Source organism: Hemiscyllium ocellatum, chromosome 21, assembly GCF_020745735.1.
Source record: "Hemiscyllium ocellatum isolate sHemOce1 chromosome 21, sHemOce1.pat.X.cur, whole genome shotgun sequence".
Classification (NCBI taxonomy): domain Eukaryota; kingdom Metazoa; phylum Chordata; class Chondrichthyes; order Orectolobiformes; family Hemiscylliidae; genus Hemiscyllium; species Hemiscyllium ocellatum.
Window position 1 is genome coordinate 53,302,160 of NC_083421.1, and position 576,716 is coordinate 53,878,875.

The 576,716-nt window shown below is 40.0% G+C and overlaps 8 protein-coding genes and 1 pseudogene across 14 annotated transcripts; 4 read left to right on the forward strand and 5 right to left on the reverse strand.

The window, feature by feature from the left end:
• Positions 1-34,532: 34,532 nt before the first annotated feature.
• Positions 34,533-265,467, forward strand: rapgef1a (Rap guanine nucleotide exchange factor (GEF) 1a). The gene is made up of 26 exons (XM_060841479.1): positions 34,533-34,784; positions 121,049-121,191; positions 126,190-126,368; positions 155,955-156,102; positions 159,084-159,172; positions 160,690-160,842; positions 162,688-162,805; positions 164,210-164,396; positions 167,218-167,727; positions 197,652-197,854; positions 216,407-216,661; positions 223,392-223,484; positions 225,838-225,861; positions 226,081-226,178; positions 229,537-229,645; positions 240,469-240,544; positions 242,914-242,998; positions 243,517-243,609; positions 247,262-247,447; positions 247,855-247,939; positions 249,570-249,664; positions 255,039-255,117; positions 255,549-255,650; positions 261,886-261,983; positions 263,794-263,922; positions 264,603-265,467. Exons 1-26 carry the CDS (start codon positions 34,760-34,762, stop codon positions 264,751-264,753), a joined length of 3,513 nt encoding a protein of 1,170 aa, XP_060697462.1. The 5' UTR covers positions 34,533-34,759; the 3' UTR covers positions 264,754-265,467.
• On the forward strand, positions 173,230-173,727 carry LOC132825881 (small ribosomal subunit protein uS19-like; annotated as a pseudogene).
• An 8,900-nt stretch (positions 265,468-274,367) lies between the features above and the next one.
• nup188 (nucleoporin 188) lies at positions 274,368-374,407 on the reverse strand. 2 transcript variants are annotated; one of them, XM_060841481.1, is made up of 45 exons: positions 374,374-374,407; positions 368,463-368,517; positions 367,839-367,912; positions 365,729-365,813; positions 365,248-365,328; positions 362,554-362,598; positions 361,015-361,107; positions 360,635-360,754; positions 359,520-359,731; positions 347,414-347,528; positions 345,000-345,200; positions 343,401-343,490; positions 341,795-341,860; positions 340,651-340,770; positions 340,266-340,392; positions 339,173-339,328; positions 337,714-337,840; positions 337,282-337,369; positions 335,981-336,057; positions 331,505-331,619; positions 329,837-329,957; positions 324,807-324,873; positions 324,571-324,699; positions 320,713-320,846; positions 319,378-319,484; positions 315,176-315,265; positions 314,885-315,001; positions 314,600-314,769; positions 309,516-309,585; positions 306,899-306,966; positions 300,970-301,165; positions 297,820-297,897; positions 297,378-297,463; positions 296,699-296,844; positions 293,361-293,548; positions 293,055-293,255; positions 291,501-291,593; positions 289,245-289,403; positions 287,790-287,927; positions 287,549-287,623; positions 284,208-284,417; positions 283,286-283,417; positions 281,594-281,667; positions 277,552-277,681; positions 274,368-276,065 (listed from the first exon to the last, which is right to left on the reverse strand). In XM_060841481.1, exons 1-45 carry the CDS (start codon positions 374,403-374,405, stop codon positions 275,886-275,888), a joined length of 5,238 nt encoding a protein of 1,745 aa, XP_060697464.1. In that variant the 5' UTR covers positions 374,406-374,407; the 3' UTR covers positions 274,368-275,885. The 2 variants fall into 2 exon arrangements, with proteins under 2 accessions (XP_060697464.1, XP_060697463.1); XM_060841480.1 differs by having other exon boundaries at positions 314,600-314,790.
• A 100-nt stretch (positions 374,408-374,507) lies between these two features.
• Positions 374,508-386,570, forward strand: dolk (dolichol kinase). The gene is made up of 2 exons (XM_060841482.1): positions 374,508-374,551; positions 380,272-386,570. The coding sequence occupies exon 2, from the start codon at positions 380,449-380,451 to the stop codon at positions 382,018-382,020; it is 1,572 nt and encodes a 523-aa protein (XP_060697465.1). The 5' UTR covers positions 374,508-374,551; positions 380,272-380,448; the 3' UTR covers positions 382,021-386,570.
• Positions 386,571-387,431: 861 nt separating this feature from the next.
• phyhd1 (phytanoyl-CoA dioxygenase domain containing 1) lies at positions 387,432-417,513 on the reverse strand. The gene is made up of 11 exons (XM_060841225.1): positions 417,487-417,513; positions 409,980-410,138; positions 404,745-404,820; positions 401,146-401,193; positions 400,387-400,442; positions 398,260-398,322; positions 391,683-391,704; positions 390,538-390,666; positions 389,625-389,741; positions 388,444-388,570; positions 387,432-387,513 (listed from the first exon to the last, which is right to left on the reverse strand). The coding sequence occupies exons 1-11, from the start codon at positions 417,511-417,513 to the stop codon at positions 387,468-387,470; spliced, it is 870 nt and encodes a 289-aa protein (XP_060697208.1). The 3' UTR covers positions 387,432-387,467.
• A 3,311-nt stretch (positions 417,514-420,824) lies between these two features.
• LOC132825762 (volume-regulated anion channel subunit LRRC8D-like) lies at positions 420,825-423,242 on the reverse strand. The gene has a single exon (XM_060841226.1). The coding sequence runs from the start codon at positions 423,240-423,242 to the stop codon at positions 420,825-420,827; it is 2,418 nt and encodes an 805-aa protein (XP_060697209.1).
• A 7,805-nt stretch (positions 423,243-431,047) lies between these two features.
• On the reverse strand, positions 431,048-433,655 carry LOC132825763 (volume-regulated anion channel subunit LRRC8D-like). Its single transcript, XM_060841227.1, has one exon. The coding sequence runs from the start codon at positions 433,653-433,655 to the stop codon at positions 431,160-431,162; it is 2,496 nt and encodes an 831-aa protein (XP_060697210.1). The 3' UTR covers positions 431,048-431,159.
• A 12,834-nt stretch (positions 433,656-446,489) lies between these two features.
• Positions 446,490-505,881, reverse strand: LOC132825885 (volume-regulated anion channel subunit LRRC8A). 4 transcript variants are annotated; one of them, XM_060841485.1, is made up of 4 exons: positions 479,134-479,156; positions 478,745-478,856; positions 455,883-458,031; positions 446,490-450,392 (listed from the first exon to the last, which is right to left on the reverse strand). In XM_060841485.1, exons 3-4 carry the CDS (start codon positions 458,022-458,024, stop codon positions 450,117-450,119), a joined length of 2,418 nt encoding a protein of 805 aa, XP_060697468.1. In that variant the 5' UTR covers positions 458,025-458,031; positions 478,745-478,856; positions 479,134-479,156; the 3' UTR covers positions 446,490-450,116. The 4 variants fall into 4 exon arrangements, with proteins under 4 accessions (XP_060697468.1, XP_060697469.1, XP_060697466.1 ...); XM_060841483.1 differs by lacking the exons at positions 478,745-478,856; positions 479,134-479,156 and adding exons at positions 489,870-489,993; positions 505,470-505,881 and having other exon boundaries at positions 446,491-450,392; XM_060841486.1 differs by lacking the exons at positions 478,745-478,856; positions 479,134-479,156 and adding an exon at positions 489,228-489,243.
• On the forward strand, positions 505,867-553,335 carry LOC132825887 (kynurenine--oxoglutarate transaminase 1-like). 3 transcript variants are annotated; one of them, XM_060841488.1, is made up of 14 exons: positions 505,867-506,070; positions 510,430-510,564; positions 513,228-513,286; positions 514,924-515,065; positions 518,649-518,798; positions 520,314-520,400; positions 521,700-521,825; positions 529,447-529,567; positions 531,513-531,589; positions 533,560-533,649; positions 535,149-535,335; positions 535,828-535,904; positions 540,281-540,367; positions 552,308-553,335. In XM_060841488.1, the coding sequence occupies exons 2-14, from the start codon at positions 510,493-510,495 to the stop codon at positions 552,374-552,376; spliced, it is 1,344 nt and encodes a 447-aa protein (XP_060697471.1). In that variant the 5' UTR covers positions 505,867-506,070; positions 510,430-510,492; the 3' UTR covers positions 552,377-553,335. The 3 variants fall into 3 exon arrangements, with proteins under 3 accessions (XP_060697471.1, XP_060697470.1, XP_060697472.1); XM_060841487.1 differs by having other exon boundaries at positions 510,433-510,564; XM_060841489.1 differs by lacking the exon at positions 505,867-506,070 and adding an exon at positions 511,219-511,359 and having other exon boundaries at positions 510,476-510,564.
• The last annotated feature ends 23,381 nt before the right edge of the window (positions 553,336-576,716 follow it).

Here is a 576,716-nt window from a genome sequence, read left to right on the forward strand (position 1 = left end):
AACATAAGCAATATTAATGTACACATTCATGTGGTTTTTTTTTCCACTGACTACAAGAAAAAGAAAGAGAAAAATGACCAAGAATCTAATATTGCAAACTTCATTTTCTTCAGGAGAAAGGAAAAAGATTTTTATTTCTTTCCTGTTGCCTCTGTTGAAACTTGTTTTAAGCTCCTGCCTTGCTGCCTTTCTTTCAAACGTTCAACCCAACTCTGAGAACACCTTTACAAACTTATTCTTTCCTGATATGCTCAGAGTCTACAGTTTTCCACAACATTTTTTTGCACAAAGAGGACTGTAGGATCATGAATTACTGTTGTTGTTGAATGTTCTAAGCATGCCTGATACTATGAAAATGTCTGTAAGTTGACACTTGGCAACCTCACTCAAAAAGAACATGGGAAATGAAAGAATTTGTCTGGTGGTACATGCTTTTAGATTTGAGTATAAAGTGTATATTTAAAAGGGAAAGGATTAGTTTAATCTTTGTGTGGCCATACATCCTGACACACACCTGCTTGATGTAAGCAATAAGTTTGCAAAATGAATGGGTTCAATCTTGAATAGTTATATCTTTCAGTTTTTTTTTCTTCACTTATTCAGATAACATGGCCATTACTGGCTACGATTTATTGCCCATATGTAATTGAGTTGAATTCCTGAACCATTGCAGTACTTGGGGTGTACACTCACCCACAGTGCTGTAGAGAAGAACATAGAACATAGAAAGAACATAGAAAAATACAGCGCAGTACAGGCCCTTCGGCCCTCGATGTTGCACCGACCGAAGCCTACCTAACCTACACTAGCCCAATAATCTCCATATGCTTATCCAATGCCCGCTTGAATGACCCTGAAGAGGGAGAGTCCACCACTGATACTGGCAGGGCATTCCATGAACTCACAACCCGCTGAGTAAAGAGAACAACCCGCTGAGAAGGGAGTTCCAGGATTTTGACCCAGAGACAGTAAATAAACAAAGATGTATTTTCAATTCAGGATGCTGAGAGTGGCTTGGAGGGAAACTTCCAGGTGGCGATTTCCCATGTTCCTTATCCCTCATCCTTCCTGGTGGTAGTGATTGCACTTTTAGGAAGTATACTTGAGGAGCCTTGGTGAGTTGCTACAGTGCACCTTGTATATGGTACATTCTGCTGCTACTATTTATTGGTGGTGAAGGGATTGAATTTTGAAAGTGGTAGATAGGGCACAAACAAGTGGGCTCCCTTTATCCTGGATGGTGCCAAGTTTCTTATTCCTGGAGCTGCACTCATTCAGGCAAGTGGGGAATATTCCATCTTTTTCTGACCTGTCCCACCTGGCATGCAGGCATTGTACAAGCAAGAGGTGAGTTATTTACCACAGAACTTTCAATCGCTGACCTGTTCTCTTCACCATCGTATTTATAAGGCTGGTCCAGTTCTGGTCAACAGCAACATCCATGATGTTATAGTGGGGGATTCAGCAATAGTAATGACGTTGATTATCAAGGGGTGATGGTTAGATTCTCTCTTATTGGAGAGAATGTGTGGTGTGAACATTATTTGTCTCTTATTAGACCAGGCTTAGATATTGTCCAAGTTTTGCTGCATATGGACATGGACTGCTTCAATATCTAGGGAGTCGGGGATGGTGCTGAACATTGTTATCAGTGAATCTCTCCACTTCTGACCTTATGATGGACAGAAGGTTATTCCCAGGGCAGCTGAAGATGTTTGGGTCTAGAACATAATCCTGATTAAGAACAAGATTAATGAAAAATTTGAATTCTAATTAAGAAACTAATCTACCTGCATTCCTCCTTCAGGGGAGATAGGTCTTGGAGCCCTGACTATGACAAAAGCTATCACAGTAACAATTCTCCATGACAACTACCAGAACAAATGATTTCTGCAATTTGCATCACGGAGCAAGAAATCTTGTTTTGTAAAACATAGGCGAAAAATTCATTTCCACCTCATTTCAATACATTTTTGTTTTTTTGATAATTCACCTTGTCAATTTTCTTATCGCTTCAGTCCTCCTTACATACCCACCCAACCTTCAGCTTTCTGCTACCTCCCCCTCTCCATCACTGTGCCAGCTGTGCTTCAGTTGCTCGATTCATACTTCTGACTCAGGAGGTCCTGGGTCCAAAACCTTACCACACAAGACATAGGAACAAAAATAGGCCATTCAACCCATCGAGTCATTCGATTAGATTTCTCCAGAGACTATTGAGTCTGACATTGACTCGTCCACTGTCAAATCAAAGCCACCCACCAACTGGAGGAAGAACGCCTCATCTTCTGTCTTGGGACCCTTCAACCACACGGCATCAATATCAACTTCACTCGTTTCTAAATCTTCCATTCCCCCACCTCATCCTAGATCCAACCCTCCAATGCAGCTCCGCCCTCTTGACCTGTCCCACCTGTCCATCTTCCTTCCCACCTATCTGCTCCACCCTCCCCACCGACCTATCACAATTCCCTCCAACCTGCATCCACCTATTGCCTTTCCATCTGCCTTCCCCCAGCCCACCTCCACTCCCCTATTTATCAATCAGCTCCTTTCCCCCACCCACATTCCTGGTGAAGGGCTTATGTCCGAAATGTCAACTGGTCTTCTTCTCGGATGCTGCCTGATCTGCTGTGCTTTACCAGCACCACACTTTTTGACTCATTCCAATGCTGAGGCAGTGCTGTGCTGTCAGAGATACCATCTTTCGGAGGAGACATTGTACCTACCCTCCAATGAAGATATAAATAATCTCATGGCAGAATTTTAGGACAAATAAAGGAAGTCCTGGCTAATAGTTATCTTTTAGCTATGTTACTAACACAAAATTAACTGTAAGTTATATTATTGTTGTTTGTGGAAATTTGCATGGAAATTGGTTGGCACATTTTCTAAAGTTAACAATAAGTTCATTCCAAAGGCTATAAAGCACTTACGGATTTCTTGATGTCCTGAAAAGTATTAAATAAGTGCATGACCTTTTCTTTTCTTCTCTGACTGAAGATAAATTGCACAGGAATTTGGTTCCACTTGTGCTGAACATTTTCTGGTCTATCATCCAGGGGACCTTTCAACATTTGAGTGGCACTTCTGTTCTGTATAAGGTATGGAACTGAGTTCTCACCTAATATGAACATTCCCAAACAGGTTGAACAGGAGCGTCTAGATTGTGATATCCCTGATGATATTCCTGATGAAGGGCTCTTGCCTGAAACGTCAATTCTCCTGCTTCTCGATTACTACCTGATCTGCTGTGCTTTTCCAGCACTCCACACTCTTGACTCTGATCTCCAGCATCTGCAGTCCTCACTTTCTCCCTGTCTAATTATTAACCAAGTGTAAGGAGTCTGGTTGTTTTTTATTTCCCTAAATCAGAAACATATTACCTTCTGTTAGCTTGTTTGAGATCAGCTCACAATTCAAACCAGATAAGGGTCCTACCTGTATCTCAAGGCTGCTGCAGACAAACACCTACCCTTTTGGTTGAAGAGATGCACAGCGTCGATATCAAAAGGAAGATACAATTAGGAGCTGCCTCCAATACCTATGCCACTCAGTTTCTAAAACTCAGTTTTGGAAAGCATCAGTGAAACTGAGAAAGGTCACTTTAATTAAAAGAATTGTATATACTGAACAAATTGATGTATGGCAGCCCTACTCAGGAGTGCATTTTGAATTAAACATAAATGCCAAAGCAAACATTGTACCCTTGTAAATGTCAATGTATGGCCAGTATTAACCACATCAGGTTTCTGAACTTTGCACGTTCTGCTCCATCAGCAAGTACAACTGAAACCATTTCATTGAGGTATTCCTTTATAAGGGACATGTTCTTCTGCACCTGGTGGCTTTGAGTTGGTATCTTTGCCAAATAGAAGCAACCTGGTAAATGATACAAATCCACATGTCAACCCTTAGGAACAGATTTTGTTTCATTGCAGTATTACATTTATTTTAGCAACAAAATCTAACATTATAAATGAATAATTGAATTCAATGACATGGAAGTGTTCGTTGCTATCTACTGGACTAGACTTCACTTTTCATCTTTCTATTTGATGTGAACTCCAGGTGATGGCTACAGTTTACTCTGCAGGAGATCTTCAAAGTTGAAAAGAGGAAGAACAACACTGTGCAAACCAGGAAACATCAATTACGTTGTATCAGGTTTCACTGTAAAATCCTGCAGAAATTTTACCTGAGGTCTGCAGAGATGAGTTCTGCAAATGTGTGTGTGTGAGACCAAAAGAGGGTTATTTTTCAAAACAAAGAAGCAGTCCCAGAGAGATTCAATTTCTGTATAGTTGGGTGACATTCATATAAAGAAGGTATTGCTCCTGATATAGTGAGCTTGAGTTCTTCTTTCTAAGATAATATTCCTGGTAAATTCACCCAGAATTCTCATTGATAAAGATTCCCAGGTGCATCCTGCCACTGAATTCCAGGGGTTACGTCACTCAGGTCAACAGCAACTTAAACCCTTCTTCAGGATCCGGCCAACATGCCATCATAGTTGCTGTCCCTATGTGGAGTCGGGACAGCAAACAAGTCCCACCAGACCTCAACTGAGTAAGAGAACTCATAGGCCAGTGTCCAAGAGAGTGCATACCCTGGGAAGTCCACCTACATCTGGTTTAGAACAGTTAAGTTGCTTAGCAACATTTAAATTAGTGCTGAAAATGTGTTGCTGGTTAAAGCACAGCAGGCCAGGCAGCATCTCAGGAATAGGGAATTCGACGTTTCGAGCATAAGCCCTTCATCAGGAATGAGAGAGAGTAGCCAAGCAGGCTAAGATAAAAGGTAGGGAGGAGGGACTTGGGGGAGGGGCGATGGAGGTGGGATAGGTGGAAGGAGGTCAAGGTGAGGGTGATAGGCCGGAGTGGGGTGGGGGCGGAGAGGTCAGTCAGGAGATTGCAGGTTAGGAGGGCGGTGCTGAGTTGAGGGAACCGACTGAGACAAGGTGGGGGGAGGGGAAATGAGGAAACTGGAGAAATCTGAATTCATACCTTGTGGTTGGAGGGTTCCCAGGCGGAAGATGAGGCGCCTCCTCCTCCAACCGTCGTGTTGTTATGTTCTGCCGGTGGAGGAGTCCAAGGACCTGCATGTCCTCGGTGGAGTGGGAGGGAGAGTTAAAGTGTTGAGCCACGGGGTGGTTGGATTGGTTGGTCCGGGCGGCCCAGAGGTGTTCTCTGAAGCGTTCCGCAAGTGAGCGGCCTGTCTCCCCAATATAGAGGAGGCCACATCGGCCACCACCAAGGATATATTTCCCTCCCCTCCCCTATCAGCGTTCCGCAAGGACCACTCCCTTCGTGACTCCCTCGTCAGATCCACACCCTCCACCAACCCAACCTCCACCCCCGGCACCTTCCCCTGCAACCGCAGGAAATGTAAAACTTGCGCCCACACCTCCACACTCACTTCCCTCCAAGGCCCCAAGGGATCCTTCCATATCCGCCACAAGTTCACCTGTACCTCCACACACATCATCTATTGCATCCGCTGCACCCTAGGTTACATCGTCACAGATGTCTTTGAGGAGGACCAGATGTTCTGTCTACCTTCTTCAAAATCCTACATCGTTCTGTCCACAACTCCACATGATTGTGCTTGTCATACTCCTTAATATCAGACCTATGGACAACATATACCATTGGAGCAGCGTGGTGACTCAGTGGTTAGCACTGCTGTGCCAGGAACCCAGGTTCAGTTCCACCCTCGGGCAACTGTCTGTGTAGAGTCTGCACATTCTCCCCGTGTCTGCATATGTTTCCTCCAGGTGCTCTGGTTTCCTCCCACAGTCCAAAGATGTGCAGGTTAGGTGGATTAGCCATGGGAAATGAAGGGTTACAAGGATAGGGGGCTGACTCTGGGTGGGATGTTCTCCAGAGGGTTGGTGTGGACTTAATGGGCCAAATGGTCTGCTTCCACACTGTAGGGATTCTATCATTTGATGACTACACTTTCTATCGCTTTGCTGATGATCAAGAGAAGACTGATAGGATGGCAATTGGTGGATTGAATTCGTCACATTTATTTTCTTTTCTTGACAGACTTCACCAGGATAATTATCCACATTGTCAGGCAGACTCCAGGATTGTTGTCTTGTAATTATATCTGACCATCAATTAGTCAATTTAAATAAAAGTTTGAGATTCCACAGCCTTCCATGGAGCCCACATATAGAAGTATAGCTCGGCAATGCAGATGTAAGACCCATGGAACTTATTCTGTCATCTGAATTCTCATCTTGCAAGGCTTCCCGCTGGAATATGCGACTTAAAAATTGCCCATTCTGTGTAATGTCAAATATTTTAAAACATATTTGGGATTAGACAAGGTAAGGGCAAAGGTGCTGGGGAAGATTGGCCTTAATGTATGTAAAATATGAATAAATAATTTTTTAAAAATTGGATTAGCTAAGCTTATGAAAGATGGTCTTGTCTGTACTTTGCTGAGATGCACAAATGTAATGATAGTTCACCTAAAATCGCATGAATCAAAAGAATCAGAAAGAGAAATAAAAGCAGAACATTTCTGGAAAAACTCAATTTTGCTGGAACATTTCACTGTTGTATCTTTACACTTCGCTATTACATCTCCTGCAGGTAGCTCTGTAGCAACACATCTCCTAAGGATTGCATAAAGTCATTAGTTGAAAGGTTTCCTATGTCAATTCACTGATGATTCACTGGGATACATGTTATAGCTTCAGCATAAGACGGATAGCGATCTTTGTAATTATAGTTTGATCTGACTTAGAGTCATAATACAGCATGGAAACAGACCCTTTGGTCCAACTCGTCCATGCTGACCAGACGTCCTAACCTAATCTTGTGCCATTTGCCAGCACTTGGACCATATTCCTCTAAATGGTTCCTATTCATATACCCATGCAGATGCCTTTTAAATACTGTAATTTTACTAGCCTCCACGACCTCCTCTGACAGCTCATTCCATACACACGCCACCCTCTGTATGAAAAAGTTGTCCCTTAGGTTCTCTTTATATCTTTTCTCTCTCACCCTAAACCTATTCCCTCTAGTTCTGGACTCCCGCAACCCAAAGAAGAGACCTTGTCTATTGACCCAGTCCATGCCCCTCATGATTTTACAAATCTTTATAAGGTCACCACTATGTCTCCAATGCTCCAGGGAAAACAGCCACAGCCTATTCAGCCTCTCCCTAAAAATGGTGATATCTTGAGAAACTTGGATGTGCAAAGGATGTTCTTGTACCCAGTCTATTAAAATAGACAGCCGGGTGCAGTAAGCAATTGGGAAGGCAAAGGCTATATTGGCCTTCATTGTAAAAGGATTTGAGTTTAGAAGCAGCACTGTCTTACTGCAGATGCACAGGGCCTTGACCAGGTTGGATCCGAGAGGATTGCATGCAGTTTTAATCCCCCTACCTAAAACAGGGATTTACCTATCACTGAGGGGCGCAGTGCTGACTAGATGCATACAGGATGTTTCCTTTGATTTGGAAGTCTAGAACCAGTCTGGACTTGTTACTATAAAGTTAATTGTCTGTTTCATTGGCGTAGATTTTACTCAATGCATGTTCAATCCTCATTATTATAGCCATGTAAAAATAAACAGTAGAATACAATGCCTGTCAATTTTTAAAAATCTTTTTGAAGTTTAACTTTCCAAACGGAAAATGTAGAAAGGAAACTTATCTCCCCTGTTTCTAAGGAAACGAGAAGTGAACCTTAAATATGGAATCTCAAACTTCGAGGCAGCCTGACCCTGCTTAAAATATATAACAGAACATAAATGAATCAAACAGTTGGTGTGGTTTGAACCTGGTATAGTTTGCAACTCACTAAGACATAGCCAAAGTAAATGACAGTTAAAGACTTGCATCATAAGCAGAGTAAACGACTAACTGCATAATTGACCACATGAAAGACAAGTGAAGCTTAGTTTCTGTTTGAATTTTGTGATGGGTCAGAAACCCAAAAGATTACCTAGTTGAACTAATGGAAGAATCTACAATGGTCCCAAAGAGCCTAAGCAAATAAAGCAACCAACCAATTAGCTTGGAAGTGTTGAAAAAGTAACTGGAACAAGGGGTAGTCATGTATAGTTGGGGCTGAGGGGAATCAAAGATAATTTCCAGACAACTATGGTATATATATGAGTAGACCCCACAGAAATAAATAACTTTAAGATTGATGTGCTTTATAACAGAATTCTTGGTTGACTTCAGAAGTAACTTCATGGGTTATAAACCATACTAGTTAGTTGGTGGTTTGTTTTTTCAGTCTGTTATATATAATAAAGTCTTGAGTTTTTGTATAAAAATGGGAAATCTTGGGGCATAGTCTATTTGTTAAAAAAGCATTCAGATTTCTCCTTAAATGTTAATGGTCTATAACTAGATTGTAATAATTGGCCTAAACTGGATGTTAGATTCATTCCTGAATGATATCACTACCCTTGGTGTATCACCTTAACTGCCAGTAAGCTACAGCTGCAATGTGTACTACCTACAAACTATCCAGAGGAGCTGTTAGACACTCCTAGCATTGGTGCTGCCACCAAGAAGATGGACACCAATATCATGAGCACACCATTCTTTGAATTTCCACTCCAGCGCACACTGAGACATATATTGCTATTCCTTCATCAAGGCTGACTCAATTTTCCACCAAGTAAAGTTGCGGGAGCACCATCACTGCAAGAAATTCAACTATTCAAGGAGATGTCCTCTGCTACTTTCTCAAAGCAATAAATACAAAAATGCCTGAATGATTTGCTAAAGGCAGACTGCTTTCTTATTTGTTTTTAGTGGGTTTTTTTTGCATCAACATAGTTCAATGTGGTGACATTAAAAGAAAAGCATATGTGGGACAAAGGATTCAGAATTTTAGTTCACGTGCACCATATTATCACTATGCCCCTCTTCAATAAAGACAGAGATTACTTGAGAGAACCTGTACAGTAGCAGTGCACTTGGAATGGTACCAGAGATCACAGGAAGACTGATTAATTGTGCGTAAATTATTTGTGAGTTGGTAGGACAACAAAACGTATTGGAGTGTATGGAAATGTAAGAGTATTAATGTCGAGAGTGAGGGCATTGATTGACCCCCCCAACTCCATAGTCATGAGGCAGTGTTTGGATTTTGACACCTATAATGGTGCTGGGAAATTAGACAATGGTCAAATCACCTCAATGTGACATGATACGTCTTAAACTGAATGTCAGTTAACATCAACTATCATATAAATGGAAACGACCCTATTTTTGTACAGGGTTATAAAAAATGTATTTGTTGCGCAGAACTAAATGTAGCAGGAATATTCTTTGCTTTAAGCAGACACTTTTTGCAGCTCAAAAGTTTTCCTTCGAGCTTCAAAAGTACTCCTGAGGCTGACTGCCAAACATTTTCTTCCAAGAGCTTGACCTTCATTGGCCTTAAAAGCATTTCTATGACAGGCCTCACAAGTCTCTACACAACTGAATATTGTGTGTGCTGTATTACTGATTATTGGACATGCACAACATGGTTTTGTGCAAATGTTATTAATGCAATATCATTGAAGAGCCTTTATTCCTCGTAACTTGCCATGTTACAACGTAACATAACTTCCAGTATGTTATAAAACACAAGTTCCAATTATTCCTGTTAACTCTTTGGTGAAAGTAATTAGCCTTGCGTGTCTGCCTATTTAATTTCTTTCATGTGACTCAATAAAGTGGTTGTGCACATTTTAGTGTGAAAGATGAAACTCTGTCCCAGGAACTGCTATTCTTCTGTATTATCATCTTTTTAGGGAGCTCCTTGGGATTGATGATGACTTGCTTCCTGTCTGATTCAATGAGTTCCGAGGTTTCTGACAAGTCCAGTACACAATCAGCAGCCTCTGTCACATGACAAAAAGACTCATGATATTCGAAAGGCTTGGGTAGATGGGTTGTTTAGAGGGTTGTGCCCTCCCTACAGTGCCTCTGCACGCTTCCAATTAAACTCTGTCAATGTGTGTGGTGCCTGAATGTTTTGGTCTGTCAAGCTAGAGTCTCCTGTGCATCCACTGATATGTTTGACCACATTGGGGATGCTTTAAGGCCAATTCCTGAAGCATTTCCACTGTCATTCTGGGAGTCCTTGCTGCAATTACATTCTAAGTTGAGCAGAAAGTCAGCAGGTCTGGTTTCATTTGTGGAGAGAGAGAGAGAGAAACTGACTTGAAATATTAATATTTTTTCTCCTTCAACAGAGATAATGATAGTGGTCCACATTTTTCAAGATCTTGCTGTTGATGTTTATCAACAAGAAAAGTGATGTTTTTCTGTGGGAGCTAGATGGCAGAGGACCTTAGAGGATCTCTGTGTGACCACAGTGCATTATAATGTACAGAGAAGTGATTCCCTGTTATAAACTTTTACAAAATATACAGGGAGTAATCTTTTAGGGTTTTAATGACATGGGCTATGGTGAAATTTGTGGCAGAATTGGACAAGAAGTCTAGCAAGGCCTATCTTGCTATCAGGTACACAGCAACATTTCAAAGATGGGGCTGGTACCAGGGAAGCTGGTTGGGTATCTGGTGATTAGCAGGTCATTCTGGACCAGAGTATGGTAAGGTGGGGATGCAATTGGATGTGTGGTGGTTCGTGAGGCACGTTTGGTAAGATGTGTTTGGATTTCCTGAGCCTTACAGTGAAAATCCTTCTGCAAAACTGAACGTAATTCTCACTGAACCAAAAAAAAACTAAAGATTCAGTTCAGGGTGCCTGCATTCTGCCACTAATGAGTGATGATGTATCTGCTGTACAAAGAGTCTGCACATCCATTTATGGGGCCACTTGAATACAACTGTAGCCAAACTTGAGCAGAGCCAGATTTAAGCACAAACTAAATAAGCTACAGGTAAGGGCCTCACATTACCTTAGGTCTCTAAAATAAAAAAATACAAATGATTATTTCCATAATTGGTTTAAAAATAAAGGTGTGAAAAAGGCACATTAAAATATTTTTGGTATGATATTACAAAAATGTATTTATATTATAAGCCACAATTATTATATAAAATTGCCCTATTTAGATGTTGAACATAAACAGAAAGCTTTGATGTACTCCCAGGCTACAGACAAGAACTACTGTGCTCAGGCTGTCAGGTTCCGTCACTCACACTGAGGAACTATAGTGCAACAGTGCAGATCTAAAACTTCTCAGTGGCTGCCAACACTTTTCCTGAACCTGTGTAAATCACATAACACCTATTACTACATTTTTATTTTGTTCGCCCACTCAAATAGTGCTCTGGATCACACTGCTTTGGTCAGTCTGCTCATCCTCCTTGCAGTCTGTGCCCTCATCTTTACACGGAACAAGACCATTATACCTATCAGACAAAGACACTGGCTGAGGCTCCTCCACAGCTAAATTCTGGATCCTAGTACCCACCTCACTCACATAATCCATTTAGATGCTTCAGTTGTTAAATAAATAAACATGTTGGTCTTTGTTTTCCCAGCTGAGAGACAGCTCTTTCTGCAGAACTCTGTAATTAAGTTGAGGACGTTAGTTTGAGACCCAAGTTGCTCTCCCTCAAGCTGAATTTGAAATTCTACTACTCTGGACCACATCCCTGCTAGAGGATCCTTAACTACAAGATCTCTTATTAGTTCCACCTCATTACATATTACTAAATCTAATATAGTCTGCCCCCAGATTGGATCTGCAATGTATCACTCAAGATACAATCCTCAATGTCCTCGACAAATTAATGCTACATGTTACCCTTGCCCATTTGATTTGTCTAGTTAATATGCAAACTAAATCCTCGCATAATAACTGTAGTACCATTCTCCAAGCCTCCATTGGTTCCTGATTTATATTTTGTCCTATAATGAGGCTACTCTCCAGGAGTCTTTAGACAACTCTCACCCATAATTTCTTTCTCTTATTATTCCTTATTTCCACTCAAACTAATTCCACATCACAATCAATTGCCTCACACAGATACCATCCTTTATTAGTACAGCTATGCAATCTCCTTTTTTTTTGCCTATTTTTCTAGATGGTTAACTTTTCTTGAATTTTGAGTTCCGTGTCTTGGTCACCTTGCAACCATGTCTCTGTAAAAACTATAAAGTCATATTAATCTATTTCTATTTGTACTGTTAACTCATCCATCATGGTACAAATGCTGAGTGCATTTGGATAAAGAACCTTAAGCTTTGACTTCTTACCATTATTACTTATTCTGGTTCCACATTCTGCTACATTCTTCTCTTATATTTTCTATCTTTCCTGTCAAACTTTAATTTGCCTCTTCACCACCCTGCACATCTGCTCTCTCATTTCTTTTCAATTTTTTAAACTTCTCTTCGATTGATCCCATTAATCAGTTTAAATCCCATCGACAACACTAGACTTACAATTCGCTAGGACACCAATCCTGATGCCAATATCCCATGAATCACAATTAATTTGTCCCACACCAATCTTTAAACCACACATTTAGCTCTAATTTTATTTACCCTATGCCAATTTGCATGTGGTTCAGATAGTTTTCTCACTTACTCCTGAACTCCTCATAATCCCTCAACAGAGCCTCTTTTCTATTCTTATCTACGTTATTGATATTTATGTGGACTGTGAGAACTGGATCCCTCCTCCCCCACTCCAAGTTCTTCTCCAGCCCAGAAGAGATGTGCTCAATCTTGGCATCAGTTAAGAAATATAGCCTTTGAGAGCCTCTATCTTTCCTGTTCAGAACAGAAACTATTCCCATAACTTTGCAAACCCATTTTTTTGTTGTTGTTTCCCCATTTGAATGGTGCTCTGGATCACAGGGTTGTGGTTAATTTGCTCATGCTGCCTGCATTCTGTACTGTTATCCTCACTGCGAGTAAGACCATTGTAGTTATTAGACAAAGACATTGGCTGAGACTCCTTTACATCTTAACTCTGGATCCCAATATCTGCCTTATTCACAGACACGCTCTCCTGTCCCTGACCATAAACTAAATGTAATGTAATTAATCGAAAGAGTACGATTGATCCTGGAACACAGTGTCCAGGTAACTCACCCCCTCCCTAATGTCTTAGAGTATCTGCAGCTCAGAATCCAACAATTACTCTAGATAGGAAGTCTACAACTCCCACATACTGCAGCCTCAACACATCACCTGCCCAGCCATTCTATTCCAATTAATTAGTGTTAAATATTTTTAGTTTTTTCAAAAAAAAACTGGACTCATCAGCTGCAAACATGTCATTTGATTTAAACCATTTGGCCAATCAAAACAGACAAGGAAGAAATATCCACCAATCACTGCCTGTTTTTCTGTAATGTCACATTTTGGCCCTGACAGGTAGACACCAGTTGAAGGAGCTTTCTGCTGTTGGTTTTTTATCTCATACCAGCACTGCCATTCTCATACAGGTCTGCTCTCCCAGTCTGCTTGACAATGATACTGACTTACTGCACACTCCTCCCAGTCTGTTACACAGCAATGCTGACCCACTGCATACTCTTCACAGTCTAATTCACAGTAAGACTGACACACTGCACATTCCTCCCAGTCTTTAACACGGTGATGGTCACCCACTGCACAGTCCTCCCAGTCTATTGCACAGTAATGCTGACCCACTGCACACCCCTCTCAGTCTGTTTCACAGTGATGCTGACCCACTACACACTCCTCCCAGTGCTGTACATATGATAGGATAATACGAACTATAATTTATTTTTAAATTTTAAACATTTAAAAAAATAAATTTAGTTTCTACAAACTAATAAAATATGAAAGATACTGCTTTCTCTCCTTGACTTGAAATACATATAAATATTACTGAGATGAGTCTCAGTGCAGAAGGAGGCCCTTTGCTCTATCGTATCTGCACTAGGTTTCTCAGCATTTTGATGTAGTGCCAAGCTCCTTTTTTTTTGTTTATTTCTGTCTTACTTGCAAACATAAAGCTTTGAATTGAGTTCAAAGAATTTGTCGAGAGATTATTTCTTTTTATTATACAGAAACCTGTTAAAAATGAAAAGAAATTTTGAAAGTAGATGTGAGAAGAGAAAAAAAGAAGCAGCTAGTTAAAGGAGTGCCATAATACCCAAGAGTCGTCCATGCCCACAGGAACCAAAAGCTCGAATACATGGATAGATGATACAGATGTGAGTGGAATGACTGTACCTGACAATATTACAGGGCCTGAAACCCCAGCTGAACAAAGTAGAAACATGAAGAGCAATGATCTCAGTCTCTTGGGTATCTTGTCTGAGGATGATAATTCATTCTGAACAGGGAAAGTTCCTTCAGAGTGTTAACATTGGAATGGCCCATTTAAGAAATCATTGTGGGCATTCAAAAAGCAAATTAGATATTGTTCAAAGGTTCTATTCCATTCAATAAAAGTTAATGGTGAAAAATACAATTGGAAGCAGCTAGTATTCTCTGTAACTTACTGTTTTGTCTGCAAACTCTTCCCAACATCATCCACAGCACGAATTAGTGATGGGTTTAATGATCAGGGAAATCCTGTCAGAATTCAACATCAGGAGAAATCTGAGGATCATAGAAAAGGTTTGCTTACAGATGTGATGGTGGTTAACTTTGATGAAAAAGCAGGAAAATTACGGGGACTTGCTTTTAGAGGAGGCAACGTAAAGTTTGATGTGCCACCTAATAGATACTTTCTTGACTTGATAAAACTCATTACTAACTTGACATTGAAGTTGCTTCCATTTAGTAAGTGCTGATCTGTGTAATTGTTTTTGTTGTGCTTTAGATCAATGAAACGATAAACTATTTTCATTTGAAAGCATTTTGTAATACAAATATATTTATGCAAGATATATGTGTTAGTTTGATTTCATTCAAACTACATTCATTTTTCCAAATATAAAGTTTTAAGATTTTCCTTTTTGTTTTGCTTTCTTTTAGAACAATACACTTGATTTGGGTAATGCAAGGTTTAACACAGTTTAGGGTCTCAGAATGTTATGGTCTGGCCCTGGGTAATAGTAGGAGGGCCCAAGGTGATTACCTACAGTCCTCCCCACTCTCTCTCACCCAGATCTGGGACATCCAGTGCTTATGAGCAAAACAAACAACTCAGAATTCAATTTCTCCATCGCATCATCTAGCAAATATGATATACATAAGGGTAAGAGTCCTCCCAGTGGCTGTTTGGTAGTACTGGAAATAACCCTCACAAATTAACTGCAATACCTCCACTTCTGGATTTACTAACCCTTTAAAATTGATTGAAACATCTTCAGCCTGTCTTGCGAGACAGCATGCTAGCTACAAATTGATTCTGCGGGGGTTGTGTAAATAAATCCAAAAACTATCATTAAACTTAAATGACTATATATCCTAAATATCACAACTGATAGAATGTACGCAATTCTATTCTCACTGCTATCGGAAGGATGTTATGAAACGCGAAAGGCTTCAGGCAAGATTTACAAGGATGTTGCCACGATTGAAGGGTTCAAGATATAGGGAGAGGCTGAATAGCCTGGGGCTATTTTCCCTGGAGCGTTGGAGGTTGAGGGGTGACCTTATAGAGGTTTATAAAATCATGAAGGACATGGATAGGATAAATAGCCAAGGTCTTTTCCCCAGGGTGAGGGACTACAGTACTAGAGAGCATAGATTGAAGGTGACAGGGGAAAGATTTAAATAGGACCTAAGGGAAAACATTTTCATGCAGAGGGTGGTGTCTGTACGGAATGAGCTGCCAGAAGAAGTGGTGGAGGCTGGTACAATTACAACATTTAAAAGACACCTGGATGGGTATATGAATAGGAAGGGTTTAGAGGGATATCAGCCAAATGGAACTAGATTAATTTAGGATACCTGGTCAGCATGGACAAACTGGACTGAAGGGTCTGTTTCCATGCTATACAGCTCTATGATTTTATGACTTTAACTGGGAGTAGATCTTGTTGTGTTTTCCTAGTCTCTGTAATAGCTGCCACTTTGCACAAGGCATGGACTACTCCAGTCAGGATCAGAAGCACATTAACATGGATTATTTACTGAAGGATGGTTCTGCCAGTAAACGCACATTTTTGCTTTACAGTTTGTAGTGATTGTAACAAACTAGGTGGACCTCATAGAATGTGAGTTCCCTGATTGGGACTGTTAATCTGGTCCAATCAGGGAGCCCTGGCTGACGGATAAGAACAAGAATGTTAGACAGCCTGTTCACTCTAAGAGCTGACTCTGAGGAAGCTGGATCAGTGTCAAGGACTTTCCATGTGTAATTACAAGGAGATTTGGTGACTCCTCTGTGGAGTTATTTCAGTAGCGATGAGAGTGGGATTAATGATGTAATCATACAAAAGCATCAACTAGCTGAATCCCAACTGGACTTCAAACAGGCACTACATCTGACTTTATCATTGAAAAATGTTGCAAATGATGCATATGAGTTGCATGGTACTGTATTCCGATGGAAGTGGACACCCTGTCCAGTCCAACTGAGCTTGGGGAACACCACTTGAGTGAAGGCAATTGCATAGCGTCACTCAGGACAAATCCTGAATAGAGGGACCCAAGGTCAGCCCACAACAAAACCCTAAATCAAAGCCAAGCCTCAGACAAACTGTTAAAATTTTTTTCAGGATCTGGGCCAGCAAGCCATTGTAGTCATTGCTAATATGTGGACTTGAGACAGCAAAAAAGACCCACCAGACCTAAATTGAGTAAGAAAACTCATACGCCAGTATCCAGGAATGCACACCCTGGGAAGTCCACCTACATCTGGTTTGTAACAGTTGAATTGCTTAGCAACATCTAAATCAGAACCAATCAAAATAAACTTTTGGTTAAGTGGTCACCTGGTACTATTGGAGCTCGATACTGGCGCAGCCCTTTCAGCGATTGCAGAACTAATCTTTAACAAAATTTGCTCTGAAATCCAATCCTTAAATTTTCACAAGACTTCAGCCAGACTGAGAACCTATACTGGGGAACCTTTACAGATTAATGGTACAATTTCATTTCTGGTCTCTTATGAGAAGCAGCTGGTTCAGTGACCACTGATTATAGTAAAAGTCTTGGACCCAAACTTGATGGGGTGAAATTGGCTAAGAAAGATTCACTGAGATTGACTCAGCATTTTTCAATTAGAAAATTACTGCCTAATTAAACACCTGGAGGTTTTTCTGGTAAGTCTACGGACAATCAAAGGAGCCAAGGCCACTTTGCATTTCCACAATTCCGCAAGGCACGCTCAATGCCATTTACCTGATGTGCAAAAGTAGAGGCAGAAATTAGGAGGCTGGAAGGCTAAGGAATCATCAAACCAGTGCAGCTTGAGAAGAGGCAGCACCAGTCGTACCGATTGTGAGGCCCATTGCGTTGGTTCACTTTTGCGCGGATTTCACAGCTGGATAAATACCCAATCCCTCACTTATAGGATTTATATGCAAACCTCGTGGGGGATGGCTGTCCTTCATGAAACTGGACATGAGCCGTGTGTACTTGCAATTGCAGCTAGATGAGGAATCCAAGAAGTATGCTACAATTAATATCTATAAGGGTTTGTACCAGTATATCAGACTGCCATTTCAGGTATCATCAGCCTGTGCCATTTTTCAGCAGATGATGGAGAACATTTTACAAAGTCTACTCATGTCACAAAGCTAGTCCCTTTTTTTTCTAAAAGCTGTTCCTTGGCTCAAGGAGATTCCGTCCTTGATTTTTTTCCGAGGTGCAATAAACTGGGCCAGACTCAGATTAGTCTGGCTTGGTACAGAGGTGAAAAGGATTTTGAGAGGCCTTTTGTTTATATGTAAACAGGCGAGACTTCAGGCCAAAGTGGTTATGTTTTAGAAGTGACCTGTATAATGAAAGGGGAGTGGTCAGTTGTTTAGTTGAGCTGATGTGAGCTGAACAATTTTAGTTCAGTCTCTATCTATAGAGATGACAAGAATTAGTTAACACAAGGGATCATAGTTTTAAGCTATTTGCGGAAAGTATAGAGGGGATGTCAGAGGCGGGTTCTTTATGCAGAGAGTTGTGAGAGCATAGAATGCGTTGCCAGCAGCAGTTGTGGAAGTGAGGTCATTGGGGATGTTTAAGAGACTGCTGGACATGCATATGGTCACAGAAATTTGAGAGTTCGTACATTAGATTTACCTCACATGAGGATCAATGGTCGGCACAACATCGTGGGCTGAAGGGCCTGTTCTGTGCTGTACTGTTCTATGTTCTATGAATTTAATTGCAAATGAAGCAGTTTGAGTTGGAGGCGAGAGATAAGGAAAGGGTGCAGAAATGAAATAGTTTGAGTTACAATTAAAAGCAGAAGAGAGGGAAAAAGAGAGAACAGTAGAAGAGAGAGAGAAAGTAAAAACCTTTTGAACTTCAAAAACTGACATTTGAAAAGAAAAGCCAGCTTAAAAGGCTGAAGATAAAGGCTTAGTGAGGAAGAGTGTAAGGATGAGCAAGCCCCTGGTAGTCAGAAGCCTAGTGAGAAACTGTTTAAGTATGTTCAAGCATTGATGAGAAGGACGTGGAAGCCTTTTTCATCTCATTTGAAAAGATGGCAAAGCAAATGCAGTGGCCAGTGGCAATGTGGTTTTTTTTTATCCAAATGAAGCTTGTAGGTAGGGTTAGTAAGATATTCGCATCACTGTCAGTGGAGGAATCTGAGGAGTATGAGGAAGCGAAAAAAGCCATTTTAAGTGCATGTGAGTTTGTACCAGAAGCATATACAGATAATGTTTCAGGGATCGAAGGAGGGACCTGGTCAAACCTACATTGAGTTTGAAAGGATCAAACAGAGTAATTCCGATAGTTGGATAAGAGCTTTAAAAATTGAGCAGATCTATGATGCCCTTAGGGAGGTAATTATTTTGGAGGAATTCAAAAATTCAATGCCTGATGTAGTGCAAACTCATGTGGAAGAGCAGTGAGTTAAAACAGCAAAGTTAGCAGTTGAAGGGGCTGATGATTATGAGCTGGTCCATAATACTCAGTTTGGCTTCCAGAATCAATTTCAGTCCATGAGGGATAGAAATTGGGGCAAAGAGAAATCCTCACTTGGAAAGGGAAAGGTAGATCTCAGTGAAGACCATAAGGATAATTTACCACAGGGTAAAAAAGAAACCATTGATGGGGACAAAGAAATTAAAAAGCTCTGGTGATTTCATTGTAATAAAGTGGGCCATGCGAAATCACAGTGTTGGTGGGCTAGGAGAAAGCCAGATGTAGGAAAACCAGACAAGCCTGGAAGTTTATCTAGTAAAAAAAAGCACAAGGGAATTTAGACAACTGTAAATGAGAAGAGGTTGATTAAGGAGGAAGTGCCAGTTCTGCTTAAAACGTAGACATGCAAAGGTAAAGTTTATTCACATAGGCCAGAAGCAGTAGGTAAGAAGGTTACAATATTAACGGACACAGAATCCTCTCAGTCTGTAATGCTGAAGGATGAGGAGATATGTACTCCTGAGGACTATTGGCAGAAAAGGTGCTGGTAACAGGAATTCATGGTGAGACAATAAGTGCTCAGTTATGTAAAGTGAGGCTAGACAGTCCAGAAAAGAGTGGAGAATTTGTGGTAGGAGTACTGGACAAACTCTCAGCTCTAGGAATACAATTTGTCTTTGCAAATGATACAGCGGATTCACTGGTAGGTGTGCTGCCTACTCTAGTTGAAGAGCTAGTGGAGATGCAGGCAACTGAAGACATGGAGAATGTTTATCCAGGAATTTTCCCTGAATGTGTGATCACAAGATCACAGAGGCACAAGCTGAAGCAGGAGAGATTAAAAGGCACAGATAAGGAAATTGATGTAGTGTTATCCGAAACTTTCTTTGATCAGATAAGTGGAACAGAGAAGGAGCAAACAGGCAAACAAGCAAGTATTTTTAGCCCTGTTAAGCTGATTGAATTACAACAGAAAGATGAGGAGTTAAAACTGTTATATCAAAAGAAATTTACTGAGAAAGAAAGTGAATGCATTCCTGTGTGTTATTACTTAACAAATGATGACTTAATGATGAAATGGAGACCATCACACATTTAAGTAGATGAAAAATAGGCAGTCATTCACCAAATAGTTTTGCCAGTAGGGTATAGAAAGGAGGTGCTGCAAGTAACACATGAGCTACCACTGAAAGGTCATTTAGGGTGAGGAAAACACAGGCTAAAATCCAAGGACATTTTTTTCTGGCCTGGACTACATAAAGATGTGGTTGAATTTTGCCAGATGTGTCATACATGTCAGTTAATCAGAAAACCACAGGCAGTAATAAAACCCACACCTTTAATACCTATTCCAGCATTTCAGGAACCTTTCACAAGAACCTTGATTGATTGTATAGGTCCACTACCTCAAACAAAAAGTGGGAATGAGTATTTATTAACAATAATGGATGTGACGACTAGTTTCCAGAGGCAATCTCATTACACAACATCACCGCTAAAAGGGTTGTAGAAGAATTACTTAATTTTTTTTTACAAGATACAGACTGCAAATTGAGATCCAGTCAGATCAATGATCAAACTTCACATCCAAACTATTCAAGGAATTTATGGATAGCTTGGGAATAAAGCAATTCAAATTTACTGCATACCATCCGAAATCGCAGGGAGCACTAGAGAGATGGCATCAAACATTGAAGACCACGTTGAAGGCTTATGGTCAGGATTATCCAGATGATTGGGATATGGGAATTCCATTTGTACTTTTTGTGATCAGAGATGCACTGAATGAATTCAGTCCATTTGAATTAATTTTTGGGCATGAAGTAAGAGGATCGTTAAAACTGATTAAGGAGAAATAAATAAGTCAGAATTCAGAGACCGCCCATCCGGACTTGTGTCAAATTTTGGACAATGATTAAGTGGAGCTGGAGAGTTGGCTAGACAGCATTTAAATGTATCACAGCATACAATTAAACAAGGAGTGGATAATAAATCACAAATTTGCAATTTTGCAATTGGGGATAAGGTATTGGTGTTACTTCCAGTAACAGGCGAGCCTTTAAAAGCAAGGTTTAGTGGACCTTATCAAATCGAGAAGAAATTGCGTGGGGTGAACAACTTGATAAGACTCCAGACAGGGAGAAATCTCACAGAGTGTATCATGTGAAAATGCTCAAAAAGTATTTTGATCGGGAAGGAAAGCAAGAGGGGAAGGTATTAATGATTACAGCACAGAAGGAAGAACTAAGTTCAGAGGATTCTGAATTGGACATTCCTCAAATCAAACTGGACAATGAGGAAGTTGTCAAAAATTGGGATAAATTATTGAGTTACCTTCCACAAGAAAATCAAAATGACTTGAAAGAGTTATTTTTATCTCATTGGGAGATATGCAGAAATAAACTGGGAAATACTAACCTAATTGTGCATGATGTAGACACAGGAGATGCCGTTCTGATTAAGCAACATCCTTTCAGGCATAACCCTCTCAGGTTGGTACAGGTTCAGAAGGAGATAGAGTACATGCTCCAAGGCAACATAATCGAAGTGAGTTACAGTGACTGGAGCTCACTTATAGTCATGGTGCCAAAGCCAGGTGGTACCCAATGGTTATATGTGGATTATTGCAAGTCAATGCCATTATAAAGACTGATGCATATCCAATTCTACTGGCAAGTACCTCTGTCAGAGAGAGCAAAGGCAATTTCAACTTTTGTAATGCCAAATGGACTATATCAGTTCAAAGTCATGCCATTTGGTATGAAAAATGCTCCAGCCACATTTCAGAGACTGACTAGTAAAGTCATTGCTGGATTACCCAACTGTATGGTGTCCATTGATGACTTGGTGATTTTTAGTCACTCATGGAAAGGATATTTACAGTATTTATTGGACTTGTTCAATTGACTGAGGAAGGCAGGCTTGGTGGTAAACATAGCTAAAAGTGAATTTGTCAAAGCCCAAGTCACCTTCCTGTGCCATATTATTGGACGTGGACAAATGGTTGCCAAAACGAAAGTAATTAGGGAATTTCCCACATCATCAACGAGAAAACAATACTATGATTCCTGGGGTTGAGTGGATTTTACTGAAAGTTTGTGCTGAATTTTAGCAGTGTGGCTACTCCACTCAACGAATCGTTAAAAAAGAGCAAGAAGTTTCAGTAGACAGCAGACTGTCAAAAGGCATTTGACAGCCTAAAAACTGTGTTAATCACTGCTCCAGTATTAGCTACACTGGATTACATGAAGCCTTTCAAGGTGGCTATCGTTGCCAGTGATGTGGGTGTCTGTGCTGTGTTCCTGCAGGAGATGACAACAGAATAGAAAGACCCATTGGGTTTTTTTTCCAGGAAGTTGAACATTCAACAACAGAAATATTCAATGGTGGAGAAAGAGACCTTAAGCTGGGTGTTGGCATTACAACATTTCAGTGTTTATATTATCAGCAACAACCTGACAAAAATATATAATGATCACAAGCCATTGACATTTGTGGAAAATTTTAAGGACAAAATGTCTGTTTGTTTAGATGGAGCTTGTTGTTGCAGCCATTCAATTTGACAATTGAGCTTGTGGCAGGTCACAAAAACATGATTGCCGATGCATTATCAAGACTCGAATGAGATACAGGAGCATTCAGTGGTGAGTGTGCCGTGGCCTGAATTTGCATGTGGTTGTGCATGTTTGCATGTTTATAGTTAGCATAGTGTATATGTGTGTTTAAACTGCTAACTGGGTTTTGAAAGGATAAAAATGAAGCCATCTTTTGATATTGATGGTTTTTTTTTAAGGAGGGAACTGTCACAAAGCTAGTGCATTTTTTTCCTAAAAGCTATTCCTTGACTCAAGGAGACTCTGTCATTGATTTTTTTTCAGAGGGGTAATAAACTGAGCCGGACTCACATCAGTCTGGCTTGGTACAGAGATGAAAAGGATTTCGAGAGGCCTTTTGTTTACATGTAAACAGATGAGACTTCAGGCCAAAGTGGTCATGTTTTAGAAGTGACCTGTATAATGAAAGGGGAGTGGTCAGCTCTTTAGCTGAGTTGAGTAGTTTTAGCTCAGTCTTGAACTTGGAAGTTCAACAGTGAGCTGTGTGGAAACTCTCTCTCTTTTCTGCCCTTCACCTTCAACCTATGAGCATGTGTTCCATTTATACTGGGTTTTAAAGGGGGTTTGCTTATTGGGACTGTTGTGTGTATTCGGAACAGCATAATTAATTCTAGCTGGATAGGTTGAGTTCTGTAGATGTTCTTTATTCTGTTCTTTGTGTTTCATTGTATAATTTTATGAATTTTTCTTTTGTCCGTTTTAAAATCTAGTAGTCAACCTAGCTATCTTACTCCTGGTAATTTTCAGTGTATACTTGCTGAAACAAATTGTGAAGTTAGGTATAGGGCTGCCTATTTAAGAATGTTTTGAGTGGTCTGGCCTAGTCAATAACACCCCAGATCACCATTTATGTAGATGATGTGCTAATAACAGAGGAGATTAGCAAGGAGCACTTAGAAAACTTGGACATAGTGCTGGATGTTTCTCCCAGGTGGATGTAGGCCTTAGATGGAAAACTGTGTGGAGTTCCACAAGAGTCAGTGCTGGGACCACAACTATTCATGCTGTATACTTACAATTTGGGCAAAGAAACTGAAGGCATTGATATAGATGAAACAAAGATAGGTGGAGGGACAACAAGTATTAAAGATTGCTGCAGAAAAATTTGGACAGGCTAAGAGAATGGGCAAAGTAGTAGAATATCTTCGAGTAAAAAGTGAGGTCTGCAGATGCTGGAGATCAGAGCTGAAAATGTGTTGCTGGTTAAAGCACAGCAGGTTAGGCAGCATCCAAGGAACAGGAAATTCGACGTTTCGGGCCAGAGCCCTTCATCAGGAAAAAATTCCTGATGAAGGGCTCTGGCCCGAAACGTCGAATTTCCTGTTCCTTGGATGCTGCCTAACCTGCTGTGCTTTAACCAGCAACACATTTTCAGCAAAGTAGTAGAATACACAATATTAGCATTTGTTTCAAGAGAGCTAGAATACAAGAGCAGGGATATACTGCTCAGCCCATATAAGACTCTGGTCAGAACATATTTGGAATATTGCGAGCAGTTTTGGGACTTGTATCTAAAAATGTTACGCTGATCTTAAACGGATCCGGAGAAAGTCTTAACTAACCCATTTTGGCAATTAAGGGACAGACAATAAATGCTGACCTAGCCATTGACACACTCATCCTGTGATGTTGGGACATCAGATTAATCCTTCGTCATTATACTGCAGCCCCTGCAATCGTCTGTCCACAGACATCAATCAGCAAAATGCACCAGTGCCTAATTTACATACAAACACTCACTGATAAATTATTTTTAAAAGTATCCAATGAAGATTTCAAAGTGGAGACTTATTCAGATGAGAGAGTTTCTGTGCTAGAATTTCTCAACCAATCCCATTGGATTCCCCAGTAGGAAAACCAGGGCTTATTTTGATAGTGTTGTCTGATCCTCAGTTGGTTAGTTATCGCAGGGTATGCACCTAACATCCATGGACAATATCAATCTATGTCTTGTCATCTACCAGCAGTAAGATTATGAGTGCTTCATTTTACCAGTTCTCCTTGATTGATCAAAATGAAACTGAAACGTTGCATAATTTTGTCAGATGAAGGGAAATTTCTTGAAAGATCATTATTTGTGGACAAATGTTCAATATTGCAACATTTCTGTTTTAACCTTTTGTGGTAAATTTTTGTGACTGCAAATAGATGTGTTAATTCCAGTACGGAACATTTCCTCTTTTGGCCAATTGGTGTCAGCAACATCCTTGCTCACAAATTGTATGAGTCAGTCAGAGGGTATAAGGTTTCTTACCCTGCTGCAACAATGAGTGGAATCTTACAAGGCCCTGCATGACAGGCACAAAATCTGGAAGAATCACATGGGAAGAGCAGTGAGGTCTTTCTTGACAGTGGAAGCAACAAGTCTGCATTTTCTAACTTGCTCCACTATCATACAGTCACTGGTTGCACTTTTTTAAATATGCCATGCAAAATAAAAGTGAAAATGTGAAACCAAAGGCCAATCAATGGCAGACATGACTTGCCCTGGTACAACAATATACAGCCCAAAGTGTTCTCAAAGGAAAATATGTGTGGGGAAAGGCACATGTTACAATTAAACCAACTACTGATGAGACAAACTGTAGCCTTATGCCAGGTTTTTCTCAAAAAGGACAGAGTGATCAGCAGCTACACAATGATGAGAGCAGTCCAGGAAGACTCCCCCATCCACAGCAGTTCTTACCTTTAGCTCTAGACAAGCACTGAACCTCGATTCTGCCCTCCAATAATAAATACATCCACTTGGAATTCTACGATCTGAGCCGTGACCTGTTTTGCTATTGCATGGCAATAAACATGAGCAAATCAATAGTCTGCCTTACTTAAACCACATGGATTTTCTTCCCAAACATGCTTTTATATCTTTTAATTTAGTAGTTGAATGAATTGTGAGTTAGAATTTATTCCCCATGATACACATTACCATAACAAAAAGGTTCAAATGCTTGTAACTAGACAAATATGTGGAATGAGCAGATTACCTTTGAAGAAATATTAGACCGGCTAGTCCTGTGCCCTCCAAAGTTCAAAACAGTCAGAGGTGACTTAACTGAAAAATAAAAGCCCACAGATGTCTCCTCTTGTCTAGAATCTAGAACTAGGGGTCAGAGTTTAAAAATAAGACAGTGCCCATGCGAGACAGAAATTAGGAAAAAAATTGTTTCTCTGAGATTGCGAGTTTCTAGAATTCTATTCCCCAAAAGGCAATGTATGCAGAATCTATAAATATTTTAAAGGCAGAAGTAGAGAGATTCTTGACTATCAAGGGGGAATGGATGATTATTAGGAATATGCAATAATGTAAAGCTGAGGTTAATTTCAGATCAGTCATGACCTTATGAATGGTGGAGCAGAGCGTAGGGCCAAGTGACCTACCCTTGTTCTTTGTTCATGTGTTTGGAAATATTTGCAGAATTATTATGGAAGTAATAATTTAAAACTCAGAAAGAAAATATATTTTAGACAATATTGGTTCTGGTTTTCTCAATGAGAGCCTTGCTTAATTACACATGAATTTCCATTCAGATTTCACCTATTGGGTAAAAACAGCAAAACTTGGAGCAAAAAAAACTTTGAAGTTCTGCTGGAATAACTTTTTAAAAAATATTATTTTTCCTATAAAAGGTAGAATGAATTTAGAGTCATAGAATTCTACAGCACAGAAACAGACCCTTCAGTACAACTCGTGCATGATGACCAGATATCTTAAATTAATCTGGTCTCATTTGCCACCATTTGGCCCAGATCCCTCTAAATCTTTCTATTCATGTACCCATTTGGTTGACTTTTAAATGTTGTAATTGTACCAGCCTCCACCACTTCGTCTGGCAGTTCATCCTATACATGCACCACCCTCTGCATGAAAAGGTTGCCCCTTTGCCATCTTTCCCCTCTCACCTTAAACTTATCCCCTTAGTTATGGACTCTCCAACCTTGGGCAGTTCAGTGAAATAAAAGAAAGAACAGCAGATGCTGAAGATCTAAAACAACTCAGGTTTCTTTCCTTGTGATAAATGAAAATGACCTTTTTTAGAAATAAACACCTTCTCTACAAGTACTAAAATGTTAAATGTTGCGTGGCCAGTCACATGATGACATCGGCTTTCTGAGATTCATCATGGAGAACATTGTGAAACGTGTGGCAATACTAGAAGACTGTAATTTCTTAATTATACATAAATATTAATAAGGTACAGTTTATTGTCTATGACATTTTGTATTCCCAACCTAAGAAAATAAATTTTTCATCAAAATCCATGAGGACTACTGTTGTTTGGAACATGTGCATTGGTATCATTACAATCTTACATCTTTTTGAATTAAAATAATTTTGCTTCATCAGTAGAATAATTCCTGTTTTCGTATTCTTTAGCTGATGTTCACCTTCACTGATTTTTCAAATAGTCTTGCTAGAGAAAATAGCCTCGGGTTAACTTCAGCTTTTGAAGTTGGAGATACATGCATTTCTTTTTGTCAGCTCTGTTCCAACTTGATCCCATGACAACATACCTGAAGTCCTATTCAGTAGAATGGGGGAGAATCGGTAGTGAACTAAGCAGTAATTCTCAATTAATTTCCCTATTCATTTCACTCACACAATTTTTAAAAAATGAATTATTGAGTTGTGGATGTTGCCAGCTTTGCCAGAGTCTATTGTCCATCCCTAATTGCTGTGGAGAAGTTAGCAGCGAGTTGTCTTCTTGAACAGCTGTAGTCCTTGGTGTATAGGAACACCCAGAGTGATTTTAAGAAGGGAGTTCCAGGATTTCAACCTAATATCAGCGAAGGAACAGAGATATAGATCTAATTCAGGATGGTCTGTAAAAACAATGGTTTTCCCATGCATCTGCTGGCCTTGACCTTCAAGGTGGCAGAGATCAACATTTGGATGGTAGGCAGAAGAGCTAGATGAGTTACTACAGTACATCTACATATTGTTTCCATAGTGCATCAGGCTGAAGGGAGTGAGTGTTGCAGGTGGTGGATAGCCAATTAAGTCGGCTGTTTTTGAAATTCAATGGTGTTAGCATCACTGAATCCTCCACAATCAACTTCCGGGGGGTTATCTTTGACCAGAAACTGGATTAGATTCACTACAGGGTGTATAAATCGAGTGGCTACAAGATCAGGTTAGAGGCTGTGAGTAACTGCCTCCCAACTCCTCAAAGACTGTCCACCATCTACAAGGCACAAGTCAGGAGTGATGGAATATCCTCCACTTCCTTGGATGAGTGCAGATCAAACAACACTCAAGAAACGTGTTACCATCCATGACAAAGCAGCCCGTTTGATTGGCATCACATCCACAAACATCAAACCCTCCACCACTGATGCACAGCACAGGTTGTACTGCTATAACGTGCATTTCATTAATGTGAATTTGTTACAACGTGATTAATGAATTGGGTACACTGTTTCTAAAGTGTGAACTTTTAAAGCACGTATTGGTTATAATGTGATTCGGGTTGCATTAGTTTAAATGGTGCTGGTATTACTTGGTTTTCTTATAACGCAGGATTGCATGAGAACAGAATTACCGCATTACAGCAGAACCAACTGTAACAACTGTGTATCCAATTATGAGATACACTAAGCATTCACCGAGCCTCCTTAAACAACAGCTTCCAAAGCCATGACCACTTCTATCCAAAAGGACAAATTCGGCAGATACATGGGAACACCACGACCTGAAGCTCCCCATCCAAGACAGTCACCATCCTGCCTTGGAAATATATTGCTTTGCCTTCAGTGTTATTGCTTCAGAATCCTAGAACTCCTTTTCTAACAGCGTTGTAGTTTTACCTACAGCACATGGACTGAAATGGTTCAAGAAAGGCAACAAGGCATGGGCAATAAATGTTGGCCCAATCTGTGATGCCCATAATCACGTGAGAGAATTGAAACAGCTCCACAGCTCTATGGACTTCTAATGTGTGAAGTAGTTCTTAAATCTCTTTCCTGTGGTTTATTTTATTTTGTCCTAGCCTCCCACCAGCAGACTAAGTATGTCTCTAACTATCCTGTCAATTCTTTGAGAAATCCTGAGAACTTCAATGATCTCAGTCATTATTGAATGTCACCTGCAGATTGTACTGATGCCTAGAATCTTCTGCTGTTTTTCCAAGAGAATGAAAGTACATCAACAAAAGTATAAAAGAAGAGAACTGTGAAATTTTGTCAGCTCTTCTACTTGCTTTTCTGCTTTGGTAAGGCATAAGGTTTGTATGGGGTTGGAGGCTATATTAATTAGAAATGCAATTACAGTATCCTGGATAGAACCTAAATCAAATATTAATGCTAGTTATTCATATCTATTGCTTGTACAATTTGATTGTAGATATAGCCAACTGATGGCTCACAAGGATGGGAGTAAAGGCTAAATAGTTATTGCTGTCTCTGCTGTGTAATACAATGGAAAGGGTCATTCCTCCTCCTGTGACATGCTGCACATTTTCATTATCTACAAGTTATAAATTTCAGTTCATAGAACATTTGAATTTATTGGAAAAGTGAAACAAGTTGTGGAAAAGCTGAAACCATTGCACTGGGGATCCTGGGTTCTCTATTGCACAGTGGAGTTAATATATTTGGACTAAATACAATCCATAGAGATGATTTGGACTGAGTTGGACTGGGGTGGACAAATTTAAAAATCACACAACACCAGGTTATAGTCCAACAGATTTATTCAGAAGCACTAACTTTCAAGGTGCTGCTCCTTCATCAGCTGGTTGTGGTATCTGATGAAAGAGTAGCGTTTCGAAAGCTAGTGCTTCCAAATAAACCTGTTGGACTATAACCTGGTGTTGTGTGATTTTTAACTTTATCCTTAGAGATGCCAGAGTAAAACTGTGCAAAGCTTCAGACAGTACATTGTCTTTGCTTTTTCCCCAAAACCAAACCTTCAATCTTACAAAATATTTTGCCAAGATCTGATGATGGTGTCCCCTTGATGGAGCTGCAGCAAGCATCTGAAGAAGCTACTGGAAAATGTTAGTCCCTGCCTACTCTTCAATGGCAATGCCACAGTTGTCTGTGGTCTGTATATGGTCTCTCATCCATTTGTTCTTGTGAGTTTAGGTTCAATCAACATTTGAGATGATGGTGAGCAATGAGGATGTTTCATGATAATGCATTGAATCATAGACTCATAAAATCATTAGAGCCAAAAAAAGACCATCCCACATGTCAGTGTTGGCAATTCCCCACCCATCACCCATATCCCTACACTTTCCTCCTCTTCAGATATTTAGAATATTTAGGAAATGTCAAAATGTTTACTTGACAGTAGGAGTCCATCCTGTCTGTCCTTGCACCAATTGAAAAACAAACACTCACCCTGATTCTATACCATTAGGTAAGTAACTCAGAAAACTAAAAAAAATTCTGTCTTTGCTCCATTTTTAATATGCCAGTATTATGTTCCATTAACTGGTGAAAGATAGCTATAAGTTTTTCTTCCAACCCTGTTTGGTATTTCGAGGTGCATACTCTGTTAATGTTATTGATTCCCCATCTTTCCTTTTTTTTACTTCCATAATCTTGACTCTTCCAAGAGATGTTTTCAAGTCATACTTCTCAACTCCACATTTTTAATCAGTGTGGATAACATTTGAACTTTCCTGGTCCCAGATACATGAACAGCCAATAAATGTGCTGTCATGTGAGCAGCTGATCAAGAGACTTCTTGAGTTGAAATTCTGCTTCCCAGATTCTCTGAGTAAATATCAAAGCAGATTGAGTAACCAAGCAGCATTTAAAATATAAATCTGAGCTGCAATTAGAATTATGTTTAAGTTGGGATCCCCTGGGGGATTTTGGTTCATTCATGGGATGTGGGCATTACTGGCCACTTCAGCCCATCTGTAGCTGCCCAGAGAGCCAACAACAGTACTGTGGGCCTGGAGTTATGTGTAACAATGGCAGATTTGCTTTCATGAAAGGGATTAGAAAGGAGTTTTTTTTACAACAATCAACACAGTTGGCAATAGACGAACTGTTTAGTCAACTTTTGTAATCAGTCACAATGGAATTTGGGAGAAAGTGAGGTCTGCAGATGCTGGAGATCAGAGCTGAAAATGTGTTGCTGGAAAAGCACAGCAGGTCAGGCAGCATCCAAGGAACAGGAAATTTGACGTTTCGGGCATAAGCCCTTCATCAGGAATGAGACCATTCCAATCTCCCAAGAGCAGCTGCCAGAATTTAAATGTAATGAAAAAATCTGGAATAAAATGGCAGCTTCATTAATAAGAATAATTGTAAAAACACATTTGGTCACTCATGTCCTTTAGGGTCCGTTTTTATGACTCTGATCGTAAAGGACACGAGCCATTTAGTGCGTAAATTGCACTGTATGTTGTTCCCTTCCTAAAATAAACAGCATATTTCCCTTAATAGTCATGTGAGTTTTGTGATATTGCTACATTTGCACATAATTTGCCCTTCATCAGGAATGAGGAAAACTGGACACACTTTCCTCATTCCTAATGAAGGGCTTATGCCCAAAACGTCGAATTTCCTGTTCCTTGGATGCTGCCTGACCTGCTGCGCTTTTCCAGCAACACGTTTTCAGCCACAATGGAATTTGGACCCATATTCCAAGGGCAGGTAGAATGGGCTCCAAGGCTAGTGACTTTATCACTACACCACTGCACATGTGCTGCTACCTGCTCCTGATCATCCTGGTTGAAACTAAAACTCATCTCACAATCTCCTTTGTTAACTGATTGGGTAGAATAGTGATAATGTTATGGATTAATAATCCAGAGGTCTGGACTAATGCTCCTTTGGTGAGCATTCCAATCTCCCAAGAGCAGCTGCCAGAATTTAAATGTAATTTAAAAATCTGGAATAAAATGGCAGCTTCATTAATAAGAATAATTGTAAAAACACATTTGGTTCACTCATGTCCTTTAGGGTCCGTTTTTATGACTCTGATCGTAAAGGACATGAGCCATTAAGTGTGCAAATTGCACTGTATGTTGTTCCCTTCCTAAAATAAACAGCATATTTCCCTTAACAGTCATGTGAGTTTTGTGATATTGCTGCATTTGCACATAATTTGCCCATTGGTCATCCTTTGGAGAAAGACGAGTGCACAAGTAATATTACAAGTAATGGAGATGGGAATGCCATAAAAAGGTACACAAAGAAGGCTTAAGACTCCATAAAAGAATCTTGTGTTAATTGATTTAAACATGGCAGGATTGTAGGAGGAGTGGGTGATTGACAGAAGGTAATGGGGAAGGATGCTCAAACAGCATTGTGCAAACCCACGTAAAGTAGGAGAAGCTAAAAGAAGAACACAAACTTTTCTCTCTCCACAACTGCTGTCATTATCAACCGAGTACTTCTGTTTTTAGTTCAGGTTTTCAGCAGGTGAAGTATCTTGGTTTATGAGGTGGCGGTGCCAGTGCTGGACTGGGGTGAACAAAGATAAAAATCACACAACACCAAGTTATAGTCTAACAGGTTTATTTGGAAATACAAGCTTTTGGCATGCTGCTCCTTCATTAGGTAGCTAACTAGTTAGGGAGCAGCGCTCCAAAAGCTTGTACTTCCAAATAAATCTGTTGGACTATAACCAGGTGTTGTGTGATTTTTAACTTGGTTTATGAAGTCCGCATTGTTGTTGTAGATTTAGGGAGAGGCAGTAGCATAATGGTAATGTCTGGAACTTGAGGCATTTCCCATGGCCAATCCACTTAACCTGCACACCCTATCAGACCATAGGGCTGCTCTCTCATTACAGAGAGATGAGTGATGGTAAGTTTAAGTTCAGGGTCAATAAGCCGCAGGTGAGGGGAGAGGTTCAGAAGACTGAGCCAGACTGGTGGGAGAAATCTGTGTGAAAATTTGTCTTTCCTCCTACAAAACCCATCACATTGCATCTCATGTAACAGTAAAAAATGAGGTCTGCAGATGCTGGAGATCACAGCTGCAAATGTGTTGCTGGTCAAAGCACAGCAGGTTAGGCAGCATCTCAGGAATAGAGAATTCGACGTTTCGAGCATAAGCCCTTCATCAGGAATAAGAGAGAGAGAGCCAAGCAGGCTGAGATAAAAGGTAGGGAGGAGGGACTAGGGGGAGGGGCGATGGAGGTGGGATAGGTGGAAGGAGGTCAAGGTGAGGGTGATAGGCCGGAGTGGGGTGGGGGCGGAGAGGTCAGGAAGAGGATTGCAGGTTAGGAGGGCGGTGCTGAGTTGAGGGAACCGACTGAGACAAGGTGGGGGGAGGGGAAATGAGGAAGCTGGAGAAATCTGAATTCATACCTTGTGGTTGGAGGGTTCCCAGGCGGAAGATGAGGCGCTCCTCCTCCAGCCGTCGTGTAGTTGTGTTCTGCCGGTGGAGGAGTCCAAGGACCTGCATGTCCTCGGTGGAGTGGGAGGGGGAGTTAAAGTGTTGAGCCACGGGGTGATTGGGTTGGTTGGTTCGGGCGGCCCAGAGGTGTTCTCTGAAGCGTTCCGCAAGTAAGCGGCCTGTCTCACCAATATAGAGGAGGCCACATCGGGTGCAGCGGATGCAATAGATCACCATCCGCTGCACCCGATGTGGCCTCCTCTATATTGGTGAGACAGGCCGCTTACTTGCGGAACGCTTCAGAGAACACCTCTGGGCCGCCCGAACCAACCAACCCAATCACCCCGTGGCTCAACACTTTAACTCCCCCTCCCACTCCACCGAGGACATGCAGGTCCTTGGACTCCTCCACCGGCAGAACACAACTACACGACGGCTGGAGGAGGAGCGCCTCATCTTCCGCCTGGGAACCCTCCAACCACAAGGTATGAATTCAGATTTCTCCAGCTTCCTCATTTCCCCTCCCCCCACCTTGTCTCAGTCGGTTCCCTCAACTCAGCACCGCCCTCCTAACCTGCAATCCTCTTCCTGACCTCTCCGCCCCCACCCCACTCCGGCCTATCACCCTCACCTTGACCTTCTTCCACCTATCCCACCTCCATCGCCCCTCCCCCTAGTCCCTCCTCCCTACCTTTTATCTCAGCCTGCTTGGCTCTCTCTCTCTTATTCCTGATGAAGGGCTTATGCTCGAAACGTCGAATTCTCTATTCCTGAGATGCTGCCTAACCTGCTGTGCTTTGACCAGCAACACATTTGCAGCATCTCATGTAACAGACCTGCATCCTTCCAACCACTACTGAGTTGACATCTCCAAGGAAGCTGTTGCTACCTTTTTGATTTATGATATCTTCAGTTAGAGACAAAAAACCTGCAGAAACTGGAACCCAAGGTAGACAAACAGGAGGCTGGACGAACACAGCAAGTCAGGCAGCATCAGGAGGTGGAGAAGTAAACAACCATCCTCCCCTAGCTTATCTCTCCATGCTTCCGGCTCACTGCCTTTATTCCTGATGAAGGGCTTTTGCCCGAAACGTCGATTTCGCTGCTCGTTGGATGCTGCCTGAACTGCTGTGCTCTTCCAGCACCACCGATCCAGAATCTGGTTTCCAGCATCTGCATTCATTGTTTTTACCCATTTTGGAGTGTAATCCTTCTTCAGTTACCAGTAGACTAACTAACAAGCCTTTTGCTTGGATTCCAGCATCTTTTATATGTTTTTTTGTCTCTAACAAGCAGGAGGCTAGAAGAACACAGCAAGCCAGGCAGCATCAGGAGGTAGAGAAGTCAAAGTTTCGGGCGTAATGCTTCTTTAGCCACCAGTAGAGTAACAAGCCTCCTGCTGGTCTACCTATGGTAACCTCAGCCAGTGCAGGAACTGAACCCATGCTATTAGCATCACTCTACAACCTCAAAGACCAGTCAACTGAGTGAAAGGGCTGCCTGGGGAAATGAAGTTTTGTTGGTGTAGGTGGAAGGATGTGGAGACGTAATGTGTCCCTCCGGCCGGCAGGTGGTGGTGCTGTGGGATGGAGGGGAAAGGTTTTGTTTTGAGCGGTTGGGCAGGGAAGGGTTGCTCCTGTATTCGCGCGGGGGGAGGGGAGGAGGGCTGGTGGGTTGTCTCTCTCTCTCTTTCTCAGTCCTTCGCCGTGGGTGCCGTCCTCCTGCGGCCGGAGTCAGTCAGTCAGCCAGCTCGGCGATACAGACACCCTGAGAGAGACGCTGCCCTGGGGGTAACGGCTCAGGCCGGACGCGGCACCATGGGGACCGAGTGAGCGGGATTTCTCCACGTCAAGAGGAGGAGGAGAAGGAGAAAAATTGTCAAGATAAAAAAACAGAGAGAAGGAAGTCCGCGGGCGGCCGGCCGTCAGGAAATGTCCGGGAAGCTGGAGAAACAAGGTGGGCCAACACTGAAAGGTTGACTTGTTTTTTGGGGGGTGGTGGGGGACAAGAAGAGGCTGAAGGTCACGGAGTCGCCGACCATAGCCTGGATGCTTCCCCCTCGCCCACCCGCCCCCTACCTCGGGAAAGTCCGAGGCCTTCTCTGCACGGGCAGGCCGCCGAGCGCATCTCCCGTTCCCGTCACTCGATTCATTTCTGTTTTAAACCCCCCCCCCGGCGGATTATTTCACAAGTGGAAAGTGCAGAGGGCCACATTTCTCCTGCCCCCCCCCCCCCCCCCGAGTTTTTTAAAATTAACGTTTTGAGGCGGGAGGGAGTCGACCGAAGGGTTATTTCGCGCGGGGAGGTGCCGGGGCTCGCGAAGCAAGTGGGGTGGTCGCTAACGGGCGACGTGCTGCTCATTTCAAACAGGAGGCGCCAAGCCCCGCTCGCTTGCACACACACTCACTCACTCATCACTCACTCGGTTTGTGTTTGTTTCTGCTCCAATCTGCCTTCACTCTTTCTCTTACACGCCCCCTTTCCTGAGTGAGCCTGGGTTATTGCCAGGAGACACCGCAGAGCGAGGAGGAGGGGTTACTCAAGGAATGACTATAGTTCCAACTCATGCCTTTTGCATTGCCTGCGGGTGCCTTCTCTTGCTTTGCTTAGCCTGTTATATGGGGAACTGAATCCAGTGAGGTGAATGTTGGTGCATTGATTAGATTAGATTAGATTACTTACAGTGTGGAAACAGGCCCTTTGGGCCAACAAGTCCACACCGACCCGCAACCCACCCATACCCCTACATTTACCCCTTACCCGCACATCTTTGGACTGTGGGAGGAAACCGGAGCACCCGGAGGAAACCCATGCAGACACGGGGAGAACGTGCAAACTCCACACAGTCAGTCGCCTGAGGCAGGAATTGAACCCAGGTCTCTGGCGCTGTGAGGCAGCAGTGCTAACCACTGTGCCACCGTGCCGCCCTAAAAAAAATTTTAAAATGCTCTTATTCCACCCAACCCAATTCCCTAGCCTCAGCAACCCCGACCCTCCCAGCACTGTGGTACTGGCAAATATACAATCTTTTAAAACCAGGTCTTTCCTCAGGGTCTTCCTTGGAAAGTGCGAATAATGTTTGCAAAGAGAGAAGGTAGCGCTGATAGCAGCAAACAGTGAACAATGCAATCTTATGTAGTGCATCACTGTAAATGTCTTTTAAACTGTGTCCTCTAATATCGGTGTGAGGTTACTGATCCTACCCCATGCCTCAGTCGTCAACAACTTATTTATAAACCACCTTTGTAGTTAAATGTCCCATAGTGCTTGACAACATTTGTAAACAAAATTTGACACTGAGCTGTTGAGACAGATCACCAAATTCCTGGCCAGGACTAGATTTTGAGGAGCACTTTATAAAAGGAATGATGGACCGTAAGGTTTAGTCAGATTTTTAAAACTCAGAGCTTCGGCAGCTGAAGGTAACAGCTACCAATGTCTTGGAGAATTTAAAATTGTGGATTCTTCTGCCCAAAATTGAAGGAGCACATTTATCTTGGAGCATTGAGAATCTGAAGGGGTATGAAAATGGCTGGGGCTCTGCCAAAATTTGGAAAGAAGAATGAGACTATAAATTCAAGGCATTACCTGACCACTAAAAGGTGATCAGTAAATAGGACTTGATAGATAAACGATATAGACAGCAAAGTTTTAGATGACATCAGGTTGTAAAGGATAGAATGTTGGAGGTTGGCTAGGATTGTGTTGGAATAGTCTCGAAATAGTAAAGGGGCATGGTTGAGCAGTAAGCTGAAATAAGGGTAGAATCGAACAGTGCTGCTGGATTTCGTAGTGATGCTAAATGTGACATTTGAATTCTTCTGGTTGAATTGGAAATCGCTGAATGATAGGAGCAGTAGGAAGTCATTTGACTCATTGTGGCTGTCTCTTTTGCATCTTTCTACTTCATATGAACCAAAAAGATGTTAAGCATAAGTTGCCTTTATTTATAGGGTGGAAAGAGTGAAAAGAAAGAAATTAGGTTGGGGTGGGGTCCTCAGTTACTCCTCATATTGACAAATCTTTCATCCCCAGGATCAGTCTTACAAACCATCTCTGAATGACAATGTCATGCTGTTGCTTGGGTATGGGGCCCAAAAGTGCTCTAAATATTCCAAATGTGATGGAGCAGGGATTTAGTCAGCCTCAGCAGTACACGTCTGCTCTTGTATTCTAGCCCTTTTTGAAAAGATTATCAAACATTGCATTTGCCTTCCTAACTGGCAACTGAACCTGCATGTTAACCTTAAGAGAATCCTGAACCAGAACTCCTAAGTCACTTTGTGTCATTTCCAAAGCCTTTCCCTACTTAGAAAATATTGTTGTTGTAAATATTTACAGGATAAGTAGGCCAGTTTCAAGAAATGCATCAATGGTATAATTCTCTCTCTCCATAGAATCCCTATAGTGTGAAAGCAGGCCTTTGGCCTGTCAAGTCTACGCTGATCCTCTGAAGACCAGTCCAGCCCCCTGTAATCCTGCATTCCCCAAAGCTAATCTGCGTAACCTGCACATCCCAGAAACTATGGGACAGTTCACCTAACCTGCACATCCTTAGGCTGTGGGAGGAAACCAGAGCACCCAAAGGAAATCCAAACACCATGGGAGAATTTGCAAACTACACATAAGTAATTGCCTAAGGCTGGAATTAGATTAGATTAGATTACTTAGTGTGGAAACAGGCCCTTTGGCCCAACAAGTCCACACCGACCCGCCGAAGCGCAACCCACCCCTTATTTACCCCTTACCTAACACCGCACATCTTTGGACTGAGAGGAAACTGGAGCACCCGGAGGAATCCCACGCAGACACGGGGAGAACGTGCAAACTCCACACACAGTTGCCTGAGGTGGGAATTGAACCCGGGTCTCTGGTGCTGTGAGGCAGCAGTGCTAACCACTGTGCCACGTGTCGCCCATACTGAGCCACCTTGTGTGTAAAAGATTTGACAATTGCATGTTCCATATGCAAGGCTGGACTTATACACTTAATGGTACACTTAACTGGGGAGAGTTGCTGGATAAAGATATGTAGGGGTGGGATTCGGGTTGAGCTGCCAACTGGATGCAAACTTGGCTTGATGGTAGGAGACGGTGATGGTTTAGGGGTTTATTTTGGACTGGAGGCCTGTGACCAGCAGTGTTCCACTGGGATATGTACTGGATCCACTTTCGTTTGTCATTTATATAAATGATTTGGATCAGAATATAGGGGGCATAGTTAGTAAGTTTGTAAATGACACCAAAATTGGTATTAAAGCGGAAAGTGAAGAAAGTTATCTAAGATAACAAGAGATTTGGTCAATGGGCTGAGGAGTGGCAGATGGAGTGTAATTTGGATAAACGTGAAGTATTGCATTTTGGTAAAGTAAACAAGGGCAGGACTTAGTAGACCCCTGGATAGTGTTGTAGAATAGAGAGCTAGGGATTCAGGTACGTAATTCTTTCGAAATTTATGTCACAGGCAGACAAGGTGGTTAAGAAGGCATTTAACACAGTTGCTTTTGTTGCTCAGACCTTTTGAGTATAGGAGTTGGGGTATCATGTTGAAGTTCTGCAGGATGTTGATGCAACCTCTTCTAGAGTTCTGGTCACCCTGCTAAAGGAAGGATATTATTAAATTAGAGAATTTAGAAAAAAAATACCAGGATGTTGGCAGGAATGGAGGTTTTGAGTTAGAAAAGAAAATAGACTGCAAAGTCTGAGATGTTTTTCATTGGAATGTATGAGATTGAAGGGTGACCTTAGATTTATGAAATCATAGGGAGCCAAAATAGTGATTGGCAATGGTCTCTTCCCTAGGGTGGATGAGTTCAAGACAAGGGGGGATATTTTTTATTGAAGGGAGAAAATTTCAAAAAGGATATGAGGGGCAACTATTTTTTACATGTTTCCTGTCTGGAATGAAATGCCAGAGGAAGTAATGGATGCAGATACAGTTACAAGATTTAAAAAAAAATTGGGTAAGTACGTGAATAGGAAAGATTTGCAGGGATATGGGTCAAACACAGGCAAGTGGGACTAGGTTAGTTTGGGAATGTGGTCAGCATGGATTAGTTGGATCAAAAGGTCTGTTTCCATGCTGTGTGGTTCTGTCTGAGTCTACGTAGTACTGTCATGCTATGTTTCAAGTAATGGTGAGAATGCTTAGCAATTCTATTATTTTATTGATCGCTGCAGTGCAGTGCATTTGTATGTTCCAGAACAGTCAGCTGAGGTCAGGCAGTTCAGACTTTGCATATGGTTTTACATAATTATTCAAGTTATACTGAGAACCACTCTAGTTAAATGATTTGGGAAATGCAGTGGCATTGAAGATAATGTGAACAACCCATTTCCATTGTGTCAGGATTCCATCACATTGGATGTAACAGCATATGAAAAATAGAACATGTCTTGATGCTGATTTATAACAGACTGTGGATCTGATTTCATTGTCTAATCATGTCTTTTATTTGCAGAGGTGAGTGTAGTAAATACATACACTTAATCTTCTGATTTAAAAAATGACAGTCTTATTCTTTACTTTGGCTGTACACCCATAAATTGTTTTCTGAGAATGTTTCAGATCCCCCCTTTGTAATCATAGTTTTATTTTACTTTGGAGTGGTTTCCGTGCTCTGTGTTGAATTCCTGTCAGTGGACAGAAGCTGTGGTCTCCTGTCTGTTTGAATGTTAGTGCACTGTATTGATTTAACTACTTGTCGTAGAGTTGTGCATTGCAGTCTTAAATAAAAGGCACGCACCACCTATTTACTCAAGTATAAAGGCAACAGTTAAAAATTGCCTTTTTTTAATTTTTGTATAGTGGAGTGAAGGTGGGTTGTAGATGAGAGAGAAAAGAAAGGCATTGTACTTTGCTCCAAGATTTAAGAATAAATAGATGTCTTAAAAAAGTCAGATGTCTGCTTTAGATGTAAAATAATGAATATTGCTAACACTACTTTTAAAAGAAAGTCAGGTATGTGTTATGAAAGGAAATGCAGCAGCATGGATAGAAAGTTGGCTGACAACCAGATGGTTCAAATAATTGTATGCTATTCAGTGTGAAGGAGGATTGGAAGGTTGGTAAGCAGTGACAAACCTAATGAAAGACTTCAGGAAGGCACAAGGTTGGAAGAATGGGCAGGTGGACACACATGCATTTTCATCTGTAATCTCTCCTCCAGATTTTGAGGTAAACAGGAACTGGGAGTGCAGTGATTAAAATTGCAAGCAGGTAGTATGATAAATATGTAAAATTAAATTACTTTGTGCAGTTTTGGTTAGGCAGTTGTAGAGTGGAATTTAAAGTAATGTAAAGAATGCAACATAGGTTTGCCACAATGATATTCAGGGTGGAAGTTATGAGAGGAGATTGTGATCCTGAACTCTTTTTTTTCCCCACAGAGTGAGTAGATAAGCTTCAGTATAGGTTTATGGCAAACTGTAAGGGACTTCCACTAGTTGGGAAGATTATGATGTTAATTTGTCAGTTTGGAGTACTTGGGAGTATTGTGTGTAGTTTTGGTTTCCTTATCTAAGGAAGGGTATACTTGCCACAGAGATATTGCAACAGAGTATGACTAAATTAATTCCAGGGACGGTTAGATTGTGTTGTAAGGAGTGATTGAAGAAACAAAATTTTGGATGAGGAGTCATCTCATTGAAGCTTAGCAAATTCATCCAGGGCATGTTGATAAGTCTGGAACAGGGCTGGGGGAAGTGAGCACAGTCTGGGGATAAGTGGTAGGACTGACGTGAGGAGGAATGTCTTCACTCAGAAGGTGGTGAATCTTTAGAATCCTCTACAATAGGTGTCTGTGGATACACAGTTTTGAACATGTTCAATTTGCTGGATCCTAATGATACCAAGGGATATGAGGGTCATGGGAAAACTGATATAGAGGTAGACAATCAACCACAATCTATTTTAATGGCTCATTGGGCCAAATGGCCTACTACATCTATTTCCTATATTGCTATTTTGAAATTGCCTTTGAAAGTGAGGAGTGTTATGGACCAGGCCAGACCACTCAAAACATTTTAAGAAGGTAGCCCAGACCCTAACTTTGCGAGTTGTTTTAAGCAGGTGTAAAATGAATATTCCAGGAGAGAATTAGCTGGTCAAACCACTTAGTTTTATACAGGACAGAATTTATTTACAAGATTACTGAATGAAACATAAACAACAGAAAAAAGAATACTGAATAACTCAACCTATCCAAACACCCAACATATAATTCCAACTTAATGATATTGTTCCAAATGCTTGCAGCAATCCTCATAAGCACCAGTTGGCACAAAAGATAAAATCAAACACAAGTTCTTACAGGATAGAATTCAGAGAGACAGTACCAGCTTGGACGTGCTTCTGGGTCCAGCAGCTTTTCCATGTCCCACCGGACTGCTTAAAAAAAAGACCAGAGAGATCCTGAGCTGGGAGAACTGGCCATTCCCCTTTCATTGTACAAATGTTTTTTAAATTTGAAAGCCTTCTACCTGAGACGGTATCTGTTAGCTATTATCAAATTGGCCCTAAAACCCTTCAACCCCCCACACGTTTCGGAGTCTGAATCATTTACGACCTCTCTGGAAAGTCAAAGCAAAGGACTGCGTAGCCTTGTTAAAGGAGCAGCTTCGTTACACTTCCACCCTCACCCCCCCCCCAAAAAAAAGGACCAGCATATCCAAAGATGGTTTTATTTTAAAACCCCTTTAAAGAAAACTTTAGTACTCTAAACCACATATACATTACAAAACCACCACCTGGTTTTGGCTCCATTACTATGGGTGAACTCCTCTCATTGTAACTTACTTTGATTTTGTCACCTTGGAGCATGCATTCAATTTCCTTTTGAACCTGTGCCAACTTTGGAGGGTCATGCTTATAAGGATGTTGCTTAAGCAGAACATCATCTCCTATATCTACGTCATGCATAATTAGGTTAGTACTTCCCAGCTTATTTCCACTTATCTCCCCATGTGATAGTGATAACTCTTTCAGGTCATTTTGATTTTCCTCTGCAAGGTAACTCAGTTTATTTCAATTTTTGACAACTTCCTCATTGTTAATTTGATCTGAGGAATGTCTAATTCAGAATCCTCTGAACTTGGTTGTTACTTCTGTGTTGTAATCAATAGTTCATTCTTTTGCTTTCCTTCCCAGTCAAAATACCTTTTGAGCATATTCGCATGCTCTGTGACACATACTGAGATTTCTTTCTGCCTGGCACCCCTATAAAGTAGTTCACCTCATTCAATTTTCTTTCAACTTGCTAAGGTCCACTAAACCTTGCTTTTAAAGGTTCCCGTATCACTAGAAGTAACACTAATACCTTATCCCCAATAGCAAAATTGCGAATTTTTGATTTCTTATCTGCTTCCTGTTTCATTGTATGCTGTGATACTTTTTAAATGCCAACTCCCCAGCTTTGTTTAATCATTCCCTAAAATTTGACACACAGTCCAAATGTGTGGTCTCTGAATTCTGACTTAACAATTTCTCCTTAATCAATTTTAACGGTCCTTTTACTTCATGCACAAAAACTAATTCAAATGGGCTGAATTGGGTGGATTCATTTGGTGCATCTCTGATTGCAAAAAGCACAAATGGAATTCCCTTATCCCAATCATCTGGATAATCTTGACTATCGGCCCTCAACATCGTCTTTAATGTGGGATACCATCTTTCCAGCGTTCTCTGCGATTCTGGATGGTACGCAGTAGACTTGAATTGTTTTATTCCTCAGCTGTTCATAACTTCCTAGAATAATTTTGATGTGAAGTTTGACTTGTGATCTGTTTGTATCTTGGTAGTCTGTATCTAGTGAAAAATTTGAGTATTACCTCGATAGTCCTTTTAGCTGTGATATTGCATAATGGGATGGCCTCTGGAAATCTAGTTGACACATCCGTTATTGTTAACAAATATTAATTCCCACTTTTTTTGTTTGAGGTAGGAGACCTATGCAATCAATTAAGACTTTTGTAAAAGGGTAGTCAAAGGCAGGAATAGGTGCGAGTTTTATTACTGCCTGTGCTTTTCCAAATACCTGACATGCGTGATACGTCTGGCAAAATTCAGCAACATCCTTGTGCAGTGCAGGCCAGTAAAAATGTATTTTTATTTTAGCTTGTGTTTTTCTCACTTCTAAATGACCTCCAAATGGTAGCTCATGCACCACTTGCAACACATCCTTTCTATAACCCCTGGCAATACGATTTGATGAACTTCTGCCCACTTCTTATCTGTCTGAATAAAACATCATTAAAACGTCATTTTTAAGATGGTAATATTCAGGGATACATTCGGATTTCTTTTCTGTGTGCCTTTTGATGCAATTGCTTTAAATTTTCATCTTTCTGCTGTAACTCAGTAAACTTATCTGAGCTAAAGATGTTTGCATTGTTATCCATCTGCACCTGGTTTGTGCCAACCATCTGAACAAATAGGGTGTCTACTAATGCCACTTCAACTTTCTTAGCTGTACCACTTAATCACCAGTTGAAACAGGAGAGATTTTGTGACCTCGTTACCACACAGTCAGGAAAATTCCAGGATATGTGTCCTGCAATAGTTCAGTTGCCAGCGTTTCCACTGGCTTATCAACCACAGTAGGCATCACTCCTACCAGTGAATCAGCTATATCATTAGCAGGACAAGTTGTATTCCTGGAGCTCAGTACTTCTACCACAAATTCTCCACTCTTCTTTGGACATTCTTATCTTGCTTTACATAATTGAGTGCTTTTAGTCTCACCATGAATTCCTGTTACTAGTACCTTTCCTGGCAGTAGTCCTTCAGAAGTATATATCTCCTCATCTATCAGCTTCACTGACTGAGAGGATTCTGTGTTGCTTAATATTGTAACCTCTTTACTTACTGCTCTTGGCCTATGCAAATAAACTTTACTTTTGCAGGTATATGGTTTAAGAAGATCTGGCACTTCCACATTAACCAACCTCTGACCAGCTTGTACATTCTGGTGCAGCTTTCTAGCTTCCACTGTGCTTTCTGTTACCACTCCAACAAAATTCACTGGCTTATCCTGTTTTCCTACATCTGGCTTCCCTGTGATTTTCCTAACCCACCAACACTGATTTCATGTGGCCTACTGTATTGCAGTGAAAACACTGGAACCTTTTAACTTCTCTGTCCCCTTCAAAGGTTTCCTTTTTACCCTGTGGTAAGTTACCCTTATAGTCTTCACTGAGATCTATCTTTTCCTTTCCACGTGAGGATTTCTTGGTTTTTTCCCCCAAAATTTCTATCCCTCGCAGATTGAAATTGATTCTGAAAGCTAAACTTTGCTTTATGGACCAACTCAGAATCATCTGCCATTTCAGCTGCTAATCTTGCTGTTCAAACTCCCTGCTTTTCCACATGAGTTCTCGCTACTTCAGGAGGTGAATTTTTTGAGCTGCTCCAAGATAATTCTCTAAGAGCATTGTAGGTTTGCTCTATTTTAAATGTCCTTATCCACATTTCAAAATTACCTTGTTTGCTCTTTTCAAACTGTATGTAGGTTTGACCAGGGTTCCTCCTTAGATTCCTGAAACATTGTCTGTAGACTTCTGGCACAAGCTCATATATACTTCAGATGGCTTTCTTCGCCTCCTCATACGCCCAAGATACCTCCTCTGATATTGATGCAAATAGCTCATTAGCTTTACCTACAGGTTTTTTTGTTTGGATTAACAAAACCCACTTGGTCACTGGCCACCGCGTTTGTTTAGGCACTTTTTTCAAATGAAATGAAAAAGGCCTCCAAATCTTCTCATCAAATTTAGGCAATGCATGAATATATTTAAATAGTTTCGCAAAAGGCCTTTGGCTACCATGGGTTTGCTCATCCCCTCACTCTCCTCACAAAGCTTCAGCCTTCACCTTCATCCTTTTAAGCTGACTTTCCTGAAGTGCCAATTTCCAAAGTTCAAATGCTCTCTTGTTTTCCTCTCGTTTGCTTTGAATTGTAATTCCTTGTCTTTTGCCTCTAACTCAAGCTACTTCATTTGCAATTGAATTTTAGCTATCTCTAAAGACCCTGACCTTTCCAGCAAATTTAAATACTGAGCTATTGCTTAATTATATCATCTTTCCTCACAGCTTGTCTGCTAATTTCAGCAGTTTGGCCTTGATCACTTTTTGTAAAACCCCCAAAGTCACTTCCTCCACCCCCAAAAAACTCTTAGTGACTGAAAGAGCCATTGCTATCCCAAGCACCATTTAAAACAACCAAAATCAACACCCAGAACAAAAGACACTAACACCTACCACAAGGACAAATCCTGCAAAGAGCCCCCAGTATGTTAAGTATCAGGCCAAATCCCTCTTTTTCACGCAAAAGGTGGTGTGTGTGTGGAATGAGGTGCCAGTGGAAGTAGTGGAGGCTGGTGCGATTACAATGTTTAAAAGACATCTGGATGGATGCATGAATAGGAATGGTTTAGAGGGATATGGGCCAAATACTGGTAAATGGGATTAGTTTAGGATATCTTGTCTGCATGGACGAGTTGGATTGAAGGGTCTGTTTCTGTGCTGTACAATTCTGTGACTCTAACTTAAATCGATATGTTGCTTTTAACCCCCTCAGTGGAGGGAATAAAACATTCCAACACACTCCACAGCAGCACAGTAAAACAATGTAGGATTTGAAGCCACAGAAGGAGATATTAGATCCAACCGTAAAATGTACTGCCTCTTAGAATCTGATAGCCAGGATCTCCGTATAGATGAAAAATGGCTATTTATTATTTTCTCAAGGAATTGGGGTGTTGCCAGCATTTATTTCCCATTCCTGATTGCTCTTAAATTGCTGCAGTTGCAAGTAACTCTGTGCTGTCAGGGAGTTGCAGGATTTTGAGTCAACAGCAATGAAGGAATGGCGATGTGTTTCCAAGTCGGTTACAGTTGTGTCAGGGCTGCATCAAGAACGTTGCAAATTTTCAAGCTGCTGTAGTTCTGCATGATGTATTTTAAAAATATGTAGCAATGTCCCTGTTGTGTCCATTGTATGTATCAATTGTCATCCTTTACTTCTGCAAAAATTTTATATGATGAATATTTTGCTTGATATTAGATAAATTTTCTATCATGCAGCACAACTCACCAACATTTGAGCTAGTGTATTCATAATGTTTTCAAATTAATTGGATGTTTTAATTGATAATAGAATTCTAATAGTGACATAATTGAATAAAATTTAGGCTCCCCTCCACTAATTTAGCAGCCTTCTAAAGTTGTGCATTCATGTTCATATGAAATGAGTTTCTTCATGGGCTTTGTGGAGATAACATGTCTGTCTGAACAGACTGAATGATTGATTAAAATAACTGTAATGAAATACCTCAAGAGGGTGGGTCTTGAACTTAGCCTTATGGCTCTGGAAGGAATACTATCACTACGCCACAGGAACCCCCTCAGTGGAGGTTATATGCTGCTGTCATAGTTGTCATACCAGCTGCCCTCTTAGAAAATAGGATCTGATACACTAAATCTGTACTATTTTGAAGAGTATGTTGTACTCCATATAGAAATGTTATCAAGTACCCATAAACCTTTGAATATGCATTTGCTGCAACAATGAAATTCCTACAGCTATAAATTGTGTGAAGATTGGCATTGTAGGACTAGAACCTTGAATGCTCAGGTGGTAGACATTTGACCTATTTTAACAAAATCTGCTTTTTTGAAGCAGCCCAACACATTCTGTTACCCTGTTTATGCTACTTGACCCTATTTTTCTTTCTTTTGAGTACGTGATGTAGCATGCTCTGTACATTTTCAGGGATAAGACTTTTTCTGACTTGGTGTTAATGTTTAATGTAATTGCAGTTTTAGTGGTTGTTTGCTAGACGTTTAACCTAATTGTTTAAAACAAATCTATTGGTAAAATTACATTGTACTGTGATAGAAAACTTCCAGTAATTGTGTGGTTAATCAGAACTATTAATTTAACTAGGTGGGATTGAGGTTCACAAGAAAGACATATTAGAAATCCTGCAGAGCGTGAAAATAGATCAGTCCCCTGGGCCGGATGGGATTTATCCTAGGATTCTCTGGGAAGCCAGGGAGGAGATTGCTGAGCCTCTGGCATTGATCTATAAATCGTCATTGTCGACGGGAATAGTGCCAGAAAACTGGAGGATAGCAAATGTGGTTCCCCTGTTCAAGAAGGGGAGTAGAGACAACCCTGGTAATAGACCAGTGAGCCTTATTTCAGCTGATGGTAGTGTTGGAAAAGGTTATAAGAGATAGGATTTATAATCATCTAGAAAAGAATAATTTTGGTTTTGTGAAGGGTAGGTCGTGCCTCACGAACCTTATTGAGTTCTTTGAGAAGGTGACCAGGGGTAGATGAGAGAAAGCCGGTTGATGTGGTATATATGGATTTCAGCAAGGCGTTCGATAAGGTTCCCCACAGTAGGCAATTGTACAAAATGCAGAGGAATGGTATTGTGGGAGATATAGCAGTTGGGATCAGTAATTGGCTTGCTGAAAGAAGAGAGGGTGGTGGTTAATGGGAAATGTTCATCCTGGAGTCCAGTTATTAGTGGTGTACTGCAAGGGTCGGCATTGGATCTACTGCTGTTCGTCATTTTTATAAACGACCTGGATGAGGGCATAGAAGGGTGGGTTAGTAAATTTGCAGACGACACTAAGGTCGGCGGAGTTGTGGATAGTGACGAAGGATGTAGTAGGTTACAGAGAGACATAGATAAGCTACAGAGCTGGGCTGAGAGGTGACAAATGGAGTTTAATGCGGTCAAGTGTGAGTGATTCATGGTAAGATTCTTGGTAGTGTAGATGAGCAGAGAGATCTGTGTCCATGTACACAGATGCTTGAAAGTTGCCACCCAGGTTGACAGGGTTGTCAAGAAGGCATACAGTGTTTTAGCTTTTATTAATAGATCGAGTTCCAGAACCACGATGTTATGCTACAGCTTTACAAAACTCTGGTGCGGCTGCACTTGTAATATTGTGTACAGTTCTGGTCACTGCATTATAAGAAGGATGTGGAAGCTTTGGAAAGAGTGCAGAGGAGATTTAGATTAGATTACATTACTAGATTATATTACAGTGTGGAAATAGGCCCTTCGGCCCAACAAGTGCACCCCGACCCGCCGAAGCGTAACCCACCCATACCCCTACATTTACCCCTTACCTAACACTGGGCAATTTAGCATGGCCAATTCACCTGACCTGCACATCCTTGGACTGTGGGAGGAAACTCACGCAGACACGGGCGCATTTACTAGGATGTTGCCTGGTATGGGGGGAAGGTCTTGCAAGGAAAGGCTGAGGGACTTGAGGCTGTATTTGTTGGAGAGAAGAAGGTTGAGAGGTGACTTAATAGAGACATATAAGATAATCAGAGGGTTAGATAGGGTGGACAGGGAGAGCCTTTTTCCAAGTATGATGACGGCGAGCACGAGGGGGCATAGCTTTAAATTGAGGGGTGATAGATATAGGACAGATGTCAGAGGTAGTTTCTTTTCTCAGAGAGTAGTAAGGATATGGAATGCTTTTCCTGCAACGGTAGTCGATTCACCAACTTTAAGTTGTCATTGGACAAGCATACGGATGTACATGGAATAGTGTAGGTTAGATGGGCTTCAGATTGGTATGATAGGTCGGCGCAATTTCGAGGGCCGAAGGGCCTGTACTGTGCTGTTATGTTCTATAATTTAAACTTCCTTAAAATAGTAGCTGGAGCTTTTTTGACAGACTCCTTTTTTTGTTCCTTTTTAGGATCAGTGTTGAACTAATATGGGAATGCATTCTTTGATTTTAGCTTCATCTAGTGTTTTACTTGTGCTGCAGAAACAGATTGCTGACTGGGGCAAGTGTGAGGGAATACTGGGCTATATTACTGTATTTTCTCTTATACCACACTGGGAGAAAAAATGAGTTCTGGCAAATAATGAGTGCTGCAATAGAGCCAACTGAAAAGACATGCGAGCAGATTTGTCAATGAACCAGTCTAATTCATGCCTAAATTATCCATTTTTTGAGTGCTGTCTGTGATCACATAATACCCCCAGAAATTAGCATCTTGTCCTTATCAAAGCATCTGACATGTTAATTTCAGTTCCTGTTTTCTTGGTGCACATGAAACATCTGGGATATGGTGAAATGGGCAAATAACTAGTATACTAGTTCCTGTCACTGAGGAGATTGTAGAATTAACCATGTTGGCTGATATCTTTAAATTGGAAACTGATTGATTGTTCAATTCACATTTGGTTAGAAAAGTCTGCAATGATAGGTTAATTAATGTGGAAACAGTTGACATTTTGATGACCTCAGTTCAAAAATGGTTTAGTTTATGTAATTGAGGATCATGCTAGACTTATTTGTATTTTAATTTCATATCACCAGTGATCATTTACATTGAGCAAATAATTGCCACAAGTCCATGTTCAAAATTAATGTTAACTTGAATAAATCTGTCTGTTCCTTTATGGTAGAGGTTGGTTGGCAACTAATGTATGTTCTCTGTCAAATATACAGTGTTTTTGTTTATCTAACTAGAAATAGAGGTGATCAAAAATCATCATCAAAGTCTGGTCAAAACTGGCAATTTGTGCAGGACAGCTACTCAATTAATATTGCAGCGGACCCAATAACATCTCTTTTTCGCAGTGGTTCTGCTGCCTTATGGAATTGTTAATGCTCAGAATCTTTCTTCCTTGTTTTGGTGTTTGATCCTCTTCAGCTTTTGTTCCTATCACTTTCCAGCGAAAGCTCAAATTCATGACTTATTTGTTTCCTTTTTAGCAATGTCAAAATTTCCACTTCCTTCTGCAACTCAGAATTTCCGCTTTATTGTACTTTCCGAACTTCCCAATTTGTGTTGTTTCAGAATGTCATTTGTATCCTAATGTTCACAGCCTTACTATTCAAATGCTCCTTACCACAGCACAGGGTTGCCCTTCTGACCCATACTTTTGCATTGGCAAGAAGTAATGAAGAATGCCTCTTAATTAGTGCAGTAAAGAGTTCGCAACAAAATCACTAATTTCTTAGTAAAATTGATGGATCATTTGCTCCTGCCTAACTTTGGAAGAGGAGTCATACTGGCTTGAAAAATTAGCTGATTCTCTCTATAGATACTGCCAGACTTGTGGAGTTTCTCCAGCACTTTTTATTTCAGATTATTCATAAACATATTGGTTGATAGGTTGATATATATTTGATGTGTAGCTGCAGAGTTGTAATTTAATCTGATACTTTCTAACAAGTTATTGAAGAATTGTGTCATCGTATTTAGTTGCATGTAATCTGGATGTGGTGTTAATTTTTTGAATTGCTCAACTGCAAAATATAGCATAAATAACTCATTGCTCAGATTTTAGACCATTTTAACTTCATTCCATCTCTTCCATGTTATTAAACTTTTCTTCCATTTTTCAGTACTTGTCTCTTTTCTATTCTTCTTCTCATCTGTTCTTAAAATTTGCTCATGAGATGGAGGCATCACTGGCTGGACCAGCATTTATTGCCTATCCCAAATTGTTCAGAGGGCATTTAAGAGTTCACCGTATTGTTGTGGGCACAAAGTCACAAGGAGACAAAAGTGGGCAGGAATGATCGATTTCCTTCTCTAAATACATAAGTGAATCAGATTGGTTTTTATGACAATTGACAGTGGTTGTATGATCTCTACCAGGAGATTTCATCACCTTCCATGTGGGATTCAAACCTCTATCCATGGACCTGGGGTTTTTGATTATTAGTCTAGTAAAACTATCATTGCACCATTACCTTTACTGTTTCTGCCCCATCAACATTTTTTTTATTGTAGGCATAATTTTTGTTTCATTTACTGTTACCACATGCAAATTGGTTGAGTGGAACTGGGAATGCTGAGTGTAGCCTTTTTTATAAAAAGGAAGTCCTATACCATGTCTCAAAACACAAAGCTGACGTATTTTCTGATATCTGAGCAATTGGAATGATGTTGTGAAACTTGAAAGGGTTCCGAAAAGATTTACAAGGATGCTGCCAGGATTAGAGGGTTTGAACTATAGGGAGAGGCTGAATAGGCTTGGGCTGTTTTTCCTGGAACATCAGAGGCTGCGGGGTGACCTTTTGTTAGAGGTCTATAAAATCATGAAGGGCATGGATAGGGTCAGTCATCACTGTCTTTCCCCTGGGATGGGTGAGTCCAGAGCTAGCGGGTATAGGTTTAGGTGAGAAGGGAATGTATAAAAGGGACCTAATGAGCAACAATCTTTTAACACAGAGGATGGTACATGTATGGATTGAGCTGCCAGAGGAAGTGGAGCAGGGTGGTACAATTACAGGCATCTGGCTGGGCTCTACATTTAGGAAAGGTTCACAGGGATATGGGAGTTGAAGAGTGTGAAGGCAGCATCCAAGGAGCAGCCGAATCTACATTCCGGGCATAAGCCCTTGATCGGGAATGGGGGATATGCCCAAATGCTGGCAAATGGGATTAAATTTATCTAGTATATCTGGTCAGCATGGATGGGTTGGACCAAAAGGTCCGTTTCCATACTGTACATCTGACTCTATGTAGACCAGTCATTTTCATTGCAGAAAAAGGTCACAAACCTGAAGTGTTAATGCTTTCTGTTTCTGCAGGTGCTGACTAACCTGCTTCATGTTTCTAGCATTTCAAATTTTATTTTTAAGAATTCTAACATGTCCAAATTTTGCTTTTGTTTCTTACCTATTGATATCGCGAATCACAGAAAATGCTTCCTTGGATTGCTAGTTTTAATTTTCTATCTGCACAGATGGTTCTGAAACAATACTTAATTTTCTATTGTTCTACCTAGATGTGTTTATGAAGATTAGCCTTTGAAAGGCATTTAACTTTATTTTGATGTATGTTGACACGAGCAAATGGGAGGTAATATAGAAACAGGAGAACAAGACATTTGTTGGCCATTTAGCCCTTTGAGCCTGTTTCACCATTCAATGTTATATTTTTTTTCTCAGCAGAAACCTTAGTTATATTGACACATACAGAATATTTATAAATGGCCACCTCTGAGAGCTTCCTTTGTGCAAATGCTGTCTGATGGAATGTGAGTAACATCCTCAATCTGACCTGTTTTCATCCCAGATCAAGCCAGGGTTTTCGAAGCTGACTAGGCACTAGGTCCAGGGATTTTGGTTATGTTGCCTCTGGTGGCACGCAGCTTGATATCTGGGTGTTAGCCAGCTCCTTGCATCTCTGGGACAGTCTTGACCAGCCAACATACTGAAAGAACTCCTCTCTGTTAGCCTTTACCTAATCCAGTTGATTACTCATCAGATGGTTTCCTTGCTAAGCAGATCTGAAACATCGGCAAAAGTATAATTGAAGGTTGAAAAGTTGAAAAGAGACCCGTGCTAATTCCTTTCCCATCCAACTTTGTACTGTGCAGATCCTACTCCTTGAAAACATTCAATATTTTGACCTCAACTGCTTTCTCTGTGGCAGGGAATTCCGTAAGCTCATCTCTCTCTGGGTGAAGAAATTGCTCATCTGTCTTAAATGCTCTATTCCATATCCTTTGAGTGTGACTTCTGGTTCTGGACTCCCTTTTCATCGGGAGCATCCTTCCCGAGTTTACCCTTTCTTATGAGAATTTTATAAGTTTCTGGCAAAAAATAAAACACTGTCCTGTTTACTGTAGAGCATGGTATAGACGTCAACCTGACTTATAAATTGATCTTCCTTTCATGCACTTCATGCAATATTCACAATGAATGTTTGCCTGAAAATCTTCACCCCACATAATGCTTGCTGGTACTTAATAATTAATTCAAGGGAGCAAACACTCAACATAAGTTGTATGGGGAAGGTGCACTGGAGACCGAATGAGCATAAATAGAGGTGGTGACGACTATCACAATACTGGGTGCAATGTGATAATTTAGCATTCTGTTTGAGACTAAGAAATTTGGGATAGAAACAACAGAGCCACACATAAATCAGGGCACCTATATAGGAATGAAGACAGAGTTGGCTGGAGTGGACTGGGAAAGGAGTTTAGCAGAAAATGTGTTTGAAGGGCAATAGTGGATACTTAAGAAAATAGCTTCTGAGTCACAGCAAAGGTATATATTAATGAGGGGAGATAATTCTAGGAAGGTGATAAACCAGCTATGCCTAACCAAGAAAATTAAGGATAGCATCAATTTGAAAGGAGAAAAACATATTATTTGTCCAACACTTGGTGAACCAGAGGATAGGGAAAGTTTAAAAGTCAACCAAAACTTGCATGTTTTGGTTTATTTGTGCTTTCAGATGGCACCGGAGTGTGGCGATGCTATACAACACTTTTTTTTGTTACAAAATACATGTGACGAAAAATAAATCGAATCAAAAAATATTGGAGAAAAGGGGAAAAATAAACTACATGAATATTGGCAAGGTAAAGTTGTCATAGTCCTACCAGACCGTAGACCACTGTCTAATTAGAGAGTTCAAGAAGCGGTGAAGATCACTGCAGTGATTGGAATAAGGTCAGCCAGGTGGATCTTGGAATGTGTTCCCCGAATGGGGCTGTTAAACTGCTTCAATCAGGGAGTCCTGGCTGACAGATAAACAGGTGTTTCACGGCAGTAGAGCGGTTCAGTGGTTAGCACCGCTGCCTCACAATGCCAGGGGCCTGAGTTTGATTCCATCCTTGTGCGACTGTCAACATGGAGTTTGCACATTCTCCCTGTGTCTGTATGCGTTTCCTCCGGCTGCTCTGAATTCCTCCCACACTCCAAAGATATATGGATTTCCCATGCCAAATTGCTCAAAGTGTCCTGTGATGTGTGGGCAAGGTAGATTAGCCATGGGAAGTGTGGGGATAGGATGGGAGTAGGTCTGTGTGAGATCTTATTTGGACGGTCAGTGTGGACTTGATGGGCCAAGTGACCTCCTTCTACCCTACAATTTTGTGATTTTAAAAACAAGCTAAAACTACATCACCCCCTTCATACATCACCCCCCACCGTGGTGGGCGGCACGGTGGCACAGTGGTGTGGGCGGCACCGGTGGCACAGTGGTTAGCACTGCTGCCTCACAGCGCCTGTAGACACGGGTTCAATTCCCGACTCAGGCGACTGACTGACTGTGTGGAGTTTGCACGTTCTCCCCGTGTCTGCGTGGGTTTCCTCCGGGTGCTCCGGTTTCCTCCCACAGTCCAAAGATGTGCGGGTCAGGTGAATTGGCCAAGCTAAATTGCCCGTAGTGTTAGGTAAGGGGTAAATGTAGGGGTATGGGTGGGTTGCGCTTCGGCGGGTCGGTGTGGACTTGTTGGGCCGAAGGGCCTGTTTCCACACTGTAAGTCTAATCTAATCTAATAACATAAGAATGAAGTATGAATAGAGGAATTTCAGGGATTCTGTTCACTCTGGGAGCTGGCTCTGAGCTAGCTAGGTCAGTATCTTGTACTATGCATCTGGAACTAAAGAGTAACTTGGTGACAATGTACTAGTCTTTGTGGAGTTAATTCAGTGGCGACGAGAAAAGAAATGTCCCTGAAGAGATTCGCTCCCAAAATCATTTTTGTGTTGGGCATCGTGCCTCTGTTTGGTAAGCTTGACTCCTTCGATCCTGCTGTGAAAGAATGGGCCCAGTATGTGGAAAGAATGCATTTTTTTTTTCTGGGCTAATAACATTGGGGTAGACAAAAGTAATTCTCCGAACAGTGTGTGGACTCAGTTTTCCTGATTATGAGGATCCGAACATTTCCTGAGTCACCTGATACTGAAACCTTTGAAGAGTTGGAGGATTTAGCTCAGGAATTTTATGACCCCAAGCCTCTTCTAATTTTGAGACACTACCAGTTTTACTTGGGAGTTCAAGAACCGGGGAATTCATATTGGGATTTTTGACCATCTTTCACAAGCTGGACGTGAGTCATGTGTGCCTGCAATTACGATTAGCTGCCACAAGTATGCTACAATTTATATCCATTAGGATTTGTACCAGTATACATGACTGCCTTTTGGGGTATTCTCAGCTTGTTTCAGTGGATAATGGAGAATTTTGAACAAGGTCTACTCCAGGTTGCCATTTATCTAGTTGATGTGATAACAGAAGAAGGAGCTTTTAGAGAACTTGGACATAATGTTTAAACATTTCTCCAAGGCAAGCGAATACCTTTTTATAAAGGAAAAATGTGTGTTCTAGGCATCCTCAGTGACCCACTTAGAGTTGACAATCTAGACTGGATTTCACCCATTGAAAGGCAAAGTGGAGGTGATCAGAGGTGCCCTGACTCCCACAGCTGTACTGGAGTTTGGATGTTTTCTTGGGTTGGTGAATTATTACAGAAAATTCAATATAACCTGGCCTCCATTCTAGAACCGTTGTATCTCCTTTTGAGAAAGGCTCAGCCTTGGAATGGCCTCGTAGCCAAGATGTAGCCTTTAGGGAACTGAAGAAGCATCTGTTGTCATTTGCACCCTACACTTCCCAAGCGTGACGTGTGATCTGTATGGAATTGGGTAGTGTTGTCTCGCTGCTGACCCAGTGGAGAGAATGTGATAGTATATTCTTCCTGGACTTTGGCTGATGGTGACCAGAGATACACTCATATAGAGGAAGAAGTTTGGCAGTCATCTTTTTGTGTGAGGAAGCTCCATCAATGCCTTTTTTTTATGGATGTAAATTTGTAATAGTAATGGACCACAAATTCCTGTTAGGGCTACTTAGAGAACCCGGTCATACCAGCCATTGGTTCAGGCCGAGTTTAACAGTGCTGTTATTTGGGGGTGTCTATAATTACAATTTGGGACACTGTCCGGGAGGCCCAATGGCAAATGCAGATGCTTTGAGCCATCTCTCACTGGTGCGTACACCACTGGTGGTGCCGTAACGTGAAGATTCTGTTCTGGGTTAAAACTTTTTATGGATGCCCTTTTGGTCACTGCAGATAATGTCAGACTGTGGATACAAAAGATCTTGTCTGGCAAAACTAAAACAGTTGGTGGTGATTGGGGAAACAAAAGGGTCGTCCTAACCAGAATTGAAAGCTTCCTGAACCCAGCGAGACCAGATCACTGTAGAGGATGGCATTTTAATATGGAGAGCAAGAATGATTGTCTCGAGCAAAGATTGTTGCCAGATGAGCTCCACCAGGGTTTTCCAAGAGTTTCCAAAGTGGAGATGTTGGCAAGATATGTCTGGTGGCCTGGATTGGATGCTGACATAGCTATGTTCGTGGGGCAGTGCTGAGTGTCAACACTGACAAAAATTACAGTCAGCAGAGTTTCTTCGCATTTGTTTTAATTCTGACGGTAACTTGGATTCAGTATCGGTTGGCATGTTCCCTCCAAATGTTTAATACCTAGAAACCCATAAGTTGAACAGAGAAGCCTGGTCTATTTGCACTGGTTTACTGTAACATAACTTGTGCTATCACAGTTTTTAAAAAGACAAAACAACTTTGCAGGATATGGGCATTACTGGCTAGGCCAGCAAATGTTCCCATCCTTCGAAGGTCATAGTGAGCTGCCATCTAGAACAGTTGTAGTTCATGTGGTGTAGGTATATCCATGGTGCTATTAGGAAGAGGTAGTTGAAAACCTATCACATATTTCTGGCAATGAACGAGACAGATTGAATCATGGGTAAACTGGATAAATAAATTCAAAGTTTGTGTGGGTGGAATGACTTTGAGTTTATGGGGTATTGGCACCAGCACCCTGAATTCATTGTATTCAGGGCAATTTTCTAGAACAGTTTGTTGCAGTTTATTTTGGATCTGGTAACATAATAAGGCAGGGTTGTTGTCAGAGTAAAAGATCCCTTCAGAAACAAAGATTTCTGTGGTAGAATTTAGCATTCTATTGGAGACTGAGAAACCTGGGGCAGAAATAACTGCTAAAGTTAAAGAGGAACTACAGAGGAATGAGGGCAGAGTTGGCTAGAGTGGACTGAGGAAGGAGTTCATCAGCTAAGATGGTTGAGGAGAAATGACTATTCATGACTTGCAGCAAAGACCTATTCTAGTGAGGAAAAAGGATTCTAGGAAAGAGATAAGCTAACCATGGTTAGCCAGGGGAGTTAAGCACTATATCAGATTGCCATTTTATTTGTTGTTTTCTTTCAAAGATTAGTGGCAAACTAGAGGAATGGAGAAGTTTTTAAAAAACCAACGAAAGACAACTGAAATAAGTGTGAAAACAAACTATAAGGGTGACCTTCCATATACTATCAAAAAAGGAGAGAAACCAGAGTGAATGTAGACGCTTAAAGAACACGACTGCAGAAATAACAATGGGGAGCCAGGAAATGGCAGACGAGTTGAATAAATACTTTGCATTAGTTTTCACAGTCGAATACGCAAGTAGCATTCCAAAATTACTAAATATTCAAGGGACAAAGGGGAGACAAGGAAATGAATATAAAAACTATCACTGAAGGAAAAAGTGCTAGGGAAATTAGTGGGCTAAAGACACAGGATGCATCCCATCACGATGCATCTTAGGATAAATGAGGAAATAGCTATAGAGATGGTGGATGTGCTTTTAGTAATCTTCCAGGAATCCTGAGATTATGGAAAGGCCCAGATATTTGGAAAAATACCAGTATAACATCTTTATTTAAGGAGAGAAGCCTACAATAAAAAAGTAACTAAAGGCTGGTTAGCTTAACATCTGTGATTGGAGTGGGGGAGGTGGATGGTGGTCTTAATCATTATAAGTCTAATAGAGCATTTAGAAACAAACAGGAGTCGTCATAGCTTCATGAAGGGGAAATCATGTATGTCAAATATACTAGAATTCTTTTGAGGGAGTTATATGCAGGATAGAGAAAGGGGAAGCAGTGAATGTAATATAATTAGACTTTCAGGAAATGTTTGGTCAGGTCCCAGACTTTAGGTTACTTCATAAGAGCTCAAGTTGTTGGAAATATTGGATGAGCTAATTAATAGACAGATGAATAAGGGGGAGCATTTTCTGGATGGCAACTTGTAACTGATGGTGTACCACAGGGATCAATGCTGGGGCACCATTCAATTTAACTAGTTAATTATTTGGATGAGGAAAAATTTACTACAGTCATCTTTGTGGATGATGCACAAATTGGGGGTGGGGTGGGGGTGAGGGGAAGGCAAGTGGTGAGGAGGATTATAAAGGGATATAAACTGGTTAAATGAAAGGCAAAACTTGGCAGATAGAATATAATCAGTGGGGAAAACCAAGAAAATAAAACATCTTTTATTTAAGTAGAGAAAAGCTACTGAAGGATTTGAGAGTTCTTGTCCATGAAATGGGAGTGACAGCTCTTGCTATCAAGGATACACTTGACTGAGTATGGCATCAAGAAGATGGACCAACCTATTCTTCCTTGCCACATATTACTTGTGTTCACTTGCCTATCTGGCTGCCTGACCCTTTACCATCTTCTTTGACATCTGCTTTCCTAGCCATCTTACCACCCTTACCCCTACATTCATCTGCCGCTCTCACAACTCTCACCTTGCTCCCTCACCCATCTGTCACCCTGTCCCCTCAACCACCATTTTTTATTAGCTGGCTTGGAGTTGCATAGTTTCCATGAAAATTCACTCTGCTACCTGCTTGGCTTGTTGCATGGTGTCTGTTGAGATGCAACTTGCATTAGATGTCAAACCTTTTTAGTCTGAGCTGGGTTGGAAATAAGTAATCTGACCCAGATGGAAGATTCAGGGCATTCATGGTTTTAGCAATAATTTATACTTGTATTGACGTTTCTGTGAATTCCAATTGTTAACGTATTCAGAAAGTACCTTTTGTGATTGATATGTATTTGAACCAGTGTGTCTTATCTATTTTGGCATGCATTGTTTCTTCTGGTGTTCCAACGGTCTAGTAAACTGGAAACTGTTTATTTGAGATTTTAGAAATTTTCTACAACATGAAAATATATCACTAATATTATTTGAGCTATATTTCTTATTGCTTAGAGGACTTGTCAGTATTGTAGTGATTTATGTGTACAGAAATTAAATAACCTGGGAACATTAAACTATTAAATTGAATGTTGCTTTAAATGAAATTTGTTCTGCAAAGCAATCTAGATACATTGTCTAGTCACAATTAGTACTTAGAAAAAGAGATGGCGTGGGGAGAGGAGTATCATTTGATGTGTTTGCCATGCATTTGGAGGATGTGGTTTTGCATGTTTCATTTACTGCAAACCTTTCCTCTCCAGGTTTAAAAAGGAGTGTACTTAGACCTGACTTTAGTGAATGCTGAAAATTTATTTGGAGTTGCTTTTAGCTATGAACCACAGCAAGTATTGAGCCAGTAGCATAATGTGGCCCAGCATAAAGGTCTGTGATCTTTTTGGAGCAGCGTGCTGGGGAAGTCGTCGTCATCTGAACAACTTGGGGACAGGCAGCTGATGGGAATGAGTAAAAGAAACTAACAACAGGAAGCTTTCAACAAAAACTTTTCTCTTTTTTTTCTTCCTCTTGCTGTTTCTTTCTTTGTCAATTTTGTGCAATTTTGAAAGAAGTGTGAAATCTAGAGTCATGTAGCTTGGAACAAATCCTTTGGTCCGACCAGGCCACACCAATCTTGTTCCCAAACTAAATAAGTCCCATTTGCTTGTGTTTGGCCCATAACTCTCCAAACCTTTTCTATTCATATATTTATGCAGATATCTTTTAAACGTTGTAATTGTACCTGCATCCATCACTTCCTCTGGCAGTTCAGTCCACACTTGAACCACACAGTTGTAAAACAAAAGGGACCCTCATATCCTTTTTAAAATATGCCTCCCTCACCTTAAAAATATGGTCCCTAGTTATGAACTTTCTCCACCCTAGGGAAAAGACCTTTGCTATTCACCTTATTTACAGATATGCTCCTCATTATTTTATAAACCTCCATAAAGGTTGCCCCTCAATCTTCTACACTGCAGTGCGAAAGTCGCAGCCTATCCAGTCTGTTTTCAATAACTCCAAACTCTCCATTCCTGGCGAATCTCCTCTGAACCTCACCCTCGCCTCCCTCACCCTCGCCTCCCCACCCCCACCCCCACCCCAACCTAATGACATCCTTCCTATAACTGGGTGACCAGAACTGCGCAAAGTACTCCAGAAGAGGCAATGACCTGTACTCCAACGCGATGTCCTAACTTCTAAACTGAAAAAGGTCTGAGAAATTAAGGCAAGCTGTTAAACTGTGCCTTAACTACAATATTTACGTGTTGTAAATTTCAAGAAATTATGTACCTGAATCCCTAGGTCTCCGTTTTACAAAACTACCAAGAGTCCTACCATTAATTGCATGTGTCCTGTCCTTGTTTGTTTTTACCAAAATGCAATACCTTGCATTTTATCCAAATTAAACTCCATCTGCTAATCAATCCATTGACCCAACTGATCAAGGTTTCTTTTTAATCTTAGATAACCACCTTCACTGTCCACTATACCACCAATTTTGGTGTCATTTGCCAACTTAACCATGCCTCCTCTGTTTTCATTCAAATAGTTTATGCGCATGACAGACAAAAGTAGTCCCTGGTGGAATTTGTGACTGGAGTAGCAGCAAGTTAAACTCTAATTACCAGCGTCAAAGTGGAAGCATGTGTATATATAAATTAATAAACTAGTGTGTATGCTGCCACTCAAACACTTGGATTGCCAAGCCTTTTGCTGTGACTCATTTTGTTCTTTCAGTTTGTCTTTGCTAATTCGGAGTAGATGGTTCCCACGTGAAAGTGACTAAAAGAATGTTCTGCTATGACTGCTTTGGTTTTGATTATCTTAAATGGTACTCAGTCATTGTTTCAGAACTCTTCTTTCATCCCTTCTAAATATTTTATTCAATTTGCTACTCTTCACTTTAGACAATGTTGAAAAGATGTTTATTATGAGACCCTTGAAGTAGGTCTATTTCTGACTATTTCTGACTAGTTCCTTGTTTTATGGCTGTCCTTAGCTTGATGCATCACTTCCATTCAGCTGTATTGCTTTTGAAGGTATTTTGTTGAATAGCACCCGTTGCCAGTCACAAAGTATTATTTTCAATCGGCCTTTTTGGAAATATTTGACACATCTATGGTAGATAGTTCCAGAACATGGACTTTATACATCTAGAGGTAAGGACATTATCTAGTATAGACAATCCCTTCAGTCCTAAAATAAGTTGAGTCCAGAACGAGTGATGCTGTTTTTGATGAGTAATTTGATACACTTTTTAATGCCGAGTGTTATTTGCATTTCCTGTGAATGAAAACTATCTCCCGATATAAAAGAAATTTGATTCCACTTGATTATCTCTGTTTCTGTATAAAATCATAGTATAGGAACCTCAATTGTTTTTAGAATTGTTTGGGGAGATGCTTTAGGGCCATCCAGTCTCCTTGAAATACAGCAGCACTGACAGTATAACTGGACATACCTTGCTACCAGTTATTCAATGTGGCGATAACTTGTCCATCAAGCCATGTCATACCCACATCATGCAGAGTGGCAACAGAGAAGGAAAAAAAAGGGACAAATTCTGTTCTCCAGATCACACTACCTAATGGGACATCTTGCCCCATATGCCCAGTCATGTGACGTCTCGTGGCAGAAAAGAGCAACCTGGAGTAAATATCCTCAAATTGAAGAGCTGCTGTCAGCTAGTCATTAATTAGACAAACTGTGGGAAATCATAAGAACATAAGCAGGAGTGGGAATATACCATCTGGTGGTTTGAGCCCAATCCGTCATTCAATAAGATCATGGCTGATCTATTCATGCCTCAGCTCTACATACCCACCCTCATGCCATAACCCTTAATTCCTTTACTGTTCAAAAATAATCTGTTAGCCTTAAAAGTCATTACTGGGCAGGGAATTCCACAAATTCACAGATCCAAGGCGTCGCTAGCTGTTTCCCACTATACTGACTGAGGCTCTCCCATCTTCAATAACTTTCTCTCCCATCAAAAAGTCAGAAGTGGGGATATTCGCTGGGGATTTGCGCAATGTTCACCATTCGCAGCAACTCTCACTGAAGTAGTTCCAGTCCAAATGAAGAAGGGCTCATGCCCGAAATGTCGATTCTCCTGCTCTTTGGATGCTGCCTGACCTGCTGCGCTTTTCCAGCAACACATTTTCAGCCCAGTCTAAATGCAACAACAATTGGCAATATCTGGACCCAGGCTGAAAAGTGGCAACTAATTTAGATGCCTCACAAAAGCCAAGTAATAGCCATCTCCAATAAGAGTGTCTAACCATTGCCTGTTGAAGTTCAGTAGCATTATCATTGAATCCCCCACTGTCAACAGCCTAAGGGTTGCCATTGACCAGAAACTGAACTAGTCTAGCCATATAAATTTAATGGCTACAAGAGGATATCCGAGGCTAGGAATGCTGTAGCAGGTACCTCACCTTCTGACTCCCCAAAGCCCATGCCTTGTCTACAAGACACAAGTCAGCAGTATGATGGCATATTCTCTACTTCTCTGGCTGAGTGCAGCTCCAACAACATTCAAGAAGTTTGACACCATCCAAGGCGAAGTAATCTCCATGATTGGCACCATATTCATAAATATTTGGTCACTCTACCACTGTTTTGAAGCAGCAATATATATTATCTGTGATATCTGTCAGAAATTCACTGAAGTTCCTTAGACAGCACTTTTAAAACATAAGACCACTTCCATCTAGTAGGAGCAGAGCAGCAGATAGATGGGAGCACCATACCTGCAAGTTCTCCTCCAAGCCACTCACCTTCAGACTATAAGAAATGGGAAGGTGATTGGGCCAGTTGGCCTCACTGGCCTGCTCCACTGTTCAGTTGGATCATGATGATAAAGCACTCATGTTCATTTTCCTGCCTTTTCCCCCCTAACTTTGGCTTTCCCTGCTCATGAAGAATCTTTCTATCTTAGCATTAAATATATACAGAGACTCTGCCTCCACACTCATCCTATTGAAACTTCTCTGAATTGCCTCCAGTGAAAAATATCTTTCTTTAAATGTCAATCACATGGGGAGTACTGTGAGCAATTTTGGTCCTACCAGCATCTTGTACTGTTGCAGCAAGTCTTCCCTAGTCCTATTCTCCAACTCCATTGAAATGAGAGCCAACATTCCAGCAATTCAGAGAAGGTTCATTACGATCCTCAATATGAAGGGATTTTCTTATGAGCAAGGTTAAACCAGTTGAGGCTCTACACATTGGCATTTAGATGAATGAGTGGTGATCTCATTGAGACGTATCAAATTCATAAGGAGCTTAACAGGGTAAGTGCTGAGAAGATGTTTTTCTCTCCTGGGAGAGTCGAGGTCCAGAGGGCATAATCTCAGAATTAAGAGATGCTTATTTAAGACTGTGATAAGGAGGAATTTCTCAGCCCAGAGGACTCTCTCTTTGGAACACCTTGCCACAGAAAGCTTTGGGAGCAGGGTTGTAGTCAGAGCATGGAAACAGATCCTTAGGTCCAACCGTCCATGCCAACCAGATATCCCAACCCAATCTAGTCCCATCTACCAGCACCTGGCCCATTTCCCTCCAAACCCTTCCTATTCACATACCCATCCAGATGCCTTTTAAATGTTGCAGTTGTACCAGCCTCCACCACTCCCTCTGGCGGCCCAGCCAGCAACTCTGAATACTTTTTTTAAAAACTAATTTCATTATTAAGAGAACAAATGAGTTAGAAGGAAGTGAGACCGGTTTCACGTTAGCTTGAATTCAGTGATCTAGAATTTTTGTTACTTCAGTTTTAAGATTTGTGATCACCTCTCACTTGAGCATGCAACTTTGGCTGACTTAATTGCAACACCTAAAGGAAAGCTATACTGTTGAAGCTCCTGTCATTTTTGTTGAGATGCACTAGAGGAGCTTCCTTCAAGTGGGCATAAATGATTTCACAAGGTAGTTATACTTGTATCTAAATCAGCATTTTACCCCTTGACCAACCTCATTAAGATTGTAGAACCTTGTTAAGTTCATGTTGTCTACTTGTAGCTATGTTAATCACAGGTTTCGGTCCCAAGATCACCTGACGGGAATGTGCAAATATGTGAACAATGGATCTGTTGAAGGATTTCCAGATGCTGCAACATTGAAGAATGATAATCGAGTTGTTCTATCCAGACCAGCTATTTTAATTGCTTCAATATAGTTACTTGGTAAATTGTTCTTTCTGAATTGGCTTAAGTAGGTGCCTTCCATAGTTGTTAGCTAGTTTTGAGAAGATTTGTAGCTCAGGTTGAGGTTCTGAATGTAGGTTTGCTGGCTGAGCTGGAAGGTTCATTTTCAGACATTTTGTCACCGTATTAGGTAACATTACTGAGCCTCTGGATTTAGTACTGGTCAGTATGGCCTGCTTTCTATTTGTGTTTAGGTTTCTTTGGGTTGGTAATGTCACTTCCTGTTCTTTTTCTCAGGAGTTGGTAAATGGGGTCCAAGTAGAGGTGTTCATTGATAGAGTTCCAGTTAGAATGCCATGATTTTTGGAATTCTCATGTGTGTCTGTTTGGCTTGTCCTAGGATGGATTTGTTGTTCCACTCCAACTGGTGTCCTTCCATATCTGTATGTAAGGATACGAGTGAGAGTGGGGTCATGTCTTTTTATGGCTAGTTGATGTTGATGTATCCTGGTGGCGAGTTTTCTGCTTGTTTGTCCAATGTAGTGTTTTTTTAACATTTCTTACATGGTGTTTTGTAAATGGCATTAGTTTTGCTTATTGTCTGTATGGGGTCTTTCAAGTTCAATAGCAGCTGTTTTAGTGTGTTGGTGGGTTTGTGGGCTACCATGATGTCAAGAGGTCTGAGTAGAACAGGACATGACATCACCACAGGAAACCATATCACCAATCCAAAGAAACCTAAACACAAGTAGAAAGTGGGCCATGCCATCAGTGCTTCATCTGGAGGCTCACTGATGATGCTACCTAGTGTAGTGATGAAATGTCTGAAAGCTTTGCAAGTAAACCCACATCCATTCCCTCATTGTTACTTTGTTTCCATTGAGTTAGTCAAATTGCTTTTAAATCCAATTGATATGTTGCAGTATGTATCTATTCTCAATTAAATTAGATTTTTAAAATTGAATGTTGTGGAATTAATGTGGTATTAACATTTAACAAATTGCATTGCGTATAGACCCAACAAAAGCAAAAAGTTTGACTTTATTTCTAGGTTGACTCTTATTTGAGCTAGAAAATGAATTTTTCACATTTGAACTTCAATCATAAATAAAAACAAAAGTAAGGATGCTGGAAATCAACAAAAACAAAGTAAATGAACAACTCAGCAAGTCTGGCGCATCTGGAGAGGGAGAAACAGTTCATGTTTAGAGTCCAATAACGTTTTGTCAGAACTGAAATTTGCTGGGAAAGGATGGTATTTACACTGATAATGGGCTAGAGGCAGTAAATAGTCTACACGGAGATGCTACCCAGCGAGAGAGGTACAGAGGAGAAAAAAGGTTAGGTAAATAAAAGATTCTCTGCTTAAAGAGATAAATGTTGGGTATCTTCTGACCATCTACTCTCAGATACTGATCAATCTGCACTCAAGGTATTATCTCATTACACCCTCATGTTGATGAATTTCAGACATGACAAGATCTCCCGTTCTTCTGTTGCCTTTGGTTCTCTGTTCATTTCTTTGGACAGGAGTCATCTCCTCATCCCACAGACTCCTTCATCTCCAACCCGCTTCCTCCTCCTGGATACCTCCCTGTGGTTGTTTACCTCCACTTGGACCGATTTATTGAGAACTCTGTGACATTGGGTGCTTTTAATTTACTTCTAAACTATCTTCCTCTGAACTTAGCGCACTCTTGTGCGCAAAACCTCAGGAAAATAACCTAACGAGATGCAATTCACGCACACCAAGTTCTACAAATTGTTGAAGTTTAATAAAGCTTGTACAAGCTAAGTGACCCCCTTTCACCCCCCTCGCAGATGTGTGATGTTGAGTCAAAGTGAAGCCCTGAACAAAGCAAACACCTCTCCTTTATTTAGTTCAATTGGCCATGCTTACAAATGTTCTGGCCACTGCCCCACAGTCACATGCCATTCAAGACAACCCTCAGTTACTCACCGTCACGTTACCCCAGGTACAGTGGCAGATGAGATCGTTCACAGATAATGCAAACGCTAATGCACGAATCCTGGGGAAGCGTTATGCAGACTCTTTCCTGACTCCGTTATTCCCCAAGACACTGCAGGTGCAACATACCTCTGGCCAGAACGCATTTCTGAATGAAAGAGATTGGATGATCGTTTAACTTGACAATAGGAAGGGAGAAATAGCAAATGACCTGTCTAAATGACGTGTAAATTACAATAAATAATCTTCCGCATGTGCTTTCTGTGAGAAGAATGTCGCCCCCACCCAAAGAGTGCAGTTTAACCCTTTTAATATTATATTAATGTCCAAAGAGAGATTCCCATTTAATCTTTTAATATTCCACTCTGTCTGAATGGACTCTAAATATTAACTCTCTACATATGCTGCATGATCTCCTGAGTTTCTCTCGCACTTTGTTTTCGTTTGGACTTTATTCATTTCTGGTCTCTGATCTCTGGACACAATTAAGCCAGAGATTGGACTAGAATAGAATGGGCAAATATTAAAGATGTACATGGTGTAACTTTCTGTAGTTTGGGACTTATTGTGACAAGTTTAATTTTTCCATGACCCAAATTCAATTCTTCATTGGTGTTAGTTTCACAGGGGTTTTAATCTATTCTTAATTAATTGGTTCTTTGTTATTTTTATATGCCAGAAATACAATTCAAGCTTTTCAGTAATCAAGCTAGATTTTCCTCTGCTTTGCTCATTTATGCAGACCTTTCTAAATTTAAAATTCGGGAGTGATCCTTGATGAAATGTGATATCAATGTCTGTTGGGCAAAATCTAATTTAGTTTTGTTTTGAAACTTGCAATGTTGAGCATAATCTTCACGCCAACTAGGCTTCAACAGATTAATATTTGCTCTGTTCAGCATAGGGTCATTGACTTAGGTGGGAGGATTTGCTTTGATTCAGTCTTGTATATAAAATTGAAAAATTGCATAACTGCAAACCTGACATTCTAAAGTTTGGAAAAATTCTTTTCACTCTGTTACTTGTATATGTCAACTCATAGCTAATCCATGATCCGCTTGCAAAATAATTGTTATAAGTGTGTACAAGTATACAGTATATGGTTTTCAAAGCGCGCTGAAACATAAAAGTGAACCAATAGTAGATTATGAATAAAAGTTGAAACTGAAGTTATGGTGTCATTTTTACTTCATTTTTTTCTGTATTATGCAAGTTGTGTTGGAAATTGTTTCGTGCTGGTGAGTATGAGAGTTTTGGATTTTCTTTTAGGTTTTCTCGTGTACAGCCGTAACATTGTCAAGTGAGTCGAGGCCTGAACGTTAGCATTGCAAGACTTTGACTCCCTTAGCTAGATACGGAAGACTTGTGTCTTTCACAGCTTCAGGATGTTCTAAATTTACTTTATAGTCAATGAAGTAGTTTTGAGATGTCATTAGTTTGTAATATAGGAAATTCAAACAATAATGTATACAAGCAACCATATAGTAATCATCTGTTCATCTTTGATATGGTCAAGAGCTCAATATGGGTCAGGATCCAGGAGAGCTTCTGTTCCTCTTTTTGAAAATTGCCGTGGAATGATTTGCATCTATCCTAAAGGGCTAAATACGGTCTCAATTTAACATCCTAACTAGCATTTCCAGAAGCATCTCAATATTCATTGATATTTCGGTCTGGATTATGTATCTACAGCTCCTGAAGTCAGGTTTGCCTGGGCTTTGCAGGGTTCCTTTGACTCCCGATCTAAGTACAGCCTTGGTCCAAGTACGAACAAAAGAACTGAACTCTAGAGCTGAGCTGAGAGTGACTTGATATCAAGAAAGCATTTACTGAATGTGGCAACAAGGAGCCCTTGAAAAATATTATGTTATTGGGGGTCCAGGGTAAAACTCTCTCCATTGGTGGGAATCTGGTAGAAGCTACAAGGAAGGGTGGTTGTTCAGTGCCATCTCATTTCCTGGCTATCACTGCAAGAATTCTTCAGAAAAGTTTCATTGACACAGGCATCATTAAATGCTTCATTAATGACTTTCCATTCGAAAATCAGAAGTGGGGCTCTTCATGGTGTAATCATCAATATTTCTTGCAATTCATGACTCGGATACTTAAACAATATTCAGACTTCAGTTGATATGTTGTGCAAATGTTATTTGCCACTTAAATCCCAAGTAGTAACCAATTACAACAGAATAAGTGCCATTGACCATCAATGGTACTATTATTGCTGCATTATCATCCTGGAAATTAGAATTGCCAAAATCTGACTTACTATTAAAGTACTGTAGCTACAAGAGTAAGACAGAGACTGGGAAACCTATATTGAATGATTCATTTCTGACTCTTCAAAGCCTACCCATAATCTGAGATGAAAGTCAGTAGTGTGATAGAGTACTATCGATTGACTTGGATGACTGGAACTCCACTAAGACAAAAGTGAGGACTGGAGATCCGAGTCTAGATTAGAGTGGTGCTGGAAAAGCATAGCAGGTCAGGCAGCATCCGAGGAGCAGGAAAATCAACATTTTAGGCAAAAACCCTTTATCTGGAACTCTGCCAACACTCTGAGCCTGACATCATCTACAAAAAGGCAAACCTGGTTAGTTGGTATCTCATCCATCAACTTGACCATCCCTGCATCAACAGCAGCAGCATTGTACTCCAGCACAACTTGCAACCTTGTGGTCTGGCCTATCCCCCACTCAAACACTACCATCAAGCCAGGGGATCAACTCTGGTTCAATAGAAAGTGCAAGAGGGTGTTTCCAAAAGCAGCATCAGATGTACCTAAAAATGAGGTGTCAACCTAGTGAAGCTATCAAATAGGACTAGCATGCCAAACAGCATAAAAAGCAAATGATACCATGAACAACTGATCAGATTTAAGTTATGCATCCTGCCACATCCAGTCATGAATGGTGGTGGTAATTAAACAACTTCCTGGAGGAGGAAGCTCCAAATATATCCACCACCTCAATGATGGAAAAGACCAACACATCTGTGCAAACAATGAGGCTGAAGCATTCTCAGCAATCTTCAGCCAGAAGTGCCAAGTGGATCGAGTCATACAACATGGAAAGTTGCCGTTCGGTTCAATCAGTCCGTGCTGATCGTAATTCCAAACCAAATTAGACCTACCTGCCTGAGCTTCTTCATATCCATCCAAATTTTTCTTGTATTTGTGCACCTGTCCAAATATCTTTTAAATGTTATAACAGGGCCTGCATCCATCACTTCCTCTGGCAGTTCATTCCACACACAAACTGCACTGTTTTTGTTTGCTTCAGTGTCTTTTTTTTTCCAAATCTTTCTTCTCTCACCTTTTTAAAAAAAAATATGCACCCTAGACTTGAAATCCCCCACCATAGGGAAAAGACACCTGCCATTCACCTTAACTATCTCATTCACATCTGATGGTCCCTGTCATCACAAATGCCAGTCTTCAGTGTCTCTGATATCAAGAAACTGTTGGAGGCACTGGGTAGTGCAAAGGCTGTAGACCCTGACAACATTTTCTAGCAATAGTATGGAAGACGAGCTCCAGACCCTGTACTCTTCCATTACAGTTAATTCACTGGCATCTGCTTGACTATGTGAAGATTGTTCACATATGTCCTGTCCACACAAGGCAGGACAAATCTAACTTCGTCAGTTACAACACCATCAGCGTACTCTTGTTCATCTGTGTAGTGATCGAAGGTGTCATCAACAGTGCTATCAACCAGCATCTGCTCAGCAATAACCAGCTCAATGCCTCCCAGTTTGGGTTCTACCAGGGCCACTGTTTCTGACCTCTTCACAGCCTTTAGTTCGAGCATTGATGAAAGAACTGAATTCCAAAGGTTGAGTGAGAGACAGCTTTTGACATCAGTTAGATGTGGCCTTTAGGAGTCCTAGGAAAACTGGGATCATTGGGTGTCAGGGGCATATTCTTTGGTGGTTGAAGTCATACCTGGCACATAAGGTAGTTGTAGTCTTTGGAGATCAGTTACCTAAGCTCCCAGACATCCCTACAGGAGTGCTGCAGGGTAGTGTCCTAGGCCCAACCGTCTTCAGCTGCTTCATCAATGACATTCCCTTCATCATAAGGTTAAATGGGGACACTGCACAATGTTCAGCACCATTCGCAATTCTTAGATACTGCAACAGTGTCTAGATGCAACAAGATCTGGACAATATCCAACCTTGGGCTGGCAAGTGGCAATTAATATCCACATTTACAAATGACATAATTGTTAGATTCTTTTCCTGAGGTTTCTCTCAGTAGATGCAATTTGCAGACACCAATTTCTGCAAACTGTTAAAGTTTATTAAAGCTTCAACAAGCTAGGTGACCCCCTTTAACCCCCTCGCAAGCGTGTGAGGTCGAGTCAAGAGGCACTAAACAATGGAAACACATCTCCTTTCTACAGGCCAGTTGGCCATTCTTACAGATATTCTGGTCATTCCCCATAGTCACATGCCACTCAACGACCATCCCCAGTCACTCTCTGACATGTTACCCCAGGTGCAATGATAGAATGAGATCATTCTCAGCGATAATGCTAATGCCGGAATTCTGGGGAATCATTATGCAGACGATTTCCTGACTGTGTAGACAAGACAATGCAGATGCAACATAACTAGCTTCAAGGGATGGCTAGAAAGCATTTCCGAATGGAAGAGATTGAATGATTTAAGTTGATAAAAGCAGGAGAGTAGTAGCAAACGACTGTCTAAATGAAGTGTGAATTACAATTGATAGTCATCCACATTTCTACATGCTATCTGAGACAGAATATCGCCCCCACCCACTTCCAGAATATTCAGTTTTGCAGACTAACCCTTTAATATCACATTAATGTTCAGAGAGAGATTCCCATTTAATCTTTTAACATTACGTAATGACCATCTCCAATAAGTGACGATCTAACCACTGCCCCCTGAAATCAATGGTGTTACCATCACTGAATTCCCCCACGATCAACATGTTTGGAGTTACCATTGCTCAGAAACTGATCTGGACTTTGCTGCATAAACACTGGCTTTAAGAGCAAGTCTGAGGCTAGGAATACTGTGGCAAGTAAGTCTACTGACTCCCCAAAGATGTCCATTATCTCCAAAACACAAGTGAGGAGTATGATGGAATACCCTCCACTTGCCTGGAAGAGTGCATCTCCAATAACACAAGAAGCTTGATACCATCCAGGACAAAGCAGTGTACTTAATTCATATCATACCCGTTACCTCTACCACCAACACTCAATAGCAGAAATGTATACGATTTACGAGATGTTTTGCAGTAATTCACCAAATATCTGAGACAGCACCTTCCAAAGCCAGGACCACTTCCATCTGGATGGCTGGGTCAAAATCCTGGAATTTCCTCCCTATTGCATGTGGGCCAACCTACAGCACCCAGATTGCAGTGGTTCAAGAAGGCAGCTCACCACCATTACCTCAAGGGCACCTCAGAATGGCCAAGCTAATGGTGCCCATGTCCCCAGTGTTATGGACCAGACCAGACACCCGCCAAAGTTTAAGAAGGTAGATTACATCTAAATGTTTTCTTATTTTAAAGTATGGAGTGTTCTGTTCTAGATGCAATGTGACTGGTCAAACTGCTCTATGTTAAGCAAAAACAATTTAAACACCCAAGAATACACAAGAAAGAACTTTAGAATAACAACTCTATTGGAAAACTTAACAGAATAATAGATACAGTAACTGCTACTAGTTAGCTGTTCCAATATTGTGACATCCCATAAACACATCCTTGGCAAAAAGGCAAATTCAGGCACTGATTCTCGCATGCAGTTCTCCAATCCAGGAAGAAAGAAAACATCAAGCAAAAATTCAGAGTAGCAGCTAGGAGATGTTTACTGAAGTTTCCAACTCTGTTGAGACCCCAGTAGCTTCTGATGCTACTAAGAAGCCAAAACCCCAAAATCCTGATGTAAGAACTGGGCACACCTATTCAGACTGTTGTTTTTTTAAAAACAAAAACCAAAGGCCTCCCAAGCTCATCTCCGTTAGTCAGCTTGGCCCTTTTCTGTTCAATCTATCTCTTAAAATACAGCAGAGACAACATAACCTTGAAGGCACCGCATTGTCACAAGAATGAACAATAGTGTGTGTACTATGTACAAGATGCACTATAGAATTCTCATCCAATAAGTTTTGACAGCATCTTCCAAACCCATGACCACTTCCATCTGGAAGAACAAGGGCAGCAGTGACATGGGAAATTTACCATTAGCTAGTTCTACTCCAAGGGGAAGACTTTTTTTAAAAAGGTGCAAGAAAATTTCCCATGCAATCTAATAAAACCATAATTGTTACAAAAGAAAACTGGATTGAATATCCAGCTTGTCCATTGATCTGCAAGATTGCTGATTTGTTTCAATTTCAATCACTACGTCTTCTCTTGTACAAATCCACTCTTTCAAATATCTTTGAGTCAAAACCATTTTAACTTTCTCTAAGCAGCATTGTTGCTGTTCTTACACCTCATGGACTGTAGTACTTCTTGAAGTGGGGGTTATTACCTTTTCAAAAGTATACAGGAATGGGTGGCAAATGCTGTCTTTACCTGTGACATTCATATTGTAGAAGTAAATGTTAAACTAATTATTCCCTGCTAGCCAGTTCCTAATGGAAGTCTCCGCACCAAAACCCATTCGCTGATTTGTAGATCTTGCCAGACATAATGCAATATTCATTATTGACTTTGAAATAAATAGTGGTTGTTGAAGTGGTAATATTTATATAGAGGTACATATATGGTTTTCTTTGTACAAAAAAACTTTTTCGTCTTTGAGCATTGTGAACATAAAGGCAATATATAAACCGCAGAAAACTGTGTTATATATAAAATGATGGCTTTATTGGAAGAACTTTCAAAGTAAACAGGTTTTCTTTGAGACTAGATGTATTCCTGGTACTCTTGATTATACAGGGGAACCTTGATTATCTGAATACCAATTATCCGAAAATCAGATTATCCGAAGGAGATCTCGAGGTCCCGATAGAAACATTACATCAAAGAAGTGTTTCCAACAGTGATCACATCTTTTGTTTACAGTGATTAAACAGGCACCGTCTCCAAATGACTGACTGCCCGCCCTCCTCCTCTCTCACCACACTTTCCTTGGAGTTCTACAAAGTGGTGTACCCTAACACCCCCTCCCCCGCTTCCCAGGAATAATCTCTCCAACATTGCCCTGTGCAGGACAAATGTGGAACCTGTCCAAAAAATTGCAGTAAAAAGTTGTGTGCGCATTATTTGGAGACTTACCCCACAGAGGCAGCTGCACCAGCAACAGTCTTATTGTTGGTGTGCGGTCCGGATCGCACGTTTTGTGCTGGGGGTCAGGGACAGGGGCGGGCTGGGTTGTCCAGGGGTTGTGTTGGGGGTCGGGTCTCGTGCACTGTTTGCTGCTGCAGTGTCCTGAACGTGGAGCAGACTTTAAAAAACTCCCAGAGGAAAGGAAAATAATTGATTTTTTTTTGAATAATCGATTAACCACACGAAATACTGCCCGCCCATCATGTTCAGATAATCAAGTTGGCAAACCATTTGGTTCCAGCTTATGTTTGGCAGTGTTGTTTATTGATATTTTACCAGAATGCAACCAAAGCTTTGGGATACTGTAGAGTGGTGTGCTTGGATAAGTCAGAATTTCCCCAGACTCCAGCAGAATTTGGCTGATTTATTTTACTTAGGTTTTATTCAGTAAGATCAAGTGTGTCTCCGGTTGGTGTGTTGGATGTGATTTAGCTGAATTGATGCACGCCATTTTTAAAACCTGAAGATTTGTATAATTTTGGGCCTCTTAGCAAACATTTTAAATTATCTTAGACAATGTGATCTCTTGATTTGATACATTAGATCTGGGCATTTTGATATAACATGATGCTAATATTCATATCTGGTCAAGATACAAAAAATGTTTTATTTTGTGGTGTCTTTTCTGGCGAACTCAATGATCTTTCCATCATTGCTGTTTTAAAGGAAAACTAAATTTGTTATGTTTAGTAACTGTTAAATTTGTTTTTTTTAAAGATTATTAGACTTGTTCAGAAAGGATCACCACACCCCAGGACACTTACTGATGATTGATCGTCCAACCTTATGCACTAATGAAGTCTTGCCAATTGGCTTGCGATGCTAATCAAAAAGCTTGTGTTAAAACTGATGGCTACCCTAAGCTTCATGGTCCTTTTATAGACAGATCTTTGGAAGCTGATCTTGTGCTGTCTCGATATGTTGTGTTAATTTATATGTTTAACGGTATTCTATGCACACATTGGAGTCCATTAGCTTCACTTCCCTTTGGGCATGGGTAAATTAGGTGTTCCAGTGAAATCATTAGGCAGACAAACATTTTATAGGTGGCGATTTCAGTCGTTTGAGGAGGATGTTAAAAAGGGTGATTTCACAAGTGTCAGAAGGGTTTCATCAGTTTTGAAACTAATATGTCAGTAGTGATTAGGAGGTGATTTATAATCTAGATTATAAAAAAGAAAGTAGAACTGAGGAAATAACAGGTTTCTGTCTTCAGTTTATGAAATATGTGAGCGAGATGAGTATCATTGTGATATTTTAGGGTATTATGCATATGGAGTGACATTTGGGGATGGGACGGTATGAGAACAGCCCTGATTGTAGCCTTAAAATTAGGAACATTGTTATTTGTGCAAAATTGCAAACAGGTGCAACTGGTTTTAAATTCTTAATTATAAATGAAAGCTTTGCAAGTATGAATAGGTCTTGTGACATTGCAGTTTTTGTTCTTTCAATGAATGGTTACTAAATTATTTCTAAACAACTTGATCAGTGAAAGGGTCATCTGCTACTTGCTGGCTGAGTAGCAGTGTCTCCTGGATTATAGAGAAGTAATTAAGACCACCCTGAGATCCTACATCTACTGAGTCTTAAAATTTGAATATCTTCTCTACAGGACATAACAGCCTTTCAGCTTTAATGGTGTTTACTCGAATATGTTGACAAGCTGTGGTTGAAGCACTTGACCACTTTTTATGAAATAGAACAGTGAAGCAGAGTTCTGTATTTTCTAAAGCAGGTGTAATACTGAAGTATTAAAAAACATGTTCTCACATGGGCTATGATGTTGGAAGTTTATTTTTCTTAATATTTAGACTTTCTTTGCAAGAATTATTATAATTTTGCAAATGACAAAGCCTCTTAGATCACAAAAATATTTCTATTCAAACTATAAATCTGACTTTGCTCTTTCAGTATCATGATGTTGGAATGTTTTTGAATTGATTCCCATGCTTGATTATTAGATTCTAGAATAGTGCCAAAAACCATTTAGGAATCCCTTTGTTTTTAGGATATGATGACATTTATTTATGCAAGGCTTGTATTATTGATATTGCTGACACTTTTTATGAAAGTGTATCCAAGAGATTTTAAATTGAATATTTCTGTAATTATATTTACATAATTTCTGTCTCTCAACTTGGTGAACTGACTGGCAGGATTGTCCATCTGTCATTTGTGTAGCTACCTCTCTGACTTGTTTAAACATCATCGGACAGACTTTTCTGTTGTCTCAATACTAATATTACATGGCAAAACTCCTAAATTCTTCTTCAAAGCAGTAAAATTATCTTCACAACTTTTGTGATCTGAGAATCGAAGCTTTGTTCCAAATGGTCCACATCACCTTTGCACTTTGTGGAATCCAATCAATCTTTGCCCAAATAGTGCATTGATTATCTCACACATATTGTTAGACAAATTAGAGTCTATGTATTGAAATAGGACAAATTTTTTTATGAATGAGTTGTAGGTGTTATAGAAATGGCTCAAAGTAATTAACTCCACTTTTATTGAGCAAAGGTCTTGAAAGAAACTACAAAACTGAAACCCAACTGTTGTTTGCAGTTTGTTTCAAAAATCTAGCATTAGGATTGCACTATTTGTGCAAACATTCGATATGTTGAAATTTGTCAGTTTAACACTCTACCTGTTCAGTTGCGGGTATTAGTAATGTAGATAATGGTTTAGGGGATCTGTTCATCTTTAATGTGTTGTATTTATTGCTATTTCAGAAAGCTCTTTTTTTTTTGCTATATAAAAACCAACCTCTTCTGTCATTTTTGAAGATCTCACCCTCAAAAGTACAGAGACTGGTGTGTTTTGGATATTGAGATGAGAATAAATGGTAAAGCTCTTGGTGTCAATTGTAATTTTGCAGTGATTTACTACATAACTACTTGAGCCTGGCCAAGTGTAGTTCAATATGGTAATCCAAAAGCTCTGGCCTAACGTGTCTGCAGACTGTGCTACATTCTTCATAGACTGGTTTCATTGCCAAGTCGAACAGCAAGAAGCTGCAGTACTTGCCCTGTAAGCACATTAGAAAAAGTCATGGTTGGAGCATCACCTGAATGGAATTTTAAACTGGGTGACCAGAATTATTTACAAAGATTCTATCTGGAAAGTTACATTTTGTAAGTGTGGATTCTCATCATTTAGACTTCTAGTTTGCATTACCTTTTTCTATCAATCCATTCCGTTTTTTTGTCCAAATCTTTGCTTTATCAGACAAACATGAAGGCAGAAAATGTTGGAGAAACAGGTTAACTTTTTCTGATCAGTAACCTTTCATTGGAACATTTCATCTGTTTCCCTCTTTGATGTTGCGTCAATTGTTTCCAACATTTTCCATTTTTAATTTTCTATTTCTGATGTTCTGTTTTTGCATCCTGGCTTAAATACAATTTTTATCTGAGCCATTTCAGTCTGCTTCATTGAAGAGAGACTGTTGCTTGCCCTACTTGGACACTAATGTATCCTGTGTATAAGGTGTAGTTTTGGATTGGTTGTCTGATGAAGAGAACTTTCTCATCAAAAGCCACTGATAACTCTGGCTGTCAGCACAATGAATGGTGAGCACTGTTACTTTGCCACTGACCACGAAATCCATGTTAATTATTTTTTTGTTCTTTTATAAAGTAATCTAAAACCAGTAGTGTATGAATGTTCTATCTTGAGCAATGAATCTTGCTCAGAAACATTTGAGTCAACATAAGCTCTTTATTGTAAGAGTGATTATTGTTCCTAGAGCATCTGTTCTGAAGTCACACATTCCTCTTAAGATGCCACTCCCTAATGCTCATATACAGAGGAAGTGCAAGCTATGTAATATAGTGTGAAATTGAACTTGTAAAGTTCCATTACATTGCTAACATTTTTAAAAAGCTTAACTTCTACACAATATATAGTCATGAGTTTAGCACTAATTTTGTTCATGTCCATGCTTCTAGAAATGTTGCAAAAACTGGATGTGGGACTAGCAGTGTTTTCCTGGACTGGAATGTAGGAAGAGGCTCCTTTCTCAGTTTTGAGAATAACGTTGCAGTTATTTTGTATTTAAAGGAAATTTCTTCAAAATTTATGGATTTTCTTTGGGATCTGAGGCATAGTCGTAATGTTAGCCACCCATCAGAGTCATTTTTCAAACTAAAGTTGTTTTGAAAAAATTATAGCATTTATTACCTGAATTTTGCCTGTTGTAATATTACTCTGGACCATATGGCCTACAGCAGTCCAACCAGAGGGCTTGCTAACATCACCTTGGGAGCAGTTATTGGTGGGCTGTCCTACTGCCCCTGCTTGCCCACATTCCATGAATGAATTAAGTGAAGTATTTTGAAAATAAAAACATTTCAGTTGTCAGTGAGACTGGATCTTAACTTGGCCTGACTTTTGGAATTTTTTATTATCTGTTTTGCAAGTTAATGTACTTTTCATAATTTCTTAAAAGCCACAAATCAGTGCTGTTTCATATGGGATCCTTCTTTCTTCCCTTACAGTTGAAAAAATCAGAATGTACCAATAACTTAACATTTTTTTCTACAATATTGGGTCAAATCTTTGTCCCCAGTTTTGGAATGGCACGTGTTTGATTTTTGCTGTTTCTATTTCCTTGAAACCCACCTTTTTGGTTTCTTGACCCATCTCCTCCCGTTGTCTAGCACTGCCAATATTTTGTTATTTAATCTATCCTGCCTTTTGCACTATCATGAACATTCCCTTCCTCTGTACTATCTTAAAGCCTGTTTTATCTCTAACCTTATTCTGAGGTTACGCTGATTAACCTAACAAATTAATTGTTTGCCTTCACGGACACTGTATATTTTCTGATGGCCGCTTCTGAATTTTTGTTTTTGTTTGATTCCCAACATCAGCAGTATTTTGTTTTTGTAACCTATCAATGGGACAAGCTCCACATATATCACCTTGTTGTGCTAACCATCCTTTTTTTACTTCATTATGAGCAGTACCACAGAATACTCGGTCTCAAAAATCTTTGAGATTCCTTTTCTAGTGTCTGGACTCTGTCACATTGACACCAGTCAGATTCTGAACTTTATTTTCCATTTATGAACATGTGCAGCCTATGTTTTTCCCTACTAAATGAAAAGGGTTTTCTAAATTCTTGGTCATCAATAAGCCCTTGAGCTTTAATATTTTGTTAGTCATAGAGATTTATAGCACTGAAACAGACCTTTTGGTCCAACTCATCCATGCCAACCAGGCATCCCAACCCAATCTAGTCCCACCTGCCAGCACCCACCCCAAATCCCTCCAAACCCTTCCTATTCATATGCCCATACAGGTGCCTTTTAAATGTTGCAATTGTACAAGCCTCAACCACTTCCTCTGGCAGCCCAATCCATACGTATACCACCCTCTGTATGGCAAAGTTGCCCCCTAGGTCTCTTTTATATCTTTTTGCCTCTCATCCCTGTAGTTCTGGACTCTTTCTCTCTCTTTCCACCCCCACCCCCCACCACCACCCAAGAAAAAGACCTTGTCTACCGAGCCTATCCATGCCCCTCATGATTTTATAAACCTCCATAATTGGTCAGAGTATTGAGTACAGGAGTTGGGAGGTCATTGGTTAGGCCACTGTTAGAAATATTGCGTGTAATTCTGATCTCCTTCCTATTGGAAAGATGTTGTAAAACTTGAAAGGATTCGGAAAAGATTTACAAGGATGTTGCCAGGGTTGGAGGATCTGAGCTACAGGGAGAGGCGGAACAGGCTGGTGCTGTTTTGGTTTGGTTCATATCAAACGACAAATCTCATTGACCATTTGTCATGGTAGCATACCTGCCTCAAGTGTATGCACGGTTTAAAAATAATACTGTAATTGGAAATCATTAAATAATCTGGACTGTGCTTTCTGGTGTATCTACTATCAAGTTAAGACAGTCAGCTGGGCTCACGGCACGACACATTGCGTATGTTAGAAGCTACTTATATAAATATACAAGGTCCTGTTTTAAAAGGAGTTTGTATATACGTTATCTCCAAGAGCCCTCCTTTCGGGGGTGGGCTTGCAGGTCTGCAGCCAACCTCCACTGGCCACCATGTGGATGCAATCAGAATCTACCTGTTTAGCCTGAGAATTAAGATTGATAGAAGATTGTTCCATCTTCATGCCAACAATGGCTAAACTAATCAGCATCCTGTTCTCATGCTGTATAAAATAATGTCTTTGTTTAAGTCTCTTGTGTCCTAATTCTGTTGTGAGCGATGAAAAGCTTCAATTTCTTGCCTGTTTTTAGCTTTGTCTATCTGTTATTGAAAGCTCTGAAAATTTGACATACTGAATTAACAACATGACTTAAGTGAAAGACTGGCTTGTGTGCACTTATTCATGAGGTATATTGGGAGTGCACTGCATTAAATAAACCCAGTGATAGCATTGAACGCACTGGCAACCTTTCTGATTAAAATCTGCTGGAGATGGATCATTTGCCAGTTTCTTGGAAACATTAATTTGATCAGAAACATGCTTGATTTAATAGAATAGGAAAGCATTTCCACAGAATTAACTGTTCCAAATTTAACAATTACTGAATCAACATATTTCTCACTGATTCAGATTCTGAGGTAAACTCTGGCCCTTGTGGCTGATTTTGCTTGGCTGTTTTTATTGAACACTTGCATACTGGTAGTCATTATTACTTCATGACGTGGTGTCTTTATTGAATGGTGGAAATTAATTGAAATGTCTCATTCAATTTTTGAATGATTTGTGTTTATGTATGATTTTAGAATCATGTGGCCTATAGATTACTGGCCCGGCCTTCAGAATTTTATATTTTGATCAGATCTAAAAGCAAACTACAAAAGCAACAATAGCAACTGGTTCCGTAATCAAGTAGATTATTGTTGACTATTATCTGTGCATGTTTCCTTTTGCAGTAATTATTACTGTTGGTTTTTAGGGTTGTTCCTGCTGTCAGCATTTTGCCTTGGGCGTCACCAACTTTTTATTTTGCAGTGACCTACAATTCATATTTTTAAGATGTTGTTCCATACCTTTAGCAATGAAATTTGGCATAAAAGCAATTTCTTAATGTTAGCTTTGGAACCTTGCCAGTCATGATACTTGATAGGAAAATGGAATGCAAGAATGTTAGTCATGAATCTATTTAGGGTACAGTTAACATTTATTCTAGTTCTTCAGTCTTAATGACTAATCATACTTCTTTCATTAGAAAGTCTTTACGCTATTATTGACAACTAAATGCTAAAATAACGTTTAATTCAGCCTTGTGGTTAAAATAAATTTCTTCTGTTGTCTCTCTCTTTGAAATATCTATATTCCTAAAGCAGGTAAGCTTGATCTGTGAACTTGTGCTTCACTGTGTTTAATTGAAATTTAACTTCTGTTCAGATCGTGATGTTTGATGACATATAGAGGCCACTTTTAATTTTTGAAGGCATAAGCTATAGCTCGTCTGAACTACTTTTGCTTCATAATACATCTTCAAGAGCAGAAATAAGTCTTTGGGGAATTCTTTCGATTACTCATTTTTTTTAATGCTTGAACTGCTGCATGATTTTTTTCATATAAACATCATATATGTCCACCAAGCATCCTAAAACCGTTCACAGCCAATGAAGCACAACTAAAGTGTGACCATTGAGGAAATTGCAGCAATCATCTTGTGCTTGGTAATGTTCTAAAAACAGCATTGAAAATAATTACTAGTTGACTAATTTTTGTGATGTTGCTTGAGGGGTAAGTAATGGCTGGAGTGCCAGAAGAGCTCTCCTATCCTTTGACTACCATGAAATTTTTTTCTCTCTCTCTTATGGTCAAAAGAATTGAAGGAGGAGCAGGCCATTTAGCTGCTCAAGCCTGCACTGCCATTCAGTAGTATCAGGGCTGATCTGACATTGGCACATCCACTTTCTTGCCCTTATCCCTGATCAAGAGTCTACCTTGTATCCATCTATATGGAAAAGGATTGTGTTTAATACCTGATCTGAAAAATACTAGTACAGTAATCCTATTGATACAGCATGGAAACAGAGACCCCTTGGTCCAACTCACCCATGCCACCCAGACATTGCAATCTGACCTAGTCCCATTTCCCACCACTTGGCCTATATTTCTCTAAATCCTTCCTATTCACATAACCATGCTGATGTCTTTTAAATGTTGTATTTGTATCTGCTGCCTCCACTTCCTCCAACAACTTGTTCTATGTGTGCACCAAGGGCACAGTGGTTAGCACTGCTGACTCTCTGCACTGGGGATCCCCGTTTCGATTCCAGACTTGGGCGACTATATGTGTGGAGTTCGAACATTGTCCCTGGTTGTGCATGGATGTCCTCTGGATGCACAGGTTTCCTCCCATCATCCAAAAACTTGCAAGTTAGGTGGATTAGCCATGCTAGATTGCCCACGGCATCCAGGGCTATGCAGGCTAGGTAGGTTAGCCATGGGAAATGCAAGATTACAAGGATAGGGTGGGGGTGGGTCTGGGTGGGTTAATCTTTAGAGGGTCAGTGTGGGCGTGATGGGCTAAATTGCTTGCTTCCACACTGTAGAGATTCTAATGTTGTTCCTTTTCCCTATCCCCGTATCAGTCAAAGCAAACACTCAAATGCAGTATGGGTTTACCACCTCCATCTTTATTCTGAGCCGTGGAGGGAGAGAGAATGATTACCCATGTGCACAGAGATATGAGTTCTTGGTCTTCTCTCGAACAGCAGATTTCCTTAATGAATTATGTAGCCACTTAAAGGGAACAGCATCCAAATAAGGAAACATCTATATTGATTTGGTGACTGTTCCAATCAGCGAGCTTCAACAGTAAAGATTAAACCATCTGGCATTATACAATGAATTTTATTAATCTTATTAATTGGCTTCACGTAATGAGTGCTTTTTCATTTTGTTTAAATGGCTTTACATAAGGAATGTTATTTCATCTTGTCAGCCCACTACCCTTGTCTCCAGCGCATCCTTGTTTATTGCAAGTTCTTATCTGATCCAAGTTATGTTAGCTGAGCCTTTGTCTCACACAACCCAAAACTTAATTCATTCCCTCCCTGCTCATACTTTAAACTTTACTCCAAATGAAACTTCCCAAATAAAACAGTCAGCATTACAGTGGCAACTTTGGTGGAGATCAACATTCTTTGGCCCCCTTCATATTGCAAAGTCATTGAAATCTTAATAATTAACAGAACCGAAATCACTCAGGCTCAAGTTCTAATATTCTCTAAAGTCTTAACAAAACATCAAACTTAAAAATACACTCTCTTCTCTTTGTGAACATGCTGTGTTTAAAAGCACAGCAGCAAAGACATTTAATACAATACTCTCATCTTGCTAAAGCATGACCACTGATCTAACTTTTTTTTTTAAAATAGGCATTGTAGAATTTTAAACAAATCAGGGGTGCAATGCACTCTATCAAACTTGTAACCTTAAAACAAATTGACAATTTTAAAAACGACATACTTTTGTACAATTTCAATGCAAAAACAAAATCTGCCCTATTACATAGCCCACAAAACACATTGAACTGAGATCCTGATTCAAACAAGACAAAACAGTTCAAGGGAACCAGTATTTTAACAAATCAAAACATTTAAACATCAAACACACTCAGCATGGCACAATTTACGTTGAAACTGCCTTTTCTTACCCAATATTAGTACCAACTTAATTTCAGCATTTCTCTCTTTTTGCATCCTCTCCCTGAAATTACACTTAAAATGAGGAAGCTCTCACAGCGGACCACGTGGCACCGCAGTCTAAGCCACACTCTTTTTCCCCTGGAACAAAGATTCTCGGAGCCTTAAATTTCACTACTAGGGGACTTTAACCCTTTTCTCACTTTACCCCTCATATGGGATTGAATCTCAATGAAACAAAGAGGACTCGAACCACGATTCAGCCCAGGAGACTCAAACCTCTGCCTGTCAGCGCACTTGCAAAACTGTCTGTCGACTGAACTAATTAACATTAGAGAAGTCTGCAGAATAAAAAGCAATTGAACGAGGGGACCATTTCTGGCACATGAGATTTCAGAATATCGAGAGGGACCAAGGTTTAAAATCTTACCTTGTGGTCCTGTCTTGAGACACCAGTGTTCCAGATGATGGCTGACACCATCTATCGTAACTATTCACTTGAATCCTGCCAACTACGCCAATGTTGTCGTTCAGTTTCCACATCTCTGTATCAGTCCAAGCAAACACTTAGACACAGTGTGGCCTTACCACCTCCATCTTTGTTCCGGGCCCTGGAGGGAGAGAGAACAATCACCCATGTGCACGGAGACATGAGTTCTTGATCTTCTCTCGAACATGAGTTCTTGATCTTAAGGAATTATGTAGCCACTTACAGGGAGCAGTATCCAAATAAGGCAAAGTCTATATTGATTGGGTGACTGTTACAATCAGTGAGCTCTCTATATTATACAATAGATATTCTTAACCTTGTTAACTGGCTTTAGTTAATGAATGCTTTTCACCTTGTTAGCTGGCTTTACATAATGAATGCTCTTTCATCTTGTTAAATGGCTTTACATAAGGAATTTTTTTCACCTCGTCGGCCCACTACTCTTGCCTCTAGCACATCATTGTTTATTGCAAGTTCTAATCTGATCCAAGTCATGCTAGCTGAGCCTTTCTCTCACACAACCCAAAACTTAATTCTTTCCCTACTTGCTCATATCTTCTACACTTTCTCACTATGACCCTGTGCTTGAAAAAAAGTTAACCCTCTGGTACTTTTTAAAGTGAGAGGGGAAAATTTAAACTGATGCCCTCTAGTTTTGGACTGTCTGCCCTTGGAAAATGACCTTGTCTAATGATCTTTTTCTATGCACCTCATGATTTTATAAACCTCTATAAAGTCACCCCGCAGCCTCTGCTCCAGGGAGAAAAAACCCAGTCTATTCAGCCTCTCTTTATAGCTCAAACCCTCTAGTCCTGGAAACATCCTTGTAAATCTTTTCTGAACACTCTGAAGTTTAACAACTGTCCTCCTTATAGAAGAGTGACCAGAATTGTATGCACTATTCCAAAAGTGACTTCACCAATGTCCTATACAATGACAGCATGACATCCCAATCCTTCTATTATGTTGCAAATGTCAGTCTAAAAGATGAGCTCAAACTTATAAAGTACAACTTAAAGCAAAACAATCTTTTGCAGGTATAGTGCAACTGCTGCTAACTATAGGTTGGAGAGAATTAGGATATATGTGGCAAATTTTGAGAATGTTTTGTCAAAATGACAGGACATCATTTGTACTTAAAAAGGTTACTGAATCCAGCAGTGTAAGGAACCTTGTACTAACAATACAGATAATGCAGAAATATCACAGAAGCAATAACGCTATCTTGACTGCTTTATTTTCTTTGTAATGTTGATTTGATAACTTCAAATAAATACCCCTGTGTGTTATGAACCAGATCAAACCCCCTTAAAATATTTTAAGAAGCTAGTCTTGAACATACACTTTCCTTTAAATTAAGAAAAGTTAAGGTGTTGCATTCCAGATGCAATTTGATCAAATTACTCTACACTAAGTAAAGCGCACTTCATTTTTACCATACAGTTAAAATACAAAATAAATGCAAAAGAATTGGCTTTACTGTAACTCTATCAAAAGGCTTAAAAATAACGTGTATATTAACTTTTCCAATATAATATCTCATAAACGCACCCATGGCAAAGGCAAATTCAGTAAAATAGATTATTTCACATATAATTCTAGCAAGAAGAGAACTCCAGGTTTTAGCAGTGACAGAGAGGAATAAGTCCTCCCACATCCAGCAGCTGCAGAAAACTAAAGCTAAAAATCCTGGTTCTGTGGGAGCTTGACCCTATCCACATTGGCTGCTTTAAAAAAAACACCCAAGGTGCCTCAAGCTGTTTATTTTATTGGCTTTGAGCAGACTGCTCAGTGCCTCTGTCTCCATCTTTCTTCATTTTAAACATAGGAGAAAACATACCCCTTAAGGTCATATTATTGTCACAAGTGTCCATTCTTTTTATTTGAAGCATTTAAAGGTAAAACATAAGAAAAGTCTTGTCTTAACGCTTTAAGTACTTTGCATCCTGATGGATGCTTCCTGTCTATGTTTCTCATTCATTTCTGTAAATGGTTTTAGAATCATAGAGGTACTGTGTGTTTCTTGTTTCTCTTTATGAACAAAACATGCAGTTTTCAATTTTTAGTCCTTTATTAAATCACAAATCTGAATAAAACACGAAAGGAGTTCTCATTTGAGGATTATGCACGTTATTGAATTGAGCAGGCCTTACTGGGAAGAGGAAGGATATGAAATCAATGAAGTAAATGGCTTGTGGAAAGTTACACAATGCATATGTATTTTCTTCATAGAATCATTATATTCCTCAATAAGCCACTCTCCAAACGTTCCAGTTAGAGAATTTGCGCATCTGTAGATCTAATATGAAACATATTTCAATGTGTAAATGTAGGCCGGTATTGTAATTGTGGACCTAATGGCATGGCATTGGGTGTGCTAATATTTTTCAATGTATACCTGTTACTTTTTAATTTAGTTCCTGACCTGGAGCTCTTTGGTTAAGCAACTGCAAAATTTCCTCAAGATTGAAGTAAAACGATGATATCTGAGAACAGTACTGCCTTTCACCTACAAACATAATAAAGCGAAGTGCAATTCTTCTAAATAAATTGTAGCCAAGCAATCATGGGTTAATAATGAAAGGGGAACAGAATGACCTTTTCAAGGCTGCAATCAAAATTGTTTTGGTGCTAACTCTGTGCTTTTCAGTGTTTGGAGGTATTTTTAAGTGGTGAGAGGTCTTATGACACGGCTCTGAAGCAGTGGGACTTGAACCCAGGCTTCCTGGTCAGAGACAGGGACAATTCTGCAAAGTTCTGTTCAATGTCTTGGATACTTGTGCTCAGTAATGTAGAGTTAAGCATGTTTTCTTACCTAAGAAATGCTGACTCTTCATATTTGGAAATAAATCAGCCTTCTCAGACTGCAAGAAATCTGACATTGTCGAGATTTTGCACAGTGCGTAAAGTTTTAATGTGCCTCCCTAAGGAACAACTGAATTTCTAATGTTTTGGTCTTGCAACTGTACTACTTGCCATAATATATTAGACATCAAATTTTTGCTTCCTTGTTTTAAAGTTATCTTATTAAGCTAGTTTTGCTGAGTATAAGATTGCTGAGAGTATGTTGAGACTACCCTTTTAAAAGCAGGTACTGATCTTTTTGTCATTTATTATGATGCTTCCTTTCCTGATTCATGTCATTACTCTTTAGTAAAGTCTACAATTTTTCTAAGCATTTACTATGGAGATTTACAATTTTTTTTGTTGTATTTCTTTTTGCTAGACAAGGGAGTTTAAAGTTGAAAAATGTTGTGCTGGAAAAACACAGGCCAGACAGCATCCGAGGAGCAGGGATTTTCCTATTCCTCAGATGCTGCCTGGCCTGCTGTGTTTTTCCAGCACGACATTTTTCAACTCTGGTCCTCCAGCATCTGCAGTCAATCACTTTCTCCAAGGAAGATTGAAATCTGCCATCACACAACAGTAAACACCCTTTCACTCAAGAGCAAGCTTAGTTTTGATATGTCAGTGCTTTTATCATTTTTGTGAAAATCTTTTGTAGTTTAAACTAGTCCTGATAAGTTCAATTTCTGCAGGGTGTTGGAAGTATATATCACTATCCAATTATCAACTTGAACTTGGCTGTTTTTGTTGGCTGTCCATTTTAAAGAGCAAATTAACATTTGCATCATTGTTTTCACAACTTAAGACTTGGAAAGTAGTGCAATATTTTTGAAGCCTAATGCATTTTTTCAGAGAAATTCACCAACTTTCACAAAGCAAATTCACTAAAATGACAGTGAGGCAATGGAACATATAAAATGGTTTTAGGACTGTTGGTAGAGGAATAAGGTTTGGTCAAGACATTGAGGTTACTCCCATGTTCTTAAGGTGCCTGAGAGAGCATTTAGAGTCACACATGTACAGCACAGAAACAGACCCTTCAGTCCAACTCATCCATGCAAACCAGATAGCCTAGCCTAGTCTAATCTAGTCCCATTTACCAGCACTTGGCACATATCCTTCTAAACCCTTCGTGTTCATGCACCCAGCCAGACACCTTTTTAAATGTTGTAATTGTACCAGCCTCCACCATTTCTGCTAGTAGCTCATTCCACATTGCATGCATGCACTACCCTCTGAAAAAGTTGTCCCTTAGACCCTTTTGTATCTTACCCCTCTCATCCTAAGCCTATGCCCTCTAGTTCTGGACTCCCCCACCCAGGTAAAATACTTTGTCTATTTAACCTCTCCATGCCCCTCATGATTTTTAAGGTGGACAAGTCCCCAGGTTTGGATGAAATCAATCCCAGGTTACTGAGGGAAGCAAGAGGAAATAGCTTGCAATAGAATCGTAGAGAGTCAGAGATGTAAGCATGGAAACTCGTCCATGCTGACCAGATACCCCAACCCAATCTAGTCCCACCTGCCAGCACCTGGCCCATATCCTTCCAAACTCTTCCTATTCGTATACCCATCCTTTTAAATGTTGCAATTGTACCAGCCTCCTCTTCCTCTGGCAGCTCATTCCATATACGTACCACCCTATGTGTGAAAACATTGCCCCTTAGACTCTTTTAAATCTCTCTCTCTCTCCTCCACCCCCCCCCCCCCCCCAAACCTATGTCCTCTAGTTCTGGACTCCCCCCATCCCAGGGAAAAGATTTGTCAATTTATCCTATCCATGCCCCTCATGATTTTATGAATCTCTAAAAGGTGACCCACCCTCACCCTCTGACACTCAAGGAAAAATCGACCTAGCGTATTCAACCTCTCCTATAGCTCAAATCCTCCAACCCTGGCAACATTCTTGTAAATCTTTTCTTGCTAACAACTAATCCACTCAAGACTTGACTTCTGCCTTAACTGTTTTGGTGCTGCTCCTATGAGCTTTCTCTCTCAAATAAACTTGCAGACTGACTAAGTGCTTCTGAGCCTCTTTTTCTAAAAGGAATCCAATTTCTATTTCTGTTTTGTTGTGTAATTGGACAGCTTGTCAGCAATGACTTATTTACCTCTCTCCTGCCCTTGCTGTCTAAAGTATTGAACTATAAAACCATAAGATATAGACGCAGAGTTAAGCGGTTCACCTTATTGAGTCTGCTCTGCCATTCCATAGAATCATAGAATTCCTACAGTGTGGAAACAACAGGTCATTTGGCCCAATGAGTCCACACTTCCCCTCTGAAGAGTGACCCATCCAGACCCATTCTCCTATCCTATTACTCTGCATTTCCCCTGACTAATGCTCCTAACCTACACATCTGTGAACACTATGGGCAATTTAGCATTGCCAATTCACCACACCTTTGGATAGTGGCAGGAAACCGGAGCAGCCGGAGGAAATTCTTGCAAAAGGGGAGAATGTGCAAACTCCACACAGTCACCTGAGCCTGGAAATCAAACCCAGGTCCCTGGTGCCATGTGGCAGCAGTGCTAACCACTATGCTTCCATTTGATGTCAGGTATATTTCTCTAACCCAGTCTCCTCTTTCTCTCCGTAAGCTGTGAACTCCATAATAAAGAACCTATCTAATTCTGTCTTAAACACACTCAATGACTTGACCTTTGCAGCAGTAGTTTCGCAAATTCAGCACTGACTGAGTGAAAAAATTCCTCCTAATCTCAGTACTAAAGGGTTGTCTTTTCACTCCAAGGCTGTGGCTTTGGGTCACTGTTTCTCCAGCTAGTGGAAACATTCTTCAGGCCTTAGATAAGGGGCTCAAAAGTGCTCATAATATTCCAGATGTGGTCTGACCAGAGCCTTGTTTAGCCTGAGCAGTACATCCCTGATTTTGTTTTCTGTCCCTCTTGAAATGAATGCTAATACAGTCAGCTCTCCAATGATGTGATGGCAACCCTGTTATATAAAAAAAGGTGCTTTAGGAACAGCACTTCGTGTTGGTGCTGTTCTTGTCATAGCCAACACTAGTCTTAAAAGTTAATGAATTCACGTTGACAAGACTTGCATTTATAACAAATTGACCTGTATTGCATTTTCCTTCCTAACTGTCAACTGAACTGTAGGAGACCTAGTTCAAGATTCTCTTAAGTCCCTTTTGTGCTTCATATTTTGAAAACATTTCCCTATTTAGAAAGTAATCTGTGCCTCGATTTACTCATACCAAAGTGTAATCTCACCCTCTTTCCCACATTGTATTCCATCTGTCGACACTTTGGCCACTGTCCTAGCCTGCCCAAATCTTTCTGCAGCCTCCCTACCTCCTCAACACTATCTGTCCCTCCACCTATTCTTATCATGCAAATTTAGCAACAATGCCCTTAGTTCCTTTGTCCAGATCGTTGGTGTATACAGTGAGTAATTGTGCTCTCAACACTGTCATCACTCCACATACTGAAAAGGACCCCTTTTTAACCCCATTCTCTACCTCTGTCAATCTTCTGTCCGTGCTAATACCTTGCTTCTAACACACCATGGGCTCTTATTTAGTAGCCTTGTACATGGCACTTTGTCAAAGGCCTTCTGGAAATCCAAATAGATCTATTCACCTTGGACACTTTTTTAAAAGGCCACCTTCAAACATGTGAACAAATTTCAGACAATTCAGCACCACTGTCAAACTCAAAAGCTAAAATGAAGTTAAAATAGTTTTTTTCTTATACTTAATGCTGAAATACAAACTAAACTTAAACTTCTACATGATTTATTATCTAAGCAATTACTTTATGAAACGTCTTCACAGTACCTCCTAATAATCCCCCTACTGCACAGGTGTCAAGATAGATTATGTGCTCAAATCTCTGGCATGCAGCATAAGATGCAGCTTTCTTGTTCAGAGCATACAGCTGAGGTTGATACCTTTTAAAGCTGATGTGCAATTCAGTATAACTTGTTTCTTTTAAATGCTCCGCAGCTCCTGATCTTTCAATGCTGACCTTTTTTGGGGCTTTTTTTAAAAAGATGTTTAGCATTGCATGTTGAATGGATTGTAGCATTTGCCTTTAGTGGATTTTCCAGAGGATAAAGAACATTTGAGTTGCTTCCTTCCCTTAGAACTCAAAGAACAAATTCCTCTCTCAACGATGTTCACAGAAGCATCTGCAAGCAATGATTGCTTTTAGGATAATAGTGTAGGCTGTGTGCTTCAAATGAGTGGGCGAGTATTGAATGCTAGAAACAGACCTTTAGCAATGGTTAGGAAATACATACATGCAAAAGAATGTAGACAGTTGGAACACGTCCACAAACATCAGTTGGTGCATTAATTGTTTAATATTGAACCTGGGATGAATAAGATTTTTGTGAACCAAAGGGTGTGAAGCATACAGAGCCATATTGTATACATGAAGTCAGGCCCCAGAACTGCTGAATCTCAGTGACTGGAAAGGCTAAATGACTTATTATTGCTGTAATGCTCTTGTAAACAGGTTTAAAAATCAAGTTAATAACCATACATGCTGTTAACATTTGTTTTTGTTTCCTATTACCCCTCTTGTAGTGGAAGTGATGACTTCTACTTGGCTAAATTGAGCCTAGATAGTGCTGAAAATGTGTTGTTGGTTAATGCACAGCAGGTCAGGTAGCATCCAAGGAACAGGAAATTCGACGTTTCGGGCCAGAGCCCTTCATCAGGAATGAGGAGAGGGTGCCAGGCAGGCTAAGATAAAAGGTAAGGGGGAGGGACTTGGGGGAGGGGCGATGGAGATGTCATAGGTGGAAGGAGGTCAAGGTGAGGGTGATAGGCCGGAGTGGGGTGGGGGCGGAGAGGTCAGGAAGAAGATTGCAGGTTAGGAGGGCGGTGCTGAGTTCGAGGGAATAGACTGAGACAAGATGGGGGGGAGGGGAAATGAGGAAACTGGAGAAATCTGAGTTCATCCCTTGTGGTTGGAGGGTTCCCAGACGGAAGATGAGGCGCTCTTCCTCCAACCGTCGTGTTGTTATGGTCTGGCGATGGAGGAGTCCAAGGACCTGCATGTCTTCGGTGGAGTGGGAAGGAGAGTTAAAGTGTTGAGCCACGGGGTGGTTGGGTTGGTTGGTCCGGGCGTCCCAGAGGTGTTCCCTGAAGCGTTCCGCAAGTAGGCGGCCCGTCTCCCCAATATAGAGGAGGCCACATCGGGTGCAGCGGATGCAATAGATGATGTGTGTGGAGGTGCAGGTGAATTTGTGGCGGATATGGAAGGATCCCTTGGGGCCTTGGAGAGAGATAAGGGAGGAGGTGTGGGCGCAAGTTTTGCATTTCCTGCGGTTGCAGGGGAAGGTGCCGGGAGCGGAGGTTGGGTTGGTGGGGGGTGTGGACCTGACGAGGGAGTCATGAAGGGAGTGGTCTTTGCGGAACGCTGATAGGGGAGGGGAGGGAAATATATCCCTGGTGGTGGTGTCATGCAAATAGAATATTTTCCTGGGAGTGGAGCTCCTACTATGATATCTGGGCCTGCTGTCATTTGAAGTCTGCAGGAATTTGGATTTGTTTTTTGTTCTCTGCTTTAACCCAGGGCAATGGAAACTAGATAGGTTGGCTGATTAAGCAATAGTGGAAACTGCAAACTTTCTAATGCTAATGAAGATTATTTGCTTTTCGAACCAAGGATGTTGAGTGGTAGATTTACTAAATGTACAAAACAGGTTTAAGTAGACCCAAAAAAATTCTGATCTTGTTGGTTGATGGCCCAAGGATTAGGGATCACAGGTTTAAAGCTTTGGACGAGAGAACGTGGATTAGGGATGTGAAGAAAAGCTTTTTACACAGTGATTTTAAAAAAAACTTGTAACTTGCTGTTTAAGGGTGGTGGTGGTTTAAAAAAAGAGCAATCAATAAATCCAAAAGAAAATTGGATGGACGCTTGAAGTAAACATCCCAATAGGGCTGTGGAGCTAGAGTGGGAGAATGGGGTGACTGGATTATTCTACCAGAAATCAGAAAGAACATAATGGCTGCCTCCTGAGCCGTAATTACTTTGGTTTAGTCCCTTTGTTACATCTACCCACTTCAGCCAAAACAGATTACAAGGAGAATATTAATTAATCAGGTTAGCAAAGTAGTCTTGTCAGCTGACAGGCTGCTGTCTTGCAGCTCCGAGATTTGGGAAGATATATACTGTGGGCCATGTCGTGGATCACCTTGTAACTGAATAGGCTGATTTTAGTCACAGGAACCAAGATCTCCTATGAGATGATGGGATCTGGAATTCTGAACTGGCTTTCTTTTCTTTGCTTTTGTACTGCTGTTCTTCCTCATCCCTGTGAGTAAGTGTGATTGAACTGGATGGACAAGTTTAAGACTGATTGGTTTTAAAAATGTGCTTCCAATAATTTAAGGTCAATGGTGCCACCATTCACTGAATAGTCAAGTGACCTTTTCAAGTGTTTGCTTTTTCCTCTGCAGAAACAGGCCATTTCAAAAAGAAAAAATCTGTTTATAGAATATGGACATTGCTTTCTAGGCTAAAGTTTATTGCCTTTTCTAATTGTCTAGATGGTCATTTACGAATGTGTTACATTGCTCTGGATCTGGAGTCGCATGTAAACCAGACCTGATAAAGATGGTAGATTTTCTTACTGAAGGACATCATTAGTGAATCAAAGAATTTTTACGACAATTGACAATGATCATTTGGTGCAGTTAAGTTTATTTTTATTATTTATGCTTAAAATTGAATTCGGACATCGCAATCTGCAATGATGGGATTCAAATCCATGTTCCCACAGCATTAGCCTGCAGTTCTGGATTGCTAGTCTGAAGAGATTACTACTATACCACTAGAACCACTAAAGAGTTGAGAAACAGGATCTGGGATTAGAGTGTGTGTCTGGCCAGAGTCTTCAGTCTTTAAGGTTGATAAGTGCTCTGCCAGAATTGTAGACCATTTTATGTTCAGTTTCTGAAAAAAAACCTCTACAGGATACAGGAGCAGCCTGTTTTGACATTCAGGTATCTGATGTTTTTAATCTCCATTTAACAATGTTGTTGAATACCTCCCTCCTACCTTGTAACTCAAAAATACATAATTTCTTTTTAACATTTGTTTACTCTGTTTGAGCCACAATGTAGTCAAAAGATTTACTTGTTCTATGTGCTGAGGTTCTCTTGCATGTTTATTCGCCATTCTTACTTACCTTTTTGATTTTTGGTAAGTGTTTCAAAACTGCAGTTGACGGTGTCCACCGACTTGTTTGCTGTGGGTAGTGATAGGGTTTGGGTTAACCCTAACACACTCACTAGAAGACACTGTGTCATGTGACAATTCTGTATGAGATGATAAATATGGCAAAAGTGAGGACTGCAGATTAGTTTAGATTACTTAGTGTGGAAACAGGCCCTTCGGCCCAACAAGTCCACACTGACCCAGACCCATTCCCCTACATTTTACCCCTTCACCTAACACTACGGGCAATTTAGCATAGCCAATTCACCTAACCTCCACATTTTTGGACTGTGGGAGGAAACGGAGCACCCGGAAGAAACCCACGAGGACACAGGGAGAATGTGCAAACTCCACACAGACAGTTGCCCGAGGTGGGAGTTGAACCTGGATCTCTGTTGCTTTGCCACCATGCTGGAAACTTCCTGATGAAGGGCTTTTGCCCGAAACGTCGATTTTCCTACTTGGATGCTACCTGATCTGCTGTGCTTTTCCAGCACCACTCTGGTCTAAACTGAGATAATAAAGGCGTACAAAATGCAAGTTTGTATTTTTGTTTCATTAAATTTCCATTTCCTTCCCTTTGACTAGTTGACTTTGCAGAACCTGTTCCATTTTGTGTAAAGAGCACATCTTTTTATTTGAATTAGATATCTACAGGATACTAGAAACTGAGAAAGTCTAAGTACTGAGTTTTGTGGGCATTCGTGTAAGAAGACTCCGTAGTTCACAGGAAATAAACTGGGTAGGGTCAGTTAAGTTATATTTAAAGATTTGATGTGTAATTTCAGTGGCTTTCAATTACTATTAAGTGATGGTGTTCGGAAATAGGTTAAAACTTAGTTTTGCTGTCTGTTTTAATTTTTATTTCTAAATCTGTTTCCTCTTTCTGTTGTTAAACACACACTGCAGCCTTATGTTACTATGGTTCACTGAATGACCACTATGTTAACTAAAATTTAATACTATCAGGCCCAATCTCATTTTAGAAATCAATTAAAATAAGCTGTGGTGAGGAGATAGGAGGCTGCAAGGGGATATAGACTCCTAGAAATGTACAGCACAGAAACAGACTCTTTGGTTCAATTTGTCCAGATGTCCTAAATCAATCTAATCTCATTTGCCAGCATTTGGCCCATGCCTCTCTCAACCCTTCCTATTTATATACCCATCTATATACCTTTTTTAAACGTTGTAATTGTATCCTCCTCCACCTCCACTTCCTCTAGCATCTCATCCCCCACACGCACTACCGTCTAGATAAAAATGTTGCTCTTTAGGTCGCTCTTAATTTCCTCCATCTTAAACTTATGCCCTTTGTTTGGAACCTCCTACCCTGGGGAAAAGGTCTTTTCTATTCACCTAATCCATTCCCACAATGATGACATAAACTTTGTAAGGTCACCCTCTGCCTCCGGTGCTCCAGAGGATGTAGTCCCAGCATATTCATCCTTTCTCTATAGCTCAAACTCTCCAACCATGGCAACATCCTTGAAAATCTTTGCTGAACTCTTTCAAGTTTCATGGCATCCCCTTAGCTGGGAGACCAGAATTGCATGCTGTATTCCAAAAATGGCTTAACCAATATCCTGTACAGCTACAACATGACATCCCAACACCTAAATGTCAATGCACTGAACAATAAAGGCAAACATTGTTCACTGTCCTGTCTGTGACTCCGCTTTTATGAACTATGGACCTGCACTCCAAGGTGTCTCTGTTCTGCAACACTTGCCAGAATCTTACCATTAAGTGTATAAATCCTGCCCTGATTTGCCCTACCAAAATGCAGCACCTGACATCTAAATTAAATGACATCTACCACTCCTCTGCCCATTTACCCATCTGATCAAAGTCTCATTGTACTGTGAGGTGACCTTCACTGTCCACTACACCACTACTTTTGGTGTTGCCTGAACAGTTACTAACAATACTTCCAGTATTCATATCCAAATCATTTATATAAGTGACAAAAAGCAATGGACTCAGCACTGAACTTTGTGGCACACTGTTAGTCACAGGCCTCTGGTCTGAAAAGCAACCCTCTATCACCACCCTCTGCCTTTTGAACAATTTTTTCTCCAAATGGCTATGTCTCGATTTATTCCATGTGATCTAACCTTGCTAACCAATCTGCCATGAGGAACCTTGGTGAGTGCCTTACTGAAGTCCATATAAAAAATGTTCACCACTCTGTCTTCATCAATCATCATCATTTCTTCAAAAAACTTAGTCAAGTTAGTGAGATATGATTTTCCACTCTAGGGTATGGAGTACTGTATTGGTCTCCTTAGAGCTGAAAATGTGTTGCTGGTTAAAGCGCAGCAGGTCAGGCAGCATCCAAGGAACAGGAAATTCGACGTTTCGGGCAAAAGCCCTTCATCTTCTCCTTAGAGTCATAGTCATAGAGATGTACAGCATGGAAACAGACCCTTCGGTCCAACCCTTCCATGCTGACCAGATATCCCAATCCAGTCTAGTTCCACCTGCCAGCATCCGGCCCATATCCCTCCAAACCCTTCCTATTCATATATCCATCCAAATGCCTCCTTAAGAATGTAAATACATTGGAAGACCTTCAGAGGGTTTACAAGACTAATATCTTGATTTGGTGGATCGCCTGGTGAGGAAAGATTGGGCAAACTAGGCTTTTGTGTGTTACTCTTTAGAGTAAGAAGCAACTTGATAGAATCGTGAGAAACCTTGACAGGATACATTTGGAACGGATGTTTCCTTTTGTAGCAGATTCTTGAGCCAGGGATCACCTTTTCAAATTAGTGTTTTAAGACAGGTGAGAACTTTTCCTTCCAAAAGATTGAGACCCTTTGGACTGCTCTGCCTCAAATGATAGTGAAAGCAGAGTTGATTAGGTTCTGGATGAGTAAGAGGATAAAAGGTTCTCATGGTTAGGTGAGAATGTAGAGTAAGTGGCTCTGATTGAATAGCAGCAGATTTGGCTTAGGGGCTGAGGGCCTACTCCGAATACATAATTTCTTATGGCTTTCTAAAGCAGCGTCTTGCACAACTGAGGAGGCTACTGGCTATTTTAGATCTGGTATTGTGCAATTCAAAAGAGATAATTTGTAATCTTGTTGCAAAGGGCCCTTTAGGAAAGTGTGACCACAATATGATAGCATTTTACATTGTTTGTTTGAGAGTGATATAGTTCAATCAGAAGCTAAGCTCTTCAATCTAAACACCGGAAGCTATGAAGCTGTGAGGGGCAAGTTGGCTATGGTGCTATGGGGAAATTCCATTAAAAGTATGTTAGATGAGCAATGGCTAATATTTAAAGAAGTAATTCATTGACTATATACATTCCTTTTGATTCACAACATCTCAATAAAGAAAGCATTCCAGCCCATAGCTAATACAAAAATAGAGGGTTGCATCAAATCTAAGGAAAGTGTCTATCAGATTACGAGGAAAAAGGCTAAGCCTGAGGATTGGAAGGATCGTAGAATTTTGCACAGAAAATTAAGGGAATTAGAATGAATAAACTAATGTGAATCAGAAAAAGGAATCTAAAACTTTGCTTGTAATAGACCACTTTTGTTTTTGCTAATCTATTTCTTTTTACTTAACCACAGAGTCAGGAAAGTTTATAACTATGAATGAGGAAATGACAAATTAAGCAAATGCTTTTCTATGTCTTGGGTGATTATATAGTCAGATTGCATTTGGAATATTGTATGCAGTTTTGGGCCCCATATCTCAGGAAGGATGTACTAGCCTTGGAGCATGCTGAGAGGACGTTTATGAGAACGGTCCCAGGAATGAAAAGCTTAACATATGAGGAACACTTGAGGACTCTATGGAGTTTAGAAGGATGAGGGGGATCTAATTGAAACCTACAGAATGCTAAGTGGCCGGGACAGAGTAGAAGTTTCCATTGATAGGTGACACTAGGGCTCGAGGGCACAGCCTTAGAGTAAAGGGAATACCATTTTTGAACAGAGATAAGGAGAAACCTGTTCAGCCAGAGAATGGTGAGTCTGTGGAATTCATTGCCACAGAAGGCTGCGGAGGCCAGGTCATTGAGTATGTTTAAGACTGAGATATGTTCTTGAGAATCTAGGGTTGGGGGGAGAAAGCAAGAGAATGGGGTTGAGAAATCTATTGGCCATAATTGACTGGCAGAGCAGACTCTGGGCTGAATGGCCTAATTTCTGCTCCTATGTTTTATGGTCTTATATTAAAAATCTCCCAGATATAATGGGGAATCTAGGAGTTTGTGTAAACTAGGAACTGTAGGATGCTACTATTAATAAGAGGAGTCTTAGAGAACGTAAAGGCAATGTTCCCAGAGTGTTTATTGCGTTGCTGTAGAAAAAATATATGCATTAGTAGTCGTCATTTAAAATTTTCTGTATTCTTGAATGATCCTGGTATATTGGAATGTAATCCACTACTTTTTTTTTTGCAAAAAGAGAAGAAATAAGGGAAACTGAGATGGAAAATGCTAGAATCTGTGGTTTGAAGGATGTGACAACAGGATGCTTGAAAAAAAAGCAGGATTATGCGGAGTCTACATGAATATGTGAAAGGGAAATGATCTTCGATATTTTTTGAGGATGTAGATAACAGGTTGGATGAAGGGGGTTCAATATATAATTTTTCAGAAGCTTTTCTTGAGATCACACACTTTGTAAATTACTTTAGAACGTATTGGGTTAATGACTATATACTGGCATGAATTGAGAACTGGTTAATTGACAGAAAATAGGAGGATGGTACAAGAAAATGATGTTGAAGTAGATTAGCCATGATCTCAAATGAAGTGTCTAGAACTGTTGAAATGCCTAGTCATATTTCTTTATATTCGTCCTGGTGTGGATGTGGAATATTTGAATAGTATTGCAGTGGAGATTGAGAGTGCTAATGTGTCAAATTGTGCTGTAACATTGAAGAATTTATGTACAAGATGGTAGTTTATTTAGGTGTATTTAGTCTATTGCTACTTTTCACCTGGTGACCATTTTCAAATTTATGGCGTTTCAAGCAGGCTATACAGAAGAAGTCTAAATTATTTCACTCCTGGAAATTATGGCTGTTACTACAGTTAGAACCGCACAGCACAGAAACAGACACTTTGGTCCAACTCATCTTTGTCGACCAGACATACCAATCTGACATAGTTCCATTTGCTAGCATTTGGCTCATATCCCTCTAAACCTTCCTATTTATATACTCAAAATGCTTTTAAAATATTGTAATTGTACCTGCCTCGATCACTTCCTCTGGCAGTTTGTTCCATATATGCACCACCCTCTGCATGAAATGTTAGCCCTCAAGTCCTTTTAAATCATTCCCCCCTCACCTTTTAAACCTGTGCAGTCTGGTTTTGGACTCTTCTACCCTAAGAAAAAGACCTTGGGTATTCGCCTTATCCATGCCCCTCATTTTATAAACCTTTATAAGGTCACCCGTTAGTCTCTAATGCTCCAGGAGGAAAAAGCCCCAACCTGTTCAGCTTCTCCCGATTAACTCAAACCCTCTAATCCTGGCAAACGTCCCTGTAAATCTTTTCTGAACCCTCTGAAGTTTAACAACAACCTTTTTTAGAAGGATGACCAGAATTGAACGCAGTGTTCTAAAGTGGCCTCACCAATGTCCTGTAGAGCCACAAACTTGATGTCCCAACTTCTGTACTCCATCTTCTGGCCATGAAGGCAAGGGTGCCAAATATTGCCTTTACCACCTTGTCTACCTATGACTCCACTTTCAGTGAACCATGCACCTGTACCTCTAGGTCTCTTTGTTTGGCAACACTCTCCGGGACCCTACAATTAACTGGTTTGCCTTAACAAAATGCAAGACCTCACATTTAACTAAATTAAATTTCGGCTGCCACTCCTCAGCCAATTGGCCCATCTGATCAAGGTCCCATTTTTATCAACTAACCACCTTTTGTCTGGTTTTCGTACAATTGACATGGGAGTTGTCTAATGTGCGTGCTTTCAGATGAAAAATGAAGCCACAACAATAGGCTGCTGTTACTTCCTCATTGCTGAAATAGTTTGTCATGCAAAGTTGCATCAGAAGCTTTGTTCATCCCCATATTTATCTCTCTCAGCTGTTGAAAATAAAATCCTTGTTATTTCTGTAATATCTGTACTGTAATTGCAACCCTTAATTAGAGCTGCATAACTGCATTGATGTTTTTTCTCAACCTTTTTGCAGTTTTTAACTATTTGAAAGGCGCACATAATTTTCAAACTAACTAGACCAAAGCATGACGATTTTTGTTTTGTTATTGGAGTTGCTGTGAGTTTTTTTGTTTTGTCTACATAAATTATAGTTTGGGCAGTTTTTGAAAAAATAACAAGACTATCATTGTATTTTTTTTCTCTGAGCCTAACCATTATCAGCTGTTTTAAAAACTTGTCAAAATTTCTAAAACCAAACTACCTGTATTGAAACTTCAAGACTAGAATCTAGGTCTAACAATCTGCTTCAAAATGAGGGGTGAAGATTGAGTAAATTGTTGCACAGCAAGAAAACTCTACCAGAAAAGTAATTAAAGACATCAGAAATCTCAACAGGATTATGCATGGATGAATAGTGAGATGGTGATTTAATTTCCTCTGCAATAGGGTTACCGGTCTTGAGTTTACTAGCCAAAATTGAATCATATTGTTCCACTCCAATAGCCTTCTCTAAAAGCTGGTTAACTGCCTTGTGATCTTTAAAACTGTTGGACTGCTGTTGAAACTAGTATGATCTCATTCCCACTGAAAATGGCAAAGTGGCTGTCTTCTGGATCTTTGTTTGCAGTTTAATTGTTAACTTTGATTTAGTTTTGTTATGCAAAATTTTTAAATTGCTCCGCTGAAGCAGCCTACTTCAATTGTGTTTGAAAGGGATGCAAAAAGATTTGAAGATTGGGCAATGCACTCTTGCAGGTGAATACAGAAGCAGTGAATTTCAGCACTACTGTATCTGAATCACTTTTCAACATATGTTAGAATTTTGTGTAACTCACCAATATCATCACTCCACCTTTCCATGCCGTTGTTCTATGTGGGCTTTGGCTCTTGAATGAAAAACCACCTTATTTGCAAGGCTGCATGGCTACAGTCCCAGAAGGATGTTGAAGGATGTCTTTTGTCTTGGGAGGGCCTATCTGCTTTCATTTGACAAAATCTGTTTCCAGATGTATCTAATATGATTCAACATGAGTACCAATGGTCCTTTATTGCTGGAAATGAATTGTCAGCAATTTTCTGGTATAATTATTCAATTTGAATGTTTTCAGTACAGTGAAGCTGAAATGATATTACTCAATACAATGCTTTTGTTCTAAGAGATATTATGGTAAATAAGGGGAGTTGGTTGGATGGCTAGTTGGATTGCAGAGTGATGCTAACAGGTTTGAGTTCAGTTCCTGATATTGTCAACTTTTGCCTGAGATATGGTGATCTTCAGGTTGAACCACCACCAGTTGTTTATAGAACATCGAAAAGCACAGCACAGAACAGGTCCTTTGGCCAACTATGTTGTGCCGAGGTTAATCCTAATGCAAAATAAAATAACAACCTATGCAGCCCTCAACTCACTTCAGTCCATGTGCATGTCCACCAGTTGCTTAAATGTCCCTAATGACTCTGCTTCCTCCACCACCACTGGCAAGGCATTCCATGAATTCACAATTCTGTAAAGAACCTTCCTCTAATGTCCCCTCTATACCTTTCTCCTAATATCTTAAAACTATGACTTCTAGTACCAGTCAATCCTGCCTGGGGAAAAGTCTCTGGCTATTGACTCTGTCCATTCCTCTCATTATCTTGTATACCTCAATCAGGTCACCTCTCTCCCCCCTCCTCTCCAGAGAGAAAAGTCTGAGCTTAGTCAGTCTCTCTTCATAAGGCAAACCCTCCAGTCCAGGAAGCATCCTGGTAAACCTTCTTTGCACCCTCTCCAAACCTCTTTATCTTTCCTATAGTAGGATGACTAGAACTGGACATAATATTTCAAGTGTGGTCTCACCAGGGACTTGTAGAACTGCAACAAAACCTTGCGGCTCTTAAGCTCAATCCCCCTCTTGCTGAAAGCCAAAACGCTATATGCTTTCTTATCAACCTTATCCACTTGGGTAGCAACTTTGAGGGATCTATATACTTGTACATCAAGATCCCTCTGTTCCTCCACACTGCCATGAATCCTGCCGTTAGTCCTATATTCAGCATTCGAATTCCACCTTCCAAAATGCATCACTATGCATTTATCAAGGTTGAACTCCATCTGCCATTTCTCAGCCCAGCTCTGCATCCTGTCTATGTCGAGCTGCAGCCTGCAATAGCCCTCGATACTATCGACGGCGCCTCCAACCTTTTGTGCCATCTGCAAATTTACTAACCCCCACCCGTCAACCTCCTCATCCAAGTCATTTATAAAAACTACAGAGCAGAGACCCAAGAACAGAGCTCTGCGGGGCTCCACTCAACACTGACCTCCAGGTAGAATACTTTCCATCTACAACCACTCTGCCTCCTGTCAGCCAACCAATTCTGAATCCAGATAGCCAAATCTCCCCGTATCCCATACTTCCTGACTTTATGAATGAGCCTATTATGGGGAACCTTATCAAATGCCTTGCTGAAGTCCATGTACACCACCTCCAGTGCTCGACCTTTGTCGACCTGTCTTGTCACCTCCTCAAAACTCAATAGGATTTGTGAGGCATGATCTGCTCCTCACAAAGCCATGCTAACTGCCTTTAATCATGCTATGCGTTGCCAAATAGTCAAACATCCTCTCCCTCAGAATTCTTTCCAAAACTTTGCTGACCACAGACTTAAGACTGACTGGTCTGTAATTGCCAGGGATTTCCCTCTTGCCCTCCTTGAAAAGACGAACAACATTCGCCTCCTTCCAATCCTCCGGTACGACTCCCGTGGAGAGCGAGGAGGCAAAGATCTTCACCAGCGACTTAGCAACCCCCTTTTTTTGGTTCCCGGAGCAGACTAGGATAAATCTGGTCTGGCCCTGGGGGCTTACCAATCTTAATGTTTTCCAAAATTTCCAGCACATCAACTTCATCAATCTTGATCTGATCAAGCCTGTGTCCCAGCTCCTCAAAGGTTTCATTCACAACAAGATCCATTTCCTTAGTGAAAACCAAAGCAAAAAAACTCATTTAGGGCTTCCCCTATCTGCTCAAAGTCTACGCACAAGTTCCCTACGCTATCCCTGATTGGCCCTACCTTCTCCCTGATCATTCTCTTATTCCTCACGTATGAGTAAAATGTCTGTGGGTTCTTCCTAGTCCTTCTTGTCAAACCTTTTTCGTGTCCCCTCCTGGCTCTCCTCAGTCCATTTCTGAGCTCTTTTCTAGCTAGCCTGTAATCCTCTAAAGCTGTGCTAGATCCTTGCTCCCTCCACCTTACGTAAGCTGCCTTCTTTCTTTTGAAGAGAAGCTGCTCTGTTCTCATCATCCAAGGCTCCTTAATCTTGCCCCTTCTTACCTTTCTTAGAGGATTTTCTCTGTTTCTAATGAGTAAGTAGTCCTTTGATCTGATAATAAGGTAAAGTAGACACAGTCTTATACTAAGTGGACTGTTTGAGACAGTCATTACTCCTACTGCAGCAGACTTAATGATGCCATGTGCAAGAATATAGCAACAGGAGTAGGTCAGTGTGTTCCTCAAACTAATCTTGTTATTTAGATAATATCTGGATTATTCCTGGTACTATGAGCTAGTGAGGGTAGGAATAGGAGGATAGTACAGATGAATACGTGGCTGAGGAGCTGGTTTCTGGGAGAAGGATTCATATTTTTGGATCATTGGAATCTCTTCTGGAGTAGAAGTGATCTGTACAAGAAGGATGGATTGCACCTGAATTGGAAGTGGACTAATATATTGGCAGGGAGATTTGCTAGAGCTGCTCGGGAGGATTTAAACTAGTAAGGAGGTGGGGTGGGACCCAGGGAGATACTGGCAAATGAGATCAATCTGAGACTGGTACAGTTGAGAAAAGAAGTGAGTCAGATAGGCAGGGACAAAGCAGAGAACAAGGTAGGACTGATAAATTAAACTGCATTTATTTCAATGCAAGGGTCTTAATAGGGAAGGCGGATGAACTCAGGGCATGGTTAGGAACATGGGACGGAGATATCATAGCAATTACAGAAATGTGGCTCAGAGATGGACAGGACTGGCAGCTTAATGTTCCAGGATACAAATCCAGGATACAAATGGGAAGGATAGCAAAGGAGGTGAAAGAGGAGGGGGGGGGGGGGGGGGCATTTTGTAAGAGATAGCATCACTGCTGTATTTAGGATATTCCTGGGAATACATCCAGGGAAGTTATTTGGGTGGAACTGAGGAATAAGAAAGGGTTGATCACCTTATTGAGATTGTATTGTAGACCCCCTCATTCTCAACAGGAAATCAAGAAACAAATTTGTAAGGAGATCTGTTATCTGTAAGAATAATAGGGTGGTTATGATAGGGGATTTTGGCAGTCCCAGTTTGTTTGGAAAGTTGGTGTTGTGGTTTAGATGGAGAGGAAGTTAAGTGTACATGAACATTTTAAGTCAGTATGTAGATGTACCTACTAGAGAAGGTGCAAAATGTGGCATCAGTTTTAGAACCAGGGTGATCTGTACTGATGGGACAGCCTCCACCTGAACCGATCTGGAACCAGTGTTCTGGCGAAAAGGGTAAATAGGGTGGTCACTAGGATTTTAAACTTGTGAGTTGGGGTGGAGGGGGAGGGAAAAGGAAAGCAATAGGGAGTATGGAAATAAGCAGCAGGTTACATGTGTGCAGGGCTTAAGTTCAAGGCAATCTAGAAATGAAGCAAAAAGGAGTGTAACTTAGGACATATTATTAGAGATGTTGGAAATCATGAGGATAAGAAAATTAGCAATAAGACACTTTACCTAAAGCTCGAATATTACCTTGTTAGTTAAGAATGAAATTACATCTATGATACTGAATGACATAGGGTCAGATGATGTGGAATCTGTGCGCGTGGAGTTAAGGAACTACAGTGGAGTTAAGGAACTACAAAGGCAAAAAAAAACCATAATGGGAGTTATGTACAGACCTCCCAGCAGTGGTAAGGACCAGTGGCGCAAGATGTACCAGGAGATCGGACATGTCAGAAAGGCAAGGTCATGGTGATCATGTGGGACTTCAATATGCAAATTGGGTGAATAATGTTGCTGGTGGATCCAAAGAAAGGAAATTCATGGAATGCTTACAGGATGGCTTTTTGGAACAGCTCGTCTCACAAGGGAGCAGGCTATTCTGGACTTAATGCTATGTAATGAGCCAGACTTTATGAAAGATCTTAAAGTAAGGGAACACTTGGGAGGCAGTGATCATTATATGGTAGAGTTCAGTCTGCAGTTTGAAAGAGAGAAGGCAAAATTGGATGTAATGGTGTTACAGTTAAATAAAGGTAATTACAGGGGCATTAGAGAGGAACTGATGAAAATTGACTGGAAGCAGGGCCCAGTGGGGAAGACAGTAGAGCAACATTGGCAGGAGTTTCTGTGTGTAATTGAGGACACAGTATAGAGGTTCATCCTAAAGAAAAAGCTTATCTAGGGTGGGTGGGGTGTGGAATTAAACAGCCATTGGCTGATAAAGGAAGTCAGGAAATGTATCAAAGTGAAAGAGAGAGTCTATAAAGTGGCCACTAGCACTGGGAAATCAGAAGATTGGGAAGACTACAAAAACAAGCAGGATAACGAAGAGAAATAAGGAAGGAGGAAGATCAAATATGAAGATAACCTAGCCAGTAATAGAAATACTAGTAAAAGTTTCTTTCAATACATAAGAAACAAACAAGAGGCAAAAGTAGAAATTGGGCTCCTCCAAATTGATGCTGGAAGGCTAGTGATGGGAGATAAAGAAATAGCTGAAGAACTTAATAAATACTCAATCTTCACAGTGGAAGACATGAGTAATACCCCAACTATTAAGGAAAGTCAGGGGGCAAAGTTGAGTTTGGTAGCTATTACAAAAGAGAAAGTGCTAGAAAAGGTCTAAAAATTGATATATCTCCTGGCCCAGATGGGCTACATCCTAGAGTTCTGAGGGAGGTGGCTGAGGAAATAGCAGAGGCATTGGTTGTGATCTTTCAAAAGTCACTAGCGTCAGGGAAAGTCCCAGATGAGTGGGAAATTACTGTTGTAACTTCAAGAAAGGATCAAGACAAAAGTTGGAAAACCGTAGGCCGATTAGCCTAACTTTGGTTGTTGGTAAAATTCTAGAATCTATTATTAAGGATGAGATTTCTAAATTCTTGGAAGTGCAAGGTCAGATTAGAGTAAGTCAGCATGGATTTAGGAAGGGAAGGTCGTGCCTGACAAACCTGTTAGAATTCTTTGAAGAGGTAACAAGTAGGTTAGACCAGGGAAACCCAGTGGATGTAATCTATCTAGACTTCCAAAAGGCCTTTGATAAGGTTCCTCACGGGAGGCAGCTGAGTAAGGGCCCATGATGTTCAAGGTGAGCTACTGGCATAGATTGAGGATTGGCTGTCTGACAGAAGGCAAAGTGTTGGGGTAAAAGGTTCTTTTTCGCAATGGCAGCTGGTGACTATGGGTGTCCCGTAGGGTTCAGTGTTGAGGCTGCAGCTGTTCACTTTGTTTTGGTTGAAGGGACTGGTTAAACGCCCATCAGCCACACTTAAGTGGCAGAGTGGACTTGATGGACTAAATGGCCTTATTTCCACTCCCATGTCTTTCGGTGTTAAAACTTTCCCTACTCTTGGGAAATAAGGCAGGTCAGTTGACTGAGGTGTCAGTGGGGGAGCACTTTGGGGCCAGCGACCATAATTCTATTAGTTTTAAAATAGTGATGGAAAAAGATAAACCAGGTTTAACAGTTCAAGTTCTAGATTGTAGGAAGGCTAATTTTGATGGTATTAGGCAAGACCTTTCAAAAGCTCATTGGGTGCAGATGTTCACAGGAAAAAGGATGGCTGGAAAATGGGAAGCTTTCAGAAATGAGATTTCAGATATAGACAGGTGTGATCGAGTGAATCCTTCAAGTATAAAAGCATTAGGTGTGTATTTAAGAGGGAAATCAGGAGAGCGAAAAGGGGACATGAGTTAGTTTTGGCAAATAGGGTTAAAGACAATCCAAAGGGATTTTTCAAATACATTTAAGGACAAAAGGGTAACTAGGGAGAGAATAGGGCCCCTCAAAGATCAGCAAGGCGGCCTTTGTGTGAAGTTGCAGGAGATGGGGCAGATACTAAGCGAGTAGTTTGCATCAGTGTTTACTGTGTGGAAGGACATGGAAGATATAGAATTTGGGGAAATAATAGATGGTGATAGCTTGAAAAATGTCCATATTACAGAGGAGGAACTGCTTGATGTCTTGAAATGCATAGAGGTGGATAAATGCCCAGGACCTGATCAGGTGCACCCTAGAACTCTTGAGAAGCTAGGGAAGTGATTGCTGGGCCATTTGTTGAGATATTTGTATCATCGATACTCAACAGGTCAGGTGCCAGAAGACTGGAGGTTGGCTAATGTGGTACCATTATTTCATAAAGGTGGTAAGGACGTGCCAGGAAACTATAGACCGGTGAACCTGACGTCAGTGGTGGACTCATTGGAGGGAATCCTGAGGGACAGGATGTACATGTATTTGGAAAGGCAAGGACTGATTAAGGATAGTCAACATGGTGTTATGCATGGGAAATCATGTCTCTCAAACTTGATTGAGTTTTTTGAAGTAGCAAAGAGGATTGTGGGCAGAATGGTGGATGTGATCTATATGGACTTCAGCAAGGTGTTTGATGAGGTTCCCCATGGGAGACTGGTAAGCAAGATTAGATCTTATGGAATACAGGAAGAACTAGCCACTTGGATACATAACTAGCCACTTGGATACAGAACTGGCTTGAAGGTAGACATGGTGGTGGTGGAGAGTTGTTTTTCAGACTGGAGGTCTGTGATCAGTGGAGTGCCACAAGGGTAGCTGTTGGGTCCATTACTTTTCGTCATTATATAAATAATTTGGACATGAACATAATCTATATAGTTAGTAAGTTTGCAGATGACATCAAAATTGGAGGTGTAGTGGACAACGAAGAACATTATCTCAGATTACAACAAGATCTTGATCAGATGGGCCAATGGGCTGAGGAATGGGAAATGTAATTTAATTTAGTTAAGTGCGAGGTGTTGCAGTTTGGGAAAGCAAATCTTAGCAGGACTTGTACACTTAATGGTAAGGTCCTAGGGTGTGTAGCTGAACAAAGGCCTTGGAGAGCAGGTTTGTAGCTCCTTGAAAGTAGAGTCATACGTAGATAGGATAGTGAAGAAGGTACTAGGTATGCTTTCCTTTATTGGTCAGAGTATTGAGTATAGGAGTTCTTTTCACAAACTTGAATTGAGTATAGGAGTTGGGAGGTCATGTTGCAGCTGTACAGGACGTTGGTTAGGCCACTTTTGGAATATTGTGTGCAATTCTGGTCTTCCTATCAGAAGGATGTCGTGAAACTTGAAAGGGTTCAGAAAAGATTTACAAGAATGTTGCCAGGGTTGGAGGATTTTGAGCTATAGGTAGTGGCTGAATAGGCTGGGGCTGTTTTCCCTGGAGTGTCGAAAGCTGAGTGGTAACCACGTTTTGAGGTTTATAAAATCAGGATGGGCATAGATAGGATAAATAGGCAAAGTCTCTCTTCTCTCTCCCCCCACCCCCACCCCCCAAAACCACCAGGGTTGGGGAATCCAGAACTAGAGGGTGTAGGTTTCGGGTGAGAGGGCAAAGATATAAAAAAGGGACCTAAGGGGCAACTTTTTTAGTTCGAGGGTAGTGAGTGTACGAAATGAGCTGCCAGAGGACATGGAGGCTGGTACAATTACAACATTTAAAAGGCATCTGGATGGGTACAAATTTAGAGGGATAAGGGCCAAGTGCTGGCAAATGGGACTAGATTAGGTTTGGATGTCTGGTTGGCATGGACAAGTTTAACCAAACGGTCTGTTTCCGTGCTGTATCTATAGTCATAGAGTCTTAAAGGTAAAGTGTTTAATAGGCCAATTTACTTTGATATTGTCTTGGTTTATTAGCTGATTTTGTTAACTGCTTTTCTGTCCACACTTCTCTCTCATGTTGACACAGGAGCATGAGTAAGCCATAGAGCTTTCTGGCTTGCATCACTCTTTGGTAAGATCATGTGCAATGTTTGACATCATTCCACTTCCCATCCTTCACTCGCGCATCCTTTATGACCGTTAGAATTAATAAAATAAACTTTTGATCTCAAACTTTGTCAGTTTTCTCAGACACAATCATTTACTGACACAACAGATTGAAGATGTAAAAGATTTGATTTGATTTGATTTTTCATAGGTACTGTGATGCAATGAAAAGTGTTATTCTGTGTGCTGTGTAGACAGATCGTGCCATACAAAGTGCATAAAGGTAACAACAGAGTGCAATGTTACAGTTGTCGAGAGAGTGCAGAGAGAGATCAGCATTAACGATAGAGGTCCACTCAAAAGCCTGATAACAGTGGGGAATAAACTGTTCTTGAATCTGTTCGTATGTGTGTTCAAACTTTTATATGTTCTGCCCAGTAGAAAAGAGTATAACTGGGATGGGAGTGGGTCTTTGTGTCGGTTGCATTTCCCAAAGCAGCAGGAAGCATCGAGTCAATGGTTGGAAGGCTGGTTTCCATGCTGAACTGGGCTATGTACGTGACTGTAGTTTCTTATGGTCTTGGGAAATGTAATTGACATTATACTGTGCATTCAGATTGGATGCTTTCTATGATGCATCTATTAAAAATTGAGTATTTGTGGACGTATCCAATTTTCTTAGCCTCCTGAGCAAATAGACATTGTTGTGCTTTCTTGACCATTACGTTTAGATTACTTAGTGTGGAAACATGCCCTTCGGCCCAACAAGTCCACACCAACCCGCCGAAGCGCACCCACCCAGACCCATTCGCCTATATTTACCCCTGCACCTAACACTATGGGCAATCCAGCATGGCCAATTCACCTAACCTGCACATTTTTGGACTGTGGGAGGCAGCCGGAGCACCTGGAGGAAACCCACTCAGACACAGGGAGAATGTGCAAACTCCACACAGATAGGGTCACCTGAGGCGGGAACTGAACCTGGGTCTCTGGCGCTGTGAGGCAGCAGTGCTAACCACTGTGCCACCCACATGGGCGTGGACCAGGGCAAATTGTTGGTGAACATCATTCCAGGAACTTGACGCTCTCGATCATTGATTTAGACAGGGATGTGCCCTCCACTCTGCTTCCTGAAATCAATGACCAGCTCTTTCATTTTGTTGTGAATGGAGAGATTGTTGTCTTTACTCCATGCCACTAGGCAATAGAGCTCTTTCATGTAATTTGTCTCATCGTCGAGATCCAACTGACAACGGTACTGTTGTCAGCCAGCTTGTAAATGGAGTTGGGGTGTAATTTAGTGACATATTCACTGGTGTTTAGTATAGTGGGGGATAATGCGGCCTTGCGGGGCACTAGTGTTGATTATTATGGAGGCAGTGTTGTCACTTATTCTTGCTGATTGGGTCAGAGTCAGGAGGTTGTGGATCCAGTTACACGGAGGGAGACTTGGGTCTCAGATGAGATGAGTTTGCTTGGAGTTGTGGTGTTGGAGGCAGAACTGAAATCAGTAATTAGGAGCCTGACATAGGTATCTTTGTTATTCTATTGTTCAATGGATGAGAGTAGGGGCAAGGAGATGGCATTTGTCGTGGACCTGTTGTGACAGGAAGCGAATCACAAAAATCAAGGCAATTGGGTAGGCTGGAGTTGATGTGAGCCATGACTAACTTCTTGAAGCGCTTTGAATGGTAGTCATTGAGGCATGCTGTGGTAGTCGATCGGTGGGGTGTGCTTTCAGGTTTTGCTCAAGTTTTAATATTAGTAACACTCCTTGATCTGTATTTCCTCTGTCTGAAGTTGACGAAAATAATTACGTGACCACCCATTTTTAAAAATGTTATCTTGCTTAACAAGGGATAAGAATTAATTTCTGCATTTTTTTTTCCTGTCTGATGCAGATGAATGCTAGTTGGCTCTGGTTTTTTATTGTGGCTTAGTTTCTGATATTGGATGTGTGCCGTAGGCCCTAATGGCACAAAAATGAGCCTTACAGAATATAAGTCAAATTAGTGTGGCTGTAAGCTGCTTGTTCAATCGTTGCTTTCCTCACTTTAGAACATAGAACAGGCCCTTCAGCCCTCAATGTTGTGCCGACCTGTGAACTATTCTCAGCTCATCCCCTTACACAATCCCAAATCATCCATGTGCTTATCTAAGGATTGTTTAAATCTCCCTAATGTGGCTGTGTTGACTACATTAGCAGGTAGGGCATTCCACGCCCTTACCACTCTCTGCATAAAGAACCTGCCTCTGACATCTGTCTTAAATCTATCACCCCTCAATTTGTAGTTATGCCCCCTTGTACATGCTGACGTCATCGTCCTAGGAAAAAGACTTTTACTGTCTGCCCTATCTAATCCTCTGATCATCATGTGTGTCTCTCTATCAAATCCCCTCTTAGCCGCCTTGCCAATGAGAACAGACCCAAGTCTCTCAGCCTTTCCTCATCAGACCTTTCCTCCAGACCAGGCAACATCCTGGTAAATCTCCTCTGCACCTTTTCCAATGCTTCCACATCCTTCCTGAAATGGTGATTAGAATAATGAGCGAATTACAGTGATGTTGTTTTGATAGAATTGCTACCTTATCTATTTTCATCTTGGCACTTTGTGGAAGAAATTATGACCTGGGCAGATTTGGCTGCAGGGTGAGGAGCAGAATTCCATATTATCAGTTAGAAAGCATGGTGTGGAAAATATCCTGATGCTTTCAACTTCCCTCTTGTTTTCTACCTACACCTGCTCCCCCCTTTTGTTTTTACAAATGAAAGGCTTTTTAAGGAGCCTCACAAACACAGCAGGTTAAATGGCTTCTTTGTCTTCTGATTCTTATTGTTGAGATCTGTGTTTTTACAAAAATATTAAGAGCTTGGCAGTTAATCTTAATGCATTATTTCAAAGTTTGACTTTACCCAATGACAGAAATTACTCATTTAAAAAAACGTAGTGTAAATGAATTCCTCACTCTTCATGCTTGGAACATTTTGCTGCAGTAGTCGGGAAGCATGGTGGTGTTATGTTTAGTTATGTAACATATATAAATTTGGCACTATGGTTATTTTATTTTAGCTGTACTCTAACAATGTTATCAAGTTAGCATAGAGTTCACCAATTTTGATACCGATTTCTCCATCAAATTTGTTGTGCAATTTTCCCACCACCCCACAACCTTATTGCTGAAGGTCAGCATGAGCTATCTCTTTGCCATTGAGGGTGGTCAAGATTTGGCACTGGTGATGTACTCTTGTTTTTGGTCTGATAGGAGAAAATTCAGGGGGGCATTTATATACTCGAGTATACAAATAAAGCTAATCAACAAATGAACTAATGCTCAGATCCTTTTAAAAGACAATATATCAAAACTAAACCTTTAACAGAAACTTGTGAACTTAAAGTAAAATGTGCATTTGGGGCTGAGAATAAATTGAAGCACTTGCCGTACCCACTGTTTGTGCAGGGTCTCAAGCAGATCAGACAATGAATGTTCCCTCTCTGTGGAGACTCCTGTGTGGATGTAGCCATGGACAGTCGGCGCTAATGACCATTCCATTGACTGAATAAGTTTGTGACCAACTTGACCATATCCCAGAGCAGACCCATGCAGAGGTCCTCTGAGCTACTCTCACCACTCTACACTGAGTGTTCAAAGACCAAGAGCATGGTGCTAAAGTACAAATAGTGTAAAAAGGCGTTTGCAGCTTTAATTTGTGTCCTGCTCAGTTTTTAAAGAAAAGTTGTGGGTGAAGTTTCACTTAACTATTACTTGACAACTTTTGTTTCACTTTCACAAATGATCATTTCACAACTTGGTGAGAATTAAATTGAAACCTTAATGGCTTTATAAATGGCTCCTTCTACTTAAGTATTTGGCACTAACTTATCGACTTAAATTATGTACACTTTTGTAGCAATTAACACCAACAACCAATGGCTGTTTGTTAAATAGCTGTATTGTTTTTGACCATGTACTCTTCTTGAGATGCAGGTTTGTGAAGTATAGGAATTGTGAGGAAGTTGCAGTCAGGGCAGAAAGTTTCTATCTGTTAATTCTTAAAAAAAACTACTTCTGAAAGTCAGAAGTTGAGGTTTATATTCTCAGATTCAGTTGTCTGAAGCTCAAAGATTTATGTTGGGCACCTTGGCTACTTCAGAAAGTTGGTTGAGTTCTCATAGTAAATCAAAAGGAAAACACTTTTTCATCGGTCCAGAAATGACTCTTAATACTTCAGAGGCAATGTGTTGAAATTTGAAAGTAAACTATAAATTATTTCACAGCTGGCTGTCAGTTTTAAGAAATGAGCGGGGTTGTATTTCATCAATGGATTTGTTAGTATTGACTAGAAATTCCCATGTAAAATCATTTTACAAAATATGAATATTAACTAACTGAATTTTGAAGATTTAAAATTATATTGATAACTGCAGGAAGTTATTGCATTAAATAAAGTGTTAATTTTGTTTTGCAAAATTATACTACCCTTAAACAGCCTAGCAGTAAAATTAGACCTTTGGCCTGACTGATCTCTCTGGGTAGCCCATACTGCGTAAAGAAAGCTACTAACACCTCCTCCACCCTTTTTGCCTTAATACTCTGTAATGGAATTGCCTCCATAAATCTGATAGACACATCCATTATAATTAGCAAGTACTGGTTCCCACTGTTTGATTATGTAGGTCCCCACACTCAAACAATCATAACCTGTGTAAAAGGTTTTTTGAATGCAGGAGTTGGCAACAAAGGTGCTGGTTTTATTACTGCCTGTGGCTTACCTAAGTTTGGTGCTTAAGACGTGTATGGCAAAAGTTAACCATATCCTTGTGCAGTCCAGGCCAATAGAAATGCTTTTGTACCTTTACCCTGACCCTCCTCACGCCAAGGTGCCTTCTATTGGTAATTCATGTGCTACTGTAACACATTGTGTTGCCAGTAGCATACAGACAATCTGGTGCACTTCTGCCCATTTCTCCTCTGCACTAACTTGATCTCCATTTCCGTCTTAGGATTCTATTTTAAGATAATAACCCCTCAGGAATACATTGATTCCTTTTGAGTATGCATCTATATATATATTTTATTGTCTCGTCTTGCTGTTGTAAATCCATTAGCCTTTCAGGCCTAAAGGTCTAGGACACTAATTGACAAGTGTTTAAATCTGGGATCTTTCATACCCCAAATCTGTTCAAATCTGACTGGATCTATCTAAACCTGTCCAAATCTCGGACCCAAGCTCCCATACTGTTATGACATGGCGGTGAAACCCTCTGTTAATTAAACCAAGCACCCAGAAAAGCTCACCTTGTCTGTTAAAATGTGAGCGATAAAACTCCCAAATTCCACAATTTAAAGAAAAAATATCAATTTTTTAAAAACTCTCTAAAAGTGAACATTAAACAACAATAATTCACAACTCTAAGCCCCCTCTTTGTCTTAACTGTTTATTATTTGCCTCTGATGCTACAGCAATATGCTGTTCCAATAAGACACTTAGTAAAATTGCATCAACTTAATTTCAAAACCACACAGTCACTGTCTTCGGTGTCTGTTTTCCTCCAGCTGAAGGTCTCCCTGGGTTTTCTGTCTTTTTAAAGTGAAAATGTTTCATACGAAAAGGTACCTTTTGATGGAGAGGGTTTCCTAATTTCTTGGGTGTCTCTTGATGGCAGTTGTTCTCTTTGCAATTTTCAAAATGTTCGTATTTTTAGGTGTCATCTATAGGGTGGGAAATAAACAAAATAACTAATGCCTGTAAAAAGGTACAGCAATTATCATGGGTAGATTTTAATCTACATGTCGATTGATCAAACCAGATCATTCAGGGTAGCCTTGAGGAGGAGTTTGTTGAATGTATCCACAATAGTTATCTTGAATAGTATGTAATAGAATAGATGAGGGAGTAAGCTATCCAAGATCTGGTCCTGTATAATGAGACAGGGGTAATTAATTATATTATAGTTAGGGAAGGAGCGACCACAGCTTGGTTGAATTTAGAATACAGATAGAAAGTGTGAAGATAAAATCTAATGTCAGGGTCTTGTGCTTAAACAAGAGAGACTACAACAGGATGAGGGAGGAGATGGTTAAGGTAGACTAGGAGCAAAGACTTTATGGTGGGACAGTTGACGAACAGTAGAGGACTTTCAAAGCCATTTTTCAAAGGTGCTCAACAAAAGTAACAAAAGGAAGGACTATAAGAAAAGGGATAATCTGCCATAGATGTCTAAGGAAAATGAGAGGCTATCAAACTGAAAGAACACAAAATGGCCAATATCAGCAGGAAACTAGAAGATTGGGAAAGCTTTAAGGTCAGTAGCCACAAAAAGAACTAGAAAGAAAAATAAGCTTGACTGAGAAAAAACTAGCTCAGAATATAAAGACAGATAGCAAAACTTTATATAAGTATATAAAACAGAGGGGCTAAAGTAAACTTTTTGGTCCTTTAGAGGATGAGAAGGGGAATATGATAATGGCATTTGTGGAAATGGCTGAGGCATTAAATAGGTATTTTGTACCAGTCTTCACATTGGAGGACACAGATAATATGCCAGTAATTGACAGAGAGACTAAGGTAGGTGAAAGAAATGGCAGGAGAAATAGCAAATGCACTCATAATTTTACAAAATTCACTGGACACTGGGGCAGTTTCAGCAGATTGGAAAACAGCAAATGTGATGTCAAATGTTTAAAAAGGGAGATAGACAAAAGTTGGGGAATTATAGACCTGTCAGCTTAATTTCTGTAATGGGCAAAATGCTTGAGTCTATTATCCAGGAAGAAATAGCAAGCGTCTGGATATAAATTGTCTCATTGGGCAGACGCAGCATGGGTTCATGAACAGCAAGCCATGTTTAACTAATATTTTCGAATTCTGTGAAGACATTATGAACACTGTGGACAATGGAGATCCAGTAGATGTGTATCTAGATTTCCAAAAGGCATTCACAAGGTGCTGCTTAAGATAAATATGCAAGGCCTTACGGGCAATGTATTAGCATGGGTAGAGGACTGGTTAAGCAACATGAAACAAAGGGTAGGAATAATGTGTGCTATTCTGGTTGGCAATCAGCGACTAGTGGTGTGCCTGGGTGATTAGGGTTGGGACCACAGTTAGTCACAATTTACATAGATGATTTGGAGTTGGGGATCATGTGTAGTGTGTCAAAGTTTGCAGATGACACTAAGGTGAGTGATAGAGTAAAGTGTGTAGAGGACTGTGAAACTTTATAAAGCGGCATAGTTAGAGTGGGCAAAGGTCTGGCAGATGGAGTACAATGTTAATAAATGTGACGTCACCCATTTTGGTCGGAATAACATAAAAAGGACGATTACTTGAATGGTAAGAAATTGCAGCATGCTGCTGTGCAGAGGGACCTGAATGTCCTTGTGCGTGAATCACAGAAGGTTGGTCTGCAGGTGCAACAGGTAATTAGGAAGGCAAATGGAATTTTGTCCTTCACTGCTAAAGGGACTGAAATTAAAAGCAGAGAGGTTATGTTGCAGCTGTATAAGGTGCTGGTGAGGTCACACCTGGAGTACTATGTGTAGTTTTGATCTCCTTACTTGAGAAAGAATGTACTAGCACTAGAGGGGGTGTAGTTGAGGTTCACTAGGTTGATAGGGAGTTGAGGGGATTGGCTTATGAGAAGAGACTGAGGAGATTGGGATTATATTCTTTAGAGTTTAAAAGAATGAGGGGGATCTTATAGAAACATATACAATTATGAAGGGAATAGATAAGGTAGAAGTAGAGAGAATGTTTCTACTGATGGATCAAACTAGGATGAGATGGCATAGCCTCACAATAAGGGGGAGTAGATTTAGAACTGAACTGAGAAGGAACAACTTTATTGGGCAGGGGACCCCACAGATTCGCAACCCTCTGGGTGAAGTGATTGAGGCTTCCTCAGCAAATGTTTTTAAAGCTAAGATAGATAATATTTTTAACAGTAAAGGAATTAAGGGTTCTATTGAGAGGGCAGGTAGGTGGAACTGAGGTCACGAAAAGATCAGCATGATCATATTGAATGGTAGAGCAGGCTTGAAGGGCCAGATGGCATACTCCATCTCCTGATTCTTATGTTCTTTTTCCAGTTTAGGCATGGTGTACAGTTTGACAACATTCATTCCTGTGAAGTATGTGATGGATGCTGAAACTAATGCAGTATTGAAGTTAAACTTGAGCTGATCTTTAAAGATTTTACTACACATGGATGATCAACCAGTGCTCATTTTTGTGGTTTCTGTAATATGCAGATGAACAGCTTGAGTGCCTTTTTTAGCTGATGTGTAACAGTGTAACTCAACAACAGGATTTACATTTTGTATGCTTGAATTTAAGACTGGCACTAGTCTTAATTACAGCTGTCTCTAATTCACGTGTGTTAATACTTGGATAGCAAGTTGGGAATAAGTCTGCTCATGCTCCATTCAAACTTCCTATTATCTTGATCGAAATCTTCACATTTTCACTTGATTCATTTTTCCTGATGGTGAATGAGATCCCTAATTGTTCCTTTTGTTAGTAAGTGGCACATTCTGTTCACACTGTACAAGACCCTAAACCATAAGATGTGGGAGCAATAGTCCATTTGACCCATTGAATCTGCTCTGTTATTCAAAAACATCTACTGTTTTGAGAGTCCTCGCTCCAGTTCCCTGCCTTTTTCCCATAACCCCTGATTGCCTTAAATGATTTTTGAAAAAGTCTCTCAGTCTTGAATATGTTCAATAACCCAGTCTGTACAGCTCTCTTTGTAAACAAGTTAGATTCACTGTCTTCTCAGAAGAAATTCCTCCTCATCTCTACTCGAACCCCTTCTTCAGATCATGCCATTTCATCCAAGACACACCAATAAAGAGAAATAACCTCTCAGCATCCACACTCTCAAGCCCTCAAATAATCTAACATGTAGATAGCTTAACTATCTACAAACACAACCTTGTAACCTCTCTTCAGAAGAAAATCTTTCTATACCAAATCGACCTAGTGAATCTTCTATCCCCATTGCCAATGTAAGAGGACCAAAACTTTTCAGAATGTTATCTGGCTAATATCTTGTATAGTTTGAGTAAGATGTTTCTACTTTTGTGCTTCATTCCCTTTATAAAGACCAAAATTCCATTTTTCTTCCTTAGTACCTGTTGAATGTGAAGCTAGCTTCTTATGATTTATGGACAAGACACATCAAATCACACTGCAGTGCAGGTTTTTGTAATTTTTGTCAATAGTCTGAGGTTTTCATCCTGCCAAAGTGCAAAACCTAATATCTTCCCAAATCTAAATGCTCTGCTATTGCATGCTTTAGAATAGGCTCTAAATGCTAAGTAGTACAGTGCATTAATAAAAGGATACCAGTGAGAATGTGTGTAGGGTATAAGCAAGCAGGGGAAAAAGTTGAATTCTAAGTTTTGTGAAACAAGAGGTTCAGCTGAGCGTGACTCAGATCAGATAAGAACTTGAAGTTAACAGTGGGGTGCTGGTGGCAAGGGTAATGGATTAACAAAGCATGCATTATGTAGAGCCATTTAACAATATGGAAGCATTCAATATGTAAGGTCAGTTTAACAAGGTGAAAAGTATTCATTATGCGAAGCCAGTTAAGGTTATAAACATTAATTGTGTAACAGCAGATGGCTTAATCTCTATTATTGACAATCACTGATTATAACGGTCTCACAATCACTGTGTGTTGCCTTATCTGGATGCACCTCCCTGTAAAATAACGAATTACATAATCAAGAAACTGTTGTTTGAGAGAAGATTGAAATCATGTCTCTATGTACATGGGCAATTGTTCTCTCTCCCTCCAGGGCCTGGAATAAAGATGAAGGTGTTGAAGCCATACTTTCTCTCTGAGCGTTTTGCTTTGACTGAGGGCAGAAACGAGGCGACACCAGCAGATGAAATTTTTCACCTTGCACTCATTGTACCATGAGACTAGCATGAGAAGAGGTGATACAATATGAGTTGCAATGCTGGTCTGATGCTATGTATGTAAATGCTAGTGTTATAATGTATTAACTCCCTGGGTGAAGATATTTTTACTGAATTGCTTAGTGAGAACAGCAAATATGGTCGACTACATTGAGTGAAGTATTGGTAAATTGCTGCTTCACCAACCTCACCTATTGAATGCATTGCTGCTGATGTGTCCTTTTTATGCAGACTTAGAGACTTGTTTGTGGAGCATTTCCACTCTGCACACACCAATCAACACCCCCACCCCCCCACACACTCTTGTTCCTCAGATGCTTCACACACTCTTCCTCAGATGCTTTCTGACCTGCTGCAATTTCCAGCTTCACATCTATTGACTCTGGTTCCCAGCATCTACATTCCTCACTGTCTTCAAATCACCTGGATGGTTTGTCTGGAGCCTTGGCAGCTCTGGAGGGGAGAGGGCATTTAAATGGGCAAGTGTTGCATTTGCGGAAGCTGCTGTGGGTTGTGGAGAGGTATTGGGAGTAGATTTATTAGGCAGTCATCTGCATGCATCATCCTAAAGGCCCTGCATGGAAAGGAGATGATAGATCTTGTTGAATATTTTCTTGGGCTGACTATCAGAGTCACAGAATACCTGATCACCAGAACTTGCAAACAAACAAGGCTGGTGGTGAGAAAATCCCTCCCTGTTGGCTCTTTCCATCACACTTATATTCTTGACTACACTGCCTGTTGCTCTCAAGGCAGCTATAGTGGGGAAAAGACTATTTTGTTGAACTTCCCTTTGCTTAGAAGGTCTGGAGAGGGATGTGGTGGTTTTTTAGAAGTTCATCCAGAGCAGCTTTGTGACAGAGGACTCTGCTGCAGGAGCTGTTCACAACCATGCTTTGAGGTGAATATCGATTATGCCTAAATGAATGTGATCTGAGTTAAGGAAGCTGTTTTGGTCTGCGTGTAATGGTCTGTGCTGGTCCTCCAGTGAAAAGACTTGTTCTCAATTGATTGTTGAGGTCTGGCACATTCCAAGGTCTAGGACTACATGCTGAGTCATGCACTAGAGCAAGTAGCACACATCACTGGCGCAATGGCACAAACTGGTTGTCTAAAGCCTTTCAATCATAGTGCATTGAGGGACGTCATACTGTGTAGAATTCCTCTGGCTAGATGCCTGACAAGGGATGTGTGTGATGAAGATCAAGAATATTTTAACACCTAAGAGTGAAACTTGCTATGTGGAAACCAGTTCAATTTCATTGCAGTACTTGTAATTTTAAGTCAGTGCTTTGTGCGGCACGCATACTTTATTCGTGAACTTTGTTCATTTTCATGGAGCAAAAATTCGTGGTGAGGACCAATATTCTGAAGTTGACCCGGAGGCATATTATTCCAGATCATGTCAGTGAATTACAATTCTGCAGCTGAGTAATAGCAGATGAGATGACTTGAAGCTAGTACTGCATGCAAAAATAGAACTGACATCCCTTGTTGCTCAACTTGAATGTGAAAAGCTCTACAAACTCCTTGATAAAATGGCAAAAACTGCCTTGCTCGTGTTCCAGGACAGCACTATTACAAATATCAAACAATAAGATAAACGTTTGCTGATGACTGTCAGGCAAACCTTTTAAAAGTTATTTCACTGGTAGAATTTTTGGTAATGACTTGTTTATAATTGCCTGTTTAAATTAGGCCGTGCCCCTCCCTTTTGATTATTCATTTCTAAATCCACCAATTTGACTGAGGTGTTCCAGCATCATCTAAAACTTTTTTTAATGTACCATTGATAGATTGTGAATGACAAACTGGTGCTCATATCAAGCAATGTTGTAACATAAAATACAATCTCCACATTTTATATTGACTTCAAATCCGGTTAACTTGTTTTATGTTAAAAATCACATAACATCAGGTTATAGTTCAACAGGTTTATTTAGAAGTACTGAGCAGCACTCTGAAAGCTGGTAGTTCCAAATAAACCTGTTGGACTATAACCTGGTGTTGTATGATTTTTAACTTTGTCCATCCAGTCCAACGCTGGCACCTCCACATCATAGCTTGTTTTATGCTATTATATCACAAAACTTTGTCAGTAACTTAAAGCATCCTTGTAACAGAAGGCTAATATTTGTTTACTAATCTATTTTGCTGTATTCAGCTAAGATTGGGAAGCATAAATTGCATTTAACGCCTGGTACCTTGAATAAGATGACATTTTCTCTTATGGGTTTACCAAAACCAGCAACCATAGTATGACAGTCAGTAATAAATTATGTAAACAATTCAGTAGAAATTCCTTCACCCAAGGAGTGATGAGCATATACCACTACCACTAGCATGAGTGGGGGTGTCTAACTTTGAAAAATTGAAGAGACACCCAGTTCAGCATGAAAATAAAAGGATGATGTAAGATGAGAGGAAATCCACGTGGAATATAAACACATACATGGACTGATTGGGCTGAACATTCTGTTTTGTTACTACATTTTCAAACTAATTAGTGTAGTCATCTTACTGTTAGTTATGTTATAGAGCAAGCTGTAATCTAGCTTTTTCATTTGTTTGCTTAATGTCTTGAGTTCATATTGAATTCACACAAAATCAATTGTTTTACCTTTTTTATTGGAGTAGTGCATTATTGGTTACTGTGTGCACTTTCACTTTTCCAGATTCCCAACGCTCCCACCTGACCTCGTTCACCATGAAGTTGATGGACAAATTTCACTCACCGAAAATAAAACGAACTCCATCAAAAAAAGGAAAACCATTGGAGATAACTATCAAAACTAACACAGAAAAACCTCCAAACAAGGTTTGTTCCTCCACCTATGCATTATGCAAAGAAAATGTAATGTCAACAACTTTATTTACTTTACATTTTAACTTCCAGTTACAAAATGCACCAATTAAAGAGAGCATTTTCATTATTTTTCTTGTCACTCTTCAGTCATCAAACAAAATGCTTCTCAAATAATCATCCTGTAATTGAGTTTAAGTCTTCTAAGTTTTGTCCTCCGTGGCCCAATGTCTTGTTACTAGTTTTCCCACTTCCTAATTCAAACTTTGACATTACTGCCATTTTCTTTGATGAGCAGCAAGGTTAGTGATGAACTTGACAGCTGCATCCAGTGGCTTTGGCAATGTTGCATTTCATTATGCAAGAGGGTTCGATTGTCATTAACAGAACTGATGTAAAGTCTAGCCAGACTAACCACAAAGAGAAGTCAGCTAATTGGCCCAAAGAAGTGGAATGAAGACATAGTCTTGTTGTATTAATCATCAACTCTTAACTTAATGAGCGTATAAGCATGATTAATGTGAAGGTAAAACTGGGAGCAGGGCAGGGAAAAAACAGTATTGAGATGTCTTCCTGCAAAAGGTATAGGTCAGGGGCGAAGTAAAACACAAAATTGTAATTGATAATAGGAGAAATTACCATCTTGTTAGATAATGTCACTGTAAATAATCATAATGATCCACTTTGCTTGTACTTCAATGGGGCTATTCATGAACAGGTAATTATTTTCTTGCAGCAGTCATTGTAGAGTTTGGAGATGTTCAGGGGACCACCTCTAAAAATATTTTTTCCCCAGTATTAGAATTTAGCATTCCATTTGAGTGAAAGAAGTTTGAGTTAAAAATAACAGCTAAACCTCAATATGGGAAATTACATCAGGCTGAAGACAGGGTTAGCTGGCGTGGACAAGGGAAGAAGTTTAGCAGAAAAGGTGGCTGAGAACCCATGGCAGATGTTTAAGAAAATAGTGCATCACCCACAAGAAAGATTTTTTCCCAGTGTGCAGAAGGGATTTCAGAAAGTGAATAAACCAGCCATAGTTAACCAAGAAAGTTAAGGATATTATCAAATTGAAAGAGAGAACATTTATAATATGGCAAAAATTAATGGCAGAGGATTGGGATAGTTTTGAAAGCCAGTGAAAGACGACCAAAAGGGAAGAGTGAACTGAGTAAGCTAGCAAGTCATATCACTATGGGCAGTAAGAACTCATTAACATAAAGTAAGAGAAGGACCAAAGTGGGAGGTTCTTAGAGAATGAAGTTGGGGAAATAACAATGGGATACTAGGGAATGGCAGAGTAGTTGAATATATAATTTGCATCAGTAGAAGACATTAATGGCAGTCCGAAAATGCAAAATAATAGAGATAAAGTGGGGAAAGAAATGAAGCAAGTGTAACTAGAGGATAAAGTCCGAGAGAAACTAATTGGTCTAAAGACCAACAGGCCCCTGGATTTGGTGGATTCCACCCTTAGATATTTAGGAAAGTAGACACAGAAGTAATGGATGCACAGATCTAATAATTCTTGGATTCTGGAAGAAATTCCAGTGGATATGAAAACCTCCAATTTAAGACACTTATATAAAAACAGAAGGAGACAAAAACACAGATTAACAAGCAGGATAGATGAAGGTGAACCAGTTGATGTAATATATTTGGATTTCCAAAAGGCATTTAATTAGATCCTGCACAATAAGATAACAGTCCATGGTGATGGAATTTCACAGATAGAGGATTGACTGACTAGAGTTAGAGTAAAGGGGGCAATTTCAGGATGGCAGCCTCTAGCCGATGGTGTGCTCCAGCAATCAGTGGTGAGACTGCAGACTGTCACCAAGCTTGTGGAAGACACAAAAATAAGTGAGAATGCTGTCTCCAGAGGGATGTAAGCTGGTCCAGTGAATGGGTAAAATATTGGTGGAATTAGTGTTTGAAAATATGAAGTTGTGCACTTCACAAGAATGAAAGAGCTGGGCCTTAGTAACCCAGGGAAAGGCTGTTTAAAACTGCAGCATAGAATTTATGGTCCTCAGATGCTTGCCTTCTGATTTAAGCACAAATTCAATGGGTAATGGAAGGTCTTTTGGCTTTCCATTCAAAGGGAATAGAGTATACAATAGGGAATGTTGCTAAAACTAAACCAAGCACCTGGAATACTGTGAACAGTTTTGGGTCCCTTATCTAAGGTTAGATATTGGAGGCAGTTGTTAATTTTAGGGAGTTTATGATCATTTACTAATATAGGCAGTTGATGATTTGTAAGGAATTATCTGATATTTTATCAAGTTTAAGAAGCACCAATTTAGATATGATGCTCTATTTAATTAGATAAAGATGATGTAGAACTCTGACAATTGGGAATTGTTCACTGTTACCAAAAGACAAACAGGCTGTCAGCATGTAATGTTTTGGTTTGGTGAGGGCATCATCCTGTTCAGTAGTCAAGGAGTTATGGAATCTTCCATTTGCTGATGAAGATTGCTTGAAGAAGACTGTGTCTGGAGACCACCCGATGATAACTACCTGTGACATCCACTTGATGAGGACTGCCCCAAAAGAATTCACCTGTCCCTCTGCATTTATTGTTATGTGACATTTTTAGGGACAGGTCAATTGTTTGAACCCTTTTGGCCAATGCGCATAAGACAACTACTCTAAATATTAGATGATTGTTTAGAAGGAATGAAAACTAACCTTCAAATGGAAGTGGGCAAATAGACAACAAAGTCTTTTTGCAAATGATACACTCGTAATGGTATACTTAGCACCAGACAAACTGTTGACGTTAGTTCAAAGCACAGCATGACATCTGTGTTTCTCATTCTTTTATTTTCCCATGCTCAAACTTTGGAAAGCTAAATACTGCTGAAATAAAATGAAATGAAAATCATTCTCTGCAGAAAATACTAGGAAAGTTCAGTTTTTAAGTGACTCCAATAACCATCACAGTTCAGAGATGATTCACTAGGTTGATTCGAGGTATGGGACATTTTCTTATTGGGGAGGTTAAGGTATGAGAAGAATGTTAGACATCCTTATTGAAACACATACTTGGGGGAATTGGCATTGTAGATGCAGAGAGGGGGTTTACTTTTAATGGGAGAGTCTAGGACAAGAAGGCATAATGTTAGCATTAGGGATTGGCTGATTAGGGTAGAGATGAAGAGAAGTTTCTTCAGTGTATTGAATCTGTAGAAATTCTTTACCATAGAGGGCTGTAGAGGCTGTGTGGCTAATTATATTCAAGACCAAAATTTTTAATCTGTAGAAGAATATAGGGTAATGCAGATAAGGCAGGAAAGTGGAGTTGAGAATTATCAAATTAATAGTGATCCCGTTGATTGGCAAAGCAGATTCGATTAGCCAAATGGCCTACTATTCTTTAGTCTTATTCAGCACAGAAGAAGGGTTTCCTGTCTTGATCGAAAGATGTTGGCCATTGTTTTTGAAGGTCCTGACTCACGAATGTAAGTTAGTAATCTTGAAACTGATGTTCAATACTATGAACAAACACAGTTTCTAATATCTTCATTGCCTGCTGTCGCATGCAGATGGACCAAATTTAGCAAATTTTCAGTGCAGAGGGTGAACCCTTTCAGGATTTCCACCTGCAACTGGCAATAACGCTTTGACAAGTGATGTAGTTTTAATGCGGTACTGTTCAGGTTTAGTATGGTACTGCTTCAAAAAGCAGTTTGCACTGTTCAGTTTTTCTCTGCTAGACTGCTAAAAATAGTTGCATAATGTTTGAGGTATTCACGCTGTTCATGTACTTTTCCTGCTTTTATGTTGTGCTTGATGACTCATTCTCCTCTCTCTCAATGGTAGTGTCTACTTATTTGATGACATTTTTATAGTGATTATAGAGTCCTGTAGCACAGAAACAACTTCTTTTAGAAAGGCTTTCTTGACCAGCTACTTTCTGTAATCTTCATGAGTAACATTGTGAAAGCTGTTAGAAGTTTAATTTTTCCTGTAACAATTATACAATATTGAGAGTACAGAATACATCCATGTAATCTTGTTGCTCTTAATTTTCCTTCCATGAGTCTAACTTAAAGTTCCATCTATCTGCTATCTTAAATGTACTGATGGTTGGTTTACTACACATTGCTGATTGTAAGCCCTACCATGTCTTGTATAAAACCAAATCAGCTCTACAAGCTACCTGAGGTGGATTTAATATATGTGAACTTGTAATTGAAGCGTAATGGGACAAACTAAGTAACAAAGTAAACGAATACAACCAAGTAAGATAATTTGTGCATGAATTAAAATATATGATCAAAATTGCACATGCAATCAGCATGCAATTTCTCAAGTCAAAAGTTACTTTATATTCCAAGATTACATTCCAAGTTTGAGTTTCATCACATTTTGAGGTCCCGTTTAGTCTTTTATGGTTTAGAAATTGTTATTCTGGTATTTAATGAATATGGATAATTCGACTTCCATGTGCCAATCTTTTCAATAGATGTGACATAGTTACTACGCTATCTGTTATCTTTTTGGATCACGGAATTCCAGAAAACTGCTACTTAAATTCTATAGCGAGATTGAACATTTCACTCAACCTATTCATACCCTTCATTTTCCAGCTTGCTTTTGACTATATTTGAAAATAAGACTGAGTCATCATAGCAATTGTCAGACTTTTAATGATAGAATAATCTAATCTCTGAAAAACAGAAAATAAACTCAGATTTAAAGTGTCAGAAATCCTATGGGTTTTATTTTAGGTTGCGTCCCCATCAATTTGAATATGTGTTCATGTATGGGTATACTGGGCCTTTTGGTTTGTACTATTTGTTTGTAGTTTTTGTTAATTATTTTCATACTTTTTTATGAAATGTGAAAAGACAACATTTTATGGAACATCAACTGAATCTTTCCATTCTTGACAATATTTTGTAATGATTTGTTTATGTTTGTGTACGATGCATACATTCATAAATGGTTACTGTTCTAAATTGCACACACCTGATTTCATTTTTAATTTGTTTGATGCAGACTTTAAACCGGCTGGAAGAGCAGGAAAAGGAAGTGGTGAGTGCACTGCGGTATTTCAAAACCATTGTGGATAAAATGGTGATTGACAAAAAAGTGCTAGAGATGTTGCCAGGGTCAGCCAGTAAAGTCCTCGAGGCCATCTTGCCGTTAGTACAAGTGGATCCACGCATTCAACAAAGGTGAGTGCATAGCATTCTATGACTCCTAACATTTTGTTAGCTAGCTACTCCAGAAGTTGGAAAGGCAAGGAATAGTTAGTGGTAGTCAACATGGCTTTGTGTGTGGGAAATCATGTCTTATTAACTTGATTTGAGTTTTTGAAGAGGTGACAAAGATTAAAGACTGAGTGGTATCCATTGCCAAATGGGCTTCAGCAAAGCATTTGATAAGGTTCTGCGTAGTAGACTAGTTAGTAAGATTAAATCACATGGGATCCAGAGGGTGCTAGTCAATTGTACACAATTCACTTGAAGATGGGAGACAAGGTGGTGGTATAGGGTTGCTTTTCAGACTGGAGATCACCGACCAGGGGTGTGCAACAAGGACTGGTGCAGGTCCACTGCTTTTCGTCATTAAAAAAAAAAAATTTGGATATGAATATAGAGGCAGGTTTACAAATGACACTGAAATAGTTGGTGTCATGGACAATGAAGAAGATTATCTTAGAGTACAACAAAACCTTGATCAGATGGGCCAGTGGGCTGAAGAGTGGCAGATAGAGTTCAATTTAGATGAATGTGAAGTGTGGCATTTTGGTTAGGCAAACTAGTGCAGGACTTAGACAATGATAAGGCCCTGGGGAGTGTTGCCGACCAAGAAACCTAGGGGTGCAGGTGCATAATTCCTTGAAATTAGTCATTGGTAGACGGGGTAGTAAAAAAGACTTGCCTTCACTGGTCAGAACATTGAGTACAGGAGTTGGCTCATAATGTTGCAGCTGTACAGGATAATGGCAAGGCTACTTTTACAGTACAGCATATAATTCTGGTCGCCCTTCTGTAGGAAGGATGTTAAACTTGAGTAGGTGCAGAAGAGATTTACAAGGATCTTAAAGGAAGTAGTGGAGGCAGTTACAATTACAATATTTAAAAGGCAAAAGGATGGGTAAATGAATAGGAAGGGTTGAGAGGGTTATGGACCAAATGAAGGAAAATAGGACGAGGTCAGATTGGGGTTAGGTCTGTTTCTTTGCTGTATGATTTTGATTCTTATGAATCTTAATTAGTGATGACACACAAGCTTGGCTGTTGTGTTTTTTTTGTGTGTATTTCATTTTAAAAGATAAATGCAAAGCTGATTTCAATGTGAAATTGCATTTTATTGTGCAGAGTCTCTCATTAATTTAACCCATGTCAGTGCTTCAGTTTTGTTTCTACTTTGATTAATCACTTAACTGACTCCATTTTTAGCTCTCCCAGGGCCAGTTAAGTGCCCTTATGTCCAGCAATACTTATCTTCCTCTGTGCAGCCATCTTTGTTCTTCTACTGTGTTTTATTTTTATCTAATTTTACTCCTTACATTTTGCTTCGTTGATTATAATCTCCACAGGCTATTTCAGCCAGGTCAGTCCATCCTTATGCAGATAATGAGAGAGTCCATGATAGAAATCTTGTGTTTAACACAGATCAGTCTTGTGACCCAGTCAATGTTCACTTGCCGCATGAGCATTGTCCTAAATACATTTAGCTGCTTTGTTCTCACATCACCTTATCCTGTTTGCCATCTTTTCAGCTTCCAATTTAGTCTTGAATTGATGATTTCTTCTTAAGCCATTTAACCCTGAAATGAATGCCACAGATTCTTTGCTGGATGGGACTCTAATCATCTTAGAACATAGAACATAGAAAAGTACAGCGCAGTACAGGCCCTTCGGCCCTCGATGTTGCGCCGACCAAAGCCTACTTAACCTACACTAGCCCAATAACCTCCATATGCTTATCCAATGCCCGCTTAAATGACCATGAAGAGGGAGAGTCCACCACTGCTACTGGCAGGGCATTCCATGAACTCTCAACCCGCTGAGTAAAGAATCTAACCCTAACATTTGTCCTATACCTACCACCCCTTAATTTAAAGCTGTGTCCCCTAGTAACAGCTGACTCCATTAGCGGAAAAAGGTTCTCACTGTCAACCCTATCTAAACCCCTAATCATCTTGTACACCTCTATCAAATCTCCCCTAAACCTTCTTTTCTCCAATGAGAACAGCCCCAAGTGCCTCAGCCTTTCATGATACGATCTTCCTACCATGCCAGGCAACATCCTGGTAAACTTCCTCTGCACTCGTTCCAATGCCTCCACATCCTTCCTATAGTATGGCGACCAAAACTGCACACAATACTCCAGATGAGGCCGCACCAGAATCTTATTTGATTCCTGTCTTCAAATAGTAATCAGAGAATTACAAGCAATGGTTCTGTTCCTGCACAGTTAGACCTGACACCCAAGGATTATTCCCTCCATGTCCTTTGCCTACATTCTTGCCCTCAGGCACCATCTGGGAAAAAAAATGTCAGTATCCATATGTAAGCTAATGGCATCCAGATTTCACTCACTATTATCTGTCTTTATGCACCACTATCTCTGGTCAGATGCTCTATTTGAACAGAATTTCCTTCAGTTGAACATTGATAAGACTGAAAACACAATTTTAAGTTCCAATTACAAGCTCTGCTTCTGAGCTGCCACTTCCTACCCAGACAATTGTTGAAGCTGAACTAGACAATACGCAGTCGTGTTTGAACCTGAGGTGAGGTTCAAGCCCCAAATCTGTGGCATTACTAAAAGTTTCCAAACTAAACTACATAACATGACTCAACTCTTTTCTGCTGAAACCCTCAAACACGTCTGTCACCTCTAAGCTTGGCGGTCTTCTAACCTACTCTTGTCTGGTCTACCTTGCTTTATCCTCTAAACTAGAAGTGCTACCTGTATCCCAAGTTACACCAAATTTTGTTCAGATTGCCTCTATGTTCGCTGACCTACATTGGCTCTGGTTCAGCAACCTTTCAGTTTTAAAATTCTCATCTCTTTTCTCTTATCCCCCACATAAATCCCTAAAGACCTCTTATCTATATATTTCTTCACCCCCCCTCCTCTCCCACTTCTCCACCTTTCAGGCATCCTGAGAATCCCTATCTTGGTGGCTGTATCTTTTAACCCATGCCTGAAGTTCTAGAATTTCAACCACTTGCACTTTATTTTCTTCTTTTTTAAGTGTTCCTCAGCAACAATAACTTTGAAAAAGCTTTTGGTCAATTGTTCTAACATCCTCCTGTGTGGCTTGGTCTCATTTTGTTTCACTGTAAAGTGTCTTTGAGCAATTGTTGTTCAACTTGACAGACCTACAGGTGACTCTGGTACAGGTTATGATCATTTTATTCATGTGTGCACAAGGAGAATCAACCTTGATCATTCTAAGACTGCGGTCTGGCTAAAACACAAGTTCTTGTGGTTCTGTTTGCCGAGCTGGGAATTTGTGTTGCAGACGTTTCGTCCCATGTTTAGGTGACATCCTCAGTGCTTGGGAGCCTCCTGTGATCTCTCCTCCGGCATTTATAGTGATTTGAATCTGCCTCTTCCGGTTGTCAGTTCCAGCTGTCTGTTGCAGGGGTTGGTAAATTGGGTCCAGGTCGATGTGCTTATTGATTGAATCTGTGGATGAGTGCCATGCCTCTAGGAATTCCCTGGCTGTTCTCTGTTTGGCTTGTCCTATAATAGTAGTGTTGTCCCAGTCGAAATCATGTTGCTTGTCATCTGCTAGCCACAAAACGACACGACCAGCTATCCTTAGTAGCTACACACGCAGATGACAAGCAACATGATTTCGACTGGGACAACACTACTATTATAGGACAAGCCAAACCGAGAACAGCCAGGGAATTCCTAGAGGCATGACACTCATCCCCAGATTCAATCAATAAGCACATCGACCTGGACCCAATTTACTGACCATTGCAACGGACAGCTGGAACTGACAACCGGAAGCGGCAGATTCAGACCACTATAAATGCTGGAGGAAAGATCACAGAAGCGCTTCACAGGAGGCTCCCAAGCACTGAGGATGTCACCTAGACAGGGGATGAAACGTCTGCAACACAAATTCCCAGCTCGGTGAACAGAACCACAGCAACGAGCACCCGAGCTACAAATTTTCTCCCAAACTTTGAACACAAGTTCTCATCTCATATGCACCTTAAGGTCACATACTCAATTTTTGTAATCTCAAATTACATTTTAACCAACTATCATTTATTTCCCACAATAAATGCATCAGGTGTTGTCAGTGTTCAACCAAGGTCTCTTATCTCGCTCTTTCTGCAGTCCAGGCTGTGTTCTTGATACTCTTGTTTCCTGACCTTGCTCTTTGCAATTTAATTCAATTTACTACAAATGCTTATAACAGAATCTGTATTTAATTCTTTCTGCTTCCCATCTTCAGCCTGGCCCAAAGTACGAGCGGTATTGCCCTTTCTCCTTGTGCTCTGCTGCCCAAATATAGTAGTCAGCTATCAAACTTAGGTTGTAAAGGTACTGAGTTATACCATCTGTATGCCCAATAATATAGGCGTGTGCCTCATGTGTTTTGGCTCTGTATTCTCCAAATTTCCCATACCCTGTAATCTTGTGTGTGTGTCCTCCTGAGTTAGTCAATCAAGTACATTGAATATAGAACCAATACCAATTGGGTGATAACGAACACATGGGAGATGTTTTTAATCTGTTGATTTATCTGTACATTTTGAGCTTCAATTCCAGTGGCTCTTTGACCAAGTGGTGGGATCTGTTTGTTTGACCGTATCAGTCAGTAACTTAGTTTTTTTTTGTTGTACTTCCCAGCCTCATGCCTGCATGTTAATGTTTCTTTCCTTTTTCCATCTGTTCTCTCTTTTCTGCCTTAGGGTACAAACACACTACATCGCCGTTTATAGGGCAGATTGATGTTCCTATGTTGGCACTCTCTTATGCTAATGTAATATCTTCCGTTTACCCATACGTGCAACATGAGTTAGGACATGGGCTGCAATGGAACTTTCATTAACCATGCACCTTGGTTGTTCTGTTTCATTTAAATGATGTGGACACAATACTGAAGAGTATATTTTTGCATTGCATCCTTCTAAACTGATTTTATTTCTATAACTTTCTATTTATATGTGGAGTATAATGATACTTTAGATAATTAAGCTAATATTCTTAGATCTATATAATGTCTTAATGGGTAACTCTGTTGTAAATGGGGAATGCTACAATTTTATATATGCTGTAATAATGTTGCTATTTATAACACATTCTACCTAAGGCTTATAAAAACATGTTAAGCTGCTGAGCTAGCAGCTGATCAGCCATGCTATATACATTTATTTTCCTTTGTCTGCTCAAGCGTGATGATCTGTACTGTAGGCATAATTCCTGACCCCTCATTTGAGAGACTTTTCTGCATAATGATCAATCTTTTAATGGTCCATGTATAATTCTGTCTCTCACAGTGGTCGAACTGTGAATTACCCATATCAGGTCTTGGTTTGTACTGAGCCGTCTGTTCTGGATTCCTTGTCTCTTTTCCAGAATTTCTTTAGTTGAGAACTTAGTGTTGGAATCTTTTGGCAGTCAACTGTTTCTAAGTCAGTTAAAATTTACTCCTAAAACCCCTGTGTTAAATACTATGCTGACATCATTGACTAGACTGTATTTCAGTTGCCCTTGATCAGATGATGTCATTGGCTGCCTTCCACTGTTATACACTGGTAGCTTGGTCTAATACTCTGGTCAGAACTGAACACTGTTCAAGCAGGCCCATATCAGAGGTGAGTAGATGGATGAGTACCAGCTAATGGGGTATATTATATGAAATATGAACATCCTTGATCAAAACTAATCCAATTTCCCTAGGGGAAAAAGACTTTGGATACTCCGTATCCATACTTCTATGATTTTGTAAACCTCTATAAGGTCACCCCTCAGCCTCAAACTCCAGGGAGAAAAGCTCCAGTTTATTCAGTCTCTCTATAGCTCAGTCCCTGCAACATTCCTGCAAATCTTTTCTGCACCCTCAAGTTTGACAGCATCTTTCCTGTAAGCAGGGAGACCAGAATTGAACATTATTTTCTAAATGTCCTCCCGAAAGTTTGGTAAAGCTACAACGTGGATATCCCAACTCCTATACTCAGTACACTGAGCGATGAAGGCAAGCATGCCAAATGCCACCTTCAGCACTCTGTCTACCTGCAGCTCTACTTTCAAGGAACTATGCACCTGCATATCTAGTTCTTTGTTTGGCAACACTCTGCATGGCTCCTCCGTTAACTGTATATGTGCTGCCCTGGTTTGCCTTGCCAAAATTCAACATCTCATTTATTTAAATTAAACTCCACCTGCCACACTTGGCCCATCTGATCAAAGTACTGTTATATTCTGAGAGAATTTTACTCCTGTTCTTCCTTCTGTTCTAAAAAGCTCTCTTTAAGATGGCGAGGAATTTGTTAAGTGTGTACAAGACAGTACACAGTATACTTCTGATTCAGTATGTGGATATACCTACTAGAGAAGGTGCAAAACTTGACCTCTCTTGGGGAAATAAGGCAGGGCAGGTGACTGAGGTGTCAGTGGGGGAGCACTTTGAGGCCAGCGAGCATAATTCTATTAGTTTTAAAATTGTGATGGAAAAGGATAGACCAGATCTAAAAGTTGAAGTTCTAAATTGGAAAAAGGCCCATTTTGACGGTATTAGGCAAGAACTTTCAAAACTGAAAATGTGTTGCTGGAAAAGCACAGCAGGTCAGGCAGCATCCAAGGAGCAGGAGAATCGACGTTTCGGGCATGAGCCCTTCTTCAGGAAGGGCTCCTTGGATGCTGTCTGACCTGCTGCGCTTTTCCAGCAACACATTTGTAGCTCTGATCTCCAGCATCTGCAGTCCTCACTTTCTCCAAGAACTTTCAAAAGCTGATTGGAGGCAGATGTTTGCAGGTAAAGGAACGGCTGGAGAATGGGAAGCCTTCAGAAAAGAGATAACAAGAATCCAGAGAAGGTATATTCCTGTCAGGGTGAAAGGGAAGGCTGATGGGTATAAGGAATGCTGGATGACTAAAGAAATTGAGGATTTGGTTAAGAATAAGAAGGAAACATATGTCAGGTATAGACAGGATAGATAGAGTGAATCCTCAGAGTATAAAGAAAGTAGGAGTATACTTAAGAGGGAAATCAGGAGGACAAAATCGGGACGTGAGATAGCTTTGGCAAATAGAATTAAGGAGAGTCCAAAGGGTTTTTTTACAAATACATTTAAGGACAAAAGGGTAACGAGGGAGAGAATAGGGCCCCTCAAAGATCAGCAAGGTGGCCTTTGTGTGGAGACACAGAAAATGGGGGGAGATACTAAATGAATACTTTGCTTCAGTATTTACTGTGGAAAAGGATATGGAAGATATAGATATAGGGAAATAGATGGTGATATCTTGAAAAATGTCCAGATTACAGAGGAGGAAATGCTGGATGTCTTGAAACGGTTAAAAGTGGATAAATCCCCAGGACCTGATCAGGTGTACCTGAGAACTCTGTGGGAAGCTAGAGATGTGATTGCTGGGCCTCTTGCTGAGATATTTGTATCATCGATAGTCACAGGTGAGGTGCCAGCAGATTGGTAAACGTGGTGCCACTGTTGAAGAAGGGCGATAAAGACAAGCCAGGGAACTATAGACCGGTGAGCCTGACCTCTGTGGTGGGCAAGTTGTTGGAGGGAATCCTGAGGGACAGGACGTACATGTGTTTGGAAAAGCAACGACTGATTAAGGATAGTCAACATGGCTTTGTGCGTGGGAAATCATGTCTCTCAAACTTGATTGAGTTTTTTTAAAGAAGTAACAAAGAAGATTGATGAGGGCAGAGTAGGAGATGTGATCTATATGTACTTCAGTAAGGCATTCGACAAGGTTCTCCATGGGAGACTGATTAGCAAGGTTAGATCTCATGGAATACAGGGAGAACTCGCCATTTGGATACAGAACTGTCTCAAAGGTAGAAGACAGAGGGTGGTGGTGGAGGGTTGTTTTTTCAGACTGGAGGCCTGTGACCAGTGAAGTGCCACAAGGATCGGTGCTGGGTCCTCTACTTTTTGTCATTTACATAAATGATTTGGATGCGAGCATAAAAGGTACAGTTAGTAAGTTTGCAGATGACACCGAAATTGGAGGTGTAGTGGACAGCGAAGAGGGTTAACTCAGATTACAATGGGATCATGATCAGATGGACCAATGGGCTGAGAAGTGACAGACGGAGTTTAATTCAGATAAATGTGAGGTGCTGCATTTTGAGAAAGCAAATCTTAGTAGGATTTATACACTTAATGGTAAGGTCCTAGGGAGTGTTGCTGAACAAAGAGATCTTGGAGCGCAGGTTCATAGCTCCTTGAAAGTGAAGTCGCAGGTAGATAGGATAGTGAAGAAGGCATTTTGTATGCTTTCCTTTATCAGTCAGAGTATTGAGTACAGGAGTTGGGAGGTCATGTTGCGGCTGTACAGGACATTGGTTTAGGCCAGTGTTGGAATATTGCATGCAATTCTGGTCTCCTTCCTATCGGAAAGATGTTGTGAAACTAAAGGGTTCAGAAAAGATTTACAAGGATGTTATCAGGGTTGGAGGATTGAGCTATAGGGAGAGACTGAACAAGCTGGGGCTGTTTTCCCTGGAGCATTGGAGGCTGAGGTGTGACCTTATAGAGGTTTACAAAATTATGAGGGGCATGGATAGCGTAAATAGGCAAAGTCTTTTCCCTGGGATTGGGGAGTCCAGAACTAGAGGGCATAGGTTTAGGGCGAGAGGGGAAAGATGTAAAAGTTACCTAAGGGGCAACTTTTTCATGCAGAGGGTGCTAAGTGTTGCCAGAGGAAGTGGTAGAGACTGGTACAATCACAACATTTAAGAGGCATTTGGATGGGTATACGAATAGGAAGGGTTTGGAGGGATATGGGCCGGGTGCTGGCAGGTGGGAGTAGATTGGGTTGGGATATCTGGTCAGCTTGGACAGGTTGGACTGGACTGAAGGGTCTGTTTCCGTGCTGTACTTCTCTATGACTCTATGGTGTGACAGGTTCTGATAACCTTACTACATCCTTGTGGAATTGTGGCCAGTCAAAAGTCTGGCAGATTGGGTTTGCATATAGTGACATGCTAAACTATCGCAATTTTGTGAGCAAGTCACAATGTTTCCGTATGGAACCCTTGATTCTCTATGGAGTGATGCTGTCAATGTCTGTTCCTCTTTTGCAAGTATGTGAGCAGCTGCCTGTACGCTCATCAGCACCTCATTTTTAATGTGGTAGCATTCAGGGATTGTGTCTGCCTCAGCTTCAGTATGAACAGTCTGAGCTAGTGTTAACAGTGAGTCAGCTGCTATCAGATTTTATTTATTACCTTATTGGGATGTTCTGTTCTATTCTCCTGAAAAAGTTTCAGATAACAAGACCAGAGATTCTTCTATTTGTAATTCTGCCTCAGCGCCCATTAGCTAAGCTTGTCTGGCCATAGACTGTATGATCACACAGTGTGGGGAAAATGCCAGACATTTTCTCCTGCAGTAGACCCCTTGAGGGTCTTATTTCAAAGAGCAGGTCATTCCTGTCCATAAGCAGAGTTGGAATGATTTCCATAGTCACAGATTCTAACACACAGCAGCATTACAAATGCACCCATTAACATTGGAACCAACAACATTGGAAGGGAAAAGGTTGAGACTCTGAAGGGAGATTACAGAGGGTTAGGCAGAAATTTAGAAAGGAGGTCCTCAAGGATAGTAATATCTGGATTATTCCCAGTGCTATGAGCTAATGAGGGCAGGAATAGGCAGATAGAGCAGATAAATGCATAGCTGAGGAGCTGGTGTATGGGAGAAGGATTCACATTTTTGGATCATTGGAATCTCTTTGGGGGTAGAAGTGACCTGTACAAGAAGGACGGATTGCACCTAAATTGGAAGGGGACTAACATACTGGCAGGGAAATTTGCTAGAACTGCTTGAGAGGATTTAAACTGGTTGGGGGGAGAAGGTGGTGGTGGGACCCAGGGAGATAGTGAGGAAAGAGATTGATCTGAGATGGGTGTGCTGAGAACAGAAGTGAGTCAAACAGTCAGGGCAGGCAGGGACAAGGTAGGACTAATAAATTAAACTGCATTTATTTCAATGCAAGGGGCCTAACAGGGAAGGCAGATGAACTCAGGGCATGGTTAGGAACATGGGACTGGGATATCCTAGCAATTACAGAAACATGGCTCAGGGATGGGCAGGACTGGCAGCTTAATGTTCCAGGATACAAATGCTACAGGAAGGATAGAAAGGGAGGCAAGAGAGGAGAGAAGGTGGCAATTTTGATAAGGGATAGCATTACAGCTGTGCTGAGGGAGGATGTTCCCGGAGATACATCCAGGGAAGTTATTTGGGTGGAACTGAGAAATAAGAAAGGGATGATCACCTTATTGGGATTGTATATAGTCAGAGGGAAATTAAGAAACAAACTTGTAAGGAGATCTCAGCTATCTGTAAGAATAATAGGGTATGGGAGGGGATTTTAACATTCCAAACATCGACTGGGACTGCCATAGTGTTAAAGGTTTAGATGGAGAGGAATTTCTTAAGTGTGTACAAGACAATTTTCTGATTCAGTATGTGGATGTACCTGGTTGAGAAGGTGCAAAACTTTCATTAGACTTACAGTGTGGAAACAGGCCCTTCGGCCCAACAAGTCCACACCGACCCGCCGAAGCGCAACCCACCCATACCCCTACATTTACCCCTTACCTAACACTACGGGCAATTTAGCTTGGCCAATTCACCTGACCCGCACATCTTTGGACTGTGGGAGGAAACCGGAGCACCCGGAGGAAACCCACGCAGACACGGGGAGAACGTGCAAACTCCACACAGTCAGTCGCCTGAGTCGGGAATTGAACCCGGGTCTACAGGCGCTGTGAGGCAGCAGTGCTAACCACTGTGCCACCGTGCCGCCCACAAACTTGACCTACTCTTGGGAAATAAGGTAGGGCAGGTGACTGAGATTTCAGTGGGGGAGCAATTTGGGGGCAGCGATCATAATTCTACTCGTTTTAAAATATTGATGGAAAAGGATAGACCAGATCTAAAAGTTGAAGTTCTATATTGGAGAAAGGCCAATTTAGATGGTATTAGGCAAGAACTTTTGAAAGCTGATTGGAGGCAGATGTTTGCAGGTAAAGGTACGGCTGGAAAATGGGAAACCTTCAGAAATGAGATAACCAGAATCCAGAGAAAGTATATTCCTATCAGGGTGAAAGGAAAGGCTGGTAGGTATAGGGAATGCTGGATGACTAAAGAAATTGAGGGTTTGGTTAAGAAAAAGGAAGCGTATGTCAGGTATAGATAGGATAGATTGAGTGAATCCTTAGAAGAGTATAAAGAAAGGAGGATTATACTTAAGAGGGAAATCAGAAGGGCAAAACGGGGACATGAGATGCTTTGGCAAATAGAATTAAGGAGAGTCCAAAGGGTTTTTTACAAATATATTAATGACAAAAGGGTAATGAGGGAGAGAATAGGTCCCCTCAAAGATCAGCAAGGTGGCCTATGTGTGGAGCCACAGAAAATGGGGGAGATACTAAATGAATATTTTGCATCAGTATTTACTGTGGAAAAGGATATGGAAGATATAGACTGTAGGGAAATAGATTGAGACATCTTGAAAAATGTCCAGATTACAGAGGAGGAAGTGCTGGATGTCTTGAAATGGTTAAAAGTGGATAAATCTCCAGGACCTGATCAGGTGTACCTGAGAACTCTGTGGGAAGCTAGAGAAGTGATTGCTGGACCTCTTGCTGAGATATTTGTATCATCGATAGTCACAGGTGAGGTGCCAGAAGATTGGAAGTTGGCAAACATGGTGTCACTGTTTAAGAAGGGCGGTAAAGACAAGCCAGGGAACTATAGACCGGTGAGCCTGACCTCAGTAGTAGGCAAGTTAAACATAGAACATAGGACAATACAGCACAGAACAGGCCCTTCGGCCCACAATGTTGTGCCGAACATTTGTCCTAGCTTAAGCACCTATCCATGTACCTATCCAATTGCCGCTTAAAGGTCACCAATGATTCTGACTCTGCCACTCCCATAGGCAGCGCATTCCACGCCCCACCACTCTCTGGGTAAAGAAACTACCCCTGACATCACCCCATACCTTCCACCCTTCACCTTAAATTTATGTCTCCTTGTAGCGCTCTGTACCCGGGGAAAAAGTCTCTGACTGTCTACTCTATCTGTTTTCCTGATCATCTTATAAACCTTTATCAAGTCACCCCTCATCCTTCACCGTTCCAATGAGAAAAGGCGTAGCACCCTCAACCTATCCTCGTACGACCTATTCTCCATTCCAGGCAACATCCTGGTAAATCTCCTCTGCACCCTCTCCAAATCTTTCCTAAAGTGTGGCGACCAGAACTGCACACAGTACTCCAAATGTGGCCTTACCAAGGTCCTGTACAGCTGCAACATCACCTCACGACTCTTGAATTCAATACCTTTGCTAATGAACACTAATACACCATAGGCCGCCTTACAAGCTCTATCCACCTGGGTGGCAGCTTTGAACATAGACCCCAAGATCCCTCTGCTCCTCCACCTTACTGAGAACCCTACCATTAACCCTGTATTCCACATTCTTATTTGTCCTTCCAAAATGGACGACCTCACACTTGACAGGGTTGAACTCCATCTGCCACTCGTCAGCCCAGTTCTGTATCATATCTAAGTCCCTTTGCAGCTGACTACAGCCCTCCTCACTATCCAAAACTCCTCCAATCTTCGTATTGTCTGCAAATTTACTGACCCACCCTTCGACTCCCTCTTCCATGTCATTAATAAAAATTACAAACAGCAGAGGACCCAGAACTGATCCCTGCAGAACTCCACTTGTAACTGGGCTCCAGGCTGAGTATTTACCATCTACCTCCACTCTGACTTCAACCAGTTAGCCAGTTCTCTATCCAACTGGCCAAATTTCCCACTATCCGATGCCTCCTGACTTTCCGCATAAGCCTACCATGGGGAACCTTATCAAGTGCCTTACTAAAATCCATGTACACTACATCCACTGCTCTACCCTCATCCACATGCTTGGTCACCTCATCAAAGAATTCAGTAAGACTTGTAAGGCAAGACCTACCACGCTCCAATCCGTGCTGGTTGTCCCTAATCAAGCAGTGTCTTTCCAGATCCTCATAAATCCTATCCCTCAGTACCTTTCCATTACTTTGCCTACCACCAAAGTAAGACTAACTGGCCTATAATTCCCGGGGTTATCCCTATTCCCTTTTTTGAACAGGGGCACAACATTCGCCACTCTCCAGTCCCCTGGTATCACCCTCGTTGACAGTGAAGACGAAAAGATCATTGCCAACAGCACTACAATTTCCTCTCTTGCTTCCCACATAATCCTAGGATATATCCCGTCAGGCCCAGGGGACTTGTCTATCCTCAAGTTTTTCCAAATGCCCAACACATCTTTCTTCCTAACAAGTATCTCCTCCAGCTTAACAATCCGTTTCATACTCTCCTCTTCAACAATATGGTCCCTCTCATTTGTAAATACTGAAGAAAAGTACTCATTCAAGACCTCTCCTATCTCTTCTGACTCAATACACAGCCTCCCAATACTGTCCTTGATCGGACCTACCCTCGTTCTCGTCATTCTCATGTTTCTCACATACGCATAAAAGGCCTTGGGGTTATCCTTGATCCTACCCGCCAAAGATTTTTCATGCCCTCTCTTAGCTCTCCTAATCCCTTTGTTCCGCTCCCTCCTGGCTATCCTGTATCCCTCCAACGCTCTGTCTGAGCCTTGTTTCCTCAACCTTATGTAAGCCGTCTCCTTCCTCTTTACTAGACATTCAACCTCACTCGTTTACCAAGATTTCCTCTCACGACCATCTCTTTCCTGCCTGACAGGTACGTACATATCAAGGACACATCGTATCTGTTCCTTGAAAAAGTTCCACATTTCAACAACATCCTTCCCTGACAGCTTATGCTGCTCGGATCCTGTCTTGCAGCATCGTATTTACCCTTCCCCCAATTGTAAAACCTACCCTGTTGCACGCACCTATCTCTCTCCGTAACCAAGGTGAAAGTCACAGAATTGTGGTCACCATCACCAAAATGCCCACCCACTAACAAGCCCATCACTTGTCCCGGTTCGTTACCAAGTACCAAATCCAGTATGGCCTCCCCTCTGGTCGGATGATCTACATACTAAGTTAGAAAAGCTTCCTGGACACAATGCACAAACACCGCCCCGTCCAATCTACTTGATCTAAAGAGCTTTCGATCAATATTTGGGAAGTTGAAATCGCCCATGACTACTACCCTGTGGCTTCTGCACCTTTCCAAAATCTGTTTCCCGAACTGTTTCTCCACATCTCTGCTGCTATTGGGAGGCCTATAGTAAACACCCAACAAGGTGACTGCTCCTTTCCTATTTCTGACTTCAGCCTATACTACCTCCAAAGGCAGATCCCCCTCGAACAGCCTTTCTGCAGCCATTATACCGTTTCTAATTAGCAACGCCACACCCCCTCCTTTTTTACCACCCTCCCTAATCTTACTGAAACATCTGTAGCCAGGAACCTCCAACAGCCATTCCTGTCCCTCTTCTATCCACGTTTCCGTGATGGCCACAACATCGTAGTCCCAAGTACCGATCCACGCTTTAAGTTCACCCACCTTATTTCTGATAGTCCTTGTGTTGAAGTATACGCACTTGAACCCATCTTTGTGTCCGCAAGTATTCCCTCTCAGTGCTACCTTCTTCACAGCCTCCCTACATTCTTGGACATCCTGAAAAACAGCTAAACTACTTGCTGGATTACAAGTCCGGATCCCATCCTCTTGCCAAATTAGTTTAAACACCACCCCCCCCCCTTCTGGTTCAGGTGCAACCCGTCCTGCTTGTACAGGTCCCACCTTCCCCAGTATGCAGTCCAATTGTCCAAATACCTGAAGCCCTTCCTCCTACACCATCCTTGCAGCCACATGTTCAACTGCACTCTCTCCCTATTCTTTGCCTCACTGTCACGTGGCACTGGCAACAACCCAGAGATGACGACTCTGTCCGTCCTAGCTTTTAGCTTCCAGCCTAACTCCCTGAGTTCCTGAATGATCTCCCCACCCCTCTTCCTACCTATGTCATTGTTGCCAATGTGCACCACGACTTCTGGCTGCACATCCTCCCCCTTAAGGATTCTGAAGATGTGGTCCGAGACGTCTCAGACCCTGGCACCCGGGAGGCAACAAACCAACCGAGAGTATCGCCCATGTCCACAGAACTGGCTGTCTGTCTAACTATAGAGTCTCATATATCCAGTGCTCTCCTCCTCTCCCCCTTTCCCTTCTGAGCCTCAGAGCCGGACCTCTTGCCAGAGACCTGGTCACTGCAGCTTACCCCTGCTCGGCCGTTCTTCCTCCTCCTCCTCCCCTCCCCGCCCCAAACAGTATCCAAAGCAGTATACTTATTGTTGAGGGGATCGACCACAGGGGATCCCTGCACTGCCTGCTTCCTCCCTTTCCTACCTATAACTGTTACCCAGCTACCTCTGTTCTGTGGCATAACTATGTCCCTGTAGCTTCTATCTATTGCCCTCTCAGCCTCTCGAATAATTTTCAGTTCATCCAACTCCAGCTCCAGTTCCCTAATGTGGTCTGTGAGGAGCTGGAGCTGGCTGCACTTTCTGCAGATGAAGTCGGCAGGAGCACCGGTGGTCACCCCTACCTCAAACATCCTGCAGGAGGAACATTCCACTGCCTGCGCTGCCATAACTCTACACTTAGTCTCCAAAACAAGAACACTTAGTAGCTTACCTGTTCAGCCGACTGAGTCATCTTTTATAGGTTAGAGGGGGAGGTAGGGTGGGAGACGCTACACGTGTAGTGTCTCGGGTTCCTTCTCCATTCGAATAACAATCACTTACCTTCCCGACCAGCTCTGCACTCTGACTTCACTTCCGCCCAGCTCCCGCTGCTCTCTGCTGCAAAAGGTTGTTGGAGGGAATCCTGAGGGACAGGATGTACATGTATTTGGAAAGGCAAGGACTGATTCGGGATAGTCAACATGGCTTTAGGCGTGGGAGATCATGTCTCTCAAACTTGATTGAGTTCTTTGAAGAAGTAACAAAGAAGATTGATGAGGGCAGAGCAGTAGATGTGATCTATATGGACTTCAGTAAGGCGTTTGACAAGGTTCCCCATGGGAGACTGATTAGCAAGGTTAGATCTCACGGAATACAGGGAGAACTCGCCATTTGGATACAGAACTGTCCCAAAGGTAGAAGACAGAGGATGGTGGTGGAGTGTGGTTTTTCAGACTGGAGGCCTGTGACCAGTGGAGTGCCACAAGGATCGGTGCTGGGTCCTCTACTTTTTGTCATTTACATAAATGATTTGGATGCGAACATAAGAGTTACAGTTAGTAAGTTTGCAGATGACACCAAAATTGGAGGTGTAGTGGACAGCGAAGAGGGTTACCTCAGATTACAATAGGATCATGACCAGATGGGCCAATGGGCTGAGAAATGGCAGATGGAGTTTAATTCAGATAAATGCGAGGTGCTGCATTTTGGGAAAGCAAATCTTAGCAGGACTTATACATTTAATGGTAAGGTCCTAGGGAGTATTGCTGAACAAAGAGACCTTGGAGTGCAGGTTCTTAGCTCCTTGAAAGTGAAGTCGCAGGTAGATAGGATAGTGTAGAAGGCGTTTTGTAAGCTTTCCTTCATTGGTCAGAGTATTGAGTACAGGAGTTGGGAGGTCATGTTGTGGCTGTACAGGGCTTTAGTTAGGCCACTGTTGGAATATTGCGTGCAATTCTGGTCTCCTTCCTATTGGACAGATGATGTGAAACTTGAAAGGGTTCAGAAAAGATTTACAAGGATGTTGCCAGAGTTGGAGGATCTGAGCTACAGGGAGAGGCTGAACAGGCTGGGGTTGTTTTCCCTGGAGCGTCTGAGGGGTGACCTTATCGAGGTTTGCAAAATTATGAGGGGCATCGATAGGAAAATAGACAAAGTCTTTTCCCTGGGGTCAGGGAGTACAGAACTAGAGGGCATAGGTTTAGGGTGAGAGGGGAAAGATATAAAAGAGACCTAAGGGGCAATGTTTTCAGGCAGAGGGTGGTAAGTGTATGGAATGAGCTGCCAGAGGAAGTGGTGGAGGCTGGTACAATTGCAACATTTAAGAGGCATTTGGATGGGTATATGAATAGGAGAAAGTGAGGACTGCAGATGTTGGAGATCAGAGCTGAAAATGTGTAGCTGGAAAAGCACAGCAGGTCAGGCAGCATCCTTGGATGCTGCCTGACCTGCTGCGCTTTTCCAGCAACACATTTTCAGGTCTGGGTATATGAATAGGAAGGGTTTGGAGGGATATGGGCCGGGTGCTGGCAGGTGGGACTAGACTGGGTTGGGATATCTGGTTGGCATGGACGGGTTGGACCGAAGGGTCTGTTTCCATGCTCTGTACATCTGACTATATGACTTGAAGTGTCTTCAATACCTTTTCCCAGTAGTAGAGTTTGACTGATCCTGGTATCTCTTAATTAAGTCAGAATTGCTTGCCATCCTTCCTTTGTATACAAAATCCCAGTTACGCTCAGGGATTTGTTCAACCCCATCCACACACTTGTGTGAACCTCTGTAAAGACACGAAAGGAGTCAAACCCCTCACTAGGTCTGCTAGGTTCTAACTGTCATTCTCTTCTTGGAGTGTATGTACCATGATAAATCCACTGGCTATTGTGCAATTCAAAAAACAGGCATCTTGGCCTCACCTCATCTCAGCACCACCCTTTCCCTACTGAGGAGAGCTTCCAGAATTTCTGTCTCTCCCATAGGTCTCTGGTTCCTATTACTACTCCTACCTCTATTCTTTCTAGTTGGTTAGAGTGATGAGACAAAGATTTCTTAAGAAACAGGGGTTTGTGGATCAAACCAGTGATCAGCCAGTTCTGGCTTCAGCCCAGACCCAGTCAGTGTCAAGACTAGTGGTGCTGGAAAAGCACAGCAGGTCACGCAACATCCGAGGAGCAGGAAAATTGATGTTTTGGGCGAAAGCCCTTCATCAGTCAGTCTCTGTTCCTTATTGAGATGCATTCTTATTAGGAAAGAATTTGAGTTTTAAACTCTTCAACAATAATTGTTTCATGCAGGTTTTTGTAAATGTTTTTTGTTTTGATTGCCTGTATCCTACTGGTCAAAAGCAGGCTGCTTAAAGCCTTTCAAATTCCAGGCATGTTTGGTTAGGCCATTTCCGGAGGTTATGATTTTTCTTTGGCATTATACTTCTGGAACTATTTTGTCTGGACATAATGTAGATCCCTTTTGCTGCTCAGTTGCATTTTCCTCCGGCAAGAGTGTGTAATAAGTTTTTTTCCTAAAAAGCTTAGTCTTCAGTAATAATGACTAATGTTGAGCTGACCACTTGAATTGCTGTGCTATCTGTAGGAAAGAGACAAGGCAGGCTTCCACCTCTGCCTCATAGAACCTAGAAAATAACAGCAAAGCAAGTTGCCTCTATCCTCCAGTCTGAACCAGTGGTCTCTTCATGGGACTCAGTTTTCCTGCCTCTCAGCTCAAGCACATCCTTTGATTTCACAATTACCTTATTCTGTTAAACTGCATGTGATATCCCATTGTGGAGGAACTAGGATTTGCTCCAAATGAACATTTGACGGGCTTGGAGCCATGGTACATATCTCTCACCAAAACTTACCATTGATCCTGTTTCTTTTGATTGTTGTTGAATTTGTGCACCATAGGAGTCTGCAGCTTAAAATCTTCAGATTTTTAAAATTGAGGCTAAGCGTGTTCTTTAAACATTATCATTGTAATTCTTAAAATCCAAGTCTAAGTTTTGCTCCCCACATTTCTAACTCCTGTCACTACTCCCTTAACGGTTTGTTCTTTCTGAAATCAGATTTTGTTGGTCATTGCTTCCGATCATTGCAGAAAAAGACAAGTGTTCAAGTTTAATCTTTTAGCTCTTGTAAAAAGATGATTCCAGCAGTTGACTGCTTCATCCTGTTTTTTGCAGTAATGGGCAGATTTCTGAGGAGATGCAATACTTTCCTGCCTAGCAAATCATCCACATATGAACTAGTTGCACTGCATCCAATGTAACGATGTCCTTTTTTAAAAATAAGATTGAAACTTCATACAGCACTCCAGATGAGATCTCGTTAACACCCAGTAGTAACAAAACCTCCCTACTTTCATACCTTAATCCACACCCCTTACAGTAAACAGCCTTTCTTAAACACATGCTGTATTGGCACACTAAATTACAAAATTAATAGCATCTGCAAGATTAAATATGTTTTCTTTCATTTTGATTTTTCATTGTTTATGATGGCCTTGTGCAACATTTGATATCCTAGAGTGTATTTTGTTTCTCTGGCTTCCGTCAGAACTACTGATTATTTAGTGAGTTGAACCAAAGCTTGCTTGAATACAGCATGGTGACTTGCAAAGTACAGCCTCTACTGCAAGATGTTTTTGAGCAAATGTTTAAAGCAAGAATGGTGAACTTGTGCTTGAATACTTTCAGCTCTATGAGTAGGATTCATATCCAGTAAATTGTTTGAATTAAAGTCTCCTAAAACACTCAGTAATCATCCTGAATGTAGCACATTTACAATCTTTGAGATTGTCAACCATGACACTAGCATCAATACATTAAAGTCATAAAATTCCTGTGGTGTGATTTTAATCAAAGTGTTGAACTGTTTTGCACTGAAATGGTATAATGTGTTGGTTACAGAAATCTAGTGTCTTTTTAGACTAAAATCTTTGAAATCACCTCTCCAATTCCTACTGGATATGAGTAGATGTACCTGTGTAAATGGGCATATGAGTATAATTTTTTGACTTGTTGCAGCAACATAGGGAATTGGTCTTTCCAACTGGACAGCAGGTTATGTTCTTTGATTTGAATGGTGTTTCGTTGCTCTGAGTTAGAAAACAGTACCACGTCCATGATGTATGTAATCGAAGAGTCTTCAGTGCTGATACTTAGTTCAAAATATTTTGTTCCTGACACAACTAGCTCATGATGTTAACAAATGTTCAAGAACTAAATTTCACTGTCTAATCTGAGCAATTTTAGGTTGAAATATGAACTTCAGTTTTCTACCTCTTGATTCAATGATATGAAGTTGTAAATGCTTTTGCTCGTTTGCTGAAATTTCTTTTGTATTTGACCAATGCAATTTTTTGCACTGACACTTTCCTTGATCAATGCATTAATTTTCCCTATCTAATATGCTGAATAAATGTAAGACTAGGTTCTGCCCTCAGTTACTGCTCTGCTATTGGTCTATGTGAACCTGGTGTTGTGGCATTTGCTATTTTTTATGTTTGGCTAGAAGAACATATTCAGTAAGCTTTAAGTTGAGGCAATGAATACGATGACTTGTCCAATTTTTTTGGAAATTTTATGACAACTGGTGCCATCTGAGTCACTGTTCAATTTTCAGGTCTGCATTTGGTTTGCGATCAGGTGAGGGCACATTTTGGTCTTAGCTTGATGCTCTTGTGTTGAAATTGTCTTTAATCTTATTTGCTCTCTTCCTAAATAATGGAGGACAGTGACATTTGTGTCAATATAAAATGGCCAGAAGCCAGCAGCTTCATGAGAGGAGTGGGAAATTGATCAGATGAGATAAAGAGTTCCGATTCATGATGCTTTGTGGAATCAGTTCTGGAGAAGTTAGGACTGATACAAACAAGACATGTTGCATCTGGGTGGAAATGGCACCGGTATCTTTGTTTTTGGATTGGTGGTGCTGGAAAAGCACAGCAGTTCAGGCAGCATCCGAGGAGCAGCAAAATCGACGTTTTGGGCAAAAGCCCTTCATCAAGAATAAAGGCAGAGAGCCTGAAGCGTGGAGAGATAAGCCAGGGAAGGGTGGGGGTGGGGAGAAAGTAGCATGGAGTACAGTAGGTGAATGGGGGAGGTGATGAAGGTGATAGGTCAGGGAGGAGGGTGGAGTGGATAGGTGGAAAAGAAGATAGACAGGTAAGCCAAGTCATGGGGACAGTGCTGAGCTGGAAGTTTGGAACGAGGATGAGGTGGGGGAAGGGGAAATGAGGAAACTGTTGAAGTCCACATTGATACCCTGGGGTTGAAGTGTTCCGAGGCGGAAGATGAGGCGTTCTTCCTCCAGGTGTCTGGTGGTGAGGGAGCGGCGGTGAAGGAAGCCCAGGAGCTCCATGTCCTCGGCAGAGTGGGAGGGGGAGTTGAAATGTTGGGCCACAGGGTGGTGCGGTTGATTGGTGTGGGTGTCCCGGAGATGTTCCCTAAAGCGCTCTGCTAGGAGGCATCCAGTCTCCCCAATGTAGAGGAGACTGCGTCGGGAGCAACGGATGCAATAAATGATATTAATGGATGTGCAGGTAAAACTTTGATGGATGTGGAAGGCTCCTTTAGGGCCTTGGATGGAGGTGAGGGAGGAGGTGTGGGCGCAGGTTTTGCAGTTCCTGCGGTGGCAGGGGAAGGTGCCAGGATGGGAGGGTGGGTTGTAGGGGGGCGTGAACCTGACCAGGTAGTCACTGAGGGAACGGTCTTTGCGGAAGGCGGAAAGGGGTGGGGAGGGAAATATATCCCTGGTGGTGGGGTCTTTTGGAGGTAGCGGAAATGTCAGTGGATGATTTGGTTTATGCGAAGGTTAGTAGGGTGGAAGGTGAGCACCAGGGGTGTTCTGTCCTTGTTACGGTTGGAGTGGTGGGGCCTGAGGGCGGAGGTGTGGGATGTGGATGAGATGCGTTGGAGGGCATCTTTAACCATGTGGGAAGGGAAATTGTGGTCTCTAAAGAAGGAGGCCATCTGGTGTGTTCTTTGGTGGAACTGGTTCTCCTGAGAGCAGATAAGGCGGAGGCAGAGGAATTGCGAATACAGGATGGCATTTTTTTCAAGAGGTAGGGTGGGAAGAGGTGTAATCCAGTAGCTGTGGGAGTCGGTGGGTTTGTAAAAAATGTCAGTGTCAAGTCGGTCGTCATTAATGGAGATGGAGAGGTCCAGGAAGGGGGGGGAGGTGTCAGAGATGGTCCAGGTAAATTTTAAGGTCAGGGGGAATGTGTTGGTGAAGTTGATGAATTGCTCAACCTCCTCGCGGGAGCATGAGGTGGTGCCAATGCAGTCATCAATGTAGCGGAGGAAGAGGTGGGGAGTGGTGCTGGTGCAATTATGGATGATCGACTGTTCTGCGTAGCCAACAAAGAGACAGGCATAGCTGGGGCCCATACGTGTGGCCATGGCTCCCCCTTTGGTCTGGAGGAAGTGGGAGGATTAGAAGGAGAAATTAAGGGTGAGGACCAGGTCGGCCAAACGAATGAGTGTCGGTAGAAGGTACTGTTGGGGATGTCGGGAGAGGAAAAACCATTCCCTCCGTGACTACTTGGTCAGGTCCACGCTCCCCTACAACCCACCCTCCCATCCTGGCACCTTCCCCTGCCACCGCGGGAACTGCAAAACCTGCACCCACATCTCCTCCCTCACCTCTATCCAAGGCCCTAAAGGAGCCTTCCACATCCATCAAAGTTTTACCTGCACATCCACTAATATCATTTATTGCATCTCTTGCTCCCGATCATCTCCTCTACATTGGGGAGACTGGACGCCACCTAGCAGAGTGCTTTAGGGAACATCTCCGGGACACCCGCACCAATCAACCACACTGCCCTGTGGCCCAACATTTCAACTCCCTCTCCTACTCTGCCGCGGACATGGAGCTCCTGGGCCTCCTTCACCGCTGCTCCCTCACCACCAGACACCTGGAGGAAGAACGCCTCATCTTCCGCCTCGGAAGACTTCAACCCCAGGGTATCAATGTGGACTTCAACAGTTTCCTCATTTCCCCTTCCCCCACCTCACCCTAGTTCCAAACTTCCAGCTCAGCACTGTCCCCATGGCTTGTCCTACCTGCCTATCTTCTTTTCCACCTAATCACTCCACCCTCTCCTCACTGACCTATCATCTTCATCGCCTCCCCCACTCACTTATTGTACTCCATGCTACTTTCTCCCCACCCCCACCCTCCTCTAGCTTATCTCTCCGCGCTTCAGGCTCTCCCCCTTTATCCCTGATGAAGGGCTTTTGCTCCTCGGATGCTGCCTGAACTGCTGTGCTCTTCCAGCACCACCAATCCAAAATCTGGTTTCCAGCATCTGCAGTCATGTTTTAACCAGTGTCTTTGTGATTGGGTGGGGGAGAAATAAAAGATAAAGGTAAGAAGCAAAAGTGGAAGGGAGAAAAAAGAACGAGAGCAGTAAGCAGGGCCTTGGTCAAAAACAAAGCCAAGATGATTAACTAAAAGACAAAACCCAAGGCTTTGCGGCATAATGTGCAGAGCATTCACATTAAATAGATGAATTAGTAGACGAATAGAGATGAGCACTTTGATGTAATTGTGATTACAAAGACATGACTACAGTGTAATCAGGGTGGGGAATTGAAAGGAGAAAAATCAAATTATGGTGAGGAAGAATTGGCTCCGAATCACAATGTGAAGTCTGTTTGGATGAAGAAAAGAAACACCCAGGGGCATAGAACATTGTTGAGGTTGTTTATAGGCTCCCAAACCGTACAAACAAATAGTACATATTCAAAAACACCAGCAACGGTTCTCCTTCAAGATTCTCCGCTCCACGCTTGCAGCAATGCGCTGGCACCTAACATATCTACAGTCAGCCGTGCCTCAGCCGAGAGCCACACTCTCTCAGAATTGCAAAGGACCCATTCTGTACTACATCCTCAGGAGAATTCATACTCTCAACAAACAGTATTTCAACTCCATCTCAAACATCAAAAACTGTAAGTACAACAAACTTTTATCTACCCACCTCCGTAACCAGTGCTCCTCAAACATTCCAGAAGATTCCCCTGGCCTCTGGAACTGCTCGGACGCCATTAGCCATGCAGCTGGTGCAGCTGCCACCCCCACGCTGATTGATGTCACTTCCGCCCCCATCATGGCCATTTCCACAGCCACTTCCGCCCCTCACAAATCCTCTTACATCTCACGTGACATCACTTCCGCCCCTCACATCATCGCTGATGTCACATGCTCATTGACTTCTGCCACCTCTACTGCCCTGTCTGCCACCACTTCCATCCCCACCACCACTCACCTGCATTCTGCTGACACGCCCCCCACAGATCCTACTATCTCCATCCCCGCCCCCTAGAACTCTAAGGGGAACACCACCCCTGCTCATGACTCCACCCCCATTCCCCCCACTATCACACCCACTCCAATTACCGACTCTGCCCCCAGTCCCAGCTCCACGCCCACACCAGGTCCCAGCTCCCAGCCCTGCCGAGTTTTCACCATCACTCCAGACCTTCCCCTCACTGAGGACGAATGATCAGTCCTCGGCAAAGGACTCACCTTCATCCCCTTCCGTTCACACATCAATGAATTTAATACACGCTATGACGTCGAATACTATTTCCACCGCCTCCGAGCTTACTTTCACAATCAGACTCGCGCCCGCCTTCCGAGGACCCCTTCGCCCACCTCCAACACACTGCATCCACCTGGACACCCCGCGCTGGCCTATTACCTGCCCTCGACCTCTTCATTTCCAACTGCCGCCGGGACATTAACCGCCTCTACCTGTCTACCCCACTCCAACCCCTCACCCTCACAACGCACAGCCCTCCAATCCCTCTGCTCCAATACCGATCTCACCATCAAGCCAGCAGATAAAGGGGGTGCAGTGGTAGTCTGGCGCACTGACCTCTACACCGCTGAAGCCAAACGCCAACTCGAGGACACCTCTTCCTACCGCCCGCTCGACCATGGCCCTACCCCCATCACCAAACCATCATCTCCCAGACCATACAGAACCTTATCACCTCAGGAGATTTCCCACCCACAGCTTCCAACCTCATAGTCAGGGAATCCCGCACTGCCCGGTTTTACCTCCTTCCCAAGATCCACAAGCCTGACCACCCTGGCCGACACATTATCTCAGCATGCTCATGCCCCACTGAACTCATTTCTACCTACCTCGACACTGTCCTATCCCCCCTAGTCCAGGAACTTCCTACATACGTTCGAGACACCACCCACGCCCTCCAAGACTTCTGATTCCCCGGCCCCCAACTCCTCATCTTCACCATGATATCCAGTCCCTCTACATCTCCATCCGCCATGACCAGGGCCTCCAATCCCTCCGTTTTTTTTCTCTCCCGACCTCCCCTTCTACTGACACTCTTGTTCGTTTGGCCGACCTGGTCCTCGTCCTTAACAAATTTCTCCTTCGAATCCTCCCACTTCCTCCAGACCAAAGGAGTAGCCATGGGCACACGTAAGAGCCCCAGCTATGCCTGTCTCTTTGTTGGCTACGTAGAACAGTCGATCTTCCGTAATTGCACTGGCACCACTCCCCACCTCTTCCTCCGCTACATTGATGACTGCATTGGCACCATATCGTGCTCCCGTGAGGAGGTTGAACAATTCATCAACTTCACCAACACATTCCACCCTGACCGTACATTTACCTGGACCATCTCTGACACCTCCCTCCCCTTCCTGGACCTCTCCATCTCCATTAATGACGACCGACTTGACACTGACATTTTTTACAAACCCACCAACTCCCACAGCTACCTGGATTACATCTCTTCCCACCCTACCTCTTGCAAAAATGCCATCCTGTATTCCCAATTCCTCTGCCTCCGTCGTATCTGCTCCCAGGAGGACCAGTTCCACCAAAGAACACACCAGATGGCCTCCTTTAGAGACCGCAATTTCCCTTCCCACATGGTTAAAGATGCCCTCCGAAGCATCTTGTCCACATCCCGCACCTCTCACCTCAGACCCCACCACTCCAACCGTAACAAGGACAGAACGCCCCTGGTGCTCACCTTCCACCTTACCAACTTTCTCATAAACCAAATCATCCGCTGACATTTCCACCACCTCCAAAAAGACCCACCACCAGGGATATATTTCCCTCCCTACCCCTTTCCTCCTTCCGCAAAGACCGTTCCCTCCGTGACTACCTGGTCAGGTTCATGCCCCCCTATGACCCACCCTCCCATCCTGGTACCTTCCCCTGCCACTGCAGGAATTGTAAAACCTGTGCCCACACCTCCTCCCTCACCTCCATCCAAGGCCCACATCCATCAAGGTTTTACCTGCACATCTACCAATAGCATTGCTCCCAATGCTTGTGAAAATCACAAACTCGTCCTAGGTGCCTCTGTTATAATCAGAGGACATAATTAGTGATCTTGATTTTTAAGCTATTCTGTGGTGATGTTGCACAGATTTAAAGAGGTGTTAGATTTTTTATGTTATAAATTGTGTCATAATCTTTAGACATATTGTTCTTTCTGACTATAACTTTATACAGAAAGGTTTTAGCTGTGAAATGGGATATTAAATATTCCAATCTAATAATTGTAAGTTAAGCTGTTTTTGATGTACACAGTAACTTTCTCCTTGCCAGTGTTATGAACCGCATCAGACCCCCTCAAAATATTTGAAGACAGCCTAGACCCTAACTTTTTTCTTTAAAGGCAAATATAAAGTGTTGTGTTCCAGATGCCGTTTGACTTGTCATACTACTTGATGTTAAGCAAAACACAATTTATTCAAACACTATAGTTAAAATACAATAAAAGAAAGAATAACTTTGTAAGTTAACTCTTTTGGAAAACTTAACAGAATAATAGATGCAATAACTATTGCTAATGAACTGTTCCAATATAGTAACATACTATAAACATACCCTTGGCAAAACTCAGAAAATAGATTTGTCTCATGGGCAACCCAGCAGCAGAGAGAAATCCTAGCTTCGAGCTGTAATAGAGAGGGGCAAAAAAAAGCTGCAACCTCTTCAAAGCTTCAGAAGCTTCTGCTATGTCTCCCCCTAAACCACAACAGAATACACCTCTTAAAGCCCATAGCATCATTCCTTTCGTTTTCTTGCATGTAATATGCCTGTGATCGTCAGCACAGGTTGCACTTGGCCTCCCCTTTAAGACTACGTTGAAACCCTCCAAGTTGTGTCTTAGAAATGGTGTCAGTTTTTGTCCCTTTGAAGCATCTGGGGACTTTGCACATCACTGTAGTTACTGTAGAAAGGCAGGTTTGTGGCAGTATTCATGTCTCTAACGTGTCTTGAAAAGCTATTCCACTTATATATTAGTTCAGTGGCTACCTCTACCTTTTTCCATTCTTCTGGATTTTGTTGGATAATGTTTGTACATACAATAATAATTTTGAAGTGGATGCTTTTAAATAAAGTATGTGTTGATATTAACTTATGTATAAAATCACAAGCATAGACAGCTAAGTATCAACGATAAAACAGTGCTGCTATTCAGGCATTGGTTATTCAATTTTGGTGTAATGAAAAGGTGATTTTGTAAATGTTTTTCGAAGTCAGTCTTTTGGAGAACTTGTCTTTCATTTTTGTAATAGATGAGTGAAATTGCAAAGGAAATGATAATGCTGACCTGTAATGTAACTCTTTAATTCTTAAAATGCCTAAAGAAATGTAATTCACTTGCAACTGTTTATTTAAAAGCAAGTGCATTTCTGTTAGGAGCTGTGAACTCCCATTTGAAAGGTCTGAGGTTTGCTTGTGGTGTAATTGCATTTAAAGTATGCAAAGGGGAAGGATTGTGGAAGCTTGGGAACTGTCCTTTCACAACTAGAAATAGTATTTCAGTGCAATCCTGGCGAGTGTTTTCCTTTGTAATCTTAATGTTCCTCAAATGTCTTTGAATTGAGCACTTCAATGTGTCAAAGGGACTATTGGTGTGGGAATGAAAATGTACAACATTGGATTTTAAACCGCTGGACGAAGATGATATTCGGCTCATGTAGAGTGTTTATTTGTCATATAATCCTGTACATGATTGCACTTTTATCACTCACTTCACTGTATACCATTCTCTAACACCATCAATGCTAATTTAGGTAAACCAAATAATAATTAATAAATGCTCTGTTGTGCTAATTACAGGACACTTACCAGCGGAAACCAAGTGATGTACTTGTGGTAGGCTCACACATTTGAATTTTTTTGGAAAACTATCCAATTCATGAGGTTCTGTTTTACACTGGTTCTTGCAACACTGAACATGTTTAAAGTGGTTACTTTATATGAATAGGTCATTTTTAAACTATATTTGAGGCGTGAAAGTTTATCTGTGCTTGGCTAATGATCAACAACTATATGGGCAATGTCTTTGCATTATTGATGCATCCAGATGCTTTTAGTTTATTTTTGCTAAATTAACTAACAGCATCAATAAAGGTTCTTGAGTGCTGGCAATTCCTTGGCTGAAGGATTTAGCACAAGGGATTATAGGCTCAGGATAAGAGATCTATTTCATACTGAGATGAGAAATGTCTTCACTTAGAATTCTGAATCTGAAACTTAGTCCTCCAAAAGATTTGAATGTTTAGTCATTCAGAGTATTCAAGACTGATTATTGAACAGATATGGAATCAAGTGTTTCAGGATAGGGTAAGAAAGTGGAGGCGAAGTAGACTATAATCTGCGACCTTATTCAACAATGAGGTGACTTGAAGGGCTGTGAACCTTTAATTCCTGCTCAAAGTTATTGTGCTCGTAACTAGATTCCTTCCCTTTCTTTGTTATAAGTGGGGATGTTTACCATTCATCATTCTCCAGACACTGAAGCAGTCAGTGTTCAAGTAGAAGAAGACTGGAAAAATTTCCAGGCTTTGACTGACAAGTATCCAGCAACATTTGTGCCATATTGATGATGTCAGACAATGGCCATCTCCAATAACAGACGATCTAACTAACTCATTATCACCAGTGTATTCCCCACTATCAATACCCTGGTTCTTACCATTGATCAGAAACTAAACTGGTTGCTATATAAATACAGTGGATCCAAGAGCAGGTCAGAGGCTAGGAATCCTGCAGCAATAACTCACTTTCTGTAGGATTTAAGGAGACGACTAGGGACCCGCAGTAAATATTGGCCAGCCATGGTACCCATGTCTTGTGGGAGAATAAACGATAAAAACCAAGAGCTGTGACATTTCAGTAGATGTGATTTCCAAAAGATAGTGAAAGAGAGGATAGAAATTGTAAAACAACACAATCTGGACAGCAATTAGATGGGGCTGGGACAGGATGGAGTTGAGGTTTTGTGTAGCAAAGGACATGGGCTGCACTGTCAGCTAAATATTTGTGGAAGAATTAATCAACTAAGTTAGTGAATGTGGAGAAATAATACAGAACGTGCATTGTGTAGCTGCTTATGCTGCACTTTCTTAGGATAACTTAAATGTAGGTCTGCTGCTTCATTCTTTTTGTATAAAAAATTGAAAAACTACTTTCCTGTGCGGGTGTTTGGTTTAAATTTCTCAACAGATGGCTGTTGGTGAAGGGCTCAGATTGGTGACCTAGTTGGAAATGGCACATCAGGCCAGTCAAAACCTGTGGAGAGCTCATATTTCTGGTATACAATCTTCCATGTAAACTGTTCCTCTTAAATGACTGTATAGCTGTTGATGGTTTATTTTTCTTTTCTCTCCATAAATACTGACTGGCCCAATGTGCATATCCTGGTTTTATTTTGAATTTGAGCTCTTGCAGTTTTTCTCTGCTTTCTAATCTGCCAGCTGGCTCTTTTGAATCACTTAGGATTGGAGCTTCAGTATACAGTAGACATAAAATTACTAGTTTTCTCTCTCTTTTTCAGCTCAGCCATTACATCCTGTTTAAACCAGGTATACCAGAGCCTGGCCAATCTAATTCGCTGGTCTGATCAAGTGATCTTAAAAGGTGTGAATTTAGAGGACAAGGAAAGGGTCATGGCGATGATTAAAGCAGTCCTTGATGGAATAAAGGTATTTTTTTTTCCTTAAGAGCATGTAAAGCTGTTCTGTATTTTTCAACATCCTCTTTCGTTTGAACTGTGGGAATGGGATGTCTGGTGGAAGAAAGAGTAATTGTTTTTTTCAGTCCTCGACGGTTTGCAGCTGCATGTCACTAAAGTACTTGGCCAGAATATTCCCAAACTTCCTGATCTACACAAGGTCATGTTCATTCTCAACTCTCCATATTTCCTAATGGAGAAGCACATAAGTGTCCAGATTGGTAGTATCCACAATAGCAAGATTGAAAGCCATTGAATAAATTCAGCACAGAAGGCTTCTCAGTTCCTTTTCTTCCATAGACAAGTTTGATGTGACTTGAAATAAAAATTCTCTTCTAAAAATGTAAGGTTTCTTATTTAATCAGATTTTGCAGTATTATACACTTGGTTTACATTTTTTTTCCCTTGCTGACTTTGCGGTATAAGCTGAATTGGAAAATGGTACAAGAGAATTATTTTGTTTCCTTTCAACATGTTAGATGTGCTCTCTTTATGAAAATATAATAGGCTGTAATCAACAAAGTGAACTGACTAAATCTTCACGGCAACAATCGAAAATGAGCGTCAGCATGAATTTTGACCAATTGAAGACCATTTTAATAGGAGTCAATGCTGTTGTTCCGCAAATGCGTTAATTAGAATTCTAGTTTAGCTTCCTACTAATTTGAGTTCTAATGGCAAGTTTTGAGAAGATTTGTAGCTCAAGTTGAAGTTTTGGATGTAATTTGATCGCTGAGCTGGAAGGTTTATTTTCAGACGTTTTGTCACCATACTCGGTGAAGCACTGGTGGTATGGCCTGCTTTTTGTGTGTGTGTGTGTGTTTAGGTTTCCTTGGGTTGGTGATGTCATTTCCTGTTCTTTTCGGGGTGGTAAATCGGATCGAAGTCAATGTGTTTGTTGACAGACTTCTGGTTGGAGTGCCATGCTTCTAGGAATTCTTGCGTGTCTATCAGATGAGGAAGGACACCACTTCAACTGAAGCAACACATCCATCCTATGTCAAACTAAACAGAGACACTCGTGAGAATCCCTAGAAGCATAGCCCTTCAACCAGAAGTCTGTCAACAAACACAGACTTAAATCTGATTTACCACCCCCTGAGAACAAGAACATGAAATTACATCGAGTAAAAAATGAGGTCTGCAGATGCTGGAGATCACAGCTGCAAATGTGTTGCTGGTCAAAGCACAGCAGGTTAGGCAGCATCTCAGGAATAGAGAATTCGACATTTCGAGCATAAGCCCTTCATCAGGAATAAGGAAACCTAAATGTGCACACAAAATGTAGGCAATACCACCAGTGCTTCACTGAAGACTCACCGATGATGTTACCTCGTATGATGACAAAATGTCTGAAAAACGAACCTTCCAGCTCAGCGAGCAAACTTACATCCTGAGTTCTAATGCTTTAATAAATTACTAACAAGCAACTAATTTTGCAGATGGTTTGCTGCTACAGACCAAAACTTGTTGCTTCTGCTAACTTTTTTTAAATGGGGAAATTCCATATCCTGGTCGCCACCAAAATGAACATGCTTTTATAATCAAATGTGACAACATTGTAGTTCATCTGGACAGTTGGAACTTCAGAATAATTATTTTTAAAACTTTAGGAATGGATATTGTGCATTTTTAGGAATTGGCTTTATTTTAAATTTCACCTTTCAAATTGCAGCAAGATTGAATTCAACTCAAACAATTGATATCCCAGTTATGGCAAGTCTGATATTATAAAATGAAAAATAACTAGTGCAGTAACCTTTAATAAACAAGACCACACAAAACATACAAATACTTCAGTTTTGATAAAATCCCTTAATTTAAGTTTTCTCTTCTGAATTGATAGCTATGGTTGAAAATGGCCTGGTGTTCATGCCATTAAATTGTAGGCTAAATCTCGGTATCCCACTCAACTTGCATATTTCAGCCAATTTTCAGAGTCATTGTTCTCTGTTACTTGCTGTAGTTTTGTTTTGGACTTGTGCCATCAACAATTATACAGTATCTGGTCTGTTAAATTTTATTTGAAATGTTTATTCTATCATTAATTAATTGTTCTGATTTTCAAGTTAAATTTGGTAAAATCGTATTTGCTTAGTGCAGTGAAAATTTGAAAACTGCACATACGTGATTAATACCTGAAAATAATATTATACAAACAGAAGTTCCAGTGTGATGTACTCTGATTTCCTATTTGGAGTAGGAAGTCTTGTCAATTGCCTAGGCTTTGAGAAATGAGATTCTAAAAATGCAGCAAACAATACATGCTAGTTTTATAGAACAGGCCAGACCCTTCAAAACATTTCAAGAGGGTAGCGAAGACCCTAACATTTCTAATTGTTTTGAGCAGGTGTGAGGTGGATATTCCAGAAGTGATGCAGCTGGCCCAACCACTCTGTTTCAAACAAAACAGAATTTATTTTACACAAGCAAAAGAGAACAGAATCTAGAATAACACATCTGAAAAACCAGTCAACTCTATTGCAACTTAATAAAGGAGCAGCATCGTCACATTAATTCCCTTTAATATTCTCCTTTGTGAAGGCAATTGTAAATGTTCATGATCAAGTCTTGCATAAATATTTGCTGGAAAATCTATTTGATCAAAATATTATAGAATATACTTTGGACTTATGAGAAACAAAGTCGCCAGTCATGATTGTGGTTGACGTCCTTGATGACCCCCTTTCTTCCAGTGTTGGGATTTTGGCCTTGCATCTTTAAAATTGTATTGAGTACTGACTGCAGCATATTGTGTTCCTTTTACTTTTCCAATCCACATGTACATTTGTACTGAGTGTAACAGCCAAATGATCCTGAGTTTAGCATTTTAGCCAAGTGTCGACTGATTCATGCTGAATATCTTTTTTAATGTATCTTCAAGGTACATAAGTTTCCAATTGTTGCTAGATCAAATAATCAGTTCTACTATCCTCTGTTGCTTTTGTTTAGGAGCTTGTGAAACTGACAATAGAGAAGCAAGAACAGCCATCCCCTACCTCGCCTGTGAAACCCAGCCCACCAACATCTAAAACTGACAGGTAAGAATTACTTCCCTGTATGAACGTGACTAATGAACCGAATATTCGCTTGATTGGCATTGAAACCAGAAAGTTCATTTCAGTGGAATGAAGTATATGAAGCTGGAATTAAATACGTTTTTGTTTACCACCCATGCACTTCAGTGAAGTGTTTTCATTTCAATTAAGAATGTAATATAAATGCAAGTTCTTATTGCAATAAAATGCTTTCAAAAAAGCTGCACTTGAGAACTATCTTGGAGATAATGGAAAATGCCAAGAATGCTGGTCAATGTCACAAGTAATATCCAAAGTAGTTTTGATTTTGGGTGTGTATTTTTCCTTAAATTCTGCAATTGTATTTTGTGGGTTTTTAAATTTTAATACTTCCTTCTAGCCAGGAATGAGAATCCAGTTTGTATAAGAACTAGGAGCAGAAGTAGACCATCTGGCCCTTCAAGCCTGTTCTGCCATTCAGTAAGACCATGGCTAATCTTTTCATTTCCTCAGCTCCACTTACACACCCTCTCACTATAACCCTTAATTCCTTTACTGTTCAAAAAATTATCTATTTTGAGCTTTGAAAGCACTTACTGAGCAAACCTCAACTACTTCATTGGGCAGGGAATTTCACCGATTTACAACCCTCTGGGTGAAGAAGTTCCTTCTCAATTCAGTCCTAAACCTGCTTCCGCTAATTTTGAGGCTGTGTCCTCTTGTCCTAGTTTCACCCGCCAATGGAAACATCCTCTCTACTTCTATCTTTTCCATTCCCTTCGTAATTTTACGTTTCTATACGATCCTCCATATTCTAAATTCCAATGAATAAAATCCCAATCTTCTCAGTCTCTCCTCATAAGCTAACCCCCTCAACTTTGGAATCAACTTAGTGAACCTTCTCTGCACCCCCTCCAGTGCCAGTACATCCTTTCTCAGTACTCCAGGTGTGGCCTCACTGGTGCCTTATACAGCTGCAACATAACCTCCTTGCTTTTAAACTCGATCCGTTTAGCAGTGAAGGACAAAATTCCATTTGCCGCCTTAATTTTTTTTGCACCTGCAGACCAAAACTCTGAGATTCATGCACAAGGGCACCTAGGTCCCTCTGCACAGCAGCGTGCTGCTATTTCTTACCATTCAAGTAGTAATCATTTTTATTGTTGTTCCTACTGAAATGGATGATTTCAGATTTATTAACATTGTACTCCATCTGCTAGGCCTTTGCCTACTCAAAGTATCTATGTCCCTTTTGCAACGTTTCACTGTCCTCTGCATATTTTGCTCTCCCACTCATCTTGGTGTCATCTGCATTTGTCCTGAGTAGGCCAGACTAGGTGTTGAGTAGCATTGATGAGTTTTATGATCAGAATGTTTTGTCGCTGGCCTGCCAGATTTCTTTCAGTTCTGTTTCAAGTGCATTGGAATGCAAACTCTCAACCTCAAATTTGGTTGAGAGTCAAATTTCTCAACTATTGGACTACAGACTGTAATGGGTGGCTTTCAACTAATTATGTTGATCTGGTGCTTGACTCTTGCAGTGCAACAGAGCTTCCACTGACTGACAGGGAGAAGGAAATTCTTACTAAAACTACTCCAATGACAAGATCGCTGGAAATAATTCCAGACTCTGTGGATGGAGAATGTGCCCCACCAAAGCCACCATTGCCTGGTATTCGCATTATGGACCACAGGTAATGTATTAAAGAGGCAGTCCTCCTATGTTTATTTCTTCAATTAAATGTTGATTGTTAAAGAAATTTCAGCCATTGTTAATTTAATAGTAATGAGTGAGTGATGCCGTTCACTATAAATTGCAGCTTCTCTAGCTTATCTTGATGTTGCAGTAACATATCTCAATATTGCCCGCAGTATGTTTTGCAGTGACGTGACTATTGGACCAAAAAACAGAAGGTTGGGCAAGAAATTCCATCTGTGGTTTACTAGGGAGTTGAGTGTAGTATTATGTTAAAAGAGGAGCAAACTGTTATGAAGAAAAGTGATCAAAGAATTAGGAGCAATTCAGAAAGGCTGACCAAAATTTGATTTAACAAGGGGAAAACTAAAATGAGAATGAAGTAGCAAGTAAAATAGAAATGGGATTCCAAGAGCTTTTCAAAGTTTATGAAGTAGCTGAAATAAGCATAGTTTCTCCTGTTCCTAAGAGATACTAAATATTTTGTCTGCCTTTTGCAGACACAGAAATCGAGAGACTGGTAAGAACAAGAAACATAAATTATTACTTTTTCAGCAGACCAAATGTTTTTAAGACACATAATGGGCCAAAAGCTGATGGCCCTTGCCAGAGGGTTCTGAAAGTGGCAAAGATAATAGATACGCTGGTTATGATTTTCCAAAGTTCCCCAGAGTCTACAGCAGTCCTTGAGTTTGGTAGTTGGTCAATGCAACCAAGACCTTCAAAAAAAAACAGATAATGAGAGTAAATAGGAAACTGCAAGTCAGTTAGTTAGCTGGCATCAGCTATGATGGGGATCTGCTGGAAATCTGTTAAGGATGTCTTACAATACGATACATGATCAACTTTGACAGTCTGAATTGAAAAGTACAGTATTTCATTTTAATAGGTGTTAAACTTTCATATGTTAATGTTCCAAGAGGAGACATGTATGTTACAAAGTTAGCATGTGAATGCAAAGAGCAATTAAATAGTATGTTGGCCTTTACAAGGAGTTTGCAGTGTTTCGGTGAGTTCCGCCTGGAGTACTGTGTACATGTTTGGCCTCCCTGTCTGAAGAATGACATACTTGAAGGTTCACCAGAGTTGTTCCTTGGATTAGGCATTGGCTGATGGCTGGCTGGCTGTTTTCATTAACAGTTGAGAAAGATAGAGATGATCTCATTGTAACATACAAGATTCTGAAGAGGCATGATAAGCTCAACACTAGGATGTTGTTTCCCTGTCTGTAAAATTTAAAACTCCAGTGCATCAGTTCATGGTAAAGACTGCTCATTTACTGAGATGAGGAGAAATTTCTTCACTGAGGGATGTGCATCTTTGGAATTGGATTGTGTGTACGTGCTGAATTATTGACCATATTCAGATTTTTGCTCTCTTGGAAAAATTAAGGGATTTGGAGCCAAGTATAGTTTGGAGAAATAGAGCCTTGTCCGGCTTTAGTGTATTATGTTTTTAATATGTACATGTTTCCAGTTGCGTCTGAATAGGAAGTGATACAATTACTGGTTATTTTGCATGTCAGATTGTGGAAGTGATCTGTATATCTGCAGTAGATTGTCACCAATTTGATCCTTTTTCTATTCTGCATTTTGGTCATCTGTACAATCTTAACAGGAATTTTGTTGCATATTGGTTAGTTGTGTTCCGTGAAAACCAATGTACAGGCATTTGAACATTTTTTTAAAATTGTGGCTTAAAATGCTTTTGCTGGTGTCATACCAGCATGTTTCTGTTTCTAGTTAACCATTTTAAAATGTCCTATTGCAAAATCTACACCGATTTGTTTATCAAGCCAGAATATCTTGCAGTTTTAATTATTAAGTGTTTTGTCCTGCAACAGTAGTGTTCCACCTCTACCACCCAAGAAGAGGACATCTGCACCCTCCCCAACAAGAGTGGCAGTAGTATCTCCCATAAGTCGAGCTGCCAGTGGTTCTAGCTTACCCAATACCAAACAGGTATGGAAACCTTTTTTATTGGTTGGATCGGAGAGGAATAAACACAATAGGATAAATAGATTGACTAAGGTTTGCAATTACTAAACAAAAGTCAGTTTATTTCCGGTTGATGGATACAAATGTATGTTGGATATGTGCAGGAGGATATTTGATTCTTCTGTTGAAGCAGGGTCACGTCCAATACGTTCCCAATCTTTGGATGGATAGGAACACAAGTAAATATCACATTCCCTGACTCCAAATAAAAGTATAGATACAAAACTAAACTTGACCATCTCTTTTTAACACTAGTGATGCATTGGACAATAATGAAAGCACTTGATCATGTTAAATGCATTTCACAACAGGAATTTCTTCAATTCCTGAAGAAGGGCTCATGCCTGAAACGTCGATTCTCCTGCTCCTTGGATGCTGCCTGATCTGCTGTGCTTTTCCAGCAACACATTTTTAGCTCTGATCTCCAGCATCTGCAGTCCTCACTTTCTCCTAAATGCATTTCACAACAAATATCCTAGCTACTTAAACTACCTAATGCTGGTAACTCTCTATACCATTGATCCTGAAGGAACTAATGTAACATATAACTGTAAAGTTGTGCTGTAAGTACTACATTGGTCCAAATTAATATCCATCTTCTGGATGGTGTAAGTTGTAAAGCATACTGGCACATGTAAAGTTATTTTTAGTTGGAGAGGCTTGAAATATAAAATTGCTTTTCACTGAAGCAAAGAAAACAGAGAAGATTTTTAAAAATTGTTGATGAGCAAGAAATTTGAGTTTCCCCTGCGTTGGAGTCCATTTTGAGGGGGGCATTATTTCAAATTGTTATAATGGGGCAAGACTTCAAAGAGTCCCCTTAAAGTAGAGCATGGATTGCTTTGCCACAGGAAGTTATTCAGTCAAGAGATTTTTATAGTTTTTAAAAGAATCAGCACAAGCAAGCTGGGGTGAGTGGTGTCGGTGGTCTTAATCTGATGATAGGAAACCAATCCCAAAGATATACCTCCCGGTATCAGTTTGGGAAAACAGATTAAATGATAACTGTAACTGCTATTCAACAATAATGTTGTTATAAGAACCTACCTCTGGTTCTGTCACAAAGTTCTGTTAACCTTCCATTAATACAGTCTTGCATTTTATTCTGTCTCTCCAAGTGCTGCAATGTATTTTGAATCAAAAGATATTGACAGATGTAGAAAATATTAATTCATTCTCCGCAGTTTTTATCTCAGGCTTTTCCTTTTATAATGTAGTTTTGAAATTCTAAACTACAATACAATGTTCAATCATCCTTTATCTGTAAATGTTGCATATATTAGAGAGCAAGTTATTTCTCTTGCATCATAACATCACTCTATAACATTAAAATGTCAATGTTTTATATAAGTATTTTGTTAAATTTAGGACTTTGATGGATTGGATTGCTATCTGCAAAGGCGGCTGTCCGGTGGCAGCCACTCATATAGTGGAGAATCACCAAGGGTATCTCCTTGTAACAGCATGGGAAAACTAAGCAAATCTGATGAACAGTTATCATCGTTAGACAATGATAGTGGGCAGTGTTCGCAGAATACAAGTTGTGAAACACTTGGTAAGATGTTTTTTTTGAAAAGTTACCATACTATTTTTCTCTCTTGCAGGCTAGTTCATTCTTTTAACCTTTTTTCAATGTATTTCTCCCATTTGAAAGAAATTATTCTTGCTTTTTTCATCCCCTAAACTATGCACCAAGCTCCAGTCATATTTGTTTGTGTTTGGCATTTGTTCAAATTGACTTCTTGGAGGTAAATTGAAAGGTAACCTCTTCCCGCTCTGTCACGCCTTTGACAGATATTTAATTTTGGTTTTGATAAGGAGAAGCCATTTCCAGTGACAAGTGATCGGGATTCAGAGGAGTTGGATTTACAAAGAAGAACAAACAACAAAGAAAATTTACAGCCCAGTAACAGGCCCTTCGGCCGTCCAAGCCTGAGCCGATCCAAATCTACTGTCTAAACCTGTCGTCCAGTTAGAGTGGTAGAGATGTACAGCATGGAAACAGACCCTTCGGTCCAACCTGTCCGTGCTGACCAGATATCCCAACCCAATCTAGTCCCACCTGCCAGCACCTGGCCCGTGTCCCTCCAAACCCTTCCTATTCATATACCCATCCAAATGCCTCTTAAATATTGCAATTGTACCAGCCTCCACCACATTCTCTGGCAGCTCATTCCATACACGTACCAGCTTCTGCATGAAAAAGTTGCCCCTTAGGTCTGTTTTATATCTTTCCCCTCTCACCCTAAACCTATGCCCTCTAGTTCTGGAGTCCCCGATCCCAGGGAAAAGACCCCCCCCCCGAAATAACCTCCTTTTTTCTAATGAAAACAAACCTAACCTACTCAACCTCTCTTCATAGCTAGCACCTTCCATACCAGGCAACATCCTCGTAAACCTTCTCTGCACCCTCTCCAAAGTGTCCACATCCTTTTGGTAATGTGGCAACTAGAATTGTACACCGTATTCTAAATGCGGCCGAACCAATACCTTTTACAATTTTATCATGACTTGCCAGCTCTTACACTCACTATCCTGTCCAATGAAGGCCAGCATACTATATGTGCCTTCTTGACCACACTATCTACCTGTGCAGCAACCTTCAGGGTACAATGGACCTGCACTGCCAGGTCTCTCTGCCCATCAACTTTTCCCAAGACACTTCTGTTCATTGTATAATTCGCTCTAGAATTAGACTTGCCTAAATGCATCACCTCACATTTGTCTGGATTGAACTCCATCTGCCAGTTTTCCTCCCAACTCTCCAGTCTATCTATATCCTCCTGTATTCTTTGACAGTCCCTTATGCTTTCTGCTACTCCACCAATCTGTGTCTCATCTGCAAACTTGCTGATCATACCAGCAGTGCCCTCTTCCAGATCATTTATGTATATCACAAACAACAGTGTCCCCAACTCTGACCCCTATGGAACACCATTGGTCACCTTTCTCCATTTCGAGAAACTCCCTTCAACTACTACTGTTTCCTATTGCTCAACCAGTTCTTTATTCACCTAACTAGAACAAGCTGCACACCATGTGACTTCACTTTCTCTATTAGTTTACCATGAGGAACCTTAACAAATGCCTTGCTAAAGCCCATGTATATGACATCAACAGCCCTTTCTTCATCTATCAACTCGGTCACTTCCTCAAAGAACTCTGTTAAGTTGGTAAGGCACAATCTCCCCTGCACAACACCATGTTGCCTATCTCTGATAAGCCCTTTCTTTTCTAAATATAAATAGATCCTATCCCTCAGTACCTTCTCCAGCAACTTTCCCATCACTGATGTCAGGCTCACTGGTCTGTAGTTACCCAAAATATCCCTACTGCCCTTCTTGTACAGGGGGGCAACATGAGCAACCTTCCAGTCCTCTGGCACCTCATCTGTATTCTAAGATGCCACAAAGATATCTGTCAGGGCTCCAGCTATTTCCCCTCCCGCCTCCCTCAGCAACCTGGGATAGATCCCATCTGGTCCTGGGGATTTGTCCACCTTAACCTCTAGCCTACCCAATACATCTTCCCTACTTATGTCAACGTGATCCAGACTAATCATCTCACCCATTCACTCAGGTTCGACACACAGCCTTCCTTCATTATCTTTTAGTGGACCAATCTGTTCTCTAGTTATCTGCTTGCTGCTTTTATAAGAATAAAATACTTTGGAATTCTCCTTAATTCTGCTTGCTAAAGCTATTTTATGACCCCTTTTAGCCTGCTTGATTCCTCATTTAAGACTTGTCCTACTCTTCCGATATTCTTCCAGGGCCCATGCTGTTCTTAGCTGCCTGTTCTTAGCACACAAACATGCACGCGCGCACACAAAAACACATGCGCGCACACACTCGCCTGAGGGTGGATTTGAACCCTGCGTTCCGAGCACTGTGAGGCAGCAGTGCTAACCACTGAGTAGCCATGCAACATGTTCTTGTAGTCTATTAACTAGTACTTCGTAAAACAAGTACAAAAGTACAATAACACTGACTGGAATACAGGCACGTTCACTGCTGAATAACAATTGAGGTGTTCATGCACTTTGTTTCTTGGTCAGTGTTGATCCATATTTGATCAGTAAATCCACAATATTTAAGTATGAGCTATAATCTATGTACTGCTTCATTTTGGGTTACAGTGCATTTCCTGTCCGAGAATATAAGAAATTAATTTGAATAGGTAAAATGTTTGGATGTGAGGGTAACCTATGCTGGAAATCAGTGGTTCAGTTTGTTTGAACTGATGAATTGCTTTCTATTTTTAATTAACATTACTGCTAATCAGTTATTTACTTATGTGTAATAAATGTTGTTGTGTTTAAGGATGAGATGTGTGACTGGCTGCATTTCACTTAAAATACTCTTTCTTCCCCTCAGATAATCCAGAAAGCTATGATCCCGATTATGATTTCCTGCATCAGGACCTTTCAACTGTTGATCAGATTCCCCTGCAGCTTTCTGGCACACTAAGCCCACTTCCCGAATCAGCAGTAGAATCCAGTTCACCTCTTCCTGGGCAGACATTTACGTCACCACTTTGTACTTCACAAACAGTGCCAGCTTGGAGGCAGATACCACAAACTGATGTTCAACCTTTGCAGATGCCACCAGCATTGCCAGAAAAGAAGCGTCGGAGTGCTACCTCATCAGAGAGTTCCGGATATAGAGTCTCGTATGAGCGGTTTCCATCACAATATGATAATATCTCCGAGGAGGAAATGCAGAATTCTGCTGTACCAGCAATTCAGCATCCTCCTTTTGCTGTAGTGTCACCAAGGCCACAAGGGATGTTATCAATGTCAGTGGGATTTCCAAACATTGATGTTTCAGAATCAACAGGAGTACCAGAGAAGCCACCTCCACTCCCAGAGAAGAAGAAAAGGAATAGTGAGTATTCATCTTTTTAACCATGTGAAAAAATGTGATTTTATTATTTTTAACAAAATAAATATGTTTTATTAATAGAATATGCGATATTAAGTTTGTGGTGAACAGGGTAATATTCATTATACCCCTGGCTTCAAGACCTTACATTGGTCCTAGGGGACAATATGCTTTAATGAGTTCATCCTTTGTGATTCTCATCAAATTTCTGTCATTATTACTACCCCTACTTGAAGGATGACACGATACCAGATTATAGTCCAACATATTTATTTGAAAGTTCAAGCTTTTGGAGCACTGCTCCTTTGTCAGGGAGCTAGTACTTTCAAATAAACCTGTTGGACTATAACCTGGTGTTGTGATTTTTAATTTGTCCACCACAGCCCAACACCGGCACCTCCACATCATTTGAAGGATGTAGAGTTATAAAGCTAAAAATAATAGTTACAAATATGAGCCCCATTTGAAAGGATAAAGTCTACCACTATATTCTAAGAGGTTTTTCATAGTTTGAGTCCATAGAGTATGAAAAGTTTAGTGAAGGCATTGAATATTAATTTTCGATGTCAAAATAGTAACAATAGTTTAATACAAGCTGCCAGAAATCATTTTACTATGTTTTTGCAGCTTGCTGAGCAGCATAGCAAGGCCAACTTTTATTCAAAAATTACTGCTAGTTGATTGAAATTCTCCAAGTTAAGATTACCATAATAGCTATAGTTGGCTGCAGCAGTGAAAATATTGGTGAATAAATTAAAGGTTATCCCGTTAAATGCCATAAAATTGGAACCAATTCCTGAAGACCATATGTAAAGCAGCTTGACATGTGTCTCAAGCTATAACACTCATTTCTGCCTGATCGTTTTTGTTTAAACACCAAGTGCAGAGTAGTCACAGATTACTATCTGTACCTTCCAAACATCAGCATTCATTACAAATTATAATATCTGCTTTCTCCACAAATTATCCATCGTTTGAGTTTGTGAAAGAAGTGGTGTGTTTTTAAAAAAAAGACCTATCTGGGCTTCTTTTTGTTATTTCAGTAACTTCACTTTTCTTATGGAAGTAGAAACGTAGAAAATAGGAGTAGGAGAAAACTCTTCAAGCTTGCTCCACTGTTCAACATGATCATGGCTGATCATCCAACTCAGTGCCCTTTTCTGCTTTCAACCCATGCCCTTGGATCACTCTGGCCCTAATTCTTCCTCAAAACCACCTAATGTTTTAATTTGAACTGTTTTCTCTGGTAGAAAATTCCACTGGCTCATTGTTGGGTGAAGACATTTCTTTTCTTTTCCTGTCAGTTTGAAATGGCCTACCCTGTATCCTGAGACTGTGATGCCCAGTTCTGGACTCCCCAGTCTTCAGGAACATCTATAGGAACATCTGAGGAGCAGGAAAATTGACGTTTCAGGCTGGAGCACTGATAAAGGGCTCTGGTCCAAGCATTGATTTTCCTGCTGCTCAGATGCTGCCTGACCTGTGCTTTTCCAGCAACACACTCTCAACTCTCTGACCTCCAGCATCTGCAGACCTCACTGTCTCCTAGTTTACACTGTTGTTGGCTTTGCCGAATCTTCTTAAAACGTTTGACTTTGGAAAACTAAAAAGAACAGTGCATATTGCAATGCTTCATAAATAACACTTCCATATATGAGAAAAAACTGGGAGGGAGTTGATTTTAGGCATTGTTGAAGTAGGTTTATGAAAGATAGAAGGAAAGCAGAGAGTCGTAGGGAAATCAAAGTATTGCGGTTTTATAACTGAAAACCATGTTCCCATTAGACATATCCCTTGTTTATAAATTATTTTTATGATTAAAAAGGATCATACATTTAATGATTGTAACACAGTCAGTGACGTGGTCCTCATAGAATGAGTTCCCTGATTTAAGCAGATGAACAGCCGTAATCAGGGAGCCCTGGCTGACAGATATAAACAGGAGTGACAGGTTCTGTTCACTCAGAGCCAGTTCTCAGGGAGTCGGATCAAGGTAAAAGACTCATGTGTAAATAAAGGATGGCTTTGTGATGGGATATTGGTCTATGGAGTTATTTCAGTGGCGATGAGACTGGGGTTAATAACAACATAATCATGCAAAAGCACCTAGTTGAAGCCAAGCAGACTTAACACAAGCACTACAACTGGCTTTATCGTCGGAAAATGTGGTAAGTGGAGCATATATGTTGCAAAGTATTCCAATGGAAGTGGACACTCTCCTCAGCCGACTGAGCTTAGGGAACATCACTTGAGTAAAGGCAATTGCAAAGCCTCACTCAGAACATATCCTGAACAGAGGAACTCTAGGTCAGCCCACAGCAAAACCCCAAAACCAAGCCAAGCTTCAGCCCAACAGTTAAAATTTCCTTCAGGATCCAGCCCAGCAAGCCACTGTAGTTGCTCCTGGTATGTGGACTCGACAGCAAAAAATGTCCCACTGGACCTGGGTGGCACAGTGGTTAGCACTGCTGCCTCACAGCGCCTGTAGACCCGGGTTCAATTCCCGACTCAGGCGACTGACTGTGTGGAGTTTGCACGTTCTCCCCGTGTCTGCGTGGGTTTCCTCCGGGTGCTCCGGTTTCCTCCCACAGTCCAAAGATGTGCGGGTCAGGTGAATTGGCTAAGCTAAATTGCCCGTAGTGTTAGGTAAGGGGTAAATGTGGGGGTATGGGTGGGTTGCGCTTCGGCGGGTCAGTGTGGACTTGTTGGGCCGAAGGGCCTGTTTCCACACTGTAAGTCTAATCTAATCTAAATTTAGTAAGAGAGCTCATAGGCTGCTATCCAGAACAGTGTGCACCCTAGGAAGTCTTCCAATATATAGCTTGGAAATGTTATTTTGCTTAGCAAAATCCAAATCAGAGCCAGTTAAAATAAATGTCTGTTTTAAATGGTCACCCAATTCTAATGGAGGTTGATAACTGGGTTTGCTGTATCAGTAATTGCAAATGCAGTCTTATGCAAAATTCTGGACTCTAGCACTTATGACAGGCAACTGATTCAGTTACGACTGATTTGATTGTAGAAAAAGCTTGATGAGGCAAAATTGGTTGAGAAAGATTCACCTAGATTGGCTCAACATTTTTCGATTACAAAATGGCTGTCTGAGTGAAGTCCTAATTAAATACCCGGAGGTTTTTCAGGAAGGTCTAGGGATTATCACAGGACCCAAGGCAAACTTGCATGTTGACCAGGAAGCAATTCCATGATTCTGCAAGGCCTGCCCAGTGCCATTTGCTTTGTCTGCAAAAGTAGAGGCAGAAGTCAGAAGGCTGGAAAGCGAAGGAATCGTTAAACAAGTCCAGTTTGCAGAATGGGCAGCACCGATTCTACTGGTTTGTGAATTCCGACAGGTTCACTAGCCTTTATAGGGATTTTAAAACAAACACTAAATTATTTTTCACATCTGGAGTCTCTCTCATCGAAGATTTATATTCAAAGTTGGCAGGGAGGCATGAGCCATGCATACTCGCAATTGTGATTAGATGAGGATTCCCAGAAGTATGCTACAATTAATATCCATAAGAGTTTATATCAATTTCTGCAACTGCCATTTCAAGTATTGTCAGCCTGTGCAAGTTTTCAGCAAGTTGTAAAATGGAGAACATTTTACAAGTCGACCCCAGGTCACTCATTATCTAAATGACTAGATAAAAGTAGGGGAGACCAATAAGGAGCACTTAAAGAACATGGATGTAGTCTTTAGATATTTCTCCTAGCTGGGCATATGCTTTAGAAGTCAAAAATGTGTATTTCAGGAACCCCAAGTGGCCAACTTGGGCTACAGAGTCGACTATAACCGGGTTACACCAGTTGGAAGATAGTGAGGGTGGTCAAAGGTGCCTCACCTCCCGTGTCAGAATTAGAACTTTGATCTCAACTTGGGCATGTGAATTATTACAGAAAATTCATATAACCTGGCATCCATACTGGCACCCTTGCATAAGCTCTTTAAAAAGTGTCATCCTTGGAAACGGTCATGTAGCCAAGCCATAGCTTTGAGGGAAGTGACAAAACAGCTGCCATCCTCTAAGATATTGGCAAATTATGATCCTAAGCAGTATCTGGTATTGACATGCGATGCCTTCTCATACAGCATTGGGGTAGTATTCGCTCATAGGTTGTCCAATGGAGAGGAATGCCCAATAGCATATGCATCCAGGACTTTGGCTAATACAGAGTGTAAATATGCCCAGATAGAGAAGGAATGTTTGGTCATATTTGGAGTCAGGAAGTTCCAGCAATAACTTAGGAATGCAAATTTGTAATAATAACAGATCTCAAACTCCTGCCAGGCCTACTTAGAGGACTAGACAGTGCCGTCCATATTTTCAGGCTGACTTCAGCAGTGGGCTGTAAAGGACTGGAGGATGTCTAATGTTGTGGCTTTATTTAAGGAGAAACTGGGAACGATAGATCTGTGAGTCTGATATCCGTGGTGTGCAGATTGTTGGAGGTGATTCTGAAACGTAGGATTTGTAAGCATTTGGAGAGGCAAGCTCTGATGAAAGATAGTCAGCGTGGCTTTGTGCAAGGGGAATCCTGATTCTTAAGCTCGATTGAATTTTTTGAGGAAGTGCCCCAAAAGACTCTGAGCAGAGCAGTAGAAATTGTTTACATGGGTTTTAGTAAAGCCTTTGACAAAGTTCCACATGGTAAATTTATTGGTAAAGTAAGATCACATGAGATGCAGAGAGAGCTTGCCAATTTGATACAAAAATGGCTTGACATTAGGAGACTATGGTGGTGGAGGATTGTTTTTCAGACTGGAGGCCAGTGACCTGCGATGTTCCACAGGGATCGGTACTGAGTCCATTTTTGTTTGTTATTAATATAAATTATTTTGAATGAGAATTTAGGAGAAATGATTAGTAACTTTGTGGATGACACAAAATTGGTGATATAGTGGACATTGAAGGAGTTTATCTAAGATTACAGAGAGATCTTGATCAATTGGGTCAGTGGGCTGATGAGTGGCAGATGGTGTTTAATTTGAATAAATGCGCGGTATTGCATTTTGGTAAAACAAACAAGGCCAGGAGGATCAGGAAAAGCTGTAAACAGCGCAGAAGCAAAAAATGCCTGACCATTCAGTAGCCTTTCCAACCTGTTCCGGAACCCGTGATGTCTTCCTCTCCATCAAGTGTTGAAGGTGCATCAGAATTTTAATGTACCCAGCAGATGTTGCTGCCTCGATGCATTTGCTGCCGAAAGAAGAGAATGAATTTCTTTGACTGTCCAAGCACGAGAGGCCAGCTACCATGTTACACGCTCCCTGTATCCAGCAGAGTTGGGAGAATCTGACCCGGTGCTAAAATGCCTCAGAAGGAGCTCCAAGCAAAAACCAGCTTATGTCTTTGGATTCATAGGATGGGGTATTCCGATTGTAATGAGGTCAGTTCAGGTGATGTCATTGAATATGAACTCCCTGATTGGGGCTGTTAATCTGGTCCAATCAGGGAGCCCTGGCTGACAGATGAGAGCCAGAGTTGCGCTTTTCCAGAGAGAGCGGGTGAAAATGGCTGACCAAGTAGAACAGAAGAAGAGGACTTTCAGGAAATTCACCTACAGAGGTGTTGACCTGGATCAGCTCCTTGATATGTCCCATGAACAGCTGATGCAGTTGTATTGTGCTCGTCAGTGGAGGCGTGTGAACAGAGGCCTACGCCGTAAGCAACAGTCCCTTCTGAAAAGGCTGCGCAAAGCCTAAAAGGAAGCTCCTCCAATGGAGAAACCAGAAGTCGTCAAGACTCACCTCAGGAATATGGTTATCCTCCAGAGATGGTTGGTAGTATGGTGGGTGTGTACAATGGCAAAACCTTCAACCAGGTTGAAATCAAGCCTGAAATGATTGGCCATTATCTTGGCGAGTTCTCCATCACCTACAAGCCTGTGAAGCACAGCAGACCTGGTATTGGTGCCACTCACTCCACCAGATTCATTCCTCTGAAGTAAACAGTTTGCAATGGAAATGTGTAAATAAAACTTATTTCACTGAAAAAAAAAGAGCCAGAGTCGTGTCGAAAGGTGTGTCAGAGCAGACCGAGAACTGGAAGGGGCATGGGCTGGACCGAGAGTCGGAAGATGGGTAGGGGCGGGCTGCCTTAGAGTGGTCGGAAGGTGGGAGGGATGAGGGCTTGCTGGGTCTGTGTTGTCTGCACTTTTGTATGTAACTTGCCTAATGTACAAATGTCATTGTCACTGTCTTGTCATATGTGGAACTGGGATTTGAGGTTTGTCCTTATCTCCCTGCAAAATGGTTGAACAGTAGGGTTTGGGGCCGAGCTTTGCTGCTCCTCTCCCTTGTAAAATTGCTGTCTCTTGTACAGCTGTAAATGTTTTTTGTAAACTGTTTTGTAATTTGTTTAATAAAAAAAAGAGCCAGAGTGGTCCCTAGGGCTGGACGGGCTGACTGTGGAGTTCTGCAGGGCGTTCTGGGACGTCCTGGGGAGCAACTACTCAGGTCCTGGGGGAGTGTCTAAATGCCGGAGAGCTGCCCCTTTCTTGGTGCAGGGCGGTCATCGTCCTGCTGCCAAAGAAAGGGGACCTTCATTCTTTGAAGAACTGGCGTCCAGTCTCCCTCCTCAGCACAGACTACAAAATCTTCACCAGGGGTGTTGTCTTCTCGCCTGGCTTCCGTGCTGGCCCATATGATTCACCTGGACCAGTCCGACACGGTCCCGGCCTGGAGGATACACAACAACGTCCACCTGGTCTGGGACCTGATCCATTTCTGTCGACGGGCTGGTCTGCCGAGCGCCTTCCTGTCTCTCGACCAGGAGAAGGCGTTCGACAGGGTCGATCACAAGTACCTGCTCAGGACTCTGTGGGCATTTCATCGCCCGGATCCGACTTTTGTACACCGCCACAGAGTGTCTGGTTAAGGTTAATGGGTCCCTGACAGCGCCCCTTCGCTTCGGGAGAGGAGTGCGTCAAGGCTGCCCCCTGTCCGGCCAGCTGTATTCCCTGTGCGTGGAACCTTTGCTGCGCCTCTTGCAGAGGAGGTTGTCGGGGCTGGTTCTGCGCGGCATGGGCACGGGGGTGGTCCTCTCGGCCTACGCCGACGACGTGCTCCTCACTTTCACCAACGACGTGCTCCTCACTTTCACCAACCCGGCTGACCTGGGGAGGATGCGTGAGTGCCAGGCCATGTACTCGGTAGCGTCTTCCTCCAGGATCAACTGGGTCAAATGTTCCGGACTACTGGTAGGTCCGTGGCGGGTGGACTCCCTGCCGGAGAAGTTACGGGGGTTCAGTTGGAGTACCACCCATCTCCTCTACCTGGGGGTCTACCTCAGCCCGGCCGAGGAATCCTGGCCAGCCAACTGGCAGGAGCTGGAGGCCAAAGTCTCGGCTCGCCTAGGCTGCTGGACAGGACTGCTCCGAGTGCTATCTTACAGGAGCCGAGTGCTGGTCATAAACCAGCTGGTGGCCGCAATGCTGTGGTACCGGCTGGTCACTTTGGTCCCTCCTCCTGGCTTTGTCACTGACATCCAGAGAACGTTGGTCGACGACTTCTGGGACAAAAAGATGCACTGGGTCACTGCGCAGGTTCTGAGCCTCCCTGTTGAGGAGGGTGGTCAATCGCTGGTGTGCGTCCGCACCCAGGTCGCGACCTTCCGCCTTCAGACCTTGCAGCGATACCTTTACGTCGAGACTCCTCCTAGTGGTGCGTCCTGGCGAAGTATTTTTTCCGCCAGGTGTGTAACCTCAACTACGACACGCAGCTCCTGTTCGTTGACCGTGACGGTTTGGAGGTTGCCCTCAAGGTGCTGCCAGGACCTGAATCACTGTCTGGAACATGGTCGAATCGTGCCGCGCCTACCCCCCGGCAGGAGTAGCGGCTGTCGTCAGGGAGCCGTTGCTCAGGAATCCGCACCTCCGTGCTTGCGGGTTCGAGTGGCTGTCGGAGGGGAGGGCTGTGGCGGCGAGGGTGACCAGGGTCGGGGAAGTGCTGGGTGTCGGGGGCCTGCGCTGGACGTTGCCGCAAGATATAGCGAGCAGGGCAGTGGTAGACATCTGATACGTGGCCACCGCCATCAGACGCCTTAAAACAGCGGAGTTTGGACCCGACGTAGTGCACCAGTTGGAGGACGCTCAGGTGTGCGGTGGGATCCCGTCCGCGTTCACCCCAGCCCGGACGGAATTTCACATTGGCCCCAAGGTCCCATACTTCCCGCGGGAGCCTGTGCCCCACAACCTGAGCCGCCTCCGAAATTTTAATTTTGTTCTCTTCAAGGACGTAAAAAGGCGGGCCCTGTATAGACTGCTACTGCACACCGTCCACCTTTTCTCCCTCATCCACCGTCTGGACACGCCTTGGCGTGGCCATTTGCCACCGGGCGGTGGGGATCCCCAGTGGAGGGCTCTCTACGCGGGAATCCTCCCCCTTTCTCTCAGGTATCTGGGCTGGAGGATGCTGCACGCAGCAGTCCCCTGCAACCGCAGATTGCGGTGGTTCATGGACTCCCAGCCCAACTGCTTGTTCTGTGGTGCTGTGGAGTCCGTGGACCATATGTATATTTGGTGTGGGTGTTTGTACTCCCTCTTTGATTTTCTGAAAAACCTTCTCCTCTGCTTTTGGTTGCACTTCAGTCCCACGCTCCTGATCTTCGGGCACCCGGTGCGGAGGAGTGAGGGCAGGTCTGAAGACCTCCTTGTGGGTCTGCTCCTGGGCCTGGCAAAACTGGCCATAAACAGGTCCAGGCAGCGGGCCGTGGAGGGAGTCATTAGGGCCGACTGCCTGCCCCTCTTCTGCGGTTACGTTAGGGCCCGGGTGTCCTTGGAGAAGGAGCACGCGGTGTCCACCAACACCCTGGAGTTGTTCAGGGAGAGGTGGGCGCCGCAGGGAGTGGAGTGCATCATTTCCCCCTCCAACTCTATTTTGATTTAGTCCCTGCCCTCCCCTTCACTGTTTGATCACACAGCATTGCCCTTTGATGTGAAGGGCACTGCTTGTCACAGGCCACTCGGGTGTTACCTTTCTTCCTGGTGGTGGAAATTAAATAAAGATTTGTGCACTTTGTGTCTCTCACTGCGTCTCACACCTGCATGCACACACAGGGGTGCTGGGGAAAAATAAGCACTACCGAAGTTAGGCGGTAGTGTGGGGAAAAAAAAGAAGAAAAAAAAGTGTCAGTGGTTCTGTTCACTCTGAGAGCTGGCTCTGAGGGAGGTGGAGCAGTGTCAAGTACATTCCATGTGTAAATAAACGGTGACTTGGTGATGGGATTTACTTTGGAGTTACTTCAGCCCCTGATTTTGGACGACTTCACAAAAAAAAAGAGCCAGCGTGTCAGGTATCTTGCGCGCTCTCAGAGGGAGCTGGTTCAGTGTGAAGGATTCTACATGTAAAGGGTGATTTGCTGATGGGATATTGGCACTTGGGGAGTTATTTCACTTTAAAAAGAACTTCTGAAGATCCACCTACTGAAATCTGTAACTGCATTTTATTGTAGCTTTTGTATGTCATAATTTAGATTGCAAGTGCTGAGACATCCATTCTGAGGATTTTAGATCAGATCGAATGGAACAGTGTGTCAGGTCAATGTCACCAACAGTAAATAGTGAATAAGACAACTAAATGTGCTCTGCTTTCAAGTTGAATCCTAGAAGAAATTTTTTCTTCATAACCTGCTGACAAATAACTCCTGTTTTCTTTAGAATTCACTGCTAATTTTTCTTGAATGTATTGGATGGACATAAATTAATAGCAAGATTACTGATGTTTTCAATAAGGGCAACTTGGATATTATTTTAGGGTATCCTTTATAAGGAAATCACTTTAACACAATCCTTTCCCTTTGTTCAATTAATCATCCTTAAGAGAGAATCAGTTTTGTTTGTTTAAAAAAAATGTGAACAGTTGCGATTGTTTCTTCAGATAGACGAGAATTCTGGCTGCAGCTTTCTTTGAACATTGCCAGTGCTGCTTTAAAATGATGTACTATATTATTAATGATCACCTGTCTTTTTCAATGAGTTCACCTATGGTCATAACACTCTATTCTGTTCGAGAAGTATAAAGCTAATTCCAGATTGTTTGTTTGTTTGTTTGTTTGAATCTATTTGTAAATGGCTCTTTAAGTTAGCTGTTCCCAAGTATATTGTAATAGTCTGTTAGAGTTTCATTAGTTTGATTAACTTGTCTAATTTCAGTGAAGGTAGTTGTAGGCTCAAAGCATTTGCACAGAATGCATTTGTTTCCCCCTGACAACGCATTTTTAGGCATTCCATTGAATATACCAATGTTTCAATGATAGCTGTAACAAATAAATAAAATGTTTTAGACTTTGTGTTCTTTAGTAAAACCTTGAACGTCTGCTGGGTCAGGATTAAAGATGAAAGTCTGGCTGCCAAGAGCATTAAAGTTGCCGAAGAATGGTGTCTGATGTAAGCTGAAGTTTGAATTCGTTAGGGGAAAGCGTTTGCAGCAAATAACATTTTGGACATTTTGCTGTTTTAAAATTTGAAGTTTTTCCAAGACTCTGGAGATTATCATGCTTAATAAGTTGCAGAGAAACAAGTTAAGTTGATTTTTTTTCTAAAAACTTACGATGTTCATCAAGCACTAAACCGTTCGCAGGGAGGTTGGATATCTGAATGAAAAGAATGAGATGACTTCAAGTTGAAATAGCACGCTCCAGCGATCATGCAGTTTTATCAGGCAGCTATCAAAGCAGTTTTATGTAATCTCACTAATTGTTTGAAAACAGCTTATTCCAGATAGTTATTGCTCTATGTGATAGCTTATCTTTTATTGATTCATTCAGTCCATGAATAGTTTTTGAAGTTCTGAAGTCTATTAAATCGCATTCTTCCTTGGATCTCATACTATCCCTAATTTCCCTTGTTAACCTTGGTCAGGCCACCTTTCCCATTTTTATTTTTATGCCAAACAACAATTGTTCATTCTTGCAGTTTCTTCATGTGCTCATTAATGTTTTAAATCGTTGACAATCCACCATCATCCCTTTTAAGCAACATTCCCCAACTTACCATAGCTAGCTAGCATCTTCTAACAGTGTATGTCTTTTATTTAGATTCAGGACCCTAGTCTCAGAATGGACTAATGTACTTCGCCATCTTAATGAACAATTCTATCATAGTAAGAATGGTCATTGCTGACCAAACTCGAGAATTCATCTTGAATGTTTCCATGTCCTAGTTGTGACGTTGTGCTGTTGACACATTGTGCTGTTGCCTTTTGTTGAAATAGGAAACTGAAAATGATCATAACTGAGAGTTCATCCGATTATGTGAAAACTTATGGTGAACATTATAGGATCAAAGCCGTAAATAATGCCACTGCAGCACAATGCTCCTTTACTGTTTCATGACTTGCTTGTGGTTACAAATGTGTTGTACATTTAACTAGAGTCTCCCATTGGGGGGGGGGACAAAATGTGCACGCTACATCTAATTGCCCATTTCTTGGCAATGAATGAAGTGTCCAATATCTCTTGCAAAATAATCAGTCCACTATTGTCCATAAATTAAGGCTAATTTGTGATTAACATTATTGTGATTAAAAGGCTAAAATTAAACTACATTATTTGATATGTACTTTGAAGGACACCATTTTAATGCCTGATAACACCTTAGTAATCACTCAGCCACCTCTGTCATAAAACTTCAATATGAAAATGACGACGTGTGTGTGTGTGTGTGTGTGTGTGTGTGTGTTTTCACTGAAACTGAACTATGGTTATTGCCAACTCTTCTGAAGCATAGGTGAAAATTCACAATTAACTGATCACCTGGAAAACTGAGGTCCTCTTGCAACTACTGAACAGCAAAACAATAGTTTCACCAATTAAGATCAATGGTGAGATCAATGGATAAATCTATATTTTCCATATCTTCAATCATTTTACTGAAGGCTTTTATAGATAATGAAATTCATAATCTTCAGTGTGCCAGCTCAGCCTTTGCCAGACTGAAGAAAAGAATAGTTTGAGGACCAGGATCTAAAATATGCAACTAAGGTCATGGTTTACTTGGAGCAGTAAACACCTCTTCACAAATCAGACATGTGTTCTGGAGACTTGGGCAACGCAGGAAGCATCTGAAAGCACTGAAGAAGTGCTACCAATGATGCCTTCACGAGATTCTCCAGGTCTGGTGGCAAGAAAAGTGATCCAATAGCAATGTCCTTTATGTATAAAGGATGGTGGATGTTTGGAACTGTATTCCACAAATGGCAATGAAGGTATTTGTAGGCAACTGTCCAGATGTGTATATCACACATCTGAGCCCTAGGTCTTATGGCTGAAAGCTAGAGACACAACCACGATGCCACAAGAACTCCACTATGTATAGTTGTTGATTTTTAAATCTGAGAATTTTTTGTGAAACTAAGATGTTAAGAGAAATGGGCCAAAGGCAGATATGTGGAGTTAGGCCACAGGTCAGCCATGTTCTCATTGAATGGGGAAGAGGGCTCAAGAGGTTGAGTGGTCTATTCCTGTTCTTGTTTTCTTATACAAAATGTGAAAGGGGAATTGACGAAGTAGACATGACAAACTTTTCTCCTATAGGTAATCTATAATGAGAGATCATTAGTTTTAGGACAAGGGATATGAATTGAAATCAAGCGATGATAAATTATCCCCAACGTGCAGTGAATGCCACGACATTGAGTAAATTTAAGGAGAAGATAGACTGATTTTTAATTAGCAATAAGTTGAAGGGTTACTGTAAACAGGCAGGAAAATGGAGTTGAGGTTAGCCATTATTGTATTAAATGGCAGAGCAGTCTTGAGGGGCTGAATTGCTCCCAATTCCTATGTTCTCTCCTAAGCCAACATTCCCAGAATTATTCACTAATTATGCAAAACCAGCTTTTCTAGGTAGGACATGACACCTAGAGCTTGGTTGCGAGAAAAGACTTCCAGATGAATAGCAGAAATACTTTAAGGATGACCTCCAGGTATTGCTGAAAAGGTCAAACATGTGCACTGACTAATTGAAAATCTTGTCATGTAACCAACAAAAATGAAGAAACCTGTTTGGGAAGGTGGAAAACTCATCACATGACTTTAGGGACATACAGATGCAAAATTGTGGTGTAGGAGAGATTTCACAAACCTCGAAACAACTAGTCTATTTAAACTTTCAAAGTCCACCTGCCTACCATTTGCTAGACTATGCAGAGGACTTCGCAATCATCTCAGAATCCATTGCACCAGATTAGAAGTAAGGTATTCTTGGATACAATTACTGTCTCAAAAGAATAATTTTTATAATTTATTTTCAAGAAAGAATCAATTGATTGTTTCTGTGCAGAAGGAGACCACTTGGTCCTCTTTTCTACACCTGTTCTCTGAATGAGCATTGTGACTTTGCCATCCTGTCATACACTATCACCATAATTCTACACTCATTCTTTTTGAATGCCTTGATTAAACTTGCCATCACTGCACAGTAGGCAATGCATGTAGACCCAAGCTGTGCAAAAATGGTTTCTCTCTCATTGCATTTATTACTTTTGCAAATCCTTTTAAATCTGTGTTGTCTGATTCTTGATTGTTTAATAAGCAAGAATAGTTTCCCCCTATCTACTCTGTCTAAACCCCTCATGGTTTTGAAAGCCTGTATCAAATTTCCTCTTGGCCTTCTCTAAGAAAAACAGTTCCAACTTCTCCAGTCTATCTTCAACTGGTGTTTTGTCCCTGGAGCCATTACTGTAAACTATTTTTGCACTTTCTTTGATGTGTTCGCATCCTTCCAAACATATGGCAACTAGAACTGTACACAGGACTTAGGCTGAGGTCTAATTAGTGTCCTTTGTAGGTTCTATACTCTTTGTTATTAATAAAACCTAACATATTGTGCTCTCCACCTGTGCTGACAGCTTTTATGACTTGTGCATATATACGCCATGTTTCTCTGCTCTTACACACCTCTTAATTCCATACTCTGAACTGTGTCTCCCATATTCTTTGTATCAAAATGTAGCTCCCTCATTTCTCTCATCTGCCACAAGTCCACAAAATCCACTATGTTGTCCATGTCCTTTTTTTGAAGTTTTGTATAATTCTCTTCACCCTACCATGCTTCTAAGTTTCATATTTTCTGCACATTTTGACATTGTCCTCTGCACTCCAAGATTCAGATTGTGAGTATACATCAGGATAAACAAGGGTCCCAATACTGACCCCCCAGGAAGCTCCGTTGCGAACCTTGCTGCAGGCTAAACAAAATCTGTTAAACCATACTTTGTTTCCTGTCACTCAGCTAATTTTACATCCACGTTGCTACCGTCCTTTTATTTCATGAGCAGTAACTGTTCTCTCAGGTCTGTTGGATGGCATTGTTTTGGAATAATTTTGGAAGTCTATGTAGACCATATCAGGACCACCTCATAGCACCCTTTTTAAAGAACTCCAAGTTAATTAAACATGATTTTTTCCTTAAAATCACACCAGCCTTCTGTAGTTAATCTCCACTTGTCTATGTGACTATTAATTTTAACCAAGATTATTGTTTCTAGAAGTTTGCCCACGATTGAAGTTGAACTAACTGGTTTGTAATAGCTATAGGCTTATCCTTTCATATTGTTTGCAAGTTTCTCATTCTCTGGCATCAACTGAGTCTAGAAAAACAAAGATTATGGATGGTGCTTCTGCAATTTCCACACACACTTCATTCAGTACCCTTGAATGAATTTTATGTGGCCCTAGCAGCTTAGATTAGCTTAATTGATGCTGGAGCCTTTTGCTTTTGGTTTTACATGATGAACCTGAAAATAGTGACAACTTTTTTTTATTTTCTATGATAATTTGAAGAAATATCGTTAAATTTTAAATAAAGAGTATCTGAGGTAATTCATTCACCGTTATTAGTAGGGAAGGGATGATACTGTGATCAATTTGAAAATGACTAGAAAAATCAAATAGAAAATACTCATTATGTTATCTGACTAAGCCAAACACATACTTTCTTTTCTCTGTTTGATGAGTATTATGAGCTGGCACAAAATCAGTTGGCCAAATGGCCTCATGTCTGCAACATAATTACTTTGAGATTCTGTTTACTTTGAAAACTTTAAAATTGTTTGTTTTGTGCAGTGTTTCACCACTCCAATTTTATAATCCCTGTGCAAATTTGGAGTAAATACTGAGTTAAAGGCAAGTCTCTATGTGGGCACTTGTGTCTTTGAATATAGTAAACATTCTTCAGGAGTGAAATTGGACAAAAGTACTGAGCCAGCTGGGCTATTAGGACAGGTTGTCAAATGTTGGTTCAAAAAGTAAGTTATGAGGAACATCAAAAAGAAACAATTATCACTTAGTTTATTTTGAGCACTATTCAAGAAATTGAATCCATGAATTAACTGGCATCACTAATCAGAGGTGTAGACCAGAATACAAGGAGGTATTTTGAAGGACTCTTGTGGTACAATGATCGTGTCTTTACCAGTGGGCCATAAGGTGCCATGTTCAAATTTCACCTGTTTCAAAGGTGTGCCTTATGTCTGAACATGTTAATTTAGAATATCTATATCTTGTGATGGGTCCAAGCAGGTTGTTGAAATAACTGTATGAAGGTACCTGAAGACCTTACTTGAACATGCAGTGAGGGCTGTGAATTCTGAAGCATGAAGCCACTTTCTGGGTAATGATGTAATCATCTTGATGACTCAATAAAGCACAATAAAATCACAACTGTAGCACAGTTCATTCTCCCCAGGGCTGGAAGTTATTGACTCTTGGGAGTTTAGCTTGTGTTTGATGGAGTATAATATCATTTTAGATTTTTAAAAATCTAACCACTTAAAAACACTGTCTGTACAGTACGTGTCCTTCAAATTTCTTGAAGGAGTGAATGTTTTAGAACATATAAAGAACACAAGTTTCAAGTTGCATTACTTGATTTACTTTGGAACCAATCGACAGCGCACAGTTGAACCAAAAAAAAGTCAGTTTTCTCTTTGAATAATTTATTTGTATGGCAGTGTTCAAGGAGCAGGAAAACCTGACCTGCTATGCTTTTCCAGCACCACACACTCACTTAATTTACTTGAAAATAATGAGATCTGGTTTTTCCCACTGGTAACTTTGCATTTTAGTTCTTCATATCTTATTAGCCTTACAAATAAGCTAGGCGAAAGTGAGGACTGCAGATGTTGGAGATTAGAGTAGACTGCTGCCTTACAAATAAATTATTCAAAGAGAAAATTGCCTTTTTTTTGGTTCAACTGTGCGCTGTCGATTTGGTTCCAAAGTAAATCAAAGTAATGCATCTTGAAACTTGTTCATTATATGTTCTAAAACATTCACTCCTTCAAGAAATAGAGTCATAGAGATGTACAGCATGGAAACAGACCCTTCGGTCCAACTTGTCCATGCCGACCAGATATCCCAACCCAATCTCATCCCAACCCAATCTCATCTCATCTGCCAGCACTCAGCTCAAACTCCTCCTGTTCATATACCCATCCAGATACCTTTTAACTGTTGCAATTGTACTTGCCTCCACCACTTCCTGTGGCACCTCATTCCAAACGCGTAGCATCCTCTGAGTGAAAACGTTGCCCTTTAGGTGCCTTATGTATCTTTCCCCCTAAACCTATGCCCTCTAGTTCTGGACACCACCATCCTAGGGAAAAGACTTTGTCTATTTACCCTATCCATGCCCTTCATTTTATGAACCTCTTTATATGAAGGATACATACTGTACAGATAGTAGTTTTATTTATGCATTTTCTAAAAACAAATATAAAAGGGGCATCCCAGATGCTTCTCAAAAGTATAATTGTCATCTGTTTCAGCACCTATTGAGAGAAGGTAACAAAGATTTAGTGAAGTGAATTTTGAGTCTCAAGAAGAGAGGGAGGTGGTGACGCTGACTGGTTTAAAGAAAGCTTAGAATTTATGACCTAGACTATTCGCAGTGGGACAGAGAGTGGAATGCACATAAGACAGGAGTCAGTAGATTGCAAAGCTCATACTGGGTTATCGTACTGTTACATTTTTCTGAGATTGAGCGAGACCACGGTTTAAACTCAAAAATAGTTCTTTTCATTCTTTGTCATAATTTTGTAAATCCTTCCTCATTTCAAACCTCCTGAGTCTGCATTGTTAAAAGTACTGATTGTTGCAGCTATTCATAGCTTAATAGTTGTTATGACTTGGGCTCCAACTGGCAATATACCGGCAGTATAAGTTGAGTAAATGTCTGGTTATAATGTTAGCATGTAAAGAAAGTTGTTCCTATTCCTGATTACACTCACTTTTCAATTTGACATCTGCCAAATCGTTTTGATTTCATGAGTGTGTTGGATTCTTTTTTTTACTCAAGCCTACGTCTCGTTACATATTGTTACACTTGCCTGGGATCATGCAGGAAATCAAACCTTGCCGTTCTCGAAGGTTTTTATAAAAGTTGACTAAATTCCCCATTATAACTCTTTTAAGACCAAGTTTTTTCTATTTCAGTAGGATTATTGCAAATAAATAGATTCTAGCAATAGGTCATTAGTTATGAACCCTTGACATATAACTTAGTTAAAACTTTAACCCTCTTATGAAACTTCCCCTACAGACACACGCAGCCTGATGCAGACTGCCAAAAAAAATGGGTCTTATGGAAGGAAAGACTGGGAAGGCAGTTCAGTGTTCCCTGTCAACAGGATTCATTGAGATGCTCCTTTTTAGTTTGTTAGACCTTGCTGCTGATCTTCCTTCTCTAGGTGTTTTCACTTGCTTCCAGGAGGCACATAGCAACTGACTTATGCTTACAGTCTCTGAATTCCTGGTTAAAAGCCACTGCTTACAGCAGCTAATGAAGGGAAATAAACTGGCTTTCGTCAGGTTTGAGATGTTTATGCTGCACGGAAATGGACAGCTCTGTCTGCTTTGAAGGTCCAATGGCTTCTGACTAGCTGTTCAACTGCCTGGGAGCAAATCACACAGTTGTTTGTTTGCAACCTGAAGGTCTTTGTCACGATTCTGTAGCCCAATTGGCTACTTGTTGCTGTTCAAAACTCCCTTTGTACATGCCCTTAGGCTCCAGCTTGTCTGCAGTAACCTCCCCCACTGAGCACAGTGTAAACAGCAGGAGGAAGTGAGGACTGCATATTCTGAAGATCAGAGTCAAAAGTATGGTTAAGGGCTTGTGCTTGAAACGTCAACTCCTGCTCCTAGGATGCTGCCTGACCTGCTGTGCTTTTCCAGCACCACACTTTTTGACAGTGTAAATAGTGCTTAATCTAAGTGTTAGGTACTTTGTTAAAAGTGCAGTTTTCTACCATTCCTATGTTTTTTTTTAAAACAATCCTTTTCTCATTTCAGTCCACAATCAAAAATGCAGAAATATTAAATTTTTTTGCTGTTAGGAGCTGAAAGATGCAACCATCAAAAGGTTAAACATGTATATTTGTTATTTAGACTGTGGATAGAAATCATCAGACTATAATTCGCAATTTAACCTGCTTCATTCATGGTTTTTCTACAAAATAACTCAGTATTACGGTGCGAAAGCATATTGCAAAGAACCAGTTGCCTTACTGCTTTGCTATAACTTTTAGTTCTAGTATCTCCATTCTGTACAGAAAATCAGATCAATCTCTCAATTCAAATACTCTGTTGCTTATCCTGTTTAGTGTTGAAGTTTACCATCTTGCTACCAGCTTTATCATCTGCTAATGTTCTCATGTTTTTGACATCTCACTCAAGATCAGAACCCTGTAGAACCCAACGTTAACACTTTCATGAGTTTATGACAATTCTTGAAATATCACCCTCTGGATTCTACTGGTGAAACTTGTAAAATACCTCTATTTATTCTCACTTTACTTGCAGTACTGGCCTTTCCAGGCGAACGATATCAAGGGCCTAGCTGATATCCAACCCCTATCTAATGTTTTGGTTTTTCCTTCATTGGGATTTCCTTATCTCTACATGAACTGAAAAATCACAAATGTGCCATTTTACAGAATCAGAGTTGGTATGGCGCAGAGGTAGACCATTCAGCCCTTTGTGCCTGTACCAACTCTTCATACGAGCCTTATTACCTAGTACCACCACCTGTTTCTCTGCCATACCCTTACATAACATTTCAATCAAAATATTCTTGGATGCCTCAATTGAACCTGTCACCAACATATTTCCAGACCCTAAGTATTCAATGAAAAAGGTTTACTCTCCTCACCCTTGCTTGTTTTATGCTATCTCTTTTTTGTTCCTTTTATGAGCAGGAGCTGCAACCTATGTACTCTTGAGCCTGCTCATGATTTTGAAAGTCTCTATCAAATCTCATCTCAGCCCTCTGCAAAAACGGTACCAACTTGTTCAGTCTATCCTGTATATCCTGGATCGCTTTTTCAAGTTTTCTTTCTAAAAGTTATTAGAAGTATTTGCCTTTCTCCAGACCATACTAACTTCTCCAGTACTTAATGTTCCTGGAAATCCCCACTTATTTTTCTCTATTTGGAGATGCCAGTGTTGGACTGGGGTGTACAAAGTTAAAAATCACTCAATGCCAGATTATAGTCCAACAGGTTTAATTGGAAGCACACTAGCTTTCGGAGCTGACAGTCACTCGTGCTGACAGTCACCTCCACTGGTTACTGAAAAAATGGGTCAGTTTGAAGTTATAGAGTCATATTTATACAGCACAGCAACAGACATGTGTCTGCCCTGACCAGACATTGCAATCTGATCTAGTCCCATTTCCAAGCATTTGGCCTATATCCTTCTCAACCCATCCTAATAGTATACCCACCCATCCAGATGCCATTCAAATGTTATAATTGTACCCACCTTCATCACTTTCTTTGGTAGTTCATTCCACCCTCTATGTGAAAAAGTTACCCTTATGGTCCTTTTTAAATCTTTCCCTTCTCACCTTAAACTTATGCTCTCTCATTTTGAACAACTCCCCCCACCTAGGAAAAAGACCTTGGCTATTCAGTTTACGGAACATTTCAGAGAACACCTCTGGGACACCCGGACCAACCAACCCAACCGCCCCGTGGCTCAACACTTCAATTCTCTCTCCCACTCCACCAAGGTCATGCAGGTCCTTGGACTCCTCCATTGCCAGACCATAGCAACACGACGGCTGGAAGAAGAGCGCCTCATCTTCCGCCTAGGAACCCTCCAATCACAAGGGATAAACTCAGATTTCTCCAGTTTCCTCATTTCCCCTCCCCCACCTTGTCTCAGTCAAACCCCTCGAACTCAACACCGCCTTCCTAACCTGCAATCTTCTTCCTGACCTTTCCGTCCCCACCCTCACTCAGGCCTATCTCCCTCACCTTGACCTCCTTCCACCTATCGCATTTCCAACGCCCCTCCCCCAAGTCCCTCCTCCCTACCTTTTATCTTAGCCTGCTTGACGCACACTTCTCATTCCTGAAGAAGGGCTCATGCCCGAAACGCGATTCTCCTGCTGCGCTTTTCTAGCAACATATTTTCAGCATCTGTCTTGTTAATTCTATTTCTCTTGAACTTCCATATCTCCATCTGTATTATAATGCAACAGTATTGCAGATGGAATGTGGATTTAATCTTGGAATTCGGAAACAGCTGCTCTCAGTTTTCCACTCATCACTAAAAGGCACTTTGTCAATGAACATCTGTTCTAAGTACAATAACATGGAGAATTTGATTTTCTTCACTTAATGTTATATGCAACAGCTTGAAGCTTTGTCCTGGTTTACAATGAAACATTGCACCCATTTTACACAGGAACTGAATAGGATGTGATGCAGACACCATCTGTATGGAACTGAGATGACATAAATGTGGTTAATTGCAAAATCATGTATACATTCCTATTGAATGAATACTGGTCCTGGAACAGTGCCCCTCTCTGTATAGGAGCTGAAGAGGAAGAAAGATTAGCTATGAGTTTGTTCCTTTGTTTTACAACTACAATGTACTTCAAAAAGTTCAGTAAAGGTACAGCATAGCAGTTCAGTTTTCAATTTGTGGTTCTTCCATGATCTAGTGGACTCTCATGCTGTCGATGGAAGGGATTTTATTTAATCTGTTGGTCAGCATTTGACAGCCAAGGAGATTGTAAATGGAGAGTCAAAAAGCAGAGAGCAGTAATTCTTTTAAGTCCCATAGACGAAAGGAAGCTGACTGACAAATGGCTCCTACTGCAAAATGTAGAAAAAGTAATGAGAATTAATAGATTTAAAATGTTAGTATTTGTATATCACTATGAATAACTAAAATAATTACAGTAATCATAGACTGATGTGTTGTACCTTCCTGTATGACATGCTGTTAATCATGGACAATCTGTTTGAGCCACCTTCTATGCAACTCAGGTAGGAGCAAGTTACTGCAAATGTTGGAATCTATACCAAAAACCAACATTGCTGAAAAGTGCAGCAGGTGAGGCAGCATCCATGGAGAGAAAGCAGGCGAACAATTCAAGTCTAAATGGATCCTCACTTTCCTGAAACTTAGTCTTCAACCTAAAACGTTGTCTGGCTTTTGTTTCTTGTCACCTGACTTTTTGTGGATTTGATTTTTGTAATATGTTTTCAAATGTATATTTGCTGCATAGTGATTCCTAAATAATTGGAACAGTTGTGCAACCTGAAGGAAATAATCTGGCTGGATAATCCAAGGAGCTGACTTTTGGTGGCTGGGTGCCTGTGTTATAACAACAGGATTTTACAGAAACCTTACCGTAAATCACTGGGTGCTGAGGATGTCTGGTGAATGGAGAAATGTTAATGCTACAATTTTTTAAGTGAGCTAAAAAATGGCGTACCAGAGTTTGCTGACCATTGTAAGTAAAGATGTGGAAACCCTGCTTAAATGTGATAAAATCATGAGCATCTGAATGGAAAACTCTAGAGTCAAATATGGGTTTTCAAAGGTAAGGCCTTGTCAGTCTAATTTAGTAGATTTTCTTTGTGTGACAGTGTCTTTATTCAGGTGAGGAAGTTAATGTGTGCTTCCTTTTTATTTTATGGGCTTTGATACCTATCCTGTGTAAAGGCTGATGTCAGAAGTAGGAAATATTTTAGTGGTTTCTGAATTGGTTCACTGGTAGAACTAGTGGTGATACATGGAGTGCCAAAACTCATTAAAACATTCGACAGGAATCTGCTTTGGGATCTCCCACTAATATCTTAATAAATGACTTGGACTGAGGTGTCACCAAAGTTGATAATTAAATTTGCAGATGCTCAAAAACAAATCAAGTTGGTAGGTTCCAATGCTGAAAAGGCTAAGGAACAGGAGGAATTGAATTCACCTGGAAATTTGGCAAACTATCGGATTCAATCTGGAAAAGGAGGAAATGTCACATTCAGATTAAAAGATGCAAAAATAACTAGGGTATTTGTGTCATCCTGTTCCCACCTCAGTTGAAGCAAAATGCTCAGACAGTATGGTTTTAACTCCATCTTTATTCCAGGCTGTGGAGGGAGAGAGAATGTGTACAAAGACATGAGTTTTTGGTCTTCTCTCAAACAGCAGATTTCTGAAGCAATTATATAGTAACTTGCAGAGGGGAGCATTCAGATAAGGCAACATGCATATTGATTGTTACAATTAGGTAGTGTCAATAGTTAAAGATTAAGCCATCTGCTGTTACACAATGCATGTTCTTAACCTTGTTAACTGGCTTTGCATAATGAATACTTTTCATCTTGTTAATCGGCTTTACATACTGAATGCTGCTTCATCTTGTTAAATAGCTTTATGTAATGAATGCTTTTCTACCTTGTTAACTTACCACCTTTGCCTCCAGCACCTCGTTGTTTACTGCAAGTTCTTAACTGATCTAAGAGTAAAAAATGAGGTCTGCAGATGCTGGAGATCACAGCTGCAAATGTGTTGCTGGTCAAAGCACAGCAGGCCAGGCAGCATCTCAGGAATAGAGAATTCGACGTTTCGAGCATCCTGATGAAGGGCTTATGCTCGAAACGTCGAATTCTCTATTCCTGAGATGCTGCCTGGCCTGCTGTGCTTTGACCAGCAACACATTTGCAGCTTAACTGATCTAAGTCATGATAGTTGAACCTTTTGTTTCACAAAACTCAAAACTTAACTCTCTTTCCGTACCTGCTCATACCCTATACACATTCTCACTTGGAAAATGAAAAGTTCCAAATGGCAGTGAATTGAGACTGTTATCAATACGAATTAGGTGGGATTTATTTGAACTAAATTAGTAGGCAATCTTACCACATTAAACATCATTGTAGTGATGGCATTATACAGTTCTGGTTGCCTGTGTCCAGAAAGGATGAAGAGGAGCAGTCCAATAGTTGAAGGGATTGGATTATGATGACTAATTATGTAAGTTGTAGATGAGCATATGTTCAATCGAGAATCTTAAGGGGTGATATTATTGTCTTTCGAATTGTAGTGAGGAAATAATTATTGTTTTTAACCTTATTTAGAATAGGAGAGCAATGGCACACTCCCTGTTTTTGTGAGAGGGCAATTTTAAAATGAATTCAAAACTGTAGAATGCTTTTGCAATGAATGAGTGTTAAACCTGTGGCATATGCATTTTGGAAGCGAATAATACTGTTGATGCATCATGTTATGATACCAGATGATGGTGTTATTTGACAGCTCAGATCCCTGACTGAAATCTGCTGATAAGATCATATTTTGTATTTTATTAAGTTAGTAAAGTGGTCCACAAACTCAATCCTGCTGTGCTGCAGGTTTAATTTTAACAATAAAATAAATTTATTTTACAGAAGACAATAAGATATAAGGACTATTAAGTATAACAATTTTGAATCATACAGTAAAAATATCCAACTATCCCAGTGCCACCAAGTTATAATACTCATATTAAAGAAAATCTGCTTCTGTGTTCCATCTATAGGTTTGACTTAACTGTTCCTTTCAATTCACAGTCTTGAATTTGGTAGCCTCTTTCTTAATGAATCTCTCATACATTCTTGGACTTTCTCAAGACCCTTCTAACCAAATACTTTTAATGTACACCTCATGGAGTAACATCCTTCCACTGAAGTGACCAATTTCCTAATGGTTGTAAACTGTCTTCAGGAGAAACCTCTTCACATTTTGAACATCCACCAGGATCTTTGAGCTGAAAAACAAAAGATTTTTAAGCAGTGGGTCTTTCCCCGAACGAAAGAAAATTCCAGGTGCTTAAAAACAGAGAGCAAACTACTGCTCTTCCGATCTTTGTTCTGTCGACTTTTAAAACTCTCCTAGTATATAAAAAAAATCACCTGAAGGACACCCCCCTCTCATCTTACTTTTAAAATGTTCACTTCAGAAATGCTGATCAATTAATTACTAACACCCCTCATAGCACAGACCACTAGTTCAAAGTCCAAACTCTCAAATATATATTAACATTTATTTTAATTACATACTTTGCATCACATTGGATTCAGATTCCATCAGCTACTGCATAGCATTGAAATTGTCTCTCCAGAGCTTTAACCTGGGCCTCTAAATTACCAGTCCAATGACCTTTTTGCTGTGCTTCTGTCTATCCATGAAGTGTCACATGCTTGGAGTGGACTGATGACTTCGGACATATCACTTAAAACTCTCCATCTATGGGCTTTCCCCTGTTATATTTGGCTCTAATGTTAACAAGAGAGGAATGGTGGCAAAATGACTGTGTATTGGTAATGTTACTGCACTGATAGTCCAGAGGCTCAGGCTAATGCTCTAGGGCATGAATTCAAATCCCTGTCCAGGAGCTGGTGGTATTCAAGTTCAGCTCATATGTCCACAATATAAAGCTTGTCTCTGACCAGCACAACCGCCATCAATTTTAAAATCTCATTTGCTTCGCTCATGTCCTTTTTAGCGTAAGACATCTGCCATCTTTACAAGTTTGGCTTACATGTTACTCTGGAACCCTGGAAATGTGGTTGGCTCGTGACTGCCTGCTGAAATGGCAGATAAATGCCACTCAGTTAAAGGGCAATTGGAGATGGACAACGGATGATGAACTCGATAGTGAAGCCCACATCCCATCAAATTGGGCACAAGTTACTGTGATTAGTCAACAATTCCATTATAGTTCATTAACCAACTCCCAGGATATTTGAAAGATTGGTGCTTTCTTGTCTCGTAATTGCTGTGTGGCTTGAATGTTAGTTTGGATATATTTTTTAAAAATGTTGTATCGCTAACATTTTTCCTACAGTTACAGCCAAAGTCTTAGCTCTGGTTGTCACTGGCTGTTTGCAAGACTTTGAAAGCATTCCAAGGCTGAGTTGCTTCTAAACTTTGTCTTGTCGGCAAATATGGTAGCCAGATTACATGTAAAGAGGTCCATAACTTGTGAAAGAAAGGATCATATTGATGACATTTGTTGAGGAATATGCATTAGTCAGAGCACCAGGAACGCGTACCTGTGCTTCAGGATTGTTTTGCAGATGATTCAGCTTATAGTTGAACCTGCTTTTTTAAATGATGTCACTTCCTAATATGCAGTGTATGCTCAATATTACATGAGTGTCAACCTGGAAAAGGTTTAAATCGTGAAATTCTGTCTTGTGTGAGAACCTTATTTTTGAATAAAATCAAGAACATAATTGGCTATGAAAGTTTTGGATAAAGTTGCCAAGTTTAGTAATCATCACTTTGTTTCCATCAGAAGCTATCAATCTTGCAGTGTATTGCAAGGACTTTGCTGAGTCATATTTCTATCCTCTCCAAAAAATTAACAGCTGCAATTCGTTTTTTTTTGATTAGGTTAGATTCCCTATAGTGTGGAAGCAGGCCCTTCAGCCCAACAAGTCCACACTGACCCTCTGAAGAGTAAATCACCCCCTCTGACTGATGCTGCTAACAACTATGGACAATTTAGCATGACCAATTCACCTGACCTGCACATCTTTGGAATGTGGGAGGAAACCGGAGCACCCGGAAGAAACCCATGCAGACATGGGGAGACCGTGTAAACCCCACATAGACAGCCAGCCAAGGCTGGAATCGAACCTGGGATCCTGGCGCTGTGAGGCACCATGCTGCCCATAATTTTCTAAAAAGAAAAAAAGTCATGTTCATTCTGTTAATAAGGTGCATAGACAAATTAGTAACTACAGCATAACAGCAAATTAATTCCGACAAGAAAATGAATTTGTGAAATGATGACTCGATGGTTCTTTCAGAGCAGCTTGTGCTAGAGCCCATTAGGGAATAAACAGTTCTGGTTTGATGTACAATGAAGCAGACTTGATTTGGGAACTGAAGGTGAAGGAAACCGTCTGGACCAATGATCACTATATGATAGCATTCACCCTACAGCTTGAGAGGGAGAACTAGAATCCGACATAATGGTATTACAATTGAGTAAAAGTAAATATAAAGACATAAGGGAGGAGTTGGTTGGAGGAGGAGCCTAGTAGAGAAGACAGTGGAACAGCAATAGCCAGACTTTCTGGGATAATGTGGAAAGCACAGCTGAAATTCATCCCAAGGACGGAAGAGGTATACTAAAAGGAGAGCGAGGCAACATGGCTGACAGTGATGAAGATTAGGAAGTCTTTAAAAAACAGCGGTGTATAACTGAAAATGCAGTGTGGCAAAGGAGATGAAATATGAGAGTAAACTAGTAATCTAAAAATTTATTTAGCTATTGGAAAGGTAGAAGTGTGCGGACATTGGACCACTGGAAAATGAGGCTGGAGAAGTAGTAATGGGGAATAAAGAAATGGAAGACATCAGCAGCATACCAAACTTCGAGTCAGGGGGCAGATGGGAGTATAATGGCCATCACTAAAGAAGATGATGAGGAAGCTGAAAAATCTGAAGGTGGATCAACCATCCCAGACCAGATGGACTACAACTCAGAATTCTGAAGGAGATTGTAGAGGCGTTGGTGGTGATTGTTCAGAAATCACTAGAGTCAGGGAGGGTCCCAGAGGACTGGAAAATAGTTAATGTAACATTCCTAGTTAAGAAAAGAGAGGCAAGAGCCAGGAAATAATAGTCCAGCTAGACCTCAGTTGTTGGTAAGATTTTAGAGTCCATTATTAAGGATGACATTGCAGAGTACAGAGGAACCTCCATTATCTGAAGGACACAAGCAGGGAATACTTTGTTTGGTTACTCGGATGCCAGATAACATAGTTAGCCATGCATTGGGATCTTGTTCAGATCATCCGAAATTAGATGAATCAAATGCCGGATAATCGAGGTTCCTCTGTACTTAGAAGTGCATGGTAAAACAGGGCTGAGCACAACTTTATCAAGAGGAAGTCATGCCTAACCAGTCGGTTACAGTCCTTTGAGATAAGGAGCAAGTTAGACAAAGGCAAACCAGTGGAAGTGATCTGTATGGATTTCCAAAAGACCGTTGACAAGGTGCCACACAGGACGCTGCTAAATAAGATAAGAGCCTATGCTGTTAGTTGCAAAGTATTAGCATAGCTAAGGATTGGCTAACTGTCAGAAGGTAGAGTATAAGGAGTGAAAGGTCTTTTCAAGGATAGCAACCAGTGACTAGTGAAGTTCTGTCGAGGTCAATTTTGGGACCACAATTATTTACATTGCAAATTAACAATTTGGACAAAGGAACTGAGGGCATTGTTGCTAAGTTTGCAGATGACATAAAAGATTGGTGGAGGGCTAGATAGCATGAAGTGAGAAGGTGATCGAAGGACCTGGATAGGCTGGGGAATGGACAAAGAAGTGGCAGATGGAATGCAATGTGGCAAAGTGAGGCTATGCACTTTGGTATGAAGAATTGAGGTGTAGACTATTTTTCTAAATAGACGAGCTTTGGAAATCTGAAGCAGAAAGGCACTTGGGAGTCCTAGTTAAGGATTCTCTTAGATTAACATGTAGGATGTGGAAGGCAGCCACTGCTCAGAACAGATTCCCCTGTCAGTGCGGTCTCTGCTGGCTGAAGGAGTGGAGGACTTGAGATGTTGGGCTCACCAGAGTTGGGATGCACTGGATGGTTGAATGGTGAGCTGGTAATGCTGGCGCAGTTGGCCATGAGGGTGTCAGTCTGTATCCGGGCCCTGAGGAACAAGGTGCTCAGTCCTGACATGAAATCAAGGCGGCTCAGGTGAGCAATGGACTTCCAGACGGGCTGACCCTTGGCAGTCCAGAACTTGACATCAGTGCCATGGGCGGCATGGTGGCACAGTGGTTAGCACTGCTGCCTCACAGCGCCAGAGACCCGGGTTCAATTCTTGACTCAGGCGACTGACTGTGTGGAGTTTGCACGTTCTCCCCGTGTCGGTGTGGGTTTCCTCCGGGTGCTCCGGTTTCCTCCCACAGTCCAAGGATGTGCGGGTCAGGTGAATTGGCCATGCTAAATTACACCGTAGTGTTAGGTAAGGGGCAAATGTAGGGGTATGGGTGGGTTTCGCTTCGGCGGGTCGGTGTGGACTTGTTGGGCCGAAGGGCCTGTTTCCACACTAAGTAATCTAATCTAATCTGGGGGACTCTCCCCTGTGACGTGGTGCACCACTGTGAGCCGTCTCCATTTCAGACAACTTGGAGCTGTTTCCTGTATGAGCTGCTGCTGCTGCATGTTCTCCACTTCTACATTTTTTACACACTGTTTGGATATACCTTGGTGTACTGTTTTGCCCTCCAGTGACAGAGATATCCTGTGGAGGGCCCTTGACAAAGAGATCCTTCCATTCTCCCTCTGGTTCCGGGTGGTTGAGTCACTTCACTCGGTGCTAGACCATGTGTTGTTTTTGTGGCCTGGAAGAGACTCTTCTACATTAACACAGTGCTCCCGTTTCCAGCACCTGTTTAGTTTTTTGAGGGGGCTGCTCCTTCAGTTTTGGTTGTACTTCAGTCTCATGCTCCAGATCTACAGGTATCTCAATCTGTGGGGAGGGGCAGACCAGTCAAGGGGCTGCTTTATGCATCTGCTCCTGTGCCTGGCCAAGGTGGCCATCAACAGATTCAGTCAGTGGGCCACAGAGGGGCTCATTGTTCCTGGCTGTCTGCCCATCTTTTGCAGTTGTGTCCATATTCTGGTCACCATGGAGAGGGAGCACATGGTGCTAACTGGCAAGATCAAGGCCTCTCAACATCAATAGGCACAGCGGGGGCTGGAGTGCATCATTAGTCTGGATGGCATAATTTTGATTTCGTAAGTTTCTGTTTAGTTTTGTAAGATTCCATTCAACTTTTTCATTTGTGTTTGATTTTGATATGATGCTCCTGTGGGTGCTGCTCATTGTTATTTATTTTTGGACTCGCTGGAAAAAATAGAGGGAGATGTATTGCTTGTTTTAAATCCTTTTGTCCCTCTCCTGGGAGTTTTTGATGGGGGGGACAGTGCCGAGGGGACTTTGTTTGTTTTACTTTGAATTCAAACGAGTGATGGAACCCTTGGTCTGTATTTTAACACCTTGTTGTCCCTGTCCTGGTAGTGGTGTCAGGAGACCCTTACTTTGAGTTTACAGAGTGGGCATCAAGAAGATGGTTCCACTCTTCGGAGAGACTCTGACCTGACCGAGCAACTTCAGAGTGAATTGAAGACCCTTTAGAACTGAGAGGAGAAGACATTCTTTCAGTCAGAGGGTGATTAATCTGTGGAACACAAGACTGCAGAATACTGTGGAGGCCAAATCATTGAGTGTATTTAAGAAATAAATTAGGTTCCTCATTAGTGAGGGGATCATGGGTTATAGGGAGAAGGTAGAAGAATAAGGTTGAGAAACATATCAACCATGATCAATGGTTGGGCAGACTCGTTATGCAGGATGGACTAATTCTGCACCTATGTCTCATAGTCATATCTATTTCTTTCCTCCTTTCTACCTCCACACTTATTCTGCAGGTTGTGAATGAAGGGTGTTTCATCAGTGTTGGAACCTTACCTGGGACTAAATCACCATGATCTCAATCTTTGTGCTGTCTAACTGCTGTGTTGCAAAGTTCCCATTATTGCTGATGACTAAAATAAATCCACCTTGACACAGCTTGCTGATTGGTTTTTCTTCTCTTCTTCCCTACCAATTTTTTTAGTTCACGCGTATATGCAGTTTGTGGAGGATTATTCTGAGCCGCAGCCTCATGTTTTTTACCAGACACCACAGAATGAGCATATTTATGAACAGAGGAACAAACGATTTCAGGAAGTCTATGGATTCAATGACTCTTTCAGCAGCACTGATTCATCTCTTGAGATTCTGCCTCCTCCAGTTCTCCCACCCAAGCAAAGGCAACTGGTAAGTTTGACTTTATTGTTTTGCAAGGAATGCATTAAACCTAGATGTATTAGGGTTTATGTACAAAGCTCGAAAATATCATGTTTGAGGAGGAGATGAAGAGAAGTTGATGAGAAAGAATCACTTCAGTGGGCTAGCTAACATTTTCATATTTTTGACAAACTTGCTTCAAATGTTATTCACTCAATTTTTTGGGTAATTTTATGGTTAATGGTTGGAATGACTATAAACATATACCTGACTAATTTTTAGAAAAAATTTCGAATGGATTTTGTTCTATGCAGTTATTTCTTGCTTGTAATAACTTGGCTTAATGTCTCAAAATAGTTAAGTATTCATGATACTTTGGTTAATTCAATTATCAAACACATTAAATTTGATCAGTAGAGCTGTAACGTTGCATATATTGCAACGGTGTTCACCTTTAAATAGCACATTTTGTGGAAAATAATATTGATGCTATGTACAGTTTTAAGTATGATTAGTTCACTTTTTGTCTGTCATTCAGTCTGAAATTAAACCCTTCCAAGCCTTTGCACAGTTGCTTTTTATTAAAGCTCAGTGTTATGTTTGATTCTGACCACTTGTTTTTTTTTGAGGGTGGAAAAAGTGTGGTTGTCCAAAGGGAAAGTATTTACAGGCAAGAAAGGGAATCAAAATAAAGTTTTGAGTTTTCTTAAGTCAGATAGATGTTGTACTTGAAATTTCAATATATGATTGTGCACGACAGTCTTTGGTGAGTAAGGTCATCAGTTTAGACTAAAATAAAACTAAGAACTGTGGATGCTGGAATCTGAAACACAAATACAACATGCTGGAGAAACCCAGCAGGTCTGGCAGCATCTGATTGTTTTCTACCTACAATGTTTTAAGTCCAGTGACTGTTATTCCAAAGGGAGGATCACTGGACTTGAAACATGAAGTGTTTTCTATCCACAGATGTTGCCAGACCTGCGGAGTTTCTCCAGCAATTTCTGTTTTTGTACGTTTCAGTGTTTATCTTGCCACGTGCTTTTTTTTTATTCATTAATTGGATGAGGGTATCACCAGCTAGGCTAATGTTTATTACCCAACCCTATAGGACATTAGTGAACCAGATGAGTTTTTCTGACAATCAGCTATGGATTTATGGTCGTCATGAAACGCCTAATTCCAGATTTTTATTGTATCCAAATTCTACCATCTGCCATGGCGAGATTCAAACCTGGATCCTTAGAATGTGTCCTGGGTCTCTGGATTAATAGTCCAGCAATAATCCCACTGGGCCATCACTTCCCCCATGCACTAAATAAATTTTAGTGTGCTGATGTGTTCTGGCACAAAATATTTAGCTCCATTTGGTTTAAAGTAATGATTTAAAGTTGGCAAAATTGTCAGAAGATTAACCATTTTGATCTATTAAATTTTGACCGTTCATTCTCATAATTCTGATTTCACCTACTTGTTTTCCTGCCATGTGATATAAAGATGCTGTTGATTTGTCAAATTGATGCTTAGTTTTGTTGTACTTGGTTTTGTGGCATGGTCCAGCCCAACATAATCTACATTATTAAAAAGAGTGTCAAAGAATGCTTGAATTTAAGCTTTCATCAAAATAAATTATTTTCTTTCTTATTACTTGTTAGATGCTCACTGTTTAGAAAGGCCTTCTTTTAATATTATGGAGACAAAATACTGTCATTGCATTTTGTGATAATGCAAATCCCACCTAGTCAGCATAACTGATCATTTCAGTTCATTTAAAATTGTTATGAGCAAAGGATAAATCTGTGTTCTCTCTTTTGCAAGAAAACAACTGATAGAGGTATATGCCATCCACTTGTTCTGAAAGTACATTTGGTTGTACACCAGTCAATACAAACCTGTTCTGTGTAGTTATTTAAACTTGTCTCTATTGGGATCTGTTGCTTTTCTGCATATGTATATCATTGAATTGAAGCCATCTGCAGGTGAACCTAAGATTTTTGATTTGATACTATCAAAGCACTAAAGCATGTTTTTAATGATGAACAAATGCAGGCTTATTGATGCTTATTCAGTTATATGGAGTCATAGCGTGGCAACAGACCCTTCAGCCCAACTCCTTTGTGCTGACCAGGTTTCTCCAAACTAAAATAGCCACATTCGCCCACATTTGGCCCATATTCTTCTAAAGCTTTCCTAATCATTTTTAAAAGTAACTAAATCTTATTTACAGTTTGAGGGGTTGTATTATTGTAAACAAAAACATAGGAACTGCTATATGGAAAATGACCGTGGTTCATCTAGTTCACTGTCTGCCATCCTGGTGCTTTTATATTACCTTAAGATGTGAGAAATGGTCAAGATTCAGACTTGAGTTGATGATTTAAGGTTTGAGATTACAACTTGAGTACTTGATGTTTAAGACAAGTTCTGGATGAGTTCAGATTTGTGTGAAAGCATTTGTTGTTCAGTAATTGAATGGTATTGGTATTTGTCCTTCACTTGTTAGTGCGGCATTGAAAAAGTTACACTTAGGTTCTGAGTGATTGTCTATAAAGTTTCTTGTTGCCTGAAAATATGCCCAAAAGAAACTTTTGAATTCAACATAGTTTGAATAGAATTTGCTGATTGATGGGAAGAGTTTTGTGGAGGATTAGTCTGCAGAGTGTTGCATTTTCTTTGCACCTTCAAACATTAATATTATTGATTTGTGGCAGTTTGTTTTTCAGTTAGAAAGATGCAGCTTTTCTAATTTTAACACTGAGAAATGATATTTACTTATCGCTGAGAGTGGGAATTTTGAGAGACTTGACCTTTTCTCATAATTTGAACTGCATTGATGTCATATTATCTCTTAACCACTTTACATTTAGATGCTGGTTTGTTTATTTGTTTTTAATGGAATGCAAGGGTAAATTGCAAGACCAGGATTTGTTATTCACCCTAATTGCTTGAGATGTTGGTGATGAGCCAGTGTCTTGAAACTTTTCAGCCCATCAGTACAATTGGGGAAAGAACTCCTTAATATTGACTCTGTGAAAATAAAGAAATGTCTTTGTTCCACTTTAGAATAATGTGTGACATGGAGGGAAACTTATAACTGGAGGTATTCCGGTGCATCTGCTACCCGGTCCTTTTAGTTCATACACCTTTGGGAGGTGTTGATTTTTTTGAAAAAACCTTGAGTTACTGCAGTGCATCTGAGATGGTAGATTGGATGCTGATCAAGCAGGCTGTTTTGCTTTGGGTGGTGATAAGCTTCTTGCATGGTTGGACTTGCACACATCCAGGTTAGTGGAGTGTACTCCATCATACTTATGACTTTTTTTTGGTGGGGAGGTGGCAGGGATGGTTTGCAGTCAGAATATGAGTTATAGTGAAGAAGGCATTTGGTATGCTTTCTTTTATTGGTCAGAGTATTGAGTACGGGAGTTGGGACGTCATGTTGAGGCTGTATGCAACATTGGTTAGGCCACTGTTGGAATATTGCATGCAATTCTGGTCTCCTTCCTATTGGAAAGATGTTGTGAGACTTGAAAGGGTTCAGAAAAGATTTACAAGGATGTTGCCAGTGTTGGAGAATTTGAGCTATAGGGAGAGGCTGAACAGGCTGGGGCTGTTTTCCTTGAAGCGTTGGAGGCTGAGGGGTGACCTTATAGAGGTTTACAAATTTATGAGGGACATGGGGTTAGGATAAATAGACAAAGTCTTTTCCCTGGGCTAGGGGAGTCCAGAACTAGAGGGCATAGGTTTAGGGTGAGAGGGGAAAGATATAAAAGAGACCTAAGGGGCAACATTTTCACGCAGAGGGTGATACAAGTATGGAATGAGCTGCCAGAGGAAGTGGTGGACACTGGTACAATTGCAATATTTAAGAGGCATTTGGATGTGTATGTGAAGAGGAAGGGTTTGGAGGGATATGGGCCAGGTGCTGGCAGGTGGGACTAGATTGGGTTGGGTTATCTGGTCGGCATGGACGAGTTGGACCGAGGGGTCTGTTTCCATGCTGTTCGTCTCTATGACTCTATGTGCTGCAGAGTTCCCAGTTCCTTGTTGCTGCAGAATTTATAATAATAGTCCAGCTTAGTATCTAATCAATGAAAACATTGGGATATTCAGCACTAGAATGCTGTTGGGAGATGGAGCAAGCGTCTGGTCATGAATCTGGAATGTGAATAATTTAAGTAGAAGAATTTTACAAATAAAACCTTTTAAATGATCCTGTATTCAATTATAGTGCTAGAATTCATGTGTCAGCATGCAGTGCATTATGTTTGCTCTGTCTTACTGGTAATTCACATTCTTTACAAAAGAATGGTGTCAATTTCTGACAGTTATTTGAAACAGCTATACATATGTTGACTTGAAATATTTGAATGCAATGAGTGTGCTGCAGTAAGTAGACTGTATTTTTTTTACATTGCACATTTATTGAAATAGTATACAGGGAAGTGACCAAGATGTCTTGAACTGTTTCTCTGTCATGAACACTGAAACCTCTTCAATGGTAGACAGATCTGTGAAGGCAAAAGCCTGTCAATTTGGAGTGTAGAGGCACTGTTGTACTCAAACGCAAATTTGAAGTTTTTCCTATGCATTTTAAATATTGTCATTGTGAATTTCTTTTTCAAATTACGTTTAAATGATTTAGAGAAAACTTCTATAACTGGAAGTGAATTTGTTTTCACAAGAATTTCATTTTGCTGTCACACTAAGTGTATGTGCATAGGTTTCTATGTCTATCTAAACTAAATCACCAAGAAATCCATAGTTTAATTATTTAATGCATGTGAGAAAATGTAGCTAAGTACCAAAGACCTGGGTGTTGTATTCTTCAGGTTTAATCACACTACTGCACAAAATCTTGGCAAGCTTCTGGCTAGATGTTCAGCCAGGATCATAGTACTTATTCAGAGTATTTGTTTAGTTGTTGCAACAGAAGATTTTTATTACCAGTGGCAGGCTGTTTGACTTGCCTGGGAGCTCAAGGAAATCATCAGCAGTGGTCTGGTGTACTGCAGACTTCTAGACTGAGGGATGAAGGCATTCAGTTAAAATATCTGGAGAGATTAAAGATATCTGGGACTTTTCCAAGCAGAGTAGAGATGAACTACAGGTGCTGAAAATTCAGAAAGGGTTTTACAAAGGATAAAAGCTGTTAACACTGATGGGTGAATCACTAAGAGAGGGCGTCTCTAATACAATGAACAAAAGGAGATGACAAATGCTCTTAAGCAGTGGATCTGAGGATCTAGAATTCAGTGTCTGCAAGGAAAGTGAAAAGAGATTGAATAGTAAATTTCAAAAAGACATTAGATATAAAGTAATTTACAGGACTGGGGAGAGAGCAGACAATTAGTTCGATAAAGTTAATGCAGGTAGAATAGATTCAATTGTCTCCTGTGCTGAAAGATTCTAACTTTCTAATCAGATTACTGAGTAAGATTGACTAAACTCATTGACCATAAATTGATTCCAAGTGGAAACATCTTTTCACCCAGGAAAAAGTTTATAATTGCACCCACATTGCTGTTTACACTGCACCAGCAATGCTGAATAGATTTCATTGTGTAGTGAAATACTACACAGTTGCAGCTAACCATGCAAAAATTACACAGTTAAAAGTGGCAGTTCAATTCTATGGTGTACAGGCACAATAAATCTGTTGACTATTGAAGAATTGTAGAAAACTGTTAATGAAGCAGATACTATTTTGTGGTTTACAAAACTTGTTTTGAAACCAAGATGTCTTATAAGACCATAAGACATAGGAGTAGAAGCAAGGAGATTTGGCCCATTGAGTCCACTCTGCCATTTAATTACGGCTGATAGGTGTTTTAATTTCACTTACCCGCACTCTCCCAGTAGCCCTTAAATTCTTGATCTTGCAAAGAATGATCAATCTCTGCCTTGAAGACAACCAGCCTCCACCGCGCTCCGTGGCAATGAATTCCACAGGCCCACCACTCTCTGGCTGAACAAATGTCTGCTCATTTCTGTTCTAAATTCTGTTCTAGTTTTAAGGCTATGCCCATGGGTCCTAGTCTCCCTGCGTAATGAAAACAATTTCCCCGTATCCACCCTTTTTAAGCCTGCATTATTTTGTAAGTTTCTATTAGATCTCCCGTCAACCTTCTAAACTCTAACGAATACAAACCCAGGATCCTCAGCCGATCATATGTTAGGCCTACCATTCCAGGAATCATCCGTGTGAATCTCCGTTGGCCATGCTCCAGTGCTAGTATGTCCTTCCTGAGGTGTGGGGCCCAAAACTGGATACCTTATTCTAAATTGGGGCCTAACTGGAGCTTTATAAAGTCTCAGAAGCACATCACTGCTTTTATATTCCAACCCTCTTGAGATAAATGACAACGTTTGCTTTCTTAATCATGGACTCAACCTGCAAATCAACCTTTAGAAAATCCTGGACTAGCACTCCCAGATCCCTTTGTACTTCAACTTTATGAATGTTCTCAATGTTTTAAAAATATAGTCCATGCTTGTATTCTTTTTACCAAAGTGCCAGACCTCGCATTTGCTCACGTTGAATTTCATCAGCCATTTCCCGGACCACTCTCCTAAACTGTTTAAATCTTTCTGCAGCCTCCCCACCTCCGCAGTATTACCTGCCTGTCCGCCTAACTTCATATCATCAGTGAACTTTGCCAAAATGCCCCCTGTCTCTTCATCCAGAAAATTAGTATATAACATGAACAGCTGCAGCCCCAACACTGTACCCTGTGGGACTCCACTTGTCACCAGCTGCCATTCTGAAAAAGAACCTTTTATCCCAATTCTCTGCCTTCTGTCAGGCAGCCAATCCATGCCAGTAGCTCACCTCAAACACCATGGGCCCTCACCTTACTTAGCAGCCTCCCGTGAGGCACCTTATCAAAGGCCTTTTGAAAGTCTAGATAGATGACATTCACTGGGTTTCCCTGTTACGCCTTCAAATAATTTGTTTTTGTTGAATGTCCAGACACTGCAAAATGCTGTGAAATATGCTTTTTTCTTTATTCATTTCATATTTTGGTTGGTTTGGAGCCCATTACAAACACTCCAAATGTGGTCTTATCACTAGTACATTGTATTAAGATGAATAAACAATGAATTCCTACAAAATTATGAGGGGCATGGGTAGGGTAAATAGGCAAAGTCTTTTCCCTGGGGTCGGGGAGTCCAGAACTAGAGGGCGTAGGTTTAGGGTGAGAGGGGAAAGATAGGAAAGAGACTAAAGGGGCAACTTTTTCACACACACGGTGATAAGTGTAAGGAATGAGCTGCCAGAGGAAGTGGTGGAGGCTGGTACAATTGCAATATTTAAGAAGCATTTGGATGGGTATATGAATAGGAAGGGTTTGGAGGGATATGGGCCGGGTGCTGGCAGGTGGGACTAGATTGGGTTGGGATATCTGGTCGGCATGGACGGGTTGGACCGCAGGGTCTGTTCCTATGCTGTACATCTCTATGACTCTATCTGAAGGGGCTGCTGAGTGAAATCACTTCTCCAAATAAAGTGGATACTTAGCACGAGAAGGGAATAATTTTTATTATCTTTAAATTTGGGAAGGGCTTGTGAGAATGGGAGCATCTGAAATAAATTAAAACCATAAGCATACTTTTTAAAAAAAAATCACTCCATGTCTTTGGGTTTCTTCACCAGCAAGTGGACAGCAGTAAATTGAGGAGCATGTAGTTTAGGTTGATCTTTGACTAAGATAAATGTTTGGCACAACATCGTGGGCCGAAGGGCCTATATTGTTCTATGTTCGCAAAGCTTTCCTTGAGCCAACGAAAGATGGACTATTTGTAAGTGTTAATAGGGAAGGGGAAATTCTATCTTACAGGATTGAAGGAGCTTTCATCTGTAGTGATTTTTTCCTAGTTAAATTACCCACGCTTTGTGCAGGGGTGTCTGAAGAATCCAGAAATTAAAACTGAGTTTCTTTTTTGATCTATGCAAATAGTTGTGCTGCAAGAATAAAATGTTCGACATGATCAAATATGCTGTGTAGATGACCTATGTGTAAAAGCTATTCACTGTTTTGGGATGGGGTGGGGGGAGAAGAGCCACGGTGATGTTTCATTAAAACTTTTGCTTGGATAAATTCTATGTGAAACCTACTGACAAGCATTTACAGCATACCCCTTTTGGCATTCTTTAAAATTATAGCAAATATCAAAAAATAATTAACCATTCTAATTTGTATGGTGTAAATATTTCAGCTTTAACAATAACTTTTGTAAAACAAAATGTCCTCCATGTTGTAGCTTACTCTCTTTACTATTGACATTTCTGTCTCTATTTCTTTGTGTGTGTCTGTCTCTCTACTTGTTTCAAGCAGGCATCCTATTCTGCTGCTTCCTATTCCTCTTCCTTCTCTTCTTCCTCTTTCTACCTTCAGCAGTCGAAGGTGCTTGTTGTACCTGAAGGCGCCAGTACTGCTACCAGTATCAGCATGTCCGTCTCCAATTCCTTCCTGAGTCGTCACAACTCCTTATCCTCATCTTCGGTGAGTGTGCTGACTAAAGTTCAAGACTTGTGATCTTCAGTGTGAGCATGCTTCCAACTGCCTTAGTTAATCCAAAAAAGAAGTCAGACTGGATTGAAACAGTTTGGCTTTGGAGAGAAAAACGTTACATCATTGCATGTTGACTATTTGTTTGGGATGTTGTAACTTGTGATCAAAACTTCAGTTTGTGCCCCTGAATTAGAGCTAGACAACTAAAATTGTGGTGCATTAAAGTGCAGCAGGTTAGGCAGGATCCGGATTCCTGATGAAGGGCTTTTGCCGAATCGTCGATCTCCTGCTCCTATGGTGCTGCCTGACCTGCTGTGCTTTTCCAGCACCACACACTCAACTCTGACCTCCAGCATCTGCAGTCTTCACTTTCTCCTAACTAAAATTGTAGGAGGCGTTTGCATCAGATTATTAATCAAGATGACTTTGTCTTGCAAAGCCACACAGATAGCAATTCTTCTTTGTCAGGTGTCTTTCAAAACGGCAGAGTTCTCATTGCAATTCTTACTGAATGACTTCCATTGATACTTCAAATCACCTGAAGGGATGGAAAAGGGCTTTGTATATAAAATAAGACGCAGGCTCATAACTTCGTTAACAGTAGAAAATTAAGCAGGTGTCCTATGAAATAGGGTTTTTTTTGAGTCTCCTTGGAACTAAAATGCATAATATACTGTCCTCAGGAACTGGAGAAAAGAGATTTTTGCGACCTCATCAGAAATCCTGAATGTTTTACTCATTTTATCAAGGATTGCATAACAACTGTGGATGCGGAGTTTGCTTAATTTGAACATGTTTTTGATCCTCGCTAAATAACTTAAAGCCTGATAAAAGTTTGACTGCTTTTGTCGTGAAGTTCATGCTTGTAGTTATTGGGTAGCTCAGGGCTTGAGTTTGCTAAAAAGGACACATTTACCAAACCTTTTTGCCTTTTCCTCCATAGTATAATTCCAAAGAAATACCAATGTAAATGGAAAACTACTAATAGTGGAGAGTGCTGATTGGTTGGCAAATTGGGAGTACAGTATTGGCCAACTAGACAGCCAATCAACACTTTTCTCAGATATATGAATGTGCTTTTTTTGCTTTTCCATTGGTATTTCTTGCAAATTGTCCTGAATGAATTCAAGTTGGAAAGCTTCGACAAAATTTAGCAATACTCAAGTTCATATTTTAATAAACACTTATTTGATCGAAACATGAAATTTACAAGGTCTGATTGATAGAGATACTGAATTATGTAATTCCATGTGAAATTAGCTAATTGCTTATTTCTCTACCAGTGTCTCTCATTTTGTTTTCTCATATTTGCAAATAATTTCAAATGAACTGCAACATGAAGGACACAAATGACATTGAGAAGTTATTGTAATGTGGGGTTTATCACGCTCTTTACATAAGTGCAACATCTGTGAACCAAATCCAAAAATACACTACTTCAACAGGGAAACTGCTTCAACATCATTATTCTATGATTTCTACCAAAAGTTGCAAGAAAATATTCTGTAAAAAAAAAATTCTTCTGTGATTTTCTGTCGTGTTCGCTCCTACCTCCCCTCAATTCATCTTGAACACTGACCTCTGGAATCCTAGTGGTTAGTGTCTTGTATTCCTTCCAAAAAACTTAATCTCCAAGGCCTGGTCAACTCAACCAGTTAATTTTGTAAAAATTTCATTCTCAGCTGGTCGTCTTCAATTAGTGGAAGTGCCTGAGTATCTTTACTACTTAAGTCACCCTTTAATTTTTCTAAAGTTATGAGAATTTTTTTCAAATATGTACAATCAACTAACTAGGGAGATGGTTTTGAGAAACAAGAAAATGGCAGAAGAATTAAACAGATATTTTGCATGAGTCTTTACAGTGGAAGATATTTTGAACATCCTATTAATACTAAAGAATATGGGGAAGAATTAAGTATCATCGTCATCAATTAAGTTGTATTAGACAAACTTATGGGGCTAAAGGCAGAGAAGTCCCTCGCCCTGATAGCTTGAATCCGAAGATCCCAACAGAGACCGTTGATCCATTGGTTGTGATCTTCCAGAAGTCAGAGGATTCTGAAGAAGTACGAAAAGACTAGAAAACTACAAATGGCATCCCTACTTAAAAAGGGAAAGAGACTAAAAAGCAGGTAGACCCATTAGTCTATTATGAGAAAAGTATTGAAATCAATTATTAAAGAAGTCATAGCACATTTGAAAAATCATAATCTAATCAAGCAGTGTTAGCATAGCTTCATGAAAGGAATATAATGTCTGACTATTTTGAGTTATTTGAGGAAGTTTCCATCAGAATGGATAGAGGGGAACTAATAGATATGTTTGGACTTCCAGAAGGCATTCAGCAAGATACTTCACAAAAGGTTAAGTCACAAGATAAGAACCTATATTTTTGGAGGTAGTGTATTGGCATAAACAGAGCTGAAAATGTGTCGCTGGAAAAGCGCAGGAGGTTGGGCAGCATCCAAGGAGCAGGAGAATCGACATTTCGGGATTTGGTTTAAAAATTCTCCATTAATCTTAATGGTCCAGGGTTTGAAGACTGTACATGCAAATTTAGTTTCATATTAGACCAATGACTGTAAACGACTTTGACCAACAATTGAAAATGGGGCATCATTTTTTTCTTAACTTTATATGGCATAAGCTGTGCTTATGTACAGACTGCATGCATGTTGAAAAGTCTGTCCTTGAGAAATTGAGGTATAAGCAACTAAAGTAAAATATCTTCCAGCACAACATGCTCCAAGGTTTCAGCAAAGAGGAAAATCCGAACATTAAAATGCCAAATACCGTTGTAATTAGAAGCTAGGCAACCAACATCAAAAGAATTCCTGCTAGCACAGTTCATAGTGTTGTGGCCCACTGGAATCAATAACCTATGTGGAGTTGGAAGGATAATTAACAATAAGTTTTATTTGTGTGATTCATACTTTGCTCTCGCCCCAGCAAGTGACTGCATTCACCACATTCCAGTGCTGCTCCAGGCATGTCAGGCAGGCAGCTAGAAGCATGGTCATTTTTTTTGGATTGAGATTACTATGATGTCATAAACTGTAGTGGGGATAGGCATAGATAATTGATTTGTAGTTTCTTGATTTAATTTAAAATAATTTTGAATTAATAGGTTTTTTGAAAAGCTTTTGTCTTAAAATATTTCACATAATTGAAGCATCACTGATTTGTTTTAATAATAATGCTCTCTGTATTTTTGACTCTTTTATATTTTGCTATGTTAGAAATTTAAGGTTTTAAAATTTAACTTTTAGATACTGATATTAAATATGACATGTGGTACCACTCTAAAGGCATGACCAATTGGAGTCAGTTTACGTTAGATTTAGTTGTCTGTTTTAGGTTTTCTCATATTTGCCATTGGTGCTTGTTCAAATATTTTGGATTATTACATCCTGAAGTTGTCATCTTGTTGCTCTAGTCCCTTTTCCTCTTGTTATTTTTCATCCCCACCAAAACAGTTTTATTTTTCTGCTTTGCAGAGCTGTGAAATATAAGTAATGAACATTGCCCAGCTCTCAATTGATGCCGTTTATGCACTCAGTATATGAAGGTAGTGCAGATTGACTATCCCAAGTAGTTTTGCACATTTAACTTAGAAGACTGCCCATGAGGGATTACAGAGAACCATCTACCTCCTGTTTACTTCATGAAGCAAAGCAAACCATAGAGCCATTAAACTATAAAAGTTAGTTATGTATCTTCGAATAGGAACAGAAAGTTTGAGCTGCTTTGACTTACTGGTCGTTAAGATTGGTTCTGATACAAAATTTGTTTTATTAAGTGTAATATTAATGTGATTAACCCAGAGTAATGAGTTTAATTAACTATAAAATGCATCCTACTTCAGTAGGATAGGTAGTGTATGAGAAACTGCAAATTAATTTGTCAGGACATTAGACTCCAAACAGGCTTGTCAAGAATGTGTAGTAGGTGCAGCCTGCTTAAGTCATTACCTGAGTGTTGATTACTTTTATTAATTAGCTTAAAATCCGAAGATTTTCTGCTCATTTTTGTTCATTTGTTAAGTGACCCCTATTAGTTCTAAATTACTTTTTTATTCATAATTTGCATTTAATAATATGTCTAGATCATACACTGGGTCGTGCAAATTACACTGCCTTTATCAACTTTCTGAACTTCGGAAGTTAGGAGCATGATTTTATAATCATCGTCTTGACCATTTGTACAATTTGTCAGTTATTTTGCTTATGCATTTTTTAAAGTAGCAGACATTGTCCAAAATTTACAAAATGTTGGAAAACTTAATTTCTTAAGTTGGAATAGTGAACAGAATGACTGCATGATTAAGGAGGTGGAGCTCTTAAACATCCAAATTACAAGTGGTCACATGCAGATCTTTTGAAGGCAAGTTGATTCAGGAGGGTTTTGGAGATTAGAGTCTGGTGACACCACTATTCTGGGAAAGGTGAATGTGACTGGTTGGCTATGTTATTTTCCAAAAAAAAAGTTGCAAGCATAAAGGGTAGAAACATTTGCAATCAAACATGAAACCATTCACATGATCTGATTTTAGAAAATGTAAAGAACATGAAAAACTTGAATGCAACAAACTTTGTATTTTTATGTAGCTATTTTACACTTAGCACAGCAATTTGGCAAACTCTGTAGAGTGATGTACTCCTGTTGGAATTTTGTACTCTGAAAACACCATTGCAGACCAAATTTAGAGCAGGCAGAGAAACGTCTATACTACACAGGCTAAAAGCTGAGCACTAATATTGAAAAGTAGCTGAATTTGGTATGTAAGCTTCAAAACAAGTGAAGGAGTTCAAATGTGTGCTCTTTGAAATTCGTAATTCCAACTGAAAATCCTTTGCTTCCAAATTGTACATTTTCACAGTTAAGCAACATTTGGAATAGAATTGCAGAGGAAGCAACATTTTACTCCTTTCTCATCTGACTAAAATTCAATCTTTATTTTACTAATGTGTTCATAAGTTTTAAATGATTTAAAATACCATGCTATCATCCAATAAAATATACAAAAGTCTGGATGCATATCCCCAGATCAATTTATAAACTTATGTAGAATTCTGCTCAAAATAAATTCTGCATCACCAACACTGCAAGAAATAGTTTGTGGTTTTCAACTCTTCTGGACCATATCATTGTGTTAACTTTGTGTAAACTTAGATTGTGGTAGAGCTAGAAGCTTCAGATATTTGGAGAATCAGTGATCAAATTGCTGCTGTAACCTGACATTCTCATCAAGCATCGTTTTTAGAGCAATTGCATTCAATACCTACAATGGACATTAATTATCATCTCTTAATTCCCATAATATTTACCTTTTGCTCAGTATGCTCATTCAAGAGCATATTCAGTTTATGACAATGAGTTTGGGATATAGTTGGATTTAAAGCTGTGCCAGTACTTATTTTGAATGTTGCATTCGTCATTCTTAAAGCTAGTTACACGGACTTGTAATTAACTATGGCTTCAATGTCATCATTCAATAACATGAATTCTAATCTAAAATTTACATTTTAATAATGCCAAATGATAATGGTTTAAAAATTGTGCTTGCAGTAATTTGCCTTTCCAAACCTGGCCTCCTCCTAAGATAATGCTTTCATAATTACCTGCACACCTTTGGTTGATGAATGCCATGTCGGGACAGGGTTTGGGGTGGATGTAAATAAAGAAAACAATTTCTGTTTGCTGAATATAGCATCTTTAATGGTGTGAAACACCTTTTAGGTACTTCATAAAAACGATGATATTAAACAAAATTTGGCACTGAGAAACTGGAGGAGAGGTTGGTTTGTAAGGGTATCTTGAAGGGGATAGAGGATTGAGAAAGGTGGAAAAGTTCAGGCCCTGCTATCAATGCTGGAATGATGAAAATTGGAAATAAACATAACATTTGACCATCTTGAGCCGTAGGGCTGTGGAAGCTTGCGATGATAGAGGACAGTACGCACATTTTCAGATCAAGGAATTACTCTGCTTTTGAGTCAGTGTAGATTAACTAGCACAGGGTTAATGTGTGAACAGCACTTGTGCGAATTCGGATTCTGGCAACAGAGTTTTAGATGAGCTCAAATTTATGCATGGTTGAAAATGCGAGACTGATGAATGATGTCACTGTCTCACCGTACAGTCTTTCAACTTGGAGTAGCAATCTCTGGTCTTAAATAACCAGAGATTGAAAACCAGTAAATTAATCAAAGATAAATAAACATGGGATTTTGGTTTCTGGATTATCCAGTCTAGTAGTGCTTCATTGTGACTTTACATTGTGTGAAACACTAGCCTCTTTGTTATCGAGGCTGTGTGTAAATAAGATATCTCTTTCTGTGGCATGAACTATGGCATTCATTTGATAATAGTTAATTTCTCTCGTTTGAAAAATGTTGACGTGCATAAATTTAATGTTTTGTCCGCATAGTTAATTTTGCAAACTGTAATTTTTGTTTATGCTAACAAATTGATTTATATATTGTGATATGGTAAATTAAAGCACAGTTAAATCAGGGCCAAAGTTTTCAAAACATTTTGTTATTTTGGGGTCCCATAGTTACTCAAATCAATGTACATGCATTTCTTAAATTGTAGACAAAATAATTGGGCCTCCAGACACATTATTGCAATATTATTCATGTAATGTGGAAATAATAACAGCACATTCTCTGCCAACAAAACAATATAAAAACAGTAGATTAGGGCCATTTAGTTACACACTTTACAGATTTCAGTACCTGTCTCCTGGCTGCCTAAAGATCAGTTATGCTGTTTTAAGTACTTAATTGTATTGAAATGCTGGTTCCTAATCATAAAATTTCTAGAGTGAGGAAGCAGACCATTCAGCCCATAAAGTCCACACTGACCCTCTGAGGAGTATAGCCAGGTGAATCCATGTTCTACCCTCCTATCCCTGTAATCCTGCATTTCCTATAGCTAATCCACTGAGCCAACACATCCCTTGACACTATGGGTAATTTATCACAGCCAATCTACCTAACCTACACATCTTTGGACTGTGGGAGGAAACTGGACCACCCAGAGGAAACGCAGGAAAAAAGTGCAAACTCCAGACAGGCAGTTGTCCATGGGTGGAATTGAACCCAGGTCCCTGGCACTGAAGCAGCAGTGCTAACCACTGAGCCCCATGTTGCCACCTCAAGCATTGATTTTCACTTTCAAGTCCCTGCAGGCTTCACCCCCCCCGCCCCCAGAATTGCACTCAATATTCCAACAGTGGCCTAACCAATGTACTGTACAGCCGCAACATGACCTCCCAACTCTTGTGCTCAATCCTCTGACCAATAAAAGAAAACATATTTCTTCAGTATTTACAAATGAGAGGAACCGTATTGTTGAAGAGGAGACTATGAAACAGACTGGTAAGCTACAGGAGATACTTGTTAGAAAGGAAGATTTGTTGGGCATTTTGAAAAACTTGAGGATAGACAAGTCCCCCGGCCTGACGGGGTATATCCTAGGATTATGTGGGAAACAAGAGAGGAAATTGCAGAGCCATTAGCAATGATCTTTTCATCTTCGCTGTCAACGGGGGTGGTACCAGGGGACTGGAGAGTGGCGAATGTTGTGCCCCTGTTCAAAAAATGGAATAGGGATAGCCCTGGGAATTACAGGCCAGTTAGTCTTTCTACGGTGGTAGACAGAGTCAGGATCATTGGTGACCTTTAAGCGGAAATTGGATAGGTACATGGATAGGTGCTTAATCTAGGATAAATGTTCAGCACAACATTGTGGGCCGAAGGGCCTGTTCTGTGCTATATTGTTCTATGTTCTATATCAAACGCCTTCACTATCCTATCTACCTGCGACTCCACTTTCGAGGAGTTATGAACCTGCACTCCAAGGTCTCTTTGTTCAGCAACGCTCCCTAGGACCTTACCATTAAGTGCTGCTAAGATTTGCTTTCCCAAAATGCATCACCTCGCATTTATCTGAATTAAACTCCATCTGCCACTTCTCAGCCCATTGGCCCATATGGTCCAGATCCTGTTGTAATCTGAGGTAACCCTCTTCGCTGTCCACTACACCTCCAATTTTGGTGTCATCTGTAAACTTACTAACTGTACCTCTTATGGTCGCATCCAAATCATTTATGTAAATGACAAAAAGTAGAGGGCCCAGCACCAATCCTTGTGGCACTCCACTGGTCACAGGCCTCCAGTCTGAAAAACAACCCTTAGCCACCACCCTCTGTCTTCTACCTTTGAGCCAGTTCTGTATCCAAATGGCTAGTTCTCCTGTATTCCATGAGATCTAACCTTGCTAATCAGTCTCCCATGGGGAACCTTGTCGAATGCCTTACTGAAGTCCATACAGATCACATCTACTGCTCTGCTGTTTTCTTTTCTGAAAACTTTGAACAAGTTGATAACTGGAGACTAACTAAAGAAAGCCACACCAAAAAAAACTTCTAAGTCTGAAGGTTTTTAAAGCAAATCTGTCCAAAAGTTCAGTCAGCACTAATTCAATCTATTTGTTTTCAAAGTTCCCTATGGTTGGCTGGCCAGTTTTCTTGATTGACCAATTGAACACTTTGGGCATAAGCCCTTCATCATTAATCCACCTGATGAAGGGCTTATGCCTGAAACGTCGATTCTCATGTTCCTTGGATGCTACCTGAGCTGCTGTGCTTTTCCAGCACCACACTCGCAACTCTGATCTCCAGCATCTGCGGTCCTCACTTTTTCCTGAACAATTGAACAACCGACCAGCTGTCAGTTCCTGAACATCATTTCATCTCTGCACTCTGTGTTCTTAGAGCAATAATTAACCTGCGTTATCTTCCTAGGCCAGTTCCCAACAACAAATGTCAATCTTCTGTTCACCTTTTGATGAAAACAAGTTGCTGTTCAAAGTTTCAAACCACATGAGAAAAGTAAAAGAAAATAGTGATGGTATTGACACGTCTGCCCTGATACCTTCATTACTTTTGGTGCTATGCTGTTTTTATAATGCTTTTCAAAAGCACATTAAATAGTTTCATTTCTTTAGCAGTGTGTTATAAATGTAATTTGCTGTTGTTTTCATATTTGTAGTAATAAAAACAGACAAGTGAGATGCCTGTAGATTTGCCAACTTGTAAATGCAAAATGCTGATAATATCTTGGTTTGTGATTATGTTCAGTGAAGACTCTGTTTCAGAACTAATCTGGTGCTTTCAATATATCAGTATCAATAATTATTTGCAATAACAATTTTGTTGAATTAACAACTAAACTTTCTGCTTTCAAAAAGCAGAAAGATAATATGGGAAAGGGTTATCCTACTTAGAACACAATGTCAATCTAGGATTTATAAAATGTGTAATTTGGGCTAACTAGCTGGTTGATTTCCCTCGTTTTGCATATCCTGTGGTCTGTGAAACATTGCCATCTGCTTCCTTCCATTGGTCTTCACTGGACCCAATATGATCTGGAGACTAATTGGCTATATTGACGCCAACTACAATAGTTGTCGCTGCCTTCGAAAACCGAAGGAAGAATTTAAAGGAGTGTAAATAGGTTTATGACTGTTGGAACTTTCATTGCTAAGTTCAACTGTAAAACTGACATTGTTGCAATAGTGTGTGATCTCGTTAAATCTGAACGTCTGTATCTCTTCTGTAGGTGCTTGATTTCTAAGTTTGAAAGGCATCTCTCAATTGTTTTCATGAAAAAAAACTTAGACTAATCAGCATTTTAGAGTTTTATCTGAATGCTGCAGCATTCTTGAATAGTAATTGCTGTCTTGAACTAACTATAATTAATTTACAAAATATTATGGTTTCCATACTGAAACTGAACCAGTTTTCCACATAGCATTTTACTTTGGTTCAGACTATGATTTGAGCAAATAAGTGTCTAAATTTGCTGCAATTGGATGGGGGAAATGGGACTTGGTGTTTACAGTATCTCTGATCACACTGGAGAAAGAAACGTCATAAGAAACACTTGATAAATGATTCTAGAGGAGAGAATTTTCTTGAAAAGAAATTGCTTTTTAAGTTAGTTGCTTCGTTGATTTTTATATTTGACATGTGAACCTCTCCTTTTTCTCTTCTCAGTTCAAGTCGGTTTTTAGGTCCTATTCGCAGGACTTTGTTCCTCACCATCACACCTCTGCATCTCCTTCTCTCTGCACTATCACCTCCCACTTTCCAGCTGTACACCAATCGAGGAGCTCTGATCTAACTTTACCGGGCTCGACTGGCATATTGAAAGCTGCGGAACTGCTGGAATGCTCTCATGACAATGCAAAGCCTGTTCCTGTCTGCCTCCCTCCTGAATCTGCTTTTCCCACTTCTCTCCAAACTTCCTCGGTGAGAACTACTTATAAATGCTTCAGTGCTTTACAGTCCTGCATTCTTATTAAAATATCCCTTAAACTGTGATGGATTTGGTTGATGTCTTAGAATTTATTACTCCACTTGCATCATTCAAGCTTGCTTCCTTTAGGCTGTCCATTCAACTGAAAATCTTCAGTTGCTTGATTTTTTTTTTAAGTGGAATGTTTGCAAGGTCTCCTTAGCATTCAAAAGCAAACTGTTTACTCGGAAAGAGTTCAACTTGATTTGAATTGTATTAAGACCGATTTCACAGAAAGGAATGTGAAAACAGTTGAAGAATCACATACGGTAAAGCATAATGGGCACATTCTGTACACTTGATACCGTAATTAACACAACTTGCAAATTGTCTTAAATCTGTCTCTCGTGCCTTTTCATTAAGGGAACACTCTATGTACTCTGTTTAGAGATTTGATAGAAGTATTCAACTTTCTCTGAGGAAATGGAAAATAATTTCACCTGTCTGTCCTTGTATTTGAAGTTCCTTATCCCGTTCTTATTAAGCTTTACTATAGTCTCCCTAAACTGCATCCACTGTACTCCAGACAAGGCTAAGCCAGAGTTTTACCTTTTGTTTTCATTAACCTATTTTTCTAATTAACCTGTTCAGAGATGTTGTTAGACACCTCTGGAATAGGTGGGACTTTAAGCTGGGTCTCCTGGTCCAGGGCTTGGAACACCACCACTGCGCCATAAGAGGGCTCTCTTTTTAATCAACTTGTTCAGTTGTGTAATGACACACCTCTAGAACAAGTGGGGTTTGAACCCAGGCCTTCCAGTTCAGAGGTAGGGTCAATGCCACAGCACCATAAGAAACCCATATCCACAAACCAGAGTTTTATAAATATTCTTCATAATACAGTCCTCACGTTCTCCTTCATAATATCATTGATTCTAAATTGACCTCAAGTTGCAAGCAAGCTGTTCAGTTATATCAAATAATTCATGAGCATGACAATTAATGTTACATCCTGAGGACTAATTTAAATGCAGGAGATGATTTGAAAAACAAAGATCTGGCAGTGCAATTCAATGTGGAAAAATGTAAATATGTTGATATAATCAAAGAAAGTAAAGATTTGTACATTTGCACAGCTGTTGATTGGACCACAACTGTAGTTTGGTGTGTAGATCTGGCATCTCATGAATTCTCATGTCCATGCAATGTAACTTTGAAAGATCTACTTCTATGATGCAATTATAAAGATTCAAATTTGTGGTTTTTCTCAGTTTTATAGTGAAAGTTACGGGAGGTTACTGAGGAAATTTTCGAGGATATGTGATCAACAATTGCTTCATGCTTAGGTAACACACACACAAGCTTGAGAATATGGATAGAACAACAAAGGATGCAGTTAGATTTTTTTTTTCACAGCCATTGCAGTAAAGCATTTAATAGCTATCACAACAAAACAGAAGTAAGTTGGGTTCTAAAAAAAAGGAGTGATGCAAGGAACTAGGATTTAAATGGATAGCTTGAGTTAAAAATATATCAGCAGCATAGACCTGATGGAAAGTATAACCTGCTGCAGTACTGTAATTTCTGTGATTGTATGACTCACTGGGCAGATGTTTGTCCCATTGGTTCGAGCTGATTTTAAGTTGAGGCCTCTGAGGTATATTCTGTCCTCGAGTCTGTTTATTATAATTTTCATTGCCATTTTTTGAGAAATTTAAGTGTCATGCTGATCTGTACTTGGTTTGTAAATGGTATTAGAAACCCTATCTTTTTTTATGCTTATTTATTGTGAAATCTTAAATATAATGTTTTTGTCTTGGGTCAAACAGTGAAGCTGATGGTTATCCCCAAGAAAAATGCAAAATGTTTAACAATTATTAAACTCTATTTGGATAGTTATCCACTAATGATTGAATTGTTTGTGCTTAAATTGAATTTGAATTAAACGATGTAAATAACAAACTGGAAATTTAGGTTTAAAAAGTTGATTCAGATTAGTTAATCAGACCATTTTGAATTGAGAGGAGTAAACTGTGTGTTAATGTAAAACTCATTAAATCAGAGCTTATTGCTGGTTGTTTCTGGGATGTAATTTGATGCAAGGTTTGTGAAGGTTTGTAGCTCAGGTTGAGGTTTAGGGTGTAGGTTTGCTCACTGAGCTGTAGGTTTGGTATCCAGACGTTTCATTACCTGGCTAGGTAACATCATCAGTGGTGACCTCCAAGTGAAGCAAAGCTGTTGTCTCCTGCTTTCTATTTATACGTTTGTCCTGGATGGGGTTCCTGGGGTTTGTGGTGATGTCATTTCCTGTCCTGTTCATTTTCTGAGGGGTTGGTAGATGGTATCTCGATCCATGTGTTTGTTTATGGCGTTGTGGTTGGAGTGCCAGACCTCTAGGAATTCTCTGGCATGTCTTCGCTTAGCCTGTCCCAGGATAGATGTGTTGTCCCAGTTGAAATGGTGGTTTTTTTTCTTCCGCGTGTAGGGCTACGAGGGAGAGAGGGTCGTGTCTTTTTGTGGCTAGCTGGTGTTCGTGTATCCTGGTGGCAAAGTTTCTTCCTGTTTGTCCTACGTAGTGTTTGTGGCAGCCCTTACATAGAATTTTGTAGATGACGTTGGTTTTGTCCATGGGTTGTACTTTTAAGTTTGTTAGTTTTTGTTTGAGAGTGTTGGCAGGAGCCAGGAGCCCCTCCCCCCCCCGCCGACCCATAGTCTCACTACCCAGAACATCAACTTACAGGCTGGCCAAAGGACTACAGCAAGACTGAAATACCTAGTAGAAGAGTCGCAGCACTCCATCCACTCCACCCAGGAATTCCTAATAATCAACAACACCAAAATAGAGGAAGATGAAACAACGATCTCTTTCGATGTAACAGCACTGTTCACCTCCATCAACATCGACCTGGGAAAGGAAACACTTACCACACTTTGAGAGGAGACCATCTCACATACCCCAACCACCATCAATCACATTACCAACGAAAACATCATGAAGATAGTGGACCTGTGTCTCACCACCCACTTCATCTTCAACAACATAATCTACAAACAAACCAACGGCACACCCATGGGATCTCCACTGTCAGGATTCATGGCAGAAGCAGTAATGCAAAGACTAGAACAAACAGCTCTACCAACATCATCAACAGCACCCTCACAGGCATAAATTTCACCAAGGAGGAAGAAACCGAAAACAAACTCTCATTCCTGGACGTCACAGTCGAAAGAAAGGACAATGGAGAAGTACAAACCTGCTATACAGAAAACCGAAAACACTGACCAAATACTTAACTACACCAGCAACCATCCCAACACACACAAACGAACCTGTATTAGAACACTCTTCCAATGAGCCACCACACACTGCAGCACAGACCAACTTTGGAAAACAGAGGAGAACCACCTATACAATGTATTCAAGAAGAACAGATACTCAAAAAAACACAGTCCGCAGATTCCTCAGGAACAAACCACGACAAGCAGACCAAACACAGCCAGAAACCCTAACCACCTTACCATACATCAAAGAAGTTTCAGCAATGACATCCAGACTACTAAGATTCCTTGGAATCCTAGTAGCACACAAACCCACCAACACACTCAAACAAAAACTAACAAACTTAAAAGATCCAGTACAACCCATGGACAAAACCAAAGTCATCTACAAAATTCCATGCAAGGACAGCCACAAACACTACGTAGGACAAACAGGAAGAAAGTTAGCCACCAGGATACGTGAACACCAGCTAGCCACAGAAAGACACTACCCTCTCTCCCTCGTAGCCCTACACACGGATGGAAAAAAACCCACCATTTCGACTGGGACAACCCATCTATCCTGGGACAGGCTAAGCAAAGACATTCCAGGGAATTCCTAGAGGCTTTGCACTCCAACAACGCCATAAATAAACACACAGATCTAGATACCATCTATCAACCCCTCAGAAAACGAACAGGAAATGAAATCACCACAAACCCCAGGAACCCCATCCAGGAGAAAGATATAAATAGAAAGCAGGAGAAACAGCTTCGCTTCACTTGGAGGTCGCCACTGATGATGTTACCTAGCCAGGTAATGAAACGTCTGGATATCAAACCTACAGCTCAGCGAGCAAACCTCCACCCTAAATATAATTTGATGTTGGTGATAAGGCATCAAGGATTCTCAGTAGTGACATAACTGCTGCTCAATTGACTTTACATGTTTAGAGCCTGTAATGTAGAATGTACATGTGTAGTCCTCTTATTGTATTTTTAATACGAGGGGAAAGAGATGATAATGCATGGATTTATTTCTTGCATTGAAATTTTCCAAACATCGAGGTTGCTGGGTAAAGCGGCTTTCCCAGTTTGAGCTGTACAGTGGTGTAATACAAGCCCAGGTAGTTCAAATTTACTACTAAGCACTGCAGTGTTTGAAACAGTATAGTTAATTATTTAAAGTGCATGGGTCATTATATGATTAAACAACTTGGAAGCAACTATTTTCTGGAATAACTGCTAAGCAGTGATTCTCAATGAATGATTTTTTATGACTCAGTCAGTTGGCTGTGTTTTTGATGCACCTTTTGCCAGTGGTAATATGTAAGTAGATATGGTGAGTAGTTTGTTGCACAGAGATGTTCTTTGAAGGAAAGTTCAGCAAATATGCTAGAAAACTAGTGGATAGGTAAATAATTCAGGAATTAGAACTAAACAAAGGAAATAGTTAATTTGCGGGTTTAAAACCAGAGTATCCTTGACCTTTCTTTTGAAGTGTACTGACAAAATAAAAACTGTTTCAAAGTTGTCAGGACCAGTTGAGTTCTTAAATCCAATCTCAAATTAATTAACATGTCTAAATGTTTAGCTTGCAAATTGGTAAATTTATGGAATTCCAGTCAAATGAAACATTCTTGTTTCTAAAAATGTTTTTGGATTTTATTTTATTGGGAAGATGTCTTTTTATTTAGTTTTTTTTTGCTTGGTTCAACCAAATTAATTGTTTTCATTTAGTCAAAATAGGGGCTATATAGCACACAGGATTCGTAAGAGGAAAGGAATTGCAGGCATGTTGAATCTCGTCATTAATTGCCAAGCATGATCAGGCTGAGCTAACAGCAAGCGATTTCAATTCACATTTTTCCTGATGTTCTGTCGAGCTGACTCTTTGTAATTTTGATGGATCAGTTGAACCTGAAAACTGGGAATCCTAATTATTCCTTTATGTCTAGGTGCATTTTCTTGAAATGTAAATGTTTGCCCTTGCCTTTATTTCACATCTGAGTTACACACGACTGGCTGTTAACATATCCAAGCATTGCTGATCTGTAATTCTGTGGAAACAATTCCATTAATTTGCCTGAAGCACTGCCTGTTTTAGAAGACCTCTATAAATAGGTTTGCTTCAAATGTGCAATCCTAACACCACTCCGAGCTGATCCATGTTGTGGGGAAATATCTTGCATTATGACTCATTACAAACACTGTTCATTTGTTATATGTTTTGTTGAGTTGATGTTCATACTACCAATCATTCTATTTACATTAATATCTATTTTGATTTTCAAGAGCACATTTACTTTCCACAAGTTTTGTATTCTTATGTACCGCATCTGTTAGCAAAGTTATCATTTTTGCAAGTCAGAGGCCAACTAGAGAAACAACAAAAAGGTAGATAGTTGATTAGGAATAAGCCCATGGAATGGTAACAGTCATGGTGTAAATGTTCTGTTTCAAAATGGAATGCTCACATACTGACTGAGATATGTGTGAAGCAATAACTTCTTTGTAAGTGTTGAATATCAAATTTTTTTTGGCCATGGGTAACTACTTCAGCAAGTCACAGTTAGGCTGTCCTGTAGCCCAGGTTCATCACTGCTCAGATTACCATTTAATTCACTGAGTTCATGATCGATGTAGATGCTTTGCATTTTACTGCATATGATATTTATGTACTAAATATAAGTAATATTTCTTTTGCTCCCTATTGAAAAACTTTAAGAGCAATACTGTGAAATTTGAAGACTGAATTGCAAATGATTTGTTTATAAATTTGTTTAAAATAGATTGTGAAAAGGCATTATTAAGACTTGTTAAAATTCTCAACTGGGTTTTGGATATTGTTTTGATGAGAAGTGTATCACAGAGCAGTTGGGCTATGTTTTATAAAACATGGCCTGTTAAGCCAGGTATTTAGTATCAGAAATGTGTGTTGAAACTTCTAACTTTGGGGCCCAGAGAACCCTCTCAATTTGTTGTTTTTTGGGGGAGTGTAGTGTAGAAAGAATTAGAGATAAAAGAAAAAAACGTAGGCTGACATTTTGTGGGGACCATTCATCAGAAGTCTAATTGCAGGCCCGTAAGGGTGAATCCAGTCTTCATGGTATTGTAGAGATGCTCCTCATTGTTGAATATCAGCAACTGCAAGGTAGAATGAGAGAAGAATCACTTTACTGATGTATTTCAGTTTTAAATTTATGGACTGGTGAAAAAGTGAAAGTCCTTACTTGGGCCATCTTGCTGCACATCAGTGGAGGCATGATAAACATGTGGGTGATTAGAAAAATAAATTGTGTAGCAGAGCATTTTAAATACCCTTGGAAATGAATAGTAATTGGGTACATCGTGGAGTTTACACTGAAGGTTCAAGTCTGTGAGTAACTGAATTTATCTGTGTTGATTGTGATCTTAAATTTGGAAACCATTGTGCATGGAAACAGGAGCGTGTATCTTGAGACCTTATGGTCTTGTCTCCTGTAGAGCGAGAGCAATAGTGATGATGCTGGTGAGGGTGAATACGTGAATCTGTATTCGTCCAACCACACCAATGGAGACCTCTCTCACCCAGAAGCAGTAAGTAGCTTCACAAGCATGTTGCGTAATTGCTGCTTGGCTGTAGAGGAAAGCATGCTAGGAATGGTCTTTTATTGTGCTTCTCATATCATTGTGCTGTGCCATTCATCAGTAAAAATTAACACCCCAACCAGTGACCCATTCTTCTTTTTGATTTTCTCCATCTTAACTGGTATCTCATGAAAACTTTGAGACAAAAAAACCAAGCAGGTGCAGATGCTGGAAATCAGAAACAAAAGCAGAAATTGCTGGGAAAAACCCAGCAGTTCTGGCAGCATCTGCGAAGAGAAAGCAAAGTTAATGTTTCCAGTTCAATAACCCTCCTTCAGAACCTGAAGGATCCCTGAACCCAAAACATTTACTCTGCTTTCTCTCTACAGATGATGTCAGAACTGCTGAGTTTTTCCAGCAATTGCTGCTTTTGTCACATGAAAAATTTGTCTGGTATCTCCAGTGCAGTTAGAAAGTTTAGTTGTCACCCATGGTCAAGAAGATACGCTTTTTTTCCCAGATTACTTTTAGTTTGAGTTATAATGGATGATATCTATAAACTAACAGTTGGCATTTGAAGCAAACATGGGCCAATTTCTAACTGATATGTAGCATTTTATGAACAGACCAGTGTAGTACCCTTTTAAGATCGCCTGCATGTGTGATTCACTGCTCCATCCTGCAATAGTCTGCAACCTGAAAGCATTACTAAAAAATGCAGCACGGCACAACACTTCAATGCAATATCATAGATAGGATCACACAGCATCATCCAACCTTTAATTTCTGGTCCAAAAAAATTTTCAATGGGCTCACATCAACCATGATGACATAACATTATCTCGACATCTAGACTAGCATTATTACATCTAACATTTGAATTTGAGGTGCATACAGGAGAAGTGTGATCAATTTCCATTTATTTGTTCTCCTGCTATGCATTGATCCAATTAATCTGAGAAGTGAATAGACGATTTCTACATTCCTACCCAACATTTCTAAAAGCAGGCCAACAATCTTGTTGCACGACTTACAACATTTACAGCAGAGAATAAAGCATATTCACTGCAAGGAACAATAAAACAATACCATCTTGTGTAACTGACTTGCTTTGCGTGCACACAATACAGAATTGATTCATGGTATTCTAGTCATGGATCAAACATATGGTCAATAAGTCTCTGGTTGTTGGTATTGATGGTATAGCTGCTTATAGATAATGAACCTTTAATATGCTACTTAATGCTACATACATAACTGCTTGCATGGAGAATGGCTATGATCATTGGACTGCTTTCTGTCATGGCCACAAATATGAAAATGGATTTGATTGGCTTTCTTCTCCAGTTTTTCTGCATGAGAATATATTGAAATATAGGGTTCTCAGTAATAGTAAGTGTGGAGCTAATGACTTATTAGTTGCACCAAATGAATAACCCGTGACAGAAATTTTTCTTATGTACATGCAACTATAGGCACTAATTGTTCAATTATGCCTATCATTGATTCTTTTGTATTGTGCACTACTTTAATCTTAAATGATGTTGCATAATACTTGTACACATTGAAAGCTAAGCACATATCCATTTAATTTGGTGTGATAATTGATTGGGTTGAACTGGGTCTGTTCTAACTCTGGACGCTCTATGGCAAACTAATCAATTTTTTGATTCCTTCTTATAATGGAAATATAATATGCCTTAATTGATGAAGCTGCTTACTAGGGGATAAAATACCCACTTTGTATTTTGAAGGAACAGCACTGATCTCTGTTTGGAGAATTTGCCAATAATTTAGTAATGCTAGGTATAAAATTTGCTGTCCTGAAAATTGTGTATATTATCCTCTATGTTACTGATTTGCCTATTTGACGGTGATTTTGTGATGTTTGGTAATTAGCAGCTACTCCACTAACTTTACAAAGCTAGTTTGGGTACTAAAATCTATTGCCACTCGAACTATGTTCTTGTGTTGACTAATATTTACCAAAAATGATTTTCTGCATATTTCTGATATACTTTGAATTACAGAGCCATGGAACAGTCTTCATTTAACAAATTTCTGCAGAGTTCACCATGTTACCTACTTAATTGATAATCCTATTTGTTGCAGGGAACCTTGACATCAACTATAAGATGTTGAGAAGTTCATATTATTAGTTTTCTTACTCAAATTGGAGAGAGGTTCTATGGTTCTGTATGTTTCTCAGGTTTGCAATAATTTGTATTGGATATTAGCAGAACGTCATTTTTGTATATTGTACAGTAGTCAACTGATAATAAAAGTTCATATTTCTTGTGAAGGAGAAATCTAGTGTTAGATAGTTATCGACCATTTTTATTCTCTTTTTCTGGCTATTCAGGAAATACCGATGTGTGCCGATGCTGTAAGTGATACCATTTTTAACATTTGGTTTAGATTACTGTAGTACAGATATACCCAGCAATTTCTAACAATTGTTTGGACAGTATAATCATCAGTAGACAATGCTTGGAAATGGCAGTACTTATGTTGTAGCATTGAAAAAATTGAAACAATTGCTGCTTGATTGTGAGCTAAGTGGTTTGCAATTTTCTTTAACATAGTTTGTTTTTCCCCACCTCAGGATTCTGTAGGGTCTCTGAGTGAACAAGAGATTCTTCATCATAACTGTCCAAAATCAGCTAACGAAAAGGAAAACCAAAATCAAGACAGAGATGACAGGTGAGTAACAACCTATATCCCTATTTCAAACTGTGGAAACCGCAGAGAGGCCATTCAACCTGTCGTGTCTGCTCCAATTGAACAAGCTGGTTGCCCATTCTAATCGCACAGACCAGCATCTGGTCCATAGTCTTGCAGCTTACAGACACTGCAGGTGCAGATCCATATTTGTTTCAAATGAGCTGAGGGTTTCACCTTAACCACAAATTGGACAGTGGATTCCAGACACCCGCCACTCTGGGTGAAGAGTTTACATTTCTCATGTCTCTTCTAATCCTTCTACCAATCAACTTAAATCTGTACTCCTAGTAATTGTCTTCTCTTCTAGGAGAAACAGGCCTTGATTGTACACTCCAACTAAATGACCTCTCAGCCTTCTCTGTTCTAAAGAAAATGACTATATCCAATCCCAATATTCCTTAAACCTGTATTAAACAGAGCATTCCATATTCCTCCTCCTTTTAATGCCTTCATTACCTGTCATGTCACATTCAGGAACCTATGAACATGCATGCCAAGGTGTCTCACTTGCTCTCCTCTTACATTTGTCATACATTCCTTTGCTTATTTTGCTCTCACCTCATGCATAACCTCTCCCTTCTCTGGGTTGAATTCCATTGCCATTTTTCTACCCATTCCAGCCAAATCATTAATATCTTCCTGCAGTCAACAGATATCCTTTTTACAATCAGTTACCTGGCCAGGACTTCTTTCCAATTATGCTTCCCACACTTCAGTTTAAATCATCAATATGTATCACCAGCAACAATGGATCCAAAACTGATAGCTGTGTAACGCTATTGGAAACCACTTTCCATTCATAAAATTATTCCTCGATCATTTCCCTTTATTTTCTGTCATTGAGTCAAGTTTGGATCCAACTCATTACATTCCCATGTATCCCATGAGCTTTTATTTTTCTTATCAATCTGCCATGTGGTATGTCACTTAAATGTCTAACTAAAATCCATATTGAATCTCCTTCACTATTCTCATAATCCTCCTCATTATTTACTATCAAAATTCAATTAAGTTAGTAGAGGTACAACCTTTCCTTAATAAAGCTAGTCTGGATAACTCAGATCTAGGCCATGCCCCTCCAAGTAACAGTTGATCCTAGCTCTAAATATTGATTCCTATAATTTGCCTGTAATGAGGTCAGGCTGGTATAATTAATTGATCTATCTCTTGCACCTTTTTTTGGATAATAGTACAATCCTCTAATAACTTTTCAATCCTCACTAGATACAGGCAAGATATCAAAAAATAACTTTGAACTAAATTCATTCTGAGTTATAATACTCACGTTTGATTATCTGCTGTCACTTGTGAGCACAATATATTTTGGTCCTTATACTGTAATAGGCATTTTTGACACGAAGGAGTTTTGTTGAAGTTTTATGAATAAAAGATGCTTTCATTCTGTTGGTGATTTGCTCACAGAAAAGTCCATTGGATCTGCCTTCTAATTCCAAAACGACTAAAGTTTACTATTTACTTCATTGTAAGTAGTATATTTCAAGATGTTAGCTTCATGCTAGTTTAAAATTCAGTGTGACAGTGAAGTTGACTTCATGTTGACATATATATTTACATGTATGAAACGAAAACAAGCATGAAAAAGAGATGGTGAGATATATAGACAGCTTTGGAAAGTAGGGCTTAAACAGCTGAAAGCTCTATGCAGGCTTTGGAAGCCACAGTTATAAGAAAATTTGGGCCAGATGGTGGGCAGATAGGTGCCAAATGAATGTGCGATATGGAGAAGTGAGAGGTCATACATTTTGCTAGCAAGAACATGAAGAGACAGTTTAGAAATGAACAGCATTACTCTAAAGGGTGTGCAGGAATAGAGACAACTGTGTATATCTATATAAGCCATTCAAGCTGTCAGGCCAAATGATGAGAGTAGTTAGTAAAGCATACAGTTTCTTAGGTAGGAGCAAATTGCTGCTGATGCTGGAATCTGTACTGAAAGCAAAAAAAGCTAGAAATCAGTGGGTCAGCCAGCACCCATATAGAGAAAGCAAGCTTACATGGAGTCTAGATGACTCTTCATCAAAGCTACACTCTGAACAGTCATCTCGACTCGAAGTTAGCTAGTGCTCTTTCCATGGATGTGGCCTGACCTGCTATGATTTCCAGCCTTTTTTACTTTAGGGCAATTTCTTTAGCTTTTTGTTAATAGATGCATAGAGTGCAAGAGCAAGGAGGTTATGCTGAACTTGAATCAGACATTTATTAGATCTCAGCTGGAATATTGTGTACACAATAACTCGCATTCTTTTTGAATTACAGTGAGTGTGGAAGACATCTATGAGAATGGTTCTTTGTGAGGAGGGAGTTTCAGTTATGAGGATAGATGCTTAAAGTTGAGACTGTTAGTTTTCTCCTCTCCAAGGAAAACAGATAAGATTTGACTAAAGTTTTTTTTTAAATCAGGAGGGTCTGGATAAAGTACACAGAGAAGCTATTCCCACTCGTAAAAGAATAGAGACTGAGAAGATGCAAATTTAAAGTTATTTGCAAAAGAAGGAAATGAAGTGTGAGGAAAAAGACTTTTGGCTTAGAGTGCATTGCCTGGAAGTATGGTAGAAGCAGGTTCAACCAAAGTATTCAGGGTAGCAACAATGTTCAGAGGTGTGAGGGGAAAAAAAACAGTATGGTGCTCATTTTAGAGAGTTGATGCACTTATGTTGGGCTAAATGGCCTTCTGCACTGTACCAACTCTGAGAATCTGTGAAGGAAGCCTTAGAGAAATATAATGAAGCTAGATCTCAGCAAAAAAATGAAGATTATAGTGTGATTGTCTGCTAGGATTGCAACAGAATGGATATGGAGAAACAAATGTGTCTGGAGGAGTGTACATCAGTGACTTTGATCACACTTGTCTTAATGCTGTTGCGGAGATTGAATGAGGTAGAAGAGACTGAAATTGGGAGCACTGGGAGAGTTGGGGGCTGAGGGCTGTCTGTTCAAGGAGCTATGGGGAGCAGCCAGTAGATGAGAGTGGTACATTTTGAGAAGAGAATCCAGTGGAATAAAACTGAACAGAAGACTATGAATTGAAACAATGGTAGTTGTATGACATTTAGGATTTAATTTTTTAGAAACTACAATTAAACCATACTATTTCCTCACTCCTCTTTGTTGCAGTTGAAAATGTAAAAACCTAGAGCTTTGTTTACAGTCCTTCTTTGTTTACAGTCTACTTGTGCATTGCTTGAGAAGATACTCGACTGACTTGTTTTCACCCACCAATTACAAACACTAACTCCATACAATTAATTGAGAATGACTTATTAGTTGAAAAATATCAAAAGTTCAAAGTTTTATATTTGTATTGTCTTCTTTCTAGACGAGGAGAAACTCCAAATTCACCAGATTTGGATCAAAGTGATGTAGCAGATGAATTATCACTCATTGATCATGAAGAGATTGTTGCTAGGTTAACGCTGAAACAGGAGGTAATGTATCCTTTAGCACAAAATGTGTTTACACTGAAGCACTGGTGCTGGACTAATTTGTTGATTTTCATTCCTTTAATACTAGTTCCCAGCAGAACAATATTTATCTGCAACGGAGCTGATCTCTCATTTCCTGTAAGATAACAATGCTAACATCTGTTGCTGTGTTAATACATGTGTTGTCATAAAACAATAAACTTTTGAAATTATCAAAAATATCTTTTCACAGTTGCCTATAGCACTGTAGCATTGGGTTTCAATAAGCAATAATCGTGCCTTGGTTAAACTTCGTCAGCTATAATACTACACTCTTGCAGCTCTCTAGCATTTGAAACAGCTACTGTAATTCTTCACATGATGTGTGATAAGTAAGTTTTTAAAGGACACTCGACTAACGTTTGCCACCTAACCATTAAAACCATTACAACTAACCAGGAGCTGATATTTAGTTAAAGTTTAAAGGTAAAGGATTTACTTGTAATAAAATAACAAAATTTGATTTTATCGTGCCTTTAACAAAGTAAAATGTCCCAATATCTTTCATGGGAACACTAGGAGGCAAAATTTGGCAGTATGCCACTCTAGGAGTTATTAAGAACAGCAGTAGGTCATTCAGACCTCCGGCTAACCTGTAACCTAATTCCATTTTATTTCCAATCCCTTTAATGCTATTGGTAACAAAAATCTTATCAGTTTTGAGATTTAACATTATGCATTATTAACAGGTTAGGCATACCTTTATGAAGGAACCACAATTCGGTATGCAGGCTCCTTAACTAGTAAAATAACTGGATATTTGTTTGTTATGGAGCAACTACTGCTGTTCTTTAGTATGGTTTGGATGTAAAGTCACAAGATTCTGTAGAAAATTGGTTGCAAAGAGGTCTCCATGTTGACTTTGAATGCTCTCAAGTAGCCAATATATTAAGTTTCAGCATTCGGTGTCTTGATGGTTCCTGTTTTCTCTGCCATGGTTTCCCCTGAGTGTCTTATCCATCTTCCCTGGAGCTGTGCACATGCAGTGTAGTTCTGAACTATGACTGATTTGGCGAGAGCTGTACTTGGTTCAAACAGTACATACCACTGAAACACAGTAGTGGTTATCACTACTGCCTCCCAGTAGTGCCAGGGATCTGATTGATTCCAGCCTTGGGCGATTGTGTGTGGAGTTTGCATGTTCTCCCCGTGTTTGTGTGGGTTTCTGCCGGGTGCTGTGGTTTCCTCCCACAATCCAAAGATGTAGGCTAGGTGGATTAGACACCGTAAATGTGAGGTTATGGGGATAGGGTGGGGGTGGTGAATTTGGATGGGATGTTTGTCGGAGGGTTGGTGCAGACTCAAAGGGCCAAATGACTTCTATCTGCACTATAGGGATTCTATGATTGTATGAAAATTCCATTCTCTGTTTGATTTTATATATAGTAACTTTGTACTTTGCCCAGTACACTGCAAACATATAGTAGCAGCATACATGAATATGAGAAGAAATCAAAAATACAGTAGGGTTTTTAATTCACTCAAGATATGGGCAAGCCAGCTAGGCGACCCATCCCTAATTACATGGGTGACCTATTAATGGTAATTAATTGTCAACCACATTGTTGTGGGTCTGATGTTACATGTAGGTTACGGATGGCAGTTTCCTTCCCTAACGGATGTTAGTAAACTGGATGGGCTTTTTCTGACAATTGACAGTGGTTTCATGATCATCATTGAAGTCCTAATTCCAGATTTTTATTGAATTCAATTTTCACCATTTGCCATGGCAGGGTTTGGACTTGGATTCCCAGAACCTTAAAAGTCTAGAGATTATATCACTAGACCATCACCTCTCCCTTGCTAGTCCCCCAACAAAATGTATACAAAGTAAGTAGTCCTATAACCTAGATGTCCATTTTTACTCACTTTTTCTGTTGAACAGCTGTCTCTGTGCAGCAGAGTAGTTTGCACCAATGTTATAGGGCTGTTTTGGTGCAGTGTTAGTGTTCCTGCATCTGAGCTAGTCAGTCTGGGTTCAAGTTCCACCTGCTGTAGCGGTGTTAAATAACCTCTCTGAACAGGTTGATTTCAAAATATCTGCAGCACTGTTGTTTGGATGGAGACTGAATGTTTAATTAAATAGCTGAACATCCATTAGAATGAGTAAATTGCAGTCATTGAGAACATAGTAATCTGCCTTTTTTCTCTTGAAGGGTAGTGACTGTTCATTTCCAACCTTTTCTCTTTGTTTTCAATTTTTGAGTAATGTACTCTGCTTGCTTTTGGATAATTTGTTGTATGAAACTTGTTAGACCTCAGCTGGAGTATGGCGTACAGTTGTGGTTGCCACATTGTGGACAAAACACAGAAATGATTCAACACAATGGTTCCAGAAATGAGAAATTTCAGTTACAAGGATAGATTGAAGAAGTTGTCACTGTTTTCCTTGCAGACAAGAAGGCTGAAAGGGATTTGAAACAGGATTTTCTAAGTCATGAATAGGCTAGATAGAGTAGACTGCAAGAAAAAAAGTCTCATGGCGAATAGTTAGTGTATGGAATGTGCTGTCTGCAACTATAGTGGTGGTAGGTCCAATTGGGACATTAGATGATCATTCAGATAGTAATAGTGTGCAAGCTGTGGGAGGGGTATCAAGCAAGGGATTAGCACTAGTTCATAATACTTTTTGTAGAACTAGTGCAGCCATAATAGGTTGAATGGCCGCTTGCATCATAATAATTCTGAGAGATTATGCCTGTCTTTATATTCTTTTCTGGGAAGTAAGAGCCACAACTCTGTGCCCTCTCTGTGAAGGCTTGAATTAGGTCAGCTGAAGTCTGAACAGCTCATTGGTCATCTTAGTTTACTTACTCAAAATATTGCATCTAGTATTGCTCTAGATTTACCCAGATATAGCTGATCCCAATCTACTTTGACCAGATCCTGCATTTTTAAATAAAATTTACTGTCCCCTTTTCCATAACACTTTTTTTCTCAAACTATCTTTTTTCTTTTCCATAACAAACTTAATGTACAGTGTTGTAGTCACAATCACAAAAATGCTATCCCACTGCCACCTCAACCGCTAATCCACAAAATTAAGTTCAGCACTGCACCATCTCTTGAATGACCTTCTGTATTTAAAAGGTCTCCTGAATATATTTTAAGAAATCTATTCCTCTGAATTCTTCACAAAATGACCACCTCAATTAATGTTGGAGAAGTTGAAATCCTCTAATAAATTACTCAATTGTTTTCACGCACCTCAGTGAATTGTCTACATAGTTGTGCCTCTACTGCCAGCTGACGTTTGTTTGTTTGGGGATCTATAACCCCAAGAGTATGTCTGCCACCTTTTCATACTTAAGCTGCACTCGTAAGGTCCTTCCAAGCCATCATCTTTCCTTATGACAGTAGCTGATATCTTTATCAATAGTGTGACACCACATCCTGTTTTACACTTTTCCACTGTCCTGCCTGAAGATCCTAAACCCCAGATTGTTGAATAGTGAGCCATACATCTGTGATTGCAATGATATTGTACTTGCACATTTTAACCCATGTACTTAATTTATCTGACTTAATACTTGGAGAGTAAGATTAGGGCCAATCAAGGATAGTGTTGGGAAGTTGTGTGTGGTCAGAGGAGATAGGGGAAGCACTAAATGAATAATTTTCAATAGGATTCATTCTAGAAAATGACAATGTTGTCAAGGAGATTACTGAAATACAGGCTACTAGACTAGGTGTGATTGAGGTTCACAAGGAGGAGGTATTAGAAATCCTGCAGAGTGTGAAAATAGCTAAGTCCCCGGGCCGGATAGGATTTATCCTAGGATCCTCTGGGAAGCCACGGAGGAGATTGCCGATCCTTTGCGCATTGATCTTTAAATCGCCATTGTCTACAGGAATAGTGCCAGAAGACTGGTGGTTAGCAAATGTAGTTCCCCTGTTCAAGAAGGGGAGTGGAGGGATCTAAGATGGCAGCAATCTGAGAAGATCACACTGCAGAGCTTTGCATCGCAGCAGGAGCAGGACAGTCCTTTAACCCACCCAACCCAGGTCATCAGGATTTCTTGGGCGTTGAAAAGATTGTGGAGCCCCAAGAAACATTTAAAAATCAACTTGCCTGTATTTTCAGCTGTCCAGAAATACCTAAAAAGGAAGGAGGAGCATCTGAGGCCGGGCCTGCAGCAGCCACTGAGCAGATTACTCTCCAGGACCTGGTGAACCAGCTCTCGAAATCTCACGAGATGTTGGGGAAACAGATTGAAGAGAAGCTGGCTCCAGTCTCTCTCATGCTGCAGGAGCATGAGCAGCAGCTGGGAGACCTGGAGAAGAGGACGGATGAGGTGGAGCACAGGGTCACATTGGTGGAAGCTGATGCCAGTTCATTCAAGGAAGAGATCCAAGCCCTGAAGACACAGGTTCGTAATTTGCATGACCAAATGGATGATCTTGAAAACGGACAGGAGAAAAATCATTCGGATCATTGGTCTGCCTGAGGATAAGGAAGGTGAGCAGCCTGCAGAATTTATTGAAGATTGGCTTCCAAACTTCCTTGACTTGGAGACTGGCATGAGAGGATTGAAGATAGAGAGGGCTCACCAGGTCACAGCACGGAGGTCGGGTCTGGGTCAATACCCTCGTCCTTTCCTGGTGCGGTTCCATCATTACCGAGATAAGGAGAGAGTCATGGAGGCTTCCAGACTCCAGGGGAAGGATCCTAAGGCCCTAATTTACAAGAGGTCTAAGATCATGTTTTTTCAGGACTTTTCAGCGACAGTGATCCAGAAACGAAAATCGTATGATGGTGTCAAGAGAAGATTGAAGGAGTTTGGGATTCATTACTCCCTGAGATATCCGGCAGTGCTTCGGATCACCTTAGCTGGATCCATGCATCTCTTTGACACTTCGGAGAAGGGAAGAGACTTTGTGGACAAACTAACCTAAGTTAAACAATTGAAGTACATATAAATATTGTTGCTTGGCTATGCGTTTATCATTCTGTAAAAGAAATGGAGTAAATTCGGTTGGAGCTTTGTTTTTCCCCTTTATTTTTCCTCTATTGATAATAATTTGGTTCAAACTATGTCTGGCAGTGGCTAAGATGTACACTTTAAATTTCTAAATTAAGTTATACCAAAGGATGGGTGGGGTATTTATTCCCCTTTTTTTTGTATAAAAGAATTTTTTTATTCATATTGATATTCTGTGGGGTGTTTATTCTTTTTAGCTTGTGCTTGCGATGCGGCTCCAGCTGGGAGAAGTGAAGGTGGTTGAGATGGTTAGATGCCTATTTATGGGCAGTTCGGGACAGTAGTTGCCCCCTCCGGACAGGGAGTGAGTTCCCCTACTCAGCGCTATTGGTGCTTTATATGTTGGTTTGTTTTCTGGTTTTTGTTGTTTTTTATTTTTAATAATTTTGTATGTTTGTTAAATCTAGTGGTTTTAGTTTATGTACTTTTTATATTTGGTGGACCATGCAACACTCAGACACAGCAATTTGTGGTTTGGGTTCCTCCTCTCTGGAATTTAAATGTAAGTGCAAAAGATTATGGCTAATGATTTGATTAAATGGTGTACCTGGAATATCAAGGGAAGTCACTCACCAATTAAGAGGAAGAAGGTACTCTTGAGTCTTAGAAAGGAGAAGATGGATATTGCTTTGTTACAGGCAACACATTTGGATGACCAGGAGCATCTGAAATTACAGCAGAATGGCTTTGACAGAGTTTATTTTTCATCATTTAATACCAGAAGTAGGGGAGTGGCTACATTGGTAAGGAAAAATCTCTCATTTAAATTGTTGGAATATGTTAAAGACACATGTGGGAGGTTTGTAATTCTTAAATTTTTTTTAGAGGTCTGAAGCTCCTGGGTTTGACTCCCGAACAACAGTCCTTTCTCAATGCCCCATTATCAAAGCAAGAAGTGCAGGAAGCTGTGAGGCAGCTTCAGAGTGGAAAGGTGCCCAGTCCTGATGGGCTTCCCAGTGAATTCTATAAGGAATTTATAAGTATACTGTCAGGCCCGATGCTGAATATGTTTAATGATTCATACAGTCATGTTCCTCTCCCACCATCTCTGAGAGAGGTCAATTTTTCACTTATCCTTAAAGAGAAGGATCCGGAAGACTGTGCTTCACCCAGGCCCATCTCACTCTTAAATGTGGACTTTAAGATCCTCTCTAAGGCTCTTGCATTAAGGCAGGAGACTGTGTTACTCTCTATTATTAAAGAGGATCAGACGGGCTTCATAAAGGGTCGCAGATCCTCCAATAACATTAGGAGGCTGCTTAAGGTAATTCAAACATGCCAACAGCAGTCAATACAGGAATTGGTGATTTTTTTTAGATGCAGAGAAGGCATTTGACCGAGTTGAGTGGCTGTACGTTTTCTATTCTCTAGACCGGTTTGGTCTGGGCGAAGTTTTCAAAAGATGGGTAAAGGTTCTCTACAGTGTACCTCTCACTGCGGTCATTACCAATGGGGTACGATCAAGCAATTTTAATATTTCTAGGGGCAGCCGGCAGGCCTGTCCCCTTTCACCATTACTTTTTACATTAGTGATTGAACCGTTGGGGATCTCAATATATCAGCTCCAGAAGTGGGGTCAAAATTACATAAGATCTCACTGTATGCAGATGATGTTCTAATTTTCTTGACAAATCCAGGAGTCTCAGTGCCTTGCCTGATACAATGCATTCACACGTTTGACGCTTTTTCAGGGTATAAGATTAATTTTGCTAAATCAGAGGCTATGCCTATGGATGGTCTTATGAAAGAGTTGGCTCTTGAGAGTGACTATAGATTCCCATTTAGGTGGTCACGGGGGTTTTGTGTATTTGGGCATATTCATTACTCCAGTTCTGGATTGGCTGTTCAAAGCCAATTTTACTCAATTATTTGAAAAAATTAAACAAATCTCCAAAGATGGGAGGCACTTCCAGTCTCATGGTTGGGTCGGATAGCGCTTATTAAGATGAATATTTTCCCTCGTTAGCTTTACCCTATACGGATGCTCCTCCTGATTTTCAATAAACAAGCACTCGGGAGACTGAACAGTTGGTTCAACTCCTTTATCTGGCACCATTAACAGCCCCTCATTAAATTAGTCAAACTGCAGTTGCCTCACAGATTCCGGATATTAAAAATTACCAATTAAGCTCGCTTTTGACCTACGTAAGTGATTGGGTTTGTGGGGACCCTCTTTCAATATGGCTAGATATCGAAGTCTCCCAGGCAAGGTGCCCCCTTTCCAGTTTGCTGTTTTTGGACAAGGTGAGGACAGTTAGGGAATATTGCCATAACCCAATAGTCATCAATACTGTTAAAGCATGGAGGGCAATTTGGCAGAGGGAAGGTAATATTGGCAAAACATCTTTGTTTACACCTTTAGTGGGTATGCCGAGTTTTCAACCAGGTATGATAGATTCAGGATTTAAACATTGGGCAGCTAGGGGTATATCTTGCGTGGGTGATTTATTTGAGGGAGATGTAATGATGTCCTTCGATCAGTTAGTACGAAAGTACGAGTTACCTAATAAAGACCTCTTTCGTTTTTTTCAAGTTAGGGATTTTATTCAAAAAAGGACCACACTTTTGACTGATCCCTACAAATCTGACATAGAAAGAAGGGTACTAAGGGCTTAGAGCACACTCACTGTCAGTACTCTATATCACCAATTGGGGAATGCCACCTCAGATGAGTCTGATCGACTGTGCAAGATGTGGGAAAGAGAGCTGGGTGTTGAAGTTTCTTCAGAGGCATGGGAGGATATTGGGAGAGTGCAAGGAAGATATCAATTTGCAATAGGACCCATGCTTTACAGTTGAAGATTCTCCACAGGGTTCACTCAGCCCCAGACGTTTGTCAAAATTTAAACCAGGAGTATCTTCAGCATGCCCAAGTGCAAGGTCTGTACGGGTGCTCTTACCCATTGTCTTTGGTCTTGTGACAGGCTTCAAACATATTGGAGCGCTGTGGTGGGTGCAATGGAGAGGATTTTAGGTGTGGGGGTGGAGAAGGACCCTATTTCGCTCCTTTTGGACCTACCCATTGTATTTCCTGCAGACTCGCATAAGGCAAAACTTTTCAATATCCTTACATTCTGTGTAAGGAAGAATACCTTGATAGATCAGATATCAGAACACCCAACCCCCCCCACCCCCGGCCTGTCGGGTTGGCGGAAGATTATGGAAGCATATTCCCCTGGATTTTCTCACAAATATGGTACACCACAAAACTGAGAATTTTTACAAGACATGGCAACCCTTTTTGAAATACCTGGACACAGATTTATCTGCCACACTAACAAGGGCTTTTGTATAGCCGTAACGATTGCGTTTCATGAGTCCAAGATCCAGGGAGGAGGAACTGTGAATGTATGAATGTTTTGTTTGGCTGGGCTGTTATTACTATTTATTTGTTTGTTGTTAGGTATTTATTTATTTAGTTAAATAGGTAGTTTAGTTTTTTTTAAATTTTCTACTTCTCTATATATGTTTATACATTCGTATAAGGAGGGTGGGTTGGGGAATTTGTTTTTATTATTTGGGTTTAGTTTTGTACTATTTTTGTACTGTGTTGAATTGTATTGTTTTGTATTTGTTGTAATATTTAAAAATGTATTTTTTCTTAATAAAAATATTTTAAAAATGAAGGGGAGTAGACATCACCCTGGTAATTATAGACCACTGAGCCTTATCTCAGTTGTTGGTAGTGTTGGAAAAGGTTATAAGAGATAGGATTTATAATCATCTAGAAAAGAATAATTTGATTAGGGATAGTCAGCACGGTTTTATGAAAGGTAGGTCGTGCCTTATTGAGTTCTTTGAGAAGGTGACCAAACAGGTAGATGAAAGCAAACCGGTTGATGTGGTGCATATGGATTTCAGCAAGGCATTCAATAAGGTTCCCCACAGTAGGCTATTGTACAAAATGCGGAGGAATGGGATTGTGGGAGATTAGATTAGATTAGATTAGACTTACAGTGTGGAAACAGGCCCTTCGGCCCAACAAGTCCACACCGACCCGCCGAAGCGCAACCCACCCATACCCCTACATTTACCCCTTACCTAACACTACGGGCAATTTAGCTTGGCCAATTCACCTGACCCGCACATCTTTGTGACTGTGGGAGGAAACCGTTTGTAGCAGTTTGGATCAGTAATTGGCTTGCTGAGAGAAGACAGAGGGTGGTGGTTGATGGGGAATGTTCATCCTGGAGTCCAGTTACTAGTGATGTACCGCAAGGGTCAGCATTGGGTCCGCTGCTGTTCGTCATTTTTATAAATGACCTGGATGAGGGCATAGAGGGTAGGTTAGTAAATTTGCAGATGACACTAAGATTGGTGGAGTTGTGGATCGTGACGAAGGATGTTGTGTGACATGGAGGGGAACTTGCAGATGTTAGTGCTGTCGTGCTTTGCCTGCTTTTGTCCTTAAGAGTAGTAGAGATCGTGGGTTTGGAAAGTTGTTCTCAATCATAGCTGCTCGGGTTTTTATGGTGCGTCTTGTTTTCCCATAAGCAGCTGTTTTCACCTGTTTTCCATTTTGAAAATAGTAAGTAGAAGTATTAAAAGGAAAATGTTTTTGATGCCACTGATTTTCGTTGATTTTTAAATACATATCCTGCAAATTGCATCAACTTGCACACTAAATCAGAACCCAGTTTTATTCTCTCTTTAGATCTGTTAGCTCTGTGGACAGCTAGGTTATACATTCATTATCCTTTAGATTTTTGTTTTTGTAATTAATGCGTCTGCATTTATGTTCAAATTTGCTGAATTTATTATTTGGCCCATGATAGTTGTATGCATTATTGTGGGCAAGGCAAGATTCTGGAATGCAAGACTTTCATTTGTATCTGAATTGTCATTTGTACTGGCATTGCATTGTCTCAAGTTATAACTAATAAATACTTCAAAGTTAAAGAATTGCATAGACTATAAGAGAGCTCAGCTCAGTTATTGTAATGTAACCACTAGACTATTCAGGTCTGTGCTGGATTTGCATTTTGCCCAGTGGGTATTAACTGTTTTGTACATGTATAAAATATCTAATATCATTGTAGTATAATATGAAATATTGAATTTTGATGTATTTAACTTCAATTTTCATACATGCAAGAAACATTGTTTTCCTTCTGAACCCAGTGCCTACTTTCAAAGGGAAGGTATGAGGAATGGGGCTTCCCCATTTGAAAATGTTTGAGTTCTTTCAACATTTGTGGGGACAAGAGGAACTCATTCTTTACTGTCTCACCCTCTGCTTTTGAAACCTACTTGAACGGTATCTAAGGTAGAATATGCCTTCTGTACTTATAAAACTGTTGAGATGATCTGAACATATATTGCTAACCATTAGGGTTCCCATGTGTGGTTAATTAGGAACTTACTTTGAGATCTTTTCGGATATGCGTTTCATAGTGATTCCATATTCCTATAATGCAATGTACATTGATGGAAACTTGAATTAGTCTGTCCTTGTACTGGTAAGAGGCAAGCAACTAAAACAAACTTAATGCATTTTTTTTTGGAGATCAATGTGGAATACTCGAACTCTTTTTAAAAAAAAAAGTCATTTGCTTCAACCAACGACATTGTAATGCTGAAAAAATGGGATCTGGTCAGGTTAATCTAAAATCATCCTTAAATTATGAACATGAAGCATTGTACTTTACGTCCGCTTTCCAATTGGAATGAAAATAAAAGCAGATCTTAACAGTTTGACTGTCTCTTAAATATCATCCGTGGTGGTCATTGATGCACTTTGTTAAACTGAATTTTCTTTCTCGTACAAATAAATTTTGAGAGTTTTTCACTTGAACTTTATCCTAGGGAGAGGATGGCCCTGAGGTGCGAGGAGGCTCTGTAGATATTCTCATAGTTCATGCGACTGAAACAGATCGTAAAGGTAAGATAAAGATGCATAAGATATATTACTGCAGTTGAATTCTAAAGAATGGTGTTCTTTGCAGCTTTTTGGATCTAGCTTCCTTTTGTAAAAATCATGATTGATTAATTTATGCTCTGTGTTGAAACATTATAACGTTTTGAAAATTGGGAACAAGTTAGTTGGGCTTTCATTGATTATTTGAATTGATTTGTTTTTAATGTTATGTTAAATTATATGAAGGCTTCTTACGATCAAAAGTATTCATTTTCACAGTCATTAATTCCAGTTGTAAATTTGTATCAGATTTACCAAGTTATTCATTGCATGTTTTGTCATGTTGCGTTTTTCTTCGGTCCACAGTATGACTGCTGCAGTAAGGTGTAGTTTGGGCTTGATTACTGTAGCATTGTATTTCATATATTTCAAAATACATCTTAGTTATTAATAAATTGTTTTTTTCTAAAGCATGCTATGTTTTTACAAAGTCTTCGAGTAAAAAGTGAGGTCTGCAGATGCTGGAGATCAGAGCTGAAAATGTGTTGCTGGTTAAAGCACAGCAGGTCAGGCAGCATCCAAGGAACAGAAAATTCGACGTTTCGGGCAAAAGCCCTTCATCAAGAATGCCTGATGAAGGGCTTTTGCCCGAAACGTCGAATTTCCTGTTCCTTGGATGCTGCCTGACCTGCTGCACTTTAACCAGCAACACATTTTCAGCTATGTTTTTATAAATCCTGCCTAACCTTGAAGAACACTAGATGACCCAAACCTTCTGGTCAGTTGTATTGTTAAGCACAGTGCTGCTGCCCATCAGGTTTTCTGTTCACGTGGAACTTCTTTTTTTCTTTCATAGAGTCATTGAGATGTACAGCATGGAAACAGACCCTGCGGTCCAACCCATCCATGCCGACCAGATATACTTCCTCATTCATTCATTGAATGTGGGCGTTAATGGCCATGCCAGTATTTATTGTCCAACTCGAAGTGCCCAGAGGGTGATGAAGTATCAGTCATGTTGCTATGGGTTTGGAGTCACACGTAGGCCAGACCACACAGGGATGGCAGTTTCTCTCCCTAAAGGTCTTGAGTCATTGGGGTGGGTTTCCGACAATTGACAATAGTTTTTATGGTCGCCATTAGACTCCTAATTCCAGATTTTTAAAAGATTAAATTTAAATTGACATTCCACCATTTGTCATGGCAGGACTCAATCCCAGGTCCCGAGAGCTGGATTAATAGTCTAGCAATAATACCACTAGGCCATTGCCTCCCCCTGTTCAGGAGCTACAATGAACACCACAGGTTCTCCAGGCTAAGTCCAGCAACAGCAGAAGAGTTGAAGGAGAGCACCCTCTTTTTTTTTTAAATGACACAAGTTCTTGTATTCAGGTGTGCTTTTAAAGATCCTGGGTCTTTAAATGAGTGAAGTAGGGTAGGTGACTGGGGATTTAGGTTGGTTAGGTAGCCAGTTTGGGCACGGTGGTGAGTGGGAGGCGGTGAGTTGGTGAGGGAGAGGGTGTCGGTGTTAAATTGTGGTACTTAGTTCAATTATTTTGGCTAGTCTTGTGGTTAGACCAGTTGTTATTCAGTGTAACTTTCCTCAGGTAAGTATCCAGGTTTATCTGACCAGTGTTAACCCTGGGCTTAGACTGGAGATATTGACTATGGTTCAGGGCTAGGATAAAGTGAGGACTGCAGATGCTGGAGATCAGAGCTGAAAATGTGTTGCTGGAAAAGCGTAGCAGGTCAGGCAGCGTCCAAGGAGCAGGAGAATCGATGTTTCGGGCATGAGCTCTACTTCAGGAATGAGGAAAGTGTGCCAAGCAGGCTAAGATAAAAGGTAGGGAGGAGGGACTTGGGGGAGGGGCATTGGAAGTGTGATAGATGGAAGGAGGTCAAGGTGAGGGTGATAGGCCAGGATGGGGGCGGAGAGGTCAGGAAGAAGATTGCAGGTTAGGAAGGTGGTGCTGAGTTCGAGGATTGGGACTGAGACAAGGTGGGGGGAGGGAGGGAGGAAGAGGAATGAGGAAACTGGAGAAATAAGTTCATCCTTGTGGTTGGAGGGTTCCTAGGCGGAAGATGAGGCGTTCTTCCTCCAGTCGTCATGTTGCTATGGTTTGGCGATGGAGGAGTCCAAGGACCTGCATGTCCTTGGTGGAGTGGGAGGGGGAGTTGAAGTGTGTTCAAGGCTAGACAAATCAGCCCATCAGGACTTTAAACTTCTTAGACAGTTGCAGCATGTATTTGTACAGTACTTCTGAAGGGTGCAAGTGCGCACCACAAACCTGAGTCCAGAGTTTGCTGCTGTGGACATTGGACCACTATATCTAAGGTTCATCAATATTTTGTACAGTTGTTCCTTATCATACTCTTCTTGTCTTGCCCTCTAGATCTCGTCCTTTACTGTGAAGCATTCCTAACCACTTATCGGACATTTATTCCACCTGAGGAAATCATCAAGAAACTGCATTATCGATATCCTTCAGTGATTTTATTTTTAGAATTGCTTGGCATGAAAGGATATGTCAACATGATACATCAGTAATGTAATCCAGAAATGACATTAGCTTAAGTATGATTTGGAGTGCTTTAGTTCCTGTTTGCAGAGCAGTGAACAAAAACATCGAGGGTTGGGCTGCTAGCTCACAAATTTTGTTCACTTTGCATACATTTGAAAGCTTTTAGATGGTAGAAGTTGTGTATTTTAAAAAGGTGAGGGAAAAATTGAATTTTGTATTGAAGAGAATATACATTTTATAAATATAACTTGTGGATCGGGTGGGGAGTTTGAATCAATGATCCAATTAGCCTGACCCTTGAGTTTATAGCGTATTCACTAGTTGCAAGACTACATCAAGTAGCAGACAAAGTAATAGTAATGATTGATCCTTCCATGAGACTGCATGCCTCTTAGTAATTACTACTGAGAAAGAAATGTAGGCCATAGACTTTTAATTAATACTTAGTTTTTTTTAAACTTAACTAATGACTACATATGAGAAGTTTTGCCACTGTCCAGACACATTCAAAAAACGAGTGAGCAAGAATACATTCTTCTTATTGGTGCGTGTGGTAGATGAACTCTGGTGAGTAATGTTGTCAATCACTGTATTAGTGCTACAGATGAATTTCCCCTACAATATAATTTAGGAAAGTTCAAAAGTATTGCATATTCACTTGTCTTTTAATAACAGAGCAAGATGAAGTTCTGTTTAAAATGGGAGCTCAAGTATTTTATTTTTACTTTAAATTTATAGTAACTAATTATGAATCATGCATCAATAATAATAACCATCACACTACATTTTTTCCATGCCAAAGATTCATAGAATACCATTCGATGCGTCATTGATAAATAATATGTGCACTTGTTAGCTCCCCTTCTGATATCGCCCTCTCAACCAACATTCAGAATAAATTGCTTGAATTTAACTTATCAAAACTGGTGGTCCAACATCAGTACTAGATTAACTGAAAGGTCTTCCAGATATTTAATTTTTAATTGCTTCTTTGTTGATTTCCATACATCTACTTCTCTCCCTTGTGGTCTTTTTAAGATATGCCTTACAACCTACCCCTTCAACCCGATCTTTGAACTATCTGTCTTAATACTTCCTTTTGTGGCTGTCGCGTTTTATTTTGTAGTACACCTATGAAGCACCTTGTGAAATTTGATTATGTAAAATATACCATAAGCCCATTTTCCAAATCAACCTGTGCAGAGGTGTTATTACACACCTCTGCACCAGGTGGGACTTGATCTCGGACCTATCAGTCCAGGGACACTACCACTGTCCCACAAGAGGGCCCCAAAAGGTACTATTGAATGAGTTTGAGTTTCATGTGACAAACCTGCTGAACTATTTCCTTAATCTCTTGGTAATCAAGGGGGTGCACAGGAATGAAAAAGATCAGACAGGCCTTATTGTGTAAAAACACCCATGCTTTGAACTATCAGTTTCTTTTCTGCCTTCCCTCCAGCATCTCTCCAGCATCAGATGAGTTGGTCAGTTCCCACTCAAATTTGTAATATGACCCACTTTTTTTCTGCATTAAGTTTATTTGCAGTTACATATAACTTTTTTTTTGCTTTCGTGGTGTCAGCAAGACCATTTTTACTACTTACCCCTGGCTGCCCAGAAAAGATGCTGATGGTGGACTGCCATCTTCAGCCACTGCAGCGTTGCTGCTTCTGTGGTGTTAAGTTGGAAATTACATAATTTTACCCCACTGATGATGAAGATAATTAATACTTGCCCAAAATTGTCTGAAATGTGAAATTTATTGAATTTCCAGTAATCTATTAGGCTTCACTGTGTCTACACTGGTGTAAAAATGACTTGGGTCTCAGAATCTTTTTGAAGTTAAGGGTTCCAAGAGTTATTAACATACTGTTTGTAACTAATTTGTCAGTATTTACGCAATTGCCCTTGTCCAGTTCTTTTATTTTTAGGAAGGTACAGTACAGTGATTTGTATTATGCAGTCATTCAGATGGGCTGAATCACTATTTTCTAAGCTAGCTCTACATTGCTTGAGGCACTTGAGACATTCATTTGGCCATATGCTAAGATTTTTGATTGCCACTTTTACTGTTACTAATTGTATATTGATGGTTTTAATGTATTATCTGTTATTCCCCAGTTTCTCCCTCACTTGTGCTCTATGGTTTATTGCGTTTTATTTTACGTTCCCCCTGCTTATTCATAGTTAATATATTAGTCACTTCAAAGACTAAGTGTTGTAGAAAATTTTATTCAATTTGCCCTAATATTATTTGTAGATTCACAGATTTCTAAAATTTTTAAGTCAAGATATCTTGTAAGCTCTCTACCTATTTTGTGATTTCACTAACTTTTAATTGGTTGAAATGAACAGTAATAACTTAATGAGAGAGAAATAAAAGTGTTGAGCATTGTTAGTCCATTCACTGGACTAGCATTTTCAAATATGTAAAGAAACAAGAAGTAAATGCTATAAATTGAAATTAAAAGGAGAGCAGCATAATTATGGCTCTTCACCAGCATCACTGTTCAGTTTGGTTGGTTGTATAACTTAGTAGTAAATTACTGCCTTCTCTCAGCTGAGAGGTCAGTTTTGGCCTAGAACTTTGTATGAGTCATCAAAAAAATAAGGAAATAATTAATGCTTTGAATCTTGAGTATGCTGCATCTCAACAGTAAAATGTCTTCCTCATCTCTGCCTCTCACTCAAAGTATGCAAGGTTCATTCATGACTGTTGATGTCATCAGCTCCACTTGGAAATGTTCAATAATGGATTAAACGTATTGAGTGCTGTTTTATTGGTGTTTTAGATGCATTATATAAGAGCACTTAAACATCTGTGGTGGTTCCTAATGCTATACCTTCAGCTCTATTGATGAGCACAGGACAGGATCCTGTTTCTCAGTGAAAAGCTTTAACCTTTCTGTATACTGAGTGTTTTAAAGCATGCATCCTTTGTAGGATAAATTTGCCAGAGTGCAATTTGCAAAACTTGGGGAGGTGTTTAGATACCAGTCCAGGAAACAATTCTAGATGAAAGTTTTTATGGTGTCTGCGAAGTTATGTAGTACTTCAGAAGATTGTGTGAAGTAAATGATATGATGCAAGTTGTTGTGCATGCTTTGTGGAAGAAAAATTAATGAAGCAAAATATCCATTTTTGGCAATTTAAGTTCACTTATGATTCACTAAACTTATTCTTTTGACTGTTGAATTACTGTGTAGTGATATCAAGATGCTAGCATGGAAGATATGGGAACTGCAGTAGCTAATAGACATGTATAACATTTAGCTCTTGATTTTAAAATAATCTTCCCTTTTGTTTTAGCTCCCTTTGCCCTTGTCACTAATTCCTGAACTAGTTATTAGCTGACAGTAACAATTCTGACTTGAAAAAGATTCCCTCCCATTAATACTGCAAATGCAATTAGAGAAGTGAGGGTAGGAGGAGGAAGTAGCTCCAGATGAGCTTAGTAATTCAGATCTTAACCCCTACTTGCCTTTTGGGTTCTTCAGAGTGGAATTTTCTCCATGAAAGGACAGAAGACTCGTGATTACATGGCATATTTTGTGACCCTTGGACAGATGTCACAAGTGCTTTACAGCGATGAAGCAATGTTGAAGTGTAGTCACTGCTTTAATTTAAGATATACTTGCTGTTTATTTGGCTCAGGAAATGGTGAGAAATTGTAGAATCCCTACAGTGTGAAAGTAGGCCGTTTGGCCCTTTTAAGTTCACATTGACTCTTTGAAGAACATCTCACCCAAACTCTTTCCCTGTAATCTTGCATTTCCTATGTCCAATCCATTGGTCTCTGGATATTACAGGACAACTTAACATGGCTAATCCACCTAACCTGCACATCTTTGGGGAAAGTCGAGCACTAACCTCTTCATAATTGTTTTGATGTTTATGGTATTAAATGACAATTTTCTCCTTAATTGCTACATTAAGGGACTTTATGATTGAATGGCAATTAGTGGTTTACTATGTACCTTGGATACTGACATCACAAATTTACAATGTGAAAGTGTTCCAAAATCCTTGTTTTAGTAATTGTATATTTCCATCTTAATTTTGCCTGTACATTTCTTCCGAAGTCTGCTTTAAACTCTTGAAATACTCAGTATCCTGATCTGCAATATGGTTTTTACTCTACTGAACTGATGTGATCTTTTATCCTGTGCTTAAAGATGATCTTCTGATCAATTCCATATTTTGGTGCATTTTTCAGTTTGGTGGAGCTGTCGGATGACATCCTGAAGTTGTTGATGGAACTTGTGTTCCGTTTAGTGTGTAGTGGTGAGCTGAGCCTGGCACGAGTTTTGCGAAAAAATATTCTGGATAAAGTAGATCAGAAGAAAACTGTGAAATATGCAAGTTTGATGAAGCCATTGGCTGCACGAGGGGTGGCAGCTAGGTAAGAATTGTTATGCATATATATGTAATAAAAACAAACTGAATTTGGTGCTGTTTTCTTGGGTAGACTGAAAAGAGTTGTACATGCGTCAATTTTTGAAAAATAAATGTCTGCATCTGTTTAGTGAGTGATGTGTAATGTGCAAACATGATTGGGGTTGAGATGTTTGAAAGACATATTTTGTAAAAACTGGCAAAGAAGAGGGTTACAGACATCCCTTTTAAAGCATATTTGTGTGTTACTGGAACTGCTGTTAAGCAAAAATTAAATCACCAGATGGAAGTGGGCAGTGTCAAAATTAGTTTTTGTTGGGGGAATAGGGAAATGTGTTGAGTGAAACCAGAATCTGTTCTGTTCCTCTGACATCCTGTAACCCTTGGCTTAATGTATTTTTGAACCTCCTGCAGGCCTGGAACGCTTCATGACTTTCACAGTCATGAGATTGCTGAGCAGTTGACGCTGTTGGATGCCGAATTGTTCTACAAAATAGAGGTAGTTATCTGATGGGAAATATTTCTGTGACAGTCCAGTGGATAAGCATATTTTCATGTGTTGCATTGACATAGGTGCCTGACCTGCTGCGCTTTTCCAGCAACACATTTTCAGCATAGATTAGTTGTCAAGTAAACCACAGGGTTTGTGCTAGTTAAACAATTAAAGAAACAGTAAGTCAGGTGGTATCCAAGAAGCAGGAGAATCAATGTTTCGGGCATAAGCCCTTCGTCAGGAATGAGGCTTGTGGGCTGAGAGATAAATGGGGGGGGTGCGGAGGTGTCTGGGGGTGAAGACAACTGAGAATACAATAGGTAGGTGGGGGGAGAAGGTGATAGGTTGGAGAGGTGGGTGGAGCGGATAGATGGGAAAGACAGTAGACAGGTCAAGAGGCTGGTGCCGAATTGGAGGCTTGGGACTGGGATAAGGTGGGGTGGGGGTGGGAGGGGGAGGAGGAGAAGAGTGAGCAGGGAAATGAGGAAACTGGTGAAATCCACATTAATCCCATGTGGTTGCAAGGTCCCAAGGTGTAAGATGAGGCATTCTTCCTCTTGGCATCGAGTGGTTAGGTTTGGCGATGGAGGAGACCTAGGACCTGCATGTTCTTGGTGGAATGGGAGGGGGAGTTGAAGTGATCAGCCATGGGGTGATGGGGTTGGTTGGTGTGGGTGTCCCAGAGATGTCTGCAAGTTGGCATCCTGTCTCCCTGATGTAGAGGAGACCACAGCGGGTGCAACAGATACAATAGATGACATTAGTGGAAGTACAGGTAAATTTCTGTCTGATACGGAAGGATCCTTTTGGTGTCTAGGACAGAGGTGAGGGTGAAGGTGTGGGAGCAGGTTTTGCATTACTTGTAGTGGCAGGGTAAGGTGACTGGAGTGGGGTGTGGGCTGGTGAGGGGCGTAGATCTGACAAAGGAGTTGGGGATGGAATAGTCTCTCTGAAACATTGATAGGGGTGGAGAGGGAATATATCCCTAGTGGTGGGGTTTATTTGGAGGTGATGGAGAATGAGTAGCTCCCAGCCCTGCGTTGTTTTCAGAAGCTGAGGTGGGGCTGAAGCTGGGAGTGGGGGTGGAGACTGCCTCTGGAGTGGGCATGGTTATGAGGTCGGAAGTGATGTCACCAACTGAAGTGACGCTCACCATGGGGGCTGTGGCAGTATCTGCGGGCAGAGTGGGGGCGGAAGTATTGTAACGTGACATCATCACTGTCACTGGTGGTGGAAGTGACATCAGCAATGTCGTCATCAGTGTTCCAGTGAATGACGTCTCTGGGGGCAGAGGTGGCAGCAACTGCAGCAACGGAAGTAATGTGCAGGGTGGGTATCTGCTCTACCCTTTACTCCGACCTATCACCTTCTTGCCCACCTTCATCTACCTATTGCAATCTGAGCTTCCCCCAACACCTGCAACTGAAAATCTTAAGCCTTTTAACCCTGTACTTTTCTTCAAGTCTGTTAACATCAGTCCCATAAAAGTAAATGTTTCACTGGTGGTTCCTTTTGTTCCATATTTTTGGACCACAGGTACTTCACGGTGTTGACCTAGTAAGTATGCTGGTGGTGTAGCAAATCTTTTGGCTGCCTTCACTTTGATTTTTTTTAATATAATTTCTGTTAATGACAGATTCCTGAGGTTTTACTCTGGGCTAAAGAACAGAATGAAGAGAAGAGTCCAAACCTAACAGAGTTTACAGAGCACTTCAACAACATGTCTTATTGGTGAGTCTGAGACAGTACTACTTAGCGAATCTGTGATTTTCTTGAAGGCAGCCAAGTGACGCTATTGCAGTGGTTTGTAACATGAGTGTTTCTTGAGACCTGTAGTATTAAACTGTGCAACTTGAGTGCAGTGCTAACGGTTATCTTATTCAACAGTGTCGTGAACCACCTCTGCTTGTTTTAAACTTCCATGCACTTGAGATGCATGCACTTAATTGAACCAGCATCGAAGGCCATCCTTAATCCACATTAGCATTAAACTCAACACTGTACTTTGTTGAAGTGATATGAATATTTATCTTAAAATAAGTTGTGAAAGCAGTATTTATTTGGTGTCAGAAGTGGTTGGATTTTAGTATGTTTAGATTAGATTAGATTAGATTAGACTTACAGTGTGGAAACAGGCCCTTCGGCCCAACAAGTCCACACCGACCCGCCGAAGCGCAACCCACCCATGCCCTTACATTTACCCCTTACCTAACACTACGGGCAATTTAGCATGGCCAATTCACCTGACCCGCACATCTTTGTGACTGTGGGAGGAAACCGGAGCACCCGGAGGAAACCCACGCAGACACGGGGAGAACGTGCAAACTCCACACAGTCAGTCGCCTGAGTCGGGAATTGAACCCAGGTCTCTGGTGCTGTGAGGCAGCAGTGCTAACCACTGTGCCACCGTGCCGCCCTACTTTAATTGATTTTAAGTGAATTTAAATGTTTGAACTAATCTACAAAATTTTTTTCAGCAGTTTGTCACCTTGCAAAATCAGAAATGCTAGTCATTATGTATTCATGAACTTTACCTTGCTTTGAAACTTGGCATTCCTTCCCTACTGTTATCAAATTTTCCATGCATTCTGGTGCAAAATGGTTTCTCTGTACTTAAAAATTTGAAGAATCTATAATATTCGAGTCCTGCATAACAGGAGTGTAGGGTGAAGATGAAAGACTGATATCACATAAACTGAATAAACTATATTGTTTATACATATAATTTTAAATGGGACTTGTAATAATTAATCTGTGCTGTTATTCTATCCTCTTGGAGGAAATCATAGAATGCCTAGTGTGGAAGCAGACTCAATGAAGCCCATTGAGTCCACATTGACCCTCTGAAGACAGCCCCAAACAGAGTCAACCCCCTACCCTATCCTTGTAATACTGCATATCCCATGACTAATCCACCTAGCCTACACATCTCTGGACACTAATTTAGAATGGCTGTTCCACCTAACCTGCTGATTCACCTGGAGGAAACCGATGCATAGATACAGACAATGTGCAAGCTCTACACAGTTGCCTGAAGATAGAATCGAACCCAAACCCAAGTCCTTGTTGCTGTGCAGCAGCAGTGTTAACCATTAAGCCACCATGCCACCCAAATGCCTGAAATTCATTGTCTTCCAGTAACAGGATTGTTTGGGATCATTTTATACTCAATGGAGAACTGTGACAATAAACCCATGCACTGCTCACTGTTCATTAGTGGTGTCACCTTATTAACCAAAACTATTTTTCCTCTTCAGAATAAAATTGCAAAAGTACTTGATGGGCTGTAGTTTCATAGATGTCAATTTTAAATTGACTGTTAATGCCTGTGTCGATGCACCTAAGTATTGAGTGTTGACTAGCATGAGTAGCTTGAGGGTATTAGCCGACCATCAACTTGCATTGGACAGCAACATCGAACAACATCTTTATTAGCACCCTGCACCAAGATGTGTTATAGTTCAGCATCTTGTGTAATGTTTACGAATTGTTATGAAACCATTGGCAGACGGCGCACACATTTTTGTAACAAATTATATAAATTTACACTGAAATATTTCATTGTTTTTGCATATATAACAAGTACCCACACAGTTTATTATGTAACTATCTATATGTTAGAAATCAGATATTGTGACAAATACATTGCCCACAGCTTTATGTATGTTTTGTATTGTGTCTAAACACTGTACCTAATTAAATATAAGTTCCCTTTTCTGCACCCACTCTCTGAAATCTATATTTCTGAAAACCTACCAAGAATTTTGACTCATCAAATATATAAGCACTGTTATAACATGGTCTTAGTTTTTCTAATGGAGAAATATCAACTTGTAACACTTTAAGAAAAATCTTCAAGTGAAGTTGATCCTCTGAATTTAAGTTATGTAAATAAGTGATCAGATGGATTTGATTTGATTTGTTTTTTATTGTCACGTGTACAATAAAAAGTGCTGTCTTAAATGCTTCACTGGCAGATCATACCAACAAGTGTGTCAGAATAACAGTAGAGTGCAGGACACAGAGAGAGAGATCAACATTAAAAAGGTCCAGCAGAGAAAAAAACTGTTCTTGAATCTGTTCATATGTGTATTCAAGCTTTTATATCTTCTGCCTGACTGAAGAGTATTATTAGGGTAGAGGGATCTTTGATTAATTTGGTTGCTTTCCCACGAGAGCAGGAAATATAGATTAAGTCAATGCCCACACCTCCTCACTTACCTCTCTCCAAGGCTCCAAGGGATCCTTCCATATCCGCCACAAATTCACCTGCACCTCCACACACATCATCTATTGCATCCGCTGCACCCGATGTGGCCGCCTCCATATTGGGGAGACAAGCTGCCTACTTGCGGAACGTTTCAGAGAACACCTCTGGGACACCCGGACCAACCAACCCAACCACCCCGTGGCTCAACACTTTAACTCCCCCTCCCACTCCACCAAGGACATGCAGGTCCTTGGACTCCTCCATCGCCAGACCATAACAACACGACGGTTGGAGGAAGAGCGCCTCATCTTCCGCCTGGGAACCCTCCAACCACAAGGGATGAACTCAGATTTCTCCAGTTTCCTCATTTCCCCTCCCCCCACCTTGTCTCAGTCGAATCCCTCGAACTCAGCACCGCCTTCCTAACCTGCAATCTTCTTCCTGACCTCTCTGCCCCCACACCACTCCGACCCATCACCCTCACCTTAACCTCCTTCCACCTATCACATCTCCATCGCCCCTCCCCCAAGTCCCTCCTCCCTACCTTTTATCTTAGCCTGCTGGACACACTTTCCTCTTTCCTGATGAAGGGCTTATGCCTGAAATGTCAAATTTCCTGTTCCTTGGATGCTGCCTGACCTGCGCTTTTCCAGCAACACATTTTCAGCTCTGATCTCCAGCATCTGCAGTCCTCACTTTCTCCTGGTGGATATCACTGATATCTTCAACTTCTCCCTCCTATAAGCTGTAGTCCCCACCTGCTTCAAGAAGACCACCATCCTCCTAGTACCAAAGAAAGTGCAGACAATGTACTTTAATGACTACCTTCCAGTGGCGCTGACTTCTAACAATAAGTACTTCGAGAGGCTGGTCATGGCCCCCATCCACTCTGGTCTCCCAGCCTGCCTTGATCCTCTATAACTTGCCTACTGATGTAACAGGTCTACAGCAGATGCCTTTTCTCTAGCCCTGGACTCATCCCTGAAACATCTGGACAACAAGGACACCTATGTTATAGTCCTGCTCATAGAATACAACTTGGCCTTCAACACACTGATCTCAAAATTCCAGGACCCAAGTCTCAGCTCCACCTTCTGAACCTGGATCCTCAGGTTCCTGACCCATAGACAGCAGTCAGTGAAGATAGACAACTTCACATCCTCCATGATGACTCTCATCACTGAAGGCCTCCCCTACACCCCCCGCCCACCAAGCCTTCAGCCCCTTACTATAGTCCTTGTACACTCATGACAGTATTACCAAATTCCAAATGAGCACCATCTACAAGTTTGCTGACAACACTCGTAAGACGGATGGCAAGCAATGACTGGGCAGAATACAGAAAGGAAATAGAAGGTTTGGTGACACTATGCAATGATAACCTTTCTCTCAACATCAGCCAAGCTAAATAATTGATCATAGACTCTAGAAAGAACAAAGAGAAAACACCTCTATCAACATCAACAGAGCTGAGATTGGGAGGGTCACGTTCCTAGGATAACCGGCAACATCTCCTTGTCTTCCCACTTAGATGCGCAATGGTCAAGAAGGCACAACAACGCCGCCTCTTCCTCAGGCGGCTCAGGAAATTTGGCATGTGCAGAAGGACCCTTACTAACTTTTACTGATGCACTACTAAAAACATACTGTTTGGGTGCATAAGGCCTGGTATGGCAACTGCTCAGTCCATGACCTATGAAACTACAGAAAATGGTGTGCACAGCCAGACCATCAGAGAAGCCAGCCTTCTATCGATGGACTCCATTTCACAGCTCATTGCCATGGAAGGGCTGCCAACATCATCAAAGACCCATCCCACCCCAGTAATGCTCTCCTACAACCAGTTCCTAAGATACAGAAGCTTGTACACACATCAGGTTCAAGAACAGCTTCTTCCCTGCTGTTATTAGACTCTCGTGAATGGACACTCGAACTTCAAATAATGCTGACCTTACTAATGTTGATCTTGCCGAGGGCACACCCTGTGAGATGTAACCTGTGTGCCTCTGTCCAAGTTTTCTTTTCACCCTATGTCTTTGCCTATTGTGATCTGCCTGTACTGCTTGTAAACTTAGTTCAGCAATGCATCACATGATGCATTTTCCTGAGGAGTTATGCCACGAGAGTGGGTCCTGCAAATGTTTTCACATGCCCTTTCCATCCTTCATGGGAAGTGGGTGTTGCTGGTCGCATTTATTACCTGTCATAGTTTCCCTTGAGAAGGTAGTGGTGAACTGTCGTCATGGTGTAGGTTGACTCTCAATGCCATTTTGGGGAGTTCCATAATTTTTCCGCAGTTACACTGAAGAATTGGTATTTTGTTTCCAAGTCAGGATGGTGTATGGCTTGGAAGGCAACTTGCAGGTCGTGATGTAATCTGCTCCTTTGCCCTTCTAGATGGTAGTAGTCATGTTTGGAAGGTGGTGTTTAAGGAGTCTTGGTGAATTTCTCTAATGCGTCTTGTAGATGGTACACATTGCTACCACTGAGCATTGGTGATGGAGGAACTGAATATTTGTGGATGGAATGTCAGTGGAGCAGATTGCTTTATCCTCAATAGTATGAGGTTTCTTAACTGTTGAAGCTGCACTCATCCAGACAAATTCCATCATGTTCCTGACTTGTGCATTGCTAGTGGTAGACAGGTTTTGGGAGCCACAAGGTGAGTTGCTTACTACAGGATTCCTCGTCTCTGACTTGCTATTGCAGCCGTGGTATTTATATGGCTAGTCCAGTTCAGTTGTGATCAATGATAACCCCTGGTGATTGCTGCCACAGTTTCACCTGCCCCTTCAAAGTTTGCATAAAGATGATAAAAAGAAGCTGAAAGCTGATTGTTGTTCTGTCCAGTATTTTGATTTTGCATTTTCATTTAAATTCTATTGTGTCTTTCAGGGTGCGGTCAATAATTATTCAACAAGAGAAAGCACAAGATCGGGAACGGCTACTCCTAAAGTTCATCAAAATTATGAAGGTACAGAGTTTAAAACATCCTCATTCTAATAACACAATATGTCGAGGTAATTAATATTGAGAATTGCAGGGCTCTTTATAAACAAAAATGTCTGCACACATATCTTGCACCTTTGGGTGGTGGTCTGTGGTGGTTCAACAACTTGTCCAAAACACATTTCACACAATTTAATGTGTTTGAATTAAAATTGTGTAGGAAGGCCTTGTGCATCTTTGTAATGCATGTTGTCTTTGAATTATTTGCTTTGAAGACTAACTAATTCTGCAAATGCAAGTTTCATGCAAGATGAAATGCCTGAAACAAAATCAGGTTGAGTATCTATTGCATTGAGAGGGGAACAATATCCAGAGAGATAAACAGATATCTTTGCACCAATAGCTTTCAAATTCTTTCAGAATATGCTGCAACTCGAACATTCTTTTCTCTTACAGCACTTACGCAAACTGAATAATTTTAATTCATACCTGGCTATATTGTCTGCATTAGACTCAGCACCCATCCGTAGGTTGGAATGGCAGAAGCAAACTTCAGAGGTGAGGCCTTCCTGATGTTTTCAGGCTGTTTTTGTGCTTTCATTCAATTTAGCAAATAAGGATGTAAAAAAATGTCCAGCTTCCAATTGTAGCAATGATAAGTTTGTCCATAAACATGAACAAAATGCCTTTAGAGCAATGGTAACGATATTTAGCAATATGTTGTAATTCTAATTTTATGTGACTGCCAAAATATCATATTTGAATGGGCATTTTGTGAGTGGCTGCTTTCATGTGTTTCAATCAAGAAACCAAACTCTCTTTCAGAAAGGAACACTTCAGTGGAAATTAATGATATTTTACTAATTACTATGCCTATTGGATAGCTGATGACAAATGTCAGGTGAACTGGATGGTTTTTAATGCCGTAGTTGACATTGACTCACATCATCAGATTATGGTATTATAGCAATTAACTTGCGTCCATCCCTTAATACATACCAGTTGAAAGCGATCAATATAGTCACTGATTACAAAGAGAGAGAGAATCAAAATCCTTCCTCTTAAGCATAGAAATTATGCAGCAGAAGTTAAACCTAACTTTGGAGCAGGCAGAGCTCTATAGTAATAGCAAGAACATTTTCAGTTAAGTGCAGTGTTCTCATCAAAGGATTACTCCTTGTGCACCAACTGAATTCACTATAAATATAGCTGCATGGTTACATCTGTATCCACTGCCACAGTTGCATGTAGCTTAAAATACGTGCAAGTTATATGGTAATGTGTTCAGCACTGAGTTTAGTTGCCTTTGGTATACCAATGTCTCGATCTCAATCATGTTGCTTTACACTGCCATCAAATTATGCAACTCTTTTGAAGTTAGGAAAAAGCTATGAATGCTGAAAATCAAAAAAATACAAATAAAGTATTACATGCACTGCAACATTCTGAATCTGAAGGAAATGCAAGCATATCTGATGGGAATTGAGGTAGTAATACTTGTTTTTTTTTAAAAGTTAAAAAAGTGCCTGAAAAGTTGTAATTTCATCCAAAAATCCACACTCCTGAACAAAAATTTGCAGCTGCAAAATTGATTGAATGTCTTTCAATACATGAATGAATTTAAAGATCGTTGTTTTCTCTGCTATTGGCAACCTCCGATGTGATCCTTGTGATTTAACAAGTCTGTAGCCGTATCATCTAAATTTGCAAGCCTTCAACTTTTTTTTAAAAATTGGCAATCTCTGTGGAAAGTGAAACAAAGTTAGTGTTTAGAGTATAACATGACTCTTCTTTGGTACTACAGATGTGACTCAACCTGCTAAGTTTCTCCAACTCTTATTTTTTTCCCCCTGGTTTTTAACTATGCTTTTATTTTTGGATTCAGGGATGCACTGAAATCCATTTCGGTTAGAAACAATATAGTTAACTCCAGTCTGCTTAAACTGTCAATTGACATGAACTTGGAGAAGGAAGGGACAACAGCTGAGGAAGCCTGTTTTTAAAAAAAACTGACAGGAAAAGAACTTTAAACTAGTAAGTTTAAGGACTAAATTTACAGAAAAATAGATATATTTAACAAAAGTTTGAAGAAAGATGTTGATTGATCTGTAACTTGGTACTGTGGAGGGGAGAGAGCCTCACAGCAGCTGCATCACATTACAAGGAGCCTTGCAAGAAGATCTAGATGTGAAGCTATTGTGACAAGTGAGTCTTGCATGCAATTTGAACTTGGAATCTGGAACATCATAGTACCTAGAGTTATAGTCATACAGCACAGAAACAGACCCTTTAGTCTAACTAGTCCACACTAACATGTTCCCAAATTGAAGTAGTTCCATCTGCCTGCATTTGGCCCATAGCCCTCCAAATCCTTCTCATTCATGGTCTTATTCAAATGTCTTTTAAATGTTGTAATGTACCTTCATCCACCACTCTCACTTCATCCACACATGAACCACTCCGTGTTTTAAAAAAAAGTTGCCACTCGTGTCTGTTTTTTTTAGATCTTACTCCTCTCACCTTAAAAATATGTCCCTGAGGGAAAAGATCCTTGCTGTTCACCTTATCTATGCCCCTCATGATTTTATAAACCTCTATAAGGTCACCTCTCAACCTCTTGCATTCAAGTGAAAAAGTTCCCAGCTTATTCAGCCTATTTTTATAACTCAAATCCTTCATTCCTGACAACATTCTGGTAATTGTTTTTCGAACCATTCCCAGTTTAATAATAATCCCCTCCTTATAACGAGGCAACCACAACTGCAAACAGTATCCTCACCAACGTCCTGTACAACCTCAATATCATATTCCAAATCCTTTACTCAAAGGATTGAGCAACGAAGATGTGTGCTAAATGCCTTCTTAACCACCCTATTTAGCTGTGATGCAAATTTCAAAGAATTATGTACTTCATCCCCGATGTCTCTGTTCTTCAACATTACCCAAGCCCCTGCCATTAATTGTATAAGTCCTGTCCTTGTTTGTTTTACCAAATTGCAATACTTTTCATGTGTCCAAGTTAAGCTCCATCTGCCACTTCTCAGCCCATTGATGCACTTGATCAATTGTTATAAAGCCAGTTGTTCTTTGTGTCCTTCCACTATATTGAAAGCAGGTGGTTGCCCTGTAGCTGACACAGTTAAGACTTGGCATGGCAGCTGTTGGATCGCATTGTCTAAAACATAAGACTGCTTGCCAAGGGCTCTGTGCCAACAGTGATTGGATTGCAGGGACAGCAAAGGTGAAACCACGCTTCATTGAGGATACAGCAACCTATGATCAGTAGGTTAACATTGATTCTAAGATAAGCTAACTACTTGTTCACTTAACTTGTGTTCCGTGTTCCTTGTCCCTACTTGCCTAACATGCTAGCAACACTAATCATAGAATTCAGGTAGCCCTTGGTTTGTCAATTCTTTTCAAAAGGAAACAGCTATTCCCCTAGTGCAGATGCTCCATGGGACTGCAGCGCATTTCCTAGATGATAAGCACTGCTGTTCTGATTTGGTGTAATGTGAGTGAATGTCAAAGGTTGTTGATTGGGTGTCACTCACACATTTTTTAAGCCCCTGCTGAATCCAACCAGCCAGAAGGGTGCTAAAGTTCTGTCCACACCTTTAAACCAGAGCTCTAACATTTTGGTATTTCTAGAACATTGAACATTACAGCACAGTACAGGCCCTTCTGGCCTCGATGTTGCGCTGACCTGTCATACCAATCTGAAGCCCATCTAACCTACACTATTCCATGTATGTCCATATGCTTGTCCAATGATGACTTAAATGTACTTAAAGTTGGCGATTCTACTACCGTTGCAGGCAAAACATTCCATACCCTTGCTACTCTGAGTAAAGAAACTACCTCTGACATCTGTCCTATATCTATCACCCCTCAATTTAAAGCTATGCCCCCTCGTGCTCACTGTCACCATACTTGGAAAAAGGCTCTCCCTGTCCACCCTACCTAACCCTCTGATTATCTTATATGTCTCTCTTAAGTCACCTCTCAACTTTCTTCTCTCTAACGAAAACAGCCTCAAGTCCCTCAGCCTTTCCTTGTAAGACCTTCCCTCCATACCAGGCAACATCCTAGTAAATCTCCACTGCACCCTTTCCAAAGCTTCCACATCCTCCTTATTGCGGTGACCAGAACTGTACACAATACTCCAAGTGCGGCCTCACTAGAGTTTTGTACAGCTGTAGCATATCTTCTTGGTTCTGGAACTCGATCCCACTATTAATAAAAGCTAAAACACTGTATGCCTTCTTGACAACCCTGTCAACCTGGTTGGCAGTTTTCAAGGATCTGTGTACCTGGACACCAAGATCTCTCTGCTCATCTACACTACCAAGAATCTTACCATTAGCCCAGTACATTGCATTCCGGTTACTTTGACCAAAGTGAATCACCTCACACTTGAACGCATTAAATTCCATTTGCCACCTCTCAACCCAGCTCTGCAGCTTATCTATGTCTCTCTGTAGCCTACTGCATCCTTCGTCCCTATCCACAACTCCATCGGCCTTAGTGTCATCTGCAACTTTACTAACCCACCCTTCTGCGCCCTCGTCCAGGCCGTTTATAAAAATGACAAATAACAGTGGACCCAACGCCGACCCTTGCAGGACACCACTAGTAACTGGACTCCAGGAAGAATATTTCCCATCAACTACCACCCTCTGTCTTCTTTCAGCAAGCCAATTACTGATCCAAACTGCTATATCTCCCACAATCCCATTTGCTATCCTCCAGTCTTCTGGCACTATTCCTGTAGACAATGATGATTTAAAGATCAATGCCAAAGGCTTGGCAATCTCTTCACTGGCTTCCCAGAGGATCCTAAGATAAATTCCATCCGGCCCAGGGAACTTATCTATTTTCACACACTGCAGGATTTCTAATACCTCCTCCTTGTGAATCACACCTAGTCTAGTAGCCTTTATCTCGTAATCTCCTCGACAACATTGTCATTTTCTAGAGTGAATACTGTTGAAAAGTGTTCATTTAGTGCTTCCCCTATGTCCTCTGACTCCACACACAACTTCCCACTACTATCCTTAATTGGCCCTAATCTTACTCTCGTCATTCTTTTATTCCTTAAATACCTATAGAAAGCCTTGGGGCTTACCCTGATCATGTCCACCAACAACTTCTTCTCATGTCGTCTGCTGGCTCTTCTGTGCTCTCTCTTTAAGTCTTTCCTGGATACCTTGTAACCCTCAACTGAACCTTCATATCTCATCCTAACATAAGCCACCTTCTTCCTCTTGACCAGAGATTCCACTTCCTTTGTAAACCACCACCTGCGCTCTACAGCTTCCTCCCTGCCTGACAGGTACATACTTATATTGGGCACACAGTAGCTTTTCCTTGAATAAGTTCCACATTTCTAATGTGCCTATCCCCTGCAGTTTCCTTCTCCATCCAATGCGTCCTAAATCTTGCCTAATCGCATCATAATTGCCTTTCCCCCAGCTGTAACCCTTGCCCAGTGGTATACACCTATCCCTTTCTATCACTAAAGTAAACATAACAGAATTGTGATCACTATCACCAAAGTGTTCACCTACTTCCAAGTCTAACACCTGGCCGGGCTCATTACTCAGTACCAAATCTAATGTTGCTTCGCCCCTTGTTGGCCGGTCTACATACTGTGTCAGGAAACCCTCCTGCACACACTGGACAAAAACTGACCCATCTATAGTACTCGTACTATAGTGTTCCCAGTCAATATTTGGAAAGTTGAAACCCCCCGTGACAACTACCCTGTCTCTCTCAGTCCTGTCGAGAATCATCTTTGCTATCCTTTCCTCTACATATCTGGAACTATTCGGAGGCCTATAGAAAACTTCCAACAGGGTGACCTCTCTCCTGTTTCTAACTTCAGCCCATACGATGTCAGTTGACGAGTCCCCAAACAAATTGAACAAAGGTACTATAATTTTGTGGTGTTAAGATGTGTGATTTTAACTAGCTCACTTCAGCATTACTGCTGCAAACTTAAAAAGGTGAGGGGGGAAATAGAGACTGAGCCTCAGCTTTAGCCACCTTGGCTCTCAGTCCTAGCTAAGCAGAAGAGAGTATATGCACTCGTTCCATAATGATGCAAAATATAACCCCATGGATTTCACAGTTGCTAAGTTTGAATGCTCTTGAGCAGATTATTTTTCTTTCGTTCCTACATGCAGGCTGTATCTTCAATTCAATTGTTCTCGATATGGTGAAATAGTATGTCATGGTTTTACATCTACGAAATCTAGTCCTTTTTAGAATCTGAAGAGCAGCAATTGTATTACCTCTCAACCTTCTCTACTCTGCTGAAAACCTCTAATTTTCAACATCACTCCCCCCTCTCCCCCTCTCTCTCCCTCCCTTCCTTTGTGCAAACAATACTAAGTTGCTTGGGTTTTAGTGGTAACATTCAAAATCATTTATGACTTCTTTTGATGATACTTGAAGCCTTGGTTTCTGTAGGACAATATTACACACAAATTTTAGACAGCGTTATTTTCATTCCTGTAGAAGTCAGGTTCTGTTACTGGGTTATGCATATATTTAGTATCCTGCCAAATATTGCAACATTGTTTTATTTTCTACTGTTGTTTCCCTTGACAAAATTGACACTAATTTCAAATTTTGCATCATACCCAACAATGAAGTTACATCTCTCTACCTAACATGCCACAAGCCAGAGGATGGCTGAAGACTGTTGCACATCTTCATCATTTCATCTGGTTTCTATGTATGTCTGCAGCATTATTTGATAAACTGACTTTCACCATTTTATTTTCAGGGTCTGGCTGAATACTGTACACTCATTGATAGTTCGTCTTCATTTCGAGCATATCGAGCTGCTTTGGCAGAAGTGGAACCACCCTGTATACCTTATCTGTGAGTATTAGAATTGGTTGTACATTGAAGGATGAATAAAATAAAATCTAATACACTGTCATCTGCAACAAGTCCGGATTCTCTGGTTCAGAGTTTGATCTGTAGCAACTCAAAGTCTTGGTGAATGCTGTTTAGGGAAAAAAGCACAGAAGAGAAAAGGAGCATAAGCCAAAATATTTACTTTATTATAGCAAACATAGTTTTAATCAGCACTCTTGATAAACTGGCAAAAATTATATACCTCAAATACTGTGATGTCTGAGTATTTATGCTATAAATAAAGAATGACAGTGATGTGAGTATCCCCTGCATTGTTTCTGTTATTTACTGTATGTTTTTACATCGATTTGAGGTGGTGTGTTGATGTTTTTATATAGTTTTTTTAAGGGATGTTAATGTCTCTGCTTCACTTGGTTAGGGTTTCCTGCAGTTATGTAAACCTCTTGATTATCCAGAAGATTTGATCACTAGGCACTCTCCTGGTCCCAGGTCTGCTGTACTTCATTTGATGCTGCAGTCTGTTTACTACTGGACATTTGCCTGATTATTCAACATTGTGCTGACCAGTCTGAAATTCCATTGATTATGTTCTCAGGGACACGTATACCTGAAGGAAGTAATGTTTGCTTCTCTCATTCTAATTGCCATCTTTCAAGCATACCTTTACTGTACACGGTGGTTCACTGTTACATACCACTGACATGAATGGCAGACACGAAACAAAGATAAGGAACAAATAAGTCCTTTTTAGAGTGGAAACCTCACGATTTAGATGAGGGAACTAAATGTAACATCTCAGAGTTTGCAGATGACACAGCTGGATGGCAGGGTGAACTGTGAGGAGAAGGCAGAGGTGTTACTGTGTGATTGGGCAAGTTGAATGAGTAGGGCAAGTGCATGTCTGAAGAAGTATAATGTGAATAAATGAGAGGTTATCCACTTTGAGAGTAAAAACATGAAGGCAGTTTACTATCTGATTGGTGACCGGCGAAGTGCATTGAGACCTAGGGAATTTGTCTGTCCACCAGTTGCTGAAGGAAAGCATACAGATGCTGCAGACGGTGAATAAGGCAAATGATTTGTTGGTCTTTATATTGATAGATTTGATTACAGGAGCAGGGATGTCTTGCTGCAATTGTACAAGGCCTTGGGAGACCATGCACCTAGAGTATTGTGTGTAGTTTTTGCGCTATAAATATGTATCCAACTCACTGGCTTTCTGAATGGTCAGCACTAACTATTAATCACATGGTTAGTTTCAGTTGGTTTATTCCACTCACCCTTGGAGGCAAATAACTTGATTAGATTTCCTTCACTATGGCAACAGGCCCCTCGGCCCAACAAGTTCACACCAACATCCGAAGAGTAACCCACCCAGATCTGTTTCCCTAACCTATAGTTACCTCTGACTATGGCACCTAACACACAGGGCAATTTAGCATGGCTAATTCACCTAACCAGTGCATCTTTGGATTGTGGGAGGAAACCAGAGCATCCAGAGAAAAACAGACACGGGGAGAATGTGCAAACTCCACACAGACGCTCTCCTGAAGCAGGAATCGAACCCGCATCACTGGCGCTGTGGTGCAGCAATGCTAACCACTGATTTGCTGTGCTGCCCCTTAAGAGCTCTCATCTTTTTATTCTTTTGTTTACCTTGATACTTCATTTGTTATGCACTGCAAAATACAAATATGTTGTCACCTCTATCGGGGACTGATTTGTGTTCTGTTTCTCTTTTAGCCCAAAGCCACACTTGAGTATATTGCTTGCCAAAAACGTTTGATCTTTAATCCTTTTGTTTCTATAGGGGCCTCATTCTACAGGACTTGACCTTTGTACACCTGGGCAACCCAGATCTAATTGATGGAAAAATCAACTTTTCTAAACGGTGGCAACAGTTTAATATCTTGGATAGTATGCGATGCTTCCAGCAAGTGTAAGTATTTGCGACTTCACTCTGAGGACATAGGTGGATATGAAGAAAACTAGTAATAGAGTCCGTGCTAATTGCCACACACCATTGCTGCTTTAGATCCACTGATGACACTGTTGTGCCTTTTTGGCTTTTATGCTAGTTGAATGTTTTAATCCCTGAGGGCAACACAACACTCTCCCAGATCCTCTGTCAAGTTGAAATTTTAATTGATTGCTGGGAGATGCATCACAGGCTAATATAACTTGCATTCTATCTGTGGGAAAAATTGTTATATTTTGTGATCTCCCAGGCTGCCTGGCTAAGAGAAAAATCTCTACTGCATTTCATGATTTGCAGGTGCCAGTGTTGGACAAAGTCAAAAATCACAAGACACCATGTTATAGTCCAACAGTTTTATTTGAGATGGCTAGCTTCCACAGGCAGCTAGTGCAGAAGGAGCAGAGGCTCTGAAAGCTTGCGTTCTCAAATAAACTTGTGGACTATAACCCAATGTTGTGTGATTTTTTGACTTACTGCATTTCATGAATAGGCTCTAGTGTTAATTCTAAATTATAGGTACCTTCAGAAAGGTGTGCATTTTTAATGTCATAGTCTTTCAATTTCCCTTTACCCTGTCCCTCAATGTGTAACACAATTAAGGTTCTGATATTGAAGATAACTTTTGTTACTTTTTTTTCCAGTCATTATGAACTAAAGCGCATTGATGATATTGTTATATTCTTCAATGACTTCAGTGACCACCTCGCAGAGGAAGCACTGTGGGAATTGTCATTAAAAATCAAACCACGCAACATTCAGCGACGGAAAACAGAACGTGAAGAGAAAACTTAGATTTCAACAGTGAAAACTAAACCTTAGATGGCAGCTAATGAACCCCACTAAATTACTTTATTTACCTGAGCTGCAGAAATCAGTTCATGCTTCACCTTCAGAGATTTGTTTTTAAACAAGATTTAGAACAGGTGGCAATACTCTTGGGAAATGTCCCAGATTTTATGCCATTGCCTGCAGTCAATTTCCTTTCCTACCACCCGTGCCAAGCTGGTTTTAAGTGTCCTATGGTGGACCCATCCAGACAGTTCACTTTAATTGGCCAAATGTGGTCTGCAGCTAGACTCTGCTTTGGAGACTGTTTGACATTGTTAGGTACGATGGTTCACTTACTGGTTGTGGACTTCTGTTTATAGAGTAACAGCTAGTGGTACTAACAATTGCACAGGAAACCTTAAAATATTATTTTGTACTTTAGGAGAAAGACTGGCTCACTGTAAATACCAGAATGCTAAGTTGATGTGCTGTGTTGGGTTTTTTTTGCATGAGTAATACTGGATGCCAGTAATGAACGATTTGATGGAAAAAAATAAACCAATTGTACATAGAGACTGGAAGAAGTGTTTTAGCCAGGCTGGTACTGAAAGGACTGGGATTGCTCTTAACCATTGTTCAACATCCTCACTTAACAGACTTTTGTAAGGTGTTAACATATGTGGTTGTATATTTTCTGCATGTACTCTGCGCTGTGGAATTTTAAAATGTTAAGCAGAATTTGTTTTTGAAAGGACTGTCTTTTTTTTGTTTACTGTTGATAATTAAGCTGCAGTCAATCATTTTTCAGTAATGGGAGAATATTCTGAAGTTGAAACTGGAGGTTTCTGTACATAGCTGACAAATTAACTTTTCGAAGCAATGGGTTGCCTGCTGGGTTTGACGGTTCAACTCATCAAGTAGTCAGTGAATTCACCTGTGTATGCCAGGTCTTCATATTAACTTGTGACTGATAGATGCTGCTGGGTAGAGTGGTGCCCTTGCTGCTTTAGGTTTTTAGGACACATTCAGGTTATTAATCTTATCTAAGTCTGCACACCTAGAAAGGGAGTCTGATACTGTTTTTGATAACTTGGCAATGATTATTTGTTTGACCTGAAATCCCCGCCGGTACTTGGGGGAATGAAAAGCGACCCTAACATAGGAGATAACACATGCTTTCAGATAATGTGCTGGTGTTCATAATGATTTATTTTCCATGTAACTCTAAATTATTCAATTAGTTTAAGAATTCAGCAGTGTTTGTTTTAACTCTTTCACCAGCGTAGGCTTAAAATAGTGAGAAAACACTTTATAGTTGTTCAAGATGTGTGTGGATACCCTGAAATGTATTAATGTCAAATGTTAACATTCTTGGTTTTCTCAGAAGGAGGTGTTTTACTGCAGATTCTTAATTAAGTTTCAGCACTTTTCATCACTCCCTATTCTCCAGCAGATGGCTCAGTTTCCAAGATAGAACAAACCAAGGGCATATTTGATGAATGAATTAAGCAAGTGATGTATACAAGAATCGGTTTAAATAGTCCTACAATATCCAGTTTTAGTTTCAACCTTCTTCTCATCCTGGTGCATTGTTTGAGAAATTTCAAATGTAGCATAGTGTAGTCAAGTTATGAATGATGAAATGATTGAAGTTACCACAGGAAGAACTCTTGTAATATGAATAGGGAGGGTTTGAAGGAATATGAGCCGGGTGCTGGCAGGTGGGACTAGATTGGGTTGGCATGAAGGGTCTGTTTCCATGCTGTACATCTCTGACTCTATGAACACTGATCTGGTAAAGTGGTTGAATCCAGTCTCTCAACTTCATATTCTTAAGTTCTGATCTCCTTTTGTTGTGCTGCCAATGTTAACTTCAGATGCATGCAGGACTTGTGATACCTGGTAGTAGACATGGAGTAATGGTTTGATTTTTTTGCGTACATTATGCCCATTAACTTGTTCAGAATTGCGAAAGCGTGAAGAGGTTTTTATGTCAAGACACATCCACAGAGTAATATAATAGAATTTCTGTCCCTTTGATTTAAATGAAAAAGAATATCCCTTACTTCTAATACATGCCCAAAACGTTTCCTTTCGTTCTACTTTCTAAACTATAACAGCCGAAAATGAACTGAGTAAGCAAGCTTGACATTGGTTTGAAATAGATTTGATTTCAGAATTGGTTTCTTTACAAAATGATGGCAAGCTGATAGTGGGTAAGGCAATTAGTGCATACATTAAAAACGTGTCCACCTAGTGTGGCCAGATTGGATTATCAGATAAGAAGTTTGTTAAATTTAAAGAACATCTTAACACTTGAACTGCAAATGTGCCCACATTGTCCAAAGCAGTCATATTTTGGCCTCCATCTGCTGAGCTAGCAGCAATAACTTTATGGTGTCTTAAAGTTTGTTATAGGTGATCAAAATAAGACATTTGGGCAGTTTTAAACTTGATTGTTAATTACTATTTATACTAAATTATTAGATAAAGCATAATTCCATTTCGAGGAAACTTATTTCACAATTATCAGATTATCAGTGATTTGTATCCTATAGCATTGGAAAACTGTATTGTAACTGACATCATTGGGCATCAGAATTAAATTTTGGGTATGATTGGGTTAGACTGCATGTTTCTTTATACTTAGCATATCAGTGAGGAAACTAGTATATGGACATTTTAAATCTTAAGTCAGCAAACCAGACTGGATTTCTGCAACTGCAGCCAATTGTTTGAATTAAGATTAGAAATGTCCAGTGAATTAAGTTAAATAATTTATGTCTTTGTTTCCTTGTCAGTGTTATAAGTGGATAACAAAGTTGAAATTGAAACAATTTCTAGAATTCAACTTACTTTTAGATCTGCTAGGTGTCCTGAATTTAATAAGTTTTCATCCTAAACCAACAGAAATTGAAGTTTTGGGTTTCTGGGATTTTCTAATGAAATTCTAATCATAGATTGTGTTCATCAGAGAAAGAAGTTCTACTGAGATGGTTTATCTGCAGCCATGGAAAAAAACGCCATACAAATCAATCTCTGAATGCTTGGCACATATTGCAATCTGAAGTACAGTTTATAACATTAAGTTAGAGCACTGCAGCAGGTAATGTCAATCACTTTGCACCACACATTTAACCATCACCTATTTGGTGTCTCAAAACCCTTACTGGTCTTTCTCAGAAAAGTTAAGATGCTATTCTTCCTTCTCCAAAACACTTTATTATGCTTTTCTTCATTTAAATCTCCAGTTTCGAGGTGGTCTAGATGTATCCTTAAATTGCTGCTGCTTCTTCATATTATTTTCTTTTCCTGTAGATCTTTTCTTAGTTGTTTCAACAGTATCTTCTGTTAGATGCCAGTTTTTCCCTTGAATCTTTAGATGTTCGGTGTGGCAAGCTGCTCTCTTTGTGCACCCTCCATATTTAAGTTGTATTTCTTCATCTAATTTGACGGCAGTTAGCGGTGGGCCACAATTGCTGATTGTGCCAGTGATGCTTTCACCCGATAGAAGAATTTTAAAAATCTTTTTATTAAGCTACTCACTTTTACCTGCATTACTAGTAACTTTCATAATATTGGTCTTGCTCATATCAGTTTACATTTCATAACCTAAACACTTCATCTGCTAACAACTGTAATTCATTCCTGATATTCGACATCTGGTCATGAACACACCTAACATAGTCATAGACGCATACAACATAAAAACAGACCCATCGATCCAGCTAGTCCACACCAATCGTAATCCCAAATTAAGCTAATACCACTTGCCTGTGTTTGACCCATTCCCCTCCAAACTCTTCCTATTCTTGTACACGTCTTTTAACCATTGTTACAATACCTGCATCCACCACTTACTCATAGTTCATTCCACACACCAAACACTCTGTAAGAACAAAGTTGCCCTTCAGTCCTTTTTAAAACTTTTTGTCTTTTCACTTTAAAAATATGTCCCCTGGTTATGAACTCTTCCCTGGGGTGGGGAGGGGGCGAGAAAAGACACCTGCCATTCACCTTACCTATACTCCTCATGACTTTATGAACCTCGGTAAGGTCACCTTTCAACCTCTCCTGCTTAGCTACTGAAAAAAAGGTCCCAGCCTATTTTATAACTCAAACCCTCCATTTCCAGCAACATCCTGGTAAAGTATTTTCTGAACCCTCTCCAATTTAATCATATCCTTCCTGAGCAGTACTGCACATAGTACTCCAGAAGAGACCTCATCAACATCCTATACAACCTCAATACAATGCCCCAACTCCATACTTAAAGGTCTGAGCAATGAAGGCAAGTGTGCTAAACACTGCTGCCTTAACTTACCCTGTCTACCTGTGACGTAAATTTCAAGGAATTATGTTCCTGAGCTCCTAGGTCACTCTATTCTACAACACTACCTGGGGCCCTACCATTAACTGTACAAGTCCTGCCCTTGTTTAGTTTACCAAACTACAATACCTCACATTTATCCAAATTGAACCATCTACCACTCAGCCCTTTAGCTAAGATCTCTTTGTAATCTTAGACAGCCATCTTCACTGTCTACTATGCCACTAATTTCGGTGTCATCCACAAACTTGCTCACAATGCTTCCTATGTTTTTATCCAAATAATTTCTATAAATGACAAACAAAAGTGGACCCAGTACCAATCCCTGTGAAACATTGTTGATCGCAGGCCTCCAATCTGAAAAACAACCCTTCACCACCTCCCTCTGTCTCCTGATGATGGAGGACAAAACTGATTTAATTTAGGGTGATGATCCATCACCTTTTGATGCACTAGTGTGATGATGCAGGTTTTCCATCTTGGTCATTGGAATTTTATTATTTTAAGACATTACACTCTGCCAAGATATTTGTTCATCCAGTGATGCACTCAGAAATGGCCTTAACGTTTACTCTAAGATTAGTCTAACATTAATCCTGGCTCCCTATCTCTCTCTCTCTTCCCCCCCCCACCCACACACACACACACACACACACACAGAGGACAAGCAGGTACTTCTCCTTCTCGTCAATATTCATGTTAACGATGCTTATACATGATTAAATCCTGGAATCCTGCTGTTTCAAATTCCCAGCTGTACCAGTGCACTATTTTAAGCTAGAGTTTGCACATACATAAAATTATCACTGATCAGCAAAATCATTTCACGGTATTTACTTGAAAGATGAAATAAGTTTTGATCATGTGCCCATAAAAATAATGCAAAGGTGTATATTTGCACCTGTAATGTTTGTTTTGGAAGTCCAAACTTCCAACTTAAAGGGACAGTCTACTATCTCCCACTCTAATATATTTGGATCCCCTGCTGCCCTAGTGTTCATTTTATGAAATAGTGCATTGACTCAAATCTGACTTGGTCAGGAACATAATTGAATGCAGATTCATGACTTTTGAGTTGTAAACCGAGGATTTTTGGTACTGTTTTGGAGCTGCTTTCATTGATTTTTGAGCAGAACAGATTAATATTTGAAGTCTAGCTCTCCCAATGTCTCCTTTCCAAAGAGATACTACACAATGCTTCATTTTGTAGCCTTGAAAGAAGTGATGTCATCCTGTTGAGCCGAGTTCAAATGATAGCTGAGGTAGGTGTTTAAATTCTGCTTTTCTCAGAATAACTAAGCAACAAACTCCATATGCATTTTTAAAAATTTCTTCTGTCCAGTCAGATAAAGGTATTTCCTATGGAAAATTATTCAAATTATATTATAGTTTGCTGCGTTAAAGAAACTGCAGACATTTTGGACTGTTTGAGTTCTTGCATCGCATAGACACAAGTTTTTGAATTTTTTAAATTAGCATAGCAGCTAAAAGAATATATTTTTGTTTTTACCTGTATTGGGCTTCCAACTTTGTGCAGCAGCCAATAACAGGACACTATGATCCACTTTGGCCTATCTTGAGTGAATTGTGCTTATGAGCAGGTCTTTTATTCATAGCAGTGTAGAATTAACCATACTCTTAGTGAATCTGCCCTTAAACATAACTTTAAATTTACAGTAAGAGTCTTTTAAAAAAGCTCTTAGTCATCTGAATGTTAAAGCATATAAGAGTTCTTTTTGAGAGCATAATGGTGTTAAATTACTTAAGATAAGCATTATAAACTTCAGTTGAATGTAATATTGCTTTGATATAGAAGCTTGATGAGCTCCTTTAAAATCCAGAAATTGGAACCACTTTGTCAAATAATCAGTTGATTGCCAGACGGAGTTGTGTTGGCCAAGTGGTTTACCTATTGATCATTTCTATCAAAAGGTGAAATTTCATAGCTGAAGTGCATTATACAAAAGAGATGGAATTGATTCAAACTATCTTGCTAAATAGTAAGCACAATGCACTTAGAACGTAAATTGTGTTAAATCTGAAGTTAACTATTGTGGTGACTCACTGGATTCTCAACAATGTAGAAAAATATCCATCAACTTTTGTTAAATGTTGGAACCAATTTGAATAGTACTTTTGCGCATTTTGTGTTGCCAAAATAGTAACTTCAGTAAATACATCATTGTGTATATACTTCATTTTATATATGTACATAATATTAAAAAAAGTAACCTCTGAATCATTTTTTTTGGTTTTTTTTCCTTCAGTTTTTAATGAAAGGGAGTTCAGGATATTTCCACACAAGGCCACCCACTGATACCTTATTGAAGCACCTTACGTTCTTTTTATGGTGTAAACTTGCACCAGCTACAATTTGACACAGGAATAGGTCACTTTAATAATTATACTTAAAAGGATCGTGTCCGGTTGGGAAGCTAATGTGAATGGCATCTATTTGTCTATGTTAGTTGGTAATTAAGTAAATGTTATTTTTAAATTGATTGTCTCTGACCACAGACAGGAGGCTGCTTAGTCTAAGTGTGGGTCCCAGTTAGACTATGCAAATTCAAATAATCACAATGAGACAGTTTAAACTGAAATTATTATTTGAAATGGTATCATACTAATTTCTGATTTTACTCTGAATGCTAAGTTGTGAAAGTGCTGTAATTATTTCAGAAGTTCTTTCAGAGCCACAACCTAACACTGCCTGTGTCGGCCTCATCTTTGCTTGAGTACTTAATTGTATGTTCTAAAATGTCATGTTCCTGCAACCATTTCAAATGTGTAACTTTTTTTATACAAATAAAGATTAACATACATGTTTACAGTGCATGCAGCAAACTGCAGATTAAAAGTGACAATCAAAGTCAGTGGGAACATGGTGCCTCTTCTTTTCAGAGTGCATATGTAGAATGCCGCCATTGCAGCTAGTTTTCACTTGGGTTAAGCTGTTCAGGGATGAATATGGTAGATGATAATCTGTTGCTTCAGAGGAATTGTCATTATAGTTTGGAAAGAGAGACAGATAAATATTAGAATTCTGTGCTGGTCTCCAGCATCGTTCCTTAAAGTAAACCCTTTCCATAACATTTTTGACCAGAAATATCTCTTGATTATGATGTTTCAACAGTGAAGATTTCAATAAAGGCAATGGAAAAGGTTCAAAAAAAGTGTCAAGCAGCACATGCCATTCAGCAAATTACCTAAATATGCAAAATAGATGAATCAATGTCTTTTTCAATCCTGATCTGGAGATGCTGGTGTTGGATTGGGGTTACAAAGTTTAAAAATAACACCACCAGGATACAGTCCAACAGGTTTAATTGGATGCACGAGCTCCACAACCTGGTGGTTGATTTTTAAAATGTTCAATCCTGTGTCCTTCTGCTCACTTCAACTGAGCTCCATTTTCTAAAGCATATCATCTCACCACAGATTTGAAGAATTACTAAAAATCATAGGAATGAACAAGCTTGAAAATTAAGTAATCTAATATAGTAATTCAATGCATAAATGCAGAGACCAGTTAGCTGAATGCATAAAGTACAAAAACAGGTCAGTGTCACTTCTAGATATGAAAGCACTACTCAGTCCAGATGCAAGTTGAAGTTCCCTATATTAGTCTGAAAAAAAACCAAACAGATCTACTAGTAGACATTCAACTCTTATTGCAATAAAAGTAATTAAGAAAAACAGTGAGCTTGCTTCAAATACAATACTATTAAATAAGGTAGTTGTGAAACCTGAGCCTTTGGTCCAACTCATCCATGCCAAACAGGCTTTATAAATTAATCTAATCCCTCTTAAACCTTTCTATTTGTACACCCACCCAGGTGTACAAAATGTTGCAATTGTACCTGCCTCAACCACTTCTTCCATTTATGCACCAACCTCAGATGAAATAGTTAGCTCTCTCATCCCTTTTAAATCTTTTCCCTCTTACCTTAAAGTTATGCTCTGTACTTTTGGACTCTTCTACAGTGGGGGGAAATGCCCTATCCTATATCTTATAGTTTCCCCATGACTTGTTTACTGGAGTACAACAGGGTTAGTGATTTGCTTAAGAAATTTAAAATACTACTTACAAACTGGATAACAATGAAGCTATCCAATAATAATGAACTGTGTCTGGGAAAAAAGGCTCAGTTCAGATCAACTTCGCTGCTTCAATATAAATAGTTAAATTAGATTAAGAGTCCCTGCAGTATGGAAACCGGGCCTTCGGCCCAACAAGTCCACACTGACCCTCCGAAGAGCAACCCACCCCTACCTTTACTCCTGATTAATCCACCTAACACATAGCCAGTTCACCTAACCTGCACATCTTTGGACTGTGGGAGGAAACCCATGCAGACATGGAGAGAATGTGCAAACTCCAGACAGTTGCCCAAGGTGGGAACCACTGAGCCACCATACCATACTGTCTCTACAGTGGTTATATTGCACTTTTTCACAGTACTTCTAAATTACTATTTCTGTACAAAAGTCAATTGACTTTGCAAAAAGTTTGTTTTGGAAAAAATCCCTCATTTATTTTCCTTTGTGAAGTTGGAACAAGAACAACTGCAATTTAGAATCTGGAAAATTGCTTACTTTTTAAATATAACATTTGAAAACTTCAATGCAGTAACAGTACAGTAAAACTAAAACATGTATATGCACATTTGTTAGGAATGTTCCTTACAGTCAAACAAAATGATATTAAATCCCAATTGACTAATTGAAACATGATTTGCAATAATTGAGAAAAAGTACTTTTTTTAGGTCCTTCAGTTGTCACGTGAAATGGCAGCACTGTTCAAGTTGCACAGTTATTAAAATAAAATGAGCTCTCAGCATCCTGATTGCAAATAACAGCCTTGAGCTTGGGCAATGAAGGAAGAACTATATTAGTAGTACTGGCATAAGCAAATCATAATTATAACTTGAGAAGGCAGGGTATTGGATGCAGAAGATAAAGTAAGGAAGTGATTTAAATTTAATTGAAGTGCAACTTATTTTGCCAAGCTTTGGTGTTGCAGTAAGTTTAAAAAAACCAAAATGCTATGAAGGAATTAACTGAGTAGTTCTGATGAAATCCCACCATGTGCCAAAGTGTCATAATATTTGACATAAGGTGGAACTCAGAGCATTCATTCATCAGGTAGAATTGACAGCAGTATGTGATCACATTTAAGCCAAGTAAAAATGTAGATGTTATTTGATCAGACCAGAGAGAAAAAAAATCAGGAACCATTCCAAGATTGAGTTTATTCTTCAGCTTTTTAAAAGCTTTAAAACTGTAAAACCATCACAGAAAGGTAGATGAACATTGTACAAGGCTAGAATTAAACAATTGTCCCAACAAGTTACAAATGAATTGCAGTTTCATAAAGTGATCTTTCAATTAAGTTGCATGTGTCTATTACAATTATTGGGGCAGTTAGTTACCGAAAAGTCTAAACTTTATCCAACAGGATTCAAAATTTCACTGATGTTACGACAAATGGTTGTTTCTTGTTAAATTTAGTGTCTTTATTACCAGAATACACCTTTCAAACCAGTGTTCAAGAATCCTATTCTATGATTTGGTTTAATAATAAATTAGTGGCCATAATCATTGAAATTTACTTTAAAAATTTCTTTCATCACTATAATCGGTCTCAAAAAAATTCCCGGCCATCAAGGACAATGAGATGTCCAGTCTATTTGGCAAAACTTGGACCCAGGTTGAATATTTGAGTTGTAATATTGTCTGCATCAGGAAATCTGTTAAGCTTTTTAAAATTATTAGCTACTACTGGAGAAGGCCTCTAGAAAAAAGTTGTTTTCTTCACTGAAGAAATCACTAGTATAAAGTTGTGGTCTGCATGCCATGGTCACTTTACAGCCTGAGAAAATTAGCTCCTCCCCCACCCGTGACTTCTGACAGAACAGTCACACAATGCTGCCTCGAGTTATTGCAAAATCTCTCAAGTAAAAATGAGTGTATCTGGTCAAAATCAAAATGTTTCTGCTGCTTTACATAAGATTGTTAAAATTGTTTTGATTTCCTCTACAAGAGCTATAGTATTTTGCTTATTTGAACTGCCAGTTCTTTGTCCAGGTAGCTCCTCTAATCAAATCTGAAAATGTCCAGTAATGAACAATAATTACACACAAGCAGCTATAAATGCTATCTAAGATTCACTGGTTAGTTCTACAGAAAATGCCCAAAGAATGAAGTGTGTAGTATATAAAGTAAAGAATAGCCGTAAACTGTCATGGCACTCCTAACCAATCTGAAACATTTCTGATAAGAGTCTCAACAGAGATGCTTGTAACACACAAACCCAACGAGGGAGTGTTGTTTCTGTGGCAGCTTTCACTGGTGAATATGTTTCACATTTATAATAAAACTGGAATTAAAGACACTTTATAAAAATGTTACTGTGACACACAGCATGATATCCCTTCAGAATGATTTTTGTTCTTGACCACCTCCATTACAGTTCTACAAGAGAAAGTCTCAAATGACTTAACTGCATCCCTACTGTCACAAAACTAACAGCAGATGCTACTGTACAAATCTTCAATGCTTTAGGAACAGCTACCATTTATTCTATCTAATAGGCTGTCATGATTATATTTGTAATGTAAATCTATCCTTTAACTTTGAGAGAAATTAGTACATTTGAAAACTGTTCACCAAAAATAAACATTTTCAATAACAGTTTCAATTAAAGTAGCTGAAGTTCTATTCTGAGATATTCACATGAGCTTTGGTCAGTAAAACTGCTGCAAATGAAGTTGTATGTAGTCCAGAGCTGGAAAGAATTGAAGTCTAACAATGGTTGATCCTATTCTATCTCTGGATCTGTCGAACAAAGGCCTGGACGAGTTGGATTAACGGTTCCTGATTCTCAGGACTCAACTTGGATACGGAGCAGGTGGATTTGCTCGCTGGAGACATCAGTAGGGCCGCAGCAGGGGAACATGGTGTGCCACGACGTGAATAGCGGGAAATACTGGACAAAACTGTACTCTGAAACAGTATTAGACAATGAATATGGCATTAAGCAAATTTAAATAAAACTAAGTTCTTCAGCATATTTTCTAATACAAAGTTGCTTATTTCTTTGTCTAAACATTAAGCTCTAAACACAAACAATTACAGGTGCTTTATTAATTCATCTGTAGTTATACATCAATATTCCAGAATGGATCCTTAGTCCAGGTTCACTTGAAACATGACCATAAGACATAGGCCATTCAGCTCTGCCATTAAATTGAGATTTGATAATCCTCAACTCCACCCTCCTACCTTTTCCCCATAATCCGATCCCCTCAAATTTGCTTTTTATTAAATTCAATCACAAGATGAGGGCATCACTGGCTAGACCAACATTTATTTCTCACCCCCAATTGGGTTTGGAGTCATATAGGCTAGACCAGGTAAGGATGGCAGTTTCCTTACCAAAAGGACATTAGGGAACCAGATGAGTTTTCCATACGATCAACATGGATTAAAGTCTTAATTCAAGTTTTTTTAAATTGGATTGAAATCTCATCTGCAATGGCAGGATTCAATTATGGGTCCCCAGAACATTATCCAGGTCTCTGGCTTGACAGTCCAGCACTAATATCACCAGGTTGTTGTGCTTAATGATCCAGCCTCAACAAATTCTATCAGAGTTCCAGATTCACAACCCTCAGTAGAAATTTCTTCAATTGTCTCAAATGTGTGATCCCTTGGTCTTAGAAGACTTAATCTATGTTTAATAAGCAATGGGAAATTATTTGTGACCAAATTACACAAGCCAGTTTGACCTTCTAGTACACACATCGATTTTGTTATACTTACCTCCATACTGAATAAACAGCATTCAGGTATCCAAATTATTCACTTTTCAGTTTTGATAACATGACAAATATTTTAATGTCCTCTAAAGTATAATGCACCTATAAACACTCAATTTTATTCGTCAGTATGCCTTTAAATTTTCTATAAACACAGTGATAAAATTAAAGCAGCCATACAAACTTCGATTTGAGAACATTTCAATTCTCACCAATTCGGATTCCAAGCAGAAGTATTTTTTATGTAAATTGATAATTAACATTCAAGACCACATAAAAATGCTTAAAAGAAACAAGTGTGAATAAGGATCAGAATTGGAAACAAAAACTCAAAACAAGAAATGGAGGGAAAGGAAATTCTATCACATGCATAACACACTATATTTTCCTGCTTTGATTTGCTTTAGATGTTGGCAAAAGAGAACAAAGGTGAATGTTATTTATATGTGTAGCCAACTCTTGCCAACATTGGTAAATGAAAGAAATTAGAATTTTTCCTCAATGTACCTTATCACAATTTGTGACTTTTTTTCCTATTAAGTCTTTTCAGAATGTGTTCAAATGAGGAAACAAGTTAGATATCAAGGTAGCTGCATTTTGAGAGTGGCTAACTCACAGTATTACTTGTAATTATTAAACAATTTAAGAGCGGTGTAAAACTGAAAAGTTACCAGTTCTGAACTTAGTTCTTGCTTCATCCTCTGCTTGTCGCGCGAGTGAACAGATGGATCCTTCAGATAACGGACTGCTTGTGAAATCAGCACATAAAAACAGTTTTCCATTGTGAACATCAGAAGGGACCTTCAGTGCAAGAGGATTTGATTAGCTTAATTAGAAAATGGAACTTGCATTTATTAAGGCCATCTTTAATTTCATGAATTTAGTCATTAAAGAGATAGGAATACTATTAGTCAGAAAAGCAAGTTAGAAAAATGGTAGAAATTTGCAAAGTAATAATCAGAAAAATGAGATTAAAAGATTAAGTAATAATCAGAAAAATGAGTAACGGCAACTAACCCTTGAAAGTATGGAATATGCATTTAGATATGCCTAAGTTCTTCATGGAAAAGCATTGCACACACTTCAGACTGTTTTGTATAGTCTTAGTTACAGGATAACTTGGACTTGGAAAACTTCCCCGTTCTTGTTCAACTGGTGCCATAAATCTTTTGCCTGAGAGCACACAGGGATGCAGCTTACATTCTCAACTCTGTACAACATTTCAGCACATAATTTAAGCTGATGTTTCAGTCTTTGGAATGGAGTTTCAAACCATTCCAATATGATTGAATGTTCAATCACTGTGTCAAGGCACCCTCAAAGTTACCAGCATGTGATTCTGCTGAAAGTTTGGATGGTGGTCTGATTTTTTTTTGTAAATATTAGTTAAAAACCATACAAAATATTACAGCATAGGTAAATGACAGATAATTTGAATTTTGAGCAAATATAAGCCTTGTAATAAACCAAACAACAGCTGGTATGTATTAAATTACCCTCCTCGATCATAAAACTTTGGCTCTTAGACAAGAATTTAAAGCTATACAACACGTGTGGTCTGGGAACTGCAAAAGAATTTTCTCTTTACAAATCTCCAAGCTCATGATAGAAATAAATCCACCTAAATGATTACATTTAACTCATGGTAAGTTTAGTCAGCAATGCAATAGAATAAAAAAAACTCCAGTTGCGATATGAAATACAACTGACTTGAGGAACTGCAGATCATACAGTTGCCACACATATCAAAACTTTTGTCATTTCCAATTCCCAACATCAATGCAGTTTAGATCTTTGGGTATTTTAGATGTTTTTTTTCCCTTGGGTGTGGATTGTGCTGATAATGCCCCCTTCCCCCAACCAGTTATTACAATGACAGGTTTATAAAAATGAACCAACATATTCCCATAGAATAAAGGCAGATCTCAGACAAAAAAAGGCAGAAAGGATGCTATAAGGAGACATGCAAACACTTGGGAATGGGCCTTAACCACTGAACCTATGCCAAATAGAATCAGTAGATACCACATTGTTTACTACAGTCCATGACACACAAAATTGAACAATGCAGAGATTAGTATCCCTTGTGAAAGTATTTACTTCAAAAATAATTCTGAATGCATTAAATAGAAACGAGCACTAAACAATCTAAAATAGTTCACATTTAAGGTTATCTAAATTTATTGTTGGTATTAGAACCCAGAAATCCTAAAATGAGATTTGAAATTAAATTCAGTAAATTAAGCAAATCATGACAACATTCCAGCACTGGTACTGAAGTAGTGTTCCAGAACTAGCCCAATTGCAGCCAAGCTGATGCAATGCAGATACAACAGTGGCATCCAACTGGCAATATGGAAAATTGCCAAGTTATGTCCAGAGAAAACTAATTACAACACTATCAGTCACATCTCAATCAGCAAAGTGATGGAAAGGGTTGAGTGCTATTAAGCCAGATTTGCTCAACAACTTAACTGTAGCTCAATTTAGGTTCAGTCAGGGCCACCTTACTCCTGACCCCATTACAATTTTGTTCAGAATATGATCAAAAATGTTGAAACCCAGAGGTTAGAGAGTGTTAATGCCCTTGACATCAATGCAATTTGACTGACTATAGCATCAAGCCGCCACAGCAAAATGGGAGTCAGAGTGGGAGGAAAGCTCCAACTTCTATCATAAAAGGAGCTTTGCTGTAGTTGCTGCAAGTCCAAGGATATCACAGAAGAAACTTTTCGGGGTGGCGTTCTCAGCTCCATCATCACCTGTGTCACCTCTATCCAAGACAAGATCAGAAGTAGGAATGTTAACTGATGACTGCACTGTCCAACAACATCCACAACTCCTCAGAATTGAAGCAGCCCAAATCCAAAGACAGCAAGACATGGGGAACATCCCAACTTAGGTTGATAATTGCCAAGTAACATAGCACACAAGTGCTAGGCAATTACCATCTCCAACAGGAGAAAATCTAACAATTGCCCTTGGTGTTCAATGGTGTTACTATCACTGAATCCCCTAATATCTACATCGTTGGGATTACCATTGAACAGAGACTGAACTGGAGCAGCCACATGAATGGTGGCCACGTGAGAAAGTCATACACTATGAATTTAGTAATTCACCCCTGACCTCCCCAGTGCTTGTCCACAAGCATACTACGAAATATTCTCCACTTGTTTGAATGCATGAAGCTTCAACAACACAAACAGCTTGATGGAATCTAGAACAAGGGAGCCCACTTGATTGCGACATTCAACATTTCACTTTCTTCACCACTGAGATACTGCAGTATCTACAAGCTGCACTACAGCAATATAATAGCATCTTTCAAACCTGCTACAACCTCAACCACTGACAAATGTGTGGCAGTGGTGGCATGGGACACCACGACCTAGAGCGCTCTGACTCTGACATACTGCGTAAGAGGGTGCTGATGGATTGGACTATGATTACATTAATGATACTACAGGAACAGTTTTACTTAACTAATTAAAATCAAAACAAGCAGGATAACTCTGATTTGTTGGACTGTTATGGGAATGCAGCAGAGATTGGCGGTCTCCACTGCCCTTCATTGAATGATCACATTGCATTTCTTGTACTTCAGTCTTGATGAGTCCAAGACAAAGCTCAATCTTGAGGTTTCCTATTTGCAGTGTTTAAGTTGACAGGCAATAAATATTAGTCAATCCAGCAATGCCACGTGCCATGAGCAAAAAGCACGAGAATAAATGTGCACAAATACTGGATTGTTGTTAAAAAAACCTAATGTTCACAAAAGGTTTGTGGAAATTGCCATTGCTGTTTAATGTGGTCTACATGCAACTCTAATCTACACGATGTAGGTAGGTAGCTTTTAGTGACATCTGAAGACCTAGGCAGACACTCAGTTGCACAAAATTGGAAGATGTGCAAATTCAAACAGCCGAGTTCCGCTTTGACAGCAATGTGTACACTTAAGGACAAATATAAAGCTTTTATTCTCAAAAATCCAAACTAATAGTTTGCACATTAGACAACCAGTACCTCTATTTAAGTCAGTGGCCAAATCACAGAGGCGCCAGTAACAAAAGCTTACAAAATTACAGAGTAAAGATGCGCCCACAGTGCTTGCTTACTCATCTGGACAGTTTTCTATAGTGCTCAAAGAGTAGAACTTGGTGTGACAGAAGTGTTCATTACATTCTGGCATAAAGGATTTAGCAGCTATTTTATACCACTACTGAAATATATGCAAATTACATCTGCATCATAAGGGAAAGGGAAGATGGTTACACAAGTGATTTTACTAGTCATTTGATACTACTTCTTTTAAAAAGTTAATTTGTCAGACAATTTCTATTTATTCATGGTCAACTCGAATTCAATGAATTCATAATCAGCACTTTGAATAATCAGACAATAATATTTACATATACTAGGTCAACAATAAACTCAACACACTAGAATACAATAGACAGCTGTAACCAATGCTTGGAGTCTGATTTATACACTGCTCGTCTCAGATTTTCCCAAAGTAGAATGCCAAATTTCATGGCAAATTGTTTCTTAGTTTGTTCCCACATAGAATGAATTAACTATGTTTGTTTTTCTAATAGTCTATCACCCAAACAAACTTCATTCAATGCTGATGAGATACTGCAGCTGGCAGTGAACTGTTTCACGAGATTGCAGTCTAAGCTAAAATGCAAGGGTCTTGCCTTTTAAACTTACTTTAACGACTTTGCTTCTTCAGTTGAAGTCAGTGGTCCCACATTCAAAGATACGGGCTCCTTCTTCTTATCGATCTACAAAGAATGAAAAGCATTTTAGATGCAGAAGTATAGCATGCATGCCATCTTCCAATCCAAGACAATGAAAATATTAGTATGCATATATTTGCTATTTGTGAGCTTGTGTATTTAGGTTTCCCGTTTCTTTAAGTTCTATTTGTGGTGGGTGCCTGCTGGTAACTCACTCAGCTGATCATCTTTCATAAGCCAGTTTGAACAGACCATTCAGGAAGGGCTTAAACAATCGTTTAACAGTCCAGAACATTCTTGAGTTACATATGTGCCAGCAGAGGTCACTCGACAACCATTAGAAGCGGCAACCTTGCATCCAGTCCTATTTCTGGGGTTTCCAGATGAAGTGAAGCTTCAATTTATTAATCTCAAAGAGTCTACAGGGAAAATAAAATGCACTCTCACACTGGAGATGTTTCTCAATTATGCATTTTATCTAAAAATCACAAACTGATTGTTGCTACAGGTGCTCTCAGAAACAAACATAGTTGTAAACAATGTAAAAAAAATTTGAAAAGGTGAGCTCTTCCTGAAATTGTTCCATGGTTACTATAGTTTTGAAACAAAGGATAAAAAATAGTTATGTGTCTCCTAGTCTTTCAATTGCCATTCACATAATATTCTACTAGGGTGCAGAAGAAACTTTTGATAAGTTAAATTGAAGAATGGTTTGTGATTAGCAGAGTGGGTACAGTCAATATTAGAGGTGCAGTTACAATATTAAACTAACACAAATGCCACAACATTGCTTATAGCATAGGATAGAACATCTTTGGACAAAATACAAAAACAGTGTCCCACATAATATACAATATACTATTCCAATAATTGGTGTATATTTAAGGCCAAGATGTCTAATTGCTACACAGATAAATCCTGAAATCAATTAAAGACAATTTTTGAAGTAGATCCTGATGTATATTAGACCATAAATAGCTCTGGCAGGAATATAAATCCCTAAAATGCTTTTCCTCCTTTATTACTATGTCCAGCAACTTGTGTAAATGACAACACATTTTATATCATACATACGGAATAGATACTTAATTCTATAAGCAACTAATCGCCATGAGTAAGTTGACAATGCATTTTACTTTACATTAAAAGGCTGGAACAGTTTAAACATCTGAACGTAGCTCACTCTTGAGATTTCCTGATGATTTAAGGCATTCAAACGAACAACATGCATTAGATCCCCAAGCTGTACTGACTTATCAGATCTTGACAGGATAGCAATGTTGGCATTACAGTTTGACTCAGTGTCTCAAATAAGCTTTGCTGAAATTCTGAAACTACAGTAAGAATATCTGGTAGTCTCATTCAAACTAATGGTCACAGTCATGGCTCATAAAAGAAAAATGATCACGACATACTGGAAAATTGTCAGAGTTTGGGGAACTGTACTCTAGCAAGTGTCACTGATTTGATAATGCAGAAAATTAGATACAGCAAAGGCTGCATGCATTCATTACTCTGAGAAGGCAGCTGGAACCTCTGAAGATAAAATGCAAAATGTAAAATAAAATCAAAAAAAACTGACTATCTGTAGTCCAAACTTTCAGCCACTGATTCATGTGTCATTGGATTGTCATATTAAGGTGATGACACTTCAAAATCTTACCTCTCCCTGCATGTTCAAGACAACGTTCACAGTTGCTAGTAGAGTACCAAATGACGGAGCAACATCAGAGTCAAATGCCGGAGTCGTAAAGCTCAGGACAAAAAGCATATCATATTCAGCCAGATCCAGGGACTATACAAATAAAACAACATTATATACAACGGAAAGAAGAAAAGGTGTCCATTAGCATTCTTCTACATTATGTATTTGGCAGAGAGAATCATGGTACCAGTAGGTGAGATTCCAGCAGAATGATTCTTTTCAGTCCAAATACCCATACATATGCTTCAATATAATAGGCAAGCTGATAGCTCTTTGGTATTCACGCGTACAATATGGACATCGCTGGGTGACCAGCGTTTTTGTCCATCTCTAGCAGCCCTTGAACTGAATGGCTTGCTAGGCCATTTTACAGGGCAGTTGAGAGTCAATCACACGTAGACCAGACTGGTTGAGGATGGCAGATTTCCTTCTGTACAGGACATTAACGAGTCAGAGGGGGGTTTTTGATGATCAACAGTGCTTTCATGGTCATAAGTAGGTTCTTAACTTTATGGAATTCAAATTGCAACTGACAATAGTGGGATTCAAACCCAGGTCCCCAGATCATGAGCTGAGCTTCTGGTTTAATAGCCTAGCAATATTAACATCAGGTCATCAAATAAACTACTTGTGTAGTTTGCCAGTGTAAGTGATTTCAATGTTAATAGACTTCATTCCCACACAAAGTCCTATTCATAAGACTGCGCATTTCATGACCACGCTGCCAAGAAAGGCATGAAAAATTTATATGGACCATGATTCCAGCATATTATACTAGTGAGGCATCACACTGGAAATCTCAGTAACAAACAGCAAACTATTTTTGCTTTTAATAATCAGCTATGTTTATTGCAGGAATTCTTAGGCAACAGTTATTTACCTGGTCCAGCAGTATCTGGGAGAGATCTGGGGTAAAGTGTCGAACAGCTGCTAATGTCTTACTCAGAATCCTAAGCAGACTAGACTGGACTTTCAGTAGTGCACGCTGCTCTATTTCCTCTTTTTCTGTATTTTGTTGTTTCGTTGGAGTCTGAATGGATTTTGGTTGTCGAGGGAGAATTGCAGATGGTATAGTGTCACCATTCTTCACCTGTGAAGGCAATTATATTTGACAAAAATACTGTTCATTTTCTCCTAGGGGTTACATATTCAACTTTTAAAATATAGAAACACTCCCTCATTCTGATGGCTTCACTTTCTTGACTAAACTTGCAATGCATGTACACTGTACACCAATGTCATTGAAGTCTCAACTGAGACTATCCCAATGCATTTTTATACAAGAATTGCCAATTTCATCATCACAGCACTTCCATATATGAACAACTCGATTTTAAACATATGCAGCAGCCAAACATCTAATTTCCAATTATTTCAATTTTTTTTATCATCTACAGCAATGTATCTGAGAGAAACCCCCAAAATCGCTTCTAAAAATGAAACATTTGTTGTCCAAGATTTGCCTCATGAATAAATAAGGTCATCTATAACACCCATAAATAAAAGTATTAGAAGTCAACTTTCTGTAAGGAGTTTGCAATAGACTTCACTCAGTCTCTGCAATCCGGTACAAAATCAAATTCAAGTACTGTCTTTATTTAAAACCCTAGCTGACATTCTCCACTAGCCCCACACCCCCCCATCCATCCTCTTCTCTCAAAACGTTTAACTCACTCATTGATTTCCACTGTCATTCGCCCTACAGCCATTATTCATGTTGTACATGCATGGTGAGTGCTAATTTTGAAAGACTTCATCCAAGGTAACCCTATCATAAGCTGACTATCCCCACAATACTTTCAAGTAAGGGCATCCAGACTAGAAATCTGTTATTGTGATTCTGCCCACAGCAGCAACAGAACCTGGATCATCTTCACTTCTAAGGCTTTGGGGCAGGAAGTAACCCTTTGGATTAGAGGGACAAATTAAAGAACATGTTTTTCTGTTTTGGTCAGCTGGTTTCTAAACCTGATACACTGGGAAAAGGTTAGCAAGTGGATTGGTTATGTCATTTCATTCATAAAACCCACAACTCAAGATTCAAATTAACACACAATGCTTTTACATAAAGGCTCAAATCTTACATACATATGAACATATGATTTAAAACCAAGAATAGATCAGACCCTCTAGTTTGCCCTGCCATTTATTAAGATCATCGGTGTTACAGTTTTATCTAGCCCAAATAACCACAGACCCCCTTGTTAGTCAAGAATCTATCCTGCTCTGTCATAACATTCAATGACTCACATCTCCACTACTCTCTGCAGAAAATCATGTCTCACAAACTCGATTGTGTTTTTTGAGGAAGTAACAAAGAAGATTGATGAGGGCAGAGCGGTAGATGTGATCTATATGGACTTCAGTAAGGCATTCGACAAGGTTCTCCATGGGAGACTGATTAGCAAGGTTACATCTCACTGAATACAGGGAGAACTTGCCATTTGGATACAGAACTGGCTCAAAGGTAGAAGACAGAGGGTGTGGTGGAGGGTTATTTTTCAGACTGGAGGCATGTGACCAGTGGAGTGCCACAAGGATCGGTGCTGGGTCCTCTACTTTCTGTCATTTACATAAATGATTTGGAGGCGAGCATAAAAGGTACAGTTAGTAAGTTTGCAGATGACACCAAAATTGGACGTGCAGTGGACAGCAAAGAGGGTTACCTCAGATTACAACAGGATCTTGACCAGATGGGCCAATAGGCTGAGAAGTGGCAGATGGAGTTTAATTCAGATAAATGTGAGGTGCTGCATTTTGGAAAAGTAAATTTTACAGGATTTATAGGCTTACTGGTAAGGTCCGAGGGAGTGTTGCTGAACAAAGAGACCTTGGAGTGCAGGTTCATAGCTCCTTGAAAGTGAAGTCGCAGGTAGGTAGGACAGTGAAGGCGGCGTTTGGATGCTTTCTTTTATTGGTCAGAATATTGAGTACAAGAGTTGGGAGGTCATGTTGCAGCTGTACAGGACATTGGTTAGGCCACCGTTGGAATATTGCAATTCTGGTCTTCCTATCAGAAAGATGTTGTGAAACTTGAAAGGATTCAGAAAAGATTTACAAGGGTGTTGCCAGAATTGGAGGATTTAAGCTATAGGGTGAGGCTGAGCAGGCTGGGGCTATTTTCCCTGGAGTGTCGGAAGCTTAGGAGTGACCTTATAAAGGTTTACAAAATTATGAGGGGCATGGATAGGGTAAATAGGCAAAGTCTTTTCCCTAGGGTCAGGGAGTCCAGAACTAGAGGGCATAGGTTTAGGTGAGAGGAGAAAGATAATAAAAGAGACCTATGGGGCAACTTTTTCACACAGAGGATGGTACGTATATGGAATGAGCTGCCAGAGGAAGTGGTGGAGGCTGGTACAATTGCAACATTTAAGAGGCATTGGATGGGTATATGAATAGGAAGGGTTTGGAGGGATATGGGCTGAGTGCTGGCAGAAGGGACTAGATTGGGTTGGGATATCTGGTCGGCATGGACAGGTTGGACGGAAGGGTCTGTTTCCATGCTGTACATCTCTATGACTCTATAAAAGAGTTACAAATACTCACAACTGAGGAAAAAACTTTCTTTCTCATCTCCATCTTAAACTGGAGACCCCTAATTTTTAAACCGTACCCTCTAGTTCTGGTCTTTTCCACAAGGGAAAAACATCCAACATCAACATTTCCTCATTAGATAAACCAACTCCATCCAAGGTATCAGTTAAGTGAACCTTCTCTGAATTGTTTTCATTGCATTTATATCCTTTGGAGATTAGGAGAACAAATCTGTACACAGCACTTCAATGTAGCCTCAAAGCTCTACACCATTGTAGCAAAGTGTCCCAAATTTTATATTCCTTTCCTCCAATAAAACTAACAGTTTGATTCCAAATCATTTGCTGTACCTGCAAACATTCATTTATGATTCATGTATCAGGAGTCCCAGATACCTCATGCCTTCTAGTTCTGCAATCTTTTTCTGTTTGAATAATATGCTGCTTTTCTAACCTTCCTGTCCAAGTGGACAATTCCATCTGCCAAAATTTTGCCTACTCACAACCTATCCACAATGTATTCACTTGTAGAGTCTGTTCTCTGTTCACAATTTATTTTCAATCTTTATACCATGAGCAAATTTAGCAACCATATCATTTCAATGCAATTCACTTTAAACTAAGGTATTAAATATTTGACATTTTACAATCATAGCTCAAGTCAAATCAAAAGACAATATGTACTGACCTGCAAATAATGCTGAAGCACCTTTGGACTATGAAGCAGAAAAGTGCATGTCTGACATAGGTAACATAGGTTCACCTGTAATACACAGAAAAGGTGATTAAGATGAAAAACGCTGAGGTTCTTACCTCTGATTACATTTGATTAAATAGCTCAACTGGAACATTGAGAGGATTTCAATTATTTGAGAAGAGGAAGTGATCACTAAAATTCCAGATTATAAAATGCTTGAGCGAAAGCATACCTGTACATCTCTAAGGAGCTGTGGCAGGTGAAAACGCCACTCTTTGATGAAGTTGGAGAGCTGAAGAATGAATCCAACCGTGTGATCAACTTCATCGAGGCAAGCCAAGCTCTGCACCTTCCGGACTGCATCCAAACACTATGCAAGTTGATCAAAGATAACAACAGATGCATTGATGTACAAAATCAATATACTGCTTTAAAAGCTCCATCTATTCATAAATTTAAAATGACCTAAAACCATCCTTTAGATATGTCGTTAACATACTGGATTTTTCAAAGACCTCTTTCATGTCAATCCAGGATTAACAGGCAGAAAGCAACTGTTGGTGAGATACAGATATGTTACTGAGACCATGTTATTATTCTGGAAAGTGCACCATCTAGTGGCCTGGAAGATATCCATGGCTAATCTGAGCATTCAAACAGAGTATCTAGCATTTGGCAATTCTAACCTATTGTACCATTCAAGGTGGCCCAGACTGAAATTTGATTTTCTCCCACATCCACACTTCCTCCATCCTCATTTGTATATAACCATTTATCAAGCCGAGTCTTGAATATTTCAAATCTTAGTCAACATCACTTGAATTCTGAGTACTTCTGAGGAAGGGTCACTTGACTCGAAACGTTAACTCTGATTTCTCTCCACAGATGCAGTCGGACCTGAGCTTTTCCAGCAATTCCTGTTTTTGTCACTTGAAAAACAATCCATTTCAGGAATCAATCTAATGAACTCTAGGGAAAGCACATCCTTTCTCACCTCTCTTAGTAGAATATCAAGTAGTTATGCATGGATAGTTAAAGAGTTATATCAGAGCAGCAAGTTCTTCAGTGGCATTTATACTGTAGCCTCAAATTCGGCCTCCTGAATCATAAATTCCTACAGCACAAGAGATGATTCAGAGCACACCATACCTCCGCTCTTCAAATTCACATGTCTGTTTTGCTCCCCCCCATACATTTGCACATTACTTTTTAAATCCAATATAGGAATATTATAACCTCTTGAATGCCTCAATTGAAACTGCCTCCACTACATTTCCACACATTGCATTCCTCATCCTAACTGCTCATTGAGTGAAGAAGTTTCACATATCTCCCTTGCTTTATTTGCAAGTTCCTTTAAATCCTCCCATTCATATTCCTTTTACAAACGGGAACAGTTTTCTCCCCATCTACTCCATACGGATCATTCACGGTTTTGAAAACTTCTCAAAAAAGGCAGAATTAGCAAAACAGTTCAGTAACAATGATTTTAATTTTTCAAGTAATTTATGCACATTCATTAAATAGGATGCTGCAAATGCAACCCCCCAGAAAATATGTCCCACTTCAATTGTATGCTAAACAGACATGTTGAAACAAATGTAGAATTGGAATTTATGGAAAATGTTAAGAAATTCGACAAGCTTAGTACAGTTTTAAATGTTCCAAAAGAAAAACTGGCCCACACCTGCAATATCCGCTCTTGATGAACCCCAACAAAATCTAATGCTTCTGAAAGGAAGTTGTAGCGGAGTGATTTTAAAAGTCTTTCCATGAGTGACATGGTGAGCCGATAAACACCTGGCCAGGAGGGGGCATCCAGAGACTTGCGGGAGGATCCCAAAGTCTGAAATATAGAAAAAAAGTTTTTAAATAGAGTTGAGACATTTGTGATCCGATAAGCAGTGTGTTTTTTTTAGATTAGATTACTTACAGTGTGGAAACAGGCCCTTCGGCCCAACAAGTCCACACCGACCCACCGAAGCGCAACCCACTCATACCCCTACATTTACCCCTTCACCTAACACTACGGGCAATTTAGCATGGCCAATTCACCTGACCCGCACATCTTTGGACTGTGGGAGGAAACCGGAGCACCCGGAGGAAACCCACGCAGACACAGGGAGAATGTGCAAACTCCACACAGTCAGTCGCCTGAGTCGGGAATTGAACCCGGGTCTCAGGTGCTGTGAGGCAGCAGTGCTAACCACTGTGCCGCCCACTTTAAAAACTAAGAATCAAGTCATTTTAACCTAACTGAATTAACACAGAAGTTAATAAGCCATCTTGCTTAGCATAACTATAGACATATAATGCATTACATTAGTCTGTGATACAGCTATAAACACATCCCCTCCAGTTAGAGACAGAGGAACCGCGATTATCCAAATATCAATTATCCCAATATCAGCGTATCCAAAGGAGATCTCAAGGTCCCGATAGAAACATTACATCAAAGATGTGTTAACAACACTGATTGCATCTTTTGCTTACAAAAGATTAAAAGTGAACTCCGCTTCCTGAAATGCTGCCGAGAACAGTCCTGATGGATGCAAGTCCAGGCAGCATCTCCAAATGACTGACCTCCTGTCCCCTCTCTCTATCTACATACACATTCCCTGGAGTTCTACACAGGGGTCTACACTAAACCTCCCTTCTCCATACATTGTCCTGTACAGGTCAAAGGTGGAACCTGTCAAAGGTGCAGCGAAAAGTTGTGTATGTGGCTGTATGTGTATGTGTGCTACTCTGGAGACTGACTCTGCTTTCCACCTCCCTCAATTTTTGAATGAGGGCATTATATTATCATTTTTTTTAATTCCCAAAACTTTCCCGCATCCAGGAAATTGTGGAATATTATAACCAGTGGATCCAATCTCTCTCCTGCCACTTCCTCCAAGAACCTAGGATGCAGATCATCAGGCCCTGGGGACTTGCCTGCCTTTAATCCCAGTGGTTTGCTCAGTACTTGTTCCCCTAGTGACGTCAGAAACATCAAATATAAAAGGAAGGAAGTTACATTAAAACTTATAAAACACTGGCATGGTCTCAACTGGAACATTGTATTCAGATCTGGGCTCCACTCTTTGGATTTAAAAAGGTGCAGAAAAGATTATAGAACGGTTCCAGGGATGAGGAACTGCAATTACATAGATAGATTGGACAAGTTATGACTGTTAACTTTGAAGAGAAAACTGAGCTCAGATTACATAGAAATATCATAATTGTGAGCAGGCAGGAAAGAATAAATAGAAACTATGTCTTCTGGGGAACAGATCAAAAACCAAAGGGTACAGATTTAAGGCAATTGGCTAAAAGAATGGCAACATGATTAAAAATATTTTCATATTGAGTGGTTAGGAGCTAGAATGCACTGCTTGAAAATGTGGAGATAGTAAATTTGAATTATCTGTAAAGGAAGAATGTTCAATATTCCAAGATGGCGAGTGGTTTTAAGTGAATTTTTCCTTTAAAGGGACAACACCGTGGGCGGCACAGTGGTTAGCACTGTTGCCTCACAGCGCCAGAGACCCAGGTTCAATTCCCGCCTCAGGCGACTGACTGTGTTTGCACATTCTCCTCCGGGTGCTCCGGTTTCCTCCCACAATCCAAAAAATGTGCAGGTTAGGCAAATTGGCCATGTTAGATGAAGGGGTAAATGTAGGGGAATGGATCTGGGTGGGTTACGCTTCGGCGGTCGGTGTGGACTTGTTGGGCCGAACGGCTTGTTTCCACACTAAGTAATCTAATTAAAGTAATCTAATCTAATCTAAACACAAAGAATGGATGAAATGGTCGTCTTCTGTCTATGAATCTTAGTTCTCAATATGAGATATAATTTCAACACAAGATTTAAGCTAAACATAATTTAACGGGTATACACGTCACACTAGATCTCCAAACAACTCCTATCGTTTTTGTCCTGCATCACAGTCGGCATTACCTGTGCAGTTCCATTTGTACTAAGCTGGTAAACGCTTAGGAGGGGCAGACAAATGCTTGGTAGGACACCAGCTCCTGCCACTATAGCCGCTCCCTGAAAACAAAGAAAAACTTGAAATTAATAGAGAATAATTTCTTCACATGAACTAACTTATGGTTAAATGTACAGCATTGAAGTAATTGACTTTATTAAAACACAAATCAAGAGCCATATAACATAAAATGAAGTGATCCAAGATGCTACTATCCGTGTTTTAATCCATACCAAGTCCTATTTTCCTATTAAATCTGACCGACATTGGTTCCCAGTCAAGCAAATAGATTTATTTTAAAATTCATAACCTTGTTTTCAAATCTTTCCATGTAATCACCTCTAGGTCCACAATCTTGAGAAACCTGCATTCTTCCAATTCTGGCGTGAGCATCCCCAATTTTAATTGTTCCAACCATGGTAACCATACTTGCATTGCTGAAGCACCAAGCTCTGGAATATGCTCTCAAACTCTTCTGTCTCATTTTCTTCCTTTAGACACTCCTGAAAACCTACAATCACTATGCCTTCAGACATTTGGCCTAATATCTCCTTATGTGGCAAAATGTTATTTTGTTTTAAACTGCATCTGCAATATCCTGAGATTTATAGCAATGTACTAAATGTGACCTCATTGTTGTGAGAGGACTATAATATTTTATTTACTACTTGAAAATACTTGGAAATAACAAATTCAATGTTCAGCCTTACAAATTTGTAATCATTCCATATGATTGACATACTTATAAAATGGACAGGCAGAAGACTGGAAGAACACAGCAAGATAGGTAGCATCAGGAGATGGAAGTGGGTATTGTAGATGCTAGAGATCAGAATGCTGCTGGAAAAGCACAGGTCAGGCAGCATCTGAGGAGCAGGAAAACCGATGTTTCGGGCAAAAGCCCTTCATCAGGAACTGCTCGTACCATCGATTTTCCTGCTCCTTGGATGCTGCCCGACCTGCTGTGCTTTTCCAGCACCACTCCAATCTAGCATCAGGAGGTGGAGAAGTCCTTCCTGAAGGAGGAAATCTGTTGAGAAAAGATCACCACCATGACATGTCAACTGCTTCTCGCTTCCACTGATACAAGACCTGTTAAGAATTTCTAGCATTTTCTGTTTTTAATTAACCCTCACAGGCAACCAGATACACAATCCTTTATCTGAAATGCTAGGGACCAGCTGGTTTTCAGAATTTGGAATTTTTCGAATTTCAGATTAAGTGAGAGTTCAACAGTGAAATTTTAAAAAAATCTTACCAAACAACAGCCTCACAGAATAATGGGCCCTGAGACAGAATTGAGGCCTGCCAGTGCTGGGCCATGCACCACCCCTATGTCACATCTGAGTGACATGCATCAAATGGGTGTGGAGATGGGTTAACCATTTGCACACCAAACAACCTTGTCAATGAGATAAAAACTTCACAAAAACACCTTTGAACTTTGGAGTTTCTCAGATTTCGGATAAAGGTTGTCTTACCTGCATTATTAAAACTATTAGGATTTTTTAAAAAGTACATACCTGCTGAGTTCTGGATAATACTAAAAGCAAGTGCAGAGATGCCTCTGCAAAATGTAGATTTTGTTTGACTCGAAGGCTAAGTTCCAGGGTACTAAGCATGGCAGGAAGGAATGGAACTTTCCGAGTAATCAAAAATAAATGGTTGCCACTTTCATCCATTTCATAAAGTTCTTTGGACAAATGCAGAGCCAGCACACATACCTGGAGACAAGATGACTAATTATACCATAGCCATAAATGTCACATTATTAGATTTAGATCAGCCCTCTCCTAGTTATTTAATCATACAATTGTTTTCTCCCTTACCCCATCTTTCTGGTCCTTGTGGTGTAGCCGTGGTGCACAATCTGTCTCCATACAATCCTTATCATCAGACAAACCAGCGTCTCCTGTTGTCAGTGCATGATGTGTTTGGTCAAACAGAACAATTGCCTCATTATGTATGGTCTCACATACAGTCAGGAGCATTTGGGAATACTGGGAGATGTCAGAAACTAAAAAAGATTAAAAATTGTGAACTGTATACCAGTAGATAACGGCAAGTGAACTGAAAAAAACAGGAGGATAACCAAATTTGAAATACGAAGTGTGTACAGCTCAGGTAATTTACAATATACAAAATGATTTTACAAATATTGTATACAACATAAATACTTGCTCCTGTCAAATCCATTTCTCTAAATGACATGCCTGTCACGTGAAAATGTAATTTAAATTCACTTCTTCAGCTAACGGTCTGCTCAATCACAACCTTCATCGTCACCTTCAATGCCCTCACACCAAAGAAAACCATTTCTATCTCTCACCTTGCCATGTGCTCAGCACTAAACTGGATTTCCATATCCTTCAACTCAGAGGTGGAGCCTTGAATGTAAATGGTTTAAAAAAAAATGGTTTAGACATTCCATGCCAGATCTGGGCGAATTGCTTAAAGCACCACCAGCTTATGTTCTCAACTGTGAAAATGTCACCTTGTTCCAAAATCATGCTGGAATACAAAGGTAACCATCATATTCCCCTGCTTCTTTTCTCAATCTCAAGCCAGTGTGTTAAATTCTTCTCACGTCTCCTTCATCCACCTCGAGCAAGCATGAGGCGGCCATTGACATCTTCGACGGAGACTGACTGATCAGCTCTCTCATTTCCCATCTATGCCTGGATACAGCAGGCTGAAGCACTGCCAAGGCTTCCGCTCCTCCAACTCTACAGTTGCATCTTTCTCTAGTGTTTCTCCTATTTTTACTCATTCTTTGTTTAAACTCATCTTGCCTATGAGACTCATTGCCTGCCTTCCCAACACAATTCCCACCAACTTTCCGATCACCAAACCTCATCTCGTGGATCCCACATAAGCAATTATTTATTGTTCTCTCCTCAGGTTCTGTCCTACAAAGGTAGCAATCATCACCTCTCTTCTCAAAAGGCAATTGACCTGAATGCTGTTGCAGTCAATTACACCATTTCAATCATCCTTAGCTCTGAAAATTCTGCAAATATACCATCACCAGCATGTTGCCCAGAACTTCAATCAGGCATATATTTCTCCCATAGTACAAAAATGGCTGTTAGCCACAAAAGGGAAGCTTTCTTTCTCCTTTCCAGTTCTTGACAGGTAGTCACACCATTTCTTCAAAATTCTCGCTATCATCCAACTTGATGGGACTTCACTGCTACAAAAGCTGCCTCTGTTGTCCCTCAATGATCTATCCTTGTCCTGTTTTTCCTCATCTACAAGTTACCCATCAGCATAAATATCCAAAAACACAGCAAGTTCCACATGTGCACTGATGATATCCACCAGCACTCCACTTCCCTCAACCCTAACACGGTCTCTAAATTAAGGCTGGCATCTCGATGAACAGAAATTTCCAATTAAGTACTAGTAAGACTGATGCCATTGTCTTAGTCCAACCACAAACTGTCGCCTCCCTGACTCCAGTCCTCTCCCTGTCTGAGAGCAAACAGATTGTTCACAACCTAGGTGTCATACCCAATCCCGAGATGAGCTTCCAAACACACACTTGTACCATCATTAAGACCAGCTGTATCCATTATGTGCATCACCCACCACCCAACATTGCTCTTCCAGTGTAGGAATCTCCATTCCATTCTTTTTACCTCTACACTTGACTATTCCAACATGCAGCTACTTACCACCCCATACGCTAACAAACTTGAGGTCATCCAAAGTGCTTCTGTCCGCATCAAGTCAGTTCAACTATCACCTCTCAGACTCTTCACCAATACCAATTCCCTAGCGAGCAATTGTTCAGAAGCTCAGATAGAGGGTTAATGTCCTGACACTCTAACCTTTCTTTTCCACAGGTGCTACCAAACCTGATAAAATTTTCCAGCACTTTCTGCATTAAGTTTCAGAATTTTACCATGCACAAAATTTTGCTTTTATAATCAATTACCTGAATCTTGAAAAATATTTATATCATGAATTTTAAGTATTATAATTTAATGTTTTCAATCCCACTTTTTAAAAAAATCCATACAGCTGGGAAGCAGTTACAATTCAGCGGCAAGGTTAACAATCAATTCAACAGTCAGCTGTTGCAGTACGAACGGTGATGATGCCACTGGGAATCAATCCCTCGGGGAAGTTCAGTATGTGCAACAATGATGCGAGTGTAATAATTTGAACTGTTCCTCATTTCAACTTACAGACCAAGTGAGCATGTCTTCCATGGCCCATCCTCAAACTGTTGAGGGTCGCCAAGACATTTTGTGGTGGTTAAAACCTGGAATTACCAGACTGCGGTTGGTGATGTTTGCAGTCAAATAGACATGTGCCTGGTGTCAGTTTCTAGAGTGTGCAGTGTGTTCCTGTAAGGGCTACGAGATTATAGTACAACAAACAATATAAGTACAACAAGTATTTTGCTAACTGACACCTATTGGACCAGGAAGACCAGATGATCAAGAGGTCCACATAATCAATGTAGAAACACACTAAGTTCATAGAACTGTAATACTTTTACCTGTTATACTGTAGTACGGTTATACTTTATTTACAGCATAAATCACAAATAATAATGCATCTTTGCCTTAAATAAAACTTACCAGCAAAGAACTTTCTCACTTGTACCTTCAACTGACTACTCAGACTTGTGGAGATTGCAATACAATAAACTTCTGATATTTGAGTGTATAATCTTTGCTAGTTTATCAAGAGTGGAAAAAGTGAGGACTGCAGATGCTGGAGATCAGAGCTTAAGCTCGAGTTTATCAAGAGTGCCCATTCATAAGATACCATTAAAACAAAATTTGCTGTATAAGCTTTGACACTCGCTGAGTGAAACGACAGTAATACCATCTTTTCAAAAACAACTGGAGTAATTGACAAAAAGCACATTAAACTAACCATGGCCTTTTTCTTTCCTAAAGCAAATCATCGTTCTGAATTTTATAAGAACAAGTATTGCTGCAAATTATATGCCTTCCCACATGCCCAACATCTTAGTTTTAGATGTGCGTCATCCTGTTTCATGTGGAGCCCATTTCATTTTTTGTTTTAAGGGTGCTAACCTTCGCCACTAGACATATACCCGCTTTTCATGGCAAACCCGAACACTGCTTTAAGGCAACACAGGATGCAATCTCTGTGGAAGTATTAAGAAAGAAACTGACATCCTCACCTCGCAACCGTTTGATCTGAAGAGTAGTTATGATAGCCGAAAATATTTTTGCTTTGGTCTTCTCCATAAAGTACTGGTTACTCTGTGACAGACTCTCTAGAATTTGGTCCAGTGGGTCCAGAATTTTAGACACTTGAACAATGATGCTGAAAAGGGAAAGAAAATTGGAAACCCAGTGTTTTGCACCATTACATCATTACCGGCCAAAGATCTGCATTATATTTCATTCCTTAAATAAGATTACAAGGCGAAATAGTTTTCCACAACCCGAACAGATTATATGGAATGTTCCAGAACCGGGACCAGGGAGGTAAATTTCCCATTTAAATGAATGGGTTCGCTCCAAATTGCAGTTTTGGGATTCCGCATTGGAACCTATCCCCCCCCCGGGTATGGAGGGGGGACTACTGTAATAATAGAAACAAAGCAACATTCAGAGATATGCTCTCAATTTGTGCCAGGATCTGGAATTGGGCATGCAAAAATAATTTGCCCTTTTCAGCATATTTAATATACATGAAGCACTATATATTATCACAATTTTTAACGTTTTCTAGGAAATAACAGGCAACAAAATAGGTGAAATTTCGCATAAATTTCAATTGAAATGCACAATCCATGTTGAAAAATGCAAAAGATGTTACTCTGGTTTCTTCAACTGCATACTTTTGCTTCCTACCTTTTCCATTGTTTCAACAAGATTAGGAGGAGTGTTGCCAACATAGACCCCATTCGCAAACATGAAGCAGATGAAGGCACCAACAGCTATCAAAAAGAAAGGCATTTTTTTTAAAGCAAGAGTCAAGTGTAAAAAGGTGGGCTTGAAACAAACATGCACACTTCCAACGAATGTAAATCTTATCAGAACATGTGTAAGAACTGTGTGTGTGCGTGTGCGTGTGTGTGACACACATGTTCTCAAGTCCCATCAATTTAACATTATGAATTAAGATCCATAGCAATGCCTTGACCAGAGTCCACCTATCAATCAATCAGCACTCTCATGCAGTATGTGGTTTGCCTTTTACACTGGTATTTCTTGCAAATTGTGCTGAAGAGTGTAAGACAAAGTTCAACAAAATTTTTTTTCAGGAATTTGATTGCATTACAGAAGAACTCACCAAAACTTTGGTTCCCTCTAGAACATCTTGCAATAACTGCAACCGTAGAGAATTATCACACAGATGCATTACCTCGACCTGGGGAAGAAAAACCTCAATTATTTGGCGATACGAGTGCTATTGCACAATGTAAGTGGTTCGACGTACTGGTTAATCTGCAGGGATATTAACATCCTAGATTGGACATAAAATTTAAAAAAGGGGAAGTGGCCTTCAATCTATTGCATATGCACCCACTGCCATTTTTACACACTTGAAAGAAAGAGTAACATAAAGACTGGCAAGATTAGTCAAGCTTCTCATTGAAATTGGGATGTTTAGTCATGGTCACCAGAACATATTGCATAACTGAGCACATGGGAGCAGTAGTATAATGGTTATGTAAACAGACAGCAATCCAAAGTTCCATCCTACATGGTTAACTCAGGACAAATGTGTGCCCCCTACAAATTTTGCCCACATCTAAAAAATACTTTTAAGTTGTCAACTGTGTATCAAGCACTATCCATTAAAATCTATTTTCATAAAGCCACATATACTATTTCATTAATTTAATTGACAGTCTCTCAGAATATGGGGGGAGTGATGGCCATAATGATATTATCACTAAACAACCTCCAACACTTGCTCTGGCAGCTCATTCCATACACGCATCACCCTCTGTACGAAAACCTGCCCCTTAGGTTCTTTTGATGTCTGTCCCATTGCACCTTAAACCTTTGCCCTCTAGATTTGGACTCTCCTACCCTGGGAAATAGACCCTGTCTATTTATCCTGTCCATGGTTCTCACTGGACCTGTGCCTCACTACACACTTTACATTCAACAATCAGATATACGAACAAATCAACGGAACATCCATGGGATCACCAATCTCGGGACTCATAGCAGAGGCAGTTATGCAAAGGTTAGAACATATAGCCCTACCACAAATCCAACCCAAACTCTGGATCAGATATGTGGATGACACCTTTGTAATCATCAAAAACACAGATATAGAAAAAACACACCGAATCATCAACGCCACACTCACAGGAATCCGATTCACACGAGAAGAGGAAAAGGATAGCCAACTCCCATTCGTAGACGTGTTAGTAGAGAGAACACCCAACGGAGAATTTACCACAAGGGTACACAGGAAACCAACACACACAGACCAAGTCTTAAACTATGAAAGTAACCACCCCAACACACACAAACGAAGCTGCATCAGGACACTATTCAAAAGGGCCACAACACACTGCAGTACACCAGAACTGCGAAAAAAGGAAGAGGAACATCTATACAAGGTATTCGCCGAAAACGGATACCCATGCAACTTTATCACCAGATGCCTAAGAGATAGACCAAGGAACGAGGACATGCCACAACCCAAAGGACTAGCCACTCTACCATACATCAGGAGCGTCTCAGAACTGACAGCCAGACTACTGCGACCCTTAGGACTCATAACAGCACACAAGCCAACATCCACACTCAGACAACAAATCACTAGAACAAAGGACCCAATACCCAGCATGAGCCAAACTAACGTAGTTTACAAAATACCATGCAAGGACTGCACAAAACACTATATAGGACAAACAGGAAGACAGCTAACAATCCGCATCCACGAACACCAGCTAGCCACAAAACGACACGACCAGTTATCACTAGTAGCCATACACACAGACAACCATCAACATGAATTTGACTGGGAAAACACCACCATCATAGGACAAGCCGGACAGAGAACAGCCAGAGAATTCCTGGAAGCATGGCATTCATCCCCAAACTCCATCAACAGACACATTGACCTGGACCCAATATACAAACCACTACAGCTGAAACTGACACCCGGAAGCGGCAAGAACATCCATCAACAGACACATCGACCTGGACCCAACATACAAATCACTGCAGCTGAAACTGACACCCGGAAGCGGCAAGAACAAACCAATATAAATACCGGAAGAAACATCAAAGCAGCGCTTCACACGAGGCTCCAACAGCACTGATGATGTTCCCTAGCCAGGGAACGAAACGTTTGCAGCAAAAACTTCCAGCTCGGCGAACACAACCACAACAATGGTTCTCATGGTTTTATAAACCCCCATAAGGTCACCCCACAGCCTCCAACGATCCTGGGAAAATAGCCCCAGCCTATTCAGCCTCTCCCTATAGCTCAAACAATCCAACCCTAGCAACATCCTTGTAAATCTTTCCTTTAGGAAATTATAATGATCAAGAATCTGCATGGGTGTATGATTAGGAAGGTGTCAGAGGGATATGGGCCAAATGCTGGCAAAAGGGAGTAGATTAATTTAGGATATCTAGTAGGCATGGACAAGTTGGACTGAAGTGTCTGTTTGGAAGCTGTACATCTCTATGACTATACAACTATTAATCTAGAGACCCAGGTAAATGCTCTGGGAACACAGGTTCAAATCCTGTCATGGCAGAAAGTTGAATTTAATAAAAATTTAGGATTCAAGTCTAATGATGACTATGTACCATTGCTGACTGTCCAGAAAAAAAAACATCTGTTCACTAATGTCCTTCAGGTAAGAAAATCTGACATCAGCAACCAGTGGGGCCAATGTACATCCAAAAAAATGTGGCTGACTCTTGACTGCCCTCTGGCCAATTAGAGATGGGAAATAAACATTGGCCTGGTTAACAACATCCATGTCCCATGAAACAAAGTATATTAAAAAAACTCAAACAGTGGCTCAGTGGTTAGCACTGCTGCCTCTCAGTGCCTTGGGATGCAGGTTCAAATTCACCCTCAGGCAACTGTCTGTGTCAAGTTTGCATGTTCTCCCTGTGCCTGTATGAGTTTCTGCCAGGTGCTCTGGTTTCCTCCCACAGTCTAAAGACGTGCAAATTTGGTGGATTGGTAATGCTAAATTGCCCATAGGGTAGAGTTTTTTTTTGGGGGGGGGGGGGGTGGTGGTGGTCTGGGTGGGATGTTATTCAGAGGCTTGATGTGGACTCTTTTGGCCAAATGGCCTGTTCCCACACTATAGGGATTCTCAGGATTCTAAGCTTCACGTCCATGCCAGGTCTTGGAGAGCGCAAAATTTTAAAAATTGTATATGTCACTACTATATAATGGTGACAAAATTCCTATAAGTTATTAATACTCAAAATAATTGGTATTTTTCCTTACGTAATTGGTAGCCAGTACAAGAACCATTCTCCATGCAGAGATTATCATATGGAACTCTAGAAATGGAGCAGCCCCCTCAGTTTCTGTCTCCATCATATGAATAACAAGGGATTTGATGTATTCGGACCAATATTCATACCGCTTCTTCTCAAAGAACATCTTCAGTGTGCGCTTTAAGGACTGGTCCAGAGAACCCCTGATAGAAAACATAATACAAATCAATGACTTTTTAGACATTGTCATCAATTCCCTCAATTCATATTTGGCTTGTTTCAGTTCAGAAGATTGGATCAGTACTCTGGCACCTTTGTAACTGTAAGGAATTGGTCAATCAGGAGAAAAATGACAAAAAGATTTGACTGCGCTGGCACTGCAAACCCATTACAAACACGTGACAAGTTATAGCTTTAAAGGATAATTTTAAAACAAACTTGAATTATTATGTACCACAACTACTTTAGGAATAAAGTAAAACTCCTTAGAAAGGAGACCAGAAGAAAACTAAGTTCCTCATTCAGCCCATCTGTTAAAAATGTGTATCTTAACATGAAGTGCAAGCATTTCTAGGAAGCTATGACTGTAATGGAAAAGAAAATCTTATATTGAAACCTGTAGACCAAAGTCCTCAAAATACAGATTTATACAGCTTTCACTGTTTTCTCAACTGCAAATGAAGAGTAAGTTTCACAAAATTGACTGGAAGAAGGATTTTTTAAAAAAAAAGCAGCATTGACATTTATTCCAGTACATCTAATATTAAAATAATAGCAATTTACCAGTACATTAACATGTTGAATGCATTATGAAAATATTCATCTTTAATCAAAATTCACCTTACTTTTGACCTACTGTTGGCAAGCAAGGAAGAAAGAGTCATCATGGTCCATGTGGATGTTAAGAAGCTCTGTGCAGAGATCATGAGGAATGAGACACAAAAGTAAAACTTCAAAAGATTATAATCTTGGATTACTTGGGCCATGCGCTAATTGGCATCGAGCATATAAAATGAGAGAGATGAGGCACATGGTTCAAAGACTGATGCAGAAGAAGTGAGTTCCAGTTCGTGATGAAGCAGCACCAGTATTCAACAAAGTGGGGATTGCACCATTTGGTTAGTCAACACCTAATAGGTGCTAAGAGCAGCTTACTTCTGTAATGTGCATGTAGGGAAGCAGTGGGGGCTTTAATCTGATATTAGGAAAAAGTAATCAAATGTGGAAAGATGTGGTATATAAAAAAAGTAAACAAGGTAAGAAAGGAAAACAAAAATATAGGAAATAAGGGAAACGTAATGATGCACCAATGTTAAGGAATAGTACCGGAATTAAGTTGCTAGTGGGAGAAGTCTATTAGTAACTACGATACTGGGCAAAGTATACAAGAAGCTGAAAATGTGTTGCTGGTCAAAGCACAGCAGGTCAGGCAGCATCCAAGGAACAGGAAATTCGACGTTTCGGGCCAGAAGGGCTCTGGCCCGAAACGTCGAATTTCCTGTTCCTTGGATGCTGCCTGACCTGCTGTGCTTTGATCAGCAACACATTTTCAGCTCTGATCTCCAGCATCTGTAGACTTCACTTTTTACTCAAAGTATACAAGAAATATTATAAAGGAAAAGTGACTTGAGCATACATATAAACTGGAAAAGTCATACAGGTAATAGTAGCCTGCATAAGCAGCTCAGAATGCTTTTGAGAGTTTCTGAGAGCAGTACATTCTGGAACTGGAGACTTGATAGTGAGACAGTATTGATTGATGGCCTGGTAAAGGCATCCCTCAGGCAGCAGCTCAAAAGGGAGAACATTGGGTGTAATATTAGATTTTTAAACTTCAATAAGGACAACTATGTGCACTTGGAATGACAGCTAGCTGAAGCGAACTTGTATAATAGGTTAGAGGATAGATCAATACAGATATAGTGGCAGATGTTTAACGTATATTTGAGAGTGCTCAGAATAAGTATATTATTACCATGAAAACTTGTAAAGGGAGGATCCACCACCCATGATCAACTAATGTAGTTAGGAAAAGCTTCAATCTTAGGGGACAAGTACAAAAATGCATGGCAGGCCAGATGACTGATCACAAAGTACAGCAAAGAATGACTAAAAGTCATGTGGCCTGAAAGAAGAAATTGAGATTGAGAGAGGAAGTTAGCTCAAAATGTGAAGCAGCTAGCAAGAGATTCTACAGGTATTGAAAAAGGAAATGAGCAAACAATGTGATCACTGATCCTCTACAACTGGAGAATGGGAGTTAGTAGTAAATAAGGAAATATCAGGTGAAAGGGACAAATATTTTGCCTTTATCTTCATTGTAGGGGACAAGAAAAAAATTCTAGTAATAGCTATATCTTAGGAATGGGCAGGAGCAAAAAGCTACCATCACTAGGCAAGGAGTACTAAGCAAAGTGATGTAGCGACAGGCAGAGAAGTTTCTAGTCCAGATGGAATGAATCCTATGGATTTCAAAAAGGTGATTAATCATGTTGCAGATACATTAAAATAAATTTTCAAAAATTATCTAGTTTCAGGAGAAGCTCCATCAGACTGTAAAATAGCAAATCTAACCCCTTCATTCAAAAAGGGAGGGGTACAGAAAACAAATCTGTATGCCAATTAACTCAACATCCATCATGGAGAATGTGATGGAATTGATTAAAGAGGTTATGACTGGCCACTTCAAAAAACAAGGCAATTGGGAAGACTCATTCAGCATGGTTTCTTGAAAGGGAAACATGTCGAGCCACTGAATTAGAGTTTGCCAAAGGAACAGTGTGCTGTGATTAAGAGGGATACTGTAGATGGACTTGGGTTTCCAGGTGGCATTTGGTGAGATACCACAATAGTTATTGAAGAAAATAAAAGCTTGTGCTGTAGAGGGCAACATATTAGCAAGAGAAGAAACTTGGCTGACTAAAGGAAAACAGTGTACATAAATGCACAGACCGGCAGGAGTGGAGTCTGGGAGCGGTCTGTGCTGGGTCCTCACCATTTCACAATCTACATCAATGAGGAAGTAAACAAAGGCATGGTAGCTAAATTCACAGTTGACAAAGATAGATAGGAAGCAATGTCGTGAAGATTCAAGAGTTGACAGACAAATATATATAGCTTAGGTGTGTGGGCACAAAACTAGCAAAGAAATTTTTTTGTGAAGCTGTTCACTTTGGAAAATACTTTGCATTACTGAAGTCGAGAATAATGGTAGAATTCCAGGGGACCTAGGTTCGTGACTCTTAAAACATTAATATGCAGGTACACCAAATAGTTAATGCAACTAATGGAACACTATCCTTTGAGAGGAACTGAACATAAACATAAGGTCATTGTTCTCCAGTTATACAGGGCACAAGTGTGATCACATCTCATATACGGTGTGCAGTTTTGGTCTTATTCCAGGAAAAAAAGTGTACTGGGGCTAGTTCAGCTGAGATTTACTAGATTGATATCTAGAATGAGCAAGTTGCCTTGCCTAATGAGGAACAATTGGAAAGATTCAACTTGTTTCCACTAGCATTTAGAAGAGAAAAGGGTGACTTAATTGAAATGCATAAGATCCAGAAAGATCATGACAAGATGCACTTGGAAAGCATGTTTATTCCTGTGGTATGTTCAGAACTAGGGAGTTAAAGATTGTCATTTTATGATTGAGATGAAGATTCTTTTCCTGATGGTGGAGACACTCTGGAACACACTGCCTCATATTTTAAAGCATGGTAGACGGATTACTGTTAGGGAGGGAATCAAAGACTATCAGGGATGGGAGGAATATGGGATTCAAAACACATCGATCAAGCACAATCTTACTGACTGGCAGAACAAACTTGAGGGGCCAAATGGTCTACTTCAGCTTTTATTTCACACATTGACACTACCTACAACATTAGTCCTAAAACTCCAAATTTTGTTCCAACCAAAGGGAATCCTATCAGGTGACTGCTTTATTTACTTTCTAAACATTGCTGTAATTGACTTGAACAAATTGAAATAAACTAGTACAGACCTCAGTAAAGTTGCTGCTAAAGCCAAACAACAGCAGGAAATTTAGAGCATGTGAACATAATCAAAAACTTAAGAATACTAGGTGCAGAGATTTACGGAGTGAATGCCAGAGCTCAGGGCTTGACAGTTGAAAGCACAGTTGCAGGTACGACAACTAAAATAGAAGATGCTCAAAAGACCAGAATTAAAGGACAGTAAGACTGGTGGATTTAGGGAGGGATAAGGCCAGGCTGCAAAGAAATTTGAAAACAAGGATAAGTTTTTAAGATCAGGATTCAACTCAGGATAGTGATCAAGCATATTTGTGTCTCAAACACAAAAGTGTGAAACATTCTTTACCTAAGAGGTGGCATGGAAACACCAAATAAGATTGTTTTCATGCTCTAATTTACTTAAGCTAGTGGAATTTCTCAATCATCGACATTTCAGCATCAAGATGTAATCCACCAGTATCTCCTATCACAGGAACAGCTTGTTATTCAATAAATAACACTGCTGAAAAAACAATTGTTACTGTTTCTGAATCAGGGAAATGGTGGTATAATGATAATATAGTTGGGCTAGCAATCCAAACACCCAGGGTGACGCTCTGCAGACATGGATTCAACTCCACCACGCCAGCTAGTGTTATTTAAATTGAATTACCATGACAACTATCATCGACTGCTGTAAAAACGTATTTGGTTCGTTAACATCTATATTGGATTTGGTGCTTGGCAATGAACCAAGTCAGGTGTCAGATCTCTCAGTGGGAGAGCATTTCAGTGATAGTTGGGAAAGTATTTAATTGGGGGAGGGGGAAATTAGAATGCTATTAAGACAGGAGCTGGAGAGCATAAATTGGAAACAGACATTCTCAGGGAAATGCATGACAAATGTGCAGGTTGTTTAGGGATCACTTGCTGCAGGTGCTGTATAGGTTTGCCCCACTAAGAGTATGGTAAGGGATGGTAGGGTGAAAGAATGTTGGGTGACAAGGGATGTGGAACATCTAGTCAAGAGGATTCATTTTGGAAGGCTGAATTTGAATGCAGAGTACAGAGTTAAAGACAGTGTGAAGGAACAGAGGGATCTTGGAGCCCACATCCATAGATCTCTCAAAGTTGCCAACCATGTTGGTAAGGTTGTTAAGAAGGCATATGGGGTGTTGGCTTTCATTAGTAGGGAGATTGAGTTCAAGAGCCACGAAGTTATGCTGTGGCTCTATAAAGCCCCAGTTAGACCACATTGTGTTCAGTTCTGTGGTCTCATTACATGAAGGTTTTGGAAACTTTAGAGAGGGTGAAGTAGAGATTTACCAGAATGTTGCCCGGACGAGCGGGCATATCTTATGAAAAGAGGTTGAGGGAGATAGAGTTTTTTTCACCGGAGCAAAGGAGGATGAAATGTGGCTTGATAGAGGTGTACAAGATGAGGAGAGGTATCGATGGAGTGGATAGCCAGAGACTTTTTCCCAGGGTTATCATGAGGAGACAAAATTTTAAGGTGATTGAGGAAGGTTATGGGGAGATGTCAGAGTGGTGGACGACTGGAATGCACTGCCAGCAGTGGTAGTAGAATCAAATACATTAGGGATATTTAAGCAACTCTTGGATAAGCAAATGTATGAGAGTAAAATGAAGGGTATGTAGGTTGGTTTGATCTTAGAGTAGGATAAATTGTCAGCACAACATCAAGGGCCGAAAGGCGTGTACTGCACTGTTCTATGTTCTTAACATCCTTTAAAGAAGGATATCTGTCATCCTTGTCTGCAATGACCAACACGTGACTCCAGACTACAGTAATGCTGCTGACTGTTACCTGCCCTCTGAAATGGCCTTGCAAGCAAAACCAGATCAAGGGTATTCAGCGGTAGGCAACAAATGCTGACTGCAGCAGCAATCTCCACATGTCAAGAAAACAAAAAGGAAATAGGAAAGAAGTTGTACCTGACAACATAGTAAATTTCCAGGCAGATGATCTTCAGGGTGAAGGCACAAGTTTCCAGCACACTCTTCTGTATCAGAAGAATTAACATTACACAATTCATTAATACTGAATAGGTTGAATTAACTTCACAGAAGCTACACAATACTTCAGCAGTGTTATTCATAGTTAAGAGTTCTTTTGGCACATTGTGTTGTTTAAGTCAAACATTCATTTCCTCTAATCCTGTTTTCCAGGACTTGGACTGCAGCTTTGGATGCTAACGGTGCTCATCTAAATAGTTCTTCAATGTCTTGAGGGCTTCTGCCTCCAACATCCTTTTAAGGAGTGAGTTCCAGATATTCACAATTCTCTGGGTGAAGAACAATATCCTCAAATGCCCTCTAAACATCTGCTCCTTATCTTAAATCTGCTTCAACCTGCACCATCCCCTTCCTGGTGAACCACTTCGGCGCCCTCCCAAATGCAATCACATCTTTCTTACTGTGGTGACCAGAACTCCAGCTGTGCCCTAATTAATGTTATATACAGCTCCACTGCAATCTCCTTGCGTTTGCATGCAATGCCTTGACTAATAAAGATGTGTGCTGAAAATGTGTTGCTGGAAAAGCGCAGCAGGTCAGGCAGCATCCAAGAAGCAGGGGAATCGACGTTTCGGGCATGAGCCCTTCTTCAGGAATAAAGATGTGTCTCCCGTATGTCTTAACCTGCTTTCAAGGATTTCTGTACATGCACCCCAGTGCATCTCTGATTCCCAGGTTCTTATCATTCAAAATGTATTCCCTTGCCTTGTTTATCCTCCCAAAATGGATTACCTTGCATTTTTCAGGATTAAATTCCAACTGCTAGTGTTCAGCCCACCGACATTATCCTGTGGTCAAAAGCTTTCCTCATTATTTACCACACCAATATTTGTGTCATCTGTGCATATACTGCTCCTATATTCACATCTAGAACAATAATAGACAACAAACAGCACGGGATCCAGCACTGAACCCTGTAGTACGCCACTGGACAGAGGCTTTCAGTCACAAAAATAACCTTTCGATAATCAGCCTCTGCTAATTTTGGATTCAGTTTGCCATATTGGCCTGGATCCCTTGGACTCTTGCTTTTTTTTAAACCAGTCCATAATGCAAGATTTGTCAAAAGTCTCAAGTTCATGTGGACATCATCAACTGCATTACCCTCATCTAGACATTTAGCTTTCTGAATGAAATGAATTCTTAACTCTCCAAGTGGAAATTCTGTCCCCTCAGAAGTTTTTCCAAGGATTTCTCTACCACAAATATTAGACTCACTGGCCTACACTTGCCTTATTTATGCCCACCATCCTTCTTAAATAACTACCATATTAGCTGTCCTCCAGTCCACTGACACCCCTACTGTGGCCAGTGGGGGTGTGAAAATGAATGTCAGCAGCTTTGTCTGTCTCTTGCAGCAGTCTTGGATACAGCACATCTGGGTCTTGGGATTTATCCAGTTTTAAACCTGCTAAAACTACAAATACTTTCTCTTGCTCAATGCTAATTTGGTCAAGTATATCACAGGCCTCTCCCGGATTTCTAGACCAATGCTGTCCTTTATTGTGAACACATATGCAAAGTAATAATTTAAAAACTCAGCTTCATCTTCTGGCTCCCTAATGGGCCCTACTCTTTCTCAGGTTCTTTTCTTGCCCCTAATGAAAGGCCTATTTTCCTTACTGCTACCCATCAGTGTTTTATTCACTCTTCGCTCTCCACTTCCTTTTTTTTTAAAAAAGCAAACCCCTGCTCTTTCCATACTCCACTAGGCAACTGGCAATTCAACATTCTGTTGAAGCCTTCAGTATTTACCACAAGCTTCCTTTCATTTTTCTTATTCAATCTTTGATTCCTTGCACTTGTCGATCCACCTTTCACTTTAATTAAAACATTTTTTGCTGCACTCTCTCCATAACCCTTTTAATGTTTCCCAACTGCTCAGATGTAGATTTACCTGCACCCAGATCCGGTCTTACTAAAATCAATCACTCCAATTCACAACCTTTAATTCCAGTCCATCTTTGTTCTTATACATAAAATTACTTTATATCTTACTAAGTTATGGTCACCATCACTGACATGTTCGCCTATTGCCACATCTATCATTTCCAGACTTCATTCCCTAACATTAGGTAATGCACCACCCCTTCACTTGCTGCACTTTCCATGTGCTGGCTTAAAAAACTCTCCTGGACCAGTTTTAAGAATTCCTCCCCAACAAGCCTTTCACATTTTATCTATACCAGTTAATATTGCAGATGTTGAAACCTATCATTTTTATACTTTTGAGCTTTGCTTATGTATCGGTCTTTCTATCTCTCCGCAACTATTTAGGGGTCTACAGTACAGCCATAAACTGTTTGGCCCTTTCAAATTCTATCCAGGTGGTCTCAATTGAAAATACTTCTAAGATATCATCCTTCCTTACTGCAGTCCTGATCCTCCCTCAACCATGCCTATGTGATACTGATAGAGATTTGTAGCCAAAGCTTCCTATTGAAATGCAGAAGACCTGGATAGAGTTAAATGGTGCTCTCTGAAGAACAGTAACTTACTGAAAATCAGGCTATTAAAAAATGTTTCCATGTTATACCTCTGTAATGTTACAGGGTGCTGGCAGCTCTCCAAAAAGCACAGATGTCAAATTTTCCCAGAACTGATCTCTGAAAAATAAAATCCATTGCATAGAACAGTAGTCTCAAACAAAATACTGCATCCACAAAAGGCATTGATAATAAAATGCAAATTAAGCACATTAACCTGTAAATTTCAAGATGTTAAAGTGCACCTTTGTACTTGCTTGTGTCAATTGAGAGAGCAATTTAGTGTTTCAGTTTTTATCGACTTGCTTCAAATTGCCAAATCTTCAAACAGGATACAGTTAAGCAATGTGTTAAGCTAAAAATGCCTATTGATTCACCATGAAAGGAACCTCCAAATTCACTGTCAGGAGCTGAATGCTTGCTGAATTTAACAGCCACTTCTTTTCTCTAGCTTCCAACACAGGATTTTGCAATGTGACATATCAGGATCCCACAATATGAAAGTGATCGCAATTTAACTTCAAAAATCATTATTTATGATTTGGCTGAGCAGAATGCTAAAAACCAATTGAACATTCTTCCAAATTGTTTATTTTTCTTTTGTGCCTACTGACGCCATGTCTTTATTGCAACTGAGGCAAATGAAATAGGAATTATTCCAAATTACTTTATTATTTTTATCTTCAGCACAGTTACGCATTTCCATGTATTGTAGGGTATGAGGAAAAAGCTTTGTTCTAATCCTATTCAGGACCCCTCCCTAACTTCTTCCTCTATTCCAAAGATAACTGTGTTGATATTGTTTGTTCTTGCTGAGAATTTCTTAATTTCAAGTTTTAAACCATTATCCAAATGTAACCTATCTTAATTCCCAGCAGTTTCTGATCATCCACCTTGCCCTCTTTGGGAACGGACTTTTAATGAACAACCACTCCATATCCAGATATTGTTTCTTCCTACTTCCCTTAAAAACTCCATCAGCAGTAGAGCAGAGCTCCTGAACCCTGGGCTCATCTGCTCCAACCACTTTTCTTTTCATTTTCTTTATCTCTCATTTTTTTCCCCCTCCTTCTTCTATTTGATTTTACCTACTCTTGGTAAAGAGCTTGGTAATGACAACAGCAGAAGCGGGGCTGGACCCAAGCAGGGCCCAGCACAGAACCGTGGTAGCGACAGCCGAGTCGAGTTTGGGATCCTGGGGCTTCTGCATCATCAAACAGTCCTTGCACCAACCATGACTACTGCTGCAAGACGAGTTTGAGTTCCTGGCAGCATCTGCATTCAGCGCAGATTCATGGAGGTATTGCAGAGGTGTGTTTAGGGTCAGAACGATACCCGTATTAGCAGTGGCTACATTGACAAGGTGGGCCTGAAGTAGACTCTGCAGAGGTGGAGTCGAGTTTGGGCTGGAGCAGTACCCAACTGTACTGGTAGGGTCTGCATTGGCGAGGTAGCAAGGACTCAATGGGTGAGGGCATCAGTGGAGGTGAGATGGTGAAGAGTGACAACTTTCACTCCAGCGGCGCAGTAAAGGAGATTCGTGCCTGGTCACCAGATGGAGCACTTAACAAGGAGGATTATGAGGACCTAAAATAACTTACTTTATTTCTTCATTTTTATGCCTTTTGTATTATATATTTTGATTTACTTGTGTTTTAAGGTGGCGTCACAGAGCAGCAACAATGTACAACACTTGTCATTGTATTTTCTAACAAAATACAGTATGACAACAAATCAAATTTTTCTTTCAATTTTTCAGTCTTTGTTGAAACTCTGATGTAAACATTTGCTCCAAAGCCTCAGAAATGACTCATCGACTAACATCTACCTTAATAGTTGATCACATTTTATTATTTCCCAAGCTTTGCTGTTCATCTCATGCTGTTTCATTGCAACACACCAAGGCTTATTTAACTGTGTCTCACAACCCCACATCTCCACTTTTCCTCCAAGACCCTGGTTTCCCCATCCAAGAGACTCCCTCACTTCTGGCACTGATTTTCGCTGCCCCTCCAACCGCAAGCTGTTTCTCTCCTGCATCTGTTGCAAGCTTATCAGCAACAAACAGAGAGCCAGTATGGGTTTGGAGGAGCATTTCCCTGGGTTTGGACACCCTCATGAGTGGTTTTCTCTGGAGATTTTGCATCGTCTTAGCTTGCAATCTCTGACTGCGTGCGTCCCCCCCCCCCCCCCACCATCTGCCTGCATCTCTCCCTCCTTCTTCACCTCCCCCCCCCCTCCACCGTGTGTCTGTCTGTCTCTCTCTCTCTCTCTCTCCCCCTCTGTCTGTGGCTCTCTCTGCCCCCTTTCTGTGTCTGTGTGTCGCGCGCGCCTCTATGTCTGTGTATCTCTCTCGCTTTCAGCGTGTTTCTGTGCCACATGTCTCCCTTTCCAGTGTGTCCCTCGCTGCCCACGTGTCTCTCGCTCCCTGCATCTGCCTGCGCGGCTCTCCCTCCCTGCCTGTGTCTGCATGTCTGTCTGTCTGTCTTTCTCTGTGTGCATCTTTCTCTCAGAGTCTTTCTCTCCCTCTGTGTGCCTCTCTGTCTGCGCATGTCCACCTCTGCCTGTCTGCCTCTGAGTGACTCAGACCAACGGGCATAATCTCAGAATAAGTGATCACACATTTGAGACACAGGAGGAGGAACTTCTCTCAGAAGGATAATAAATCTATGGAATTCTTTACTGCACATATTCAAGGCTGAGATAGAGATTTTTAATCCTTATGGGAATCAAGGTTGAGTAAAAACGGAGGAAAGTAAAGTTGAGGATGATCTGATCATCATGATCTAACTAAATGGCAAAGCAAATTTAATGAGCCAAATGGTTTATTTTTATTCTTACATTAGTCTTAAAACCTCAAATTTATCTCATTTCCATAGCTATCTCCTCCAATATTCTGCAATCGCGTTCATCAGGCCCTGCAGATTTGTCAACTTTCATTCCCACTAATTTATCCAATTCTACGTTTATTTTTAATAAGACCAATTCTTCTAGCTCCTCATTCTCACTAGTCCTTTGGAGCTCTAGTATTTCTCAGGGATTACTTTTTCGTTTCTCCATGAAGACAGAATTATTTAGCTGGCTGTCATGGATCTATATTTGTCTTTCCTAACTGATTCCTTTTTACATGCCGGCAGAAGTTTTTTCCGCTCCAATTTTATGCAGTTTCTTAGATTATATTCACATTCTATTCTCCCTTTTATTAGCTTCAGAGACTTTCATTATTGATTTTCAAAGTGCTCCCAATTCTCAGGAAGACTCCTCTTTGGCAACTGACAGGATAGATTATACTATTGTAAACTATTGGATTCTCAAAAGGACAAAGCATGTGCAGCTTTAAGCTTGATTTGTAACTCTACCTTTTGTAGGTTGAGTTTTTTTTTTAAATTGAGTGATATTGCTGAATCTGGAAATGTGCTTACATCTATTTAAATGATACCTTTAAAAAAAACCTTGAGGTGAGTAGTTCAGTGTTTTATGGAATAACGAGTTGAAGAGAGCAAAAAATAAGGCTGCTGCCATGCCAATTGTTCAAAGGCACAGGGAGACCAACAGCACCAGCTCTTTTAAAAGAAAGAGAGCCATGTAGTCAGCAAGTGCGCAAGTTTCTGAGACAGCAAAGCTTAGCAGTTTCTAAAACAGTCAGAATAGATTAAAGAAAAAGGGCTCAAGTGATTTAACGCCAGTAACAAAGCTCAAACAACAAAGGCTGTGCTTAAGGAATCCATGTTAAGTAGCAAGTGACCCACATTAGCTGTTTAAGGGTCTCATGAAGAGACATTACCTAAAGAAATCAGCATTGAGTAAATGCAGAAATTTGCAAGAAATAAATCAAAAACATATGTAAACTAAAGAAGAAATGAAAATAGGATGATTTTTTCATTGAAATTTGAGTATTTCTAAGGTTGTTGTTGAGAGTATTACAGTTGAATTCCTGATATTTACAACACAATTGCTTCAACATTGTTCTTATGTCATGTAAATTCATGTCTTAATTTTCTTGTGTGTAAAATAAACTTTGGTGTTCTTTTGTTAAAAGTACATTGGCAGCCTCTTGCAAATATGTCAATGACTGGATCACCACAGAAACCAACTTGCAACAATAAACCTGATCCTCCATCAAGGCAGGTTTCACTCTGGAATGGTTTGCCCAGTATTGCCAGCAGCTGGGATCATTATACAACAGCAATCAAGTCTTCTCCTTTGATCTAACATAAGTTTTAATATTCTTCGTTAACCACGGATGCCTCACTTCTCCTGTTGGGTTTTGTGACTTTAAGGAATTTATGTTTGTTATAAACCACACATTAATTCTTGAAGTATTAACCATCATCTATACACCATCAGACCTTCAAAAGGTATTTTCACAAACAATTAACTTCCCCCTCATACTTAGTTACCTCTGATTTAGATTTAAGACGGTAGTTTCAAATCAAATCCACTATATTCAAACTTAAATGGAAAAGCCCATCATAATATGGTCACTTTTCCTTAAAGAATTGTTTTAAAAACTGAATTGGCCTTTTCTCATTGCAATAACAAATGGTAAATACCAACAACATGGGGAAGTAAGCACATGGGTAAAAAGAAATCAGAAACAGATCACGGTTTCTTCATCGTCACTGGTACAAAGTCCTGACCTTTCCCAAATAGGACTGTGATATAATCATCAGCAGTGTAGCAGTTCCTCCACCTTCTCGATTGCAATTGAAAATGGCCTTGCCAGCAGTTCTCACAGCCAATGAAGTTGAAAAAAAATCCAATCAGAGTAGATTAGGTTAATGTGCAGTGGACTGCAGGCAATTCTACGTTCCTAGCAGAGAGGCTAATCACAGTATAACTCATGACTATTAAATCTACTATAGCAAAACAACCTTCCTGTTTGACAAGAGTTTACTCATAGCCAGTTAGAGTGCAAATCTCATTAACAAGGACTATTTTGTATATTCCCAAAAGCATTGTATCACAATCCTACAGCTGTCAGAATAACCTAACTAATTCTGCACATTTCCTGGATTCTGGACATGGATAATTTTCTTTAAAAAAAACATAGCTGCTGTGGGAACAAAAATATGATGCAAGGCTGTGAATAAAGCAAAAATACTTTGCAATTACAGAAAAGAAAGAAACATACTTGGCTCGTAAAACGGTCATTGCACTATCCCTGCGATCCTGCCACAGTGCATGCAAAAAAGCAATGGCAGCACGATGGATGAGAGGAGGACACCAATATTTTCCTTGTTGCTTGGAGTCTATGAATTCCAATACCACCTGGAGACAGCTCCATTCTCCCAGAATAAACTCCTGTGAATATACATCATTGAACTGTCTGTTAATTTAAAATTGCCAACGTGACATTCAATGTTTTGCTCAACTGGGAGGTTAGCTCTCCATAGACAGATTAGTCTTTATTTCTCACCTTTGATCCAACAGCATCATCTTTCACTTCTAAGTTGAGGAAGAGCTCAATCAAACCAGGCTGCGTCTCCACAGCAACTGTTAAAAACTCCAGGATCATCACCTTAATCCGCATGTCCTAAATCACAGAAATTGTTTTTTTAAATAATACTTGGAAGAACATGCTTGCTCAGCTCTTGTTGTTAAATGCCCTTTCAGAATGCTAACTGTGCTACATGTATTGTATATTTGCTCTTAGAGTCAGCAGCATAAACATTTAGCATTAATATTTTGTAAAACAACAAATAAACACCTCTGTCTTGCTCTGCAGTCTATTAAGAAACGCATCACGTATTGCTGCAGCATCACTTCCAAGGCAGGCATACACGGACATCGGGGCCACCTGCAAAGCAATTAAGAAATGTTTCAAGGCATGCATTCATACTCGTTTTTCATATGACTTGTTTCGACTTACCAGTTTCCAAATTGTTTTGTCATTGCCTAGTATCCTTCAGTCTCAAAATCTAAACTCTCTATGCTTTATTAAAGAGGACTAAAACAACATGGTGGGTCGCAAGGTAGTAGAGAACGACAGAGGAATAGTAAATTGAGCTTCCACACTGATCACATATTCCTTCTCTTCTCATCACATCTACTTGCCCACTCCTCCCTTCAATTCTCGCAATGTCACAATTTAATTATCAACTGATTGAAAACAGAAGCTAGATGCTGGAGAATAATTATGAAACATTACCTAGCTTTTCAGATACCTTTCTTAGGGATAGGATTTATGCGCACTTGGAAAATCATGGCTTCATTAGGGACAGTCAGCATGGTCGTGTGGGGGGCAGGTCATGCCTTATTAACTTGATTGAACTTTTCCACGAAGATGACAAAGGTGATTAATGAGGGTACAGCAGTATACATTGTCCACCTGGATTCCAGTAAGGCTTTTGAAGGTCTTTTATGGTAGGGTCATCCAGAAGATTAAGATACATGGGATTTATAGTGAATTGACCACATGGATTCACAATTGGCTTGCCTATAGAAGACGGACAGGTGTGGTAGAATGGTGTTTTGCTGGCTGGAGGTCCATGACTAGGGGAACCATACTGGGAGCTCTGTTTGTGGTATATATAAGTGACTTGGATAAAACTGTACATGGGTAGATTAGTAAGTTTGCAGATGATACAAAGACCAGGGCAGTCGTGGATAGTGTAGAAGGTTGTTAAAGGATACAACAGGTTATAGATCAGTTGCAGATATGGAGGAGAAACGGCAAATGTAATTTAATCTGGATAAGTGAGAGATGCTGCACTTTGAGAAATCAAATATTAAAGAAAAGTATGCAGTTAATGGCTGATCCTGAACAGCAGTGATATACAGAGGGATCTTGGGGTTCAAGTCCATAGCTCCCTGAAAATGGCCACACAAGTTGACAGGCTGGTAAAGAAGGTACATGGCATGCTTGCCTTTATTGGTCAGGGAACTGAGTAAGAGTCAGAATGACACGTTGCAGCATTACTAGACTTAGATTAGGCCACACGTACATTATTGCATTTGATTCTGGTCGCCACATTAATGTGATGGTTATATTCTTGTGTAATCACTTGTTATAGGAAAATCACACTTTAGAAATAGCGCTTAAAGTGTTGGCGATGTAACCACTTGATAAAAGTTCAAGCTTTAGAAACCATGTCCCCAATTTGTCAATCACATTATGGTAAATTCACGTTAACTAAACGCACGTTACAGCATAATGACCTGTATTTTTCCAACAAATAGATATTTGACAATTCAGCCTGCTTTTTGCCGCTGTTCCTGATTGAATAGGGATGCCACATCAGCAGTTTTCCAATCATCTAGTATTTCTCCAGTACCTGATTATTTTTGCAAAATTACAACCAATATTTCCACTATCTCTTGCTTTTTTAAAAAAAGGATCCTCGGAATCAAGGTATCAAAGCCAACAGACGTCTCTGCCTTTAGTCCCAATAGTTTGCCCAATATCACTTCTTTAGTAATAATAATAGTACTTGATTCCTCCCTCATATTCTTTAGTATAAGAGGAAATTTAAAGTATCTTCCTCTGTAAAAACTGATGGAAAGTATTTCACTCTTCTTTAATTTCCTTATTCCATAAAATCATCTCCTCAGATCCATTTTCTGAGAGACCTATATTCACGTTGACCTTATATATTTACAGAAGCTCAGTTTTTATATTCCTTGTTAGTTTGCCCTTGTAGTTTATTTTCTATCATCATTTTAGTCCTACTTTGCTAGAATCTGGATTTATCCTGGTCTTCAGTGCTATCACTGACTCTGGCCTCCTTATATGCCTTTCCTTTCAACTTAATACTCTTCTGAACTTCCTTAGTCAATCTTCTTTCCTAACTGGGATGTATTTTTTGCTGAGAATAATGAATTATCTCAAATGTCTGCCACTGCTTGCGTACGGTAATTTCACTGTGATTTCTCTTAAGTTAAACACAATTGTTTCTGAACCAAGTTTCTCGCTCTCGAACTGAAAATTACATTCATAACTACTTCTTCCTGGAGGATCTTTTACTAGGTAGTCATTTATTAAACCTGCCTCACTGCCCATTACCAGATTTAAAATAGCCTACTCACTGGTTGGCTCCATGACACATTGCTCGAGAAAACTATTCCTAATGCAGTCTATGAATTAATTGTTGTAGCTACACTTTCCAATTTAAATAATCCAATCAACAAGATTAAAGTTACTCATAATTATTTCTCTATTTTTATTGAAGTCCTGTTATTTGTTGATTTATAGGTTTTACATTACTTAAGAATAGTATGCACTACCTATTCAACTTTGAGCCAATGGATTCTCAACCCAAAGTACACCTGAGTCCATAACTCTCAGTTGAAGCCTGGCTATAGATTTGGTCCAAAGATGAACATAAATTAAACATGCAGCTACAAATGACCACTAAAGTATAAAGCAAATCTGTTTCTGTAAATGTAATTGTTGAATCAGGATTATAGCACCGGAATTAACAAAACAACATTGAAAAATTACTGTAATCTGCATTACATGTCCCAAAGGATCTCGACATGCTAGTCACACAGCTTGTTGCTCCTTGTTTAGGAAATCTAGAACATCAAGATACAACCTTAGGATAAGGTGTCAATAATTTTGGATTAAGACGAAGAGAGCTGTGAATTTGAGGAATTACGGATCCTAAAGATTTCTGGATGCTCTGTCATTAAATATATAGATAAATTGATTTCCAATCTCAAAAATGTGGAGCAAGCAGAGAATTTGAAATAAAGGGAGAAGATCAGTCAGGGTCAAAATGAATGGCCAGACAGACAAGATAAGTATGCACGTGATCTCACCCTTAGCTCATTTTGAATGCTGCCGGTCATAGTCCCTAAAGTAACATGAAACGCTAGCACTCCAAGTTAAAGCACTCTCAGAATTAGTTAACATCCTCACACACTTACAACATAAACCTAATTCCTCACCCAACATACCCTTTTACTGCACCTGTTGTCTCAGACTCTTGCTCAACTCAGCACTCTTGATACGTGAATCTAGATACTATCTTGATACACCAGTCAGGCTGGGCATGAGATGTCAGTAAGCTATGAACACAGAGGGTTTTTTTTCCCTCTTTGCAGCACAGGGATTTGGGGCCCCCTTGCACGAATCAAAAGTTCACACCCAAGTTCAGGAGATAATAAGGAAGGTTAATGGATTGTTGCAATTTATTTCAAAGGGAATATGGTGTAACAATTGTGGAGGGCCTTGATAAAGCTCTGCAATGCACTAGTTAGACTTGACCTAGAATACTGGACAATTTGGTTCCCTCGCCAAAGGAAGGACAGACAGGCATTGGAGGCAGTCTAGAGAAGGTTCACTACGTTGACACTGAGCATGCAGGCTGAATCAATTAGACTTGTACTCATTGGTGTTTAGAAGAATGAGAGGAGATCTCATTGAAAAAAAGATGATTCTTAGGGGGCTTGGCAGAGTGGACATAGAGGTGTTAGATTCCCTTTCGAGACAGTCTATGACAAAAAGGCCTAATACAATAAGGGGTCACCAATTTAAGACACAGATGAAGAGTAATTTTTACTCTGAGGGTAATCAATCTGTGGAATCCTTAACCATAGGCAGCTGGCAAAGCTGAGTCACTGGGTACGTTCAAGATTGAATAAGAGTTTTAATCAGTAAAAGAATCAAGAGTTATGAGATGAGGCAAGAAAGCAGAGTTGAGGATTATCAGATCAGTGAGTAAAAAGTGAGGTCTGCAGATGCTGGAGATCAGAGCTGAAAATGTGTTGCTCGTTAAAGCACAGCAGGTTAGGCAGCATCCAAGGAACAGGAAATTCGACGTTTCGGGCCAGAGCCCTTCATCAGAAATGAGGAGAGGGTGCCAGATTATCAGATCAGTCATGATCACACAATAGCAGAGCAGATGAGGTGGACTTACTTCTGATCTTACATGTTATAGGACACATGAACTTCAAAAAATAACTTACCATTGCAAGTCTCTTTAGGAGCTGGATAGCAAGGCGTGGCAATGCAGGATCATGCCTGTGGTATATATACTTTGCCAAAACTGCTATTAAGTTATTACCATGGGTACCTGAAATAGGTAACACAAGTATAAAATTAAACCAAACAAAACAGGTTTAATATTATCCAGGCTGCAAGAACTGAGTTCCAATTATCATATTAGCACCACCAGACGTTACAGAAGGTACAGCAAAAGATTCGCTATTTGTTCATTTTTCAGAAGTCAGCGATGTTGAGGTGGGAGTAAAGGGCAAGTGCTAAGTGATGAGTCATTCAAAGACCAAGATTACACGTGCCCACTTTGTGGCCAAACTCTATTTCCCACTACATCATCGCAGTCTGCCACTCTGCTCAATGGACAGAGTCTTTATGTTCCAGATTTATTGTCCCTCTTACCCCAAATATGACTTCATCTTTGATTTCTAATCTGTCAAACCAGCCAGTTAATGTAAGTGTTTCCAAACTTAAACTCATCTACATCTACTTGAAAAAGCAATGCTCCTCAGCCAGCTCAAAAGATAATATGGAAAAAGGCACAACAATCTAACTGAAATTACAGAAAACACAATTAATATAAACTGAATTACACTCTCAATGTTCCAAAGCAGAGAGCAATAGAAGCAGTGTAGGGTTAACAGAAATCAAAATCATGAACAAACAACTGGAGAAACTCAGTAGTCTGACAGCATCTGTGGTGAGAGAAACAGAGTAAACATTTCAAGTCCAATAGGACACCTCTTCAGAACATAGATAACATTTGTCTGGACAAACTATAATCAATAATCCACCCAGATTCAGAAGTAGTCTGTGCATTTCAAATCAGAGTAACTATGAATAGCAGAGTACCTATTGATATAATCTGGACAGACGAAGAATAATTCTAAAGCCAATCTTTACTCAGTTTAACTTGTATTCAAAGCGAAACATAACAAGCATACGCCCCTTAACTGAGCTATACCACAGTTTTAGCAAGTGCCTTTTTGTACTCAAGTGAAAGATCAGTTAATGTCCTCCAATTCTACATAACTGAACACAGTTGATTTACAAACAACACATACAGTAAAATGAACTTCATTATTTTCCTCTGGTTTGTAATTGGTTAACTTCAATCCTTTTGTAAAGCCAAAATGTGTCATTAAATGCCTCTTTGGAACTATAACATCAGCAAATGATAAATGTTATGTTGGACAGCACACTAACAGTTTAAAATCATTGCATAACACCAGCAGCAGTAACTATTTCATCCTGCTCCAAATATTATTTTTGATCATTCATTGCACCCCACAATTATTACATACCATGTTGTGTTAGGGCCTGTTCCAATGGCGAAACTACTTCTGATGATGGTTTCAGTTTGATGACATTGTTAGTTATAGAAAACGCTAGCTTGATGGTCTGAATGAGTGTTTGGCCGGATCCTTCAGATCCACAGCTGCATTGGGAAGAAAAAAGAAAAAAAAGCAGAAAATTGGATAAAATTTGTATTTCTAAATTGTCAAAACAAGTAGCTGCATAAGTGCTCAACATGAGGGATAAGGCAAGTTTCATAGTTACAAAGCCCTCATAGAACTTGGAGAAAGTGAGGACTGCAGATGCTGGAGATGAGAGTCAAGAGTGTGGTGCTGGAACAGCACAGCAGGTCAGGCAGCATCCAAGGAGGAGAATCGACGTTTCGGGCATAAGCCCTTCATCAGGAACAAGGAATGCATGCCTGAAACGTAAATTTTCCTGCTCCTCAGATGCTGCCTGACCTGCTGTGTTTTTCCAACATCACACTCAACTCCTCACAGAACTTGTCTAATTGTAATTACTCTATTCTCTTACTCCTATTTGCATCAGAGAATTATAAGATGTCCTTAAAACCATCAAGTCTGCACTAAAAAAAAGACTCTAAATCTACACTAGCCTCACTTGCTAGCACTTGGACCATTAGACTCGAATGCTATGACATTGCAAGTGCTTACCCAAATACTTTGGAGGTTTCCCGTTTCAACTACCTCCCCTTCCAAGGCAGTGCATTCCACATTCCCACCACCCTCTCAACCTAAAAAGGTCTTCAAATTCCGACTAAACCTTCTGTTTTTCATCTTAAAATTTATGATCCTTTTGATTGAAACCAAAGAAAACAGCTGCTTACTACCCAACCTATGATCCTCAATCTTATACATCTCAATCTTTTCCTTATCTCGCCTTAAACATTGCTAGGGAGCGACATGGTGGTTCAGTGGTTAGCACTGCTGCCTCACAGCATCAGGGACTCGGGTTCAATTCCAGCCTTGGACGACTGTCTGTGTGGAGTTTGCACATTCTTAGTGTCGGCGTGGGTTTCCTCCGGGTGCTCCGGTTTCCTCCCACAATCCAAAGATGCGCAGGTCAGGTAAATTTGCCATGTTAAATTGTCCATAGTATCAGGGGTGAATATAAAGTAGGGGAATGGGTCTGGATGGGTTACTCTTCGGAGGGTTGGTGTGGACTTGTTGGGCCGAAGGGCCTGTTTCCATACTGTAGGGTACCTAATCTAATCTAATTCACCACAATAATCTAGGATAAACTCATCCAGACTTGGTGTTCAGCCCACTATTAAGCCCACGAAAAACCTCCAATGTCTCATCACTCAATGTCAAACTGCTCAAGAACCTCAAAGTATATCTTCTTGAATTCTGTACCTACATCCTTCTCTTTCAAAGTGAAGACATATGAAAGCACTTGTTTTGCATCACACTAATATTCTCTAGTTCCATACAGATTGCCTTCTACTTCCTAACGGTCCCTACACTTTCTCTGGTTATCTTCTTCCTTCTCATACATTTTAGATCATACTGGGATCTCCCTATAATCTTAATCACCAGCATTCTTCATGCCCCCTCTTTTGTTTTCTTAATTGCATTCCCAGTTCACCACTGCACTTAAAATACTCTAGAGTCTCCGTGGGTTTGCTCCCTTTGTACAAAGCTCTTTTCCTTATCTCGCCCTAAACATTGCTAGACATCCAGTGTTCTTTGGGCATATTGCTCCAACATTCCCTCCTACAGGGACCATTTTGGGCCTGCACTCTCACCAATTCCATTTTAATAACCCCCCTACCACTGTGATGCTGTCTAATTACCCAGAGGCAGCTGTTCCCAGTCTACTTTGGCCAAATCTGGTCTTCAGCAGCAAAGGTAAATCAGTTTGACCACGTAACATTATATTGTAAGTGGTGTCTATTTTTCAATTCATAAAATATAGTTACTTTCACAGTACTTCAATGCTCTGAGGAAATGTTGCTCGGTCAGATGCGCCATTTTTCAGATCAGACATTAATCAGGGGCTCCTTCTGCCCTCTGCCCCCCAAAAAAACCCATGGTAGTATCTCAAATTAGAGGAGAATTGGCTCCAAACACTTGGCCAATATTTAATCCTCATTCAACATCACACAAAAAAGATTATCTGATCGTCTATAATTTGCTGTCTGTCAGAACTTACTGCATGCAAATTAGCCACTCACTTTAGGGTGTAGGTTTGCTCACTGAGCGGTAGGTTTGATCCATGGATACCAAACCTACAGCTCAGCGAGCAAACCTACACCTTAAACCTCAACCTGAGCTACAAACCTTCACAGACCTTGCAAAAGCCATTCACTTCCTAGGTGAGAAACAGTTATAGAACAGGCCAGACCCCCTTCAAAACACTTCAAGGTAACCCAGACCGTAACTTTGCTAGTTGTTTTAAACAGGTGTAATATGGATATTCCAGGAGGGATGCAGCTAGTGAAACCACCAAGTTTTAAACAAAATAGAATTTATTTACAAGATTACCGAATGAAACACAAAGGAAAACAAAATACCAAATAACTTTTCGACCCAACAGATCATCCCAACTTAACGATGCTATTTCCAATACTTACACCAACTCCCAAGAACACCCTTTGGCACAAAGGTAAAATCAAACACAGGGTCTTACAGGAGAAATGTCAGTGAGAGAGGGGACCAGCATGGACCTGCTTTGTTGGGGCCAGCAGCTTCAAACACTACTGTGCCAAAACCAAACCAGAGGAAAGCTGAGCTGGCAGAAGTGGCCAGTCCTCTTTCATTGTACAAGTGTTTTTTTTCCTAAAAATTTGGAAGTCTTTTTCATGAGGTAGTATGTTAGCTATAATTAAATTGGCCCTAAAACCCATCCAAACCTGACTTTCCAGAATCTGTCTTTTACAACCTCCTGAAAAAAAGCCAAGGAGAATATCACCTTGTTAAAGAAGCAGCATCATCACAAATTACTACATTCAAAAGAGTATTACGGCTTTCAAGTGTTTTGAGATGTCTCATGGCTGTCAATGCTCTCATCAAATGGAAGTTATTCACGACAAATACCTTTGAGAAAACCTAAGGCATTTATAATCTTAAAAAGGTTCCTCTTAAAAAGATCTTTCCCTTGCCCAACTTAAATCCTCTATATCTACCATTTAGATGAAGCACATCAAGTACAGCTTTCCCACTAAAAAACAAACTCTCCTAACACTCTAGTACCAAAGTCCTGCCTTTTACATTTGTAACGTTTTGATCTCATGCGCTCTACCCTAGTTATCAAAGACACAGCAATGGCTGTAATGCTACATTTCTCTCCTTGGTCAAAATAAGATTCATGTGAAGTAAGTTTGGGTAGTTTCAAAGGTACCAGTGAGTATCACTTCATAATACAAAAAGTCTCTCATATAGCTCGAAAGTATTCTAACTTCAGTGAAGCAAAAACAACTGTAAAAGACAAATGCATAACTAAACATTTTTCCAAGATGCAATCACTGCTAAGGGAAAAAGAGAAAATATATTTCTCTGCTTCAGAGATGCTCATGCCATATATGGTACATGAGGCTACCAAATTTGAATAGCTAACAATTATTTATTCAACTTCATATGCCATGCATTTATATATCCAAAAAAATGAAATTTAAATAATCATCTGCTTATAGCAGGTTAAGTTTAACATATGATATTTTTATGCCAATTAAATGGTACAATACCCTTCATATACAAGCTATGAAGTTTATTTTTTAACAAAGTTTTGTAAACGCAGCATGAAGTTATCTAGTTACAATCAACAGAGCTTTGTATCTGTCAAAAGTGCATAGTAGTTTGATATAAACTACACCTTGCCTAATCAAATTCTGTATTACAACTTACCTATTAGGCTGCACAGCCATTACTGCATCAATGGTATCCACACCAACAGCCATAATATTTATGATGGCCTGCCCTGCTTCTGTGTTTGCCAAACAATGGGTGCACAAAGACTGAAGACTGAGTGAGTTACTAAATGGAGGAAAGAAAAAAGTTAAGCTTCACGTAATATAACTGCTTCTTTCTCATCAGCCCACCTCAAAAGACACTGACAAAAAAATTGTATCCTTACAACATACCTGCCTTGTGATTCCTCTGCTGGATTCAGATGCAGGATGGTATAAATAAGTTCAAAAATTAGGCAACCTGTGATTCCAATTGAAAAACATGGAATTACAAATACATTAAAATTGCATCACGCAGACTTATACTTACATGTATGTTGCGCACCTCAAATAATAAACTTTAAAAATAGGAAGAAAATAATATTGTTTCATCTTTGTTTACAACAGAACAGCCTCCAGCTATGACAAAAATATGGAGGTTCACAGAGATTTGCAGCTGCAAAGAGTTGCTATGCTAGATTGGAGACTGGTGGTGCCATCTGTATTTCCTTGCTTTGGATAAACAATTAGTATATATTTCCAAGAGACAGAAACATTCTAGAATTTTCTTACATTTCTGAACGATCAGCTTATTGCACTTGCAATATAAAGCAATGCGATGCTGTATATTTTGGACAAGAACAGTGCCTGGGAACAAGGGGAGTACTAACAAGTCTCAGTGAACTCATTTAAACACTGCAAACTTCCAGGCAGAGAGGTGGTAGGCATAGAGGCGGCAGGCATAGAGGCGTGAGATGATTTCAAAGAAGAATGGTGGTGGACCAAAATTAATGACCACTTAAGGGCTCATCCTTAAGGGCAATTTCTTCAGCTTCAGATTGAGTAAGAGAAGGTCACCTTACTGAAGAAAAAACTAATCCCCCATTAATGAAAGCCAAAACACCATATGCTTTCTTAACAACCCTGTCCACTTGGGTGGCCATTTTAAGGGATCTATGTACCTGCACACCAAGATCCCGCTGTTCCTCCACACTGCCAAGAATCCTATCCTTAATCCTGTACTCAGCTTTCAAATTCGACCTTCCAAAATGCATCACCTCACATTTATCCAGGCTGAACTCCATCTGCCACCTCTCAGCCCATCTCTGCATCCTGTCAATGTCCCACTGCAGCCTACAACAGCCCTCTATACTGTCAACGACACCTCCAACCTTTGTGTTGTCTGCAAACTTGCTGACCCATCCTTCAATCCCCTCACCCAAATCATTAATAAAAATTACAAAGAGTAGAGGCCCAAGGACAGAGATGCTTTGGAGAGAGTTCAGAGGAGGTTTACCAGGATGCTGCCTGGATTGGAAGGCTTATCTTATGAAGAGAGGTTGACTGAGCTCGGACTTTTTTCATTGGAGAAAAGGAGGAGGAGAGGAGACCTAATTGAGGTATACAAGGTAATGAGAGGCATAGATAGGTTCGATAGCCAGAGACTATTTCCCAGGGCAGAAATGACTAACACGAGGGGTCATAGTTTTAAGCTGGTTGGAGGAAAGTATAGAGGGGATGTCAGAGATGGGTTCATTACGCAGAATTGAGAGAGCATGGAATGTGTAGCCAGCAGCAGTTGTGGAAGCAAGGTCATTGGGGATATTTGAGAGACTGCTGGACATGGATATGGTCACAGAAATTTGAGGGTGCGTCCATGAGGATCAATGGTCGGCACAACATCGTGGGCTGAAGGGCCTGTTCTGTGCTGTACTGTTCTATGTTCTAAACTGGACCCACGTTAAAAACCAGTTCTGAGGAAGGATCACTCGACCCAAGACATTAACTGATTTCCCTCCACAGAGGGTGCCAGACCTGTTGAGCTTTTCCATCAATTTCTGTTTTTGGTTCCTAAAATGTTAACTCTGCTTTCTCTCCATAGATGCTGCTGGATGTGCTAAATTCCTCCAGCAATTCATGTTTTTGTTTTAGATTTCTAGCATCCATCATTCTTTGTGTTTTTTTTTTAAAAAGCCAGCTACTAGATTCATTAACAGGTATTGGCGTGCTGGCAGTTGGTGGGAGACCACCTTCAACGTGCACCGGCCTACACAGTATCAAGCAACTGGATCAAGGGCTAGGGTTTGGCTGAGAGCCATCTCTTGGCCATTGCTTCTTTCTTCCACTTGCCAATGTCCAAAAGATACCTCAAACAGCACTGATCTTTCCAGTGGGTACTTATTTATCCTGAAGGCCCAGAGGATATTGTGCTGGCAGTGGCACAAGTGTACCAGTCTAACCAGCTGACTGTTAGCAGCTAGGACTTTCTGGTCTGGGGTCCTAAGTTCAGCAGAAAGTCTGCCAGCAGCCAATTAGCTGCCCAATTGCTGGAAGATATAGCAGGATCTCTCCCCTTAGTAGGTGAATATTTCTCTCCTGGAAACACAAACGTTTGGACTAACGGTAAGATCCTGGCCAAAAAGGTTGAAAGGGGACTCAATTTTTTTTTTAAATTCACAGAACTGGCATAAGCTGTGCTCAAATCTAATATTGCCCATTGTTTTCATATTGTTGGCATCAAGTCCATTTGTAGATTTAGCCTCAACTAAATTAGCTAAATTGGATAATGTGGTATAATCCCAGATAGTAAAAATATTCTAAACATACTGTTGCCTGAAGAAATGAAAAATTGAGAGCTTCACCAACAGAAGCAATTCTCATAATACCTTTTTCCATATAGGAGCCAAAACATAGAATTACAAGCAAGCCTCATTACAGGGCTACAATATGCTGCAGTTGAAAATTATTGACATGAAAAATCAGAACATATGACTGTGAAATAAGGTTTTAAAATGGTTTTTGAATACAACTTACATACCATTAAGATTATACTACTACAGCACAGTTGTTTGCTGTGAATTTATGCAAGTATCTTAATAAATCATTTCCAGTTCAAGAGTTTTACAAACTTGGGAGATTATTCCCTGAAAAAAAATTCACTTATCAGATAATGCCTGCTATGTGTACAGTTTGAACATTGTTGCTGCCATGATACTAATGCATACACAAATAATTTAAAAGTATAATCAATTACAAAGGTCATAAAAGCTCAACTCAAACAGCAGCATTTACACAAGTTAAAAATTGTATGCTTTAACTTGACAACATTGTAAGAAGGCACTGCAATAAGTTCCTGAAATGTGTTGTCAAAGGCACCCAGTAGAGAAACAGAAAGAAGGCTTTGCCTGACTGCTCCACTGGCTCAAGACAACATTGAAGCATTCATGTCAATACTTGAAGTAAATCCCCCCCCCCCCCCCCAGATTGACATTCCGACTCCATCCAAAACACAATCAGTACTGTTAAATGAAGCTTGTTGAGTATCAAAATGGCAATTGTTTACTTAAACAGTAATTACACAATTGAATTAGATTAGATTATGTACAGTGTGGAAACAGGCCCTTCGTCCCAACAAGTCCACACCGACCTGCCAAAGCGCAACCCACCCAGACCCATTCCCCTACATTTACCCCTGCACCTAATATTACGGGCAATTTAGCAGGGGTTCACCTAACCTGCACATTTTTGGACATGTGGGAGGAAACCGGAGCACCCGGAGGAAACCCACGTAGACACGGAGAATGTGCAAACTCCACAGTCAGTCGCCTGAGGCGGGAATTGAACCCGGGTCTCTGGCGCTGAGGCAGCAGTGCTAACCACTGTGCCACCATGCCGCCCATAAAAGACTGTTTACAACACTGAGATGGCCGGGAATCGAACCCGGGTCAACTGGTTGGAAGGCAGCTATGCTCACCACTATACCACCATCACCCACACGTGAAGCGCATTGAAAATATGAGCAACACGTGAAGGTATTATACAAATCTTTTAGCCTAATTTGTATCATCCATAACCACAGGTGAGTTGCCAGAGGACTGGAGCAGGGCTAATGCTATGTATTGAGAAAGGCTGTAAAGAGAAGCCTACTATGAGTCTGACATCAGTGGTGGCTATGTGTTTGGAGGGGTTTCCGACAGATAGGATCTACACTCATTTGGAGAGACAATGAATGGTTAGGGACAATCAGCCTGGTTTTGTACAAAGAAAATCATGTCTCAAGTTGATTGAGGTTTTGAGAAAGTAACCAAAAAGATTGAGGAGGGCAGAGAGGTAGATGGTTTATATGACTTTGACATGGGTCTGCATGGTAGAATAATTAGTAAAGTTAGATCACATGGGATTCAAGGACAGCTTATCAATTGATACAAAATTGGCTTTATGATAAGAGACAGAGGGGTGGTGGTGGAGGGTTACCTTTTAGACTGGAGGCCTGTAACCACCTGGGTCCACTTTTGCTTGTTATTTAGATAAATGATTTCAATGAGAACGGAGGTATGATTACTAAGTTTGCACATGACATCAAAATCGGTTGTGTTGTGGACTGTAAAGAAAATTATCTAAGATTGCAAAAAGATCTTGATCAATTGGGTCAATGGGCTCAGGTGTGGCAGATGGAGTTTAATTTGGATAAATGCAAGACATGCATTTTGATGAAACAAAGAGGACAGGACTTATACATTTAATGAAGGGCCCTGGGTAGTATTGTCAAACAGAGACCTAGGTGTACAGGTACATAATTCTTCAATATTTGTGTCACAGGAACACAGGATGATTAATGTGTGCAGCATGCTTGCCTTCATTGCTCAGGCCTTTAAGTTTAGGAATTGGGACATCATGTTGAGGTTGTACAGGACATTGGTGAGGCCTCTTCTGGAGTACTTTGTCCAGCTCTGGTTATACGCAGAATATGATTAAATTGGAGGGGGTCCAGGAAAGATTTATCAACATGTTGCTGGGAATGGAGGATTTGAGTTATAAAAATAGGCTGGAGCATAGCAGATTGAGTGGGGATCTTATTGAAGTTTATAAAAACATGATAAAGGCACTGATAAGGGGAACAGTAAAGGCTAGATGTAAAGCAGGAGAGTTCAAAACGAAGGGGTATTTTTCAAGGAGAGAGAAAGACTTGAAAGGACATGAGAGCAACTTATTTTTTAGAATGCAGAATGGTTAGTATGTGGAATGAACTGCCAGAAGTTGTAGTGGATGCAGGTACAGGTACAGTTACAACGCTTAAAAGACATTTGGCTAAATACAGGTGGACAGGTGATATTAATTTAATGTGGGAATATGATTGGCTTTGACTTAGGTGTCTGCTTCCATGCTGTATGATACTCTCGACTAATCGAAGAATATGTTTACATCATTTGTGCAGAAATCCTTACCAATTTCCTCCCGTACGCCATAGACATTGTAGCGCCATTTATGGTAGGTGGGCAGTAATTCTTTTAAAACAAAGACCACACAAGGTAGAAGACCTCGACTCTGAGTACTCCCCAGCTGCCCCTGTTGGAATGCACAAAAACAAAATGGCATGTGTGAAAAGCACATATTAAATTGAATTTAGTATACCACTAATCTGCGGTACTGCCAAATACAAAACAAGATACTAATAACATAGAACCAAGAAAAAGGTTAACTCTATGAATGGTATCCCATGATTTTACTGACATTTTCCCAAAACAGCGTCTCTTATTTTTAAAAACCTTGATATTAAATACATACTACCCATAATTTAGTTAAGACGAATGGAGCGTAATGCATATTACCCTAGCAGTTCCAGCAGTGACATTAATTTTGCTGTTTGTTTCATAACATATGAAGCATTTCTAATTTTAATTTGTTCACACATCACCAAATTCTCTTTCTATAATACTGGTATTTTCTATATTTTAGTAGAATGAATCAGATATATGGAATAGCATGTTGCTGAGCAGCAGTACCAAACTTTGTATCAATTGCAGTATTGATACAACTGGGAGAACGACTGGGGATATCACCATATAGTCCCAATCTCGTAAACTCAAAAAACGCTTGGCTCATGTCAATGATTACTTCAGTTTACCGTGAGAAGGATTACACGAGATTAATTCAAGAGATCCAAGTAGAAACACTGAGTTTCTCACCAATAATTTTCAAATTGTATTCTGACACTACATTTGTATCTTGTTTCATGAAATTTCCACTCAAGTGCAGACAGGTCATGTCTGAACACAGCAACAGAACTGCATGTACTCAGCTGAAAATCTAGCTGTAGAATTGAGGATCAAACTAAATTCAGAAAGCTGCAATGGCAATCTTAGATAACTGATTCAGGCAAATACCATTACTGCTTACAATTTATCAATTTCCAAACAGGCAGCAGGCAGTGTTTCAGTTTTGGACCATTTAGCCTTTATATATGGACTACTCAATGCAGTCAATAATAATTGATACCACACTTAGGTGCACTTCACCTATTAACATTAGTGATAAAAATATTGTACTTCTGACCAAAGTTTCCTAACAGGAACCGACAGAATCAACCTATCCACTAATCCAATAAATATCCGTTATTTGACCGAACAGAGCACAGTATTCAAACTCAACAGAAAACATTACAAAATGCTTCACACATTGTTCTATGCACAAGCTGCCTTGTCAATTACTGGATGTTTTTGTTAACATCACACACAATCCTCACTAAAAGCAGAAACTTGTGCCACATTACATACAACTATCAAGTTATTTGAACCATTGGACAAGTATATTTTGCACAAAACACTATTTTAAGTATTCAATTCTCTCCACCCTCCCTCGACTTTATAGATTGAATTCTTGGATTCAAATTGAAAGGAATACAAACCCTGGAAATAAATCACAGTAATTTTGAAAGTAATAATATAAGACAGACTAATACCATATTTCATGAATAACAGTGAAAATGTTCCCATGTACGAACTAATGAAAAGTCATCTTGATATCTCCAACACAGGTTGTTTCAGAGAGATTACTTAATTTCCAAGATAAAAAACAAAGCAATTTAAACACAGGCATTTAAGAAGCAACTTTACCTTGACAAGTGTTGTAACCAGTCGGAGAAAGGCCATTGTGACACTGTACTCGCCCTGCGGTCTCTCAATGCTCAGCAGTAGGTTACCATAACTACCAGCTTGCATTCCTTCAGCCCTTCAAGAAATAAATGTTGATTGCTGTATGTCCAATTTCTCCATCAATATGACAACAAAATTCAATGCAGCAAAGTATTCTTTCTTGGAAATTATTTGGAGAAAGCCAGAGTGTCAACAGGCAATGTGCTAATAAGAACCAATTCCATTTGCTATGTCCTCCTGAATATAAAATTTATCACTTACCCTCATCAGGATAGTAAAAAGCAAAACAAATAAGGAACAGAAAGAATTTTAAACCCCATTAGAATAGGCAGGTGAAAGGAAGGATTTATGCATTTAAGAATCAAGACAAAAATTAGAGAAAAGACAGTGCAAACTTCGGTGTAAGTCTTCAAAGCCAGCATAAAGCCATTATCCATACGACAAGAAATTTTAAATAAAAGTGAAATTAAGTTGCACATAATAATCCAACAGATTTCAATAGCCTGTAAACAAAATTTGTTCAAACTTTTTTTTTTGGGGGGGGGCACGGTTGTGACTAGTATAGCATGGCTCTGAGAAGACAACTATAGTAAAACAAAGATGTTTCCATGTAAGCTTTAATTCTGAAGTTTCTTCCTTAATGCATAATTTATTCATAGTGCTTTAAAATTCTACACAATTCTAATTGTGCCTGCACTAATCAAAGACAAATATGTTCATTGTCCAGGCAACTTGCAACTCACGTACACTAATATTTCTTTAAAGTAAACCATGGAATTGAAAGGTCTCGTGCACCAGCCTGGATTTACTTACTATGTCAGTCAAAGAATTATTCCCTAGTCATTCCTGTGAAGCAGGCAAAGACTTTCACTAAGAGGGTTGCAACGCAGTTTTAACAAAGCAATCAGGACCTTCCATCAGCCTAGAAAACCAAGAATCTCAAAAACCATCTGTTCAACTGCTAAAGGCAGCAGTACCAATGCAACCCAATGTCTCTTTACAAACAATTTACACTGATCCATGTTAACTTTTATTTGAAACTCTTTGGGTTCACCTAATCTCTAATATGTATATTAGTACAGTATTTCTTTTTGCATGCAGTAATTAATAAACACCTAGTTAAATTGTCTTAATATAAAACAGAGGGCCATTTGGTTCTCAGAGTGGGAGAAAGGGAAGGGATTGTTGTTTAATTAACCTTATTTCAACTAATGAGTTCGGGTGAATTAAAGAAAAGGGTGTCAGTTAATCCTTCTTCATCCAGGAATTTAACATTTTAGGTCATCTTGTCTGGAACCAGAATGAATTGGGAAAACTCACCCAGAGTCTGCTGGCAACATTTAATAGCTTTGGCTAATAAAAAGTTACCAACCTTAAATTTGAAACAAACAACTGATCTAGTATGGAAATTATATATAAAGAGAGCTTTAAAGTTACTTTAAAATATTTTCTAAATACTGGAACTAATGACAGAAATCCCCCAGTCAACAGTAAACTTCAATTTAAAAGTATACAAGATCGAAATGCAAAGATAACATTACTGGTCATAAGAGACTTTATAGCTGCAAGTACGGAGAGGACAATTCTGCATTGCAAATAATTAAGTCAAAAACAAAAAGGAATTATGTGGTCTTCTGAATTTTGCCATGCCAACAGGCCTGAGTAATATAACTGTTAGTCATTAAAGATTAAAGGAAGGCTCAGATTGTTTTGTTGAAAAAGGTGACATATGATGCTCACACGTGATGACAATGACAGCATCATCTATGTCTACAGTGTTCAAAATGGCAGTCTCCATACACTGTTGCGAAGTTAGTGTGTGTAAAGTTGTAAAATGGGGGAAACCGTTTAAAAGATGGTGCTTAGACTTATAATGGATATCTGAACAGCAGTTTAAAGTGCAGGTGCACAGACAGCATCTGAACTGAAGCATTTTGTATCGAACAGCTTGGTAGCATTTTTAACCAAGTTTTTTTTTTAAATTTAGTCTTCTGATGTTAAAAATCAATTAAGTTTAAATCTTATATTTTGACTACTAAGAACCAATCCAATTGTAAAGAAATTAAGAGGTCAGCAAGGGAATAAAACGTGAGGGCATTTGGGAAATCAGTGACAGCGAACTGCAAGCTTAAGATTAAATATCTGGCTCTCACAGAAGCTTTAAGCTCTCCAATTAAGCACCACCTAAAAGACATTACGACAATTTTAACAAGAATTAGACAGAGAAAGATGTTCCTGGTGGAAGATCAGAGCGGAGGGTGAGGGATGTTCCAGTAAACTCATTCGAGCTGTAATTTTGAGACATTAAATTCTATTGTTTTGTTATATAAGTGAGACTTGTATTTATTTAAACTGCATACCACTAGGGTTTTGTTTCAGGAATAATGAGTTAGAGGGGAATTATTCAGTTCAGTAGTGGTGCTGTTAATTTGTTTACTGTTGGAGTTAGTTAAATAATGTTACTTGTCGATTATAGAGCGAGTAAAAGAATTTCATTTAACCACTCCTTTATAACAGATTGGGAGAGGTGAGAGATAAGTTATTATATTTTTCACACTCTTTAACAGATAAAGCGAGGCAAGCCTCAGTGTTTTGGTTTTAGAGGCGAGGGTCAACCTCTGCTTTACAACAATATTCCCAGGAAGATGTTGAGTGTCACATTTGTGCATTAAACTGTCCAATTAGTTCTAAGACAATTCAACTCTGAAAGATAGCTAACCAGTATTTCTACCTGGATACAAGTCCCACGGGATTCAAGTTGTCATGAAGATGGGTTTTCAAAGGAGTTAGGAATCCATTGGTTTAAAAATAAAACTCTCCTAAAAGATAGCCTTGAATTTCACAAAATCTGTCTGGCTCAATTCTGGCGGGATGACTAAAGAGGCTAAAAGTTTCTGTTAATCACTGTGCAAGAGTGTAGTGGTAGCTTAACTATTATTGACAAGATCAAATTCATGAACACTTGGAACAATATGGGAAAATTCATCTAAAGTATACTGCAGGGAATCTAATCTAATCTTACTCACAGAGAGAAGCTACAAGGAAAATATTCGCCAAAAAGATCAGCTCTATGGTTAAGTTACCAGGTTGAGGTCATAGTCAGAGAGATATACAGATGTACAGTTTGGAAACAGATCCTTTGGTCAAACTTTCCATATCCTAAAGTAATCTAGTCCCATTTGTCAGCATTTGGTCCATATCCCTTTCAACTCTTCCTAAACATATACCCATCCAGACACTCATTCCATATATGACCACCCTATGCATAAAAATATTTTCTCTGGAGGTCCCTTTTAAATCTTTCCCCCTCACCCTAAACCTATGCCTTTTGGACTCCCCCACTCCAGGGAAAAGACCTTGTCTATTGAACTTATCCATGCCCCTCATGATTTTATAAATCTCTATGAGGTCACTCCTCAGCCTCCAATGCTCCAGGGAAAATAGCTCAAGCCTATTCAGCCTCTCCCAATAGCTCAAACACTCCAACCCTGGCAACATCCTTGTAAATCCTTTCTGAACCTTTACAAAATTCTCAACTTCTTTCCTGTAGCAGGGAGACCAGAATTGAATGCAATATTCCAAAAGTAACCTAATCAATATGCTGTACAGCCATAGCATGACCTCCCAACTCCTATACTCGATGCACTGACCAATAAAGACAAGCATACCAAATGCCTTCTTCACTATCCTATCTACCTGTGACTCCATCTTCAAGGAACTATGAACCTGCATTTCAACGTCCCTTTGCTTAGTAACATTTCCTAGGACCTTATACGTCCTGCCCTGATTTGCCTTTCCAAAATTCAGCATCTCACATTTATCTAAATTAAACTCCATCATCCACTCCTCAGCCCATTGGCTCATCTGATCAAGATCCTGTTGTACTTTGAGGTAACCTTCTTCCCTGTCTACTACACCATCTATTTTGGTGTCATCTGCAAATTTACTAACCATATCTCCTATGTTTACATCTAAGTCATTTACATAAATGAAGAAAAGCAATGGACCTAGCACAAATCCTGCAAGCACACCACTGGTCACAGGCCTCCACTTTGAAAAGGTCATAAGGAATCAAACAAAAAATAAATTACTTGACAGTCCGGGAAAAATCAAACATCTATTTAAGAGACCGTGTGAACTTTATCTATGAAATGGTTTCTTCAGTTGTATAAAGGTGGGATTTTTTGTCTGTAGTTTAAGCTGCCTTCAGAATTACTGTTTAGTCAATAGTGCTTTTAATTTGATTATTCTGGTCAAAGGGTTAAAATATGAAATCCTGTATCATAATTCCAGTTTTAACTAGAAATTTGAATTTTTTTTGTAAAAATTAATTGAAGAGGCAATGAAGTAGAAAAAGTTATAAAATTTAATTCAATCACTACTCTCAAGCAATCTGGATTTTACATTTTACTTTGTAACAAAATTTATAATCAATACCTGAGGGATTGAGCAATCCCAGTGACTTGTGTAACAGAATACGGTAAGAAGCCTGTATGTTGTAGATCTGCCCAAACCTAAATACAGAACAGAAGTTCATGCAGTTCATTTGTTAGGTATACAATAAAGTACAAAAGCCTTCATGTAACCAAAGAATGCACTCAAAAAGAAAAATGTTTTAAGACAGCAATAGAATTTAAAAACAATATTTCTTAAAATCTAAATTAAGTTATTAGTAAGTAGCATAACACCTACAGATTAATGCTTCAAGTAAATTGCTGTTTTTGCCAATGTATAAATCTGACTCAAGTGTGGTCTAGTTACGCTTATGTGAAAAATCCAGCTATTTGGCATTACTTTTAAAAATTTATCTGTTTTCAGTCAAAAATTAAGTGATGAAATCAAGTTATATCTCCTGATTTTGCTCTTGCTGGATTCTGACAAAACTTTCAAAAAGCTGCTTTCAATGTGTGGTTCATTTTTCATTGGAATTTCTTTTCTGAAGGTGGTAGCTCAACATAATATACTGGTGCAATGAATAGGCTGATCTGACTTAACTTTCAACATGGTTCACTTTTATCCTAATACGATGCTCTGAACCTTGTAGAAAAAAGTTAGTGCTCAGATGAAATGTAATAAACTATAGGTGTTTTGCACATAAATTAGTTTTTGCATATTTTGTAGCTCTAAAGTTAATTAAATTTAGCCTGTTAAATCTCTGGTCTATATGTTCACAGTTTGTTTAACTAAAAACGCATATGAAAGTATAGCACAAGGGTATCCTTAAATCAAACTGGTGGCCAAACTGCAGCTGGGATTATTGTTAATTAGCAGTGGCCAAAGTGAAAAGGCACAGATTTCAGATCAGAATGGACACTGTCCGCATCTGAAATAATCAGGTCATGGAATGACAAAATGATGCAAAAAAATTAAAACTGTAACGTAGATGAGGTCACACGCACAGTTCTTCACATGGCGAGTTGCTAATCTCACCTGTGATATCGGGAAGAGGTCGCCAAATAGAAGCTTAGAGCTTTCCCACAATGAGAACAGGAGAAGATAAAAAGAAAAAGAGCGAGTCAACCTCCACTGAATCCATGCCCTTCTTAGCAGCTATCTTAAGAATGGAACTGCAGAGGATTGGGAACAGTTAACCTGCCCATTCTCTCAACCAGAAGAAGTTGATTAGCAAAGGGAAAACCTAAAAAGATTGGAGAAAATAAAAATTCCGTGGCTTCCATTTGTCCTTAAATACATACATTAACACAACGTTTTGTCCAATTGTGTCTATTGCATTTTACCTTGGCTGGCATCCGAGTGGCCAGAACAGTTAGGGTATTTACACAAGAAGCAATCACATCTGTTGGAGGATTTAGCACAGAACTAAGCCTGCAACAAGCATAAAACTATTAGCACAAAACAATTCACATTTTCCATTACAAACCTAAACTTTAAGATTGTCAAGTAATCAATCTAACACTATTTGAGAGTGCTGCATGAATAACTCTGTTGCTAAATTAGAAAATATTAATATCTTTTGCCAAATGGAAAACTTGATTCATGAGTTCTTAGTTGAAATGAAAAACAGACCAATACTGAAGCAACTTAGCAGTCATGCCAGTTATCCAAAATCTGGTCGCGTACAGACAACACTACACATGCATACAAATATAACCTTTAAAATATTGTATGTTTTACTCTTAGCTTCATAAAATATCTTTTAAATATTTTACCTTTGGATTAACATGTACAGACGAGAAGTGATTGGCAGCAGATAATCGGTAATAGACCAATCCGTGCTGATGATTTTGTGTACTAAATCAATAATCGGTTTGACCTTCCGGCAGTGAAGAAGAACATCTGGTACAATAAGACAAAACTATACATAAAACCTATCTCAATACATTTATAGTTAACCATCATAAGTTAACCATTTAAGGATTAATGTAATGTTACAGAAACAAAATGTCTGTTGTCAAATAATACCAAAGGTTGAACTAACAATTTGCTACTGATAATTTATGAAACCACCTGCATGAAAATATGTTATGCAAGGCATTTATTAAATTTAAATGGCAAAAAGTGAATTGATATCAGGTGAGTTCCAAATGCCTTTGTCAGTTCAACAGCCCAGATTTGGGAAATCAAGACAATTGTTATATAGAATTGTTAAAACATTTGATAAAGACATGTGTAACCTTAGTTTTCATCTGAAAATACCCTCAAATTTGCTTTGAATACTACTGCCAATAATTTGAATTTGCCGTGTTAAATAATTTGAAATCAATAATTTCAATTACACAATTAACATTAGAAAATGAGCATTTAATGCTTAAACAAAAAAAATCATCAAGAACTATGAATTCAGGGAAGTCTGTACACTAGTAATAAACAGGCAGAAATTGAAAACCATTTTGGCCCAGATTTTGCAAACAGCAGCTTCTGGAACGTGCACTCGGACAGTTAAACACAAATCTAGAAGTTTCTGGCAATAATTATATGCTCTCCTGCAGGGCTCACTGTTGGAAGATCCTAGTGTACAATCGAGTATACACTAAACTGACAAGTACTTGCCTTTCAGACTATTGGCCATGCTCTAAAAACCCTTTAAGTTACACATTCAAGTGTAACTGAACTTTTAGTTCACTAAACTAAGTTCAAAATTACTGAACAGCCTCTTTTGTCTTAAAAAAATTTTAATTTTATATTTGTGGAATATTAAATATTCCTATATTTTCCATGTTTCAGCGTCTACTTTAATCCAAATATGACCCAATCATTTACCTTGCTTTATAAATGTTAATTAGAAGTGAAGTCAATCACTGGATTTTCCTTCCTGGTTTGTAGTCTGAGAGGATCTCTCAAGGTGATTGGCCGTTTACTTGTTTGATGAAATCACTGATACTGGGTACCCGGAGATCCCCTTAACTTGGCACCAATTCAAACTAACATTGGAGAAAGAGGAAATCCATGTCACAGAGATCATTAGCGCAAAGCTCCTTCTTCTAGATCAGTAGTGAGCACCTCTGCATTAGCACTAACTGCAAAATCCAGGCCATTAATTCCAATTTTATTTTATAAAGTGACTTCTATTCCTTTTGAATATGGACATTGTTCACCAATATTTAACTACTTCCAAAATTAATTAAAGTTGTTATATTTTATACACGTGACAATTGCTATCAAACTCACCTGCTGTTGAAACCACATGTAACAGCATCTCAATCTCACAAGTGAACACTGTCCAGGAGCTATACGAGAAATCCCAACGTACCAGAAAACCCTGGCCTGCAGGTATTACATGTCCATATGTACCCTGCGGCATGCGTATATTAGCCTGACCAGATCCTATGATTAAATTTTAAAAATGCATATTATATGTGGGAATTACTTCTTTTAATAATGTTTATAAAGTTGCAACCATTTTTAGAATATATTTCTACATACATCAATTCTATTTTATATATAATGTCAGCTCAATGATAGCAAAGTTTCACCAACTCTTTCCTTGTAATTTATATTCTAGATCCATTACTGTTGCTATATTTAAAAAGATTGTACAGAAAGGTCAATATCTCAGTGCATTAGTGAAATAAGGTACTCAGCACATCAAGGATAGTAATGCCATTACTCATTTATGAGCTCAACAAGGTTCATCTAATACTATATGATCATTTATTACCCACTGGGAAACAGGCCCCTCGCAGAGTCCAAAACTTAAGTTTAGGAAAAAAAAGACGCTTCTTCAGCATTCTTAAATACTTACGTCAGCTTCATTCCCAAATCACAAATCATTCACTAACTAAGTGATCTCCTGTCTATTACAACTCCCTCTATCTCCTCCTTGAAGGTGCTATATCAAGCTATTTAGCTGAATTCATAAACTAATTTCACGAATGTCACTTCCAGTACTAAACGAGATCCATTATACACGAAAAGTGGTTGTGTGTTTATATTCACAATTCTAACGATTATCCAGGCACAAACATTGAAAAATGATGAGAACATTAATAACTGAAGTAAGATGTTCAATTCTTCAAGCTTGCTCCTTCATTAAACAAATCTTTGATCTCAGTTCCATGACCCTTCTCATAGAATTCATCATACAGCGCAGAAGTGCCCCTCTGTTCCTGCTCATTCATGCTGATTAAACTAGACCCATTTGCCTGCATTTGGCCCATATCCCCTTCCTATTCACGTGCCTGTCTAAACATCTTTTAAAAGTTGTAACTTCCATTTTTAGGAATAAAATTACAAGATTTGAACTAAGTACAAAACACTTTACCAAGCGGATAAAGCAGCTTTGGCATTTGCCTCCTCCACCTGGTTCCATCCTCGTGGGAAAGTACATCATGTGGTTTATGCTTATATGGCTCTGTGTAACATGTCATTTTATCCAAAAAACTGTAAACCTTCAAAACAAAGTAAAATATCACCAACTGGACACAAACCCAGCAAAAAGAAAAAGAATTTTATCATCTATTATAATGTGACCAAGACTTTTGCTTCTTGCCGTTATACTGCAGTCAATAATATTGTGTAATTCCCAAATACAGTAACATTATGAAAATCTATTTATACAAGGCTCATTTTAAATAGAAAGTATAAATTTGAAGTAATGTGTTTCTTGGAATCCCTTTTTGAAAACTGATCAGTAAGCTTACACATACCTTTTTAGCAGTGGATTTATCGGATATCAGTGCAGATAGCAGTTGTAACAATGGTGCCATAGACTGCGGGAACATTCCACAATTGTTGTCCAATAAAATAGCAATACCTGCTGTTGGCTCCTTGACATCAAAACAAAAAGGAAACAGGTGCAAAAAGGAATCAGAGTTCACACAATGTTATGCAAGTAAAACTTAACACAATTTTAATTTTGTTAAATGAAACAATTAAAAATCCTGAGCTTTTTCCATTGTTTATATTTATACTCATAGCATGTATGTAACGCTATACAACCTTATGTCCAAAGGTAAGGAAATTGGGTGCAACAAGATTAACAAACTCTTTACTCAAGTTTTATTTTGAAAAGATATGAGGATGCCCAATATACACTTAATTGTTTTAACAGTCAGAACCACCCCTCACCCCACCCCTGAGGACCACAGGAAAAGAATGAACACATGAACTTGGCAAAAAAAAGGAACTTATTTATGCTTATATGTAAGCCAGGTAGCGGCATGATAAATTTCATTATGGAGAACTAGATTGATTGTGGTGACGATCTCTAGTAATTAATGCTTTATTATCAGTAAAAGCTTTTCTGGACCACCCATGTCAGGTAAAACAATAAAAATGCAGTTACTGCAAAATATTCAATTATACCAAAACAAAGCACAAAACATAATATTAAACCGATGGCATCTAAACAATTTTTCAGAAATTAAAACAACTCTCAAACTTTTTAGAATCCTTATGAGAACTGTGCATTCTCAGTTATGCATCACTATTGTGTCATCCAGCTAAATAATTGAAACAGGTTAAGTAAAGACCCTACAAAAGACTGTAGAAGATGCATCTGACATGGCAGAACAACACACATCTTTTCCACAATGGTGTTAAGAGAAAAGCTCTTCATTAATAAGTCAGCAATAATCATTTACATTTCCCAGGGGATGGACAGAGAAAACAAAAATTGTTTCGACATTTGTGAAATTTATAATTTCAATTTGGTATGTTATTTTCAAGCTGGCCATTATAGCACTTTCAGCTGGCAGGAATTTGATATCTGGAATAAGGTTTTTTGATTCTCCTGTGGGGGCTCAGTATCATCTTTCCGATCTTTAGATAAATGCAATTTGATGTACTTACAGTATCCCAAAAAAGTTCTGCCAGATTTGGGGCAGTGAAGACCTCACAGGCAACATCAATCAAGTGCTGGAAGAGAAGTAAAACAGGATAAAATCAGTGTACTTCTGAAAATAAAGAATAGTTCTGCACCAAAATCTAATAAAGGTGAAATCAAAACACAAATACCATGAATTCATATAAACTCTGTGGAAAATTGCACCAATTCCCAATCATGCCCCAAAAACCAGCAGCCAGGAACAAATCATCCAAAACAACTGCAGTTTTGAAAATGAATAGTTTTCCTTTCATTAAGATATAAATGTTCAAAGTAGTTTTGCCATTAATGAACAACAATGCTGGACAGAATCACATTGTTAGTTTAAAAAGATTCTTTAAATCATCTGCTGACAGAATCTTAAAAGAAATTTGAGCTAAACTTTGTAAGCATAGTAGAAATCCCTTTGCTTGCGCAAATAATAAAATTATTAGTGAACTTGTTAGAAACTTTAAACAACATTCTAATTTATAGGAAAACTGTTCCTTAATTATGAAACAAACCTACAAGTAATAGAAAATATATTTGCATACCATGAAGTTCAACATTTAACAGGGTTAATCAATTTTCTTTCTTTTTATTTTATTCATGGAACTTGTTGTGAAGGAGATTAGGAATGATTGCACATTAATTGTCTTCAAGGTGGTAGCAATGAACCACCTGCTTGAACCATTATAGTCCATCTGGAATAGGCACACCAACAATGCTATAGGAAAGCAGTTCAAACAATGTGACCCAGTGACAGAGAAAGAAGAGCAATATTGTTCCAAGTCAGGATAGAGAGTGACTTGAAAGAGAATTAGTAGAGTGATCATGTATATGCTGCTTTTACTCCTCTAGGTGGTAGAGGTTTATAGGTTTAAAAGGTGCTGTTGAAAGAACCTTGGTGAGTTATTTCAGTGCATCATTTAAATGGTACAAACTGCTACCACTGTATGCAAGTGGTGAAGGGTATGAATGTGGGTGAGTAGCAATCATTCAGATTGCTTTATTTGAATGTGTGGAGCTGCACTTGCCCAGGTAAGTTGAGCTTGGTCCATTTCTAGCCTGTGCCTTGTAATTTGCACTGTCAGGAGCAAAGTTACACAGAACAGAATTCCCAGCCTTAAATGATCTATTCAAGAAGTGAAGTTGAATTGTCACATTCAGATAAAGCAGAGTTGGTTTGCAGGAGATAATTGGGCTAGGTGTAATGCAGTTTCACATGTGAAGTAACAAACACAACGTTGGAGAAACCCAACAGGTCTGACAGCATCTGTGAAGAGAGAAACAACACTGGAGTCCCACGTGACTTTTTCTGAACAGAAATCATACAGGACATGAAACATTAACTCTTTTCCATTCTCCACAGATGCTGCTAGACCTGCTGAGTTTCTCCAGTATCATCTTGTTTGCTTCAGATTTCCAGCATCTGTGGTATTTTGCTTTCACTAAATTTAAAGATGTACACTCCATCTTTATTTTATACTAACATTAATTTCACATTCCTGGCAATATTTTTATGGATAGTTTTCCACCAGGCAACTTTTACAGATATATCCTAATAGTCAACTCAAATGTCATATTTTCTACCTGCTGATTTCCCAAAGTTTCTTCTTCAAACGACGTTAAGACAAATGACAGCAGTCCATAGATACACATCCGAGCAGTACTGGCTGTACACTGAAAAACACAAGTTTTCTCACTGCATCTTTAAAGCATGAAAACAGAGCTAGACATAAAAAGCCTACAATCCAGCAAGTTAAAAGTAGAATAAAAGATAATGAAAATAATGGCAGTTTCATTAGTGGCATTTGGTTTTTAAAATTTAATGAATATCTATTTTAACAAAAATTGAGATAATGCACTAAATGTGTCTCCTGCTCGATAGCAAGCATCTTTACCCAACAAAATACAATCTGCAGCATCGTACTTGGTTAACTATATTTTTCAAATGACCGTATTTATTTAACATAGAACATGGTTATCTTTAGAAACAATAAAATGTCCATTTCCCAACAGTTCTCTCTCATTGCATCATCCCTACTTAGAGTCAAAGAGATGTACAGCACAAAAACAAAACCTTCGGTCCAACTCATCCACGTCGATCAGATATCCCAACCCATTCTAGTCCCATTTGCCAGCACTTGGCCCATATCCCCCTCAACCGTTCTTATTCATATACCCATCCAGATGCCTTTTAAATGCTGCAATAGTACCAGCCTTCGCCACTTCCTCTCGCAGCTCATTCCGTACACACCCACCTTCTGCCTGAAAAAGATGCCCCTGAGGTCCCTTATATATTTTCTCTCACCTTAAACCTATGCCCTCTGGTTCTGCACTCCCCCCACCCCATATTTATCCTATCCATGTCCCTCGTGATTTTATAAACCTCTATAAGGTCACCCCTCAGCCTCCAACACTCCAGGCAAAATAGCCCCAGCCTATTCAGCCTCTGCCTTGAGCTCAAATCCTCCAAACCTAGCAACATACTTCTAAGTCTTTTCTGAACTCTTTCATGTTTCACAACACCCTTCCAAAAGGAAGACCAGAATTGCGCACAATATTCCAAAAGTGGTCTAACCAATGTCCTGTACAGCTGCAACATAACCTCCCAACGCCTATATTCAATAGTCTGACCAATAAAAGAAAGCACACCAAACGCCTTCTTCACTATCCAAGCTATCTGCAACTCTACTTTCAAGGAGCTATGAACCTGCACTCCAAGGTCTTTGTTCAGCAACACACCCTAGGACCTTACCATTAAGTGTATAAGTCCTGCTCTGATTTGCTTTTCCAAAATGTTTTTTGACCCACATTCAGAAAAACACTTGTATTATTCATAGTTCTCCAATTCTTATCTTCTTGTGTCCTTAACTTCTTTCACCTGACTACTGGGCCCCACAGGTGACTACCGGTCATTCGTTTTTCTAATTCACCATCGTCTCTACAGATTGGGACTGCAATCTTATTTTCAATTGGGTATACCCCATTTTCAGCTGACATGGCTGAAACGGGAATGATGCAAAAATGACAATTCTTTAGTTGAATAGGATAAGGGCAGGTGGTAAATGAATCCACCAACTCTGGAACATAATTTGGTAAACTAACCATAGCCTCAATTTTAAATAGTGGTCACACAAGCTTCATTAAACATTGTATTAGATTACTTTCCCATTCTACTGTACTCACATTGTTTCCCCCGCTGCCAAGTGCCTTAAGCATCTGTGTCATTAACTGGAACACGTTCTGCTGAATAGCAGTGCTTCCCAAGCGCCTGATCACAGGAGTTGATTCATCCAGGTTCAGCGTATGGCGCAACAAAGCCCAAGACAGCAGCACCTGTGCATGATGTGGTATGTCCCCTAATGTCAGCAGCAACTTGTCCATCTCCTTTAAGGAAGAAATAAATTGCACAAAAAATTTGTAAGACTCTTATTTTGAATAAGAGTATTATCACTGTATGGCATGGGTATCACAGAACTGAAAACAACAGCTAAACACTGATTTTGTCACGTGATATCAGATAATTTACAACATATAGATCAGGTCAATGATAGAGGAATGAAAATCAATCCACTGAAAAGCAATTTTCAACTCTTGCAAAATATAGGACATTGATACAGTAGGCTCTTCACATCTTCTAAAAAAGCTATTCCTCTACCATAAAGTGGTGGATGCAGGTACAGTTACAAAATTTAAAACACATTTGGATTAATACATAAGTAGGAAAGGTTTGAGGGACAGACACAGGCAAGTGGAACTAGTTTAGTTTGGGAACATGGTCAGTGTAGACTTGTTAGACTGAAAGGCCTGGTTTCAAATTGTATGACGACTTAATATAGTATCCATCATATTACTAGCATAGAAAGAAAAAAAAAATGAAACAAAAAATGCTTTTGGAACAAATGAATAGATGGATTGTGTAAATCTGACAAAATGTTCAACTCTGATTTAGGAGGATTTCCTACAAACCATTTGCAACCAAAATGGTCAGTCAGCAATCCTATTTTTAAACCTAAATATTTAAAAAAAGATTTCTTCTACATTTTGGTCAGCTTTAGAGAAAAGCATTGGAAAATCCAATTGATACCTTCACAATTTAGAGTTTAAACTACTGTAAATGGTTTTTTAAAATACCCAAATATTCCATTAAGGCAAACTCATACCATGTCAGGAAGATTACTCTCGCAAAAAATAATGATGTGGAGGTGCCAGTGTTGGACTGAGGTGAACAAAGTTAGAAGTGACAAAAACATCAGGTTATAATCCAACAGGTCTATTTGAAATCACAAGCTTTAAGAACTCTCACCTGACAAAGGAGCAGTACTCCAAAAGCTTGTGATTTCAAGAAAACCTGTTGAACTATAACCTGGTGTCATGCGACTTCTGACTTTGCACAACATCAGCATCTAACACTTCAAATAGAGAAACTGACTTTCATTGAACAATCACCTGAATGCAAGTCAAAGTTGACAAATACAGAAAAGTCCTCACAAAATTCAGGTTGCATTCCTGAAAATTGCAACATTAAGTGATGCACTGATTCCTTTTGGAATCGCTATTAGTACTGGACTTTGGCAAAAAGAAAAACACAAACATTACATTCACACCCTTTAGGTTGAACTACAGTAACTCAAATTGGTAAATGAAATAAATTGAACATAGAAGAAACATACATTCTTTTTACACAAATGCCTGCAGTGGATCCTCCAAAAATGAATTCAAGGCACTGTTGTCTGATTCTAAGCTGGGAGATAGTTGCTCACTGAGTTTCGGGCCACCTACTGAGGTCTTTGTCAATTCTGGCAGGGATCTGTGTCCCCTTTTTGTTGGCTGCCAACACTTTCAGGGTCTGCTCAGGCCCCTGTTTGGTGGGGGCTGCTCCTCTTAACTATCAGCAGGACCTTGGCTTTCTTCCCTACATCTCCAGGCCAACAGGGTAACAGTTGAGGTTGGACTCTGCAACATTTTCTCTCTCTGGCTGGGATCAGATGTTCCTACGGCAGATCAAAGCCATGTGTAGCTGAGGGACTTAGTCTGTGTTTCAGGACAAAAGGTGATGCCAATTCTGTTTCATTGGGAGTTCACCAATTCCCATATTGTTCCAGCAGTTTGGGATACAAAACCATGTGGCTCCAACTGTGTGCTCGTGTTTGTGTTTGCCTACATATGTGTAGAGAGCGCGACATAATATACATGTACACAACTAGCACTTTGTCAGTCAGGAGGTACAGACCAAAAAACTACAGAGAGAGACTGCATGTTGGAGGCTGGAAAGAGAAGGGCCTCAATACCAGGAGGGGGAGGGATTCAGGTCATGTACTACAGTGAATGGAGTAAAAATAAATCTTGCCATGCTCAATGAGACTCTAGGTCCTAATAATCTTACAATACTAAAGCAAAACAGACGACATTAATCACAGACTCCACGTATCACTGTTTCAAAATATTGGACTGTAGTCTACAAGCAATACAATGAGCCGCTGAATTAAATTAAATTAGCCATGCTGACAACAGAATTTTGCTGTTCTTTTCTATTCTCCTCCATTACCCTATACTTAACATGTAATATTTCAATCAATCAGAAAGGAAGAAAAAGTTACCTGGCAAATTTCCCGAGCATTAGCAAACTGATGCTGTTCTACTCGCTCCTCGAGAGCGCATTTATGTAGGAAATCTATATCCATTCCTTCCACCAGGATCAATGCGCTGAAATACCTGAAGAGAAAAGCATGTATGCTTGAATATCATGGAAGAATGGATAAAGCATCTACATGACAAGAAATGATACATTGTATTAGACAGAAACTATCCTTGTAAAATTTAAACTTTTCAAATTCCCTCATTAAAATTTCCACAGAAAATGTAACAAATATTCAAAACGTACATTGTGTAATCTTTTAAAAGTTGAAGGTTTTTTCTGCTTAACTTTCCTCCTACTTCTGAAGACATCAAAAATTAGTTCAAGTGCAGCAACATAAACACAAAGCACCCAACTCTGCATGTAAACTGGATACTGTTTAAATAGACGATTGCTTGCATCAAAATTTGAGCCAGTACAAGTAGTTGGTGAGGACAGAGGCCACAATGCTAAATGAGGAACCCTGGAGATGTAGTATGTTTGCAACCAACTCATCAGAAATCAAGCTGGGCAATATAATTTGTTAATCACCAAAGATTTCTCAAGTATTTGTCGTAAGAGCTACTCCAATTAACCTTTGCACCCTATAAATCGTGGCCTTCCACGCATAATATCTGCAACATCAAGCTACAAAACGAAGTTTGGCCATGTTTTTAAGAACAATTAAAGGTACAAGAACTGGAACACAAAATGACCACAGAAATTGCTGATATGCCAGAGGACACGATTGCAACTGGAAAAAAATTAAAAATGGTCCTTACAGCACAGCATGAGATATTAAACAGAAGCACCAAGACGGATTAGAAAGAAATGACCAAGACAAACTAAAAAAGTGCACAAATGCTCACATATCTTACATATGTGACAAGAAATCACAGGCCATGAATGTCAAATATAATCTTGCAAAACACATTCTGCAGGTCAAAAGGGGAAGAAAGAGGCACAAGACTCTCTTTGTGGGCAGAGGACTTAAACATGAACCTACGATCCACAACATACAATGATACCAGAACCATCTCCACAGCAAGGAAAAGCTTGGCCTCCATCCTTCTGATGCACAAGTGACAAAGGTCATAACTTCATGCGGAAAGGTACTGGCAGCAGATAGTATCCCAGTTAAAGCATTTAAATATGGAAAGACTCAGTTAGGAGACTCACCAGTTTCTCTTGTCTAATCTGAAAACAGGATGCTAGTTCCCAACATTATAAAGATTCCTCGATAACAATATATGGAATGGAAGAACTTACATTTGTGACAATCAATGGAATGGCCCTTTCAATAGCAGGAAGAATCGTTGCATGGGTTAATTTATAATTGGACTGTCACTCACTCACTGATTTCTCTGAATCAGTGTAGCTTCAGTGAAGATCATAAAACAGTAGTCATGATTTTTGCAGCACACCAAATTCAAGCAATCCTGCAAATAACCTCTAGAGGGCGCAATTGACCTTACCAAGGCTTTTGAAACTGCAAACTGGAACTGAGGACAGTAGTGTATAAATATGGCTGCCCTGAAAAGATGAACATGTAATTTGCCAGTTTTATAAATGGCACAATAGTTAGGTGATAAATCTTAACTGTCCGAGATCCAGTGGCAACATCAAGTGAGAGGACAAAATTCCCATAACCGAAGCTTGTATAGTGCGGTGTACCTAGCATCAACACTATGCTTAGAGCTCACTGCTTAACAGGGAGCTACGTATTCGAATCTGCACACTGCTGAAGTGAGATATAAAATCAATCTTAAAGTCAACCTCAAATGTTGCATATTTAGATCTCAACACATGGTGAAAAGAACCATGACAGGACTAAATGGAGGATCTCTGTCAAGTACTTTTGACATTTACAAAACAAAGGAGTCAATTGCCTTCAGTACAGGTAGGGGATGTGAACGGATGTGGCAGAGTAACAATATGACTGCTTTTACAATAAAAAGAAAGAGGATAATGCCTTGGGACTAAACAACTGGTCGTATTCAAATTTACTTAAGTTTAGAACAAAGCTGGTCTCTGCAATGGTAACGATATCAATTGTTGCAAAATGCTATTTGCTCATGAACATCCTCAAGGGAAGGAAATCTGTCATTATCAAGTCTATACAGAGGAACCTCGATTATCCAGCATTCGATTACCCGAATGTCAGATTATCCAACAAGATCGCAAGGTCCTGATGCTTGGCTAAACTATGTTATCTGCCATTCGATTAACCGAAAAAACCAATCCCTGCCCATGTCGTTCGGATAATCGAGGTTCCCCTGTATATAGACTCCAGATCCAGAACCATGTAGTTGACTTTGAAATGTCCTCTGAATAGCTTAGCAAGCTACTCAATTCAAGGTCAGTTAAGGACGGGAAATAAACGCTGGCCATGTCAACAATATCTGGAGCCAACGAACAAATGAAAGTGAAAACAACAAAAAGCAAACGCCAGTATATCCAACACTCCAATGCTGGTTTCATGAGCAATATTTGAAATCTATACTGAGACTTGGCTTCAAGACTTGGTCTAATCTCTCATGAGAGAACATAAGTTAGATCAAAAACCCATCTTCCTCTCCCCTGCTTTGCTTGCTGAACGTTCATCCGTCAAACCAACAGGAAATATATCACTTATGACAGTAACATTACCCAGAAAAGAGGACTAGCTTGATGTTTTCTCACAAAAAAATGAAGCCTCCTTGTGCTCACCTCGTCGTCACATAGTGGGAATCTTACTATGTTGGTCTATAATTTAGAAACATATTTAAAAGTAAAATTTAAACAGTAGCAACATTAACAAATTGCATTAAAGTTCTGAGTTCAGGAGATCTAAGATGGCAATGATCTGAGAAGATCGCAAAACAGAGCTTCGCATCGCAGCAGGAGCAGGACAGTCCTTCAACCCACCCAACCCAGGTCATCAGGATTTCTTGGGACTCTGAAAAGATCGTGGAGCCCCAAGAAACATCTAAAAGTTTGCTTATCTTTATTTTCAACCGTCCACTAAGGGGAGGTCGTGTCTGACAAACCTGCTGGAATTCTTTGAAGAGGTGACAAGTAGGTTAGACCAGGGAAATCCAATGGATGTGGTCTATCTCTACTTCCAAAAGGTCTTTGATAAGGTGCCACACGGGAGGCTGCTGAGCAAGGTGAGGGCCCATGGTGTTCGAGGTGAGCTACTGGTATGGATTGAGGATTGGCTGTCTGACAGAAGGCAGAGAGTTGGGATAAAAGGTTCTTTTACAGAATGGCAACCGGTGACAAGCGGTGTCCCGCAGGGTTCAGTGTTGGGGCCGCAGCTGTTCACATTACATATTAATGATCTGGATGAAGGGACTGAGGGCAGGTAGTACTGAGGAAGTGGGGAGGCTGCAGAAGGATCTAGACAGTTTGAGACAGTGGTCCAGGAAATGGCTGATGGAATTCAACGTGAGCAAATGCGAGGTCTTGCACTTTGGAAAAAAGAATACAAGCGTAGACTACTTTCTAAATGGTGAGAAAATTCATAAAGCCAAAGTACAAAGGGATCTGGGAGTGCTAGTCGAGGATTCTCTAAAGGTAAACATGCAGGTTGAGTCCATGATTAAGAAAGCAAATGTAATGTTGTCAGTTATCTCAGGAGGGTTGGAATATAAAAGCACCGTTGTGCTCCTAAGACTTTATAAAGCTCTGGTTAGGCCCCATTTGGAGTTCTGTGTCCAGTTTTGGTCCCCACACCTCAGGGAAGGACATACTGGCATTGGACCGTGTCCAGCAGAGATTCACACGGATGATCCCTGGAATGATAGGTCTAATATACGGGGAACGGCTGAGGATCCTGGGATTGTATTCATTGGAGTTTAGAAGATTAAGGGGAGACTAATAGAGACGTACAAGATAATACATGGCTTGGAAAGGGTGGACGCTAGGAAATTGTTTCCATTAGGCAAGGAGATTAGGACCATGGACACAGCCTTAGAATTAGAGGGGATCAATTCAGAACGGAAATGCGGTGACATTTCTTCAGCCAGAGAGTGGTGGGCATGTGGAATTCATTGTCGCAGAGTGCAGTGGAGGCCGGGATGCTAAATGTCTTCAAGGCAGAGATTGATAAATTCTTGATGTCACAAGGAATTAAGGGCTATGGGGAGAATGCTGGTAAGTGGAGTTGAAATGCCCATCAGCCATGATTGAATGGCGGAGTGGACTCAATGGGCCAAATGGCCTTACTTCCACTCCTATGTCTTATGGTCTTATTTAAATTGTTGGAAATGAAGAAAAGACACTTGAGAGATTTGTAATTGCTAAAGCCTTGATAAATGGGGAAGAATACAGTGTTTTAAATGTTTATTGTCCCTCAGCTCATCCCCTTAAATTTTTGGTAGATGCTTTTTCTAAATTGATAAGTCTCAAGTCCCGGCACATTATAGGGGCACTTTAACGGTCTCACAGATCACCCAAAGGTCCCTCTCTACCCTCTACACAAACTAAACAATTAGTTGGCCTGTATGGGGAATTGGTGTTGGTGGACATCTGGCAGCGATTCCACCTTACAGGTAGGGATTTCACGTTTTTCTCCAATCCACACAGATGTCACACTAGGATTGATTTTTTTTTTCCCCGACCCCTGTGGTAACCCTGAATCGGATGGCATCTTGTACAATTGGTAATATCACCATCTCTGATCATGCTCCAGTGTACCTTATGGTTAAGACTAAGGACGTTACAGTGGGTTCAAGGTACTGGTAAATGGATCCCTTTATCCTCATGGATAGTAAGTTTGTGGAGTATTTCTCTAGGGAATTACGGGCGTTCCTAGACATCAACATAGGCTCGGTTGATAGTTCATCCGTGCTCTGGGAAATTGCCAAAGCCTATGCTCGGGGGTTAGTTATTTCATATTCCACCAGTAGGAAGCTGCAGAAGGGTGAGCAGCAACATCTCCATGAAGCACAGTTGAAAGCAGCCGAGAAGACCTACTTTGACAGATCCTCGTTGGTCAAACTACAGAGGATTACGGCACTGCGGTCTGCACTAAATTTCATGCTCATGCAGACGGCAAAGAAGAAGCTGGCTTTTTCAAAGCAAAGATTATACGAGCATGGTGACAAACCAGTCAAATACTTAGCATACCTTGCCAGAAAGAGGAGTGCCCCACAAACCATTATGGCAATTAGGGAGGAGTCAGGGAACCTAACATGTGATTCTAAAAAGATTAATGTGGCGTTCCAGAGATTTTATTCTAAATTATACCAATCTGAGGATTGGGGGGGTGGGGGGGGGGGGGGGGGGGGGGCAGGCCAAAATGGAATCTTTATTTAAAAAGAGATCTGAAGCTTATGTGTGTGACTCCCAAACAACCATCCTTTCTCAACGCCCCATTATCACAGCAAGTAGTGCAGGATGTTGTGACACAGCTTCAGAGTGGAAAGGCAACCAGTCCTCACGGACCTCCCAGTGAATTCTATAAAGAATTTATAAGTATACTCTCAGGCCCGATGCTGAATGTTTAATGACTCATACAATCAAGATTGTCCCCCAGCATTTCTGAGAGAGGCCAATATTTCACTTATCCTTGAAAAAAGGGAAGGACCCGGAAGACTGTGCTTCATTCAGGCTTATCTCACTCTTAAATGTGGACTTTAAAATCCTTTCTCAGGCTCTTGCATTAAGGCTGGTGACTGTACTACCTTCTATTATTAAAGAGGATCAGATGGGCTTTATAAAGGGTCGTAGATCCTCTAATAATGTTAAGAAGCTGCAAAATGTAATTCAAGCATGCCAACAGCAGTCAATACAGGGATAGGTGATTTCTTTAGATGCAGAGAAGGCATTTGACCAGGTTGAGTGGCCGTACGTTTTCTATACTCTAAAGCGGTTTGGTTTGGGCGAAGTTTTCATAAAATGGTTAACGGTTATCTATGGTGTACCTCTAGCGGTGGTCATTACCAACGGGGTACGATCAAGCAATTTTGCTTTTTACGTTGGTGATTTAACCATCGGCAGAGGCCATTCGTGGGGATCCCAATATATCAACTCCAGAAGTGGGATCAAAATTACATAAGATCTCATTGTTTGCAAAAGATGTCCTAATTTATTTGACAAATCCAGCAGTTTCAGTGCCTCGCCTGATACAATGTATTCACATGGTTGGCGCTTTTTCAGGAGATAAGTTCAATTTTGTAAATCAGAGGCTATGCCTATGAGTGTCTTACGAAGGAGCTGGCTCTTGAGGGCGACTACAGATTCCCATTTAGGTGGTCACGGGGGGGGGGGGGGCTTTGTATATTTGGGCATATTCATCACTTCCAGTTCTGGATTTTCTGCTTAAAGCCAATTTTATTCAATTATTTGGGAAAATTAAACAAGACCTTCAAAGTTGGGAGGCACTTCCAATCTCGTGGTTGGGTTGGATAGCACTTTTTAAGATGAATATTCTCCCTTGTTTGCTACACTCTATATGGATGCTCCCCCTGATTTTCAACAAACAAACACTAAGGAGATTCAACGGCTGGTTCAGCTCCATTATTTGGCATTGCAAGCAGCCCGTCATTAAATTAACAAAACTTCAGTTGCCTTACAGGCTGAGGAGAGTTGACCTTCCAGACATTAAAAATGACCAATTTAGCTAACCTTTGACCTAAGTGAGTGATTGGGTTTGTGGGGAACCTCTTTCAATGTGGCTAGATATTGCCTCCCAGGCAAGGTGCCCCTTACCAGTTTGCTGTTTTTGGACAAGATGAGGACATTTAGGGAATATTGCCATAACCCAATAGTCATCAATACTGTTAAAGTATGGAGGACAATTCGGCAGAGGGAAAGCAATATTGGCAAAACATCTTTGTTTACACCTTTTGTGGATATGCCGGGTTTTCAACCGGGTATGGTAGATTCTAGATTTAAACGTTGGGCAGCTAGGGGAGTGTCTTGCACGGGCGATTTATTTGAGGGAGACATAATGATGTCCTTCGATCAGTTAGTACGAGTTGTCTAATAGAGACCTCTTTCATTTTTTTCAAGTTAGGGATTTTATTCAAAAAAGGACCACACTTTTGACTGATCCCTGCACATCTGACAGAGAGGGGGGTACTAAGGGCTTAGAGTACATTCTCTGTCAGTACTTTATATCATCAGTTGGGGGTGCCGCCTCATAAGTCCGATCAACTCTGCAAGATGTGGGAAAGAGAGCTGGGTATGGATGTTTCCTCAGAAGCATGGGAGGATATTTGAGAGAATGCAAGAAAGATATCAATGTGCAATAGGACCCATGTTTTACAGTTGAAGAAATTCCACAGAGTCCACTGGACTCCAGATCGTTTGTCAAAATTTAAACCAGTGGTATCTTCAGCATATCCTAAATGCAAGGTCTGCATGGGCACTCTTACCCATTGTCTTTGGTCTCGCAATAGGCTTCAAATATATTGGAATGCTGTGGCAGGTGCCATGGACAGGATTTTGGATGTAAGGGTGGAGAAGGACCCTATCTCTCTCCCTTTGGGCCTACCCATTATATTTCTGCAGATGTGCATAGGAAAAAACTTTTCAATATTCTCACGCTCTGTGCAAGAAAGAATAGCTTGTTAGGTTGGATATCTGGAAAAAACCCCAGGCCTGTCGGATTGGCGGAAGATTGTTATGGAGCATATTCCCTGGATTTTCTCACAAATATGGTACAGCACAAAACAGAGAATTTTTAGAAGACATGGCAGTCCTTTTTGAAATACCTGGACACAGATTTATCTGCCACATTAACAAGCGCTTTTATAAAGCCGTAACAATTGTGTTTCACGAGTTCAACATCCGGAGGAGGAACTGTGAATATATGAATGTTTTGTTTGTTGTTGATTATTTATTTAGTTAAATAGCTAGTTAGGGTTTTTTTAAAAAATTTATATTTTTCTATATATGTTTATACATTTGTATAGAAGGGGGTGTTGGGGATTTGTTTTTATTATATGGGTTTATTTTTGTACTGTTTTGAATTGCATGGTTTTGTACTTGTAATATTAAAAATAATCCATTTTTTCTCAATCAAAATATATTATAAAAAAAGTTCTGAGTTCACAACATAATAAAAATTGCAATATTTATTATTGCACTACAACCAGCATCTGATACATAACTTAAGATTAGGTCAGTTTCATCGTGCAGTTATTTCAGCACAGAGTACAGCTGAATATATTGGCTGCCCAGACTGGAGCTGCTAATTAATTCCTTGCCCTAGAGACAACAAATGAGATATAATTTTCCATAAGAATAAGAACTACTCAACCAAGTCCAGATTTCTCAAGTATCAATACTTCCTAATTTCATCTGCACAACAAAGCTAACTCTGATAACCCTATTAAATCAGGGATCTTTTCAGAAGAAGCCTTACAAATATGTGGGCGTATTTAGCTTGAGCATGGTACCATACAGGCATACATGCCACACGTGGGGGTAGTGTTTGGGTGGCAGGGGGCAGTGTTAGACTGTGGTTGAGTGGGGGGGACAGGGTTGGGGCTGGAAAGGTGCTGCACGGTGTTAGAGGGGGGGCAGTGAGAGGTGTTGCACGGGGTTGAAGGCAGGGGGCGGTGTTGGGGGCGGAGTTTGACGGGGCAGGGCCTCGCGCACTGTGCGCTGCTGCAGTCTCATGAATGAGGGGTAGACTACAAAAACTCTAATAATCGATTATCCAAACGAAATAGTGCCCACTCATCATGTTCGGATAATCAAGATTCCCTTGTATACATCTGCTTCATTTATTTCTCCTCTAGCAGTTCTTGCATTTCACATTTATCTCAGTTGAAGTCCACTTTAATATTTGTATGAAGTTTAAAGTCAATTTATTATTAAGTTTAAAAAAGTGAAGCATGTAAACTGAAAAACTAAGCACACTAAAAAACACTATTTTGCATTGCAGCGGTGGAATCAAGATCGGTCTAATTTTTCTTGGGTACCTAAAGTTCAAAATGAGTCAACTTGCCACAAAGTCATCGACATTAAAGATTTGGCATGCTGTCAACACACAACTCCAGTCCACACAGTTCCGGCAACAATCTGGCCATCAGAATACCTACATTGAAAACCTACTCTGAAGTCTTGAACAACTATTAAACTAAACCTTCAACTCATCACTGACAGCTTTTCCCCACCCCCACAACAAAGTGCTACAATGTAGTAACGTTACATAGATTTTCAAAGATTCAATGACAAACGATTGAATATGGTGCAAATTTTATTTATCAAATGGTACCTTCTGCAACTGTAATAATAGTCTTTAGAAATACACAATATAATACAGCAAAGTTAGAACAACATTATGAAGGAGAAACCATGACTGACAAATTTATTGGAGCTCTTTGAGATTAACTAAAGGATAGATTTGTATTTCCAGATGATGTTCAGTCTACATTAGGTTCCTTAAGAGGACACAGCCCTGATGATTACGGTAATATATCAGTATGGATACAGGATCACCTGACTAGAAGACAACATTGGATAAAGAGGATAGCAACCTGTAACTTGAGTGTCACAGAATTATTTACTATATATCTATGTTCAATATCAATGATGAACAAGGGAAGTGAACATACTATAGCCAAGTTTGTGGATGACAAAAATAAGTGGGAAAGCAAGTAGTGAGGCAACACTACCGGAAGGATGAATACAAGAGCAGAAAATTATTTAAATGGGGAAAGACTAGAGAAAACTGCAGCATGTTCACAAATCGCTAAAAGCCAACATCCAAGTTCAGTGGGTAATAAAGAAGGTGAACGGACTAATGGCCTTCATTTCAAAGGAATTGGAGTATAAAAATGGGGAGGTCCTGCTCAAACTATATAAGGCAGTAGTCAGGCCACACTTGGATTACTACGAAGAGTTTTGGTTCCCTTATCTAAGGGAAGACTTACAGGTATGAGTGGCAGTCAAAAGAAGGTTCACCAAGACGCTTCTCGGTCAGAGGAATTTTCTTAGATTGAGAAGTTTGAGCCGGGCCTGTACTCATTGGAGATGAGAAGAATGACAGAGGCTATTGAGTCATACACACGTCAGGGGAGCGTGTCCTGGTAGATGCAGAGAGGTTTCTTCCCTTTATGGGAACATTTTGAACCAGAGGGCATAAACTCAGAATAAGGAGTCACACATTTAAGACAGAGATGAAGAGGAAATTTTCAGTAAAAATCATTTGCAGGATATGGGCGTCACTGACTGGCGAGCATTTATTGCCCGCCTTCAGTTGTCCTTAAGAAGTTGCCGGAGAAAGTGAGGACTGCAGATGCTAGAGATCAGAGCTAAAATGTGTTGCTGGAAAAGCGCAACAGGTCAGGCAGCATCCAAGGAACAGAAGAATCGATGTTTCAGGCATAAGCCCTACTTCAGGAATGAGGAAAGTGTGTCCAGCAGGCTGAGATAAAAGGTAGGGAGGAGGGACTTGGGGGAGGGGCGTTGGAGATGCGATAGGTGGAAGGAGGTCAAGGTGAGGGTGATAGGCCAGAATGGGGTGGTGGGCAGAGAGGTCAGCACCGCCTTCCTAACCTGCAATCTTCTTCCTGACCCCTCCGCCCCCACCCCACTCCAGCCTATCACCCTCACTTTGACCTCCTTCCACCTATCACATCTCCAATGCCCCTCCCCCAAGTTCCTCCTCCCTACCTTTTATCTCAGCCTGCTGGACACACTTTCCTCATTCCTGAAGGGCTTATGCCTGAAACATCGAATCTCCTGTTCCTTGGATGCTGCTTGACCTGCTGCGCTTTTCCAGCAACACATTTTCAGCTTAAGAAGTTGGCGGTGAGTTGCTTTCTTCAACTGCTGCAATCCACCCTCTGTGAGTTGACTTATGAGTGCCATTATGGAGGGAATTCCATGATTTTGACTAGCAACAGTTAAGGAATAGTGATATATTTTCAAGATGGTGAGTGGCTTGCAGCAGAACCTGCAAATGATGGTGCGCATATATTTTTGCTTCCTTTGTCATTATAGATGGAAGGGGTCATCAGCTAAGAAGGTGCTGTCTGAGGATCCTTCGTGAATTGCTGCAGCGCATCTTGTGAATAGTACACACTACCACTGAGTGTTGGAGGTAGAGGGAGTTGATTCTTGAGATGTAGTGCAAAGTGAGCTGCTTTGTCCTGGATGCAGTCAAGCTTCTTGAATACTGTTGAAGGTGCACCCATCAAGGCAAGTAGAAAATTTTCCATCACACTTCTAACTTGTGCCTTGTGCATGCATGGTGGACAGACTTGAGAGTAAGGAGGCGAGTTACTCACCATAGTAATCCTAGCAACTGACCTGCTCTTGCAGCCACTGTATTTATGTGGTGAGTCCAGTTGAGTTTCTGGTCAATGGTAACCCCAAGGTCATTGACAGTGGGGGATTCAGTGATGGTAATACCATTGAATGTCAAGGACCAGTGGTTACATTGCCTCTTACTGGAGATGGTCATAGCCTAGTTTTGTCAGGCACAAATCTTACTTTGCCACTGGTCAGCCCAAACTTAGATATTGCCCAGATCTTGTTGCAGCTGAACACAGACTGCTTCAATATCTGAGATATCACAAAAGATGCTGAACATTACACAATCAAATATCCCCTCTTCTGACATTATGACAGAGAGGTGGTCATCGATAAAGCAGCTGATGATGGTTGGGCCTAGGACACTAACCTGAGCAACTGCTGCAGAGTTGCCCTGGAGCCGAGATGAAGAACTTCCAACAACCACAACCAAGTACCTATGTGCTAGGTATGACTCCAGTCAGTGGAAAGTTCCCCTGATGCCCACAGATTCCAGTTTTGCTTGGGCTCCTTGATGCCACACTCAGTTGAACGCAGCCTTGATGTTAAGGGCTCTCACCTAGAGGACACTGAATCTGTGAAATTCATTACTGGACAGGGCTTTAAGCAAATGCAGGTGGACACAGACAGACTTTTAAGCAACAATGGAACCGGGGTTATGAGGAAAGGCAGGAAAGTGGAGTTAAGGATCATCTGATCAGCCACAATCCAGTGACTATCAAAGATGCCAAAGGACTGAATAGTCTGCTTCTGCTACTAGTTCTTATAGTCTTATCTCAACATATCACAATTAACTACTTGTATATCAATCTTTGCATCCATCAAGTACTCACCCAATACGATCAACCATTCCATCCATGCTTTCATCCACAAGATGCCTGTTGGTTTGCCTTGTTCCAAAACCTTGCTCTTTAAATATTCGTGCAAAAGCCAGGAGATCTTCTGGTCCCATCTCAAAATAGGCATAATATAGGAAGATAATCTCCAAAATTAGTGCCTGCTCCTTTAGACACTGTACAAACCATCGAGACACTTGGCGCTCTGTCTACAGAAAACACCAGAAAGAGGTATTACAACATGGTCTGTGCCACTTGAGTGCAGCTTGATCAAGAAACAGGACCATTGGCGCAGGTGAGATTCAACTGTGAGATTTCACAAAATTAGGATTCTCTAATCAGGATAAAATGGGGGAAAAGAAAAGGAGAGTACTGGACCCACTGAATTCGGTTGGCAGCAAATCTGGATGGTTTGATAATGGTTAGAGGGGTCCAGATTGTTTCATCGGGAAGAAGGTATAAGGCGTCTTTTAGGTCAAAAGATATCGGGCGAGGAAAGGGAGATAGAGAGGTAAAAAGTAGTGAGCTAAAAACATCATTTTGGAGCAGTGCCAAAATAATTGATTGTATGCACAACAGACAGTATATTTAAAACCATAAAGCAAGAGACTTTTAGATCATTTCAAATAGTGAAAGGAAAGCTCTGTTCTGTAGCTTAAAGTATAGATTTCCTAGAAAAATAGTGTTTAAGTCAAAACTGTTTTTAACTTACTCTGTTATGATCCTATTAAAGGACTATTAACATTTACATTTAATCAGAAATACAAACTCAATTTAACCATTAGAATAAAACCACAAGATTTGTTAGTTTTCATAGAACAAAACAAACAAATGTGATAAAACAATTACCATATAATTACATTCAGCTTTACATCAACTCTCCTCTAAGTGAGAGTCATTTACCCTTAGAGGGTTTCAAAATACGAAAGAAAAACAGCAGAAGCAATGTAATTATCTTAACTGATCGACAATAGCCAAATAAAAGCCACAACTGTGATGTTTCCAACGTTTTGTGTCATAAAAAGTGTGAAGTAACAGGAAATAATAGTTTGGGAAAAGTTGAGGTAAACAGCATTAAAAAACTAAAATACAAAATTGAGGGATTTACACACCATAAGATTCCCATGTGTTTCCCAAGTTGGAGCTTCAGTTCTGAACAATTCTTCAAACTGTTTCCGATAATTCACGACCAGTTCCTTCTCCAGCTTATCCACACATTTTGAATACTCTGCCTGAGGAATAAAACAGAAATAAATAAGCTGTCATTAACATACAGTCAATATCTTCTCAGTTCTGTCACAATCATTGATTTTCTGTGACCCTGAAGTGTGCAATGAAAATTATGCAATGATTTCTTACACGCTCACTAAAAGTACAATACAGAATAATTCTAAACGAAAGTAGGTTGCACAACATCACTCAATTACCTTTCACTAAGTCATGCAATATAAATTTCACCCGAACAATCCATTTCTACATGAATTCAACTCACTCTGTAAGGGTGTCGTTCATCCTGAAAATATGTAAGTAGGTACAGAACACAGCGCAGCGTGTACAATCTTTCTTCATAATAGTATTCTGCAATCTGAGTACAGGAGGCAAGAAATTAAAGAAAAACAATGAAAATAGAAATTGCAAGAAATATTAGCCAATTTCAAGCTAATCAAATACAAAATCTGGTTTTACTTTTCTGAAACAAGTATTTTTGCATTGCAATTTCACCACTCACCCACTCAAATTCTTTGAAGACTACAAGCCCAAACCACAGCATTTTGCAATCAGCAAGCAAGAGAGAGAGTTCAATATTTTTTAATCTCAGAAAAAGTAATGATTTAACTTGCAAGCGTTTGGGGTCTTGGCTTTTGTAATTCTGATCTCCAAGAACAATCAGAAGTCATTTTGCCCATAACAGATCAATTAAGTAATTGCAATCGAGGAAGCTACAACTGTACAGAGGGGTCATCAGAAAATATAACTGTCAGAGAAGGTTATTACATCAAGGAAAACACAATGAAAGGTTCATCTATCCTCATGTCTCTTGGCTTCTGAGCTGAAATAAATTATGTGACAATATTAAATTATTTATTTCAGATAACATCATATCAGTCCACAGTGACCATACACTGTTTTTACATCCATTTCCACTTTGCTGTATACCATTGGATACAATTTCTCCTATATCTTTCCTTATTTAAGCACTGAAACAGTACCCAGATGTCATCCATAGTGCTCCAGATTTAGATGAAAAACAATGCTGCTTAGGAAGCACTCAAATTGTGAATACTGGAAAAAAGAACATTAAAACAACTAAGATGTTGTGTTTACTTTTAACATAAGTGCAGATGCTAAAAGAAAATAAAACTGAAGAATAACCTACAAAATAGGAACACATTAACAGCAAGTGGCCAGCACCGCTGCCTGTTGCCTCGCAGCAGCCAGGGCGCAGGTTCGATTCCAGCCTCAGGTGAACTGTGTCGATTTTGGAGATTCTCTGTGTCTATGTGAGTTTCTTCTGAGTGCTCCAGTTTCCTCCCACAGTCCAAAGATGTTCAGGTTAGGTGAATTGGCAATGCTAAATTGCCCATAGTTTTCAGGGATGTGCAGGCAAGACCCCATTAGTCAGGAGAAATGTAGATTAATAGGGGTAGGGGAATGGGTCTAGGGGAGATACTCTTCAGAAGGCCAGTGTGGACTTGTTGGGCCAAATCACTATAGGGATTCTATGTTTATACTAAATATTGTTATTTTAAATCTTTTAAGCAGAGTATGAAACACTGCCTTTATCTCTTCTACTTCAGTACATTATGCATGCAGTAAGGAGACATGAACATTTGATCTAAGAACACTGACCTTCTTTTACCTCCCTCTTGTGAGGAATCACAACTTGCATTTAGTACTTCCCCACAACACCAGCAGTTTCAGAACTCAGTGGGGTTTGTAAATGGGCAGAGATCAAATTCAGATATTAAATCATAGCCTTCCCACTAATTGCAGACAAGTGTTGTTATTTTTAAGTTTAAACATAATGTACCTTCAGCTGTAGGGCCTGGCTCTGCCTCTCATCCTGCAATACTACCTGAATAAAAAGAGAGAAAAATAATGAAACAAATATGGAATAAATCCCATGTCAACATTCCAAGAAGTCTCTTTTTGCGAAACACGGTTGTAATTTTAAGGCTGTGGTTTAGTTGGAAATTTAAGACTGAATCAAATACTAATTCTAACTTTAAATGTTTAAACTGTTTTGACATGTAGTCTATGGTCTACATGTCAAAACAGTTAATTACAGTGTTATGTCTTGTTATAGGGGGTTGTTTCAAGTGTTATGGACAAGGCAGGACCCCCTCAAAATATTTAAGATAGCCCAGACCCTAACTTTTTTTTTTAAAAAGGCAAATCTCAGCTGTCGTTTTCCAGATGCAATGCAACTGGTCAAACTACTCAAATGTTAAACAAAACAATTTAATCACTGTAATTAAAATACAAATAAAAGAACTCAGAATAACTTTACCAGAAAACTTGGAATAATGAATACAGTAACTATTACTAATTAACTGCTCCAATCCAGTAACATCCCACAAACACACCTCTTTTCAAAAAAAAAAGGAGAATTCAGAAAAACATATTTGTCTCACAGGTAGCCCAGTGGCAGAGAGAAACTCCAGCTTCTAACTAATCAAGAGAGAAAAACTAGCTTCTACTTCTTCAAACCCTCAATGCCAACTGCTTAAAACTAAACCTCAAGCTAAAAGAAACCTAGAAATGCTGAGAGCTGATCACATCCATCCAGGTTGCCTCCATTGTTCCAACATTTTAAAAAAAACTCAAGGCCTCACAAGCTGTTTACTCTCATGGTTTTGGTAGACTGCTCAGTACTTAGACTCAGAGTCATAACGATGTACAGCATGGAAACAGACCCTTCGGTCCAACCTGTCCATGTCGACCAGATATCCCAACCCAATCTGGTCTCACTTGCCAGCACCCGGCCCATATCCCTCCAGACTCTTCCTATTCACATACCCATCTAAATGCCTCTTAAATGTTGCAATTGTACCAGCTTTCACCACTTCCTCTGGCAGCTCATTCCATACAAGTACCACCCTTTGATTGGAAAAAGTTGCCCCTTAGGCCTCTTTTATATCTTTCAAGGAGCTATGAACCTGCACTCCAAGGTTTCTTTGTTCAGCAACACTTCCTAGTACTTTCCCATTAAGTATATAAGTCCTGCTAAGATTTGCTTTCCCAAAATGCAGCACCTCGTATTTATCTGAATTAAACTCCATCTGCCACTTCTCAGCCAATTGGTCCATCTGGTCAAGATCCTGTTGTAATCTTTGCTGTCCACTATACCTCCAATTTTGGTGTCATCTGCAAACTTACTAACTGTACCTCTTACGCTCACATCCGAATCATTTACGTAAATGGCAAAAAGTAGAGGACCCAGCACCAATCCTTGTGGCACTCCACTGGTCACAGGCCTCCAGTCTGAAAAACAACCCTCCACCACCACCCTCTGTCTTCTACGTTTGAGCCAGTTTTGTATCCAAATGGCTAGCTCTCCCTGTACTCCGTGAGATCTAACCTTGCTAACCAGTCTCCCATGGGAAATTTTGTCGAACGCCTTACTGAAGTCCATATAGATCACATCCACTGCTCTGCCCTCATCAATCTTCTTTGTTACTTCTTCAAAAAACTCAATCAAGTTTGTGAGACATGACTTCCCACGCAGAAAGCCATGCTGACTATCCCTAATCAGTTACTGGAAAAGCGCAGGTCAGGAAGAAGGGCTCATGCCCGAAACGTCAATTTGCCTGCTCCTTGGATGCTGCCTGACCTGCTGCGCTTTTCCAGCAATACATTTTCAGCTGATCTCCAGCATCTGCAGTCCTCGCTTTCTCCTATCCCTAATCAGTCCCTGCCTTTCCAAATACATGTACATTCCGTCCCTCAGGATTCCCTCCAAAACTTCAGACTCACTGTTCTATAGTTCCCAGGCTTGTCCCTACCACCCTTGCTAAACAGTGGCACCATGTTAGCCAACCTCCAGTCTTCCGATACAAATATCTCAGCAATCACTTCTCGAGCTTCCCAGAGTTCCAGGTTACACCTGTTCAGGTCCTGGGGATTTCTCCATCTTTATGCATTTCAAGACATCCTGCACTTCCTCCTCTATAATATGGACATTTTGCAAGGTGTCACCATCTTTTTCCCTACTTTCTATATATTCCATATCCTTTTCCACAGTAACTACTGATGCAAAATACAAATTCTGCCCGACAACTTCTCTTCAAAAGAAAAATTACAAAATAACCTCAAAGCCACAGTATTGTCACACAAGTCTGGACCAAATATTATGGATCACACCAAACTCATGGTAAATATATCAAGGATATAGCCTAGACCCTAACTTTTATCTTACTAAAAGGCAAGTGTAAGATGCTATGGTCCAGATTTATTTCGATTGGTCTCACTATTCAGCTTTAAGCAAAATAGTTATCTCATAAGATAACATATTCCTCATGATTTTTTTACTGTATTGCAAAATATTGATATTAACATTCAACCTACACTGTGTGTATGCACATCACACAGCAACTGAGAGCATACAGTCTTGCTCACCAGCTGTCCACACATGCAAGCCACAAACTGTAATAGAGTGTGGACAAAATAAAGGATCATCAACCTATGCTTAATCAATTAACTGTCCCAGTTAAAACAGTTATACCTTTATTGAGCTCTGTGTGCCTCTGTAATCCTCTTGTAGATACGACTGCAATAGTTGAACACTTTGTTGTTCATCCAAACTCTATTCAACAAGATTTAACCAAGAATCAGAACAACTGAACATTGGAGAAATAAACAAGCTGTGCATTATTCAAACTTCTTTAAAACATCACATTCTTTGATAAAACAAATGTAATAGAATTTAATTACATAACTGTTGGTTGAGCAGTAAAAATATATACTCAGGCAAACTAAACTCCTCTGCCAATAAAGAAAAAAATTAATCCAAATTACCTTGCTTTAGGTCATTGTGGACTTTGAACTCCCAAGCTCTTGAAAATAGGTTCAAATATCCTTAATCTAATTTTATTTTGGACCATTACAACTGATGGAAATTTCTATTCCTTTTCGGTCAGAAACACATTCCATCATAGGATTGCATTCAAACTCACTGATGCCAAAAATATGACAGTAGTACTTACCAGGAATTTGCTGATCCGTAGCCCAAGTTCCTTCAGAGGTACTACCACTTCTTTATCAGCTTTTAGCTTCTCCCCAGAGGATATACTGGAAGAGAAGAAAACAGTTTTCCCTTGAGTGAGACTCTGATTATATACACTATGTAATACTTGTAGATAAGCTTAATGGCGCCATGTATAGACCAGAAGATATTTTATCTGAAAAGCAGTTTTTAGAGCTGTGGGATCAAAATTGCCGAGTGGCAAAAAAAAAGCCTTTTATTCAGCAACCACAAGTAACACAAGGTCGAGGCTGCAATAGAATCCCGAAATACAGTTCTTACAATAGCCTTTTTATACACAGTTCTTTCATATATTAAAATTCCTTTACTATGGTGTTACAGGTTTGGCGGGCTTCTGTTCTGAGGGATAGGCAGGGATGGTATTGTTCTGTACAGTACACTTATTCAGAGATAAATAGGCCTAAACACTGCTCGTGGCAAGGACTGATAAGGTTTGAAAATGCAGTAATGGATTTGAAAGGGTTGTTTTAAATTTGGTCTAGGGCGGCACGGTGGCACAGTGGTTAGCACTGCTGCCTCACAGCGCCTGTAGACCGGGTTCAATTCCCGACTCAGGCGACTGACTGTGTGGAGTTTGCACGTTCTCCCCGTGTCTGCGTGGGTTTCCTCTGGGTGCTCCGGTTTCCTCCCACAGTCCAAAGATGTGCGGGTCAGGTGAATTGGCTAAGCTAAATTGCCCGTAGTGTCAGGTAAGGGGTAAATGCAGGGGTATGGGTGGGTTGCGCTTCGGCGGGTCGGTGTGGACTTGTTGAGCCGAAGGGCCTGTTTCCACACTAAGTCTAATCTAATCTAATCTAATCTTATATTAGTAAAATATACTACAGACCTGCAATTTTATGAATGGATGAATGAAGCCGTGTTATAGTAGGTAGTTATGAATGAATGGAATGAGAACATGGTGAGTGGGTTAGTAAAGGAGTTATGAATGAATAAACAAAGCGCTTATGAGGAGGAAATATAAAGTGTTAGTGGATGAATCAGTGAAGGGACCTAGTACACAATATCTCTCAGAGCCTATTTATTAATTTTCACAAATAAAATCATAAATATTCCCAGTGTGTGACTACACCCTCTGGTGTTCTTTAAGTCTACTGACAATCCTAATGGGGTTAATTCTGGCCAATCCTATGTTACATCTTATGCTTTATTTTTAATCAACAAAATACCTACCCTTGAAGTCATTTACATTAGTTGATGAAACCTACCTGCTTACGCAGGAGATATAGTGGCTTTGGAGGCAGTCCAAGCTGACACAACATATGGAAGGACACGTTTTATTTGGAGAGAGTGGGTAGATTTGATCTTTGCTTATTGGAATACAAAAGAATGAGGGGCCAACATATTGAAACACAAGATTCTTAAGGGACATGAGAATAGATGTGTAAAGGTTGCTTCTCCTTGTGGGAGAATCTCAGATAAGACAGCATAACCTCAAAATAAGGGATTGCACATTTAAAAGATGAGGAATTTCCTCTGAAGGCAGTGAATCTGTGGAAATTTTTACCACAGAAGGCTGGAAAAGCTGCATTGCGAATTATATACAAGACTGAGACAGACAAAGTTTTAACCAGTAAGGGAATCAGAGTTATGATGAAAAGGCAGGAAGTGGACTTCAGGATCATCAGATCATCCAGGGTTTCCTCCGGGTGCTCCGGTTTCCTCCCACAGTCCAAAGATGTGCGGGTCAGGTGAATTGGCCATGCTAAATTGCCCGTAGTGTTAGGTAAGGGATAATGTAGGGGTATGGGTGGGTTTCGCTTCGGCGGGTCGGTGTGGACTTGTTGGGCCGAAGGGCCTGTTTCCACACTGTAAGTCTAATCTAATCTAATCTAATCTCATTGAATGAGAGAGGAGACTATGGACTAAATGGCGTACTTCTGGCTTCTACATTTTATGTTTTTGTCCTCTGTGATCAATAATTTCTCCACACTATACATCATCAACCAAAGGATATACAGTACTTCAAACTATGGGGAAAATAAATAAGTCAGTCCTGCAACAAAGTTTAAAAAGCATGTTATAAAAGTACACAAGAGAGTTATCACCATTACCTAGGGGGTTTGTAATAAGACAGGCCAGCTAGTAACCGCTCACAATGTCGATCCAACTCAGCTTCAATTTGATCCTGAAAGAAAATAATGTAATTCAAACTTTATTCTGTAACTGTTCACCTTCACATTTTACATCCATTTCAGTGATCCTTCCCAAGAACCATAAATCAACACCGATTGATTTTTGGAGGTACTTCTTCCATATTGGAGTATAATTCATATTTCTTATGTTACTTTTTTCCTATTAATGGTGTCCATTTACAACAATCTACTACCACCCTTTTGCTGATGCTAATCAACAGCTGGACAATAAACAGGTTACAGTGATTTACCTCTTGATATTTCTAATCCCAAAAGATCATTTTGCTTTTGAATACACCAAAGATCTGCAAATTGCATGGAGAACTGTTGCTACAAATAATGCAACATGTTAGTATGTACAGCTGCAAAATAGTTAGAATCTGTGAAAATCTTTTAACCCATTGGTGCCATGTGTCAAAGAATTATTCACACCATTCATAGCATTACCTGTACTGGTAATGCTGGGAAAATACCAATTCTTCAATAAGTCCAAGAAAGCTGCACAACCAATTTTAAATAATAATTTGACTGAATTGAACTTACATTTTCTCTTAGTGCTGACCTCCCCAGTAAAATTGTCCACAGCTCTCGACTGCTCCTGTGAACAAAAGCCAGAGTCCAAATGGTGTTTTTTAAGAGACGGTTTATATATTAGAATGCTAAAAGTTAACATTAACGTCACTCTTAGCTGAGCAAATACTCACCCAAATATCTGACAATCATTTAGTCCCAGCTTTACCAACATCTTATATGATAAAATAATGTTTCTAGCATAGAACCACTGAAAACTTTCAACACAGAAGAGGCCATTCAGTCCATCATGTCTGCACTGTACACATGATCTGAAATTGATACTTCCTCCCAATTTCATACCAGGCTCGCATGTCAGCAAAAGCAGTTTTTCATCCTCATTGTAAGAATTTGATTTATTACACGTAACACTGATACTTTATTCCAATACACATGTTTCAATATAATACCGATGAACTTTTGCAACTTGGAATCCCAACAAACCTTGAGAAAAATGTTCTTTACTGATTTATTAAGGACAACAAAATTTCATTGGAAACAGTACTAATATCACACTGGGCTCATTCTCAATCAGACCATTAGATTTCACATTCTAAAATGCTCTCAAATGTATTATCTAGAATAATCCTCAGTGTTGTATCAAAGGAGAGTGCCATTGTCAAAGATACCATTTTCAATTAAGCACTTGTCACCAAAAGATTCTATCACTATTCAAGAGAAAAGGGGTTTCCAACAGTGTTGTGTCAACATTGCCTACTGAGCCAACATTCCAAAAGTACAGCATAAGATCATCCCTCTTTGTTATGTTAACTTTGGACTCAAATGGACAAAACTGTTCCTTAAAAACAATATCCCTCACCCTACACCTCTGCCCAAAAGTTTTGAAGTGTGGCCCTGATTAAATGTGGATTAAAGACAAAAATAGAAATTGCTGGAAGAGCTCAGCAGTTCTGGCAGTATCTGTGGAGAGAAATCAGAGTTAATGTTTCAGGTTGAGCAACCCTTCCACAGAACTGACAGTAGCTATGAAAATGTTGGCATTTATACAGAAGACAGGGAGTAAGGAATAAACAATAGGTGGGGATAGAGCCCAAAGAGAGAGAGGAGCAGTTGGACAAAGGAGTGAATAACGATCTGGTAAGGAGGGTGAATAGCTTTTAATGGGGACTACTTGCTGATAACCATGGGTTGTGTGTAATAGCAGACTGTGATAACAAGGCCTGGTTTGGGTCATTGGGGTAAGGACATGGGAGACCTAAAGCCCTGAAGTTATTGAAATCCATATTGAGTCTGGAAGGCTGCAGGGTCACCAAATGGAAAAGGAGATGCTGTTCTTCCAGCTTGCGCCGAGCTTTGCTGAAGCACAGCAGCAAACCTAAGACAGATGTTTGGGTATTCCCCGAACAAATAAATATCAATTTCAGCACTGCAGCCATCCTGACTCACAAATTGCAAAATTAAGCTTCAGTCCCAAATAATTTTAATTTACACTGGTTATTTTATTTCTTGTGTGTTTGATATATTACAAATATATGTTACTGCTTCCAGAAAAGTAATTGCTTTTATTCACTCAGGGAAAACAGGTATTACCGTTTGCCAGTATTTATTGCCCATCCCTATTTGCCTTTGAGAAGGTGGCAGTCCACATGCAGTAGGTTGACCCACAACAACCTTATGGAAGAGATTTCAGCAGTGACAGCAAAGTAACAGCGGTATACTTCCAAGTCAAGATGGTGAATGCCTTGGAGGGGAACCTGCAGGTGGTGATTTCCTCATGTATCTGCAGTCCTTGTTCTTCTGGATGACAGTGGTCATAGGTTTGGAAGTGGTGTCCAAGGATCTTTAGTAACTTTCTGCACTACTTCTTGTAAATTGTACAAACTGCTGCCACTGAGTGTCGGTGGAGAGAGTGGAAGACTGTGGATGCGATGTCAATTGATAGGACTGTTTTGTCCTAGATAGTGTCAAGCTGCGAGTGTTGTTGGAGCTGCAGTCATCCAAATAAGTGGAAAGGATTTCATCACACTCCTAACTTGTACCTTGTAGATGTTGGACAGGCTTTGAGGAGTCAGGAATCAAATTATTCACCATATTATCCCTAGTCTCTGACCTGTTCTTATAGCCAGTGTTTATGTGGCGAGTCCAGTAGAGTTTTTAGTCAATGGTAATCCCTAGGATGTTGATTCAATGATGGTAACACTTGTCAGTGTGGCATCAATGTTCTTTGACAATTGTCAGTCCAAGCTTGGATATTATACAGATTTTGTTGCATTTGAACATGGGCTGCTTCAGTACCAAGGGTCGCAAATGGTGTTGAGTATTGTGCAATCATCAGCAAAAATCCCCACTTCTGACCTTATGATGGAAGGAAGGTCATTGGCGAAGCAGTTGAAAATGATTGGGTCCAGTACCTTACCCTGACAAACTCATCATACAGCACGGAAACGGACCCTTTGATTCGTCAAATCAATGCTGATCATAATCTCAAATTAAATTAGTCCCATCTACCTGCACTTGGCTCATTTTCCTCCAAACATTTCTTATTCATGTAGTTATCTAAATGTCTTTTAAACACTGTAACTGAACCCTCATCCACCATGGAGTTTAATGGGGGAAAGTGTGAGGTGATTCACTTTAGAAGGAGCAACAGGAATAAATAGTACAGGGCTCATGGTAAAGTTCTTGGTAATGTCGATGAGCAGAAATCTTGGTGTCCATGTACATAGATCCCTGAAAGTTACCACCAAGATTGATAGAAGAAAGTGAGGCACTGTTCCTGTTGACCGTAATGACACAAAGATCAAAGCCAAAGGCTATGCTATCTCCTCCGTGGATTCCCAGAGAACTCCAGGATAAATCCTATCTGGCCCATAGGATTTAGCAATTCTGAAGCGTGAAAATAGATAACACCTCTTCCTTGTGAATCTTGATCCTCTCTAGTCTAGTAGCTGTATCTCAATATTCTCCTCTACAATACTGTCTTTTTCCAGTATGAATACGGACTAAAAATATTCATTTATCGCTTCTCCTATTTCCTCGGATTCCACGCAGAACTTCCCACTACTGACCTCGACTGGTCCTAATCTTACTCTAGTCATTCTTTTATTCCTGACTTACCTGTAGAATCAAGGAAAACCCTAAAGCTTTCTATCTGCCAATGATTTGTCATGCCCCCTCCTGGCTCCTTAGCTCTCTCAGCTCTCTCTTTAGGTCCTTCCTGGCTAACTTGTAACTTGCAAGCACCCTAACTGAGCTTTCATGTGAAATGGTAAAAGATTAAATGGGAATATCTCTCTGGATATTAATCTAACGTTAAAGAGTTAAACTGCACTGAGTGAACATTCTGCAAGTGGGTAGGGATGACATTCATGCAAGAATGTGAATGACCCCCCCCCCCCAACTCTAATTAGACATTCATTTGCCACTACAATCCCTACTATTATCAAATTAAACTCTCATTCAATCTCTTCCATTCAGAAATGCTTTCTTGCCATCCTCCGAAGCTAGGTATGTCGCACCTGCATTGTCTTGGGGAATCACGGAGTAACATCTAAACAAAATTTGGGGGTACTTCTTAATTGCCTTTGTTCGTCACACCTCCCCTTTATAAGTACTTTTAGAACAGTATGACGTCACCGGGAAAAAGGGGAGAAAGTGGAGCCAGTCCACTCGGATCCAGACAGTAAAGTGCATTGATTGCCAGGGAAGCTGACTGGGGGTTGAAGAGTGGCATGTGACTATGGGAGGAGTGGCTAGTGTTTCAGTGAGCTTTACCAACTGACCTGTATAAAGGGTAGAGGGAAGAGTGTGAGCATGAGGGAGGAGAGGTGGATCGAGGATATCCACTCCACCAAAACATGCAATAATGCACCTTGACTGGTAGCAAATCATTCCACGATTCAAAACCATGCCTCTTATTTCATGAACTTGGAACAGTTCTAAAAAAAAATGACAAGAAGCTCGTTTTGTCCAAACATCCCATATATTAAGCAGGTAGCACAAACTGCACACCACAAAATGCTACTCATCAACATTAAGTTACATTTGTACAGTATTCGAGGGAGTCAAGGTATCAAGGAATCAGCTGCTGTATGATTTGATCATTAACAGAATATGGGCTGAAAATGTGTTGCTGGAAAAGCGCAGGTCAGGCAGCATCCAAGGAGCAGGAGAGTCGATGTTTCGGGCATGAGCCCTTCTTCAGGAATGAGGAAAGTGTGTCCAGCAGGCTAAGATAAAAGGTAGGGAGGAGGGACTTGGGGGGGGAGAAGAAGGGTGTTGGAAATGCGATAGATGGAATGTGGTCAAGGTGAGGGTGATAGGCCAGAGAGATCAGAAAGAAGATTGCAGGTTAGGAAGTCTGTGCTGAGTTCGAGGGATTAGACTGAGACAAGGTGGGGGGAGGGGAATATCCCAAGGTTCTACACAGGAAGGTAGCAGGACAAAATTAAATGAAGTCAAAGGAAACATTCGGACCAGTAACTAAAAACTTCCAGAGAAATAAAATATAAGGGGAATCTGAAGGAGAGTGAAGAGAGGAGGGAAAATATCATAGAATGTATCTCAATTCTGCAAGTCAAAATCATACAAGTTTGTCCTGTGTAATTGTCATTCACTAGCTCAGTGAATGTCTGTGCAGAAAATTATAGCACCAGCTATAATTTCTCAGAAAGGGATAAAGAAGAATTTAAAAACAGAATGAAAAAAACCTACAATTGTCAGTAACTGAAGAACAAAATCAAAGGTTAATATTTTAAGGTAAGTTTTCACTAAAAATATTAACTATTCTTTACTCCTCATAGGATAAAAGCAAATTACTGCGGATGCTGGAATCTGAAACCAAAAGAGAAAATTTATCAAAAGGGCCAGTTAGACTCAAAACATCAGCTTTTTTCTCTCCTTACAGATACTGCCAGGCCTGCTGAGATTTTCCAGCATTTTCTCTTTTGGATTCTTTACTCCTCACATTCTAGTTGCACAATATAGGGCACATTTAATCAAGTATCTGAAAGAAATTCTGGATTCCATATGCAGAAGATAAGTTTACTCCACCCTCAATGACCACAAACTATTGTAACTGCATGGGCTGCTAACTGTAGAACTCACCAAGCACTACAAAAGTTGTGTTAACAGTACTAGCTCATATTGACTCTAGTGGGTAAACTGGAGGGAGAAAATAAAAGTAAAGACTAAAAGCGTATTTCAACCTGAACAACGTACCCAAGAGAAACAAAAACACAATCTTCATGCTACACTAAAGACTGATCCCAGTCAGTCTCATTGATAGTATTACAGGAAAAAAACTATACTGTGAGGCATCCTTATATTTTAAAACACGAAAACCCTGAGATAGTTAAAGAGGCAGACTAAAACCAAACTGGGGAGACGTGTTAACATATTTGACTACTGGTTAGGGCGTGCGTTGTTCTCCTTACACTGGGACCGCTTTTATGAGTGTTGGTAGCGACCTGGCAATATTAGCTCCTATTTGAGGACGCTGGGTACCTTTCAGGTCACTGAGCGACAGGAAGGCGGGGGTGACAGAAACGAGACAGTTTCCTGTCAGATTCTTGTAAATTTGTGTCCCTTAACGGAGCGACGGGAATTTACCGGTAGCACCACAACGTCTATTTACGAAATAAATAAGTTAAAAATTCTAAATTATGATCCCAAGAGAACCAAAGCCCCATTCTGGCGTGATGGAGAGTTTGAACGTAAACTCGTGCTCACCGCGTTCTCATCCATTTACCAACTGTAGCCCCGCGCTCTCACAGGAACCCTACACACAGTCAAACACCGGCTCGCCCTTTTGTCTCTGATAAAACACACTTATTTCACACAGCTGCTCGGCTGAAACTCATATTGTGTTTTCTATGACATTTCAAGGGGGGGGGGAAAAAAGTTTCACACATTGCATTTTTACCTCACGTAAGTCCGCGCCACAGCCACCGCCATTGCCAACCCTCTCACGTGACCAACACCCGAGCCTACCCTCTGCACGTGACCGTTCTCTGGCCCCGCCCATCCGCGCATGACATCATCCGCACCGTTCGTGTCACGTGATTGGTCTGTCATTATGGCTGCTTCCTGCGAAGTGACAGGTGGGTGTTACTGTTTGGTGAGCGTGGGTATTTTTATAAACATTATGCTTGCTGCTTTTGGTCTCGGGTTTTTCTTTTCCCCCAGATGGTAATGTTCGTTGTCTCATCATTTTCATTTCCCTACGAGTAATTGAACGTTTGTATTGCACCTGTGAAGTCTTTTGAATGGCTAGCCCTTGCTGCTGTTCTTTATCAAACGCCACTACTGAGATCAGGCTGTTTCTTTTACTGAAACCAAGAGAGAAAATGCTGGAAAATCTCAGTAGAGCTGGCAGCATCTGTAAAGAGAGAAAAGAGCTGACGTTTCGAGTCTAACTGACCCTTTGTCAAAACTGGGAGAAAGTGAGGTCTGCAGATGCTGGAGATCAGAGCTGAAAAATATGTTGCTGGAAAAACGCAGCAGGTCAGGCAGCATCCAAGGAGCAGGAGATTCGACGTTTCGGGCATAAAACGTCGATTCTCCTGCTCCTTTGTCAAAGCTGCCAGACCTGCTGAGGTTTTCCAGCATTTTCTCTTTAGATTTCAGATTTCAGCATCCATGGTAATTTGCTTTTATCTAGTTTCTTTTACTGCTCGCTCCCATTAAAATCATTGTTTCGTAAGCTGTTCATCTGGCGGCTTCTTTTTACGATACTCTCACCTCTCCCCTTTGAATTTTAACTGGAGAGTCAAGTGTGTACCTGGATCTATCTGGGACTAAATGAAAAACTTAAACAAACCATTGTTGTAGTGAACAATTTGCTATGACTATCAGGTTTACATTTTCCTACTAGTTGTTTGCTATCTTTGGCTAACACCGCAGTTATAACAATTGAAATTTGAGTACTGCACTTTTGATTGTTAGTTTTATTTTGCCCGTTTGGGCATTTTATGCTGGGCGTGTGCGATCCATTTTCTGATCCCCACTGTGGCCAGTGGGTTGCTGTCAACTGTTTGCATCTCAATACAGTCACAAACTTTCCTTGTCTCTTTTGAGTAGAAGACAATTTCTTTGACTTGGTTTCAAATGTTACCGTTTGATGTGCCTTTGGAAAAATAAACAGGATTAGTGTCTTTGAAACTGATTACTTGCTGGTTTTAAATTTTTTGAGAAGGGATTATCAAGATCGGCTTTTAGATGTTCAACATTAAGAGTTATACAGTCATAGAGATGTACAGCATGGAAACAGACCCTTCGGTCAACCTGTCCATGCCGACCACATATCCCAACCCAATCTAGTCCCACCTGCTAGCACCCGGCCCATATCCCTCCAAACCCTTCCTATTTATATACCTATCCAAATGCCTCTTAAATGTTGCAATTGTACCAACCTCCACCACAACCTCTGGCAGCTCATTCCATACACGTACCACCCTCTGCATGAAAAAGTTGCTCCATAGGTCTCTTTTATATCTTTCCCCTCTCACCCTAAACCTATGCCCTCTAGTTCTGGACTCCCCCACCCCAGGGAAAAGACTTTGTCTATTTATCCTATCCATGCCCCTCATAATTTTGTAAACCTCTGAGGTCACCCCCTCAGCCTCCAATGCTCCAGGGAAAACAGCCCCAGTCTGTTCAGCCTCTCCCTGTAGCTCAGATCCTCCAATGCTGGCAACATCCTTGTAAATCTTTTCTGAACCCTTTCAAGTTTCACAACATCTTTCCGATAGGAAGGAGACCAGAATTGCACACAATATTCCAACAATGGCCTAACCACTGTACAGCCACAACATGACCTCCCAACTCCTGTACTCAATACTCTGACCAATAAAGGAAAGCATACCAAACACCTTCTTCACTATCCTATCTACCTGCTACTACACTCTCAAGGAGCTATGAACCTGCACTCCAAGGTCTCTTTGTTCAGCAACACTCCCTTGGACTTTCCCATTAAGTGTATAAGTCCTACTAAGATTTGCTTTCCCAAAATGCAGCACCTCGCATTTATCTGAAATAAACTCCATCTGCCACTTCTCAGCCCATTGGCCCATCTGGTCAAGATCCTGTTATAATCTGAGGTAACCCTCTTCGCTGTCCACTACACCTCCAATTTTGATGTCATCTGCAAACTTACTAACTGTACCTCTTATGCTCGCATCCAAATCATTTATGTAAATGACAAAAAGTAGAGGGCCCAGCACCGATCCTTGTGGCACTCCACTGGTCACAGGCCTCCAGTCTGAAAAACAACCCTACACCACCACCCTCTGTCTTCTACCTTTGAGCCAATTCTGTATCCAAATGGCTAGTTCTCCCTATATTCTATTAGATCTAACCTTGCTAATCAGTCTCCCATGGGGAACCTTGTCGAACGCCTTACTGAAGTCCATATAGATCACATCTACTGCTCTGCCCTCATCAATCTTCTTTGTTACTGGGCAATGATTCAGTTTTTAAAAATGCACTCCCAAATTTGTATAAAAAGCCATGAAATACCATACTAAAAATCAAACCAAGATTATGAATACTTCTCTCAATATTGAGGTCAGTACACTCTTCATATATTGACTATGTTTCTGACGCCACAAATTGTATGCACAACCCTGGACTCCAAATTTAGAAGAAAAATGAAAAAATGCTACGCTTTTCCTGTTGTTATTGAATGGACTATATTCTCAGTACTGAAGTGATTGGTGGTCATTCGTTTGTTATTCATAGAGCTGGAGCAGTATAGGTATTGTAATGGTAGTCACTTAAATTTTGCTTATCAATACAGGACTGGTTAAACTTATATGCACGAATGCAATATTCTTCTCTACCAATATTTAGTGTCCACTATTATAGCAGTAAAGTGGCTGCAGATACAGCAATAAACATCAATTTTTAAATCTCACTTCTGAAAGCTCAAGTCAATTTGCACTCAATAGTAGAACCCTCACCAAAAGGTCAGTAGGTTGTTGGCTCAAGTCCCTGTGTTGAGAATTAAGCACAATAGCTATCTAGATGCTGAAGGAATGGTACATTGGAGGTGCTATATTTCAGAAAGGATGTAAAATGAGGCCCATCTAATATCTTGGGTGTATGTAAAATTACTTTTGGAATAAGAACAATTTCCCCTTGACGTTCTGGCTAATATTTACCCGTTAACTGTCACTAAACAGATTGTCTAGTCATTATTTCATCAAAGATTGTGAGACCTTGCTGTTCAGCAAGTGTCTACTAAGTTAGCACAGTGGCTTTACTTAACTGTTGTGGGGCACCCTGAGTTTATGAAAGTTCGTTCTTCTTTCAATTAATAGCCTGATGATGAGTTATATAAAAGTATTTTCTGTAAACTTTAAGTGACTGTGATTTCTCATGTGTCTTGGATGTACAGTTTTTGATGATTTTACTTGTCTTGAATTCCAGTGATGTTCAAAATAAAATGTTGTTTAATGTGTTTCTCCAATGCCCGAGTATTTTGTAGCCCAAGATTTGCAAACTGATTTTCTCTCTCCATCTTAAAATCTGGGTTTTCAAATTGCAATTAAAAGTTGACTTTAATGAACATTAATTATAAGCTTTTTTTTTAACAATTCCTAACTTTGAGAATTAATGGTAGGGCCATGGGGAGTGTTGCCAAATAAAGAGACCGAGGGTGCAGATTCATTGTTCTTTGAAAGTGGAGTCGCGGGTAGACAGGGTGGTGAAGAAGGCATTTGGCATGTTTGCCTTTATTGAGCACAACATTGAGTATAGGAGTTGGGATGTCATGCTGTGGCTGCACAGGACATTGGTGAGGCCACTTTTAGAATACTACATACAATTCTATAGGAAGGATGTTGTTAAATTTGAGAAGCTGCTGAAAAGATTTCCAAGGATGTTTCTGTGACTGGATGGTTTGAGCTATAGGAAGAGACTGCATAGTCTGGGGCTTTTTTTCCCTGGAGTGTCGGAAGCTGAGGGGTGACTTTGTAGAGGTTTATAAAATCATGAGATGCATGAAAAGGGTGAATAGCTAAGGTCTTTTTCCTAAGGTTGGGGAAGTCCAAAACCAGAGGGCATAAGTTTAAGATGAGAGTGGAAAGATTTTAAAAGGACCTGAGGGGTAACTTTTTCATGCAGAAAGTGGTGAATGTATGAAACGAGCTGTCAGAGGAAGTGGTCTAGGCTGGTACAATTACATCATTTTTAAAAGGCTTCTGGATGGGTATGAATAGGAAGGATTTGGAGGGACAAGGGCCAAATGCTGGTAAATAGGACTAGGTCTGGTTGGGATGTCTATTCGATGTGAACCACTTGGACTGAAGAGTTTGTTTCTGTGCAGTATGACTGTATAGGTAAACAGTCATTCCCTACATTTCTAATAAGAGGAACTGTATTTGGTGAAGAGGTTTAACTTTATCCATATGTACAGAAGAAAATCAGCTAATGCATTTGAGAAGGTTTAAAATCTGTCACAATTTTTCTACAAAGAAACTTACTGCTTCCATATATCTAATCAAATATCTTGTTGCTCATTTGCATGCTTTGGTTACCTAATATATTTTTCAAACTAAAAAGATACAACACAAAGCTTAACAGCAGAAATAGGAAATGAAAGTATGAATCATATGTTATTCTTATCTATGGATAATGCTAGAAAAGTGAAGTTCACAAATAGCATTGTAATTGGACACAGATTTTTTAAAATCTTCAGTCACCATGGAGAAAAAAGACAGTTCAAGAAAGAACTAAATAAAATGCCCAAAGTGACAAAGGTTGGAAGTCTGAATAATTCAGTGAAGAGAAACATTTGACGCCACTTTATTGAAGCTGATGTAAAAGGCTATGGAATTTTGGTCTCTACCTCAAAAGAGCTGGAATACAAAAAAGTAGAAATAGTATTACAATTGAATAGAGCTCTGATTTAGGATCTAGTGAACACCACTAAGAATATCAATGCAAGATTAATGATCCTTTGAAGATGATTAAAGTAGGCTAGCAAGAGCACACTGTTTGCTCTGGTGAAAGAGCCCAGAACATAATCTTAAAAATAGAGCTCAGCTATTCATAGGTAGGCCTGAAAGCACTTCCTAACACAATGGCTAACGCAAGCCTGGAACTGTCTCCCAAAAAGCTGTTGATGTTGGGTCTTTTGAACATTTCAGAACTGAGATTGCCTAACAAAAATCTATCAATGGCATGAGTATATATGAAATTAAGATACAGATCCATCATGATTTTATTGAGTGACGGGAGATTCAAGGTGCTGAATGGCCTCCTCCTGTTCCTGTGTCACAATATAGATTACAAAACAGTGCGCAATCAGTTCTTGTACTCACATTTATGATGGCAGAACTTGTATATTGCATTTGCTGCAGTGACAGTTACCACAAATAGTCTATGCTCTTTGTCAATAGAATGTTTGTTTGATTGCAGTTAATTGCATCAGACAGATGGCACATCAGACTACTCAGCTCAACTACCTGGCAAGTGGTTCTACATTTTAATTCAGCAAAATTATGCTATTGGTAGTACTATAATATCAGTGATTGTGTATTAGTCAACCAATTGTTTTCAGTAGAATTTTTGTATTTAATTTGTTGCTTCTAAACTGGAAATGAATTGACTTGTGGCTCCTGCATGCAATCTATTCTAATCTGGTGGCATTTCTAAGCAGTACATGGTGTGTCGAACAAATTGTTGAATTTCACCCTTGTATCTGACTTATTGAGACTCCTTTGACTGATTTACGAGTGGATGAAAAAGCCTCACCTGGCACTTTTAGCTTATAATTTAACTGTAACTAATGCAGTCTACGTTACAATCTCTGTTCCAGGTCTGACAGTCAGTTAGATCTACCCAGTTGCAAAAGTTGGAAGAAAGTCCAATGAAAGGGAACATTCAACATCACAATTTCTGCCAGATGAAATGGAACCCCAGACACTTTTCAGGATTCTACAATAATTAAAACTTTCTTCAATACGGTGTACGCCATAAGAAAAGTCTTGCAGCAATGTTGAAAAATCCAGTGTTTGTGGAGTCATTCATTGTTTTCATCATCGTGTTGTCTGTCCATGCTGTGATCTGGAACCTCTTTACCTGGTGCACACTTGCCTTGGCGATTCAAGCTTATTACGTTCAGCACAAGTGGGACAGGTTACTGAAATCCGGAAATGCTGTTTTTCAATATAGATCAGCCTTTAGTAGTGGCCTGCTGCCAGCCAGTGTGGTTTTGCCTTTGCTAGGAATTGTATTAAAGGAGCAGTGGGAAACTGTTGGAAATGTACAGTTCGAGCGGTTCTGCACCATGTGTTCAGCTGCAGGAATGGCCATTGCTCTGTTTATCTCATTACTGGGTTTGGGCCTCACAAAGCCTCGGCCCACGAATACCAGCATTGTGTACGGTTTTGCAGCCAGTGCCATAATATATGCCCTGAAGCACGCTCTTGCAGTGTCTGAAGTCATCGAAATCCTGGAGATACTATTGATTTTTGTCTATCTTTCTCTCATTGTCCTTTATATCATGCCACGAAGCTTCACACCAGGAGAAGTTATGTTGTTCTTGTCAGGTTTGAGCATAGTTACCAACCAGCTCATCAAACGCTCTTTGACTTTTGGAGATGGTAGATGCGATCCACTTGCATCATTCCTCTTGGTAACTGTGGTTGGAATGGCCCTCCTGGGATTTATTTTCGCTCTCATGTACTGTTTCATGGACTCTAAAACCTGGGTTTCATCACTGATTTTCCATGTGACCACTTTGGCTTTTGGAATGGGAATCATGGTGCCCTGGTTCTACCGGCTGACCAGAAACCATCTTTTTCCTTGGCTTCTCAACTTCCTTACAGCAACCAGCACAAGGATCTACCTACTGAGCTACTGGATCACACTGGCATTTTTTGCTTCTGTCATTGTCTTTCATCAGAACAGTAAGCAATCATCTGGGTCTAAAAAGTACAAAGCTTCAACTGCTATAAGGAAAAGTTTTCATTTCATCATAGTGGCAACCTATGTCCCAGGTCTCATCTATGATCGTTCACTACTCTATGTTGCTGCTGTGGTTTGCTTTGCTGCATTTGTGACGTTGGAATATATAAGGCATTTTAGGATTAAACCACTAGGAATGATGTTGAGACCAATGCTGGCCCTGTTCCTTGATGATCGTGATAGTGGTCCTTTGATCCTGACACACATTTACCTGCTATTAGGACTGACCCTGCCTGTATGGCTTTTCCCTGGAGTGTTTGCCCCACAGAGCTCTTTCTCAGGAGAAGTAGCACTGGCTCCATATGCTGGAGTTCTAGCTGTGGGAATTGGCGATGCATTGGCTTCTGCTATTGGAAGCACAATGGGAGAAGTTAAGTGGCCTGCAACTAAGAAAACCTTTGAAGGAACAGCAACTTCTGTCTTTGCCCAAATCATCGCTGTTGCTTTGATTCTGATCTTTGATAAAACAGTGAGTTTGAATGGCAGCTACACCTGGATTGTGGGATCTATTGTTATAGTCTCCCTATTAGAAGCGTACACTGATCAAATAGACAATCTTTTATTGCCCTTGTATCTTTTCCTTATGCTAATGGTTTGATTGAGACAGTTGGATGTACACTAATGTTGCAGCAAATTCAGGGGCAGATACTACCCAAAAAAAAGGAAATCATAATATTTGAAGGTGATTCCAAAACAAATTAATGTTGAACTGACAAATTATTATTTTAAAACAATGATAACTGTAATACAAAAGAATGTGTTAACGCTTTTCCCGATAGTGAATTCATTCCCTGAAGTGAAATTAAGCCCAACACACAAGGAAAGTCCCTTAGTTTGTTCCCTGGTTTGGATTGATTTAAACAGCCTCGCCCTGACTTGGGAAATTAATTAATTACATCAGCCAGAGCATCCAGAATCTATAAAGAAAGGAAGATCTTGAATCTTCAGACACAGCCTTTCATTTTAGCAATGAATGAAGAATTGTGCCTTAAACATCAGAATGGTAAAGGTCACAACTGCTGTTTTTTCACATGGACCTCAACACATTATCAGTTTGAAGAGAGAGATCTTGTCAAGTGGTATTTTCTCTGTTCAGTAAAAATGAAACAAAAATAGTGCATCCCAACCATTGATATGTCAATCTTTATATTTCTGATATTCGATTAACTGTGACTGACTAGTATTTTTTTTTCATGCAGTTGGAAGTCACAATTCACAATAAAATACTGCAGCTGTTGAAATTCTGAGACAAACATCAACATTACTGGAAACACTCCGCAAGAAGTATGGTGAAAAGAAAAGGTTAATATTTCAGGTCTAATCTTTTCATGTTCTGAATCAAAGATTAGAGCAGAAGGATTAACTTTTCACCTCCTTTTAACCTCCTGTCTGACTTACTGAGTCCTCCCAGAATGTTCTGTTTCGATTCCAGATTTTCAACGTCTACATATTTCATTACCATTCCTGACCACTATCCAGTAAATCCTGATGATGAAAGGTTCTCATGTGGATTTTAGGCAAGGATGGCTTTGATCTGAATATAAAATGTCCTTTCACTAACCCAACCTGGTATTATCAAATGTAAAGAGAATAGGGAAAAGATTATTAAAACTTGCTTTTTAAAAACAAGGTATTGATTCAAGAAAAAAATCTCAACTAGCAGATCTTGTGATAATACTGTATTTTACATGTGTGTTGCTGATATTTGCTGATTGAGGTGTATTGATCACACACAACCATCTGCAAACTTAGTCATGTGACTTATGCCTGATGGACCTTAAGATTTTATTGCACGGAAGATCATAGCTAAAATTTATATGTATCGGAAAATGGAATGAATATTAATTCTTACTGAAACCACATCAACCAGGAACAGTACAAAGGGGTATGGTTGGTACTTGAGTAACCTGGAACAATGCAGAACATTTAGAAAGTATACACTGCAATTTGTAACTGTTATACTTCACAAACATAAGCAAATTGTGATCTGTCATTGGAGAAAGAAGCAGTGAACAGACTGAAGATCTTTATCAGGGTGATTGGAGAGAAGGTTAGGTGGGTAAAGATTTGGTGAGTCACTCAATCAAGGTCACTAGTATCTACGTTACAGGAACTGGTCCAGAAAACAGAGACCTGGAAGTCAGTTGCCAGTCATTCAGCAATGGTTACTGCATAATGATGCAGAAAAAAAACAGAAAGGGAATTAGAAAAGTGATTCAATCCTGCTGTGCCATTCAATATGATCATACGTGATCATTTTCTCGAATGCCATTTTTCCTGCACCTTATCTGTTTATCTCAGCTTTAAATAGTGATGGAGCATCCATAACCCTTATCCTTTGAGTGAATCCATTTCTCCCCAACACTTCCAAAAAATTGCACCTTAGCCTGAGATTGTGCCCATATTCTTGATTTCCCACCCAACAGAAACAATCTCATTGTCTACCCTGTCAGGTCCATGATTCTAAAAGCTCTGGTTTTGGTTTGGTGTAAACATTTAACTTTTTATGCCCTTATTAAATACCTTAGATACATTCCTTAGGACAAATGCACTTTTTAAATGTAAGTTTTTCATGCAAGTAACAAAAAAGTGAGAAAGACAGATACTTCGCCCAACTATCTCTCAGACACATGCACAAAAAATGCTTACGAATGATCTTTAGTTACTAAAGAACAAAATCATAACTACAATACATTTTGCACTAATTTATATTTAAACATCAGTGCTTTTCTTTGACTGATATGTGATGAGTCACATTCCAAATTTCACCATTTCAACTTGTGGTTGTTAGTCTGTCCCATGTTTTCTAATTGGGCAGTAGTTAACACCCACTCGAGAAATTTCATCTCCAGGATGAAAGAAATCACTACCTCAATGATTGGCTGGTGAACATTTGAATAATTGTTTCTGGGTGGGTGGGAAAAAGTGAAATATTGCTGCTTATTGTAGAACATACGTTTCAGCATCTATGTCTATGTGGTCAAATATCTGTTTAAATGGTTACTTCAAATAGTGCATAAATGGGGGAATTGCTGGTTTTACTCATAATGTCACTAAACTAATAATCCAGATGCCCAGGCTAATGCTCTGGGCACATGGGTTCATCCCATCGTGGTAGAGAATAGAATTTAAACAAATTAATAAATTTTAATATGAAGATAGTCTCATGGTCACTATAATTGAGACTATCAACAATTGTTCTAAAAACCCATCTGGTTCACAAATGGTCCTTTGGGAAGAAAATCTGCCATTCTTCCTTGTTCTAACCTAGATGTGATCATGGACCCACAACAATGTGATTTACTCTTAACTGCCCTTTCAAATGAAGCACTCGGTTCAAGGGCAATTAGGGGTGGGCAAGGCAAATGCAACACCAATATCCCATGAAGGAATAGAGAATATTAAGAGAGTTATATGAGAAAATAATTTATCAGGTCATGGAATAAGCTAAGCATCTTGGTCTTCATTACAACCTAGTGACACCAGTTGAGAAAGATGTCTGCATCAATGTCAGGTTGGTTCAAACTTGGTTGTGATGTATTTATAATAAGGTGGGCTTGTAAGTGACCACAGGTCAATACACTGAGTACTTGTCGAATGAGAGGAGCAGCAAGTGAATACCTACAGCGGAGATGGCAGAAGACCAAACAATTTTATACTGAGGTTTTTCCGTACGGTTAGTCATCCAAGCTTGTAGTTCATTCCAAGAAAATTAAGCACACCTCATTGAATACAACAAAATGAATGTTGTCTCTTATTACTTCAGTTTGCTGAAGGACTGATACATTCAAGCACTGTTCTACACAAGTTGCTTGCTTTTTCTTTAAATTATGATCTGCGCTGTAAAATGATTGTTGACTTCAAGAAATTTACTGAAATTAAATTTCTTGATAATAAACCTTTGATAAGATGCATGCATAACTTTATAATCACAAAAGATTTGGAAGCAGAAGATCTTGGGAGACTACAAAATACTAATAAACTATGTAAAAATGATTCTATAGTTAAATTCTGTGTGCTGCAATTACTGAATACATGCTTTGTTAACTTCTGATATGTAAAAAAACTTCATGTAACTTGCATGGTGCCTGACAGTTAAATAAGAATTTTCATTTTACAATGTTGCACTGATAGCAATCTGTTTTAACATGGCTATTGTCTACTAGTTGTAATGAATCATGAATATTTGTTTTTAATAGCTTTTTCTCCCTTCTGGCCTATTCCAATGTTACTTTTGCTTCCTCTGACACATTCTCCCACACTCTGTCCGTTGCTTGTACCCTTTTCCCAGTCCTCCTATTCCATCTATTTTCAGTGATGAGAAGAAATCCCTATGCCATGTGTCTGCATTTTCACAGCCAATAACATTCAGCTATCATAGGCTGATCACTGTTATTGTATTTCACAGAGGAAACAAGATTCTGAAATCATCCCTAAGAATGTGGCACAGTGGTTAGCACTGCTGCCTCGCAGTGCTCGGGACCGGGTTCAATTCCTGCCTCAGGCAACTGTCTATGTGGAGTTTGCACATTCTCCCAGTGTCTGCATGGGTTTTCTCCGGGTGCTCCGATTTCCTCCCACAGTCCATGGGAGGTGAATTGGCCATGCTAAGTTGCCCGTAGTGTTAGGTGCATTAGTCTGGGGTAAATGTAGGAGAATGGGTCCGGATGAGATGCCTTTTGGAGAGTCAGTGTGGACTTGTTGGGCCGAAGGGCCTGTTTCCCACACTGTAGGGAATCTAAGAAAAGCCATTGGAATAAGAAGGGGGGAAGTGGGGGAAAAAAAGAGGAAAGGAATCTAACCAGTGATTTCAACATCCCATGACAAATTTTAGAAATACCCATGCACTCAGATATCAAAACTTGACAGTGTAAAGAATTTATAATTTTATATCCTTTGTTCAAGCTTGAACTAATAAAGTGGTTAAGCAAAACCCACTGAACTCTGAGTCATACAGCATGGAAACAAACCCTTTCTCAGTGCTTCTATTTACATGCTAGCCAACTGAGAAAGACCTCCATAGATGCACCATGTTTAATGTCTACAATATATTAACAGTACAGATTGCAGTGTAATTCATACACCAGCCTTTTTTTTCCCACCCCATCTTTAAATATGATGCAGTTTAAATGTTCTCTCTCTGAACAAGCTGCACTTCATTAATATATTGATCACTAACTTTCAATGTTATCCTTACACTGATTTGTATTGTAGTGAAGTATGGAAGGTTTGCACTGTATTCACTGGAAGTATAAAATGTCAGACAAGAATAAATCAATCTATTGATCATTCATGCTGTATTAATGGTTTTCTTTTTTTCATTCTTATAATATTAGCTCTCTTTCGTTACTATTTCCATACCTGGGGGATCAATAAGACACTACCAAACTTGTAAACAAGTTCCCCAAGACTTGATTAATTCTAATGAATGTTTGAGTATCTGAGCCAAGATTCTCAGGCATCCAAGCAAGATTCACAACTTAATTTCTCACAAGTTTACTCCAGCATACTGACAGAATCAGCCTCAATGAGATATTGAAAATAAAATACTGTGGATGTTGAAAATCTGAAATAAAAACAGAAACCATGGAGAAATTCAGCTGGTCTGGCAGCATTTGTGGAGAATGAAACAGTTAACATTTTGAGTTTGTTAGGGCTCCTCTTTGCCTCAATAAGACCTTTTATTAGAGGTTGCATGATACAAATTTCCAGCTGAACAATTTTTTTTTAAAATTAATTTAGTTTCTTAAAAGAGGATAAAGCAAAGCACAAGATAGATGAATTGTAGCTTTATTCCAGAATAGGTAAAATATGTGGTCAAGACAAATCACAGTAACAGTAAGAAAGATAATTGCAGAAGGATACAATTTGCTTAAATCCATGATCAATGCCACAGAAAGATAGTTCATATGCTGTGATTTAATTTGTAAATATACTCTCAACACAATCTAAAATATTATACATTCCAGCTAGCAGCACAATACATTACATCTGTGCACATAATGTCTTTCTGTATTGTATTAGCTCTGTTTAAAATGATGAAATTTAAGTGTATAAAAGTGGGAATGGTAGTTCTGGAGTTGGCTGCAACCTGGAATTGAGAAAAGAAAAAGCATAATTAGCACATTTATCTAAACAACAATGAGCAAGTTTATTCAGTCTTACACTGTCTCATTTGATGGAATTATATAATGTTACAGCCCATACAGGCTCATTATGCCTATATGACTTGATTGATAATTGTCTTACTGCTCTTTTCATTCCCCACTACAGCCCTGTAATTCCTTTCCCCTCCAAGTATTTCTTCAATTCTCTTTTCAAAGTTAATCTGCTTTCACTCCCATTTCAAGCAGTGCATTCCAGATGGCAGCAACTTCAAAAAAGCTCAACTTTTTGCCTGTGTGTCTTCTGCCAATCTGCAAAAATGTTCATTCCAGAATTGAACACAATATTTTAGTTAAGGCCTAACCAGTGTTTTGTACAGGTTTTTGCAAGGTTTGTGAAGGTTTTTATAACATCTGTACCTTGAAACATATTTTTTGAAAGAATAACCTTCTGAACTTTTGTTTCAAGTACTAATGTGCAAAAGCGGCTGCTGTACTTTCCTTCCCATGTGGCACAGAATGATTGAATGAATGGTGGATTGAAATGAAATGAATGGGTGAGCTGGAATGAACTAAAGAAGTAAATTGTCCAGATTCCTCACCACTAGCTAGGATTACCAATATCAGTCCAGGAAGCAGAGGGCAGCAGTTCCCTTTAATTGAGTTTTCTAACTCAGCCCAGGCAGGAGATGACACATTTTCAGAGCAGCATATTCTCTTCCTGTTGATCAAATACAAAACCTGACCAATAAACCTTCCAGCAGACTAATTGTGGTGGAATTCTCCATTCAGACTAGACCTCCATTGCTTGACAAAGGAAGAAATATTCAGCAGGTGGGTTTAATTAAATGTAGGAAAATATCCAAACTAATGTAATAAAAACAACATTGGAATCTTGTAAATGCAACTGCACTCACCAGTTCTCCTTACTCCAGTGACTATCCTGGGATTCCATCAGATGGAAGGCATAGACATGCCGTGATTTATTTGACATGTTTCGAGCACTTTTGTGCACAACTTCCCCATGAATAAGGATAAGACCACCTGCATACAAAAAACATCCAGCATCAGGCAATTTAGACAGTGTCTTAATCAAATTAACATTCAGGTTAAGAGCATTATTCATACATGCCTTTACATATTTAAATTGCAGCAGAGTTACTATTAAATAAAAAATAGTCCCTCGAGCACTCAGACCCAGAAGGGTTTTCTGCCTGCACAGCTAGAAATCCAGGCATCTATATTACAGGGTGTAATCTCCCTTCCCAACATCAGGTCAAGAAACCCTGCAACTTAAAGCCACAGATGCTATTTGAAAACCTTCTCTCAGCTGTAATTGAGAAATTCAAAGCATCAGTAATGCTCACATTGTGAAAACACCAGGTAATTTTAGTGTCTAAAACTACTGAATGTCAAGAAAGGTGGAATAATTCAACACTCCTATCAGTTCGATTGGAAGTTCAATTGGAGTCAATAGCTGATGGTGTTATTGATCTTTCACCTGCTTTACTTTCAAACACCAGCTGATAAATGCTCACCAGGCCTGCTTCGAGGTCTACGCAGAAAATGCATTCCAGCAAACTCTCAGGTGGTGTCCTAGAGTCAAGTGTCAATTCATTTTTGCTTCCTTCCAATTGGTCAAGTCTTGTTGCCTCCCCTCTCATATCCTTCCTCCCATCCCTATGTATGCACCCCCATAGTGCAAGAAATCAGGGATGCCAGACCATTTCCTGCCATAGGATTGAACATTGCTTTACAACTTAGATAAAGTCAAATCCATGTCATTGCATAGAATTTTTAACCAGTGTTTTGAAGATTATCTGCAATATTTTCTTTTGCTTTCCTGTGAAAATCAGAAGAGTTACATCGCTCATAGACTAATTAATATCAAGAGTTAGAGAAGCCAAGTCTATTATAGTAATTTATTCTCATAGTTATTCAGATGATAACTAGTATTTTTGGCATCAGAGGCATTCAAATACACTACTTGTAACATTCCCTGATATTACATCACTAGAATTAACTCCATGCTGCAGCCAACAATAGAGATACAAAGCATTACAATCAATCTTCATTACCATTTCAAATTCACAACTACCTTTTTTAACAGGAACTGGGATAAATTCATTGTCTGGATAATCAGGTTGCTCTCCAATAAATTTGAGCAAAGGATATTCTCCTTTAGGGGCACGTAACATCCTCCGAGTAATACCAGCTGTCAAGTCAGAAAGAAACAAAGTTTTGTATATTGGGTATGAAGCATGAGTTGATATTTCAAACAGCAATTTCTCTTATGTGTGAATTTTCCTGTTCCACCTTTTTTTTCTACTTCCTATAGCCCAGCTTAGGAAAGCTTTGGGGAGAAAAACACAAAGAATTGATTGAGGACTCTATCTTCCTGATCTCACTACTCTGCCCATAGAATGGCTTCTGTCCAGGACAAAGCAGGATGCTTGATTGGGACCCTATACATCACCTTAAATATTCACTCCCTCCACCATTAATGCACAGTGGCAACAGTGTGTTTCATCTACCAAACGCACTGCAGCAACACAAGGTTCCTTCAACAGCATCTTCCAATCCCATAAACTCCTCCACTAGGAAGAAAAAGAGTAACAGAAGCATGGGACCACCACCTATAAATTCCCCTACAAGTCACACACCATGCCAAATTGGAACTAAATCCCTGACCCTTTACTTGTTACTGAGTCAAAACCTTGGAACTATTATCACAACTCTTACCACACCACATGGATTGCAGTAGTTCAAGAACATAGCTCACTATCACCTTCTCCAAAGGCAACTAGGAATTGGTAATAAATGCTGGCCCCGCCAGTAATGCCCAAATCCCATGAACAAATTCAAAACAAAACTTCACCAATACCACAGATGTGATTGCATTTCATAACTAACAGATGATGTCAAGGTCCAAAGGTGGTTTAAATAGGCAGTTCCACTAAAACAGAATCCAGATATTGATGTGAGAGACATCAAGTCGCTGAGATTAATACCTGTGTGTGAGCCAGGAATGAACCAAAGACAGCTATTCTCCTCAGTTGCATCCTCCAATGCAATCCAAAACCCGACAATACGTCCAAGAGGTTCTGTATATAGGAAGGAGGCATCCTGATGCGGGTTTACTGTGGACAGTGAGAACAAGATAAATTAGAGAGTATTCAGGGATGATTTGGTTGTCATCAAAATCAGGTCATCAATTTACAGCAAATCCATACTCTTAGAAACCAAAAGCAGGAGTAGGACAATTAATCTTCCAGGCTGATCTATCATTTAATATGATCACACTTGAGCTTCTATCCAAATTCCATATTCCCACTTTCTCTCCATACCCCTTGATACCTTTATATATTTATCAATCTCTTTCTTAAATATACTCAGTGATGTGAGTTCCACAGCCTTCTGTGGTAGTCAATTCCACAGGTTGACCACCCTCTGATTGCAGAAATGTTTCCTCTTCTCAGCCCTAAATAGTTCTAAATAGTTTTTCCATATCCCCTTGGTCCTAGACACCCCAACCAGGGCACACATTCTCCACGTATCTAGTTTGTCTAGCCCTCTTAAATTTGTGTATATTTCAATCAGATCCCTTCTCACTCTTCTGAACTCTAATGAGTACCAGTGCAGTTGAACCAATCTGTCCTCATATGATAGTCCTGCTATTCTCAGTATTAGCTTAGTGAATCTCTGTTGCATTCCCTCTATGACAAATAGTTCCCTACCTAGGGAAACCAAAACTGCACACGACACTCCAGATGTGTTCTTACCAAGTCCCTCTATAACTGTAGTGGGACATTCCTACTTTTGAATTCAAACACTGTTGAGGTTAACTCAGTTGATCAGGAGAGGGCACCCTACCATTTCCTCTCTGAATTCTCACAAGAGTCTGTCACTACATCAGCAATGGTACCTCACATCCCTCCCACTGTTTAAAACAAAAGTGACAGAGGAAGAAAAGTAATCAATCTAGTTATGAGATGATTGTTAAAGAAAGACAAGATATAATTGTAAAATATCAGTTATGCTTATTGCATTGGGAATATTATTCTCTTCATTGTTATCCAGTGATATTGACAGAGCAAACACAGGGACAACTAAGTGGTAAGTTTGTGGTGTTACAGGAAAGGTGGTTTGGCCATACCTTCACCACCAATTTGTGGTTGCTGAAGAAGGGAAAAAAAACAGAGAAACATGTTGTTAGCATTTTGTACAAGCTTACATTACAGTAGAGTGCTCTCATGATACAAGAGCTTATATTACAGTAGAGTGTTCATGACAATTAACACAGGATTCAACTGATTAACTTCAGCCACCTGACATAACCTGTAGCGTCTCCGTGACAGACACATGGTCATCTCATGCACTACATCATCAAGTAGGTCTAGACATCTGCATAAACCCACGGGATAATGTCTCAGAACATTACAAAAATGATCATATGTGACGTTAGAATTAAATGTCGGAGTGGGTTTCCTAGAAACTTTTAGTGCAGAATCTCCCCAGGTCCTGAACAATCTGGGATCAGGTGAGGAATTCAGGAGAATCATGGGAGAACTTGGGGGAGACCTTTCTCGATGCCTGGAGTAACAGCTTTCCAACTGAGTTCTGAATATCAAGACCAAATCCTTGCTATGAGTGATGAAAGGCTTATTAGTGGGGATTATTGATTATTATTACTCTCATTACCATCTAATCTCACTTCATTAATGTGCAAGTTCCTATTGTACTGCAAACTGGTTAGAAGCTAGATACTGAGAATTCCTGACATGAAAGTTGGAGTGGGTGTCTGGTGACTCCAGCTCATCACTTGCTCCTTTGGACCTCCATCTTGGTCAGCTGGTATGAATGCCACAGGGCATTGTCCATGGCATTGGCCATACATACTCTACATCCACATATATTGAAATGTGACACATGCCAGCCTCTTTGCACTATCGTGGGACATTCCAATCCACTCACAGTACACTCCTGCACTTTAATCCTGCACTGTGGAGTACACCTGCACCTCTCATTGCAATGCAATTGGAAGGACAGTTTATGTGCAGGGACAGGCACCCAGTTTGCAGAATGGATAAGCATGACAGTATTCTGTCTTGCTTAGCTGGTTAGAGCAGACACAAAGCCAGACGAGTTGTGAGCTGTCACCAGTGTGAACATATTACTGGAGGGCAAAGTGTTATGTGAATCTCAGACCTAGTTCCAAGTGCCTTCAAAGCACATACACTACATATGCTTCAGTCAATTGGCTATGCCTCAGAATAGAAGGGTTGCAGTCTTCAGTTGAGTCAAAAGGTCCCAGTACCTTCAGTAATGAGCAGCATCCACTCACAGTTAGTAGCTTGTGCAGTCAGTTATCTATTTGAGGTATTCAAGGTCGGGGCCCATGTCACTGGAGTCCGGAAAGTGGGACCACAGTCGGTACTGGGTATCAGTAGCATGAGCAAGGAATAGTGGAGTGAGAGTCAAGGGGACTGTTGGGAGATAGAGTGAATCAACACTGGGGATTATAGGCAGCAGAAAAGATGCAGGGGATTGTAGGTAGCTGAGGAGACAAAGACAGTGAAGGTTGGAAAAATGATACATAAAGAGGGTGAGCAATAGTCCATGGGAGGACATTGTGGCTATGGAGGGGAGAGAGGTGTGTGCTAGGTGTGTACAACGGCCTCAAGGAGGAGACTATGGAGCCTCATGGTGGGCATCCCCAAATTGTAGTGAGGATGTTTGTGAAGTAAGGAATAGAGGTGGAGTCTTCATTAAATGTGGGGCTTTGGTCAAGCTGTACTATCCAGGAAGTGCCAGTAGAAATGGAAATAGGGGTTTGGGGGAAGGGAAGGGGTGACGTCCAAGCCAAGCCCACTACTCATGGTGTCCAGCATGATCTGTGTCTCCTTCCAAGGTCTGATGATTCCTAAAAGTGACCAGTGAATGGAAAATAACTGCGACCACACCCGAAATGGACAGAGTTAGCGTCAGCCAAAAATGCATGCTCCACTTCTGTGCAATTGGAGATCTTTCAGGACATTTGCCACAATGTAACTATTCACATCATTTACAATTATATCATTATGCATGTGAGATGCATTTGCTGGTCACAAGTAATGCCAACCATGTCACCTGTCATTGCAGATTGCTGGTAGGCATCTCTACAAAGCACAAGTAATCATAGGGAACACAATCAAAGGAGGCATTTGCTGGCCACAGTGCACACAACTATTGCAAGACCACCTAGCGTACAAAGGAGCACCTGAACTTAAAGTATAATCCTTCTTTATATGCAATGGTGCTTTATGTAGGTGACATTGGGCTGGCAGGAGAGGGGTTAGTCTGCATTCAGCACAACAGTATGCCATCCATTGTCACATAACCCATGGAGTACTCGTTGAAATAAGGTCTATGTCAAAGTGCCAAGAAGAGTCAATACATGGCCCTCCTTGTCTGAATGCACCATGTCTCACTATTGATGGATATGTTAAACTGTAATACGTAAGGGATGTGATTTTTAACTGCACCCATTGCTAAGTCCCTGCTCCATCTGTTACGCTTCACACACAGGTATGATCATTGCTGTTGCTGCCATGCATGAGGGAAGAGGAACAGTGCACCATCAAATGCACACATCACACTGAGAGGACCATATCATAATCCATCAATAGGAAGGGTTTCATTGCATCAATGTGGAAGTGATCTCTGATCACCAGTTTCACCTCTTGGAGATTTGCTCCGGTACTCAGAAAGTTGATACAGTTTCTACATCCTTGAGAACTCTATATTCATGCTGCATTGGAGGATCCAGGTGCTTTACAAGACTGGTTACTGGGCTATAAGCCACTGTAGCCAACGCTGATGGGTTTGTTACACAGAACTTGACTAAGGCGAAGTGTAGATACAATGTACTATCCTTTGACCAGGTCATATTGAATTAGGCAATGGGACTGCTGAAGATGGGCTGGTCTGAGGGGACCAGTAACTCTACACAATTGGAGCAAGCAGCAAGGGAATGTGATGGACACTGATAAACCAGGAGGAGACCACTCTTCCAAGGAAGTGGACAAGGATATTAAGCAAGCAGAACATCACCTTTTCCAAGACAGAGCACAGCTATGCCAACTACTGCAAACCAGACTTCATTCATATCTAGTTCTGGTAAATGAGAGCTGGGTGCAATGATCACTCATTGACTGTAAAATAATTATTACTCAACATCTTACTAATTCACTTGTATTCCAGGAGAGAAATGGAGCTTCTGTTTATTTGACTTCTGTCCACTTTTCATATTGATGTATAAAAGTTATTGTTTGGAATATTTGAAACCTTCCCTGTATGAGATGGCACCTCAATGATAAGATGCCGAGCTACAGTGGGGGATAGAATTAGACTTAGAGAGAACTGAAAGATGGGTCATGGCTAAGATCAGGGAGCTGTGTGGCTTACAACCATAGCTGCAGGAATGTGCAGTGGGATAGTCAGACGTGCCACTTACGTACTGTCAGAAGGAACAGTTTGTAGCTTCTGTGCCACTATGCTGACAGTGAAGGGTAGCTTCAGTCTGCCAGTGCTTAATCAGACTCACTGCCAGGCTTAGAAGATAAAATCAGTGCCAGGAATGATAGTCTATTTGGGATATCCTGGCAGTGGCAAGGACTTCTGGCTACGCTGAGTGTTAAAGTCGGGCTAGCATTGAATAAGTGGGGTGCCATGGGAACATGGTAGGTAGTCAGTGAGGTGAATTTGGGACATTTGTGCAAGCAAACACAGATGTGTAGGTTAGGTGCATTGGTCAGGGGTAAATATAGGACAGTAAGGTAGTGGAATGAATCCAGGTGGGTTACTCTTTGGAAGGTCGGTGTAGCCTTGTTGGACTGAAGGGCCTGTTTCCACACTGTAGGGATTCTATGATGGGCAGAGAGAAAGCTTCCATGGAACGTGCCAAAATGACACTTTCCCAAAATAGAAGATTCAGTCCAAAGTCTGCAAACCATTCATTATTCTGCAATTGAGCTACTACTGCAAAATTAGGACACTGGAATTAATAAATTATTAAAAATAGAGGCAAGTACTTAATAGCAATTGCTCTATAGAAACACCCAATAATAAATGTAACATAGATAGAAGACTATTCAATCCTCCTTGTTCATTCTCTCAGATCAAACCTATATTCCCCCAACTATTTATTGTAGAGTTACATGTTTTTGTTTCATTAGGAGGTCTGTTTCCATTTCAATAATTAGAGGGACATAGTGGTAATGTTAATAGACATGTATTCCGTTAGCCTGGAATAAAGCTCTGGTCACAAATTCAAATTCCAGCACAGAAAGTTGGAAAATGTAAAATTCAATTGATTAATAAATCTGGAATAAAATTCCAATATCATTAATAATGAACATGAATAATTGTGCTATTGTTAAGATTCCACTTGGCTCACTAAAAATCTTCAGGACAGAAATACACCATTCTTAAATGACTTGGCCTACACATGACTTCAGATCCATAACAATGCAGTTGACTCTTAACCAGACACTGCAAGTCACTCATTTAATCAAGTCACTGTAAAAAAACAGCAAAGTACATGAACTATAATGGTTCTGGAAGGCTGCTCAGCTCCACCTTCTCGAGGGCAATTAGAGTTGTGTGACAAATGCTGAGCTTGCCAGCAAAAATGAATAATATTTGAGGAAACCACTTGAGGAACTTCCTAAAGGAGATACGTGAACATTTATTATCGTCCCCATTATTGTCATCCTGTGTGCTTCAGAAGTGTGTACAGATATTTTGCATAAAGTTCCCTGTCATGTAACAGCATGATGATTCGGTCACTCCACTGGGGAGAAGAGGAACTCTTACTCCTACCATTACATTACAAGATGATTTTTCTTCAGCAAATTTCTTCTCATTTCTCCTGAAACTGTGGAACTTCTCCTGAGAAAGGTTGTACCAACATCAGGTGTCCTCCACTGTGTCACGGAACTGACCATTATTCACATGAGTCTAGAAAGCAAATATCAGCAGGATATCTGATTGTGGGGGAGCAAAGGTGTTGACTCTGGCCTTGTCCTCCTCTGATGTTCACATGCAAACCCCCAGCTGCAATCAGATATATAGTTAGTTGGTTTTCCACTCTATCATCCACTCTATCATTGATGGGAAAATCAATTGTAGTGCCCCCATCATTGTTCTGGTTGAAATACTTTAAAACTGGTTTGATGTCAACTGGACTATTGTGTTCAATTTTAGGCACCCATTTAGGAAGCTTGAGAAGGCATTGGAATGGGTGCAGAAAATATTTATGAGAAGAGTTGTAGGGATAAAAACAATCATTTACATGGAAAGATTAGAGAAGCTGGGCAGTTTTCTTGGTGCAAAGAAGATTAAGATCTGATCAGAGGTGATCACATAAGAAATTGAAGCAGAGGTAAGCCATTTGGCACCAAGTGTTTCTCTGCCATTCAAGAATATTATATTTGATATATCTGTGGCCTTAATTCTACTCTGCAGCCTGCTCTATAACCCTTGTAGAAAAACATTTGTTTAATTCAGCCTTGAATATATTCAATAATCTAAGCTCCACTGCTCATAAAGAAGAAATTCCTTCTCATCCATGTCCTAAATGGAACAGGCCTTATTGTGAAACCCCTAGTTACAGATCCTCCCACAAGGGGAAACATCCTCTCACTGTCTACCTTGTCAACCCCCTCCGAATCTTGCATGTTTTAATAAGATCACCCTTCATTCTTCTAAGCTTGTGTAGTAGCCTTTTATGTGACACTTTATCAAAATCTTTACCTGGAATGAGCAGAAAGACTGGACAGGCTAGTCCTATATCATCCAGAGTGTAGAAGAGTCAAAGGGGATTTAATTGAAAAATGTAAGGTCCTGAGAGGAATTGACCATGTGGATGTTAAAAGGATCTTCCTCTTGTGGAAAATCTAGAATTAGGGATCGTTTAAAAACAAGAGGTTGCTCATCTAAAACAGAGATGAGGAAACATTTATTTCTCTCAGAGGACTGAGAGTATTTGGAATTCCCTTTCTCAAAAGGCAATGGATGCAGAATCTTTAAATTAGATTAGATTACTTACAGTGTGGAAACAGGCCCTTCGGCCCAACAAGTCCACACCGACCCGCCGAAGCACAACCCACCCATACCCCTACATTTACCCCCTACCTAACACTACGGACAATTTAGCATGGCCAATTCACTTGATCCCGCACATCTTTGGACTGTGGGAGGAAACCCGTGCAGACACGGGGAGAACGTGCAAACTCCACACAGTCAGACGCCTGAGGCGGGAATTGAACCCGGGTCTCTGGTGCTGTGAGGCAGCAGTGCTAACCACTGTGCCACCGTGCCGCCCAAAGGCAGAGGTAGATAGATTCTTGATTACCAAAGGGATGAAAGATTATCAGGGATATGCAGGCATTTGAATTGAGGTTAAAGTCAGATCAGCCATTAACTCATTGAACAGTGGAGCAAACTCGAAGGGCTGAGTGGCCTTCTCTTGTTCGTCGTTTCGATGTTTGGATGCCGTTTTTTGACGCCTTCATGTGCCTTGCTCGATTTGTCCTCAAACAATTCTAGTAAAATTGGTAAACGCAATTTCCCTTTCATAAAACATATTAGCTCTGCTTGATTTATAGTGGCTATCAAAAAGACTAATATTTCAGCTTCTAGCTCTACCATTTGACCAATAGTGGGGGCAGAGAAATAACCTCCTCACATACCTTGAAGATGTACATGCTTTGCACAATGACAGGTTCCTTTAGATCCAACTTCCGGGCTATCTCCTGTCACACAGAAACACAGATTCATTTCAATGGATGCAAATATTTCAGCCTTTCTTTAATTCTGTCAGATCCAAACAATTCTCCAAGCAATGAGAGCAGCCAAGCTACCTGTTCTCCAATATATGTTAAATCTAAACTCAAGTAAAATGGGGAGGCCATGGTCTAGTGGTATTATTACTGCCTTGTTTATCCAAAGACCCAGGTCATGTTCTGGGGATCCAGGCTCATATCCTGCCATGACCAGTGGTGGAATTTGAATTAAATTTTTAAAATCTGGAATTAAGATGAAACCATTGTTTGCTGTTGGAAAACCCATCTGGTTCATGACCCCTTTACAGAAGGAAATCTGCCATCCCTATCTGGTCTGGTCCACCTGTGATTTCAGACACAGATTAACTCATAGCTGACCTCTGGGCAATAAATGCTGACATCAGGTCACTGGTGCCCACACCCTGTCAGTGAATCAAAAATGAAAGTTCATAGATGAGAACAGCAGAGAGTCTTTGTTGGTTTGTTCTTTCTCCGCTATGGAGGAACAAATGTGGTTAAAAGGAATACAACAAAGGCACAAAGAAGATTTTCAAGACTTGAGACTGATCACTGGGAGCAGAGGACTGATTAAAGGCTTGAAAAATCTTAAATTTCTTCTTGCACAGATAGACAAATAGTAAATGGCAGTTAAATTGGCAACAGGACAAAGGGTTCATATTCAAACTGGCAAAGTCAGGAATCTTCGATGAAATGACCAATTCACAAGTTGAAGCACAGGCTTGCAGTGGTGGCAAAAACTGCTGAATTATTTAAGTGCAATGGATGAATCACAAAAACCTAGCACCCAAATTTAGTAGGTATAAGGGAAGGTGAGTGGAATGTTGGTCTTTATTTCAGAAGGGAATAGAGTATAAAAATAGTGAAGTTTTGTTAAAGCTATGCAAGGAACTACACAAATCTCAGCTGGAATATTGAGGACAGTTTTAGGCTCATAATCTAAGTAAAGATGTACTGGCATTGAAGGCAGTCCAGTGAAGATTCACTAGGCTAATATTGGGTATAGGGAGACTGTCTTATGAGAAGGGGTTGAGTAGGTTGCACCCATAACCATTGACATGCAGAAGAACAAAGGCATTCTATGTTCAAGATTCATCAGGGACTCAAAAGGTAGGTGCAGAAAGTTTGCTTCCACTTGTGGGAGAGTTTAGGACCACAGAGCAGAAGTGCAGAATACAGGGTTGCATACTTAAAACACAGTCAAGGAGGCAAACTGTATGTCAGCCTTCATAGCAAGAGAATTCAAGTACAGGAACAAGGATGTCTTTCTGTGATTATACAAGGCATCGGTGAGGCCACACCTGGAATATCATGTGCAGGTTTGGTCTCCTTATCTGAGGAAGGATGCTCTTGCTACAGAAGGAGTGCAGCAAAAGTTTACCAAATTGATTTATGAGATGGTAGGCGTGATCCCAGAGAGATTGAGTTAGATCAGATTGTACTCAATGGAGCTTAGAAGAATGGGGGGGGGGGGGGGCGGATTTCAGAGAAAACAAAAAATTCTAACAGAACTGGCAGGTTATACGCAGAAAGAATGATCATGATGGTGGAGGACTCTTAGTTAAAGGCATCATAGTTTAAAGATAAAAGGTAAACCTTTTAGGAATGAGCTGAGGAGAAATTTCTTCACCCAGAGAGCCTTTGAGCCTTTGGAATTCATTACAAAATGATTGAGGCCAAAACATTAGGCTTTTCAATAAGGGAGTAGATATAGCTCTTGTGGCTTGAAGGATCATGGGATTTGGGGGATGGTACTGAATGGCAGAGCAGGCTCTGATTGAATGACCTTCTTGAGTTCCTATCTTTCTAAACCTGAATCAAAACTATTTATTGGGTTGAGACTGGTAAAGTGTTCCTAAAATTGGATTCAACAAACATTGTTATTTATTTCTACCTAGTTTCCAGCTAACTTAAAATAACGGAAAACATTTCAGTGATTTAACAATAGTCTACATCAGGCTTCACTATTACACAAGTCCTGCTTGCTAGCAATTGGTAGACTCAAGAAAGACCCACCTGCACTTTGAGTGAATGAGTGAGATTTTTGAAAATAGGCTCCAAGGCATGAAGAGCTGTGAATAAGAATCACATTACGAGTGAGTGTCTGTGGAAGCCATCTTGTTTAAGGTGAAACATGGGAATTAGGGATCATTTAGAGCATAGTCGAAGCTTTGTTGTGCCATCAATTCAATTTCTTTTCATTAGAGCACAGAGACCCAGCTGACATAAGGTAGTATATGAAGCTATTTTTTTCAAAAAATCCTAGAAAACACAGAATCTTGCCAGAATTATAAAACAGTAAACAAGTGTGTTATTTGGGAAAATATTTAAACATTTCTTATATGATATTTCTAACTGGATTGAAAGAAATAGGTTCAAAATAAGGAACACATATTACTACAATAACAAAAAAAACCTGTATGCATCCTATTTCAATTTTGCTGTAGTGTGATTACTTAAATTGGTCTCAGTTTGCCTGGGTTAAAGATTGGCAAAACAATCAACCATTCCCTCACAATCACTTAAAGATAAATAGAGAGCTGAAGGTGCTAGTTAAAAACCAGCCTGGCTGAGCAGACAGGAATGTTTTTCACTGAGCACTTCCATCTAATTTATGAGTGTTTTGCTGGATCTTTGCAATCTAATAAGTTCACAAAATCTTTCATTGAATGCTGTTATTCCCTTCAACAGGATGTTCTTGCATGTCTTCATTCAAAACGAAAAAAAGGGAATCACTTCTTTACATTTCCCAAAAATATACAGCTGTGACCTTACCATGGCCAATTTTATTTAAAGATTTCTCCTTTGGTACAAGAAAATCACCTAAAATGAAAAGGAAAATTAAAATTAGTAGATTTCTGGCCACTGGCTGAGTAAGACATCTTTCTGTCGAAGGATTTTTGACTTGCCAATTTCTCAGTTGGGAGCTACACTAACCTCAGCTGGAATATTGAGCCTCATCTTCCGTCTAGGACCCCTCCAACCACACGGGATGAATGCAGATTTCTCCAACTCCCTCATTTCCTCTCCCCCCACCTTGTCTCAGTCCCAACCCTCAGACTCAGCATCGCCTTTTTGACCTGCAATCTTCTTCCCGACCTCTCCGCCCCCCACCCCCTCTCCGGCCTATCACCCTCATCTTAACCTCCTTCCACTAATCACATTCTCAACATCCCTACCCCAGGTCATTCCTCCCTACCTTTTATCTTAGCCTGCTTGGCACACCTTCCTTATGCCCGAAACTTCGATTCTCCTGCTCCTTGGATGCTGTCTGACCTGCTGTGCTTTTCCAGCAACACATTTTTCAGCTTTTGTGTTACAATACTGATAGATGCGCCTAACTGTCTGATGGAAGTGACAAACAATTGAACAATAATCAAGAAGTTCAGTTACCTTTATTTAACCCTATGTTTTTGCAATGTTTTCCACCTGGAATCACTGTCAGGATCCAGGCCACAGTACAAACCAGTCCAGGAATTTCCAGTCACAAATGAGGTGAGCAGTGGTTTTCTATTGGGATGGCCAGAACCGGACTGAACCACGATGCAAGTTACAGGTAAAACCAATTAAATCCAGCGCCCTCGTGATCCCAAATGCTGTCTGCCAGCCCTGAAAGGGTTGGCTGGAACCAAGATACCCACTGAGGGCTGAACCTACCTCATGTACCCACCCGATGACCACTGCCGGGCAATCTTTTCCCGAGGGGATCCCGAAAATGGGGACAGGCAGACCCCAGCATTTCACCTTTGAGACTGGCAACAAGACATCAAAAACTCCAGAGGCAAATTCCTAGCCCTTGCTTTAACTGTTGAAATGTGGCCATTGGGGAGTAATGTCTCTTTAATGTTACCTCGGAGCTTACGTTGGGAATTGATATGCTTTCATCCTATTTAAAGGAAAATCTACTAATATACACTGACTCTTCATTGTGCTTTTAATATGATCCATGATTTTGGAGCCTTGTGAGAACATTGAAGATTTTTAACCCCAAGGGGGCAGCGTTATAGTAATGCTATTTTGTTCAATCACTCTGACAGTTAGCAAGATGTTCGGCTCATGCTGATGAAACTGATACTGTTTCTAAAATAGTTGACAAATAGATGCAGCTGCCAAGTAGGCAGCCATACACCTCAAACTTCTGATCTCATTGAGTCCCTAGCAAAACCTAGGGACACTGGTTAAAGCTTCTGTGTTCTGTGGTGAAGTTGTGCAATTATATTTGAAAAATCACACATTATTTATACGTTTTTTAAGAAATAGTACAGCCTTAATTACAAGAAAGACCAATCACATATAATAAGGTGACATGATTTACAGCAAGTTAATCCAATGATAATTCCTGGGAAAGAGTTCTAAATTACAAGGGAAGTCCAATCAGCTGTAACATGGTAACATGATTGACAACAGGATTTCTCCAGCTTCCTCATTTCCCCTCCCCCCACCTTGTCTCAGTCGGTTCCCTCAACTCAGCACCGCCCTCCTAGCCTGCAGTCCTCTTCCTGGCCTCTCCGCCCCCGCCCCGCTCCGGCCTATCACCCTCGCCTTGACCTCCTTCCACCTGTCCCACCTCCATCGCCCCTCCCCCTAGTCCCTCCTCCCTACCTTTTATCTCAGCCTGCTTGGCTCTCTCTCTCTTATTCCTGATGAAGGGCTTATGCTCGAAACGTCGAATTCTCTATTCCTGAGATGCTGCCTAACCTGCTGTGCTTTGACCAGCAACACATTTGCAGCACTGACAACAGGCTAATCCAATGGTAATTTCTTGGTAAAGAAATCTTATTTACGTAAATTGTCATGCTATGGTAGGAGTTCAAGGTTAGTTCGAATGGTCAATTAATGTGTCATTATCTATTTTATGAAAACTCTATTGTCCTCTTATGTTAGAATTTCAGCTTAATTCTGCAAATCAGCAGCACAAGTTCACAGGGTTCAATCACTATTCTCAGTCATTTTATAATATTCTTTTAAATTTAAAAAACATTTTGTGGTTAATAAAAATCTACATATACTTGTTGCCTAAATTCAAATTTCGATCCTCACTGGGATATGCACAAGACCCCAAGTTTAGGCATTACTTATGCTGTTAGCCTGGGCTAACAAATAACCTTCATTCCACATACTAGGAAGGCATAAAATTAAAAGACATGTGCTAACTCTTCACTTAAAGTGATCACATTGCCGTGACTTCTTTTTGACATTAAATATACATTATTCTGTAAACAGATGAATCAAAAGATGACAGATAGCTGTTATAAATCCTCGTCATTAAACATCAGGGCATTATTTACTGTCAAAGCAGAGATATGAAAAATGACTACATAAGTAAGTACTGAGGTCAGCAGTGTTTTTTGGATGATATTCCAAAATAAATCTTTGTAAAACGTTTCCTTTCTTTTCCTGAAGCCAGAGACTTCAACAACAGGTGCGTATACTGGCACACTGGAGATCCAATGCATGGCACACCAGCACCACGGCACCACAATGTACTGACAAGAGTTGGCAGCTATGATTTGCTGTATTCCTAACCTCAGCCCTACACCTCAGAGAGTTACCAAGTAGAGGTCATGAGAGTGGGAAAGAGCCATTGCTGTACAGACCTCATCGCAATCGAGGCAGTGGTTACAGAATGTCAGGTTGAGGTAAGGAGGAAATCTGCCCACGCCTCATTTACAGAAATAAAAACAGGGATAAAACACATCTTAAAGAAAGGAGGTAGTTTCACTCTAAAATACTGAGATACAGTATAAATTATCAAAGGCATGAACTTGAATTTTCTTCCAGCATCCTTTTAGTGGTGCAATCCACACAATAGCAACTTGCATATCTAGGAGATATGCTTCCTCATGCCACGTCCAGTACTTTTGCTGTGCAGCTTAAGTTTGTGTCCTCAGCACCAACCCTTTGACCACTGGAAAGGACTTCTCTTTATTTACTCTATTAAAACCATTCATGACTTGAACAGCTTCCTCCCCTCTTGACATCGTGGCACATGCTTTTCACATGACACAATGGAGAAAAATAATCAGATCACCTAATTTAGTTGTGGTGGTGGTGAGTGGATAAATATTGACCAATGCACAGGGAGGTCTCTCCTGAAGATAATCTTGATGTTCATTGATAAAAGAATCTCAGGATTAAAACAGTGTTGCATCTTGGTTACATCTTAGTCTTAGCAGATAAAACTTCAAAATAAATGAACTGGCCACACATTTCACAACCATTTCCAGGATGTTCCTGATGGCCAATATGCCTGGGTATATTATAAACGGCACTGCGGTTTAGTGTTATGTGATTTGTTTCAATATGCAAATCAAATACATGCTATTTTTTTCTCTTATGAACTAACCTGAAACACAAATGGCATTCAGCTTTACCTTTGCTATCAAACACTTCTTCTTCAAAAAAGAATCGAACTTTGTCCCCGCTAGTCAGGAAGTAATCTTTGCTCCCCTAAAATAAAATGTTGCAACAATTAATACCAAGTGCCCGACAAAGCAGAAATTCTTCTGAATGATCCACTATCCAACACTCGCTCACGTATTTTTTTGAGGCCAAGCAGGAGTGCATGAGAGAAAGAAAAAAAGTAATGACTATAATGAGGTCAGCCAGGTAGGCCTCATAGAATATGAGTTCCCTGACTGTGGCTGTTAATCTGGTCCAATCGGGGAGCCCTGATTGACAGTGATAAACAGGAGTGTCAGAGTTTCAGTCCACTCTGACAGCTGGCACTTAGGGAGCTGGATCAGTGTCAAGGCCTTTCCATGTGTCAATAAACGGTGACTTGGTGATGGGATACCAGCCTCTGTGGAATTATTTCAGTGGCGATGAGAGAAAAACACACTCCTGAAAAGATTTGCCTGCAACATTGTGTTGGGGTAAGCATTTCTGGTATCTTGCTGCAATTTGGGAAACTTGACTCATTTGATCCTGCCATTGAAGACTTGCCCCATCAAGATTGGGCCTCAGCGTTTTACGACAGTAACTGAACCAGTTGCTACTCATAAGAGACCGGAACTGAAGTTGTACCCTTAATCTGGAAAGATTCCCTGGTATAGGTTCTCAGTCTAGCCAAGGTCTTGCTCAAACTTAAGAGTTGGAGTTCAGAGCGAATACATTTTTTTTGGGGCAAATGACATTGGGCAGATGAAAAACAACAATTAATTCTTCTTACAGCTTGTGATCCCACAGCTTTATTTGTTATTAGGAGGCACTAGATACTAAAACCTTTCAAGAGTTGACAGATTTGGCTAAGTACTATTATGACCGCAAACCTCCTCCAATTCTGAGATGTTAGTGGTTTTATTTGGCATTTTGAGAACCGGGGAAACTAGTTTGGGAGTTTTGACTAGGTTACGATAGCTGGCAAAGGCATGTGCCTTTGGTTTAACCTTTCGTGAGATGCTGAGAGACTGTTTGATATATGGAATTAATAATGTAACCGTGCAAAAGCCCCTAATAACTGAAGCCCAACTGGACTTCAAACAGAAACTACAACTGACTTTATCATTGGAAAGTGTAGCAAATGGAGCATATCAGTTTCAGGATGTTTGGATGGCAGTGAATACCTTCGCCACTCTGAACCTGGGAAACAACACCTGAGTGAAGGCAATTGCGTAGCATGAACATAGAACATAGAACAGTACAGCACAGTGCTTCAGCCCTTGATGTTGTGCCGGCCTTTTATCCTACTCTAAGCTCAGACTACATACCCTTCATTGTACTAACTTCCAAGTGCTGATCCAAGAGTTGCTTAAATGTCCCTGACTAAGGACATATTCTGAACTGACAGGTCAGCCCACAGCAAAACCCCAAAACAAAGCCAAGCCTTAGCCAAATGGTCAACATTTCTTTCAGGATCCAGGCGAGCAAGCCATTGCGGTTGCTGCTGGTATGTAGACTCAAGACAGCAAAATAGTCCCACTAACCTAAATGGAGTAAGAGAATACATAGGCCAGTATCCAGGAGTGCATACCCTGCAAAGTCCACCTACATCTGGTTTAGAACAGTTAAATTGCTTAGCAAAATCCAAATCAGAACCAGTCAAAATAAATGTCTGTTAAATAGTCACCCCGTTCTAATGGAGGTCTTTAACAAAATTCGCTCTGGTCTCCAACCCTTAAGTTTAAGCAAGACCTTGGTTAGACTGGGAACCTATACCAGAGATCCTTGACACATTAATGGTACAACTTCAGTTCCAGTCTCTTATGAGAAGCAACTGGTTCAGTTACTGACTGTGTAAAAGCCCGGGCCCAAGTTTGATGGGGCAAAATTGGTTGAGAAGATTCACCTAGATTGGATTGACATTTTTCAATTAGAAAATGGCTGCCTGAGTGATGCCCTAATTAACCACCCGGACATTTTTCAGAAAGATCTAGGGATTTCCAAAGGAACCAAGGCCACCTTACATGTTGACCAGGTAGCAATTCCACAATTCTGCAAGGCCCTCCGACTGCTACTTGCCTTATGGACAAAAGTAGAGACAGAAATCAAAAGGCTAGAAAGCAAAGGAATTATAAAACCAGTTCATTTTGCTCTCCTTCAAGAAGCTGGACATGAGCCATTTGTACTTGCAATTGCAATTATATGACAATTCCCAGAAGTACGCTAAAATTAATACCCATTAGGGCTTGTGCCAATAAACGAAACTGCCAAATGGAATATCATCAGCCTGTGCAATTTTTCAGCAGATGATAGAGAACATTTTACAAGCTTTATCCCAGGTTGCCACTTATCTAGATGATTTGCTAACAAGGACCACCAATAAGGAGCACTTAGAAAACTTGGACATAGTCCTTAGACATTTCTCCCAAGCAGGCGTATGCCTTAGGAAGGAAAACTGTGTGTTCCAGTCACCTTAGGTGTTTCATTTGTTGAAAGTTAAAGTGAGGGCAATCAAAGCAGTCCCAGCTTCCACATCTGTACCAGAGCTTGGGTTTTTCCTTGGCCTCTTGAATTATTATGGAAAGTTTATACATAATCTGGCCTGCACCCTGACACCTTTGCATCAGCTCTTAAAAAAAGAGTCAGTTTTGGAAATGGTTGCATAACCAAGCCATAACTTTCAGGGAAGTGGAGAAACAGCTATCACCTCTAAAGGTGTAGTACACTAGGATCCCAAGCAAGATCTGTTATCAACATGCGATGCCTCCCCATATAGCATTGGGGTAGTATTAGCTCATAGGTGACCCAATGGAGAGGAACATCCAATAACATATGCATCCAGGATATACACCCAAATACCAAAGGAAGGTTTGGCAGTTATATTTGGAGTCAGGAAGTTCCACCAAATCTTTATGGATGTATATTTGTAATAATAATGGATCACAAACTCCTTTAAGGTCTACTTAAAGAAGTCAAAGCAGTGTCACCCCACAGCTTCAGGCTGAATTCAGCAGTGGGCTCTCACACTAATTACAGATTGGAACACCATCCAGAAGGCCAAGGAGCAAATGCGGATGCATTGAGCTGCCTCCCACTGGCACATAGACCACCAATGGTACGACCACTGGATAGCATCAGAAATGCCGATGCTGGACATAAGACTCGGATAAGCAAGAGAGATTGTTTACTTCAACGAATGAAGTTTGGTGTAGGAACTATAGGAATGGCCCTGCATGGGTAAGAGGCATGTTCAATGTGAGATTAGGTGCAGTGATGTATGAAGTATGGGTCGATATGACAATCCTGAACAAACATGTGGACCGCAGAAAAGCTGCAACCTCACAAACGGTGAGGGAGCAAAACATGCCCAGCTCCTCAACAGCATTTCCAACTGTTCCAGAAACCATGGGTTCTTCCTCTCCATCAAGAGTTGAAGATAACTTGGAATCTGAGATGGACACGGCAGATGTCACCACCTCAATGCCTTTACCACCTAAAGAAGGGAATGAATTTCTTCTGAGATTCTCCAAGCACAAGAGGCAAGCTACTGTGCATTACACGCCGCACATATCTGAGGCAGAGTTGGAGGAATCTGACCAGGTGCTAAAGCACCCCAGGAGAAGCTTCAAATAAAAATGGCCTATGTCCTCACACTCAGAGGAGCAGCTAGTCCTCATAAAATATGAATTCCCTGACTGGGGCTGTTAATCTGGTCCAATCAGAGAGCCTTGGCTGACAGATAAGAACAGGAGTGTCTTGAACAGTAGGGTTTGGGGCCTGGATTTGCTGCTCCTCTCCCTTGTAAAATTGCTGTCTCTTATGTACACCTGTAAATGTAACTGTTTATTGTAAACTGTTTTTGTAATTTGTTTAATAATTTAAAAAAACAGGAGATTCAGAGTCTCCTCAGTTTAGGGCACTGACAAAAAAAAAACAGGAGTGTCAGACATCCTGTTCACTCTGAGAGCTTGCTCCGAGGGAGCTGCACCTGAGTCAAGGACTCTCCATATGGAAATATACAGAATACTGAATGGCCCAGTCAGAATAGATGTTGGGAAGATATTTCTATTGGTAGGGGAGACTAGGACCTGAGGGCATAACTTTAGAGTAAAGAGAAGACTTTTTAGAATGGAGATAAGGAGAAACTTCTTCAGCCAGAGAGTGGTGAATCTATGGAATTGATTGCCACAGAAGGCTGTGGAGGCCAGGTTATTGAGTATATTTAAGACTGAGGTAGATAGGTTCCTGATTATCAAGGGGATCAAGGGTTATGAGGAGAAAGCGGGAGAATGGGGTTCAGAAACTTATCAGCCATGATTTAATGGCGGAGCAGACTCAATGGGCTGAATGGCCTAATTTCTGCTCCTATTGCCTTAGAGTCTTATGGTCTATTTGTGGAACCTCCTCCTCCAATGAGTTATTTAAGTGCCCTCCTTTTCTTTCCTTTTACATTTACTTCCAGTCCTCAATAGAAAGTGATGATGTGGAGTTGTGTTCCATCACATTCTGCTCATTTAATTAGGATTCTAGGTACTCCAAGATGGAGAACAGGAGAATATTGTGTCTGTAAGAGCTGCTCCTTTTTAAAAGTATTTTCAGTGTTGAAGCTGATTTTCTCAAATTCTAGGAGCAGTATTTACTGTTGGATAATGTGTTGCATTGTTTTGGAACTTTGGAAAAAAATTAAATCAAAACAGCAGCACTTTAAAAAGGAAGAAGAGAGACAAAGCAGTGACCATATGGGAGGTGAAACAGAGGAGTAAACCTCCACAGCTGTCTGAGCCAGGGGTGAACTTGCACGGTTGACTGCCTCTGCTGTTTGGTTTCAAGTCTAATAACCAAGGGCTTTTCCAAAACTAGAGGGCAAAGGTTTATATTGAGAGGGGATAGATTTAAAAGGATCCTAAGGGGCAACATTTTCATGCAGAGGGTGGTGCTGGTGCCAGAGGAAGTGGTGGAGGCTGGTACAATTACAACATTTAAAAGACATCTGGATGGCTATAAGAATAGGAAAGGTTTAGAGGGATAGGGGCAGGTGCTGGCAAATGGGACTAGATTAATTTAGGATATCTGGGTGACATGGATGAGTTGGACTGAAGAGTCTGTTTCCATGCTGTACATCTCTATGACTCTATAACTTGAAAACAGACAAGCCAACAACCAAGAGAGCAAAGTTGAAAATACAAGTTGCACAGCAGATACAATCCGAAGGCACACACACACACAACCTGTGCTTTAAGTTGTTTCGATTCTTGCGTTGTGAATTCAGTTTGAAGGTCTTTGGAAATATCCATCTTATCAATAATCTCTAATATCCGTTTTCTCAGGGAGTCACATTCATCTTCTGTGAAAAATCCTTCGATTTTAACAAAGCCATCTTTGTTGAGCTGAAGATGAAGGAAAAAACAGCAAACATTTAGCAGGCAAATTGGATCAGAATTTGCTCTTATTAACCTCTTTACTAATGGTCAGCTTAACTTAACAATACCTGCTCATTTTTCAGTGAGATAGTTTCAGGTACAAACCTGGTTAGGTTACAATTCAGCAGTGTTTAGCACATTATCTTACCTATAGCTCAATGCAGTACTGACGGAGTGCTACACAATCAGAGACACTCACAAAGCATACCAGTCAGATCTTCAAATCTACTCTGCCATTTAATAAGATTACGGCTGATCTGTTTGTGTTTTGAATTCCACATTCACATCTACACCCAATAATCTCTAATTCCTTGGCCTAATAAGAATCTACTTATGTCTACCTTAAAAATATTCAACGATCTCACCTCCATGCTTTCTGAGGCAGAATCCCAAAGTTGCTGAACCCTCTAAAAAAAAATTATCCTCATCTCTGTCCTAAAAGGGTGACCAATTTTAAAACCGTGCCTCCTTATTCTGGATGCACACACAAGAGGAAACATCCTTTCCAATTCCACCTTGTCAAATCCATTAAAAGGAAGTTATTAAATTGGAGAGACTTCAGAGGAGATTTACCGAAGTGTTGCCAGGAGTGAATGTTTGAGTTATAAAAATAGGCTGGAACTTTTTTTTACTAAAGCAGAGGAGGTTGAGGGGTGACTTATCGAGGCTGATAAAATCATGAGGAGTACGGATAAGCTAAATAGCAAGGGGCTTTTCCCTAGGGTGAGGAGTTCAAAACTAGGGAACGTATTTTTAAAGACAAAAACAATGTAGCACAGGAACAGGCCCTTTGGCCCTTCAAGTCAAGAGTGTGGTGCTGGAAAGGCACAGCAGGTCAGGCAGCATCCGAGCAGCAGTAGAATCGACGTTTCAGGCACGAGCCCTTCATCAGGAATGAGGCCCTCCAAGCCTACGCCGACACATTTTGTCCTTCCATATTAAAGTGTCTTCACTTACAGTATTCGTATCCCTCTATTCCGTTCCTATTCACGCATGCACCCAGGTGCTTCTTAAATGCTGCTTTGTGTCTGCTTTCACCACCTCCTCTGGCAACACCTTTTAAGTTGAGGACAGCAGTTGCTCTCTCTCAAATTAAATTTGAAATTCAACCATTTTGTGCATATACTCTGAATTTAGCATCAGGGTTAGGTGAAGTTTAATGTTGAGAATATTAGCAAGCTTTAGGCAGAGCATTCCAGAATGGCAGAAGCAAGAGGTTGAAGATTTTGCCACTGATGATGTGGTGGAAAGAGGGAGCAATGCATGGTAGACCAGAAGAGCAGTGGGAGAAGGTAGAAATGTTGCATAATCACACATGCTGTAGTTTTAACCAGCTAACTGATGTCTCTTTCTTGGAAAGTCCACCAAAATTCTTGCCTGGGTACCAATTCTTTCCCTTAATACCTTTTTTACTCCTGCTGTTTGACAATTAATTTATCTGATATGATTGAGAGTTTAGAAACAGTCCATATAAGGGACAAATACATACCCTATTAAGTTAGTAAGCTATGATCAAAATTCTCAATTAATAAGCAATCTGGAGCGTCGGAAGCTGAGGGGTGACCTTACAGAGGTTTATAAAATCATGAGGGGCATGGATAGGATAAATAGACAAAGTCTCTTCCCTGGGGTGGGGGAGTCCAGATCTATAAGGCATATGTATAGGGCGAGAAGGGAAAGATATAAAAGAGACCTAAGCTTTTTCATGCGGAGGGTGGTACATGTATGGAATGAGCTGCCAGAGGAAATGTTGGAGGCTGGTACAATTGCAACATTTAAAAGCTATTTGGATGAGTATATGAATAGGAAGTGTTTGGAGAGATATGGGCTGGGTGCTAGCAGGAGAGACTAGATTGGGTTGGGATATCTGGTTGGCATGGACGGATTGACCGAAGGGTCTGTTTCTGTGCTGTACATCTCTATGACTCTGTGACATTGCAGGCACTCGCCACATATATATCTTCTAAACTTGCCCCTTCACACCTTGAACCTGTATCCCCTAATAAGTGACTGCTCCATCCTGGGAAAAAGCCTCATACTTGCCACTCTATCCATGCGTTGCCTCACATTTGTCCATATTAAACTCCATCTGCCATTTTTCTGCTCATGCCTCCAACTGATCTACATCCTGCTGTACCCTCTGACAATCCTCCTCACTACCCACAACTCCAGCAATCTTTGTATCATCCACAAGCTTACTAATTAGAACAGCTATGTTTTCCTCCAAATCATTTATGTAGATCATGAACAGCAGAGGTTCCAGAACTGATCCCTGTGGAACACCCATAGTCAGAGCCTTCCATTCTGAAAAATATCCTTCCACCACTACCCTCTGTCTCTAACACTAAGCCAGTTCTGTATCCATCTTGCCAGCTCACCCCTGATACCATGTGACTTTACCTTTTGTACTAGTCTGCCATGAGGGACCTTGTCAAAGTCTTTAGTGAAGTCCAATGCAGACAACATCAACCACTTTTCCCTCATCAATCATCTCCAACGCCTTCTTAAAAAACTCAATAAAGTTAGTGAGGCATGACATCCCCCACAAAAAAAAACATTCTGTTTATCACTAATAAGTCCATTTACTTCGAAATGCTTATAGATCTTGTCCCTGAGAATCTTTTCCAATAATTTCCCTCACTGACAGGCTCACAGGCCTGTAATTTCCTGGATTATCCCTGTCACCCTTGTTAAACAGTGAGACAACACTGGACTATTCTCCAGTCCTCTGGAATCTCACCTGTGGCCAAAGAGAATATAAAACTGTCTATCAATGCTCCAGCAATTTGTTATCTTGCCTCCCTCAATATTCTGGGATAGATCCCATCATGATCCACAGACTTGTACTTTTTAAGATGTACAACACCTCTTCCTTTTTAATAGCAGCTTGGCTTTGAAATTTGACACTGAAAGGAGAAAGTTTTAAAAAGCATGAAGGCCAAATTTTTGTATACAGAGTGGTTTGTGTGCTAAAAGAACTGCCAGAGAAAGTGGTGGATGCAGGTACAGTTACAACATTTAAAAGACATTTGAATAGGTACTGAATATGAAAGGTTCAGAGGGATGCAGGCCGGATCCAGACCAAACACAGGCTAGTGGAACTAGTTTAGCTTGAGAACATGATCAGCATGGGCTCGTTAGATCAAAGGGCCTGTTTCCATGCTATATAGTCTATGAACGTGTTTGCAGATTTCAGTGGAACCAGTGGCAAATTACAGTTTGCAATAGCAATATCATGGGTTGGGGCAGGGAGACAAAATTAACTAGTTTCTGCTCTAACTTCTTATTCAATAATCCCTTGCATATGGGAAGTGAACCTGAATGAACAGTGATATAGTTCCATATGAGGATGGTGCGTGGTTTTGTAGGGAAATATGCAGGTTTGATGTATGTTTCCATGCATCTGCTGCCCTTGCCTTTTTGGGTGGGCAAGGGCGCAGGCATGGAAGTCGCAGTCAGGTAATGGTTTTACACTGATATAAAACAAAGCACTGTGGATGCTGCAGATCAGTAACAAAAACAGAAACTGCTAGGAAAACTCAGCAGGCCTGGGAGCATCTGTGTAGTGAAACAAGAGTTAATGTTTAGAATCAAGGAATCATTCATTATACTGAAAACAGCTGGGAAAAGGTGGTCTTGATGCTCTTGATGGGAGGGGAAAGTGTGAAAGAATGAGACAGATAAATGGAGATGGTGCCCAGAGACAGAGATAGAGAGAGAAGGAGAGAGAGAGAAGGAGAGAGAGAGAGAAGGGATGCAGGGAAAGGGTTTGCTGACAATAAGTCAAGGGAGAAGTTAATGCTGAATTGGTGATAACAAGGACTGTGAATAGTTGAAAATGGTCAGCTGTGCTGGGAGCAGCCCTTACAGAACAGGATCTGGGAGTGTGGGAATGAATACTAAACATGGAGAAGGGTGCTCATGTTCTGAAATTATTAAACTCAATGTTGAGTCCTGAGGTCTATAAGCTACCTAGGTGGAAGATGGAGATGTTGTTCCGCCAGTTCACATTAAGTCTCACTGGAGCACTGCAGTAGGCCTGAGGTACAAATGTTAGCAGGGCAACATGGTAATGTATTGAAGTGGCAGTCAACTGAAACCTTGGGGTCATTTTACAGATAAAGTGGAGGTGTTCAGCAAAGCAGTTACCCAGTCTGTGTTTCATCTTCCCAATGTAGAGAAGACCACATTGTGAGCAACGAATACAATAGACTTGATTGTGTGAAGTGCAGGTAAATTGCTGCTTTACTGGGAAAGTGTGGCTGGGCCTTGGATAGTCAGGGGTGGGGAGATAAACAGTTAAATGCAACTGCATGGGCAAGTGTTGTAGAGGCGTGGGGAAGTGTACGGAGTAAAGAAGGAGTGAACCAGGTTGTCCCAGAGGCAATGCTCTCTGTGAAATGTTGAGAAGGGGAGGGCAGGGGGATATTTGTCTGATGGTGACATATCCCTGGAGGCGGTGGAAATCGTAGCTAATGATCTTTTGGATGCAGAGGCTGGTGGAGTGGAAACCGAGAAGAGAGGAACTCTATCTGTGCTGGGTGACAGAAGGGATGGGGTGAGAGCAGAAGTGCAGGAAATGGGTCAGATATGGCTGAGGGCTCTGTCAACCACATCCATGGGCAATTCTCAGTTGAGGAAGATGATGAAGATTTCAGAGACTTGCCTGTGGAAGGTAGCATTATCACAATAGATGTGACGGAGATGAAGAAACTGGGAGAATAAAGTCCATACAGTAAGCAGAGTGTGAGGACACGCAGTCAAGGTAATTGTGGATGTTGGTAGGTTTGTGGTGATATCAGTGCCCAGCCTATCCCTGGAAATAGAAAAAGAGATGTCAAGGAAGGGAAGGCAGGAGTCAGAAGTGATTCAGGTGAAGGTGAGGAAAGGATGGAAATTGGAAGTAAAGTTGATCATTTTTTTCCAATTCTGGACGAGAGGAGGAAGCAGCACAATCATGTCATCACTGTACTGGAAAAAGAGTTGTGGGCATGCATCAAAGTAAGACTGGTACAAGGAATGCAGTTCCTAAGAAGGCAAGCATAAGCCTTTGTGAAAGATAGATGGTACACACAACTGCTACTGCGCATCAGTAATAGAGAGTGTGAATACTGAATATGCTGGATGGAGTGCTAATCAGAGCAGGTTGCTTTGGCTTGAATGGTGTTGAGCTTCCTGAGACTTGTTGGAAATGCACTGATCCAGGAAAGTGCAGAGCGTAGCATCACAATCCTGACTTGTCCCCAGTAAACGGTGAACAGGCTTTGTGGAGGTAGCAAGTGAGTTGTTTGCCACAGAATTCCCAGCTTCTAACCTGTACTTCTAAGGAAAGTAATTATTTGGCTGGACCAGGTCAATCGTAACCCCAGGATGTTGATAGTGGAGGATCCAGTAATGTTAATCCTTTTTGATGTCAACAAGATGTGTTCAGATTATTTCTTGTTGGAGATGGTTATTGCCTGACACTTGTGTGGTACTAGCTATTATCCCTCCCCTCCAAACCTGAATATTGTTGAAAGTTTGAGCTTATGGACACAGACAGCTTCAGTACCAGAGGACTTGCAAATAGTGCTGAACATTGTGCAACCATCAGAGAAAATCTTGTTTCTGATCTTATAATGGCGGAAAAGACGTTGATGAAGCAGCTGAAGATGGATGCATCCATGACATTAGCCTGAGGAACACTTGCATCATTATCTCAGAACTGAGATGATTGATATTGAACAACTACAACTGTCTTACTTTGTGCTAGGCATGTCACCTCTCCATTGGAGCGATTTCCCTATGATTCCCATTGCCTCCAGTTTTGCTAGGGTTCCTTGACACCATTCTTGGTCAAATGCCACCTTAATATTTAGGGCAGTCACTTGCAAATCTCCAAACGAGTTCAGTTCTTTTGTCCATTTTTGGATCAAGACTATAATAAAGTCAGGAGCAGAGTGGCCCTGGTGGAAAACAAATGGAACATCTGCTGGAAAATAAAACAGAGAACTGCGGATGCTGGAGATCTGAAACTAAAAGAAAAATTGCTGGCAAAAACTCAACAGGTCTGGCAGCATCTGTGGCAGGAAAGCAGAGTTGATGTTTCGAGTGTGGTCAGCATTTCTTGCTAGCAATTTCTGTTTTTTTTGGTGAACATCTGCAGACTGGTTATTACTAAGTGTCACTTGATTGCAGTCTGAACAACTGTAGGAATTGGCCAGGTTGAAGTTGTCCTGTTTGAATTGGACAGGACATTAGATTAGATTACTTACAGTGTGGAAACAGGCCCTTCGGCCCAACAAGTCCACACCGACCCGCCGAAGCGCAACCCACCCATACCCCTACATTTACCCCTTACCTAACACTACGGGCAATTTAGCATGGCCAATTCACCTGACCTGCACATCTTTGGACTGTGGGAGGAAACTGGAGCACCCGGAGGAAACCCACGCAGACACGGGGAGAACGTGCAGACTCCACACAGTCAGTCGCCTGAGGCGGGAACTGAGTAACTATTCACAATGCCGGTGTGATGCCACATTGCTGAGTGTAAACTGTTCTGGGACAGTTTAGCTGTACAGCTTGTTCCAGAGCACAATTCCTTCAGTACTATTGTCAGAACTTTGTTAGGGTTCATTGCCCTAACGCCTTCAGCTCTTTATCAGTGGAGTGAATCGAACTGACTCAACACCTGGTTCTATGAGGTCAGGAGGATGAAAAAAATAGATCCAATCAGCACATCTGGTTGAAGGTGGTTGTAAACCACAACTAATGTTACGATTTGCGACGCAGTCCCGTACAAAATGGGAACTAAATTCTGTGCTCTCAATCTAGCTATATCGTTTGAATCTAGATTAACGTAAAATTAATGTTAGAATGTAATTTAACTCCAGGACAAATGTGGATTCAATGTGATGGTAACAGAAAAGCAAACCACTGAGCATGCTGGGAATCTAACATAAAAACAAAAAAAGGTCTGAAAATATTGCTGGAAAAACTCATCAGGTCTGCCTGCATTTGCGGAGAGAACGCAGAGTTAACGTCTCGGGGGTCTAGTGACTCCAAAACATGAAAATATTCAGTCTGACAGCATCAGATCACTTTTTGGAAAGATGACCTCTCCCAACATCGTCCTGAAATCTGCTTGAAATCTTGTCGTATTTCCCAGCTTCGGGTTATATGCCACACTGTCCGAGCCCCCGCGGCATTGAAACAGACTCGATACATTTTCTGGTAGCAATGCAAAAGTAAAGCGTGAGGGTGAAACGGTCTCCCCAGGCACTTTCTAAAGCTGGCGAATCCCTGTTTGACGGGCAGAATGTCTGTCACTCACCGCTGCACGGAGGTCCACGCTGCCCATGTTTCTTTCCAATCGGTTCACTTCCAGGAACAGAGCAGGCAAACTGAGAAAGAGAAAAGGTGAAAGGGGCAAAGTTCGGCTTACCCACTCCACCCCCCGCAAGGAGTTGGCAGGTCACTCTCACAAACTTCCTGCCACATCACTTTTTATTCCAAAACTATGTTTCATTCAGAAAAAGAATTAAACATGGTCTCTGAAGCGGTTCTGTCCTTATGCAGTAACATTAGAAGGAACAAACATTAGAGTTTGACTGTATCCAACAAGTACATCACAGGCATTACTCACTTGTACAAGATTATATTCACATATATTTAATGCATCGGGAGAGCTCGAAAACTGAACGGATCCCCATTTAACTTCAGCAGGAAGATCTCAGACAGTGGTCTTTCCCCAGTGAACCTTGGTGAAAGCTGCCCCAAGCTTTAGTGCCTCCCTCAGCATTTAGTCCTGGACCTTGGAATGGGCCAATCTGCAACACTCAGTCCAGATCACGCTGAGCAAGAGGATTAAACTGCTGTTAGCTTCAACCAATGTCCTTCAAAGGGATTGTGTGTTTGTGCAAAGATTAACACCACACAGCTGTAGTGGTCTGATGCCGAAACAAGTATTTAAACTGGGGTTCTGTTTACCATGCTGAAACAAAAGAAAGGCTACACATTGAACGAAGAGAGAAAAAAAAATCCAAGCTGATTGGTCATTAATTGAGGTCAGTCGTTTGCGAATACTGGATAAGAAACTTTTGAAAAGTTACTTTGACTTAATTCTATGCCCCCAGCTTCTAACAGGACAACCATGTATCTGTTGCTGTCTGAAGATGGCGTACGAATACGAACAGTGAGCAAGCTGACAGTAGTGATCTTGGAGCATTATGGCATTGGGAAACAGTGCAAACTAAAGGCCCAGGAACAGGAGAACTCTGTCCAGACCACGATTGAAATATTGTCTTCTTTAAGAACAGGAGTAGGCCACTTCTTGTGGGCCTACTTTTTGTCTCATTTCTTTTAATACCTCTGGTTAACAATCATTTAGCAATTTCAGAATTAAAATGAATAACTGACATCACGTGCATTTGTGGAACATCTATCACTCTTTGCTAACAGGTGGAATCATCTCACTCCATTCCTAAAGATCTGGCTTTTTTTTTGGGGTGTATCTAATATACAAGGTTCCCCATGGGAGACAGGTTAGCAAGGTTAGATCTCATGGAATACTGGGAGAACTACTCATTTGGATATACAACCAGCTTGAAGGTAGAATACAGAGGGTGGTGGTGGAGGGTTGTTTTTCAGACTGGAGGCCTGTGACCAGTGGAGTGCCACAAGCATCAGTGCTGGGCCCACTACTTTTCATCATTTATATAAATTATTTGGATGTGAGCATAAGAGGTACAGTTAGTAAGTTTGCAGATGACACCAAAATTGGAGGTGTAGTGGATGGCAAAGAGCGTTACCTCAGATTACAATGGGATCTTGATCAGATGGGCCAATTGGCTGAGAAGTGGCAGATGGAGTTTAATTCAGATAAATACAAGGTGCTGCATTTTGGGAAAGCAAATCTTAGCAGGATTTATACACTTAATGTTAAGGTCCGAGGGAGTGTTGCTGTACAAAGAACCCTTAGAGTGCAGGTTCATAGCTCCTTGAAAGTGGAGTCACAGGTAGATAAGATAGTGAAGAAGGCATTTGGTATGCTTTCTTTTATTGGTCAGAGTATTGAGTACAGGGGTTGGGAGGTCATGTTGCAGCTGTTCAGGACATTGGTTAGGCCACTGTTGGAATATTGTGTGCAGTTCTGGTCTCCTTCCTATCGGAAAGATGTTGTGAAACTTGAAAGGGTTCAGAAAAGATTTACAAGATGTTGGCAGGGTTGGAGGATTAGAGCTATAGCGACAGGCTGAACAGGCTGGGGCTGTTACCCCTGGAGCATCGGAGATTGAGGGGTGACCTTACAGAGATTTACAAAATCATGAGGGGCATGGATAGGATAAATAGACAAAGTTTTTTCCCCTGGGGTCGGGGAATCCAGAACTAGAGGGCATAGGTTTAGGGTGAGAGGGGAAAGATATAAAAGAGACCTAAGGGGAAACTTTTTCACACAGAGGATGATGCGTGTATGGAATGAGCTGCCAGAGGATGTGGTAGAGGCTGGTACAATTGCAACATTTAAAAGGCATTTGGATGGGTATATGAATAGGAAGGGTCTGGTGGGATATGGGCTGATAGGTGGGACTAGATTCGTTTGGGATATCTGGTTGGCATGGAGGGGTTGGACCGAAGGGTCTGTTTCCATGCTGTACGTCTCTATGACTCTATAACACTGAACAATCCTGGGAACCATATGGGAAGTATTTTTAGTTCAAATAAATGCAACTGTAATGTGTGCAATTTATCGTACACTTGCCATGATACAATGAGGACAATGGTCCCCTAGTATTTTAAACCCAGTCAAAACGGGGTTTAGAGGAACTTCTCAAAATATGAAATCACTCATACTTCAGTTGTTGCAATTTGAATAAATTGTGATGCATTGTACCTAACTTCTCTGTGAATGATTAGCTTTCCTTATTAAAAAAGATGGACACATTCTGTGTGACCATATGTGCAGTCAGTTAGTCTGAATCAACAAAAACCTAAAAAGGAAATACACTTACAACAATTCTCCACTTAGTGCCTGGTTTTATAAACTGTTTGATGTCAGACCACCAACAAGGAACTAGAGCGGGTCAGCAAGCTAGAGACTTGATTGTTGGTTTATGTTGGCCTCAAAGTGGCAGTACGTTGTATAATTGATCATAGTTCCACTGTGGTGGAAAATTGAAAATTCAAATATACATCCTATATCAGCCAATAATCGTATTGGAAAAACACATTTGAAGGCAAAGAGTGAAAAGAAAATGATGGCTATGGTCTTCATGAGTGATTTTTGTTCTATCACAAGGTCAGAATGTCTGTTTCCTGACCATTAGTTCAACTCCATTTACTACTCCTGTAATAATTAGCTAACCTGTACCAATCAACAACAGGATTTGGATAGCAGCCAGGCTTGGGTTTGACAAATGGTAGATAGTGTTGATGCCACTTTAGGGGCCAGTGTAAGTCTCAGTGTAAGCCTAACCAACAAAGGTTAATCTTTAACATATAACAATACCAGTCTGAATGAGAGGTGTATGTTTTATTCAAAATCTTTCTTTCTGTGATACAAAAGCTATATTTAGTTCTAATTAGTTGATTTCTTTTCATATATCCAGAATCTTTACTCATGAGGGAACAACTTCTTTGGAACTAACCTACTAATATCTGGTGCTTCTTGTTCTAACTACCACCCATCTTTTCTCTTACTTCTAAAGGAAGTGACTCAACAACATGCGGCTCTATCACAAGTCCATTTAACTTCAACATTGGGCATTGTCCTATTTCCACTGGGAGTTTTTCCATGTAGTTTCCTTGAAGTTCCAGCTGAGATAATTGGCTGAGCTTTGAGATCTTCCCACTTATGCTCGAGATTAAGTTGTTGCTCAGCTTCAGAGTCATGAGCTTGTTACATTTGAAAAGCTGATCTGGTAAAGTTTCTATTTTATTGTTCCCCAAATCCAAATTGTATAGGTTTTTGAGATTCCCAACATCACTTGGAAGCACAGAAATATTGTTGCTGTGTAAATCCAAGTAACGCAGTTTATCAATCATGAAAAGGACTTTTGGTAAAACCTCAATATGGTTGTTATTTAAGTAAAGATACTCAAGCTCCTTAATTAAATTAATAGTTGCAGGAATAGTCTTGATCATATTGAACCAGAATTTCAAACACGATAACTTTTGCAAATATTGTAAATTGGAAACATCCTCAATTTTGGTAAGGTTGTTACCTTTAAGATCCAAAACTTGAAGATTGGATAAGGCATATGTGGCAGTTGGGATTTTATCCAGTTCACAGTTGTGAAGTTCAATTTGGGTAAGATTGACCATTTTCTTTAAGATACTCAGACTCGAGATCTTAGTCTTATCATTGTGAATGCAAAGTTTCAGCAGATGTAATGCAACATCGATGATGGTGGAGGGTATTTTAGAGAGACTTGTTTTTAGGTACAGGACTCTCAGAGAGCGAAGCCCCTTCATGGGTTCCAGTTCCACACCTTTTTTCTCAATTGCTAGCTTTCCAGTGAGATATAACTCTTTGAGCTCAATCAGTTTGTAGATCCAATCAGGGATTTCATCCCGACTCACATATTTAATTCCCAACTTCTTGAGTTGATATTTCAGCCACGTCAAAGCAGATGGTGTAACTTCAGTCACACAGTGTGAGAGCCAGATTTCCTCCAAATGCTCCAGCTGGGTTATTTTGTTGGATATTTTAACATTACTACAAAGTTCAAGCCTTAACACCTGTAATTCTGTAACTTCATAGACTGATTCAGGAATTCCTGATAGCATGAAAAGATACAACTCATACTGGTCTTTCTTCGTTTTTGTGACATTTTGCTTTACCTTCTCCACCGTCCAATCATTATTTAAACTTAATAATTTTAATTTTTGCTCACTCACTTCTGAGAGGAAGACTGTGAGACGTTTGGAGTATAGAGTGTCATATTGATCAATCAAATGCAACAAGAAGGCAAAGTCATTTGATACCTCAGGGATGTCACTGAACTGGCTTTCAACTTTTTTCTCAAAGGAGTAACTTCTCAAAGGATTTCTGAAAACCCAACATATTGTATGGATGCAGAGGATCCAATAAATAATCACTAAACCTAGATACAACAGGGCCATTTTACTAACAAAGCGGGCAGTGCTATAGGTACAATCAAAAGCCTTGTAATAAACCAACTTTAGTGCATTGGGTTCACACAGGTTATTAAAGTCAACTACATAGATATAGGCTGGAAAGTATCCAATGATAATTAAACAATGTATTGTTTTGAATAATGTTTGTCCAGCATATAATTTATAAATTGTGTCTTTCTCTTCAACATGAAGTCTAAATTTCCTTACTTTCTCAAACAAAGCTTTGGCTTGCTCTGCCTCCTTTTTGTCCAGGGTTGAGTCATATACTGAAACATTTGAGTGAATACGTGTGGGAGCTTTAGCAAGAGAGGAATCCCCTTTAATACTGATTTCATCCTTTTCACTTTCACTGGGTTTCTGTGATGTTACCATTTCTTCCTGTTCTCTGGAATCTACACAGACTGCTGTGGATAGTGCTTTGGTTGTCCAAGGTGACTGAAAACACTTTTGAAGGATGTCAAGAAATTGTTGCAATTTGGAACTTGTTTTAGGATATGTGAAGCAGAAGTTACTGCAGATAATCAGGACAACTGTATGGAATAAAATTAGATAAGAGAAGAACCTGGTAAACCAGGGAATTTGGCTGTAACACATTTGATTGACATACCAGTACTGCCAAATGTACAATTTTGTAACCCTTCCATTGTGAATAGAAATAGATGGACTGGATTTTGTATGCTCATCTGGATTTGCACTAATATCATCTGCTTCTGGAGTATTTTGCAAGATTGAACTTGTCTCATCTTGTGTGTTTTGTTTGGCTTCATCATTCTCACCGAGGTGTGGCAAACAGAAAGTCTCATCCATGTAAAGTTGAATACTACAGCCAAAGATAGCCAAGAATAACATGATAATAGTCAGATAATCCATAAAAGTGTCCCACCAAGGTTTGAAGACCCGGTAGGCTGGTTGCTTGTCTTCCAAAATTGAAATATCACTGAATGAAAACATACCTGAAATAAATGCAAAAACTTCAAGCAATATTTGAAACATATATTTTGTAAACATTTAGGTCAAGGGTAGCATTGTGATGATATTACCGGACTAGTAATAATAAAATTGCTAATATAGGTGGGACTAGTTTAGTTAGACATTATGGTTGGCATGGACTGTTCGGACCGAAGGGTCTGTTTCTATGTCGTATGATTCTATGACTACAAAATGGAGCTCAGAGACACAACTTAAAATTCCATCATTTTAAATTAAATGCAATGACTTAATAAATCTGGAATTAAAAAGCCAATCATCATGAAAATCATGGAATTACTGAATGTTAACACTATCACAAAGGCAAACTGAGAAACAAGAATTGTAGTATATCAATAAAGTCCTTGACCTGCTTTGACAAGTATTATTCAAAACTTACGTGAAGTTTCCTGAGTTGCTGTGTCATGTAATCTCCTGTTGCCTGAATAATTAAAGTCTCAGATCAAACAAATAAATATTTGGATATAAATTGTAACCTAAAACTTAAAAAGGGTCTATCCTTCGTTCAATGTGAAGAGTGGGAGAGAATATCAGGAGCAGCATTAAGTACCGCCAAAAATTAGATACGTACCTGTTGAAGCTACAAAATGGGACTAAACATGTGAAAATTCCCATGTATGTCCTGTCTACAAAAAGTAAAACAAATCTGATTCAAACTATTACTGCTCTATCAATCCACTCTCAATCATCAAAAAATTGATGGAAGAGATTATCAACAACTGGCACCTATCTTGCAACAACTTGCTTGTCAATGTTCTGTTTAGATACAACCATGTCACCCAGTTCCAGAGGTCTTTATTTGAGCTGACGAGCATTGGTCCAAATATGAACAAAATAACAGAATACCAGAGGTGAATCGAGAATGACTGTCCTTAGCATCAAGACAGCATTTGAATAAATATGACACCTAGAAAGAGTCCTGGAATATTGAGAACAATGGAAATCAGAGGAAAATCTCTACTAGTTGGATTCATATCTAGCACTGAAGAAAATGGTTCTAATCATCTCAGTCCAAAGATATCTCTGCAGGAGTTCCTCAAGTAGGCCTAATCATCTTCAATTGCTTAATCAATAATACTTCCTCAGACCTAAGATCAGGAATGTTGATCTTTGCTGATAGTTGCAGAATGTTCTGCATGATTTAGAAATTCAGATATTGAAGCAGTTCACATCTGCATTCAGCAAGGTCTAGCTTTAGTTGACAAGTGACAAGTAATGGAATCACCACACAAATGCCATTAAAAAGAAAACCCTATCTATATCTCCCCTTGACATTCATGGGCATTAGTATTGGTGGATCCTCCATTATCAACATCCTCATCTCCTATGGTTCTACACATAGACGGCCATGCCGATCTTCAAACGCCCTATTCTCTCCCTAGTTACGCTTTTTCCCTTAATGTTACATTTAGAATCTTTTTGAATTCTCAACCTATCTGCCAAAGCTATCTCATTATAACTTTTTGTCCTCTTGATTTCCCTCTTAAGTATACTCCTACTGCCATTATAGTCCCTAGGGATTCACTCAATCGCAGGTATCTATATCTGATATATGCTTATTTCTTTTTCATGACCAGAGAATTAATTTCTCTAGTCATCCAGCATTCCCTACACCTCCCATCCTTGCCCTTCACACTAACAGGAACATACTGTCTCTGAACTCATGTTATCTCACTTTTAAAGGCCTCCCAGTTTCCAACTGTCACTCCACCTGCAAACAGCCTCCCCCAATCAACTTTTGAAATTTCCTGTCTACTACCATCAACTTTGGCCTTACTCCAATTTCAAACATGAACTTTTAGATTAGATCTATTCCTTTTCATAACTATTTTAAAACTGATAGAATTCTAATCACTCGCCCCAAAGTGCTTCCCCACTGACATTTCAAGCACTTGCTCTGCCTTATTTCCCAAGAGAAGGTCAAGTTTTGTCAGTATGTTCACATATTGAACACACAGAGAGTTTATGCAGTGCTGGAGGAAGGCATTGTGGCACATATTTTTACTTACTCACGATAGGACTTTGGACTGGATTAAGTGAAAATACTGAAGCTAGCTTTTTCAATAAACATTAGAATTTAACCATTTCGGTTTAAAAAAACAACACATGTTAACTTGAAGTTACAAAGTGAATAAGATATGTTTAGACTGTTTTGGAACTTGACTGATATCTACCTCAGAAAGAAGGATGATGTTCTCACAAACAGATTTAGAACGTTTCTATTGATATGTTGAATTTTGAACTTTTGATTGTTTTCAATATTCTATTTTTTTAAAAATCCATATTGCTGGCCAAGCCAGCGATGCCCCCATTATGTGAATGGATAATAAAAAAAATTCAGACTTTGACATCAAAAACTGATAGTTATTACCTATCACTAAGCTGGTTGTCGTCTGATCTTTGAGTTTAGGACTGGCTTGAATTTCACATTGCAGATACCCTAGTGTCATTAACCAACTGAAATATTTTGTTATTTTATTTAATGGTTCAAAACATGGGTGACTGATAAGAAACGAAAAGCACAGCAGGTCAGGCAGCATCCGAGAATCAACGTTTCAGGCATAAGCTCTTCATCAGGAATGTGGAGAGTGGGGGAAAGGGGGCTGAGAGATAAATAGGGTTAGGGTTAGGCTTGGGGATGGGGCTGGGGGGCAAGGTAGTTGGGAAAGTGATAGGTAGATACAGGTTGAGGGTGATGGTGATAGGTTGGAGGTGAGGGTGGAGTGGATAGGTTGCACCGCCCTCTTGAACTATCCTACCTGTCCATCTTCCTTCCCACCTATCTGCTCCACCCTCTGCTCTGACCCAGCACCCCCAACCTGCACCTATCTATCACCTTCCCAGATACCTTCCCTCAAGTCCCATCCTCACCCTCATATTTATCTCTCAGACCCCTTCCACCTCCACATTTCTGATGAAGTGTCTATGCCCAAAACATCAATTTTCCTGCTCCTCGGAAACTGCCTGACTGGCTATGCTTTTCCAGTGCCACATTCTCCACTCTGATCTCCAGCATCTGCAGTCCTCACCTTCTCCTAGTCACTGGTAAGAGAGACAAAGTCATTTATTGTTGGATGTCACTTGAAGCAAGAAATATTTAAGAGCATTCATAGGACTGATTATGATTCGTAGGAGTAGCTATGATCAGATAGATTTCCTTATTTGGACTACTTATTTGTGGAAAGCATTTGATTAATAGTAAATCAGTTTCAAAAATGGACAGACAGGTAAAGATGCTAATATTGTTGTACACCCAGGAAACCAGGAAGCTATGACAGGGGAACTCTGCTATTAGTTTAACAAAATACCACAGGCTTTTAGTGTTTATTTAGAGTCATAGAGATGTACAGCAACTCATCATGCTGTGCATCTAGTCTAATCTAGATGTAACCCAATCCAACCCAATCTAGTCCCACCTGCCAACACCCACCCCATATCTCTCCAAACCCTTCCTATTCATATACCCAACCAGATGCCTTTTAAATGTTGCAGTTGTACCAGCCTCCACCACATCCTCTGGCAGTCCATTCCACACGGGCACCAACCTTTGAGTGAAAAGTTGCCGCTTAGGTCTTATTTATATCTTTCCCCTCTCACCCTATACTTATGCCCTCTAGTTTCTGGACTCCCTCACCCCAGGGAAAAGACCTTGTCTACTTACCCTATCCATGCCCCTCATGATTTTATAAACCTCTATAGTGTCACTCCTCAGCCTCCGACACTCCAGGGAAAACAGCCCCAGCCTATTCAACTCAAATCCTCCAACCCTGCCAACATACTTGTAAATCTTTTCTGAATCCTTTCAAGTTTCACAATATCTTTCCAATAGGAAGGAGACAAGAATAGCACACAATATTCCAAAAGTGGCCTAACCAATGTCCCATACAGCCACAACAGTACCTCCCAATCCCTGTACTCAATACTCTGACCAATAAAAGAAAGCATACCAAACACCTTCTTCACTATCCTATCCACCTGCGATTCCACTTTCAAGGAGCTATGAACCTGCACTCCAAGGTCTCTTTGTTCAGCAACACTCCCTAGGACTTTACCATTAAGTGTATAAGTCCTGCTAAGGTTGCTTTCCCAAAATGCAGCATTTCACATTTATCTGAATTAAACTCCATCTGCCACTTCTCAGCCCATTGGCTCATCCGGTCCAGATCCTGTTGTAATCTGAGGTAACCTTCTTTGGTGTCATCTGCAAACTTACTAACTATACCTCTTAAGCTCACATCCAAATGATTTGAAATATTAATTTATGTAACCAAAAAGCAAGTGTATTTCAGAATTCAAACTTGAAGATTTGGCTGTTTGTCTTTTTTTTAAATGCCACAGTGGATCCATGTCCCACTACTAACCAACAGAGCATACTGCAGATAACTAAATCACAGATCAAAGCTCATAGCATCGTACAAAGTGCAAGTTCCATCCAACCTACACACTATCCTGCCTTGGAAATATATCAGTCAAAAAGTGTGGCACTGGAAAAGCACAGCAGGTCAGGCAGCATCAGGCCCTTCATCAGAGGGGCTTTTCTCCAGAAACATCGATTCTCCTGCTCCTTGGATGCTGCCTGACTTGCTGTGCTTTTCCAGCACCACACTTTTCGACTCTGATCTCCAGCATCTGCAATCCTCACTTTCTCCTTAGAAATATATCACCATTCTTTAAAGTAACTGGATCAAAATTCTGGAAGACCCTTCTTAACAGTGTTATGCATGTCCCTACACCCAGTGGTTCAAGGAGGCAATTCGTCACCATCTTCTCAAGGACAGTTAGGATTGACAATAAATGCTAGCCTATCCAGTCACACATACATCATTTGATGAACGAAATTACAAACATTTGTACCGGACCTGTTCAGCGTTTTCAATATTTTCTGTGTTTATCTCAGATTTTCAGAATCAGCAGTATTTGCTTTTGTAGTATATGTGTCGTAATTAGTACCTTTTTTTCCTAGGGAAAGATGTGCAAATAGAGTATAATGTGGGAATATGTGAAATTGTCCATTTTAGTAGGGGAAATATGAAAGAAACATATTATCCAAATGGTGTGTTTGTACAGCTCTGAGATGCTGAGGGATCTGGGTGTTCAGATTTGTGAATTGCAAAAGATTACAATGCAGGTACGGCAAGAAATTAGGAAACCTAATATACTGTCATTCTATATAGTAAGGGAATTGAATATTACAGTTAGGAGGCTATGTTTCTGTACAGATCAATAGAATACTAGGCACAGTATTAATCACCTTATTCATTGGATGAAGTTTAGCAAAGATGTACTGAACTAAAACCTGGAATGGATATTGTCTTGTAAGGAAATATTAATCAGTAAATTATTAAGTTCAGAGTAAGGATAACAAATGAAAATCCTGAGGGGTCTTGACAGGGTAGATGTAGAGAGAGGTATTAACTTGGAACAACAGCAGGTCATTCAGCCCTGTGATCCTGCCTGCTATTCAATAAAATCATGGCTGACCTTACTGTAGCCTCAACTTCTCATGATCATGTATTCTTGATAACTTTTCACTGCTTACTCGATTAGAATCTAACTACTTTACTCCCTTAAAAATATTTAAGGACTCTGCTTCCAACAAGGGGCGGCACGGTGGCACAGTGGTTAGCACTGCTGCCTCACAGCACCAGAGACCCGGGTTCAATTCCCGACTCAGGCGACTGACTGTGTGAAGTTTGCACGTTCTCCCCGTGTCTGCGTGGGTTTTCTCCGGGTGCTCCGGTTTCCTCCCACAGTCCAAAGATGTGCGGGTCAGGTGAATTGGCCATGCTAAATTGCCCGTAGTGTTAGATAAGAGGTAAATGTAGGGGTATGGGTTGCGCTTCGGCGGGTCGGTGTGGACTTGTTGGGCCGAAGGGCCTGTTTCCACACTGTAAGTAATCTAATCTAATCTAATTTTTCAGGGAAGTTCCAAAAATTCATAACTCACAGAAATAAAAGGTTTTGTCTCATCTCTGTTTTAAATGGGCAACTTCTGATTTTTTTTTAAGTGACCCTGAGTTCTGAACTCTTTAAAAGGGGGAAAAAAAACTCTCTCCACATCCAACCTGTCAAGACCCCTCAGGATTTTCATTTGTAACCGTTACTCTGAACTTACTAATTTACTCATTAACATTTCCTTACAAGACAATATCCATTCCAGGTGTTAGTCCAGTAAACCTTTGCTAAACTTCATCCAATGAATTTGCAATTCACAAATCTGGACACCCAGATCCCTCAGCATCTCAGAGCTGTATAAACACTTACCATTTGGATAATATATTTCTTTCTTATTTCCCATGCTAAAATGGACAATTTCAAATATTCCCACATTATACTATATTTGTACATCTTTCCCTAGGGGAAAAAAAGGTACCGATGACAACATATATACTACAAAAGCAAAATACTGCTGATTCTGGAAATCTTAGATAAACATAGAAAACGTTGGAAATGCTGAACAGGTTTGGTAGCTTCTGTTGAGAGTGAAACAAAGGTTGTGTTTTAGATGTCTTATCACTTCATCAGAACATGTAACGGGTTTTATGTAAGTGAAGGAGGGATAAAGGGAAAAAGCCAAAACTGAAAATTTTTGATAGGACTGAGGGTAATAGAGATCAAATGGCAAAAGATGGAGGGGCCAAAGGGAGGGTTAGTGAGACATACAAAGCAATGAAGGATGGCAGGATTTTCAAAGTGCCAATGGGTCTGGACTAGAGGAGGGTGGGCTGGAATTTAGCATGTCCGTCTGTGCAATTCATCCTGTCCCCAAGCCATTTTCGAGAAGGCTGATTTAGGGATGCAATGACTACCTGTCGGCAGGTTAGGTAAAGTTGCCATAGTCCCAGACGCTGACCTACTGACTCCCGGATGTGCCATAGACCTACCAGAGCACAGGGCTGCTTTCTCATTAGAGAGAGAAATGACTGGCGGTGGGTTAAGCTGAGGGTCATTACAGCTCAGGCAAGGGGAGAGGTTGGGAAGAAGTGTCCTTCTGCCAGTGTTGGATTTGAAACTAAGCTGTCTGTCTCACTCTTTGTTGCAACCCAGCTACTGAGAGCAACTGAGCTAACCCCATCTGTAGGATACAGGTAACCAACTCATATGATTAATATGTATATTAAAGTTTCTCCAGAAGTCGCACTAGACTCAAAGTTTAATTACATTTCTGTCTCAACATATACTGCCAGATTTGCTGAGTTTCTCCAGCACTTTTTTTTGTTAATTTTTATATGTTTTGAGAGCAGTGTATGAGTCCTTTTACATCTAGTGCATTGCTGACTGGAGTAGTACTCCACACCATGTTAAACTCATCTGGTGTTAGAAACCTCCTGCTGCCCCACCTTAGGAATAGATTAGTATTTGTGTCCTGAGTTATCCTGCAAGTAAAACATCTTTGTGAAACAGACACAACTTTGCACTGAAACTAGATACCTTAATACTACTTTTAATAATTTGAAATGTGTGATTAGTGATTATTGTTCAAATACAAATTATACCTCAAGCCCAGAAAAAAAATGCATGTTCTTCTTTAAAATTTTATTCGAGTTGTATTTGTGTTCAACTGTGACTAGCCTGTATAAACTAAAATGTTCCAGGAAGCATTTTGTTCAGAATTTCACCAACAATTAATTATGAATCTCGATGGCATCGATTGGGTTATGTCCTGGTTCATTTTAGTTGCATAACATACAGAAATGGCAAATTCTTATTTTGTTATTCACGAATTGACAGGTTTAGCCACACTTCACAATTTCATGTTAGAACATATTAAAGTAATTTTTATTTTGATCTGAGTCTGTTTGCGTTCCGATACATTTCCAGAATATGTAGTCAAGTGTTTCCTTTTGAATTATTATGGGTTCGTTGGTCACATTTCTTGTTTTATACAACGTGTTCCAATTCAGGATGTGACATCTTTTTGGGAATTAAAAGCCTAACTTCGCTTACGGGCTCGGGATTAGCATTGATGCTTATTTTGATTTGCATGGGAAGTGCCTCAAACAAGTATTCATCCAGTATCAGGCCGCTCTGTTTCAGCTTGCTACACTGGGTTATCTCCACTGGAAGTTTGTCCAGGGAATTTTCTTTCAGCTCCAGTCTGATGAGTTGGGAGCACTGCTGGATCTTCCCACTCAGGGACGAGAGTAAGTTATTATTCAGCTTCAGGGTCTTGAGCTTTTTGCACTGGAACAACTCATCTGGCAAGGTTTCCAATCGATTGAAGCTTAAATCAAGGTACTTGAGGTTTTTGAGGTACTTGATGGAGGGGGGAATGGCAACCAGCCGATTGTTGCTCATGTCTAAGTGTTGCAGCTTCTGAATAGTGAACATACTGTTCGGCAGAGTCTCGATCAGATTGTTGGACGTGTTGAAACGTTCAAGGCTACTGACGAAACTGATTGAATCCGGAATGGCCTTGATTTTGTTGAAGCTGAGGTTGAAGGAGGACAACTTGCGCAGGCGCTGCAGGCTCTCAATCTCCTCAATCCCGCTAAGCTCATTGCCCTGGAGGTTCAGCTCCTGCAGGTTGGAGAGGCCGAAGATGCCGTGCGGGATGATCTCCAGGTCGCAGTTCTGCAGGTCCAGGCGGGCCAGGTTGAACATGCTGCCCAGATTGTGCAGCATCTCCAGCTTGTTCTTGTTGTTAAGGATGCATAGCTCGATCAGGTGAGGCGCCACGTACAACACGTTGAAGGGCACCTTCACCAGGTTGCTGTTGATCTGGAGGATTTTCAGGTAGCGCAGTTCCTTCAAGAACTCGAGCTCCAACCTCTTGTCGCCGTCGTTGACATTGCCGATCAGGTAGAGGGCTCGGAGGCGGGTCAGTTTGCCAATCCACTCAGGCACCTCCTCGTGGTCAGAGAAGGTAACAGAGAGCAGATGGAGCTGGTTGCCCAGGAAGAAGAGGGCGGCAGGTTTAATGATGACGATGCAGTTGACAATGCGGAGCTCCTCCAGGTGGACGAGCTGGGTCACCTTGGTGCTGATGTTGATGTCGGTGCAGAGCTCCATCTTGATGGCCTGGATCTCGGTGACATCGTAGACTGCCTCGGGGATGCCGGTGAGCATGAAGAGGTGCAGTTCCATCTGCTCCTTGCTGCCCCGGATGAGTTGTTGCCTGACCTTGTCCGCTGTCCAGTCGCTGTTCAGGCTCAGCAGCTTGAGCTTCTTCTCGCTGGCCTCAGACAGGAAGGTGGAGAAGTGTTTACAGTACAGGGGGTCATACTGGTCAATGAGGTGCAGCAGGAAGGCAAAGTCATTCTTCACATTGGGGATGTCGCTGAACTGACTCTCCCTCTTCTCAAAGGAGTACTGTTTGAGGGGGGTACGGATGATCCAGAACAGAGTGCGGATGCAGAGTAAGACATAGATGGCCACCACGCACAAATAGAGTAGCAACAGCCTCCGGAGTAGGAAGGCAATGCTGAACGTACAGATGAAGACTCCATACCCAGTGACCTTCTCAGAACCAGGCCGGCAGATGATGTCAAATGACACCGCCTCCACAAAGATAGCAAAATAGCATAGAATGATCACACACTGCAGGGTTTTCAACAGCAGTTGACCCATGTACAGTTTGTAGATGGTGTCCTCTTGTTCCACATGCAGCCGGAATTTCTTCACCTTCTCGAACAGAGCCTTGGCCCGTTCCCAGTCCTTCTTGTCCAGCAGCTCGTTTTGCCTCTGGATGACTGGAATGTCGCGGGTGGCACCCCGGCTCGAGTCCCTGATGCCTGGCGACACCGGCTTGAAGTTCGCCGTCATGCTCCTGCGCTTCTCCTGCGTCTTGACATTGACGTTGCTGCTGTGCTCAGTCACGGCCAGGGATAGCACATCCGAGGTCCATGGGGACTCGAAACACTTCTCCAGGATGAAGATCAGGTGTTCCATCTTGGAGCTGGTCTTTGGGAACCGAAACCAGAAGTTGCTGCAAATCATCAGGGCCACTGTGTGCACCAAAATGAAGTAGGAGAAGTATTTGGGAAACCAGGGTACCGCGTAGAAGTAGCATACCCGGTTGACATAGCGGTATTGCTGGATGTCCAGATTGGTTTTGCCCTCGGTGACTGCATAGACAGCATCTATATGTGAAAGCCGAGCGAAGTCGCGAATGTTTGTTAAATTATAGGCAGCAAAAGCTTGCTCTTCCATGGTCGAGTTGCCTCCAGGATAAGATCGGCTTCTGTTGTCTGAGGAATTATCCTGGATTGGCAGACAGACTGTCTTGTCCTTGTATATCTGCGTAGTGCCTCCAAACACAGCAATCATCAACATGATTACAGCCAGGTAATCCATGAAAGTGTCCCACCAGGGCTTGAAGATTCGGAAAGATGGAGGGGCTTTGCTCACTGAAGAAAGTTCTTCAAAGGAAAACATCCCTGAACACACAGAAGAAGAGGTGTATTAGTCTTATGATTCATTCTTGAATTTGGATTGAGAGATTGTCAAACACAGAATAAAATGAACCGATCTGTCACCAACCACAAAGAAATGAAGAAACAAAAATCTGGTTGTCCCCACTGTGGTTGTCTCCTTCCCTGCTGAGACTCAGAGTTAAATACCACTGCAGAACCCCAACACAAAAAAAAACACAAGTCTAGCATTTCATTATAGTACCAAAGGAGTGCTGCACTGTTTGGGTGCTACATTTTGGATGTGTCATTAAACAAAGGTCCCAGTTATTCTCTCAAGTCGATGTAAAAGATGCAAAGGCATTATTTCAAAGAAAGGCAAATGAATTCTTCACTGTATCCATGCCAATACTTACCGCTAATCTAACAGCACATAAATAGAGCATCTAGTTATTCTCATGTTTTGTTTGTGGGAGTTTCCAGTGTGCCAATTAGCTGTTGCATTGCCAACATTGTAAGCTACTGTTCTTCATTGGTTGTAAAACATTTTGAGATGTCCAGTGATTATGAAAAGGGTGATATAACTACAAGTCTTATTCTCAATATCTAAATTTGCAAATGTTGCCTAGTTGGTATTTTTCTTAAAACCCGGTCCAGCTATCAATAACAATTTAAATTTATGTAGTGTGTCTTAAAATAACAAAACAATCTAGGGTGGTCCATAGAAGGGTTACTGAACAAAATTCAACACTGAACCTGATAGATAAAGGTAAAGTAACCATTGTGTGAGCAGACCCTATGCCTGTTCTCTCTCTCATTACAGAGAAGTGAAAAAAGTATGCTTCAATATTTCAAAATTATACGATTTAAACAAGGTATTCAGATTCTGTCATTAAACAAGATCCACATGGTTGGGAAGATATTGAACACAAAAAATAGGTTAAAGAAATCAATTCTTTCTCCCAGCAGGAACTCTAGAATGATACCAATACAAATGTGATTCTTTTAAGAGTAAAAATAACGATGGAGATTCAAGATGGCGGCGACTCAGCAAGTCTGAGTTTATAGTGCTCTTCCCAAAACCTGGGTAAAGTGAGTTACTCACCCCCACCACACTTACCAAACCACCCAAAAACATTTTCTAACCTTAATTAGCTGCTTACTATTATATTTAAGCAGTTTAATATTAAGTGGATAATGAGTAAACCAAAGGGATCCCGCAGCTCTCAGAAAACAAAGACCCCTCCCCCACCCTCCTCTCCTCCGGCTGCAGCTGATGTAAAAACAGGCCTTGAAGAGATGATTGCCAGGCTGGAATCGACACTCGTCAATTTCATTGCAGAATCCAGACAGAGATGGAATGCATTCGAAGAAAAGCTACAAAAGTACAGCCAGGCTCTCGAGGAATTACAGGGCCGAGTGAAGGGGGCGGAACTAAAGGCCACGACCTCCGAGGCTGCAGCACAAACAGCTGCAGAACAGGTGCGAGCTCTGGAGCAGAGAGTCTATGAAATCTACATGGATGACCTGGATAATAGAAATCGGAGAAAGAATATCCGTCTTCTGGGCCTCCCTGAACAAGAAGAGAAGGGACAGTTAGTAGTATTTCTGGAGCGATGGTTGCCCCAGCTTTTAAACCTGGGGGCTGAATCTGACCGGGTAAGGGTGGAGTGGGCCTACCGGGTCGCAGTACGTGGATCTGGCCCAAACCAGCGCCCACGCCCGGTCCTGTTCCGGCTGCAGAGTTATAGGGAGAGGTAGATACTCCTGGACGCCTCCAGAAAGCTTGGAAAGGATCCTAAAGCCATGATCCATGAAGGATCCAAGATTATGTTATTTCAGGACTTCTCCCCGGCTTTGGCACGAAGGAGGAAGGCGTTTGATGAGGTGAAGAAATGTCTAAGGAACTTAAATATTCAATACACCTTACGCTACCCAGCGACGTTATGCTTTAACCACGAAGGATCCGAGTATAATTTTAGATCACCAGAAGAGGCTAAGGAACTTTTAGACTCGTTTAAATAAATCGTAAGAGACAATTTATGTTGGCTTGCCTCTTCCACACTCCGTGGGGAGAAATGGATACTTTACTCTACTTTACTTTTGCTTCTGGGAGCAGGGTTGTCTTCCCTTGCTATTTTATGTTATTATACTTAACTGTAATTTGTTGGAGTTGTAATTTTATAGTTATGTGTGTTTGTACGTGGCATTGATGCTATCAGATATACTCAGGTATGGGTGGGGAGGGGTGGGGGTGGGGCGCTCACTGTTAACTCTAGCTCGGTATTATATCTAAATCCTATTAAGGAGCGCCCGGGTCAAGGGTGGAACACTGTTTGGGAGAGGATATGGTGGACCTTTAGAAAGGAAGTAAGGCCCCCTGAGAATAAGGGGGAGGATCTCCATTCAAACATGTTTTTTTTTGTTCTTATTGTTTGGAAATAGTTTCCTTTTTATTATACTGTTATGAGTGTATTAGAGAACATTTTCTCTTGTTTGAAGGATGTAAGTGACTCAACTATACACTCTGGATAATTGTGGATTAGATTAGTAGTTAACTGAGTTTCATTGTTTTTCTTTCTTCTTTAGTATCATTCCTTTGAATTTTGATGATTATATATTTAAGATCTATTTTTATATTAATGTTTGTGCTTGAAAGTTCTGTTTATTTTTGTAAATCTGTCAAAATATTAAATTTCTAATAAAAATATCTTTAAAAAAGAGTAAAAATAACTACTTTGTTTCATTTGCAAACAAAAACACTAAGGATCTTGCAGGTCAGTTATCGATCTGATCTTAGCTGCTGCATAATCAGTGGATTTTTTTTGTGGTTTAACCAGAGGGTCAAGAAAGGAGCAAGGTTGACCTTCGTGGTAACCTCAGTCGGTGATGGAATTACACCCACACCGTTGGGTGTATATTGCAAACAAGCTGTCCAGCCAACTGAACTAATCAACCCCCTAACTTGATAAGGGGCTACTAAGACAGGTGATCAAAATCTAGGTTAAAGATGTGGGTTTTGAGGAGTATCTTAGATGAAGTCAGAGATGTAGAGAGGTATAGAGGTGAAGGGAAATAATTCCATAGCTTAGAGACTCAACAACTGAATACACAGGCACTGATGGTGAATTGTTGAAAATCTCAGAAGTGTGATAGCCAAACTTGGAGGAGTGTAAAGATCTTGCAGGGATGCAAGTTACATGAAAGCTACAGAAGTAGAGAAGCGAGCAGGAGGCCATGGAGGAATCTGGCTCAAGGATGAGAATTTAAAAATGAATGCAGCAATCATTGGTCAACCAATGTGAGGATAGTGGGAAAATGGGACCTAATGTGAATTATAATAAAGGAGCAGAATTCTAGATAAGCAGCAAATTATGTTGGGTACAAAATGAAGGCCACCTGGAGATCAGTGGAATCGTCACAGTCTACAGGTGTCAAAACAAATACATCGATGAGGGGTTCAGCAGCAGATGAGCCTGAGATGAGGTAGAGATGAAACTACAGATGTGAAAGTACGTGGTTTTGGTCATGGGGAGAATATGGGCCCAGCGGCTCAGTTAAGGTTTAAAGAGGACACCAATGTTTGATTCAGTGTAAGTATCAAGAGATTGATGGTGCCAGTGAATAATGCATAAGAGTTAGCTGCAGGGATCAAAGATGATAACTATTTTCTTAATACATAAAAATACCATTGATAATGCATTGGCTAAGATAGGATTGATTATTGATATCAGCTTAGTGTTTTTGTTTGAAAATGAAACAAAGTAATTCTTTTTACTCTTCAAAAATACAAACTTGTGCTGATAAGCTTTGAATTTTTTTCTGGGAGAGTTGATTTCTTTAACTTAAATTTTTGGGTTCAATGTCCTCTCAATCACACAGACCTTGTTTAATGACACAATCTGAATAACTTATTTAAATCACAAAACTTTGAAATATTAAAGTATCTATGCATAGCTTTTTCATACTATGACACTTAAGTTCTGAAATGTAATTGTTTGTATGTCATATTCAATCATGCTACTTTTCCTTTAGTGTTTACGTTCTACAACAGTATCACCTATTGCACTTTTCAACCAATAAACTCCAGTTTTTCCATTCCTTATCTGATAAGAGTCATCCATATTCTTAATTCATTCAGCACAATTAATTGCAATCTAATCTATAAATTATGGGTTCTTTGTAAACTTTGGATTAACAAAAGTTTCTTTAAAATTACATCTGTTATCAACAATGATGGTAAGGAAAAGGGAAACTCTTGACATTGATAATATCACTCCCTAATAAAATGTCTGGTTTCATAAATCAACGAGTAAATAAATACTAAACTGAAACAAATATTTATCAGTACATTCATTATAACTGGAAATATAATTTACCTTCTTGTCTCTGTTTTTGCCTGAATATTGACTCTCATGGAAGTACAATTCTATTGGTACCTACAGCCTTTTATGATCTTTCTCAACAATGAATGTTGGTAGACTATTTGACTATGGAAGTATCACATCTTTGTCTTCCTTTTGTCCAACCACCAAGTTTGGCCAACCTTCACCCTGTTCAGTTAAAAAAAACCTGGATGCTTATTTGTGAGTTTTTCAATACTGTTTTAACATACTTTTGGTATTCTAGTTTTCTGTGCCTGTGATTTCGTGTACTCCTCTTCCTAATCAAATATCTGTAAAATGTTCTTCTTTGTGAAGGGCATTATAATAAATTGTTATTAATTACTGTTGAGCAGGATGGATCTGCAGTTGTCTAAAGAACTCTGCCAGCTACCAAAGAACTTTCAATACATTCTAAAACCTATTGTGTTTAAAATACCTTTTATGACACTGACATAAGAAAATAAGAATCAGGAAGAGAAGTAGGTCATTTGGTCCATTGAACTTGCACTATCATTCAACAAGATCATGGCTAACTTGAACTTGGCCTCATCTCTGCTTTCCTGCCATCTCCCATAACCTTTGACTCTCTCGTTAGTTCAGAAATATGTTTATCTCAGCCTGAGCTGAATTAACCAGAGTTTGTGAATGTACTTTTGTAATTTTCTGTTTTTTTGATGAAGGTCCAAGTCTGTCTTAAATTATTGACTTTCTCTTCATTTGCTGGGACTAACACAATATATGATCAAGAGGACAGGTGGGAGAGAGCCTTGCTTTTTCCTTCATGATCCAACCTTCTTGTTTTGAAACAGAATTAGGAGAAAGCAGATCTACTAAGGACTTTCTCATGGGAAGTGCCTCATCGTGCATAGGTTTCTCACCAATGTGGCTGACCACTGGAAACTTGGTGGTGACTTCCACTACCACTAAGTAATCATACAACTTCATATTTGCAGAACCTATTAACAAATTATAATAGTAACCTGTCTCTCTTTCCTTACAAAGGAAAGCTTAGCTCACCAGAGATACAATTACAGGCATGATGTTCATTTAACACAATTCCCTTTCATCTTTCACCTGCTTTTCATGAAAGGGAAAGTGCAGTGTTACAGAGCAAAAGACAGGAAATAGAACAGGTTTGGACCAGAGATCTCCAAGCTTTTATAGTCTAGGTCACATGCTCACAATAGTTGAGCAGAGGAAGAAGGCTCAGCCAACACTAGTGAGCAGCACAGTTAATATAGACATTCACACCAAAAACAAATGGAGTATTCCAGTCACTGATTTATAATAACACACTCAAAGATCCAACAGCTCTGACTGACATAGATTTAAGGGACTGACAACTAGGGATGCTCAGAAAAGATGCTAACATATGAGAGCTGGACAACAAAACAAAAACTTCAATGGGCTTTTACCATCTTTTACATTTCCATGTTCTGTAATGTACCAAACTCATGTAGTAGTGGAAAGATACAGATTGAAAGATAGAACAGCCTGTGTCCTGGATTCTCAGAAACATGATCACACAGGCCATTTGGACCACTGTTCCTATATCTGCTCTTCAAGCGAGCATTGAACCTGCCTCTATCACATTTACAGGTACTGCATTCCACACCTGATATTAATATGGGTCATTCCATCTGTCCCCTGTTTTAAAGTCAGAAATCACACACCAGTTTATAGTGCAACAGGTTCATTTGAAATCATAAGCTTTCAGAGCGAAGCCCCTTTGACAGGTGAAGTGAGAGGGAAGCACACAGAATAATAATATAAGCAGTATATTGAATCTCTACCATGCAAAAGTGTCCAGAGATGTGAGGCTCAGTGGATTCGCCATGTAAATGTAGTGTTACATGGATTGGGTGGAATGCTCGTGGGTCAGTATAGACTTGCAAGGCTGAATGGCCTGCTTTTGCATTGTAGGGATTCTATATGCTGATTACATTGTCATTCTGAGTTATTTCCTAAAAAAGTTCAAAATTAAAAGATCATTGACAGAGTCATAACTTAATTGAAGGACACAATGGGTTAGTCACTGGTCTTTTACTACTGGAATCTAGCTTCAAGTACAGCCCATGTTTGTACAACAAAAACTTCCTTTGGTTGTTGCCTGTTTTAGATCATTTCAATACAATTCACAATGGGCAGAGAACGACAGCATGAAGTCACTCTTGTATTCAACACTAAATTGTTAATGTGGGAAAATGGGAAAGAAGTTCACAGTGGTGCAGTGGGAGTGAAAAATCGAGAAGATGTGACAGATTATAGGAAGATTTACATCTATGACATTGTAAAATGATGCTAACAAATTAGTAAAATAGTCAGGAGTTTAATGTTAAAAATCCTTTCATTCCTCAATGAACAAATTAAACCAACTCTTACTAAGCATTACTGCATTCAAGTACAATCTAAGGCATTTCATTGTTTTGGTCTACTGAGAATGTAAAGCTCTAACTCATTTAAAAGTTTGAATAGGTATTCATATAATTGACATTTACCTATTTATACAGCCAGTCACTTTCTGGTGGATTGTCTGGACTGTTTGTGGGAACAGAATAATGAGGCAAGGAAGTTTTTTTTAGACAATAGTCAAGAAGGTTTCTTCAAGGGCCAGCTTAGGAGTGACGTGAATAGTGTTCAAAGAAATTTATGATCCAGAGCAATCTGCACTTGGACTCAAGAAAAATAGTATGGATCGAAGGTGGAAAAAAAAGAACATTGGTGACTATAAATAGAAATATTAAAATTTATCTCATTAATTCTTCAGGCCACAAGGGATTTGAAATTGAGACTTTAAGATTCCTAAAATGACAAAAAAGGAGAACATAGGTTGTAAAAGTCAAAAATAAGTACACACTTCTTTCTTGTATAATAGCATAATTTTTAATATAAAAATGTGACTTGAGCAGTTAAAACAGTTCACACAAAAGATACAGTCAGGTAGTTTAACACCATTTCAGATAACAAAATGAAATGATCTTTGTAAAATCTGCTTTGGCCAACATTGTCAAAATATACATGGAACTCAAAAGTAAGTATTTTTTATTCCCAACCTCCTTAATAAACAATGTTTCTGTGGTAAATGCATGTATTATATATATAATGCAGTAAAACATCAATCCTGAAATATTGAGTTAGCTCAGTTCCACTTTGAGCAACATCCTCAATAATTGTCTAATTTTTCTTTTATCATAAAAGACATTGTTCAAAAAAAATATCACCACCACTTAGTTTAGTAAATCCTAAAACATGTAATGAAAATGTGTGACTGTGGCAGTACTAATTTTTTGACTGTTGCTATTTAGTTGTTGCTTTTTCTTCATATCTTAATATATTAATGACCCTCAGCATGAAGTTAGCCTGATTTACCATTTTACTTTTCCAGTGATAATTCAAAGCTTAAAAAATTGCCAGCAAATGGAATCATGGTCCATACACCCTCCGAAAACCTTTCATACCCTCTGAAAAATATCACCTAAAATTCATCTATGTACTAAGTTGATTACGTTGAGGAGAGTTAAAAAAAATCAAGTTGTACCTTAAATTTCAGGAAATGCTTCAGAGTTCCGATACTAAAGTTTACTCAAGTTACTTCTTGATATTACGATACAAAGACTTAAACCTGCCACAATTTGGCATGGAATAGAGCTTCATTTTAGTGGAGTAAAACTGAGAAGTAGGAAGAAGGTAATAAGACAGGGTGTATGAGTTTGAAAGGATTTGTGGATGAGGACAATGACTTTGGAGACGATGTGTCAGCAAGGACATCAGCAATTAGATGGAAAGAACTTTGTTTTAACTAGAATTCAGGCAACTTGAGTTCCATTTGAATTGGGAGTTTGTGCAAATTGGACTCAAAATTGGTAAATCCATAAACGGAGGATTTCAGTGGTGTATGGGGAGTTAGAGGAGACATTTGATGTCAATGGCAATCCACCAATATACATTTAGTTATGTACAATTGTGGATAAAACTGAAAGGATTTCTGTAAATATAGCAACATGTATCCATCATAGACACAGTAATATCAGCAGTTACTGCAATTTCATGTGGATATTTTGAGAGGACAGTACCAGTATTTTGACTTTAGTTCTCACAGTAATGGCCAAACGATTTTTTAATGTTAAGGCTGTGCAGTGAAGTCAAGAGCAAATTTTGAATTTTTGTAATGAATCATTCAATACCATGGAAAGTTTTCAGTTTCAAATCAAATTTAAAAAAAAACTAGCCTCAGCACCAGCCACATTTGAAAAAGTTGGAAGAATGATTTATGAATTGCCCAGGACAAAGGAGTAAAGGGCAGCACATGTATGTACATCTGGAAACAGAGATAAATCAGCATTCCAGATAGAGACCTGTCATCATAGGACCCTAGATTATTGCACATGAACACAAAAGGTACAACTTTTGAACATTTGTAATTTTGTAAAAATGTGCAACAATGTTATAATAAGGTGCCTTAGGGATTAAGGAGAAAGTAGATCAATTGCAGTTTGCCAAGAGAGAGGAGTTATATGTAACACACTAAATTAAATTTACACATACAAATTCCATGACTGTTCAATTTATTGAAGATTAAAAAGCATTTCCTTTTATTTAACACTGGCTTTTTATTTCTTTGGCTATCTCCATCTCTTTTCCCAATTTTGCTGTCCCCGTGTTTCAGATATTTGCATTTTTAGGGGTGCTTCTCAGTAACAAAAGCTATCAAAGAGTTTTACATCGAAGGGAAAAGTTTTCTTTTCACTGACATAAAGTCAATGAAGTGAAATCTGATCAACCTTCAAAACTATTTGAAATGCTTTGTGACCATTTTGAGAAATGTGACAAATTGTTTCAAAGATTACTAGATTTAAAACTTTCTCTATTTTCAGAATTGCATTTAGTTCTGGTTATTTAAAGAAAACATTTTTTCATGGATTTTTACAAATGCAAACAGTATTTTCATGATTCAAATTTTAAGTAATTAGTTAATTCAGTGTTGCTGGGTTAAAATACTGAAACTCCCTTCTTTACAGCACAGTGTGTACCTGCACACAAAGAACTGGAGCAGAGCAGCATGACCTTCTTCAGGGCAATAAGAGTTGAGCAATAAACGCTGTCCCAGCCAGTGACACCCACATCTACATCCCCTAAATGAGTACAGCACAAAAGAAGCCTGTCAGGATTTGCCTTGAAGGTCAATTCCCAAATTCACAGTTTTTAAAAAAAACTTCCTATTCGTCAACAATGATAATTCAAATTCCTGGTGGTCAATGGAGGTGTGCTTGAGCAGCTGAAATATATAGAACAGAAAGGTTACTAACTTAATTCCAGGCCACTACTACACTAGTTCATCTCAGTTAATATGGTAGAGTGGGTGTCTCATATCCAGAATTATGGAGGCAAAAATTGGCTTGAGTTTCAATACTGAGTTCTTGTTGGAAGTGCATACATTAAGATACCAGATGCAAAAAAAAATTCAAGGTTGGCCACTATACTGATTAAGGTTGAAATGCCTGCAGATGATCATTTTATGACACATATAAAAGATAAGCAATTCTCATATTTTGACTTAGGCTTTCAACCTCTGAAACAAGAAAGAGAAGTGCACCAAACCACAGGAACATCACTCTAAGTTTCTCACCAAACCACACACGCTTTCAATTTGTACATATATTCCTGTTCCTTCCATCATTGCTGGTCTAAATACCTGGAGTTCACGACACAACATTGCATGAGCATCTTCAGCATGTATTGCCGGGAATTGTTGCCAGGAATGGAGGGTTTGAGTTAAAAAAAGACTGGAAATTCTTGGACTTTTTTTCACTGGAGCATAGGAGGTTGATGGGTGGTCTTATTGAGACTTAAAAAATCATGAGGGGTATAGAATGACATGTGTCTTTTCCCTGGGGTGGGGTGGCAGATTCAAGAGTAGGTGACATATTTTTAAAAGGTGAGAGGAGAAACATTTAACAAGGACAAGCAGGCCTTTTTTTTAAACATAGAAAGTGGTTAGCATGCGGAATGAACTGCTAGAGAAAATGGTGGATGCAAATACAGTTACAACATTTGAAAGATATTTGGATAAGTTCATGAATAGGAAAGGTTTGGAGGGATATGGACCAAGCGCAGGCAAATAGGACTAGTTTAATCTAGAAACATGGTCGGCATGGACTAACTGGATCGAACAGTCTGTTGGCATGTTGTAATACTCCTTAACTCACCAGTACTCTCTCAAGGTTAACTAGAAACCAGCTATGAATGTGTTACAGCTTCCACACTTCCAGAACAATTTTAAAATAAATGATACCTTGCACAATGTACCAGAGACTGAGTGACTCATCGTAGAACCAAATGCCAGAAAGAAGAAATTGAAAAACGTTGTTTAGAAATAAGTCAATTTAAAGCCAATCTGCATATGTGCACATTTATCTATGTACATTCATAACCCGTTGATCATTAGCCATTAGCCATATCTCAAATAACATTTGCTTTCATTGCCAACCTTTTCTGCCAATGGCTGTAAAGCTCTGTGACTGTGGGTAGACTTCTAAAACCTCAGCCTACTGGCTTTTTTTCAAATGAAAGCCTAGACAGTGATACAGGAGAGACATTTGCTTACAGAAGAGAGGCATTAGCCAAATTTATTCCTGTTACTACTCATGTCCACACATACTCACTTTCCAATTGGAAGCTCTAGATAATAAACAGGAGCAGAAGCATCAGTTGGCATTTTCCCTCCCTGGTCCAGGGACAGACCAAGTACAGTATGTATGCTAATATTTTTAGGTATGTTTCCTGATATTAGCTAACTCAGCATGAATTGTGATTCAAAACTAGTATCCAATTAAATAAAAACCTAGTTTCTTTGAATTTTAGTTGCACTTAAAGCTCTTCAATTTCTATCTAAATTACTCCATGGTGTTCCCACTGGCCTTACAATGAATACAGTACAACTTAAAATGAATAATTTAAAACAATATTGAACCTGAAAACATGTATACCACAGAGAAAATTATGCCTCATTTATATGATGTTGGCATGTTAGAATGGAGAAAAAGGATTTAAACCAATGATCTGGTTAATTATATATGCTAACATTAACAAGAACTGTTGCATTTGAATAAAGATATTCTAAAGAAGTCATCCAGACTCAAAATGTGAGCTGTTTCTCTCTCCACAGATGCTCACAGACCTTCGAAGTTTCTCCAGTATTCATTGTTTGTTTAAGAATTATTCCATCTTTCAATAGTTAATGTTACACAGCACCACAATGAAACAATTAACACAACCAAGTTGGCAAATGAAGTGTGGAATTCTATTCTTTATGTCTATCAGTGCATGTTTCTCCTTTTTAATTGCCATCACTTTTCTTATAACTCAGCCGTCTGAAGGCATCACACATTAAAATAGCCCTAAGTAATAGTAATAATTACATAGTAGCTTCATCGGTTTTACAGACTGTACTGGGGCTCTTTTTCTCCACGCAGCCAATATTTAACTATGGACTTACTCAAGTGTACTTGTCACTTTATTTATCTGCTTTCTAATTTTATATTTGTTTCCCCACATACTTTCCCATTATTAAAAATTGATTTCCATCTGATATGCTCATCCATCCAACATTAAAAACCATGCAGTAGGTCAATCACCAGTAAAGGAAAAAAATGTAAGTTTCTGGCTTAGCTTTTAACACAGCTGTCATTGGAGTCAGAGACTGTGGATTCAAGTACCACGATGGACCTGGGCACATTGTCTCATGAATAATGTTTAAGTTGACAAAAATAAATCCATAGCAGATTTCAAAAAACATGCAGTTTTCCTTTATTCAGCCAACATCTTCCCTCCCCAGCAAATTAATATCAGAAGACAGGGCAGTGACAATGTGCAGTAACATGCTTCAATAACAAGGTAAACTAGAGAGAGTCAAATGATGCTGGAGACTTTGCAGAAAAAAATTAGATTTACACTTACAGATTTATACTTAATTCTATATAATACGAAGTCAATAGAAGGACAAATAAGAATGGTATATCATGGTCGACTGATAATCTCGGGCCCTCCCATGAAGTTGCAAGTTCCACTCATTATCTGGACATTCATGCTTTTATTATTTGTATATTTATTCACCTTACTTTAATTGAATTACTGTTCCAACAGTTGTACTGTAGGTCAATGACATTTTCCCAGATATCATTGGCTGCAGAGAGGGGTCGGAGGAGCAGGGAGTTAATTTAGCCATGTTACCTGGTAAGTGAGTATGTGTGGAGGCAAGCAACAGCATTAGAAACTAAGACATTTAAAAACGGTCAGAGCAGCAATAATGTGCAGTAATATGCATCACTAAGGTAAATGGTGAGTGTACATATAAGGAGAATAAGATTACAGTGAAAATCACATTTACTTCTAATGATTTGCACATTACTTTATACAATTTTATAATTTACACACAGATTTACATAGCTATTTATTATACATATTTGTAATATATCTAATCTGGAATTGCATATTTTGTACATTCTTGATGCTTATTAATTCTTTTCAATGGTAATGGACAGATGACTAACAAATTTATTTGTAAGATTAGTGCGGAATATAGGAGTTCATCTTTCATTCTTGTTAAATTTAGGAACACACAGTAGACCCATTCTTTCATTTTAAAAAGTATAAATACAATCTAAATTTTTTTAATATTTCCGTCTTGGATCCAAAAAGGTCAGAAAGTCATTTTGGCATTAATTAGTAATCCTTTCATTAATAATGTTTTTTTTTAAATGAGACAATAAATACATGTTGTTTCCTATTTGGTTTTGCAAATATGCAAAGAAATGGGGGTAAAGAGTGAGAGGGAAGTAATAGGTAGGTGGGGAAGAGAGAGAGGGATGAAAGAGGTGGGCTGGGAAGAGAGAGAGAGCTGTGAAAGAAACGAAAAGGGTGGATAAGAAAATTAATACTGAAGTACATGCAAGAGGCGAATTACATCCGTTTCCAATTGTAGTTGAATAATTATCCAAATAAAACACACAAATAATTACAATACAACAGAATATGAATAAGTTTACAATTTATTCCTAGCGATTCAACTTCTGTAGGTAAAAATGCCAGATTTTACCATTCTGACGAGAGGTAAATTCTAAATGGATGGGCTTATTATTGAGATATCTTATGACATTTCAATTGAGATGCTGACCATCGAAAAACACTGCAGCTTTAAAATAGGGCTGTTAAGACATGAAATTAACAACATTTCTGGTTACATGTAAAGAGAAATAAAAGTAGACTTTCAACATGAAAATTGTGAATAAAGCCTATTTCATGTCATTAGGTAATACTTTCTACTGCTTTGAATAAATGTGCAAGTAAACTAGTATAGTTACACAGTCACTTACACATGTAATAATCCAAACAATCAAAATAACAAACCTGAGAAAAGTGTTGCTACTAGTTTGAGGCTTTATCACCCCTGAGGATACAGAACTGAAGTCTTAGCATTAATGACAATTAAGAAATAATTAACTCATATACAGCATCCAACTTGGCTACAAGGCAGGTCAATCTCAAAGCACACGGCAATATTTCTTTCGAGTGAGTAAATGGGACAATTGCAACATTTTCAGTAATTTGGGCATTAACAAAAATAGAAACTTTGCATCTACAGTTTCTTAAGAAAACATTAAAACAGAAGCAACAATGAAGATCTGTCTTTCCTTAACCCTGGTTGGATTATCTTCGCATCAGTATCAAGCTGCTGCAAGTCAGGCATTTCATTAAAAATCATAAAGTTCCCTCTACTTTGCTCCAGCCTTGGTAGAACACTATGACTTGAACAGTGTGGACATTTTTCCAACCCATGCCTATCAATGTGGCATTGCCAATCAGTATGCCATTGAATGTATGTGCAGTCAGCCCATGTCTACTGGAAACCATCCAAAGGGCAAGCAAACAGAAGATACTTTGGTCCCATTATTTCTGGTTGGATTTGAACCCAGGTACCTTAGGTGACAGGCCTGCTAATCCAAGGCCACCCACTGCTCCAAATGCCATTTCTTCCAAAAGTATTCTTATAATCCATGTATTATCAATGTACCAGCCAGGATAGTACTCACATAATCACAATGAATTGGAAGAAAAAAAATTGTGTGAATGTTTGCAAAGGGAACAAAAAATACAGGAAAATCACAAATGGCTGCATAGTATTTCAGGGATGTTTATATGGATCCCTCCAAATTGCTAACTACCTCTCTTTAAAAAAAACTGACTGACTGATTATGAGTTTTTGAAGAAAAATTATTCCTTTTCCCTATATGCCTTTGATATCCTACTTGCTTCTCAATACTTCTTCTGCCCTCTTCTCACTCTGACTTTCATCTTTAATTTATCTTTTTCATATTGCCTATTTGTTTCTTTTTAAAATGTCATTCCATTGTTCAGTTTCCAGTTGAATGAGGCAAAGTGTAGAGAGGTGCAATGGTGCAAAGAGATAATGAGCAGGTAAGCCAACAAAACACAGATGTTGATCTAAACAAAAATCTGCAGCAAAACCAGGATACCAGCAAAACACAGAACTTAGTTTAGAAGAGCAGTGGCATAGAAGGAAAACATAATAGGATTAAACAGTGGAATGGTAAGAAATCAGATAGTAAGGGCAATTCTCATTGGCAAACAGCCACCGTGCAGCATGCAGGTTCAATATATTATAAAAGTTAACCACAGGAGAGTATACAGAACATAAAAGATACAGTATACTATGGATGAGGGAAATATTTTACACAGAAAAATATTTAGAAGCTCCTTAAGTGAATATTTCCATTTCAAATTCCACTGTTCAAGTGCTAGGGTACAATGGTTTCTGAATATCATCTCCAAATACCCATTGTTCCTCTAATGAACCCTGACAATCATAGCAGGCTAGATGTCTACAAAGGCATCCCAACTAAGCCCAATTCCATTCATTACTGTGGTCCACACAAATGCATTTCCAGCAGGGGTCAATGATGAGTAAACAGGAGTGGGAACCCTCAGCTCCACTTCATCATTCCTGTCCCTTCAATAGTGCATCCTGCACCACTCTTCCACTTCCCATCCCCAATCCATTTCCTTACTTAGGCTGTTGGAATCAGCTGTTAAGCACAAACGAGGTTCTGAACCTGTGCCACATTACCCAAAGTTAAATGGCTTTTGATTTACAATAAAATTAAAAACTAACTTGTCTCTTTTCTCAAATATGAGTGAAGGAACATTTCTCATGTTTATACCTTATCTTCAGTATTGTAATTCGAAGTATTTTTGAAGCAGAGTTACATGTGTCATGGAAAATAGGCTCTATTTCCTCAGTTTTGTTTAAATGAAGGAAGTGCCTCAACAACTTAATTAAATTGAACTTTTCTTTAAAAACACTAAGCTTTAGCTATTTAACACTTTTTATAAAAAACCTGACCAAACAGTCCCTAAAGTTCAGTACTCACTCCTCTTAGAATATTGCATACATCCGCAGAAGACCTGTCATGAAAGCACCCCATCCTCTCCTCAAATCTTTTGCCAGCAAAACTCAAGATAATTGAGTAGTGTTCTGTTCTGTTTGGAAGGGATTGATGGAAAGGATGTGGAATTGAGAGTTCAGTTCAATCACCATGCTAAACTTAAAAAGAAAATCAGCTTGATGAGAAACTAGCATTTTATTTGGCCTACGATGATCAAAAGGGACTTCTTTTTCTCAAAATATTCATGCAAAGTTTGTACTGCCTCTTTGGGGCAGATACAGTACCGGTCCCTCATACAGTACCAGCTTAATTAATAAATAACAAGGCATTGGCAATTTTAGTCTGTTGACAGGCCATGGCTATGAACATATTAGCTTTTTGTGATTCATTAAAGCAGAGATACTAATTGTGTTAAGATATTTAAACCAGCTACTTCTTTAAATGATTCTTTTAGTTACTGGCAGGCATTCCATTTTGTCTATTGTTCTGCTCCACTTGGACAGCACCAGTTCCCGGAACAGAAAGCAAGACATATTTCCTTGATGTACCCAATAGGAGATCTGCTCAATCATTACAGTACAGCAGGCCTCAAAATTGGCTGATAACTTGGCAAGAATGGATATTTCCCCCTTACAATATTCAGGCTTGTTCCTTGTCTGCTCGCCACAGTTGCTCCTTAACCTCAGATGGGAGTGTATTGAAGAGATCATCCTCCACCACAAGGCCACTTCGTTTCAGCAATCGACATTCTCCTAGCTCCACAGGGAGACATTCCAGTCTGTTTCCCCGAAGCTCCAGCTGTGTTAAGCTCGTCAGCTCACCGACCCGTGAAGGCAGTGATATCAGGCAGTTATTCCCTAGGTTTAGAGTTCGGAGTTTACGACATTGAAAGAGTTCAGGTGGCAGGGTTTCAATCTGAAGATATGGCGGGGGAAAACAAAAGATGCAGAACAAAAAATGTTAAATATTTTAACTACTGGCTGAAGTAGCATTTATTAAGAAAATACTTGTTAATTCAGAGAATACTGAAGACATTTTGTGAACTCTCCAATTTTTAATTAATATAACAAACATTAGAAATTTGGAGGAAGTAATTTTCACACTGGCTACAGAACAGAAGATATATAATTAAACATTCAATATCCTCTAGCAAATCCATTACAAATTTATGCCAATATTTGGTTCTTGAGTTTTATGCATACACAGAATATATACAAAAATCAATGTAGGGAAATGTAATATTTCCATTATATTCATTTTATAGCACACATCTCCAATCATCAAATACGGCTCTTGAATATAGAGGAACCTCAATTATCTGGCATTTGATTATCCGAATTTTGAATTATCCAGAGAAGACTGCATGGTCCCAATGCTTGGCTAAACTGTGTTATCCAGCATTCAATTATCCAAACATTCAATTTTCTGAACAAAATACTCCCCGCCCATGTCATTTAGATAATCAAGGCTCCTCTGTACCGTGATTTGAACTGAAGAGCTTGGGTGGCTTATTTAGAAAAATGTAAACTTCTGAGAATTTCTCTTTGGAAGTGGCTATTTCTAACTTTTACTTTGTTTTAGGCAGCCGGGTCCCATTCCATCTTTCTGTTGGTAAGAGAGTGACGCCGGGTGAACATTTGTCTGTTTCCTAACACTCACTTCATGAGCAGGTTGAAGATTGCATATTGAAATAATGGGTTTAAAAACAATTAAAGACAAAATCAACTTAACCTATAGCATGTTCAAGAACATTTTACAGCAATTTTTAAAAAGGCTTTCATCATTGTAATACTGGGGCTAATCTCAACTGATGTAATTGTCAGAAAAAAATGTTGTCTACAATAATCTAACAGCCTGTATTTTAAGGCTTGAATAAACAGCACAAAGCAGCTAAGATGATGCCTAAAAGGATTCAACATTATGCACTTAGAGAAAACACAGACTAATTAAGTTCTGACTTGCGAATTAAAAATTAAATTAGAAAAAGGAAACTGTGAAGTCAAAAAAGTACTGCACACCACTTAAGCATTTATATAGAACAAAGAACAAAAAAAATTACAGCCCCGGAACAGGCCCTTTGGCCCTCCAAGCCTGAGCCGATCCAAATCTACTGTCTAAACCTGTCGTCCAATTTGTTCCCCACCTACTCATGCAATTGTCCAGATGCATCTTAAATGAATCTACCGTGCTTGCCTCTACCACCTCTGCTGGTAATGCGTTCCAAACGCCCACCATCCTCTGTGTGAAGTACTTGCCTCATGTATCCCCCTTAAACTTTCCACCTCTCACCTTGAAAGCGTAACCTCTCGTTATTAAATCCTTCACCCTGTGAAAAAGCTTGTCTCTATCCACCCTGTCTATACCCTTCATGATTTTGTAAATCTCAATCAGGCCCCCCTCAATCTCCTTTTTTCTAGTGAAAATAAATCTAACCTACTCAACATCTCTTTATAACTAGCACCTTCCATACCAGGCAACATCATCGTAAACCTTCTCTGCATCCTCTCCACATCCTTTTGGTAATGTGGCGCCCAGAACTGTACACAGTGTTCTAAATGCGGCCGAACCAATGTCTTGTACAATTTTAACATGACTTGCCAGCTCTTATACTCAATACCCCATCTAATGAAGGCAAGCATACTGTAATGCCTTCTTGACTATTCTATCCACCTGTGCAGCAACCTTCAGGGTACAATGGGCTTGCACTCCCAGATCTCTCTGCCCATCAACTTTCCCAAGGCTCTTCCGTTCATTGTATAATTTGTTCTAGAATTAGACTTGCCTAAATGCATCACCTCACATTTGTCTGGATTGAAAGCCATCTGCCACTTTTCTGCTCAACTCTCCAGTCTAGCTATATCATCCTGTATTCTCTGACAGTCCCTTACGCTTTCTGCTACTCCACCAATCTTTGTGTCATCTGCAAACTTGCTGATCATACCAACAGTGCCCTCTTCTAGATCATTTATATATATATTACAAACAACAGTGGCCCCAATACTGACCCCTGTGGAACACCACTGGTCACCTTTCTCCATTTTGAGAAACTCCCTCCAATTACTACTCTTGCCTCCTGTTGCTCAATCAATTCTTTATCCACCTAGCTAGGACACCTTGCACACCATGTGACTTCACTTTCTCCATTAGTCTACAATGGGGAACCTTATCAAATGCCTTACTAAAGCCCATGTATATGACATCAACAGCCCTTCCTTCATCTAACAACTTGGTTACTTCCTCAAAGAACTCTATCAAATTGGTAAGGCACGATTGCCCCCCGCACAAAACCATGTTGCCCATCACCGATAAGCTCATTCCTTTCCAAATATAAGTAGATCCTATCTCTCAGTACCCTCTCCAGCAACTTTCCCACCACCGACATTAGGCTCACTGGTCTATAGTTACCCAGAATATCCCTACTAACCTTCTTGTACAGGGGGACAACATGAGCAACCTTCTAGTCCTCTGAAATACCTCACCTGTATTTAAGGATGCCACAAAGATATCTGTCAGGGCCCCAGCTATTTCCTCTCTTGCCTCCTTCAGCAACCTGGGATAGATCCCATCCGGTCCTGGGGATTTGTCCACCTTAATAACCTCTAGCATACCCAACACATCTTCCCTATTTATGCCAACGTGATCCACACTAATCAAACTTCTATCTCTAATCTCAAGATTCATCATGTTCCTCTCCTCAGTGAACACTGATGCAAAGTTATCATTCAGAATCTCACCCGTTCTCTCAGGTTCGGCACACATCCTTCCTTCATTATCTTTTAGTGGACCAATCCTTTCTTTAGTCACCCGCTTGCTTCTTATATAAGAATAAAATGCTTTGGGATTTTCCTTAATTCTGCTTGCTAAAACTATTTCATGACCCATTTTAGCCCGCTTGATTCCTTGTTTAAGACTTGTCCTACTCTTCCAAAATTCCTCCAGGGCCCGTTCTTATCTGCCTAGACCTCATGTACGCTTTGCTTTTCCTCTTGGCTATTCGTACAATTTCTCCTGTCACCCACGGTTCATGAATCTTGCCCTTCCTATCCTTTGCCTTCACCAGGACATGCCTATCCTGCACTGTCGTTAACCTATCTTTGAAAGCCTCCCATATCTCAAATGTGGACTTCCCTTCAATTAGCGGTGTCCAATCCACATTTCCCAGCTCCTGCCTAATTTTGATATAATTGGCCCAGTTTTGCACTCTTCCCTTAGGACCACTCTCTTCTTTATCTACAAATATTATAAAACTTACAGAATTGTGGTCACTGTTCCCAAAGAAATTCCCCACCGCAACTTCTGCCACCTGTCCTGGCTTGTTCACCAGTACCAGGTCCAATATGGCCCCTTCCCTTGTCGGACTATTGATATACTGCTCTAGAAAACTCTCCTGGATGCTTCGTACAAATTCTACTCCATCCAGACCTCTGATGCTAAGTGTATCCCAGTCAATGTTGGGAAAATTAAAATCTTCCATCACCACTACCTTATTGCCTCTACGTCTATTCATAATCTGTTTAACTATCTGTTCTTCTACCTCAAGCGCATTGTTGGGAGGTCTGTAATACAGCTCCAACAATATAACTGCACCCTTCTTATTTCTCAGCTCCACCCATAATGCCTCACTACCCAAGACTGCCTCAGTGTCCTCCCTTAGCACAGCCATGATATCGTCTCTGACCAGCAATGCAACTCCACACTCCCTTTTACTTCCCTCCCTGTCCTGTCTGAAGCGTCTATATCCTGGAACATTTAGTTGCCAATCAACATGTCCTTCCTTCAACCAAGTCTCTGTAATGGCAATAATGTCATACTCCCAGGCACCAATCCAAGCCCTAAGTTCATCTGCCTTACACACTATACTCCTTGCATTAAAGTAGATGCATTTCAGGCCATCAGTTCTTTTGCGCTCACCTGCTCTCTGCCTATTCTTCCCTTTATTAATGCTATCTTCATAATTCTTACAGTCTCCAGAACTCAAGGCTGCAGAGGTTTAATCCCAGTTAAGTTTCCCTCACAATTTAGTGGCTTCATGTTAGTAGAAGGAGGGTTTACCTAGCAGATATTTTCACATGGTTAGCAAACAATAGTATTACTGATATACAGAGGAACCTCGATTATCTGGCATTCGATTATCTAAATTTTGGATTATCCAGACAAGATCGCAAGATCCCAATGCTTGGCTAAACTGTGGATAAAAGCAAATTACTGCGGACGCTGGAATCTGAAACCAAAAGAGAAAATACTGGAAAATTTCAGCAGGTCTCGCAGCATCTGTAAGGAGAGAGCTTTGACAAAGAGTCAGCTCTTTTCTCTCCTTACAGATGCTGCCAGACCTGCTGAGATTTTCCAGCATTTTCTCTCTTGGCTAAACTGTGTTATCTGGCATTCGATTATCCGAACAGATTACTCCCCGCTCATGTTGTTCATATAATCGAGGTTCCTTTTTATGTACAAAGATGTTTAGATTGTCCTAACCTATTGATTAAAAGGCAACATTAATGATGGGCAGAACAACAACTTGAATTTATGCAACTGTCTTTAACACAATAAAATTAGCCAAGACTCCTCAACAAGGATATTAAGACGCAAGTTATATAATGAGTTATGTTGAGAGACAAGGGTAGTTAAATAAAATGCTTGGCCAAAGCGGTAGGATTTAAGGAGCATCTTAAGTAAAGAAAGAGAAGAAAGGGGAGAGATTTAGCAAAAGAATTCCAGAGTTTGGGGTTTAGCCAACTGAAGGCACAGCCCTGCAATGGTTAAGTGTCTAAAATCAGGGATGGTCAAAAGGCAAGAATTATAGAAGAGCTCACACATAATAGAGATAGTTGGGCAGGATAGTATTTCAGAGCCTAGCATGCAGAAGAATTGGAAAACAGGGATGAGAATTTTTAAAAATCAAGGCATTGCTTGACCAGGAGCTAACATAGATCAGTGAACACAGGGATGCACAGGTGAATGGGATTTGGAGAGAGTCATGACATGGGCAGCAGAGTTTTGGATGATTCCAAGTTTAGAGTGAGTAGAACATAGGAGGCCAGCAGGACTGTACTTTAATAGTCAAGTATACAGCTATGAAACACATGATTTTTGGTTTCAGCAGCAGATACAAGGGGACAGGAATAAAGCAAGTGATGTAACATAAGTGGAAGTTGGATATCTTGGTGATGGCACTGATGTGAGTAGGAAGTTCATCTCAGGGTCAAATGTGACATCAGATTGCAGAAAGACTGGATTAGTCTCAGACTACTGCTAAGTAGGAGTTGGAGTCAGCAGCTGGGAAAAAAGAGCATGGTGCAGTATCTTTAGATTTTCTAATATTTAATTGGGAAGAGGGCACAATAGACGAAAATCTAGTTTAATAGTGAACATATGCTTATTAAGACTTTAAATGTGCACACTCACCCGATTTGCAGTGACCGCAAAATACTGCAGATTCTGAAGGAACCCGATGTCCTGTGGTATATATGTCAGGTTATTATGACTCAAATCCAAGTACCGCAACTTACGACAATAGAAGAGTTGAGCAGGAATCTTTTCAATTTTATTCCGGTTCAGGTAGAGCCTCTCCATGTTGGTCAAAGTGCCAACCTGAATAGGAATATAGGCAATGTGGTTATACCACAGCTTAAGGCAGACTAGGCGCCGTAGGTGCTGGAAGCTGATAATTTCCTCGATTGTCTTCAAGTTGTTATCTTTGAGATCGATCTCCTGTAAGTTATGGAGACTGAAGATGGAGTGGGGGATTCGTTCCAGATCGCAACGGATTAACTCCAATTCTGTCAGATTAACCATCTTCTTTAGGCTATTGAGGACCATAAGCTTAGTGCCCTCATTGTTGATAGACAACTTCTGCAGATGGACTCCAACATCTGTGACAACCTGTGGCAATTTTGTTAGGTTGCTCTTCAACCTCAAAACCTTGAGGCATTTGAGTTCTCGTAAGCCATCAATTACGATGTAGCGATTGTTCTCCGCACTCAGGTTCCCAGTTAGGTGAAGCTCTTCGAGATTCTTCAGGCTGTAGATCCATAGAGGAATCTCTTTGATGTCCGTAAACTTGATATGTAGTGATTTCAGGTGCTCTCGTAAGAAAGCAAGAGCTGGTGCCTCAATCTTTGCTGGCGTGTGGTACAACCAAAGTTCTTTGAGGTTACTAAGTTGGGCAATGATTGGAGGAATGGTGACATCCAAGATCATCTCCAATTTGAGCACTTCCAGTTCAGTCAGGTCAAAGATGGTGTCTGGGATTCCACTCAGCATGAAGAGGTGGAGTTCCAATTTGTCCTGAGAGTTTTTCATGATCCTCTGCCGGAGTTTCTCTAGGGTCCATTCATTATTCAGATTGAGTTGTCGTAATTTGTTCTCACTGACTTCAGACAGAAAGACAGCAAAACGTTTGGAGTATAATGGATCATATTGATCAATAAGATGCAACATAAAAGCAAAATCATTCTTGACATCAGGAATATCACTGTAGCTACTCTCCTCTCGAATTGACTCAAATGAATACTTTTTCAATGAAAGGCGTACCATCCACCAGAGTGTGTACATGCAAATAAGTCCATAGACAATCACTAAACTAATGTAAAAGGATGCAAGAATTTTGAACAGTGTAGCTAATGGATGAGCACATTGATACACATTATATCCTGTGAGGTTCTGAATGTTTACTATACAGGACACATCAAATTTTATATCATCAACATAATAAAGTGAGTAACTAATAATAAGAGCAAATTTAATTACTTTGATAATAGTTTGTCTCATGTAGAGCTGATAAACTATATCCCCTTCCTCAACATGGGTGCGGAATTTCTTTACTTTTTCAAACAGAGCTTTAGCTTGCTCTCCCTCCTTCTTATCCAACACACCCGTTTCTGAGTGATCAACTATTCCCTGTTCAATGCGGGATTTTGTTCTCTGTAGCATGGGTACACTGGCCTCCACATCCTCACTAACCGTAGAGGATTTCTTTGCCATTGAACCATTCATTTTAGCAAAAGATTGCTTTGGGTCACTTTCCTCTGCCACGGTTTCAGATAGTGCCCGGGTTGTCCACGGTGAGTCAAAGCATTTTAGAAGGATGGATACAAAGTGTTCCAGCTTTGAGCTGGTCCGAGGATATTTGAACCAGAAATTGCTACATACCAAGAACACCAGTGTGTGTAGAAGTACAAGGTAGGGAAAATATTTTGCAAACCAATGAAGTTTATTCTCATAGCATACTGCATCTACGTAGTTGTACTGGTGGCGGTCCAAGTCATATTGGATGCCCGTGGGTTCACTGGAAAACGGGGGAATGAATGACGATGATGGGAGTGTTGCATTTGGGTAATCAAAGGGTTCAAGACATGTATCGTTTGCAACCCACTTGCAAGGTAAGCAAATCATTTTGTCTTGGGTGACCTGCAGTGTGCCACCAAATACTGCTATCATTAGCATTACAATGGAGATGTAGTCTGTAAACACGTCCCACCATGGCTTCAAGATGCGGTATGCAGGCTGAGTGTCAGCGAAATAACGCAGTTCTGTTACTGGAATCATCACGCACCTGAAAATTAAAAGAAATAAATAACAGCAAACAGCTTTATCACCAGGATCTCATATGGATAAAACTAAGTATTGTAAATCTTTGCACTACATACACTCAGGCGCATAATTATAGATTTTACTCTTCGTAACTTGAGTCATGTCTGTGGAAAAACTATTTTAATTGATATAAAACAAAGTAAAAATAAATTAAGATGCTGAATGAAGAACAAGTTAATGCATGTAAGCGCATCTGTGAGACTTGTTCATAATAGGTCGGGAAATGCCACTTTGTAAGGATAAAACCATTATGCCAGACAGTGTACACCATTTCAAAGTTGTGTGTAATTTGAATGCTCTTCAATGTCAACTTTTTGCAGCAGATTGTGGACAATAACCACAAACCACAAGTGAATGCTCACATGCTTAAAATGATGCTTCCTCAAGCATCATGATGATTAAATACTCGGCCTGCACTACTTTCTGTGATAACGAGTTCCAAAGATTCCTCATCTCAGCATTAAATTTGCACCCCTTTATTCCTGGAAGTCCCAACAGACCAGATGGGAGCTGAAAACAGAACACGCCATCCTGGCCTAGTCACCAGGGTTGCCACCAGAGTTAAGGTCATCTGGAGGAATACACAGGATTGAGGGAAAAGGTTGATGACCGGCACAACTCTCCCAGAAGAAGTGTCACCATCTTCTCTCTAATACCTCACACTTACTCTAACATTGCTACTGTATCCACTTCACACCAATGTTCATGCTCCACTACTCTCACTATTGTTTGCAGCACCCCTCACTTGCTTGTATCTTTCTCAATCTCTGATACCAAGAGCCCTGGGTGCCTTCTATGTTGTCTACTCACTCGCTCGGGACACCTCCCAACTTGCACCAAAAGCAGATATACAACCAACTTACACTTTCTTTAATAACTGCCTCTCTCTCATTACATGAGGAAGACAACACACAATAGGACAGAAAATGTGAAGACAATTAGTGAGAAGTGCCACATTCAGCTCCTCACCCTCCCATGCAGGTCATGGGCTGGTATTGGAAACCACAATAGACTTACTGTGCCAGGATCTCTTGAGCAATTGTTATCCTCCTTGACCTGACTAAGGCTTGCTGACAATCATGACAAGCCTTTTCCTTTGTATCTGCGCTAAATGGCAAAGCAAGACAGAAATAATGTGAGCCTGGTATCTCTAGCTGAGGGAGCAATGCGTAAAAAGTTGGTGCAAAGCAGGGACACTGTGAAAAACAGGAGGAGGCAATAAGAAGTGACCAAGGAGGATTCTGGGAGCAATTGTTCTGTTACCACACTGCCAACAAGCTCATGGAGAGCCCAGTATCAAAGAACAGTGGGTAAAAAGGGAGGAAGTGTAATAGTCTTGGTTAAAAATAGTGTCATTGTCCTTGAGTGAAATGCAATTCCGGAATTAGAATCTATATGCTTGGAGGCAAGAAATAGGAAGGGAGTGATAACCTTGCTGGATATTTATTATGGACTTCCAAATAATCAGAAGTAGAAGAGAGCATTTGTAGGCAGTTAACAATAATCTGCAGGACAAGAAGGATTGTAATAGTGATTTCAGTTACCCTAAGTTGGACTGGGAAAGAGATAGAGTGTGGAGTATGGAAGGGGAGAAATTCCTGTAATGTGTACAGAAGGATTTTCTGGAATGGTACATTTCCAGTCCTATCAGGAGACTGACTGTGTGGAGTTTGCACATTCTCCCCGTGTCTGCGTGGGTTTCCTCCGGGTGCTCCGGTTTCCTCCCACAGTCCAAAAATGTGCAGGTTAGGTGAATTGGCCATGCTAAATTGCCCGTAGTGTTAGGTGAAGGGGTAAATGTAGGGGAGTGGGTCTGGGTGGGTTGCGCTTCAGCGGGTCGGTGTGGACTTCAGGGTACTAGGACCCTTTGGGCATAGCCTTAGAATAAAAGGGGGTCAATTTAGAACGGAAATGAGGAGACATTTCTTCAGCCAGAGAGTGGGGGGCCTGTGGAATTCATTGCCATGGAGCGCAGTAGAGGCCGGACATTATATGTATTCAAGGCAAAGATTAATAAATTTGTAATCTCACAGGAATTAAGCGATACGGGGGAGAGTGCAGGTAAGTGGCGTCGAAATGCCCATCAACCATGATTGAATGGTGGAGTGGTCTCGATGGACTGAATGGCCTTAATTTCACTCCTATTTCTTATGGTTTTATGGTCTTACTTGTTTGTGTGGAGTTTGCACATTCTCCCCATGACTTCACGAGTTTCCTCCGAGTGTTCTGGTTTCCTCCCACAGTGTAAAGATGTGCAGATCAGGTGAATTGGCCATGCTAAATTGCCCTAGTGTTAGATGCATTAGTCAGGGGTAAATATAGGGTAGGAGAATGGGTCTGGGCGGGTTAGTCTTCGGAGGGTCACTGTGGACTTGTTTCCATACTGTAGGGAATCTAATCTAATCTAATCAACGTGGCTTTGTCAATTCTCGGTCATCTCCGACAAATTTAACTATGTTCTTTGGCACAGTGAGATAGGTACTAGTTGAGGATAGTATTGTGGATGTTGAATAGTTAAACTATCAAAAAGCATCTGATCCTGTGCCACATGGCAAGTTGGTTAGCAAATCAGAAATGGTTGGGATTGTTGTGCATTACTCAGATTGGAGAAGAAGTGAGTGGTGGTCCCCAGGGATCAGTGTTGGTACTCTTGCTTTTTCTTATTTATATAGAGGAACCTCAATTAACCGAAGGACATGGGTATTTCATTTGGGGTTAATCGAATTCCAGATAATCTAATGCCGGTTAACATAGTTTAGCTGAACTTTGGGACATTGCGATCTTGCCGGTTAATCCAGGTGCCTCTGTATAAACTATTTGGAGATGAGTGTTGAGTGCAAAATCTTTAAATTTGCAGGTGGTACTAAGCTAGGGAGACCAGTGAATTTGAGGATAATGTTGAGTGACTTCAGAGGGAAATTGACAAATTGGCCAAATAGGCAGACAGCTGGTAGATGAAATTCCATGCAGTGAAATCTGAGGAAATGTATTTTTGTAAAAGAAACACAGAAAGACAATATCATCTCAATGGTACAACTTTGACGGAAGTACAGAAGCAGAAGGAACTCCGAGTTCATGTGCATGATTCCCTGAAGGAAACCAGGCAAGTTGAAACAGTTGTTAAGGGAGTTTACAGAATCCTTACATTTATAAAAACAGAACATAAATTCTAAAAGAATGCTACACCTCCATAAGTCATTTGTCAGACCATTTTTGAAGTATGGTGTTCAGTTCTGGGCACCGATTTAAGGAAGAACGTTAAGGACTTGGAGAGAGTTCAAAGAAGATTTACTAGAATGAGGGAATTTTAGATACAAGGAAAGACTGGAGAAATTAAACTTTTTCACCTTGGAGCAGAGAAGATTAAGAGGTGATCTTATCAAGGTTTCAGAATTATGAACAATTTTGACAGGGTAAATAAGGATATTTTGTTTTCACTAGTTGGCATGTCAGTAATTAAGGGTTACAATTTCAAAATTGTCAGCAAAAGAGCTAGCAGTGAAATGAGGAAGAATTCTTTTCTCAGGGAGTTGCTGGATTTTGAATATAGTGCCTGGAAGAATGGTGGAGGTGGACTCCATAGAGAGAGCTGGATCTATATATTTGAAAGTGATGAGTTTAGATGGCTACAAATATAGGGCGAAAGAATTGGATTAGATGGGTAGCTCTTTCCGGAGCCAGCAGAGACACAATGGGTCAAACGGTCTTCTTCTGTACTGTAAATTTTGATGATTCTCTATCTTTAGAGTGAGTGAACACTATGACAACAAGTGAAGAGCTGAGAGATGCAATTTGGTGCAGTCCATGAGCTAGACAACTACAAATTGTCCTGACTGCAGCATTACAATTATTGTAAAATAGTGCCACATTGAAGTGCAGGGAGAGTTCTATAAGTGAGTCGGAGATGTGCCATGAGGGTCCTTAGAGGCTGGCAAATCTTGGATACCAATGTCTCCGTGGCCAGTGCCACAGATTTTGATGAGTGGTGTTCAACACAGTGGTTGTTTGGAGTAAGCAGCAAGCTGAATCTGTAAGGTGCCTGCATGTTTCCATGTTGTGTTTTCATCCAGCTTGTTTCACAAGTTTGGTAAGATAGGAAGCTAAATATTAATAAGATGAATTGGGCCATTAACAAGGCATTTAACATGCTTTAATTACTGTCAGTTGGCAACTCACTGCTGCCTAGCAAGACACTCGCCATGCCACTTGAGAAAAACATAAAAGATACGCAAGATGCGTCTGGCCAGACTTCTCAACTGATTCTGCCACGCATCTCACCATGGTACATGTCGCTTAGACTGCTGTAGATTTCATTTGGTGTCTGACATCTGCACACACATTCAGATAATCAAGATTCCTCTGAATTTGGAAGTACAAGCTTTCGGAACACTGCTCCTTCATCAGGTAGCTAATGGAGTAGGATCATAGGACGCAGAATTTGTAGCAACAGATCATAGTGTCATACACCGATGCAATATATTGAACAAACAGACTGTTGTTAAGATTTTCATCTTTTAGCTCCCACTGATTAGTTGATGCTAGAGTTATGATATAATTTCACGGTCATCAGCACTGAATGACTGAATGCTGATATCCTGTGGTATGCTGCAGTATAAATGTGACAGTTTGTGCCATCTATTGATTTGGACGATCAGTTTTTTTTAAACCCAGACTTGAAATTGAATAATGCTTTGATTTGTTATCAAATTAAACTGGTCATACCAACAGTAATGGAAGCAACTCATTCTAAAAGATGAAAGACTTAACAGCAATCTAGGTTTGTTCAATATATTGCACCAGTATATGACATTATGATCTTTTGCTATAAACTCTATATCCTATGATCCTACTCCACGAGCTACTGACGAAGTGCTCCAAAAGTTTGTACTTTCAAATAAACCTGTTGGACTATAATCTGATGTTGTGTGATCTTTAACTTTAAATGAGTTGGATGAGCTCATTTGTTAATGTACAACTAGTAGCTGCTCTGCTTAAATTTTAGTTTTATATAAACACAAATCAATTTCAACATTCCCGACTCAGGCGACTGTGTGGAGTTTGCACGTTCTCCCCGTGTCTGCGTGGGTTTCCTCCGGGTGCTCCGGTTTCCTCCCACAGTCCAAAGATGTGCGGGTCAGGTGAATTGGCTATGCTAAATTGCCCATAGTGTTTAGGTAGGGGTAAATGTAGGGGTATGGGTGGGTTGCACTTCGGCGGGTCGGTGTGGACTTGTTGGGCCGAAGGGCCTGTTTCCACACTGTAAGTAATCTAATCTAATCTAATTTGAGCTGCATTCAACCTGTCACTTTGATGCAACAAAGCAAAGAAAAATTAATTTCACAGCTATGCATTAAGACAGAATGGACAAGTTTATCCATGTATCTTTTGGACAATGCAGGAATTCTTTCAATTAAGAGATGTAACCAATCAAGAATCATGATTTTAGAATTGGCACTCAAAACAGAGTCACCAATCATAGTTACTGATTGATCAAATCCTCTTTTGTAATGAAATAATATATTTTAAAACCATGCTAAAAACAGCAAGTAATTCTTTTTAAAACACTGAATTTTAGACAAAGTTGAGACAAATGTCCCAGAATTTCACCATGACGGTCTAGGACCAGCATTCTGTGCACATAACAACACAAAAAAAAATGCAAGAAAGGTAATTACATTTGTCTTACATTGTGGAATTACTCCCTGTTGAAGATTTTTGGTTACACTTTATACTATGATGTAAATTTTCATCTATGGTGCCAAAATTACAGCTCCTACCTTACAAAACAAAATTGAACATACTGAGCTCATCAAATATTTTGGTCACCTAGTCCAGCATAACACAGAAGTGTTAGTTGAGAAACTGATGTTGAAATGAGATTCAGAGTCAATCAAAATCAATGCAGTTCTCACCTCCGAGTTCACAGATGCTTACCAAAACTTAACTACACGTTTACTATTGAACTTCTTTGATTACCTTCATCTGTTACTTCAGATGAAAGAGTTCACATTCAAACTAATATTGTGGTTTATTTTCAATGTCAGCATGCTTAGTATTGAAGTGGTGTTTTAGTTTATTTGATTTCACACCATCTTGAACAAGACATTTCAGCATAAATGGCATATCACGGTGACAACTTTTTGTCAGATCAGGAAGCATGTATTCCAAGTCCAAATGGGTAAAACCATTTCCCCTATTTCTTTTTTTCCTGTCTCCAATTGCTCCTACACAGAATCCACCATTCTCAAGTTTTGGCTTCAAAAATGTGCATGGCATTCCTTCATAAATATCAAACATCAAAAGTCACAGTCACTTTAATCATACTGCACAGTAACATCAGTAATACTCAAAACAATACATAAAAGGGAAGTGCACCAGAAACAGCTCAGATTGGTCCATTTTCTACTTCTAGAAACCACCAGAATTTCAGACATTTCATGCTGTTACTCGATCACTCTATATCAATCTGCTAAACCTAAGCTTGCTTGGTACCTTTAAAAAAACTGCAGTCTTTCGCTGCATCTGCTCTGGCTATGCAATAGTGCATCAGTGACATTCTAACATGGCCAGTGTGTGTCCTCCTGTTCTAGCCAATAACCTTGACTGTCCAAAACAGAGAGTTCCAATTGACTAACTCCTTTATGCTTCCCTCCCTATAGGATCACCCACCAGATGGGCGAAAGTGAAGACTGCAGATGCTGGAGATGAGAGTCAAGATTAGAGTGGTGCTAGAAAAGCACAGCAGGTCAGGCAGCATCCGAGGAGCAGGAAAATCGATGTTTCGGGCAGAAGCCCTTCATCAGGAATGACTCAATAAAAGTTCCGTCTTGCTGCTTGCTGGCCCAGATGGCTCTGCATGTGCTCTGCTGCACTTCACCCCAAATAAAGATGGTAGTCATATAAGCAACTGCTGCACTTTGGGCCTGATATAGATGGTAACTACTTATGTGCCCAGCTACATAGGTGGTGGCTGTTTAAAGAGGCTGTCACCAAAAGAATTCCTGCATTTGCTACACTGCTTGGAAGTGAAAATGGGAACAGTAGCTTTTTATTTGTGACATATAGCCTTCACTGGATATTTATGAACTATACCCCTATCCCTATGTCCTGGTCCAATGCTCTCTTCCACAAAGAAAAAGCAGGACAAGGGCTTGGCTGGCCACCACTTCTTCATTCCTGATGAAGGACCCCTGCCCGAAACTTCGATTTTCCTGCTCCTCAGATGCTGCCTGACCTGCCGTGCTTTTCAGCACCACTCTAATCTTGACTCAGCCACCAGATGACCCATTTTGGATTAAGAACATAAAAAAAAATCAATGTCCACTATATGTCATAAAATGTGTTAAAGAAATTGTTGCAAACTATTCTGTATGGCTACCTTTGTATTTGTACTACAAATAATACTGCAATTCCTTCAAAACTGCTTTTTAAAAACTTTAAATTAACATTTCCCAAAGTGTGGATCACATAAGGATTTCAGAAACAGCAGATGTGATCATAGCTCCCTTTCCACCAAGACTGGGTCCTACACTGTACTGAAAGTTGAAGTGGTGGCCAGCCAAGATCTTGTCCTTACTTTTTCTCTGTGGAAGAGAACTTTGGACCAGGGCATAGGGATAGGGATAGGGGTATGGTTCATAAATAGCCAGTGAAGGCCTTAAATCACACCTCCAAGCAGTGTAGCAGATGCAGAAATTCCTTTGGCGACAGCCTCATTTAAACAGCCATCACCTATGTAGTTGGGCACATGTGTAGTTACTATCTATATCAGGGACAAAGTGCATCAGTTGCTGATTTGGGGTGAAGTGCAGCAGAGCACATGCAGAGCCACCTGGGCCAGCAAGCAGCAAGACAGAGCTTTTATTGAGTCTTGTGTCATGGGAGAATATGGAGAGATTCACTGAAACCTACCTAAATACATAAAATAATAACACTTAAAGTATATTAAAACTTACATTTCCATATTTATCATGCATTTTTCTTCTATAATATGAAAACTTTAATAAGTATGTACTGAATATCACTATGCTGCATTATTTTTGTTTTGGCTTTGTTGTCATCAGAGATCAGATTAATTTGCAAATGTAAAAGGGAATCATACTAGAAAATAGATTGGGAGCTTTAAATCTTGCCTCCTCCTAGGATGGACTTATTATTCACAAAACAGCTGGGATAGGATCCAGATAAACTGATTTAAAGGTTAGCAAGGACAACCTTATCTAGGAATAAAAACAATCATGTAAATCAATTCCAGCCTCGGGCGACTGTCTGTGTAGAGTTTGCATATCCTCCCCATGTCTGCATGGGTTTCCTCCGGGTACTCTAGTTTCCTCCCACAATCCAAAGATGTGCAGGTCAGGTGATTTAGTCATGCTAAATAGCCCATAATGTTAGGTGCATTAGTTAGGGATAAATGTAGGGGATTTGGTGTGGATGGGTTACCCTTCGGAGGATTAGTGTGGACTTGTTGGGTTGAATAGCCTGTTTACACACTGCAGGGAATCTAATCTGAACATGATTAGGAAGGTATTCAAACCTACTGCCTATCAACCCGCCCCCCTCTAAAAAACACCCACTATTGATACAGTTGTTGACAGTTTCACTCGATAATTTAAACCAATTCCTTTTCTTTTTACAGATTACCTTTGTACTTGGCTATAGAATAAAGCTAGTTATACAGCATAATATCTTACCTTAATTAGGAATAAGTGAAGGCAGTTAGCTTTTCTCTTCCTTTAGAAGGATTATGGCAATTTTAGGGAAAGCAGGTGTCTCGATAAACTGAAGGCACTTTAGATGCTTCACAGCTTTTTAACTGTATACTGCATGTCCATCTGCCTCACCTATGTTGGTGAGAGGCAAATAGATAACCAAAAGAAAAGATTTTCTTTTAAAAACTCTTACTTCCTCCATAGAGATTAATTAAAAATAAAGGAATTCCCAAATGACCAATGGAAATAACCGAAGGACAGGATTTCACATTTGAAGACCTTATGTAACCAGCAAACAAATATCAATTTGGAGCAAGTATCAATTACTGGGCAGTTAATTGTAATTAGGGTGTACAATATATTATAATTTGGGAATTTTGATTTTTAAATGGAGATGAGTGGATGTTGGTTTTAGTTCTGTGAAGATAAACTTTAAAAAAACATCATTTCCAAAAATGTCACATGACCTACTGAGCCTCATGTGAACTACCAAATGTAATCAACAGAAAAAATAAAGCTTACGATCTATCAAACCAGATTTTATTCAGGGATTTGACTTGTCCAGTATTACCATCAACTGATAAATACACTAAACTAAAGGTATTTCTACATTAAATAATGCAATTGCAAGATGTCTTACAACTCCTTTTGCTTCTGACTGAAGTGTAACCTTACACAAATGTTATGACAAGAGGTAAACTCCCTCTGTTAATTTTAAACCAGCAACACAGACAGGATTTATCCCGTGTGGTAATCTGTGAAAATTCAAAGAGGCCAAGGACTAGTTAAAATAAAAAGTAACAATTTTATTTCTTAAAGTATAACAGAAAATAATTAGTTAACAACTATTTACAACTCCTTCCTCTAACCTATCATATATTTTCCCTTTTAAAAACTAGCCCGATAAAACCCCCAATTAAAATTTACAAAAATTCTAAGTTCAAAACCAGCCAGCTATCAAATCTTCCCTTGGTATCTTCTGCTGTAGATTTTCTTCTTCTTGTATTTCTATTTCACAGGTTACTAATCAAAAAAGGTACTTCTACGAAAACTATTTTTCAGACAGTTTGTACACGTTGGTGGCTTAGTAGTTGTCTCTCAACTGTCTCCTGGTCTTATACTCCAAAGCATCAGAATGTGTCATTTGCTTTTAATATTGTCAATATACGAAATTCAAATTTGATTAGAGTTTGGTATTTTTGGGGGTAAATTTTAACTGGTTGGCCGCATTTGAATTTGTTTTTGTTTCCAGGCAACCAGCTACTCTAGCTGCTGGACCACATGTTACATTGTAAATTTTCCAGCACTCTGTGTGCCTCTCTAAGTCCTTCACTGCCTTCAAGGAACAGTACAATTCTGCACCTTCATAATACAAATAATTTGCAAGTCTTTCCTGGCTCTCCAGCAGGTTTAATGTTTTCCATTATACCAAGTCAAGACTTCTAGTGTACTTCAAAAGTCATTCCACTTTGCCTGAATTCTACATACTTGACTTCCACCACCTTCAAACTCCGAAAGCCATGTCCATTCTGTTCTTTTCCTTTGGAACAGAAAAGCTATTCTCATAAACATCCTGCTTGTTTGTTGATAGAAAACAGTCATCTTCCCTTTATAGCAACAGCTGTTTTTTTCTCCACACAGCAGTAGCTGCTTTGTCTTTCTCACTGTGGCTCAAACAGATATACTATGGACAGATAAGCATGAAACTATCATTTAATTTCAATGGGTTGCTGCTTGTAGCTTACCCCCATCACAATCAAACCACATGGGAATGTTTCCAAGCCGGTGTGCTTCTGATATTACCAATTTTACATTAAGTTAAAAGGAGACACATTAAACTTGGATTTTCTTGATCTGCTTAAAAGTCAGAGATACCAACAGTATAAGAAAAGATCTGGCCAGTTACAACTATGTGTATTAATACTCAGACCTGGCAATACTTCAAGCTTGCAGTTCAATCAGGTATCTCTATTGATGTTTGAGATACCCTCATGCATACTTCACTTCCCCTGGTCTGTTAAGTAAAATGCACCACCTCCCACAATCCTTGAACAAAGCGGCACAAAAATATTAGTGATCTCTCTGGCATGCATGTCCCCATTTCCAATGTCAAGTTTGAATCTGGCAGCAAGTCAAGGGGATCATCCAGCAACAGTGATGTTATCAAGTAGAGTCAGCATTTTCACAGACAGCAAACTAGGAAACAAATTGCACTAATTATTCACTAGTTTTAATACATTTAATAGAAAACAAGGTGAATGACTGAATCGTACAGATGGGATGAAGATAGGAGTGTCAGAAATTTTAAAACATGTTTTAAAAATGTGGAATTTATAATGGATAAATTTGGCTTCCACAAATATAAAATTAGTTTTGGTTAAGTGAGGCTGTTCAGTGTAATTATGACTCCACGAAAACCTTAGTTGCACCTGATTGAATAAAATGTAGCTTTTTCCAAAGGTTTGTAGAGCAAAAATCACAGTACAAAAAGGCAAGTTGTCAATAATTTAGTGATTTCCAATTGATTGTAAACTGAAGAAATTTCAACAGTATACACAAAGGAGAGAAATGGAATCACTAAAAACGATTTTGGGATTTCTATATTTAATGATGCTGTCAGTTTGAGAGGAGTAATTGTGATGAATGCTGACAGTTTTGCTGTATTAACAGAAAATCAGGACCATCGCTTAGTGCATTAACAGATTCTCCCAGGTTAACTGGCCTGACCATGCCACCTGATCAACAGCAACTTCATAGCAAAGGCCAGGTTTGCAAATTGTCAATAGCATGCTATTCAGAGAATTACTTCTTACCTTCAATTTCCAACAGATAAATCACACTCTATACAAGTGCGTTGCTCATTCTTCATAATCAAATGCATGAATAAGGTTACATGATCTAAATGCCTGTGCATCGTGTTGCCGCAACAGCAAAGTATTTTCTATTAAAGAAGGCTTGCATACAGGTTACTGGAATTTGGCCTTTGTCAGTATTGTTCAAGCTAGCTATGGGAAAGTAGACTAAGATGAGTCACTATCCAATTTTACTTCTTACAGGAACAAAGGCAAAATACTGCAAATGCTGAATATCTGAAATAAGAACAGAAAATGCTGAAGAAGCTCAACAGGTCTGGCAGCATCTGTAGAGGGGGAAACAAAGTTAAAGCTTGGAGTTCAATATGCCTTTTTGAAGAGTTTTTCCAACGTTTTGTTTTTATTTCCTTCTTGCCCACCCTAGTTGCTTAATCTAACAAATCTCTGGGCATTATGACAGGGCTTCTTTTGTTACAGATAAACAAGAATGAAACATACACATTGTGCAATCAGGTGCTCAACAGCACATTAAATCTACTCCATCAAACTGATGATTAAAGCAAAACAACAAATTTCAAGAAAACCCACTATACACACAAAAAAGCCTTTACATAAATCAGCAATCGTGTTCAGAATTCTAATATATTCCACAATGTTCTCCTTAGATGACCTAATTGCAGCACAATCATTCAGCATACCCTGTTAAATGATTACAGAGCCGTTTTCTGCAACAGTAATTTTGCTACACAGCAGTCCTTCTAAGTCTGCTTAAAGCATACTAAGGATTTCACCATACTCCTCATTGATAATAAGCACAAAAGTGATGTAAAAGTGTTACATCTTTTAGTTTATACTACTTTCCCACCTCATGCATTCAACATTTGTTGTAATTAATATTCTCTCAAACAGATGTTTCTGATCAAACAAATAACAGACATGTCCAAACCATCAATGCATTAACTTGAAAACAAATGATTGAGGAATCACAAATAGTTTCCATTTGGCCAATGTTAAGTTCACTCTCTCAGTACATTTACTCAAATACATAAAGCTTTGACAAAGTACCCACGGGCCCCTGAGTATGGTAAGATGTTGCCGGAGTTTCAACACCCTCCCATTTATCTAATCAGAATGCTCATCAGCTTTCTATCACTAATGTAGCCAGGACCACCCTACTAATTAGGGATTTCACAGTCATCTAAAGCCAACTGGGAAGAATCCCAGAGCCCAGTGACATAGCTCATTAAGAACAGTGCTTTAGAATTGTTACAGACGTTCCTGGTTCAGTAACTGAAATACTAAAGCTATGACATGGTTTTGTTTGGTCACTGCCTGGACGCTTGATTGTGAGCATGGTTTAAGGGCTAATTCATTCATACAAAATTGTGAATAGAACTGAAGACCATGTAGTCATCAGCGAATATCCCCACTTTTTACTTTATGACAGAGGGACAATTATTGATGAAGCAGTTGAGGCTAATTGGGCATACAATACTGCCTGTGGAACTCCTGCAAAAACGTCATGGGGTAGAGCTGATTAGCCTCCAAGAACTGTAAGCTTTGTGCTAGGAATAAGTCCAATCTTTCATTACCAAAGACTGTATTCATTATCAGGAAGGACAGTTGGAATTAATGAATGTATCTATCAATAAACAACTAACAAATACAAGGTTAAATCTTTGCTCGGAGGAAAGCAAATAATAAATGTTGAAAAAGGAGCTGCACTGATGAACTTCAAGTGAATGAATGCTTGCCATAATCTGGATATAGACATGGAGCACCAGAACTGATTTCTTAATCAATGGGCACTTGCTGTTATAATCGACCAAGATAATGTTATCTGAAATCTTGACAAATTTACAACAAACATCTGTCTTCAGTGCAAAGGATCTACATGGAACAGCTTTGGGCACATAGTCAACCTTGATGTTCCAGAAGAAGTTGAAAATTAACTTAATGCGCATCCTCAAACATTCTGATTTTACCTCAAAACAAATCTTGGCCTGCTGTCATCTCATTCCTTGCCAAGTACATGGATACTATGCCCCTTGAAGGATTATGTTCCAAATTTTGTGTTCAGTGGTGAAGCAAAGGCACTTGCTGCTAAGCTCCAAGAAGATTGCTTACAGAGAATACACAATCAATTTTACAGTTGACCATCTATCTCATGTACAGGAACACCAAACAATTTGAAAATTGGGTAGAGAACGAGAGACAGACTAGCCTGTCCAGAAGCTTCCAAACTCGCTCTGCACCTCCTTGACCTTCTTGAACTGCTGCAGTCAGTGTGGTGAAACTGCTTCAGTAAGGAGTGGCAGGATTTTCATCCACTGATCTGAGTCAGTTACAAACATTTTGTTTTTATATCCCACCTTTAACAGAATAAAAACATGGAAAATAGGGACTTGAGTAGGCTATTGTGGAGTTCGATCCTGCTCCACTATTCAGTGTGATCATGAATGATCAATCTGCTCAATAGCTTGGACCAATACTCTTTGACCGCTTTAGCCCTCAGAACTATATCTATCTTCTTCTTGGAGATATTTTCACCTTAATTGCTTTCTGTGACAGCAAATTCCGCAGGCTCACTGAGTGAAGAAATGTTTTCCTCAATTCAGTCCTAAACAGCCGACTTCATGCTTACTTTCAGTGACTTGTGGACAAGGACACCAGATCTCCTTTCTCATTTCTCTTTCGTAAATTCATGATGACTGACTCTGTCCAATCCTGTCACTATTTTTCAGTGGTACACTAACCAGTCGACAATTCTTTAATTTGTTGTCTTCTAATTCCATCAATTTCCCCAACACTAATTCCCCATTAATACTGATTTCCTTCAGTTCCTCCCTCTCACTATTGTACAAAATACAGAGGCATGGGATTGAGAGTGATGTAGTGGTTTGGATCAGAAGCTCATTAGCTGAAAGAAGACAGAGGGTTGTGGTTGATGGGAAATGTTCATCCTAGAGGTCAGTTACCAGTGGTGTATCGCAAGGATCTGTTTTGGGGTAACTGCTGTTTGTCATTTTAATAAGTGGCTCGGATAAGGACATAGAAAGATGGGTTAGATTAGACTTACAGATTAGATTAGACTTAGATTAGACTTACAGTGTGGAAACAGGCCCTTCGGCCCAACAAGTCCACACCGACCCGCCGAAGCGCAACCCACCCATACCCCTACATTTACCCCTTACCTAACACTACGGACAATTTAGCTTGGCCAATTCACCTGACCCGCACATCTTTGGACTGTGGGAGGAAACCGGAGCACCCGGAGGAAACCCACGCAGACACGGGGAGAACGTGCAAACTCCACACAGTCAGTCGCCTGAGTCGGGAATTGAACCCGGGTCTACAGGCGCTGTGAGGCAGCAGTGCTAACCACTGTGCCACCGTGCCGCCCCAAAACATTTAGATTACTTACAGTGTGGAAACAGGCCCTTCGGCCCAACAAGTCCACACCGACCCGCCGAAGCGACAACCCACCCATACCCCTACATATACCCCTTACCTAACACTACGGGCAATTTAGCATGGCCAATTTACCTGACCCGCACATCTTTGGACTGTGGGAGGAAACCGGAGCACCCGGAGGAAACCCACGCAGACACAGGGAGAACGTGCAAACTCCACACAGTCAGTCGCCTGAGTCGGGAATTGAACCCAGGTCCCTGGCGCTGTGAGGCAGCAGTGCTAACCAGATAAAGAGTACTGGGCTAATGGTAAGTTACTTGGTAGTGTAGATGAACAGAGAGATCTTGGTGTCCATGTACATAGATGCCTGAAAGTTGCCATCCAGGTTGATGGGGTGGTTAAGAAGGCATACAGTGTGTTAGCTTTTATTGGTACAGTAATTGAGTTTTGGAGCCATGAGGTCATGCAGCAGCTGTACAAAACTCCAGTGTGGCCGCACTTGGAGTATTACATACAGTTCTGGTCACCACATTATAGGAAGGATGTGGAAGCTTTGGTGGAGATTTACTAGGATGTTGCCTAGTATGGAGGAAAGGAAAGGCTGAGGGACTTAAGGCTAGTTTTGTTGGAGAGAAGAAAGCTGAAAAGTGACTTAATAGAGACATACAAGATAATCAGAGGGTTAGATAGCGTGGATGGTGATGGATATAGAGGACATAGCTTTAAATTGACGGGTGATAGATATAGGACAGATGTCAGAGATAGTTTCTTTACTCAAAGAGTAGTAGGGCCATGGAACACACTAAGAATGTGTATAGGGAATGAGCAGGTAGGGAAGGAGTTAGGTTTTGAGTTTTGTGAAACAAAAGGTTCAGCTAGCATGACTTTAATCAGATAAGAACTTGTAGTAAACAATGAGGTACTGGAGGTAAGAGTAGAGGGTTGCCGAGGTGAAAAAGCTTTCATTATATAAAGCCATTTAACAAGATAAAGAAACAATCATTATGTAAAGTCAGTTAAACAAGTTGAAAAGCATTCATTATGTGAAGCCAGTTAAGGTTAAGAACATTCATTGTAAAACACCAGATGGCTTAATCTCTGCTATTGATACTCACTGATTGCAACAGTCACCCAATCAATTTGAATGTTTCCTTATTCGGATGCTGCTCCCTGTAAGTGATTATATACAGTAGTTCCTTAAGAATCTGCTGTTTGAGAGAAGACCGAGAACTCATGTCCCTATGCACATGTCCCTCCAGGACCCGGAATAAAGATGAAGGAGGTAAAACTATACTGTGCTTCTGAGCGTTTTGCTTTGACTGAGGCGGGAACATGACGACAATATTGACATAGTCAGCAGGATCCAAACATATAGTTGCAATCGGACGGTGTTACCGATTGCCTGGAACATTGGTATCTCGAGGCAGACAGGCCCCACAAAGCAAAATTTTAAACCTCGGTCAATATTTGTGTGCGGAAATGGTCCCCTTGTTCGATCGCTCTCTATTCTATGGACGCCTCGAACAGTAATTAGTCCAGTCGAGAGAGACAGTTTCACAAGCATGCTGACAAACAGAAGTTCGAGTCCTCTGCTCTGTATGGGGGGGGGATTTAATTGAGGACCAAGTCTTTTGCGTTGTACCGGGGTTTGGGTCCCCTGGGTTAAAGAGGTCCACAACCTCTGCTGTATTGGGCTTCGAGACCCATGGGTCAAATTCAAGTTCAAATCCTCCGCGCTATTTTGAGTTTTGGGTCCTCGGGTTTTATCGAGGTTCAAATCCCATGTCGTACTGGGGTTCGAGTCGCCCTGGGTTAAATTCAAGTTCAAGTCCTCCATGCTGTGTTGGGGTTTGAATCCCCTGGATTTTATTGAGGTTCAAGTCCTCCGCGCTGTATTTGGGTTCGAGTCCCCTGGATTAAATTGGGGTTCGAGTCCTCTGGGTTTTATCGAGGTTCAAGTCCCCTAAGTTTTATTGAGGTTCAAATCCTCCACGCTGTATTGAGGTTTGAATTGCATGGGTTAAACTGATGTTCAAGTCTTCTGCGCTGTACTGGGGTTCAAGTCCCCTGTGTTTTATCGAGATTCAAGTCCTCCGCACTGTATTGGGGTTCGAATCACCGGGGTTAATTTGAGGTTTGGGTCCTCTGCGCTTATTTGGCGTGGGTGGGGGGGGTGTTAATTGAGGTTCTAATCTTCCGCGCTGTGTTGGGGTTCGAGCCCTCGGGTTAAATGAGGTTAGAATCCTCCATGCTGTTTTGGGGTTTGAGTCCCCTGGATTTTATTAAGTTACAAGTCCTCCACGTTGTATTTGGGTTCGAGTTCTCTGTGTTAAGTGAAATTCGCGACCTCCAGTCCCCGTGAGGAGTAAAGTGAGAAAGGGGTTAAAAAACCTTAATGGTGAAATTTGAGGCTCTGTGAGCCTTTGTTCTGGGGGAAAGAAAGTGGCTTGGACTGCGGTGCTGTGTGGTCCACTGTGAAGGCTTTCTCTTTTCCTAAGTGTAATTTTAGTGAGAGGATGCTAAAAACAAAATGAAACGCTGAAATTAAGGCTGTACTAATACTTGGGTTGAGAAAGGAAAGTTTCAATGTAAATTGTGCCATGCTGAGAGTGTTTGATGTTTAAAAATTTTCAAGACTTTCTAAAAAAGAGACATCAGTTAGCTGGTTAAAACTACAGCATGTGTGATTATGCAACATTTCTACCTTCTCCCACTGCTCTTCTGGTCTACCATGCATTGCTCCCTCTTTCCACCACATCATCAGTGGCAAAATCTTCAACCTCTTGCTTCTGCCATTCTGGAATGCTCTGCTAATAATCTCCACATTAAACTTCACCTAACCCTGATTCTAAATTCAGAGTATGTGCAGAAAATGGTTGAATTCCAAATTTAATTTGAGAGAGAGCAACTGCTGTCCTCAACTTAAAAGGGCAATTACAGAGGTGGGATCAAAGAGTTGTCTAAAATGGACTGGGAAAACAGGCTAAGGGTCGAGAGAGTAAATGAGCAAATATTCCAATAGATATTTCCTAATGCTTAGAAAAACGTATTCCAGTCAAAATTGACACAATGCAAAGGATGAACTACCTGTGGTTTATAAAGGTGGTTAAGTAGAGCATCCAATCAAAAAGTAAGGTATACAAAGTGGTGAAAACTAGTAGCATGGCACAGGATTTGGAATTTGTTTTTAGGAACTTAGAGAATTTTTAAATAGATAGCTACAAAAATAATAAAGAATGAGAACATTGATTATAAAAATAAATAGACAAGAAATACCAAAACAAACAACAAGAGCTCGTATGGGTATACATAAGGAAGACAGTTGCTAAAGTAAGTCTGCAACTCTTGGAAGAGGAATTAATAATGGGGAACAGGGAAATGGAAGATAATTTAAATCAATATTTCACATTGGTCTTCATAGTGGAAGACACTCTAAACATCAGAAAAATAACAGATAAGCAAGGTGCTAATGGGACAAAAGATGTTGTAGCACTGTTTATAATAACAAACAAATGGAATTTCCTCCCAAATGGCATTGAGAGTGCAGCTAGACCAGATGTACTGCAACTGTTAAAGGTGGCAGCTCATCACCACGTTAAGGGCAATTAGGGATGGGCAATAAACGTTGGCCGAGCCTGTGTTGCCTACATCCTGTGCATGAATTAAAAAAAAAGCTAAAGAAAGACCTTATGGCCTGCTTCTAAGGGTATCAAATGAGCTGGTTGAAGAAATAGTTGAGACATTGGTCAAAATATTCCAGAAATATAGTCTGACAGGTGCTTGGGAAACTGGTCAACCCAATGGACTTGAGGATATTTTCCCCTTTAGACTCATGCACAAAGTCAGTCCTGGCTGGTGGGATGAACATTTCCTCTCTGCTCGCTGTCAGGCTCCCATGAGGAATAAGCTTAGCCAGTCGCAGACCACTTCCTTTTTGGCATAAGCCCAAAATATAACCCAGTAAATTAACAATGTTATTTACAAAGGTCATAACCAATGTAGGAAATGGAAAAAAATAGAGGACAGAAACCAATTTGATGAATAGTATGCACTTAAAGGCAACTTTGAGATAAATGTTTCAAACAAAATAATAGGAACTTATTTCCTTTTGAGGAAAAAAATTAAACAGTTTGGCAAATTGATCTGATATTTCAGCATTTATTATTCAAAATATACACATGCTAAGAGAATCAAAGAATGAATCACACAGTTGGTGAGAACAATAGCAAAAGTTTTTTTCCTCTCTCTCACACAGCACTGGTCTCCTGGAGGCTGGAATAAGTTCAAATGCAAGCATTTCGCAACAACAGACTTCTGTACACGCATTCAGTTTAACTTACCAGAAGTTTTCTTTAAATGAGAACTATTGAAAAGGCCTTCAGATTCTTTTTCAAAGTCAAAGACAATCCTAACATCAACATTTTCCCATGAGTGAAGTACAGCTTGGCCTCAACTGCTCAATTGTCCCCTTTGTAGTTTGGTTTGTGGAAAACAAAATTCCCAATCTAGGTGATGCATGATTTTATTCTGACAATAAGGAAGAAAATAAAACACCATCTTGTTTGTAAATTTGAATTATGAAACTATAGTAGTATCTGATCAACATTTTTATCATTTTTGTTTTACAGTGGAGTTAAACTGCATGTGCAATTACCACTTTCCTGCAGAGATCAACAGTAATGATTTTAAAAGGCCTCTAATACACTCATGAATCTGACATCAGAGATCACTCAGGTAATACATACAGTAAAGTAAATGTAAGAATAGAATAAACTAACATAGATAGATAACTGAAGGAATTTAAAAAGAGAAATTTCACCCTACAAAATTAATCTCTCTTGACACAGTAAATTTCCATTATCAACATCCAGCAATGCACAACATCCTGTCCAATGAACAGTGCATAGCAAATGAAATGTGAAATGGTTGAAAGAATAATTATTTCTTCAAAAGTTTCAAAAATGTTCAATTCACAGCATTAGTCAAGGAAACCTAAGACTCGTCAGCAACAGACAGACAATAACAAGCATTGCTGTGGAAGTTTACCCAAAATAGACACTAAAATCAAAACCAAATCATGGTTAAAAGTAGAACTGAACAGTCCCTACATGAGCATTCGGTATTAATTAAACTATTACATAATGCACCTTTAAATTTGGCAATAGAAAGTCAAAACAACAGTTGCTCAGATGGATAAGCTTCTCTATTAGTGAGGTTCAAAGTTCTTACAACAACTCTTCTGCTAATTCAATCTAAGTTCACCTGCCAAGACTTTACTTCAATGAAATGAGCCAGATTTTCCCACACAGAATGTTCAATGTGACTAGCAAAGATTCAGTGTTCAACCAACAACATGCTATTGTGCAGTATTTGGCTCATTAATGGAAATGGATATATTAAACACCACACACACACACCCCTAGCCGAAAACTAAGTGGTATCAATCATGCTCAGCTGCAAAAGAAAAGATGTAGCTATAATTTCAAGGCATGTAATTCAACTGAAGGAATTAAATAATGCACATCAATATTGTCCAAGTTATTAAGTAACATGAACACAAAAAAAATTTCAGGAAGAAAATATTTAGAATAATTTGAAAATATTCAATTGCCATTGGTAACTCAATCATGTACAAAAGTTTAAAAGAATTAGCAACTTTTATTATAAACCTCATCCAATCAGACTCAAAAGCAGAAAATTATCATGGAGCAAGACAGCCAAAGAATTGGATGCTTACAGCGTCAGTCACAGATGATAATGATCGTTTCACTATTTCTCCACTCCTTTGGATGGTGAGGACTTACTTCTACACCATTTGAAGGGCACTTTAGAAGATGATCCTGTTCTACCTAAGACAATGAATACTTTTGAAACTGTGCTGCAAATACCAGTTTAAGCATGATTTTTAAATATAAAATTTAATTTTTAGAAACAAAAAATTGTGTGAATGCAACTGCATGGCAATTTACATTAAGAACAGTATAGATCACCAAAAGCCAGTAAGCTGTGCTCAAGATCAAATGCAGATTGGAAACTATGGATAACCTACAATTCAGCTTCATCCTGTGAACTTAAACATGATGTCTTTGTCCCAATGTACAGTATGTATATATTAAAAATACTGACCTGACACAGAAGGGTCCTTATTAAATTTGAAGTGCGTGGCCTTTCTTGAAGAATACAATAGTTTACATTTCGATTGACTATTCAACTTTTTAAAGAATAAAACAAAATATACGATGATCTTTTATGTTTTCTCTACTTCAAGAGTCTTTTTCTCTACTACTGTTCTCTATGAACCATGTGTGTCTCTCACAGCAGGCACAATACTGACTCACATCTTTGCAATTCTGCAGCTGTTGAACAGCATAACCGTGATCCATGTTGACTCTACAATTTTCATTTCCTCTCTTACGTCAGATGCCTGCTACATATTACTTCCACACCCAAACCACAGAGATTCAGAATTCAGACTCGCAGGTTACTGCTCTGTGATAAGATCTTTAAAACTCTCTTAGTTCAAAGGAGATGGCATGTAAAAGTCATTTCAAAGTTGAGTATTTATAAACAGTTGTTCATATAATACACTATACTTAAATTGATGCAACATTTGTATATTTTTAAAATAACAGCATGCAACTGTAAACAGTTATAGTTTTGTCATTTCCGCCTATCTGAAAGGAATGCTGATTCCAGAAGTGTGCATAGCAGCAAGCAACTATAGCTCCAAGAAGAAAGCGAAAAAAAATCAATGGTGACAAACCCATGCTACAGGAAAAATCATTCAAGGCAAAGTAAACACAATTTACTAATGAAGAAATTACTTACTATAGTGACTGAAAAGGCCATACTCAAGAAATACATAATCATTGACAGTTTCCATTTACTGACGTACTCAACTGCACATAAAACAATGATGCATAACATCTGGGACATTCATTTGTAAATATTCAGTATTCTCAAAAGGCTTTGAAATAGCATCATCCCACTGACAGCCACAACTGTAATGTTAACTTTGACCCATTTAGTAAATAAAAATCTGAACACAACTAAGTGAACTTTGGGGTTCAGCTGGGAGGAAATGCGCTGCCTTCCTGCATTCCTAATTCAATTACATCCTCGTGTAGTCCCAAGCCTGAGTGCTTTATTGCTTTTAAATTTTACATAAGTACGGACAGTCCAAATCACAGAAAATATTCAAGTTAAGTTACAAGGGCCTAGGGGCTGTAAAGTTGAAAATGTGAAAAGATTCCCATAGTGGAGAATGGCTGTTCCTTAATACAGTGCAAATTTGTCCCTTTTGATAGCTGAAAGAGTTTACTGAACAAAAAGCAATGTCATATAAGATAAGAAGCTAGTAGAACAGTCAGACAAGTAGGAAGTACATTTTAGCCTGGATAAATTGAGGTGATACTTTGGGAGTGAAATCATGGTTGCAGATTATTTGACTAGCTAGTTCTATAAAGTACAAAACCTTGTCTAACCTTTAATTCTGTAGTTGTGCCCTACAGTTTTCCCATCAGAGTCCATATTTAAATAACTGGTCTCTTCACAACTAGAATCTAAGTTACAAACCATTTATCACCAGTTACCCTCTGTACACTCTTCAGTGCTTTCCTGCTCTTTTAAATTAAAATTAAAAAAACACCCCAGGTCTCTTTAGATGCTGTTAGGACTAGCTGCATACTTAAGTGTCTTCACTTGTTTCAAATGTACAAATTTATTTTCTTTTCCTTTTCATTCATGGCATTTTTTCAAAAAGTTGGAGCATTTCATATTTCATGTAATATTCTAAATGTGACTTTATCAAGAAGTGATCTTGGGTTAGAATAGTCTGTTAAATTGTAATAAAATGAATGTTTGATGCAGCCCAGATATCTGCTTCACATGAATTGAAGATTTTAGAGACAATCAAGAGCAATATATTGGGATCCTTTTTAACTCTTACCAAAGGCCACTGTGATCCCAAGTTTTGTTTTTCTGTTCAAACATACACAAAAATCTGGTATTGTTCAGCCATTCAGTAATTCAAATTTCCCCAAAATAATTACTTGTCCCAAGTACAGTCTATTCCTCAAAGTCTATTAAATCAATTGTTTAATGGTTCAGCATTTATTAAAAAGACTAAATTCAGTCATTGCTGTGCTATTAACCTTAACTCAACGTAATTAGATAATACTCAATTTGCATTTTAGCATAAAATACAACCGAGTAGAATTTATTTCCAAAATTGTAACAGATTAAATAAAGACCAGTCCAGAAAATAGAGTTGAATGATAAAACTAAATTTAAAAAATATACTTTCACTGTTTTTCTTTCAAAGCTCCATTGCGGGATGTGAACGTCATTAGCTGCCGATTGGAAGGTTGGAACTGGGATAAAGTGGGGAAGGGGAAATGAGGAAACTAGTGAAGTCCAGGCTTCCAACTGGGCACCACCCTCATGACCTTTCCTACATGTCCATCTTCCTTCATACACCTATCTGCTCCATCCTCCTCTCTGACGTATCATCATTACCCTCACCTCCATCTACCTATTGCAATCTCAGCTACCTTCCCCCCAACCCCACCAACTCCCATTTATCTCTCTACCCCCTCGGCTCACAAGTCTCATTCCTGATGAAGGGCTCTTGCCTGAGACGTCGATTCTCCTGCCCCTCGTATGCTGCCTGACCTGTTGTACTTTTCCAGCACCACACTCTTGACTTTGATCTCCTACATCTGCAGTCCTCATTTTCTCCAGCACGTATGTGTCAACTCTCTAAATGAGCAAAAGGACCAATGCCATTCTTCCATCTATTCCCTGCAACCCCACATATTGTTTCCATACAAATAATCATGTAATGCACTCGTGAATGTCTCACTCTACTGCACTTTCAGACAGGGCATTCCGGATCCAAACCATTTGCTGTTTGAAAATATTTTTTTCCCACATCACACTTACTTCTTTTGTAAATTACTTTAAATCTGTGCCCCCTCATTCTCAATCCCTTTACCATAATACAATAAGAAATAGGAAAATGAGTAGGCCATTTGGGCCCTCAAACCAGCTCTGCCATTCAATAGAACCCTATATGTTGCAATGAGATCACATCTCATTCTTCTGTATTTCAATGAGTTCAATTGGAACCTGCTTAAACTTTGCTCATAAGGTAATCTCTCTGTATCAGAGATCATTCAAGTAAACCTTTTCTGAACTGCCTTCAACTAAATAATATTTTCTCTTAAGGGTCCAAAACTATTCTCAGTACTATAGACATTGTCTCATTTCACCAGCACTTTGTACAATTGCAGTATTTTCTTTACTCTTACATTCCAATGCACTTGAAATAAGGATCAATGTTCCATTAACCTTTCTGACTGCTTGCTGCACCTGTGTGCTACCTTTTGTGTTTCATGCACAAACACACCCAATTCAGAATCATGCAGTACAGAAACAGATCCCTCAGTCTAACTCATCCGCATTGACCAGACATCCCACTCTGACCTAGTCCAATTTGCCAACACTTGGCCCATATACCTCTAAACCCACCCTATTCATATACCCAACGAGATGCCATTTAAATGTTGTAATTATACCGCCTCAACCACTTCCTCTGGCAACTTCCATGTTCCATGTACACCCCATCCCTGCATGAAAAACGTTACCCTTCAAGTCCTTTTTTAAACCATTCTACTCTCACCCTAAACCTATCCCCTCTAATTGTGGACTTCCCACACCGCAGGGAAAGGATCTTGGCTAGTCACCCTATTTATGTTCCTCATGATTTTGTAAACTTCTAGGTCACCCCTCAACCTCCAATGGTCCAGGAAAATGGCGCCAGCCTATTCAACCCTGACTTATAATTCAAACACTCCATTCCTGGCAACATCCTTGTAAATCTTTTCTGAATCCTCTTAAGTTTAACAACAGCCTTCCTATAGAAGAGTGACCAAAATTGAATGCACTGTTCCAAAAGTGGCCTCACCAATGTACTGTACAGCTGCAACATGACCTCACAGCTCCAGTAATTAATATTCTAACCAATAAGGCAAATGTGCCAAATGCCTTCTTCACCACCCTGTCTGCCTGCAACTCCACTTTCAAGGAATTATGCACTGTACTCTTAGGTGTCTTTGTTCGACAGGGCCCTATTATTAACTGTTTAAGTCCTGCCTTGGTTTGCCTTATCAGAACGCAACACCTCATATTTATCCAAATCAAACTCCATCTGCCACTCCTCAGCCTATTGGTTCATCTGATTAATGTCCCATTTTATTCTGAGATATTCTTCTTCACTGTCCACTCCACTACCAATTTTGGTGTCACCTGCAAACTTACAAACCATGCCACCTATATTCACATCTAAATCATTTATACAATTGCTGGGAGGCACAGTGGCTCAGTGGTTAGCACTGCTACATTCTCCCTGTGTCTGCATGAGTTTCCTCCAGGTGCTCAGGTTTCCTTCCACAGTCCAAAGATGTGCGGGTTAGGCGAATTGGCCATCCTAAATTTCCCATAGTGGTAGGTGCATTATTAGGGAGTAGGTGAATGGGTCCGGGTGGGTTACTCTTCGGAGGGTCAGTGTGGACTTGTTGGGCCGAAGGGCCTGTTTCCACACTGTAGGGAATCTAATCTAATCAAAAAAGTGTTGTAAAACAGTAGACCAAGCACCAATTCTTTTGGCATGCTGCTGGTCACAGGCCTCCAGTCTGAAAAACAATACTCTACCACCATCCTCTGTCTCCTTGGCTAAGTCCCCCTACATCCAATGTGGTCTGACCTTACTAACCATCCTTTCGTGTTGCAGCTTTTTGCAGTTTTTCTCCATTTAAATCATTCTGTTCGTCTGTTCTCCCTTCCAAAATGAAATACTTCACATTTTCACGCCTACTTACTCAACCTATCAACATCTCTCTATTGACTACTTGTATTTCTAAATGGGAACGGTTTCCCTCAACTATCCTATTCATATCCTTCATGATTTTATCTTCTATCAAGTCACTCTCAACTTTGTCCTCTACAATTAAATCAGTCCTAACCTCCTGTCTATCTTCATAAATGAAGTTACTCACTTCTGGAATTATCCTTGTAACCTTTTAGCACTCTATCCAATTCACTCATATCATTTCTGAAGTATGGTGCCCAAAACTGTACGCACTACTCCAGCTTTGGAAATTTGACAATATAAATAAAAATAATATGTCATAGATGGATTAACATTCTGTTGATAAATTAGTTTTCAAAATTTGTCTTGAAATTATTCAAGATTATAATCTTAGGAGAAGTAATTATATCAGTGCAAGATTTCTTCTTTCAATGAAGATCGAAGAAACTTCACATTCTTAAAGTAGTGGATGATAAAATCATAGAGTTGTACAGCACGGAAACAGACCCTTTGATCAACTCATCCACGCCAACCAGATTTCCTAGATTAATTTAGTCCCATTTGCCAGCATTTAGCCCACATCCCTCTAAATCCTTCCTATTCATAGACCCATCCAGATGCTTTTTAAATGTTGTAATTGTACCAGCCTCTAGCAGCTCATTCCATACATGCACTGCCCTCTGCATGAAAAGTTGCCTCTGAGGTCCCTTTTAAATCTTTCCCCTCTCACCTTTAAATGTATACCCTCTAGTTTTAGACTCCCCCATTCCTGGGAAAAGATCTTGTTTATTCACCCTATCCATGTCCCTCATGATGTTATAAACCCCTTTAAGGTCACCCCTCAGCCCCCAACACCCAGGGAAAATAGCCCCAGCTATTTAGCCTCTCGCGATAGATCAAACTCTCCAACCCTGGCAACACCCTTGGAAATATTTTCTGAACCCTTTCAAGTCTCAGAACTTCCATAGGTGTCATGAAATAAAAAACCATACAAGGGCACTGAATGGAGTAGGATTGATAGGCTGAATGGCTTTCTTGCATTGTCAATTTCCTTGTTAAATGGTTTGCAAGTGTACTAATCTTAAAACCACTACTGTAAAACAAATACTGTACAGGGTCAGCAATACACAATCTCATAAGCATTACAGATCTGGCAAGCACTAGGTAAACTTGATGTTTTGCATCAGCTGACTTGTGAATGATTCACCAAATCAGATGATCATCTGACACAAGATTCTACAATCTAAAGATTACAAAAATACGGCTAAGGATTTTTAAAATATTCATTCATGGGGTGTGGGTGCTGACGAAATGCCTATCCCTAATTACCCTCAAGAAGGTTGTGGTGAGCTGTCTTCTTGAACCATTACATTCAATTCGGCATTTATGGTATTGTCAGAAGAAGGAAATGTCTCAAGCAGACATCACAATGGGTTTCCTCAAGCAGAGCAATTAGTGTTCTGTTAGTTTTCTTGCTTAGCCAATATAATCAGCTGCAAAACCACAATTACAATAACGTCTATTTATATAGCATCTTTAACAAAGTAGAAAGTTCCAAAAGTACTCCAGACAGTCATCGGGAAAGAAATGAAGGCTGAGTCAAAAGTGAATACAGAAAAAAAAAACAAAAGCTTGATCAAAAATGTGGGTTTTAAAGAAGGTCTTAAAGGAGAATGTTGATTTTGTCATTGGGATGTAGTTACATCCACAGTGCTGTTGGGAAGAGAGCTCCATGATTTTGACTCATTTTCCTGAAGGAACCACAATATAGTTTTCAGTGATAGGATGGTGTGCATCATGGAGTTGAAGTTGTAGGTGGTTGTATTTCCATATATCTACTGCCCTTGTCTTTTTTAAATCTTCAAGTTGGGGATTGGGAAGGTGCTTTCAAAGGAGTGAAGGTGATATGCTTCAGTGCAGCTTGTAGATGGCACATAATGCCCACCCCTGTGTATCAGTGGAGGAGGGAGAAAGTCTTGAAGCTGGTGAATAGGGTGAGTACCAATCAAGGAGACAACTTTGTCCTGGGTAGTGTCAAACTTCTTGTGTTGTTGCAGCTGAACTCAGCGGGGTAAGTTGAAAGTGTTTTATCATATGTTTACATTATGTCTTCTATATGGCAGATAGGCTTTGTCGAGTCAGACAGCGAGTTATACACATTATTCCCAGCATCTAATCTGCTCTTATAACCACCTTTCCTAAGATCACCCAACATGGCTCAGTTTCAAATTATGTTCATAATATTCATAATATATCCAAGTAACTTGGGATATTTTGTACTTCATATAATCTCTGTAATAATAAAGCATGATATAAATGCCAGTTGCAAGGATTTTTGAGTTGCTTTGTTTCACAAGTTTAAATACTTTCTCAGAAAAATCTGTCAATTTCCATATGCTTTTGAAAGCTATTATTTAGAAAGAATGCAGTAGGGAAAACCAGAAAAGACCATTTGGTCGATGTGATTGGTCTCAGATTTTCCTATGAAAACACATCAAATAATTTTCTCACTAGCCAATTCCAAAAATCACCATGTGAAAGCTATGTCTGATTTTTCTATACATTTTTCCCTCTGCCTCCTTATGGTCACTTTGACTCTTGAAACCAAGTAAATAGTTTATTTAAGCTTGTACTAATCTTACCAATTTTCAGTCTTATACAGGGCGACGCCCGTTTCTGCGGAATAGTTCCCCGCAGATTCAAATATCCCTGGCTTACTGTGGCCCAAACTAGTATAGGGAACCTTCCGGAACTGGGGATCAGAGGGCTGCAGGGAAGGTAAGTTTCCTATTGAAATGAATGGGTTCACTCCTAGCTGTGGTTTCAGGCTTCTGTGGTAGGTTATGGAACATATCTCCTGCCGATATGGGATGGGGGGGGGGGGGGGGGGGGAACTACTGTATTCTACTGTAATCAAAATTACTTTCTGTAGTTTCTTCTCAAATCTCAAATGTCCTATTGCCAGGCATCAAACAAATGATTCATTGTCGTACTTTTCCAATACTTTGCTTTCCCTTTTTCCTGCAAAATGGTAACCAAAACTCCACATCATACTCCAGATGGAGCTAAATATTGCCTTGCTAAGAACAAAATAATTTACATGTTTCACCCCACCTCAGTATCTTAGAATTCTATCAACCGTTGCATATGAAGTATACAGATCCTACATTACAGACTGCACTAAAACTCGCAGATGACAGATCCTGAGCCAGCGAGCTCATTATATTACAAACAGACATCATCACTTCCACAAAGTAACACTGACTAGCCAAAAACAGATCTCATCCACATGAAAGTAGACCTATTTTTCTTAACATTGGATCTTGCTAAACCAAATGACAGCACTTTACATAAATTTAGTGCAGGACATATCTGTAGGCAATGGATGTTTTGACAGCTTGATTTTAAGCAAATGCATAACCTTGTCAATGATTCGGTATCCTTGTCAATTTTTCTGTGCCAAGATGAATTTTTTAACCTAACAAACAATTGAGCATTTATGGTATTACTAGAAATCTGCCCTGTGTACATCGCAGTGTTTTCGCCTACCCAGTCCCTACATTCTACTGCAAGTTCTCTTCTTTGGTCAATATAATCGACTACAATATCACAACAATAACTTTTACTTTATGGTACTTTTAGCAAAAGAATATTCTAAAAGAACTTCAAACATTAAGAAGGAAAGAAACGAAGGCTGAGCCAAAGGAGGATATACAAATGATGATCAAGAACTTGAACAAAGGTGGGGGTTTTAGAAAGACTCTAACCAAGATAGAAAGATTTAGATTGAAAATTCCAAAGCATGCAGCCTGGTTGACTAAAGGCACAGCCTTAATGGCTGAGGAAGCAAAAATGCACAGAAGGCTGCAGGGTCAAAGGGATATAAAGGCAGTGAATGTGTTTCTAGTGTTGAAGAAATTTATACTTGAGAAGTTTTACTGTTGTCAAATGAAAGAGATAGTGCTATGATTGTGACCAACTTCTGATTTGATCATGTCATAAATAATTATCAATGGGTTAACACCGCACTATCTTATCTTTAGAATTAGAAATAAATTTTATTGTCACATGTAGACTACCATAGAAAGTGAAATGGTAAATATGTGAAGAATATTAAATACTGAAATTAATAGTCTCTGATATTCACTGATGATCAAGCTTAACACTTAGTTTAAAATACATGGAAGTACAGTGACAACCAGCCAAATTAATGTGTGAAAGGTACATTTTTGATTTAAAGTGTCTTGTACAGTGAAGATGACTTACTATATTTATATATATAAAACTATTATACAGACACATCTACATATATACCCAAAACTTTAATATATTTATATCGGTGACATTAACTGTCCAAGCTTATATCTAAGTGGTAAACATACATTGCGATTTTTCGAACTTGACAATACTGCATCAACAAATTAGGAATGCATCAAACTGTAAAGATCATTGTGGTCCAACCAGTCAGTTCAAATATAAAATAACACAATAACAAGGTCATTTTCACTGTGTTCAGTTCTACAGTTCTATTACTCCTGACCAAATATGGCAAGGTCAAATTTTACTTAAGTTTGAAATTTATTTCACTGAGGGTTAATGCTGTACAATATGTAACTGAAATTAGGAGACAGAAACAACAATTAATAAAGCAAACATGTTTGCATTTCTAATTGACCTTATTAAGAAAAAAAAATGAAACAAGTAATTTGATGTTCAGAAAGTGCAAAAAAAACTTATTCTCAAAATCTTAAATGCAACACAGTTTAATGTGCATGTCTAAAAGATCACAGCTCAATTTTCTGTGAAGTCTTTCAATTTTTCCCCTTGCCAATTTCAACCTTGTTCAGAACTACCAGGCAATTTGTGCCACTAAAACTAGAGGGGAAATCTGTTACTAAAGCAAAATAGTACAAATATTGAAAATTTGAAATACGCAGCAGCTAGGCAGCATTTGTGTCAAAAAATGAAGTTACTGTTTCAGGCGAGTGACCTTTTCTTGGTTCCGATTTCTAATAGATTTTCTTTACATGAAGGGAAACTGTCTCAGGTTTGGCTGTTGACTTCATTTTGGCTTAGTCCTCAAAAGCTGTGGAAGTAGCAGACCAACAGACTGGCTGCCCAACCCTTTTCTTTCCATTGCAGGGAAGTCTCAAACCAGGCCATCCAAAATATATATATCTTATATTTCTAACTGAATGGACGACATAATTCCACATCATTCAAGGACATTATATCAACTTTAAAGTTGCAACACATATTTTTAAAAAACTATCCAATAAATGTCAGCATAACTTTTTCAGGTTTGTGCAATCCCTGCACTGATAATGTAGTTACTTGCATTTGTATTTACCTTATTAAGTAGTCTGTCAAATATTCTGGTAAGTAGAAACTGCTTTGAAAATGAAGATCCAATATCAAGTTTGATTTGTTGATACAACTGAAAGTAGAGATTAGTTCTTTGCAGGATGCTGCCTCTAAGTTTTGCTCCACAACTTAACAATATCTTTTTCATACTCCCTCAGCTTTTATCATTTGCAATGATTCAAGTCAGACTATTGGTGTCCGTAGCTCCAGTGTTCTGAGTTTAGACAAAACAGCACACAAAACACAGAGTACAAGAACAGGACTCAGCTGACTTCATAAACTATTCAAGTTGTGTTTTTATGGTTTAGCGTTTCCCCTAACTGCTTGACTGCCCCTTATCTTCACCATTAGCAATCATTGTTCTTGACTTGTGCAGAAATAGTTTTAAAGTCTCACTTGGTTTCCTATATCATCGTACTTATTTGCACTTAGCAAAGGATATTTCTCTATGTAAAAACAGAAATTCTCAGAATTTTATTATGCATTGAAATTATTTCTAAATTCTGATTTTGATCATTACATAATTAATTGTAGTTCAGTGATACGCAAATCTGGCTATATCTTTTCTAATAGATTTAACGTTTTCTCTCATTCTGTTTGGTGAAGATTTACACTTCCATTCACTCACCGTGTTGCTGGTTGTTATCTGTCCTCTGATGCTCTGTGTACCAGGCAGACAGCCCTCTGTGCTCGATCCCCACCAACTCTGGGTACCTTGTACTCTCTTAGCGCCATAGGAGCAGTTGCCAACACTGAAATTTCAGAGGCAGAATTAATTAGAAAGCTAAATTACTTGACAATGTGGAATGTAAAGCACTTGGTCAAAGTTTATCTGACTAACAATGGATCTCCACAGAAGTTTGACCAGATGGGCCAATGGGCTGGGAAGTGGCAGATGGAGTTTCAGATAAATGCGAGGTGCTGCATTTTGGGAAAGCAAATCTTAGCAGGACTTATATACTTAATGCTAAGTTTCTAGGGAATGTTGCTGAACAAAGAAACCTTGGAGTGCAGGTTCATAGCTCCTTGAAAGTGGCGTTGCAGCTAGATAGGATTTTGAAGAAGGCGTTTGGTATGCTTTTCTTTATTGGTCAGAGTATTGAGTACAGGAGTTGGGAGGTCATGTTGCGGCTGTATAGGACATTGGTTAGGCCACTGTTGGAATATTATGTGCAATTCTGGTCTCCTTCCTATCGGAAAGATGTTGTGAAACTTGAAAGGATTCAGAAAAGATTTACAAGGATGTTGCCAGGGTTGGAGGATCTGAGCTACAGGAAGAGGCTGAACAGGCTGGGGCTGTTTTCCCTGAAGCGCCGGAGGCTGAGGGGTGATCTTATAGAGGTTTACAAAATTATGAGGAGCATGGATAGGGTAAATAGGCAAAGTTTTTTCCCTGGGGCCAGGGAGTCCAGAACTAGAGGGCATAGGTTTCGGGTGAGAGGGGAAATATATATAAGAGACCTTTGGGACAACTTTTTCACACAGAGAGTGGTACGTGTATGGAATGAGCTGCCAGAGGAAGTGGAGGAGGCTGGTACAACTGCAACATTTAAGAGGCATTTGGATGGGTATATGAATAGGAAGGGTTTGGAGGGATATGGGCCAGGTGTTGGCAGGTGGGACTAGATTGGGTTGAGATATCTTGTCGGCATGGACAGGTTGGACCGAAGAGTCTGTTTCCATGCTGTACATCTCTATGACTCTAAGTTTGTACTTTACCCCAATCCTTGCTCTCAGCAACCTTCCCACTCTAGCATTTTATTCCTGATTCATGTTCATTAAAGCTCTGTATTAGATTCTTCAACAACACAACTTTAAGTACTGCAAACTGTAAACCATCATGATAGATATGCAATTATTAAAATTCATCCACAACAGAGCTGTATGACACCATATAAACAGAACACAGGAGCGACACTGAGACCCATTCCTATTACTAGGTACTTTACCACAAGATATTACCACCTAGCCATCTCAAACTTTAAGTCTAATAGATTATTTCTACTTGGGAAATGCAAACCTGTAATTGACAATGTAAGGACCATACTGTTTAACAGCGTCCACTTGTAGAATATACTGAATCGAAGGAAGGATCTGATTGGACTCAAAATGTTAACTGATTCTTTTACTATAGGTGCTGTCTGACTTGCTGAGTACTATGCTTTCATTAAGAAAGTTTTCACACTGATTTCTTCCTGGAATGTCACATTTGAAACTCATGAAGATTTTTCCACTGATATTTTTATCTCCCCTAACTTTATAATATGTAACTAAATTAAAAATTCTAATGCACATTCTAAAAATATCCTGAATTGTACCAAAATATTGCTTTCAATGACGCAAACTATTGTCCAGTTCATAAGTTATTAAATGTGAAGATGAGCTTTACTCCTTGGCTAACTGATAAATTAAAATAGTCATTTCCATAAACTTCAGGATTATACGAACTTCTGTCCTGAAAACTGATTTTGACAAAAACAGACATGAATGAAAAATAGCCCATTCAGTTCTCCAGTGCTGCTGTCTATTATATAGGTATTAATCAAATTCATCAAAGGTCAGACAAATTATGGAAATTAAGCGACAGGAGTAAAAAAACTGACATCCCATATAACCTAAAACTGTAAAACTCAGCAAACCTCCAAACTAAAAATAAGGGAAATAATTCATAACCTGTTCCCATACAATATAATTCTCATTCTGTTGTTGATCAGCAGAATGTGTATTACACCTGTAGGCTTAACACAACTCCTGTTAATGTTTTAAATTTCCCCCCCAGAAACTGGAAGGTCAAACATCCCAGATAAACTCACAATTCTATCTTATATATTCTATATAGAGGCTTAATGACTCCGTCTGAGCTATAAGATCAGAAAGCTTTTCGGTTAAGTCTTCAATCTAATGCTTCCCAACCAGATTTCTCCATCAACAGTGAACCCCATTGAAGCCTGAAAAGTGTTGAGAACCCCAAGTGAGACTTGTGGGGAGAGAAATATTTGCTAAAGTGGAATGGAGGGGTTACGTATAAATGAAAGCACGGTTACGACTCGATAGGCCTCTGTGGTGGTCATTATCGCTGCAGAGCTTACATTTTGGGAAACTGTTTTCTGGACTGCTGTAGATTGTTATCTCCCAGTGATAGTGCTGAATTTGGCCATGGAATACAAGATGTAGGAAGGAGAAAAATCCAACCATCACAGGGTACACTGATGGTACCAAGACTGCAACAGGTGTGGACAGAATCTGGTTTGCTTGGCATGGAAAATCAGTCAAGATTTACACGCAAACACCATATATGTGGACAAACTGTCAAAAAACAATAGCTGCCTGGGGAATTGTACTCCAGTTGCACAGATCAACACTTTCAAAAGTGGTGTTTTGGGAAGAGATTGTAAATTAAAGCAATTTATGCAAGTAACTGCGTATCTTTATCACAACAACACAGTGCACACATAATACGTTGTTTTGCAGTGGGAGAATGTAAGATACTGCAATTATGTAAATATTCATGTTCATCTCTATTTATCCACAAGCATCCCAAATTCGTCAACCACTTTCACTGTCCTATGTCTTGTTGCTATTAGCAAAATATTAGCTTAGATTGTTCGATTGGCATTATGTTAATGTTAGTAGTGGCTACTTAAAAAGATTATAGTATTTGGTATTAAAATAAAGCAGTGTGCATCTTGGAAAGTATACCCAGTCTGGAGGCTTGGTTTCTTCCCACTAGACATTTTGCAAGCCAATAACTGAGAAGTAGTGTTGGTCTGACTGGATAAGTAGCTTCAACCCCATCTGTGTTCTGCACAGGTGAGCTGCATGTCTTTTGCTGGTTAAGAATCAGCAGCATTCCTGAATATACCACGGACTATATTCTCACTGAACAATTGCTGCTTAAACCTGAAGATTGGGTATTTGAGATACACTTAATATCAGAATACAGACTCTGAATTTCTACACCAGTTTTGTTTGAAAACTTAAATTACACACTGTGTTTAATACTTGTTTCAGGTTGATCAAAAAAAGCTTTGATAGCCAAAAATGGAAGAGGTTCCAATACACAGCATTTTTATGGTGATGCATCAATATCAGTAAGGTTTATAATCAACATCATTCTGTTTACACTCTTTGTGCAGTGTCAGTGTTGTGTTTATAATCAGAGTCTAAGCTCTTAATCAAGGAAACACTGACCTTTGACAATTTCACGTTCAATGAAACAGAAATAGGGATAAATTATGTATCGAGACTGACAGGCAATGGAGTCAATAATTAGACTTCAAAGGGAGTCTTAAATATAGATTTCAAACTGAACAAACTTAACCACAAAGATTAAATTATGTGATGGATATACTCATAATCGTTTGGTCAATAGTTCCAGTTTTTCATATCAGTTGAAATTTACATTCTGACACAAGGGAGGAAAACAGAACTTTAGTGACCCCCATAAATTTGAAATGGGCAGCCTAAAATAACATTTTGGGAATAGGTAGGTCATGGTTGCATTATTACACTGTTATAATTCTCAACTTTTCTGCCATTTCTACCATTGATCCTGGAGGAAAAGAAAAAGTACATTTTTCAAGTTCTATGCTATAACAGAGGGTGCATGTTTATTTCTCCTGCCTCTTATATTCTTCATAGATTTAAATACTATGAAATTATTTACAGTATAAATGGCAGTTGTGTGGTAGTCATTTACATACCTGGTAAGTTCAGATATTTTAATATCAACTGTAGAAACAGAATTACAAATTGAGAACAAAAAGAATAGTCAGGAGGGCAAAAGCATCACAGCTATTAATAAGTAGTACTTGTGTTAAAGAGTCTCACATCTCCATTTTAAGCAGTACTCCTTCGTTCCTTTACTCTCTCACCTGCAAAATGGGTAAATAAACTAATGAGTTGGTCACTAACCTCCACTACTTTTAAAATTGTCTTCTGGACAAATCATCAGAGTCGCTCCTTTGATGTGGGGAAAAGGCTTCATTATGGAGATATAACCAAAACTGAGGACAACTTATACCACATCACATTTCCGCTGTTTTGGTATTATCCTACACCACATGCTGTGTTGTATAGCATTGCTGAAAAGGAAAATTGGTGCTTTTGGCTCAATGGTACACTTATCCCTGCTGCTCATCACATGGTAAACTCTATATATTTTAAGCCTTTGTTAAAATTGACATGCTCACAAGAAGACTGTTATAGGTCTCCTTGATAATGAAGCAACAACTAGTTGCAGAGTCAAAAATGGATAGACCTCCATAACTCTACAGTGACAAAGACAAATTGAAAAGGACCCTGAATGCACAGGGAGAAAAATATCAGCTAAAACTAAAATCACAGGTGTTTTGAACAACCCAGAACAATTTTACATCAAGTCAGAAGCTTGATTCTACTGCTGAAATAATACAATCAAAAACAGTAAACTAAGTTCATGAACAGGATGGGTAGTTGCTACGCCTCAAATACTATTAGGTCTTGGCTCCCAAGTTTGTCGACAGATTCACTGCACCACACATCTTAGAACAATTGCATGTGTAAATCTTGGCAATAGAGTACAACACAATAGGAAGAGTCTAGCCAGTTGATGAGAAGTTTTCAATAGAACTTCCTTTTATATCAGACAGTGTGACTGCCAGGCGGCTCCAAACTCCACAATCCTTCCAGTATCTTAATCCCAAAGCACAGCAAGATTTTGACTTTCAATACAGAACAAGGACATTTTAAAAGGATGTCAGTGAACCTTACCTTGAACTTATTGTTCTCCAATCTCTTGCACAATAGAGGCACTGTGACCTCCATGTCCGTAGCTTCATCAAAATTGAAATTTTAGATGAGTGTAAAAATAGTTTGCTTTTATAAAATGATGTGTTGTCTAAATATTTATATATTATCTGGAAACATAGAATGTCAGAGGCCTAATGCAGTGTAGCTTTTAGTAAGTTGGCTCCAATAGCCAAAAACAAATAAAACATTAAGTGGAGACACTGTGTCCACCATCTCAAGATACTGCAATACTCGCAGATAGGTTGAGGTACTATTGCTCACTTATCTCTAAATGCACTCCTTTGACACAAATGTAAACTCCAAAGGACAAAGGTTTATCAGCCAGGTATACAGCTTTGTGCTATTCTTAATTTAAGAGGTTATACTGTGGAACTGGTTTTGTTCACTAACATTTCACAGGAAAATGCAGTACTGGAAGTATTCAATAATTCCATATTTTACTTGCATAATTAGTCTTGTATTTCTTTTGGTGTATAGAAGGGCAAAGACATTTTTATTTGCTTGCCTAGGCTAATTTTTGAGGTGAGGACATTGCTGCATCAAATGACAAAGGGCAAAATGTTAAGAATGCTAATTACCTATCAACTGCAATAATATACCGATAATGAGATAACACACGTCTTGCTACAACAGAAAATTACACAACCACCATTTTGCTTCACTAAAATTACAACATTACAGAGCAACTTTCTTTCTCCATTTGTACACATTATCCATTGAAGAACATTAAATCTCACATGAAAAACAATCCAAATTTTCAAACAGAATGACTGTCACTTAGTAAGCAAAATGTCTTCAGTAGCTGTGGACTAATGGCAGGGGGAAAGATGTGGCAAAATAATTATTGCTACCTCAAGATCTGGGTGCAATGAGGGTATAAAATCACCTTACTTATCTCAGTTTTTGTGTCAATTTGTAAGGGACTTTTATCGGCTTTAATTAAAAATACAAATCTACATAAAAGTGACTGAAATTACTTTTCTCCAAGAATACTATTGTTTTTTTTGACAAAGAAAAGGAACCATCAAACATTGACCAGTAATTCATTGTATAGCATGACATTTGTTAATTTTGAAACTGGTTTCCACATGATCCCCACATGGATCTCCCTCACAAACTACTTTTCAGTCTTGGAAAATGTTGAGAATGATGGTTCCTCTGTGGAGGCCAGAGTCAAGGCACTGTAGATGGTCAAGCTGCTCAGAGACAGAAAAAGAAGTTTGGAAGGACAATGGCATTCAGGGATTTGTTAATGAGGGAAGTTGTCGGGTACCTCTGCAACTGTCAACGTGACTTCAAGATGGTATATTATCTCCCAGATATCAGGGTCATAGATGTCACAGAACAACTACAGGGAATTCAAAAGATGATGACGGTTATCTGCCAGAGGATGTGGTTTATGCTGGGACAAATGATGGGCAAATTCTGGATGTAGGGTATTTAGATGACATGGTGAAAATGCTGCACAGAGACTAGTCAACCTTTATTTACGTGTGCACAGTACATTAACTCTGACCACTTAGCTCAGAGTCAGTTTCTAGAATGAGGAGACTCTGAGACTCCTGTTTACACCTGTCAGCCAGGGCTCCCTGACTGGCCTGTCTTCAACATTTGGATTGCTCTTTCACCAAAACATTGGATGATGGATGGTATGGAGTTTTGTGAACATGCCAAATCACATTTGACTTTAGGAAATACTCAAATCCCTGCTGGTAAATGATGTCCCAATGCCTGTGACCAATACTTCCGGGAGTCCATGTATCATGAACGGTGTTCACAGTTTTTCAATTGTCATTAGAGTTTGGTGAATGAAGTCTATGGAACTTTGAGCATCCACAATGACCAAGAACATTGAAGGCATGAAAGGACTGGCATTGTCAACATGTAACTGAGTCCGGGTTTATAATAAGCAATTCCCACGAATATAAGGTAACTGCTCGCAGTAATTTTTGTCTTGTTAGCACTCTGGGCACTGCCCCAACAATGCAGCTATGTTGGCATCCAATCCTGGCCACCAGACAATTCTTGCCAACATTTTCATTTTGGAAACATCTGGAAGCCCCTGGTAGACTTCAGCCAGGTGGTGACCTTTACTTGGGACAATTACTCTTGCTCCCCATAATAATATGCCATCCTCTACGGTGATGTGGTCTCACCGGGTCCAGAAAGGTTTAAATTCTAAGTTTGTGAGAAGATTTGTAGCTCGGGTGCTTGTTGTTGTAGTTCTGTTCGCCGAGCTGGGAATTTGTGTTGCAGACGTTCCCCTGTCTAGGTGACATCCTCAGTGCTTGGGAGCCTCCTGTGGAGCGCTTCTGTAATCTTTCCTCCGGCATTTGTAGTGGTTTGAATCTGCCGCTTCCGGTTGTCAGTTCCAGCTGTCCGTTGCAGTGGTCGATATATTGGGTCTGGGTCGATGTGCTTATTGATTGAATCTGTGGATGAGTGCCATGCCTCTAGGAATTCCCTGGCTGTTCTCTGTTTGGCTTGTCCTATAATAGTAGTGTTATCCCAGTCGAACTCATGTTGCTTGTCATCTGTGTGTGTGGCTACTAAGGATAGCTGGTCGTGTCGTTTCGTGGCTAGTTGGTGTTCATGGATGCGGATCGTTAGCTGTCTTCCTGTTTGTCCTATGTAGTGTTTTGTGCAGTCCTTGCATGGGATTTTGTACACTACATTGGTTTTGCTCATGTTGGGTATCGGGTCCTTCATTCTGGTGCCCAACATGAGCAAAACCAATGTAGTGTACAAAGTCCCATGCAAGGACTGCACAAAACACTACATAGGACAAACAGGAAGACAGCTAACGATCCGCATCCATGAACACCAACTAGCCATGAAACGACACGACCAGCTATCCTTAGTAGCCACACACACAGATGACAAGCAACATGAATTCGACTGGGAAAACACTACTATTATAGGACAAGCCAAATAGACAACAGCCAGGGAATTCCTAGAGGCATGGCACTCGTCCACAGATTCAATCAATAAGCACATCGACCTGGACCCAATATACCAACCACTGCAATGGACAGCTGGAACTGATAACCGGAAGCAGCAGAGACAAACCACTATAAATGCCGGAGGAAAGATCACAGAATTTCTCCACAGGAGGCTCCCAAGCACTGAGGATGCCACCTAGACAGGGGACGAAACATCTGCAACACAAATTCCCAGGTCGGCGAACAGAACCACAAGAGGTTTAAATTCTCGATGCAATGGCCCTTTTGTTTCCGCCATCACTGCTAGCTGTTTTAGTTTTGCCAGGACTGGATCTTTTTTGTGTCTATAGTCTGATATTTCCACTGGCGACCAATGGAAGACAGCTCAAGGCACCCACATTTGCCACTTGGCCTCCTGGACAGTGTTCCAACTTGCAAATGTACACACTGAGGTGCGGTCGTTGGTTTGCTCGCCAAGCTGGCTGGTTGACACGCAAACGTTCCGTCACCATGCTATGTAACATCATCAGTGCGACTTCTGTGAAGTTGTTCCACTCTACTTGATATTTATATGGTTTGTTAAGGTGGATCGTGTCATTTCCAGTTTTGCTCTGCAGTGGTTTGTATATGGGGTCTATTTCTACATGCTTGATGGCATTCTGAGTAGAAAACTAGGCTTCTAGAAATTCCCATGCATACCTCTGGTTAGCTTGTCCTAGATTGGTTACATTGTCCCAGTCAAATTGATGGCCTTCATTGTCTGTATGTACTGAGATAAGGGAGAATTGGTTGTGCCATTTAGCTGCTAGTCAGTGTTTGTGTATCCAGACTGTTGGTTTTCTTCCGGCCTGTTAGATGTGGCATCAATGGCAGTCGTTACGTAGAATTTTATATATTATGTTGCTCCTGCATGTTGTGGGTATGAGGTCTTTCATCCTTGTGATTAGTTGGCATACTGTGGCTGTGGGTTGGTGTGCTACAATGATTCCTAGTGGTTGTAGGAATCTGGTTGTCATTTCTGATATGTTCTTAATATAGGGTAGGGTGACCAGTGTATTAGGGCATAGTGTCCTCTTGGCGCTGTCTGTCCACTCGGCTGTGAGGACCTTATGTAGATGTTCTTCCTCATTTTTGCGAAGCTCTGAAATGTTGCAGTGCGTTATAGCTTGTTTAAATAGTGTCCTGACATTAGCTCTGTTTGTGGGTGTTCGGTGATTGCTGTTGTAATTAAGGATTTGGTCCAAGTGGATGTTCTTCCTATAGACATTGGTTAGGAATTCACTGATGGTCACGCCAACCATGATGTCTAGGAATGGGAGTTGATTGTTGTTTACCTCTTCTCTGGTGATTTTGATACGGTATGTTATTGATGAGATGGTGTGTTTCTTCTAACTTTGTGCATTTGATGATGGCAAATGTATCGCCCACTGTCAGGTCTATAGCTTTGGTTGGATCAGGGGAAGGGCTGTGTTTTCCAGTCTTTGCATGACTGCTTCTGCTGAGTCCTGAGATGGGTGATTCCACGGGTGTGCCACTGACCTTTTGATATTCTTGGCCATTAAAGACGAAGTGAGTCGTGATGTGGAAGTTTAGTAGTTTGAGCATATTGTCCTTGCTGATGGAGTTGTTGGGGGTCAGCGTTACTGCTTCTTCTAGTAAAGCGGTGAAGATTTCTTTTGCTAGTGGAATGTCAATGGAAGTGAAGTGCTGTAACATCAAAGAAAACCATAATAATTTCATCGTAATCCATTTTGATGTTGTTGAGGAATTCCCAGGCTGAGTGGATGGGGGGGGGGATGATCCATCTATGAGGTGTTTCAGTCTCCGTTGTAATTCCTTGTGTGTCAGTGCATCTGGTAGGGAAACCATGGGCCTGAAGCGGTTGTTTGGCTTATGCATCTTGGGGAAATCAGTAAAAGTGGAGGGCGCTGGTTTCATTCTGAGGTTATCTGTCCAGTCTAATTGAGCTTTTTCAATGTATAAATGATCCTGTTTTCTAACTGTGGTGTGCGGTCTGTCTCCATCTGTTGGTATGCGTCAATGTCTGCTATGCCTGTGCTTTTTCAATATAGAGATGCCGGTCTGGGACGGACAAAGCCAAAGAACACATGATACCATGTAATACTCCAACAGGTTTATTTGAACCCGCAAGCTTTTGGAGTTCCACTCATTCCTCAGGCAGCTAGCTCAAAACCAATTATGGAAAGAGTAGGGACCACTAGCAACCATAGAGGTGATCTATCTGTAGACCCAGGAGGTGTAAGCACAGTCCTCAATGAATTCTTTGCATTGAAGTTCACAAGGGAAATGGTCAAACAGGTATAGAGAACAGAGTGGAGGACTGTGAAATATTACAGTGTGAGAGAGGCAAGTTTAGTAGCCTTAAAAAAAGGATAAATCTGCAGGCCCGAGTGAGGTGTATCCCCCTCTATTGAGTGAGATAAAGGTGGAGCTATCTGGGGTCTGAGCTGCTGGGGCTTCCTAATTACCTCCTCAAAAAAATCATATTTATCAAACATGACATTCCTTTGACAAATTCATACTGACTATCCATGATTAATTCATACTGACTATCCATGATTAATTCATGTCTCCAAGTGAAAATAGATTCCATGTCTCAAAAGTCTCTCCACCAAATTTCCCACCACTGAGGCTGCACTTAATGGTGTCTGATTTCTTGGTTCGTCCCTTCCTTTTCATTTTTTAAAAAAAAACCTTAGCATGAACCTCTGAGGTCCATTAGTGGCAGTAATTTCCAAAACTGAAAGTCAATGAGTCAGCACACTGATTGGCATGCACAGACCCTTAAAGTGGCTGCACAGCCACACAGCTTGGATCAAGCATTGTACTGATATCTGCTCCTTTGCCTTTCTCAACAGAGTCAAAGAATTATACAGCTTGGAAACAAGCCCTTCAGTCCAACTTGCCTCTGCTGACTAACCTAGTCCCATTTGCCTGTGTTTGGCCCATATCTCTGCAAATCTTTCCTATTCATATACCTGTTCAAATATATTTTAAATGTTGTATCAGTACCTGTATCTACCACTTCTTCTGACAGTTCATTCCATTTACATGTCACACACTATGTGAAAAAGTGTATAAGCTTCACTTTCTACTTTTATAAAGTAAGTATGACTGACACTGATTTATGGATCTATAATTATTTTTCTTCCACATCTCCAAAAGTTATTGCACATAAAGACGAATCTGTGTAATTATTAGGGTACATAATTTATAAGGGGATGTGCATTTCATAAAGGGATCATACAGACAAGATAAAGTGTAAAACACCTATATAAAAGTAGAAATCTAAAAAATTACAGCAAATGATGTAATAATCAGCACGTTTGGCAGCATATCTTTGGAGAAAGAAACAGAATTAAAGTGTTGAGTTGAACAGAACTCTCCTTCGAGTCAAATGACTCCTTTTCAGAATAGTCAGATTTGACTTGAAACAATAACTTTTTCTGTCCCCACAGATGGTGAGACTATTTTTAAGAAAAATACATATGCTTGGCCCATAGAATTACAAGCAGAAGCAGTAAACTATTCTTTTCTTCCAACGATACTCACCAAAATCAAAAATCCCTTCCCAATGTCTGATTTTATCCAAGTGACAGTGGAGAGGACATCACTGGGTACTCACCTCGTGCTCAAGAAGGGAATCTATTGCCTGTATATTATCAAAATAAATAGTCTGGATACATCTCATCCCAGATTGCGGATGTATTCATTTTTAAGACTTCTAACCATGCTAGTATCTTCTCTCTCTCTGTTTATTTCTTTAAATATTTCACAGTCCTTTATCCTGAAATCTATACCATTTCCACTGTGTCAATTTTCACAAAGTATTAATAAAGAGGGCAATACATTTGATTTGGCTACAGCAAGACTTTTGATAAGGTAACAGATTGGTCAAAAATGTAAGGATGATGTAAGAGGTACGTTTCTGTGATTGAAAGATTATTTCCAGTGGGGATGCACATGTCTGAACATTTGGCACATGTGAAAGTGGCACTTGGACTTAAATGTAGAGGGTATGATCAAGAAGTTTAATATAGTGCAAATAGTGAGGATAACGATAAACTGCAGGAGATCAATGACCTGGCCAAGAGCAGGGAGGTTACGTTGGAACTGATTGGGCCATAGCTGGAATTAATGTGTGTAACTGTGATCACACGTTGTAGATTGCACTGGAGAGGGTACACAAGAGATTTACTAGGATGCTGCCCAGGTTAGTTCTATAAGAGTATGAGGAATATATATAGGGCAGAAACGAAGGCACTTTTCTCATTTATAGATTTAAGGTAGGAATAGAAAATTAGAATGAGAATTAAAATTTTACATGGAGGGTGGTGGGAATTTGAAATGCTCTACCTAAAAAAAGTGGTTAAGTGAGAAACATTTGTGCCATTTAGATATCCAGTGCAGACACACTGAGCTGAATGGTTTCCTTCTGTGCTGTAAACATCTATGAGTTTATGATTGAACTTGCTTTTCATAACAAATCTCATTTCTTGTCAATGACCATGAACCAGCAAACTACAACAAGCATCCTCACACATTTGAAGAAATAAAAGTCTTCAATGGCGAATAGCAATTGAGGACAGCAACCCATTGTTGAATGGCAGATTGACATATTGTTAACCTGAACTTCAATCAATCACAGCAGCATTAACAGTTGCGTTTGATCTTGTCTTCACCACATGTCTACGGAGAAAAGCCTTTGCAGCAGAGACTGCTGGACAGCAAAATGCGACAAAATACCTGCCTACTTATTAGCTTTGTATACATACTTAGTCACAATGAGGTGACAGTGTAATTCAGTCTAGTAGGTGATCATCACAACAGACTATTTACTGCATTGGAGACTTTCAGTTGTCAGACTCTAAACCATCCAAATTCTGTACATTTTTAAATCTGATCATCTACTGCTTCTGGATTTATTGCCATTTTAATAACTACTCATTGTGTATGTATTCAATGGTTTTAATGCAATGAAATATCACAAGATGCTTAGCAGGAACATTATAAAACAAAAAGTGATACTGCCACAAAAAATATATATTATGTTAGATGACTAAACATTTGGTCAAAGAAAAAACATTTAACTTGTGCCTTAATAGGAGGAAAACAAGAAGGAGAGGTGAAGATATATAGCGAGGGTTTTAGAGAATTCCAGAGCTTGAGGTCTAGGTAACTGAAGGCAAAGCCACTAGTTGTGGAGAAATCTAAAAGGCCAGGACTGGAAACACCAAGATTTCTCAGAGATGTGCTCCCAGAGGATATTACAGAGATCTGGAGGTACAGGACATAGAGGGATTCAAAATCAAAGCTCATAATTGAGAGTCAAGATGCTGCTTGAACAGGAATCGATGTAGACTAGCGAGCATAGATAAATGAGACTAGCTGTGATTTGAAACATGGGCAAATTTTCAATGTCCTCACATTTTCAGAGGTGGAAAATATGATTCACCAGATGAGAATAACTAAATGACAAAATAATTACTAGGTGTTGCATTTCAGATGCCCCAGTCATGGCAGTGACATTTCACATCTACTGTTCCCCAAACTATGCCTTCTAAACACTGCAAGCATTTGCCAACCCTGAGTTCATGACCAAGAGCAAACCAACTATAATCAATGTGCATTGGATTTGCAAAAAACACTATTGCCCTGATTACCAGACTGACTGATACTGATTCCCCAGCTGTCAGTTCATGGTCAACAAAATCATGGTTGTTAGCCAAAGACACCAAAGTCCAAACTGCAGGCTCATGGCTACCAGAGTGGCCAGCTGACTGCTATCTGTATATATGGCTATCAATATATTCCCACCAGAACTCTAGCTGTTAATCCTAGCAAGTTCCAAATGTCTAGCCATTGTCAGCAGATTCCAGGTTGCAATTCTCATCTAAACCCAGTCAAGCAGGAATTCAACCCAAGTCTGAGCTGACAGTCACTCCCAGTAGATCCCAGGGTGCCATTCTTATCAGAGCCGCCCTGCCAGCAATTGCCCAGAATCCAGACATCCAGTCATTCCCACAAATCACATGCTGCCAGCCATTCCCAGCTGATCCTAGGTTATTACTCCCAAGTGATCCCAGTCTGCTGGCCATTCCCAGCTGATCCCAGCCTACCAGCCATTCCCAGCTGATCCCAAGATATTACTCCCAACTGATCTCAGTGTGTCGGCCATTCCCAGCTGATCCCAGAGTATTACTCTCAGCTGATCCCAGACTGCCGGCCATTCCCAGCTGATCCCAGGGTTCTACTCTCAGCTGATCCCAGTCTGCTGGCCATTCCCAGCTGATCCCAGGGTTCTACTCTCAGCTGATCCCAGACTGCCGGCCATTCCCAGCTGATCCAGGGTATTACTCCCAGCTGATCCCATACTGCCGGCTATTCCCAACTGATCCCAGGATTCTACTCTCAGCTGATCCCAGACTGCCGGCTATTCCCAGCTGATCCCAGGGTTCTACTCTCAGCTGATCCCAGACTGCCGGCCATTCCCAGCTGATCCCAGGGTTCTACTCTCAGCTGATCCCAGACTGCCGGCCATTCCCAGCTGATCCAGGGTATTACTCCCAGCTGATCCCATACTGCCGGCTATTCCCAACGGATCCCAGGATTCTACTCTCAGCTGATCCCAGACTGCCGGCTATTCCCAGCTGATCCCAGGATTCTACTCAGCTGATCCCAGTCTGCCGGCCATTCCCAGCTGATCCCAGGGTATTACTCCCAGCTGATCCCAGGGTTCTACTCAGCTGATCCCAGACTGCCGGCTATTCCCAACGGATCCCAGGATTCTACTCTCAGCTGATCCCAGACTGCCGGCTATTCCCAGCTGATCCCAGGGTTCTACTCAGCTGATCCCAGACTGCCGGCCATTCCCAGCTGATCCAGGGTATTACTCCCAGCTGATCCCAGACTGCCGGCTATTCCCAACGGATCCCAGGATTCTACTCTCAGCTGATCCCAGACTGCCGGCTATTCCCAGCTGATCCCAGGATTCTACTCAGCTGATCCCAGTCTGCCGGCCATTCCCAGCTGATCCCAGGGTATTACTCCCAGCTGATCCCAGACTGCCGGCTATTCCCAGCTGATCCCAGGGTATTACTCCCAGCTGATCCCAGGATTCTACTCTCAGCTGATCCCAGACTGCCGGCTATTCCCAGCTGATCCCAGGATTCTACTCAGCTGATCCCAGTCTGCCGGCCATTCCCAGCTGATCCCAGGGTATTACTCCCAGCTGATCCCAGGGTATTACTCCCAGCTGATCCCAGGATTCTACTCTCAGCTGATCCCAGTCTGCCGGCCATTCCCAGCTGATCCCAGAGTATTACTCCCAGCTGATCCCAGACTGCCGGCTATTCCCAGCTGATCACGGGATCCCAAACTCCGGAGGTGTAAAATCCAGGCTGATGCCGGTGAACACTAAGCCAGGGCAGTTCATTGACTGAAAGAAACACACCGCGCAGCCAGTCCCAGCTCACCTCCCGAGCAGCGGGCCGCACTCTGCCTCCGCGGGCTTTATTCACACGGGCCAGTCCGTGTTCGGAGTTAATTTGTTTGTTTAGTGTTTTTTTGGTGGTGGGGGGGAGGGGGCAATGGGGGGGGTATTCTCCCCTCAGGAACAAACATTCCCCCACCCCGGAGGAAGTGACGTCACACGCGAGCCGGAAAGGGCGCGATCCCTGCTGGCTGCAAATCCGCCAGTTGGAGAGTTTGCGCCAAAACTTGAACGGTCCGGTCGATCAGTTCGTTCGATTTTGGCTCAGTCAGTTTCCTCAGGGGAAAACAAAAAATCAAACTCCACCCCGACCGAATACCCGAACCGTCTTCATTTTGTCCGCGGTCGTGGTTGTTTGCAGGGTGGGTGGGTGTTGGGGAGGAAGTGAACATGAGTGTGCGATCCCTCTTTGGGTCCGGGGTGCCGCACGGGGGTTGGGCCCAGGACAAAGGATCCGCCCCGTGGAGGTTTCCCTGCCGCGAGAAGGTCCGCCCTGCGAGCGGCTCCCCCCACCCAGGACAGAGTGAAGGCGGCGACATTGACATCAATCATAAGGGGCTCGTCTCGGTCTCCTGTGCGACTGAGTGAGTAAATGCAAGAAGAACAGTGACATCCAGTTGACAATACGTGAAAAATATTAAAGGGGGCGAGTAGGGAATATAGCAGTATAAGTAAAAGACATAATGTTGAGGTGCCAGTGTTGGACTGGGTTGGACAAAATTAAACATAATATAACACCAGATTATAATCCAACCTTTGGACTATAACCTGGTGTTGATTTTTTTTAAACAAAGTAAAAGACAGTCTGAAAGATGAGTTTGACAGGTAACACAAACACCTTAGACGGAAGCTTCTAGATGCCAGACCCCGGGGGGGGAACACGGTTGTTGTTTGTTTTTTGTCAAAAGAGATTTTATTTTAAATGGTTTTCAAACTGCTTAAAATATTTTCTTTTTTTGATTACAGAGCGTCACCTGTTATGGGAGATACTAGTCAAGTCACATTTTTGTGATTTGTAAATATGTTTTTGGGGTGGCTTAGGTTTGGCAACGTGTGTGGAGAGAAAACACTCTTAAACATTCGAGTAGTTAAAACCTCGAACTGGGAATGCTGGAAATGTCAAACAAAAAAGTAGTGGTGAAAATTCGGCAGGTCTGGCGGCATCTGTGGAGAGAGAATATTTGAGTGCTGAAGTCCCTGGACTCCAAACATTAACTCTGTTTTCTGTCCGCAGATGCTGCTTGACCTCTCGAGTTTCTCGAACAATTTGTTTTGTCTTCCACAACTACCAAACCTGGTGAATCTCCCCAGAGATTTGTGTTTTTATTTCACATCTCCAAAGTCTGTAGCATTGCTTTTTTTTTGAGTCACATTTGTGATCTGGTGTGACAAAACATTCAAATCCTATATAAAAAAGAAAGGAGGCCATTTGTCTGTCATGTCTCTCGTGCTGGCTCTCCAAAGGAGCAGTTCAACTGCAGCTACTTCTTGCTTTTTGCGTATAGACCTGAACATTCTTTGTTTTCAGATAACGCAATTCCCTGTTGAATGTCTTGATTGTGTTTGATTCCTATACACCTTGGCAATGCAAAATCTTCACCTGTCACTGCATAAGGATTGTTTTGTTCTTTACCTGAAGTTTGTGCCCTCTGGTTTTCAATCTGGCCACCAACGACAACACACTTTCCTTATCTGAAAGCTAGGTAAAATAAAGTTGCCTGGTGTGAAATACTGGCAACCAACTTGTGGAAAGGATGTGAATCAAAATGAGGAACCTGTTTCCTTTTGGATGGATTGCAGTACATAAACAAAATTAATTTAAGTCTTCACACAATTTTTAAAAAGCTTAATTTAGTTTTTAAGAGTGGAGGAAACTCATCCAACACTGGAGTAGCACCATGCTGTTAGAGAATTGGCAACGAAGGACTGCTCTATTGTTGGATGTGCCAGCTTTTGGATGAAAGGTTACAGCATGTTCAGATGGGTGTGAATGATCCCACAGAACTATTGTTAACAGAAATTTCACAGAGGTGTAAATGATAAGGAAAGATGAGGCAAACAAACTTAGAGCTCCTTGGAATGAATAAAGAGAAATTTATTAAGTTAAAGAAGAAAAAATATGCATTTAATTGGTGTCAGATAGAAAATGCAATTGAGCATGTTTAATAGAAGCTGAATAAAGATGGTTCGGAAAGGATATAAAAAAATTAGTTGCAAAAATGAATTACAACAAGAAAAGACTAGCAGCCAACATAAAGGGGAATCGCAGTCATCTACAGGCATATAAACAATGAAAGAGTGGTGAAAGGAGAAGTCCAATTAGGGACCATAATGGAATTTACATATGAAAGCAGAATTCTGGCTGAGATGTCAACTAAAGATGTCTTCGTTAAGGAAGGACATTTGTCCAGGTCCTGGTGACAGAACAGGAAACATCATTTGTGGAAGAACTGCAACTTAATATGAATGTTCAAAGTTTGGGAGAAGATTTGTAGCTCAGGTGCTCGTTTTTGTGGTTCTGTTCGCCGAGCTGGGAGTTTGTGTTGCAAACATTTCATCCCCTGTCTAGGTGACATTCTCAGTGCTTGGGAGCCTCTTGTGAAGCGCTTCTGTGATGTTTCCTCCGGCATTTATAGTGGCTTGTCTCTGCCGCTTCCGGTTGACAACCGGAAGCAGCAGAGACAAGCCACCATAAATGCCAGAGGAAACATCACAGAAGCTCTTCACAAGAGGCTCCCAAGCACTGAGAATGTCACCTAGACAGGGGACGAAACGTTTGCAACACAAACTCCCAGCTTGGCGAACAGAACCACAATAATATCAATGTCATCCATATCACATGTAACCTCTTCAAAGAACTCCAGCAAGTTAATTAAACATGGTTTTACCTTTAGAAATCTGTACTGGCTCTTCCTAATTAACCCACACATTTTCATGTAACTTCTCGTTCTATCCCAAATAATTGCTTCAAGAAGTTTCCCACCACTAAAATTAAACTGACTAGTTTGTACTTTCTAGACTTAACTTTCAGGCTCCTTTTGATAAAGGGTAATACACATACAATTCGCCGGTCCTTTTGGTATCATCCGAGAATTTAGGAAAGATTTAAGAAATATTGTCAGTGACTCTGTATTTTCCACTCTCACTTGCTTTGATGTCCTTGAAAGTTTTGCTTCTGGTACCAATCAACTTTGACATAGTGATAGTCTTTCCAAATACCGCATCAACAATTCAGGAGACTTCATGTTAGTATTTTCTCTGCTGCAGAGAGATGAAAAACATCTCATTAGTTTCTACAAAATGATTTCTTTTCCTCCTTGTGGAGTTAAAATTTTCACATTCCTGAAGTTTATTGGTGATGGCATACTTTTTTTTCCTTCCAAATCCATAGAGGAAAATCATCAGTGTCTCAACAGCAAAGCAGCCTGACCAAAGAGAGAAATAATAAGTCAACCCGCAACCATTCTGGCAAATCTTCACATTCAACTCAATTCCAGAACAATGGAATCAAATTATTACTGCAGTCGTAGACTCCTGTGATTTCAAGCATTGTTGTCACTGAGACTGATTTTGATTAAATCAATGCTGAAATGTGTGTTGATCTGGAACAAAAATGAACAGCCTTGGTTGGCTGAACCACTCAAAGATGCAAGTCAAGAATACAGCACTTCAGCAGCTCGAGGCTGTTGTTCAATGACAAATCCAGAAAATAAAGAGTATATAGTGGAAAGGTGTTACATGTAATGTGTTACATCAATAATTGAGCTGCAGTTCCCTTTTCTAAAGCAACACAGGAATTGACATAACGATGAGAGACAAAATCAAACATAAATGGATTTTTAAAAAATTGTATATAGGGTGTCATTTCGCTGAGTTGGCTGGATGGTTGATTTGTAATGTAGTATGATGCCAACAGTGTGGGTTTTCTACCTGGACTGACTGAGGTTGCTATGAAGGACTTCTCAACCTTTCTTCTCGCCTGAGGCAGGGTGACCCTTAGGTTAAACCACTATGAGTCACAAGATTCTAATGAGAAAGCTCACCTAAGCTCTGGTAGGACCATGCTGACTTTACCTATTTACCCTGTCTGTACTTAACCCAAAATTTAGCTGACCTTCTGATCTTTACCTTGCAAACCCTTTTGCTGCTTTTTAAAGCATGGATCAGCAATCAAGTATGGGGCATTTTTCTTAGCTCTATATTTGCCTACTAATTGGATTAGATCATTGAGTGTTGTGGGCTATATTTTATGATCTGGAGAAATGAATGGCATGAGAAGTAGTAATATTATTGAGAACCTGAAAGAACTTGGTTAAATTTATATAGTTGATATGCTGTAGATATGTTCAGCATATATTTTTTCTTTTATATAACTCCTTCCTCATAATGGACCGATGTCTGCAGGAAAATGGATGCAAAACTGCTGTATTTATAAGCTGTTTTTTGACGATATTTGAGAGATATTTAATATCTCTCAAGATATTTTGATGATAGTTGAGAGATATTTAATTTTATGTAAAATAATAATTTGGGAATTTCATTGACATATTCCTTGTGCTAAGTAAAAATTAACTGTTAAAAAAATTAAATTGCCATTAATTTTGTGCTGATTATCATTATTATAAACCACTTTGAAAAATATTTCTTTCGTAATTTGCAATTATGTAGCATCTCAACATAGAAAAACATGTCTCAGTGGACTTCAAAACAGATAACATTTTTGCAAACTATAAAGAACGTTCAGTATACATTAATATAAACTTATGCAAAGTTAGTGAAAATCACAATGCTTGTAATCATTTTGTAATGCAATATGAAACCCAAATTCATATTTTGTATTAAAGTTTTTCCTGTTGTATTATTGTTCGTTAAACAAAAATGGTATTCTGCTGAATATGTCTAATAACTATAAGTTTATTTAGTGCATGTACCTTCATGTCCAGCAGATGGTGGTCGGAAGACTAGAAGAATTGTAAATAGCCCTAATTACAGAAGAGGTAGCAGATATGCTCAGGGGACCTGCGCATATAATCATAAGAAATAACAGTTCGATTAGCAACATTTTGCAGAGGAAGAAGGTAAACAATTTTTTTTCTGCAGTTACTTAGCTATGAAAATTTGAGTGTAAAAGAAGGAAGGCAACTTTTAGTAATTCCTTAAAGTATAAATGGGATGACTGTAATGTAGTGAAACATCACAACGATTTTGTACAGAATAGGATCTCACAGCAATGACAAATTAACTTGTTTTTGATGATCTTGCTTGAAAGAAGGATGTTGATCTAAAAATTGGGCACATTTTCTCTGCATCTTCCACCTAATCAGACAGACAGGACTTTGGCTTTATAGTTCATCTAAAAGATGGTCTGTCAGTAGCACAATGCATTTTCAGTCTTAAAAGTGTTCTAAGCTTCTAATGAGTCTTGCTCTCTATGTGCCTTATTGATAAATGATATGACTATTCAAAAATTATTTGTAATACGGAAAAAAATTGTTTCCACATGTTCATTTTATCATTTGACAGTGTTTAAAATGATAAAACAGTAATCAACAGTCCAAGCAGAAATAATAGAGAACCAAAGCTTAAAGATATCCAAGATTCCAGTTAGCATCTGAAGATAACAGATAAATAGTGATATTTTGCCTGTCTTGTTTTCAGTCTGATAACAGCTGCAATGTCTGATTGAGTTATTTGAGGTCATTCATGTAACAAAGTCATTTGTGTCAATCCAGTCAGTGGAAAAGAAGAAAGGAATCAAAGTTGATTGTGAAGATTGATGACACTGAGAATCGTGATTTCATCAGAGGAGAATTCAGTGATACGAGACTCCAGTTTGGTGGATAGAAAGTTGGAAGTTTTAAAAAGTCATTGAGGTTAGTGGAGTGATAGTGATGGTTGATGAATTTAGCTTTGTTATTTCTAGCTATAGGTACGTTATTTGACGTTGGGTGATTGTTGCAAGCCAGCATACGCTGCAGAGGTCTTGAAATAAATAAAGACACAATATACCTAAAGTCACATCTTGGACTGCCGTGTGCACTATTCCCCATTGCTTGTCCAAAAGGCCCTCGACAGTTTGCGTTCATTCCTGTTTTTGTGAGGTAATGCTTCTTGTTTCCCAGTATCAACTAATGATATAATATGTAGTGCTTGTACCCTTCAGCGTTTTGTTTCATTATACCTTCATTTTTTATTACTGATGCTCTGTCTATTTATTATTTGTATCTGCCATCTTGGCTCAGTGTAAGCATGCTTTCATTATAGGATGGCTTTTGGTTTAGGCCTCTTTGCTTGATCTGAGCACATAATCCAACTAGTATTTCATTGTATGACTGAGGGATAACTGATTGATTGTGGGGAAATACCAACTTTTGTATGAGTCATTAAAATGAACTTCATCTTCCTATTTTAGGTGGATATCAGAGATCCTTTGGTACTCTGCAGAAAAGAGGTTGAGAGATTTCCCAATGTCCTTATCAAAATTTATTCCCCAACACCACCATATGAAAGGAGTAATCAGTTACTTGTCTCATCATTGTGGGTTTTTGTGCAAATTTACTGCGTGTTGGTCAACATAACAGCATCAGCTTCAGAAGTACCGATTGCAAGTTTAATAAAGGATTGGCCCAATGTTTTTATATCTCTTACATATCCATTTTATAGCAGATATTCTGTACTTTGTAATAATCTCTTTCAACTGATGTGTGGCTTGCTGCCTAATTCTACACTTCTGCAACAATGTAGCAAATACTGCCATGTGTTACATAAAATTTTGCATCACAGAAACAGGCCATTCTGACCAACTGATCTCTGCTGGTCTAGATTTAAGTGGTGCTGGAAAAGCACAGCAGGTCAGGCAGTGTCGGAGGAGCGGGAAAATCGACCTTTCAGGCAAAAGCCCTTCATCAGGAAGGGCTGATGAAGGGCTATTCCTGATGAAGGGCTTTCCCCCGAAACGTTGATTTTCCTGCTCCTCCGATACTGCCTGACCTGCTGTGCTTTTCCAGCACCACTCTAATCTAGACTCTGATCTCCAGCATCTGCAGTCCTCACTTTTGCCTGATCTCTGCTGGTGTTTATAATTTCAATGTCCTGCCATTTGACATCATTTCAGCCAATTAGAATACCCTATTTACTTTCCCCTTGTGCTTAAGTAATTTCCACTTAAAAGGTCTGACCTTTTTTTTGGTGGCCAGTTCTCCATTCTCACCATCCTCTATCATTAAAAAAAAACATTTAAATTTATTATTTGATTTATTAGTAACTAGTTAAATTTATGGTCCTGAGTTTTGAACTTTGCTCCAAATGGAAACATTTGTAAATTAGTCCTATCAGACCCACCTCTCAGTTCTACTAGAGAAGTCGGCCTGACTGTTTTATTTGACCTAATAGGTATAACATCTTAGTTATTGAATCCCTAAGATTTTTTTGCACTTTCTTCGAATGCCTCTATATCCTTTTTTTTTAAATACAGACAGACTTCCAACTGCCATCTAAGTAAGGATTTGTTGAAGTTTAACATTACTTTTTAAATTTTGTTCCTTTAGACAGGAAGCTCAATGGCCAATTGTTTGTGAAATTTTGTTTCCTTTATGCAGGAATGTTCAAACATTTGTTTTTGACTAGTGTCTTGATCATGTACAAGCGATAATTATTTTTTTTGTTACGGTTTGCTGTTGTTCTTTATTTAAGTGATTGAATTTGGCAATTGTAAATTAAATCTGTTGTCTATGTTGTTTAGGTAATGATGTCCCAGCAGATTCATTCTCGGAGAATTGAAGGATTAGACAAGAATGTTTGGTAAATTGATGGTTTGCTTACGGGAGAAGTTTACTGAGTATAAAAAGACATTGAGGAATCTTGTCTATTGCTAGATATCAGTGGGTGGAATATCGTGGTTCAATATAACTTGTTATGGCAATTGCAAGATTTTTCATATTGCATACTCAAAGTATTTATAATGCAAGAGTGATTTTGTGAAATCCTCTGCAATTGTGCATCTCAATTTATGTTAAAAATAACTTAAAGGTTGCTTCAAATTTGTTTTACAAAAGAAAAATCTTACGTTGCATGAAAGTGGACTTAGTTGCACCTGTTCTGTGGCCAAAGTGTCCTTAACGATTCTTTGTACAGATGCTGGTGCACATGTTGTCCATCTACAAGAACAGGGATGGCACATTGTGGCAGCAGTCAGTATTCAATGCTGATCTGACGTAAGCAGCTCTATTGCATGTTCACACCTAAGCTTGCATGTTGTATATGTATTGAATAGCAGGAAGGATCCCAACAAGCACTGTTGAAAGGGATCATTAAACGTTTACAGCTGTGGACCCTTTGCTCACTTCAAGGCTAATGTGTAAACTTCTTCCTCTAGACATGGCTGTATGAATAGGAAAGCCGCTTGAAATTAAGCATGACTGGGGAAATGAGAAGAGGATATGTGAAGCAGGACTAGCTGCTAGAATGGAGTGATAGGCTCTCAGGAAGAGGCCATTTCCTCATAGCATCCATAGATAGCAATTTTCCTACCTGGACCTCAGCCAGAAACAATATGGGATATCTGCATTTCTTCAGGATGGTATTCTCTGAAATCTGTGCCTGCGATCACAATGGCAAAGGCAGTACTGCCTGTGACTGTGACAGTGACTGTAATAATTAACTTTTCTACGTTGCTTTCCAATCTGGTGCTGCAAATATTAGCACCACTTTGCTGTTCACTGTTGTTAAGGGGCCTCTCTATTCAAAATGTCAGATACAAATGGAATGAGCTCCTGGTTTACTGCCTTCTTCGTTGTCCAATGTCCATTGACTCAACCCACATTGCTTTCCAGTTTCCCAGCACCTGCTCCATCCAGAATGCATCTCTGATTTTAGAGAAGCAGCCTAACATTAAGCATTCCTTTAAGAAGTGCTAATATGTATCAATTTTGGACCATTTATTGATTTTGCAATCAGTCAGCATTGTGATACTATGCAGCCTGTGTTTCCGCTGAATGGATGCAGGCTAATCGCACCTGTTTTCAGTCATTACCTAATTTTGCTCCCTAGGGCTCTTGTGGAACAGTAGTGGTGTCTGTATGGACTAGGAGGTCCCACCTGGTCCAGAGATGTATTATAATATATCTGAATAGGTAACTGAAAAACATTCCTAGAAAGTTTCAAGTTCCACTGAGGATGCTGCAGTTATTTTTGGCAAGATGCAAAAGAAGGTGATTCAGTCAATTCTTGTAAGGTAAAGAAAAATGTGAAATTTTGTTGAGTATTCGACCACTCTTGAACACGTTAACAGTCAGTTGCAAAGCAGAATTGCCAGTGATACCTGTACGTAATGACTTGCTCCCTTTATAGCAAGGTACTTGTGTTGAGTTGGATAAGAGAAAGAGATGTGGAAGCAACTAAAGGGAATTCTGATGTGTATTTATTTCCATTATTTTCAGGGTCGAATTTACAAAACTTGCTGCTGACCATGCGGTTGTCAACCTAGGACAAGGATTTCCTGACTTCTCCCCTCCAAATTTTGTAAAAGATGCTTTCACAAAGGCTATAAATGGTGACTTCAACCAGTATACCAGGGCTTCTGTGAGTATTTACTTTCAGTAATATATCAAAACATAAGATTATCCAGTGCACTGTAGTTATTGAAGTAACTTTGAAGAACAATTTTAGTATATTTTGATATTAACCACTTATCTTGAAGGGATACTCCCAAAAGACATTTGTTTGTCCTGCTGGATGACTGAATGTTCAATATGGTAACAAAATGTGCAGGTTTATGGAATGCTGAATGTAAGTTCTAAAATCCTTTGACATTTTCATTGAGCCAAATGATCATTAAAAATCTGTTCTGCAGAATTTTTTCAGTCGTGTTGATAATCATTCATACCCAACATGTTGAAATGGCTATGAGTACCCCAACAGACAAGTTGACGATGATGAATTGGAAAGAAGTAACCTCACCACCACTTGTCCTATCAGTAATGGCACTGTGTTGGATAATGTAGAGAAGATTTATAATCTGTTTTGAGTGTGTCTAGTGCATACTTAGAGTTGGCCTGTGCAACTCTGAGCACAAGACATGTAAAAATCACTTGCTTCTCACTACTGTCCTTTCAATGGAAGATCTGATTGAGTTGCATATCAGAATTAAGCTTTGCAGATCAATAAATTTCTGCCATTCACTATTGACATTCACAACTATAAGATGACTAGCAAGTGGCCAGTACATAGAAGAGTCAGTACAAATAGGAATGATGGCTATGAAGTTTAAAAGAAAAATCTTTAAAGAGGGCATCTAATCTTTAACTAATCTTCTTTTGTTGCCCCTGCACTATTATTTCATATGTTAATCCAGGATCAATCCTTTATCCCTTCTATTTCTTATTTACATGCTCTCTTCAGCAACATTATATGAAGTGTTATGAAGGTGTACCTTTAAGAGAGAGGGGAAGCTAGCAATGACTGACTGAAAGTACAGAGCATCCTGAACAATTTTAAAATGTAACACTTGGTTGAAACAAATAGCTGGAGTTGTGTTGCAATGGAACAAAAACAAATTCAAATTTGGCCACTCAAATTATGCCCTAGATACCAAAATACAATCAAATTTGAATTTAGTGTTTTGATAACATCAAACCAATGAAATGATCTGATGTTTTGGGCTATAAAACCAGACATATTGAACAGTTAGGGGTAGAACTGCCAAGAAAACCAACAGGTATAGACCATTAGCCGAACAGCTCTCTGAAAGGTACCCGTGCATAAGAAAAGTTTGTGCAGCAAAAGACCGAAGAAGAGATGACCCAGGAAAACCCAGAGAAAAATTTAGAGTGAAATCTACAAAGGAGAATTGACAAAGCTGATTGACAAAAAAAATCATGTTTTGAAACCAACCTTAATCAGGGTTTTTTTTAATAGGACCAGTATTGTAGAGAGGGAGGTAAAAGATAGGTTTAAGAGAAAAGAGTTATAAATAGTTGTTGGTTTTAATATTCTCTAGTCTTAAAGAATTAAATTGTTAATTTTTACTTTAAATAGTGATTTATGAGATAGTTCTTTGCCTCTCAAAATTTAACAGATTACTGTGCGTGATGAGCTTCTCTGTGTGTCGGGTTTAAATTAGCAGAGGGTTTTACCCCGTGTCTAAACAGAAGTCATGACAATTTTACCAGTACATTAATTATTTTCAGTTCTATCTCATTGCCATGTCTCTTGATTCCTCCTTGCTACATTATCAAACTGCTTATCCATAATTCATTGTTGGATGAGTAGAAACTTAATCCATTTCTTTATTGAGAAAATTGAAGCCGTTATTTTCGGTCTCAATTCTAAACTTATAGTTTCTGACGTCATTCCTCTACCTGGCAGCAGTCTTAGGTTAAGTTAACCTGTTTGTAACCTTGGTGTCCTATTTAATCCCAAAGTGAACTTCCAACTTCTTATTTGTGCCATCATTAAGATTGCCTACTTCCACCTTCATAACACAATCTCCATTTCACCTGTTGTTGAAACCCACATTCATGTATTTGTTACTTCTAAACATGACTATTCCAGAGCATTCCATTGGTCTAATTTTGATGTTTTGTGCATCTTCAAATTTAAATGCTTCACTTTTGATAACCATACCTTCAGTTGCCACTGTCACAGAACAGGTCTGGTTAAAAGTTCCTTCATTAACAATTATTAGTATTTCTCATGCATCTCTTTGGGTAATGTTTCTTATCCATTCTCTGTGATTGCTTCTCCAGTCCCATAAGCTAGTATATAAGTGGGATGTCCTAATCATAAATTCAGCTCAATGATAGAAAATCCTTTTTTTTATTGTTATGAGTATCTCAGGGTAGATTTCCTAATAACAACACTGAGTATGAGGTCAAAGTCATTAAAGTGTAGATACCTTGATTTATTGCAGATCAATTAATATACATAAAATTAAGCTGAGTGTGGTTTTGTTTATTTTAAAAGTGATATAAAATTTCAGTGAGCAAATTATAAATGCATGCATTTGATTCATTACATCCCATCGTATATCTTGTACAGGTTCCCAACACATCTTTTTGCACTAACTGTATTTCTTCCCATATTTAATTTCCTCCATTGTTTCAGTGAAGAACCTCAACATGATTTTTTTTACATTGAATGCACTGCATAACTGTTACATAGGTGCCATGCTTAAGAAACAGCCTCATTGGTTTTTCAATACCAACTGCTTATTTTTATATTTTTACTTTTTTCTTCCCTGTTCCTGTTCTAGTCCTGGCAATGTTTCAGAACTAGAGGTTTGTGAATTCATCCCACAGACATGAGTAACAGAACTTTTGAGGGGTATAAATACAACTAATCATTGTCACTGGTTAAAATGGATGTGGGTTATGGATTCAATGGATGTGGTAGTATTGATAGTACTAGGCTAGCAAATGGTAGATTAGGAAAACCAAGCAACTGTTAAATAGATCACTTGGGAGCCCAATCAGGAATAAATTATCATGGAAGATAGATTATTATAAAAGCCAATTAATTCACTAATGACTTTCAAGGAAGAGAAACTGTGTCCCAGTTGTAATGTGCACTGCAGTTGATCCCTCTAAAGTGACTTAAGTTGTAAAATAGGGGGTAACTACTGATGAGCAAAGCTTTTTTTTTTCTGTTACCCATATCCTAAACAAAATACATTCTGATTTCCAGTTATACAATTGACAAGTTGACCTTTATATGCAAGAAGAATACCTAAAGTATGTTTCATTTCTAAACACTCTGTGCAATCATAGTTTTAAACTATTTTATAAGGCTTTACTGACTAAAAAGATATTTTTGCATACTAATGGACCATTTCTTGTACCAGATAGCGTAACTAATGTTAGTAAAAGCAAAATACTCTGGATACTGGAGATTTGAAATAAAAACATAATATGCTTGAGAAGCTCAACAGGTCAAGTAGATTCTGTGGAGAGAGAAACAGTTTTAATATTTTGAGTCCAGTTAGACTCAAAACATTAACTCTGTTCCTGTCTGCTCAGATGCTGCTAGACTTGTTGAGTTTCTCCAGCACTGCCTATTTTTATTAACTGATGTTATACCTTCCACATACAGATTCAGTAAAAATGTGTTACGTCACTCTTCCTACATGGTTTTCCTTTTCTTTCTCACTTCTTCCACCCCTTCTCAGGGTCATCCACCATTGGTGAAGATCCTAGCAAAGTTCTTTGGGAAATTACTGGAACAAGACATTGATCCATTCACTGAAGTGCTCGTGACAGTTGGAGCATATGAGGCCCTATTCTGTTTCTTCCAGGCGCTGATTGATGATGATGATGAAGTACGTGGTATTTTTTAATGCCCTAGAAAAGGTAGACTCATTGTATCAAAGTAGAGTACTGATGTTGTTAGTAATAACTTTTATAGAGATTTTGACGGTTGTTGAATAATTTCTAAATCGAGAGTCGGAGCATTTAAATTAAAGTTTTATAACTATTGGTTTGTACTTGAGCCCAATTTAGTTTTGTATGTGTGCACAGGTTTAATGAGGACAGCTTTAATTAATATTTTTAAACTCCTGGAAGAAAAATACATGCTTTGTGATCAATGTGCATTTTTCTTTTAAAAATCAAATATTTTGTTTTAAATTAATGTGATTAACATCATGAGAACTCATCCTTGGAGGAACTTGCAGAATATTTTGAGGGAACAAAAGATGATTTTACGTTCTGTCAATTCAATAAAGTCTTTTTCATTTGGCTCATTTCACAATGTAAATGAACCTGCTTTTTTAACTAAAAGTGACAGATATAAGCAAATCATAGAATTGAGGACACAGCTGAAATCTCCCATTTTAATTCCCTTGTTTAATTTGTTATCTCCTCTGTTTTTAAGACTTTTCCTCAAGTAAGTTTTTTTCTATAGATATGTTTTAATCCACTCTATTCAGACCTGTTATGACATGCCTCTCAAGCAGATGGGATTTGAAACTGGGTCTTCTGGCCCAAAGTTTGGGGTGAGAGGGGAAAGATATAAAAGGGACCTAAGGGGCAACTGTTTCAACAGAGGGTCATGCGTGCCTGGAATGAGCTCCCAGAGGAAGTGGTGGAGGCTGGTACAATTACAACATTTAAAAGGCAGCTGGATGCATTCCCAATAGGAAGGGTTTAGAGGAATATGAGCTTATTGCTGGAAAATGGGACGAGAGTAGTTGATCTAAAGGGTCTGTTTCCATGCTGTACGTCTCTATGACTAAGTTCTTTCTATATGATGTGATTTATGGTGTTGCACAACTCACATCTGACTTCTAACTTAGATATGTCTTATCTAAGACATGGCTTATCTGCAGAAAACTACCTTACACTCCAGATGTTAAAGAACAGAATCCATTACTTTCTTGCAATACTTGAATTCACCAAAGTAACTTTCCTACAATTTGTTGATTGTTTGTTTTGTATCATGAATGACTATCTTTCACCTGTTAGTCCATACAATTTATCTTTACTGGTGTTCTTTAAATAACTAACCACTTGGGAAAAAAAAAGAGCTGAATGACTCTGTAGATGAAGGAAACATTCTGATACAACACCACAGCTAATAGGCAAGATTGAATATTAACCAATCTCTGTTGAAAATCATCTCTCTCTACTATTTCAGTGGCTACATTGGAAGTGTAACTTTGCCAGACAAGCAAATATATGTTTCTGATCTGTGCTAAATGAGCTAATTTTAATTGTGGTTGTAAGTAGTCTGCTACCGTTACCGTCACTGCCTGGTTGGTAGATGAGGGCTGGAGTGGGAAAGTCAGCCAGGATTTCCATCCTTGATTGAAAGCATTTTCTCTATTCCAATACAGGTTATTATCATTGAACCGTTCTTTGATTGTTATGAGTCCATGGTGCGAATGGCAGGCGGCCAACCTGTATACATCCTGCTGCGTCCAGTAAGTCTCTACAGCCAAATTAAATTATTGACAAGTTGTATCATCTTTAATTAAATTTAATGTATAGCATGATAGTATAATTCACATAGTATTCATTTGTGTTTTCATTCCTAGCTTTGCATTAAAAGTGTGTCCAGATATATCTGGGTGTTCTAGTACATGAATTGCAAAGACAAGTAATTAGGAAAGAATGGTTATATTTATTGTGAGGGGAACTGAATACAAGCGTTAAGACATTATGCTTAAGGTGTGCAGTGTCTGGGGAGACGTGATCTGGAATATTGTGCACAGCATTGGTCATCTTATTCAAAGATGCAAGTAAATGCACTGGATGCAATTCGAATCAAGTTTACTAGAATGGAGTGTGAAGGTTAGAAGGGTTAGCCTTTTATCTTATGGAGTTGACAAGTGAGAGGTGACTTAAAGTCAAAGACCTGTATAGTATGGGGACAGATCCTAAATTAATCTAGTCCCATTTGCCAGCATTTGACCCATATCCCTCTAGACCCTTTGTCTTCATATACCCATCCAGATGTCTTTTAAATATTGTAATTGTACCAGTCTCCTTCACTTCCTCTGACAGCTCATTCCATGCACGCACCACCCTGTGCATGAAAAGGTTGGCCTTTGGTACCTTTTAAATCTCCCCCTCTCACCTTAAACCTATGCCCTCTAGCTTTGGACTCCACTACCCTGGGGAAAACTTGGTTGAGGTGTCTTGACAATGGAGGATATTGACTCTTCTAAAACAATCAAGAACTTGGGTGTCACAACTTAAAAGTCAAGGATTGCCCATTTAAAACAAAGAAGAGACAAAATAAAATTCTCTCAGAGAATCTTGAGTCTTTGGCGCTGTCTTCCTGAAAAGGTGCTGGAAGTTGAGTCCTTGAATATTTTTAAGGTAGAGTTTGATGGATTCTCATTATGCCTGTGGGTAAGAAAGAATATGGTTTAAGGTTGCAATCAGTTCAGCCATGATCATCTTGAACTGTGGAGTAGATTCGAGAGGCTGAATTGCCTACTCCTGTTCCTTGCTTGTGTGTTCCATTTCGCTGGCCAATTGTAAATTTAATAACTAGAAAACTATTTAGGACATTTATCCTTACATACACTCACTTATTTTGATTAACTTCACTAAACGCTTTTTCAAGCAGCAAAATTTGAAAGAGAGGTAAGATTTTTAAGTATTAGATTGCTTGGATAACAGGGCCACCTTTATACATAACATGTATTGACCACCTTTTATACATAACATTTTAATCTTTAGAGTATTTAAAAGGATACCTATTGTTGTTTCAGAAACCGGTATCTGGAAGGTTGATGACCAGTGCTGACTGGGTATTGGATCCTGCTGAACTAGCAAATAAATTTAACAAGCATACTAAAGCAATCGTCATTAACACTCCAAATAATCCTCTTGGCAAGGTAAGAGTAAAGAGGATTTGTGCAGTGATAGACTGTGTTGTGACTACTGTCAGTGATGAAGGGTTAATGTTGATTCCACAGCATTACTCACCTGCTACATACACCACTTAACTTTTCATTAGCATTCTTAGGAATAAAATATCTCATCTACATTTTTCTCTTCATTTGATCAATGTCAGAGTTAGACATCTATTTGTGGCTAGTTGACAAAAGTGTTGAATCAGAAAATTTGATTTATTTGTTGATAATGTTCTGTTAAATGGCATAGTCTTTAAACATAAAATTGATTTTTACAATTCAGATGTTCTCCTGTAGAATTGCACATCGGCAATATTGATGGCTCATTTTGGGTTGAGCCAGGTTAAAAGTTGATTAATGACTTGACCAAGGAAGGCCAGAGAAGGTAATAAAGCAGGGAGGAGGAGAGATTAGGTTGTTGCTTAAGAAACATGCACATTTTTCCTGACATTGCTTGGAAGGGTCTGGTTGCAAAGATATTCCACTTATGATATCGTTATTTTTCTACTGGATGTGGGTTTTAAAAAAAACAATTGACATATCTTCCCCATCGCCTGCATGGGAAGTGCAATCTCCTAAAGTGGTGCCATTTGGGTAACTGAGGAAGACATTTTTGGTCTGCAAATTCTGTTGAATGGGTATATAGTACACATGTAGAAGCCAATGTCCTTTGCAGTGTCTCAATGTAGCTGTTCTGTGTTTTTCCAGCAATTTCTGTTTTCATCCTAAATTTATCTCCCTTTTATTGACCCTTTTGTTCTTGAAAGCATTAAAAGTCGTTGTAGTTGCTGTCGGTATGCAAAAGAGGTCCAATAGGGCTGAATTGAGTAAGAGAACTCGTAGAGTCCAGGAGAGCGCACACCCAGGAAAGCCCACCTGCATTTGATTTGGAACCCTTAAATTGCATAGCAACATCCAAATTAGAACAAATCAAAAAAAATGTCTGGTCAAGTAGTCACTCGATCCTAATGGAGGTCGATACCAGCACAATTGTCCACAGTGATTGCAGAACCAGTCTTTCAAAAAATTCACTGTGGACTCCAAATGTTAAATTTGCGTAAGACCTCAGCTAGACTGAGAACCTATATCAGGGAAACTTTACAGAATAAGAGTACAACTTTCATTCCGGGCTCGGCTAGTTTATTTACCACTGATTGTAGTAAAAGGCTCGGGTCCAAACCTAGTGGAGTGAAACTGGTTTAGAAAGATTCACGTAGGTTGGCTGAACATTTTTCTATTTGAAAATGGCTGCTTGAGTGAAGTCCTAATTAATGCCTGGAAGCTTTTCAGGAAGGTCTAGGGACTTATGATGGAGCCAAGGCCACTTTGCATGTTGACCAGGAAGCAACACCATGATTCTGCAAGGCCTTACGTACAAAAGTACAGGTAGAAAGAAGGCTGGAAAGCAAAGTAACCATCAAACTCACACGGTTGTGTAAAGGGCAACACTGGTTGATTATGAAGTCAGACAGGTCTATTCACCTTAGTTGGGATTTTAAACAAATGGCAAACTGCTTCTTGCAGATGGGTAAGTTCCCAATCCCTTGCATTGAGCACTTAGGTGCAAAGTTGGCGGGGATGGCTGTTCCTCATAAAACTGAACATGATCCCTGCCTACCTGCAGTCGAAGTTAGATGAGGATTATCAGAAGTATATTATAATTAATACCCACAATGATTTGAACCAATATACTAGCCATTTGTGGTATCACTTTGGTGGACAGTGGAGAACATTTATACAAGGTATACCCCGGTTTGCAATGTATCTGGGTGATGTGCTAATAACCGGGAAAACCAATAAAGAGCACATAGAGAACTTGGACATAGACCTTAAACGTTTCTCCCAGGCAGTTGTATGCCTTTGAAGGGAAAAATGTGTGTTCCAGGCACCCAAAGTGATCTACTTGGGCTACAGAGTTGACAGGACTGGGTTACACCCATTGGAAGATAATGTGAGGGTAATCAAAGGGGCCCCGGCTCCTACCGGAATTTGGGTCTTTCCCTGGATTGGTAAATTATTACACAAAATTCATACATAACCTAGCCTCCTTCCTATCACCCTTAGATCTGCTATTGAAAAAGGATCAGACTTGGAAATGGTCTCATAGTCACGAAGTGACGAAGCAAATACCATCATCTGAGGTATTGGTACACTCTGATCCCATGTGAGATCTGGTGCTGACATGTGATACCTCTCCATACGATATCGGGGTAGTGTTGGCTAACAACCCAATGGAGAGGAACCCTCAGTAGCATATGCTTCCCAGACGTTTGGCTCATGCTAAACGCAAATACACCCAGATAGAGAAGGAAGGTTTGGCAGTCATCTTTGGTCTGAGAAAATTCCACCAGTACTTTTACATACATAAAGTTGTAATAGTAACAAACCACAGTTCCCTGCTTGGGTTCCTCAAAGAAGATAATTTTGGTTGAATTCAGTGGTGGGTTCTCATTCTAAATGCATACAATTGCAAGTTGGAACACCATGCAGGAGACCAAGTAGGAAATGCGAAGGCCTTGAGCTATCTCCTGCTGACGGATACACCACCTACGCTGCCAGCACTGGAAGAGTCCATTCTGGTTTTAAACTTTCTGGACACCTGGTCACTACTGACAATATCAGACTGTGGACAGAAAGTGATCTGGTCCAAGCAAAACTGAAACAGCTGATGGTGATAGAAAAAACAAAAGGGGCCATCACAACAAGAAGTGAAACCTTTCTAGATCCAGCAAGACTAGATCACTGTCAAGGAGAGCATTTTATTGTGGGGACCAAGAGTAATTGTCCTGAACAAAGGTCATTGCCAGATACTGGCTGAACTCCTCCAAGGTTAAGCAGTAGTGCCTAAAATGAAGATGTTGGTATGAAGTTATGTTTGATAGCCAGGATTTGAGACACAGCCATTTGGTGAGGCTGTGCCTAGAGTGCCAACACGAACAAAAATTACCACCAACAGCTCGCCCACATTCTTGGGAATGGCCAGGTGAATCCTGGACTTGGTTACAGGTCAACTGTGCTGACCCTTTTATGGGCTCAACGTTTGTAGTCATTGTGGGCCCCCACTCAAAGTGGTTGGACATGCTTCATTTGTCAAACACGAGGAAAATGTTGGTCACAGACAACAGGCCATCATTTGCCAACAGGGAATTCAAATGTTTCCTAAAGTCAAGTGGCAGTCAGCATATAAGGACAGCTCCATACTACCCATCATCTGTCTCCAAATTTTGAAGGCAGGCTTAAAGAAACAACCTACAGCTTCACTCGATACCAAACTTTGGAGATGGGAGAGTGGATGAAATGGCATCAGGATCACCAATGCTGGACACAAGCGAGAGAGACAGTTTATTCCAGGGGACAAAGTTTGGTGCTGAAACCATGGAAATGGCCCTGCATGGGTGACAGGCAAAGGTCCGATCCCATAACATATTGTCTCTAGGTAGGTGAGGCGGTCCTGAACGAGCATGTGTACCACATGAAAGCTGCAACCTTGCAAATGGGGCAGAGCAAAACATACCTGGCCACTCCAAACAGCAGAAAAGGCTCTCAGGAACCGTGGGTTCTCCCCCTCCATCTAGCATCAAAGAAACCTCAGAGATTTAAGTTGGACATAGCACATGTTGTAGCCTCAATGCCTTTACCGCCTGAAGAAGAAGAAGAATTTCTACCATGACACTCTAGGCACAAGAGGTGGGCTACAATCCAGTACACACCACCTGAATCTGAGGCTCAGTCCGAGGAACTGGACTCAGTGTAAAAAAGCCACAGGAGAGGCTACGTGACAAAGAACAGGACTACCTTCCTGGATTTAGAAGGGGAGGAATGTTGTGATTGTAATGAGGTCAGCCAAGTGGATCTCATAGAATAGGAGTTCTCTGTTTGGGCTGTTAACCTAGTTCAATCAAGGAGCCCTAGCTAACAGATTAAACAGGAGTATTAACATCCTGTTCACTCTGAGAGCTGTCTCTGAGGAAGCTGGATCAGTGTCAAGTACAATGCACATGTAAATAAAGGGTGGAATGGTGAAGGGACAGGGTCTTCTGTGGAGTTATTTCACTTAAATCTCCCCTGTATTCTGTTTAGTGGATTTAACTAAATGACTTTTTTTCAAAGGAAAACCCAAATCATAAACTCTCAGTATTAATATCTTGTTAGCGGCTGGGATTTAGTGCAGCAGTCACAGCACCACCTACAGGTATTATGAGAACATTTGAATGACATTTTTTACATTGTTTCCTTGACTTTGATTTTCCCTGAAGCCAATGAGCAACCAAAAACTGCATTTTCTGCAAACTATTGCTGATGTGCGGATACTTGATAGAAAATTATAAGTTCTGCAGGCTGCATCATTGCAGTCACCCAGGATAGATTATGAAATGCATGATAGCTCAGTGGGTATGCTCAGTCTCTGATTCAAAAATACAAAGAAGGAATCATAGCAACTTCTGACACAGTTGCCTGGCTTAATCACCTGAACATCTACAGCAATTGTACTCAAGAAAGGTGAAGAAAACAATGCTATCCAATTATCTCTCTGGAGAAAACTATGGGTGGGGTTCTCCATGATTAGGGTTATTAGGACTTTTGCTTTGCTTGTTATATGAAGATGATGTGGCCTGAGGCACGTGACGTACAATTTTGAAAATAACTGATACAAATTTAGCCACGTAGCAGCAGACTTCAAGAAGACAAATGGTTGAAAGGAGCAGACACTGACAGAAGAGGATTTAAAGAGGTTAAATATGAAGTGATAAACTGTAAGAGCAGCAACATGCAGAGGCAGTATAACACAAATGTACTATATTGAGGGGACAGAATTGCAAGTAAAGTTACAACATTGGATTCTACTCAACAATGTGAAAAATTGCCCAAGTACATCCTGTACACGAAAAGTAGGACAAATCCAACCCGACCAATTACCGCCCCATCAGTCTATTCTTGATTATCAGTAAAGTGATGGAAGGTGTCAGCAACAGTGCTGTCAAGCAGCACCTGCTCAGTGACACTCATTTTGGGTTCCGCCAGGGTCACTCAATTGCTCACCTCATTACAGCCTTGATTCAAACATGGACAAAAGAGCTTAATACCAGAGGTGAAGTGAGAGTGACAGCCCTCGACATTAAGGCCACTTTCGACCGAGTGTGGCATCAAGGAGTTCAAGCAAAATTGGAATCAATGTCAGAAAGCAAACTCTCACTAGTTGGAGTCATACTTGGCAGATAGAAAGATGGTGGTGGTTGTTGGACGTCAGTCATCTCAGCTTCAGGGCACCTCTCAGGACAGGCTAGTGTCCGAGGCCCAACCAGCCTCAGCTGCTTCACCAGTCTTCCCTCCATCATAAGGTCAGAAGTGGGCAGTCCATGTCAAATACGGTAAGATCCTGGCAAAATGCAGCTTGAGCTGATAAGCAGCAAGTAACATTTGTGCCACACAAATGCCAGGTAATAACCATCTCCAATAAGAGACAATCTAATTACTACCCCTTTACATTCAGGAGTGTTACCATCCCTAAATCCCCCACTATCAACATCCTTGGGGACAAGAAACTGGACTTGCCACATAAACACAGTGGCTATAAGAGGAGGTCAGAAGCTAGGATTGCTAACCTCATTGCCTGACTCTGCAAAATCTGTCAACTATCTACAAAACACAACGCTGGAGTGTAATGGAATGCTCCCCACTTGTCTGGATGAGTGCAGCTCCAACAACACTCAAGAACCTTGACACAATCCAAGACAAAGTAGTCCGCTTGATTGATATCATATCTTCAAGCTTCTACTCCCTCCATCACCGACAGTAGCAACAGTATATGCTATCTACAAGATGCACTGCAGCAATTCACTAAAAGTCCTCAGACGACACCTTCCAAACCCACAACCACCTTGCCCTCCAAAATGCAAACAGATACATGAGAACACCACTTGCAAGTTCCCTCCAAAAACTCATCATACTGATTTATAAATATAATATTGTTCCTTCAGTGTCATTGGGTCAAAATCCTGGAATTCCTTCCATTAGGGCATTGAGAGTCAATCTACAGCATATGAACTGCAGTGGTTCAAGAAGGCAGCACATTACTACTATCTTATCAAAGCAGCAAGGAACGGACAATGAAATGCTGGCCAGCCAGTGACATCAGCATCCCATGACTAAATATTTAAAAAAAGAGTAGAGAGACAAAATGGTGTATATACATGAATCCTTGAAGGTGGCAGCTGATTTGGTGGTGCTGTTATCAGACTGAACCTGACAAAGTCAAAAGTCACATGACACCACATTATAGTCCAACAGATTTATTTGAAAATCACAAGCTTTTGGAGCACTCTGAAAGGTTGTGATTTCAAATGAACCTGTTGGACTATAACCTAATGTTGTGTGACTGCTGAATTTGTTATTCATAAAGCTAATGGTCCTTAGCAATATCAGTTGGATAGTAAATACAAAAACAAAGTAGTAATGCTAATCTTTCAGATTGTGCTTCAGCTGGTATAGTGTGTACAGTTCAGGAAGAATATCAAGGCCTTGGAAAACAAACTGGTGACATTACCGAGATGATACCAGTGATGAGAGACTTTGGTTACGTCGAGAGATTGGAGAAAATTGATAAATTCTTCGAGCAGATGAGATGAAGGGAAGTCCTAACACATATATTTAAGAGGATGAATTTCCAGTGTTATGAAATGTGGCCTAAACTGGACAGCTTTTTCAAAGAGAACAGATATGTAAGATGAATAACTTCATTTTGTGCTGCAAAGTTTTATGATTCTAATTCCCAGTAGCCTGACAGCTAAGAGGCCTGCTCTATAGAAAAGGTAAGTACCTTTGCAACTCTGCTTGCTCCTGCCAGCTTACTATGCTTATCTGTTTCTCTTTGCTGCATTGCACTACCTGCTCCTCCCAGAATTCTGGATTTCTTTATCAAAATTCCCATCCCATTCACAAAGCCATCTGCATGAAATACCGATCTGAAATGATCCTTTAAGCAGGTTAACTGTTTACAATCTACCTACAATTCTTACAAAACTGATTAAACATAACAACTTTTAGACTACTGCCTTTTGAATCTGTCTACAATTCATGACCACAATGGTGAGCTAAGTGGAACAGAATCTTTAAATTGGACAAACACAATGCATTTCAACAAGAATTAATGCATTATTTTATGGTAAGTGCTTTGGGATGTTCTTGCAGTTGTTGAGATATATCACAAATGCAAAGTATTTTTAATAGTCAGTGACTTTGTGAATTCATTTTGTTTGTCATTGTCACAAAATACAATACTCAAAAACAAATCCAGAATGAAACTGAAGGCTGCAGATTGCGTTTGATAAGACATCTATTGTTTGTGGATGGCTGAACAATCCTGTCTACTTTAGTCCAGAAAGTGGAAACACAAATATTCTGGCTTGTGACTGACATTCCTCTCTAATTAGCAGACAGGAATGGAGTCATTTCTGTGACCTAACTGGAAAAGGAAGCCACAAGAAAGATGAAAGAAAAATTAGTCTAGCAGGATGTAGCACAAAGAAAGAAGGAAGTTTAGGTTGGTTTCCATCAACTTCAAACATATTACTTAACAATTTCGTTTTATTTTACCACAACTTAGGTTTTCAACCGTGAAGAGTTGCAGATGATTGCAGACCTGTGTGTGAAGCACAATGTGTTGTGCATTAGTGACGAGGTGTATGAGTGGCTGGTATATGATGCAAACAAGCATGTGCGAATTGGTAAGAAAGTGTCATCTGTATGTTCTTAGTCAAACATATGAACCCAAATAATTCTCGGATGAGAGATCTTGATTTTAGCAACAAATCAAGTTAGCGAATTAAAATGTTAGATGGCCTGAAACTCAAGGCTACACTCAGGGACTGATCTGAGATGACCTGAGAAACAGTCACTTAATTTGCATTTAATTTCCTCGATGTAACGTAGATCAAATTGTGAGGACCAAATACAGTAGACTAAATTTTTAAGAAGTCCACAAACTTGTGTTTTACATGGAAGAAGTGTTTGCGGTCTTGGGTGGTGAGGAGACACAAGATGAAAATGAAGGTATTGCATTTCTATCTGACTTGGAAAGATACTGTGAGAAACCCTGTTGGAATGACTGAGACATGGACCAGGTTTTCTTAGAGGGAATGGTCCCTTTGGAACGATGAAAGGGAAGGAGAGGATGAGATGTGGTTGGAGGCATATTACTGGAGATAATGGAAATGGAAGAGTATAATTTGTTGAATCTGGGGGGGGTTGATGGGGTGAAATGAAGAGGAATTTCTTCTCTCCGATTGTACTGAATTCATGGCATTCTTTACTGCTGAATGCTATATAGCTTGGGTCATTAAGTATGTTCAAAGCTGAGGTAGATAGCTTTTTACTTCGTAAGGGAATGAAGGGTTATTGGGGAGAAGGCAGGAAAGTGGGATTAAGGATAATCAGATCAGCAATGATCTCATTGAATGGCAGAGCAAGCTTGATTGACTGTTCCTATGTCTTATGGATAGAAGGGGAGGGCAAGAGGAACTATCTGTGTTCAGGGAGGGAGGGGAAGAGGTGAGAGCAGAAGTGCAGTATATGAGATGGACCCAGTCAAGACTCCTATCACCCACAGTCACCGGGATTTTCTGGGATGGGAGTCCTTTCTTGAGAAGAAAAGGAGATCTATCACAAGCACAATGGAATATGCATCTTACGACCAGATGTGATACAACACAGAAGTTGGGAGGTTGGAATTGAAACCTGAGAAGAAACAGGATATTTGGAAAAGTACTTTAGGAAGATTTAACGTTTATGGGCTTATACGTTTATGGGCATTAACTATCCTGAGAAATTGAGTCAGAGAAATGCAGGAAGAGTTAGAGATGGACCACCTACCTGAAGGTTAGAGATGGACCACCTACCTGAAGGTTAGAAACAAATGGCAATTGAATACATAGTTAATGAAAATTTACAGTTCACGGCAAGAAAAGAAAATTCATCATTAATGTACCACGAAAAGAAGCGAGGAAGTGGATCTGAATAGGTCCAAGACAAGGAATGTTTCACGTGATTGACAAAAAGGAGCCAGAACCAATGTGTGTACCCCTTAGTGACACCTTTTATTTGGAGAAAGTGTGTGGACTTAGGGGAGAAATGGTTTATGTAGTTTCAAAAAATGCTAATTTATATAGTACGTGTCATTCTGTTATAACGTGTGTTTTCAATGTGAATTTGTTGTAACTTGTTTGATGAATTGGGGGGCGCTGTTTCTACCGCGCAGACTTTTAAAGTGTGTGTTGACTGTAACATGATTATAATGCCAACACTTCAAGTGCTATTTCTGAAGCCTGATTTTTCTATAATATGGAGTTGCACAAGAAAGCAATCATCGCGTTATCGAAGAACTGACTAGTTCAATCAATTATTAGTTTTATAGATGAATAGTAACAGATATAACATTAGATTTTCTTGGCTTGAGTTTTAACTTTGGGCATGGAACCCTCGTGAGCAGCCATGATTTGGGAAATTAGAGCTATGCACTTATAGCTATAGCTGCACTTCTACATACCCTTCTAATCATGTGCTGCATCAGTGTGTGGAGACTTTCAAAAGTTATCCCTGTAGTGTTTTCTTCCACTCCCCATCTCACGTGCACCCCCCACTAATGAATTACTGTTCATGTTTTCCTATTCCTAGCTAGCCTGCCAGGGATGTGGGAGCGTACAATCACTGTTGGAAGTGCAGGTAAAACCTTTAGTGCAACAGGATGGAAGGTGAGTGGAGAAAATTGTCAGAAAATTTCAATTGTATTGGAATGTAAATTCTTGATGTCACAGGGATTAAGGGCTACAGGGAGAATGCTGGTAAGTGGAGTTGAAATGCGCATCAACCATGATTGAATGGCGGAGTGGACTCGATGGGCCAAATGACCTTACTTCCACTCTTATGTCTTATGGTCTTATGGACATAATAGTGGACCGTCTGCTGACAATAAATAAAATCTTGAATCTTTAAATTAGCATAGTGAATTCTGCAAGGAATATCAGGTATAGCTCTATAGGTAAAGCTCTGAGTAACTACACTGCAACTTGGATTCCCTGAACGAGATGGACGGGCACTATTTCGTTCGGGTAATTGATTATTCGGTTAATTGATTCAATGCCTCTCCTCTGGGGCTCTGAGTTTTCCAAAGTTTCCTTTTTCCTCGCTCTGCATGCCTTGCTCCCTCTCTCTGTCTCAGGATTTTGTTCCTGAGCAGGCACATACTTGTGTGTAAGAGGCGTGCAGCATTCCTGAAGCCCCCACCCCCCTCATCAGTTCAATAGGGCTGACACAGTGAGCATTTGCTAAGTCCACTCCCTGTTCAGGAGACTAGGCAGTAGCACACCACGCGCGAGATCCTGTACCCCCCCCCCCCCCCCCCCCCCAGACCACCTCTGCCCCCATGCCCCCCCATCCTACCCCAAATCCCATGCACTCCACCCTCTTCTACCCACCAAATCCTGTCCACTCCAGGCCCCTGTCCACCCCTGCCTGCCCCCCCAAGCCCCATCTAAACCCATCCCCTGTCTGCCCCCAAACCCACCCAACTCAGCCCATGTCCGACCCCCGTACAACACCCCCCCCCCCCCCAAATTGGCCCCAACCCACACTCTGCTCCGCGCCCCTGTGGGACTGGACACCAACAGTAAGACTGGTTCTGCCTTTGGGGGGTGAGTCTCTAAATAGCACACACATGCACGCACAAACCTACACAAACTTTATACTGCAACATTTTGTCAGGTTCCCACTATGCCCTGTACAGGGCAATGTTGGAGAGATTACATGGGGAAGGGGGTGTAGAGCTCCAGGGAAAGTGGAGGGGAAAGCTCTACACCCCTGTGTAGAGCTCCAGGGAAAGTGTGGGGAGCGAGGTGGCAGGAGGTCAGTCATTTGGAGACGGTGCCTGGGCTCCCATTCGTTGCCAGGACTGTTCTTAGCAGCATTTCAGTAAGCAGAGTTCAGTTTTTAATAATTGTAAACAAAAGGCATGCTCAGTGTTGAAACAGCCCTTTGATGTAATGTTTCTATCGGGACTTCGAGATCTCCTTCAGATAGTCCAATATTCAGAGAATCGAGGTTCTTTTGCAGTTTGGTTTGGAATTTATGACCAACTGAAAACTCTTCTAATGCTTTTGGTTACAATAACCAAACTGATTTAAACCTTATCTGTTGAGCTGGAACTGCAACAGGATTTGGGACCAGCTGGAATGTGATGGAATGATGAAATTGATCCTAACTCCTAAGACATCGAAGCATGTCATTCAGTGCCATCCACTGTCATTGGAAACCACAGACATAAGTTAATGCAAAGTTAACTTCAACGTCTGGCACTTTGACAGTTGTTGTGACATTATACCCAGATAATAACTCGTTTTCTCAGTGCGTTACAGCTGATCCCAGAGGTTAAGCTATCAACAAAAGTGGAGCAGCTCAAGAAACTCACCAGATTAGGCTGCATCTGTGGAGAGAGAAATGTTTTCAAGTTCTGTATGACTATTCTTCAGCATAGCAGTTAAGCTTAAGGTTTTGTGTTAATTTGTGGTTGTATGTTTTAGGGGTTAAATGCACTGATTATAATAGAAAAATTCCCATGCAAGAATTAATCTGTTTAGTTTGCACTTCATTTTAAATACAAAATTCAAAATCCTGACTATTTTCTGGTACAAGCTTTTGTGATTTTCAATCTAACTGCTTATTATAGGTTGGCTGGGCAATTGGACCCAAGGACATCATAAGGCATTTGCAGACTGTCCATCAGAACTCAAACTATCATTGTGCCACTCCAGCACAGGTGAGAAATACCAAAAGGATTGCTTTTCACAGCATTGCTTAGTACAATGGCACATAAAGTTGGTTTTGTACCCAGTGAGATGAAGAACAGTTTGTTGAGCCTGCCATGTATTTTCCCGACAGTACGCAAAAGCTTCACATTGAAAATTCGCTCTTCTCTCCAATTAGTATAGCATCAATGATACATTGCCATAGTTCTGGCTTTTTGTGATTTCCTTGAGCCATGGCTGAATTGAATTTAAACAGAATATGTATTCCTAATGCCAATAATAGCCGCTGGTGTGTACATATTCATAAGCCCTCCATTATATCAGTCAGCCATGACCAAACCCTGTTGCGTCAGTAAGCCTTGGCAAATGCATGGGAAATGCTGAAAGAGATTATGAAAGTGATGACTGCTAAGACGGCAGCAGCAACAATAAAGAAAAGCAATACACTCAGGGAAGGTGGAAAAACCACAGGCAAAGACCAAGAAAGCAGTGGTTAATCAAATACAAGTCATTCTGTTATGACCCGAGTTTCACAAACACAAATTTGACGAATTCGGGATGCTGTTTCTAAAGCATGAACTTTTAAAATGTGTTAGCTAATAACGTGATTACAGTGCCAACACTTTAAACAGTGTTTCTAAAGTGTGATTTTTCTATAACATGGGGTTGCATGAAAATGCAATCATCGCATTATAGTAGAATCTGAACCCAAGGTGTCAGAGCCCCCACATCTGTGTGAACAGTGCTGAAACCACAGTAAATTGATCCCTGTCCCATGGCCATTAACACTTATTGAATCTGCAGGCAGAGAAAGCAAGATTCACTAAAGTCTGCCTTAAAACTTTATTCTTAAAAATGGTAGATTCCCTGAAACAGCACAAAGGTGTTTATAAGTGCTGAAACTATATGTGCATGAGAATGATATTGAGGGTGTTTCTTGCTATAGAATACACTTTCTTTAGATTGGAATAATATTGACCATTTGTTGTAGCAAGACTGTTTAAATGCCCCAGGCATTTAATGTGAACATGTGGGCAGAGCCATCTTTGTGACAAGCAGCTGACTGTCGTCATTTGGCAGTGATGCTGTTTGTCTTTGTGTGTACAAACTAACTTTGCTACCTAGCAATGATGTTGATGATAAACATTATCAAATTCAAAACCATTCTGCCTTCAGAACAAACCAAAGTACATTTCTTGACTTAACAATCGGCCACACTAATCATTTACCAGTAGCTGTATCAAATATTATGGACTTGCCTGGTAGCGATGTCAGGTTACTGATTCAACCATGGATTACTTTAGATCATCCACTGACAGAAGTATCAGCTCGGACCCAATCTTTGGACCAAAAAGATTCTAGTTACTTCCTCTTATCCTCTCACCTTTGCCTCTTTCTCCCCCCACCACCCTCTGTGGAAATTCAACATTTTGTAGATTTGCAGCTTTTGCATCTGATTTGTCATTGAAGTAAATTGCCTATTTAAATAATAAACGTTGTCTCTACTCAGCAAGCTGTAGCAGAAGGATTTATGAAAGAATTTGGACGCTTAGGAGCACCAGACAGTTATTTCACCAGTTTGCGTCAGGAACTGCAATTGAAACGTGACCGGCTTGCTGCCTGCCTCATGTCTGTGGGGCTAAAGCCAATTGTACCAGAGGGTGGTTACTTCTTGATTGTGGACATCACAGGAGTCAGTGAGTAATCAGATTGGCTATCAAAAGGGAAGCACAACCAACTGTGTATAAGCAGACTAATAGTAATTTGTGATTTTCTCCATCAATTTAATGTCTGGCCTGTGTGCTGTATGGAATCAGGGTAATATGGTTCCAGGGACCATGCATCAAATACAGGCCTCTAACTAGAGACAAGAAAACAAAGATGCCAGGTTTCCAATTCAATTTTGATTGTTCCTTATACTTTTGAATGAAATTTCTTGTTAATTTAAGATATAATTCTCCTAATACCATGAATTGTGTGTGGCCAGGAAAATGATGACCTGTCTATTGCAGTCATAAATCTCCCTGGCTGAGAAGATGCACATGGAGCCGACTTTGAATCAGATGTTCAGCTTTCTCTCTCCATCTTATGAGATGGGAAATGTCTGGTCTCTACTAATGTACATTTGAGTTGAGATTGGATCACTGTGTGAAGTGTCTGACTTTCTTGTTTTGTACCTTTCCTATCAGAAGTTGATCTGCCGGTTTCCACTGACACTGAGGAGCCACATGATTATAGATTTGTGAAGTGGCTCATAACTAATAAGGTGGGTAACTATGAAATAGTGAGGCTAACTCTTGTAAAGTTGAATGTAGCTGACCAAATTTATATTTGTTCAATGATTCTGAATATGAACAACTTATTGGGATGGTCTTTATCCGATGCATGAAGCAGCTTTGTATTTGTGGTTAGAAGTTCTGTGTACTACGGTTCACGCATCTGTCTTTTGATTTTGCAAATATTCGAACATTTGTGCACCATCCAGGTTAACCTTTATCTCATACACGAATAACCAAGCATGTTGTACACTCATCATACAGGATACTGGAATAGTTCATATTTACATGCTAGAAATCTAGAAAGAGATGTCTCAACATATGTTCCAGGTACATAAATTATTAAAATGTCATGAACAGTATAAACATAATTGAAACGGCTGATTGAATTTGGATCTTATATAGAGTCATAGAGATGTACATCATGGGAACAGACTCTTCAGTCCAACCTGTCCATGCCGACCAGGTATCCCAACCCAATCTTGTCCCACCTGCTAGTACTTGGTCCGTATCCCTCCCAACCCTTCCTATCCATGTATCCATCCAAATGCCTTTTAAATGTTGCAATTCTACCAGTCTCCTCCAATTTCTGTGGCAGCTCATTCCATACACGTTCTGGGCATCACATCTTAAGAAGGATGAATTTGTTTTCAAGAGATTGCGGTGTCAATTTACCAGAATGATAATTGGACTCCCCAAGGATAAGTTCCAAGTATAGATCATATATTCAAGATAAAACATGTTGAAGAAATGCAGCCAATCTGGCAGCATCTATAGGATGAGAAACAGCCTTAGTGTTTTGAATCCAATATGACCCATCTTCAGAACTGAAGTAGGCCAGAAAATGATGTAATGCTTTTGATAAACTGGGAAAAGGAACAACTAGAACATACAGTGAAAGTGCCCAGAAATGCTGTCACTCAGCCTTCCAGCTGTTTGATATTTCATTGAACCATCTTGCTGACATGCTAACAGTACCACTCTAGGTCTGCTGCCCAGCAAAGCCCAGCACAACCTAGAGGCACAGCATGTTCATCTACTTAGGCACTTTACAATCTTCAGAATTCAGCTTTGAATTCAACAACCTCAGAGCATGAACACTTTCAGTCTTAGACCTATTCTTTAAAGCTTTCCCTTAACGTGGATTAACTGTCAGTAGACCTGACCTATTTTCTGAGTTCCATATTTACCATCCACAGGGGAACCTCGATTATGTGAATGAGATGGATGGGCACTACTTCATTTGGATAATCGATTATTCGGTTATTCAATTAAATATCTTTCCTCTGGGGCTCGGAGTTTTTAAAGTCGTTTCCCCATTCAGGAGACTGCAGTAGCACACAGCATGCGAGGCCCCGCCCACTGCCAGCCCCCAAACCCTTTCCAACCCTGCCCCCTCTCCAGGGCAGCCAGACTGGACACCAACAAGATTGCTAGTGCTGCTGCTACTGCTGCCTTTGTGGGATAAGTCTCCAAATAGCACGTGTACACACAGCCACACACGCAACTTTTTGACAGGTTCCACGTTTGCCCTGTACAGGACAATGTTGGAGACATTATGTGGAGACAGGGGAGTTTAGGGTATACCCCTCTGTAGAACTCCAGGGAAAGTGTGAGGAGAGAGAGAGGGCAGGAGGCCGGTCATTTGGAGACAGTGACTGTTTAGCCACTGTCAACAAAAGACACTATCACTGTTGGAAAGACGTCTTTTATATAATGTTTCTATTGGGACCTCGAGATCTCCTTCGGATAATCCGATTTTTGGATAAATGGTATTCGGATAATCGAGGTTCCTCTGTACACCTATTTCTCCTCTCCTGTTTGTAGGAGAGCATTTCGGTCACAGTGATCACAACTGCCTCATCCTTACCATAGCCATGGATAGGGATGGGAAAGTATCTCAGGGAGAGAGGGGATATTATACTGCTCTTAAACAGGAGCTGTGGAGTTCTACGGGAAACGCACAACAGAAATGTGGAGGCTGTTTAAGGAGTACTTGTTGAGAGTGTTGGATAACTTTGTCCCACTAAAACAGGCAAGGAATGGTAAGCTGAAGGAGCCTTGGATGACAAGAGAATAGGAGCTTCTCGTCAAGAGGAAGAAGGAAGCTTACTTAAGGTTGAGGAAGTGAGGATTTTGCACAGCTTTAGAGGATTACAGAATAGCTACAAAATAAACCAAAGATAGACTGAGGAGAGCTAGGAGGAGGCACAACAAAGCCTGGGCACAAAGGATTAGGGAAAACCCAAAAGAGTTCTATGCCTTTCTGAGGAATAAGAAAATTATCAGAGAGAGGGTAGGGCCGATCAGGGATAGTGGAGGTAACTTTTGCCTGGAGTCTGAAGAGATGGGGAGGCCCTAAATGAGTTTTTGTTTTGCTTTAGTATTCACTAGAAAGAGGGACCTTTGTTGATAGTAAGAACACCATGGACCAGGTTAATAGCCTTGAACAGATTGATGTTAAGGAAGTGGATGTACTGGAAATTCTGTCAAGCATCAAGATGGATAAGTCTCCAGGACCAGACCAGATACATCCAAAGTTACTAAAGGAAGCAAGGAATGAGATTGCTGTGCCTCTGGTAATAATCTTTGCATCCTCACTCTCCAAGGGAGTAGTACCCCTTATTGGAGGGAGGCGAATGTTGTTCCTCTGTTCAAGAAAAGGAACAAAGAAATCCATAGGAATTACAGAGTAGTCAATCTTATATCTGTGGTAAGCAAGGTACTGGAAAGCATTCTTAGCGATAGTATTTACGACAATTTGGAATAATGTAGTTTGATTAAAGATAGTCAGCATGGCTTTGTGAGGGGCAGGTCCTGCCTCACAAGCCTATAACGTTCTTTGAGGACATGACAAGACAAGTTGACGAAGGTCAAGCAGTGGATGTGGTGTATATGGATTTCAGTAAGGCATTTGATAAGGTTCCCCACGGTAGGTTCATTCAGAAAAATAGGAGGTATGAGATACAGGGAAATCTGCCTCGCTGGATATGGAATTAGCTGGTTGAAACAAGACAGTGAGTGGTAATGGATGGAAAGTATTCTGCCTGGAGGTGAGTGACCAGTGGTGTCCTGCAGGGATCTGTTTTTGGGCCTCTGCTCTTTGTAGCTTTGATAAATGACTTGGATGAAGAAATGAAAGGGTAGGTTAGTAAGTTTGCCGATGACACAAAGACCAATGGTGTTGTAAATAGTGTCGAGGGCTGCTCCAGGCTACAACAGGATACCGACAGGATGCAGACCTGAGCTGAGAAGTGGCAAATAGAGTTCAACCTGATAAATGCAAAATCATTCATTTTGGAAGGTCGAATTTGAATGCTTGAATACAGGTTTAAAGACAAGATTTTTGGCAGTGTGGAGAAACAGTGGAATCTTGGTGTCCACGTACATCAGTCCCTCAAAATTGCCACCCAAGTTGAGAGGGATTGTTAAGAAAGCGTATGGTGTTTTGGCTTTCATTAGCGGGGGATTGAGTTTAAGAGCAATGTTTTGTTGCAGCTTCATAAAATCTTGGTTAGACCACACTTGGAATATTGTGTCCAGTTCTGGTCACCTCATTATAGGAAGGCTGTAGATGCTTTAGAGAGGGGGCAGAGGAGAGTTACCAGGTTGCTGCCTGGATTGGAGGGCTTGTCTTATGAAGAGAGGTTGAGTGAGCTTGGGCTTTACACACTCGAAGAAGGAAGAGAGGTGACGTGATAGAGGTGTACATGGTAATGAGAGGCATAGATAGAGTAGATCGCCAAAGATCTTTCCCCAAAGCAGGAATTACTGTTATGAGGGGTCATAATTTTAAGGTGATTTGAGGAAGGTATAGGGGAGGTGTCAGAGGTAGGTTCTTTACTATCACCACTGGCAATGCATTCCATGCACCCATCATTCTCTGTGTAGAGTCAGAGATATTAGGGACATTTAAGTGACTGCTGGACAAGCACATGGATGGCAGTAAATTGAGGGGTGTGTAGGTTAGGTTGATCTCAGATTAAAATAAATGCTCAGCACAACATGGTGAGCCGATTGTGCTGTACTGTTCTATGATCTACCATCAGCACTCTCTTTATCTTTTACTCTGGGCACCATTATTGGTGCATCTTCTGTGTGTAATCACCCTACACAGGTATATGTCAAACTTCCATTGGATTTTCCACAATCACTTGCCAAATAAGGCACAGGAATATCATTTAATTGATGCATAAAGTTAATCTTTATATCCACATCAAACAACAGAACTGCTCACGTCAAGAACACTTCATTATGGAAAGTAAAGCATGAGGAGATTTGGATTGGAGGATGGGTGTAGGTAGTGAATTACTAAGTTAATTGACACAAAAAACTTCTAACTCTTTGCTGTTACTTCTATTCACAGGGCTTGGCCACAATTCCAGTGTCTGCTTTCTACTCTTCCGACCACAAAAAGGACTTTGCAAACTTGATACGTTTTTGTTTTGTTAAGGTGAGCTATGATTTGAACACCTCTTGAAGTTTGAAGCAAATAGAGACACAACTGTAATGTAGAGATTATTCAACTCTTGCACGTTTAAAATGGGAAGGTAAGTCTTGCATGCTTTAATAATAATGAGGCCCATATCTTTTGGCTCAGTACACAGACAGAACTGTACCTGACTTGAAACGTTTTCTGTGCTATGTTGTCATCTTCTGTTCACTACATCGTTCAGGCTGACTTGTGTCACACAATCATGACTATTTTCCATTTTTCTGTAATCTATTCGAGAAGCATTCACATTTCAGTTAAATACAACGCCAGTGGCCCAAGCTATTCCTCAGCCACTGTTCAATGGTAGCAGACTCCTATTTTCGTCAGAAGGTCTCACTGCTGTGGGAGTATCTGAGGTGCTTGTTATACAAGAGTCTGAGTGCAGTAAGCACCACCCAATGTAATAATGTCCTGAAGACTTGGTGGGGAGTAGGATCGGAATTTGTGGGAGACATACCTAAAGCCAGGTTCTCCTAATTGTACTTGTGGTATCACAATGCCTATTATAACTTCTTAGTATTTGCAATGATGCAATAAACTACATCTTATTTACTCAACAAGACTCTTCTCATTAGACAAGAAGATAACTACCCACATATGCATTATAAAATGTAAGCACCTAAGTAACCCAGATGCTATAATAATGTGCATGGCAGTACACAACATGGTGATCAGCATGGGATGAAGATTGCATTCAGCAACACCTGTCCCACTGACAACCTCAAAGACTTCAAGTGAAAAATATATTGCTGATTCCTTTGGACAGCAAACCTGAACAAAAACTACATGGAAACATTTCTCACTGAGAAATACCTCAAGGAATGACTGAAAGCATTCCAAACCCAGTAAGGAATGCTCTGGAACAGAAGAAGTCTGCAGTTCAAAAGTTGTTGTATAAGCTGCATCACAAATTGGTGATGTGTGGGAATGTTTAGCCAATGATTGAATAGACTGGCAATTGCAGGAGTCAAAACTAAAAATCGGTGAAACAAAGGGGAAACTTTAAATGGCCATAGTAACTCAGGCTAAGAGGGAGAGAAATTAAAAACTAGTACGTAGCTCAGATCCGGTGTTTTACTGCCATAGAACATACATGCTATAAGGGGCAACTCGAAATAAAACTAAATGGAACTAAGAGCCAAGGAAGAAGTATGCTCAGTCTGGGAGTAAAAAGCCAAAAAAATTGTGAACCCAGTCTGTTAAAGCAGATAAGCATTAGGCAATTTAAAGAAGTAAATAGAATGCATTGTACTATATTGTTCACAATTTATATTAATGATCTGGATGAAGGGACTGGGGGCATTCTAGTGAAGTTTGCCGATGATATGAAGTTAGGTGGACAGGCAGGTAGTACTGAGGAAGTGGGGAGGCTGCAGAAGGATCTAGACAGTTTGGGAGAGTGGTCCAGGAAATGGCTAATGGAATTCAACGTGAGCAAATGCGAGGTCTTGCACTTTGGAAAAAAGAATAAAATTTCTAAACGGTGAGAAAATTCGTAAAGCCAAAGTACAAAGGGATCTGGGTGTGCTAGTCAAGGATTCTCTAAAGGTAAACATGCACGTTGAGTCCATGATTAAGAAAGCGAATGCAATGTTGTCATTTAACTCAAGAGGGTTGGAATATAAAAGCATCGTTGTGCTACTGAGACTTTACAAAGCTCCGGTTAGGCCCCATTTGGAGTACTGTGTCCAGTTTTGGTCCCCACATCTCGGGAAGGACATACTGGCACTGGAGCGTGTCCAGTGGAGATTCACACGGATGATCCCTGGAATAGTAGGTCTAACATACGAGGAACGGCTGAGGATCCTGGGATTGTATTCATTGGAGTTTAGAAGATTAAGGGGAGATTTAATAGAAACGTATAAGATAATACATGGCTTGGAAAAGGTGGACGCTAGGAAATTGTTTCCGTTAGGCGAGGAGACTAGGACCCGTGGACACAGCCTTAGAATTATAGGGGGTCAATTCAGAACAGAAATGCAGAGACATTTCTTCAGCCAGAGAGTGATGTTCCTGTGGAATTCATTGCCGTGGAGTGCAGTGGAGGCCGGGACGCTAAATGTCTTCAAGGCAGAGATTGATAAATTCTTGATGTCACAAGGAATTAAAGACTACGGAGAGAATGCGTGTAAGTGAAATTGAAATGTCCATCAGCCATGATTGAATGGCGGAGTGGACTCAATGGGCTGAATGGCCTTACTTCCATTCCTATGTCTTATGGTCTTAATGGGCGGCACAGTGGCCCAGTAGTTAGCACTGCTGTCTCACAGCGCCAGGAACTCGGGTTCAATTCCAGCCTCGGGCGACTGTCTGTCTGTGTGTATATATATATTTAGGAATTGTCACTCTTGAGTTGAAAGGCATGTACTGACTTGAATTTCATTCAAAGGCTGGAGGGGAGAGTTAAGCAGCAGAAGGTCAAAGGATTGTCGGAGAAGAAATTACATAATTCTGTAAGCTAATGGCAGAACCTCAGCAAAAAGCAGAATCTCCTGAGATAAATTTCGTATTCTAATGATATAGATGTTATAATCGTGTATGAGATAGAAGGCTGTGACTATAATGATTTGTATCAAAAGTGAAGAGTGTACAGATTAAAGGTGCCAACAAATTTTAAGAAGAAAGATTGAAAACGAGGCATCAACTAAACAGTATTGCCCACTTGAGACAACTGAAACATCTGCAACTGAATTGAGTTGGATTGCAACACAACAGGGTGAACAACTAATTGTGATAAATTCAAGTCAGCACATTGGATGTTGAAATTACTAGGAAAGGATAAATTTGAGTCGAGTATCTGATTTCCCTGCTTCCCAAAGAAGAATCCTCAATAACAGATATCATATCAAGCAAGAAGGAATCTTCATGTAACTCACTTGAAGCATTAAAAGAAATTGCTGGGAAAAAGCATCTGATCGGGCAGCAGAAATCAGAATTCATGTTTCAAGTCCAGTAAACCTCCAGAAGGACTCAAAACATTAGTTCTATTTTCTCTTCACAGATACTGCTAGAGCTGCTGAGTTTCCATAGCAATTTCTGTTTTTGTTTTAGATCTCCAACATCTGCAGTTCTGTGTTTTATTTTGAGAAATTGAACAATTTGGTTACGCCAATAATTCAATTACTGAAAGCAGACTAATCCAGTTTGAGTGAAAAATATAATTACTTAAGCTCATATCTACAGGTGAGAACAAATATCTATAGGTGAATTGAAAACAAAAATCCACCAACATAAGTTGAAAATGTGATGCATACAACTCTATGGAAGATATCATCAAGATAAGAACAAACAATGTATAAAGATTCGAGATTCAAAATACTATGAAATGCTTACTCTGGAACAGACAATATCCTCTGAAAAAGCAATACAAGAGATTCAAGGACCTGCAGTTCAGAAGAGAACTCAGAGAACCAGAAATACATGCATACTGGAACTAAAACTACCATTCTTCTACGTCTGAAGAGAACATGTCAACAGAATAAAACTGTCTTTCCAGGTGAAATGATATTTCATCTCCACCTCCTGCGATCTTGTGTATTGTGTTCAATGCACCCACTGTGGCTTACGTGATATTGGAGAAACCAAATATAGACTGGGTGACCGCTTTGCAGAACACGTCTGGTCCATTCGCAAGCATGACCCTGACCTTTCTGTAGTTGGTCATTCTAACACAGCGCCCTGCACGCATTCCTTCATGTTTGTCCTTGGCATGCTGCAGTGTTCCAGTAATCCAGAAGAATTTACACAATTCTCTAAGCTAATGGCAGAACCTCAGCAAAAAGCAGAATCTCCTGAGATAAATTTCATATTCTAATGAAATCCAGTAATCACAGTGCAAACTGGAAGAACAGGATCACACATTCAATTTGTGAACCATCTCTTCCTTTTTAGCTTATTATCATGTCCGTTCTCCCCTCCCCCAATCCCAGTGTCTGTCCTTTCACGTCTGGCAGGAGACGCACCAATGTTCTGATACACTCACATTCCAATTGCTTATTCTGAACCTTTTCTCCACTAGCCTACTACCCCAACACCTCCATCCAACAAAAATAAACAGTAGCATAAATCCACACTTCACTTAAGCTCTAGTGAAAAATCATCTAAATGTTAGCATTCTCTTTCTCCATGGTTGCTGTCTGACCCGCTGTGAACTTCAGCATTTGTTGTTTCCACCAGATTGTCTGTCTGAACATATAAAGTCAAACATATGGGCATAGGTAGAATATTTATTATGGTAAATATAGTTACATAAACAGATGTTGAGCAATATTACCATAGCATTTCTACACTGTGGAAATAGGCCATTAGGGCCAACAGGTCCACATCAACCCGCCGAAGAGTATCCCACCCAGACCCATGCCCCTACCCTACAACTTTACATTTCCCATGACTAATGCAACTAACCTACATATCCCTTAACACTATCGGCAATTTAGCATGGCCGATTCACCTAACCTGCACATCTTTGGACTGTGGGAGGAAACCAGAGCACCCGGAGGGAATCCACACAGAGATGGGGAGAATGTGTAAACTCCACATAGACAGTCACCCAAGACTGGAATTGAACCTGTGTCCTTGGCGCTGTGAGGCAACAATGCTAACTATTGAACCACCATGCTGTCCCTATTAGTTGCCTAAAAAGGAACTTGTGGGGTGATGTTGTATATGGGTCTGAAGGAGTTGATAATTTTTTTAATTTCAAAAGTATACTTTATTCATAAAATTATTTTGATATCTATACAATTGGTAATGCCATTCTTATGCACACATTGCATTTCTTTACATACAGAGATCGGAATTAATTATTCGTATATAAGTCTGTGTGTTGACCATACAGATATTTTGCTGAGGCATCAGCGGGGCCCAGTTTCTGAGTGGACCCCTTGTTCTTCTTAGGCAGGCAGACCTTACTTGTGGTCTTTTCCCCACCGCGCCTTGGCGGCAGCTGCCCCAAGCTTCAGCGCGTCCCTCAACACGTAGTCCTGGACCTTGGAATGTGCCAGTCTGCAACACTCAGTCGGGGTCGACTTCTTCAGCTGGAAGATCAACGGGTTTCGGACCAAAGTGTGTCTTTGACCGAGATGATGATCCTCCAGGCACAGTTGATGTTTGTCTCGGTGTGCATCCCGGGGAACAAACCATAGAGCACAGAGTCCCGCGTCACGGAACTGCTCGGGACAAACCTCAACACACGCCACTGCCTTCCTCTCCAGACTTCCTTCGCATAGGCACATTCCAGTAGGAGGTGTGTGACAGTCTCATCCCCTCCACAGCTGCTTCAGGGTCAGCATGCGGTGCGGCAGAGCGTCCGGGCGTACATAAAGGATCTCACAGGCAGAGCCCTTCTCACCACCAGCCAAACCATGTCTTGGTGCTTGTTGGAAAGTTCTGACAATGAGGCATTCTGCCAAATGACTTGATAATAAGCAATATCAACAGTAGTCTGCTTACTGACATGCGCTTAGGTTTCAGCCAGGCCCACTCTGCTCCTGATCTTGATCAAGCCTTGTTTCAAACACGAGCATAAAGTGCTGAACTCCTGAGGAGTGATGAGAGTGACTGTACTTGATATCAAAGCTGCCTTTGACCAAGTGTAGCATCAAGGAGATCTCGCAAAATTGGAGTCAATGGGAATCTGGGAAAATTCTTTCTACTGGTTAGGAAGATAAATACAGGAGTAAGCCAATCAGCCCCTCAAGCCTGTTCCATCACTCATTGAGATCATGGCTGATCTATGGCCTAACTTTATAGAGTCATAGAGACGGACAGCATGGAAACAGACGCTTCAGTCCAACTTGTCCATGCCAACCAGACATCCTAACCTAATCTAGTCCTATTTGCCAGCACTTGGCCCTTATCCCTCTAAATTTGTACCCATCCAGATGCCTTTTTAAATGTTGTAATTGTACCAACCTCCACCACTTCCCCTGGCAGCTCATTCCACACATGCGTCACTTTCTGTGTGAAAGAATTGCCTCTTAGGTCCCCTTTAAATTTCCCCCCCTCACCCTAAACCTTGTGCCCTCTAGTTCTGGACTCCACCATCCCAGGGAAAACATCTTGTCTATTTACCCTATGCATGCTGTTCATCATTTTATAACCCTCTATAAAGTCACGCCTTAGCCTCCGGTGCACGAAGGAATACAGGCCCAGCCAATTCAGCCTCTCCCTGGAGCTGAACTCTTTCATGTTTCACCACATCCTTCCGAAAGGAAGGAGACCAGAAATGCGCACAATATTCCAAAAGTGGCCTAACCAATGTCCTGTACAGCAACAACATGACCTCCCAACTCCTGTACTCCATGCTGTGTCCAATAAAGGAAAGGAAAGTAAATGCCTCCTTCACTATTCTATCTACTTTCATGTATCTGCCTTTGGCCAATATGTCTTTGTACCTTTGCTTAACAAAAGTTTATCTGTCTCAGATTTAAAATTAACACTGATTCAGCATCCACTGTCGTTTGTGGAATAGAATTCAAATGTCTACCACTCTTAGTGTATAGAACTGTTTCCTAACATCTCTCCTGAATGGTCTGGCCCTAATTCTCAGACGATGTCTCCTAGTTTTAGAATCCTCAAGTAGCGGAAATATTCTATTTTTATCTATCTTGTCTTTTCCTGTTAAAGTCATAGAGTCTCAAAGACTTTGATCAGTTCACTCTTTAACCTTCTAAATTCAAGAGAAAACAGGCCTAATTTATATAATAAATTATATCTCCTCATAACTTAACCCCTGAAGTCCAAGTGTCATTCTTGTAAACCTACTCTGTATTCCCTCCAACGCCAATATATCCTTCCTTTAGGTGTGGTGCCCAGATTTGCTGTCAGTACTCCAAGTGGGGTCTCACCAGGGTTTTGTATAAATGCAGCATAGCTTCTGCATTCCTGTACTCCAATTTTCTCGGTATAAAGGCCAGCATTCCACTAGCGTTCTTGGTTATTTTCTACACCTGTTTGTAACATTTTAAACATCTATGTACCTAAGCTCCCAAATTACTTTGGATGTCCACTGTATTTGACTTCGCAACCATCTAAAAATACCCTGATTTATACTTTATTTGGTCCAAAATGGATTATCTCTCACTTGCTTACATTGAACTCCCATTTGCCACAGTTCTGTCCACTCACTTAGTCTATCATTGTCCCTTTGTAATTTCATCATCTCCGCAATCTGCAATGCTGCTTAACTATGCGTCATCAGCAAATTTGGATATATAACTTTCTTTGCCATCATCCAAGTGATAAGTAAATAATGTGAATAATTGAAGTCCTTACATATATCCTTGTGGATTACCAGTGGTAACATCTTTCAATTTGAGTACCTCTCCATTACTTTGTCATCTACCACTCAACCAATTTCCCAGCCATGTTAGTAATTTGCCCTCCGTTCCATGGGCCTTAGTTAGCAGTCTGTTGTGTGGGACTTTATCAAATGCCTTATGGAAATCCATATAAACAATATTCATTGGTATGTTATCACATGAGTCAACCTTCCATCCATTGACTGCATCCATACTTCTTGATGTCTTGGAAAGGCAGCCAATATAATCAAAGATTGCTCCCACCCTAGTTATAATCTCTTCCAAACTCTTCTATCGAGCAGAAAATACAAAAGCTTAAACACATAGACCAATGGAATCAAGAACATTTTTCTCCCTGCTGTCGTCAGATTTCTCAACAGACCTTTCAAATTTCACATTTAATGCTGACCTCACTCTTTGTGTATCTTCTCTGCAGCTGTAACATTGTATTCCTCATTCATTTACTATAATGCACTTTGTATGGTATGATCTGTCTGTACTGTATGCAAAATTAAACTTTTCACCATACCTAGGCAAGTGACAATAATAAACCAGATCAAATCAAATTTCTGTTGTCTGCCGCTTCAATGCACCACTCTGCTTCCTGGTTAACATTTCTGTCTCCGGTTTGATGCAGTGTTCTAGCAAAGCTCTGCAAGCTGGAAGAACAGCATCTTCTGTTGTGCTTGAGGACTCTGCAGTCTTCTGGACTTAATATCAAGATTAATAATTTTAGAGCCTAAGCATCTTCCCACCTGTCCTCACTCCGACCCCAATGCACCAAGCCTTGGCTCATAGGCTGCGACCAAAAACAATCCATTGTCAGCTACCACTGGTTTTCATTAGTAGCTGACCTTTACCCATTCCTTTGTCTGACTACATGTTGTTTTCCTTTCTCTCTCTGGGTTCCATCTCCACCTGTTGTATTCTCCTCCCCCTCCATCCACCCCAATTTCAATCATTTCTGAAGAAGTGTCACTGGACCCAAAACATTAACTCTGTTTTCTCTCCACAGATGCTATTGAGTTTTTCCAGCAATTTCTCTTTTTGCTTCTGGTTTCCAGTATCCGCATATCTTTCCTTTTTTCTGTCCACTATCTTAAGTCACCTTCTGAAAAAATTCACTGAGACTTGTCAGGCATGACCTAGCTGTCATGAATTGATGGAGGCTTTCCCTGATAAACAGAAAGTTTTCAAGGTATTCAGTTACCCCATCCTTGTTTATAGACTCTCAACAATTTCTGGCTAACTCGTCTGTAACTCTTTGATTGGAATTGTACCTAGCACAAAAGAAGTTGGTTGTGGTTCTTGGATGTCAGTTTTTCTTGCTCCAGGACATCTTTGCAGGAGTTCCTAGGCCCAATTATCTTCAGTAACTTCATCAGTGACATTGCTTCCATCAAAACTGAAGATGTTTGCCAATCATTGCACAATGTTTAGCACCATTTGTGATTCCTCAGATACTGAAGCTGTCCATGTGCAAATACAGCAAAGCCTGCCAGTATCCAGGCTTGGGCTGAAAAGTAGTAGGTATTATTCACACCAAACAAATGTCACGCAATTACCATCTCTAATAAGAGGCAAATCTAACCATTGCCCTTTGACATTTAATGACATTATCGTCACTGAATCCATCTCTATCAATGTCTGGGGTTAAATTATTTTCTTTAATTCTTTCAAACTCAGTACAGGTTTGGCCAGGCTGTTTCGGTAAGTTCTGAAACATTTGCCTGTATACTTCTGGCACCACCTCATATATACTTAGAAGATACTTCTTCACCTTATCAGAGTCCATAGAATTTATTCCCTCTGGCAGAAATGTATAAATCTGTTGTGCTTTACCAGTGAATTTACTTTGCAAGGAAAGGATCCAATCTGCTTTTACGCATTTATGTTGCTATCTTCTCAAATGACATGAAAAATCCTTCCAGATCCTTCTATTCAAATTTTGGCAAAGCCTGCACAATCTTAAACATTTCCTGACTGAACTGTGAATTATGACTCAAACTGTCCTCTTCCATGTTTTCCCAAACATCTAGTTTTAATTGCCAAAGCTGCATTAGTTTTAAGTTAAATTCCTGTTCTCACTCACTCATTCCTTCTTTTCTTTCCTCCTTTCCTTTTTTTTTCTCTTTTCCCTCCCTTTCTTCCCTTGAGGATTCCAGTTTCTTAAGTTCTAACACTCTTTGGAATTCCCTTTCTTTTTCCACACTTTGAAATTCCTTCTCCAATTTTCTCATTTCTATATGCTTGCACTGCAACTCGGTGTTCACTGATGATTTCAGTGTACTGCCTGAATCACATAGCCTCTTTATTTACACTAAACTCGACTGTGTCACTATTGAATCCCTAATGTTTGCTTGCTTAGCATGCTTAAGCAAATGTATTTCTAATCTGCTGGCTAACTCTGCTAGTTTAGCTTTAGTTGTATCCTGCAAGTGTGCCAGGGAAACTTTTGACACATTCACAAGCTCTTTAATAATTTCCACTGCCATCTTAAGTCTGAGTACAAACCTGGTGTGTAATTACCTAGTCTCAGTACCAAAATCTAATTTCATTTCTATGTTGTCTGCTTTTCAAGATCCCAGACGAGCCCTCGATTATGTGTTGCTTTCTTCTCAAATTACAGGAATATGGCTTTCACATTCTTCTCTTTAAACTTTGGCAAAGTCTGCACAATCTTAAACATCTGACTGAACTGTGGGTTCAGATATAAACTACAAGATTATAAACTTTTGAATAACCAATCCAGACTTTGTGAACAATTAATTCCAGGCACCAGTTTTATATCTTAAACAAAAATTAACAATTTATATAACACACCAATAGTGAGCTATTAATGAAGTCAGTAACTGGAGCTTGGTTCTGACAGTTCTGGAAAAGATGCTCGATTCTTATGTTAGCAGAAAAAGAAATAACAAGATAACCTAATTCATGTCAATGCTTTAAACCTGAAATTTTGTTTTCACCTCCCAATCACACAAAAGACATACAAACAAACAAACAAACACAGTTAAGTGTTAAATAAAGAAAAATTACAAAATTTGCCAGATTACTGAAATTGTTTTCACAAAATGTTTCAGAGCATAGCTCTGGATTCCTTGGTTGCTTTTCTGAAGCATTGATCTGGGTCACTTTTTCAATTCACTCAGGTAAAGATAGTAATATTTGTAACTCAGCTTTCACTTCTGGGCTTTCAGAAGCTGGTTTGGGAGATTAGGCAATGAATTTTCAAATATTCAATCTGTGTCACCAGAAAACACAGTTCAATACAAATAACCTCACCCAAGTTCTATTCTGATGACTGACCATCTTCTCCTAAGACTTCAATTAAGTCAGCATTTGCCAACTGCTTGATTGTAGCATCTCTTCCAGAATTGTCAGAACCAATCCCCAGTTACTGACTTCATTAATACCTCACTGTTGGTGTCTGTTTAAAAACCATGCTCTTCCTTGGTGGCAGTGTTTGTAGGGATGCTTTTAATCAAGAATCAGCCTAAAAGTCACTTCCAAGCTTAGCCTCATCAATAAAGAAAAGCTTATTTGATCTGTTGTTTACCTTTTCCACTGTATCGCTAAGTTCCTCAGCTCATGATTTCTAATTCACAGCTTCAATTCAACTCATAAAATAGTAACAATAAAAACAATGAAATATCAGTAATGATTCTAACACATGAGACATTGAACAAAGGATTATGCTGCTTTCTGAGTTAGATACAACATATAAAGGTACTACTTGAACAAAAGCAGATGAGTTCTAGTGTCCCAGCCAGCATATATTCCTCAACAATTTTTAAAGTTAAAAATCACACAACACCAGGTTATAGTCTAACAGGTTTAATTAGAAGCACTAGCTTTTGGAGTGCTGCTCCTTCATCAGGTGGTTGAAGGAGCAGTGCTCCAAAACCTAGTGCTTTCAATTAAACCTGTTGGGCCATAACTTGGTGTTGTGTGATTTTTAACTTTGTACACCCCAGTCCAACACCGGCATCTTCAAATCATAACAATTTTTTAAAAATTGTTACTTATCAGCACTGTTTTTTGAAACTTGCTGCAAGCAAATTGATTATACTTCAGAACTACTTTATTAGTTATGAAGTGCTGGGATGTTTTGCAATTAAGAAAGCTGCATAGAAATCAACCTTTCTTATTGTAAATTTGCATTTCTTATAAATTTGTGTTGTTTAATTATTTTTGTATGATTTTTTATCCTGTTTATGAATACTCTAACTGAGAAATGGTTTCGCAGCTACACCCAATAGCAGGACATTGCTAAATCAACAAGGAGAATGCGTTTTCCCTTAAGCATGCATTGTTTTCGATTCAACTTTAGAAGATCAGCTCTTATCCTATGTTAACTTGATATCCAGAGTTCCAATGCTGCTTATGCTGAATTTGAAAGGTTCTCTACGTTTGCTTTGTATCTGCTGAACCTGTGTTAAGAATAAATTTATTTCACTTAGGTTTTCACTCTGCGAAATGTCCTTATCTGCTCAGATTGCATTTGAACCCAGGTATAGAAGCATGTGTGAAAGGATTTAAGTGAACGTAATGCATAAAACCCGTTTAGATGATTTTTCTCTTTTACATTCTCTAGGAGGACTCAACTTTAAGCAAGGCAGAAAAGATCCTGCAAGAGTGGAAAAGTACGGTGCAGACCCAGTGATCACTCCAATACAGTGAACTTATTATTTTCTAATTCAATTAGTGGACATATTTAGTTGTATTTGTCTTATTTGGAAAAAAATACTTTCAAATGCACAAAAAATTCATAGTAATAGTCTACCTCGAATGAAAAATGGCACTAGATGCTGCTGAAGATGGTCATGTTTGCCATGTTTTGAGGCATTGATGAAACATGAAATGGTCAGAAGCTCTTAAGCTTTCAGCCAAAGGATTTCCAATATCAACCCAGCATCTAACTCCAGCAATATTTACAGAGTGGGTTGCCTTTGTCAGGAATATTGCAGAAACTGATGAAATCTGAACCCACATCAGTGGCTGCGAAGGATTAGAATAATGTGGGGTTTGATCTTAGTGTAATTATTGGTGTGATAATACTGAATTGTTCAATTATTTTTCATTTTTTGGGGGTTTATAATTTAATATGGTGAATCATTTAATTATTTCTAATCAACCTGTTCAGTCATATAATGCACTCTGGGACAGATTGGATTTGAAACTGGATTGTCTTGTCCAATGGTAAGGATACCATCACTGCATCACAAGACCTCTTCAAATTATTTTTCATCAACCTGTTGGACATGTTCTTTTGACCTAGAGGTAGGCATACCGTTATATTTAGTTGATGCTTTGCCTATGAGTTGATTGGTTAAATAATTGATCACATTTGTGTTAGAATTAGCTGTTACTTGCTGTGTAGTTTTTGCAACAGCTGTCTGATTATATACATTAAGAATGATTTAAGATTTACTTGGTGCCACAGTTGTAAGTAAGCAGAATGCTATGCTTGTTCAACTTGTAAGATTGATGGTGATCACACTGTGTTCTGCAGGAAACTCGTTACTGCAGATTGTTTTCATTTCTTCTGTTCTATATGGCTGGTTTAAATTCAACTGTGTGTTAATGTCAGGACATGAATTTGAATTAAACATGTTAAAAATGTTTCAACATTGTATTTTTAAAAATGTTTTCTATGTTTTAGTGTATCTGTTTAATTTTTTTTGTATAGACATGTAAGCTCACTATGCTGTATGAGCTATTGCTCATGTTAAATGTTGCCACCACCATCCCCTCTATAAATATAGGAAACTACAGGGCCTGTTTGGTCTAGTGTGGTGGAGGAAAACCGCTTCCTGATTTATTTACAAGAATCTCCTGCAATTAACAAGATATGGTTTATTTCTTGTCAGTAATTAGTTATAAAGATGTTGAGGAAGACCAGATGTGTGGTCTCACACTGTCAATATCATAATCTGGTCTGCCCACAATTCTATAATATCATAATGGGCAGTGCTTATGGTACTCTTCTGTATTACCTTTTCAGATCTAATACAACATTCATATACCTATAAACATTGTTCTTGAACCTATCAGCGGATCAGAGACCTAAGCCATATGTTAATCACACAACACCAGGTTAGAGTCCAACAGGTTTATTTGGAAGCACCAGCTTTCGGAGCTGTATCCAGTGTATTGGAGTGATCACTGGGCCAGCATTGTACTTTTCCATTCTTGCAGGATCTATTCTTATGATATTATACTCCACAACCACCTGATGAAGGAGCAGCGCTCCGAAAGCTAGAGCTTCCAAATAAGGCTGTTGGACTATAACCTGGTGTTGTGTGATTTCTAACTTTGTCCAGTCCAACACCAGCTCCTCCACATCATATTAATCACTGTGAGACATGTCAGCTGAGGCTGAAACAGCGCCAAGATCATTCTGTCTCTTAAACAGGAGACTGTAACTGATGTTTTGGTAGGCAGTACAGTAGCATCTTATGTTTTGCAGAGTACTGTATACAGAAATAAGCATTGCAATAAGAACACGATAACAGGCAAGAATTTTGTTGCAGTGTGTTTCCCTAATATTATCTTCACTAATTTCTAATCTGTTATTTTTCACTAAACTCTTGGTGGAAGCACTTTTAAGTAACTTGTACGTTGCAATCACAGGGTATTCTTCCTGTGTGTAATTTTAAAACAAAATCACAACTTCATTTGTGAGATTGGTTAATTAATTTTTTTACACCTGGAAAATGGAGCAACTCATCCACCCTCCAGCAGTCTCTCATGGAAGAGTGATTGCAGGGTTTGATTATTTAGTCCTAAAGGTTTTAATATATATATTCTTGCTCCTCTTCATGTTCATTCTGAACTGAAGCATTTCAGTGCTGGGAAATTGAAAATATTTTATCGCCAATCTCATCAGACACTCAAGTTTTAACTCTGACTAGATGGAGAGGTAAATTCCCACTACCTCGCCATATTAGTTTGACATTGTTCATGTCTGTTATTCTTATTGTTGCTTACAGTTATTAATTTAGTGAGAACTAGTAGCTTGTGTTGAGGTTTCATGCCAATTAGAAACTTGACTGAGGATGCCACAGTTTTTTTTCCCCAGATTGTATTATATCTAACAAATAATTTTTCAGGATTGACCCCAGCTTCTAGAGGAGAAATTATACAGTTCACTGGCTTCCTTTGCCATTTTAAATAGGCTGAATTATCTTGTATTCCATTCTATCTTGCCAAACACAATTGTTCAGAGCATGCCCCATTTAGACCTGCTGCCATCTTTTTCTGCCAGTGAGGACATGCTGACATAGTAATACCTTATTGCTCAGTATACTTTATAGTTTTTTTTATCGGCTTCTTCCACATAAAAATATTAACTGTAAGGAAGAGGTACATTGCGCTGCATATAGTGCAACGCTTATAGAATAAGTTGTACAGAAAAAGGTCATCCAGCCCTTCCTGCCAGTTCAGCTCTTTGGAGGAGTTGTCCAATTAGTTCCACTGCCCCTTTTTCTGCAGAACCTGGGAAAACAAGTGACTGCAAGATAATGTTGGTTGATCCTGATTTCATGCCCTAAAGATGGAGATAAACAAAATCATCCCAGTTGATGCCATTAGTATTTTGTTTTCATCTTCTTGGACAACCATTATTTCACCTAAGCAGATTGATATTTTGACTTGAGATAGTGAAAACCTGGACCTCTGAAAAGGCAAATCCTAGAATAACACATCATTAAAAAAAACATAAGAATTGGGGTGGAGTAGGTTATAAGACACTTGAGGCTGCTCATTCACTTAACAATATTGTGGCTGATCTTTGGACTCAACACTACTTTCCACCAATATCCTACATCACTTCATTCCCTTGAAATCAAAATATCTATTAACCTTTGTCTTGACTATCACAAAGATCAATTCATAACACACAAACTACCTGCTTAGAGTCATAAGTCTGGGCAATTTCAATCCATGAGACAGCACAAAATTGTACATTGCTGCTTTACTGAAAATCCAGCCCTGCACAATCTTTGTTAATCAATTCTAGGATTTATATCAATGTCTTTAAATACTGGTATTTGTCCAGGTCATATACTATGTGCCTTGGAGAGAAGGGTATTCCCTTATTTGCTGCCCTTGTTCTTTAAGGTAGGTGTGGTTTTATGTTTGTGAGTGAATTCCCATATTACATCTTATAGCCAGTACACATACAGCCACAGTGATGTGTTGGGAGTGGGGGATGTGGTTCAGGGTCCCAACTGCAAGGCACTCAATAGTGTTTCCTTAGCCCCTATTGTACAGGACTCATTAAATAAAAATTGTAGCTCCTTTAATTGAAGCTCCAAGATGAAGCACAAAATTAATTTGTCCTGAGAATTTTATAGCTTGTCCTCTAGAATTTCAGTAATTTTTTGTTTAAAACTAACTGATTGGATTTTGCTTGAAATGAAAGACAGTACAGTACCTTGCCATTTGGCTAGCTAAATGTTGCTGAAGAAACCACTACAACTGATTAAACTACAGGAAATCTCTGCAGTTAATTGAGTCATTGCAAGGTTAAGGCTGAGGCAGCCTTAAGTCTTCACACAAGATATTTAATTTTAAAATGCAGTAAAAGCAATTCAGTTGATAAATGTAGGATGTCATTGTGAAATGCTGATGCTGATGGAACTAAAGAGTATTTTCAGCACTTCCTGTTTTTGCTTGAGAATGCCAGCATTTTCGATTTTGTGCTTTATGCAAGGAAAGAAAGAGCTTGTATTAAAAAAAAAGTCCCTTTCATCATCACAGTTCATTCGACAGCACATTAAAACCAATTATGTACTTTTAGAAATGAAATCAAGGCTGCCATGTGGGAGAGAACTGAGGAGTTAATCTTCGCACCATGGTTATTGGCAATAATCCTATTGGACTTGGGAAATGAAAGGAGAGAAAATATATCAAAAAGTGGTAATCCTCAACAGTGACAAAAACAGTGGCTAAGGCATTGTGCTTTCATCTATCTGTAGGGGATTGGGTCTAATTTTCTTGCTACTAATCTATTGAGAATTTTAAGAAGTGTCGGATGCACATTCATTTTTGTTGGGTACAAAACTAACAAAGTTTGACCATATGGAACAAATATTAACCATCATTTCCTTTGATATTTTATTCATACGCCTAGCTTCTTGAGGTAAAATCTTATGCTATGAACTTTTATTAAGAGGTATTGTAAACATACTGGCTAAAGGTACTGCTAGATTCTTTGCAGTACAACTTTTTAAAATTTCCTTTAATTGTGTGTGTTATCAGCATTTAAAGCCCATCCTTAGCTTCCTTTGAGAGGGTAGTGTTGAGCTGCCTTCTTGAACTGCTCCAGTCCACATGCTCTGTATAGATCCATAACGGTGTTAGGGAGGGAATTCCAGGATATTGACTCAACAACTGTGAAGAAATGGTGTGATGTTTCTAAGTCAGAATGGTGAGTGACTTGGAGGGTAATTTCCCTTAATTTGCTGCCTTTGTTCATCTAGATGATAGTGGTCATGGATTTGGAAGCTGCTATGTAAGGATCTCTGGTGAATTTCTGCAGCATATTCTGTACATACACTGCTGCTACTGAGCATTGGTGATGGAATGACTGAATGTTTGAGGATATGATGCTGATTAAGCAGGCTGCTTGTCCTGGATTGTGTCAAACTTCTTGAGTATTGTCGGAGCTGCACACATTCCACCATACCCCTGACTTGTGCCTTCTAGATAGTGGACTGTATTTGAGTCAGAGGTGAGTTATTTGCTGCAGTGTTCCCAGCCTCTGACTTGCTCTTGTAGCCATTATGTTTATATGGCTGGTTCAGTTTAGTTTCTGGTTAATGGTAACCCCTAAAGTTTTGATAGTGCTGGATTCAGTGATGGCAACGCCATTGGATGTCAAGAGACGGTGGTTAGATTGTCTCTTATGGAGGTGGTCAGTCTGGCATTTGTGTGGCGTGCATATTGCTTGCCACTTTTCAGTCCAAGACTGGATATTGTCCAGATCTTGTTACATTTGGATGTGACTGCTTCAGTATTCTTATCACTTTGAATTCTTTGCATTATCTCTTTGCAGGGCCAGCTGGTCCATAATTGTGCCAAGAGGACCAACATCAGCAAGGATATGCCAAATATATAAAGATCCTGCCCCACTTCCAATGATGAAAGGGCTGTCATGCTGGCTGGGAAAGGCCAGGACTAAACCTGTAGTGTTTGGAGGCACTGATGAGGAAGCAACATTGAGCTTTTCAGTTCTCGGATGTAAAGGAAGACTCTAACTCATTTGGCCTGTATAAATTATTCTGCATCTTCACCAACGTTTTTTGCTCTTCTGAAGGCACCAATGTCACCCAGGACTCTGCACACCAAAACAGACTGCATTCTGAACGTCTCTACACCAGAACCACATGTGAGCTTGTAGTGATGAGCAATAACACAAGATATCCACCTCCTTGACTTACATCTGATGACAAGTTGCCTGTCAGTGCAACAGCTCTGTGTATCTTTAAGCTCTGGCCAAAGTGTGAAAAGACAAGCCAAAGTAAGGCCAGGCTGGGATGCTGTGAGCATCCAGGTAGGTGCTGAGTGAGCAAGTGCTAAGAAAGAAAGCAAGCAGCCCTAAGATACAGTCTGGTTGAATATATGAGCTGTGTACTTGTCCTTGCATTAAAAGTGTCCTTATAGTCTGCACCCCAAAGTGTACCATTACAGAGAACTGCATACTATAAGTAGTTCGGATGATGCAATGAGGCTAACATGTTGGATGTCAGTGTCTGTGGATGTGGGGTGCATGTGGCCACTGCCTTGGAGCATACCTTGAGATGTTGGTATTGCTTGTCCAAGATGGCATCTGAGAGTCCCAAATACTTATCTGGAATCATCATGTATCTGCTGACTTCTGTGTGTCGAGTTTCTATCTGGCATTTGGATCAATAGGAGCATGCATATAAATGAAGTGAGATTTGGTGTTAATAACAGTGCTAATGATTAATAATCCTCATTCGTAGGTCACTCATTGTTCCTGAGAGAGAATTTCTCTCAACACCCAGATTGGAAAATGTGATTTGTTGCTCCTGAAGTTGAGGAAAGACTTTCTATTTCTCACATGATTCTCCTAGCTTTCTCAGCACATCCCACATCATTTTTGGCTTAGGAAATTGAGTACAGCCCCATCATCTTTTTCATTGGTCAGACACTCATTTCACTTGTTTTTCAAGCTAAGATATGTTATCTAGATTTCTAGAGGCTATTGGTGTTGAGGAGGGATGGAGAATTAGCCATGGTCATGTTGAATAGTCTACTCTTACTCTATTTTCTATGTTTCCAATGCACAATGGCACACTTCCTCCTTTCTATCTTCGCATTATGATAATTGTGCTTTTTTTTAAGCACTTCATCCAATCCTTGAAAAGTCTCCTCTTTTAGTTGCAATCAACACATCATCCTGATTGGATGGACGATGTGGGACTGTGCCAAAATTATGTTGCAGCTTTGAAAGGTTTTGTATAAGACTGTAATCATTAGGAAACATCATGAAATTCTGTTGACTTTGTAAATCTGTGTTAAGCTATGCTTAAGTCTGAGACAAATTAAATTTGTGGAAATCTTGCCTTCTCCTAATTCAATACACAAATATTGAATGGATCTGCTCACCCTCCATCGGCTGATTTGTTTTGACTAGTCTTTATGTTATCTCATTTTAGACAATAGGTGCAGGACTAGGCCATTCTACCCTTCGAGCCTGCATCACCATTCAATATGATCATGGCTGATCATCCTTAATCAGTATCCTGTTCCTGCCTTATCTCCATAACCCTTGATTCCACAATCCTTGAGAGCTCTATCTAACTCTTTCTTAAATGAATCCAGAGACTGGGCCTCCACTGCCCTCTGGGGCAGACCATTCCACACAGCCACCACTCTCTGGGTGAAGACGTTTCTCCTCATCTCTGTCCTAAATGGTCTACCCCATATTTTTAAGCTGTGTCCTCTGGTTCGGCACTCACCCATCAGCGGAAACAAGTTTCCTGCCTCCAGAGTGTCCAATCCTTTAATAATCTTATATGTCTCAATCATATCCCCTCTCAATCTTCTCAATTCAAGGGTATACAAGCCCAGTAACTCCAGTCTTTCAGTGTAAGGTAATCCCGCCTATCCAGGAATTGACCTCGTGAACCTACGCTGCACTCCCTCAATAGCCAGAATGTCTTTCCTCAAATTTGGAGACCAGAACTGCACACAGTACTCCAGGTGTGGTCTCACCAGGGCCCTGTACACCTGCAGAAGCACCTCTTTGCTTCTATACTCAATCCCTCTTGTTATGAAGGCCAGCGTGCTATTAGCCTTCTTCACTACCTGCTGCACCTGCATGCTTACCTACATTGATTGGTGTACAAGAACACCCAGATCTCTCTGTACTGCCCCTTTACCTAAATTGATTCCATTTAGGTCGTAATCTGCCTTCCTGTTCTTGCCACCAAAGTGGATAACCATACGTTTATCCACATTAAACTGCATCTGCCATGCATCTGACCACTCACCTAACTTGTCCAGGTCACCCTGTAATCTCCTAACATCCTCATCACATTTCACCCTGACACCCAGCTTAGTATTATCAGCAAATTTGCTAATGTTATTACTAATACCATCTTCTGTATCATTAACATATATTGTAAAAAGCTGCGGTCCCAGTACTTATCCCTGCAGTACCCCACTGGTCACTGCCTGCCATTCCGAAATAGAACTATTTATCACTACTCTTTGTTTCCTATCAGCCAACCGACTTTCAATCCAAGTTAGTACTTTGCCCCCAATACCATGCGCCCTAATTTTGCTCACTAACCTCCTATGTGGGACTTTATCAAAAGCTTTCTGGAAGTCCAGGTACACTACATCTACTGGATCTTCCTCATCCATCTTCAGAGTTACATCCTCAAAGAATTCCAGAAGATTAGTCAAGCATGATTTCCCCTTCATAAATCCATGCTGACTCTGACCTATCCTGTTACTACTATCCGGATGTGTCGTAATTTCATCCTTTATAATAGACGCCAGCATCTTTCCCACCACTGAGGTCAGACTAACTGGTCTATAATTTCCTGCTTTCTCTCTCCCACCTTTCTTTAAAAGTGGTATAACATTAGCCACCCTCCAATCCTCAGGAACTGATCCCGAATCTATTGAACTCTGGAAAATAATCACCAACGCATCCATGATTTCTCGAGCCACCTCCTTCAGCACCCTGGGATGTCGACCATCAGGCCCCGGGGACGTATCAACCTTCAGACCTAACAGTCTCTCCAATACCAATTCCTGGCAAATATAAATTCCCTTCAGTTCAGGTCCTTCAGCCACTGTTACTTCAGGGAGATTGCTTGTGTCTTCCCCAGTGAACACAGATCTGAATACCAATTCAATTCTTCTGCCATTTCTTTGTTCCCTGTAATATATTCCCCTGTTTCTGTCTTCAAGGACCCAATTTCAGTCTTAACCATTTTTTTGCCTTTCACATATCTAAAAAAACTTTTATTATCCTCCTTTATATTATTGGCCAGTTTACTTCGTACCTCATTTTTTTCTCCACGTATTTCCTTCTTAGTAATCCTCTGTTGTTCTTTAAAAGCTTTCCAGTCCTCCGTTTTCCCACTTATCTTTGCTATGTTATACTTTTTCTCTTTTAACTTTATATGTTTCTTAACTTCCCTCGTCAGCCACAGCCACCCCTGCCTCCTCCTAGAATCTTTCTTCCTTTTTGGAATGAACTGATCCTGCAACTTCTGCATTATACACAGAAATATCCGCCCTTGTTCCTCCACTGTCATCCCTGCTAAGGTATTGCACCAGCTCCTCCCTCATAACTCCATAGTTCCCTTTATTCAACTGAAAAATTGTCACTTCCGATTGTACCCTCTCCCTCTCAAATTGCAGATTGAAGCTTATTGTATTATGGTCACTACTTCCTAAAAGCTCCTGCACTTCGAGGTTCCTGACCAATTCTGGTTTGTTGCACAATACCAGATCCAGAATTGCCTTCTCCATGGTCGGCTCTAGCACCAGCTGTTCTAAGAATCCATCTCTGAGGCACTCCACAAAGTCTCTTTCTTGAGGTCCAATACTATCCTGATTCTCCCAGTCTACCTGCATGTTGAAATCCCCCATAACAACTGTAGTAACATCTTTGCGACAGGCCAATTTCAACTCCTGATTTAACTTACATCTGACTTCCAGACTACTGTTTGAGGGCCTGTAGATAACTCCCAAGAGGATCTTTTTACCCTTAGTATTTCTTAGTTCTATCCACACTGACTCTACATCCCCTGATTCTAGGTCCCCCCACGCAAGGGACTGAATATCATCCCTTACCAACATGGCCACCCCATCCCCTCTGCCCATCAGTCTGTCCTTACGGTAGCACGTGTAGCCTTGAATATTCATTTCCCAGGCCCTGACAACTTGAAGCCACGGCTCAGTTGTCCCCACAATATCGTATCTGCCAATTTCCAAAAGAGCCTCAAGCTCATCCATCTTATTTCTAATGCTTCGTGCATTCATGTATAGTATTTTTAATTTGTTACTGCCCTCACCCTTCCCATCAACTCCTATTTCACTCAACCTTACAGCATGATCCCTTTCTGAGTTTTCTGCCTCATTGATACAGTTGTTTTCCTTGACTTCCTTTGTTCTAACTTTCCCTCCAATTTCCTTCTTAAACATTCAGTTTGTCCCCTCTCTCCCACTATTTAGTTTAAACGTAGCTGTGTTGCAGTAGCAAACCTGCCTGCCAGAATGCTGGTCCCTAACCTATTAAGGTGCAAACCATCTCTCTTGTAGAATTTATGCTTACCACAAAACATACGCCAGTGATCCAAGAATTTAAATCCTTGCTTCCTGCACCAGTTCCCCAGCCACACGTTCAAGTCCATTATCTCCCTGTTTCTGGCCTCACAAGTCTCACCTCATTGTTTCATTGACTTGAGTATTTTTACACTCAGGGTTGACTAGTTAGTTTTAATGAACATCCTGTTTCTCTTTAGCATCTTTTCTGTGAAATCTGGGTTCCCAGTATGACAAATTGGCCTAACTTCGTAATATTCTGGACTTCTGTCAGGCCTAATTCAGAGGAGTGCTGTCACACTAATTATGCCTCCAGGACTGTCCTCGGAAATGTTTCTGTAACTATTCAATTCCATCAAGCATCTCAACTTGAAAACATACTTCCGGTCTTTAGCTTACAAAACACATCCTAAACATTACTGATGGGTTTTTTTGACAAATCTAATTACTACAATGGAGAATTTGGGGAATTTGACCTTGTTTTGAAATCATGGATCCACACATTTCTACCACCTCACTGAATGTGCTGTCATTTGTGTTTCACTGCCAAATGCAGCATGTTCATGTATTGTTGGCTTACCAACATCTTTATTCAAGTTGAGTGACTGCTGGTAGATGGAACCTCTTCCTCAAGTATTTGGGATTCATTTCAAGATTGTAAACTCCATCCTTGTGATGTTGCTGCTTATTGCATACAAGCAGATGTAATATGGCCTATCTTTTGACAGTTAAAGTATTTTTGTTCTTTACAGCAATAGCAATCACTAATTTGCTATCACCGGAACTCTTTTGATCAGGTTTGATGGAAGCCTCCTAGTGAATAAAATCTGAACTAGTCATTTGCATAAGACAAAATTCCTGAATATTACAGTTCCAAGTCAGGATGGTGAATGGCTTGGGAGAGAACGTGTGTTGTTCATGTATATCTACTGACTTTGTTCTTCTGGGTGGTAGAGGTCTTAGGTTTGGAGGGTACTGTCTACGGAGTTTTGAATAGCTATTGCTTTGCATCTTTTACGTGGTGCACATTTCTACTACTCTGCGTTGATGATGGAAGGAACGCATGATGAAGATGTCAGATGGGATACAAAACAAATGGATTGCTTTGTCCTAGCTGCTGTCAAGCTTGAATGTTGTTGAAATTGCACCTGCCCAGACAAGTGGGGAGTATTCAGTCACAATCCTAACTTATGCCTTGTCGCTGGAAGATAGGCTTTGAGGATTCAAGGGTTGAATTACTTGTTACAGAATTTCTACTGTTTCTGAGTCATTGTCCCATTTCAGATGCAACACTAACATAATCCTTTCACTGTGGCTGTTAGGTTGACTTAGCATTCGTATTACTATGTAAAAGAAACTTGCCCAAAACCAGTCTAGTCAGCTAAATCAAATTGATACCAGGACCTTGCAGCAGACTATTTGACTGACTGGCTTACACAACATTGGGAGCAGAAAAGTCCATTACAATCCAATTAAGATCTTTGCCATCTGAGCAGGTAGGTCACTGAGACAATCTGTTTCACTTTGTCACCGAAATGTAGGAGGCATTTGCAGAGGAAGATATAAACCAAAATGGATAGTCAATGTTTAGTGATGGGCATTCTACATGTTGATAATGTATTACAGCGTACAATTAGAGAGTATATATGGATGAATCCAAAAGTTCATGTATTATACAGTACTGACCGAGCAGCAGAAATCTATGGCGGACCTTTGAGACTGTTTGCAGCAGAGGTGCTTAATTCAACTGTGGGTTTCTTAAAGGATGCTATGGCTGCCAACTAAATTGAGGAATGAAGGCCTTAATCTACAACAGTGGTCTACTCTGGATGTAGTATGTTAGTAAATCAGATTAAATAATCTTAATTCATGATTTCAGCAGTCTTGTTGCTGTCCCGTGATTTCTTCTCAGAAAAATCTTTCATGATACAACAGCAATGCAAATGTCCTGTTTCTCAGGACAAAGTCACATCTGTAACTTAAAATATCCAGAAAACAAATGAAAAGTTTCAGAAAATAGTTAAAGTTTCACAGAAGTGGAACAATTCCGATTTGAATTGAATTGAATTTATTGTCACGTGTACCGAGGCACAGTGAAAGCTTTGTCTTGTGAGCAATATGGACAGATCACATAGTTAAGTAACATAGATAAGTAAATAAGAGATGAACAGTGGCAAAAACAAAAACACAAGTACAGGTGAATGTTAAGAGTTTGTGAGTCACCAAATGTTCTATTACCACTTATTTGATAAATTATTTGATTAATTTTATTAATCCATGGTATTAACCCATGTTAGGTCTAATAGCAGTCTAGGTAGTCCATATTTTCTTATTTAAAAAGCCATAGTCTTTGTGAGCCTGATTTTAGATGGTTGTGGAGTATCCATTAACCCCTGAAGTCATTAATAATTGTAATGTGGCAATAATTTAAAAAACGAGGTAACCCAAAATGATACAAGATTGCGACATTGGATAATGCCAACAATCTTGTTAAATTCACATGGTTAAAATGGAACATGGCCTATATGTTATTTGCAGTCTCATTTTACAAATACCTCAGACTAATGTAACCAAAGAATAGTTTTGCCCATTATCTATGCTGATTGATTTACTCATCTGAAGAAAGACATAGTGACTCGCTACAAATGTAGGTTCACATTTTGAGAGAAACAAATAGGTGCTGAAAGAGTGTGAGAAGACAGATGCACCTCTGGCAAACAAAAAGGAACAACATTGAAACAATGCATGCTATATTCTACAATTGTATGTTACATCTTCAACTTAGTGCAACGATTTAAATAATCGTCAATCATTAAATATTTTGTGAAAGGTTATCTGCTTTGAAAATATTGACTAAACTCTGTTAAAAGTATCTGCAAGGATATTTGTAAAATTATTTTCCCTTACTGTGAAATGTGCACTTTTTGTACTAAGTGTATCATGTTAAAAAAAACCTAAGATTAGACAACTCTAATATTTCTTGCTTCAACAAACAGCATTAATTGAAATTGAGTTTGAGGAATAATTGCTCGCGAAGATATTCTAAATTAGGGTCCGTTGATTTTGACAGCATCTACCTCCCTCTGAGAAAAAGATCAGGAAATGACATCACCAACAGAGGGAATAACATCACCAACCCAAGGAAACCTAAAAACATAAATAGAAAGCAGAACATAACTCCAGTGATTCACCAGGGTTCACTGGTGATGAATTGTCTGAAAATGAACCTTCGAGTTCAGCGAGCAAGCTTACATCCAGAATGAGCTCAACCTGAGATACAAGCTTTCTCAAAACTTGCTCATTTTCTGTTTACTTCAGATATCTAGCATCTGCAATATTTTGCCTTTATTTGAGAGAAACCTCCATAATCTTTAAAGGGAATGCATTTGCTTTCTCAAAAAAAATTGGAACTATTTTTATAAAAGATATTCACGTAAATATTAAAAATGGTTAATTAAAAATGAAGCTGCACTTCTTTGTGATTGCACAGCAATCTGTGGTCATATATAGTCTTTCCGAACAAGACACTGCTGTTTGTTAGCGTTCTAACAAACTGACCATATAGGTTTATATCTCTTGTAAAGAGAATTTGCAATCTCATCTATCTAGTCGTTTTGATTTTATTTTTGTACTGATCTAACCTCATACCTGCCCGTGCTGCGGATTATACAGTAAATACATTTTACTAAACAGTACTAGTACATCCCTGACCATATTGCTACTTCATTTCTAATTAGTCTTTCCTCTCTGGTTCTTTGAACGTATGATTACCTCTCAATTCTCTCATAGTTCTCTGAATACCTTCAGTTTGTTTTCTGCCCTTTTCAGAATTCCAGATGGCCTTACTTTGGTAATGGTGCATTATTCCTATTAACTTAACTTCAACATACAATATGTTAATCACTCCATTCTGATGCACTGTCACTTTGATTGTACCAGCTCCGAGACTACTCTCATGCTGTTCCACCGATCCAACCTTACCCGAAGTATCTCTAATAATATCTTCATTCTCGTCCTTGCACTCAAGAAATTGAATGATCTACTCAATAGATGGTGTTGACATGAGGACTCATTCTGGACTCCTTTTTCTTCCTCGTTAGTAGCAACACCATCTGCAGACTTGAATCATGAGAACATGATAAATAAGATATAGAAGTGGAAGTAAGACCATTCGGCCCATCAAGTCCACTCCGCCATTCAATCACGGCTGATGGGCATTTCAATGCCACTTCCCCACACTCTCTCTGTATCCCTTAATTTCTTACAAGATCAAGAATCTATGAATCTCTGCCTTGAAGACATTCAACGACACCAGCTTCCACTGTGTTCCGTGGCAATGAATTTCACAGGCCCACCACTTTCTGGCTGAAGAAATGTCTCCTCATTTCTGTTTTAAATTGACCTCCTCTAATTCTAAGACTGTGCCCACGGATCCCCACCTGATGGAAACAAATTCCCAGCATCCATCCTTTCGAAGCCATGTATTATCTTGTAAGTCTCTATTAGATCTCCCCTCAACCTTCTAAACTCTAGTGAATACAATCCCAGGATCCTCAGCTGTTCATCATATGTTAGGCCTACCATTCCAGGGAATCATCTGTGTGAATCTCCGCTGGACACGTTCCAGTGCCAGTATGTCCTTCCTGAGGTGTGGGGCCCAAAACTGGACACAGTATTCTAAATGGGACCTAACCAGAGCTTTATAAATTCTCAGTAGCACATCGCTGCTTTTACATTCCAATCCTCTTGAGATAAATGACAACATTACATTTGCTTTCTTAACCACGGACTCAACCTGCAAGTCAACCTTTAGAGAATCCTGGACTAGCACTCCCAGATCCTTTTGTACTTTGGCTTTAAGCATTTTCTCAACGTTTAGAAAATAGTCTGTCCCTGTATTCTTTTTTTTCAAAGTGCAAGACCTCGCATTTGCTCTCATTGAATTTCATCAGCTATTTCTTGGACCACTCTCCTAAATTGTCCAAATCTTTCTTCATGGAGAAAGTGAGGACTGAAAATCTTTCTTCAACCTCCCCACCTCCTCAGAACTACCTGCCTCTCTGCCTACCTTCGTATCATTGGCGAACTTCACCAAAATGCCTCCAGTCCCTTCATTCAGATCATTAATATATAAAGTGAACAGCTGCGGCCCCAACACTGAACCCTGTGGGACACCACTTGTCATTAGCTGCCATTCCAAAAAGAACCTTTTATCCCAACTCTCTGCCTTCTGTCAGACAACCAATCCTCAATCCATACCAGTAGCTCACCTCAAACACCATGGGCCCTCACCTTAGCAGCCTCCCATGAGGCACCTCATGAAAGACCTTTTGGAAGTCTAGGTAGATAATATCCACTCGGTTTCCCTGGTCTAACCTACTTGTTACCTTTTCAAAGAATTTTAACAGGTTTGTCAGGCACGACCTCCTCTTACTAAATCCATGCTGACTTGTTCTAATCCAATCCTGCACTTCCAAGAATTTAGAAATCTCATCCTTAATGATGGATTCTAGAATTTTACCTACAATCGAGGTTAGGCTAACCAGCCTATAATTTTCTATATTTTGTCTTGATCCTTTCTTGAACATGGAGGTTCAAGATTTTCCAATCATCTGGGAATTTCCCTGACTCCAGTGACTTTTGAAAGATCACAACCATCTCCTCAGCCACCTCCCTCAGAACTCTAGTATGTAGCACATCGGGGCCAGGAGATGTATCAATTTTTAGAGATTATGAGCTTCAAGGACCCGTTCTTCAATTTCCTTCCTGGTGCTTGATACTCCCCAAGCAGGTCCTCCTTCCTAGCCTTGCCTATGTTGTTTGTGCCAATGTGGACCACAACAACTGGATTCTCTCCCTCCTGTTCCAATATCCTTTCAAGTTGGTCAGAGATATCCTGCACCCTAGCACCGGGCAGGCAAGATACCATGCAGAACTCCCGATCCAGCTCACAAAGGATATCTGTCCCGTTAATTATAGAATCCCCGATAACAACTGCTTGTCTTTCTGCTCCCCCCTCTTGAGTGGCCTTCTGCACCATGGTGCCGTGGTCAGCTGGCTCATCCTGTTGACAGCTCTTTTCCTCATCCATTCAGGGAGCAAAAATATCATCCCTGTTGGACAAGATCAAGGGTTGAGGCTCCTTCACTCCTGAACTCAGAATCCCTCTACCTGCCTCACTTACAGTCACACCCTGTTGTTCCTGATCACTAACTGAATTAGAATTACTTAATCTACCTGGTGTGACTGTCTCCTGAACAAAGCATTCAGGTAACTCTCCCCCTCCCGAATGTGCCGCAGAGTTTGAAGCTTAGATTCCAGATCATCAGTTCTGATTCGGAGTTCTTCCAGCAACCAACACATGCTGCAGATGTGGTCACTGCCATTCACAATGGGATCAGCCAGCTCCCATATCATATGGCTACAGCACATCACCTGTCCAGTCATCTCTACTTATTTAATTAATTTATACAAATTTATGAGTTAAATAATCTCTAGTACCTCTCTGTCATCTTATCCAATTAACCAATTAATAGTAAACTTTTAATTAATCACACGATACACAAGAAATGTCAATTGAAATGCCTGACCTTTTTTTTGGTTAGAGGAGGAGGGCAGGTGGCAGACACTACACGTGTAGTATCATGGGATTCAGCTGCTGCCAAAATATATACCTGAAACTCCCGAGGTAAATTTTTATATTTAAAAATTACTTTCCCGTCAGGCCATTGGTTCTGGCTGTCACTCCTTCCACTCCAATTGCCACTGAGAAAAAATAGACTCATATTCAGTCCATTGAGGCTATTCCACTATTCAATCAGATCATCACTGATTTGTATCTTAATTTAACTTACCTGATTCTATATCCGTTGTTACTCTTAACCTAACAAAATTGTTTATTGACCTTACTAATTGAAGAAATAGTTCTGAAAGATTCATGTTGAAATTATATTAGCTCCATGCAACCTGATGATGTCTCACAGTCTTTGGGTGGAAAACCAATTCTTCATGCATGAGATCCTATGGGGTCAGAAGTGAATGAATATCTGACTCTGATAATATTCAGTGATTATGCCTAGCTAGTTAATGTTAATTGTACCTACTGTTATCATGCAATAAACTATACAGAGTAGTGTAATCCAGAGCTGCTTGTTACAACTCTATAAAGATCTATCTATTACCACTGAAGTTAAATAGGTCTTTACACTGAACAAAGAGGATCAAGGGGTTCTTGTGGTACAATGCTAGTGTCTAGTGTCCCTAACTCTGGGCCAGGAGGTGTACAATAACATATCTGAACAGATTGATTAGAAAATATAGAAAAAAAGGAGGGTTGATAGCAGCCCAGCCATAAGCCACTGTTCGTTGATGACCAGATTTTGTGACATGCTGTCAGTGCTGGTATCTGAGAACATTGAGTTTGACATTTTTCATTGATCAGCCTCAACAGAATTTTGGGAGATTCAGTTTTAAAACATTCACTTGTGAAAAAACTTGCCCTAAATTTACCACTGAATGACCTAGACCAAAATTTAATAGCGCCCAACACAACTTTCACTTCATCGTTACAGGCCTTACACATTTTTACCAATTGATGAATCAGTTTTCTAGTCTGTCCTTGTTAAACCCAGTTTCCATTCATCACAAGTTTTTGTGTGCTGAAACCTGCTAAGCTTGCATTCTTACCCATTAGGTTTTGTTCAACCATTGCCCACTTTCACTCAGCTGTTTTGCTTAAAGACATTTTAATTTGTGTTCCTCATTTTCAGTTCCCCATAGTTTTGTCTCTTGCTATATCTGTACCTTCTTCCTATACTTCAATTCCCTGCTGCTTTTCACCATTCCTTCAACTCGAACTTCTTGTTATCCATTCTCCCTTCATTCTATTTCTGGGGGGCTTTACCTTTCAGCTACCTAAGTTTCACTTTCAGGCATTCCCTCACAAAATCCACTGCCTCAGTTCCTCACTCTAGTGTTGTAAAATCCTCCTTAAACCCAGCTCTTCAACCGAATAGTTGTTCATCCCTCCTAATATGTTCTTTCTTAGTCTGGCATGCATTTTGCTTACATCCCCATGATGTGACTTGTGATATTTTCTACATATAAGGTAATATCTATTTGTAATTTCTTTCTTGTTAGTGTTAGTGGGTGGTTACCCAATTACACGGTACAAACAGTTTAATTAGAATAATTTCTACTTTCCAAAACATGCCATGTGGTATTCTTCATTAAGATTACATCATGTACTTGCAATGGTCAGTTAGGTGTGATAAGAACAGATGAAAAATAGTATTCAGGATGCATCAAGAGCTGGGACTGCAGATTAGTAAGTCTTTTAGCCCTGATATTTATTTTAGTTTCTGCTCAGTTCTGAAGAGATATAGAGGCATAGAATCGTACAGCATGGAAACAGACCCATCAGTCTGACTCGGCCATGCTGACCAAATTTGTAAACTAAACTAACTTCACTTGCCTGCATTTGTCTTTTATCCCTCTAAACAATTCCTTTCATATACTTGTCCAAATGTCTCTTAAATGTTTTACTTGTACCTGTATCCACCACTTCCTCTGGAGGTTCAGTCCACATACGAACCACTCTGTGAGAGAAAACGTTGCCCCTTAGGTCCCTTTTATATCTTTCCCCTAGTTTTGAACTACCCGATCCTCATCTCATGATTTTGTAAAGCTCTACAAGATCACCCTTCGAACTCCTACACTCCAGTGAAAGAAGTCCCAGCCTATCCTTATAACTCAAAGCCTCCAATCTTGGTAACATCCTAGTAAATCCTTTTTACACCTACTCCAACTTCATAATATCCTTCCTGTAGCCAGACTGACCTGAACTGTTCACAGTTCTCCAAAAATGGCCTCGTCAATGTCCTGTAAAACCAAAACATGACTTTAGCTCAATGTTATCTATCAATAGACCTGTCTTCACCAGTACTGTACCAGTGTTATCCAGTGACAGACCTGTCTCCACCAGTATTGTGGTCCAGTTTGATACAGTGATAGACTGTCCCTCCCAACACTGTCCCGCAACATTATATCATGACAGACCTGTTCCTCTCTGTGTTGCATCCCAGTGTTACTCAGTGACAAACCTGTCCCAGCCAATACTGTATCCCATACTATCTATTCACATTCTTGTCCCCACCAGTACTATACAGGGATAGAGCTGTCCCAACCAGTACTGTATCCCAATTCTATACAGCGACAGACCTGTCCCATCAGTACTGTATCCCAGTGTTAGAGTGACAGACCTGTTCTCACCAATACTGGTGAGACCAGTACTGCAATATTATTTTGTATAGCACCTTCCATCTATCTAGAAGTACAGGGGGCAGCAGATACATGGGAACAGTGCCACTTGCAGGTTCCCCTCCAAGTCAATCACTATCCTGACTTGGAAATATATCACCGATCTTTCAGTGTCACTAAGTAAAATCCTAGAACTCCCTCCCTCACAGTTGGTGGGTGTATCCACATCAAATGCACCAGAGTGGTTCAAGAATACAATTCAGCATCACTTTCCCAATGGCAACTCGGGATGGGCAATAAATATTGGTCTAGTCAATGATGCCCACGTTCCCATGAATGCATAAAAATATTTGAATGTTTAGTCACAAATCCTCATGATGTAATCTTAGAAATTTATGGCAGTGAAATTTGCTATTTCATTCATCATGTTTTTGCCAGCAAAGAAAGAGCAATCCAACCTAATTCCACTTCCTAGCTCTTGGCCTGTACCTTAGAGGTTAATACATTTCAAATTCTTAGCCAAAACCTTTTTAATTAAAATGCAGATTACTGCCTCTGACAGTTTTTAGGCAACGAATTCCAAATTATCCTACTCACTGGGTCAAAATACATTTCCCCAGCTCCCCTCATATTCTAATACCCATTGCAACAAAGCTATTCCTCCTGCTTATTGACCTCTCTCTGGAGGGATGTAGGTTCAACATAATTTTATATATCTCAATTAAATTTCCCCTTTGCCTTTTCTACTTATAATAACCTATCCTACCTATCTAATATTTTTCATAGATAGTATTTTCTAGAGCTGGCAACAACCATACAAATCTCCTCTACTGCAGTCACATCCCTCTTGTATTGTGATGACTAGAAGTGTACAGAGTATCTATTGCCCAACATGTGTCTTAGACAGTTTTAGCATAACCGCCACTCTTATAGTTTATGCCTTAGATAACAGATTTCTTTTTAATTTTGAAGCTGCCTTACCTAGCTATCTCACCACCTCAATAATCTTTTCTGTAAGGTTCTTGTTTCTCTAAAAGTCTCAATATTTCACTGTTTATTGTGCATTCCCTCAATTTTTATTGTCCGCTTCAAATGCCATGAACAGTCACTTTTAAAGATTGAATTCCAGTTTCTACTTTTCTACCCATTTTACCAATCCATATGTCTTTGTGATCTTTCGCTTTCTTCTTCACTATCAATTACACAATTAATTTTAACATTATTGCCTCATACATTTTTGTTCAGCCTAGTACCAATGTTAACATTTAATGAACTATAGGCATTACTAGCAAAATCAGCATTTATTGTCCATCACTGATTGCCATAGAACTGTTGGCTTCAAAGCCATTTAAGAGTCAACCAGATGGCTGTGGATCTGAAGTCACATGTAAAGCCAGATCAGATAGGGACTAGTGAACCTAATGATTTTTTTGCAACGATCAGTGATAATTTTGTGGTCAATTTACCGACACTAGTGTTCAATTCCAGAATTATTAGTTGAATTTAAATACCATGAAAGAATTTGTATCCATGATCCTAGGTTCTGAATTACTAGTGACATTATAACTAAACCATTGCCTCCTCTGCAAAGCACTTTTAGCAATTATCTAAATTAAATGTGCTGGCTAAAAGCAAGTTTTAAAATATCAGCGAAGGCAATTTTTGTACATATTATCTATGTATTTTGTTTGTTTCATTACTTGCAGGTAATAAAGCAGACTAAACGTGGATATGAAGAGATATATTGCGACAGTTGCTATTAAGATAATTAATGTTTTCAAATGGATTTCATTTGCTGTTCTTACAGGACAATTTTAGAAACCTAAACCATGCAAAGTTGTACTAGTGGGACTAGATGTAAAGTAAATATCACAGAGAAGTGGGACACAGGTATAAATTTGTTTTCTTAACATGGTGATGGTTTGTTGAAAACAGCCTCCCTCGGGATTAGACAGGTATTAGTTAACAGTGAGTCTCATCCACTAATTCTTGATTAGTCTACTTTAGACAATTATGCTGGTATACTTACAGTTCAAAAGCAGTGAACATTTTACTTTTTTTGTATTTAATCTATCTCCAGTTACAATATAGTTTGCATTTGTCACTTAAAGCTACTGAAGCCCTTAACTGGTCAATTAATGGCTAGTTTAAAGAATGTTTTTGCCAGCTGCAACATAATACATTGGATGGGGCATGCTGGAGGGAGAAAGGGTGAATCACTGCTTTACTACTTCTCCTACTCATGATAATAGGCAGGGAGGAATTGGGAGTACCTTCTTTGGCACCCACATTGTACCTACCCTTGCCTCTAAAACTAAACTCCCCACTCCCTCCTCACGAAGGGTCTGTGGTCCTTTCTGAAACTTACCCAAATCCAGTATCCGTATTGCCTTCTTCACAACATTCTGTTGTAGTCACAGCAGTGGCTACTATTGCATTGTTGCACTGCCAGCTGCTGGAAAATCTCAAGGGCAGGACTTCCCTGTCCTTGAAGGTGCAAGTCCACTTTTACTTTGTGCCTTGCACAGCATATTATCACCCCCCCAACTATGAAATTCAACTCAATATCTAACTATTTACCCTATAAAGACACTCATGCTTTTGAAAAAAACATCTATAACATTTCTCCTTAATCTTTCCTTTTGCATTGTCTCCTGTGATGAGCTTAGAACTACACAGAATAAGGGTAAAATTGGGTCATTCAAGTAGGAAAGACAATTGTTTGTGGTGTAAAATGGAACACGAATTTGCAATTAGTCCATTTAATGCTATTTGTGTAGATCCATTACAACTTCAATATTTCAATGTGACTTAATTAAAGTTTTGCAGTAATTCAATTTCATTAAATAAGACATTCCAGCATTAAACCCCAGTCACAATCCACTATAAATACAGAAATACCTGTGTTGAGTATTATTTAAATTTTGAAGAAACCTAACAAAGAGGATTTTGGGAGTCTTCAAACATGAAACACAAAATTTAGCATCCAAATTCAGCAGGTAATAGGGAATGTAAATGGAATGTTGGCCCTTATTTCAAAGGGAATGGAATATGAAAGTAGGGAAGTTCTGCTAAAACCATACAAGGAACTGGTCAGTCTGTAGCTGGAATGCTGTGAACAGTTTTGAGTTTGATTTATTGACTTACTGTTGTCATATACTGAGATACAGTGAAAAGTATCCTTGAAGCAGTTTCTTCCAGATTAATGAGGTATATTGTTTTTCTCCTAGACCCAAATTGACTTATGTTTTAAAAGAAGTGAATTTAACCAAGTATTCTTCAATTCAGAAAATAAGTGAGTTTATTCATCACTAAATGTGAGAAATAGTAATGCAATGCATACAAAACAGAGTAGAACTAAGAGCTAAGTCCAAAAAGGTTAGTGAAGAAAAGAGATTAGTCTCTAAGTTGTCTGTGAAGAGCAAATAAGACAATGAAGTGGTTATTATTGAATTGAACGAGTAGTGTTGGCTTAGGCAGCTGAATCGTTGACTTAGAGATTCTTGATTTTGTAGGTTGGCAGAAATTCTGTTGTTCTAATTCTTTTCGCCAGTGATAGAATTCAGTGATGTATTCACAGTGAGAGAGTCATTCAAGTGCACGTGACAGTAAAGGCTATTCTATTCTATTCTATTCTTTCATTTTTTTTGTTTCATCTGCAATGAAAAGATATTTAAAATTATTATTCCCAAAGCTATGGTCCTCATAGCACTCCAGTTAACATATTAGGATGTTGGGAGAAAGTGAAGACTGCAGATGCTGGAGATCAGAGCTGAAAATGTGTTGCTGGAAAAGTGCAGCAGGTCAGGCAGCATCCAAGGAGCAGGAGAGTCGACGTTTCGGGCATGAGCCCTTCTTCAGGAATGAGGAAAGTGTGTCCAGCAGGCTAAGATAAAAGGTAGAGAGGAGGGACTTGGGGGAGGGGCGTTGGAAATGTGATAGGTGGAAGGAGGTCAAGGTGAGGGTGATAGGCCGGAGTGGGGTGGGGGCGGAGAGGTCAGGAAGAAGATTGCAGGTTAGGAAGGCGGTGCTGAGTTCGAGGGATTTGACTGAGACAAGGTGGGGGGAGAGGAAATGAGGAAACTGGAGAAATCTGAGTTCATCCCTTGTGGTTGGACGGTTCCTAAGCGGAAGATGAGGCACTCTTCCTCCAGCCTTCATGTTGCTATGGTCATATTAGGATGTTGGGCCAATAACACACGCAGACTATTGTTGCAATCAATTTTTAATCCCTTTGTTTGAATACTTTTGCAGAGTATAAATGACATGTTTACAAGGGGTGACTTTCAGCCAGCATAGGGATTGTCAGCCCTCTTGTTATCCTTTTTTTGTTAAGTCTCACCCTTTTTGAAGTTTCCCAGAAACTTTACAGCTGTTACATTCCAAAGGCTTCACATAGGATGTTGCTGCACAGTTTTGAATTTACATCTGCAGTTCCTAATTCTGTAGCAATCCTCTTAAAAAAAACTCGAGTTGAAAATAAATGTCTAGAGGATATATGTTTTCAATCTGAAAAACATAACATTATGAAAGTATTTTGTTTATCTATTTTTGTTTATCCATCTTATCTATTGAGAGAAATCTAAATCTAAACCAGTTCAAGGTAGTTTGCTGTTCATCTATCATTTTGGATCACATAGCCAAAAACTGTTTTTAGTACAAATTAACATTCTCAGGACTAAAAATGAATATGTGATACCACAATTCCATGATAATTTAGTACCAGTGAAACTGGATTTTCTGGTGTAATGGGAGGACCAGTGTCCAGGATGAAAAAGTAAGCCGATCTCATTCAAAGTGAAAAAGAAGAACTGAAATAAAATACAGCAAAAGATAAAGATTTGTAATTAAATAAAAGAATTGTTGGAAAAAAATCAGCAGATCTAGATAACTTGGTCGAGCAGCATCTATGAAAAGATAAACAATTG

Coding starts and splice junctions, on each gene's coding strand:
- rapgef1a (XM_060841479.1), top strand. CDS start 34,760: ATGTCCGGGAAGCTGGAGAAACAAG. Junction 247,448..247,854: donor GCACGAGGGGTGGCAGCTAG/GTAAGAATTGTT, acceptor AACCTCCTGCAG/GCCTGGAACGCTTCATGACT. Junction 263,923..264,602: donor ATGCGATGCTTCCAGCAAGT/GTAAGTATTTGC, acceptor TTTTTTTTCCAG/TCATTATGAACTAAAGCGCA.
- nup188 (XM_060841480.1), bottom strand. CDS start 374,405: ATGGCGGTGGCTGTGGCGCGGACTTACGTGAG. Junction 314,791..314,884: donor ATGATGCTGTTGGATCAAAG/GTGAGAAATAAA, acceptor ATTAACAGACAG/TTCAATGATGTATATTCACA. Junction 287,624..287,789: donor AGCTCCTTAGAGATGTACAG/GTATGCTTTCGC, acceptor TGTGTATTACAG/GTGAACCTATGTTACCTATG.
- dolk (XM_060841482.1), top strand. CDS start 380,449: ATGTTGAAAAATCCAGTGTTTGTGGAGTCATTCATTGTTTTCATCATC.
- phyhd1 (XM_060841225.1), bottom strand. CDS start 417,513: ATGGGCAGCGTGGACCTCCGTGCAGCG. Junction 391,705..398,259: donor AAAGCATGTACATCTTCAAG/GTATGTGAGGAG, acceptor TCCCTTCTTCAG/CAACCACAAATTGGTGGTGA. Junction 388,571..389,624: donor CCCAGTTCCTGTTAAAAAAG/GTAGTTGTGAAT, acceptor TTTTGTATGCAG/GTGGTCTTATCCTTATTCAT.
- LOC132825762 (XM_060841226.1), bottom strand. CDS start 423,242: ATGTTTTCATTCAGTGATATTTCAATTTTGGAAGACAAGCAACCAGCC.
- LOC132825763 (XM_060841227.1), bottom strand. CDS start 433,655: ATGTTTTCCTTTGAAGAACTTTCTTCAGTGAGCAAAGCCCCTCCATCT.
- LOC132825885 (XM_060841486.1), bottom strand. CDS start 458,024: ATGATTCCAGTAACAGAACTGCGTTATTTCGCTGACACTCAGCCTGCA. Junction 450,393..455,882: donor TTGCGGTCACTGCAAATCGG/GTGAGTGTGCAC, acceptor CCATATCTTCAG/ATTGAAACCCTGCCACCTGA.
- LOC132825887 (XM_060841488.1), top strand. CDS start 510,493: ATGCTCAGGGGACCTGCGCATATAATCATAAGAAATAACAGTTCGATT. Junction 518,799..520,313: donor TGATTGATGATGATGATGAA/GTACGTGGTATT, acceptor ATTCCAATACAG/GTTATTATCATTGAACCGTT. Junction 520,401..521,699: donor TATACATCCTGCTGCGTCCA/GTAAGTCTCTAC, acceptor TTGTTGTTTCAG/AAACCGGTATCTGGAAGGTT.